A 576,716-nucleotide genomic window follows, 5' to 3' on the forward strand; every position below is an offset into this window, starting at 1 on the left:
CAAATCCCCTACTACTGGACATTTGGTACGTTTCCTATTTTTCTATACTACACAACGTGTAGTTTTGGACTGAATTACATGAATTCTCTGCCTCAGAGGCTCAAGTTGCGCAAGTTATCCGTTTACCCTTTTCTTTGATTTATTTAAAAAATTACAACCAATATACTCTATTGGTCTCAATTACCGGATAATTGGAAACAAACCTGTCGGCTGGGGTTTAGGATTACCTGCGCGAGACCTCCGCGCGACACCAGGGGGCGCAACTTCCCAGTTTCGCCTCAGCTACATCCGGGTTCCACCGCAGGTTCGGGTCGGAAGCCGGCGGAACCTTTCTGTCGCGCGTTCAATTAACCTGCGCGGCGGGGACCACTTAGGCCTCCGCGCACCGCTGTCCTAGAGAACTGCATTTCGCTTGAGGCAGCGAAGGCGGGCGTGGGGTGTTTTTTTTTTTTGCTTCTTCCTTCTTCGTGAGCAGCATGGACATGCTTGCGGAGGAGTTTGGGAACATGACCCCGGAGCATTTGGCTGCGCCGATCCCGACCGTAGAGGTGAGGGCCGGGTATGCGAAGAGCGGAAGGGGCCGGGATGCGAACCCGGGAGGCGGTGCCGCGAGAGCTTTCGCCAAGGAGCGGGGCGGGCCGCGGCTTCTGCGCATGCTCAGGCCCCCGCCACGCATCTCCTTTCTCTCGCCGCCGCGTGCACGTGAAAGGCCGGATCTTTAACGATCTGTCAGCTGCCGTGCGGGCCGAGCAGCCCCGCGGACGGCTCTCGGGTTGGACCCTTTCCAGTGTTCATGTTTGTCAGGGGAAAATTGGTCCTCACTTCCACCTTGGGGGACATATTGCATCTTCGCGGGTCCATAGAGGGCACTGAGGCCGAGGAGTTTAGGCCACTTTCCTGAGGTCCCACAGCTGGCTGTGGTGGTAAAACCAAATCGTCTCAATCCCAGGCTAGTAATCTTTCCTTGTAACCTGGGATTCAAGTTTGCACTGCATGAGTATTTTAAACGTCCTGAATATTTACTCAACATTTTCCCAAGGTGTTTTCCGGATGTCGCTCCATAGCTCTCAACAGATTATCATAAGTTAAGGTTAACTGCCCTACAGTGAGCTGCCTAAGTTCAGCGATTGATAAAATTTTATTTTCTAGAAAGGCACCTATTATAACCTCTCTGGGTCTCAGAATCTTCATTGGCATGGAAGGGGGAACAAGAAATGAGGCTTGAAAAGAGCCAGGGGAGAGATGTCAGGTAGAGGGAACAGGACACTTGAAACCCGCTGGGCAAGACCATCTGATGTTTTTGAGGAACTGAAATCAGGTTGTACTAGAGTGAAGAAGAGAGGTACAAGCAGAAGGATAGGTAAGGGTCCTGATTATGAAAGGTTTTGTTAGTTAGGCAATACTGGATTTTACCTCTTGAAGAGTTAAGAGCCAGCATTTACTGAGCACCTACTATGTGCCAGGCTCTGTGTAAGCGTAACATGCATTACATTATTTAATTCTCTGAAATGTTATTTTCTCCACATTTTACCAATGAAAATTTTTGAGGCCCAGAGAGGTTAAGTAACCCAGTGTCAGAACACAGGTAAAGTGGCTGACTCCAGAGTTCTCATCCTTAACTGCCGACTGGACTGCTTCTCCAGAGCCGAAGGAAGAAGCCTAAAGGATTTCTATTTCTTACTTGAATTCGCACAGCTCTGAAGGGACCAAAACCACATTTCCGGCCTTCTGATTCAGGAAGGACAGTTCGTCTTCCTGGCCCTCTGTACACAATCCACCATCTCATCTTAAGGGTCCTGCCTACTAACTGCACTCAAATCTGAAACTTCATTCCCGCTGTTCTCAAGCCTGCATCACTGTCATCTCTTACTTCCTAGGCTCCTAACCTGTCTCACTCCAACCTGTGCTCTGTGGCCAGAGCCATCAGTTTAAACACACACATGGGACCATGTTACTCCCTTGGTGAAACTTCTTCAAACTACCCATTGCTCTTGGGGCAAAATCTAAAGTGTTTACTATGTGTATAAGGCCTTCCTCAGTCTGGCCACTAATAACTTGTCCAGCTTCTTCGCCTCCCCCCAGATATTTCTATTCCTTTTGATCTCTCATTCCTCTTTGTAGATTTACATGCAACAGAATGCAGTAGTACTAAGTGTTCCGTTCCATCAGTGTTGACAGTTATGTATTTCAAATCACCACCACCCGATACAAGATAATAGAACTTTTCCATCACCCCACAAAGTTCCCTTTTCTTCCATCCCCACCCCCCACCTTTTGATTTCTATCATCATAGATTCGTTTTGCCTGACTCCTTCCTTCTTTTATTAAGACTTAATTTTTTTTAAAGCTTTTTAGGTTCACAGCAAAACTGAGAGGAAATTACAGAGATTTCCCACATGCTCCCTGCCTTCCACCTCTGTTGTTTCTGGAAAAATGTTTTTACTTTTTCTAGTTTGTCTGCCTCCTTCCCTGGCCACTCCTTTCTAGTCTCCTTGGCTATAGCTGCCTTCTGCTCCTCACCTCTAAATGTGGGAGTGCTTTTGATCTCCCTTCATGGATCTCTTCTCCATCTGTACTCAGGAAGTGGTCTTATTCATTACTTGGCTATAATTACCATCCATTTGCTGACTTCTCCCGAGTTTATATCTCCAAGCTACTCTCTTCACAAGTTCAAGACTTATACTTGTTGTCTATTTGACATACTCACCTGAATGTCTAATGGATATCTCAGACTTAGCATGCCCCCAGCCAAACTCCTGGTAGCCCCTCACACCTAAACCTGCTGGTCTGACAGCACCCCACTTTCTCATATTTGTAAATGGTAGCTCTTAGGAGTCGATCTTGACTCCGCTTTCTCTCAGAGTCTCTATCTAATTTATTATCAAGTCCTGTTGGCTTGAACTTCACATTGTGTCTCCTGGTTGACAGTTTCTCACAACCTGTATTGTAACCAGCCTGGAGTATTGCAATAAGCTCCTAAGTGATCTCTCTGCTTCTAACCTTGTCTATTCTCAACCCAGCAGCTCAACCTTAAAATTTAAACTCAATTTTAAATCATCATGTCACTCTTTCACTCAGAACCTTCCAATGCTACTCAAGTCAGTCTAGTAAAAGTCAAAAATTTTATAGTTGCTGCACAGTCTTACGTGATTCTTAAGCTGTTATTCAGACACTGTATATTCTTACTTTAGACTCAGCTCTACTCATTTGTCAGATTTCCCATTAGCAGATTAGATGCCATTCATTAAAAGAGTCTTATTATGGTAGGCTACTTAACACCTCAGGAAAGTGTAAATAGCAGTCCTAAGAACACAAGCAGTGTGGCAGTTTGCACCTATTTAGTGTGGGGGTGAACACCATGTTTGCCATCCTTCTGCTGTCCTGACATGGGCTCTCACCGTGCACTAGAGAGACCAGACTGTCTAAAAATTACTATCCTTTTCTCAAACTGACAAACCCACTTAGGAAGGGTCATGAGAATAAAATAAAGATGAAAAGTGCTTGGAATCTTGAGTCATCAGAGGAGATGAAAGGGTATCCTATTTAAGAAATCTGTGGTATATGTAGAGGGGGTGCCCAAAAAATGTATATACAGTTTAAGAAAGGAAAAAACTGTATTCAAATTGTAATACTCAGTGCTCGCTTTGGCAGCACATGTGCTGAAGTTGGAACGATGCAGAGAGGATTGGCGTGGCCCCTGTGCAAGGATGACATGCAAATTCGTGAAACGTCCCATTAAAAAAAAATTGTAATACTCAATATATACCAATAACAAAAGATGAATACAACTCATGTGTATGCATGTTTTTGACACCCCCGGTGTGTGTGTGTGTGTGTGTGTGTGTGTGTACACATATCTGTCTGCATGTACGCGCATACACACTCATCTATATGATTTCCATAAAAGTGCTTACCATGTGGAAATTGTTTTAGTTTTATTCACTTTTGCTTACTGTGATAAAGTAATTTTTGGTATATTAAAATAACATAAAAATACTGTGATTGGTAGCCGAATCCTGACACTTATTGTTTTGATTCACAGGAAAAATGGAGGCTGCTTCCAGCATTTTTAAAGGTAATGAACATTTAATAATAATTAGTTATTTTTCCAATGAAAAGTGAAGAAATAAGCCTTTTTTTAAAAAGATTATATTTTTATCACCAACACTTTTTGACTATGTACAACTGTGTACTTTGCTAGGTTTTGGAAATACAAGAAATCATAAGGTGTATCCCTGCCTATAAGGTGCTAGTGGGGGGAGTGGTCGTCTAATTTTAGAGATAGAAAGTAGTATACATAGTATACAAAGTGCTGTTGGCAAAAGAGTGGTGCCACAGGTGGCCAGAGAGGGCCTCCCAAGTGAGGTGAGACATAAACTGCATCTTAAGAGGTAAGGATTTAACTCAGCTGAAAGGTAGGGTGCAGAGAGCATCCATGGCTTGATAACGGTGCCCAAAGGGGCAGAGGCATCTTCATGGGATCTGTAGGAAACAGTGGCCTGTTTGGCTGGAACAGATGAGTGGAGACAATCAGAGGAACTGCTGAATATAAGGTTGGTACAGGGCTTCAATTAAGTTTTAAAAAGCTTATGCTAAGAAGCAGGGGTAACACAGTGAGACACAGCTTGGCACCCACTAGGATGTGATAGCCAAGATAAAAGACAACAGGTATTGATGAGGAGGAGAAATTGGAACCCTCATGCTGTGCTGGTGGGAATATAAGATGTTGCAGCTGCTTTGGAAACAGCCTGGCAGTTCCTCAAATGGGTAAACATAGACTTACCATATGGCCCAGCAATTCTACTCGTAGGTATTTACTCAAGAGAAATGAAAATATATGTCCATGTAAAAACTTGTACACAAATGTTCATAGTAGCATTATTTATAATAGCCCCGAAGTGGAAACAACCCAAATGAGCATCAACTGATGGGTGGATAAATAAAATGTGGTATATCCATACCATGGAATATTATTTGGCAACAAAAATAATCAGGTGCTGGTACATACTACAACATGGATAAATCCTGAAAGCATTATGCGAAATAAAGGAATGGAGACTTGAAAAGGGAGTAGAGTTTTGTACTTAGGTCTGCATTGTAGGCAGAGGGCTGGGTACTGGGAGATGACCCTGGGGAAGCTGGCAGGGCCAGATTTCTGACCAGATTTGAAAGCCATTTTAAAAATGTTGGGGTTTTTTTCTAATAGCAATGGGAAGCTATGGAAGAATTTTTAAGTAGAGGAATGACCAAGAATGAAATAAAATGGTACGAAAGTCAAGAGAAGCTTTTTTTTTATTATAAAAATTTTAAAGGAACTATACGTACGCAGAAGAGAAGGGGTGGTATTTATGATTCAAAAAAGAGCCGACAGTTGAGGGTACACAGTACAAAAAGAGATCTAGAACTCAATAGACGCATAAGATGTGGCTATTTCATTCGTTCATTTAAAGTTGGGATTCTCCTTTACTCAGACCACCTTGAAATATATTTGTCTAAGAACAAAAGTTAAAGATTTTAATGCATAACCAAAGACAGGAACACAAAGCTCGTGAGGCTGCCCAGGCTGTTGACTGACAGAATCCAGACTCAGAATGTGAGTTTGGGAAAAGAACAGTGACCAAGAACAAACGTAAACCCCTGTACTTAGTTTTGCACAAGGACCAAATGGGCTGTGCTGGACTCAACAGCATTTTTTGGTGAAGATGAAAATTACCTTTGGAGTTTTAGTTGATGAGCCTGTAATGTGGCCTTGCTTCTTTAATAGAAGTGGTGTAAAATCTGGAATGAGGGTGATAGTAGCCCTCTGTGCACTGGTTGGGCTGTCAGTGAGTTTAGGGTGCCCTTGTTAAGGGGGAACATGGACAAACTGGAGCATGTCCAGGGGCAGGCCATCGGCTGCTGGGAGGTCTGGAAGGCATGCCTGTGAGAACAAGCTGAAGGGCCTGTTCAGCCTGAAAGTGAGAACATGAAAGAGAGATGTGTAACTAAATGGACTGTCCTGGAACAGCATTTTTCTCCAGAAGAGACTGTTAAGTCCAAGGGTGGAAACTGGACGAAGGCAGACCTCAGATCATTTTCAGGTTGAGTTTTTACCCCCGACAACCAGGACTGCTTCACAATGGGATGGTTGCTTCGTAAACCAGGGAGATCCCCAACAAGGAAGCAGAATTAGAGCAAAGGTTCTGTGATTATCCATCTGTTAGGAATGTTCTTAAGAAGCATTGAATTAACTGTGTTTGAAGATTAATGTAAAGAAAATGAACACATACAGTCCTTTTAAATCTTGCGGTTTTGGAGTCTGTGTGTTTATTATTTCACTGTTTTCCGTAGCAGCACTGTCTGTTATCATTACAGACTTTTGAGATGAAAGGGAAGTCACTGCTAGCTGGTATCTGATCTTAGGTTCTCTGAGTGTCACCCTGCTTTCAGTTTCAAATGGAATTATTTTCTTAATAGAGATCCTTATTTTTCCCCCTCATTCTTCTATAAGTGACACAAAAGAACAGAGTTGGATATGTGAAAATCATAAAACTGCTCAGGTAAGAGGAAGACAAAAAAGAAAATCGGCATTGTTTGAGGGTTGAAGAGATGATGCTCTATTGCTGGATTTTTAAAAAAATTCAAAGTATGCAGAGAAAATCCTGACTTATTTATTAGCTTATGGGAAGTCATTCGGTGTATTCAAATACTCATATCTTACATTCTGAAAGTCAGGTTGCTTCTCAAGGAGTAAAATGTGAGGGTGTTCTAATAAGATGGAGGAGAAATGTAATGAGGACACATCAATATAAAGTTTTACTAAACAAAATTCATGGATTTTTTTTTTTTCTCACTTTGGTTTTGAGAAAAATTTGATGACCACCTATGATTAATGTCTGCTATATAATCTGCTATTTTGTTGGTGACTTACTGTTTTGCTTTTTCTGTTTAGGTGAAAGGCCTTGTGAAACAGCATATAGATTCATTTAACTATTTCATTAATGTAGAGGTAAGCATCAAAACTTAGAAATAGACATAGCTAAGAATTAACTGGAGTCTTTCCTAATTAGCTAGAGTCTTTCCTAATGTTGCTCTTTCCACTGCAGATAAAGAAGATCATGAAAGCCAATGAAAAAGTTACAAGCGATGCTGACCCCATGTGGTACTTAAAGTAAGGAATCAGCTACTCTTAATTTGCTCTTTTGATTATGTCTAACATAGTAGTTGTTATGAAAACTCTTTTAAAAATAATTCTTTTTTTATCTGTTTAATAAGTTAATTATCATGTACTCAATTTTTAATTGTTAAGATCAAGTGCTCAGTTTTTAATTGGTAAACTGATTATAACAAGTAGAGTTATCATTGAGTTTCATATCATTGAGATAGTTTCATATCATTGAGACGGTAATGAAACTATTAGGGGCTTACATTTTTAAAAACAATTTTAGACTTAGCAAAAAAATTACAAAAGTAGTACAAAGCGTGCCCATATTATCCTTCAACCAGCTTCTCTAATATTAACATCTTACATAACCATAGCACAGTTAGCAAAACCAGGAAATTCACATTGATACAATATTATCCATAGGTCTTATTCCAAGCTTCCCCACCAATGTCCTTTTTCTGGTCCAGAATTCAATTCAGGACCCCACAGTGTGTTTAGCTATCATGTTTCCCCAATATGTTCCAGTAAGTGACAGTTCTCAAGCTTTCTTGGTCTTTCATGACCTTGACACCTTTGACGGTTTCTCTGGTCAGTTGTTTTGTAGAAGGTCCTTCGATTTGTGTTTGTGTGATGTTTATTCATGATTAGATTGAGTTATGCATTTTGGCAAGAATACCACAGAAGTGGTATTTTGTGCCATTCTCACTGCATCACATCAGGATACAGATATTGATATGTTTTATTATTAGTGATTTTAATTTTGTTACTTGATTAAGGTGGTATGTCCAGATTTCTCTACTGTGAAGTTATTATTTTTCCTTTTGTAATTAGTATCTAATGGGGAGATCTTTGAGACTATGTAAATATCTTTGCTTTCTCATCATATCTTAGCCACTAATTTTAGCATACATTGGTGGGTGGTTCTTACCTATAACAACTAATGCTGTGGTATTCCCTAAGGGTCTCTATTTCCATCATCCCTCCTACATTAATACTGGAATTTACTGTAGGGAAGAGCTTTATCCTCCCCTTATTTATTTATCTATAATTTTAGATGTTTATTCTATGGATAATAATCCAGTACTATCATTTATTGCTCAAATTGTCTCAGCTTTGGCTGTGGGGAGATTCTTCAGGTTGATTGCTGTGGCCTTTCAACATGCCCCTGTTAATTTTCGAGAACGATGAGATGTTTATCTACAATTTTCCCTGTCCCAGCCTGGAATCAACCATTTCTCCAAGGAGCCCTAGTCCCTTTTAGTGGAGAATAGTATTTAGAAACCAAGATATGGATACTAAAGCCTCAGTAGACAGAGCTAAGAAACATATGTATGTATATTAACACATGCACACACACACATCTGTGTTGCTGTATCCTATCCATTTTTATATATATTAAAAACCATGGGTACTGATACCTCCAATTCTCATCCAACTCTATAGGACACATTCTAACCTCTCTTTTCTTATAACTTCTATGCCTGACAGTGAGAAATCTGGCTCTCATTATCTACTCTATATTTACTTATTTTTTTCAATTCTGGGATATATATAAAATAGATTCAGAATTGTTAACTCATACTCCTTTGAGAATAAAATTTACTAATTGGAGTACAATATTTGTATACTACTTTTTTGTCTTTATCTTTACAGTCAAAATACTGTTTTCCAAAGTTATTTAGATTAGTTTTCTTCCCACCTTTCAAAAGTGCAGTTATGTTACTCATTTGTAATGCAGTAAGGTTTAAATTCCATTTTTGATCCTTCCCCCCATCTCCCGCTTCTGGGTGATTTTAATTATGCTATTTTTGGGGTATGTGAAACATTTTTATGGTGTAAGAGTTAGACCTGTAGAAAAAAGTATATTCAGGAAATTATCACTCCCCACCCAATTCTTTCCACCCTCTCCCAGGCACTCCTTGGAGGTAACCAATTTTATTCATTTCTGCTTTCTTCTTCCTATGCTTCTTTTGCACAAATGAGCATATGTGTATTTTCCCCGCATATCCTTTTCTTTCTTACATGAATAACAGCATACTATAGATACGCTTTTGCACTTTACTTTTTTTTTTCATTAAGTATCGTTTTTAGGGAAGTATGTTTCCAATATTTTTGTAAAGAGATTTCCACTGTTTTTAAAAAGCTACTCTGACAGTATTTTCCCTCCTTTGTAAAGCTACATGTACTATCACTTCAAGAAGATCTCCAGTTATAATTTCGTATTTGTTTGTCATTCCTAGCAAGATAAACATCTGTCAAAGAATAATCCTTGTATTTGGGAGGAAGATGTCATTTGTTTACATGTACCTTGAAGAAGTATAATTGGTAATGAAACAATTTGCTTTTCAGATATCTTAATATCTATGTTGGGCTTCCTGATGTTGAAGAAAGCTTCAATGTAACTAGACCAGTGTCCCCTCATGAGGTAATTTTCAACCTTACTTTAATTGGGTTTGTTTGCTTTCACTCAAAGAGTCTGTGCCCTTAATATATACTCTTAAAAGATGATTTAAAAACAGGGGAAAAAAATGTCTTATGAGACAGACAACCAAATAAACAAGCATTTACATAATACTATACTATATTAGGAAACAGTTCTGTGCTATTTAGTTTGTCATTTAATTCTAATTAACTTGCACTGATTTACATAACTGTGCACTGTTTATGTTCTGTTTCTGAGCATTTTAGTGGTCTCACCCCATCCCCTCGCTGGCCACTTGTGCCTAGCATGGTGCTGTTTATTGCAGTGGTTACTTGCTTAGCACATTTTTTGAGGGTTAGCAGGCATTGTGTTATAATGGCCGAGGAGACCGAGGACTAGGGGCTCACAATCTAATAGAAGAGATCAATGAAAATGTAAATTCCAGGCTTTTAACGGAGATGCAGACAGAGGGTTATAGAATAGGCCTATTTATTGGCTTTTAACAGATTCTAGATTTCTCTTCACATTCTTCCTCTTAGTGTCCATAATTGGGATTTGATCAGGAAATAAAATGATTTTTGTACATTTATTGGGTTTATTAATGTAAAGCTAAAATAGCAATTAGGGAACATAGCATAGGAATCTTTAACAAACAAGTAAGGTGTTAGAATGTGTGGTTGTTGCCTAAGTAAGGTTAAACAGGAAGTATGATCAAGTAGCCAGAGTTTTTATAGAGGTCAATTTTGATATTACTTAATCACCAAGTATGGATTGAACATTTATTTTGTGCTTCGACATTGTGAGTTACAAAAGAAATGAGACGCATAGCCTTTCTCAAGGAGTTCATACTCTTGTGGAGAGATTAAAATAACAAAACAAATGAAACAGACACCAGGGGTTGCACACTTTGAATGGCTGGAAGGATCCGCTAGGCAAGGTAAATATGCAAAATTGTACTGAGCAGGAAGTGGCAAGTACTGTGGCTATTGGAAGGGGTGTGCCTCAACTTGGCTTTCTTCACCCCCACTACCCCCATTCCCTTTTGCTAGAACTTTACAGTTTTCTGAGAACTAGGCAGCCAATTAGCAATTTCCGAGTCATTTTCTAAACTACCACTGAGTTCAGAGAAAGGAGCAAAGTAGTTTGAAGTAGTTCAAGAAGCCTGATGCTACAGTTGTCACAATTAGTCTTTCTGATGTTGAAGAAAGTGTATAGGTATTATTGTGATTAGAGAGAGGGGGCGGGAAGATTTCTTGGAGAGATGTTGACTCTTGGAGCTATGGGGAGAGTGGGAGAGCAGGTGGGTGGGCAGGCCTGAGCCCCACAGCAGGAAATGCAGGGAGCAGCTACTGCATACTCCACCCGCACAATCCTACTCCTGTGAAAAGAGAGGCCGAGGAGGACAAAAGGGGCCCATGGAGGTAGTCTGGGGCCTATGCAGTGGATCCCAATTTTCACCACATCTGTCGAATTTCATTTCCATTTGAAGGGATGAGTTTGTTAAAACTCATGAATGCTTGCCTATCATGGGCTCACATTAGTTTTATTAATATAAACGAGATAATAATTATTTAATACTCTGTGCCAGGCACCATTCTTAAAAATGTATATTTATACTCTTAGGAGTTAAAATTAATCTTTTCCCATTTTACATGGGAGAAGATTGAGATGAAGAAAGGTGATATAAAACTTAAGTGGTAGAGCTGGTATTTGAAAGCAGGCAGTAGACCAACCTTACTCTGAACCACCAAGCCTTACTGCCTTTGGTCTGGCCCTAAGGAGGAGGCTTGCTCTGGTTAAATATAAGATAAACAGTGTGTATTGGTCAATCATAGGAATATCGAATATTTTTAAATCCCAAGCACTTATGAAGGCAAGAAAAAGCTTAACTCTGTGTTTGGTTCAGTAGAAGCCAGAGAGAGGATTGAGCACCATGAATTATATGGTTGGTTTTCTGAGAAATTCTCTTGAGACTACACGCCACCTGATGACCATCAGTATAATGGGGAGGTCATAGGAAGATTCTGATGGGCTTTCCTGTGTCTTATCATGGCTCAGGCAAGGGCATCATTTTGTGAGTCCCTGTCATGTAAAACTAAAGCACATACCAACGATTTCTGAAGTCCCTCAAATGATTCAGAAATTGTTAGGATGATGTGATGAATGAGTTGTGCTATAACACACCACTTAGCAAGAAACTTTGTGATACAGTTTTGTTTATTTGGAGAATAAAAGAAAGTGCAGTTTGAATTTTTTAGTGTCTGTGTGTGTATACTTTGTTAACTGTTTTAAATAAGCCAGCCTCATTGATTACCTTCCATGGATCCCGTTTGCAAGAATTAATCTAATTGCTTCAAAGATGTGGGAGCAGACGGGTGATAGCATCAGATCAGTGAGAAGAAAATCAGTACCAGACTTCTCGTTCCCTTTCTGGGCTGGCAGAGGCAGGGGTGCTGTGGCGATGTCTAGACCAGTAGCTGGCATCATTCCCTTCCAGAGGAAGGTGGGCGCCTAACTCCCGGTGTCCTAAGGCAGCACATGGAACAGCTAGCGGAGTGTTCCATAGACAGATCAAGTTCATCATGGGCCTCACTTCTACTGGAGAAGCAGCTCTCTGAGGCTGTCAGGACCGCTGCTTCTCCAGAGCGGAGGAGCAGTGACTGTCTGATTCTATTCCAGTGCCGCCTGCGGGACATGACGTACTCTGCCCCCATTACAGTGGACATCGAATATACCCGAGGCAGCCAGAGGATCATCCGCAATGCTCTACCCATTGGCAGGTGAGACATGACTTCGGTAGTGGAGCCACCCTGCCTGCATTCCAGCCTGTGAGGCGACCTTGGGCAACTGAAGTTCTCTTTGCTCCATTTCCTCATCTGAAAACTGGGGGAAGTGGTACCTAGTTCATGGGCTGATTTTCTGGAGCCGGTGAGTCAGCACACAGAAAGCACTTAGGTGGTGTCTGGCTCACAGTTGTGGTTGTTATTATTTTTTAATTGTGAAATATTTTCTATAAAGTTAAGGAAAATGCTTCCATTCCCTCCTGTAACTCCAGGCTGTTAAGGAAACATTAGGTAAGATAGCATTTCAGTGGACTCTCCTAGTCTGGAGAGTCCTTGGTGGATCCATACATAATTTAAATTTTGTAAGCGGGCATTTTCCCGCCAAATCGCATCATAACGCGGGGCTTTTTTGACATTTTCTCGCCAAAATTAGACTTTCCGTAAAATATTCAGATCTTTCGATCTATTTGATATTTTTCTATGAAACTTTCAGTGTTTTAGTTTAAAAAGAGGTCTCTATTTATTTACTTTGCAAAATTTTTGCCGGTTCCAGCTAGAAGCGATATGACGAGTTTACTCGTTTTCCGCAAAAAATGTTACATTTAAGTTTCCGGGCAGTTTAACTGTTTCCCATAGAGCAGAATTTAAGGGAGAAGTTACTTTCTTATCCAGAACGAGTTTGGAAGTGATAGCTAGCATCAGCTAGCATTTTTGCAGTCGGCTTTTCCTAATTTGGGAAATATATTGACTCTCCTGTAAAAGTGGACAAAACTCACATTAATAATAATAGTAATAATGATGGTTATTAATGATGCTGGACTTTAAACTTATACCAGATAATTCCCATTCAAGTGTTTTTCCTCCTTCAAAAGTGGTAAGAGCTTAAACAATCCATTCGTGCGCACCAACTTCCGATCATTTGTCATGCCCTATGCTGGTTGCCCGGGTAAATGGAAGATACTTAATGATACAGCTGCCGTCAGCTACATTTATTCCCAGCTGCTAGGGAAGGCAGACTACACAGTAACTAGGGCACCATTTGGTAAGTACTATGATGGAGAAGGCCAAATACTGTGGGAATAAATCCTTCCCCTATATTCCTGAAGGAAGGGGCTATTTGTATTGTTCTCTCCTTATTCTTCAGTAAGGAAAATAAGTAGGGTTATTAAAATGTTAATCTTTTTTTTAGCAAAACTTTTTATCCATGTTAAGAGCTTCTCTCTTTCTTATATAAGGCACAATTGTGTCCAATTAAGACTTGGACCACTGCTAAATTCTTACCCGTACTGAACATTGTAAAGGAAAGATAAGAGAAATAGGAGCAAAACATAAATAGTTGGTAAAATTTGGGTTTCAATGCTGTTTAAAGAGGAGGCAGCAAAGGGTGTGCATGTAGTTGAAGGTGTGCAGTTTTAGTTGAATATCTAGTATGTGCCAGCTACTGTGATAGCTGATTTCATTAGTTAGTCCTGAATTCATAACACTACATACATTACCTCATTTAATTGTTTTTTGAACTGGAAAGATTTTGGTTTAATCCAAATAAATAGTACATAAGAACATTTGATACAAAGCAATAGCCTTCTTCCCTCTCCTTCCTCACCCATAGTGCCAACCTTGTAACCATTTTTGCTGTTTTTCTGTTGGTTTTATGTCTATAACTAAATGCTATGCTTATACCTTTATATCTTGATACCTCAACTTTAGATACTATTTATTGACTCTTAATGTAGAAGATGTGGATTAGTTTACCTATATCACCCACTTTCCTTCTCTCTTCTTCCTCTAAATTTGCTTCTTATTTTTAATCCTTCTTTTGGTTACTGTGGTCTTTTTAATACTTTTGTATCTTAGTGTTTCGATCATCTTTTATGTAAAATGAGGATACTTCTATCCCTACCTTCCTGTTATGGTTTCTTTTTTAACCTATGAGTTGCTTAGAAGACTATTTTAAAATTTCCAGATTTGTGGTTTACATCAATTTTTGGGACTTGTGGAGACCTATTTATTTTCATATATGTTTCACATATTTGTTTGGAAGCAAGGAGTATTTTCCAGTTCTTTTGTGTCATAATCTCTGTTTTCCTTTATATCAAGCTGGTTAATGTGTTGTTTAGATGTTACGTTTCTTCACAAATTTTTGAATTCTTTGTTCTTTCAATTACTAGGAGAGAAGTGTTAAAATCTTCCACTACGATGGTGGATTTATCCATTTCTCCTTGTGTTTTTGTGTATTTTTGCTTTTTGAAGTTACGTTAGTAGGCGCATAAAAGTTTAGAATTTTAGGTCTTTCTGGTGAATTGAAACTTTTATCATGATGCATTTATCTTCATCTTTTGTGATATTTTTTGCCGTAAAATTTTATCTGCTTTTATTATAGCCACATCTGCTTTCTTTTGGTTATTTTTCTGGCATATTATTTTTTAAATCCTTTTCTTTTTAATCTTTCTATCTCCTTATGTTTTAGGTATATTTGAAGTAAACTGCATATGGCTAGATGTTTTAAAAATTTACCTGAGGACTAGTTCATTTACGTATGTTATTTTACTAATGTATTTGGATATTGATGTATATTCCTGTCAGCTTATTTTGTACTTTTAATCTGTCCAACTTTTCAGATGTTTCCGTTTTTTCTCTTTTTGCCTTTTGGATTAATGGAAGTCTTTTTTTTCCTTACTCTCCTCAGCTGATTGAAAGTCAAGTATAATATTTCTGATTGTTTATGTTTACTTCAGAAATTTTTAAATGCATATTTAACGAAGTTTGAAAATAATCAATATCTTTATTCTCCTCCTGGAAAGAACAAGGACCTCAGAAAGCTTTAACTTGGATCAAATCAGCCTCCCTGACGTACTGCTTTTATTGTGCCAAATTTTAATTCTATCTTGTTTTCTTTTTTAACCTATAAATCAGAAATAATTATTGTCGTATAGTTAATATTTGTTTATACTTACCCACTTTATTTACCATTTTCTTTGCTTACCATACACTTTTGCATGTCGAGTTTCATTCTACATTTATTTTTCATCACCTTGACATACTATCTTTTAGAAATTCTTTTGGTGGGGAGGATCTATTACTAGTAACTTCTCTCAGTTTTTGTTGGAAAATATCCTTACTTATTGACCTTCTTCTGAATGATGACTTAACAGAATACACAAATCTAGGCTGACAGTTATTTTCTCTCAGAACTTTGAGCGTACCACACCATTGTCATCTGTCACTTGTAGGTTTGAAGTTATCTGTCTGTCCAGTCATCCTTCCCTTTTTGGTAACTTGCCTTTTTTCCCGGCTGTGTTTTCAATCTTCTCTTCCTCTTTGGTATTTCGTATCTTAACTGTGTTTAAGTGGGGCTTTCTTTTTATTCATCCTGCACAGATGTCATTGTGATGGTTATGACTTTCATGCATTTCCCAGCTATTATCTCTGAATAGGACTTCTCACCCAGTCTGTGTATTCGCTCCATCTAGATGTCTGATTAGACATATATGAGAACCTCTCACTCTATTCCTCCATGACTCTTAAACTCTTTCTTATTATCTATCTTTTTCTTTCTGAAATACATTTTCAATAATTTAGTCATCTCTCTTGTCCAGTTCAGTAATTCTGACTTTAGCAGTGTCAAATCTACTGTTATTCAGCCTATTCATAGATTTTTAAAGTATAGCTTACGTTTTTCATTTGTAGAAGTTTTGCTCAGTTCTTTGTTAGAACTTCCTAGTTAGTTTTGATGATCTCTTAATCCTTACACTTTAATTCATTTCCCTATTTCTATGCAACTAATGAGAGTCACTTTTTTTTTTTTTTTACCATGAATGAAGAGTTGCTGCCATTTCTGACTGTCACTAAAGTCTGTCTGCAAAGTTTAAGGAAGCAGACATTGAGTTTTCGTTATGTGTAGTGGAACAGTGTGCCTGAGGAAATAATTCCTTTCACTTGGTTCTTCATGTAACTCACATTGTTCTGCCTTTTCTGATGTGTGGAAGAGGCATGCAGACCCCTTAGTGATGTATACAGTACACAGTTTGTATTCTTTTCACCTTTTTTGCCAGTGATAACCTTTATGTGATATTTTCTTTTATTCTATTTTAAACAGAATGCCCATAATGCTACGTAGTTCAAACTGTGTTCTCACAGGGAAAACGCCAGCAGAATTTGCCAAACTGAATGAATGTCCTTTAGATCCAGGTATGTGTGATTTCTTGGATTTACCCCCTCTTCCTTTGTTTCTGTTTTGTTTCATTTATAACTTTTTTCCTTAAAACAATACCAGCCTTTCTGCTTTATAGTGAACTTTGATAGAACTTCGTTTTCAAAATGTCCAGAAATTTGGCTCCAGCTTCATTCTATTAGTCTATGTTTCTAAAAGATAAACTGTTTCCTCTTTTACTTCAGGTTTTAAACTTTAATACCCCAAGTTCTTATTTATTGCTATGATTTGTCAGCCTTTTCTCTATTTCTTTGCTCAATGGTAATGCTCTTTTGTTGTACTTAAAAATTCAGAATAATCACACAGAGTTACTTGACTAGCAGGTCTGAAAAGATTGAATCATCTCATTTCAGGCAGTTTTAAATGCAGTAAAGGGGCAAAAAATGAAACTTGGTAAATTTTTAAAAATTATGTTTTTGTACCTATTTTGAGGCCGATTCTTTTATCAAGTTTCAAGCTTATCACTTAACAAAGTTTCTTTTAATTCCTTAACTCATATTTCACTTTGATTTAATTTTTAGTTGCTTTTATCTAATTCTTTTAAAGTTGTATTGATGTAGAAGTCCAGAATGTTTTGGAAAAAGATTAACAAAGAACATGACTTTTAGATTGTAGCAAAATGTTGCATAAGTCAAATATATTGCCCTATTTTTGCTTATATAAATGAAGTCTCACTTTGTCCTGTTCTGAATTGTGTGCAAAAATATATATGATAATTCTTGATGAGATTTATTATTTATGGAATGTTATGGAAACCTAGTCTTAGTCTATCATTATCACTGATTTGTTAGAAAACTTAGAGCAAATTTCAGTTTATATTGAAGATTGTCAGTTATTTTTCTGCTTAAGAGATCTGAAGACTAATTTATTTAACATTATTTTCATTCATCTCTTATATATGGCAGGGCATAGACCAATAAGACACATTTCCTGTCCTCAGGAAGTTTATTATCTTGTGCCTCACTTGTATAAAATCATGTGCTGAGACTGTTAATCGATTCATAAAACAATATCAGCAGTCCTCTTTGATGCCCTGTGCCGTGAAGTAATGAAAGAGTGATCTCTAATTCAGGACATTACTAAAACACACTGTTTGAAGAATAGGGGGTAAAGTTTTTTTTGTTTCCTTTGGGCAGGTGGTTACTTCATCGTCAAAGGAGTAGAAAAAGTTATTCTTATCCAAGAGCAGCTGTCTAAGAACAGAATCATTGTGGAGGCTGACAGAAAAGGAGCAGTTGGGGCTTCAGTTACCAGGTATGGAAGGAAAGCAGAGGTGGTACTCTTAAGAAATATTGACAATCTAATTAATATCAAATGGCTGTCTTTTGATATGGAGGCACCCAGTTATTTCTCTCGATAATAGACAGTGAAATATTTAAAGTATCTGTATTCAATTTATTGTGTAAGACTGTCAGCACCGTGTATTGATTTCAAATTTTCTGTGAAAGTGTGAGACATTGTTTGAAAGGCCACTAGGTATTTTGTTGGTGCTGAATTTTGTTAATTTATAGTATTAAAGAAACTTTTACAAAAGAAAAACTATTCAATTTTTCATGTTCCTTTTCAGTCTTTGACCATTTTACATATGTATTCCTAATTATTATTAGGAATTATTTTTATTACTGATTATCCTATTGGTATAATCAGAGACTACTTTACACTTAATATTTAATGAATTACTTCATGGAATTAACATCTTATTGTTAGTTTTTTTTGACCAGGCTTTTTAATAGTATATTCATTTTTCTACAACAGCATCCCTTATATTACTCTTGTAACTTCTTTTCTCTGGTTTATTATCATATATAATTTGAAATTGGAGGTTAATGAGTTTGGGGAATAAAAAAATTTGTCACATTGTTAAGATGTCAGTATATAATAGAGTTTTTCTTCTGACAATGTGTATGAACTGCTTTAACTCAGAGTTTCTGCATTTTTCCTTCTGATGGAGGAGAGGCAGCTGACAATAATGGCCATTTATTGAGCAGTTACGAGGAGCCAGGCAGTGTACTAAGTGCTTCACGTACGTTAGTTGTCAGCTCAGTCCTTCGAGATAAGTGGCGTTAGCTCCATTTTGCAGCAGATTCACAGGCCTTGAGTGCAGGGTCACATCGATCATCAGAAATAGCCAGCATTTGAACCCAGATCTAACAATTCTACAACCGATGTCTTCCCACTGTATGCAGCTCTTGGAGCCAGATCAATCAGGATTTGAATCCCAAGTTTTGTTTACTAGCTATGAGAGTGTTGGGTGAGCAGTTACTTAGCTTCTCTAAGCCTTGGTTTCCTCATATGTAATTTGGAGACAATGCTTCAAAGTAAGTGTTAGTATATAGGAGATTAGAGCTAATATAAGTAGAATTGGGTAACTGTGCATAGTATGTAGCAGGTGGTCGGTATGTGTTACTATTATGATTGATTAAAGCTTTGAAATCCATTAGGAATTTTATAGCTAATAGAGATTTCAGTAGAAGGAGATTGCCTTTGACATCACTGTATACCAAGACTGTAGATATGTTTTACTGCATTATTAGTACAAATTCGTTTCTTCATAGTTTTCTCCTTGTGTAGGCTCATTTTGAGGGTTTTTTTCTTCAAATGTATAAAACTGATCATGAGTATATACCCCACACTGGATCCAGGCAGTTCAGGTGAAATCAAAGTAGGTCAGAATGAATTGGTGATTGTCACTGATTCACTCACAAAACTTCCACCATAATCTCAAAGCTAGAGAAACATTTAGAGTGTCTTAAAATGTTCGTGGAAGTGGCATGGTCAGGAGAAGGGTTGTGCATCTTTCAAAAGCACCTGTTAGGAAGGACCTTAGTGATTGTTACTGATCAGTTCAACCTTATTGATAGATGAACATTGCTATTGCAGGTTACTAGCCTGAAACTAAGTGGGGATGCAGTTTAACCAACTTGTGTTTCCTCGTAGCTCTACCCATGAGAAAAAAAGCAGAACCAATATGGCTGTGAAACAAGGACGATTTTATTTGAGGCATAATACTTTGTCAGAAGATATACCCATTGTAATTATATTTAAGGTAAGGCTGCAGGTATCTACTGAAAATAATAAAGAATTCTTCCTGTGATTTATTTTCATACGTAATTAGAAATTTGAAGGATAAGAAGTTCTAAAATTAAAAAGGTTTATGGCATAGATAAGTTGTCAGTCATGTAATGCATTTTAAATTGAAAGCTAGTAAGACCAGGGTTCAGATATTTTTAAAAGTAGTAATCTATTTTTTGATAGATACATTATTAAAAATTCCAAAGGTGCAAAAGGGTATATATTGATTAGAAAGCCTCCCACCCACCTACCTGTACCTGACCACATAGTTCTCCTACCCAGAGATACCACTCGTGTTAGTTTATTGTGTGTTTTTTCCAGTGATAGTCTGCGTATACAAGCACAGGAATACATAGTAGGTTTTTGTTGTTTTGTTTTTTATTCACATGCATTGCACATCTTTTTGCACTTAGCTGTTTTTCCTTTTTGTAACTTACATCTTGGAGATCATGTCATATTAATTCATACAGAGCTACTGCATTCTTTTTGATGAACTGTTCCATTTATAGGGGTACTATTTTTTAACCATTCCCCCATCAGTGCAATTACATCTCTCTTACTATTACAAAAGTGCTGTAATATTGTTACACATGACAAGGATAGCTATAGGCTAAATTGCTAGTAGTGGAATTTTCTAGGTCAGAGTATGGACCAAGTTCATTATTCTTTTTTATGGACACCTGGATTCTGGTGAGTTTCACGTAAACACGAATCTTCAATCTACAACTGATTTTTTTTTTTTAACCTGTTTGTAAATTGTTGGCTGGGAACCCAAAAGACATTTTCCCAAAAAAATAATGTTAAATGGTATCATCTTCTCAGATAATCGTATATTGATCCATTTAACCTGCTCTGTGACTTACATATTATACCCATTCTATGAACAATTAAATTACAGTATTATTAGTCATGAAACAAAACAGAAAACTAGGTGACAATATATCATACAGTTGCTCCTCAGTGCTGACGGATTCTGTATTTCCCAGTTCTCCTACTTGCTAAAATGTATTGGTAACCTCAGATCTGTATTTGTGGTGCTTTTACAGTTGTTCCTGGACGTGTATGTGCTTGCACAGAGCAGTGAAAACTTCGAGCCTCCAAACAGGCACGTTGTCAGCTGATGTCAAACAAGGCAACACTCTTCCTTCTCGTTTCAGCTCCCACACTAAACAAGTGCGCTTTCTGCGGTCTATCTAGTGCCTTGTTTTTCACATTTTTGTGTCTTTTGTTAGTGATTTTGCTGTTTAAAATGACCCCAAGCATAGTGCTGAAGTGTTAGCTAGTGTTCCTAAGAGCAAGAAGACCTTGCCTGCCTTATGAGAAAATAGGTGTGTTAGATAAGCTTTGTTCAGGCATGAGTTACGGTGTTGCTGGCTGTAACTTCAGTGTAAATGAATCAAATATATATATAATATATATGTGATAAGGTATCTTAAAAATAGAAATATACATAAAACAAGGTTCTGTATTAATCAGTTGAAGAAAATGTAAGCAGAGGTTTACAAGAACCTAATTATATTTCTCCTGGGAGCAGTGCTTCAGTATTCATGAATTCAGTGTTTTCAGCAACTTTGTAGAATGTAGATATGTTAATCAACTATATATGGGTATTAAATGAGTCATGATGACTAGGTTGATTGAAATAGAGAACTCAGATTATCTAAAGAAATACTGAAGAGATACTGAGTACTTCAGATCATTTTAGAGGTTGATAAAACTATTAGTTTCATTTCAGAGTTAAATATATTTCTGTTCAACAGTTGTTTTGATGGTGGAAATATTTGGGTGGGTTGCAGTGAGAGAAAACAGGAAGAGATCCTCTGAGGTGGAATTAACGTACATTGGTTGAAAAGGAAAAACATTTGGATATAAGCCTCAGAGGAGTAAGAAAGAAGGAGTTGAACTTTGCCGTTAAAGTTGTAAACAGGTGACAGAGCGTAGGAATCTGGGAGGAAGACGGACCTCTGTATGTGAGGGTGGTGTTGGGGGTGAGGGAGTGTGGCCCTTGTTCAGAGGTATTGAATGCATGTTGACAAGTCAGGTTCTTTAACTCAGGAAATAGCCAGATTCTAAACAATGTGCAATTACGTGAACGAGGTTGTAGGATTTTTTTTTTTTAAATGTTTGGTATAGCTTAATGTGCTTTGAGTTCTTTAAATGAGATGGTGCCATTTATTTTCTTTTTAAGATGATGATGATGATAGTAGTATCATTATATCGGGGGGCCAGGGAGAACTCTTAAATATACGTTTTATTACCTTTCTTCAGGTTTATATTTTTAAGCACAGGAGTAATTTTGGCTTTTCTTGTAGGGATCCCACAGTACCCAATGCGGTGTCTTGTGTACCTACACAGTGGTGTTTAGTAAAGAAAATTTTATCTATGTAAAATTACATCTCCAGCAGAGGGCAGTATGCTCCCATGCATCAAAAGGACTTTTCTGAAGGATTTTGATGCTTGAAGATGGACAGGACTGCGTTCCTTAGTCCAGAAATTATAAATTAATTATAATGTATGTAATCTTATCTCACACTCATGAAAATGCATCTCTAGACACATGAGTTAAAATCTGAAAACCTTTATTAACCTTTTTTTTTGGCTAGGTGACAAAAGTTTGATAGGACAGTTTCTTCTGTCAAATTTGTTTAATATTTATGTTATAAATGTATACATCTATAGCTGACATAGATCCTTTTTGTAATGTGCTGTTAATTAACAATGTGCATTTTTTTATGTAACCAGTAGTTGAGATTTCCAGCTTCTCCCTTTCTGATTATAAAAACATTCCTTGCATTATAAAAATTTAGAAAGCCACTGAAAAGTAAAACCTCATTTTTGGATATATTTTTCCAGATCTTTTGTTTCCTTTACTTTTGTGATAAACACATCAAATTTTTTTTCACTTGACAGTGAATTGTGAATAGTTTTCCATGTCAGTAAATATGAATCTACATTACTTATAGTAATTATATAGAAATTACATATGTTTGATACGATCGGTTTAACCAATTCCCTGGAGTGGGACATTTAGGTGTCATTTTTTTCCCCCAAGGTTTCACTCTTACACACAAACCTGGGTGTCCTTAAACATCATATTTGTGCATGTTTCTGATGATTTTGTGAGAATTCCTGGGCGTAGAATTACATCTCTTAAAAATTTGGTACATGTTGCCACATTTTCTTCCTGAAATGTATCCATTACATTCTAGTGAGCAGTGTATCAGAATGAAAATAAATATTTTTACATTTTCAGTTTAAATATTCAGTTCAAATTTCAGTCACTTTTCTGGGTCTCCCTCTATAGGGATGTTTTAATAACCTGATGGAAACTTGTTTGATAACCATTATTTAGGCTTCCCATCTGGGAGGTGGCATAGTCTATTAGATAGCTAAGAATCAGACAGATTCTAGGTTGAATTCCAGCTTTTCTACTAGCTCTTGACCTTGGGCACATTTCCCAATCTCTCTTTGGGTCTTGGGTAATTCACTTAAAAGTGAGAGGTTCCCCTAAGAGGGTAGTAGTGAAGAGCAAATGAAATCATGTATGTTTTGAAAACTAAGATGGCCTTGGAAAGAGGATGTTCTTTCTCTTTTCTAGTTCTCCTTACACATTTAGTATCAGAAGCCCAGAAAAATAAACTGGTATACCAGAAAAGTCGTATCATTTCTCTTTTTGTGTTGTGTGGCCTTAACACAGACCTGGACAGTCATTAGGACTTGATGGTTATTGATTGTAGCCAACAATTGGCTAAAAGTGACAGAAACAGCAGGGTTTCCAGAGTCCACACTGCGTCTGAATATGATGGATAAAGCTTTTAAGACCTAGATCAGCCTTATTTATGGACTTGAATCACTGTAAAGGTTCTCCTGCGCATGAATCTCCCCCACTTTACATTTTGTATTCCCAACTATTTAGCAGTTGTGTTATGATGGCATCTGCAGTCTGAAAGTTTTTGCGGTCTGAAAATTTCAAGGGTGCTGGGCATTGTTTCTTGGAATACTATCTTATATTGAAATTTTCGATCTTTAAAGAAAATAAAATTACAAAGTTAAAGGGGCCATCACAGTTCTTGTATTATCTGCTAGGACTGCTTTTGATAATAATAAGTTGACTTCTGTCTACTTTAGAGAAAAATTCGAAATTTCAGAATATTAGATATTTTAAGAAGTTACCTCCTTTCCCTCCTTCACATAATATATTTCAGCATATCACCATTATCCTGCATATCATTCTCTTCTGCTCATTAGTATTCTTCTTCCTGTCTTTAAAAGTCACACTTTTAGTCACACTTAGTAGATATCCAAGAAGACTTCATGCCACTTTTTAAAGAACACAGTCCCTGATTTTTATTCATGTTGCTGATTGCTAGACTGGCGACCTTCTGCTGCAATGTATTGTCTCTGCTATTTTTTCATAAGGTTATTATATGGCATTCATTTTTGACTTAAATTAGGTGAAATGACTGCAGATATCTAGAGTACAAAGAGCTCCATATAAAGCTCGTTTTCAGATGTCTAAATTATGTCTGTAAAGCAAAATGGTTGGGCATTTTGCTGTCGTTTCCATAGCAATATGTCATTTATTTGTAGCTGTGACTTCTGAAGGCTAAATAGTCATAAAGTCAGTTCAGTCTTTGGCGCTCGAGCGCTTTTGAGGATAACCTGAGTTATCACCCTGTATGTCAGTGTATTTCAGATGTAAGAAGAGTTCTTTTAGAGGAAAGCTTTGCCACTGATGATTCTTTCTGCACATACAGCGTCATTTACCATGTGCTTGGCATATCTTTGCTTCGTAGTTTAGAAATATTTGGAAGGCCTGAGCAGTCTACTTAGATCCATGTTATGCCACTCGAGAGTTTTATTCAATTACAAAATTACTGCTTAGATTCAGCATCAGGCCAACTTGAAGGGGCAATCCATATGTTAAATGAGGATGGACTTGTTAAGCACCAAAATAGACAATCAAGTATATAGTTTGTTTTCACTTGGAGATTACTGAACTAAAAATTAATTATTAAAATAACGTAACTGTCCTTTAGTTCAGATGATTTAGATGTTAACGTGCCTAAAGAAAGGGGGCTGATTGCAGAAAGCTACTGCCATTTCGGCTCTTGGATTCTATTTCTGTCTTGGTGAGACCGTGTTCTCTTATTTTGTTTTGCATGCTTTGTTTGGTATCTGTCCCACGTAGATCTCTTTTAGTGTTTGGGTTTTCCTCTGACAAGTGAAGTGCATTGGTCACAAAGTTTTATGTCAGAGATATTAGAGACAGGTGCTTAGATCCCACTGCAAATTAGTTGCCTTAGTATCGTATTGTTTCTCTTATATTTTGATTCCATTGAAACCCACATAACATTATTTTGAGAGAGTGACAGGTAAAAGTTAACTTACATTCTAATTAGCTCTTCACAGAGAAATATCATCTTCTGATAATTGTGACTGGCTACTTACAGATCAAGGAGAAAGTGTAGACGGTTCTACATATATGCCATCACAATCAGAGTAGATGCGACTCAGTGTGCTTGATCGAAGAATAGTCTAGTTTTCTTTCATTCGTATCAAAATTGGGACTGATAATTTTTTAGGATTGTTCTCCTTTAATCCCTGAAAGGCTAAGTGTTCTAATGAATGTATGTAATTTTTAACATAATGTCAGCAACAGACCTTATAACCACTACTATCATGTCACCTCTTCCACCTCAGGTTTTTCATTTCTCTAACAAGAGGGCACAACCAGGTCCCTTCCAGTTCAGCATTCTACAATGTTAGCTTTGAATTTTAGTCTGCATTCTGTAAATTTGACTTGGCTCCTTTAGGATCGGACATAAACTTTAAATGTACGCTATGCCCCTTTTAAGCCAATGGTGGTGGTTTAAAAAAAGTTCACCAATTCTTTGACACTCCCTGTGTCCTCAGGATGCTGTTCTTGAAGATCTGCTTTGGAACTGGGGATTTTGTGTAACCTTTCTCTCTCTCATGTGTGCAGAGGAGAACTGAGAATCAGAGCATCAAAGCCTAACAAGACAGCGAGCCCTGGTTCTGTTTTCTCTGCATGGCTAAAGGAGGAATTTTAATGCAAACATAACTTTCCCCCTAACTTCTAAGAAGCAGATTATTTCTCTGCCAAATAGAGCGATTATGCTCTATTTCTTGATATGGCAGAATTCCAGGCAAATGTGTGAAGGAGTGAGCCTTCGCACCATATGGAATCTACAAAGACCTGCGTTGCCTGCTGGCACCTTGAAACACTTAAGATAAGTAGGTTTCTCAAACCTGTTAAGTGTGTTCTTAGTTTTTAAGAGCTCTCTTTTAAAACCTGCATAAAGTATAGCTTGAGATCTCTAGAACAGTGAAGTAAAACTTCCTTTAGGAAAAATTCTTTTAGCCTGAATGTGAAGAATTTGACAAGTCTCAGAAAAATTAGTCTTTTGACAACATTAATTGGGGATCTGTTTATTGTCAGCAATATACATTTTCTGATTTACTGCTCTTTGGCTGTTAGTTTCTTTTTTTTTTTCAGTTTGTAATTGTGACCAGGGTCCACTGTGCCTCCCTGCCTCCTTTTTTCATAATGAAACTCATAGGGTATATATACATTTTAGAAGATAGTACCCATTGCAAAAAGTGCCTGAGAATGTTTGTTTTCCTCTTCCTAATCAAAATTTCTGTTTCAGGTTCTTCTGCAGCTTGGGCTATGGCTGCCAATGCCAGATGGCACCGTTTCTGAGAAAAGAGCTAGCTTTTGCTTAGAAGTAATACCCACAAACAATGCCAAATTAGCATAAGCAAATGTCAGTGAGTTAACACAAAGCCAACACTCTTTCTATCTTTTCTTTCCTTCCTAGGCCATGGGTGTTGAGAGTGACCAGGAAATTGTGCAGATGATTGGAACAGAGGAGCACGTGATGGCTGCATTTGGGCCTAGCTTGGAAGAGTGCCAGAAAGCTCAGATTTTCACACAGATGCAGGTGTGTCTTTTCATGTTGTCCTTTGCTATGAAAGGGAATTGGGGAGTTAGTGCCGTTCATTGATGAATCATCGGGTGTAATGACTTTTTGGGGTATAGGTTTGGGAGGGGTGTTAGGGTGATGGGAGGAGTGGTAGAGAAGCTTTTCTGACTCATTTTGGTGGCGATTGGAGGAAGGAGTGAGTCTAGACAAATCGTCACCTTATGGTGTCTAACTTAGAAGGGGGATATGTGGCCACGAGGCTTTTGTTCTGATATGACAGCAAGTACTCTCTTTTTCCTTATTTGCCTGAGTGATATATAGTTTTTAAAACTACAAGAACTCTAGTGTAGAAGGGTTTGTGTGTGTGTGTGTGTGTGTGTGTGTTTCATGCATGTCTCTCTAATACTGCTTTTTACTCCCTGTTTCCAGTTGCTTTCAGCATCCAGTTGTATGTGGTCTCCATCCCTTTTCCTGAATTCCCAGTGTTACCAGCAGGAGAACCACTGCAGAGCCTTCACTGGCCTGCTGAGGCAGTCCCAGTTGGAACCTGGGGATGTTAGGGCAAGACTCGAAGATGAAAATAGGGAGCTATACGTGCTTAAGATAAATAACAGCCATACGTAGGACTTTTAGTCCCACATCTGTAAAGGGCTTTGCTGAGTGGACATCAGTGGTGACATTCCTTAGAGCCATCCTGGGAGGAGGTGGGAACTCCCTACTATAGAGGCACAATGGAGCTCTTATTTATACATATGTGCATTAGGCAATACTGTGGGTTACGGACAACAAGTATAAATTCCAGGTTGCTTTTTTCTTGTCACCTAGGAGGCTTGTAAAGATAACATTTTCCCACCCATATCTTAGTGTGTGTTCTGAAAAATCAAACCTGTCGTGATATTGTCATAGACTAAGCTGAACATTTAGGAAGGTTATTGTCCTATGTATGCATACATAATTCCAAAGCACGAATCGATAGGGGTTATTTTCATCACTGCCTTCCTCCTTTTTTGCACTTAATTAATAGTCGGCTCTAGTTGTTGGGCAGGCAGCATCAGGAAAAGTTGTTTGGATTTACAAGGTTCTATTTTTGGTCTTTATTGAAAGTGAACTATTTTTAGTGAGCACGAATCTTTGTTACAACTGAAATTATGTTATCCAAGGGTTCCGAGAATATGAAAAGTGTTAAGAAATACCCAGGAACTGGCTCAATTTTGGGAAGCACAGTCTATCCTTTAAAGCTGTATAATGCCTTGGAAGTTTACCTTAATGGATTCAATGAGATCCATTATTCATTTTATTACAGGCATCATCGTTGGTCAGATAAAGCTCTTTGAGCAGCGGCTAATCGTTCGTTTGTTTCTCTTACATACGTACTGACAAAATTTTAGCTGACTGAATTAGAGAAGTTCATTTAAAAGATGAGGGTAATATACAGTTAGTTAACTAACATAAGAAAGACAAATCTTCTGAATATGAGGAAAACCAATAGGAAGTTTGAAATGGCTTGTACTCTATATGCTGGATTAAAGCCCGGATTGATTATTTGCAACAATAAAAGGTTGCAGAGGCCGACCTAATCCAACATGGTTGATAAATTGCACATATATTATGAATTAGGCAACTTGAATATATTTTTTTATTCTAAATAAAAATGTAGCAAGTATACTGTATCTTATGTAATAGAACTTTTGATGACATGGCATTTTAGTGGATTGCCTAAAACCAGTGTTTTGTTTTTAATGCCTGCCTTTTTAGTCTCTCCCATTTCTTCTGCTTATAAGCCTTTTTCTGTATATTGGTCATGTACCTTTTACACCATCGTTGCCAAGGGCTCTGGTATATAGAGAAGAAATCATTGCTTACCATTTTGGGAGGGTAGGATGTACTAGGGCTGTCATCTTGGCCCAGCATGAACAGACTGGGCTCTTATCTCAGCCCTCACACTATGAAAGCCTGACATTATTAGGTATTTTAATGTTACATCAGAAGGGATACCAGGCTCCCCTGTGTTCCTCTGTTTCTTCCTCAAAGAAGTGAAGAATCCTTAGCCTCATTCCTAGGGGAAGTAGAAGACCAAAATTCAGTGAAAACAGTTCAGTGTAGAAAAAACCGAACCGCCTATCTACTCGTGGTTTCCCCCAATTTCTGAGTTGTTTTAATCGGTTCCTTAGTTACTACTTACTGCTAGGGAACTACAGCATGTGTTTTCAGGGTCTGAGTTTATCTTGTGCTCTAATGGCCTTTTCATAGGGAAGATCCTAGGTTTGACGTCTGAGTCTTATCACAGAGGACTTCCATTCATTTCCAGGCATTATATTTAGACATCAGGAATCAAAGAAAAAGATGACGTTTGGGAGGAGAGACAACATGTAAATAGACTGTGAAAACAGTGTGATCTGAGTACTAATGAAAGTATTCGTTCATTATACACAAGGAATTAAAATAGCAGAGAACAAGAGTGAGGTTAGGAAAAGCTTCAAAGAGGAAGTGATACCTAGGTTTTGAAGCTTGGAAAATAAATATCCCAGGCATGTAATTGGGGACAGGAATTTTAGGATATAGAATCAGGGATCGCAGCCCTTTCTTCTGACTAACTGAAAGCTAGTAAAAATAAAAAAAATGCATTCATTGCTGTTACAAGTAGTAAGAACCACATGATTCTCTTCTTCAAAAACTTTATTATGGAAAAATTTTAACATATACAAAGTATACAGAATAGTATTATGAACCCTCATGCACTGTCACCCAGCTTCAGCTTTATGAACACTTTGCCATTCTTGTTTCATCTAAATCTCTAACTTACACTCCTGACTTATTACTTGATTAGTTTTAGTTCTTCATTTTTTTAGGTAAAATTTATATACAGTAGAATGTACAAATCCTAATTATATAATTTTTTGTAAAATATAAAATATTTCCATTATCCCAGAAAATTCCTCGTGCCCCTTCCTAGTCAGTTTTCACCTCCATTCTCTGATTTTTTTTTCCTCCACTGTTCTGATTTTTTCACCATAGGTTAGTTTTGCCTGTTGTAGTACTTTATAACGTGTTAACCCGAAAATAAAAGCTAGCCAGACCGTCAGCTCTAATACATCTTTTGGAGCAAAAATTAATATAAGACCAGGTCTTATTTTAATATAACATAAGACCGAATCTTATATAATATAAGACTGGGTCTAATGTAATATAATATAATATAAGACCTGGTCTAATGTAATATAATGTAACACCGGGTCTTACATAATATAAGACCGGGTCTTACATAATATAATATAGGACTGGGTCTTATATTAATTTTTGCTGCAAAAGACACATTAGAGCTGATGGTCTGGCTAGGTCTTATTTTTGGGGAAACACGGTTATATATGAAATTATGCAGAATATACATTTTTGTGTATTTTTATACTTTTATACAGAATATACTTCTTTTGGCTGATCATTCTGTCTGAGATTCATCTAAGTTGTTCCTTTTTATGTCATTTATCCATATAGTTTGTTTTCTTTTTATTGCTGAGTAGTATTCCATTGTATGAATATACCAATTTATCTTTTTCTGTTGATGGACATTTGTTGTGTTTCACTCTTTGGCTGTTATGAACAATGCTGTTATAAGCATTCCTGTATAGTCTTTGTCTGGACAGTTTAGTATTTCTCTTGGATAAATACCTAGGAATAGAATTGTTGGATCAAAGAGCAGTTGTGTGTATAACTTTTATGAAGTTGGAACTGCCAAACCGTTTTCCAAAATGATTGTACCATTTTGCAGTCCTACCAGCAGTGTATGGGAGTTATGATTGCTTCACATCCTCACCAACATTTGGTGTTTTAGTCTTTTTTATTTTATTTCATTTTTGTGAGTGTTTGGTGGTATCTCATTGTGGTTTTGTTAGGTTGGTGCAAAAGTAATTGCAGTTTTTGCAATTAGTTTTAACCTTTTAAACTGCAATACTTTTGCACCAACCTAATTTCCCAGATGACTATTGATGTTGATTAAACACTTTTTCATGTGCTTATTTACTTCTTTTGTGAAGTGTCTGTCCAAATCTTTTTTTGCTCATTTTCCTTATTGAGTTGTCCTTTTATTATTGAATTTGAGTCCTTTAAAAAAATATCCTGGATATAAATCCCTTGTCAGATTTATGTATTGCATGTATTTTCTCCCATTCCACTGCTTCTCTATTCATTATCTTAACTGTCTTTTGATGAGCATTCTTTAATATTCATAAAATCTAATTATCAAGAGGTTTTTTTGTCTGTCTTTATGGTTATTGATTTCTGTGCTCTGCTTAAAGAAATCTTTGCCTACCCCAAGGGCAGGAACAGATTCTCCTATGCTTTTTTTCTAGAACCCTTATAGTTTTAGTTTTTATGTTTTAAGTCTAAAATCCATCTTCAACTAATTTTTCTATTTGGTGTGAGGTAAGGGTCAGCTTAATTTTTTGCTTTAGGGATATTTAGTTGTTTCAACACTGTTGAAAAGACTTTCCCTTACCCATTGAATTGCTTTGGCACTTTTATCAAATGTAAATTGACCATAAAAGTGTGGGTTTATTTCTGGACTTGTTATTCTCCACCAGTGATGTATATGTCTATCCTTACCGGAGTATCACACTTTTACTGTAGCTTTATAGGAGAAATCAGGTAGTGTAAATCCTCCAGCTTTTCTTTTTCATGATTGTTTCAGCTATTCCAGGCCTTCTGCATTTCCATGTAAATTTTAGAATCAATTTTTGTTGTTGTTGTTGTTGTTTTTTTAAAGCCTGCGAGAAGTATAGTTAGCAATTATGATACATCGCTTGGTCAATTTGGAGAGAATTTTAACAGTAAGCCATCTTAACACTATTAAATGTTCCAGTGTACAAAAATGGCATAACCATCAGTTTATTTAGGTTTTGTTTTCTCTCAACAATGTTTCGTAGCTTTCAGGATAGAGGTCTTACATGCTGTGTTTCCTTTTTGAGGGGACAAATGTAGTGCCCCAAAATATTAACTGTAGACCGTGGTCCTCTCTGGGAGGAAGATTGATGGCTGCTTTCTATATTTTTTATCTTTACTTTCTAATTTTCCTACAATGATCATGTGTCAATTTTATAGTAGGAACACAAAGTATTAAATAAAAAGGGAATAGTGTATAATTAGACAGTGTATACTACTAGTTTGTTGTTGATTCGTGACAAGTGTTGATTTTTGACACGGCCCAGTGCAGCTTTCTCTATAACCAGGGTCCTTGTCTTTTTTGCTTATAGTGTTATGTATGGGTAGGTGCTTAATAAATTCTCTTTGATGATGCCATTAAACATTACTGTAATATGTTCTGTCTTTTATAGGCATTAAAGTACATAGGGAACAAAGTAAGAAGGCAAAGGATGTGGGGAGGTGGACCAAAGAAAACCAAAATAGAAGAAGCAAGAGAGCTCCTGGCTTCTACTATTCTGACCCATGTACCGGTGAGTAATACCTTTGCAACTATGAGTAATGAAGATTGTGGGGTCGGTGCATTTCTGGTAAAAATTTTTGAATACCAGTTTACATTATTTAAAGTCTAGTTCCTTAAAAAAAGAGAGAATTCGAAAGAGGACTAGACTTCCCCACTGGAAATAATCTTCCATTGTCAAGAGCTTATTTGTACTCGGAGAATATGATTAGGTTGGTGCAAAATTTATTGTGGTTTAAAAGGTTAAAAATAATTGCAAAAACTGCAGTTACTTTTGCATCAACCTCATAGCTGCATCTGGATGATCATCATCATCATGTTTATTCTTTCGTGGTTCTTCTTTCAATCTAAAATTACAGTTTTTTTATATTCATGCATGTATTAATGCTGCTACTAGATTTCATGGTTTCAAAGGACAGAGGTGGTGTCTTAGATTTTTTTTATTGAAGTATAATTGAAATGAGGAATTATATTAATTTGAGGTGTACAACATAATGATTCTATATTTGCATATATTGCAAAATGATCACCACAGTAAGTCAGGTTAACATCCATCACTGCACATAGTTGCAGATTTTTTTTCATGTAATGAGAAATTTTAAGATCTGCTTTCAACAACTTTCCAATATGTAATATAATGTTATTTACGATAATCGCCATGCTGTACATTACATCATGGTGGCATTTATTGTATAATTGGAAATTTGTACCTTTTGACTACCTTGTCTTAGATGTTTTTAAATAATTTAAAACAAGTTTACGGTGCCTTGCCCATATGGACATTTTTTTTATTGTGATAAAATATACATAACAGAAAATTTGCCATTTTTTAAGTGTATAGTTGTGTGGCATTAAATACATCTCTCTGTTGTGTTACTACGATACTTTTTAATGTATTGGATGAGTTCATGTCCTAGAATTTTAGAGTTACCATCATCGAGTCTCCTTCAGTTACAGTGAAGATGCTCGGTCCAGACAAGCTAGATGATTTGCCTTGTCACCCGGCTGGTTCGTGGTCAGAAAGAGCTCAAACCCACCTTCTGACCCTTGAACTAGTGCTTAATATTTATTTTTTATTAACTTATCATTAAAGAGCGATTGACCGTGTTGGCACGTTGGCAAGAATCATCCTTCCCTGCTCCCATTTGATATGCATGTTATGCTTTCTAAGTGAGCTACCATGTGTACTCTTCATGAATGATCTAATTCAGAGGTTCCACACTCTCCCTTCAGGGAGATTATGAATAATGGGAATTCGAGGGATCTGTGGAAGTGGATGGTGACCACCTAAATGCATGCAGATTCGATTTTCATAATTTGAAGCACCTTGTTAGTCAGATAATGCAGGGCTCCGATCCTGTCTTTTGGCTGCCATTTCGTTGTGTGTGTCCTTGATATAATTCAAAGAATTAGAGAAGTCTTAATACTAAAGCTGGGTCTGAACTGAATTTTAAACTTGGATGATTAGAACAACTAAACTCAAAGTGCAAAATTGAGGAATGGAAACAAGGGCTTTGGAGCCAGAGATTCCAGGGTTCACGTCCTGGTTTCCTACTCCCTGGCTGATTTACTTTGGGCAAATGTTAAGTTTGGTAAGCTTCAGTTTTCCCATCTGCACAATGAAACTAATACCACTTCCTCACAGGGTTGTTGTAATGATACGGTGATAGGATAAATGTAAGCTCCATGGTTTCCCAGCTCTCTGGCACGGTTGTAGAGTTTCTATCAGGGGCCTCACTTATCTTGCTATGGTAACTGAAGAGAACTTTTGGTCAACTAAAGAGCCTTAGCTCTTAGAATGCTGGCTATACTGACATTTATTTATTTAAATTGATAAAGCTAAACATTGGCACTGTAACATGATTGCTGTGGGCCTAAACTACCATTTTTAAAGTTTTGTTATATATAATCCAGTGAGGTGTAAAGTCAGAATAGATAAACCAGAAAAAGACCTTCATTTTCCAAAATGGTTTAGGACAGTTTTTACCTAAGTGTGATGTTAGAGATGATTTTAGGTGATACAGGGACATTTTTATTTAAATAATTATGCATTTTTTAGAAGAAATACAGCTAGCATACCAAATCCATTTTTATAATATTTGGGATTTTATGGTGTTGTATAGAATAAAACTTGCTTAAAAATGAGTTTAAAAGTCGAATGAAAATATTAAGTAACTAATTTAAGTGTTAAGATATGACAGTAATCGTGATTGTGGAACTTGAATGACTTAGATTTGGAGAGCAGAGGTTGGGATGTGTGCGTAGGAGAAAGGTGAGCAGGTACTCAGTATTCCCTGGGGGACCTCCAAGGGCTTTGGCTTGGAGCCCTGTCCTGGCCTTTCAGCTCCTCAGAGGCACTGGGTCTTCAAGTGCATTTTTCAGATTAGTACTTTCAGCACCACCTGGGAACTTGTGAGAAATTCTTGAACTCTGTATCAGACCTACTGAATCAGACACTCTAGGGGTGGGGCCTAGCAATCTGTTCTAACAAGTCCTCCAGGGATTTGGAGCCTCACTAACGTTTGGAAACCACTGCTCTCAGGGTCTCCCCAAGATACCTAAGACCTCTCTTTTCTCCAAGGTAATAGTAAAAGGACTCCAGAGTGACAGCAATTCTGTTTCAGTGTACCAAACTCATTTGGTAGGTCTTCTTTCCATCTTCCAGATAATTCATGGTTAATATCCCACAAAGGGATATCTGAACTATTGGCCTTGTACCAAAAAGTGGTGTCAGCCACTAGATTAGAGGGTTCCTATTCCATATCAGTAGGAAAAATGAGCCAAGTATTAACTCATTTTTTTTATTAAAGTTTATTGGGGTGACAATTGTTAGTCAAGTTACATAGATTTCAGGTGTGCAGTTCTGTGATACGTCATCTATGTATCACATTGTGTGTTTACCACCTAGAGTCAGTTCTCTTTCCATCACCATATATTGGATCCCATTTACCCTCATCTACCACCAGTCCCCTCTTACCCTCTGGTAACCACTAAACTATTATCTGTGTCAATGAGGTTTTATTTCTTCAGTTGTTTGTCTTGTTCTTTTGTTGTTTTCAGTTTTATATACCCACATATCAGTGAAATCATATGGTCTTGACTTTTTAAACCTAGGGTTTTCTTTTCAGAATCTAATAGTTAAAAAGGGGGGGGATGGGTGGGTGAAATGAGTTAGGGTTCAAGTGCCTTATAAAGTGCAGTAGGCATCTGCTATAAATACCTGTATTTACTTATAAATGTTTTGGGTGAATCTGCCAGTATTTATGCAAAATGAAAATATGGAATGGAATTTGTTAAAAGTTGAAAATTTTGTTAATGAAAATTTACTTCATTTTTTTCATTAACAGGGAAGGAAAATACAACTACAAGAGTTATGTTTTAGATGTAACTTACCACATTAAGATCAGGGGAAAAAAGCAATTAGATGGATCTAAATGGAGAGCCATACATTTTTGTAACTATTAATATCAGTTGAGAATGTGAATTACTTATAGCTGCCCAGACACTGGGTCTTTGTAGAGTTTTTTGTTTGTTTGTTTGTTTGTTTGTTTGTTTGTCTAAGGATAGACAAGAGACTTTTCTTTTTAAAGAACTAGATTTATTCCAACCTTACTTACTGATGTGATTGTTTTGTGAGTGCAAGTTTACAAAATAGCTTTTAGGGCTACTTTTTTTTAACCACATTCCAAGTTAACACATTTCTTTTAAGGCATTCCAAAGTTGTCAGTAATAGGAAGAGAATAAATTGACCTAGAAAAGAAATGAAACTTTCTTTGAAGGAGAATGAACTTTTTGAGATACATACAGAATTTCTAAGATCTATATTATTTAGTGTAATTCTTTAACAGCAACAACAAAATATATGAAGGAGAATAGTTGCTGATGGTTTTTTTTTAATCAAGAGCCCCTGAATTAATCTGTCATAATGATAAACTCAGTGGGTTCTCAATGAGATCTTACTCAATGATTAAGGAAAGTAAACCAAATTTTATAATATGAATCTTCTACAGAAAAAAATTGTAAAATATTCCTTAGAATTGGCAGAAGCTTAGCCCATACTTTCAGAACTCATCATTTGGATGTAAAGGATTTACCTATTTTTTTCAGATTTTCGTCCCCAGACAAACCAGTGCAATTATTTAACCAGTTCTGATTTAACTTACTGATTGGGCCAGATTCATTCGTATGGATTTCAGCGTTCGTGCAAGAGAAGATTGAAGAGAACATTTGCAATGGGTTCATTCATCAATCCATTTATCCAGTAGATAGTTGAATGCCAGACAGTGTTCTAATACTATTCATGTTATCTTTTTTTGTAAAGCACACATTTCCAAAAGTAAATGGCTTAAGGTACTGTTCATTGCTCTCTCTCACGATTCTGTGGTTTGACTGGGCTCAACAGTGAGAGATGGGGTTTCTTACCTTGGGTCTCATGAAGTCGCAGACAGGTAGCAGAGGAGGCTGGAGTCATTCGAAAGCTTGACTGGGCTGCCCATCCGAAATGGCTTCCTCAGACATATCTCTGGCTCCTCAGTGCTTTTCCAAGTAGCCCCTCCAGCCCCAGCAGTGTCCTGGACTTCTCACATGGTACTTTAGGACTAAGAGAGGAAAGTGGAAACTGCTAATTTACAGGCCAACACAAAGCAGGTGATGGATTCTTAAAGCAGCGACATGAAACATAGGGAGGGAAGGAGTTGATGGTAGTCATCTTTGAAGAAAAGCTACCACAGGTAATGTACAAAGTTGAAAACTTACCATCTTACCTCAGGAAAGTTTATAGACTAGTTGAATTTCTTTGACTAGAGAGAATCACAACAATTCATTATCTTTTTATTTAAATATTGTAACAGTGGTTCTTTTCTTGAGGCACCTTAAATTTTAATGTGCGTTGTCTCAGAAATGTTCTCTGATTTCTAAATTACAGGTTAAAGAATTCAATTTCCGAGCCAAATGTATCTACACTGCAGTGATGGTGCGAAGAGTAATTCTGGCCCAAGGAGACAATAAAGTTGATGACAGAGACTATTATGGTAACAAGCGATTGGAGTTGGCAGGACAGGTGATTTAATTATTTTATGTGTAAAATCTTATTTTCTTTAATACAAATTATTTTGGTATTAATTTTAGATGGGAAGAGATAGTTGAATGGAATATAGTTTGCATATATTTGAAGTACCGTATTTTGCCGTGTGTAATGTGCAATTTTTTTGCCCAAATTTGTGAGGGAAAAATAAGGATATGCATTATACATGGGTAATACTAATTCCATATCGCTATAAATGTTTTTAATTCTTTTATTTGTGCTTCTGAGTTAAAAGTGTAACTTTAGAAATCAATAATGATACCCATATGCAAAATAATACCCTGGAATATGATAATCGGTTTTTTTGAACTTTTGACGAACTTGCAATGACGAAGAGTTCTTGGCCTTCTACCATGGGTAAATATCATAAATTTGTTACTGGTACATAAAATTTCTTGTACCTTGTATCTGTTATTGTGTTTTATAATTATTTGTTACATAAAATTTCTTGTACCATGTTAAAAAATAAATGCTAAAATTCCTTTATAATACAAAAAGCAAGTACCTAGATGTAAACAAATAAAAATTTGAATTAAAAAATTAAAACGAAAAATTTTTCTCCCTGAAACTTTGGGCCAAAAACATGGGTGCGTATTATACATGGGAGCGCATTATACACAGCAAAATGTGGTATAAACATTTCACACGTGGCCTACTATTTCTAAGATTTTCTTTAACTATGAAAACTCTTATTTTAATTTTTTAAATATGTTACTAATATGTTACCTGTATTATATCTTTTGTTGAGATGTTTGCCCTCATTCTATGTAATGTAGAAAATGAAATAATGACTTTCAATAATATCATTTACTCAGTTTACAAATATTAAACTCCTGTCATATGGCAGGCATAGTTCTAGAAAGTGGAGATGCAGGGGGAATAAGACATAGAAAGATCCCTTTTCTCTTAGTTCTAATAGTTTAGTGAGAGAAAAAGAGACAGTAAACAATGCCCTAACTTTTTTGATACTATAGTGGAAGTGAGTTAGTGAAGACGTCTCTGATCTCATTTCAAGTCTAACTGATAAATTATATCTTATTTTGAGACTGTGTACCCCTTTTAACTGGGTAGCAAGCATCTAAAAGTCTTCAAAACTTCATGTTTCAGCATTTAAATCAGAAATTGCCTTTAAATCAAAGTGCTAGAATATAGACCTAGCTGCTGTTGATATTTTCTCTTTATCTTTGGTTTTAAAGAAGTGCCTTGGTATGGTGGTCTCTGTTGCTGTCCTGCTTAGGGTTCACTAAGTTCTTAATCTATAAATTTATGTCCTTCACCAAATTTGAGAAATTTTCAGGCTTTAATTCTTCAACTGTCTTTTTTATACTATTTTCTATTCTCCTTTGGACTCCAATTATACTGTTAGGCCCATTGATATTGAGGTTCTGTTAATTTTCTTTTCAATTTTATTCTGTTCTTCAGATTAGCTAATTCGATTGATCTACTTTCAGGTTTACTTACTTATGTCATCTCTCATATGCTGTTACAGTCATCCAATTAATTTTTTAGTTTTGATATTGTATTTTCAGTTCTAGAAATTACATTTGGGTTTTCGTTTTTGTTTCTTTTTTTGTTTTTAAGATTTTTATTGGGGAAGGGGAACAGGACTTTATTGGGAAACAGTGAGTACTTCCAGGACTCTTTTCCAAGTGAAGTTGTTGTCCTTTCAATCTTAGTTGTGGAGGGTGCCGTTTAGCTTCAAGTTGTTGTCCTTTCAGTCTTAGCCGTGGAGGGCACAGCTCAGCTCCAGGTCCAGTTGCTGTTGCTAGTTGCAGGGGCGCAGCCCACCATCCCTTGCGGGAGTCAAACGGGCAACCTTGTGGTTGAGAGGATGCGCTCCAACCAACTGAGCCATCCGGGACCTCAGCGGCAGCTCAGCTCAAGGTGCTGTGTTCAATCTTAGTTGCAGGGGGCGGAGCCCACCATCCCTTGCGGGACTTGAGGAGTTGAACCAGCAACCTTGTGGTTGAGAGCCCACTGGCCCATATGTGAATCGAACTGGCAGCCTTCGGAGTTAGGAGCACGGAGCTCCAACCGCCTGAGCCACCGGGCTGGCCCTCATTTGGGTATTTTTATATCTCTGTTTTTCTACTGAGACTTCACAATAATATTTTCATCAAAATCCTTGAATTTTAATAGCTACTTTAGAATCTTGATCTGCTAATTTTTACATCTCCATCATTTTAGGATCAATCTCTTCAATAGCTTTTCTCTTGAGTATGGGTCATGTTTTCCTGTTACTTCATGTGTCTAATATCTTGGATTGTATCCTAATGGACATTGTGGATGATGAATTGTAGAGACTCTAGATTCTGTTTTATTCCTCTGAAGAGTGTTCTGGCTTTTGTTTTAAGGTTAAACTTGACTGTAAACCTCTGAATCCTGTCTCCTTGCAACAAACAGCTGAACTATTCTTTTTAGTTCTTTCCATCATGGCTGGGCTGTAAGATGCTACATTTCCATTCTCTTGGTTATTTGTCTTACCAATTGAAACAAGTATTTTTAGTTTTTACAAAAGCTGTTATGATTTTTTAATAAGTAATGTAAAAGTAAATAAAGCATTATAAAATAGCAGATATTAAAAAACAAATCATAATACACAGTAAAAATGCTTTTCAAAAATGACATATTAACATAGTAAAAAGAATTTCAAACAATTACAAGAAATTTGACAATGAAGTGAGTCTTTCTCCCACTTCTGACCTCCCTTCCCATCTAACCCAGTTCCCTAGTTCCCCTCCCCAGTAACAGTTACTTTTTCCTTCCTGTTCTCTATCCTTCCAGAGACCTTTATGTGTGTACGAGTATCTTTATTAACTGGCATTTTAAACTTGTACTATTGGAAACTCTTGGCTTGCAGACATTGAGGCCTATGTGTGAATTTATGCTAAGTTTTGTGGGCCTTCTTTGTCAGGGACAAGTTTGGAGTCAGGCTTTGCAATTTTAGAAGAAATCATATAAAGGAACAATTTGTCTTCATTAGTATGAAAGAGATATTCAAGCAGTATGTCTGTGAATGTTGCATGGCCATCACTGCCAAGTGCTCTTACTTAAGGAGGGATTTAATCAGTTAAATGTGTAGTGTTGCTACAGAAATTGACATATGCCTGCTTTTGTGCTGTGCTTTTTAGTTATGAAAAACTTCATGCATATAAGACTACATGTAATGTATATGTGTGTTTGTGTATTTAAGACTCATAAAACAAATATTCACATGTCCCAACACAAGAGTGAACACAGCACTAGTATGTTTGAATCCACGTGCCGTCTCCGATTCTTAGCTGCCCCTCCCATCTGTCTGTTCTGGAAGCTCTGGCCAGGTGCCTGCCTGTTCACTTAGTGGAAAGCAATCCCAACAGATTTCTGAGCATTTACTGTGAGATTAGGTGAAATATGGGTCCACTTCCCAGGAGCATTCCTCAGCAGACCTGAGCTTCAGATATGGGTTTCGAGGTTCTGAAAGCATGAACTCTTACTCACATCCCAATATTAAAACAGATAAAAGTTGAGCCCCTCTGGTCGAGGTGGGGTATAAGGGCTTGTTGCTCTGCCTACTTGCCCTTCCCCCGAGCCCCTCTGTGGAATTCATAAACACAGTTGACTGCTCTATAGAACGACGTGTAGACTCCAGCAGGGCTCCTGGGGTCCCTGATGATCTTGTCCCCGTGCACCTTTTCAGCCTGATCTCACACCAAGGCGAGCCACTTACATCTTCCCCCAATACACCACCATGCTCCTTCATCCTGCAATGCCTTTGGTTGTGTCACTTGCCAAAGTCTCCACTCCCTCATCTCCCCTCACCCTCTCCTTAGTGAGAAGCTCATACCCATTCATTCTTTGAGTCTCCCTCTCTGAAGTCATCTGTGAACCCCAGGAGTAGTTAGTTGTTCTGTCTTCCAAATGCCAATAGCACTTTGTTCAGGGTTTTATTTATATGCTGAATTACTGCATAAGTCTTACCTGCATGCTTCTTTCCCCCTTTAGACTGTAAGCGCATTGAGGGAAGGGACCACTTACACTCATCTCTCCATCCCAGGATAAAGTACCCTGCACCCCAGATACAATAGTGACAGAGACTTTATGAGGCACCTGTTCTCAGAGTGTGTGTTTAGTAGGGGAGACAAACAACGAACAAGTAAACTAAATAAATATGATAATGTTAGATATTCATAGTGTTTCCACTATGGAAAACCAAAAACAGACTAATATTAGAGAGAGAGTTGGGGTGTTTGTGGGGGAAAGGGTGTTAGGATCGTCAGGAAAGATCTCTTTGAAAGTGATGTATTTTAAGCTGAGCCTTCACACTTTCCAGCTAAGTCTTGAATGAGGAGAAGCCAGTCTCATGCCACCTTGGGAAGTGCATTCCAGCGAGAGCCCCTAGCAAGGGCATACACCCCAGGCAGTTCCGGTGTTGGGGGAACTGGAAGAGGATCAGTGTGGCTGGCACGCATGGCGTGTGGGTGGTGAGAGGTGGCATTGGGGAACTCGTATGTAGGCCATGGAAGGGGTTCGGATTTAGTTTCACATGCAGTGGAAAACCATTGGAGAGTTTTAATCAGAGAAGTGGCACAACCTGATTTTCAGTTTAGAAAGCTCTGATTCGGAGATAAACAGGCCAGGAATGGACCAATTAGGAGGCCATGGCAGTATTTCAGGTGACAGATGATGGTAATTGGGATGATAGCAGTAGATACTACCACAACTAAAATTTTAAAAACTGGAATTTAAAAATTATAGCAATTTTAGATTTGGGGAAAAAATTAATGTCTGCATACTTGGGAAGTTCTGCTTGGTTAATGGCTGATGCTAGCAGGTGGGTTTTTGGCCACCTTCATATTGACCACTGTTCAGGGGATTATGGGTATCCCTACCACCACCAAGCCCAATGTTTAAAGTTTTCTAATTGGAAAAAATCATGCTGTGAAATGAGTCCATTAAAAAAAAAAGTTGGTTGTTTAGACTAATGATGTCAGGAGATGGGAGAGGAGAAACTATCCTGTTGCTTAAAAAGTTAAAATTAAAAAGAGAGTTCCCATGTGCAAGAAAACATCACTTTATAAACAATGTAAAGACATAAAAGGCATTGTGTTTGCAAAATCATGTAAAAACAATAGCTGCTAATTTCCCACCCCAAGGGATGAGGGAGCATAAATGTGCTTCAGCTTTAGATAACGGAGCTGTATCCACGGGCCAAGCCGGTCCACAGAGCTTTCCCTCAGTCTTTCTGCCACCTGAGGTCTGGCCGGCCAGCCGCCAGTAGAGGTGTTAGTAAAACCTACCGATTTCAGGCTTAATCTTTTCACCTACCTTTTATTTTTCAGTAATGTGTTCATTATTTGCTGAGCATTACTCTATTCTTTGTCTGCAAATTTTTTGTTTCTAATGCAGCTTGCTTTGTATGGGTGAGATATGGAACGGCACCAAAATCCGGCACCCTGGAAAGCCAGGGATTTCCACCCTGTGACAAAAGAATGCCGTCTTGACTTCAGAGATTGCCTAATCCCAGCTGTTCTGATAATGTAATTAAGGCTGCCTAATGTCTTTAATTTTGCAACCAGTTTGTGTGAAAAGGAGAATTTGGCACTCGGAAGGCTTAAACACTAAATAGCAATCTCAAGACGCCTAATTAGAATTCTCTGACATTAAGCTAATTGGTGAAACTGTATTTCAGCAGCTTAACTTCTTTATTAATTTTTTTTAGCATTTTCATTGAAAATCAATTGATGAGCTGTCAGCATTTTTTCCGTACATGTAATGTGCTCTTTCGTGCTCCTGTCTTAAGCAGGCTGCAATGCCTCATACTAGCAATGAAAGGTATTGAATATTATCACCAGCATTCCATCCCTTCCAACCACTTCACTCTTGACCTAAATAATGTGGCTTGTTGTGTGACTTGGCCTTGTAGCGTCTCACTGCTCTGTGAACTGGAGAACATGATTTCTCTTAAATTGAAAATTTTGGGGTGGAGAAATTTATTAACGAGGCAGTTGTTCTGTTGAGTATGCTCTTTTTACTTGTTTAGTACCAGGGGCATTTCCTTGTGTTTGAATCAGGGGGCTACAACAAATTCAGCTGGGATTCAAAAACACTTTGTCATAATTTGAGACACAAAAAGTCTAATAAAAGTGTAAGGGACTAATTAAAATAGAGCTGAGCTTTTGTGGTTTAAGTTAAGGGCATTTGCTTCTGTTCAGGATGCTTATTCAAGTTCCTCTTGCCAGTTTCCACAGGAAGTTGCTGTAATGGACAGCAGCCTTCTCACCCCTCTGCACCTGCTTCCATTCCCATAGTCTTTCTTTCCTTGAGTGAAACTGCTCAGTCTGAGTGGAAGAAAGGATTAAGCTCTCAGAGGAGGAAGTTTTCTTTTTAGAGCACTTCTGACATGGTAAATTCAAGTTCAGGATCCTGGCTTTCCTGGCTGCAAAGTTGATTTTATATAGTAGAAAAGTGGAAGGACATGTCTAACTTAAGGGAAAAGTGTAACGTCATATTCCACTTAGGAAAGTCTGCTTCAGTAGTAGCTAGAAGAGAAGACTCATTTGCCTTGAATATAGTCGTATCTTCATTATGAGTCAAAAAAACTACCCGTGGGTAATAAACATTCAAGAATATAGTCAGTATGGAATTTGGAAAAGCTTTAGCTTATAAGATTACACTGAATTTCAGAATTCCTCTTTAAGTAGATAAGTAGTGTATATATAATACCTCCCCCCAATATTACTTTATTGTTTTGTTAGTTTACTTAGATTACAGATATATTGAGCTTTTCCCTTTTTCTTTAAAGGAAATAAAATGCTTACAAAGGGGGGAAAACTAACAATTTTGCAGGGGAATTTAAGTATTTATAATATTATATTTGATCATTGAAGAAATATGCCTGCGATTTACTTGTAATAACCCACCTATTCAGTTTTGCAAGCTTTATATAAATGGTGTTCTGGTTATCTACTGCTGCTTTGCAAGCTATCCCAAAACAGTGGCTTAAAACGACAAGCATTTCGTTATATCTCACAATTTAGTGGGTCAGGAATCAAGCAGGACTCGGCTGTTTCGCATGGTGTGTTGATGGAGGTCCCTTGGTGGTGCTCTGCTGGAGCCAAGTGGGGAGGGCTGGAAGGCTGGGCTCAGCGAGGACCCGGCCCTTCCAGGGTTGTGGCATCAGAATGACCAGGACGCCGCGTGAGAGTTTCCCATGAGCAAGACGGAACCTGCATCGCCTGAATGGCCTCGTCTTAAAAGTCACAGCTGCACTTTCTTTATTGGACCAAGCAGGCAGAACCTTTGCCCAGATTTGGAACAGTGGGGGGACATGGGCCACATGTCTCAATGTGTCTCAAGGAGTCAGCTAGAGATTTGGGCAAAGTTTATCTACATAATTGGGGGGTATTCTGTGGTTCTCTCCTTTTTGTGAATTCCCCTCACTTTCCAGCTACTGTAGTGGCTCCGATCTTTCTCGTCTGGTTCTTCAATCCAGTAAAACCGGGTCTCTCCGAGTTTTCGCTTCTCAATGCAGTTTGAACCCGTTTTGACAATGTGTCCTGCCCTTAGTTGAAAAGCCTTAAAAACAGGAAATGCATTCAGTGCCAGTCACTTTTGATAAGTGTCAGCATTCCTCCTGTTTCTGCCTGCTTTTGGACATTCTCCAGTGCCTTCAAATAGTTTTAATATTTGTCCAGAGTTTATCATTATTATCAGCAGGCAAGTCCATCTGATGGAGCTACTCCACCAATTCTGGAAACAACCATCCTAGTCTGTTTTTATTATTCCAGCCCATTGATTTGTTTTTCATGGTTACACTGTTTTAGATGTCACTATGGTAAAATATTGAATTTTTATTATATAATTTTTAACTTTAAAAATAAAAATCTTGGGGGCTGGCTCAGTGGCTCAGGCGGTTAGAGCTCCATGCTCCTAACTCCGAAGGCTGCTGGTTCGATTCCCACATGGACCAGTGGGCTCTCAACCACAAGGTTGCCAGTTCAATTCCTCGAGTCCCGCAAGGGATGGTGGGCTCCGCCCCCTGCAACTAAGATTGAACCCGGCACCTTGAGCTGAGCTGCCGCTGAGCTCCCAGATGGCTCAGTTGGTTGGAGCGTGGGCTCTCAACCACAAGGTTGCCAGTTCGATTCCTCGATTCCCGCAAGGGATGCTGGGCTCTGGCCCCTGCAACTAAGATTGAATACGGCACCTTTAGCTGAGTTGCCTCCCAGATGGCTCACTTGGTTGGAGCACGTCCTCTCAACCACAAGGTTGCCGGGTTTCGACTCCCGTAAGGGATGGTGGGCTGTGCCTCCTACAACTAGCAACGGCAACTGGACCTGGAGCTGAGCTGCGCCCTCCACAACTAAGATTGAAAGGACAACTTGACTTGGAAAAAAGTACTGGAAGTACACACTGTTCCCCAGTAAAATCCTATTCCCCTTAAAAATAAATAAATAAAAATAAATAAAAATCTTTCATAATATATAAGTTATGAAGGGTACAACTAAACCCTCAAATCCACTACCCAGCTTATGTAATTCTTAACAATTGACCATTATTAATAACATTTCATTAACTTATATACTTTTTCCTTACTCTATTCTTCCTTTCCCCACTATCTTGAATTTGTGCACTTATTTTTTATTACAGCATTTAATTTTCAAATATTACAATGTAAGTTTTGCTTGTTTTTGAGTTTTATAAAAATAGATTCATATTGTACACATTTTTCTGCAGCTATTTTATTCACTCAATGTTGTTTTTAAGATTCATCTGTATTGCATGTCATTGTAGTTCACTTTCATTTTTGTATTATATTCCATTGTGTAAAGATATGATACATATATGATAAATACCACTTTATCCATTCTACCAATCAAGGCCTTTGTATGATTTCCCTTTTTAAAAAAATATTAACATTCTTACATCTTCTGGTGCCCAATTCAAGAGTTTCTACAAATAGGATTGCCTCGTCACGGAGTCAAGTTAAATCTTCAGTTGAACTGGAGAATGTTAAACTAGTTTCCCTAGTATTTGTACATTGCATTGTATGTGAGTTGCTGATGATCTCCATGCTGTGACTTAGTATCAGACTTTTAAATTTTTTTCTATCTAGTGGATGTAAAGTGGCATCTCTTTGTGGTCTTAATTTGCATTTTCTTTATTACTAATGAGGTTCAACCTCTTTTTCATATGCTTATTGACCATTTCTGTTTTTCCTTCTTTGAAATGACATTGGGGTTGTTGACTTTTCCTTATTGGTTTCAAGATTTTTTGTATATTTTGGATCCTAATTTTTTGTCAGTTATGTGTTGCTGATATCTTCTCCCAGTCTGAATTCTTTTTATTTTTTAAACTTTATGGGATCTTTTAATGTGTAATTTTAATTATAGTCAATTTTGTTAACTTTTTTTTACTAAATAGTGCTTTTTTATATTTCAAACTTAAGCCTTTGGTATTTGTTCTTTAGTCATCTGAAATGGGTTTTTGTGTATGGAATGAAGTAAGGAATCCAATTTCATTTGTTTTTCAAATGAATTACAAGTTGTCCCAGCACCATTTATTGTATAGTCTTTTATTTCCTCACTGATCAGAAATGCCACCTCTATCATGTAACAACTTTTAATATAAGTGTGGGTTTGTGTCTGGACTCTTTGTTCTGCCCCACTGGTCAGTTTGTCTGTGCATTCTTCAGTTCACTCACCTTTTCAGGAGTGTCTTGGCTATTTTAGCGTCTTAGCTTTTCCATATAAAGTCTAGGATTAGTCTGTCAATTTTCAGTAAAAAAATCTTCAAACATGTACAAAATTTTAAACATATACAAAACTAGGATCAGTTATTAAAATAATTAATATTAAATATTAAAAATAAAATTAACTAATAAAGTTAGGGCCCACATGTCCATCATACAGCTTTAATTATTATCAATAGAAGTCATTCTTTTCTATCTGTACCCGCCTCAACTTCTCCCACTACCTCCATTCCATCAGTTGGGTTGTTTAAAGAAATCTGAGCTGTCAAATCATTTCAATATCTCAGATATCAAATCACATCCTGGAAATACTTTAAAATGTATCTCTAAACGTATGACTTTAAAAAAATTATCACAATTTTCACATCTAAAATTTTTAAAGGATAATTGCTTAATATCAAGGATACATTATTTCTTCAAATTTCCCTGATTTCCTTGTGAATATTGTTGTTTACAGTATGATTGTTCAAGTAGGATTCAAACATGTCTCTCATGTTGCGTTCAGTTGATATGTCTCTTAAATGCCTTTTGAACTAGAGGGTGTGTGTGTGTGTGTGTGTGTGTATAAAACTGGAGTGCTTATCCTAAAGAATTTTCTACATTATGGATTCCTACATGATGGTATTCCCATGGTATCTTAACATGTATATTCCTCTGTCTTCTAAATTACTTGTAAACCAGTAGTTATATTCAGAGGCTAGATCCTATTCAAGGCATTTCTTTTTTTTTAATGAGGAATATTTTGGTTATATCTACTTTTTGTGCCATTGGAATTCATCCCTGGGTTTAGGTGTTTGGGGCCCTGATTCATCCATTTTTAAGTTTCCCTTCAACTTTTTTCCTAGTGGTTTTATTTAGCTGTTCCTGCTGATCATTCCTTTATCCATTATTTAATTAGGGTATGCAAAATAGTGATATTCTAATAGTTTAATTCTTTCTATATTTTTTGGTTGGAGTCTTTCAATAAAAAAATATTTTCATTAGCATCTCCTTGATTGACCTGAGACATAATTTATACGGAAAAGGCAGTATAAATACTTGGTAGATTTTTTTTTTTAAACTAATTTGTAGAATATTGTGTTAGCTCTCTAATTTCCTCCAGAGGTGAGTAGTGAAGGTTTATTTCCCCTATCATTATAAACTTAGGAGTTTTAACAATCTTACGGAAATTTGAGAATTCCTATCTCCATTTTTTAAAAAGCCTGATAGTTTTTTGTTGAGAATGCACTTGAATGGATCAATTTGGGGAGAATTGATATCTAATTACACTGAGTCATATCCACGAACATAGTATATCTCTCTTATTGAGATTTTCTTCAGTTTCTCTCAATGTTTTAGATACAGATGCTTTTTGTGTATTGGCCTTGTATCTTGCCAAGCTTGCTAACTCACTTATTGATTTCTAGTAGGGATTTTCTTTAAGATTCTTTGGGATTTTCTATGTGGATAAACATGTTATCTGCAAATAATGACACATTTATTTCTTTTTTTCCCCAATATCTATATCTATTATATTTATTTTTCCTCCCCTATTGCAATGAATGGTACCCACAATATAATGTTGAATAGGAGTGATGAGAATGGGCATTCTTCCTTTTCCCCAATTTTGTAAAGGAAAGCTTTCAGTTTTCTGCCCTTCCCTGTGGTATCTGGCCCTTGCTTTCTATCAGTGCAGGATCATTGGCCCAAGCAGGTTTCCTGCTTCTGCCCCAGGGAAAGATGGTTTTGGCTTCTCCTCTTGTATCTGGCCTTGTACCTTTTCCTGGAATTAGTGGCCTTCCTCCAGCAGCAGACTGCTGTTGCTTTTTACCAGGTGCAGGGCCTATGGTGGGTGCAAGGAGAATGCCTCTTCTACCCTCAGGGACAGACAGTTTTGCTTCTACTCTTCTCTCAGTGCAGGTTACCTGGTTACCTTTGCCTGGGACCATCGGCTGAGGGGTTTCCTGACCCTTCTCCAACAACTTAATGGTTTTGCTTCACATGAGAGAAAGTCAGGGAAGTACATAGGATTTTGTAGCTTGTTCCAACAAAGGGGTCCTTCTCTGTTCTTTCTAAGGCTTTACTCCAGTCTTTCATGAGCACTCATGGGAAAAAACTTATGAGTGAGTGTGGGTCCTCTTGTGTCTGGGGCTCTGAAGGATTCTAAGCTTTCATGGTAGCCCATATCTGGCATTTAAGAAGTTCTTACAATTTTAGCTGATTTTTTCTTTTATGGCAGACGTCTGCTTTGTTCTGTGTGCCATCTCCCCTTGGAGAGGCTTATCACTCTTTGCAGTTCAGTTCACTTGCTACCTTACCTCTCTGTAAGAGTCAAGAAATTTATGATTTTGTAGATGATTCATCTCTCTTTTTTTTAATTATGAGAGTGGGGAGGGGGTGTTGTCTTGTGGCTTTATACATCCTGAGTGGAAGTGGAACTTACAAGTCTTTCTTAAGATTGCCATTCTCTTTCCAAATCTTTGCCTTCCTTCTGTTATTCATCTGTTATTCATCTATTTATGATCTAATCCTGTTTCCCAGTAATCTTAGTGTAGGGGCTTTGACTGTTGTTGTTGTTTTATCTAGCATAGGCTGAATGATCTTGTTTCACACTGCATTTTGGCCTGTATTGCATTTACATCATTCTCTGCTTATTTAGGCTTGTTGCACCCAGGCACTGTTCTGAGGTGTGGTATGAGACTGTGGTCCAGTGTTCACTAGTCTGGAGAGTAACAAGTGAGGATGAAGGGTGTGCGTTTTATCAAGCAAATTGTATTTAGTGTTTGGTTTTTCTTTTGAGATTATTTGCTTTGCCATTGTTTGATGTTAAATGTCCTTTTAAAAATAAGATCATGTCAGGGTCATTAGTAGGTATTATAACCTTTTATGGAGAAATATTGCAGGTAGGAAAGTGCATAAAATATACATTTCAGCTTAACAAATGGTTGTGGAATAAACCTGCCATTGTTTCAATACTCTAAAAGTCACTCACCTCCAACATGCCCCCACCTTATCGTAATTCTTTCCCTCCAAAGTGTAATCGCTAGCTGATTTTTGTGGTATATACTTGAGGAACTGTTAGGGCGTGGGGATGGGTAGATAATGGGAAACTGTTTTGTTAGTGTTTGTACCAATTTATATTTTTACCGGTGATATAAGAAGGCCCAAATGGCACGCACCCTTAGTGTTGTCAGACTTTTTAATGATACTGCTTCCCTCCCCAACCCTTTTTGGGATTTTAATAATATTTATTTGTAAAATTAAAAGTTAGATCACTTGTCAGTGAAATCTCAGGTCTGAGAGTGACTCATCTAAATTAAATAACTTTGAATGCAGAGATTATGTCATTATCTTTGCTCTTATTCTCCATAACTGGCTTAGTGGTAAGCACATAGAAAAGTACATATTTACCAAAGTAAATTAAAATTTTTTTTCGTTTTTAAGCAGTTTCTCCATTATTTTTTTTTGCAGTTTAATAAAGACTTAAAATGTATTAAATAAGCTGCTAATGCATTTTGAAAGTTCACCATATACTTTTCTTTCTCTAGCTTTTATCTCTTCTTTTTGAAGATTTGTTCAAAAAATTTAATTCTGAAATGAAGAAGATTGCAGATCAGGTGATTCCTAAGCAAAGAGCAGCCCAGTTTGATGTTGTGAAACACATGCGTCAAGATCAGATTACCAACGGCATGGTGAACGCCATTTCTACTGTGAGTCTTCAGTCATGTGTTTAGTTTTATAACTTATTTGTAAATCTGTTCCGTAAAATGGAAATTTAAAGTACTTTGAAAATTTAGGTGAAGTATATATAGAGAGAGGGTGCCAAAACAATGTGTACACATTTTAAGAAAGGAAAAGAACTATTAAAATTTAATACTTAATATATACTGATAACAAAAGATGAATACAAGTCATGTGTATACATTTTTTTTGGCACTCTTGGTGTGTGTGTGTGTGTAATTTTTATTTTTTCCTTTAAAAGATACTTACACAGATTTTTTACTTTGAAAGATGGTCTACAGTTTAAATGCTATCAGTAGGAATTTTGTTACTATATGACTTTATTGCCAAATTATAGCTCCTGTTATACGAGGCAATAAGGAAATAGATATACTTTACCTAAAGGAAAAATCTTTTCGTTTCACTGTTAATAGCCATTCTTTTCATGGATATTTTCCTCAATTTTTTTCTGTAATAAAATGGGCATATTGCAGGTAGGTTTATTAATGACAACTTTTGTCCAACACAATGCAAAATGTTTCATTTCGTTGTAGGCTTATGTTCCTCAAAGGGCTATCAGCTGTTCTTCACAGAGAGATAAATTCAGACCTCGGCAGCTGCTGTGTATTCAGGGCCTCTGGCTGCTCATAAAGGGTTATCAGATAGGTTTTTGCTCCCTTTCTTAAAGTATAACAACAGTAGGTCTATCTGATAAAGTCTGGTTCACGTGTTGTATGCCAGACATAAAATTAGTTTTATGGATGGGATTTTATCCCAACAAAAGAATAGTATAGTGTAACACGTTGATTGCCTTAACAATGACAGAATGAGCGGCCGACTTGCTGCAATACTTGACTTTATAAATGTGCAGCGAGTCTATGTAAGCAGCCCGTGCAGTGACAGCTACACATAGACCTCTGGGGAATCAGGGCTTTGTGCCTGTTTAGGCGCATTAAACTTCTGTGGCCCAAACTTGTCTGAAAGCAGATCCCTGGATATGTGAAGAGAAGCTTTTGGAGAGCACTTGAACACACTTCTGTTGGAATTACTTTTCCTTGCTTTCTGACCCATGATTTTCAGGTCATGATAGCTGTTTGGAGGAATTCTTTTGCCCCTAAGTGATAGCGCTTTACCTCCCGGAGAAGACTGCTTATTAGAAAAATCAGTAGTACGCCTATTGCAGATGTATCCCAATCTGTAGCATATGTCTTTCCTTTCTCTGTAGGGAAATTGGTCTCTAAAGAGATTTAAAATGGCTTCTAAAATCTGTGAGTGTTGGCCATTAGTAGAATATTTTCAACAAATAAATGTTCTCAGAGGAGCAGTTTTAGATCCCTTGTCTGTTCCTTTTCTCTCCCTCTTGTGATACTCCTACAGAATTCTGGAATAAATTCTCTTGCTGAGCATGTTGGCTTCACTCCCCATCTACTTCTTGTTTGCCAGCAGCGGCTACCTCATTTTAGTTCTGTGCCGAATACTTATTTACCTGTTACTCTCTGGGCATAAGTCAGTCTACAAGGTTTATTCCTACTCAGAGTATAAAAGGAGTTAATGGAAAAAGCAGTATAAGAAGTTAACTTGTGTGAAAAATGGGTTTGCTCTATTTCATTGCTTTGTCATGGATAGAGTTTCTTCCTAGAATTTAGCTCTTTTCCACGTTATCAAAAACTCAAATCTCTGAAATGATACACCTTTACTGTAATAATGATTAAACTTTACTTTGATGGAGCACCCCCAAAGTCATATATTTTAATTTAAACAGATCACCTTGTCTGCTTCTGAAACCCTAGCAGGTTTCACTATACAGGTTTTAAACTGGGGATCCAGAAGTCCTCCCCTGAAATTGAATTTAAAATTTTGTGTTCATGGTCCTACATGCATTTTTCTCAAGACAACAATCATAGCTTTCATCAGAGTCTCAAAAGCAAAATGAAGGACCACTGCTTAGCAGATGTAAATTTTTCACTTTGTTTTCAAGCATTTAATTTTTATTTATTTTCATCTATTTTTAAAGTTTTGAATGTCACTTATGAAAAATTACAAAAAGCATTTAAAAAATTTTTAAATAAGCTTTTATATTCCTTCTACTGTGAAGTGAAGATAGCGTACCTGTTTTTCTTTTTTTTTCCTCCAGCTGTGGCCTTATTAAACACGATTCAGCAATAATGTGAGTTACATCTCTGGAAGTCAGATTTGCTCCATTAACTCCAATATTGAAAGCCACTCTTACACATATTGATAGTTGTTAAAAGGAAGAGTCCAGGATAGGTCAATCCCTGAACCAAGTGAAGTCCTCAGGGATCTGTTTTCTCTTCATCTTTTCACGCTAGCATTCTTGGCATTTTTTCAGTTTCCTCCATGGTCAATTTATAGAGGCTGGGAAGTCCATCATCAAAGCGCCAGCAGATTCAATGTCTAGGGATAGCTGCTTCTTCGTTCATAGATGGCCATCTTTTCTGTGTCCTCACTGGCAAAGGGGGCAAGGAAACTCTTGGGATCTAACTTTTTCACTTTTAAATTAGAAAGATCATATCATTTTTTTGACATTTTCTATTTTGCTTTTCTATGTGTACTGTTTTATACTGTTAATTCATATTACAATTCCTAACCTTAATCTTTAAGTTATCCTTGAGTATATTTAATGTGTGCAATGAATACAACTATACAATAGTACAGTTAATATAATACAGTATATTTAATGCATAGGAGATGAAGTAAATTTAATGTTCAACGTTTATTTTATATGAATATTTTAAGACTGACATGAGGATATATAATATTTCTTAATATGAATATATATGCAATTTTTATTTAGCCTTGATTAAGAAGCCTGCAGTTTATTTGTTATCCCTGATAACTGCTATTAGTCATTTTTCTGTTGCTGTATTTTCCTCTAATTAAGACTAACTTCAGAAGATATTCAAACAATGGCACATTCCAACATGAAATTATATCTTTGTGTTTCAAGTTGATTTTACCTTAAATGTGTGTAGAAATCGCTAATGCTTTCTTAGCTTACTGCTTCCAATGGAAGTCTCTAGTTGAACTGGCTTGTTTGCGATGTGATTAGTTCTTCAGAAAATAACTGCTTTGATGTGATAAGGTTGATACAGCAAAGCATTCTGAGATAATTGCTAGATGTAGGTAATAGTCATTAAATTCCTAGAAAGCCCCAGCGAGGGACCTAGCTAAATTTTCATTTTAATTGTGACATTTTGATTTCTGAATATACCTCATGGCTCTAATTTCATAAACATGCAGTTCCTAGGATGAACTTCTCAAGAGTAACTGTAAAGCGTCAGGCAATATATGAATGACCAGGGGTAGCATATGTCTTTCCTTTCTCTATAGGGAAATTGGTCTCTAAAGAGATTTAAAATGGACCGCCAAGGTGTGACTCAAGTGCTGTCTCGCTTGTCATACATATCTGCACTGGGCATGATGACAAGAATCTCTTCCCAGTTTGAAAAAACAAGGAAAGTGAGTGGTCCTCGCTCCCTCCAGCCATCTCAGTGGGGAATGCTCTGTCCTTCGGACACTCCTGAAGGAGAGGTAAGGTTCTCGAGGAGTCTTATATCAGAGGAAATACCTGTTGATGGTGTTCTGCTTCCGCTGCTGTTCCCCCAGGCCGTATCGGTTTTTGGGTCAGCCACTTATCTGGCAGATAAATATTAATGCTGCTTGTCAGGACGACATCATTCCAGAATCAGTACCTGCAGAATCATTTGATTTAGTCTCTCACTTAAGTAGAAATAGGGTCCAAATTTCTGGCTCTGTTTCGTTAACCCCAGAATCAAACCATACAATGGAGAGGGGATAAGAATGTGAAGGAAAACTGAGAGCTGCCTCACCTTTGCTTACAAGGAGCTCTTTTTCAGCAGTTCCTTATTTTCTGTAGGCGTCCTTAGAGGAAATCATAGCCACAGTTGAAGCCAACAAGGAGCAGATAGGCCAAGACCTAAAGTGGATTCCGACTCACTTCTATAGCAAATACCAGCAATTATCTACATACTAAACCAAGGAGTATAAATGGGTTTACGTCCATGGCGCCCAGTACTTCCTGTGTCATGGCCATTTCTCCATGTTCACCATTGTTGGTTTCACTTGATTTTATTCATTCTAAATTGTAAACTTCCAGAGGAAGGAAGTTTGTCGGGTTCACCATTGTACCTCAGGCTCCTAGCACAGAGCCTTGTTCAGAACAGAGGCCCCATAAATATATGCTGAATGAATAAAGTTAATTATGACAAGTAAAAGATGTAAGTTCTAAAGTGTAGGAATTTATGACTCAGGAGAGGGGAAAAATAGAAGTTCATGCAGTTACGATTTTTAGAAATCATCCTTCTTCTCCTAATTTATCTTAAACCATGTGGAAATTCACACTAAAATTGTGCAGCTTGTCAGATTTGCATAATTGTATATCTTGAGCTTTGAAACACTGAATTTCCCAGAGATTACTTCAGCTGACCTCGGTAAAGTACCTATTTTGTGCATCACTACAGCAGATGGTTCTTAAGAATTGAGGGCATAATATTTACGTGTCACATGTGTCTCAGTGTTTTTCTCTGTTTGCTGTATTACATGCTTGTTTATTTTTGTTTTTGACTTTTTTGGTTGTATAGAAGTTTAAATTTTTTAAATTTCCTTTTCATTTTGTAATAATTTTAGACACACAAAGAAGTTACAAGAATAGTACAAAGAATTTCCATAATCGTCCAGCTAGATTCCCCATGTGAACATGTTACATAACCATGGCAGTTACCAACTGCATGAATTAACACTGATAATAGTACTGTAACCTATAAACGATTCAGATTTTGTCAGTTGTCGCACTGTTGTCTTTTTTCTGATCCAGGATTACACATGGCTCTCAGTTGTCAAGTCTTTCTTAGTGTCTTAATCTAGAGCAGTTCTTCAGTCTTTCTTTGCCTTTTATGACCAGGAAGCTTTATAGACCACTGGCCAGTGATTTTGTAGACTGTCTCATTTCAGGCCAGAATTTTTCTATTTTCACGAGTTCACATTTATCAGTGTTTTCCTTTACTGTTTTTATACAATGTCATCTTCATGACCATGAGTCCTGTAGTCTGGGAATAACAATTTACGCAATCATTTTCTTTTGGGGGATGGCATTTATGATGCCACCATTGTTGGCCATTTCATATAGTACTGTGCTAAGCATTTCTGTGGCTAAATCTACATTTCTATCTTTGCTTTTTATTAGAGGATAAATTCCGCTGGGTTAAAGGGTCTGTCCGTACATTTTTGTACAGAATCGCCAAATTTTGTATGAATCGCCGAAGTGTTCCGCACAAGGTTATACTGCTTTACATTGCCATCAGCAAAGCGGGAACTGTTTTGAGATACAAACTGTACTTTGTATTACCAGTGTTCATTCTTAGAAATGACTGTCTTTTATTTTCTAGGCATGTGGCTTGGTTAAAAACTTGGCCCTTATGACACATATCACAACTGACATGGAAGATGGGCCCATTGTTAAATTAGCCTGTAACCTGGGAGTAGAAGATGTGAATTTATTGTGTGGGGAAGAGCTCTCTTACCCAAACGTGTTTCTCGTCTTCCTCAATGGTGAGTGTATTATGGAGACATGTTGACCCTAAGTAGGCTGTGGGGTGGGGGGTGGAATCCATTATTATTCACGTATTTAAAGGACACATACACTTAATTCTGGGCCCAGGTTGCCTTAATTTAAAGGTAGAAAAATGGTAAGAGAAACAGTTATTCCATTGGCTGGGTCATCCAGGTTCTGAGACGATGTAGCTATCAGCTGAAGGTGAGCATTGCAGAGACTGGCTGCTTTCTGCTCTTTTGTAGCCGCCGGCATATGCACAGTGGAATAAGGCTCAACACGGTGTCTTTAGGTTCAAGTTAAATAGGTGATGCATTCTGCACAAGTAATCAGATCAGCCCTGACAGTGAGCTGGCTTGTATTCAGCCACTTGATAATTGATTGTCAACAGCCTGTGGCAAGAGGGTCCCTTTCCCTTCACTCATGGTCCAGTCTCTTCTTTTACCCCCTTCAGAGTCCTCCAGAGACCCATTAGCAAGTGTGCCATGTCCTTTCTACTTGAGATTTGCTGGTCTGGGTGCCTGTCCCCTCACCAGGGTACTGCATGTGCTCGTCCTGACCACCGAGCTCCCGTGCTCTCCTCCTTCCTCCTGCTCTGGGAGGCATTAACCCTTTACTGCGTGGGTTGGTGAGCAGGAAGCCAGGGCTGTGAACTGCCCCATTCCGTGTGCCCCAGCTGCTAACACCGAGTGAGCTCTTACTTTGCACTTTCGCCCAGTACCTCTCTGAGTGAGTCCTCCCACCAACCCTGGGAGGCAAAGTTCACTGTCCTCATTTTACAGATGGTGATGCCAACAAGAGCAGTTTAATAAGAGCAGTTCCTAGGTGCTAGGCAGAGTTCAAGTGCTTTACATAAGATCAGCTCATTTAACCCTCACATCAGCCCTCTGGGAAATGATAGAGCCCAGTGTTCAAACCTAGGGGGTCTGGACTCCGAGATTGTGCCCCAAGCATGGTGCTTACAGACGAGGAAAATGAGACTAACTTTTTCAGGGTTCCACAACTAGTGTGTGGCAGGGCTGGCGCTAGCCTCAGGGCGCTCGGACTACCCTTCACCGCTCCACTGTGTTGCTTCCCTTGTAGCCTGGCTTTAAAGACAGTGTTTCCAAATGGCTGCTCAGAGCTGCTTATCATTTTTATTGGGTGGGTATTTTAAATCCTCTTAGATTAGTTTTTTTATTCCTGTTTAAAATATTCTTTCTTTTTAGGTAACATCCTGGGTGTCATTCGAGACCATAAGAAGTTAGTGAATACATTTCGACTGATGCGAAGAGCAGGATATATCAATGAATTTGTTTCCATCTCAACAAACCGTACAGATCGATGTGTCTATATTTCTTCTGATGGAGGAAGGCTGTGCAGGTATAACTCCCTAAAACGAGTTTTTAAGACTCTCTTTATGTTTACTTTTGAAAGAAATCGACTTTTTATTTTTGAATCTACTTTCACCTCGTTCATTGTTAAGACTAATTTAATTCAGTTAGCAAACACCTTATGAATATGCCTGATGATTACCGAGGGTTCAGAGATTAATGAGAATTTCTGTCCTAACAACCAACTGTGCTAGTAGTAAATGTTAGCCATTATTTGTTATTCTAACAGATGTATTGTATGTAAGGCTTTCACTACATTCAACCCTACTGGATTCAATTATTATTTTCATTTAACAAATGAGGAGCTGGGGTTTGGTGAAACTAAGTACTTTACCCAAAGCGACATCGTGATGGAGTCCGCTTTTTACTCAGAAGTCCTTAGAATTCCTTTGACTCCAACAATCCTGATTTTACCCACTACATTGCGTTGCTGTGCACTGAGTTTTGAAGGATGAGTAGGATTGTGTTACTTGGATGAAGGAGGAAAGGAGAAAGGCTAAAGAATGGCAACAATAAAAAACACGGAGGCATGAAGAAATAAAATAACGTTAGTCCCAGCAGAAAAGTAGGTGCGTTTTATTCATTCAGCAAATATTAAGGGCTTATTAAAATACTCTCTAGGAGGTAGTGGTACAGAGAGGACTGCGACATGGTATCTGGTCCTTTGGGAATATACAGAGATGTCAGCCGAGGACATTACCTTGTTTCGTGAGCCTTCACTTATTTTACTGTACTCATTCTTTGTGTACCTCAGGCAGTGTTAGGGTACAAGTAGTGAACTAGCAGTAGTTAGAGTAGTGGAAAGAGCTTGGGCTTGGAAGGCTGTCAGAGCTTAGAGAGTGGACTGCCATTGTTTGTGTCTGTCCAGCAGCCATTTCTCCTTCCAGTTACCCTCCTTGTTTTCCTTTGGAGACTCCCTCACCCCGGACTGGCAGTCTTGGGACAGTCAGTCAGGTGCTTTCTCCTGCTCAGCCAAGGATCAGGCATATGACCCAGGCTAGGCCAGTCACACTTTCTCCTCCGGGAACCTGAATCCCAAGTAGAACAAACTCAAGGGAAGAAGTGGTTGGAACTGATTGGTCCTGACACATGCATGCGAGAGACTGCCTGCTACTCCTCCCTTTCTGGGTCCTTGGGGCTCTTCTAGCTCCTTTCCTTTCCGAGGCTGAACATTTCACCTTTTTCTTTGATTATCATTCTTCTAGTAAATTTCTATGATTTCAGTAAATTCCTTTTTTTTTTTCAAGTTATTTAATTATTTTTTTAGTAAATTCCATTTTTTGCTTAAATTTTCTGGAATTACTTTCTCTTCTTTGCAACCAGAACTCTAACCGCTGATATACCTGTGTTTGAATCCTCACATCACACTTACTGACTTGTGTGACTCTGAGTTTGTTACTTAAGTCTCCGAGCCTTGGTTTCTTGGCTATAAAAGTGTGAAGAATAATAATACCTCCCTAGGACTGGCCTGAGAACTAATTGATATAAGATGTGGTAAATGCCTTGTAGGGTTCCTGGCATACATTAGGTGTTCAGTTATGGCTATCACAGTCCATTTAGGGATGGGAAAACTGACATTTTCTAGGTTACTCTTTTGTTAGGATTTTTCTCTTTCCTTACATCCAACATAACATGGCATAGTCTAAAAGAAAATGAATTCTTTTTTAGAAGTAATTTTACAATGGCATAACATAGATCAGGCAGGAGGATTAGTAGAATTTACTGAATACAAGTAAAAGGTAACTGAGGTAGTTAAATGTGATCCCTCCCCACTCCACTCCTGCTTCTGTCTTCACTTCGGAGTCTCTTAACCTGAACTAAACCACAGCCCTTGAAGGAGGCAGCCATGTTGCTCTACTTCCCTACCAAGAGCCAGGATTTTGAGGTAATAGTGATTGCCACAAAAAGTTCACCCAGATCACTTTTCAGCAACTAGTGTTTCCCTTTTGTCATTGTGTAGCTCCTCTTCTTAACTGTTTAAAAGTACTCATTAGTCCTCAAATAGTTATTTGGACCTTAGGGTGGGGCGCACAAGTGTCTGGTGGTTACTTGCTGCTCTCTGTAAGAGCTGCTTATCCAAATAGCAACAGCCCTTGACGTTTCGGTGCCGCATGCCATCCTTTGTGTTGGTGTTTCCTTGTGGTGGCGAAGCCCTCAGAGGCAAATCGCCACTGACAGTTACAGGTTAATCTACCAAAATGTGTAGAGCAGAAGCGCTCTATCTTACACCCATTACATCACTAAACATGACAAAGTAAAAAAGCTTTATTCTCTGCAAACTTACTGCCACTCTTTTTGGTCACATGTTCCTTTAGGGAACCTGCTAGTATAGCCCAGAGATGTTTATCCTAAGTCAAACTCCAAACAGCTGATGTTTGTCAGAACCTCACTACAAAATGCCATTGTTATCCTCAGTGAAAGTTCTTCTCTGCTTGCAGACTTCACGGATAGTAGATCACATATTCCCAGGATGAAATAAGGAAATGCTTTTGGTATGATGCAGTTACATAGTTATTTAAGATATGACACTAAAGGGTTGTTTCCTTTTTAGATTTTATTGAGTATCATTTTTATGTTGTCTTTTCACTCAAAACCAAATATTTCCTAAAATACTTGCATGAAGAACTAGTTGTGTATACATGTGAGTGTGCACACATATAGATATGGGCTGGTGTGTATGTCTGTGTATGTACATGTGACAGAGAAAAGTAGGCCTCTGTGCACTCAATACATTCAGAAAATACTGGTGTCCTCAAGCAACCCAGAAATAAGTTTGATTATATTTACAGCTTCCCTTATTTCATATAGTAAACTTTCTCGCTGACTTAATTTTTCTGTTGAACTGTGAATTTATTTGTTTTCCTTTCCAGACCCTACATAATTGTTAAGAAACAGAAGCCTGCAGTCACGAATAAGCATATGGAAGAGCTGGCTCAGGGGTACAGGTAAGTGGCCAAAAGCAAAACTCCTCAGTCTCCTTAGTACCCATTTACATGACATAATCAGCAGTAACAATATTTGCTCGGAGCTTTCAAGAAAGTATTTTCATTGTTAGTCTTTTAATTCCTCCCTACCAAATATATCAGCCTGTTAAAAACCTATATGTCTCTATGTGAACTTGCTTGGATATTGTAAAATATTTATCAACTTAGATCACGAGGACTGCAGAGTCTGGTGTCAGTGAGTGTGTCACTAAGTATTTCTGGTAAGAGAAGGACTCTCACAGTATGCTGACACACGTTGTGGGTCTCTCGTCGCATGGAGCTTCTAAAGAAACAGAAGAGATTTTTAGAAGTGGAGACCAGATTGACAGGAATCACAGATGTTTTACTATTTTTATTTCAGTGATGTGTGATCACTGTCTGATCCGAGAGTGACAGTTTCAAGTATCCCAATGTACTGATACTCTCTGGGAGAGAAAGGTGCTTTGGGCCTCGCAGAAAGCCAGTAACTTCCATTATTGCGTATAAAATACTGCAGTAAAATGCTTTTTGATAATGTATGTTTCACCAACATTTTCCCAGGAATTTTGAAGATTTCTTACATGAGAGTCTGGTTGAATATTTAGATGTGAATGAAGAAAATGATTGTAACATCGCACTCTATGAGCATACAATTAATAAGTAAGTGGGATCCTTAACAACAATAATTAAAATCTGTTCTGATTATAGAAACTACCTTCTCTTTTCATTTCATCTTCAATTCTTCTGGGTACTTTCTTAGTAGTTACTATTAGAAGTATACTGTTTTATAATAAAGCATAACCCATCATTTATCCCAATGTAAGAGTATCACAAAACTGCTAACAAGTCATTTTTAGACTTAATTTTTCTTCCTATTCATTTTCTACTTCGTGTATATTTTTTAAAAGGGCTTGCTGCTCTGATTTTAATATTTGACTACTGCCAAACTTGAACTAATGAATCACGATATGTAAAAGATGTATTTCTCTCTTCTAGAGAGGATTTTATCAGTGGACATCTGACTTCTTAGTGTCAGTGCAGGAATTCCCTACATATTATAGTGTGTTACAAAGATACCTCTAAACATATGTGCAATATAAACATGAAATGATAATATATTTACAATGTTTCTTCTAGAACACCGGGTATTTTTCAAAGCATGTGTGTTCCATCTGGAATAGTTAGAGGAAAGTTGCACTATTTTACTTATGTCTGATGCCATGTGACTGATGTACGGTTTCTCTGACCTTGGAATTTTGGGAGTTATATTGTTAGTTAGAGAGTTTGATATTGCTACCTGATAATTATGTCTTCAATCTAGAAAGTACTTTTCTGTTTTCTACTACCAGATGAAATATACCACTTTATTTTTGTCTTATTGTAAGTTAATAAATAATGCTTTCAGTCAGAATTTTAATTCCTTAAAGGTACGAATCTCTCAAAATACTATTTTTATACACTTCAAGACTGAATGAGAATGAAGGAGAACTGTTACATATAACCCTCCATTACATGAGTAACCATCCTTGCTATTCAAGCCAAAAACTTCAGCATCAGCCTTGATTCCTCCGTCCTCTATACCCACATCTAATCCCTTAGCATATCACATGGACCGTCACAATATACGTGGAACCTGAGCTCTTTTCACCACCTCCACCTGTCATCCTAGTCCAGTCTACTGCCATCGCTGCTTGGATTCTTGCAAAAGTTGTGTGATTATTTTTGCACCTGTCCTCATACAGTGTATTCTTATAAATCAGAGTGGTCTTGTAATTTCTCTCCTCAACTTCCTCCGTGCCCTCCTTCCCCCCTTCACTGGCTTTCCATCTCTTGCTGAAGTCCTTACAGAGGCCTTCAGGTTCTTACACGATCTGCCCACCCTGCTTTACGCCTGCAACATCATCTCCTACCTCCCCTCCCTCCCCCTGTTTTAACTATCCTGGCCTCTTCTTCGAACACCTTTTGGCCTCAGCACCTTTGCACTGGCTGTTCCCTCTGCCTGGAACATTCTCCCACATACCTGCATGGCTCACTCCTTTATCTCCTCCAGGTCTTCACTCAGGTTTCACCCTCTCATTGAGTTTTCCTGACCACCCTCTTTAAAATCAAAACCCCTCCTCTGTCCATCCCTCTTCACTGCTTTATTTTTCTAGTACCTTACAATAAAATCTATAAAATGTATATTTTATTGATTTATCTATTGTCTGTCTCCCTCTACTAGAAGAAGCTTCATAAAGGCAGGGATTTTTCTCTGTTTTGTGCACTGCTATGAATGAATGTAACTATCAGCAGTATTACCAAATCACCAAGTTGTCCCATATATCACATTCATTTTATTTTAAAAATAGAAAACATTTTATATTATTTGATTCATATGTATGACATTTTTTAAAATGTAGTTATGGATATAAATACATCATTTCAATTGCTTTTTATTACATTGTCTGACTAATTATAAGTAGTTTATTTAACTTTTTCCCCTATTGATGAATATTTAGATTGTTCCTGATTTTTACACTATTACAAGGTACGGGTTACGTAGTCTTAATTTGAACTAAATTTGAGGCCCTTATACTTGGTGAATAAGAAGTCTCCTAATTCTTGTTCAGGATATAAACTTACAGTGGTTATAATTTTGAATAATCAGACTCCTTGCTTAATTATTAGATAGTATATGATCTTATATAAGTTGTTGTCATGAAAAAAGAAGAACCTTAGATGTTTACCTTCTTCATTTTCAGCATACCCCAATCTTTACATACAAAAAAGTAGGTTTTATTTACATGAAGAATGTCAGTTTGGCCAATATTTAAACAAAACAGTACATTTAAAACAAACTCTTTTATTCTAGGCTATAAAGTGTCACTATAAGCTGTTTCTCTTAAAAAGAAACAAAGAAAAAAACCCAGAGTCCTTTTCCTCTCTCTTGACAAAGGCCTCAAGCATCTGAGAGAATTGGGATCCTGCTAGGTCATGAGGTCAAAACTGTATTCTTTAAACCATGAGCTACATGGAAAGCATCCTCCGTAACTGAATTAGAGACATAATTCAGTACATGTGTATTTAAAAAAAATGGGTGGATAACTGTACATTGCAACTAATTTTCCATGATGGGTTGGGTTAGCTTGGAAATCAGTTCTCTTCACAGGTACTGTAAACCATTGAAGTTATTAAAGTTGTGCTTCAGAAACACCTGAGGAGAGAACAAAAGGTCAACAGAGACCATAGATCCTAGATGTGACATCTGTTACTTTCAGCTAAGACCTGAAAACAATCTGGCTGTTCTTTCTCATTAAAATATCCAAGTTGCTTTATCTATCATGTAGCCAAAACTGAGTTTTCTGCAAAAATATATTATGAAAATAACCAAGACTCTGAACCTAGTAGGTGAAGTCTTACTTTGTGTTCAGTATCTATAGCCGAGCTGTCTAATAAAAATATAATGCAAGCTACCTATATGACTTTAAATTGTCTAGTAACCACATTAACAAAGTATAAGGAAATATATGAAATTAATTTTAATAATTTTATTTAACCCAGAATATCTAAAATATTATCATGTCAACATGTAATCAATATAAAAATATGAAGATGTTTTACATTTTCTTCCTACTAAGTCTTCCAAATCTGGTGTGCACTTATAGCATATCTCAGTATGGATGCTAAATTTTCATCGGAAATACTTGATCTGATTTCGTAAAATTTACAGTTGAAAAAGTTGTTACAACCATAACTAAGGTTTAAAATGAACTGAGTTGTTTAAATTTAAATTGGAGTTTTAAAATATAATGTAATTAAAATTAAGTGAAATAAAAATTCAGTTTCTCAATCATACTAGTCTACCTTTTCAAGTGCTCAATAGCTACATCTAGCTAGTGGTTTCGGTGTTGGTCCCCAGAGGTATGTAATAACTATTCTTAAAGGGGATATATTCCTCTCTTTAAAATGGTGACACCACTTTCTCATTGATATAAATTGGAAAAGTGAGAAAAAGATTACTCATCCACGTGGATGCTTTTGATACTGCATTTCTGTGTGCTCAATATAGTAGCTTCTTTATAAGTGTTAGTTATTGTTATTATTAGTATACAATAATGCTTTACTTTTCATTTAGGAATTCCACACTGTCTCCCTTCTCTTGTAGTTCCACAAATAATAGAAGTTTCTATCACTGAAAAAAGTAATTCATGTTTTATTATATTTTATTAGTTTTGGTAACATCAAATTTTATTGTTATTGAGGTTTTGTTATAAACTTATATATGTATGTATATTTATATAAACTTACATAAATTCTAATAATCTAGGTCCCCTGGGATATCCCCTGGGACCTTGATAGTATTTTTATACTCTTTAAGAATATTTATTTTAGTACTTGGTACCTGGATGCCTAATTCTTAATTAACTTGATAGAGATACCACCCACCTGGAGATTGAACCCTTCACTCTTCTTGGCGTTTGTGCTGGCCTGATCCCATACCCTCATCATAACCAGTCCCCAAGAAACACGTATCAGTGTGCCATGGGAAAACAAGCCATGGGTAAGATTTCCTTCTTGAACTTGGTTCTACATACTTGGATAAAAGACTTACACGTATCTTTATTCTTACTTCGTTAGTATTACATGTTTGGCCATGGCAGGTGCTGCTAACACACCCGAGTGTTAGCAAACTCCGAGGGTGGCCTGTAGGTGCCCCTGTCACATCTAAAGGTTAAACAAAAATGGAGAAAACCTCTCCGAACTTGTTTCCTTGACCAGAGTTATGAAGGGGTAAACACAAAAAGAAAAGCCCTATAAAATATAAATTGTTAATCCAGAAAGATGGAAGAAACAGCAGAAAAGCTCAAGGTTAAGGGAGGAGAGGGAAAGGAAATAGAGAAAAAGATGCAAAGTGTGTATTGGAATGGATGACAATCATTGAACCATTATATCCTTGCAATTGCTCCTATAGTTCCTGAAATATCCAATTCGTGTCACACCAGTTTCTGAATTCATTTTTGTTCTTTTTTCTGTTTTCCCTTTCATCCATCCATCCATCCATTAATTTATCTGTATATTTATCCATAACATTTATTGAGCACTAACTATAGTTTCAGGCTGGAACCTGAAAATATAGAGATGAGGAGAGAGCCCTGTTCTCAAGGAGTCCAGTCTATAGGAGAGATCAACAAATAAAATGGTAGTTCAGTGTAGTATGATAAGTCCTGTAATAGGCTGACAGCCAGAAGCCAGGGCTATGACAGCAGAGAGGTCACTTAAGGCTAGAGAACAGGTTGTTTCTGAAGAATAGAACTGAACTGACTCTTGGAAAACACTAATATTTCTCACAAGTGTGGAAATACAAGCCAGCATTGCATGGGAAAGTCTCCGTGCTTTGGAATGGCTGTTTAGTACAGTATGGGTCGGAGAGGCACCATATACTAAGGAGTTTGAGTTTTATTTTGAAGGTGATACAGAGAGAATACCGGGCAAAAAAAAGTTTTGCTTATAAACTTTTTTAAAAATGTTTTTAAAAATAATTTAAATCCTAATAAGTTGTATAAATTTTATTTTCATATATGTCTATGACATCAATATAACTTATCATTCTCTGATTTAAAGTATGGTACAAGGAACTTCATAAGAAAACTGTAAGAGGTTTTTGCATTGCTTTTGGGTAACAACCAGCATGTAGTTAGCTGTTCAGTTACCAAGAATCAGCTACAACTGACCATAGCTTGACAATTAAGGAATTCTATTTCTCATTGCAGATAAAGTGCGTATATTTCTTTTTTGAGTTTTTATATTGCCCTTTGGTTGGCCATGAAGAAATAAGAAGCTCGTTGTCCTGCTACCATTTACCTGAATGATGTAATGCCTGGACAGTTCAGAATAATTCCCAGTGGGAAAATCTAAACAGCGGCTCATCAATTTAGCCTTTCCCATTCATCTTCAGCAGCAGTGTAGGCTGATTTCCCGCTTGTGCTTCTGACTTGCTAACAAGTTGAAATATACAGTACTGAACCCTGTGTGTCATGAAAGGGCTATCACTTCTATTGGGTTTACCAAACCATTTTGTTTCATGATGTGAATCCTGGCTGAAACAATACACCTTTTGTGTAGAACCTTCAGCAGAATTAACGGAAGACTAATCACTTCATCGCTAATGCCACTCTTTAGTGTGTTTGTTTGAAGATTGAAATAGAAAGAAAGGGCTGCATCTATCTTCACTTAGCAAATCTTTTTTTTTTTTAATAAAGAGACTTGAAGGAAATAAATAATATTTTCATTTCAGTAACTCTCCTCCCTATCCCCCAAAAAAGCCTTTATTTTGTGGCCGTCAGTATCTGAAACGTTCAGTTAGTTGCCACACACAGTTAAGCAGGATCAGTGTGTACAGAAAGCCAATTCAGTGTCTGTAGAGTTCTTTTGTAGTTTTCTATGTGAAGGTTTTTTTTCTTGTTTTGTTTTGAGTGTCATTTGCAATTCATTGTCTGTGTTTTCTGAGGTTGGTGTATTCAGCTGCTCTGACCCTGGGTCCTGCACATTTAGCTCCTGGGATACAATCCTCTGACGTTACTGCTGACGCTAGGAAGACAAAAGCCACTGAATATCTTAAGTAATAAAAAAAAAAAGCCTTTGTTACTGTTTGTTATTATAAAACACCTGACTATAAAGAAAAGCAGGGAGATAAAAGCACATTTAAAGTTGTCACATAACATGGGCACATTTCTCTTTGGACACTGAAATAGCTGCAGAAGTCTTGAGTGAGGTCTGTGTGAGAAAAAAAATCACAAAAGGAAAAAGGCCAGCAGAGGGAGAAAAACCCACAGCGGAGACCCAGGTCTGTAAAGCAGACCTAGCACTCTGAGTTGGACTTCTCTGAGTCATTTTTATTCCATGCAGTCTTGACAGCTGATAACTCAAAGTCACATTATTCCATTTTAAATGTGAGCTGAAGACTGTATGCTGTTCATCCATTTGTCCATGTGGCAAGTGGAAGACAGTAGCCCAGAATTAATTCACTGAACATTCTAGCCAACGTGGAAAATTTGCTGTCTACCTTTTACTACCAACTCCTCCCATTCCACAGAGTAAAGAAATGAGTAAAAGTCATTTTATGTCACTACGAAGAGACCAAGACCAGCACAAACCACAGAGACTGAAAGCCTTACCTCATACATGAGAGAGCTGACTTTAATCCAACATGAAACACCACTGGTGGGTGTCTCTTAAATCTTAGGCTCTTTAAGTTATTAATAAAATTCAAGTTTCCACACAGCATCTTACTATGCTGCTCAGCAACACTTCCCTCCTGTGGATATGGCTCTGTTTGTTGTGACATGGTTCGGAGCAAGAAGTCAGGTAGACGTGTGTGGAAAGGGCAAGGTCTCCGGGTCACTCAGTGCTACAAGCAGAGGCTGTGTGTTGGAGCCGCTTTGTACATACTCCCCCTGGCACCAGACGCGGGGTTCACATGAGTCACGCTTTCATATCCTGCCCATTTTATTAGTTGGCAATCCTCTAGTGGAGCACTTTCTCCTGGTTAAAAGGATCTTTCAGGCACTATCAGCTCAGTTAATGAATATGCATCACATACCTCCTCTAGCGCTGGCTTCTGCTCACCACCCCTTCCCCCTTCAACTCCAAATTGCTGGGACTTTTCTTTTTTTTTTTTTTTAAACTCAGTAGCAAATGCAGCTTCTGTTTTTGTTTTTGTTTTCAATAGACTCCATTCCTAAGCAGATAGTTCCTTTTCCTGTATGTCGCACTTTATAGTAGGATGGGATGCACTAGAAATTGGGCTGGAGAATTTTGAGATACTAAAACACATACAAAGATCCTCATAAAATCTTGTTTTATTCTATATCTCCTCCCCCTCTTTCTGTTTGAATTTTTTTAAAATGAATATTTATTCTTTATGCATTTGGGGGTACAAAAGGAAAAGATGTCTTGGCCAAATTCCCCCTGCAATTTTCTTTGTAGAATTATGCTGTTGATTCCAAAAAAAGAAAGAAAGAAAATCATTGTAAATATTTTAGATGTAAACTTATGTGATATTTCTTGTGACCTAGAATGTTAATAATGAATACTTATGGAGGTTAAATTAAACGAAAGTTCAGTATATAGGTTAGAGTTGGAGGTAGAATGGGTGATACTGCAGGGTGATGGAGTGTGTATTTTTATTACTAATATTGTTAATTGTAGTCATAATGAATGTTGCCACTTACTGAATACTCAGATGATTTACATGCCTTTCTTTTAATCATAATAATAATGTTGTCAGATACAATACATAAACCGTTTTTGTTTCTGACAAGGAAACTGAATCCCAGTTTGGTTGAGTAACTTATAAAAGGTTATGTTTTCTATGCAGTGCTGTCTTTAAAACTTACTAAAATTCTTCTCAACTGAAACTTCTTTCCTCACTTTTTCCTATGCACTGTGGATCATGACCAAGGTGCCATCCCTGCTAGATTGCAGATTATAAGCTCCTTGAGGACAGGAACTATGTTATTTATTACTACACCCCTTGGATCTAGCATAGTGCCAGCTTAGTGGGTAGACTATAGCAAGTACTTAATAAATGTTTCAACAACAAATGAATGACTCTGTGAGCACATTAAAATTGTTAAGAAATCAGGTGCAGATCTTTAAAAAGAATCTTTGAAATGGAAAATTAAGGTGGGAGGCTTATACAACCTGATTTTAAAACTTACTATAAAACCACAGTAATAAAGATAGTGTGACATTGACATAATAAGGGTAGACATATAGATCAATGGAACAGAATCAAGAATCCAAATATAGACCCACACATTTATGGGTAATTGATTTTTTTTTTTTTTTTTAGTGTGTTTTTCCAGGGCCCATCAGCTCCAAGTCAAGTAGTTTTTTCAATCTAGTTGTGGAGGGCGCAGCTCACAGTGACCCATGTGGGGATTGAACCAACAATCTTTTTGTTAAGAGCACTGCGCTATAACCAACTGAGCTAACCGGCTGCCCCAACGGCAATTGATTTCTGATTAATGTGTCAGGGCAATTCAGGAGAAAGGAAAATCTTCAACAGAATAAAATGTCTCTCCGTATATCTATATAGAAAGAATGAACATCATCTTCTACCTCATGCCATACAAAAAATTAACACAAAATGGATCCTAGCCCTAAAGTCAGAGCTAAGACCATAAAACTTACAGAAGGAAACAGGCGAAAATCTTCATGACCTTGAGTGACCTAAAATCTGTTAGAACACAAAAAGCACAAACTACAAAAAAGAAATAATTGGACTGTCTCAAAATTAAACTTTTGCTCTTTGAAAGACACTGGTAAAGAATATGAGAGGCCATTAAGCCACATAATGGGGGAAAAAAAGTATTTGCAATATGTATAGCTGATAAAGGATTTGTATCCAATATATAGAAAGAACTCTTCAATAATAAGATAGCTCAGTTAGAAGATGGGAAAAACAAAAGCGAAAACCAGATACTTCACAAGGAGTGACCAATAAGCTCATGAACATATATTCAACATTATTAGTCATCAGGTAAATGTAAATTAAAACTGAGACACTAGTATACACTCAATAGAATGATGAAAGTGAAAAAGACCGGCATACTAAGTGTTGGTGAGGATGTGGAACAGCGAAAACGCTCATATACTGTTGGTGAGAATGTAAAATTGTATAATCAGTTTGGAAAATTCTTAAGCAGTTTCTTAAAGTTAACCATACCCTTACCAAACCACTCAGAAATTCCACTCTTGTGTATTTACTCAACAGAAATGAACACACAGATGTGTGTGCACAAATGTTCATTTCAGCTTTATTCACAGTAGCCCCAAACTGGAAGCACCACAAACCCATCACTACGAATGGATAAACAAAACATATATTCATACATTGGAGTCTACTCAGCAATAAAAAGAAATGGACTGTGATACATGCAACCGCATGGAGGAATCTCGAAATCATTATGCTAAGTGAGAGAAGCAGCACATGAGTGTACTTACTGTGTGATTTCACTTGTATAAAATTCTAGAAACTGCAAATTAATCCATAATGATAAAAAACAGATCAGAGGTTGCCTAGGGACAGGGACAGAAGGAGGTCTCTTTTGGGAATGTTGGAAATATTCTGAATTGTGAGTGTGATGGTGGTTTCACAGATGGACAGCATTTTGAAATCTTGTAATGTAGAAGTCGTAGTTTGTAAATCATGTTTTAACCTACATACCCATGCTCAGTGCTGCTAAAAATGGTTATACATGTTTACTCCTTCAAGTTCTCTCAGAAGTCTTTAAAGAACATTTTCTGGTGAGATTACAAGCACCAAACATTTACTAAACCACTTTGCTGTTTATCCATTCAGTGCTCAGTTGTAATGTCCGAGAATTATGTTCGGGGCCTGGTAGCACAATTTACAGCAGGATCCAGTCTCTTTCACCATTGTTTAGAGGTGCAGCCATTTATGCTCCCCTGCTGCATAATAATGCTTGTCTCAGGTTTCAGAAGACATGTTTGGCAGCCTGGTGGGACATTGCCTGAATCCTTGTCTCAAGCTGGGTAAAGTATACAATTGGAGCTGAAATCTCAACATAAATTTTAAATGATTTCATGTAAAAGGACAAACTTATTGTCAGTGAACTTGACCATGATCCGAGCAGCAGTGATTTTTCTTATAAAACAGTAAGTGATCTATTACCAGGTGTCATGCCCAGTTTATTAGTTGGCAGAAAAATAACATAAATTAAGTTGCAATTTATAGTGTATAGTCAACAAAAACTATGAGGTTCAGTTTAGCTATTGTTTTTCAGCTGAATCTAGATAAATTTTCTAGAGATTTAAGCAACAATATATATACTATCATAAAGGGTATAATATTATTCTTCAGTTTCATTTACCTGATGTTTGTTGAGCCCAGTGCTGTACTAAACACTCATTTTTTTAAAATCCTTCAGATTTAAGTATTTCTTTCAATAGTAATTGTCAAGGAGTACCATATCATTTTTACTGCCTGTATCGGTTATTTTCATCCCTGAATTAAAATTACCATTGATTAAATGACATGTTGAGAAAAAGGTAAAGGAAATAAATACTGAGTTTTGGTGTCTGCTCATTTTAGAGCTTAACTCCCTTAAATAGCACATAGACATTTTGGGGTACGTGGGTGTTGTGCGTGTATCACTCTGGAAGCATGAGAGAGACAGAGACTGACTTAAAGCTACCTTGTTAACCACTCGGGGAAAGAAGAGATACCTGGGAGAAGTTAAAGAGTCCCAGTAGCCCACACTCAAGCTCAGCAGTAGGGCAAATGTGAGTTTCCCAGTTTTAAGGTCTTTGAGTAGGACCAAGACCAATAGAATGAAAGCCTCTTTTTTAAGGCAGGTCCATGAACCCTGATGAACCCCTATAGGGAAAAGGGAGAAGGGGGTAACGTTCTGATTTCATTTCCAGTTAAAAGCAACACCCTTTCAAGGTCCAATCAGGTGGGAAGGCTGATTGCTAAGGAAGGAAGAGCTCATCCCTGATTGTACAGGGCCTTGGATTCCTTCGAGGAAAGGATCGTGCCTTTCCCCATTTTATGTCCACTATTGGACACAGAGTAGGTGCTTATTAACTGCTTAATAAGTGAATAAATCCACTCTTCTCTGCTTTCACTTTCCTCTTCAGTCTGTTCTCTCCCTTTTCTCTTTTTCATTTAGAATTTTTAGATTGTTTCCTTTTTATGAAATGTATCTGTTTCTTCCACTGTATAAGCTCCTTACCTGTCAGCACTGGGGCTGTTCTCCATACCTCCCCCCAGCAACTGGAAATGTGCCTGGAACATAGTAGAATCAAATACAGAATTGTTGCCTTACTTATGAAATTAACCAATAGAGACAAATTCCTCAAATGGGATCAATTGTGTAAATGCAATAAGTTGAAATTATTTAGATTATTATACCTTGAGTGTGATTTTTCTTCTTTGCAGGATTTTTAATATTACTGAGAAAAAATGCTTTTAAAAGTTGTTAGCCGTCACAAGGGTATTGCGTTTGAAATGTTTGACCTGAAGATTTTCTTCATTTTAACTAGTAAAATTAATGTGCTTATCACTGTATTCATTGCTACCTAATTATTTGACATAATGATAGAATATCACATTTTGTTTTCTCCAATATCAATGAAGGTACCATTGGATACAACCAGCGGAACAGAATTGACACTCTCATGTATCTACTAGCATATCCGCAAAAGCCCATGGTTAAAACAAAGACCATTGAGTTGATAGACTTTGAGAAACTGCCAGCTGGACAGAATGCAACAGTTGCTGTGATGAGTTACAGTGGCTATGATATTGAAGATGCTCTTGTTTTAAACAAGGCCTCCTTGGACAGAGGTCAGTGGATTTTTAAAGCTCTAACACCAAACGTTCTTGGTGCAGAATTAGAACTAGGGACGATGAGCGTAAAAGTCACTTGGTGTCAAAATGTTACTGTCAGTTTTGAGTGATTTGAATTTTATAATATACAAACAGGAGGCACTTATGGTTTGGTGTTGACTTTTTAAAAAATGAATATTATGTAGAGGTAATTTGTTAAATGTGTTATTAAAGAATCTTCTTTTTCTTTGTTATTTTGCTGTATTGGTGACTTCATACAATTCTTCAACAGAAAACATGTAAGAATTTATTTTCCAGCAGGAATTACAATAAATGAAATGTGTTTTTTGAATATATATAGTTATATATTCCACAACAAACCTCTAAGAGAGGGCAGTAGCAACATTTGTATGTAAAAGGCTATTCTTTTAACTATATCTCAACCCCATAATGTTACACATTTTTGTTAGCAAAATGATAAAAATTAAAAATACACATACATGAACACTGGCTTATAGTTTTCACTTTATTTTTTTATTTATTTGACAGTTGCTTTTGGCAAGTCACCACTTCATGGTTTGTTAGCCATCACCTGATCTGAAGTCTGACTTCTCTCTTCATAATCTCTTTTTCTTTTCCCTCTCTGGCATGCCCACTCTGCCTTCCCCTTCACTCTTCGTAGTTGCTAGGCAGCCATAACAGTGCTCCTAGACATGTGTCTTTGGCATTAATGTTGGCTGCACTTAATTTATGCCTCTTTTTTTCCTCCAAATGACAACAGCCATGCTTTAAAACTAGATGTTTTCTTTTCTGATTAACTGGTAACGTTTATGTGGAAACCTGAAGACTTTGTGATATCTGTCAGAAACTCCGCAACACAATTTAATGATCTGAGTTTACTGTCCACTAGCTTTTAAGCTACCACCTGTAAATAAAATGTCCATTTACACTTAGAAGAAAACACTTCTTGATTTCATGCAGTTCAGAATCACACTGCACTCTAGCACGTTGCAGTTAACGGCCATTGTACGAAATTTGAAGATCATGTAATGTTCCCAAGGCAGCTGGCTCTTGGAGCCGAGTTTATTACGGCCATGCACAATTTACCAGGAACTGTAATGACTAAGACCGTTCTCAGAGACCCACAGACGTCTTCATCTGTCGTCCAATTGTAGAAACGTGTTATTTCATCACACAGTCACCTTCATATTTAAGAAATTACATTAGAGCACTGAGATTTTATTTAGAAATACACTTTTCCCTGACTGATTTCCTAAATTCACATTCTGAGATTTCTTGAAAGTGTTCTGCTTTTTGCTGAAGCATCTAAGGGAAGGATTTTATAGCCATGCATTTATTTCATCAGTAATAGCTAGAATTTAATCCTGAGACATTTTTCTATTTATGTGAACTCTTGACATGGCTCAGTATATCCTGGGGAGATTAGAGAGAGAAGCCAGTTTAAAATAATTGCTTGGCCAAAGGGGGAAGTACGGGGTTGCGGTGGGGGAAATGTAGCCACAGAATCTTGGGAAATGATATTTAGCATTGAAGAAAGACAGCTCTTTTGGGTAACTCTACACTAATGAATCTTTTTGTGGGATTCAGTGATTGAGTTTTTTGTTCCATCTGAATATTTTCTGTTAATTTTGCTTATTTTTTTTAATATTTAAGTTGTAGCTGCTCTCAGGCCTTTTCCTTCATCCACTAGATAAATGTGATCTAAAAAGAATTTGATTATAAAGTAAACTCTAATCTTCAGGGCAGAGGCAAACACTCTCTCCCGTTAAAACCGTTTGATTGCTTCTTATCATTTTCTCTCCTCTCTGGAGAAAAATGAATTTTGTGTGTGTGCTTGTTCGGGACGTCCTCTGAATGTCACAATTTCCAGAGAAGGTTAGCAGGAGTTATGCGCCAAGAGAACGTGCAGGAGGAATCCTGGCTGACCAGTGGGCTTGGTCTGTCTCAGCTCCGCCACCAACTTGCTGGGTGTCCTTGGCCACTGAATTTCTCTGGACCTTGCTTCTAGCGCCTGTAAGACAGAGAGGCTAAGCCAGGCGATCTCTTGAGGCCCTTTCCAGTTCTCACATTGTGTGGCTCTGGGCTCTAAAAGAGCCACAATGACACGTAGGTTTCTCTCACTTTCCTCCAACCTGATAAAATACGTATATTCCATGCTGACAATGGTCCTAGAGATTCCAGTGTTTATGGACAGTAGGTGGGGAGCAATCCTGAGCCAGTTCTTCAGATTAGCAGGTGGTTGTTTGGTTTGGCCAGTCCCAGGTTTTCCACCTAAAGAGCAGTATTTTTGGAAGGGCGGTAGAGTGGGGTGGGTTGTTGAATAACACAAATCCGTGTTTTCTCACAGTTGTGTATTATTCATGGTTCTGATACCCATTTTGGTTTCATTTTAGGTTTTGGGCGTTGCCTTGTATATAAAAATGCTAAATGTACATTGAAACGATACACCAATCAGACTTTTGATAAAGTGATGGGGCCGATGTTGGATGCTGCCACGAGGAAACCCATCTGGCGCCATGAAATTTTAGATGCAGATGGTATTTGTTCTCCAGGTAAAAGCCTTAAAGAAATCTAATGGATGTTTTTTGAAATTATAAAAGTTATTCAATAATATATCTGAATGTTTGGTAAACAATGCAGAAAAAGATAGCAACCTACTAAACTACTACCCTCACTCGACCAGTATGGTTATTTTTCGTGAATTTCATTCTAGTCTTTTTATACATGTGTTTTTATATAGCAATAATCTATTCCAGTTATACTTTTTTAGTTATAACTTTGATTCATAAAAAAGCCACTTTAGAATAAGGTCATGTCCCTGCTGCTACGCATGTCCCCGGTACGTCGTCAGTTGTGGACGCAGCTGGCAGAGCAACCTTAAGCTCGTCTTCCCCTAAAAAATGTGACCCCGTTGTAATGATACACTTGTAATGAACTTTGTTGCTGCAACCCACAGCTCCTGCCCATGGGAGTCTTTTGGGTTCGTGTGGGAGACACATTGATCAAAGGAGCGCACACAAACATATGTCAAGTTACAACCAGGTTGAGGAATCATATAAGGAGCTATGAGGCCATTTTACAGCAAGAGGATTTGACCTAGTCAGGAGGGTCGGGGTTGCCCCAGAAGGGAGCTGAAATCTAAAGAATAAGGGAGTCAACTGATGCAGGGAGGAGAGGAGTGTGTTCTAAGCAGTAGAAAACGCTTGTGCAGGTTCCTGCAGCTTGATAGTTAAAGGATCAGAAAGAAGGCCAGTATGGCTACAGCAAAGAGAGCACCGGGGTGTGTGGTGATCAGGAGTCTAGCGACAGAGAGAGCCAAGGAAGGAGAGAGAGGAGGAAGAAGAGGGAGGGAGGGGCCGAGGGTGGAGGAGCGAGGGGCCGGACTCTAGGCCTTATTGCCGTGTTACTGTTTTCATTATGATCCTAAAAGCCACGATAGAATCAGAGATGGGTTTGAAATGATCATTCTGACTATAATATGGAGAAAAGAGTAGAAAGAGAGTCAAAATGGAGGGAGACCAGCGGAGAGCTCTCGCAACAGACCAGGTGACATTGGCTGTGGTGAGGTGGAGAGAAGGGTTGGGCTGGGGAGATTCTTCTTCGGGGAAATGAGCTTGACATTGTCACAGATGGTGCGTGGTGGTAAGTACCGCACCCGCTGTGGGGCCCGAGCCGCAGTGCACGGCTTCCTCTCCTTCTTGCTGCCTTTGTTCCTTTCACGCTTAACCCAGGTCATGTGGCTGGGAAATCAGTGCTGTGACAGTACTGTAGTCGTTGCTCTTTGAGCTTACCATGAAGAGAAGCAAAGCAAAGATGAGAACAGCAGGAAAAATCAAAGAAATCTGTTGGCTTCCTCATTGCCCAAGTTAAGTTGGCGGTGACTTGTTGAAATAACTATTAATAAAAATAAGTGATCCAAATCTGTTCTAGCACCCTAAGAGATCTGTAAAATTGCTACCCAATGACATGACATTTCTCTTGTTAATGTGGTCCCCTAAATCACTTTCTTAATTGAATACGTACTGTGACCTGAATCTATGATTTTTTTTCAAAAGGGCTTGCAAAATTACAAACGAGCCCTGCTAAACTCTAGTTCCCACTCTACGGACTCCTTTTATTTTCCTTCCATGTCTAGACTTCATGCACATAGTTTTATGCCCCAATAATCTTTACATCCCACACAGAAGATAACAATTTGTCTAACACCCTTCTCTCTGTCTTAGGTGAGAAAGTAGAAAACAAACAGGTGCTTGTGAATAAATCCATGCCCACAGTAACTCAGATTCCTTTGGAAGGAAGTAACGTACCACAGCAGCCACAGTACAAAGATGTGCCCATCACGTATGTATTAGTGATTGTGCTTTGGAAATGCATAGAAAGATTTAAACAAACAGAAGAAGGAACAAGAGAAATTATAAGCTGGCTCTTGGAGGGTTGGAGAACTTAGAAATCGCAATTTTGGGTACCATAGTTGTCATGAAGACAGCATAGCATGGAAGATAAAACCGGGCTCTGGAATCGTATAGACCTTCTAACTGTGTTTGAGTTTGGGGCAAATAGTCAGGGTTTCCAGGGAGAGGAAACAGTGAGATGAAGGACATGGGCATAAAAACGTTTCACTGGGGAAGGGCTCAGGACCCATCACTGAGTCCTACAAAATGAAAAGCTATTTTCGAAATACAATGGTGGTTATGCTAGTTGGTTTTCTTCCTGTTCTCAAGGAGGATATCTTTTTCCTATTCAAAGGTGGGCCCTCCTTCTCCTGGGTTTCATTTCATCCACTCTTTTAGGGACCTTCCTCTGTCATTTTCTCTTCTGTCCTCCCGTATGTTCAACCTGTTTTCTGTTGATTCTTTCCTCACAGGCTAGAAAATGTGCACAAATATTTATTTTTAAAAAACAGTAAACCCTTTTTCTGGACCTGGTGTTCTTTTCTAGCTACCACTCTCCTCTTCCTTTCACCACAAAGCTTCTCAGAAGAGTGTTCTGTAATCTCTGCTTCCGCTTCTTACCTTCTGTGTGCTCCTCAGCCTCTGAACCTCCTCAGCCTCCTGCCTCTTCATCCCATTGAAAAGGCGCTGGAAGAGGTCACCAGAGACAGCCTAGTCATTCATTTCACTCAAGAAATATTTCTGGGGGAAAAACAAGAAAGATTTCACTTACTCTGCCAGTAACTGTTCTAGGTGCGTGGGTAACACAGTGAACAAAGCAGGCAGAAATCCCTGCCCTCATGGAGTTCATACCCTATGAGGAAAGAGACTGTAAACAATAGCAGAGCTCACAGGTGGTCACATTGGCTGAATTCAATGGGTTCTTCCGTCCTAACCTTCTTGCAAGCTGAGACTGTGTCTCCTTTGTTCGCTGTGTATTCCCAGTACCTGGCACAGTCCTTCACACATTATAGGTAGTAAGTATATAGTTGTCAAATGGGTGGATGACTTTCATATGACCTTTCTAGAACATGTGACACCACTGACATCCCCCTTCCCTTGATTTTGTGATACTGCTCTCACCTGGTCCTCCCACCAGTCTAATTACTTCTTCTCAGCCTCCCTGCCTGCCTCGCTGTGGTGGCCTTACGCTTGCTGGTGTCTCTTCACATTTGTCTGGATGAGCTCACCTGCTCCAGTGCTCCAGTTGCTCTCCTTTTGCTAATGACTTCCTGATAGACATCTGCCCAGTTCTAGCCCCATACCAGCTCTTGGACAGCTTTACAGGGGCCCCAGAGCCAGACCAAAACCATCTTCCTCCCCACCCTAAACAGGCTCCTCCTGGATCCCTCTCTTGGTGAGTGGCACCACCATCCAGCCAGTCACCTGTAACGCAGACCTGTTTGCCTTTACCTGCTGCATACACCAAAGCCCAAAGCCTGCAGGTTCAGCCAAACCTATAGGTTCTCTCTCCTTAGCTATTCGCTTACCCTCTCAGTGACAGCTGTTGCTGTCTGAGTTCTGGCCCTCTTTTCCTGCTGGACTCTTATTAATCGCTAACTACACGTCTGTCTCCAGTCTCGCCTCTTTCAGGCAGTCTCTATGTTACTGCCAGACTGATTTTTTCTAAGTTACTCATCTGGTCATGTGACTCTCTTGAGAGAGTAAATAGAGTAAAACTTGAGTAGGTGGAGTAAAGCTCTCAGTGACAATGTTAACTGCTGAATTAAGGCCGAACAAAATAGTAATTCCTACAGGACTGCCCACGACCTTCGGCGTACCTCTGTAGCCTTCCCCCTTTGCACACTGGGCCCCATATTTCTAGTAAATTGTCTCTCACTCTCCAAACATCCCATCCATTTCAGGCCTCCGGCATTCGCTCCTACTGCTCCCTCTGCCCTTCCACTGGTCAGGTCTCAGCTCCAGGGTCACCTCCTCTGTGAAGCCGTCCTTGATGGCACACACCTCTCCTCCACCACTCTCCTCCCCAGCCGCTAACAGGATTGACCATTCTCTCCCTGGGGTCTTTTCCTGTTCTCTGTAGCACTGACATCTTCACTACACTTCCCCTTCTCTCTACCTTTATAGCATTGTGTGTTCCTCGGGGCAGGAGCCACGTCTACCTAATCTTGGTATGTCCAGCCTACAAGGACCTGACACAGAGAAGACTTAATAAATGTTTGTTGTATGAAAAACAGATAAGAGGCAAAGTGTGTGAAAAAAATTAACAGGAAAGCTCAATAGATAAAAGTAATACTTAAAAAGGTGGTTAGGAACTTGGAGTCAAGTTCAGACATCAGCTCAAATCCCAGGGCCACTTCATATGAGTTGTGTGTCCTGGGCAAGTTTTTACCCTCTATGAGCATCAGTTTTCCTTGTCTGTAATAAAGGAATAACAATATGTGAATAATATGTGCACTGAAGATGAAATTGCATTATGTCTGCCTCATAAGTGCTCAGTAAATGTTAGCCATTTTAAACAAGGACTATAAAGGGGAAATTGTAACATTTGAATTTAACGTGTTGAAAGGAAAGTCCTTTTTTTAGAGCCCCAGATGGGAATATCAACATATTCTGTGGTAAATATTCAATAAAATATGGCCAAGCGTGTTAGGTTCACAAAGGGTAGTTTGAATACTCTGTTTCAGTGACTTCCTTTTAACATTAGCTACAAAGGGGCAACGGATTCATATATTGAAAAGGTGATGATATCTTCAAATGCCGAAGATGCTTTTCTGATAAAAATGCTGCTGAGACAGACAAGGCGTCCGGAGATTGGGGACAAATTCAGCAGTCGTCATGGGCAAAAAGGTAAATTGTTTCATTTCTCAACTTGTTTATGAAACTAAATGTACTAAAGTATTTATTAATCACAGATGTAAGAAATGTTTTATAACTTTTCCCTATTAAAAATTTGACTGTGTTTGAAATATGACATTATTATCAAAATTATTCTTGTCTTGTTTCTCAGATTAACCTATTTATATTTTAATGGCATTTAAAAATATACTGTAGAATGGCTCCTCTCTGCTATTTATTTCATCCTCCTGCAACTGCTCATCCAAAATTATAAATACGTTCCAGATGACGTTCCTGCTGAAGTACAGGTAGTTGTTCAAAAAAAACAAATAGTAATCCCTCTTTTTATGGGAGGTACGTATTTAAACTACTGTATGTTCTCAGTACCATAAGATATCAGCACTAAAGGACACCTCAGAATTCTCTGCCCCTTTGTTTAACCGATGAGGAAGCTGAGGCCCTGCGAGTTAAGCGGCCGGTCAGGGTACTCAGCTAGTTGGTTGCTGAGCTGGTGTTGAACCCAGGTCTCCCAACTCCAGTACAACGTTTTGTCCACTGCACAGCGATCCCTCTCCTAGATGGAATCTCCATCTGATCCCATTGGAAAGCCTCACTCTTTTCGCTCAGGGCTACTGCTGGGCTATCATCCATTTGTGGTTTTGATTTGTTTTGTTTTATCTTCAAAAAACATAGCACTGGGTCACTAGTATTGATTAACTTATTATCAGTAAGGTTTCTTTTAATCAGTATACATATTGTTTAAAAGTGGAGAGGTAGTCCTGGCATTTGAATTGTGGCTCTGTCTGCCACGTGCTAGTTTTAATAGCAACAGCAGCAGCTGACACTTTTGTACCACTAACTGTGTATCTGGGAATGTGCTCAGGACGTCACATATTGTGACTCATTTACTTCTCATACCATCCTGGGAGGCAGGTACTATCATTATCCGCATTTTACAGAAGAGGAAAGAGAGGCACAGAATGGTTAGTAGCTTGCCCAAGGTCTCCCCAGTCGGTGAGAACCGGTTTTTGAACCTGGCAGCCTGGCTCCAGAGTCCATGCTCGTTACCTGACTACTAGGCTGTCCTGACTTACGCATGTAGCATCGTGCTTGGCACATAGTATGTGCTGAAGAAAGGATGGCAAGGATTGTTTTAACCTTGGCTGTTACTCATTCTACTCTTCAACCTTGAATTTCACCTTTGCTTATAAATTACTAGTGTGACATTTTCTTGTTTTTAATTGATTGGTTTGAAGATAACTACACCTTATGTTCTTGCTGATGTTAGCTGTTTATTTGCTAAGCAAGTATATCAAATATTACAATTTTTTTGGTCACATCAATCCATCCTAGTCATTATTCCATCAATGAAAGTTTTTCTGACTAAGATACTATTTCATCAAAAGCATTTTTAGTTCAGTTGACAGATGCAAGATTATTTTAGCCTGTCAATACTTTATGAGAAAGAATTGGTTCCATCTATAAATATGAATTTGATTTCATACAGTTTTCTAAGATGTTCTTGTTTCTTTTTTCACTGCCTAAGAATTGGATTTATTTTAGCTTCTGGTATACTAAAATATATATATATATATATATCAGAAATAATTCTGATTGGCCCAGTCATGTCCTCTTCCCACACTGGACCAAGCAGCTGTGGTCAGGAGACAATGATACTGTCAGCCCCTTTGGAACCTCATTTGTTTATTCAATTTTTCAAACCTAGTTTTACTGAGTATTTATTATGTGTCAGTCATTATTTTAGGTTCACCCACCTTAGAATAAAGACGATCCGGGGTATGGAGAGGACAGGTTGTCATATTAAAAATGGTGGTCTTAATAAAACTCATTGAGAAAGTTACATTTGTGAAGATGGTGAGTGACTTAGGTGAGTGCGTATCTGAGGAAAGAGTGCCCCAGGCGGAGGGTAAGGGTAATACAAAGACCCTGAGGTGGGAGGTTGCCGAGGGCAATGTGGCTGGAACAGAGTGAATGGGGGAGTGGGGAGCAAGCTTGAGAGGAGGACAGGTATGGAGGTGATCATAATCACTGACACCAAAGGCTTCCGCTTTCTTTACTCTCAGTGTTTGGGGAGTCATTGCAGGTTTTTCAGCAGACACATGATATGATCTGACGTAGAATTTTAAAAGATCATTCTGGCTGATGCTACCTCTTAATACCCTTTGAGTGTTTTTAAACATCTTTAGGTTCTAGTGTTTTCTGCTGCTTACCAGTGACAATCAAATTCTCTATATTGAAACCATTTCTCTTTCTCTCTTGGTCTTGACAACTTCTGAGATGCACTCCTAAGTCATTCTGGGGTAACTATAACCTTGTTTACCACCTCTGTTCTACTTGACCTATTACCAGGACAAGAGCAAAGCTGGATTCTCTTCTTACAAAATGTTGGCACAGGAAGCTTTGCAATAATGCACACCATAAGAGAACGTCTCCATTCTGAATCACTTTACAAACTTCAGATATCCCAAATCCTTGTGCTTTATTCCATTAGAATATTATGTGAAGACTTGAAGGCTGGGATATATTTCAGCAATTACCCACCGTGTTCTAACTCCACTAAACTTTCTGAAGGCCGGGACCATGTCCTCATATTTTCATAAAGCCTGATAGAGCCTTTCTCACAGTTGATATGTGATAGTTTATAATGGTTGAATACATGAATGAATTGAAGGTAGGGGAAATGGAAATGGACAGATTCTCTTCTCTTGATGGATTGATTTTGCACAGGTTTTAATCTATACATTGTATGTGAGTGTGTGTATGTATAGTATAGACAAAGCAGTACTTTTGAAAATAAAAAACATAACTTGCAGTAAGTTCTTATAAATATAGACCTCTAAGTAAAATGTCAGTAAGCCTTTGTGCTGTTGCATTTTTCAAAGTATTACTATGATAGAGATAATGTTCGTTGACAGAAGTGGTTTCCAACTTACAGTGATTTGAAACAGCAGATTTTAGAGAGCTGTTCAGTCTTCGAGGAGCTTTGACTTGTGGGTGTCTACACAAAACCGAAAGAAGCCCTCCTGGGTTTCGATGACCTTTCACTTGCAGTGAGGACTTTATCTTGCTAGTTTTCCTTTTCCAGATGGCCTAATCCAAGGGTAAAAACCTTCTGATTAGCCTGGATTCCCTTGATGGTTCCTTCTTTCAGAGCTTCATCAGATTTATTGAAAAGTTGGGGGGGTGGGGAACAAGCAAACAAACAAAAAACGTAGGTAGTGGAAGCTTTTAACAGAGTAATGGAAGGAATAGAACCCCCTTAATGGAACATAATTTTTTATTTTTTTAGGTATAATTTTTTATCAAATAATAAGTGCATATGGTTTTAAAATGTCAAATAGTACAGAAAAGGAGGTTTTCGTACTGATAAACATCAGTCTCTGCCTTCTAATTTTGCTTCCCAGAAGCAATTTCTTCTCATTTTTACCTTCATATTTCTAAATAATATTCTTAAACAGCTATATATTCATTAACCGTTTTAGATAGTGATTTCCTGTTATATAATAGATATATGTTACCTCTGTTCCCTGCTCTCCACCTCCACCCGCTGTGTGCCCTAGGAATGTAGATTTATCATAATTGGGGGTTACTTAATTATTTAGATTGCATTATTATGACTACATAAATATTGTTCACTTCTAAACCAAGCAGTTGTTGAGTGCATTTCCTTTGTTGCATGACTTTATTTTCTTCTAAAGTTAATCTTATTTTTAATATTTTCCTTATTCTTATTACCATTCTTCTACACCGTCAACAGCCTCTCGATACAGTTGTCCGTATTATCAGTAGTCTGTCGGGACCATATTTTTCCCAGAAGATCTCCTTTATAATGACCCCCAGTCTTCGTGCTCCAAACTGTGGTGCTGGTTCTGTGAACCAAAGCTTCCCAGTGTTAAGAATTGGTAATAAATAGATGAACTGAGACATCAATGCCTCAGGAGTGCTGGGCAGAGCCTGAGGCGGCCAAGGCCATGAGCAACCTCATATTGTGTGCCCTAGGAATGTATTCCAAAAAGGTTGTAAAGCACTCTGTTAGTTTGCTATGGCTGCTGTAATAAAATACCATAGTGGTTTAAACAACAGAAATTTATTTTCTCCCAGTTCTGAGGCTGGAAGTCCGAGGTCAGGTGTTCGCAGGTGTGGTTTCTCCTGAGGCTTCTCTCCTTGACTTGCAGGTGGCAGCTTTCTCCTTGTGTCCTCACGTGGTCTTTTCTCTGTGCAGGAGTGCATCCTGCTATCTCTCCCTCTTCTTATAAGGACACTAATCATGAGATTGGGGCCCACCCCAATGACCTCATTTAACCTTAATTACCTCTTCAAAGGCCCTATCTCCAAATATAGGCACATTCTAAGATGTCCAGCGGGTTAGGTCTTCAATGTATGAATTTTGGAAGGACACAGTCCGTAAGACATTCTAAGTCTGCTGAATGTTAATCATTTATGAAATTCCCTCTTGAGCCCCTATTTCTTGGCTCTTCCCATGTCACTTTTTTCCCCTCCTCCCCATAGTGGAATACTCCATTCATTAAGTCACATATGTTTGAACATGTTCTGTCTTCATACTTGATTTATACTTTGGTTGGATATAGAATTCTAGGTTGAAACGTTCTTTTCTCTAAGGATTTTGATGGCACTGCTACATTATCATCTAGATTCCACATTACTTACACGAGCGAATTGTAACATCATTCTTCCTGATCTTTTTGTGTGTGACCTATTTTTGTCTGTCCTTCCCTTCTTCCTGCTCTCCCTCTTTCTCCTTCCCCAGTGCACCCCAAATCCCCACTCAGAAGCTTTTACTATCTTCTATTGGAATTCTGACATTTCATAGACCTGTTTTTCATTCCTTATGCTAGGAAATAGTTCTGAATCCTTGGGAGTTCAAGTTCTTTTACTTCTTGGACATTTTCTAATACTGTTTTGTTGATCATTTCCTCTTCATCATTTTCCTTGTACCCTTTCTGGTTTTCTTATCAGATGTTAGATCTTCCAGATGGATGCTCCAGTTTTCTCATCATTTTCCCCATTGCCCGTTTCTTTATTTTCTTATTTTTCTTTCTAGGAGATTTGATGACTTTAATTTCCAGATTTGTTTTCTTTAACCTTTCATATTTTTAATTTCTAATTAAGTTTTAAAATTTAATTTATACTCTTCCTTTTTATAGCAACAGATATATATATTTAGTTTTCTTTTTGTTTTTAGCTTTAGAGTTTTGGGGGTTTATTTTTTCTTTTGTTCTTAATTTTGTCTTTATTTCTTGAGATGTTTCTTTCCCTCCTATGTGTTTTAGGGTCTGATTTTTTGTTTTTGTTGGAAGCTTTCCTCTAATGCCTGGTACCTCCTTGAACAATAAAAAGAGATTGGAAGCTCTATGTCCCAGGTAGAGAGCTTCTTAACTGGTGGAAGTCGTTGTAGGGTGATCAGGCATTGAACCATTCTTACTGCTGGTGCCATTCAGTTTCTACCTAGGATCTTTGTAACTGCTGCCTGCAGGTTAGAGTTGGGAGTGAAGGCAGGGGTAGTGTTTAAAGCTACCGCTGACCTAAGAGCCAGATAGAGATGGGGCTGCAGCCCACACAGTGCACAGACTTTCATTTAATTCCTCCTTATCAGGCCAGTACGTCAGCCCACCCTCTGCTGTGCTTGCTACCCTTGGATCTCGGTTCATTGTCATTCAGTTTCTCAAGTAAGGATGGGGAAGAAGGGTAATTTCCTTGCTGTATGGGGTGGAGAATAGAAACTTGGGATCTGGTGATTTCTTATACAGACATTTATTTCTACAAGTATTTATTAAGTATCTTCTAAGTGTCTGATTATATTCTAGACCCTGGTGATAAGCAGTCAACAAAACAGACAAAATTCCATCCTTTGTGGGGCTTACCTTCTCGTGTGAAAGAGAGAAAATGAATGAATGAGAAGGGTTGAGATGAAAACAAGATTGAGAGGTGACTAGGAAGCATGTTGTAGGGGAGGAGTGTGGTTACTGGTTGAGATTTTAGGTGACGTGGTTGAGGAACACCACCCTCACTGAAAAGATGACATTTGGGTGAAGACCTGAGAGAAGTATGGGAGCAGACCAAACCCCCTCTGGCTGAAGAGCTTTGGAGGTAAAGGAAGGCCTGAGGCTGGAGCTAGCCTGGTGTGCTGGCGGCCGGTCAGAAGGCCATTGTGGCCAGAGCAGAGCCAGTGAGCGGTGACTAGTCAGATATGAGGCCATCTGTGAGCCTGTTTGAGTGAGAGGGCCAGCCGCTGCAGGAGTCTGAGCAGATGAGAAATACGACCTGGTTTGTTCCGGCTACTGTGGGGCACAAGGGACAGAGCAGCTATAGTGCTAGTACAGTGACTTGGGTGAGAGTTAGTGGAGAGTGGGGAAAGCATAATAATAGGGAAATGGTGAGAAGGGAGCAGTCTAGGCACTGTTTAAACGTAGAGCCCGCTGGAATTGTTGATGGATGGGGTGACTTTGAGTCAGTCTTCCTGTTTTCTGCCCCACACTTCATCCCGCTTTTATCAGTACTGTGTCTTCATTTTCTGAGTCTTCCCAGTAACGGGGTAAAGGCTGAATCAGCTCGCTTCTTCATACATCCTCTGCAGGTACTTAAGTTTACCGTGCTCCTTCTGCTAAGCCACTTACTGTTCTTTCCTATATTCGTGAGTTTTCAAAATTGTGTGATTATCTCTTGGCCAGTCATTTTTTCCTTACAGGTGTATACCTTAATATTTTTCAACTCATGTTAGTGAGTTTTGGAGAATATGTCGAGATGAACGCGTTTCATTGCCATGTTTACTGGAAATCCATGTGTCTACGAGTATTTGAGAATGTTCAACACAGGAATGCTAAGTGTGCTCAGTTTTTTTCACTATAATTTATAGAACTGAAATTAAAATTATTTTTATAAAAGGTGAGAAGGATTTTTAGAGCACCAACCTTTTGTCTACTAACCAGAGCCTTGTCTCTTGGCCTCTTATTTTTATTGGTTATTTTAATCATTGCTAAAATTGAAAGCTAACTTAAAAATGTTTAAAGCTCACATACTCAGAATTAAGAAGTGCTAACAGTCGTCAAAAGGGTGTTAATCACATTGTCAATTCTTAATTATCTGAGAATTGCTTATGTGTTTTCTGGATTGTTATTGTAACTAGGTGTACCGTTTTGATCCTTTCCTTGAATGTTACTCATCTGAAGCCAGGGACATGACAGTAGCGGAGCCTATTTGTTTAAGTCCTTTTCATTGATAAATAAAATTGTAGAGATTCAAAAGTAGCAATAGTTTTGCTAAAATACGTGTATATATTGTTGTTAAATACGAGAATACTTTGTTGGCTGACTTCAGTATATTTTAGGGTCATTGAGGATAGGAAACAGGCCCTCCTAAATATTTAACCCCCCAAAGCTCCAACACAGCACGTTGCATGTAATATGATATCTGCTCGATATGTTCGTGGAATAATTTATTCAATAAAATATCTTAAACGCACAGATATAACAACCCAAAAACCACCCCTCCCCAAATTAGTGTAATTTATTCTTCCTAGTACATGTCAGAAATAGGCTGTCTCATCTTTATGCAGATGGTACTAGGAGTTTCATCACCCAAGACTCACAGCTCCCCAATCCTAATTTGAGTAAAGACCTGAGAAAAGTAAGGGAACAGACCACACAAGCCCACTGAAGCTTTTGCAACCACAGTAACTAAATACACATGCCCACCCATATGCATACCGTGGGCACCAATGAGAATCTGCCTCAACAGCCCTAGAGAAATCTATTTGGTCTAGTTAAATCACTAGTGTGGGTTCAATACTGTGTTGGGTTCTCTGGGAGGTAGAAAGGAAACTCAACGCTTGGCTAATGCCCATGAGGAGCTGGCTGCATACCTGCAGCAGAAATATGAATACAAAGGATTACATCAAGTTCAGTGATAAATTCTACGGTAAAGACCATTCATGAGAGAGAAGTTGAGAGTTTATTGTGGACAGGAGTAAAACGTTAGAGTCTGAAGAGACCTTTTAGAAGTCTAGTCTAAGTCCGTCTTCCCAGTATAAGAATGCCTTTTGGATGACCTTTGGCAGATGGTTTTCCACTTTGCATGTGGCATGTGAAGGGAGGCCCTCTCTGCTGTCTGAGGCAGCCTGTGCTGTAGTGGCCCCATCCAGATGGTCGTTTGGGCTGAGTGCACTTTCTGTAATGGACACCCATCAGTCCTGCCCTGTCCTGTGGGGGACTGACTGGGCACATTCCCTCTTTCTTCATGGCATCCTGTGTTCAGCATTTAAAGAAAGCCTCAGGTTGAGAAAGAGTATAGCAGAAAAGTAAAGGTCATGAGCGCTAAATGAGCTATTTTATCCCTTTATGCCATGGCCTCCTCCTCTTTGCAATGGAGTTTCCTAGGAGTTGTCGCGGGGATGAAACGAAATGACGTACAGTGAGCACAGTGCCTGGTGCACAGCCCGCAGTTAGTCACGGTGAGTTGCTGCCTTCAGGTCTGCCCTGTGTCTTCTGCTGCAGCTGGCCGAGAAGGGAATGCTTCTGAGACTGCGTGGGAGGTGGACTTGGAGGGCTGTGGTGAAGGTGGGTCTCGTGGAAAAAATGGTACACAACAGAGAAGAGCGAATCCAAGGGACCTGCTGACTGGCAGGGATAGAGAGGAAAGGGGCCACGGTGACTGTGGTGGTAAGCCTGGTAAATGAGGGCACCGACCACAAAGCAACTTGGTACCTCATGTGTACCAGGCATTGTTCTAGATCCTGGAAGTACAATGGCAAACAAGACGGACAGGGCCTCACTCTCCTGGAGTGGATGTTCTCTCGGGAAAAGAAGCAGACGAAAAGAAGTAAACAAAAATACAACATGATAATTTAAGGTAGTGGTTAGTGCTGTACGTGAGAATGATGTGAAAGAGTGACTAGTTTAGGGGTGGGGGGCGGGGACTTTCGATTAATGATCAGGAACAGCCTCTTAGAAAAAGTGACGTTTGAGGTGAGACCTGAAGGATGAGAAGGAGCCAGCCCCAAGGTGTGAACGAGCTTGGTGTAAAGAAACAGAAAAAGTCCAGTCATATGCTGGAGGAGGAGCATGGTATGAAATACGGTGAGGAAAACAGAATAGGAGCACATTCTACAGGGTCTTGTAGCCAAGAAAAGAGTTTGGACTTGATTCTTAATATGCTGGGAGCAGGAGGCCTGTTGGATGGTGACTGTAAGCACAGGAGTGACAAGATCTAAGCTACCAATTTAAGAGATCACCCTGGGTTCCATATGGAGGACAGATTGGAGGGGGCACCAGTGAGGGAAGCAGGGAGACTAATGCAGAGTTCCAGGCAAGAGAGGCTGGTGGCTTGGACTAGGGTGATAGTGGGGAAAATGGAGAGAAGTTTCGCATCCTGGATATACTGTGGAGATAGAGCCAACAGGACTTGCCCATAGCTGAGATGTTGCAGGGGAAAAAGACAGGAACTGAGGACGAGGTTTGTGGCCTGGGCAGCTGGTGATCCTGTTTCCAAGATGGGGAGGACTGGGAAGGGCTCGTGTTCTGCTGTCAGGCAGGGGCAGGGCTGAGAGTTTGGGCCTCGGGTTGGAGATGCCCACTAGACTCCAGGTAAAGATGTTGAGTACACAGCTGGGTATAGAGTCCGGCGCTCTAATGCCAGGTTAGGGCTAGAGGTACAATTTGGGGGTCATCTGCATATACATTTATACCGTGTTTCCCCGAAAATAAGACCTAGCCAGACAATCAGCTCTAATGCGTCTTCTGTAGCAAAAATTAATATAAGATCCGGTCTTATTTTACTATAAGACCGGGTATTATATTATTATAATATAATATAATATAATATAAATATAAAATATATAATATAATATAATATAATAATATAATACCAGGTCTTATATTAATTTTTGCTCCAAAAGATGCATTAGAGCTGATTGTCTGGCTCTGTCTTATTTTCAGGAAAACAGGGTAGTATTTTACCTTTTGTGTATTAATAATTTATAGGCATTTTCATCTATCTCCCATCCTTTAACCTTTACAGTTCTAGTTGGTATTATTATTCCTACTATATAGAAATAAACTGAAGCCCAGAGAGGTGAGTATCTTGCCTACCATGGCTTAATTCTGGCAGAGTCTGGATTTGAATCCAGGTTTTTGATTCTTAGTGCATTGCCTGTTGAATCCGGTTCAGGTGGCTTTCTCTTCTGATATCCCATTACTACTCTGCCCCCAGGATTGCCATATTTCCTGAGATTTCGCCTTGGATAGGACATAGCCTTTTCCTGAGACTGAATGCTAATATTTCTTACATCTTTTTCGTGTCTCTTCCTTAAGGTGGTCATCTTCTTAAAATTCCCAGTCTTCCTGGATAAACAACTTTACACAGCACTTCTTGGCGACCAGTCCACAGTAAATAAATACTGTTCCCCCCATACCTTATTCTAGAAATGCCTGCTAAACCCTCGTATTAAGATATACTCCTCACATAGAACCCTGTTTTCAGGTATCCCTTTCCTTCTAAAATCAACTCATTGTAAAACACTGTCCCTACTCCCTTCTTTAATTGGTCCTCTCTGTCAGGTTTTAGCAGTCATAGTTAAAATTCAAAACCCATCAAGCATGTGAGCAGATGTAAAAGGTGTAAAAGATGCAAAAGCCCTCAAGTTTGACCATTCTCGTGATTCAGCTGCCTAGCTGTCACAGTTAGGCCCAGAAAAGGAGTGATGACACTGAGCTGATGTGGAACAGTCACGTGCAGCAGGCACAGTTGGCAGCGTCTCTAAGGAGCCATGCAATAACCTAGCCCTTCGTGTGGGGCCCAAAGATGAACTGCATCAGACCAAAAGTTGGATGTTGGCAAGTAAAGTAGGAATGAAATGGAGAAAATAGTCCATAACATCATTTTTGCTATTTGTGCTCGATATGAGCTGATAAAAATTTCATAGTGTTGTGAATTTTCAGGGTATGTGTGTCACACACACCATGATTCCTGCGGTAATTTGTTTCTGTTTTGGTCTAGATACGCACCAGAGTAAGACCAGTGGTTAGCTGAACCTAGTTTCACTCTTGACATGTAGAGTTGTTTGGAAATAGATTTTTGGTTTTTTTGTTTTTCTTTGTAGCATCACCTGCAAGCTGACACTTGTGTGTTCTCTATGAGAAAATGTAAAGATTATTTTGATTTAGTGTATCTTTATGCCCACCTCTTTCCCCCCTCCATTTAGAGCATTAAGCTTGTTATTGGTGTTCAGAAAGCAGTGTGGCCCTGCACATTGCCTGATTTTTGTCTTTTGTTAAAAGTAGACTTTGACGGAACTGTTGTTAGAGGTTCTGTCTGTACACCCGTAGTGTGTAGATTGAATTTCTGCACCTGATACCTCTGAAAATATCTTCTCTAACAATCAGAGGAGACTTGAAACTTGTTTCATTTCATAGAACATGAGTGTGTATCCTGTGTGAGCCTGAACATTTCAAAGGTGGTAGGATAACCATAGCGAAATGAAACAAATGTGAGGCAGAAACGAAAGAGCAGTAGTTTATGTGAGGAGAGAGCTCAGAAAGGAGACGGAAGAGGAGGAATGAGTGGGTGAATTGGAGCAGGAAAATCAGTACTGAGTGGTTGGGGACCAATATCAGTGCTGTGTGATGAGCCAAGATTGAACGTAACTGATCAGAGGAGGCCCACGGAAGAAAAAGTGTTTGATCAGTAGCTGTGAAAAATGCGACAGAGCCAGTAAGCAGCATTGCCTTCTGTGACCTCCAGAATGGAGATGACTTAAGCAGAGAGAGTCAAGGATGCAGGAAGGAGAAAGTATTTCATAAAGAAGAGGCTGTCCCGATTAGCATACAGACTACTCCAGCTTGAGAAGCAGGCAGGATTCATTCACAGCACACTTTTTAGATAAGGGAGTTCAATGCTGTCTTCTAATGAGAAATTCAAAGACATTAATAAAGCACAGTCCTCCTTTGGGCCTTTGTGAGGTCCATTCCGTACCTTATCAGTATATGTGCAGTGAATCGGCTCCCCCTCAAAGAGTTGGGCCTTTGCTCAAGAATCTCTAGAATAGTCCATCCTTTAATATAATGCAAAATACTGGAACAGGAGAGATGATTTAGTAATAACCTTCAATGCACCAAAGTTCTGAATTTGTTGTGTGTTTGTTTACAAAGAAAGTTTTTTAGTTTTGCTTTAATTTCAGCTTGGGAGAAGTCTTAAAACCCTGGTCTTGATCTCCTTTCCGAGTGTTCTAGACTTCTAGGCACCTGAATGAAGCCATGACTTACATGATAGACGCATAATGATGCTCCATGGAGGAAACTAGAGCAGAACATGGGTCTGGGATGTTCTCCATGTCTCAGCTTCATATTCTGTCTTGGTCAGTTTATAGACAGAGTGAAAGATAGGAAGAGGCATCCACATATAGTGCTGATTGGACTCAAGTTTGCAACTAGGCTATTTATTAAAATCAAAGTAACTTACATAAGCCTCTTTAACTTTGGTATAAGTTCTATATAAAGGTTAACTCATCAAAGGCAAACTTCTTTATCTTGAACCTTGCTTTTTCTGATGGTTAGTGTATTTATTAGAAGGTGAATAAATGTCCTGTTTTGTTTTGTTTTTTAATTCTTTAACAGAAATATCTGTCAGCCTAAGGAATTCCCAAGTCTCATTTCAGTGTTCAGACAAACCAAATTATTATATTTCCAGATTTCCTCTTACTTTTGCTGCAGTTCACAATGAGGGAGGAAAAAGTGGACTCCTTTGATGTGGGGAGGGGGAAAGGCAATATATCACTTCCCTGAAAGAACGTTTCTCAGTCTCTCATGTGAAAAAGGATTAGCACCTCCAACAAAGGTCTTGTAGATCACAGACTCAGGCAGTAATGCCAACCGGTATTCCTAAGGAGAGGAAGGACTCTATTTGAGCACGAGTGTTTGTCCTGGCAAACAGGAGCTTTTTAATAACTGCAAATCTGAGCTAATGGCATACTCTCCTTGGTATCTCCCCCTAAATCCTCAGGCAGCTAGTTTAAATAGAGCGAAGTCAACCTTGGTTTTAAAACAGAAGCATAGTCTTATCAAAATGCAGGTTTTTCACGGAATGGTTCAGTGTGTCTTTGGTCCATGAGGGTTATACATTTATGGATAAAATTGTTTGGAAGATTCATCTTTGACCCTCTCTTGTTCAACAAAACTTCCATTATAAGGTCACTTGCTTCCACTTTGCATTAATCAAAGTTATTCAACAACCTACTGAATTAATTTTTTAAGATTTTGATTGAATGTTTATTAAACGAAAAGAAAACGTACTCTGACTTTCCAACACATTAAAAAGTCCTTATACAGTAGGTATAGATAAAGAGGCTGTGTGGGAAGTAAGGAAGTGTTAATTCGTGTGTGGCAAAAAGCCGAGAGGAAAGTTTGTTCGGTAAACAAGGTTTGGGTGAAAATTTTGCTTGTTCTCGACCTTTATCTCTTTTTTCTAGGTTATGTTTTCTAACATTGAGAGAATGAAAAGACTCTGATTGAAAGTAATAATAATAACACCTTGTACTCATGTAGCACTTGAGACCATCTAAAATCCTCTCTGCGAGACTGAAGCTTCAAAGTCAGGAAGTCTTTGGCTCCCTCCTTTGCTTGATCCTGCTTGAATGAAAGATTCTAAGTGGGAGGGTAGAAGGGAAGGGGCCGCTGGAGCAAACAGTGTGAGCCCCCAGATAAGGTGTACGATGCCACACGACCCTTCGGAGTTTTGATCCAGAAAGAAATTCTGGCAGCTGTTACTTTCATGTTAGAAACCAGGATTATTTTGTCCACAGAGACACCTTTACTGTAAGGAGACTTTATGTAATTTACTATTTTAAGAACAAATTTTGGTCTTCGGAAGCTAGCCCATAACCCTCTGACCTTTCAGTAAATACCCAACTAAAGCTTTGAAATTAGAGTGTTTAGTGTTTTATGGCCCAGAATAAAAATCTCCAATTCTGTTTCCAAATAGTGTAGCCTCAACACATTTTATTAAGCTCTTGACACATTCAGCCGTGTGTATTTTGCAAAGTTCCTATGGTTATTGTTTTACAATAGCTGCTTCCAGAACCATTGTAAGGGTTTCAATTAATCAGCCCTTTGTGTGCTTCAGACTATGCAAATTTATCACATCAAACCATTCAACTGCTCATGGGAAAGCCGTGTAAAAACTGTATTGTCTTCTAGCGCCTCCTCTCATTTAGAGTGATGTTTTAATAAGAAAGCTAATCAAGTTTTCTTATGCATTATTTATCTGTTAACATGTAAGGAAGAGCCGAATTAAAATTATGTCAACCGGGATATGGCAAATGATGTGATAGATCTGGAAGTGATTCAACAACAGAACAAAGCTAATATGATTCAACAGTTTTTGTCGCCTCCCCTCCCCCTTGGGATTATTTAAGGTGGTGGTGAGAAAAATAAAAGGGAGGTTAATTCAATCACTGGAAAGGCGGAAAGGAAGAAAGGAGTAACCACCTGTGTTAGCCTTCAAGTTTTGATTTAGAGATTTACATTTCTGAATATAGAAAGGCTTATGGAGATGAGTTTATTCAAAGCAAAAACTTTCTTACTTAATTCGAACGGGTGGAACTTGAAAGCATTCCTGCTGCTTCTTTGGCCCCATTTACCACCATATTCATCAGCAGTAAACTATTCCACGCTAGAAATCCGAAGCCTAAGTCCTGTGAACTTCGAAAGTTATTAGGAACACTGTCCTGATAATGGGAAGTGAGCTGCACGGCGCAGCCGGAGGGAGCTTCTTTTCAGCTTCTCCAGCCCAAGTTAGTGCAACTGCACTTGCTGCTTCCATTCATTAAGTTGGTCTCCTTTGCTTTGCTTGTTTGCTTCCTGCTGAGAATAATTAGGTTTGTTATGTAATAATAATTCCTTGTATTTAGATGCTGCCTTTCTCTGAGGACCTTAAAGTGCCTCTCAGACATTAGTACCTCTCATCTGTTCTTCTAACACAATGGCCTCGTGAGATATGTGCTAATTATTCCCATTACAAAGACCAAACAACTAAGGCTCACCAGCAAGTGGTGCTTACCACCTCCCCACCCCATGCCCCAGTTGAACAGCATAGAGTCCAATTAAGGTTACCCAATTCCTTGATTTCCAGCTCTACGTAGGTCTGAGAGTCCAAGAGGTGATGGGCCCTTTACAGATGACATTCCCCCCCCAAGTTACAAACCTCATTAGACCAGACACTGGCGAGCGATCGCTCTTTTACTAAACACCAACCCTCTTCTTGCACTAATAGAGAAAAATCACAGCAACATTTCACCCTTCTTTTAGTGCAGAATATTAAACTGTGCAGAATAAATAACTTTGGCTAACAGTTGGGTACCTGCATTTATACAGTAGAGCATTAGATGGTGGCAAGCTGAATTGAATAAATGCTGTTGTTTTCAATATTCAGTCAGATTACTGTGTAGGACTCCTCTCAAGTGGAACTGAGTCCCGGAACCTCTTACTATTTCCCCACCTCCATCACAGCACTTGTCACACAGCATATGCTTGGGGTAATTGAGGGAAATGATTCTCTCTTTCCTCATTCAGAAAATGAAGAGTAAGAATATGTATCTACCTCAGTGGTACATTGAATCCCAAAGTGGTTATACATGGAAGGTAGAATTGCTAAGTAAAAATTTTTTTAAAGTTAAAAAGTGAAGCAGAGTGTGATATTAAAATGAAACCTGGCTGTTAACAAAATAGAAAGCCATTTGCTAGTCAGTTCTCAGCACATTGAAGTCACACCAAAAACAGCTTTTAAGTGAAAAATGTTATAATTTCTCCTGCAGTTGCTACTTGCTTTCCTGTCTAGATATGGTATTAGAATACTTTAGTTTTTCCTTACCTTTATTCTTACGTTCTTACCTTCGATTTTCTTTTCTGTTTAAATTGAGATAGGACCATTACTCTAATACTAATTTTTTTAAAAAGCCAAAACTGACTTTTGAACAAGTCGGTTGCTGTTTATAATTAGAAATACTTTCTAAGAATGATTCATCAGATTAACTGGGCATTTGTTGGGTAAAACTATCCTTAAGATGATTTATTTGTTGTTCTGCTAGGCCATGGAAATAGAAATAACAAATTGGTGTAAGAGCCTCCAGTGTCACAGAGGGCATGACACAGAGGAAACTGTGACAGTGAGTGTCCAGATTTGCCTTCTTGAGTGGCTTGGCGGTCAGACTTGTGGTTTCTGGAGACTCCCTAAATTCTCGCCTTTACAACTTGAGATTATGATTGATGGTGATGGAATAATATTTTACTGACTGGGTATCTTTCTGCGCTAACTTCCTGTGGTCCAGTTTTTCCTTGTTACCTATTTTCATTTGTTAAAAGTCCTGTAGTGTGTAGTCTGTGGTCTACTTCCCAGTGGCCCCTATAAGTGCATTAAATGTTCCTGGTTCTGTTAAAGCGGTGTATTTGCATTTCACTGCCAGGAGGTTGTGCTGTATACAATGGGGTTGAGACATCAGCGTGAGCCAGGGGATGAAATTTTATTTTAAAATCTGAAATGCTGTGTAAGCATTTAAGGTATGAATTGGTAATTGTTTCGCAACAGCTTCCATTAGATATGGTTTATTTGTAGTCCATCCTCTTTTCAAGGATCCACGGGAGTGTTAACACACAGAAGCGTACTGCATATCATTTACATTTTTAAACCAGCATTCAAGGAAAGTGACTGTAACTTTTAAGAGTTCTAAATCTAGAAAGAGATTTTATGCTTCTGTCCCTGGAGAAAACAAGTTACTATTTTTTCATTTGAAAATAAGAAAAGAAACCTTCCTGCTTTGATGAAGGATTTGAATAATTCTGAAACAGAGAAATACCTTTTTTTAAAAAAAAAAAGTCTGCTCTGAGATTGAGAATTCTCTTCTTCCTTTCATGAATTCAGTGAAACACAAACTTTTAAAAAATCATCTGTCTAATTTGAGATTTGAGATCGTCAAATTCTGTCTAAATATTGTGTTTTAACTTCTAAGCTCATTATGGTTTCTTTGTGTTAACTTGTATTAAAATCTGTCAGCTATGACTGGTCTCATAAGCACAGTCAGCGGACCAGAATAAGTTAATTATTTACTTGTGTCACTAGTGCTCTTCATCTAATGAAATGCACAGCTGTGTTAGATCTGCAGTTGGATGTGTAGCTTCCATTGTTGTACAAGTCAGCAGAGGGTAGGAGCCGCAGTGATGGAGAGCCCTCAGTTCTTTCTGCTGTTCTGGCTTTCTGTGTCGATTTCATGGATCTTTTATCATTCACTTTCACACAAAACAAACAACACAGGGCTGTCTGCTATGGGAACCATCTTGGCACATAAAAGGGTTTTCAGAGCCTAAAGTAATTTTAAGTTAGCGAAGATTTAATTTTTGGCTTACAGGTGCCCTTGACTCAAACGCAGCCAGATCAGTTCTTATAATGGAATGAAAAAACCCGCAAGTTACTTACATGTATTTTTTTAATGCAATGTCAGAAAAGGGCTGATAAGAAAATAACTCCCAAAAAAGGAAGCTTGCTACTAAATATTAATCAGATTTCCAGCAGAGTTATTTGAGATTCAGATTTCAGGGGAAGGAGCATTGCTTTCATTTTAGTAAGAAATTAAAGTTACATTTGCTTGACTAAACGTAGGGACTAAAACTGAAAACGCAAAGTGCAGGTCATGTCTCCTTCCTTCCCCCGGTGTGAGTAGGCCGAGCTTCCTCGCGGGTCTCTGTACCGCCTGCCCCTCACTCCCACCTTCCTCCTTGGAGGTGATCAGGCGGCTTCCTCCTGAGCAGGCGCGCCAGCATCTCGCAGTGCTCTGCTGCTGAAAGGGGGCCGAGGCTTTTCTTTGGTTCTGTTTTTAAGGGGTGTAGCTGAACCCTGCATCTCCTCACCAGCCAAAATGACATTCTCCCCCAGGACCGGTCCCTTTAGGAATTGCAGGTTGTAACACTTGGCTCACTACTGAGCAATGTTGTTGCTGGTGCACCTCGATTTACAATTTGATCTCTTTCAGAGTAGATTTCCCAGTAGCCCTAGTGTTTTGTCAGATAATTTCAGTGTGGACAAGATGGACTTTTTGGAGGGACGAAAGAAGGGTCACATTCTCTACTTGATTTAAATTCTGACACATTGTAGCTGAATTTGAAATGAAGTGAACTGAATTTTTCTTCTCTTGGTGTAGGAAAGCATACTTTACAAGAAACAGTGCGATTTCAACCAAAAAGCCAGTTAAAGTTACCGACATGGGCCAGAATTCCACTCCACAAACCTAATTACCATGTTGGCAGGCACTAGAAATCAGAATATTAATAACCAATGTTAAATAGGCAGATGACATTCTTTTTCTTTAGACTTTAGCTCTTGGTGATTGTAGTACCTCCCCTAATTTTTATTTTAAAGATACTTTGAGTAATTATGTAGAAATCAAACTGAGGAATGAAGTTTCTGGGAGATCAGTTTCTTTTCAATACAAGTATATTGTTGATAACTTTACAAGGGAAAAGGAATTTTCTTACTAAATATAAAAGCATTTTTTTCTTAATCCATTGCCATTGTGCACTAGTCTTCCAATTCTAAATTATATAGATTGTGGTTAACATTCTAAATTATACCCCTGTTCCTCCTACCAAGAAAAAGAAATCGGAGGAATTACAAACTATTTAAGCAACAAAATCCCCAAAGGTTATAATACTATTAAGGGAGTGAAAAAGTACAGTTAATGTAAGAGACGACCAGTAGTGTGCATCGACTTGGTAGGTTTTTGTTTTGTTCTGTTTTTATTCTTAGAATCCCAGTTATAATTCTAGTCTTTTCTTCCAAGAATAATTTGGCATTTAATTTTCTTACTCAACTTTACAACTTCAGTCAAAGATCACTTTTCTAATGTGTTGTAAGCTGTAGGAATTAAAGTTCTTTGGGGCAGTTTAGGCTCAGCCTGGGAAGCCGTGGCGAAACTCGGCCAACCAGCCAGCACTCTGCAGCCAATAGGTAGATCCATTAGCATGTCAGCCACACACGGGTACTGCTTGTCACAGGTTTTTAAAACCACAGGTTAAACACACCCCTCATTTGATCAGTTCTGTGTTTGATGATCACAGGCTGCCATGCCTTTCTGCAAGGACAGCTGTTATGAACTGTTTGTCTGGCAAGATTGTTGGAAATTGCTGTTGTTACTGTTGATAGGGACCATGGGGAAGGTTTGAGAGCAGTGGAAATAGAGATAGCAGCAGGGAGATCCCAATTAAGCACTGTATTCTTCCTGTCTGCCAATCTGCTTCACGTGGTACGAAATCTTCTCTCCCCCAGGTGTTTGTGGCCTGATCGTCCCTCAGGAAGACATGCCATTTTGTGATTCTGGCATCTGTCCGGACATCATAATGAACCCACATGGCTTCCCATCACGAATGACGGTCAGTGCATTTTTCCAAGGCGCTGTTCTTAAGGAAGAAAGAAGCAGGCAGTTGGTTTGTAGTTAGTGCAGGTGATGGGAACCTGAAACTGATGTGATTTTTAGCAAGGGCCTTTTGACCCCTAGCCAAATAAATAGGACCTAGCCCCTGAGAATGCTGGGCTACTCTCCTCTACAGAGGGAGTGTGGAGCAGGTCTGCCCTTTCCTTCCAGAGCATTCTTTTGAGTGATAAACTTACCCCTCAGCAAAAAGAACCTCTAGCGTTAAACCTAATGCATTTCCCTTTCTGTGGTTATTTTTTGTAATCCTGGCTCTACCACTTACCAGCTGTGTGACTTAGAGAGTTACTTACCCTCTGTGTACTTCGGATTCCCCGTATTAAAGTCAGGGAAATAGTAGTACCTATCTCATAGCAGTTTGGGGAGACATAAACTTACATCACACACGTCGAGATTTTCCATAGTCCATCACACAGTAAGAGAGCGATAAATATTTGCTGCTGTTAATTTATCACTCTTGTTAATAGCAGTACTCTCATAATCTTTCGGGGAAATAGGCCAGAGCTAAATAAACAAACAGGATTCTTACAGCACAGGAAGGTACTCACATCACTATTCACGTCCCACAGGTGGGAAAGTTAATTGAGCTGTTGGCCGGCAAAGCAGGCGTGTTGGATGGCAGATTCCACTATGGCACTGCATTTGGAGGCAGTAAAGTGAAGGATGTGTGTGAAGACCTTGTGCGCCATGGTTACAACTACTTGGGGAAAGACTATGTTACATCTGGCATCACAGGGTAAGGAAGCATGTATTTAGACATTTTGAAGAAAAAGTATGATTTTATCAGGATAAGTGGTAAGGGCTCTTATAATGTACAGCTTTACTCCTTTAAGAAATCTGATACAAGAAAATCCAGACTTCTGATGGAAGTGTTAGCTAATGCTATGGTGGCAATCATTTTGCAATATACGAGTATAAGTGTATCAAATGAACATGCTGTATACCTTAAACTTCCATAATGTTGTATATCATTTGTATCTCAGTAAAACCGGGGGAGGGAAGTAAATCCAAATCTTAAAAACTGACAAATTAAGGAGTGCAGTTTTACTGGTGAGGCTATCATTTAAAAAGTAGAAAAGATTCAATTTATCAAAATAGGATTTCTACACATCCTTTAAGGAACACATCACAATTGTATATAATGCAAAATCCCTTGACTGTTGAACTTTCTCTGCATTGGTATGATGAATATCAGGTAATTAGTGCTCTGACAAAAGACAGGAGGCCTATAACATTTGACTGTTGATATTTGTAACAAGACATTAAAAAAATAACAGACCAAAATTAACTTCTCAGCAGGGCCTACCCTGACTACTTAATTTAAAACTACAATCCAGTATTGCCTAGTTGCTGCTTTATTTTTCTCTATAGCTTTCATCATTATCAAATATACTATGTAGTAATGCTGTATACTGTTCTCATCTGTCTCCCAACTAGAATGTAACCTCCATGAGAGTAGGGCTTGTCTTGTTTTGTTTACTGTTTTATTTCCAGTGTCTGGCACAGGGCCTGACACACAGCAGGTGCTCCGTAAATATCTGTTGAATAAGGAATCAAAACAAATAATACAAGTACAAATAGTCTCACCAAAATGAAGGCAAAGAATAGATTAGAGGACCCCTGTGAGGAGGTGTGAAGGACGAGAAGAAGACCGAGCATTTGAAGAGTGTTTCGTGCAGAGGAAAAGCACATTTAACACCTTACAAGGGATTGAGCTTGGGATGTTCAGGGACCTGAAAGAGGCCAGCCTGGCTGCAGTGCAGGGAGGAGGCGGTGGGTGCAGCTGGAAGTGAGGCTGGGGAAGGAAAGAGCAGGTCACCCAGGCAGAGCGCTGGGTCTTCCCTTTAGTCTGGGAGAAACACATATCTCTGAAATTATCCCGGACAGAGTTTTGAAACTTGACATACCCATGATTTAAAGGATCAAGTCAGTTGTTAAAATTAAGACACTTATATATTTCATGCCAGAAAAAACTCTGGGACGTAGTGTTTGTACATACTTCTGAGGTTTTTAACCTCCTGGAACTCACAAGTGAAATTCAGTGTGCAAGCATGGGTGAGAACACACAGCCTGACTTCAGGGCTGCAAATAACTATCCACATGTAATTAAAATGGTCAAAATCTGTACTGTGAAAAATATTGAGTGCTTTCTAAAATGATTTATCCAGACTGTGATAATATGGATTTCTTTCAGTGTCGATCATACTTGAGATGTTATAGAAAATCACATTACAGGAAAAGAGTAACGGGTCTGTTTCAAAAATGATTCAGTAAAATAGCTAAGGTCCATTTTTAGAAAACCCGTTGTCATTGCTAAACTGATACCTTAGTCTTTGTTTCTCATCCAGAAATAATGCAGAAGTTGACCAGAAAGTGCAACACCAATGAATCAGTTTGGTGGACCTTCTGAATATAATTTCACCGAAAGATTTGAATGGATTATGCTCTGCTTCCTGTAGACAGCTGTGGGCCATGTCTACATCACTGCCCCCTGCGCCTCCAGCCCATGTTTTCATTTATTTCCCATTTAGCTTGGCGACAAAGTTTGAGAAACAGTAGTTTAGCTTGTTAGTTGAAAGTTGTACAAAGGCTTGCAAACACATTCACCCACCAGCTTTCATCCCTTGTCACATTCTTTATCATAGATAGCTATGAGGAAAAATTGATAAGGCTCTATTCAGTTGATGGTGCAAGGGTGACAGTTCCATAAATTCTACCATGAGCAACCATACTGGGGAGGAACAGACTCATTCATTATCAGAGCCAGAAAGAACCTTGGTCTGACCACCGTGTACAACTAAGAAAACTGAGATAAAGAGGTCACGTAATTACTATGTCACAGAGCTGGGACAGGAAGAGGGCCTTCTGACACCCTATTCGTTGTGCCTTTCACTCCACTCTATGTCTTCCAAGAATCTGGTCGTGCTTAAGCTAGTGAGATGTCTGATCACTTCAAATGATGCTAGAAGCATTACAAGGTATATCGTGCAAGCAGCGGCAGACGCTTTTGTGTACCTCTCTGCCATGTCGCTTCCCTTGCTCTTTCCACTCTTCCATCATGCTGTGGCCCAAACTTACGTGGTTGCAGACGGGCCTGCGTGGCAGGGAGAGCACTGGGTTTGGATCCTGCTGTATCCCTCACCAGCTCTTATTTAACCTCTTGGACCCTCTGTACCTATGTCTTCATCATAAAAACAGAGATGACAATATCTCCCTCCCTGGATTGTTGTAGGAATAAGTCATGAAGTAAATGCACATGGGTAGATGTTTCCTTTCGTTTTTGGAAGGAAGTTCTGGGACAGTTAAAAAAAATTTTAAAGGCATCAAATGCCTGGCTAGTCTTGCTCCAGATTAAGAAAAAACGTTTCTTCTGTCAAGGTGCTGAAATATTCACTTAGTTTTTAAACTCTTACTACAGCTTTTCTTAAGATTCATTTAGTCAGCTATAACAGACATTTAGTGAGTACTTATGTACCAGGCAGCGTCATTAGTGCTAGAGCCACAGTGACAGAAGAGACAAAGTGCTTATTTTTCAGAGTTTGCTTCTTGTGAGGAAGACAGGCAATAATCAGAGAAATAATAAATGTATACTATAATTTCAAGCGGTGATAAGTGCTATGAAGAAAATAAAACCAAAGTAAGAGTTGAGCTGGTGCGTGGGCATGGCAGTGCTGGGGTGAGAGGAGGGCGCCTTTAGATAAGGTGATCAGGGAAAGTTTCTCTGAGGAGGTGACATGTTTGCCAGAGCCATGTGAATACCTGCTGGAAGAATGTTGAGGCAGAGGCAACGGTAAGTGCAAAGGCCCTGAGGCAAGCTTGCTAACATTTGAGAAGCAATAAAGAGGCTGATGTTACTGGAGTAGAAAGAGCGATGGGGAACGGGAATAGGAAATGAGTCAGGTGGGCAGGAAACCAGATTGTGGTAGAAAATACGGCTGTGATGCAAATACATGTGATACAGGTTCTGGTAATGGGAAACCATTGGGAATTTAGAGCAGAAGAACGACCTGCTATGATTTACATTTTAGAAGGAATTGCTCTGACTTGTTAGAAAAACAGATAGTTGAGGGATAAGAGTGGAAGCAGGGAGACCAACTTGATTATCTTTAATAGTCCAGGCGAGAAAGGATGCTGGCCTGAAGAAGGGGCCGTCCTGGATACACTGTTTCACAACCTGTTGAAAATTTTATTTCTTAATTAAACAATGTGTCTTTTAATGTATCCATGGTACTTTTATAGTTCCAGACGTAGCCTTTTCATTCACTGTGGGCTGAAAACTCATTCTCTCCCACTCAGTCAGAGAAACCTGCTCATAAAGGAATAAGGACCTGCCCAGTGATGAGTCCTAGAAAAGGCCCAAACTTAGTTTCTTAACCCAAAACTCTGACCTTTTTTTCAGTGAGCCCTTGGAAGCGTACATCTATTTTGGCCCCGTGTACTATCAGAAGCTGAAACACATGGTGCTAGATAAGATGCATGCCCGGGCCCGGGGACCACGGGCTGTCCTTACCAGGTAAGAGAGAAGCATTTACAGAAAGAATTTATAATGCAGTCAAATCTACCTTGCATTTCCCGCATATAGGAAAAAGCAGACTCAACAAAGTTTCTGTTTCCCTGAGATGTCAAACGTGGGGTGTTGAGCATCCACAAAAATCCTATGTCTGATTAACATGAAAAAATAACAGCCAATTAAAAAGCACTTCATAGATACAAGAGCAGCCCTACCATAGGTCTTAACAGTAGTCTCCTAACAGAATCATTTACTGGGTACATTTACTGGGTGCAAACATGGCCCTATTGCAAACAGTTCTTATGTGAGAAGGTAGGTACACATACCTACCTACACACACATCAATATGCAGAAACACAGCCATACGTTATTTGGTAGCCTAAGCCACACTGGTCATTTTTTAAACTTCTGTGGTTGGAACATAAGATACGTGTACTTGCATGCTTCCTTGAATAAGCCCCAGGACGCGTGCCCCTTCACCAGTTCCCAGCCCAATGTCTGTGCTGATGAATGGGGATAGTGCTGGGAAAGGGAATTACAAAGACTAAGTTTCACGTGTTCTTTGTACTTTATTTTCCAGTTGGAGAAGCATAGTCTAGGGCAGTGGTTCTCAGCCAGGGGCAATTTTGCCTCCCAGGGGACGTTTGACAATGTCTAAACACATTTTGGGATGTCATAACTGGAGGGGAGATGAGGGAGCTACTGGCATCTGGTGGGTGGAGGCTCCGGATGCTGCTAAACATCCTACAGTGAGCAGGAGAGCCCCACCTCAAAGAATCACCCAGCTCAGTGTGGCACTGTTGCCAAGGTTGCGGAAGCCTGGGCCGGGGCCGGGGGGTTACACAGGCCTGGGAGTCACGTAGACATGGATGCAAACTCATCTCCACCTTGTAGCACTACCATGAGCCTTGGACAGATCGCTGAGTTCTCACCTTCAGTTCTTCTCATGTGTGAAGTGGAGCCGACAATACCCCACTTGACAGCAGACTGGTGAAGGTCAGATGTTTGAATAAAGACTGTATACTGCACCAATCCATAGGAGATGCTCAATAAATATCCAGTTCCCTGCCCACTTGCACTGAGCGCTGCATAGATGTTACAGTACGAGGCAGGAGCAGAGCACGAAGCAGCTAGTGTTTGGGTGTTTTTTGTTTTTTTCTTCCAAACCAAAGGAGAGGTGTAGATGACTGAATCCCTTCACCATGTAAAACTGAGCAAATGCACATGCCTGTTGAAATGACAGACATATGTGTGCTTAAACTGCAGAAGCGGGAAGAGAAGTTGGGATTCTCAGGACAGTAATTGATTCAGCAATGAGACCCTACTTGGGTTAGCTTTTTGTCTCCCCAAATGCTGTCCCCTCCGGAACAGCTTACAACATCCAAAAGCTATTTCAGAGTCATATAAATGTCAAAGCAGTTACTTCCTATTTTTTGCTTTGTTGTATAAAAAAAGTTATTACTTTAGTATTACTTTTGTGTATTCCATATGAAGACTGCCTGGAGTGCATTTGTCTGTAGTCAGTTACCTCAGTTGGTTAAAATCCAAGTGTGGGGTTCTGCCCACATGTGATCTGACCACCTTCGCTTGTCCAGGAACCACAGGTGGACGGATCCTTCCCCTCCCCCGGGTGGTTCTGCCAGCAGATAAATGCATATACATGTTGTGCTCAGTTATGAAGGTTCCACTACAGGGTGTTCATTTAGACACACTTCTCAGGTTTTCATAATGTTGGTTTTCTTTCAATAAATATTCTACAACTTCAGTGCATTTCCCATTGTAACTATCTACAATAATAAGTGAAATTGCAGCCTGTGCTGGCATACGTGTTTACCTTCTTAACTCTTTGGGAAACTGGCAGCAACTACAACAAGGATTAAAAGATGCAATGGGATAAAGCAAACGAGCTTTATACCTGCCTCGCCCTCCCTGCCTCCAAGGAGTGTCACTGCACCATCTGCCAGCCAGGGAGCTTGTGCTCTGCGCTCTCTCTCTCTCTCAATAATAGGTGTCACCAGTACCTAGGGGGGTTGCCTAAGTTATTGCAGAATTCCCTAATTTTACCTGTCTCTCTGAATCCTGGATTCTGGACCTTTTAAAGTCTTTTCAAGCCCAGCAGATACGTAAGCCACAACGAGACCATTCAGGGGGCTAGTAGCTTCCCGGTTCAAGTGCCCCCTCAGGGAGGAGCGAGGCATTTTCATACATGAAGGAAAGACCTGAGTGGGGGACACAGAGCTTTCCCAGTCTCTGGGGAACCTCTTCCCGTTGGATTCAGGCACTGTGTCTTTCTAGACGATTCTTGATCTATTCCGAATTTTGTAAAAATCCATTTGCTTCTTTTCATGATTAACTTATTTAATAGTAAACTCCTCCATCAAGTCCTGGCAATCCTACTAGAGGACCTGGGTTTCTCCCACGGTCTGTTCTGCTTAGTTTTTCTGCTTTTAAACAACACAACTGAGACATCTCTGAAAAGACTCAAAAGACATTCTTCTCTGACTTGAGAACTATGCTATCCTAGTAATAATGACAGTGATAGTAATAATAGTAATGCTAGCACAGGCATTTTATATGCTTATATATTAGCTTATATCATAATGTTACATAATTCTTGATTATTTCTATTTAATAAAAATAGCAGCCAACCACTAGTATTACATCGCTTCTCATTTAAAACTCTTTGGGATAGATATCCTTACGTACATTTTACAAGTGAGGCCGAGAGGCTGAGCAACACGTTCAAGGTCACTGTCTGATAAGTATTTGAATCCAGGTGAGCTGTGCTCTGGAGCTTTGTGCTCTTAGCCAGCCTGTGATGGCACCCTTTGTGTAATATAACAACACATTTGTCTAACTTGTTTCAAAGGCAACCCACTGAAGGTCGATCTCGTGATGGTGGTTTGCGTCTTGGAGAAATGGAACGGGACTGTTTAATTGGTTATGGAGCCAGTATGCTTTTACTAGAGCGACTGATGATTTCCAGTGACGCCTTTGAGGTTGATGTCTGCGGGCAGTGCGGACTTCTGGGGTATTCCGGCTGGTAAGTGGACACCGTATGTCTCTCGTACCTCAGCCCTTGCCTCTTAAATCACAGCTCCAGAACTGACCCTGGGTCACACCCACATATTCTCCACCCTTTCCCGTCCGTGCCTTCCTAGAAGTACATGGTACTTCCTTCTGTATGTACATGGTACTCTGTCTAACTAATGTTCTGCTTTTTGTGCTGCTGGAGTTTAAACTCCCAAGGAGTAAGGACTTGAAACTCTTTTTAATATTATCTCGAGTACCTTTTATAACACTATTCACCTGTAAAAATCCTAGCTGAGTCGTTGTTAAATGTTAAAATGACAGCATATTGTAACTAGAAATATTTTAGAGAAGATTGTGTCGAATGCCCTCGTCTTACCTCAGACCCAAAGAGCCACTTATGTTGCCCAGGTCTCAAAGCAAATTGGTGACTGAGCCAGGACCGGCACCTGTACCCTGACCCCTTGTCTGTACTCTCTGCATCCAAGCTGCTTTCCACTGGGACTGTGAATTCCGTGACAGCAGAGATTGTGTCTGTCTCTGTCATTCCCTCAACAAACATTTAGTGCAAACACTGTTCCAGGCCCCAGAAATACAGTGGTGGATGGCTGCTCACAGGGAGCTTGTCTTCTAGTTCATTCTAACTGCATTCCACCTTGTTAACCTCCTGGTTCTCCAGCCTGGGATCTGGAAAAAAGTAATTGTGCAGTGATACTAACCCTGCTTATGGAAGATTGCCAGTAGGTCAATGATGTAATTCGTAAAGTTTGCAATTTCTGTGTAGAGTTCAGGACAGAGTGCAATTTCTGTGTAAAGTCCAGCTTAAAAGATAATGCTACATATGTTTTGTTTGTGTAGTTAGAGCACCTTTCCGCCTTGCAGAATGGTTCCACTCTACCACAGAAGAACTGCTCTGCCTAGGGCTGGTCATGAGCCAGAGCCCTGAGGTACCTGTAGGCAGGAGGGTCTGTAGTTGCCCCGTCTCTCCTCATGTTCCCATCAGAGACCTGGCCTAACAAGGTCTAAGGCCGATGCTGAGGGAGGGAAACAGCTGCGACTCCCTTGTCACCCCTCACCTGCCCTCCCAGAGCCCTTTCCCTAGGAAGGAGGGTTAGGCCCAGACGGGCATTCACTGCTGGAATTTGAGGGATACGTGGGCCACCTTTCTTTTCCCCACTGAGATCCCCCCATGCACACACACAAAGCCTCCTTCCAGAAACACTCCTGACTTCTTGTTTCTTAATCTGCCAGTTTCTTAGTTGAATAAAGCAAATCTAGAGTTAGAGTGAGTGGGCTTAGAACACAAGTGTGTACCTTGCTATTTAAATGTCAAAACCTTTTAGCCAATTATTTTTTGAAAGTGTAATAGGAAGGTGCCTGGAACCTAGTTCTACTATACTTAAATCTTCAAATTTGGCACACGGATTTTGAAGTAATTTACTTTGAAAAGATGGTGCAGAAGACTCATTTTATTGACAACAGGATCATGAAACTTCAAAAAGAGTTTCCTTTTCTTCTCCATCCTCTCTACATTCCCTCCTGTGCCACCTCCCCCAAGGTGGAGGAGGGGGAGTTGAGAGAAAGCGGAAGAAGAAGTAGACCATATTCACTCTTGCACTTTGAAAACCTTCCCTTCTCTTCTGCTGAATACTCAGGGAAACTAACGTAAGCAGTAATTGATGTTAAATTCTTCTCTTCTTTCCTGCTGCGTTTCTGTCCCATTTAGAGACCATCTGACGGCAGTGCCTGATTTTTGATGTTCATATGTTCACTGTGTATTGCATTTGAGAGCCTTTGGAAGAGGACGACATCAGGTTGCTCGGTTTAAGGGTCTTGACTGTAATTCAGCAGACCCGGTACACCGTAGGTCTGGTTTTGAGTGGCCGCCTTATGCCCTTGTTGCCAACAGAAAAAATCCTCCTCCAGCCCGGTCGTCTGCAGGCTCCGTGTGCTGCTTTCAGGCAGAGGGCCTTAATGACGCTGTCGTTTTCCCGTGTTACCTGATGTGTGTGCTGGGTTGAGAGGGAGGGAGCACAGGCGTTCATTGGAGGAAGTCGCCCTTTAATGAACAGCACAATGGAGACTGAGTAATTAGAGCAGTTCGGAACCTTGAAACTGGCCTTTTGTCACTGATGTGCACATTCGTAAGGCATTGCTATGGGGATGTTTACAGCAAGACTGTTCTGCGGAAGACACCAGGGGCATAAGTCACAAAAGAGAGGGCCAGCAGGAAAACTGCTGAGAAGAGAAAAGCCTTATTAAGATAATTAGCTCATAGATGCTATTTTACTGGACAGTCATTTCTCATGTGAAGCCACAGCCTCTTTCTTTTGCTGGCTTTGCCCCTGAAAAATCCATTTACTTTATTGTTGTTTGGTTAAGTTTCTTCCTTTGGAAATTGTTCAGATACAGAGTAAGGTAATTTATAGATTTTTATTTATATCTGTACATATATTCATATATATGCATGGATGTACATATATGCCTTGAAACATTTTAAATGATGGAGAAATATTTAATAATAGAGAGGATTCTTCTGTGCAAATGCTCTGTAATCACAGAACTGATTGCCTGTTGGACATGAGATCAGTCTCCTGCTTTGTGCTGTTATAAACAGTGTGACCATGAACATCTTGTGCACGTATCTTTGCCACTTTTGTGATTACGTAACTAATTTGTGCGTTTACATTGTTTACACATATTGCCTTACCACCCTCCAGAATGACCTTTGTTGTTCACTAAGGAATCTCTGTCCACTTCCCGGTCAGCACTGAATCTTTTAAGCCTCAGTTGCTATTCTTCTTGCACCACTTTTCTCCCTGTTAACTGGGAGGACCTAGTTTTCTACCTGTTAAGTGTCAGGATTTGTACTGGGTACCTCTTGTCCCAGCTGCCCCAGACCCTTGAGGTGTAGGATGAGATCCTATTTTGGTCTGAAACCTGAGAGAATAGTTCCCTTCCCTGAGACCCTTCTTCATTTGTAGCGATTAAGATCTAGGTTCAGTTCACTGGCTCTTCCTGCACGAAGAGGAAAGAAAATTCTAATTGGAGTAGCGGGTGTATTAGTTAGGGACGTGGGCTGTGGAGGGATTAGATGGGAATGAATGCACGTGCACAGGCTCCTTAGTTCTGCACAAGGGCCAGAACACTGCGTACACTAGCAGAAATGACCAACCTTGGAGAGGCCTGGGAAACTATGTAGCATTTGATTGGACACCACCTTTCTATGTGAAAGTCCCCTCTTTCCCCTCACACTCCAGGTGTCTCAGTGACAGAAGTCACATGGTGGTTGTGGAGCACCTTGCCTGGAAGGGACAGTGTGGCAGGTGGTTATCAAACACACGGAGACCGAATCTACTTAAAATGCTTTCAACAGTGAAAAAGTCTAACTCTGAGTAACTTGCAGGTGGTTCAGATTTCTGGGGCTTATCCAAGACAAGTCTATAGGCAGATGTTTTGTGTTTTAAGAAGAGAGGTCTAGAAGCGTGGTAGTAACTGATTAAAATTGCATGCTTTTAAAACCGGGGGTGTGATACTTGTTTTATTTTGTTTTGTTTTGCTGTTTTTGGATGCTTCTTTTTACTTTGGAGTCACATGTGTACATATTTGAAAATGTGACTGAACACTGAGGGATAGAAAATCAAGTGGATAGAACGATAATAGAATTTTGTAGCGAATGCTCAGTTCCACGTGTAGCCCTTCACTTCTGAGCTGCTGTCCCTCTAACATGCTGACTTGGGTTTCAGGTGCCATTACTGCAAGTCGTCCTGTCAGGTGTCTTCCCTCCGCATCCCGTACGCCTGCAAGCTGCTCTTCCAGGAACTGCAGTCTATGAACATTATCCCGAGGTTAAAACTCTCCAAGTACAATGAGTAAGGACGGAAAGGTGATTATTTAAAGAGAACAATCGATACATCGATGTAGTGGAAAACAGGAGGGATCGAGGACCACTTCCGCTCTTGTGAATAATTCCTTTGAATGTTCTCTCGGGGAAATAAATGAGAGAGAGGCTTTTTATACACTACAAGACTGACTAAACAACAGTGATCAGTGAGCCTCGGGCCTTGGGGGAGATGCCAGCAATATGGGCTGTCATGCAGCTCCTCGTTCTTACACTGAATGTGATTCACCAATGGACATGACCTAAAAGATAAAGAAACTTACTTATGTTCTGGTATCTTGAAATCTACTCATTGGAAAAACCTTCCTCCTTAAAAAGAGTGTTTGGGGTTAAATAAAACTCAAGAGTCTTGTGAAAGTTAAAGGATACGAAGAATCTGATTGAGTTGGTTGACTCGGCCTTTGTCAGGGGGCTGATCTGAGCAGCGTGTGAGGCCAGAGCGTGGCTGATAAAAGGGTGTCGTGAGGGGATAAGTTTTCTCAACAACAGAATCTTGCCTGGTATAAAGGCAAACTTTTTCATTTTAAGCTTGGTGAAATATAATAAACATATTCCTACCATCTTAAGCAAGTTTGCCAAGGACCTCACCTTATCTTATGGACGTAACTGCTCCTGTTTTGAACTTCATGATTGTGCCGTGCTGTAATATTGGTTGACTCTCTGAAAATAATTCCATGGATGCTTTGTAATTTTTCTGTCCCTTCCCTTCCTGCCAGGATGTCAGCCTTCTTCACCCATTTCTTCTAACTTGTTCTTATTTGCCTTGCCCTGAAGCCAGATAAATACTTGTGCTAAGGATTGTTTATAAAATAAGAAAAGCTTTGAGTAAACAGTCTAATGTTGCCTTCCTAGCTTGTCTGTCACATTGAACATGTTTCACAGAATATTAATAATTATGCACAAACAAGTGTCAAATTCCAGTGTCAAATAAGGTTGAGAAACTGGGTGTAACCACGTTAAACATAGCAGGGACTTTTGCAAAGCATTGAGCAAGCTGCCCTGTGCCAGAACGCTCCAGAAGAGGGATGTCCCATGAAACAGGCTAATCATTGACTTGAGAACCCAACGTTGACATCAGTTGGTTTTCTTCATGTAAAAGCAGAACGACAGGGACACTGCAGTTGAGCAGGCTTCCCTCAGCCATCACCGTGGGTCTCGTCATTTCAGGAACTCGAGAGGCATTACACAGGCAGAGAGGTTTGAAAGCCCAGGTCTTCAGTTATGCCTGTTGTTCCTTTCATCTGGCTCCATAGTTCTCAAAATCGAGGGTGCCTAAAGATTACTGTACTCGATTGAATGTACAAAACATGTACTGTACTCTGTGGGCCATTTAAGAAGTGTCCTAGGGTGATTTTGACTGTTTATGTGACAACTCCACGTATCACCTCCATCAAAGAGGTAATTGCCCTGCAACGTGTGACATGCCATTTCAGTGACACCCAGAGGGTCAGCTTGGGAAGAACTACCAGTGTGCTGGGTACATGAGGATGGTGCATCATTGATCATTCAGTGCTTACCATGTCTGAGGCTCTGTACTAACGACAGAAAGAGAGCAGGACATGCCCTATGCCTGAACGAGCTCAGAACCCAGCAGGGGAGGCCGAGACATCAGCTGGCCACAGATCACTGTCCTGCCGTCAACACTAAGGATCAAGCTCGGCCATGCTGAGGGAGCTCCCAGGTCAAAGGAGGACTCTGCTCTGCAGATGTGGAAACACTTCACAAGCGTGATTATTCCCTTTATACGGCTGAAGAAACTGAAATGCAGCGTGGCTGAGTGCCTCCCCCAGCACCACACCACTGACCGGGGAATAGCGTGGGCTTTGACGCCAGGCTTTCTGACTCTGAGAGCTTTGTTTGGGTTTCATCCACAATTCTATTTTTCAGTTACCAAATGTGACAGTTTTTTTAATTCACCTGCCACTGATCATTTGGAGGGGAGTTGCCTTTCTAACCTTCTGGAAAATTCTCAGTTCTCTAAGTTAAAGATTTAAGAAAGTCTGGGTTCCGAATTGAGACATCCTGAAAGGAAAAAATTGTGTCAGGTTGGTATTTCAAAGACTAGCAGATACTACATTTGAATAGCATTTGACTCTGAGAAATACTGTAGTAAAAAGAGGCCAGAATTGGTAAATTAGCCCTACTAGCTATAGTTTTATTTTTTTTAAGTTATTTGTAAATTCCTTGTTTAAAAACTACCAATTAGATTTCCATTTCCAGTAATGGTAGAGTAAACTTTTACAGACCACCCCTGAAGCACTTTTTTCCTAAAGGCTTTGCCAGGTCAGAAGTGGCACAGGAATGAGAGGCTACAAAGCCACACCAAAGCCATGAAGAGGCTGCAACCCTGACCTGAGCTTTGGCAGAGTCAGCGAGCTGGGAAGTCAGAACTGTGGGCTCGGAGTTGCCAAGACACCAGGACCAGAAAGGCCAAGACCCCAAACAGAAAGGAAGCTCGTTGAGGGGAGCCCGCCTTCTCCAGCACTTCCCCTTGTAGTCTGTTCCCGCTGCCACCACAGAATACCACAGACTGGGGGCCTTACACAACAGAAATTTATTTTACCACAGTTCTGGAGATTCGAAGTCCAAGATCAAGGTGCTGACAGGTTTGGTTTCTGGTGACGATTCTTTTCCTTCCTGGCTCTGAATGGCCATCTTCTCACTGACCTCACATGGCCTTTCCACAGTGTGTGCTGCGAGAGCGAGCTCTGGTGTCTCATTGTCTCCTTAACACCAGTCCTGTCAGATTAGGACCTTGTCATCTCATTTACCAGTAATTACCTCCTTAAAGGCCCTGTCTCCAAATAGAATCACATTGGGAGTTGGGGCTTCAACGTATGAATTTCAGAGGGACCCAATTCAGTCCATAATACCCCTCAAGGCATTTACCAGTTCCTAACAGCACAGGCTGAACTACTGGCAGTATCTATTAAAGCTGCACTTATCCAGCAATTCCATTCTTAGGTGTATGCATGCCCAGCAGAAATGTGTATGTATATGTTACCGGTAGGCATGAGCAAAAAATGTTTTTAATAGCATTATTTGTAATAGCCCCAAAGTATAAATAACCCTTGTACATTAACAGTAGATTAGATAAAGTGTGATACGTTCACACAGTGGAATACTAGACAGCAATGAAAAAACTACATACTCTGAGATAATCTCACAACTATAATAATTGAGTTAAATAAAAGTCAGACACGAGAATACATACTGTATTGGCCCCATTTAAGTTCTCAAATAGGCATGATCTAAAAAGTTAGGGTCATAGTTCCCTGTGCAGAGTGGGTGGCTAGTGGCAGTGTGGTACAGGAAGGGGGCTTCTAAGGTGTGGCTAATATTTTTCTGACCTGAGTGCTGGTTACGTGCGTGTGTTTAAGAAAATTCATCAAGCTGGGTACACAGGATTTTTTCACTTTTCTGAATGTGTGTTATACTTTAGTAAGGTTTTAAAAAAGAACACATGTTCTAAACCTGTGTTTCAGTCTCTTAATAGCTTTGTCACCCCAAATGTAACATACTGTCTTTGTTCTCTTAGTTTTCCCATCTTGAAAATGAGAGTTATAGCAGTACTGACACCTCGGGCCATTTTAAGATTAAAGGAGATAATACATCTGAAGGGCTCGGCACAGTGCCTGGCACAGAGCAGGCGTTCACAGACGTTTGTTACTGGTTTCACTGAGAATGTCACGCTCCTTACTGGCCTTCTCCTCAACAGCTTCATCAGGAAAGGGTTAGGAAAGGCAACCCCGAGTTTCCTTGAGAAGAGGGAGCTTGGAAACCAGGTCCAAGTGCAGAGATTCTAGGCTTCTGCCAGAGCGCTCTGTGAAAGCCACCCCGTGAACAGTGACCGGGAGGGTGGAAGGTGTTTGGACCCTAGAACACGTCCGCGGAGGATCTACGGACCTGACATCAGAGTGGGGCCTATTGTCGGCACGGGAGTTTCCTGAAGCCCCCAGAACCAGGTCTCAAAGCACTTCCATGTGCTGGGAGTCAAGAAAAGGAGTGAAAGGAAGACAGAAAAGGGCCTTGATTGGGTGCTACGTAATGGCATAGTTTTCAGCTGCTTCAGAGCACTTGGGGCCAACACCTTTCTTTGCAGTAATGAGCCACATGAGAAGGAGCACATTAGGGCTGGTGGCTGGGCCCGTCCACGTCACGGCCGGCTGAGTAATAGAGAAGCCAGTTTCTGTAACGAATTCCTTTGCGAAACGATGGTCAGAAAAGTGACTGTAAAAGTAGCACCTCTTTACCATCCACATTTACTCCATATGTGTCTTGAAAACAGTTTATTTCATTTGCTGACCAAAAGTTGGGTTTTTACTACATCGGCCCCACAGGGTCAAGGTTGTGAGAAATTGAAGTCAAGCTTTAAAGAGGCAGTTTTAAGGGGGGGTGGGGGTGGGGAACAAGTGGTGGCAATCCAGAAGTACGTACCGTGTGTTACTGAAGCCAAGCTGCCTGTTTGGGTTTCAGACACAGGCTCCGGAAGCAATTACGAGATTTGCTTCAGCAAGTCAAATTTATTGTGATCAGGATGTCATGGCAGAAAATTTCAGAATGGCCTGAAACGCACATTTGCACTCACAAGTCTGAAATCTCAGACTGTGGACAAAGGAGTTAAAAGTAGTTTTCAAGTCCAGGTAATAGCTCTCCTTTTATGCATAATAAATTTTAGGTCTGGTTAACTCCCAATCATCCACGTTAGTGGAGGCAAGCAGCAGTGTGAATAAATTAAAACACGGTAGAAAACCAATGCAAAATATTGAGTGTCATCTGTAACTAGAGGGGGAAAAAAGCACAGATGACAGATCCAAAACCTTTTGTACTGGATGCTGGGGTGAAGTTGACATTCACGTTTTTAATATAAGTTGAGTGGAGGTTTGATGAATTTGCTTTAGTTTAAATAGTGACTCCTGTGAGCAGTGTATTTGAAGAAACTGGAATAATGTGCCCTTTATGGTTAAGTAATGATGACAGACCTTTGGAGCAGGGAGGGCAACCTGACAAGTAGGTGCTTCCCGTCCAGTGGCTCAAACAGTGATCCCTGGAGAGCAGGGTCAGCATCACCAGGGAGCTTGGTACCAATCTGGGTGGAACCCGGCAGTCTGTTTTAACAAGCCTTCCAGGTGGTTCCAGCGCAACTAAAAGGTGAGATCCACTGTCTCAGCCACATGAAGAGTTCTGGATCCCATCCTCGCTTAGAGCCCGCCATTGGATTTTCAGGGGTGCCAAAGGACCCACCCTTTGGAAACTAGCTCCCTACTTTTCTCTTTCTTGATGGCTTCCCCTTAAGGAGCAGATTGGATTGGACGTTTGCTCCCACTGACTCTCGCCCCACTTTCCCAGCCTCCCCCACCTCCACCTCTGCCGGTGGAGGGCCTGAGCAGAGGAAATGGGCATGAAAGGCCAGGTTTATACAGGAATCAAGAATGTCTCCAGACATTGCCACATGTCCCCTGCAGGGCAAAATGGGCCCCACTGGAGAATCCCTGAACCAGACAATGCATATGAAGGTGGTTTTATTACAAATTTCAAATTGTAGTTATATGGCCTTGTTCTCAATAAAAAGCCGATGTGCTTCTGGATAATCGAGTGGTTATCCTGGATTATCGAATATAATCATCATACAAACGTTAACAGGAGCCGCAAAGCCCTTATTTTTTGTTCAACGTACCAGCCGTAAATGGCATCAGATAAAACTGATGTCAGTCATGTTGATCGTTAAATAAGTTTCCTTCTTGTTGTGAATGTGCTTTTATATATGTGGTGATAATGCTGTAGATATCAAAAAGTAAGGTTAGTTGGAATCTCCATTCTTATTCACGTTTGCCCACAGCCTGAGTTGTTTTAGCTCTAGCCCATGTTTGGTTTTTGTCAAAGACACATGCTGATTTTCATCCTTTACCCAGTAATCCCTCAGCTTTGTGTCTGCCTGCCTGCCAGGCGGCAGGGACTGTGCAGCTCCCAGTCTACCCCAACGCCAAAACCTGTGCGTTCCCTTTGAATGGTTCTGTGCAGGTAAATGGGGTCGGAGTCCTCGGGAGAGCCCTTTCCTAACAGTCTCAGGTACTGCCTGCACTTTAAGATGATAGCAACAGAGCTGGGTCCCCAGAGCAGAAATCTCAGCAGCTGCAACTGCCTTCTGAGTTACTAAGAAATTTCCTTCATTGTTACTCTGGGTCTTGCATGTCCCAAGTAGGTCTACGGTCTGTCAGGACCCAAAATTATAAACCTTGGTCCAGAAACGAAAACAGGAAGATGTTAGTGATCCGTTACCTGCTCTGCCCGCAGGGAAAGTTATTTTAATTACCTTACTCAGTGTCACATGCTACAAAAATCTCAGAGTTAATATTTGTAGAGATTGAGACAGGCACATTTCTGATAGCACAGATGTTGTAAGGACCTTTTCTTCTAAGTAAAGTCAGGAATGCAAACACACATACATGTGCTTTCATTCTGTGTCTGGATCCCCTGGGCAGCTCCCCAGTCGATCATAGCAGTCCACCTGCTGAACCTGACTTTGGCCTCAGACCCTTGAACATCAAGCTCAGAAGCCATAACCCGTGAGCTGGGAGGCAGGAGCGTGCTATGGTTGAGAGCAAGGCTTCTGCAGTCGGACTATCTGCCTTCAAATACGAGCTCCACCGCCAACTAGCTGTGTGATCTTGGGCCAATTATTTTGCCTCAGTTTCCTCATCTGTAAAAGTGAAGAAATCATAGTACCTACTCATAGGGCTTATGAATCACTTCAAGTGACCCATTTAAGTGCTCGATAAATATCAGCTATCCTTATTAGTTGGAGGTGGCTTCAATATGGAACTTTGTTGCAGTCCCTGCCTACTAGCATTTCTTCTCTTAAGTCCATTTCAGCTGTGTGCCTTGTTACATGTGTGAGGCAGCCTATCATGCTGATAAAGCAAGGCTTCGATCCTTGTTGGTGTAGTAGTTTAAATGTGCCCCTCACTTTTCTTCCACCAAATGCACGCCTTTGGTTGCAGTGGAGACTGGGTCAGAGGGTGCGGTTGACTAAAAGTGAAGCCACTTGTACTCTTAGAAAACAAACAGCTTAAAGTATTTACCTAATATTAAGTTAACAGTGCCGTCTTCGTGTGGGAAAGAAATTCAAGACGTGCATATGGCGTTATTGGCCTTCCCACCCAGGCTCCCCACTCCAAGAAGTTACCAGATTTTATATATATATTTATATTCAGCTGTGTGCATTGAACTCAGCGTTAATGTCCCCCACATAAGAATCTGATGACCTGCATAAGAAAGAATTTGTGTATGAAGGAATCTTTGGCTTATGTGCAAAGGAAAAAGTCTCCCCTGGAAAAATGCAGGCCTTACACATTTCGCAGACCCTTGTGTCCACAGAAACAGTCATCGGCAATTAGGCAACTGCCAAAAGATCAGAGGCAGGAGCCCGCACATGAAACAGAGGCGGCACATGAAGATCACCGCCTTCTATCTCTGAGTTATGGGCGGCCGAGGCTGCCTCCCCCTGGGCCCAATCTGCTCTGAGCTTTTCCTGCTGTGGACGGACGCCCCCGAGACTTTTACGCACCCCAGTTTTCATGCAGCTTACCGATCCCTTTTTCACATGAATGAAAAACGCCTTTGATTTTGAATTCGCACGTCTGTTTTGTGTAACACTTAACTGATGTGCCAGAATCATTCTTTACCTTAAAGGGGGTCTCTCGCCCTGGGTTATTAAAATCAGCCCTTATGGGAAGAGTCACTTTGCTCACTTAAAGGATAACTGCCCTGCCTTTCTTAATGATGCTCACCTCGTTAAACCTGGATTAGGGAAAAGAGGGGCAAGCAGACCAGCAGTTGGAACCTGGCCAGAGCCTGTTGATAAATTGGTCCAGCCACACGAGCGGCTTCAGAGAAATATTCTCTGCTGGTCAGCTGAGCTGAAGCCTCCAAGGCTTTCCGCCCTGCTATGCTTTGGGGACCCTGCTTCAGAGCATTCATTCTAGTTAGAATCGTGATAGAGACCTTGAACCCTTGGGTCCACTTCATTTAACCAGATGACAGAATGGGTTGTTTCATTATCTGTGGAACTCCCCATCTCTGGAGAAGTCCGAGCCATGAATCCAATCACCCAGCATTCGCCATTTCTTCTAGATGGAGGGCATTCTACCGAGTCCTGGCAATGCAGTCATGAGGTAGATGCTCAGAAATGGGAGGGAAGACAGAGGAGCTACAACACGAGGGAGAGCTGCCCTTCACGTATATAACTTTGGCCAATTCAACTACATGCTCAGCATGGAAAAGAAGGAAGGGGGCACTATTTAAACAACTCTGCTCTCACGTCCCCATCAAGTCTAGCTTAGGTGGAAGGTAATCTGCTGTCTCCTCATGCCTCTCACAGTGCGAGGATCTGCTCTAGCGTGTCTCTAGAATTAAAGAGATGGTGGCTGGGTTTTGTTTTTTGTCCATGATGGACCCTACGCTGTTCCGATGCAGGGTGGTTTCAGTTGTCTTCAAGGGTGATTCTGACTTTATGGGGTTCTCCCTTTAAATGCTGACTGTAGAAGCTAATGTCCCAATGAGAGTAGGTTTCTCTGTCATACAGCAGAAGGGGAAGCCAGCCGGTGACATCAGAGTAGGTGGTCCTGAGCAGTCGGGGCACGTTTCCCAGAGGAGGGGACTGCCAGGGCTGACTTGAAGAGTGAATGGGCATTAACCAGTGGAAGGATAGTGGGGGCTGGCACTGGAGGAGAGAAGGACGAGGAGGACGATGACGATGACAACGGGTGGAGAGAGTAAAGAAGTAGAATTGACAGGATTTTGTAGGAGGTGAAAGAGAAAGGAATCACGGAGGAAGTAATGACTTGCACTGTCAAGTGGGTAACGAACCACCAGGATAGTGAGTGACTGGCAGAAAGCCAGTGGTATGGGGGTGGGGGACGGTGATATGTTCCATCTGGAACATTCTGAGCTGGGTGCCTACAGGATACCTGAGTCAGCAGCGCATCTGGAGATAAGAGGCAGGGCTGCCAGAGTGGATTTGGAAGTCACTGGTGACGGTAGCCTGGGAGTGAGTGTGACCTCCTGCCCAGAGAAGTGCACCGAGGGCAGAGGGCCAGAGAAAACTGTCCAGAGACACCGACACGCGGGCCATCAAAAGAGTCCACGTAGGAGCAGCACAAGCACATCAGAAAATAGCAGTGCAGGGGGAGGAGGGAGGATGGAGAGATGCCATGGGGAAGACCAGAAAGAGGAGTTCTGAAAGGCAATGGCTCTCTAAGCTGTGAGAGCAGATTCAAGGGCGTGAGGGGCTTGGGGGCCACAGGGGCGTGAGTGGAAGGCGGCTGTTTAATAGGGTGCCATAGAACTCCTAGTCTCCCTCCTCCTCACTGGGTCATAGGGGCAAACAAACCAAGGGAACACCACTGGCCTCTGCATAGCCTCTGTGGGATAGCTGCAGCACCCTTTCCCAGAATTCTCTCCCCATCAGTCTAGCAGAAATACCCACCGTTAGAATCCCTGCAGGCAGGTCTCCTGGGAGAACACATTCACTAATTAACTAATGAATGCTGATTAGGACCACGATTGCTGAGATAGTGAACCAGTCTTCTCAGGCTCCTCAGGAGATTCCTAAGGACCAGGAGGAAGGAGTGAGGGCAGGAAAAGAGGAGCAAAGTGAGCAGACTCAGCTAGGGGTCTCCTTGATTCTTTTCCTTTACTTGCCAGTTTTCAAAATCACGAGTTAGTTCCTGAGCATCCTTCAGTGGGGACCAATGAGCCTTTGGGGGCTGTCATCATGAATTCATGGATTAAATATATTTGATGTGTCTCAATCCATTGCACTTACTTTCATTCTGATGCCCAAACTGTCCCATCTTTGGCCAGGAGATGCTATTCAGGTTTGCCCTGAGCCCTTTTGATGCAAACCCTTGAAAACGTCCTTGCTTTCAGGCCTGCCATGATGTTTCAGTCTCCTAGTGTACATTTGCTCATTTGCTGTTCCAGCACTGGACTAAACCATTTCTCCCAGGAGCCCAGTGTCCTTTTGGTGAGAAATGGGATTTCAAGAGCACAATCCAGGTATTAGGAATGCTCCTTACTACTGAGTAGTTGTGTCTAGGCCTTTTTGATGGTTAAAGCTAAGGTAGAAGATGGATGGGATGGGATGCGATGGGATGAGGAGGAAGGAAAGAAGGGAGGGAGGGAGGGAGGAATCACAAATTCATACAAATACTTCCAATTTCAATTCAGGGCTACAAGGTTTTCTTAATGGCATCACTCTTACATCTGTCTCCACACCAAAATTCCCAGTTCCCAGCAACACCAACATAATTACTATCCCAGAATACTGCATTTCCCCAAAAATAAGACCTAACCAGACAATTGGCTCTAATGCGTCTTTTGGAGTAAAAATTAATATAAGACCTGGTCTTACTATAAGACCAGGTATATAACATAACATAACAACATAACATAACATAACATATAACATAACATAACATAACATAACATAACATAACATAACATAACATAACATAACATAACATAACAACATAACATAACAACATAACATAACAATATAACATAACAAGACCCGGTCTTATATTCATTTTTGCTCCAAAAGACGCAGTAGAGCTGATGGTCCACCTAGGTCTTAGTTTCGGGCAAACGCGGTAGAAGCACAACAGCCCCGGAAAAGCAGTAGCAGCGTTACCACCAACAACATGATTACTGAAGAGACTTGTGGCTGGCGTTACAGCTCTGTTTGTTCAGTATAGACCACCAGGGATGTACAGTCAGATTACTGGTTGTGCGGTAATTTAGGATTGTTCTCGGAGAGGTTTCCACTGACAGCATACAAAGTTAGGTTCATTTATTTAATTTGATTTTGGTTTTTAGGAATGAGTTTTGTATTTAATTTTGTTTTATATTAAGTCAGCTTCTAATCCCTGTCTTCTCCACCCCAGCTTCTCCTCCAGCTTCCTTCTATAGGTAACCATTTACATTATTTATGTTTATATTTTGTTGCTTTTTTAAATATATCCTCTTCTTTGAGAAGCAGAAACATCTACCTATACTTCTGCACCTTGATATTCTCACCCAACATTATATTCAGGAGACCCCTGCACAGTAGTGTAAGGAGTAAATGGGATCAGATAATATATACTACTTTGTAGCCTGTCCGTTGTCACTTAATACTTCCCCTCTTTCCCCTAATGCTTTGGAAACACAGTCCAATGCAACCAGCTTTGTGGGAGGGTCCCCATGACAATATTGCTGAGGCTTTTGGTTTCATCCATCAGTTAAAGATTACACATACGTACTCCACCAATTTTAGGTCAAATAATATGTAGTTTCAGCACATTTTCTAAACAATAAAAGCAATATTTTAAATTATTTCCACTTGTTTAAACATGTGAAAAGAATAATATTTACCATATTTTACCCAGGATTTCTATGCAGCTGGATGATGAATGACTAGAGAACCCTAGGTGAGGGTTCCCATCTTTTCTTGTTTTGTCTCAGTTATTAATTCTTACTCAATTAACTAGAAAATCCTAACTCGTGAGTATTTGGTGGTTCTAATCAATAGTTCTGAATGTTCATTGTGGAAAGTGTTTCTGTTACTGCATCACATCACCTCAGAACTTAGCAGCTGAAAACAGTGGCTTCTTGTGATTCTGTGGGTCAGGAGGATGCGCAGGGCTTAGCTGGGCACCTCTTCAGCTCCATGCCCAGTCAGCAGGGGTGTCTCAGCTGCATTCAGCTGGTGGCTGGCCTGGGCAGGAAGGCCTCACTCACATGTCTGGCGCCTCCGCTGAAGTGTCTGCAATGACTGATGGCCTCCCTCACTCCCTCTTCCTGTGGCTCCCCAGCAGGGTTCCAGATGGTTTACAAAGGCAGCTCTGCTCCAAGGGTGAGTGTTTCAAAAGGACCAGCCCCAGTGCTTATCAAAGGACAACCTTATCATTTGCTGATGTCCCATTGGTCAAAACAAGTCACAGAACCAAGTCCAGAGTCAACGAGGGAGGGGACCACACAGGTGTGTAAACACCAGGGGGCATGATTGGGAACCACCAATGTAAGTCTACACAGGAGACTTTCTTGTTGCATCAGGACTCCTTTCAACTCTGTATTAGACTCTAGGCTTACAAATATGTCCGGCTCGACAGCCAGAAGAATAAATGTTTCAACTTGGGACGCAATGGTAAATGCACCCCTTGCTGCAGGCTTAGGATTTCATCGTGGAAAATATTTCCTCGTTTCAATTGCAGCATTTGGATGTCACTTTTTAAGGGTGCCCTGATCACTGATTTATTCTGACAAGGAAGGAAAATAAAGGATTGGGGAAGACTTGAACATGGGGAAGACATTTAAGTCCTCTCACCAGTTTGTCCTTCTTAAGAAGTCTTGATACCTCCTCTTACCAGGAGTAATCATGGCATATTGGCCCGGAAGTGATAGCTTCTGACTACACGAAATACTTGCTCTTTCATGGAGTTGCTTCCTTTGAGCAAGGCTCTTGAAATAAATAATTGAAATGGTCGTAATTGGCAGCATCAGCATCCTGACAAATGTTTTATCTTATCCCTCATTTTAACAATTCATAATAATGGTTACCTGCAGGCGGGAAGGAGGATCAGGAATCGTGGGTCAGGGCCCTTTAGCTTTATCTGTTATGTTTGCTTTTCTTTTTTCTCATCAGAGTACTGTCCTGCACTATTTGTATAATTAAAGATCAAATTAACAGAGAAGAGACAACTTGCATGCACTTTCACCTCCACAGCAAGCATCCTTTCAGGTGCAAAACCCAGTCTTATGCTTGCTGATACTTCACATGGGTGTCTGAGGTTGGGTCCTCGTCAGTTTTCACTCTTTCCGTCAATGCTGAGTCCAACTTTCACATGCTGATTATTGCCACTGTCCTCTGATTCCAAGTCTGTGCGTGTTGACCTTTAGGAGCGACTCCTCGTTAGAGGATATTTTTCTTGCGTTTTTGTCACTACCGGTCCCGGCACACCTTGTCCTGTCCATATCCTCTCAAGTAAGAACTAACCATTCATCAAGTAGGAAAAAATCTTGTTTCCTGTGTCAGGTTTTCACTAATAAAGAAACCTGATTTCAATACGCTTTTGCCTCACGTGTGTACTGCAACACACCGTGAGAAGAACCATGGTAGTGGTTTTGTCCAACTGAGCGGGGACAAATCTTCAAGCCGTGGCTGATCTGTATCGTGCACCATTGATAACATGCACCATCCAACACGTAATTTGAGAAAGGAAAGCTGCCACATGCTCACGCCACTGTTTTTTTAGAGAATAACCATAACAGAGTGGTTGGTTTCAGAAGCTTTTCCTCACTTAGTGTGACTCATACACTGAGGGCAGCTGTAAGGGAAGTTAGGAGTGAAACTTTGGGAGAAAGAAATTCAAAACACAGCTCTGCCACGTACGTGTATTAGCTATTGCAGGGACCATTGGATAGCTGACAAGGGTCGACCAGTCAGTGGACCCCATTTTGAGAACTGCCCCCAGCATGGCTTGATACAAGGGTTCTTGGAATCGCTTGTGGTGGTACTGGGAGTGAGGGTGCGTCCCAACTTTCATCGGCTTCTCAGAGATGTTTGTGACCATACAAAGTTTCAACTACTGATGTACAGAAAGCATGCCTTCTTTAATCATTCTGACTTGGCTGCCAGGTAGGGAGGCCCTAAGGGAGCAGACACTAGAGATTATGATTTTGTGTGTAAATAGAAGTTAAAATTAGATACTTTTGGTCCCAAAGGCTGCAAACAATAGAGTGTCCCTGTTTCCTAAGTCAAGGAGCTAGACCCCCTATGCAGGGCATACTGAACCAGTTCTGTCAGCATCAGGAATCGTCCACCTCTAGCCTACAAAAGGAAGGAGGTTGGAGAGGCCGGAGAGGCCGGAGGCATTGGATTGTTGTGGCATTTTCCTTTCCCCTCACCTATGAAAGATAGTGGGGTAAGGGGATTCTTCTCTCAACCCAAAAGAGAGGGACTTCGGGTGTGGTTGGGTTCTGGTGTGAGCCTTCCTCTGGGGTTAGTTCTTGTGTCTTCACATGGTAGAAGGGGGTGAGTAAGGGAGCTCTGTGGGCCCCCTTCTATAAGGGCACTAATCCCAATCATGAGGGCTCCATCCTCATGACCTAGGCATCTCACAAAGGCCCCATCTCGAGCCACTGTGAGCTGCACCCTCCACAACTAGATTGAAACAACTACTTGACTTGGAGCTGATGGATCCTGGAAAAACACACTTAAAATTAGAAATTAAAAAAAGAAAATAACACTAGAGGAATTTCAATCCTCTGACACCTGTACCTATGCAAACATTAAACACAGTCCAACTTCTAGCCAGATTATCATAATCCTCATACTGAAGGTTCAGTTCCTATTACTCCATACATGTCTGGCATTCGACAAAAAATTACAGGGCATTCCAAAGGCAATTAAAAAAAAACAGAGTCTGAAGAGATCAAGCATCTGGACCAGATTCACATATGACACAGATGTTGCAATTATCACACAGGAAATTTAAAATAACTATGATTCATGTGTTAAGAGCTCTAACGGGAAAAGTAACAACATGCAAGAAGAGATGGGAAACGTAGTAAGAAGAGAGATGGAAATTCTAAGAAAGAATCAAGAGGAAATGCTAAAGATAAAAAACACCCTCACTTAAAAGAATTCCTTTGATGGGCTTATAAGTAGACTCATCAAGGCCAAGGAAAGAATCAGTGAGCTTAAAGATATGTCAGTAGAAACTTCTCCGATGGAAATGCAAACACAAAGCAAATAAACAAAAACCAGAACAGAACATCAAGAACTGTGGAACAGTCTCACAATTTCAAAATATGTAATATAGATGTAGTTGCAATATCAGAAGGAAAAAAATAGAGAACAGGGCAAAAGAAATATTTGAAGTGATAATGGCCAAGAACTTTCCAAAATTAATGACAGACACCAAACCACAGAAACTTGGAGAATACCAAGCAGAATAAATACCAAAATCTACACCTAGGCATATCATACTCAGATTGTAGAAAATTGAAGACAAGGAGAAAATCTTGAAAGAATTCAGAGGGGGAAAAGGGATCTTACCTATAGAGGATAAGAATTACAATGGACTTCTCATCAGAAAGCAAGCAAGCAAGCAAGAAGGTAGAATGAAATATTTAAGATGTTGAAAGAAAAAAGCCACCAACCTAGAATTCTACATCCAGCAAAATTATCTTTCAATAGTGAAGAAGAAATAAAGACTTGCTCAGACAAATAAAAACTGAGGGAATTTATTGCTGGCAGACCTACCCCACATGAAATGTTAAAAGATTTTCTTCCAGTATAAAGAAAATATAGGATACAAGCTTGCATTTCTGTGAAGAAAGGAAGAACATGAGAGAGGAATAAATGAAGGTAAAATAAAATATTTTGTTTTTATTTTTCATAATCTAAAAAATAACTGTTTAGAGTACTGATAATAATGACTTATTGGGTGATAATAGCATATAGATGAGTGAAATAAATGACAGCAATGTTATAAGGGGATGAGGGAGAGGAATTGGGAATACTCAGTTATAATGCACCACACATGAAATGATACAGTGTGATTTGAAAGTAGACGTAGTTAAAAATGTATTTTGGAAACTCCAAGTCAACCAGTAAAAAAAGTTTAAAAGTAAGTATAATTGATACCCTAAAAGTGGAAATAAAATGGAACCATATAAAATACTCAATTAAAACCAGAGAAGGCAGAAGAAAAAGAGAGAAAAATAAACACAAAATAAGTTCAAGGATCAGAACACAGTTACAAACACGGTAGATATTAATCCAATTACACCAACAATCAATTTTGATGTGAATTGTCTAAATATGTGAATTAAAAGACAAATTGTCAGAGAAATGCTATAATATAATTAAAATTATATATTTTATTATATATATATATATTTAACTGAAAGTTTGATGATAGAGGGGAGGACTGACAGGGGAGTCAGGAGGGGGTGGAAGCATACTAATGTTTTTATTGCACATAATCAAGAGTCAGTAATTGCTATTTGAAGAAAAAGAGGATTAATTACATAAAATTAAACCACTAAAATAACTTTAAAAACACTAAACCATTAAAATAACTATAAACAAACTAAAAACCTTCCAAATTATCAGGAAATCCATGCACAGAATGAAATACAGAAAACACAAATCACGTAAAAAGATTTTTTTAAAGGAATAAAAAGTACATGTTGTAACATAAAAGACTTAGAAACATCAAATCTTTATGTTGCTTTGGATAAAGTCTAATGGATCAACTAAATTATTTAAAGGAGAATACTCACGCTGGGTTATAGTGCAAAGCTCAGCTATTTGCAGTAATGAACAGAACGAAACATGATAACCAATAAAGTTTAAAATAGATATATGGGGCAGATATTCTGGTCTATATTTTAAAAAGCAAAAATTATCACTTAATAAAATTGAGGGCAAAAAACATTAAATGGGGATAAGAAAAAGGCAATTTATTATAAGGGGCAAACTGTGGGATGAAGACCTTACATTTATATTTATTTATACACTACTTACAATACCGTACAAATTCATAAAGTAAAAATATAAGGAAATAAAAGAAGAGGTAGGCACAGAAGTAGGAAAATTCACCTCTCTTAGCCTATGACAGAGAAAGTTCACAAAATAATAAATAAGCTGAGAGAAGACCTACATAAAGTACTAAGACAAATTTAATGCATTGAACTCCACATAACCAAAGCAGATAGTATCTTCTCAAGAATCATACAATACATAACTTTCTCCATTCGCAATGCAATAAAACTAAACCTCAATGACAAAACTTGAAAACAAAGAAAAACAGAAACATCACAACTGTTAAAGACAGACTCAAATAAAAATTATAGAATATTTAAAAAATAGTGAAAACTTCATATTCAAACTTATGAGATACGAGTAAAATAGTGTAGAGAGAAAAATTCAAAGACGTTAATATTTTAAAATGAAAATTAACCATCTAACTCAAAAAATTAGAAAAAGAATAAAAGAATAAACATAAGGAGAGCAAAAGAAAAACTAATATAAACATAGAATTTAATATATAGAAAGTAGAAAAGGTATAACTAATAAGTAAAAGGGATAGTTTTAGAATAAAAACAAGAACCTAATCAAGAAAAAGGGAGAAAGCACCAATAACACAAAATGCTAAATAGTTATAAGAATAACCTCAGATTTAAAAACTAAAATAATTGTTTTATTTGTTCAGTTTTAACATGAAATAGGATGATTTTCCAGAAAAATATGAATGTCTAATATTAACCTTAGAAAAGAGAGAAAAATGTAAACAAACGATTATATAGAAAAAACAAAGTGTTTTTTAATTTTAATTTTAATTTTTTAAAATTAAAGTTTGTTGGGGTGACAATTGTTAGTAAAGTTACATAGATTTCAGGTGTACAATTCTGTAATACATCATCTATATCACATTGTGTGTTCACCACCTAGAGTCAGTTCTCTTTCCATCACCATATATTGAATCACCTTTACCCTCATCTACCACCCACTTACCCTTTGGTAACCAGTAAACTATTGTCTGTATCCATGAGTTTTTGTTTCTTCATTTGTTTGTCTTGTTCTTTTGTTGTTTTCTGTTTTATATACCATGTATCAGTGAAATCATATGGTTCTCGACTTTTTCTGTCTGACTTATTTTGCTTAGCATTATAATCTCAAAATCCATCCATGTTGTCACAAATGGTACTGTTTCATCTTTTCTTATGGCAGAATAGTGTTCCATTGTGTATATCTACCACAACTTCTTTATCCATTCATCTATCAAAGGACACTTTGGTTGTTTCCATGTCTTGGCCACCATAAATAAAGCTGCAATGAACATTGGAGCACATATGTCTTTATGGATAAATGTTTTCAGATTTCTTGAGTAGATACCCAGGAGAGGGATTGCTGGGTCATATGGTAATTCGATTCATAATTTTTTGAGGAACCTCCACACTGCCTTCCGTAGCAGCTGCACCAATCTGCATTCCCACCAACAGTGTATGAGGGTTCCTTTTTCTCCACAGCCTCTCCAACACTTGTTACTATTTGACTTTTTGATGATAGCCATTCTGACTGGGGTGAGGTGATATCTCATTGTGGTTTTTATTTGCATTTTTCTGATGATTTGTGATGCTGAGCATTTTTTTCATATGTCTGTTGTCCATTCGTATGTTGTCTTTGGAGAAATGTCTCTTCAGGACCTCTACCCATTTCTTTCTTTCTTTTTTTTTTTTACTTTATTTATTTATTTATTTTTTTAAATTTTATTAGTTTCAGGTGCACAAGACAAAGTAAAACTTAGACGTTTATCATTTATATCCCTCACACTGTGTAGACCCCCCTCCCCCTATCCACTAACCCTCTGACATCGCACAGAGCCATTACATTTCCACTGTCTCTATTACCCATTTCTTAATTGGATTGTTTGTTTTTGTTGTTGTTGAGTTGTAGGAGTTCCTTTGCAAAAAATCTCCCATTCGGTTGGTTACCTCTTTATTTTCTCGATGGTTTCTTTTGTTGTGCAGAAGCTTTTTAGTTTGATATAGTCCCATTCGTTCCCTTGCCTTTGGAGTCAAATTCATAAAATGCTCTTTGAACCCAAGGTCCATAAGTTTAGTACCTATGTTTTCTTCTATACAGTTTATTGTTTCAGGTCTTATGTTTAGGTCTTTGATCCATTTTGAATTAATTTTGGTACATGGAGACAGATAGCAATCTAGTTTCATTCTTTTGCACGTGGCTTTCCAATTCTCCCAGCACCATTTATTGAAGAGGCTGTCTTTTCTCCATTGTATGTTTTTGTCAAAAATTATCTGTTTTTAAAGATTTAGTCAACTGTCTTCTACCAAAAATGTCACATATGGTTTCCCAGGGAGGATTGAGCCAAAATTTTAAGGCACTCTAATGCTTTAAAAATATTTTCTGGAAAATTAAAGAATATAATTCTATAAGTTCATACATTGAGGTGTTCCCTTTTCCCCCAAGTAGATAGCAATTATGGATAAAAAAACACAAATAAAATTAAACAAACATTGCAAGGTTTAAAAACAAATTATCTCCACGCACTAGGAAAGAGGACAGTAACACAAAGTGAGACCCTCAGCTAAAGAAACTGGCCAACTGAGTGTAGAACCTGACATGGCAGCTGGTTGTTAATCTTTTGCAGGGTTAACTGGATCTAAACTTGTTTATGTACAGCCAAGGTCATCACCTGAAACTAGAGGCTGCACCAGAGCTCCTCCATCTGTAAGAGGAGGATGTAAAATCATTGCCATCTGCCGCCTAGTGCAAGGTGTGCATGGAGCTGTGGTCCTAGGGAGGCAAAGAACACAGCTCAGTTTATGCCCAGGAATTAAATAAAGCTGTCCACTGACAGGTTGGCAGCACGTTTACCATTGCTTCAATGTCACCATGGGGCAGACACCCTATGTGGCCATTGAAGACCTGGTTCAGGACCGAGAGAACTGGGTGGAACCACTAGGCTGGCTGGTAGGAGAGTGAAGAAAGTGGGGGAGTCGGTGGGGAGTGATGATAAAATAGGCATTTTCCAACATAGAAAGACTAAAAGAGTTTATTATCCATTAAATGTGTTCTTTAGTAAGGAGAAAAAAAGGAAAGCTGTGGGATTCAGGACACAATGGTGAACTCAGAAATTAATAAATGTGTGGATAAATTTAATTAATTGTAGACTATAAAAACCATTAACTTTTTGTGTATAGAAAAGTGAAGTAAATTATAGGAATCAATATTAGGTGGGGGTTATGCTCAATGGGCACTTAAAGCATGTTAAGATTCTTGTGTTTTTTTTGTGACTTTAGGCTTTTTATAAGATTAATTAAGTATACATGCTAAAACTTCAAGGGCAACCATCAGAACAAATACAGTCCCCACAGAGGAAAGTGAATGAATATAGAAAGACTTGTCCATCCAACAGAAATCAGGAAAGAAAATAAGGCAGGAAAAAAATGTTTAAAAAAATACAAAAATAGATAATTAAAAGTAATTCCAAACATGCTATTTATCAGAACAAAGGTAAATAGGTTGTATTAGTTTTCTCGGGCTGCCATAACAAATTACCACAAACTTGGTAGCTTAAAACAACTGAAATTTATTCTCTCAATGTTCTGGAGTCCAGAAGTCCAAAATCAAAGTGTCAGCAGAGCCGTGCTCCCTTTGGAGAGTTAGAGAGAATCCTTCCTTGCATCTTCTAGCTTCTGGTGGCTTCAGGCCTTCCTTTGGCTTGTGGAAAGATGACTTCCATCTCTGCCTCCTTCACATGGCCTTCTCTTCTCTGTATGTCTCTCCCTGTGTGTCTCTGATAAGGAAGCTTGTCATTGGGTTTAGGGCCCATCTGGATAATCCAGGATGATCGCATCTCAAGATCCTTAATTTATTGACATCTGCAAAGACGCTTTGTCCATATGAGGCCACATTCACAGACCCTGAGTGTAAAGAACTGGACATGTCTTTTTATGGGTCACTATTCAACCCACTAAACAGGTTAACTTACCTTTTATAACCAAAAAAGAGACTATCAAATTGGATTTTTAAAATCCAGCTATATACCTATTTCAAATGGTATACCTAAAGGTAAATCACATATAATGATTGAAAAGCAAGGGGAATAAAAACATATACCAAGGAAATGCTAAAAAAAAAAATGTTGATCTAGCAAGATTAAAGCAGACAGTTTATAACTTGCCTTTCACATTATTTTTAGTGTCTTTTGATGAACAGTTTTTAATTTTATAGAGGCACATTTATCAGGATTTTCTTTCAGAGTTAACATTTTTGTATCTTGTTTAAGATATCTACCCTCAAATCAGAATAATATTCACCTATTTTTTTTTTAAATCTAAATTTGTAAAGTTTTGCTTTTGGCATGTAAGTTTGTGATCCAAGTCAATTATTTGTATGGTGTGAGGTAGGGATCAATTCCATTTTTTCAATATGAACAATTTTTTTTTTCAGATCCATTTATAGAATAGTACCTCTTTCACCACTGATCTGCCATGACAGATAAGAGAGTCTGTTTCTGAGATCTCTATTCAATGTTCAAATTGTTTATCTCTGCTCCTATACCATGATACCTTGAATGACGTAGCTTCATAATAAGTTTGAATAGCTGATAGGTCTAGTCTCTCTGCCTTATTTTTTTTTCCCTAGAAGGTATTGACTTCTTTGGGCCTTTTATTCTTCTATATCAATTAAGAGACAATAAAGATCTAAATAAAGAAATCTGTTATGTTATTGAATAGGAAGATAATAACGTAAATGTGCCAGTTCTTCCCAAAATGATCTATAGATTTAATGAAATTCCAATCACAATTCCAACAGGATGTTCATGAAACTTGATAAGCTGATTTTAAAATACATGTTCTCTTTGATCCAGCAATTCTATTTCTGGTAATATATCCTACATATACTCGCACATGTAGGCAAAGTGAATGTACAAAGAAATTCACTGCAGCATTGTTTATACTAGGAAAAAAAGATTAGAAACAATCTAATATCAACAAAGATGGAACTGATTAAATAAACTATGGAACATCCATATGAAGAAATACCGTAAAGACCAAGGGCGCTCCATATACATATACTATGTCATGAGCTCCAACATACATTATTAAGCAGGAAAAAAAGGAGCAGAATAACAATTTAAATTATACTTTTATTAATTTTAATTGTCATTAGTGTCACTAATATTGATTGAAGATGCATTATAAGACAGACACTTTTCTAAGTGACAGAGCAAGGCTAAGGTGCTTTTACCCTGATGGAGTGTTGCGAGGAGGCATTACTAGTTATCTACCATTGCCAGAGAGAAGAGCAGTGCAGTGGAGGCAGCACACACTTCTATTTGGAGAATGCAGCTCTGTGTTCAAGAAGAGGGAGGCAAGCAGAAAGACACCATGTAAATCGTGGGGGCATTCCTAGTCACCATTCCTCTCAATGAGCACATGGTCATGAGAGAGGGAACCACGAGGGAGATCAACATTGAAATAGTGTGGGTTGGTGCAAAAGTAATCGCAGTTTAAAAGGTGAAAGATAATTGCAAAAACCGCGATTACTTTTGCACTAACCTAATCATTAAAAAACATCAACCAAGTGTCCCAAAAGAGGAGAAGAAGATATGATGAAAGTCGATGACATACAAAATTATTTATTTGGAGCCTTTTGATTTTGAGTACCAGAAACCAAACTCACACTGCCTTAAGCAAAAAGGTGAATTTATTGGCTCCCATGTCTGAAAAGTTCAAGAGAAGACTGAACTTCAGACAAGGCTGGATACACTCAAAAGGCATCACTGGGACTGTCTCCCTTCGTTTCTTGGCTCTGCTTCCATCCAGGCAGGGCTCAGTCTAAGGCAGGCTCTCTTCTTAGGTGGCCTTCACAGATCCAGCCTTTCACCCTTCCAGTTTAAGCTCTCGTTTGCAAGAATTCTAACAAAAGTCCAGGCTATGTTTGAGCCGCATGCCCCCCCTCACCCCAAAGAGAATGGGGCCAATTCCATAAAGTTCAACCACATACACTGAAGTCGATGGTAGCAAAGAAAAAATGGCACCTTTTTAATAGAATGAGTATCACTAGATAAATGCTGAGCAGGAAAACCTACACATGTCTACAGTTGGGGCTTAACTTAGTTTAAAAACCCAGGAATGGCTATTTTTAGACTGTGAAATTTAAGATGAGGATTTAGAAAACTCTACCAAATATGAAATATTTACCACTCTTCTGAATAAAGGTTCTTGGAGCTAGTGCAGTTAAGCTGCTTTTATTGTTTCTACCCTATGTGACAGTAGGGAAGTGTCCTCTAAATTGGAAGGTGGTAGAGGAAGAAGCATGATAGCCTTGTCTTTTATTTTTGCCTTTACCTTACTTCTATCCGTGAGGATACGAACAATGTCTTATTATATTCCAGCACTTAGTCCTGGTTTATAGTGAGGAATAGATAAGTATCTGACAATCAATGGATAAACTGATGCATAAAATATAATTTCTAAGAGCATCTTTGTCACCAGATCTGCTAAACTCTGTTCTTGCAATCATCTGTTTTGTCGTCCCACTCTACTTGATATCCTTTTCTCTGGTCTCCCTGCCTCTTCCGCCTCTTGATTTTGTATCCTGGTTCCTGATAACCACTTCAGGCCATTCATGTTCTGATGACTCATTTCAGCTCTGTGTTAGAGATTCCTCATTCTTCCATAGAGGTTGAACCCTCAGTTTTTATTCAGGTACATGGATGCTCAGTTTAGAAACTTTATTTCCCACCCTCCCTTGCAGCTAATATGATCATCTGATTTAGTTTGGGATGACAGGAAATACACAGAGGTATCCTATGACAACTTCCAGAAAGTTTCTGTGGTTGCTAGCCCCCAAAGATGGCTCCCAATAAGTCCGCCCCTCTTAGATGTGTATGCCTCTCTTCATGTCAAGAGGTGGAGTGTGTCCACCATCACTAGCCCTGTGACTGCTTTGACCAATACAATGCAGTAAGAGGGACATTCAGGGACATCCAAGCTCAGGCCTTAAGCAGATCGGAGCTTTTATTTCCTTCCTCTTGGGGCACTCATGTTTGGAATAGGCCTTTTTGAACACAGCTTCCATGCTCTGAGGGAGCCCAAGCAGCTGTGGAGAGAAAGCCTCAGAGGGGAACTGAGGCTTCAGGCAGTGACCCCAGCTGAGCCAGCTAACAGCCAGTGCCAGCCTGCCAGCCATGTGGTTGAGGTCATTTTGGACCTATCAGCTGTCGCGAATGCTGGCCAATACCGTGTAAAGCAGAAGGACGGTGCAATCTACTCACAGAATCGTGATACACAATCCATTGTTCTGTGACACCACTAGGTTTTAGGGTGGTTTATTACGCTACAGTAGGAAAAAACAAACACTTTTAAAATACAGCTATCATGTATGCTGTTTGTCTCTTCTTTCCCCCTTTCTCCTTCCCGTTAGCTGGAATATACACATGGTAAATAGAGCTGAAACAACCATCTTGGACTGTGAGGTAATCTTAGGAATGTAGGTCATGCAAGAGAGAATTATTTGAAGTAATATCTTTACTTCGTGTGTGTACTCACATACAAGAAAGAAACTTCTAGCTTGAATAAGCCTCTGTTATTTTGGGTCACTTGTTCAAGTTGAACCTAATTCTAACTTTACTAACTCGTTCTCAGGCACCACTCAAAGGTAACTTTTGCACATCCCCTCCATTTCTTCCGTTTCCTTGTTCTTCTATTTATTTTTAAATTAACTTTGTTTTATCGAAAAAACATGTAAACATGTTTTAAAATCGCAATAATTTGGGAGTTCCAGTTTCTGACAAGGTGAAGAATCAGCTTAGCCTCGCTAATTCCTTGCTCCAAATCCCACCTCATAAAACCAGAAGGAAGTTGTGTGAAATTAACATAAACTCTTGAAAAATCTCTGGTGCAACAGGAGTTTAGGTCCTGGTGTAAGGGAGAAAAGCGGAAGCCCAGAGTTGAACATGGCTGAGCCCCATGGATGGAGAAAGGGGCACTGGGCTGCAGAGACTTTGAGATACGCCGTTTGTTCTTTAACATTGTTCTGGGTGGACTTTGTCCATCGCAGTGTCACAGTGAAGCAAAAAAACAACAACAAAAAAAAAACCCAGCAGCCAGCCCTGTACTGTCAGGACTACCAACGTAACATCAGAATGGACATCCTAGCCAAGCCGGGTGCTTCAGAACCAGTTAACAATGGGTGCCAGCCGACAGCCAGCCCCCTGGCATTCCTCACTTGCCCAGTCTGCTCTGTGGTGGTTCCTGCTTTGCAGATAACTTGCAAAAGAGCGGATCCAGGATGGACGTCTAAACCGTAACATCCTGAGGTGTGTTCTCTCTCTCTCTGCAACCCCCATGTCAAACTTTTCTGGCAAGACAGAATCAGGGCTTATGCTTTGGGCCTTTTCACCAGTTCAGGCATCTAGTGCTTCTTGGGTAGGTTTTCTCAGCCTTGTCTCTATGGACATTTTGGGCAGATAAATTATTGTTGTAAAAGGGTGTCCTGTACATTATAGGGTTTTATAGGAGCCTCTACCCATTAGAAGCCAGTGGCAACGCTCTAATACTGCTACCCCGCTCCGCCCCCGCCCAGAGTGTGACAACCCAAAATGTCCCCTGAAATTCTGTGTCCTGTTGGTGAAAAATCACCCCTGGTTGAGGACCTCTGTTCTAGGAGAATAGGGACAAGGCCCTCTGCATTGTAGTATCATAGCCCTCAATAGAAACTCGTAGGAAAAAATAATCAGACTTATTGGGAGGGTCACCAGTATAAGAGAAAAACAACAAATGGAAAAATCCAAGCCAGATGAAGCAAATTTTGCAGACCAAACAGAAAGAGAAAGAAAAGTAACTATATTAAAGAGATTAAAAAAATAAAATAGATACCATAAAGCCAAAGGCATAAAGCCTAAGAGGAATTTCTAAATATGAAAAAAATTGAAACACAAAACTTAAAAGAAATCAAAGGAGTAGTTCAGTTCCAAAAAGCACCAGGATGGGCAATACAGTTAAAATTAAAAAAAAAAAAAAAAAAAAGCTTGAGACATGAAAAATGTAAGTAGAAACATCACCATTCAAATAACTGAAGTCACAGAAGATGAGGAAAAATACAGAGAATGGAATATTTAAAGAAATAATAGCAGATTAGAGATGGTTGCACAACCTCAAAGTATAAATACATCTACTTAAAGAAATAAGATAGATGAGGGAAAACCATACCTTAGATACATTCTTGTGTTATTTAAGTGAGTCAAAGATAAAGAGAAAAGTATAAACACTTCTAGATACAAAGCAAATTGCCTACAAAGAAGCAAAACTCAGACCATCATCATATTTCTCAGCAGCAACATCTGCAAGATCATAAAGCCATATTTTCAGTATTGAAGTAAAAGAAGTTGGGACCTAGAATTCCAAGTCCAGCTACACTAGCATTTAAATATGATGTCAAAATAATTAGTTTACCATACAAAAGCCCTCTTTGAAAACCTTCGGAGAAGAGGTGCTCCAACAAGAAGAAAGAAACCTCAGGGGAATGTGAACAGAAATGGAAGGGTAAATAAATAACTTGGTAAATTTCACTGTTGTAAAACTCAGCAACCATGAAAATAAAATAAGCAAACGAAACTTTCCATTGTGTGGCGATCAGTAACTAAAGTTGATCAGATAGATTGAAATTTATTTTGCTTGAAATGGTACATTCAATTTTAGTATCATGGTTACTCATAACTTATTACCACAAAAACTTGGTTTAATTTTACCCTTTAATAGCAAGTAGCAAGAAAGAATGAAAAGAAAGTGTGATGAATAGAATATATTAAATGAAGGCTAACATGATTTTTAAGAATCTAAATAGAAGAGTAATTACAATAAGTAGAAATAGATAAAACTCAGTATAAAACTATAAAGACTCAGAGAGGATTAATGTGTAATAATATCTACAAGAGAAACACTAAAGCAAAAGGATACAAAAATATTTTTAAAATATAGGGATGAAGACTAACCAGAAGAATATGAATTTTTTGAATGTAGCAATTTTATTATCAAAACAAATAGATATATGACAAAGAAGGATGGTCTGTATTGCTAAAATGTGTTTCAATAGGTACAGTGATCATACCCAAATATTCACCTAAGAATTCTCTGAAATACGTATATTTTTAGATGATCACTGAAGGAAACAACTAAGGCAGCAAGAATGGTTGGTAGTATGAGGTGCACAGATATACGCATTTGTTATACTTATGGAACAGTAAACTGAAGACCTGTGCATTTTACCGTATGTAAATTATTCCTTGTCTCGCTTAAGGTCCTCCCAGAAGCAGGGGCAAAAACAAGGTAACTCATGCAAGAGATTTACTGGGGAGAAATGCCCATAAAGAAACAGTAAAGGGAATAGAACACACAAAGATTGGGAGACTATTCACGGCAGTGCATGTGTGATAACTGTGAAAGGAGAGGAGGAAGGCAGGTTGGGTGGGAAGACTCTCAGATTTCAACAAGTTTCTAAGACTATTTCAGTTAAGCCAAGAGGGAGCCCTCAAGCCACAGTCTGCCTCCTGCAAGAGTGAACCAGCCCCATTACCCTGCTGTGCCCAGTCATTGAAGTGTGGCTTCAGCAGGCAAGGAGGCAGCAGTGGCAGCAGCAAGGACTGTCCGCCAGCCACGCTCCCTGCAGCAGGTTCTCTTGGAGGAAGTCTAAGCAGTGCATCTCCAAGATTGCCACATGCCTACATAAAGTTATAAAACAATCCAACAGTGTTCCTCTATACCAGGAGTATCCCATGTAAAATAGAACAAACAAGATATCATGTCCAATAGGAACCCAACCATAGAGTCTCCTGGAGTAAATCAAACGAAGGCAAAGACTTTTACCAAGAAACTCAATTAAAGGGCACACAATTCTTTGAATAAATGGAGAGATTATACTGCTTATATACGGAATGACTAACATGTAACCATGCTGTTTCATCTCGATAATTTTAATTTTCATTCAAGTCCAGTTAAAATTCCTCAAGAATTTTTAATCTGACAAATTTATTTTAAAATATATATATATGAAAAAATTAGTTTCTTGAGTAGCTAATTCTGAAAAAGAAAAGAAGGGAGAACTTGTCTATTATAGATATAAGGCAATGTTACAAAGCCATAGTAATAAAAATTTTCTCAACTAAGACCCACCAATTTAATGCTTCCAGATAAACTAAAATCACATTGGAAATTCTCTTGGAATTGTAGTAAGTGTGTAAATTATTTTCTGCCAGTCATGTGTGCATGTTAAGAGCAGACATTCATTCATTCAGTGCACAGTTCCCGAGTATATGCACGAGCACTGGCGACCAAGAGTGAAGCATTTCACTCTGGTAAATCAGTTCTTCTCATGAATAGGAAGGGGGAGAGAGATTTTTGCAGGACTGGAGACATGGGTCTTTGTACCTTCAAACCAAACCAAGGAACTAAGTTCTGAAGATTCCATCTTGAGAAATAGGTGGAGCGCAAAGTTTTGTGCCATCTTTGGTGAATACTATTTCTCACAAGTGAACTGTTGACGGGAATCAAACAGGAGAGTGTTGGAGGTCATGTGCTCTGGAAAGGCAAGGGCCTCGAGTGAAAGTGTTGGTTTACAAAATGCATGTTTTTCAGTTGAGCGTAAGGGTCCTTCCCACTACACAGCATGAAGTTATGCAAGACTGATTTTCTATTAAATGGTATGGTAGACACTAGTGGCTGCCTACTAATACCTCCCCTACTTCCTTGGTCACTGAACACAGATTTGGTTGATGTACCTGATGTCTGTGTGTTTTAAAGGAAGATGGACCTCTCTGCGGCCCCAGGGAAGAATTTTGGTTCATCTTGGCCTACCATGGCTATTTATTTGCCCTTTGCTGTTAGTGGTTTACAAATGGACAGGCAAATCAATTGTCCAATGGGACAGGAGGAAAAATCTTCCAAGAGGCTTTTGAGAAAGTTTTCCTACTCTTAAGAAAGGACAGAGGAAGGGACATATTCTCTTTTCTCCTTCCAGTCTTTGGGAAGTAGGTAAGGGATGCTATGACACTTTAGTAACTATAGCCATCTTGTGTTCATAAAGAATAAATAACCTGAGATCGTGTCCTAATAGCAGAGGACAAGAGCACGCAGAAAGCAGAGCACAAGTGTGGAAGGAACCTGGGGCCTGGTAACGCCTGACTCCATCAGTCTTTCTAACAACCCAGAGGGATAGTATGTGAATCCTGGTGCGATACAATAGGAAGTACAGAAACCACCTATGTGCTCTTCTAGCCAAAAACTGGAATCTGCATCTGATCAAGTCTCGAGACCCATCTAACAATTTCCAGGAATCATAAGCGACATGCTAAATGACAGCAGGGATGCAGTCAGCCTGTTGCAGAATGCTGGGCATGCAGCAGGACAGACAACCTGGTTTTGTCAACAAATACATGCAAAGGAATAAAATGAGGGGAAGTCTCCAGATTTAAAGAGACTTAAGAGAAACAGCAACCAAATGCATGCATCGTGTGGGTCTGGTTTGGATCTTGATTCAAACAGACAAACTTTTAAAAAATGATCAGACAATTAGGCAAAAATGAACAGTAAAATTTTGATGGTTATGGAATTATTGTTGATATTTTAGGTGTAATAGAGGTAATATGGTGGTAATTTTTTTTAATCTTTCATTTTAGAGATATATACTAAGAGTATTTATGGATGAAAGTATATGTTGTCTGGAATTTGCACTGAAATTGACCTGTACATGTGGAGAGGTGGGGTAATAGTGTGGGATTATAGATGGAACCACTTGGCGATACGTTGATAATGATTGAAGCTATTTTCTGGTTACATGGAGGTTCATTGTACCTATTCTTTTAGGTACATTATTCCCTGTTCATTGTTCCCTCTTCTTTTACATTTATTTGAATTTTTTTATTAAAACTTTTATAAAGTACATGTTCCTGGACCCACTGCAGACCTTCTGACTGAGAATTCCTGAGGTCGGGACTCACCAGTGTGTTGTGGACAAGTTCTCAGCTGATTCTGCAGCACACCAACACGTACGAAACAGTGTTCTATAAGTTAGAAGGCGAGAAACCATACTGCTACCCTTTTAAAATCGCTGCATATGTCTTTTTGCATTTTCTGACTATAAGTGACAGTTGTGGGCAGAAATCAAGAAAGCTCTCAGCTATTTCCAGAGTGAGCTGGGGGGTCCCTTCCTCCACTGGCAGCTCCAGTCACTCCTCGTAGAATACTTACCCAGCGGTTGGCTAGTTCTTCTTGACTCTCCCTCACTAAACCAAGACAACTTAAGGTAAACACAGCCTCATGGGACTATGTATCCCCACACCTCACAGAGGTAGGTAGAAGATGCTCAGGCAATGTTTGGTGAAGTCATTAATTAGCAAATGAATCAATAACAAACACAGGGTAGGGGTTCGTGTCTTTACTAAGATCCATGAACGCAGGAATATTGTTTAACGTTTGTTTCTCTGTTTATTGTTAGTCTTCCCAAAAGAATGTAAACTCCAGGAGGTGGAGGGGAGAGGGGGGCGCTTGTCTACGCTGTTAACCTCTGAACCTCTGCCTAGAGCAGAGCCTGGCACATGACCGGTTGTTCACGTATTGGCTGAATGAATGAATGAATGAATGAATGAATGAATGAACAGAAACCTTACTCAGCAGAGGCTTCTCTACTGAAGGTGGTCCAGGCTTAGACCCACACATATTGCAACTCTAAAATATAAATGTGCACATGTTTTGGAAATTTTTAAAGAGGAGATATTGTCCTTTCAATTTCGTTTTTAGAATCAGTTGAACAGAGCTCTCTATCTGATTTTCACTTAGAATAACTCAGAACCTTTCAGTACTATGCAAAGTGTAAAATTCAGGTCCAGTGACTTCGCTGCACAAGGAAATCCATCATTCTGTGCTCTTGTGGGACTGTGTCACCTGCTACCAGTCAGGCCAGGGGCTGGGCCATTCACAGTGGTCAATAAATGCTGTCCCGAGACAGAAGTGACAGGAGTGAGCAAGGACCAGGTCCCAGTCCTCCTGAGGCTTGCGTTCTGGTGTGGAGAGGCATACAGTGAACGAGGAAACAAACAAACAATTTTAGATGGCGGTAAGTTCCATAAAGAAAAGAAAACAGCAGACAAGTAAATAATTGCAATGAAGTGAGTGTTAGGATTGGGAAGGACAGGGCAGAACATGGCAGTGGAGGCAGTTCTGTCGGCTGATCTGCGAGGGACCCATCCTGCAGCTGCCCCTTCTGTGCTGTTCATTCATCCATGCCAAGGGCTTCAGCAGCAGTCTACGCAGCAGTGCCTCCTGCACACTTTTGCGGGCCTACCTGCCCGTTGTTGCTACTGGACTACTGGGAAGTTGTATGAGCACTTCATGTCACCTTTCCTTGGCTGCTAAACCTTCCCTCCTCCTACCACTCCCCTCCCCCGCATTGGACCATCTATGAGAGTGGCATCAATAGCCCAAGTCAGAAAATAGACATCACCCCTCCTTGCCCCTCACTGGCCATGTCCAGTCAACACCAAGGCTGGTGGGTATGGCTGCCTCAGTTTCTCGACCTCAGTCATGGCTCCCTGCCCCACTGCCATGTCTCTATTTCAAGCCATCAAGATCTCTCTTTCTCCCAATGACCTCCACCGCTCCTGCGATCACACTATGACCACTGGTATCTCCATAACACAATCCCTATATGCTCAAAACCCTTCCAGGATAAAGTTCTTAGCATGACCCTCCTGATCTGATCCCTGCCTTCTTCCCAAAGAAATCACCTATTCCTCTTTCCTCCCCTTTCATGTGCAGCCCCCTCAAGGTCCAACGCCCAAACATACCACACATGCTCTCCTCTTTGCCCTGGCCTGTCTGGGATACCCTCAACCCCCTTGCCTGGCTTAGTCATCCTGGAGGATGCCTGCCTTGATACCAGCCGCCAGGGCTCAGTTTCGTGTCCCTCATGTTGGTTCCCAGAGCACAAACTCTTTCCCCACCACAGACCTGTGCTATATTTGTTTTATATTTCGAGCTCCTGGAAGATAAGAACTGGATGGTTCATCATTTTGTCCAAGGGCAGGAGACCCACTCTGAATGCCAGTTGTCCTCTCTGACGGGACAGCAATAATAGTTATGTTAGTTGTATTGCGTGAATTAAATGAGAATGCGTGAAAACGTCTGTCACAGTGAAGCAGTTAAAATCAACACACAAAGGGTAAATGGTAGCTGTTACTATTATAACCACTATTAGCATTAAATCTAAACAAGCATTGTATGGAAGTTTGAAATAGTGAGAAAAATGCATAAAGTCATAGTGGACACAACTCAATGAATTTTCACAAGTGAACACACCCTGGTCACCAGCCCCTAGATAGCACTATTTTAAAGTTCAAATGGTAGCTTTTCAGAGAGGCTCTCCCTGGTCCCACCCCTTACATAGCGCTCATCACTGGACAGCCTATATAATCCAGTTGTACATTTTGTATATTGTCTACCTCCCCTCACTCCGATGTGAGCTCCAGGAAGGCAGAAAACGTTTTTCAGTCTATTTTGTCTACTGCCCTATCCTCAGCTCCCAGAATAGTGCTGGGCATATAGTAGATGCCCAATAAACATTTGCTAAGGAATAAGTGCTTATTTTCACTTCTTTAAGCTCCAGGGTGCTGAGGCACAGTCGTGGCTGAGAACTGCTGCCCTCCCAGATTAACAATGCAGCGCAGGGACCCGCCGCACCCCACCTAGTGCGTCCTGAGCTGCGCAGGGCATGCACCCGACCCTGCGTGGCCCACTTGCTCCTCACGTCTCCCCGTGAGCCCGGCCCACCCCACCTCCATTTCGCGTGTATAATAATAAAAATGAGAGGAATAGTAACAGCCATAATAATAGTCCCTTCGGCCCTCTGGAGACCCCCCGGATCCCCAGCACCCCTCAAGGATTCTTCCAGGGAACCAATGCACTCAGATTGGAGGCAGCTCTCCAGCGTCTGAGGACCATCTCCCTGCATCTGGTCAAGCTCCGGGGCCGTCTTCTGCCTTGGGATAGGCCTTTGCTGCCGGCACAGGAGACTCAGCATTCGCCCCATTTCGCCTAAGGAGAAATTGAGGCTGCAAGCGGTGGACTTAGCCGCTCAGCTCTTCTGACTCCAAAGCCCCACGGTCTTTGCCGCCACACACATCACGACAAGCGGTGACTGCCACCGTCGCCTTCCATCGCCAAAGGTTTTTTTCATCGACCCCTTTCCCTTCACCAACCATCGCCGCCGGAAAGAAGGTGCCTGGCTCTAAGCATACAGCTGCGAACAAAGTTCCTGCAGAGACAAACGGATAATGAGCCAGGCAGCGGCCAAAATAAGAGAAGACCTCACAGAATGGTCAGGCGCAGCCACTCCGAGGAGTGGACACTTAGGTGAGACCAGCGTGGTGGGAAGGAGCCAGCCACGCGGGGCCATGTTGGGAGGGGCAGATGGTAAAGAGAGTTGCAAGTAGAGGAAACAGCAAATGCTCAGCTCCTTTTACATCCACGGCCTCGTTTAATCTTCCCTGAAACTTTGTGTCTTTGCCCCATTTGACAGACAAGGAAGCCGAGGCCAGGAAGATTAAGGAATTTACGGAGTGGGGATTCGAACCCAGTGCTCTGAAATATGCCAAGTCTGGGCTCTGTCCAGCCCTCCTTCCGTGCCGCCTCCTTCCTCCCGCACCGTGACCTTAACTCGACACGTGCTGGCCCCTCGCCCCCCCACACACATTGTCACACTTAGCCCCGCTTGAGGAGGTCGACGGGGTGTGGCTTTCCGAGGGACTGCGGGAAACCGCGCCCAGCTTGGGGTCCGGGTTAGAGAGCCCCCCTCGCCCGGCGTTAGGGACCCGCCGCCCGGCCCGCCCCTTCCGCGGCCCGGCCGGCGCTGCCTCTGTCCATGGTCAAAGCACCCGGGGTGATCCGCCTTTCTCTTCCGCCCGCCGAGTCCCATTCATATTCTAATCACAGCGCGGCCGGCCCGCGAACGGCCACTTTATCGGGGCCCTCAGAGACGCAGTCTGCCCCCACCCCCGACACTTCCACTTCCAGCCCCCCAGCTCCTCGCCCCCTCTTTCTGTACTTTAAACTCAGCTGAGGAGGGGGACCCTGGGAAAAGCGCGTCCCCACTTGGACGCCGGGGCTTCTCACAAACTTGGAGGCTGGCGGGGACAGGCGGGGGGGGGTAAGGGGGGCGAGAGCGGGAGGACGGAGGGAGGGACTGAGACACAGACAGACTGACAGACAGAGTTACGGGAAGAGGCGGGGAGGGGGGTGTCAGAGTGACCAAGGGGGATAGAGACAGAGAGGGGCCGAGTCCTGGGGAGAGACAAAGAGACGTGGGGGCAGGGGCTGGACAGAAAGACAGGCAGCCAAAACCGAAGAAAGAGAGAGACACAGAGGACGCGAGAAGGACAGATGAGAGACAGAGACAGGGAGACAAGCAGAGAGAGAGAGGGAGACAGGGAAAGGAGAGCGACACGGTGAAGAAGGCAGACCCAGAGGGAGACCCAGTTCTGGAGGAGAACCCACACCCTCCTTGTCAAGCAGCCGTCTCACCGCCCAGGTTGGGGCTGAGGTTTTAGGGCTACAGTTCCCCTTCCCCTGTGCCCGCCTCAGCGGTCTCCTCCACGCGTGTCCGCGGATCCGCGTGGAAGGGATCAAGGCAGACTTCCTCCCGCATTCCCACAGCCCCCACTCAAAATTCAGCCCGGGACCCAACGGGGGGTGGGCACAAGAAGAGAGGCAAAGGAGTGGGGCCCACTCGTGGTCGCGTAGGCGACGCCCCAGGCTCCCCGGAGTCCCCTGTCGCCCCCCACCCACCCCGCCTGCGCCTCGCCTGGCCGGGTCCAGGGAGGGGTGGGGAGGGGAGAGGGGGCCGCATCTAAGCCAATTTTGATTTCGCCTATAATGAGTGCCGGGCGAAGGCTGGAGAAGGCCTCTGGAACTTTAAATAAGAAAAACGTTGCTAATGCTATAATAGAAGGGGGAAGTCGGAGGGCTGGGATTGCGTCGCTCTGAGCCCCCCTTTTCGGAGGCGGCTTTTCTTATTCAAAACAGGCCCACAATGGGCTTCACAGTGCGCCTCGCCACGGCCCCATCTGACGAGCGGCCATTCATCAGGCCGGCTGGCCTATCAATGACATTGCTCCCATCGGGGCTCCTATAAAATGATGCTTTTTCCCATGAAACATCCGCAAACATTTTGACGGGTTTGGCTTTGCCCGGCTGGATTCCTGAGTGTCCCCTCGCTCGCTCGCTCTTTCTCTCTCCCCCTTCTCCGCGCTCTCCCTTCTCCTCCTCTTTCCTCTTTCTCTTTTCTTTCTTCTTTCTCTTTCTTTTCCTTGCCTCTTTCATCCTGTTGCCCTTGCATTCTCTGCGTCCCTCCTTCTCCTCGCCTCCCTCCCTTCCTCCCTGGGCGTCTCTAGCACAGGGGACCCCCAAACATCAGGACTTTTGGGGAGCGCCTGTGCTGTCCATGGGAAGAGCATGCATTGTGGGTTACTGGAGGAACCCGACATGGATTCCACAGGTTAGTCCTACTGGCTGGGGTTGGGGAAGACATTGGGAGGGAAAGAAAAGGGAGAAGGGGAACTTCAGAAACAGTTGCAAAAAGTTCAAAAGGGTCAACATGACAGTGGAACCCCAGGAAATAACGGAGAGTGTGCAGAAGTTTTCAGTCCTGTGCGATGTGTATAAGTGGATGCGTGGAAGTGTGTGTGTGTAAGCGTGTGTGTAAATGTGTGTGTGTGTGTGCACGCGCGCGCGCGCGCTGACGAGCGCGCTTTCGCTTGCCCTGGACACAAAGTTACGTAAAGATTCGCTGGCTCGCGGCGAGCTCGGATGCCACTTACAGAAACTTTGCGAGCCGACTGGCCCTCCCGGGCACGGCTCCTCCCCCAGCTTTGGAGGCCTCGGAATAGCGGTGCGCTCTAGGGCTGGTAGCGAAGGCCGGGAAACCCAGCGGAACTCCCCAGAGACGAGGGAGGGCGAAGACTTCGCACAGTTCCTAGGAGGTGGGGACCACGACTCAGGATGGTGGAGATGGAGACGCGCATCTAGAGGGAGTGGCGGCGGCTAACCCGGTGGTCCCAGGAAATCCACGCCCCATCGGGTGGTGGGAGCCCCAGGCTGTCCGAGGCCGGGTGTAGCCTCCCTGCCGGGAAGGGGCACGCAACGAGGCGCTCCGCTCCGGGCTGTAATTCTGTTGGAGGGAAGGCGGGACGCAGTGCGGCCGGCGAGGCCTGGCGGTGGGGTCTGCAAACTGCTCGGCCCTTTGGGGCTGTTGGCTGTGGTCGTCGGGTTTTGGGGTCTCTGAGATCCGTGAAAACGGAGGAAGGACGCCAAGGAATCTCTTACAACGAAAAAGGACGGCGTCTCGGTTCTTTCTCCTATAGAGCCTTCGCTACCTCCCACTTCTAGCACCTTTGGAGGACAGCTAAACTTCTAGATCTGAGTTATGCTTCCTCTGTCCCTTCAAGGTAGAAGTTCTTTGGAAGTTCACCTCCTCTCCCGGCCGTAGTCTCCGAACCAGTTCACTCCTGTCCGGGCTCGGCTGCAGCTTCGGGGTTTCTTGGGGAGATGAAGTTGGGGAGAGGCAGAAACGGGGTGATGAGCGCAGCCTGGGCCGAGGCGGCAGCTTGACTCCAGGCTTGGGAGGATGCCTAGGAGCATCCGCTTCTGGGCTTTGAAGCGCGAAGCAACAAGTGCCTTCCAGCCTCTGCCATCCCTCCACACACGCACGACCCTGCCCTGAGCAAATAAACACCACACGAAGGTGTCCCCACTTCCACCCCAAAGCAGGCTGAAAATGGATGTGGGGAGGTGGTAGAAGTCATCCGGGCATCGCCCCAGATAGTCTTTCTTCTGTCCCTGTAGACAGATTTCCAGCCCCTCCGGGCTTCTGACGATGTCAGAAACACCCCCCACCATCACCACCACCGCTTTGGCCAGGGGCATCTTCGGTGTTCCAGGATTCTTGTCTATCTCTGATTCCAAGAACCAGTCCCTCTTCCATTGCGCTCCCCCGAGTGGGTGTGGACCCCCTGAGATTGGAGATAAGCTGAGCCCCAAAGTCCTTCTTACTACTCGCAATGACAAACGAAGGCAAGAAGAGGTGTTTCCTGCCGCGGGTAGGAGACAGGCACCCAGAAAGGGAAAGAGCCCCTCCCAACATATTTTTATGTCAAGTGTTTGCGCCACTGCACACCAGCTGTGCACCCCCACTATAGATACTAAGATCTTTGAACAAAATTAACCCCATATCTGAATTGTTTGCGGCCACGTACTGGCAAAGGGCCCACGCAGGGACTTGGGGTCTCTCTGCACCCCACAGCCGCCATGGCCCAGCTAGGGGGTTTAGTCTCCCCTTCCACACGACTGGGGCGTTTGCGTGCGTTCTTGGGGCTGTGAAACGTTCTATTTTCTGTCCTCCACGCAGGTCGTGGTGGTGGGAGCACCTGGTCCTTTTACCTCAACTGCAAACGCCCCAAATAGGTTCTGAAACCGAAGTCTGTTCCCCCATCCACTCTCCTTCTCCTTTCGAGAATCGGAGACATCCCTAGATAGCCATCCTAAACTCAAAACCAAAAGTTTTGGGAAATAGTAGTGAGAAGAAACGACATGAGGCGCACCAGGTGACACCACTCGGGCCTGCAACACCGACGACTAGGAAGAGCGGCTTGGCGCGGTCCGGTCCGGGAGCCTTCCCTCACCTCCCTTCCAGAGCTTAATCCAATTAGCTTTTCTTGTGAGTTTCCCTTGTTATGTAAAGGTCCTTACTCCCGGCTTGCGGAGATTGGCGCTCCATGGAGCAGTTCGATTCTGCTCCTTTTACAGCATATCCCGCGCGACCAGAACCACGAATACTATTATTATTGTTTCATTTCGAAAGGGCTCGAACAACCGATTCGCAGCAAGTGCTGGGCGAACTAGGGAGCGTCCAGGATCAGAGAGGCTGGCGAGCCGGGCCTCCGTCCCCTACTCTTAAAAGGAAAATCCCCGCAAAGTGCCTCGGGCCGAGAGACCAGTTTTGCAGGGGCCGGGGCTCTAGTGATCTGCCTTGGGGCCACTTCAGCGTGACCTGCGGAAACGCGCCCCTTTGTTCCTCGTACGGAGCCGGTAATATATTCCTAGAGTTTTTCCCAAATACTCAACAAGTGTGGGGCCAAGACAATAGCCCCGTCGGGGGAGGCCCAGGAGCCGGCGCGCGCCTGCTGGGTCTTCAGCTCGCTCTCGGCGGAGCGTGACAAAGCAGAGCCCCTCTCCGGGGAGACTGGCCGCACCGCCGAGCTCGGGCAGGCAGCGCAGGCCGCAGGCGCTCGCGTGGGGCCTTCGACTCCGCATCCGGCTGTGCACCCTTTGCAGGTGGGAGGCGGGCGCAAATCCCACCCGGCCCGCGCCGCAGCCCCACGCCGCATAAACGCGAGCACACTGTCCCGCTTGGCCCACCCTACCCACGCAGGCCGCCGGCGGCGCCTAAGTGTTTCTGGCGTGTGGGTCCAACCGGGTTTACGCTACCCAGGCGAGCGTTGCTCAGTTACTGAAGGTAACGGAAAGTTCGAGAACGAGAGGGAAAAGTAGAGAGAATTTTAGGCCACCGAGAACTTCTGCAGAGTGGGCGGGGGCCAGGTGGGTCGCCTACGCAACAGAAGGGTTGTTTCTCTTTAAACGGGATGGCGCTTTAGAGAGGGGCACTGCTGAGCCCGAACTGGAAACTTCTGCCTTTAATTACTGTCCCCATCTTCAGAATACAGAGCTGGGACGGCTCAAGTACCCCTGGAGCCGGATTTGAGCCCCTGGGGCCGCAGCGGCGGGAAGGCACGCTGGTTCACAGGTGCGGGCTCAGGCTCGACCTGGTTCCGTGGGCCCCCAGGTGAGGACATTCAGTGGCCTAGGCTCGGGCCCCACGGGGCAGAGAACACCCGGGTGGGAACGGAGCCCGGGCCTCCTCCACCCTCTCCTAGGCGCGGCCCTAGTCGAGGAGCCGCCTTCTCCGGCCCCGGTACCGGGTCTGTGGGCTCGGGAGAGCAAGGGGCAAGGGGTCTGAGCTTTGACCCCCGCGTTCAAATCAGACTGTTTCTCCCTCCAAGTGTGTGTGTGTGTGGCCGGCGAGAGAGGCTTGCGCGCCCCCACCCGCGCCACCTGCCAAGCGCCGGCGTCTGGATTTGGTAGCAGGTCAAGCGAGAGCCTCGTGGTCCCGGGGTCCCCAGGCCCGGGGATTCCAGCCTTTGTCAGCGCGGTACCCGGGTGTGATGACCCGGTCCTGGGAGCCCCGCACCCGACTCCGTGCGGCGGCCCAGGACGGTGCGCTTTCCCACCCGGCCTGAAGGACCTGGAGATCCGGAAAAGTTTGCAGGGGCCGCCTGCCGGGTAGGCCCTGGGATTTCCATAGCTGCGCCTGCCCCCTTCCCAGCGCGTCACCATGGAGACTGTTGGAAGTTGGTGGCGGAAAACAGACCCCGCGCAAAAGCAAAATATTATGAGTGCAGTTGGGGTGACTTCTGGGGGGCGGGGGACCGGAGGGCATGAGCAGGAGCCAGAGGCCGACAACAAAGGGCCGAATGCGAGTTGGAGAGAGGAGTTTGCACAGGGCCTCCCCGCCGCTCAGTGAGAGCTGGACCGTCCTGCTTCCCAGGGGCTCTGTGGTCTTTAATTTCTCTCCAGCAGCTACACCTTTTCTCAAGCCCCTGCGCATCCTCCCGCCCACCCCTCCTCTCCGGGTTCTCTTGCAGCCTCCCTCACCATCTTGAGGTTAGGCGCCAGCTGGGCAGTGCGCCCACCTGCCCCAGAGTCACAGGCTCACCAACGTGAAAGGTTCTGGCTTTTCTTCCCCACGACCCGTGGGTCGCCCAGGATAAATTCTCACCCCCCGTCCCTTTTCCAACCAGATCTGAAAGGATGAGGAGACTGGATAAGGCGGGAAAGAGAAGAGAAGGAGGGCCTGTTCAGATATCTTGGATGGGGGCTGGTGGAAAGGAGATCTTGTCTGACTTTTTTTCTCTGTGCAGTGGGAAAAACTGAGTTATAATTCCAACTCAGCCACTTGTAGTGTTAGTTCAGGCAAATCTAGCCTTTCCAAGGTTAGTTTTCATTGCCTGTAAAATGAAGGATGAAGACAGCTCACAGTCTGGGATTCTCTGACAAGTTAGACGTATCCCTCTCTACTCTAGAATCCAGGAAGCATCTTTGAGTTTCCTGGAACTATGAACTCTGATCCCCTGCACAATTAGTGAATCTCTCCCCAAACTAATAATAGACTAAAATATTTTAAGAAAAGTCACTTAGGATTTTAAGAATCAAGAACCTTGGATAACCATTTGAAAGGCCTATTATTTACTTTCTCAACGACACCTGAGGGTTATTTCCTTAAGTCTTTGGCCAATTCTTTGCATCCCAAAAGGATTTACTAAAAGACACTAGCTATTATGGGGCAGAACCAATGTTAGTTTAGGAAATACTGAAATGCCTGGAGATGATGAAGCCAGCATCCCAGACTGGCACATAAATAATGGTCAGTGTGGTGAAATGTTGCCATCAAAGGAAAACCAGACTGTCCCCTTTGCTCAAGCTTTCAGAAAGAGGTGAGGCTATTCTCACACTTAGCCATTTCTCCAGGTGATAATTTCAGCAGAGGAGCCCTTCCCTTCTCCCAGAAACTGTTGCCTTATCTGCAAATGAATGGATTGGCTGTAATGATCAGTATGGTCTGTCTAAACTTCTGCCACTCAATTCCATGCCTGTGTTCGGATATGTCTCCTGGCCTATATGTGAAATCTGCCTGGTACTTTGTTTATAAAGTCATTTTATGGTCATTGATCTTCACAGGTGCTTCACGAGAGGCATTATTGTGACCTGCGTCAAACACAGGGTGTCGCTTTCATTTCCAAAAGTGTAAGATAGTGATTCTAAATCCAATTGGTGTGTTTGTTTGCTTTAAAGGCTGAGAAGGTGTGAAATGGTGACATCAAAAGTTGAGATACTGGATGGCAAGTCTCCGCGTGTGTAGGCAGCTGAGAGCCCCTCCTCCCACAGGTCACTGGGGACACTCGTTTGTCCCTCAGGGTTCTAAGGCTCTGTGGGATGTTGTTCTTACCCCTTCCACTCTATATGTCTTTGCAATTTTATTAAGGTTTATGGGAGAGAGAATGAACTCAAAGACAGATTATTTGGACGTGTCAGACAAAAGTTAAAAAACTACTTTGGGACTCGTGTTCTATTGTGTTATGCCATTATAGCACCCTGAGCCTTCCACCGGTAATTTATGGGGACAGCTGGCTTCTCCTCCTGTCTTTGTTTAATTGAGGAGCATCCTGAGATTGCAAGGTGAGCTGTTAAAAACCGTTTCCTATCCCACCTACTTATGTGTGCTTATCAGGATTTTAAAATACTCTGCTACTAAAACAATACACAGAAATTAATTTGGTACTGAAAAAAGACAATTCCTGTCTTACTCCTGATTTTGAATGCTTGAGTTCATAATCCGATTATCCCTCTTGTTCTTATTGATTAGCTTTTAAAAATAATTTTACATATTTGACCATACAAATTCGATTTAAAGCCATAAGTTACAAATTTGACCTATTTTATACATTGGAAATGGTTTGTAAGACATCTTTTGAAAAGAAGGTTCCACTTCTAGAAAAAACAACAACACTGATTTGAAATATATAGTAGAGTAAACTTCTTCCTTCCTCCAAAATTGATGTGCCTAAAACCCAAGCTTCTTTCTCCCCTGGCCCCTCCCCCCCAACTCCCAGCTATTATCACCAATGAAAGCATGGTACTTACTCTCCACCCGCTTCTCACCCCTATGGCTTTATCAGTGCTTCTGGCCCACTTGAGCACAAGAGAACATCTTTTAGGCCCTGTGTACTATTTACTTTTGCTGCTTAACAGATCACTTCAAAACTTAATGACTTAAAACAAGAACCATTTCCTTAGCTCACGATTCTGTGGGTCAGCAACTTGGGCTAGGCTCAGCTGAGTGGTTCTTCTGGTCTCTGCTGGGCTCCTTCAGGCATTTGTGGTCAGCTGCTGCATGAACTCTGCTGATCTGGGACGTGCTCCCGCCCATGGGATCCCCTGTCTAGGACCTTGGCTGAGATGAGCTCTGCTCCACATGGCCCCTCACTGCCCGACAGACTGATTAGTTGGCTAATCAGTCTTGTTCACATGGTGGCAGCAGGTTACCGAGAGAGTGGAAGTGTGTAAAGCCCCTTGAGTTCCTAGCCAGACCTGCTAAATATTGTTCCTGCCACATTATTGGCCAAAATAGATCAAAGGCCATCTGGGGAGATTCAGATATCCTGGCCATTGGAGAAAAAAATACTTTGGGTGAATTTATCAGAGGTTTTATTCGGTCTCATTCACTGAGCACTTATAGGTGGCAGACCCTGGGAATGAAGAAAGCCGAAGTCCCTGCTGTCAAGGACTTTAGAATGTATTTGATGAGTGAAGATATGGACATACTGAGAATGATGAACCCTCCAAGGGACATAAAAATAGTCCTCTTGGAGCCTAGAAGGAAGGATGCTGTATCTTGTTGAGTACCTACCATGTGTCAGCCCAAAACAGGCACTGTGTCACACTTTTGCCATTTAAGTCTTACCACGATTCTGCATTGTCCATTTTTTGGATGAAAGAGAGTCTGGACCTTGCCTGGGGTCACAACTTGTACATGGCAGAGCTATATTGGAGACCAGACTGGGGAAGCCCGTTCTCTTGCCCCACCCAGCCCACTGCATCTGGGCACTGCTGGAGTGCCAGCCTGGCAGGGCTTGGGCATGGCTCTGGCCTTGAGGTGGAAGGGAAACATATAGATGAGAGTGGAGATTCATAGAATGTTGTTGTCTTTGGGCTTCAGAGAAAACCTCTTCGAAGGCATTGTGTGATTCTGCATTTGAAGAGGATTTTAAATGATGGCAGTAATGGGAAGCAGTGCAACCTAGTGGTTAAGTATAGATTTTGGACAAATTTTAGCTTGCTTCATTCATTCATTCATTCATTCATTCATTCATTCAGAGAAACTGTGTGTCTCCTATGTGCCCAGCATTGTGCTGGATGCTGGACTTGACAAAAATGCCATCTCTACTTCTCTGGAGCATAAATTCTAAACAGACAAACAAGTAAACACACAAAAAAAACAGATAGTTTCAGTGAGTGCTGAGCACTGTGAAGAAAATGACCGCTACCTGGAGTACTGAAGCTAGGAAGGTTGCTATCTCTCCTGGGATGTCTTTCTGCCACATGAAACTGTGTACCTTTGGTATGGAAGCTTAATATTGCTGAGCCTCACTTTTCTTATGGAACTGATACAACCATCTAATACGGCTGTTGAGTATGAAATGTGAAAGTGGTAACAGATACTGTCTATTCAGTACTTACTATATGTCTTCACTTTGCTTGTAAGCATTTTTTATTTAAATGTATTATCTATGTAATGCGCACCTCAACCCTATAAAGAAGGAACTGTTATTATTCACAGTTCAAATGGGCTAAAGACTGAAATGAAAGCTAGAGGCTGAAGTGTTCAGTGAGTGTCTGGGCTCTAGCAGTTGGGCTGCTAAAGACACCCCTTGATTGCACGGGAAGTCAAATCAGTCTTAATTGTGTGTGCAGAATGCAGGTGATAAATCTCGCCTTTTATTTGTATTTTAAAAGTTAATGTTTATTAAGTGCCTTTTATGTACCAGGCATGGACTCAGTGCTTTAAATGCTTTATTAGTTATGTTTTAAAAGACATGTTGTGGGTACTATTATTATCTACTCCATGGTATGCAGTGAGAAACTGAGGCAGACAAAGGATATCCATGAAAGTGGCCTAACCTACGAGTGATCTATATTCTTAGTCACAAGGCCATACTGACTTTCTCTTCTTTTCTGTTTTAAGTGAGGGAGAAGGTGGTGGAAGGGATAGCCAATAAAGCATATGTCATTTTAGCAAAAGCAAAGGACTCGCTATTTGCTCCCTATATGAAAGTGTTAGGATAGTCCTTTAAACTGCAAAGACAACATTTTAAATTATTCTTGACAATGACAGGGACATAAAGCATTCTTATCTTTACTACAGATGTGATGTGTACTGTAGTCTTCTTTGGGATTCAGTGGAAGTTTAGTTAACATTTGCTTTGTCTCTGAGAATGTGAAGGCTTCATTCATGCTCACATACAGACACACCTCAGTAAGAATCAACTTATGAGGCAAAACCCATTAAGTAATGGGATAATGTATGTAGCCTTTAGGCCATTTAGCAACCAATGTATTGCAGCTAGAAGTCATTCAGAGCTGTGTTACATGACTTCAGGTGAATATGATACGGTTTAATGAAAAGAACGTGTGCCTTTCCATCAACCAGACCAAGGTTTAAATCCCAGCTCAGTCACTTTCTCGCTGTGTGACCCAGGACAAATGACCTAACTTCTTTAAGTCTCCTTCTTTGTGAAAACTACTCCTGACCTTCTTAGGGTTGTTAAGAAATTATGATGAGACTGTGCACATTACGTTAAGCCTCCTAGAAATTGCTCAGTTAATAGCAGATCTTATTATTACTGATAACAATTATCTGGTCTTCCTATGCCAATCCTAGGTGTCTAGCGGGACAAGCATCCTGAAAAAAAACAACGATATGGTTTTCTGTACTATGCAGACACAGCCCCAGTTCTAATGTGAAGAGAAAGCATTCTTTGCTAAAGGCTTTAGACTGAGGGATTCATTTCATTTTCATTTCTCTACCTTTCCCACGATGGAGGCATTTTATGTGCTCCTGTTGGCCGTGATTTCATCCTTGTGTTTTCCAGTGTGTTAAAGGAAGTGGGAAAATGTGTCTTTGTGGAGGCAACACCTGTTGACCGGCGCTTGAATCCTGGGAGAGAGTTGCGTCGATCACCCAGAGGAAGCATCTGTTGCACACCTCTGGTGGTGGTGGTGGGGGGGCTGCACAGCTCCTGATGCTTCTCCGGTTCCGGAATGTGATGGCCCACATTCCCCCCCCACCCCCACCCCAACACTTGTGGGCATCACTGTTGAAGACAACTATTTTACACTTGATTTTCAGGAAGTGGAAAACTCAGTTTCAAATGAACTAGTCTCTGAAACTCATCTTAGCAGGATGCAGAGAAAGTGTTTAGGTCTTTTGTATTTCTTCCGTATTTTTTTAATGTGAGGAGACAATGTCCATTTGTTCTGTTTTTGTCTTTATAATTACATTTCTTCCCTTCGTGTGGTTTCTGAGTTTTTGAAATGTTAACAGCTTTCTTAGAGAGAGAAGAGAGAATGGGGAGAGAGGAGAGGTCATAAAAAAGCAGAAAAGAATTAAATTCAGTCCTTATGTTTGCTATTGAATATGGTCGAAATTTAGGCAGCTAGGGCTGGATTGACTTGTGCCAGTAGATTTTGTGGTTTCTGTGTGTCAGATCTGATCCTTCGAGCAGAATTGCTTTAAAATATGTATATAGTTTCTATTTTTGTGTGTGTGTGGTTGGTTAATCCGCAGTAAAACTTAAAAGCATATAATCTGCCCCTGAGCGATCAATAATTATTAGTACAGGTGAACCTGAACATGTTGCGTTTATATTGTTGTGGTTGTTTTGTTTGAATTTAAAGGGATAATAAGAAAGCCCTTGAAAAGGCTGCAACCCAGTGAAGGTTTGTTAGCGTTTTGTGTCCTGAATGTTTTCTGACTACCCAATTGTGCTAAAGGTCAGTGTTATTTAGACACAGCCTAAGTGAGATTGCTAAATTCAGCAGGTTTTTATTAATCGGAATGGAGACTTAGCACTGCATAAGTATTGACCCCCTGAATCTGTCATGTTGGAGGGAATGCACTGTCAGTCAGCACAAGGGAACTGCTCTAGAACGAGATTTTGAACTGTCATTTGAATAATCTAGACAGTGATTAGTGATTGTTAATTACACTGCCAGCATCTAATTTTTGAGACAGAAATGCATTTTGTGAAGAAAATGATGTCAGCATGTTTGTTTTGATGTTTTGTGAGTGCCATGAAATCATTTCAAGTTAATATTAGACGTTTGAAGAAGAAAAGATTTCTTTGAATGTTGCCATTGTAGAATTTATAATTTAAAAAAATGAGCATGAGTGATTTTGTCTTGAGTTCCACCTCATCTTTTTCTGAATGATGAGTCTAAATTTGGGCTCTTCATACATGTGACATATTTATAATGTGTGTACTGAGTCTGAATACTCATGGGTAGGTCAAGTTCCTCGTGAAATTATTAGGATTTTATAAAGGTCCAGAATTGAGCCCATGACACAAACTCAAACCTATTTACGATGGAACTGATTAATTACGTTAAACATTTTGCCATGTTTTCTTTGTGGTATCAGTTCTGCTGATAATAAATCTTGAGTGTGGGAAGGCTTAGAGGACCTCTATAAGTTCTTTGCTCCACCAAAAAGAAAATCTACTAACTTTGTATCAGCCTTATATGACTCCTAAAAAGGCTAAAAGTTCTGTTTCTAGGAGTTTTCTTTCTTTTCTTTGATGACTCCTTTTTCAAAAGCAAATCAGTTTCTTCATAAAGCATTATGTGACGTCATAGAAAATAAGTAACATTGGCTGAGGAAGCTCTGAGAGTTTACAAGGAAGGAAGATCCCAGAGGGCTTGAGGACCTCATTGAAAACATTACAACCTTTAAACACTGGAGAGAAGATTTCTACAGCGTTGAGCAGCTGTTGTGAGAGGGCTTTGGCCTCCACGAACTTTTATTTTCAATTCAGTGGGCAGAGTTTTGGAGGTTGCTGTGGTTTGCGTAGGGGACCTTTTCAGAAATGCCAGGCTCGTAGGAAAAAAAAACACAACACAGCTTTTCTTCTCATCAAGGCTCCGTGTTAAAGTTTGAAAACTTTGCTGTGATTAGGAGAATGAGTGATTTCTCTGCTTCACTGGGGTTTCCTCTGGGTGCCCAGGCTGGAGGGCATTCTCTGTCGGCCACCTCTCAGGGCACAGCTGAGGGGACGGCAGGGAGCGGGAGAGCTGCCCGCCCAGGGCTGGCCCTGCAGGCACCCAGCATGGGCCCGGCACAGAGGCTGGAGGGGCCCAGAGCACAGCCGGGAAAGCGTGCCCGGCAAGGGGTCCAGATGGATCCAAGAGACGAGGAACCCACAAAAAGGATCCCCTGTGGATCCTGTGTTTGGTTCAGAGTTTGTGTTGGCATTGAGAGACATTAAAAAAAAGAAAAATGAAAATACTAAATCTATATGATTATAGATGCTACCTGGAGACTATATAGTGATACATAGGTCATTTTGGGGAAGGAAAGAAAGAAGGAAAAGATGGGAGGGAGGATGGGATGGAAGGAGGAAACTTTGAAATCATTTTGGTCATTGATGGCAGGCTGACTTAATGAATCCTTTTCAAAATTATGGTTACTTTTTTAAAAAAATTCAAATAACTCCCATTTAACATTGGGTAGCAGATGAATATACTTTACAATCTTTTCCAGGCATTAAACTAAATGCTAATGCATTTTTTACCTCATTAAATTCTCATGCCGAATCTGTGGTGCTATTATCCCCGTTTTACAGATGACGAAACAGATTCAGAGAGCCAAGTTAACATGTCCAGGCTAGTGTCAAATCAGGATTTGAACACACATTATTCTGATTTTGAAGCCAGGCTGCCTCCTTGCCTCCTAAAACCTGGAACTGCAAGGAACACCTTAGAGACGTCCATTCTAGCTCATATCCTGGTGAGAGATGCCAGGTCACGGTGCAGTTCTTTGAAGCACATTGTCATGGGTGTCAGTGGGTGCCTGGCTGCCACGGGCACCCCGATTTGGCAGCAGGCAGCTGAATGAGGACACCCATGGGTGCTCCTTCCTGCGGGGACACCTTCATGCAACATGTGCCTTTCATCTCAGATCATTGTCAGAGCTTCCAAGTTCACCCTGGCTACACCGCTGGGTAGCTGTTCCCTGCCTACCAGTGACTTGGGCAAATTTGACATCTTACACCCATCATCAAGGGCTTCATATCTATTTACTTACAGATGTGATTCTCCTTTTGATAGGTTCAACATAAAAGCCCTGGGGTTAAAATAACAGCACCTTCTATTTGCATAACGTGTTGCAGTTTGCAATCACTGATACAATCATTAATAAGCAGGGAGTGTGCAATCATGGGTACAGCAGGGAGTGTGCAATCATTGGTACAGCCGTTCACGTCTCTGGCTGTGGCATCCCATAGGCTGGGTGAGAATTAGCTTTGCCACGGGCTAGATGTATGAACTCAGCAACTTATGTAACCTCTCTGAGCCTACGTTTGCTTGTCAGTCAAGTAGGGCCATGCACAATACCTTACAGGGTATTGTGAGGATTAAACGAAGTGACGCATATAAAGGGGCCAGCACAGGGCCTGGGCATGTTGTAAAAGCTCAGTGAACAGAAGGTGCTTTGAGTGTCACTTGCTTCTAACACCCGCTTTCTCCCCGTCACCACCCCTCCCCCATGCACCCTTCACAAGGCCTGCGTAGAAGACACGAACAAAATGTTATACAACACTTCTGTCATGCTCAGTCTTTTCAGTACACGACCTCATAAACCTGTCTCTGCTCGGAGAGATCATTCCCATTTTATACTATGGTGAAACTGCCGCTCAGTGGGGTTGAGTCACGTGCATTAGTTCATATAGCGAGTGAGTACCTACACAGGTTATGGCGCCAACGCTGATCCTGCTTTCTTTCAACCAGGCCGTCTCCAAGCCAACTGAAAACACAGTCGTAAGGAAGAGGCTGGTGGTTTCTCTTCCACACGGAGTTCTGACTGTCCTAACTCTGCCTGTCAGTGCCCTCGCCCACACGGACCCAAAGGGCACATACTTTCCATCCTCATTTTACGTGTTTACTTGACGCTTCTTCCTTGGCTTCTCCAGATTTCCACCTGTGTCCTTACTATCTGTGCACAGTACAAAGCATTCTACTCGAGTGTCGTGCACGAGTCCATGCTCCATAAATATTGACTTCAGATATAAATCATTCCTTCCTTCATATTACGAAGGATGCTACATCTCTTTGTTTGCTTTCTAGGAAGCCTGGCTCAAGGCTCCATGTAAAAAAATACTTGATAAATTAACCGCAGATGAACTGACACTATTTCGTGCCCCTACTAGGTGCCAGGCATGCTGTTGGTGCTTCATTCATCCATTTCTTTCCCTCCATTTTTCTGTCCTTCTCCTCTCCTCATGGATCTGCTCTGCGGTGCCAGGCACCATCGAGGTACAAGGAATCATGGGTGAATAGGACATAATCAACTCTTACGGAGTTTATGGTGTTTGTCCTAACCCTCATAATGATCCATGGGGTGGAATTTTTAAGTGCCGAGTAGGAAGCACATTGAGGGCCATAAGGTTCAGGAATTTGTCAAGGTTGCAGAGCTGACTTAGTCACTGGTAAAGAGAAGATTAAAATTAGTGTCCTCCTGGCTTCCGGGACTATGTTGTTCTCATTGCACCAAGAGATCCAAGAACCAAACAGAAAGAGTGATGACAAGAAGGGACTACAGTGGGATGCCTTGGGGGTGGGCGTGATGTAAAACTTCTAATAGCTAAGACTATAGTGCTTATCATGTGAGCACTCTGTGCCTTCCTTTGTCACTTAATTCTCATAAAACTCCATGAGGATCTATTATTACTACCCCCATTTTGTTAATGAAAATAATTGAGGCTCAAGGAAGTTGTCGCTTGTCCAAGGTTATGCAGTGAGGAAGTCAGCCTTGAACCTGGCAGTGGGGCTCCACAGACCATGTTCTTTAATGCTGCACTGTCATTGGGGGGAAAAACAAAAGGGCCTCTGTCATAAATAGGTACCTGGGAACCATAGGGGTTCCATGTATCTAGAAATTGCTCTGTGCCAGGTACCATGCTAAGTGCTTTCCATGCATCCTTCCCTGGAATCTCACACCACTGAGATGAGGCAGGCAGATTATTCATGAGGGGACACTGAGGTTTCGAGAGTTGCCCTGAAGTCATGCAACTAGTAAGTCCTAAGGCTGGAATTCAGACCGTTCACGTGTAACGAGTTACTAGGCCCCCATGCTTTTCCTTCTGGATATTCTCAAGCAATGGTTCAAAAGAGAAAAACTGATGTGCACCAAGTTGTTTGTTAAAACGTTATAAAAAATAGGCACATGGGCTCAATGGCACACTGAGCATCTATTAAACATGATAAAGATGAGGACTAGTGATACAGAAAAAGTCTGCATGATAGAATGTGAAGAGGAAAAGGAATACAAATCGTATGTCACTGGGTTACAGTTCACATGTGTGCACGTGTGGACACGAGGCAGGGAAGCAACACAGAAACATGACAAATCATTCACACGTACGTTAGCGGGGTGGGATTGTGGGCGAATATGTTTCTCTTTTTAACATTTTAAAATATAACTCCTTTGATGGATTAACATAGGAAAGAAAAGGATGCTTTGGTGATTGATCTCAAAAGTTCAGGCTGGATTGAAGTCTGGGGAAGAGGTAAAAAAAACAACAACCTAGTTAAGACATGATGTCAAAAGTCAGTGTCGGATGCTATGCATGATGGGTAGTCTCGGCTCCAGTAACCGTTTTCAGAGTTTTATATGTTTCAATAATATTGTAATAATAGAAAGAGAAACAAAGAAAAAGTCACTGACGTTAGGGGGTAATAGGTGTGCTCCCCGCAGAAGTCGAGGGAAATGACATTTGTGCAACCTAGTTATGGGATTATGTACAGTAGTCTGGTGTTCGCAGGGATATTTTCAGAGCAGAGATCTGCGTTTACATTGAATTTATCTCCAACAGGAGATGGCACTGAATACCTTAGCTTTCATTTTTTCTGGTCTCTAGGGACTGTTGGGGAGCTCATACTAAAGGCGTTACGTACCCCCCAGGGTTGCCTCACTGATTCTTGTATATTTCACATAATGAGGCCTCAGTTCGTCTCTTTGCCCACTTTAGAGTTTTATATATTGAGTTTTCCTAAAGTGAGAAAGAGCAGTGACATTATTGAGCATCTGTTGTGTTTGGTGTTATGTCAGACACAGCTGAGGACTCACAGTGAGACCTTAAGGCATATATAATGATGGATATTATAGTGTAGTTAACGGTTAGGATAGAGTCAGATTCAAATCCTGTCTCAGCTGCTGACCAGCTGTGTGATCTTGGCCAAGTTACTGCTGTGATGATGCTGTTGGTGAAAATGATGGTGCTTGCATTGGGAGGCCGCATTCTAGGAGATGTCATTAATGTCACCTTGGACTCACCTGCATCATGCAGAGATGGAGATGTCAGCTCATGAAGAGGAGACATGGGGACACTGGCCACATGGATTGGCTAGGGAAATGAATCCACTTAGCCAAAAAGAGAGCAAAGTTCTTATCTTTTCTTATCCAGGACTTTCTGCCTGGGCCTTGCTTTCCCCATCTATAAAATGGGATAATAATACCTACATATGATGTAATTCTAAAACGAGGCATGAAAACAGTTTAGCACGGTGTTTGGTACAAAATGGGGGCTCAGAAAATGGTAGTTAATGTAGCTATACCACAGGGAAACAGAGGCTCAGTAAGGTTGAAATACTTGGTCAAGTTCACAGAACTAGTGAGACAGTGAGGCTTAGAAGTTAGGCCTTCTCATTCTTTCCTCTGTATTGGACTCCCCCTCACCGATGGGAGGGACTTCCTCCCTGTGGTGAACAGTTAGGTTGGTTCAGGTACCAACACTTGCTAGTTTCTAGACCTGTGGGAAAGATTTCCCAGGATATGGATGGAGAGCCAAGACAGCCCTCGGGAACACTTTAGGGGTCTAGAGAGGCAACTGGAAATAAAAGGAGTGGTTTGGGCAGATCACGAAACACTGAGGCTGCCGGGGTGTTTAACAAAGGCGAATAGTAATAGAAATAATATCTCTGTGTGTTTAGTTAGCACACTAGCCTTTATCAGCAACCTTTTCCTACAGCACCGTCATCTGAGTCTCGCCGTAGCCTTATGAAGCAAATATTCTTATTGGACTGATGTGGAAACTGAGGCCCACATAAAATGGGAGTTTGGGGAGGGTTATTTCTGTAAGGAATATATTAGAATTGGGAAAGAGATGAAAACACTGCTCAGGTTTTTAAGGAAAAAAGAAAAGTAAAAGGAGTCAATTGATGAGGGTGCTTTTTAGAAAGTACTGAAAGGACACGTGGGACTGTGGTCTGGGAATTTGTCACTGAGGGTCAATTGATAAGTTGAAAGCGGAAGCAAATCCTTGTGCGGATCTTTGCAGAGGGGAGGTCCAGGCCATCAGGTTTGAAGCGGATAATAAATGAGCTGATGTTTCAGCGCAGGTGGTAAGAGTTAAGCACCCTGGTGCCTCTGTGACATGAGTGTCAATCAGTTACAGGGACAAAGATGACCCAGAGGTCATGTCCCGAGGCCCTGAGTGTGGGATAACTGCACCACGCCATTCACACTCGTCTATGTCCGGGCCACACAGCTGTGTGAATGGGATCATGCTGTTCCCCGCTCCACCACGGCTGTGATTAAATGAGATAACCCACGTCAATACCTGTCATAGGAGCACGAAGCAGATGCTGGTGATGGCCTTGGGAGGCCACATTCTGGGAGACGTCGTTAGTGTCCTCTCGGACTCAACTGCGTCATTCTGTGATGGAGACGCCAGCAGATGAGGAAGAGACACGGGGACATGGGGTCACTAGTCCCATGGATTAGCTAGAGGAGTGAATACAGTCAGCTAGAGACAGGGCAGAGTTCTTACCAAGGGGGCCCATGAAGTCTCTGTTTGCCTGGGACAGTCCTGGTTTGTGCATGTGGTCCTGGCAAAATGATTAAAAATAGTGCCAATTTCCAATCTCAAAAGTGTCCAAGTTTAGGTGATAAGTGATATGGTTTCCTGCTTCCTCTTCTCTCCCCTTTAAGGCTGTTTGGCAGTACCCAATGGAGCCGCCCACAGAACTGTGTTGCTGATGTTGCCCTCTCCTCAAAAACCTTCAGAGGTTCCCAACCACCTATTGCATAAAGTCCAAGCTCCTTAACCCCGTCCTGAGAACAGAGGCGGGGCTGGGATGTGTGCACGCCCCATGGCATCTGACAGCGCGCTAGGCAAACAGCAAAGTCTCAGGAAGCACATGTTAAATTAATACCCAAATGAATGAGTACATTCGCACTCAGGATGCTTGTCAGTTTCTTGAATGCGTCATCCTCCCGCCAGCGTCAGGGCTGCTGACATGCTGTTTCTTCTGCCAGGACCACTCCTCCCTCCCTCTTCACCTGGGTCAGGAGCATGCCTTCCCATTCTCAGTGTAATGCTACTTCCTCTCCAAAGCTTCCCTGACTCTCTCGGATTAGGTCTCTTGGAAATTACATTTCTTTTTGTGTGAGTATGTCATCACTGACTCCCACACTAACCTCGAACCTTCCATGAAGACAGAAACTGTGTCTGTCTCGCTCACTGCTGTCTCCCTGCTGTGTAGCCCAGTGCTGGCACATGGTACTCCATAAATAGTTGGTAAACAAATAGTGGGGTGAATGAACGTAGAGCCCCTCGAAGGCTACCCTTTCTGAGCCAGTGGCGTTCATATCACCTGTGTAAAGTCCTCCAGTAGTTGCTTAATACACGTGGAGTAAATGAGGTTCTTGCTGTGGCCAGCAAATCCCTACAAGCTTGGGGCCCTTCCTAACTTCCTGCCATCATTTCCTACTGCTCTCCCCCTTCTTCCCGCTTCTCCACCACCTGGTTCCTGGCTCTTTCCCACACACTCCACGCCCCCTCCCACCTCAGGCCTTTGTCCTTGTTCTAAGATGCCTCCTCCAAGAGGCCTTCAGGGCCGCATTTCTCTCTATCCCATTCCATGGCTTTGTTTTCCTTCATAACACTCTTTGTTCGCTGCAGTTATCTTGCTTCCTTGTTTTTGTCTGTCTCCACACGGAACATACCCATAACCTCCCTGGAGCATGGACCTAGCCTGCCACGCTCATCACTAGATCCTCAGAACCTGGCAAACAGTTGGTGCTTAATCAATATTTGGTGGGCCAGGGAAGGAATAAAAGCAGGGGCAGGTTGGGGCTGCCCCTGGGGCAGGGCCTGTGGTGTCGCCATGGCAACCACTGACCTGTATTCTCCCCTGGAGAGGCCACAGCTGTGTGCTTTCTGGGGCCCAGACTTTCCACAAGATCCTGTGTGTCACCACCGCAGGGAGTCCAGAGGAGAGAGAAAAAGGGGCTGAGAGAGAATGACCAAGAGGAAAGCATATCCTGGTGCCATGGGAGACAGAAGCAAGCCACGTTGGCGTGAATCCACTGGTAATGAGCAGAGCCCAGGGGAAGGGAGATTGGGGTGTGCTCTGGCACCCCCAGAGGAACCTGGGGTCTGGTCCTCCCTTGGTGGCTGTGAGGGTTGCATGTCAACTCTTTTAGGTAGCATTTCTAAAGCTGTGAGTTCCTAAAATAGGCTCCAGCACACTGCCCTGAAAGGCTGTTGATAGAATGAGTATGAATAACGCCTTCTATTAAAACCCGGTGACACGTTATAAGTCAGGCAGCGTTTTCTTCAGGTATTGCATAAGTCAAGAACTCCCTGTTCTCACCCAGTTCCTCAGAAACAAAGCTCTTTGGTTACTCCCCCACTGCTTAAAAATCACGGCTAGTTCCCAGCTGCCTGCAGGCTTTGGCCTGGTGGGTGAGGCGTTTGCAGACTGCTCCCAGGGGGCTCTCCCACCTGTCTCCTTGGGTTATGGGCCCATGAACTCTTCACCTTTCCCAGAACCCCCTTTTTGCCTTTGTCCATGATAGTGATCCCCTTGCCCCAAACTGCCCTTCTTTCCTCCTTGGTCTCGCAGATGCAGCATCTTTTAAGGATGAGCTAAAATGGCACCTCCTGTGTGAAACACCTCGGCCAAGCTGGAAGCTCTCTTCTCTGTGTCCCTACAGACCTTATTATAATAACGCATGTACCCTGGTTACCTGCTGGCTTCTTGAGGCAGTGGGCCACAGTGAGTGCAAACTGGCTTTGGAGGGAGACAGACCTGACCCAGCTCGGTGACCAGCTAGCTGGGCGACGTTCCCTAACTTCTCTGCGTTTCCGTTTCCTCCTCACAAATCAGAGTTGTTAAAGTCTGTTACTGGGAGGATGCGGCATGTGAAGCAAGCGGGGTGACTGGGGGGACGCTCAATTAATGCCAGACATCACCACTGCTGTCTGTTCCTCTCCCTCGGCTGTGAGCTCCTGGCGGGGCCAGACACCACGCTTTCCTTACCTTTCCATGGTCCACAAAGCCAGGCATTTGAAGCGCTTCACCTGTATCATTTCAGTTCATCTTTGGAGAACCTGGGAGGTAGGGTTTTAGGAAGGTTCAGGAACCATCCCAGCTAGTAAGTGGCAGAGCTTGGATTTGAAATCTAGTTGTTCCCCCTGCAAAGCCCACATTCTTCCTGGCCCGCCTCTGTCTTCTCTTTCATCTTGTCCTGTCTCCCTCTTGGTCACTCCACACCAGGCCTTAAACAGGTCACCCAGGATCCCTGCTCAGCGCCTTTGTGGTCCCTGCTCTGAACCTTTGGGGGCGTCGCTCCCTCAGTGCATTCAGTCTCTGCTCCAATGCTCTTTCTTCTCAGAGGCCTCCCTGGGGGAGGATCCCCGTCCACCATTCTCTGTTCCTTCACTTTACTTCCTCACCACCATCACCACCAGCTCTGTGCCTGACACCGTTCCCAGCTCTTGGGGAATTAGCATTGAACAAGATACATGAGGTTGTTAGAACTTACATTTTTATGAAATAATGCAAATAATACATAAACAAACAAGGTATTTTCAGGTCCTGAGACCCTGATCCACCAGAGAGAACATTGGCTTCCTGTTAAAGAGTATTTGTCCATCTCTTCTGTTGGAACTTGACGTTGCAGGCACTTGATAATTATTTGGAAAATGCATGAATGGATGGATGGGGAGGGATGGGTAATCTAAGGGAGAACCACTGGTCTGTGCCCAATATGGGGCAGCAAGAAGAAGTAAAGGCTTTGGAGACTGGAGATTTGGGTTCAAATTCAGACTTTAATCCTTCAAACTGTACGACCTTACCCAAGCCACTGCCATGTTCTAAACCCCAGTTTTCTTATCTGTAAAGTGGGGTGAATTTCAGTGTCGTGAGGTGGACTGTAAAGCTCAGATCAGCTTCTCCATGTCATGTGCTCTGTAACCTTCAAGGATTACATGACTTTGGATAATCATCTTAGTCGGCTCCTTCTGTCGGACCAATGCGTGTTCGTGAAGAACTGCTCTGAGGCCTGGACCGCCTTGGACATGCCATGTCCCTGATACAGCGACTTCCTGGTTGTTCTTTGCTGCTGCAAAGGGAACCAAGCCTCCTAGAAAACCCGATAACCATTTATGGCTCTGCCTAACCTCACTGGAGACAGTCACTTCAAATTGGGGGCTGTAAATCTCCAATCCAAAGTGGGGAGACATGAAGACCTGCCTCTAAGGAGCGTGGGTGAAACTCTTCATAAAGTGAATGGACCCACAGGCATTATCCTGCTTCCTGCCCTTGATCCCAGAGGAGTCAGGTGAAGGGGTGCTTTGTGGCCCAGGAGCCTACACTCACAGCTGTCGGTAAATCCTTTTGGGCACTTAGCGTAAGCTCATGCCTTACCAAAAGGTCAGGTGATTTTTGTGTTGGGAGCCGGCAATTATCCAGCTGTGAACTGAGCTGTCCTCCTGTGTCTCAAAAGTGCCGATGTTACAGCCTTGATCAGTCTGCCTTGTGTTAGAACTGTTGCTTCAAGCCTTAATTTTCGTTTCTATAAATATTTTAAAACATACCACATAATACTGTTCTGAGGTTTCACTTAAACCACATATGTGAAAATACCTCGTGCAGTACCTGGCACACAGCAGGAACTTAATGTGGTTTTTTGGGAAAAAAGTAATGTATTCGACATCACCTATTTATTCTGCGACATCTATGGGGCCAGGCGTAGTACCAGCCACTGGGTATGAGATGGTGAACAAAGACAACAGGGTCCTTGCACTCATGAGCTCAGGGAGTAGCACCTGCCTTGTTTTCTAGTCGGCAGTGAAAGGGCATAAGCCCATCTCATTCATGGCTATATCACAGCTTCTCTTTCCCACAGCCTCTTGTATCTGGAAGGCACAAAATACATGTTGAATTTTGCTTTCTTTATTTAGAAAATAGCCTTTGATGTGTTATCCTTTTTCATGCCTAGGTGTTAAGAAAGAAAACGATTTGGAAATTTTACAGATGTGCAGACGTATCTATCTGTATGCTGTGCTGCTTTGATGTCACAGGTGTCAATAATGTAACATTTATTGAGACCAGACTATAGGAGAAGCTTTACACCAGGCCCTAGTGGAGCGTCAAAAGAAATAGAACAGAATGGACTCCATTCTTAATATGTTTAAATTCTAAACGGAACAGCCGGTTGTGTATCAAAAAGGATGGCAGAGAAATATGTAAATGAATTTAGCAAAACTTGTAATACGTAAGTAGAGTTTCAGCAAAAGTTCTATTGCCCGGCAGATGTCAGTGTTGTAAGAGTGCCACCGAGTTCTGCAGACTGTGTGGGACATAGGAGAAGGAGAGCTCAGTTGACACTTGGGGACTGACCTGTGGTTATGACCTGGGTTTGAACGCTGGGCCTGCCTCTTACTATCCAGGTGACTGTGAACAGGTCACGTCATCTTTCTGAGCCTTGGTTCTGCCATCGCTAAAGTGTGCATGTTAATAGCACCCACTTCATAGGGTGGTTATGAGGATTAAGTATGATGGTGTATAGAATGCATTTACATAATGCCTGGTCCATTCTGGCTCAATATATGGTGGCCTTTGTTATTAAATCACATAATCTACAACTAAATAAGATAGATGAGCACAGTGTGTTATTACAACTTCAGTATACATGTCGTTCTGGTTGAGTAATTCTTGACCTTTGCAAGACCAAAATCCGTTGTTCATAGTTTTGCAGTGTATAAATTTACTGCAGGTGACCTAAATAGGGGACTTCCAATCATGTGGAGCAACCTAAGTGATGGGACACATGTTACAGATGTCACTGTTGAGGGTTGTGCTAGGGAAGAAGACAAGGGTCAAAGAGTATCTGTGGATCCAACGCCCATGACCTGTTTGCATATTTAAGAGCACCCCATCCATGCACGCTGGAATGCAAAGCCTTTGAACACTCTGAGAACTCTAAGGGTCCAGAACAATAGAGGTGATGGTTCTGCCATTCTTGGCACTGCTCAGACCACCGTCTGGACCTTCCGAGAGTCCATCCTGGGTGCCACATGTTCAAATAGACATTGATTAACTAGAAGATAGCCAGAAGCAGGTGAATTGGACGGCAAAGAAGGGGGAACAATTTCTTCCAAGAAAGAACTGAAACAAAGTAGGGTACTTTGACCAGGAAAATGGAGGCATGATGGCTGTATTCCTATATCTGTCATGTGCAAGAGAGATCAGACTTATTCTCTGTTGCCCTAGAGAGCAGAGCTGGGTAGCAGAGTGGCTACAGGCATAGATCATGGGATCAGAGAGACCTGAGTGGGTGCAGTGGGGAGGGGAAAGGGTTCCTTGGTGAGATTTCTTCTCTGTTTTTCTAATGGCACTTCAGTCCTCTCTCCCTTCTTGTAACCTTGCTTTCATCTCTCTGTAGTGTTGGGCAGTGTGGAGGAGAGGCACAGCCATGAAACTTACTTCACTTGAACTCTTGTGGGTAGGTGTTGCCCTGCCTCAGTGTTTAGACCAGCTAGTCTCCAGGATATTGCCACGAGGTCTTCATAGGATGCCCTACCAACCACTGGGGCTTCTCACTTTTAAGAATAGGACGTTTTAAGGACTCCAGTTTTAACACTGACACAGGCAAATGGGTGAGAGAGTGTTTCTCTTAGTGTCCCTGTTTCTGCTGAAGGGGCTGGGGGTGGAAAGTGTGTGGTCGTGTGTGCCCACATCCATGTGGAGTAAGGAGGTGTGAATGCCTAGCTCGGAAGACCAGGAGCTGTCCCAGAACAGTAGAAGTGGCTTTGGGTGGTATGGTTTGGCGGAAGAAGAGGCTGCAAATTTCAGTAGATGCCATCCAAAGTCAGCCATGACTGTTGCCAGGGAAGGCATGCCAGGATCGAAGGGATTAGAAGATCTGCGTGGAGACATTCTGGAGAGTCCTGCAAAGAATTCTGGAGATTTGTATTCACATGTGCTTGGGGATATGATGTGGTGACAAACACCCACCGTGTGCCATCACAGCTCTGAAAACATTACAAGCCATTTGTTTCTAGAGTGTGCATTCGATATTTGGAAAGGGTAGTAGCATTTCAATGTTTTGAATTTCTCTGCTGTTCAATGTTTCCTCAGAAATACCAGATTTTCATATTCTCTTAGAAAGCTGGCTCCTGTTCCTCCCCTTGGATATTTCCCCCCCAACACACACTGCTTATTTACGATTTTAGAAGCAGCTTTTAAAAGAGCAGTTGGTTGGAACCTAACATACAAAACAAAATCCCAACATTTCTCCCTGCTGTCTGAGTTTGCTCTCCCCACTCTCCACTTAGCTTACTTTTTACAACATATTAGTACAGTGTTAACTAACGACCTTGTCCTTGGCTCTTTGAATTACAAGGGGTAACATTACTTAATCTCTCTAAGCTTCAGTTGCTTTCTAGGAAAAATGGAGATTAAAATCTTCACTTCTGAGAGTTGTCAGAATTCAATGAGGTAACATATGTAAAGGGCCTGGCAGGTTAAAATAGGTGTCCAGTAAATGCCAGTTCCCATATTATACAAACGGTAACAGGAGACTGTACCGTGCAAAAGCACATAGCCATCATGATAGTCAGTTCTACTATAACACCCCCGGGACATTCCTAAAAATCACGACCCTTCTGCAACATTGCACAGTAAAAACTACGGAGTTTACTGGAAAAATAAGCTAGGGGCACAACACTCAAAAACTTTCTCAGGGACACATTAAAAAAAAAAAGTAAGAATGATAGCCCAGTTTTGCCCATGTTCAATGTCTCAGAGATACACAAATAGGATAAATATGACACTTCACGTTGCAAAAGACCTGACGTTTGCTTTTGGAAATGGACGTCGGAAGGGCTGCAACTCAAGAGTTATTGTGAAGTGGTAGAGCATGGGTTATTTGGGCAGGTGTGGCTTGTAACACGTGGTCAACGGAAGTAACTGGTAGACATTTGAGGTGTGAGCATGTGGAAATTTTGCATGTTGCTGTGGGGCTCAGTTCAGCTATATGCAGTTTTCTGCATTCACCTCATACTTCTTACAGATTCTTCAAGCATAAGCAAACACAAAGTTTATGCTCACATTGTTCCCTACCATTTTACTTGCATTGGGACATACTCTTATTTTCAAAACAAGCATTATAGCAAAATGGACTGTACCTAACTGATGGTGAATGAATCAATGAATGAACGAACGAACGAACGAACGAACAAACGAACAAACAGCAGATGGTCTAGGGGATGGAATGAACATTATTCTGCATCATGGAATGTAAATTTGTAGCCTTCGAAAGTGGATTTTCAAAACCATAGTCTTTTGGATTTTAAAAGTACTGCATAGCTGTTGTAGAGTTTTTGCTATCTCCTGCACAGCATTTGGTCCGTGCTTGGAAGAGCCCCTTAATGGGTCACTGGGCAAAGGGCGGTGAGCTGCAAGGTTCCCTGCTCTCCTTCCCGTCAGCCAGAGGCCACTGGGTTTTATCTGCTGTTCTTTTAGGTTTTGTTGGAAGGAAGGGTCCTGCTGCTAATTTACAAGTCTGCAAACCACCACCAGTGATTCAGTTGATCAAATTATGTTTTACAAACTATTTCTCAGGACCATTATCTTCCTTTTGAAGAAAGATAATCCTCAGTTTGTGCTATTGGGCAATGACTACTCCAGAATTAGTAGAATTTGACTAAGAAATACTCAAGGGGGCTTCAAATTACCATTTTGCCTCCAAACTACTCAGCGAATGGTTCACGTGGACCTTCTTATAACTATTTCCAGTCAGGGCAGATCGTAGATGAAAGCTGATGGGCATTTAAATCTAATGTGTTTATGGTGTTCTTGTGTCTTTACAAACACCAACAGCGATTCTGCAATTTTATGAGTTTCTTTCTTTTTTTTTTCAGAGAGCTGGATTGAAAGATGTCTCAACGAAAGTGAAAACAAACGTTATTCCAGCCACACATCTCTGGGGAATGTTTCTAATGATGAAAGTAAGTGCTTGAAACTCCTTCTTCCATGACATCCTAAACATGGCCAGGTTCCCGATGGGAGGACTAGTGCATTTAGAGTGCTAGGCGGGGGCGAGTCACCTGGAACCAGAGACTCCTGAGGCATTTCCGAAATACCTCCCCTAGGCCCTCCCTGTAATATTCTGTAGTAGGGAGTCCAACACAGTCAGGTGGACATGGAAACTGAGGCCACTGCAAAAACTTGCTGTGTACACATTCATATTGTCTGACTCCCCAAAGAACCTGTTACAGTGATGCTTCCATTGGGGGGGAAACGTGGACCCCGAGTGCAAAAGGCCATTCTCTCTGTCACTGTAGATATGGGTTCAAAGTAGTGTGTCATGGATGGTTGTTTTAAAATCACAGAGGTCCTTGCTTTTGGAAAGTAGAAATTTCTCATGGATCTTGGACTAGAAAGATTTGGAGTTAATGGAAGGCTATAAACTGCTGTGTTCACGCCCTCCCCTGGGTTGTGTCAGAAGGGGGTTCCTGGGGGCCTGGTATTAAGAGCAGAAGACTACTTGGGACTCTTATTTGCCTCTTAGGAACTACAAAACGGGGGCAGCTTATTATAAGTGTCATTTCCAGCAGGGACAGAAGTGTCTTTCTCCCTTGCTTGGTAAAGTGCATCTTAGTTCTATTCTCTCAAAGCATGGCCTTGGGACACCTGCGCCATAATCCCCAAGGCTGTTTGACATGCTGAACAGCTTCCGGCATCCTTTCATCTCTTCCTGTCATAGTTGTTCTATCATCACTATTTTGCTTTTTTAAATAAAATTTATATAAACTGGACATAAAGTACATAAAACCTTATGTGAGTGGGTTGATGATTTTTTTTTTTTTTTTTACATTTTGTATCCACCTGGGTAACCACCACCCAGCAAAGGGGTAGAACATGGCTAGCACCCCAGGAGGCTCCCTCCTGCCTCATCCCGGTCAGTAACTACCGTCTGGCTTTAACACTGTAGTTTCTTTTGCTTGTTCCTGAAACCTATAAATGGACTCATAGACTCTGTATTCTTCTGTAAGTAGCTTTTTTTCACCCAACACGATGTATGAGAGATTTATTTATCCGTGCTGTGTATGTAGCAGTAGTTCTCTCTTTTTCATTGATGTACATATAGTATTCCATTGTATGCATCTACCACACTTTACATATCCATTTAAATGTTGATAAATTTTTAAATTGTTTCAAATTTTTTACTATTTCTTAAGCATCTCTGAGCATTCTTTTTTCAGTTTTATTGTAGTAAAATATACATAGCCTAAAACGTATACTATTTTTACCATTTAGAGTATAGAGTTCAATAGCATTAAGGACATTCACGGGTTGTGCAACCATCGCCACCATCCGTCTACAGAACTTTTTTCATCTTCCCAAACTGAAACTCTGCACCTACTGAACAATAACTCCCCATTCCCTTTCCTCCTAGTTCCTGGCAACTACTATTAGGAACTGACTACTCTAAGCAGCTCATATAATTGGAATCACACAGTATTTTTCCCTGTGTGACTGGCTTATTTCACTTATCATAATATCTTCAAGGCTCGTCTATGTTGTAGCATCTGTCAGAATTTCCTTCCTTTTTAAACCTGAATGACATTCCCTTGCATGTATATACCACATTTTGTTTATCCATTCATCCATTTATAGACATTTGGGTTGTTTTCACTTTTTGGTTTTTGAGAATAATGCTGCTGTGACCAAGGGTGTACAAATATCTGTTCAAGTTCCTGCTTTTGATTATTTTGAATATATACCCAGAGGAAGAATTGCTGGATCATATGGTAATTCTATGTTTAGTATTTTGAAGAATTGCCATACTGTTTTGTGTAACAGCTGCACCATTTTACATTTCTACCAGAAATGCACAAGAATTCCAATTTCTCCACATTTTTGCCAATGCTTATTTTTTGCTTCATTGATAACAGCCATCCTAATGGGTATAAAGTGATGTCCCATGGTTTTGATTTATATTTCCCTAGTGATTTGTGATGTTGAGCATCTTTCCATGTTTTTATTGATCACTTGTATATCTTCTTTGGAGAAATACCTGTTCAGGTTTTTGCCCATTTTTTAACCAAATTGTTTATTTTTTGTTGTTTAATTGTAGGAGTTCTTTGTATATTCTGCATATTAAGCCATTATCAGATATATGACTTGCAATTATTTTCTTCCATTCCATTGGTTGCCTTTTAGTTTGTTATTGTGCCTTTGATGCACAGGAGTTTTTTAATTTTGATGGAGTTGAGTTAATCTATAGTTCTTTTGTTACCTATGCTTTTGGTGTCACATCCAAGAAATCATTGCCAAATCCAATATCATGCAGACTTTTCTCTGTTTTATCCCAAGAGTTTTATAGTTTTGTCTCTTATATTTAAGTTTTTATCTATTTTGAGTTAATTTCTGTATGTGGTATAAAGTCAGGGTCCAAATTCATTCTTTTGGATATGGATATTCAATTTTCCCAACACCGTTTGTTGAAAAGACTGTCCTTTCCCTATTGAATGGTTTTGACACCCTTGTCAAAAATCATTTAACCATGTAAGCAAGGGTTTATTTCTAGTCTCTCTATTCTGTTCTATTGGTCTATATATCTGTTTATGCCAGTACCAAACTATTTTGATTACTGTCGCTTTGTATTAAGTTTTGAAATCAGGAAATGTGAAACCTCCAACTTTGTTCTTCTTTTTCAAGATTGTTTTGGCTACTCAGGGTCCCTTGAAATTCCATATGAATTTTAGGATAGATTTTTCTATTTCTGCAAAAAAAATGGTATTGGGATTTTGATAGGGATTGCATTGAATATGTAGATCACTTTGGGTCATATTGACATCTTAAAAATGTTAAGTTTTGCAATCCATGAACATAGGATGTCTTTCCATTTATTGGTGTCTTCTTTAATTTCTTTCAGCAACATTTTGTAGTTTTCACTGAACAAGTCTTTTGCTTCCTTGGTTATTCCTAAGTATTTTATTCTTTTAGATGCTATTGTAAATAGAATTGTTTTATTTCCTTTTTGGATTATTCATTGTTAGTGTAGAGAAATACAGCTACTTTTTGTGTGTTGAGTTGTATCCTGCAACTTTGCTGAATGTGTTTCTTAGTTCCAACAGGTATTTTTTGTGTGGGTAATCTTCTTGTCTAATTGCTCTGACTAGGCCTCCCAGTACTATGTTGAATAGAAGTGGTAAAAGTGAGCATTCTTGTCTTGTTCCTGATCTTAGAGAAAAAGCTTTCAGTCTTTCACCATTGAGTATGGTATTTGCCGTGGGTTATTCATAAAGACTTTTGTTATGTTAACCTTTTCTTCTTTTCCTATTTTGTTGAGTGTTTTTATCATGAAACAGTGTTGAATTTTGTCAAATGCTTTATCTCCCTCAGTTGAGATGATCGTGTGGATATTCTGTTAATATGGTGTATTACATCAATTGATCTTTATATGTTGAACCAGCCTTTCTTTCAGGGAATAAAAAAATCCCTTCTGGTCATGGTGTATAATCCTTTTATCACACTGTTGAATTTCATTTGCTAGTATTTTGTTGAGGGTTTTTGTACCGGCATTCATAAGGGGTATTGATCTATAGTTTTCTTTTCTTGTACTGTCATTGTCTGGCTTTGGCATGAGGGTAGTGCTGGCCTCGTAGCATGAGTTTGGAAGTGTTCCCTCCTCTTCCATTTTTTGGATGAGTTTGAGAAGGATTGGTGCTCTGAATGTTCTTCTGGACGTTCTTTTGTGAACAACCTGTTCAGGTCTTTTGCCTGTCAGTTTGTGTTTTTTTGTAATTTATTAAGTTTATTGGTTAATAACATTATATAGGATTCAAGTGTACAATTCTATAATGCAGCATCTGTGTATTGTATGGTGGGTTCACCACCCAAAGTCTAGTCTCCCTAGTCTGTGCTGATTGTCTTTTCCTTAATGATCTGTAAGAGTTGTTTTTATATTCTGAATAGGCGATGCCTGCCAGATGAAAGTATTGCAAGCATCTTCTCTCAGTTTGTGGCCTACCTTTACGTCGTATTAGTGATATCTTTTGACAAACAGTTCTTAATTCTAATGAAGTCCACTTTATCAATGTTTTTCTTTTATAGTTAGTGCTTTTTGTGTCCTATTAAGAAATATTTACCTACCTTCAGGTCATAAAGATATTTTTCATGTTATTATCTAGAAGTTTTATTATTTTACTCTTTACTTTTATATCAGCAGTCCATCTGGAATTTTTGTATATGATATAAAGGAGGAGTCATTGTTCTGTTTTTATTTTTAATTTTTGACTGATAGAACACCTTTTGTTGAAAGGAATATTTTTCACCCACTGGTCATAAATCAGGAGATAATATACATGTGGACCTCTATCTTGACCTTTATTCTGAACCACTTGTCTGTTTTGGGGTCAATACCACAGTCTTTATTACTTCACTTTTATAGTAAGTTGTGATATCTGGTGGCATAAAACCTCTTCTTCTTCAAGATTGTTCGGTTAATTTAAGTTCTTAACATTTCCCTACAGATTTCAGAATCAGCTTGTCAATTTTCACATGCACACTAAACCTGTGAGGATTTTGATTGGGATCATATTGACTCTACAATAAATCTGGGAAGAATTGACATCTTACCAACATCAAATTTCCAATCTATGTATGTGACATTAGACCTCCATATTAAACGGCCTTTAATTTCTCTCAGCAGTGTTTGTAGGTTTCAGTGTAGAGGTTTTATTAGATTTATTTTCATTAGAGTTATTCCTAGGTAATTGATGTTTTTCAGTGCTATTGTAAGTAGTTTTATTTTAACATTTTTTCCTAATGGTTAGTTGCTAGCATGCGAAATGCAACTGATTCTTTAGATAGTGATTTTGTGTCTAGTCACTTTGTTAAATTTACTTATTATGAGTTTGCTTTTTTAAAACTTTTCTATGAATATAGTCTTGTCACCTGAGAATAATGCTAGTTTTCCATCTTCTTTCATAGTCTTTATAATTTTTTTCTTTTCTGTGCTTTAGTGCACTGGCTGAGACCTCTAGTGCAATATTGAGTTGAAGTGGTGCTATAGACGTCTTTTTCTTGTTCTCTATCTAAGGGTGAAAAGTGTTTAATGTTTCACCACTGAGTATGTATGTATGTATGTAGCTACTCATGATCAAATCCCTGGTTTGCTGAGAGATTTTTTTCTTGAATGGGTATTGAACTTTATCTGATGATTTTTCTGCATCTATTGAGATGGTCATGTTTTTCTCTTTTATTCTGTTAATGTTGTGCATTATATTTATTTAATTTTGAATGTTAAACCAATCTTTCTGGAATAAACTGCACTTGGTGAGAAGTATTATCTTTTTCAAAAAAATCTATTTCTTTGGTAGGTTAGGTTGACTACTATTTTGCCAAGAATTTTGGTATCTATGTTCATGAGACTTTATTGGCTTATGATTTTCCTTTCTTACAATGTCCTTGTCACAATTATATAGGCCTCATAAAAAAGAGGTGGGAAGTTTCTTTTTTTTAATTTCTTCTGAAGAGTTTGTGTAAGATTGGCATTATTTACTTCTCAATTATTGGGAAGAATTCAGCACTGAAGTCCTCTGGGTTTGTATTTTTCTTTGAGAAAAAGTTTTTAATAATGGATTAAATTTTTTAAATGCAATAGGATTATTCATATTTTTCCTTTCTTGTGTTATACTTTTAGCAAGTTGTTATTTTTAAGGAATTGATTTCATCTAAATTTTCAAATTTATCTACATGACATTGTTTAAATTTTCCTTTTATTATTTTTTGTCATGTTTTTAGCATCTGTAGTGATGTTCTCCTTTCATTTCTGATATTGGCAATTTATGTTTTCTGTGTTTTTCTTAATCAGTCTTGCCAGAATTTGTCAATTCTGTTAGTCTTTTCATAGGTCCAAGTTTTGTCTGTGTTGTTTTTCTCAATTTATATCTCTCTTTTCTATTTCATTTATTTTTGCTGTTATTTATATTGTTGTCCCCTTCCTTCCTCTTTCTTTCTTTGAATTTAGTTGTCTTTTTCTAGCTTTTGAGTTATAATAACACTTAGTTCACTGATTTTCAACCTTTTCTAAGATAAGCATTTAAAGTTACGAATTTTCCTCTAAGCACTGCTTAACTATCCCATGATTTTTCTGATGTCATAGTTTCATTATCATTCAGTTAAACTTATTTTCCAATTTCTATTATGATGTTTTATTTTACCTCTGGTCTATTTAGAAATCTATTGCTTAATTTCCAAACCTTTTGTAATTTCTCAGTTATGTTCCTGTTATTGTTTTCTATTGTAATTCCACTGTGGTCAGAGAACATATTCTGTATGATGTCAGTATTTGGCATTGCTGAGACTTGCCAGGCAGGTAAAAATGCCTTCCCAGGGTGATTCGAGAGAGATCAAACTTCCACCTGCTGAAAAAGACTTTTTCTACTGGCCTGAGTGAGAGATGGACATTAGCATCAGGGGTCTTGGTTAAAATGAATGGTATGGGAGAATCATCAGTTTGTTAGCCTGGTATCAAAGACTATGAGATTTCTTATAGATCGTCATGGCCCACTCTCCTATTTTACAGATGAGGAAACTGAGGCTCAGAGAAGGGAAGTTATTTCTTCAAAATCATATTCTTAGGTCGTGCTAGAATCAGAACTACTACCCAGGTCTTCTGATTTCTATTTAGTGCTCTTCCTGTTACATCCTTTTTAGCAGCCTGGAAGAGTGATTTAATTGGTTAACTAGGGCTTCAGTGGTCATGAGGAAATGGGGCATGGGACATTCTGATGGAATGCAGATCAGGAGAAAACCCTGGACCAGCGAGGTCAAACTCTAAATGCCCGATGAGTGGAGAGCCTGAACGTGAGTGGATGGGTTATTTATGTCAGTGGGTCTCATCAGTTCTCATGTGCAACCTGAACAAACTGCATTTTCTCCCTGGCAGATGTCAGTAGGTTTTTATGTTTCTGATGGCATAGTCACCAACACAGAGGACGACTGTGGCTGTAAACCACTATCAGGTCCATGACTGATCCGAGCACCATATCCAGAAAGGAAAGCTCAGAACAGAATTGTACAGATAGAAGTTCCTGCTGGCATTGGGCTCACAAGTTTCCCTGAGCACTTACTACATACAAGACTCTGGGGAAAGCCCAAAGTTACACAAGGAAGGTAAGAGCAGGGAGCCAAAATTAAAATATATTCAGCATCAGGCAGTATGCTAGGCATAATTATAGCCACTGTTTCCTTTAATCCTCCGAAGGGAGATAGTTTGTACCCCCATTTACAAATGAGGAAATTGAGATTCAGAGGTTCTGGGACTTATTCAGTGTCATAGCGATAAGTGGTAGAGTTAAGACCCAAGCTTAGAGCTGTTTGATTTTTACAGCTGGCTCTATTCCTACTCCATAGTCTCCTCTGTGAGCCCCTGCTCTCCAGGAATTTTCAGTCTAGAAGGGAAGCTGAGGCCCATGCTTGAATGTTAATGATACAAGGCCATATGTGATCAATTCCATCTGAATGAGGTAAGCTGTTCCACCTTGCCACACCAAGTGTGGTCCTGGCCTCCAGCACGATCTCACTGGAAGCTTGTTAGAAATGCGGAATCTCGGGCCCACTCCAGACCCACTGAAACATGGTTTGCATTGTAACAAGACCCCTACGTGATTAGAACGCATGTTAAAGTTCGGGAGACGTCACAGGGTTGGATGGTGACTGGGCAAGGCATCTTGGAGGAGGTGGCATTTGCGTTGGGCCTCAAAGGATCCTTGTGGTTCCTTTAAGTGGTGACGGTAAAGGGCTGAGAGGCAGAAAGCCACCGGGCAGGTTTTGAGCTTGGAGAGTTTTCCAGATTGGCTTGAGCAGAGAGAGGTTGAAGAATCATGGGAAACAGGGCTGGAAGGGAAGTTTGGGCTAGCTTGTTGAGGGACTTAAATTACAAACAAGGGGTTTAGAATTTCATAGCCAAAGGGTCACTGAAGGAGCTGGCTGGAGGAGTGACAAATCTAAGTGGCGTTTTCAGAAAGGTAATGTGCAGGTTCTCTGCAAGTGGATACAAGCCAGGAGGACACTTTGGGGGCTTCCACCTGGTCCAGGTGAGGTGACAAGGCTATAAGCCAGGGCGGTGTTAGTGGGATGTAGAGCATTGGAGAGACTGGGGTGATAGGTTGGGTCCAAAGAGCAGGACCCCAGTGCGGTTCCTTGGGATTCCTGTTGTCCTCCTTGGGAAACAGAACAAGTTAAATGTAACCCTGATGTTCCCAAGTCCTCTAGCCTTCAAGTCACTGTTTCTTTAATAGATAAATCAAACGACTCCAGCCTCTATCCTCTAACCTAGGTGGGAGTCCAGAGTCTTCTTTTCATCTCCAATAGTTCTTAGACTGTGTGTGTGTGTGTGTGTGTGTGTGTGTGTGTGTGTGTGTTTCTCCCATGACAGTCCATACTGTGTCCTGTTCCCCCTACTCTCTGATGCTTCTCACAGCTGCCACTCTCCTCCTGTCCTGCCTGCCTCGCTCACAATGGCGCCTTCTGCCTTTACCTTCACCAGCTAAATCATCATGGCTGTTCCTGTCTAGTGGTGACAGAGGCTGCTCATAGCACAGGGAAGGGAAAAGTTGGAATTCAGTGGCATGAGGACATAGAGGTGCGGTCACTGTGGGTTACAAGCTAATGTAACTCATCGTTGTCATATTAAAATCTTATTGCTTTTCAGGGCTATATATGTGGAAGTTCCATATTTCTGTTAATCCACTCAGTTCACTCTGCATGTCCGTTTATTAGCCAATTTGGAGTTTTATAACTTCATAAGAAGGGATTCCAAAGAAGAGGAAATACAGTTAAACTGTTTCATATTCCCATCACACTGTGGCCAAAAGCCCCCACCAGCAGCAGAAAGGGGTGCAGAGGGCTCTTAGAGCAAGGACAGTGGGAATTCCAGGGCGAGTTCCACAGAGAGTCCTCCCATGATGCCTTTAAACACTGGATCGTCCTCGTGGGGTATGTGCTGCAGTTTCAGTCCCGCCCGGAAACCAAGGGGCAAGACTGCTGGCTGGCTGATGACGCCCAGTGCTTAGTTCTGATTTAAGACGACCCCCCCCGCCCCCAGACTCCTCTGCCATCACAGCTGCCCTTACCGCCCCGAGTGTCTATGTCCTCTCCTTTTGTGGAGCACATTGCCAGGCCCCTCTGCAGCTCCACTCAGTCCCTCCACGGGCCATAACTTCCCGAGGGAAGGCAGCATGTCAGTTGTGTCTCACTAGCACTTAGCATGGCAGGGCCTGGTACATAGTAGGTGCTCAGCGTTTATTAGGTAAATGGATATTAGGGAAGCAAAATACTGTGAAGCCAGGCCAGATTATGAGCATTTGTATTTGGCTTTTGGTTTCTGGCGCTCCAGGACCACTTACCCGTTTGAATAGATTCTTCCTTCAGATGCTCCCTCGCCAATCAAGTCTCTAAAATCAATTAGAGTATTTTTGAATAGATGATACATTCATAGGTTCAAAAATCAAAATGCTTTAAAAGTACTCATTGAGAAGTCTTGGTCCCATCTCAGCCTCCCTAGTGGTAAGCACTTCTATTCATTTATTGTGTTTTCTTTCAATATGTCCAGTATTCGTTGTATATCCCTCCAGTATTTTCTTTCTTTATGCAAATGAAAAATTCAAATATATGACTTTTTTACACAAAAAGGCATATGCATTGTGCTGTGACTTGTTCTTTTCACTTAATGACAAGCCCTGGAATGCTCCATATCAGGAAGAACACAGAAGAGAGCCTCTTCATTCTGTTTTTGGTTTTACTCCTTTTTCACAGCTGTGTAGTATTCCATTGTGAGCATGTATCATCATTTAGTGAACCAGGTGAACGCTGGGCTGTCTCTAAATCTTTGCTGTTACAGACAAGGTGTAATGAATAACCTTGTGTGTGGTCCTTTCCTATGTGTCCAGGTGTAGCTGTAGGACGTGGCATTGCTGGATAAAGGACATGTGGGATTTCAGTAGATTCTGCCAGACAACCTTCCATATGGGGAGGCATCATCTCACACTCCTGCAAGATATGAGGGCACCTGTGTTCCACAGCTTCACAGCAGAGATGTGTGGCTGTGGTTTAGATTTTTGCCTATCTGATATGTGAGAAATGGTATTTTAGTGTTTTCCACCCTCACTGATTGAGATGCATCATCTTTGCACATTTCAGGAACATTTGTATTTTTTCCATCTGTGTGTCATGTGCTTTGCGTATTGTTTTTCTTGGTCCTTGGTCTTTTTTCCTCCTGGGTTTAGTGGAGCTCTTTCAGTGGTGGGGAGATGAGGTGACTCTCTGTGCTATGATTGCAATTTTCCCAAGTGGGTCATTATTTTGGGGTCATTATGGCATGTTTTTCTCTTGCATAGAAGCTTTGGGGTTTTTAGGTAGTAAAATTTATCAATATTTTCTTTTATGGCTTTGGGTTTTATATCAAAGTTAGAAAGGCTCTTTCCTTCTCCAAGGCTATGAAGGAATTCACCCAGAAGAGGTAGAAGGACGCAGGTGTGGGACCGCCTCAGGGCAAAGCTGCTGACATCGCAGTTTTGTTTAGGACGTAGCCCTGTTCCCACGGGGAGAAGGGTTTGCTGCCAGGGGCTGATGCCCACTGCCAAAGGCCTGGGCCCAGGCACCCTGATCATCGGCTGGTGCCCTTTGCAGGGGCTGGGAAGGAGGTAGATAAGGGGAAATGAAATGTTTGGCAGCCCCGTGTTCCCAACAGGTGAGGTCTGTCCAGGTGCAGCCAGGATAGTATAATGAAAGGAAATAGAATTAAAACTTTAAAGTGAAACTCAAGACTTGAATGAACTTGAACCTTTTCTGGGATTTGAAAAGAAGTAATTAATTTAGAAACTTTCTCCCTCAGTATTAAACTCTGCCACACTGGCTGCAGGCAGGAAGTATTTTAGAAGAGGATCCCAAATATTGTGAATCCAGTCAGCATAGAGGTAGAGAAGAAATGATTAGGCAGATAACATGTTCCCTAAAATCTCCAGTCCAGTGCTCCAGGTTTGAAGAGAGAGTGAGGCTTATACATGGTTGGGGTCGGGGAGGTTTGGATGTCAACTAGCTTGGGTCCCTCCCCTAATGCCACCCCTGACTGGGTGACCTCAGACAAATCGTTTCACTTCTCTGAGCCTCAGTTTCTTCCTCTGTAAAAGAGGATAATACTAATAATTAGGACTAACATTGATTAGGCACTAAGTATACATCATGCACTGTATTTGATGTTTCATATGGATTCAATCATTCACTGTCTCGGGCAACTGTGACAATTCAATGCAATAACGTAAAGAGCTTAGCACAGCACCAAGCCTTCAATAAACATTCCTGGCAATATTGTTATTTTCTATGCTCACTGAAATCAGATGCGTAGGCTCCGCATGTAATTGTGGTGTTATCTTCGCCATTCGTTCATTCTATCAATACTTCATGAGCCCCTACTATGTGTGTGGACACTGGAGACGAAATGGTGAGCGTGGTCTGTGCCCCACAGAGCTTACAAACAAGCAAGGCAAATGCACTGGTCAGTGAGCAGAGACTACACCCCACGATAAGGACTTTGTTAGGAATCAGCCAGGGCGCTGTGGGAGCACAGGAGAGGAGCCAGTAACCCTGCCCCAGAAACTGGGCTTGCTGAACGCAGCCCCGTGGGTAGGACAGCGATCCAGGCGCACCATCTCTCCAGAGTGAGAGCTATTATAGTCATAGGGAGCACTTAGTAGGTACCTTGTGCGCCAGGAGGGGTTCAGTGCCAGTGCCAGGGACTGTTATTAGCCCCAGTTTACAGATAAGGTAACTAAGGCACTGAAAGGTCATTCAAGGTCACACAGTGAGCAAGTGGCAGAGCCAGGATTCAAGCCTGGAAATTTGGCCCCAGAATTTATATGGGGAGATGGATCCAGAGAGGTGAGCAGAGTGGCTCACCACTGGGAATTGGACGGAGATTCCCTGAGGTGTGTTGGGAGCCATCACTGCAAAGTGGGAGCAGAGCAGAGTGGCACGGAGAAGACCAGGCACCGGGCAGTGTCTTGGCTGGAGGTTTCGCAGCAGACCGCTACTCTCGGGCTTAGGTAGGACAAGCAGCCTGGGTACTGAGGGTGGATGGCCCAGCGTGCCCTGTGAATGGCTGCAGGAATCTTGCTGGCCTGAAATTCTGCTTTAGGAATGAATCTGATTTGCATGGAGGCCTTTCTGCTTGTTAAAATGAAAAGGCATCAGGCAGGACCAATTCCTAACACCTCTATCGACTGTGGCTATTGCCATCCACCTGAACGGTGTTCTGTCCGCATTGCCTCAGTGGTTCCTGCTCTTCCTTCAGATCCCAAGGCTGGGCTTGTATCCCACACGGAGTGCTGCGATAGACCGTGAACCTGCCGTTCACAGCTCTAGCCCAGAACCTACATTTTATTTGCTGATAATTTGAGCTCAAGAGAGCAGAGACCATGTCTGGTTTGCTTTTTCACCCTTTAGGCCCTGGCATAGGGCTGGAACATGGTAGATAATAAATATTAGATGAATGAGTAACCAGCATTTCAGGTGGATTAGGATTGAGAGCTATCAGATATGAAGATCAGGCCTGAGTGTAACACACACACCTTTTGGGGGGAAAGACCAGGCATTCAGATCCTGGCATGACGTCACTAGTGGTGGGAGGCATCGGTTTGATGACTGAGCTGGAGGGTCCCTGTTGGCACTGGGGTTCTTGTCTAAATACTGGCAATAGCCACCATATGTCAAGTGCCGAGGAAGCCCCAGTCTCCACTCACTGGCTACATGGCCTCGTGCAAGTTATTCAGACTTGCCCCACCTCTGTTTCCTTATTTATCAAGTAGGGATAGGAAATGTCTTCAGAGCACTATTGGGAGGAATAAAGTGAGATACCGTATGGAAGGTGACCCCCAGGGCCTGGCATAAGTACTTGGTCCATCAATGCTCTAATTCTTGTTATGGTATTCTTTTAAAAATGCTTCTAGTTTTAACATGTATTTGTATATTTAATCCTCAAACCACCTTTGCGATATAAGTTATGATTCTTTGAGATAAGGACCCTCAGGACCCTTGGGTGGGTCAAGTGACTGCTCAGGCTCCCACACAGTTAGGGGCTGAGCTGGGATTCAAACCCACGTCTTCCTGCCCTCACAGCCAGGCCTCTCTCCATTCACTGGTATCAGAAACGAGCCATAACAAAGTTCAGTTGGGAAAAACAATCTGACACCTAGAGACAGGTATCACCTGAGTGGAGACACTGTGCTGGAATCCCAGAACGAGAAACGTTTCTGGCTTCAGCCAAGTGGACCACTTGCGTTGTTCCCGGGGCCCCAGGTTCCCTCCATCATGAGTTTCCTCATGCTGCTTCCTCCCTTGGAGCACCCTCTCCCTCAGTGTCTTCCTCTCAAAGTCTGATCTGTCCTTGTAAAGAGGAATGAGACAGGTTACAAGCCAGATGTGCTGTGTGGCCCTCACTTGTTTTAAGCGAGGGGTCTGTGTGTGCTCGGGTGTGAAAGAGGACACTGAACAAAGATGAGGTAAATAGGATAAAACAACAATCATTCTCTCTGTTGAAAGGGGCTTGGATTTTCAGAGATTTCTATTTTCTTTATATTTTCCAAACTAAAAAAAAAAAAAAAAAGGACATGTATTACTTTTGTATAAACAAATAATAAAAATAAAAATAAGTTGTTTTTAAAACACTGACCATCTCTTCAAGACCAGCTCAAGTGCCTCCTCCTGTCTGGAGCTGTGTTGTCCCCTGGCGTGTGCTTTGCAAGGTCCCAGTGATGCAGTTGTCTTTGCTCTGATACATCTTCCGAGCAGAGAGGGCCTCCTTGCCTGCTTGCCGCAGCACAGCCCTGGGGAACAGAATCGCCCCAGGCCTCCCCGCCTGCCCACCTGCCACCAGCCCTCCCACCTGAGCAGCCCAGGGCAGCCTTTGCTGTGAGGCTCCTGCAGCTGTGTTTTCTGAGCTCTTAGCCTCTGTCGCGTTCCTTTCGTATCATCCTCCCAACCACTTTTCAAGGTAGAACTGTTATTACCCTCCGTTTAAAGACTGTCTTGAAGCTTAAACAGGACGACTGGGTTGTCAAACAGCATCTTGGCTCCACTCACCACACCCAACAAGGACCCCTGTGGCAGCCACCGTGCCCACTACCTTCTCCATCCTGTCCCCTGACTTCATCCCACCTTCCCTGCCGTCTGGTTCCCATCTCAGGTCAGCTCACTTACTGCTTCTTCCAGAAGGCTTCCCTGACCAGCCCTGCTTTTTCATGCCCCTTGGCTGGGCAGGCTTCTTTCTGCCCATCTGTATCTCTGCATTTCTCTCTTCTTATTGAACTTGGCCTCTCTCATCTCTGTTTTTCTCTTCACCCAGACTCACAGACAAGAGTTTAATTTTTCTATCCCCAGTGTCTAGCTAGCACAAATTAGGTATTCAGTGAATATTTTTTGAATTAATTAATATGATCATTGCAATAGCCCCATAAAATGACCATTTTACAAATGAAGAAAAATGAATCCAAGAGTTGAGTGGTCATAGACACAGACAATAGTTTAGTGGTTGCCAGAGGGTAACGGGGGCGGGGGGGGGGTGGAGGGTGGGAGATGAGGGTAAGGGGGATCGAATATATGGTGATGGAAGGAGAACTGACTCTGGGTGATGAACACACAATGGGATTTATAGATGATGTAATACAGAATTGTACACCTGAAATCTATGTAATTTTACTAACAATTGTCACCCCAATAAATTTAATAAAATAAAATTTAAAAAAAAAAAAAAAGAGTTGAGTGGTTTGCTCAGTCATAGCCAGTAAGTTTTTGACTTGATTCTAGAACATAGGTCTTTGACATCTAGTCCAGGTTGGCTGAAACGCTGAAATTTAAAGAAGCAGGAAAGAAAAAAAATAAAACACAATGCAGCAAGTTCTAGGGAGAACAGAAATGTTCATCATGTCCCAGCCTAAGCTAGGTAAAGGTATATTTTAGGTTATTTATGTGTTTTTCCTTGGTTTTTTAAAAAAATTGCTCATGCTTTTAATACAGACTTTTCTGTCTTTTTGACTATTTGCATAGTATAATTTCTAGGAATTGGCTTCTGTAGCCAAGTGACTGGACGTTTTAGATGGCTCTCAATATTGTTGCCAAATTGCTCACCAAAAACATTGTACCAGTTAACACGAACGTCAGAGAAGTATGAGACTGTCAAGTTTACCATTTACACACCAACATTGGAGATTATCCTTATTTAAAATTTTTGATACTTTCAGAGATGTGCCTCCTTATTTTCTTTTTATTTCTTTCTGAACAACTCAGGTTGAGTATTGTTCTTTATGCCTATTTACCTACATTCTTGTGAGACTCCTGTGTTCATGCTCCTTAACGTGCTATTTTTTTTTTTTCAGTATCTGCCACAGGGTTTTAAGAGCAGACATTTTCATCTGAATTATACTGATATTGATAAATTTTCATCAAGAAAATATTTTCTGAGCTCAACTTTATTAAGCTAATTTATTATAAATGATTTTTCAATACTGTATATTTCATTTTCTTCCATTTTCATGTTTATTTTACTGAAATTATTTTCATGGGTACAAATTGTTTCCATATAAATTTTACACAACAGATTAATTTCATTGTTTTACATTCTTATTAAATTTTGTGATTATGTTTGTAGGTTTTGACATTAGTAATTTTCTTTTGAGGCTGTTATGTGTGCCAGTCTTCTTGGATCAAATTTTGTGGATCAAGAAATTGTATTTATATTGACTATTTTTATCAATAATCCTCATTTGGAATTGGATGAGACTAATTATTTGTATTTCTCAGTTAATCCATGATAAAATTGTGAGCAATTCTTCTTACATATGCAAGGATTGATCTGTTGTTCAGATTGCTATATTGCAGAGGGTGACAAACTAGAACTCCGCAGATAAACCTGGCCTGATGCTTGTTTTCATAGGGCTATAAGCAAAAAACGGTTTTAACAGATATAATCATATTATATTATATTATATTATATTATATTATATTATATTATATTATATCATAATCTATTTCATGATAGGGAATGTAAACTGTGAACCCCAATTAAGAAAAATGTTGCCTTCTACCCCAAAATAATTTAATTCTCATTAATAGATCTGTATTACAAAAATTATTCTCAGTTGCTGTTATTATATTTTGAATTTTGCCAATAACAATTTGTGGAATTTTGTTGTTGTTGTTAAATAAATAATACATAATATTCTGGATTTTGCCTCTTGGCCCCCAAACCCTAAAATATTTACTGTCTGGCCCTTTACAGAAAGTGTTTGCCAACCCCTGCTCTATTGTATTGCTAATCTGATTCTTCTGAACTCTTAAACTCTCCCTACCCCACACTGTCTGTTCCATTGGAGTTACAAGAAGTAAATGGGTCCATTTGCTTTGTAGGATCCATTGTCATATCAAGTGTCTAGCTTCAGTTGGGAAAATAGAAAGTTGGCTGAGTCCAGTCATGTTGTTCAGTGAAGAGAGATAGCTCTTCAAACTGGAATGTATTGTCAAATAAAAATTCAAATTGCTGTGTTTTCTGTAAAAGTCCATTTCCCTTTTTTTTCTTATTAAAGTATGAGTCTAACATGTTGGAAAAGCCAAAATATCATTGCTTTCAAAGCATCAGCATTTGAGGGATACATAGTGTTTTGAAACTTGGGAGAGCCGAAAGGCCTTTGACTTTTTCCTACTGAAGTTAGCTCCCTTTTCTTTCCTTTAACAGATGAGGAAAAAGAAAATAATAGAGCATCCAAGCCCCACTCCACTCCTGCTACTCTGCAATGGTAAGTTCCATTTTTAGCAAGTTCTCTCTTGATAGGATGCTCATGTAACATCTTTCTACTGATAGGATAGCATGCCACTTAGCTCTTTTGACATTGTCATGATAACTTGACACCCAATAGCCCACCTGCAATCTACTTAATTTGCAGGTATGTGTGAAATACTCAACTTGGATCTACCTTCGAGATTCAAATTTTCATGTTTATTTTATTTTGGGGTAGATTTTTTCCCATCATCAAAACACCGGCAAGGACTAGATTCCACATGGATGCCATTAATTGATGTTAATGGAATCCATTACTTTAGTTAATAATGTTGCAGCAAACTATAGAGAAACATAGATTTGTTCACCCCAAACAGTGAGTTCTTAATGAATTAACAATTACATGCAATTATACTACAATTATTTTAACATTAATAAGAATTATCTATTAGAGTGCCTTTCTCGTTAATATTTGGAATTCCTGGACTTGATGTAATATTTAATGATGTTGTTTAAGTGGTTGCACTCACGTTTGGTATTTACAGGTAAATTCTCCCCAAAGAGCTTTGCATGGAAATTATGTTGTAGCTATAAACACCACAGCTGTCAATGCCAGGGATTCACCCCTCAGAGGATCCTGTCAATTAAGGGCTCTAATTCCCCTAGCACTACAGCCCAGCAAACCTGAAGGAATTAAGGAACGAAGGAGAGGGAAAGCGAAGTGGGGAAGGGAAAGGAACTAAAATCTATTTTGTGCCAGCCTCCGTGCTGGGCATTTTGTACATGTGTCTCATTTCATTCTCACCATTCTATGAAGCCGGTATTGGTATGCCCATTGTACAGATAAGGAAAATAAAGCTTAGTTAAACCATTTGCCTGAATATAAACATAGCCACGAAGTGGCAGAGGCAGGAACCTGGCTGAGTCTCTTTAACTGCAAAGCCCATACTTTGGAAGAAAGGAAGAGAAAAAATCAGGAAGGGTGGAGGAAAGAGAACAAATCAGAAAAGGAAGCAGATGGGCTTTAATGAGCAAATCATATTAGATTCTTTAGTCTAATCCAGCCACAGGGGAGAGGAAAATAGCATTGGGAGAAAGCATTCAGGAATGTAACTCAATCTTGTCAACTTATTTTGCTACAAGCATAGCAAAGGTTGCTTTCAAGAGCTCCATTTCCAGTGCTTTGGCTTGTTTCCATCTATTGTCCCTGTATTCTTTTTCTCATTGCATTTGCTGCTTTTTGCTTTGTTTAAAATTCTACTATACTGCCCTGGTCAAATCTCCTGCTTCACCCTTCCCTCCAAACTCAAGGTGCACAAATTTGCATAATGCCAGGACATCAAATGAGGAAGGCATTAACATAAAGGAGTTTGGGAGTGGGAGTTTCTAGAAATGCAAGGAATCAACAGACACTCTTGCTTTAATAATCTGGACATGTTGCCCATTTCAGAATAAAAAGTTTGAAAGGGACTAGAAAAAAATCACCTTGTTCATGTCCCGTTTTTCTGTGATTCTCTGACATCTGCCTGGCAACAGTGAGGCTGTAGACAGTGAAGTCTCTTCAGTCAGACTGCCAGGAATTAACTCCCAGCTCTGCTACTTTCCAGCAGTGTAACCTTGGTCAAGGTCCTTAACCTTCTTGTGCCTCACTTGACTCACCTGTAAAATGGGGGCAGCAGTAGTATCTACCTCATCGGGGGGTCATGAAGAGGAAATGAGTTAAAGTGTATAAAGTGCTTGAACAATGTGTGGTGTAGAGCGGTGCTGGGTGAATCTTAACAGCTGACGATCTCTCAGCATACCCCTTCCTTCGGAGTCCCACAAGGATATCTGGAGTGGAGCTTCTCTCCTTCCTGCCACATGCACATTTGGTTCTCCTCCTACTGTACCTCATTCTATACAAAATACCTGTTTTTCTAAATAAAGGGTCACACAGATCATTCCACAAGAAATTTCATCCTACAATTCACAAAGTTAGGCAGTGGATTCTTTTCTTTATGACATATCGGTCTTCAAGGCCAAATCAGATTTAAAAATATGTAAATGTTAGTCTTATTATTATCCAAAGTTGTTGTTCAAACATCAAATTGTCCTTCAGTTCTGTGCACATTATATTTTTAAGATAGAATTTCAGTCACTGACTCATCAAAAAATGTTTACTGAGCGCCTACTATTTACTAGGCCTATTCTAGGCTCTGAGAATGCAGTGGTGGGTAAGATAGATCAAGAATAGGTGCTGATGAGGCTTCAGCAATCATGCTGGGAGTTCTGAAGTGATGGCCCTTAAGAGATGACCAGAAATGAGGCAGTGGCGGCCTTTATTCCCCTGCCTTGCCCAATCACTGGATGTAGGCTGTCCACAGGGAGGGCATGTTCTGCTGAGGGCAACTCTACAGAAGGGCGCAGCCTCGGGAGCCAAACTCCCAGCAGAGGGGAAGGATGCTTCAGTCTTGAAGAATAACCTAGGCACACACTACAGCATCTGCTACTCTCCAGGATGGGAGCAGGCAGAGCTTGTTCAAGGAACCACAGAAGGCGGCCTGCACGGTCAGAGCATAGGAGCAAGGAGGCGAGCAATACATGAGGTGGGGGAGGGTTGAGGGGGAGAGGGTCTTTAAGCAGCAGGAAAAAAAGGTAGGATGTTTCTCTAAACTTAAATAGGAGCAGAGTCATGCTTAAGACTGTGGTGGAGGACATGTGACCTCCTATGTAAAGTTCCACATGAGTAAGTTTTTTTAGGATACAGTTTCAGTAAAAAAAAAAAAAAAAGAAAAGAAAAAAGAACTCTCTCAAAAGGGGCTGGATGCACCCTCCATTTTATAAGGGAAAGTGACGTAATTTATAATATGTCCCCTTTTTGCTCTGGCCACCAGGCAGCTCAGAGCTAAATCTGACGTGTACTTTTCAGTCTCTTTTGTCTAATTTTCTTTTCCTTCTCCTTTTCCTCCTTCTCCTCCTTCTTTTGTGAGCTTTTTAGAAAAAGGCAAGGTACAAATAATTGAATGACTACACATTTTTATTTTTTATTTACACAAGAAATACATTTCTTTATTAAAACACAAAAACATTACAGATAAGGCTAACTCTTTTCTTCATGTAATTCCTTGCCTCCCTGTCCATAGCAACCCTATTACCAGAGAGAAACATTATGTGTGCATACATCATATGTGTGTGTACAGTTGCGCGTGTATACATACATGTGTGTACAGTCATATGTGTGTACATGTGTACAGCCGTATGTGTGTACAGCCGTATGTGTGTATATACATATGTGTGTACAGTTCATTTGTGTGCATATGTATGTGTGTGTGCAGTTGTATGTGTGTACAGTCGTGTGTGTATAGTATATATGTGTACAGATGTATGTGTGTGCACACTCACCTCTGTGTGCATAGGTCTGTGTGTACATATGTGTGTATGTGCTGTTCCTTCCCTATGAATTTACATGCATATAGTTTATGCTGGTAGAAGTTTCTAAACTGCGATTTTTTTTTAAATTTAGTATCTCTCCTTTTTAAAAAGAATGCAGATATCTGACACTAAAAATATTGTTATACAACCTGGCACACTATATTGCTTCACAACTTGCTTTCCTCCTCGGTAGAGTGTCCTGAAGCTATACCTACATTCGTCCATAAAGCACAACCTCACTTTAACTGCTACACAGTGTTCCTCATAAGACAGCTGTGGAATTTATTTCACCGTTTCTCGCATGTCCAAATCTCATCTTCGCCATTACAAATAGGGCCCCAAAGAACATCTTGATGTGTCCCCCTTGCATGCCTGCTCAGTGTTTCCCCTGTGTGGGCTTCAAGAAGTGAAGTGCTGCCTCTGGGTGGTGAGTACACACCGCGTGATGTATTATAGAATCGTACACTGAAACCTGTATAATTTTATTAACCAATGTCACCCCAATAAATTTAATAAAGATTAAAAAAAGAAGTGGAGTGAGGGGTGCACAGAAAAATGTTTATGGGATTGCAAACTTGCCCACGCCGATGGCTTTACAATTTTATGTCTTCACCGGCAGCATAAAGTGCTCTTTTAAAAGAAATAGGAAGCTGGCTCCACAACGTGGCTTCTCATTCTCTGAGGCATTTACATCCTTCATGTTGTCCCCTCACTCCAGTGGCCATGTGCAGCCCCTCAGGATGTGGAGGAAAGGACATTGGCCTCACCCAGTAGGGCAGAGCTCTCCTGGCACGTTTGGCTTGTTTTGGGAATTGGGTTAGGAGCTATTTGCCTCACCACCTTCCCCTCACCTTGCCATGAGCCTCTTCCCAGTGCCCTACAGACCATCCCTGCTCTAAGAACAAATAACACAGCAGCCAAGCAGCCTAAAATAATCGAGGCCACATGATCTGCAGGCAGCCCCCAGCAGAAAACAGGCAAATATTGTCCAATGCCTCCTGCCAAACACTTTCCAGCATCCTCAGTCACGAGGGTTAGTAAAGCCCAACCCGCTGGGGATGGCAAGCGCGGCTGGAATCCTGGCCGCACAATAACCTCTATTCACGCAGAGGATTTCGGAATGGAAAGCAGCCTGTTCCACCATCCTGGCCTGCTTGCTGCCAGCACATGTCCCCTGCCCGGCCTCGCCCTCTCACACACCTCCCTTGTGGCCTGTGTCACTCCCAGCTGCTTGTGCACTGGCAGGGTGGACCCACTTTTCCTTCCAGCGATGTAGAGAGGAAGTGAGGCCCTTCCCCTAAGGAAGAAGACCAGATCATCACTTTCTTGGGGGGCATTTTTCTTTCTTTAAAAAAGGAAAAATGAGGCCTTGGGTGGTTGATGGGCTTCCAATCTTTCAAATTAATAATGTTTCTCTTTAAAATATTCTTAGAGGCCAGAGGTAGAGGTACCATGTGCCAGGCTGTATAACAATATTTTTAGTGTTGTATGTCTGCATTCTTATTGGTACTTGTCCAAAAAAGTATGTTGAAGTGTTAGACCAGGTAACACAGCTCCTGGACCAGACACATTGGCTATAACCAATGCCTGATGTTTTGCATCCGTTTCTGACTTGAGTCTTTACTCAGTGCTGACATGACATTATTTACTTTCATAGTTCAAGTTCCAGAAAGGGAGGTTGAACATTTTTAGCTTTGAAAGCAACCAGAGGTGCTAAATAATGGCAAAGTGTGACCGCGTCCTGCCAGAAGCCGCAGCTACAGATGGAGAAAGGATAATTAAGCAGAACACCACGAAGGGTATAAACGTCTCAGAGAATGAGATGCCCTGTTGTGGAGCTAGGGTCCTGTTTAAAAAAGAAAAAGAAAAGAACGTTGTGCTGCGGTTAAGGTGCCAACTGGTAAAGTTATTTGACTGGGTAATTTTGCAATCCCTCTAACATTTTAATATGTGCCTCCAGCAATTCTACTTCTTGATACCGACCAGCATGGAGGAATACTCCCACAGGTGTGTGAGGGGGCACAGCTGAAGATGTCCTGTGTGGCCCTATCTGTAGTGTAGACCCAGGAGATAGATGGAAAGGTTGGAGGGGACGGCTTACGGTAGCAAATGGTGCCTCTGCAGCCTCAGTAATAAGTTACTACTTCAGCAAAGTTTTTTTGGTTTTTTTTTTTAAATCCTGTTGTCTTTTCTTTGGTAAAATAGAAGGAAAATTCTCTTGTAGACACGTGTGCCAGGCCTCGAGAAGTGGGGACTTTGAACGGCAAGCCCACGTGTACCTATAAGAAAACATAGGTGTAGGATGAGAACGGGGAGTGATGATGCTAGGTGCTGAGACATTTGCTCTCGGTTGTAAAGTGCTAACGCAAAGCTTCCTCCCTGTGCCCTAGGATGGCACATGCCGAAACCTTGTGCAGAGGGCTTTTAAAAAGGGGCGCTGCAGATAATAACTCATGTTGGCTAGTAGACTAAGTTCATTATCTCTCCGTAATAGGATAGGCTCAATTCAAATATGATCAAGCTGTTGAATAGAAGATCAGAAAATGGAAGAAGTGGGGAATTCCTTTGTGATCATTAAAAATATCCAGGTATAATGGAGTATTGTTCACCATGCCAGACTAATGATGTCCTCTAAAAATGAGGAGGAAAAGGGAAATTTCATCAGATATGAAGAGAAATCATTAACTGCCTTCTGTTCTGGGTCACAGAAGTGGACGTTCCAATTAACTTCAGCGCACCCACGGGCCCTCTGGATTTTGTGAGGAGGTTTGGAGAAAGGTGTCACGATGTTATTCCTGTGGAAACTTATCAAAAGCATCAGAGTTGCCCTTAATGCCAATTACATCTGTTCGTTCATGAAACTTATTAAAATGCTTCATAGTCATAAGCCACCTGGATGCTTTGGGGCGAAGAAGCTCTGGTAGGAGGAACAAAACATGGGTAGAAATGTAGTTATTTAGAAGGCTCTGGCCTTTGGCAGATAACCGCTTAATTAGCTCAGCTGGGTGATCTGTGCTTTGCACCCATCTGACTCAAATAGTTTGTTGCTGCTGTGGGTTCAGTTAATGAGATGAATTTTAACCTTGACCTTGTATTGTAACCATGACCTCTTGGCCAGATGTAATGAGCAAACAAGCCAAGGGTACAACAAATAGAAACTGAGGCACAGGGAGCTTCAGTAAACTAATGAGTGGGCGGGGAGAGCAGGAATTTACCTGGGAGACTGCTCTTTTAACACCACATTTGGAAGCATTATCCCCCCCCCATAACTTGCCTCTCCTGTGTTTTTAAATCTTGGGGGATGGAGCCCCCATTCATCCATTCAGCCCAGTTAGCAACCTGACAACTTGCCCTGGTTGCTCCTACCCTTCTCGCATCCAGAGACATGAGACCCACACCCAGCAGTTATTACCTCTGCCCCCATGGTCAGTCCTTCAATTCATGCTCCATCACTTCTTGCCTGGACTGTTGTAATAGCTCCTGATCGGTCTCATTTGTTCTTTCATTCATTCAGCAAACGCTAATTATTCAGCCTCTGTGTGCCAGGCCTCACCACTCCACCTTCTCCTCCCCCCATGCCAAAGTGACCTTTCCAAAGAGAGAATTTGATCATGCCGCTCCCGTGAGCTGCACTGGCCCACTATCATTTGAAAGGATCGTATGCCTTTTATAAGATGAATTCTGAATGGTTTGAAATGCACGTTTTTCGATGTGACCATGGATTTTTCTGGCCAAACTTAATTTTAGGAACTCATTAGCAAAGGTTAGCAGTAGGAGATACTTTCCCCCTCCCCACAGCTTGACACGCACAAAGTTCCAGCTGCCCAGATTGGTCACGTGTATGCCTCACACGGGAGATGGAGTCAAAGCTTGTTAAGGAAATTGCTTAATGGAACTCTCAGTTGTCTAAGATGAAACCTATAAAACTTGGATTTCTTATTTTGCATTCTTTTATACTCAACCCATTGCTGCCAAACAGAACATATTAAGCTTTAAGTTAATGTTAGTTGCTGTTGTTATCGATGACCTCATTAGGATTCCTACAGCATCCCAGAAACACTCGGGTCTTCCTGCCTCTGAGTCTTTATTTTTTCAATTCTCTGAGTACCACTCCATTGCCTTCTGAAAAGAACACTTTCATAGTAATTCTTCAGCTCCAGAGGTTGCTAAACTCTTATGCCAGGCCATGTTCTTCTGTGAGCATTTCAAGATTCTCCATGTCCCACCTCCATGGTTCTTTCCTTCAAGATACTCCTTTACAAGCCTCCTTCTCCACTCAGACCAGTGTCTCCATCATCCAAAGCACATGCCACATTTGTCTCTCATCCTTGCCTGTCCTCTTACCTGGGCTTCCCTCTGCCGTGGAGAATACCACAGTGGTATAGCGTGAAGCAGACTCTCCCCTTCACTAGCTAGCTGCGTGACCTTGGGCACGTGAGTTCCACTCGGAGCCACAGTTTCCTCCTCTAACACATGGGTCTAATACCTTTCTCCTAGGGTTATTGTAAGGATGGAATGAGAGCATGAATACCCAGTGCCTGGCACCCAGTAAGAGCTCGACAGATGCTGGCTGTTGTTGTTATTACAAAGCTGCAATCCCAATTCATCCCTGAAACCTTTATTATCTGCTCTCGTAACACTAATCTCTGTATTTCCAACTTCGACGGCACCTATGGCCAGCAGTTTGCAGTACTTAAATATTCTTCTTTCTGTGCGTGACTCTCCCCAATTAGGCTGCCGAGTGAACTAGGGCATAGACCGTGTCTTATGTCAACACAAGAGCCTACAGGAGCCAGGCAAGGAACAGAAAGTGGATTGGGTTTAAGAAAAATAGGGAGGAGTGAGGACTCTGGCCAATTTGAGGGCACACGTAACTCTGGCCAATTGTTGTCATACGGGAATATGGGCCCAGTGTTGCCAGGTCTCAGCCTTTTCAAAAGAAGCCAGAAATCCAGATTCTAATGTGAAATGTCCTGAATTCTAAAAGTTGGGCCAACACTGTTCAGGCCAAACAAAGCACGTCTGTGAGACCCCAGTTTGTGAAAGCTGTCTGATTCAGATGGCCCCCACAAGACTGTGCGTTCGCTGGTTATTTAGACCTCTGAACTCACTTGTATAGAGAAACAATACTGTGAGTGGCATTTCAGGGTCCAGGCTAAGCTAGCGAGCTGATTCCCGTACACACCAGACCGGAAGTTGAGGACAGTGCCGTGAAACCTAATCTCTATGTGAAACCAGTTTCCCACCGGGAAACACAGTTAGAGCTCCGAGGTTTGATGCTGGGGACACATGTCCTAGGATGTGAGCCCTTCTAGGACAGGGCTTTTGTTTTATTCACTGCCACTTCTTTACTGTTTAGAACACTGCTGGCACTCAGTAAATATGTGTGAAAGAATACTTGTGTCTTTACCTGTCTGTCTACCGTTACTCTGTTCTCTGTATGCCAGTAAGGACCATCTTGCTCACTGTGGTATCCCCAGCACCTGGCAAGTGGGAAGAGATCAATAAACACTTGTGAGTGAATGTCTGACTGAGACAATGTATTCATCGCACACTCCCTGAGCATCTGCTGTGTGCCAAGGGATATGCTGGATTTAAGGGTGCAGAAGTGACTCAGACACCATCCCAGCTTCAAGGAATTAGGTTGCTAGAAAAGATTGCATAAAGTACTTCCTGAATCACTGCTAAAAATTGTCAAGAGTTACTCAATGCTCCCCTTCCCAAAAGAGGGGGGTGGGTGCTAGGTGACCCGAGACCATTCAGCACCAGGCTTTTTCATTTATCTGAGCCTATCTAGGGTTGTAGCCTCCATTGGGGTTTGAGTATGAAAGATTGAACTGATTTTCTTTCATCCACATGGTGGAATGAGCCAAACAAGTGCTGCCCTTTCAAGTGGGCACCTCAGGAGGCCGTGTCCTCATTCTACTTCAGTTACGACAGCGCTGGGCCACTTCTTTGGCAAGTGCCCTCACAGAAAGTTAGAAGCCACTCGAGGACATGTATTTCATTGCTTTAGAATCATGCCTTATTTTCAACTATAAAAAAAAAAAAAAAAAGTTTGGGAGAAAAGGGTTATTCCAGTTACAATCCCTCAAGCTTGGTTCCAAATGACTGTGGGTTGTTTCCCAAAATCCAATTCATGGTCAAAGGAGAAATATTTTCTGTTGGTGAGTTTATTTAACAGTGTGTGCCCCAGGCTCTGAAGGCCTCAGGGCCCAAAGAGAATCCCCAAATTGTCACGTGCCCCAGCAGTTCTGTTGGAAAAAGTGTTTAACCTTTCAGTGTGTCTGTGACAAAGGAGGCAGGATTCTTTGGGATACCTACATTCTGGTGTTTGGGCTAAAGAGGAAAAAACAAGATAAACTGTATCTCGTTTACTTTTATAGACCCACTACCTAGCACAGATTCTGTACATTATAGGAGCCCAGAAATGTGTTATGGAGAAGAAAAATGGATGCTGTTGAGGTCCCACATCTACTGAGTATCCACCATGTGCCAAACACCATGCTGACACGTGTCACACATTCTATCTGAGCGTCACAGCAACCACGTGGCGGTTGTTGTGAGGTGGTTACAATAATCACCTCCAAAAGGAAACTGAGGCCCGAGGTTAAGTAACTTTCCCAAGGTCACCAAGCCAACAAGTGAGAAGGCTGGGATTTAAACCCAGCTGGGAAGTTCCTACCCTGAACCGCTAAGCTATCCTCATTTAGAAGGTAATAGGTATAGAATCCTATAGTGCTAGTCGAGCAGAGGAGGCAATCCTAAAGACACCAGGACATTCAGCTCCCTGCGGTGGGAGGAAAACCTCCCTCCAATCAGCAGGTCCGTGACTGTCCCGCTGGCAGCCTCTACTGAGGCATTTGCTTTGCAGGCCGTCCCCATGCACTGCCATTGTTAGCCAAGAAGCAATCTCAGTTTTGACATCTATTCGAAATGGTTATGCAAGTGAGTGTGTAGTTCGAAGCTTGGCTCAGTAGGGCACCTGCAAGACCCTGTATCATTTTTGGAGTTTTGGGGGAACTTGATCCACCCAAAATATAGCCAGGCCAATGACAGCACAGAGGAGAAGGCTTGGGAATTTGGGCTGAACAAGTGACCCAAGGTCATACCCACAGGGGCCAGGAGTCTGAACCTGCTAACGTACTAACTCCGTCAGGACCTTGGGCATGTTGCTTTGTCCTCCTGGGCCTCGCTTTCCCATCTGTAGGAAGAGTTATTTCCAAGGTCCTCCCAGCTCTGAAGGAGGACTAGGAAGAACATACCCTTCTTGCTTGGGGTTTGCTCATTGGACATTTATTCCCGCAGGCTGGAGGAGAACTATGAGATTGCAGAAGGGGTTTGCATTCCTCGCAGTGCACTCTACATGCATTACCTGGATTTCTGCGAGAAGAATGACACGCAACCTGTCAATGCTGCCAGCTTTGGAAAGGTGAGTCCGCCTAACCAGGCTTATTCCGTTCTTCCTCCTTTTAAGTAATTTGTGCACAATTCTTAATCATGTCACTTGTTGGTTTTTTGGTGTGTGTTTTTTAAGTTACCAAAGTCCATACTTTGGTAACTTTAACTTTGCTGTGATACTTTGCTATTAACAAGTTCAAACACTTGTTAACAAAGGAATACCAGACCAAATACCAAAACAAAATAATACCCAAGTATTAAAAACGTCGAACAATTCAGACAGGGTATAAAGGCAAAGTGAACGTCTAACTTGAACTTCCTCAGTACTTAATTTGCAGATAGTAACTTCTTTTCTCTGAGAGGCAAATGTTGAACTCACAAGTGTGTTATATGTATGTCAGTGAGCCTGGGACAGGCAAACTCCTTGGCCTTATGATGTGAAAGCCTTGGAGAAACTAGGAAATGGTCTTGTATCATCAGGGAGTCATCGTTGGGAGTGGTGCTGTTTGTATTGTCACTGCAGGCCTGACTGTCCTCTTATGATAAAAATATATTCCACGCTTAGAGCTGTGTCTACAAAAAATCGTTATCCCTGATCGTTCATACTTCACAGGGTGAGGAAAGCTGCTGGAGCACTCTTTAAGACTGATCATTTGTTTATACGATAGATTAAAAAATCCAGATTTTTACACTTCCAAAATACCCAACTTAATTTGAGTCAATGCACCTAAATTCTTTCTCCTTTTATTAGCTTCTTTTTCTTTCTATAATTTGTATTGCATCTGATAACAAAAAATTAGGCAGGCTTGTTCTGTAATCACTCTCCTGAGTGGTACAGTTTTCTGAGTGCAGGCATAGCAAGGAGTGAAATGGCAGAAAGAGGTCAGTGTATAAATTTCAAGTATTCCTTTTTCAGATCCCCAACAGATAAATCATCATCAGGAAAAAAAAAAAAAAGTGGTGTCAGGCCTGAGCCAACCCCGCTGGAGAGTCCAAAACTGAGTGGCTGGTAATTGGCTCCACTTAACAGATGGGAAGATGCTTTGTGGTGACTTGGAGGGGTGGGGAGACATGTTTTTGTGATGCATTAACACCATTTCTCCAAAGTAGAAAGAAGTTTTTTAAAGTCAGTGGAGAAACCACGTTTGCCATTTCATTCATTCATTTCTTCAGCATTGGTGATAGCTGGGCTGAACTGAGTGGCAGAGGAAACCCGGAGGGCACCCAGCGTGGGTCCTGCTGTGTAGGGGCTTCCAGTCCAGGGAGGGAGACTATGAGCCTCTCACCTGGTGAGAGAAGGAAAAGCACAGCAGGAGTGCGTGGGACCCTGGAGTTTTTTCATGTGTCCATGGTCCTGGAGCGTTGTGCCATGTCTGTGGTCCTGGAGCATTCACTTGCGTCTACACACTCTCACAGCAGCCACGATGAAAAGCCCAGATAAGGCTTCTTAAGATGGAGGGGCAGGTGAGGTGAACCAAAAGACCAAGAATCCTGACTCTCCTGGACTCACCATTTAACTTCTCTGAGCCTCAGCCCTCTGAGCTGTGAAGTGGGAATTAACTCCTACCTTCTTTAGGAGAAAAGGTCAGATTCAGAGGGTGATGTCGGTGGGTGATGGAAGGTTTGTTCACTCAATCATCCAATAGCTCGGATATTGAGTAACACCTACCATGTACCATTACAGCCGCTATTGTGTCTTCTCCATGAGATGTTTGTGCGCAGATACAAGTCCCTTACCATTTCTAGAAACTCCAATTTGCTTCTGTAAGGACCGTCTGTTCCCTTTTGCACAAATGCATTTGTAACCCTGTTGCCAGCTGAGGGTTTCTTTGACCTCATGCTCTAGGTAAAATTTACAGAACTCTGCCCCTCCTCCTGGCACCCCAGTTCTGTTCCCGCTTTAAGTCTCAACCTGCCGCCAAGATTTCAGCAAATCCCAAGGCACTTGCACTCTCAGGGCCACCCTGACTTGGGACTTGTCCTTCTGCATGTACCTCCTCTCTCTACACCTGTGCTAGTTAGGACGGTAGCCACTCACCACATGGGGTTGTTTAAGTTAAAGTTAAGCAACATTAAAAATTTCAGTTCTTTAGTCACACTAGCCATATATCAAACGCTCCGTGGGCACATGCGACCAGAGGCTACCATATGGCACACACAATCACCACAGAAAGTTCTACTGGACAGCCCTGTTCTGAGCCAGGGAGGAAACTCAGGGGTCTCTTTGCTTTGCAGAAGACAGCCCACTGAAAGCATTCATGATCCTAGTAGATTGAAGTTTGTTGGAGAGGTTTACATCCCAAACAGTGTCCTGTAGAACAGACGTCTCCATCTCGAGGCACTCTCCCACCTCCCCATCACTCTGAAGGCTCATTGGTCCTCTACCTGCCCGTTCCCCACAGCTAGTCCCAGCCCTTCTGCTCTGCTGCTTCCTCTTTCCTCCTCTCCCACGTCCCTCTGTTCCCCCCATGCTTCTCCCCGCCTTCTTGGGACCACCTCTACCAAATTTCCTCTGTTCCCCGATCCTTGGTTTCTGCTGACATCTATGCCCCACATGGCTATTCACAAAATTTTCCCAAATAATAAGTTTTCTCTATAAGAAGAATTATAGTGCCAGCTGCTTCCAAAATAATCATTAAAACCAGCTCCATCTGATCTTCAGTCCTAAAGCAAGGAAATACTCGAATGGTATTAAAAGCACAAATGCAAAAGCCGTGCAGCTGTCTTGCCAGGGATTTCAAAAGCACTAGGAGTTGCGGCTGTGCTTGTGGGTGTAGGAGAGAAGGTGCCTGCTGAGGGCGAGCTACACACCGAGTGTGTTGAATTGAAATCCCAGACACAGTTGCCCTTCCCAAGGGCTCCCCGCATGCTGCAGCTGCCATCTCCTTGAGACCTTGGGGTGTAATTGTAGATAGTCTTCCTTTGAGCAAATCTGTCCGAACTTAACAATTTATCTATGAACTTTGAACTCAGAGCAGGCGAGTTTTTCTCTGTTGCGACTTAGTTTTTAGAGAACAGTTAGATTGGTGGGAGTCTCCCCACCCAGCTTGCAGAGGAGCTGAGATGAAATAACCATCAGCACTGAAGCTCTCCCCGCAAATTGGCATTGTACCCATTTCCCATTCTCCTGGCTGGGATACTGTTCTTGATAAAGTGGATGACAGCAATTGCTTTGCTGCAAGTAAGATCTAAGATCGAGATTCTCTTTCCAACACTGTGGCCAAGCTCTGTAAGCCTCGGTTCCTGTAATGCTGTGCTGACTTCAGGTCCCGGAATTAATTTAGGGTTTGCAGAGAATGCTGAGGCTTCTGGATGAACTGGCCTTTCCCTGCTGTTAATGTTGTTTTGGGCAATGAAAGGCCACCGAACTTGGCGTCACTTAACTTTTCTGTGCTTCCGTTTCCTTATCTTTAGACAGGAATAACCCCTCACCAAATTACTTTAGGGATAAAATGGGACAGAGCTTATGAGAGCATTTTTTAAAACTGTAAAGAGCTCTACCAATAGCAGAAATCACCATTGTCTAAAATTGGCCCCATTTCATCCTATCTCCTCTCTTTTCTCACCATGCTTTAATTTTCTTTATAGCACTTATCACTGTCTGAAGTACCATATACAGAGGGTGCCAAAAAAATATGTGCACATTTTAAGAAAGGAAAACTGTATTAAAATTGTAATACTCAATGTATACTGATAACAAAAGAAGAATACAAGTTATGTTTGACTTCTGCAGTTACAAGAGGTGCTCAAAGTGGTTACCATCAGCGTCCAGACACTTCTGGTTACAGAGAACTACTGCTTGAGCAACGTTGACCAAAGTGTCCACTTGTATGCCTTTTTTGGCACCCTGTATATATATATGATACTACTATGTATATTATGTATAATTATGTATATTATACGTAGTGTATTATATAACTATATTAGTTGCTTGTGTTTTATCTACCTCCTTCTCTAGAATGGAAGCTCCATGAGGACTTTTTTTATTCACTGTGAATCCCTAGCTCCCAGAATACTGCCTGGCACATAATAGACCCTCAGATATTTGCTAAAGGTTGAATGAATTTTATTTGTAGTATTTGCTAGGGGACAGTATGAATCATTTGACATGTATGAATTTGTTTAACCCGTACGATAACCGTATGAAATTGGCATTGTACCCATTTTCTGTCAGCCCATTTGCTGCGTAGGGGTGGACCCGTTAATGTACCAATGGAAACGGGTTGTATTTCTACTCACTCTGAGGAGCCCACCTTCAAAGTCCTCTGTCCAACCGTCCTGCTTTGTCCTCCGATGACATCGTGGGGAAATCGCACAGCATCTGACCATGCTCAGCCATCACGTCAGTCTTGGATAGATAATTAAAACAGCTACAAAGACATCTAGTTTGGTCCAATTTAAAACTTCACACATCAAAGTCAGAGCCTCTCTTCCCCGTGGCTCAGAATTTGCTCTGTGAAAGAGGGGTGGTGCCAGCTGTCTCTCTCTGCTCTTCTGGCACGTCCAGGGTCAAGGGAGGAAGGTGGTTAAATAAAAGACATCAAGAGTCGTTTTGACCAGCTAGTACCCTTTGAGGCTTCCTCCCAGCTCTCGGTGCCCTCTGCTGTCATCATCACCCCTGTGCTGGGGGAAGGGGTTCAGTCATGGGTTTGGGGGAGCCCCCGTGGATCTCTGTCCACACTGGTTGAAGGAGCAAGCTGACCTCCTACCACCCACCCACACACTGCTCTTACACCCCTCCCCCACTGTAGAGTCCCCCTGTGACTCTGTTCTTGTGTTGGGTGACTTTGACCGGCACATCTAATGTTATACCTTGATTTTTGGAAATGCCCACACGAGCCCACACAAGTGTAATTGGTGAAGGAATAGGCTGAACTTGGTAGCGTGCAAACAGAAAATGGCTTGGTTTTGTTCTAGTCACTCCTTCAACCTTATGATGGCCAAACTCCCTTCCTTTACCCCTGATGGTTTCATGGCAGGTTTAAGAGCTTCTGGGTTATCGATATTAAGAACAGGCCTCTTCTCAATAAGTGAGACTCTCTTTTAGACATTAGAAGTCCAGCCCAGGTCTCCTGCAGTCTCACATCCGTGTGAAAACTCCGCCCTTTCCCCCAGCTCTGGTCTGCCCACATGTGGCCTGGGAGCCTGCAGTGGGGAAAGGGAGAGTGTGGTCTGACCTTCTGCCCTTCCGCAACCTTTCCTTCATGCTGCTGATTCCTCGGGGCTTGTCACATTGAGCAAAAACACTTCTAAAATGGTAACTCTAGTTCTCCAGCAAAAGCAGTAAAATTAATTTTTAAGGAACAACAGAACTGGAAATTGAAACAAATGCAAGGCAATAGGGATCAGAATTGACCTATATATGACATCATACCCAGCTAAATTGCCCAAGCTCATTATTGGCAATTTTCTTCAACAAATGATAGAAGTGTCTCGCTACGTCTAATTATGAGTGCTGTATTCCCAGCTTTCTCATAAAACTAATAAAAGCAGGAACCACTTACATAGGGCTTTCTGTGTACCTGGCCCTGTTCTAAGCACTTTACACAAAAGCAACCTTGTCTGATCCTCTAAACAGCTCTTTGAGGTAGGAAATATTATGATCCCCATTTCATAAACTGAGTCCCAAAGAAATTAGCTAAGTCGCTCACATGGGCAGTAAGCAGCGGATTCAGGAAGTGAACTTAGGAAGTCTGGCTTCAGAGTTCATGCATATAACCATCTCATTTACATAGAGCAAGTTATTTCAGGGGTGGGATGGGTGTGTGTGGAGGCAGGTTTTGTGTAAAAAGTTGTACTTTTGACTTTAGTGTCGTCATGGCAGACACCCAGCCACCTCCTAGATGGTGGAATTTGGGAGTGACTTCTTAGCCTCTGTTTCTCAGGGGTCATGTGTAGTGGTCATTGCAGTTGAGAAATACCCCCTCAAATCTTCTCCCCGGGTGTTCCAGGCACTGTGAAGCCCCCTCCCAGTATTTCTCATACTACTTTCCTCCCTCAGCATTTGGGTTCACTCATTTATTTGATACCCATTTATCGTGTTCCGTTGTAGACCTGGCCCTGTGTCAGGAGACAGGATACAGATGGAAGAAGATAGTACCCTCAAGGGGAGGGGGCTGCAGAAGGGACATCCTTGAAACTGCAAAACAAGACAACAGATATGCCTCCTGAGCAGTGAACACCCAGGATTTGAGGGGGACGCAGAGAGGAGGAAACTGCAGCCTCCTTAGGGGTGGGGGATAAGGGACAGAGAACCAGGTCAGGCCTGGAAAACTCCCAGGACCAGTATTGTCCTCTGCCAACCCACAGCCTTGTGAGACCCATGGAAGCTGAAGTGGGTGTTTTAATTTCACCAAATCCTTCTTTCTCCTGCTTTCCCACTGGTCTTTTCGAAACTCTAAAACAAAAACGCTACCTGCACAAAGGTGGGGCATTATGTGCTTACTAGCAACAAGCTAAATCTTTTTAGAAAAGAAAACCCGGCCTCAGGTTTCTGAGCAAAGAGAACATCTCTGACCTACAAAGGGATTTCTTTCCAAGCATGTGTAACATGCATGCCAGTGGAGGTTTAAAGGTGAAAGGATGTTTCCAAAAACTTTTATTGAGGGTCCACCATGCGCTGGAGGCCAGGAGTTGCCAAGAATGCTTAGTTTGGGGTCCTGAATGTGAGGCTCTGTTGGTCCCTTTCCCTCTCTGAACCTCAGTCCCTCCATGTATCAAATGGAAAAGTTTGTCTACAAACGTATGAAGATCTGTACCATATTAGCCAGAAATGCTTTTCAAGTAGAAATCATGGTGATAGTAACGCAGACCCTATGCCGGGCACTGGGCCAAACCCTCCACACACATTATCTCATTTAATCCTCACACAGCCCTGTGAACTCTATGAAGTTTTTATTCCCATTGAAAGCTGACATAGCTGACTCCAGGGCGACCGGAACCTTCTCTATGAAATAACTCCTGCGTGGAAATCAGCAGGTGTATCAGTTAGGAATTGTTTTGGGGCTGTGGGTAACAGACACCCCTCCCCATCCCCAAACAGCAGCTTAAGTCAATTAGTGGTTTTACTTTTTATCATATTAAATAAGTCTAGAACGAAATAACCCAGTGCTGGTACGGCAGTTCTATAAGAGCGTGAGGGACCCGGGCTCCTTTTCGCTCTGCCATCCATAGCAGACGGCTTCCAATTTCTAGGTCACCTCACGGTCCAAAGTGGCTGCTGGACAGCAAAGGATATATTCCAGGTGGGAAGTGGAAAAAGGGGTGTTTGGAGAGAAAGGTCAAAACTGCAGCTGAGTAAGCCCTCGTTCGGAGCTTTCCCCAGAGCGCTACCCAGCGATTCCTCCTCCATCTCATTGGCTGCCCTTGGCTGTCAGGAAAACATAGTCCGTTGCGTCTTGGAATATAAAATTAGAGTTTAGTTAGAAAGGGAAGGAGGTAGGCAAGTAGGTATTTTATTCACACTAGAGCATTCCAGACATTCATGTATTTTTATTGAGATATAATTGACATATAACACTGTATTAGTTTTAGGTGTATGATACAATGATTTGATATATGTACATACTGCAAAATGCTCACCACAATAAGATTAGTTAACATCCATCACCACACATACTTAACAAATTCTTTCTGCTTGTGATGAGAACTTTTAAGATCTATTCTCTCAACAACTTTCCAATATACAGTATGAACTATAGTCACATGCTGTACATTACATCCCCATGACTTATTTGTTCTGTAACTGGGACTTTGTACCTTTCGAACACCTTCATCCGTTTTGTCCCCAAAAGGATATCCAAAAGGATCCTTTTGGGGGTTACAACTATGAAATGGAACCCAGGATCCTGACAGAGTGCCAGGTGTACTCTCTAGTGAGGAGCCCATGGCAAGCGACACAAGGCTCACGATGTGATCACTTAAGATGGTGTGAGGGTAACGTGGTTTATGGTCGCCATTGGTAGAACTTGTCAGGAAGAGGCAGATTCATGGGTAGGCATGAGACGGCTGTGACACAGTGTAATTTGAGTATGTGGAGTGGCCATTTAGCCTCACAGATGTACCTCCCCTGAAGGCTTGCTGATGTCCCCCATTCCTCAGTTCCTTTAAGTCTGTAAAAATGCAACTAGAACAGGACAGGATAATTCATTCATACTCATCAGTTAGTAACACCTTAATATAAATAAGTTTATCCTATTAAGAGGATTTAGAGATCTGTTGGTGAAACCCTCTCATTTTCCAGGTGAGGAAATTGTCAGAGGGATTGAGTGGTTTTCCCAAGGTCATATGTGTACGTTTAGTGGCAGGGCTGGATCTGAAGGTGGTGTGGGGGGGACCACTGGGTGACTTCTACGAGGCAGGGACACCAGTAAGAGGTAGGAAGTTTAGAGAAAAGGAAGCTGGGGCGACAGATGTACTTGTATAAATTGAATTTATTTATATCCTGCCTTTTTCCCATGAGGACTTGAGGTAATTGGCAGTTTGGGCTGTGGGTGGCTCTTCCTTGAATATTTGGCTCCTTCCTCCCTGCCAGTCATCTTGAGCAATGCAAAAAAAAAAAAATGCTAATTGTGTTTTGAGGATCTGTGCCTCCATCAGCTGCATGTACCTGGAACGGAGATGAGGCTAAAGATTCCTCTCATTTTACATGATGGTCCTTTTCCTCAAGAGCCCTTCTAATCTGCCCACCCACGCCTCCCGCCCAGAGTCACATGCAAACCCATGGGGGGGCAGAGCAGAGGATACAAGTATGTATCCTTAAGATCCTTCAGGGATGGTTTTTTTCCAGTTTTCAAAGGAAAAAATTAAGTATGTGGATTGGATAGAGTTTACTTCTACTTCAAGTTCTTGCCTACATTATTCTTAACCTTTAGTATCTGCTATGGAGGGTTCATGTCAGAATGTCTGATTTCACACTAGAATTCCATATTTTGTAATTTCAAGTGTCTTTAGTGTCGTGCAGTGTAAAAACTCGGAAATCAAATTGTTTGGATTTGAATCCTGTCACCACTACTTACTAGCTGTGTGAGCTCAGGTGATTTCTAAACAGCTCTGAGCCTCAGTTTCCTCATCTGTAAAATGGGAAAGTGATAGCAACCACCTGGAGAATTATTGAGATAATGACTGTTAAAAGGGCTTCCTTAGTACAGTGCCTGGTCACTATAAACATTCAATGCATGTTAGCTATAATTACGATTTCAGTTTACCATAGCCATATTTCATGACTTTAGTACACCATGTTTTTAATATATCATCACTAACGTATCGATGTTTCAACCTGTCTACCTGCTCTTCCTTCTGAACAGTTTTGAGAACGATTGTTCTAAAAATTTCCTACATCACACACACGCTGCCATCACCACCCTCACCCTCTCTAATTACCGTCTTCAGAATTATTCCATTTTTTACTTAACCTGTATCTTATTTAATTCACCTCATTCTAGCTAAATTGGTGTGTAATGACTGTCTTTTTTCATACTCACACATGACACATCATCCAATCAGCCTAAGGGCAATCCTGGGCTCACAAACGGACTTTCGGATTTCTTGGAACCTCTCATCCATGGTACCCCTCAAGGGACAACAGGTTAACTGTTACCTTCCTAGCCTAGGGTGTTTCCACAGAATCCTTCATCAATCCAGCCTCATGATTTGAAATTCCATTTCTGTCTTCATTGCACTAAATATGAATTTCTTGTAAAATTTTGTAATTTCTCTTGGGGAGTTTCCTGCGGAACCTGCAGCATTTTACCCCATCGACCACCAGTGCCTGGCACCCAGTAGGTGCCTACAAAAAAAATATTGAATGGATAGTGTTCCATCAGCATAATAAGATTATTTTGGCAAATACCCATTTCAAGAAGGTAGCACTGAGGTAGGGTGTTTAAAAATCGTTCATACCACCAGCTTAATTATTTTTCATCTCTGTGAAAGGGGCTAGGTCTGTTGTCAACAAAGAAAGCGAGTACCCCTCTCTCAGACTTAGAGTTCTGACAATCAGAGTCACTTTTACCAACTACTTTGCCTAATCATTTCTCGCTCTTGTTCAGAAAATTATGCATGCTTTTCTAAGAGGAGAAGGCACAAGACTTCCACAATACATGGTTAAAAAAGAACAACTTGTCATAGTACTGAACGTCTCATTTCTTGCTGTCTGAAAAGCCCGTCTTTTCTCCCCACACCCAAATGCCCTCTGAAATAAGACCCACAGTTCTCATGTTTGAACTGTTTTAAGCATACCTGACTCTTTACGTACATGTAGTTTTGTCTCCTTCAAAGTGTGGGAGGACCAGCACTTCTTCCATTACTTTGGAAGTTTTTTTGGATCAGTTCTTACTGGTGGCAAATTTTGCCTATTGAAGATGGATTGAATTTTTGGAAACAAGCAAAAGCCTTTTTTTCAGAGCTATTCTGATGACTAAGTTTGGACATCAAGCTGGATCAAGGTCATACGATTTGGGGTCAAAATCAAGCCTGTCTGTAATGAGACTGAGTGGCTTTCCTGTGTGGCTCTGAAGATGACAGAGAGGACATCAGGGGTTTCATGGACAGTTAGTGGACACCTTGCGGGCTGCCACGGGTGTCAGCCAAAGTACAGAACAGGAGAGACAGTGAAATAACACTCCTGCTGCTTCCAGTGGCCAGTCTGTGAGTCCGAGCAGCCTGGAATCGCCTTGGATCCCAGTTTCTCATCAGTGAAATGTGGATTATCATACTCTCTTCTAGTGTTGTTTTTAGGATAAGATTTCATACCAAGTGTAAAACACCTGGTTAGTACATAGTGCCCTGGGATGCTCACTGGGTGTCAGTTCCTCTCCTCACTCTTTCCCTTCCTTAAAAGAGGGCAGTGATTTGAATGTGACATTTCAGGAATGTTTGCCTAAAACTCACTCATGTTTCTTAAAAGACGGCACCCACAAAATGATGTCAGAATAGCCCACATGCTGGGGAGAAGAATGGACGGGAGAGATGAATAACCACCACCTACAAAAAGAATCCCGACAGCTCCAGAGAGGGTAGATCTCCTGAGCTTCCCCGCTTCTCACCCCCGTCCCCATGGAGCCCCCAGCCCTGTCTGCCAGGCTGAAAGAGAGAAGGGTGGGATTCTGGAGTAATTAAAGGGAATTTGGAAGGCTGGATGTAGCGGAATGTTAGATCACTAGCTAGAACAGCATGTGGCGTTCTTTAGGCAGGCTTCATTGAACCCATACAAAAAAAAGAAAGAGGGGCTGCCTGCCGTCTGCTCATTTATCAAACAGCGAAGCTCAACTCTCACAGCTCCACAAAAGTGTTGAACTGTTTGCTGAGTCTTGCTCCAGAAATTAAAAGCTGAACAGCCTTAGCGGGTCTGAACCGACCCTGCATTTTGAGACGCAGACTAAATTGTGCTGGGCTTTCAGATTCCGGGACCAGTTGATTATTTGGTGAAAGGAGAGGAGAATAATTTGTAATGTGCAGTCTATAAGAAAGTTTAAAAAAAAAAAAAAAAAAGGCAAACCCCCTTCCCTTCCCACAGGTTTTTGTTGCAGCTCGAAGGAGGAGGCGCTATCTGCAGTGGCCCTTTCTTTGCTCAGAGTGGGAAAAGTCTTGACCTCCATTTGGACAGAACGTGATGTGGCTCAGCAGAGCCCCGACCCATCCCCCACCCCAACTCTTAACAAAATTCCTTTTCTCTTAGTTCTTTATGTGAAGTTACCTTTCTCTCTTTTGAAGGGGAGGAGGAGAGGATTTAACCATCAAATATGTTCAGAGAAAAAGTATTTTTACAAACAGAGCCAAATATTCTAACCTCACAAATATATTACTTGGGAGACCATAATATGGCACAAAAGACTGCTAACTGCTTGGAATGAGGAGCCTCTGAAAATCCATCGAAGGACTGAAGTACAGAGTGCTAACTCCATCAATGAAGAGAATGGGCTAGAAAAGGACGATGACCAGCAGAAGACATCATAAGTGAGGCAGAGAGAGGTCTAAACAGGTGTGAACCCTCTTGCTCCAGCTCCTTCGTGGCAGCTGGTCGTTCTCCCCACTCCATCCGCTCCAGCCAATGAAAGCCCGGTTGAGGCGGAGCTCCGCCCCTCCACCCTTCTACTTCCGGCTAATAAAGCCCAGGAGACAAGCCTGGGCGTCCACTCCCTCACTAACTGCGTTGACCTTGCTACAAGCTGGTAAACTAAGCAACTGTTATCATCCCCATTTTATAGATGAAGAAACCTCACGCTCAGAAGACAGAGAAAAAGTCTTCATTTTTTTTTTTTTTTGGCTCTTCAATTTAGCACAATTTTAAAAAGAGATAATATCTTTCTACATTTCATGGAAAGCAATTTGACAGTATGTTTTAGAAACCTTGAAATGTTTCTCCCTTTAATCAGGCAGCTCCACACTCAAGAAATTAATATAAGGGGAAAAAACCCCAATCAAAATATGAACAATAAAAATGAAAATCATTATGCAAATGGCATTGCTTATAGCATTATTTATATTAGTACAACATTGGAAACCACTTCAATGGCCAACAAAAGAGGAACGAATTCCACCTGAAATCTATGTAATTTTACTAACAATTGTCAAAAATTAAAAAAAAAAGAAGAACAAATGCATTTATTCTTTCTCTCGTTTATTGAACCAATGAATTAATGTACTGAGCCATAATATATCCTGCCTGGACTACTGCAGTGGCCTCTGACTGGTCTCCCTGCTTCCACCCTTACCCCCTACAGTCAATTCTCCACACAGCAGCCAGAGCGATCCTTTGAAAGGTAAGTCCGATCTCATTCCCCACTTCCCTGCTCAAAGCCCTCTGAAGTCTCCCTGTCTCATTCAGAGTTAAAGCGGAAGTGCTTACTAGGGTCAGCAAGGATCTACGTGAGCTGTGCCCATCAACCCCTCCCAGCCTTCGCCCTCATCTTCTACCACTGTCCTGAGCACTTGCTCTGCTCCAGCCTCATTGGGCTCCTTGCTTTGCCTGAAACATGTCAAAAAGCTCCCACCCCAGGCCCTTTGCATTGGCTGTTCCCTCTACTTGCAACTTTCTTCTTCCAGATATCCACAGGTTTTATTCCCTCGTTTCCTTTAGGTCACTTAAATGCCACATTTGATCACTGAGCCCTTAATAAAATAACACCACCCCACCTCCATATTTTCTATTCCCCTCACCCTGCCTTTTTTTGTTGTTCCTCTCTGTAGCACTTATTTGATATAAGATATATTGACTTTTTTATTTGTAAGTTCCTAAACAAAGGCTATTTCTGTTTAGCTCGGTGCCTGGCAAAATGTCTGCCCTATAGTAGAGCTCAAAAAATATTTGTTGTTGAATGAATCTAAGCTGTGTACCGTTAGGCAACCAATCGTCGTTACTGAGGCTGCAGCTTGTCAAACATGGGGAAGAGGAGTAGAAGGTGAGGCTGGAGCTCCAGCTCGTATAGTCTCGTAGGCCTAGGCAAAGGATCGTAGAGCTGAGAAGACCGTTGACTAGACATGAAGACCAGATAACTATAACTATAGTCACGTAAACCAAACAAATCGCCCAGGGAAGATTTCTGGGAGGAAATAAGGTACAGCTAAGATTTGAAGTATGGGTCGACATAAGGCAGACAAAGGACAAGGGGAGAGGGTTCCAGAAAACGAGAACAGCCTGTGGGAAAGGCCAGGGTAGGAGAGAACACAGTGTTCATGCAACTTGAAAGAAGGTCCATGTGGGCTGGAGCACAGAGATGGGGAGAGGAGGAGGGGGAGAGGTGAGCTGGAAGGAAGGCAGGACTGATCCAGCAGGACCTGGTGGGTTCGGACTTTGTCTAGAGGCTTCATGGGGATGTGGCTGTGGTGGGGCATGGCTGGATGCAGGGGCAACAAGGAGACCATTGTAGCAACCCAGGCACAAGTTCATGGCCCTGGGAGTGGTGGAGATGGGAAGATGTGGGCAGAATCAGGATACATTCAAAAGAGAGGGAGGATGGAGCTTGGTCACCGACTGGCAGGAGCAAGTGCCATCATGGTTTGGAGAAGGAAGAGCTCTTACTTTGTCAGAGCATCAGGAAGGTTGTTCATGGAGGGTGGTGCATGCTGGGTAGTGGGGTCTGAGGGCACAAGTGCTGAGGAGGCAGAGAGAGTGGCGGGTGGAAGGTGCAGAGACATGGAGCCCGGAAGCCAGGAATCATTCAGAGAATTGATCAACACCAAGTAGTCTGATTTGGATAGAGCCCGGGGCTCATGTAATGAAACTTTGAGAGAAAAAGTAGAAGCAAAAAGTAGAGTTGCTCAGTGATATTTGAGCTCCGGGTGAAGGAGGCTGAGCTGAGTCAGCTGGCTGTGGAGAATTGTCAGAGGCCTCTGAGTAGACAGGTAAGGATCTGGATTATTCCCTCAGTAAGTCCACTTGGGGACTTCAGTTATCCAGACAGAATGACTTTTATTTAGTTAATATTTTTATTAAGTGGGAGAAGTGTTTCCACTTTACTAGATGGGGGTAGATTTACCCTAAGAGGAGACACCAGGCTGCCTGCTGATGTGACAGTCCTCTCTGCTGTTTCCCTCTTTCCCTCCGAGCATTAGCATATCTGGGGACAGGGCTCTCAGATCCTGTTCCTAGCAGAAGCCACCAGAACATTTCCAAGAATGTCAAAGTTAGGAGAATTGAAGAGAAATCTTCATTGAAGAGTAGATGGGATCAAGAAAGTATTTCAATCCTCAAACACACCTAACATGTAAATACAGGAATATGACATAAAAGAAAAAAAGCCTGCTGTTAAAAGGAGTGAGAGGCTTTGGGGTACTTTCATTCATCCAGAGGCAATAACATGTGGTAGAGTGTCGAGTCAGACCGGGTATGTTCAAATCCCAGGACTGCATGTTGTCAGCTGTGTGGCTTTTTGCGGGTTACTTAGCTTCTCCAGGTTTACTGTACAGAGGAAGCTGGCTTGTTGTAATGATTAACTGAGATGATACGTGTAATGTGGTTGGCACAGTGCCTGAGCCAGGACTTGACCCCGAAGTGTGTGTGCTAAACCGCTGTATTCCACTGCTTCCCAAATTACTAGGAAAACACGGGGGACATGTAAGTCTTCATAGGAAGGCTCACAGGCTAGTGGGAGAGGCTCAGAGGAAGAGAGGAGAAGGTGCCGTCCTGGGGTGAGTGGAGGGCAGCGTTGGTTTGGCGTTCCAGGGGGAGGGAAGGGAACAGCTTGTGCAGTGGTGGGGCCACCAGGTGCCTGGAGCTCAGGGAGCACATGGGGGAGTGGCAGGATTTGAGGCTGGGGAGTTTGGCTGGGGTGGGTCACAGAGGGCCTCGTGGACCAGCCCTAGGAGGCTGGATTTTTATCCAGTTTATCCAGCAAGAAGGCATCTACTGTTCTCAACAGGAAATGAAATGATCGTATTTGGATTTCAGCGAGTCTGGAAGCAGGGCAGCCAGTTAGGAGTATGTATCTGTTGTCTAGGTAAGAGATCACGGAGGAGGGGGGGCTGGGGCAGGGGCAGGGGAGAGAGAGAAGTGGCTGGGCTCAGGGGACGTCTTGGGCAGAACCAACAGGACATGGGTTGTGCAGCATCAGAAAGAGAGTGGAGTCCCTCTTGTGTCTGCCTTGGGTTACTCAGTACAGGGCCATGCTATCGCAAAGATGGTAAAACTGTCTATATTGATCTAGACATTATTCAGAAGGGATAAGTAAAACCCATCAGCTATGGAGGAAGTCATAAATTAAATTGATCGACAAATTCACAGGCCCCATTTTCTAATTTGTTAACTCAAGATCATAGTGCAAAGAAATACAAACACACCGATGGTACGTTTTATTGCCTCATAGAGGTAGAACAGACAGCTCCAGAAGGCCTGTCCTCATGTTCTAGTGGCTCTGTGGTGCGTCTCTGGTACCAGAGTTTGTGGCCCCTGGTACCTTAGCCACGGGCCAGACAGTGCTGTTTGCTTTGTGGACATTATGTGAGACACCATTTGGATAAACACTTAGAAAGATTTCAGAACTTTGCCCATTCTCTTCAATCAACTAATAATAAAGCTTAGCAGCCAAAAACATAAAAGTAAAAATGAAATGCAGCTTTTAAAAATTATCTAGATATTTTTTGCGGGGACTAGGGGATGATTTGTTTTTTAAAAAGAAAAAGAAAAAGAACCATTATAATATTCTGGTATGTTTTTGGTGCTTCTTTCAAAATTAGCTTCAACTTCCTTTGTCAATTAGGAATATTTCTCATAAGAAAATCCTTTTCTGTTTGCAGAAAAAAGTTGATTTCTTACACAAATGTTATACAGAAACCTTTGGTTCTACCCACAATTTCACTACCCTAACAAACATCCGTTTTTTTCCCCCCATACTCTCTTTCCGTTCCTATAGTTGTACAAACATAAATTATAATCGTAGCATAAGTGTAGTTTGAGATCTGCTGTTTCATTTAACATTATGTCACAAGCATTTTCCGGGTTGTGACATAGTTTTTGTTACCATCATTTTAAATGCCTCCATAATATTTTATTGAGCATATATATAATTTATTTAGCTAGTTTCCTATCACTGGACGTTTATTTTGTTTCCAATTTTTCACTCTCACTAGTAGCCCTCTGCATAGCTTTTTCTTATTTTAGATTATTTCCTTGGAATTAATAGATCAAAAAGTATGAATATTTTTGTTGTAAAAATATTGGGAAAAAGCTTTTGGGGAAGGGTTGTACTAATAAACGATGTTCTCAGCAATGTATGAATATTTCAGTTTTTCCACACCCTTAACAACACTCAATATTGTCATTTTCAGACTGCCTGCTAATATCGGAGCATTAAACATGGTACCTTACTGTTTGCCCATATGCATAGCAGAAATTTCCCAGACTGAAATACAGGAAAATCTCCACTCTTCCTCAGAAACGAGTATATATTTATCTTATGGATGCTGGGACTCTTATAACTTTATTGTATGACCGTCTTTGCTTGGGTAGGTAGGAAACTCGGAACCCAAATTATAACACACTTCTAACCAAGGTGAAGAATCTACTAGCCCCATCTTTATGCTTCCAGTATTTTCCCTCAGTCCCTATTGGCATATCGATATCTGCTCATTAGTGTACCTTTGTGAACAGCTGCTTCTAATCTTGGCTCTGAAACCAGTCACGTGATTAAGGTCTGGTGGCCATACTTGGCCAGGGGTTAGTGTTAGTGGCCAAGAGTGATGAAGCCACTCGACCTTGTTGTGCTCTTAGCCTCATGACAGGACTAAGTGCCTGGAGAGCCCTGTCACTGACCCCCGGGTCAGACCCCTTTCTGAATATATCACGTTTTCTTTGGGTCACAACAATTTGAGAGAAACATAGACAAAGTGAGAAACCTATGTGCTTAGCTTATAGGAGTTACGGTTAAAGAAACTAGGGATATTTGCCTACAAAAGTGACACCATTAAATAATTCACAGACACCTGAAGTTAATAATTTTTAAAAAGACCAAAAAAAAAAAAAATAACAGAATTATCACGTCATTTTGTTCAGTATCATCACTGTGCGATTAACATTTTAAAGCCCGTTTATTTCCCAAAGTGGTATCGTGATGTTCTTTCATTAGCTCCTCTAACCATTCTTGTGAGGAATGCAGCTTTTTCCATCCATTTTCAGATGAGGAAACGCTGCCCATTCTTCACTAGGTAACTTCCTAACACACAGACGTGGTCAGGCTTCACGCTACTCATTCTGGATTCTCAGTTCCTCTCTAATTTGTCTGCTTCTTTCCATCCCACTGATGCCACTTTAGTTGAGGCCACCGTCATCCATCCCTCTGATTAGGAGAGGATTACATAACCCCCCCGAGTCCCTGGATATCAGAGGAGGACTCTTAGGCACACAGAGAGGTTAAAGAGTATGTCCAAGTTCAAACACCTAGCAGGGTCACAGTAGATGTCGAATGAATGAGCAAATCAGTCAGCGAGAGGATCATTGTGGATGGAAGACGGTGTGAATGCATCAACGATTCATCCCCACCTCTGAGAAAGTGCTCAGTGTTCACGCCCCACCAGTGGGACGTCAGCACCAACGTGTTGTCTCATGAAGGACACATGTAGGCTCGGTGCTGTACTAGAAGGGAAGGGAGTCTAGAAGAATTTCGTTAAACTTCAGAGAAAAGTCCCTGGAGGTAAAAGGAAATGAGTTATCAGGACAATCAGTGGTAATAACGGGTAACGTTTATTGAGCCCTTACTAAGTACCAGGCACTGTTGCAAATTATTTACATACATTTATTTTTTAGATTTTCACAAAAATTCTGGAACAGGGACTATTATCACTCCCATTTTATTGATGAGGAAACTGAGTCATTTGAATGTTAAATACCTTATGGGGGGGGCAGCTAACAAAAGGCTGAGCTTGGATCTAGTGCCGCTAGTCTCTACAGCCTCTCATAGGACTGCACTGTCCTGCCTCTCCGCAAACATCAGCGCTGGAAACACCAGGGATGAGGCCCTTGGGTTGTGTTTTCACCTGGGCAGATGGCCCCTCCTCCCAGGTTTCTGGCAAATCGATGTGGTTTTCCTGGGCAACAGCACTTAGCATCCTCCATCGCACCTGAGTAAAGGACACCCTCGGGGGCAGGGGGCAGGCTTCCTTGCTTCATTCAGTAAATGAGAGTGGAGCTCTTCGCATGTGCCAGGCCTTTTGCCAGGTCCCTGTTTTCATCGAGCTTTCATTCTAGTGGGGGTGGGGTGGGGGGAGAAACGACAAAAACTAAGCACTCAGGGTAAGGGAACAAGATCCCTTCAGAGAGTGCTGAGTGAGAAGACGTAAAGCGGGGCCACGTGATGGTGAGTGACTGCTGTGCGACTCTGCATTGGCTCGTCAGAGAAGCCCAGTGGGCAGAGGGACCTCCCCCCAGAAATCCTGCATGTTGTAAGGGGAGCCAGTCTTGTGACGATCTGATCTGGGGGAAATTGCATTCCAGGAAGAGGGAACTGCAATACAAAGGTCCCCAGTGGGGAGCAAGCCTGGTTGTGTTTTAGAAATAGAAAAAAAAGAAAAAGCCAGTGTGGCTGGGAGCTGGTGAGCAAGGGTGAGAATGGGAGGAGATGAAGTCCGGGAGGTAAGCAGGGACCCGTCCCAGAGGCTGGGGGTGGGTGTTAGTCCCAGGTGTGATGGAAGCCATTGGAGGACTCTAAGCAGGGGAGTGACAGGTTCTGGATCAACCGGTCTCTGCCTACGTGTGAGTAGGAGGGGTGAAGCCCGGAGCCACCATTGAGACCCTCAGCATCCAGAGCCCCACAGTCACTCAGATGCTCCCCTCCCACCTCCCTGACACCAGCTGTCTTCTCGGGGTCCCGATGGACTCCTAGTAAGTCATTGCAACCAAAGATGTATGGTTTCCTCCCTTCTTTAGATTGCCGCTTGTGAAACTCAGTCCCTGCGCTCCCGACTTTTCCCGACGAGTAACCGATTTCTTCTATTGACTTCCAGATCATAAGGCAGCAGTTTCCTCAGTTAACCACCAGAAGACTCGGGACCCGAGGACAGTCCAAGTAAGCACTGAAGCCCTTCCACCCGCAGAGGTCTGGACCCCAGGCCTTCCATGCTGAGCTCCGTCCACAGGCCTGGCAGGAAATCTGTGCCTGGCCAGAGCGTGAAGGAGCTTTACACAGCCGGGCCCTCTCTCCCAGGACCCGGAGAGAGAGGCCATCTAAAAAGCCCAGGGCCACCTGGCTCAGCTGCTTTAAGGAATCCGCCTTTGTGCCACCCTGCCTTTGAGTGTTTTTGTAAAATTGTCTTGCGCATCATTTAAAGGAGCACCTTTTAGCTCCGTGGAGAATCTCCAGGTTACTTGGATCATTTCACTGAGCAAACTCTCTGTTTTCATAGTTTCCAGCCGGCAAAGGAGCAACCTGTACTAAACCCTGAGAGGGAGATGGGGCGGGAAGTTGCCAGCCATACCGTGGTGCATGGGGCATACTGCTTCTCTTTCATCATTTCTGTCAACCAGCCAACCAATAGAGGCCACACACTTTCTGTGTGTCAGGTATATGGTGCTAAGTGCTGGGAACATAGGAGCAAACACGTCACCGCCTTCAGGGAGCGTATGTTCTGGTGGGGAAGACAGAGAAAAGACAGACTGTGGCAAAGAAGTTTGTCATGGAGGATACCAGAAGGGGAGTGGCCTTGTTTAGAAAGGGTAGTCCTGGAAGGCCTTGAGGAGTGAGAATGATGTATGGACACCTGTCTTCTAGTGAGTCAGTGGGAGGGGAAATTCTTCCTTTCCTGTTCCAGCTGCACTAACATCTGGGTTTATAAGACCTGCCTCCACAGGTATTTCAGAAATTGTTGGACGTTAGTTAATAGGTTCTGTGAAAAAGGTCCGGTGGCCATGTAAGTTTGGTGAGCCCTGAGTTAAACAGTTTCCTTGATGCAGGACTTCTTAGAACCTTTATTATGCTAATGTACACGGTGACTCCACTAGAGGGTGCCTTATTATGCAGCATTTCTAAACATGTTGACTATGTTGAGTAGCAGGTCAGCACTTACTGGCTTAGAAAATACTGAAACTTTAAAAAAAAAAAAAAGAACCCACCACATAAGACTTGTCAGACTTGTCACTAAGAGTTATTCAAAAGCAGCATGTCCAATACTGCCCCCTCACTCCTACCTTTCCTGGGCAGTGCATTCCCTCCTCCAACGGTGGGTTTAGCTCTGGGACCAAGGTAGGTAAAGAAAGTAGATGATCAAACCGGTAAAAACCCTTTCGGGTCAAGTTCTGAAAAGACCAAGACTCATTTTTGTGTGTGGCTCAGAAGCTCTGGGGGTGATTTCCAAAGACACTTAACAGAACATTTTTGAATGAAGGACATTTGGAATAAATTTCTCGTAATCTTCCAAGGTGACTACACTGAAGATCCAATCTTATTTCTACTGAGAAATTCCAGTATCTGTTTTAAAATGAGGTTTCAGCTTTGGTAAGAATGTGAACATGAAAGCCCGATTTGTCCTTCCTTGTTTGACAGTAGCACAGTGGTTGGCACCCAATAGGCAAGTCACAGTGTTGGCTGAACAGATAAGGGGATGGATGGAAGAATGCTGAATGCATGGAAACGAGTTATTCCCACCCCCCTGCCCACCCTCCACCCCCGCTTACGGTCTCTGGAGAATCACTGACTCCAAAACATTGCGGCCCATTTCTGAGAGTAGAAATAGTAAAGATAGTACAGAAAGGTTTCCCATCCTACATAAACATCCATCTCCATGTGAGAGCCCCCTTTGGTTTTTGTTTTGTCTTTAGCCTAGCGGTTGGCAAATTGGGCAACACTTCTTTAGAAATACCATGTAATCAATTTCATTGTTTCCCGTCCATAAGAATCCTCCAGGGTTGGTCACATCTCCAACCAATCGAAAGGTAATAAGAAGCTCTAGTCTCCAGCCTGCCCCTGGGCCTTCTAGAAACAATTCCTCAGCAAATTTCCCTGGACCAAATACACTGGGGGTGTGGGGTGACTAGTGGAGAGTGTGTTGATGTGCCCTGCAGAGCCAAAACAGAAAAATTAACAAGTGACCAGGGCAATAGCTTCCTGTAGTTGTGGATTATAGCAACATACACCCGAAAAATCAAGAAATGGTCTGATCTGAATTGTTATTACTATCTTGCTCTTAAGAAATTATAAAGGAGAACTTCGTAAAGTTAGGGAGACGTGTCATAACTGCCTTCCCACCTGAAGGGCACTTCTCGAGCAAACGGAACCATCCCCTCCCCCTCCCACAGGACTGGCTTTGAGTTGGAAAGGCAGTTATGACAGTTGGGAAGTAGAAGGTACAGAAGCCAGAGATCAGCTCAACACACAGAGAACTTTCTGATAACTATACCGACCTAAAATGAACTGGACTGCCTTCGGAGGGTCTGAGTTCTTCATCCCAGGATGTATTCAGATAGACGAGAGATGCCCTCTAAGTAGAAATATCACAGAATGGTACCGGGAGGAAGAGGGGGCGGGAGAGGGAAGGTTATGCATGCTTGTCTCTCCCCTCCCCGTGAGGCCTCTCCCACAACTCAAAATGCGTTCTTATTTGTATTGTGTTGTAACGATCACCAACCATATCTCCGTGAGTAGAAAAGAATAATTAATATGTTATACAGCGTTTCTGAATGCGAGGTCCATGAATTATTTATATTAGTATTGCTGTGTGATTGTAAAAATCTACTCTAGACCTACTCAATCAGAATCTTTGCGGGTGGAGCCCAGGAGTCTCTATTTTAATATGTTCTCTATGTGAGTCTTACTATTAGTAAAGGTTGAGAGTCCCTGGCTTAGTGGTTAAAAGCACTTTCTTTGGAGGTTCAAATCCTGCCTCTACTTCTTACTCACTAGGTGATCTTGGGAATGTTACTTAAATTCTCTGGGCCTTAGTTCCCCCGTCTGTAAAATGGGGATAAGAATTAGCTCCAGCCTCACAGGGGCTTTTGTCAGATTAAATAAATTAATGTGTGTAAAGCACTTAGCACCTTGTGAGCTGCTGTGATGGGCACCCCATCTTTCAGTCGTAGATAATGACGGGCCCTCCAACAACTGGGTATCTCAGAGCCAGAAATGATATGCCAGTGCTTGCCCAGCAGGCGAATCCCTCTCAAACTGATGGGCATCCGAACTCCCTGGGGTGCTTGTTTCAATGCTGATTCTTGGGCCCCATTCCCATGTGCGGAATCAGTAGGTCTGGGGCCCAGGAATCGGTCTTTTTATTGGTCTCCACAGATGGTGCTGACAAAGTCAAAGTTTATAACCCCACAGTGCAGTGTTTGCTCTTAGTCTTTGTAGTTAAACAGACCTGTGTTCAAGAACCTGTTTTTCCCCCTAAAGCTGTATAAATTTGAGCAAATAAAGCTTTCTTGCCTCCGTGTTCTCATGTATAAAAAGACTGCAATAACGCCCATTTCATAGTGTTATTTTACAAACTAGTGTCCATGAATACTTTGCAAAGTGCCTAGCACATAGCAGGTGTTCAGTAGAGTGTAGCTAAAATCCAAACAAAATGCAGCCTCCATCCCTCATTAGTCTGAATTGAAAATATTGCTATTATTAAGCCCAATTTGTGCTAATAAAGTTTCTGGTCTTTGAAACCTGAATTTATCTTTTTTAAGGTACAGTTCTTTAAGACTACCTTTTACTGCTTGAGAAAAACAGTTCAAATGAATTTATGTTGGTGGTAAAGTTTGCAGTCATAAACACACCTTTCTTCTTGGGTCCCCACAGAAGGGGAAACTCAGATGCTGTACCCCTGGGATCATATTTAGCTAGATATAAGAGATTAAGTACAAATGGAAAATTTTTCATTCCCCTTTCTGCTTTGTAAAGTATTTGACTTAACATTTTCTGTAGGAGGCAATTTTGGTTATTTTTACCTGCTTGATTGATGGCTGGCATGGAACTTGGGTTTAATTCTAGATTTCCGAGATGTCGAGCCTTACAGGAGCATTAACTCTTGTAGCCCAGGGAGGATGGGCCCAGTCATCCTTGGCCTTGGGAACCCCCTGGCTCAGGAACCCCCACCTAATAATGATGCCTGTGGGTCTCTCTCTCTCTGTCTGTGGCCCAGGTACCATTACTATGGCATTGCGGTGAAAGAAAACTCCCAATATTATGATGTGATGTATTCCAAGAAAGGAGCCGCCTGGGTGAGCGAGACGGGCAAGAAAGAAGTGAGCAAACAGACGGTGGCATATTCACCCCGGTCCAAACTTGGAACGCTGCTGCCGGAGTTTCCAAATGTCAAAGAGCTGAATCTGCCAGCCAGTCTGCCCGAGGAGAAGGTGACCACATCTGACGGGAGTGGGCTATTTCTCTCTTTCTTTTTCACACAATACACACACACACACACACAACACTTACACTTTAATTGCAAAATGGTGAGTTTGAAAATATAAAGCTAGAAATCTGAATGAAGTATGGACTTTAGTTGATAATGTATAATATCAGTATTAGTTCATTAGTCATGACAACTGTGCCATCCTAACATAAGGTGTTAACAGTAGCGGTAAATGGGTGCGAGGTATATGGGAAGTCCCTGTACTGCCTTCAAAACTTGGCTACAAACCTAATACTGCTCTAAAATAAAAAAAGTTTATCTACCTATCTACCTGCTTACCCACCGACGTACCACGCTTCTTACCCTTCTATGATGTTATACTTTCTCATTTCACGAAGGAAGGACCCCTCTCCTCTCGGTTGCTTTTTTATAGGATAAAGTTTATTTTCCCAGGTGCCGCAGAGGATATGGTGACATTATAGTCCCTCAGACAAAGAAGATTTTATAGGTATAGTGACCCAGATAGTTTGGGTCCATAGGGTGTTGGGAGGAAGTTACTGGAAACACACATTTGGGGACTTGCCCCTGGTGATCACGTCTCACACACCTCTCTTGCTGCAGCCCAGGCCTAGTAGGAGCTGAGCTTCTGTCCACAGATGGTGCTGGGAGCTGGGATGCAGCAGTGAATGAGACCTGCGTCCTGCTCTCAGTAAGCTCAGTCAAGCGGGCTGGATGCTTGTATGAGCAAACTAAGTGTATATTGGATACACACGTCTGTGTTCTGAAACAAAAAGGATATCTGTAAAGAATGCTTTTTAAATCTAAGAACCAGATAAACCTTTATTTTATCCCTCAAAAAAAATTTTTTTTTCTCAACAGACTTCCTGTAGCATGGCTTTAAAATTCTTGGATAAAGGGAGCTGGAGTTAAAATTCTTTTGCGAAGTCGATTCTAGAGAATTTCCAAATGTCTTTTTTGTGATTTGGGCAAAAGCACCTCTTCTTATAAATGCACACTGTGTTTTAACTTTCCAGTATCTCAGCTGATGATGAGAATTTAATACAGTAAGCCCCACTGAACGCGGCTGTGTGCCAGGCACGTAGTGCTAAATGCTGGATGCACAAGCATGAATAATATGCCATTTTATTTTCCCAGAGCTCACAGTTTCAGGGGGTGGAGAGTGGGGGCAGAGGCAGAGACCTGTGTGTTCCATGCCAAGGGTGAGTGAGTGCTCTGATGGAGAAACACACCCAGGTGCCCTGAGAGCCCAGAGGAGGGAGCTGAGGGTCAGAGAGCGTCACCCAATAACAGTGAGTGTCGCGGAGGTCCTTGCAGGATGGGTAGGTGTTAGGCGAACTTCATCCCCTCAACCAGGAAGAAATGACTTGAAAATTGAAATTCCAAGGGCAGTGGTAACGTGTATTAATGTGTGCCTTTATTGTTGATCCTTCCCCACCCCCCACAGGTTTCTACCTTTATTATGATGTACAGAACACACTGTCAGAGAATACTGGACACTGTGATAAGAGCCAACTTTGATGAGGTAGGTCAACAAGTGAGCTGTGAATACTCTGAATTAAAATATCGTGATAACACTGGCTCCTATGTCACACACTCCTACTAAGTGCCAGATCCGCACAGTGGTTCTAAGAACCAGGCACCATTATCCCATTTTACAGCTCTACTGCGTGGACAGCGGTTGGCATGGCCTTTTCCTTGATCCAACTAAGTGAGCCACATCCTGCCCGATTGGCTTACTAGGGAGACAGTGTTGCCAGGGTATCATTATACCCAGAATTATAGATTAAGGAAAACTTTCCTATACTTTGGATTTCATCTTTCCCCAAGGCTCGTCCGCTTTGGTGCATTTGGACCTGGTTACCCTCCATTCTCAAGGTCTGGTCTACATGTCCATCAAATCCCGCCAGTAGGGGACTGAAATAGATAATCCAGTAGACTTACTTTAAATAATCATTTTCAACCATTTGCCTCTGCTTATTTCACCACTCATGCTTGCAAACATTAAGAACTTCTTCCTTCTGTCTAATATTAAGTTTCCATTTGTTAAATGCCTTACATTGTTATGTAAGTAATCTGATTTCATCCCAACAATAGGAAGACATCTCTATCTCCACTGTATGAAAGATAATAACTCTCATATGTTTAGTCCTGAGCTCCAAATTCAATTGACTTGACATCTAACTTAACACGAGCAAATCAGAGCGCTCACTTTCTGCCCCAGATCTGTTTTCCAAGTCTTACATTACCACCACCATCCACCCAATTGCTCAAGCCATAAATCTTGATTCTTCTCTTTCTGTCCCCCTTCATGTCAGTCTGTCGGGAGGTCCTGTCGGCTCTACCTCCTGACATAAACACTGTCTGTCCATTTCACATCTAACTCCCAAGTATCAGCTCTCAAGCTTTACACTGTTCTCCCTCCGTCCTTTTTCTTCTCATCCGAGGAGCCAGGATCGCAGGACATTAAGTGATCTAAGATGCCAGAGGAGGAAGGGAGCTCCAAACTGAACAGTGCATCCTCTGCAAAGGGTCCTCCCGAGTCTGAGGACTGATCGGGGCTCCCTGTGCTTCTTGAACAGGCTTGAAACAGACAGATGCCTGCGAAAGACACTGATTTTCCACAGATTTATTTTAACATACACAGCCGCTGATCTTTTCCAGAATTTCTGCTAGAAATTGCTCATCCAAAAAAAAAAAAAAAAAGAGTAGGGCTTCTTGCAACGAAAGCTTAGAAAGGCAGGCAGATGAATTCAGAATCTAAGAAATCTTAGGAATCATCTAGGCAGATCTTCTTACCCTGAGTTGGAAGGACAGGGAGGGAGGTCTAGGACCCAGCCTGAGGCCGATGCCCAGGGACAAGCTGGGAGCAGGGGACAGTGGAAGGTCCGCTGGAAGGCAAGTACCTCATCCAAGAAATGTGGCCATCTCCAGGCCTAGCCAGGCCAACTGTTAGCCAGCAGGTGTCCCTTGACAAGTGAGCAGAGCCAGAATGGGGAGATTCTGGCTGGGTGATACTCAGAAACTCAGGCCAGGGTGAACTCAGATGCTTAAGACACTACAGTGATTCCTTGGGCCTTGAAGTGGTAGTGCCTCCATGATATGATATAGTGACCGTTAGTAAGCATCTACTGGGTGCTAAGTACTATGTATAATAAGTACTTTTTTAGGACTCTTTACCAAAACCTATGCAGGAAATACTACTTGTATTCCCATTTCACACATAAGGAAACTGAGGTGTAGAGATATCACACCCCTAGTTGGTAGTGGGGCCAGGATTGGAACCCTAAAGGGCAATCTTCACTCATCTGGATTTTCTTTGTTTTAGTTTTCAATCTGGAGGGAAACTTTGCAGTATTTTCACTGTCATGGAATTAACAGAACTGTGACTTGAGTTTCCCAATTTACAAATTTGACTTTATTCACCACTTTGATCATGTTTTTGGCGATTACCATTTTCCCCATAGGAAGTCGGGGGGCATGCTTTTCTCCCCGTTCGTCATCTCCCAGGCTTCCCATCCAGTGTGTATACTGGGAAGTCCAGGAAGGCTTTGGACGTCCCAGAAGTCTTCACCGAGGCTGAGCTCAGGCCACCAGGCTGGGGTCAGAGGAAAGCAAGACCCTGTCCCTCAGAGGAGCCTGAAGGGCGTCGCAGGCCACCAGGGAGGGACGGAAAGCTGGACAGCGGGCAGCAGTTCTAGGAGAAACATGGGTCTCAGGAATGGGGTAGAAGCCTGGTTACCATGTGAAGAACAAACCAGCCACAGGACTGACTTGTGGAAAGACAGGCAGACACGGGCTGGTGTCATCCATTCCCTGACTTGCTGTCTGGCTTTGGACAAATGTCTCTGCGACATGGGAGTAATAGTTCTCAGCTGTCGTAGTAGTAGTAGAAGCAATAAGTGAGAGAACCTATGCAAACTTCCTGGCATATACTAGGCACTCAATAAATAAAGCTAATGCCAATAATAGTACCACCTCCAAAGTGTGAGACTGGGGCACTAAATTATCTCCTGCATCTGATCAGGATGAATGTGGGGACACGGACGTGGATGATGCTATAGGTGGGGGTTCAAGAGTGCCCATCTGAGGGAGAAAGAGGGAGACAGTCCAAGAACCAAGTAGAACCCATGATAATTCACAAAAATTCAGTTATTCCCAAACTTCAAGATGAGCCACTCAGTTTTGGCTGAGGTCTAGATATTTTAAAGTCTAGATGTTTTGAAGTCTAGATATTAGTATATATACCAGGTACCCACCTTCCTTTTCTCTTCACGTCCTTTATCTCCCCTCTGCTCCCTACCCTCCTCTCTCCTGACCTCCAGCGCACACACTGAAAGATACAGGTGTAGGGGGGCCATCAGTGGGTCCTCTGCCTTGGACAGTCACTCCACCATTCCTTCATCAACAACACAGCTTGAGTTCCTGCCATCATCACATTAGTAATAATAACTCCATGCTTGAGAGCCTACTGTATTTCTGCTCTGTACTAGTGGTTGGGGTGGCAGTGCCCACATAGCTACTGCCTAGGCATCAACATCTAGCATCCCATAATGGCACCAACCGGCTGGGTCTCTTTGGGAAAACGGAGAAATTTGGGTATCAAGAGGCCTTTGCACTTTATCTAGTTTTCAGCGCACAAGTTTGACTCAGGAGACTTTTGTTTGTGGCACCTGTTCTCCTCCCTTTCCAGACGCATTCCCCTTACCAGCAACTCACACACCACCGTTCCCTTCCTTTCCAAAACACCCAGGGCCCCCGGTGCACCCAGCAAGCCCAAAGAATAGTGAGTTCTGATGCTCTGAGCTTTCAAAATGCAATATCCTCCCTTCCCTGCCTTAAACTTCTCCCAGACCACAATAAGCATGCAGAGCACAGTAGAGCCCAGGCTGCCAGGCCAAGTGGTTGTCCAGCAGTGGGCACGCCACACATATGGGCACGTGGAAGACATGGGACAGGAGGACCTCCCAGGGCCGCCTAAGCCACACTCGGCTGGGGTGGCCTCTGCCATGGCAGGGCAAGTAGATAACAGTGTGGCAGACTGGGTTGGCCCTGGCCGAGTCCCACGGCTTGGTTGCCAGGGCCCTGTGTAACCTCATGGCCCCTCTCCTCTCTGTGGGTCGACACAGGTTCAAAGTTTCCTTCTGCACTTTTGGCAAGGAATGCCGCCCCACATGCTGCCTGTGCTGGGCTCCTCCACGGTGGTGAACATTGTCGGCGTCTGTGACTCCATCCTCTACAAAGCGATCTCCGGGGTGTTGATGCCCACGGTGCTGCAGGCGTTACCTGACAGGTGGGTGCACTGCTCTCCCCGCCTCCCCTCACAGCGGGTCCCCAGCATTTACTGCTCCTGCTTCTCTTGTATTGAGTATAATCGTGCACTCTGTGGGGGCTTCCCTCGTCAAGACCATGACTATGGGACTTCTAAAAATAAAATTTCATATTCTTGACTCTAAATCAAAATGTTGACGTTTTGAACCATTTATAGGGTTCAAAATGCAAAAGGTCTAATATGGTGCAGACTGAAAAGTACCCCCACGCTTGTTCCCCAGGCATCCTGGTCTCCTTCCCAGAGCATCAGATACAACCATTTTCTTGGGGGTCTGTCCAAATCTGCTAGGCACACGTAACCAATGTACGTGCGTGTAATGCCCTTTTTCTCTTTCCTACTGAAACAGCGACACACTGTATATATTGTTCTTTGCTTAAAAAACAATCTTGGAGATGATGCCCCTCTAGGTGCACTCCCCACTGGGCTGCCCTCTGGACCAGCTGGACCACATCACAGGGTGTCCTTCCCACCCACACCCCTTCAGTCTGGGACCAGCCAGTGGGGGTGAGGTGGGGACCAGAGTAAAGCCAGGACATTAACGGTCTGCCTCCCTCTCTGTGAGGTCAGCTCAGGCTGGCCATGTCCCTCCACAGGGCTCTGCTGCCTTCCGGGTGGTCCTTTGGACACAGAGGTAGAGGAGAGCCCGCTGCCCCTGACCCCAGGTTAAAGCAATCTCCCGATGGGTTCCTCTAGGCCTGTCTTCACCTTTATGATGTGTCCCTTGTCAAAAAACTCTCCTCTTTCTAGTGGCATCTGTTTGCTGTCGAGACTGTTACAGAGTATAGCACATCAGTCTATAAAGAAGTTTTTTTTTCTTGTTTTACACCTGCATACTGTTTTCCTGTATTGAATTTAATCAGTTGTCTGGACGTTTCAGTCTTGTCCTACTACAAACAATGCTGTCACAAATGATGCGTTACGTACATGCTTTTACCTGGTAGAGTGCATTCGTTTCTTAGGATGATACTAACAATATGGCACAAACTGGGTGGCTTAAAACAACAGAAATGTGTTCCCTGACAGTTCCGAAGGCCAGGAGTCTGAAATCCAGGTGTTGGCAGGTTTGGTTCCTTCCAGAGACTTTGAGGGAGGATTTGTTCCAGGCCTCTCTCCCAGCTCCTGGTGGTTGCTGCCAATCCTTTGTGTTCCTCAGCTGGTCACTGCCTCCCTCTGGTCTCTGCCTCCATCTTCACAGTGACTCCCACTCTGTGTCCCACTGTCTCTTGTGAGGACATTTATCATCGACTGTAAGGCCCACCCAGTTAATCCAAGCTCTCATCCCAAGATCCTTAATTTAATCACACCTACAAAGGCCCTTTTACCAAATAAGTTTACCTTCACTGGTTCTAGGTGAACATATTTGGAGGGGTGGGGATGGGCGGGGAATCACCATTCACCCTGTTACTTGGAATGTATGTGCAAGATAAATTCCTAGAAGGCCGACTTCCTAGTTCACAGGACATGTGACTCAAACTTTTCTCAGTAAACTTTTAATTTGCATTTCTCTTATTATGGATGGAATTGAATATCTCTTCACATCTTTCAGAGTGACTTCTATTTTCTTTCCCGTGAACTCTCTGTTCTTAGCCTTTGACTGTCTTTCTGTCTGGTGGTTGATATTTATCTCATTGATTTTTTAGGAGCTCATTATTTATTAGGGATAGTAATCATTTATCTATAATAAGGGTTAAAAATAGTTTTTTCTTGTTCTTTTGTCTTTGCCGTACAGAAAATATATTTGTGCAGTTGAGTTTATCCTTGTTTTCATGGCTTCTGGGTTTTGTATCAGAGTTTTAACAGTCTTTCCTCCTCTACCATAATTATCCCATGGTTTTTGTTTGGGGTTTTGTTTTTTGTTTGTTTGTTTGTTTGTTTCATATAAGGAATCTGGAAGCTTCCCATCCCTTTTCCCTTAAGGTCTAAAATCGTTTAAATAGCATTGAAATTATTTGCTCTTGAAGATGACATATACTTAATTCCCCTTTGAAGGCGTCTGGGCCTGGTGTTTTGTGGGGGTAAATTTTTGAAATGTTTCTTCTTTTTTCCTATAGTAAATATAATTTACCAAAAGTTACCTTCTCTGCGGTAACTTTTGGTAAATTATATTTTCCTATAAATTATCCTTTTCTTCCAGATCTTTAAATGTATTTACTTAGGGTGGAGCAAAGTGGGTGTGGGTTTGTAGACTCACTGAACTTCTTGTGTCTGTGATTATTTCTGCTTTCCTACATTTTAGTTTGTGTAGTTGTGTTTTCTGACATTTCTTTGTAATTAGGTTACCTAATTTTATTTTTTCAAGGAACCAGCTCTTGGATATACTTATTGGTGCTATTATTATTTCCTTTTTCTGGTATATTAATATCTGCTTTTATTTTATTAACGCATTCCTTTGCCTTTCTTAAGTTGACTCTGTTATTCATTTCCTGAATACTTATTTACTGAGTGCCTCCTATGTGTCTGGTCCAGTTCTAGAGCTTGAGTTACGTAAGTGACTCCCCCACCAAAAAAAGAATTAACTAAAAAAATAGATGCTTGATTTATTTGCTTTTTTTAACTTTATTATTTTTTTCATTTCTCAATTATAGTTGACATTCAGTATTATATTAGTTTCAGGTGTACAGTGTAGTGATTAGGCATTTTTATAATTTATGAAGTGATCCCCCGATGAGTCTAGTACCCACCTGGCACCGTACATAGTTATTACCCTATTATTGACTATATTCCCTATACTTGCAACCCCACGCCTATTTGGTAGCTACCAATTTGCACTTCTTTATCCCTTCACCTCTTTCACCCAACTCTCCAATCCCCATCCCATCTGGTAACCATCAGTTTGTTCTCTGTATCTATGAGTCTGTTTCTGTTTGTTTTTGTTTGTTTGTTTTGTTCTTTAGAGTCCACATATAAATGAGATCATATGGTATTTATCTCTCTCCATCTGACTTATTTCACTTAGCATGACACCCTCTAGGTCCATTCATGTTGTCACAAATAGTAAGATTTCATTCCTTTTTATGGCCAAGTAATATTTCATTGTATAAATGTACCACATCTTCTTTATCCAGTCATCTATTGATGGGCACTTAGGTTGCTTCCATATCTTGGCTATTGTAAATAATGCTGCAGTGAACATGGGGGTGCATCTATCTTTTCAAATTAGTGTTTTGGATTTCTTTGGATAAATACCAAAAGTAGAATTGCTGGATCAGAAGATAGTTGTGTAGTTGAATTTCTCCTTGTTTTTATGGCTTCCTTCTGGGTTTTGTATTGTAGTTTTTTTTGTTTGTTTTTTAAGATTTTATTGGGGAAGGGGAACAGGACTTTTTATTGGGGAACAGTGTGTACTTCCAGGACTTTTTCCAAGTCAAGATGTTGTCCTTTCAATCTTAGTTGTGGAGGGTGCAGCTCAGCTCCAGGTGCAGTTGCCATCGCTAGTTGCAGAGGGCACAACCCACCATCCCTTGCAGGAGTCGAACCGGCAGCCTTGTGGTTGAGAGCCCACTGGCCCATGTGGGAATCGAACCGGCAGCCTTTGGAGTTAGGAGCATGGAGCTCCAACCGTCTGAGCCACTGGGCTGGCCCCTGTATTGTAGTTTTAAACATCTTCCCCCCTCTAATTATAAAGTCATTTTCCCAATGGGTTTTTTTTTCTTTCATAAAAGGAAATTTGGCCTTTAGCAATTTGTTTAAAAAAATTGAGCTGACTTCTTTTTACCTAGTTGTGGGGATGTCCCTCCTTTCCTCCCTCTGGCACAGATGAGTCAGTTCTCAAGTCGTTGTCTCTTTGAAGACACCTGTCTTTTCATGAATTCCAGGCTAGGTGGTGTGACCTCAGCTCCCTGATGGGTTAAAGAAAAGTTATAATTTTGTAGATTATCTGGCTTTTTGTTGTGATAGTAGGAGTGATGCTCTTTCCAATTTTCCACATCTAGGTAGAACAAAAACTCACCTTAATAGGCTAACAAAGGTTACCTCTAGGTGGAATTATGGACAAATTTTAGTCTCACGCTTTTCTGCATTTTTGAAGTGTTCTACATTAAGACTGAATTTGTTATAATCATATGTATATGCATATACATATGCAAAATTATATATAATATATGTAATATAGGTGTATGTATACACAATATATGTGTGTGTATATTCCTTTAAGCTTTGTGTTATTAAATGCTTTCTTGTGCATTGATCACGTGAACTAGATAATAGCTAAATCGCTACCTTCATTTTACTAAAATGGTATCTCACGAGGGATCAGTAAAATCATACACACCTTTATAAGAGAGCTTCACATACTTCTAATACTGCTTAATAGGTGTTACACACACAAGGCATTTACAGTTTATTATAAAGCAGTTTGTGGAGTGAAATGTGAATCCCAGTCTTTCTGCTCTCTGATTGCCTTGTATTTTATAGATGTGAAAGTTAAAGCTTAAGAGCGGAAATAACTTATCCACCTTCACCTGTAAATAAATGAAATACCCAGGAGTCAAATATTCATTCATTCATTAAACAAATGTTCATTGATTATCTCACTGTGCTAGGTCCTAGAATATATCATTAAAGAAGAGAGACATGCTCCCTGCCCTCATTGAGCTTATATGCTGCCAGAAGAGACAATTGTTTAAAATTACATAGTTAATTAAATACCAAAGTGATCTTTGGTTTGTAAACCCAGTGCCTTTTCCATTAACTCAGGAAGACAAAGTTATTTAAAAGACCAACTATCATTGGACAGTTGACTTTTCAGTGTTATACATTTATTCATCCTAAAACTTGTTTGAGTGCCTTGTGCCAGGCCCTGTGCTGGGCCAGAGGTGGAAATGAGAATCAGCTCTAGAGGTTCTCACAACCCAGGCAGGCCCAGGCCAGGGCACAGCGCCCAGCTCAGACCCACCCAGCCCTTCCTTTCCAATTCTGCAAAGCATATTGAAATAGGCTTTCTGGTGAATATGTGACAATATGATAGAGATAACCATGAATCACACACTGTTATTTATAAGAAAGATAGATCATTCTCAAACTTGGGCTTTTTACCTCTTGTGACTCCCCAAGAGATCTTTGCACCATGGTTATTTTGACGATTGGTGGAGTAGAAGAAAGTGGGTTGGGGGCGGGAGGTGGAGGGGCTGGGCAAGGCGGATAAGATATCGACAAAGCAAAGAGAAGACTGAGGTACTAAAGCAATAGCAATGCCCCTGACACAAATGCAGCAGAAGGCCCTGGTCTGGAGACAGGAGTCACAAGGCAGCTAAAGTGCGTGCACGGTGGGGGTGGGTATATTCATTATCTGCGGCTGCTGTAAAATGACAGTGTGAGCCCAGGCTTTGCGGCTGGACAGATCTGGGCTTGAATCTTGGCTCTTCCACTTACTTGCTGCATCTCCTTGGGCAAATAAAATAATTTCTCTGAGCCTTGATTTCTCACCTCTCTGCGGGGACCAGCAATAGTACCTACTTGCTAGTGATGATTAAGTAAGAAAATACTCGTATGTGTGAAGTGGTTAGTGCTTGTCACCTTGCTGTCATTAAAAGGTAGCTGCTATTCTCGCAGCTGTTGCTGTTGTACCAGCATCACTGTTGGAGGTCATTCAGGGAGTCACAAGTGAGAACTGGAGATGCAGGAGGAGGACTGAAGCTGGACCCACAAATGTGGGAGCCAGCTGCACCAAAGGGAGGAGAAGGCGTGTCCACAGAAGTGCAGGGCAGACCCTGGGAGTGCCAGCCTGGGGCGTGAGATGGAGGAGGGAGCGTCGAGGATGGAGATGAGGATAAGTCAGCAGAGCAAAACGTCCAGCTGCAGGGTGGTCACCATCAAGGGAAAGCAGATCGAGAAGCGGGGTGATGGTCAGTATCATCTAATGACGCAAGGAGGAGGGGCAGGCTGGGAGGCAGCTCGAAGACCGGGCGACCCAGAGGCCAGCTCCTCACCTGCTCGTTCGACACTGAGCAGAACAGCCTGAATGTCCTATGCACAGCTGGTCTGGAGTTCTGGAGACCTCTGCTCCAGAAATGTAAAAGTGAGTGTAGGTGGTGACTGAAGCTGTGGGCATGGAGAAGCTATCCCGGGAAGGAAGGAAGTGCAATAAGAGAGGGCCCAGGACTGGAAGACATAATGGCGAGATAGAAGGGGCTGAGCTTTGTGACTGAGGTTGAGTAGCCAGAAGACAGAGGGGTCACAAATACCGAGGGAAACAAATGTTTCCAAGAGGAGGAAGGGCTAGCAAAGCCAAATGCTCCCAAGGTGTCAGGCGAGATGAGAACTAAAATGAGTGCATGGGGTTTGTGTCATGGATGGAGGTTACTGCCTGGGTGGCAGCTGTTCAGATTGAAAAACAGGAATGAGGTCAGGAGTGAATGGGAGGTGAAGAAAAGGAGATGGAGAGATTAGACAACTCCTTGAAGAAGAATGTGAAGTGGAAGAAAGAGGGTGTTAGCTTGAGGAGTGAGGAAATAACAGGGTTTTGGTATTTAAGGTGAGCCATTCTTGAATGCATTTAAATGATGAGAGGGATGGTTCAGGAGAGAGAGAAAGGTGGAATCTGCAGGAGAAGGGGCATGGAAGGTTCCTGAGAAGGAAGGAGGGGATGAGATAAGGGATTGGCTCCTTGATTCGATCCAGGAAGCTGGGGGGGCGGGGGAGGAGAGAGATGAGTGATGGGCGTTGCAGAAAGCTGATGAAGCTCTTCCTTTGCAGTTGTTTTCCCTGAGAAGTAGGAGGCGATGCCACCTGCTTGCTGGTGGAGAAGGGGGAGCTGGGGAATTGGAGGTGTGAGGATCATGGAGAAGGACGGAATTTGTCATGGAAAAGGGAAGAATGTGTGAGCAGAGAAACATGGTAGGGTTGCCAGCAAGGTAGGAGTTGGCGATCATGGTCTGACAGGAGAGTCAGTGGGAGACGGAGCCGGGGCTGGGTCGGCAGTGTTGGTGGCAGGCCAGGGTGGTGTGGTGTCAGCATGGGGAGAGGTCCCTGTGGCTGGCACGATGAAGGAGAACTTCGTGGAGGACACTGGACCTAGGGCTATGAGCTGATGATTCTGATGGTGACACCCTGAAAATGGCTCAATATCTTCTCAGCTCCAAATTCCCATCTCATATTATAACTTATTGCCCCCCTCAACCTCGCACTCCTCTAACCCCCTCTCACCTGCTGCCCCCAAACAGTCCTTGACTCTCCAATCTGATATGGTTTCAAGGTCCGTGTCAGGGTTGTTTGCCAGTTTAAAAACACACTGTTGCTTTCCAGTTTGTGGCAAGCAGGAGGCAGTTTGGTAAGCCTGGGCCCAGGCTGGGCAGGCAGGGGGGGTAGTATGTTGTCAGGGTTCCTGTCCAACCGTATGGCTCGGACAAGAGTGGACAGCATGAGGGGAAGAGGCCAATTACAAATCGGCACTCTCAGGCCCACTGCCACCTCTTCACCCCTCACCACCATGAAGGATGCTCACAGACAGTGCTCTGGATGCCACCAAGCCTTTCGGTGGGTTTTCCCCACACTGGTGCATGCCGCGTCTTCCTGTTGACCGGCGCTGGCACCAGATTACGTTCTATTGGTGCTTTTCTCAGACCCACCAGCTCTCCACCGGGCTCAGGCTGCCAGCCCTGTCTCTGAAGTTGCTGCTACGAGTGGCATCTATTGGTTGCAGCCAAAACCTGATTAGGGGAAATAAGACCCTGCAGGGCCTGTTGGAAGGACCAGGTAGCACACGAGGTGCTGAAATGTGGCATTTCTCTTTCTAGCTTAACTCAGGTGATCCGGAAGTTTGCCAAGCAGCTGGATGAATGGCTGAAAGTGGCTCTCCACGACCTCCCAGAAAATTTGCGAAACATCAAGTTTGAACGTGAGTACTGAGTCTGAGAGCAGAGGGAAAAGGAGAACAATGTTTTAGTGCCAAACGTCTTACATGGGTTGTTAATAAAATAATAACAATAGCTACCATTTACTGTTTGTTACTATAAAGCACCAAGTATTATGCCGAGTGCTTTTCCATACGTTAACTTATTTAATCCTCACAAAATGTTCACTACAGGTGGCACACCTCTTTTTATAGGAAAGGAAACAGGCTTAGAGAGGTAGTAAGTGGCAGAGGCAGGTCGTGTGCTCCCAGGGCTGTCTGTCTGTCGACCCCAAAATTTCTGCTCATCCCTGCCATACGCTTTGTCTCATTTAATCCTCATGTCACCTCGATTATGTAGGAAACAGTATCCCTGTTCTACAGATGAGGCTCCAAGAGGCAAAGAAATTTCCCCAAAGCTACACAGCTGGTAATTAGGGACCAGGAGTCAAACTCCAGTCTGTCTGAGCCCCAAACTCAGATTTCCCCAAAGCTTCTGCCACAAAATGGTGGTAGCAGGAGACCGAAAACAGCTCTGGGGCTTCCCTATTTAATTCCCTGTCTAATGAGAAAGCCAAATTAATATTTCTCATACAGGGATTGGGACTGTGACTCTTTTCTCCACTGAGCATCACCATTCATTCCTCAGCATTAGTGTTGAGTGAGAAAACTGGGCCTCTTTCTGTCTCCATGTGTCTGTAGTTGTGGGAAGACTCGCGTGCTATTAAACAAAGATGAAATGATTTTTAAGCAAAACAAAGTTGTGAGATATATGTCTCTTAAAGCCCCATTTGAATACAGCTTGCCATTCTTGCCCGAAATCGTGCCTGCGAGGAAAATGAAGGAGATCAAATTACCCTCTCTCCACAGGCGAAGGGAACCCTTTCAGTGGCTCTGAGGCTGCCTGCGGCGCCCATCACCTATTGATAAAGCCCGCTTTATTTCACGGCTCTCAGTTCTTTTCTTTTCACGAGCACTAAATTCCACATCACAAAGTTAAAGAAAAAGTAATTAAGGAGACGGATTAACGATTGATCGGCCTGGAAAATTAGAAGTTCATCTGTCCCCTCCACCCCCCTTTCCTCCACCCCACGCCCTGTTTTTCAAACCAAGCTGGCTCGGAGTACAAATTACAATAATCCCAGGGACGTTTCTGACTGTTTCTTGACCAGTTCAGAAATTAATGAGAAGAATGCCCGCACCCGTTTTAATTCTGCTGGCAAAACAAACCTGTTGAAAGTTGGCAGAGAGGAGATTTCCTGGACTTTCGACCTGTGGGTACCTGGGGACACCTGCTCTTCCCAGGGAGCCTGGGGCGCACCTCAAGAACGTGCAGGGAGTGGAAACACACGCCACTCCGAACGACTCTGTGAAAATGAAGACCTTGGGCAGGCATGTGGCATGTCTGCTTCGAAATCCACAGATACAAGATCAGCCCACTTCCCACCATCAGCCAATCTGTCTGCGCAGGAAACAGGATCCATCACCAAAACACACAAATGGGTCACGGAGCTCATTTGATGAAACTGACAGATTATGAACGCAGAGCCCCGTTCAAGGTGCAGCCCAGGGCTTTCTTCTCCGAGCAACGCAGGCACCACACACCACTGCGGCTGGATGAGGTCTTCCTCTTAGCTAGACTACTTTGTAAAGGGCCTCCTTCAAAGCTTCCACTTGATTCCTGCAGTCATTTGTGGGGAGAAGTGATTGAGCCTGCAATGAGCGAAATGAAAGACAAGTAAATAATTGCTTTTACTCACGGTTGATTGACACCACAGTTTCTCACATCTGCCCAGGGTGGCGTATGAGAGACTTTGAAATATGTACCCCAAATATCACCATTTTAGGAAATCGTTGTCTGAATGGGAGACCAGAGACTCAAATGCAGGGTTTTGCCAGTGGGCGCCTAAAATGGGGTAGAACATTGAGATGAATTTAGGCAAATAAAAAGGCTACTTTTTTAAATCTGCCTGTGGAAAATCCAAAGAAGGACCATAAAGCCTGCAAATATTTCACACTAACTCTTTTCTTCTTGCAGTGTCCAGAAGGTTTTCCCAAATTCTGAGACGGCAAACATCACTAAATCATCTTTGCCAGGTATGTGTCCTGTGTTGCATGTTCTAGTAACTACTGCTAAGTCCTTGCAAAAGAGGGCAAATCCACAAAACTACCCCCCAGAGGTTCTGTGGGGGGGTGGCTGTGTAACAGTACACGCTCACTATTATGTTTAATGTCTACAAATAAGGAATAAAAACATTAGCCAATCACTAAGTAATTTCAACTAGTATGCAGCATAACTGCTGATATCACTTGCCCCTTAACCTTTCAGATATGGTCTAGCTCTACAAGCGTGTGTTTCCCTTGAATAAATCGGGATTTCTCAGCCACATTTTGGGCTGGATAATTCTTTGTTGTTGCGAGTTGTTTTGTGCATTGTAAATGCTTAGTAGCATCCTGGGCCTCTACCCACTAGATGCCAGTAGTACCCCCATCCCCCAAGTACCACCTGAATTGTGACAGTCGGGAATGTCTAGACACTGCCAAGTGTAGCCTGGGGACACAATATCGCCCACCCCCACCGCTGTGAACACTGAGATCAGTGATTCAAACAGATAAAGAGGATGAGTTGTTTGTGTCATCCAAAAGAGTTTAAAGCCACAAAGTATATTAAATATTTACCCAATTTTGTTTTTCCAGATTTCTGTTCTATTTAACACAAAAATGGACATATCCTTAATATACAAAAGCAAAAATAGCAAAAGTTTATCCAGTAAAAAGTAGAAGATCCCCCTATAATTCCCGAGTTGTCACTTGATGGCATAAAGCTTGGCATTTTTAATTTTGCACCTTAAGGAAGGGACTCTAAGTCTGCCCGTTAGCATTCATTAAAATATCAGTGATCCTAAAATAGAAGGGCAAACCAGCGGCCACAGGTCAAATCTGGCCCTCAGATGTGTGGGCTTATTTTTGTTTGATTTGCATATGTTCAATTTTTTTTAATTTTTAATTTTTTTTTTTTTTTTTTTTTACTTACTAACAACTGAAACTGGTAGAGGACAGTTAAACACCCACATTTTCTAATGAGAAAAAATGTGAAGAGCTGGCAGCCCAGAGCGACTTTTCCCCAGGGCGGTAATGACCTGGATGGACCGAGCGTCTCTCCATCAGGCACGGTCCTCATTACCCCCATTTTTCTTACGCCTGGCCCACCTCACTCGTGTGTCCCAGCTCGAAGTGCCGGTCTTGGGTCGTATCAGGAACTAGAAATGGTTTTGATGCCTCGCTCTGGGGCTCTAGACAGTTTAGAAAGGCCTTGGACCCTGTAATGCACGTGCAGGTAAAAGCACCCACACCCATGCCTACAAGCACCTGCTTACATGCTCTCTCTATCTCTCTCTTTCTCTTTCTCTCTCTCTCTCTTTCTCTCACTCTCTCTCTCTCTCTTACAGACACACACACACACCCAATCCACTTCCCACACACACAGTATGTAATATAATCAGCAAATGCTACCTTTCCATCTTCACTAGGCAGCTATCAGACACATTCCTGGATCAGCCAAGGAACTGGGGTTAGTGCTGGAATGAAACACCGTGGAATGTCTTAGTATCCCAGCGAGCTTTCCTAAACACACACAAGGCAACTCAGACTACAGCCCCCAGTCAAAATCTCACCCCTAAACACTTAAACCCAAGATCTAAATACCCAATCCCTTCCAGGAAGACTAAGCAAGCAACTTGGCACTCACATCTCAGCCGTCATTCCACAAAATCTTTTGAGTGCCTACTGTGTGCCAGACGCTAGGCGTGCTTAGTGGTATTTGCCCTCAGAAGAAAAAAAAAAAGTAAACCAAAAAATGATTAAATATGATATATGTTATGAAGGAAACAGAATGGAAATAGAGAATAATGGGGCACGCAGGTCCTCTTTAGATAGCGTGGTTAGAGAATGTCTCTCCGTGGGAGTGACATGTAAGTTGGAGCATACCTAATGGAAAGGTTGCCGGGGCAGGGGCAGGGTGAGAGAAGAATGTTCCAGCCAGCGGGAACATCACGTGCAAAGGTCCTGAGGTGTCAGTGCAGTCACTGCAAAGAGAACAACCTGAGTGACAGTAGCCTCCTTTATGGAGCTCTTACTCCCTGAACTGTGCACTTTTCCAACAATTTCTCAAGAAACCCTCAGCAGCACCCCCTCCATAAGAGGTAGAAGGGACTGTGACAGCTGCATTTTATAGCACAGAAAATTGAGGGTAATCTACTGGCTGCCCCACGTCAATCAGCTGATCAAGGGCAGGATTTGAACTAGGTACATTTGAATCCAGAATCCCAGACCTTTACATTTAGTTGTTTTCATTCTCATTAGCGACGGACGCAACTCACATGTTCAGATATCCTAGGCCTCTGCCCTTCAAAGAATTCTAACAATGACTTAAGTAAGATTTTACTTGTGCCAAGATAGTCTGGGTGTAAAAGGCACTGTCAGTCTTTACCTTTGCCTGGAAATTCACAATCATTAGGAGACACATAATGTCCATGTGCATTTGAGATCTTTTTTTCTTTCTCTTTTTTTTTTTTCATTTTACTAAAGACTTTTTTGAAAATATGTAAGCAAAGGAAATAATTCTGGAAATGTTTTTCTTTGCTTTTATCAGTATTGTTTCAGCTTGGTGGTTCCAAGTATTTTTGTTCCAAGTGTTGTTCCACTTTGCAAACTTAAGTTCTACTAATGAGGGTTTGCTGAGGAAACCACAGCTTAAATACACACACACACACACACACACACACGCACACGCACACACACACACACACACACCCATAAACTACCAAGTCATAAGGTATGGTTTCCCTTTTCCTCCATCTCAATTATTTATATTTGTTTTAATCATTATAGTTCTGTAAAAAGCAAAAACAGAAAGCTAGACTGTGAACTGCTTCAGAATGCATTTAAAGGAAAATATACACAGTAAATTACTGGGGTTAAAGCTCTCATAGGCCCAGGGGCTGCAGGACCATCCCTAGATCTGGGCGTGTCACTTCTCTGGCACTAGAGACACACAGATTATTAAGCGCGGAGAAGGCTGACAGATCTCTGGGCCGCATCCCATTGACCCACGGGGTCAAGACCAAAGGGGCTGGGGACAGCAGGGCTTGGTGTGGCCCGGCCACCTCGAGGTAGTTTTGCATAGAGAAGGGAGATAGATGTGAGAGAGCTGCAAGAGAAAGCAGTGCACGGATCTACTGAGTTGTGGACTCACCTCCTCATTTCCTGAAACTGAGTTTCCCTGAATTTCAAAGTACTTTGCAAAATACCATTGGCACATTCATTGAAAAGGCTTAAATGAAGTGAAGGGTTTGAACCTAACAACCCATGAGCTAATGAGTTGATTGGACTGGATTCCAGGCATCGCGAACAGTGATCCACAGTGCAGACATCACCTTCCAGATGCTGGAAGACTGGAGGAATGTGGACCTCAACAGCATCACCAAGCAAACCCTTTACACCATGGAGGACTCTCGCGATGAGCACCGGAAACTCATCATCCAGTGTAAGATGTCCCACCAGGGGTTGTTGTCTTTTCGACTTGTTGAAAAAAGGAAGGAAGAAAAACTATCTTGGGAAATATTTAAGTGGCATTCCCACCCTGGGCTTCCCCGTAGGATCCGCTCCCTTTTGTTGTTCCTGTTTAATGGGTCAGCCCAGATGTGTTTCACTAATTGATTTAAGAAGACATGTGTCAAGATTTGGGGGGGGAAATGGTTCCTGGTGCCACTGGGCAGCACGGAGCCATGCGAAAAGCCCCACAGGTGACCCTCGATGCCACGCACAGTTCCATAGGTGGCATGAAAAAAGAGAGAATAAAAGCTTGTCGCCTCTTTGTGTATGTCAGCCTGGAGTCTGGAGTCAGCTGGATAAGCTGCCAGTTTTTCAGTGAGGGTCACATGAGTCAACCCACCTATTGGCAGGGGAAACTTTGGATCGTATTAAATGTTTGAGAAGGGGCTGGATAGTGATTTACTTCTGTGAATATATCTTCATGTCTCTGTGCTCAAAGACTGGGAATACTGCTCCAAATATGGTCCCGATGCAGTCGGCTTATTCTGGCAGCAGAGGACATGAGCGGGCCAGACAACATCGTTAGCATATCTATGCTGTTTCCCAAAGGCCCGGCACAGCTTGCTGCCCAGGGTCCTCAGCCCGGGGACGCTGGACCGGGTCCTTGGCGTCTTCCTTACTTTGCTCAGCCTTCCTTTCTCATGCCTCTGGGGAGAAGGAGCAGGAGGGTGGGAAGGATGTCAACTCTCCTCCCATCAGCTCTCCGCAAGGTTGGTGCTTAGGGTATCTGGAGGTGGGAGGATATGGCAGCTGCCACACGCTCACCTTCTGAATGGGGTGAGGCCCAAGATCCTAACAGTGACATTGTTCCGGAAGCTGTAGAGTGACTGTCCCCCCGAGAAGAGGGGCCTTTTCTTCTGAGAGCCTCCAGCCTCTCCGATTTCCAATATATGCCTTCTACACTGTTGTCTTGAGGGAAAGCTATCTCCAGCCTGTCTAAGCATGTGGTGGTTATAAACAATGTTCCCTAAGGTGTTCCTATGAGAGACTTCTTTCCCATTTCAAAACCCTTTTCAAAAGTAAGTGGAGCGGCTGAAACGTTGCACCATGTGGACCTTCCATGGAGCTTCTGTTCTCATCCACCCCAGAGCTCCTGTCAGGAACTTATTTCTTCCTCCGTGCAGCCCCCAGCCTGCTTTCCCCTGTTAAGAATTTTGGAGATCGTCACTAAAATAATATTTCAGCGTATAGACTGCTTAGTTAGTCTGTGCCAGGTCCCCTGTCAAACCCACCGCATGCAGGATCTCATTTAATCTCCACATCGACGACCTGAGGAAGAGTCTTTACAGATGAGAAAACTCGGCCTCAGAGTCGGCGAACCTCCCCCCAAGTCCGGTCTCAGCTTTACCACCATGCTCTAGTGCTGTCACTTTGCACAGTAGCAGAGGAGACAACATTAACAAGATATGGGCACACTTCAGAGGTTCCGGGATCTTCCCAAGTTCTTGCAGTCATGCTTCCTGTTCTGTTTTTTCCTACTCCTTGCTAGCAGGCCAATGAAAAGCATGGCTGGTGAGCACTAACAGCACTAGCTGTACTGGGATGGCTGGGTCCCCAGGGCCTCCTACCCGCCAGGCGTGGAGGAGGTGCCTGTAATGTCTGTGCAGGACCAATCGGACGAGTGGAATCTGAGAACATCTGACTTCCTGGTTCTGCTAACCATTCCAGCAGCATTAGCTCAGCTCTCTTCTCTCCTCAGCATCTTTCGTGGGGGAGGAAAAGGTGACCCTGACTCATAGGGTAAAATACAATTACCATCACTTGCTTTAGGGACCAGGCTCGGAGCCTTTGCTCGAACACCACGAAGGTCATAGCTACCTCTCAATGAAAACCTTTTGGGGATTTCTGTTCAAGCATCTGAGGGCAGAATGGTGCCCTTTCAGGCTGTGATTGTATCTTTCTTCTAGGCACTCTGAGTCTCCTTCCCCTGATTCAGCCAGGTCAGCATCTCTTTCATCTGCGGTTCAGTTCAGCCCAGCTGGTACGCACTCAGTGCCTTTCCTGGATCAGGCACTATGTTAGATGCCGGGCAGAAAGCCGGGAATAAGATAGACACTGCCCTTCCCATATGGAACTCAAAGCTAATGGCTAATTGGAAGGTGACCAGCTAATTTACACATGTGTTGCATCTTACCAAAGAGGGTCTGCTATGTGAGGCAGTGCCAGGAAGAAGGGGATGGAGGAAGGGTGCCAAGCCTGAACGCAGATGGCCTGGCACACGGATGTCATCCCTGCACTTCCTGGACACCTGGGAAGTGAGTCCCTGCACACAGTGAGCTGGACCAGAGGTCAGTTTGAGCAGGATCAGGGTCAACTGTGTGCTGCTCTCTCCTTTCCTTATAACCAGCTGCCCAGTCAGCAGGTTCTTGCTTTAGGGGTTCGCCATCACATCTGTGCTGTAGATCCTGGCTGGGAACATTCTGCTCACCTTAAACGAAAAAGTACAGTTGGGCCTCAAGCATGCTGATTAGAATGAATAGGTGGTACCGTGGTAAGAACGTGGGGCTGGGATGCCCAGCAGACCTTGATTCAAACCCTGTCCCTCGTGCACTGTGACTTAGCTTCCAAATCTGTCAAATGGGGGTAATGCAAAGGGATTAAATAGGGCCGTGTGTGCCACGTGCCTGGTACACAGTGTAGTGCTGGTGCAGTGAAGCGGTTAGGAGGCAAGCACTCGGGTCAGGCTGGGTTTCAAAGTTGCCTCTGCCATTTGCTAGCTGTGAAACCTTTGGAAAGTTGCTCAGTGCTCAGTGCCTCAGTTTCCTCATTTGTAAAATAGGGGTAATGATAGTACCTACCTCCTTGGGTTGTTCATGGATTCATTCAACACACACTTGAGCAACTCCTCTATATCCAGCACTGGTCGTGGTGCTGGCCTCATGACATTCACATTCTAGAGGTTGTCAAAGGTCAAATGAGTGTGTCTATGTGACGTCTTTAGAAGAGTGCCTGGCGCGTGGCAGGCACTGGGTAACTGTTAGCAGTCAGCACTTTCATTGCCGCCACCGTCGTCATTGTCATCAATTGAATCACAATAGCTCAGATACACAGTGTTATGAAGAGCAAACGAGCACCAACAAGAAATTCAGAGACCAGGGTCCCAGGCCCTGCTCTGTCACTAACTCACCCTCTGACTTTGAGTGGGCCACTGAATCTCTTTAAGACAGAGCTTCCTCACCTGTAAAATGAGGCAGATTAACTAAATGGACTTTTAAAGCCCCTTGTCATTTTAAAGTGTTGTGACCTTCTGGTGCTGGAAGCTGACCTCTGGTAGCAGGTTATCAACTGAGTATAAAATAGGGCAAATTGGCTGGTCCAGTGGAATGGGAGAAAAAACACTGCTCAAATGAAAACTACATTGAAATGTATGGATCTTGAATTGTAACTTGATTGATTGATATCCACATACAAAAACAAAAACAAAAATGTAATGAAAAGAGATGTTTCAAATTGGAGGTCACCACAGCGATGTTTGTTTCCCTTCGTGCTTCACTAGTTACGAAGTACGTCCCGATTCAGGTATCCAACTTGCCAGTGAAGACAGGTTGTAAAGTGGTACGATTTATCCGCCTTTTACTAATGTGGAAACTGAGGGCACAGAGATCGTTTCTTTTAGTCCACAAATATTCATTAAGCATCTACTACTTAAGTAGTACTCAGTGCTACTTAAGCTGAGCATGGAGAGGCTGCTAGGGCAGCTTGCCCAATGTAGTTGTGGCTCAGAAACATTTGAATTATCAAAGGTGCCCATGCATGTGGCACAGAGCGACAGTGCCTCTGTCTGTTCACATGAGCCTGCGTGCACTGGGTAACTGCTGCATCACAGGTAATGCACCAGCTAATAAAGATTATCAGGCAGAGAACCGGTGGGGACACACACACACACACACACACACACACACACCCCTGTCTATAACAGTGTCATGAGTGATATAATGAAGGCAGAATACAGAAAATAAAGTGCTATGAAAGTATAGAGAAGTGATCGGTTTGCTGCCAAGAGGACTGGGGAGGGTAGGAAGGATCTCACAGAAGGGTCATTTAAGCTGGGCCACGAAGAACCAAACCATCCAAGCAGAGGCAGAGAGAACTGCCTGAGAAAATAGGACTTGGGGGAACGGCACGTATTATTGGGTGGCCAGGGTTTAAAGTGCTCATAAGCATGAAGATGAACTGGGAAAAGTAATGTGGGGCATAGTTTCTAAACTCTTAAATTTTCTGCAGTCTTAAATGCCCTGCTCATACTTTGGAGTTTTGTTTATTCAGTTGTATTCCTTTGTTCCTTTAAGATGCATCCCTGTTTAAACCCCAGTGCAGTGACGTGTGGGGTTCCCTTTGTTTGACAGTGTATCAGGAGTTTGACCACCTCCTGGAGGAGCAGTCTCCCATCGAGTCGTACGTTGAGTGGCTAGACGCCATGGTGGACCGGTGTGTTGTGAAGGTTGGTGAGCTGAGTGGGAGGCACAGCCCTGGTCCTGCAGCCCGTCGCTGGCCTTCGTGGCACTTAGCGGTACAGGGCCCGCAGTGAGCTGCCTGAATATTCCTGAGCAGCCAGCCACGGAGCCCTAGGGTTCTGAGGACAGGCCTGGGTGCCCCTGGAGTTGGAGGGCGGGGGGGTGTTGCAGGAGGCAGTGCTCTGAGTCTCCCTGCCCTGGTCCAGCCAGGTCAGCATCTCTTTTATCTGCTATGCATATAAGGGCCTTGACAAGACAGTTCATTTTTTTTAAGTGTATTTTTCTGCTAAAAACAAAAACTTGAAAAACCATTGCTCCATAATTTGAAGTGGGAGACCTTACATAAACCTTGCTGTCATTTTTCAAAGACAGAAATCACTGGAAAGGTCAAGTCCTAACCGCTGGTAAAGCTGTTCATTTGTTGCAGGTGGCTGCCAAGAGACAAGGGTCCCTGAAGAAAGTAGCCCAGCAGTTCCTCTTGATGTGGTCCTGTTTCGGCACGCGGGTGATTCGGGACATGACCCTGCACAGTGCCCCCAGCTTTGGTAAGGCCACCCCAAGCCCTCCCACATCCAAACACTGGTTCTCTGACAGCGTGTATCTGGGTCACCTCTCGGAGTCAGCCACGGTCTTACTTGCTGTCTTTGAGGCCACAAGGATATCACCCCGAAATGTGTCTGTTCTTGGGGGACACAGTAGTGTTAGAAATTTAAGGGAGAAAGATGGCACTGCCTGCCACAAGTGAGGTATGTACAAATCTGAAAATGCAAAGTTAGCACACAGATAGTATTTAAGTTCAGACAGGAATACGTATCAGTGGCTGTACTCCCCTTTTGCCTGCCAGATGTCCCCAGAAATTGTTGCTTCCAACGGACTATTTTGCTGAATGTCATAGCACACACGTCCCCAGACGGGGCTCGTGAAGGAGCCACTGAGTTTGACCATTAGCAAATGGCTTGATTGGCATTCCAGCAATGGGCAGACTGTCACGTTTTCTTTAAAAGTGTGCCCCAGTCTGATCCCTAGAAAAGGGCCTTTGCATTTATTTTCCTTTCATTTTACTGACCCCTTGGGTTTTCCTCACTTCCTACCCCAAGTCCGCACCTACTGTTTTCCAGGGTCCTGGGACTTGAAATCTGCCCAGAGGTGCTTCTAACAGTCTCTGCGGGCAGGAACCTAGTCACCCACAGGGGGGGAGGCTGTGCTACACAGGACACCATTTTCTGTTTTCTGTCAGCCCAGGTCATCATTAGCAAAGTGAGGTGGGACTTTCAGGTCTTATCCGGACATTTGAAATCTCAAAACACTTTGGCCTCAATTTTCTAGGCATTTCGGCAAAGGGCTGTCGGTAAATTTTCTGGGTAATTGCTTCAGTTCTCTATTTTACTTTGCAAGTAGAGATGTGGTTTCGTTTCTCATTATCACCAATTAAGCCAATCAGCTCTGGGTTTTGCTCTGGGTTTAATTTGACACTTTTCCATGTAGCTTTTTATGGTCTTGTCACCATTTTCCAGTTGTGCTATACAACCAAGTGATTATGTGGTGAAACAAAGAAGGCACTATTTTTTCTAAACAACTCTGTCCGTGAAAGACTGTGTTTACCCAATTGGAGAAGCGTTTTGTGGTGGATTTCTTTAACCTCAGCATTGGGAAGTTCTCTGAACCTGCCTGCACTGTGGCTACAGATGGAAATTCTCTTTGAGCTGCCTGTGGAAATGCTCTGGTGACGGCTACCTGGGCAGTGCCATCAGGCATGGCATTTTGATGACTTCCAGTTCAGCATACTTAGTGTTAGCACATGTTACCTCTGGCTCTGGGAAAATCATCCGTGCATAACTGCTTTCAGTTAAGCGGATGGTTGAAACATGTTTGAGATTTTTTTCATTGTTTCCAAATCAAAGAATCAACAATATCACCCACATATATACACATCCACAAAGCAAACTTTTTTTTTTCCTTGCTTTATCCTTGATTTTTCAGTTTGCTGATTCTTAAACTGACTAGGTATTTTATTAAGAACCCCTTAGGCAGGGAAAGGAATTCACTTGACAATATTCTTTGAAATTCATTTGTTTTTACTAAGTTAATAGTCAATGTGATAAAGGCAGTTTCGACAGAACACTTGGGGTCTAAGAATGGGTTGAATTTATTCCTAAGAGATATTGTTCCTTAAAGTGTGTTTGTTTCTGTTTGAGCTATGTACAGTTTTAGGATACACTGGAAACTCAGGCAAATGGTAAAAGTGGTCAAAAATCTTTTAGAAAAGGCAAGAAAGAGCTACTAACCCAATTTCCCTTTCACAGTATTTTTTGACCCTAAATGGGTTGAAATAATACCTGTTTCCAAGTCCAGTTAGCAAACTATATGAAATGGTCTTGCTCATCTGACTCATTGTTGAGTTTTGTGGCTTGGGGAGACAGGCAAGTTGAAAGAATTTGCGGCGGACAAAAGCCCAGCTCCCCCTTTCTGCCTGTATGTGTCAAAGACGCAGTTGGTGGTTGTGTTTGGGTCATGTGTTCCCTGTACAAAAACAGCTAATTAGGAAAAAGCCCTCTGTTCGCTGGTCCCCTCCCCCAACGGCAGGGGCCAGCTCTATGTATCTTATAAGTCCCACGCGATCCTGCTCGCTGCGAATGCTGTGGGGTTTGTGTGTCGGCGTAGCAGGCTGACCAGCAAATGATCGTGTGGGATGACAGTGATCCCGTGGGGCACTCAATCACCTCCTCCCAGAACAACCTCTTTCAAAGGTAGTTGACTCTTTTCTTCTCCTTAATTCCTTTGCACTCTTTTCTCCCTAATTCCTTTTCACCGAAAGAGCCTATGCTATGAACTAACGTAGTCAGACTTTCTTTCTTTGCTGCAGGCAGCGGTTTCTAGCAAAATTAAGTCAGCAAAGGTAGGCTAGTGGGCAACGAACTTTTAGTCCTAGGAGAGCGGAGGAAATTGGAGTTTTTATTTAAGAAAGGAAACTTATGTTCAGTTGACTGCTCTGATTTCAGTTCACAGGGTATCTGGATCCCAAGTCAACGCAGGTGCCATTGCCCTATCACTCTGGGTTTTCACCAGTCGCCCCTTATTCCACTGTAAGGACATCTGCAAGGCAGCAATAGTTCCCAGAAATGCTTTGGCAGCCCTGGGTTTGACAGCTAATGGGCCAGGATTGTATATCATTCCCCAAGTTTTCACTTCGTTACGCACTTGTTTTCTGGCCTATCATCCAAGTTCACTCGGGCAGGGCCGGGGAGGCCACATGGGAATGGTTCTGTCAGGGAGCGGCTGCCAGACCAAGTGGCCATGACCGAGCCGTCCAGACTGCTTCTCTGTGCTTCGTTCTCCAGGCCTGGCTCTCTTACCGAGACCTTACAAATTGCGGGACCTTGACGTTAGAAGTGTCACTCAGGACCCCACCAAGCACGAGGAGGCAGGAATTGCTTTCCCTGTAGGCAGGAGAGGAAGCAGAGACCCTGAGAGGAGAGGAGACTTGCCCATGCACACACACTAAACTGAGCTGAGCTCCTCCTGGAATCTTTCCCAGGCTAGAGCTCGTGCTCTGCCACACTGTCACCTCCTCCTCTTTCTCCAGTTGGATGCTAATAATGAAAACAAAGTAACATTTACTGAGGGCATAGTGTACACTAGACATAGTCGGCACTGTCTGATTTAATTCTCACAACCACCTGCAAGGTCCCCTTTTACTGCCCTCAACAGGTGAGGAAGCTGAAGGAGAATGTGAAGCAAAGGCAAGATAATCATCATTATAGCATATATTTAGGAAGCACATACTACCACTTAATTCTCACATTAACTCTGCAAGGCAGATACTAACAGGTACCTTTTTACAGAGGTGGAAAGGGAGCGTGGAGCATTTTCTTGCCCAAGGCTAACATGGCAAGTGGTGGAGCTCTTTTCAAAATCAAATTGTCCTGACCACAAAACCCATGCTTTCTCAGTAATCACAATTAAGACAAATACCCTGGGCTCAGATGCATGGCACAGAAAGGCGAGACAAATTTGTTTAATCCTCGATGATGTTTTTTTTTTTTTAAATCCATATTGATGGATTTTTAAAAATGTAAAGCTATGAGACAAAAGAACAATAATTAGGCTACCATGAGTAATAAGAGATGGCAGAAGACAATGGAACAATATCTTTTAAGTGTTGAAAACAAAGAACTGTTAACTATTAATCAAGAATGAGGGCAAAGTAAAGATACTCAGTTATACAAAGACTAAGAGAATTTTCTACCCATAAAACTTCACTTAAAAAAAAAACTATTAAAGGATGCATTTCAGCAAGAAGAAAAATAAAGCCATAGCTAAAGTCTAGAATAGAAGAAACAACAGTGTTCTAGTTAGTTTTTCTGTCTAACAAATTACCCCAAACCTTAGTGGCTTAAAATAATCATTTTCTTATGCTTATGAGTTCTGTGGGTCAAGAATTTGGACAGGGCACAGCAGGGATGGCTGGTCTCTGCTCTGTGATGTCTGGGACCTCAGATGGGAAGACTCAAAGGCTGATCGTGAATCAACAGCTGGAGGCTGGAATCATCTGGAGGCTTCTGCACTCACGTGTCTGGTGCCTGGGCTGGAATGACTTGATAACTAGGACTGTAGAGCCAGGTGCCTTCAAGTGGCCCTTCCCTGGAGCTTAGTTTGGTGGCCTCTGAGCAGTTAAACTTCTCACATGGTGAGTTCAGGGCTCCACATGTGAGCGTTCTAAGGAGGAAGCCACAGTGCCTTTTATGACCCAATTTCAGATGGTAAACAATATGACTTCCTCCATACTTTATTGGCCAAAGCAGTCACAAGTCTACCAAGATTGAAGGGTGTATTGTGTAGATCCCCAGTGCTCCAGGGAAGGAATGTCAAAGAATTTGAGGACCATGTTTTAAGAAAAGAGAAAATTTTAAACATGTAAATACATTCAATTAACTGCTGATTCTGAGTTAAAAACTAATTTTTGTGTGTTTAAGAAAGGTAAAACCAAATTGTAGGAAACAATAGAAGTTGGGGTGGTGGGAAGAAAATCTTCAAGGAATTGTTAAAATATGCTAAGTTTTTGGAATACTAAATAATTTTAGACTGTTGAAAAATTTATAGTTTGGACTTAATAAACATATAGATAAGATATTAACAAAATGAAGGGATCATCACTAAAAGAATAGAATCATAATTTACTGAGAAATAATGGAAAAATATGAAAAGTTAAGATACGGCAAGAATTGAAAGATAAAAGAAGCATAGCAAAAGGATAGTAAACTAAAAATACAAACTAGGATACTAGTAAAAAGAGCAAATAATAATTAAGTAAATGAGAAAGTCTCTTCCCTCAAAAAACATCAGTCATAAATATTTTTCAGGCAACTTTCACTAAACTTTTAAGAAACAAAATCCTTTGTTTATGAAAATGAACATGAAAACCGATGTTTCAGAGAATAAAAGCAAAAGAAGGAAAGTTATACAACTCATTTTTTGAAGGTAATATAATCCCAAATTCAAAATATTTGAAGAATAATAGAGGAAAAGAAAACTATGACTCAACTACACATAAAGATAGATGAAAATATTCTAAATGAAATGCTAGCTGATCGAATCCAGTGACAAGTTTTTAAAACTCAAGAATTCAAGTATGATTCAAATCAGAAAAATGACTCTTTAGCATACTGTCTCAACAGATAAGAGAAAAATCATATGATCATCTCTCTTTGATACAATTCAGTTTCCAAGTGTGATTTTTAAGACTCCTAGCAAAGTAGGAATAGAAGGGAATTATTTACTATGTTAAAGGATATCCAAAAATCTGCAGAAAACATCATACTATATGGTGAAACTTGAGAAGTTTTCCCATTCAATTCATGAATAAGATAAGAATGCCTTCTAACACTATTTCTAATAAATATTAACTAGAGATACTAGCCAATGCAATAAGAAAAGGAAAGGAAATTAAGAATTAGAAAGGAAAATACAAAATTCTCTTTCCCTATTGATGTTATGATGACAAAGAAAAGAGAATCTACAAACTATAGAACAAATAAAGATTTAGCCACCTCGGTCCACACCTTGGCCTCTTGCCTTTCTCCCCGAACAACATGAGCTTCAGCACCTGCTCCAGCTTCTCAACCAACTACCAGGGCTCCATGCAGTTGCCCAGCCACTGGGACCGGATGGCCAGCAGCTCAGCCAGCACATATGCAGGCACAGGGGGCTCAGGCTCCCGGGTTTCCATGTCGCGCTCCATCAGTGTCTGTGGTGGCTGAGGGTCTGGGTGTCCATCCATGGGGATGGCCAGGAGTTTGGGGGTGTAGGGGTTATCTAGACTGAGAAGGAGACTATGCAATGCCTGAATCACCAGCTGACCTCCTACCTGGAGAGAATGAGGATCCTGGAGGCTGATAATCAGAGACTGGAGAGCAAAATCTGGGAACACCTGGAGAAAAAGGAACCCCAGGTCAGAAACTAGGGGCATTACTTCAAGACCATCAAGAACTTGAGGGCTCAGATCTTTTCAAGTTCTGTGGACAGTGCCCACATTGTTCTGCAGATTGACAATGCCCATCTTGCCGCTGATGACGTCAGAGTCAAGTAGTCAACGGAACTGGCCATGAACCAGCCTGTGGAGAGTAACATCAGGGGTCTCCAAAAGGTCACTGATGACACCAGTAACTTGACTGCAGCTGGTGATGGAGATTGAGGCTTTCAAGGAGGAGCTGCTCTTCATGAAGAAGAGCCATGAGAAGGATGTAAATGGTTTACAAAACCAGATTCCCAATGCTGGATTGACCGTGGACTTGGATACCCCCAGCAAGATCATGGTGGACCTCCGGGCCCAGTATGACGAGCTGGCTCAGAAGAACCTAGAGGAGCTAGACATGCCCAGCAGATTGAGGAGACCATTGAGATACGACCTGCTGAGAAGGCACACACAGCCTGAGACATACAGTCCTGTCCTTGGAGATCGACCTGGACTCTATGAGAAATCTGAAGACCAGCTTGGAGAAGAGCTTGAGGGAGGTAGAGGCACTCCGTGCCATGCAGATGGAACAGCTCAACAGGATCCTGCTGCACCTGGAGTCAGAGCTGGCCCAGACCTGGGCAGAGGGGTCGCACCAGACCCAGGAGTATGAGGCCCTGCTTTATCTCGTAAGAATGAAGGTGCAGGTGCTCTTGCACCTTCCACTTCCAGCACAAAATATGTTCATTAGAGCCCATTTCCAATAGTAAAGAATTGTAAACAATTTATATCAACAGAAGAATACATTATGGTATATTCAAACAATGAGCATTAAACTAGAGCTGTGTGTGTCAATGGGGTAGGTTGTCAAAAGTAAGTTGTGGAATGCTCTGCAAAGTATGATACCATGTATATCAAGTTTGAAAACAGAAAGCAATAACACATTATTTATGGGTAATAAATATATGAAGTGAGAGTATAAAAATGCATGTGAACAACAAATACCAAATTCAAGATAGTGATTACCGTAGGGAATGAACACGGAAGCAGAGAAGTGAGATTAAGGAAAGGAACATGGCGGCTTCATCTTTCTCTTCCAACAAACAAAAAAACAACTGATTCAGATATAGTAAAATATTAAGATAATATAAAGCAGGGTGGTGATTACACTGGTGTTCATTCTTAAATTCTCTCTGCTTTTCTGTGTGTTTGAAATTTTTCATATGAAAAGAAAGAAATGTTCTGATTCTATACCATGCAATTAATTATGTTACTATACAACCACAGAAATCTCCTTATGTCTCTATCCTAAGACCTTTTGGCATGACAGGTTCTGATGCTCACTAGCTCTGTGACTTTAGGCAAGTGATTTTAACCCTCTGAGCCTTCAGTCCCCCATGTATTAATTGAACATAATAATAATAATCCTTCTTCATAGTGTTGTTGGAAAATTAAAAGAGCTTTATTTAGCACCGTGCGTGTGGTAGTTGGTTGGTGTTGGCTCACTTGACTCATGCGAGTACACTGAGCCTCTACTGTGCGCCTGGCACTATCCTAGATATGGGGGGGGGGGGGTAGAGCAGTGAGAAAAGAATGGGTAAAAATCCCTGCATTTATGGAGCACACAGTCTAGTGGAAGGAGGCATAGGATAAAGATCAATACATTCAATATATAATACAAGTACTTAGTACAAATGGTGATAGGTGCTCAGGAGAGAAATAAGGCAGGAGGTATTAGCTATAGTTGTCTTTTTCCAGTCTGGCTCCATCTTTGATGTTTTTCTCTTATTTTCCCTGGTTCCCCCTTCCTCCCAATCTTACACGTCTTTCTCCCTCTACCCCTCCCCCACGCTCCTCCTTCCCCTCTTCTCCCCCTCCCCCTCCTGTTTGCCCTGCTCCCTGAGCCTTGACACCCTGGCACTGAATTGTTTGTTGCTCAGTAATCTTAATGACTGATTTCTGCTTACTGAAGACGCTATAGCTTTTGTGGAGTCAGGGTCTGAGCTTTAAGTTTCCTTTCTACTTAGAGCACTTAGCACAACTGTAGGCAGGTAGCAGTAGCTCTACAAAACTCTGTCGTTGGAAAGATAATTGAAAATGGTCAGACCAATTGGATAATCGATCAGAGCCATTAAGGAAGAGAGTTTGAAACGCCAAACGAACACTTCCCCTGGAATGCAGGTCTCCGAGTCCAGCTCTGATGTTCTCTAAGAATGTGGTCTTAGGCAAATGTCTTCACCTCATCAGATCTTTGTTGCCTTGTCTATAAAACAGAAGGGTTGTATAGGTGATTTCTAAGGTGACTGCCTGTGCTAAAACCACTAGTCTAAACCCATTTTTCCACCTAGGGTTTTCCATTCTAATTCATTGTTTCGTAGTATGTTTCTTTCTATCCTTGTTGACTTAGAGCAACATCTCTGCAAATATTTCTTCATTTTGGAGACTTTCCTTTTAAGCATTTGATGCTGTCTGTTGACTCCTTTGACTCTATGAACAAGAGTCATATCACAGGATCTTAGAAAATGAGTTGCACAAGGGACCTTAGAGATAATGACAGTAGTTACCACTTACTAAGCACCTAACGTGTACTTTTCCTCATTATGGTAGTTCTGTGACATGGGTTTCACTGTCCTCCTTTTAGAGAACCATATTGCAGAACGATAGAAGAGCAAAGTATGGGTTCAAGTCCCAGTTCTGCCGCTAAATAACTGTGTGGCATTGGACAGTTTCTTTACTACACTAAGCATCAATTTCCTCCTTTGCAAAACGGGAGTATGACTCATCTCATACAATTGTGATGATGATTAAATGCAACAATAAATCTACAGTGGTTAAACATAGTGGCTGCCACAGAGCAAGGGCTCAATAAACAGCTTAATTTGTTTTTAACATTTACAAAGAGTAACTCATCTGACGTCCCAGGTACTAAGTGGCAGAGCTGGCTCTCGACTTGGACAGTTTGATCCAGCTCCCATGCAGGTACCCACAGGGCTGTACCTCCTCAGTGGTTCACAGGACCTATTTTGGGGAAGCGGATGGAAAGCTTAGTTTTAGAGACTGCATCTCACAGTGACTCAGCAAAAACTGAACCTTGCTGAAATCCAAACGGGGTTAAAAAACAGACATCACCCTAGGGATGGAGGAAGAATGTGGAGAAAGTGCAGGATAGGGGACTTTGGCCTTGAGCCCTGTGGGCATGAGGATCGGAGGCTGTGGCATGCTCCGTAGAGAGGGGTATGGTAGTAGATGTGCATGGCCTGCTCCGCATCCAATGGCCTCAGAGTTAAGCCAAAGATTGTCCTAGGCCAAAAGAATTCATCTAAGATGAAGGGTGTGTGTGTGTGTGTGTGTGTGTGTGTGTGTGTGTGTGTGTGCAGAAGCCAGGAGCAATGAAGGAGAAAATCGATAAATTCCACCAAGGAGGAGTCACCCAAAAACCTCCAACTGGACCCTGTCACCTATTTCTGAGACTTGAAAGGGCATAGCTCACAACTCAAATGGCCTGTCTGGGGACCAAGTCCTTTATGCCATCTGGTCTTATTTTCCCATCTGTGCTATGAGGCAATTGGACTAGGTAATCTGTAGGGAAATGGGAACAGATTTTGAAGCCAGACCCAACTGAGGTAAATCCCTACTCAATTACTGATGGAGAGACTCATATTACTCATCTGTAAGAGAGGATAACACCATCTAACTCACGGTTGGTTGTAAGGATGAGATCTGTGTATAGTATTTAGCAGAGTTGTTGGCACATAGTAAGCACTCAGTAAATGGTGTGGTGGTGATGATGGTGATGGTGATGGTGACAATGATAATGGTGGTGGTGGTGGTAATGACAGAATCACAAGGAAAATAAGCAAACTGGAGGGTGTGGGGGAGCGGGAGATTTCCCCTCTTTTCCCTCTTTTCTTCTGGCTGATCTAGTAATCACATTGACATGAGACAGATTAACAGGAGAAAATAACCAAATTTAATTATGCACGTACATATGGGGTTCCATAAGAATTTGGGGCCCAAGGACACATCAGTGAGTTGAGGCTTATATGCCATCTAAGTTGAGGAGAAGGGGTGTGTGGTTTGGGACTTCAAAGGGCAGTAAGGCAATTCCCATGGAGACGGAAAAGCAAATGTTTGGTACACAAATGTTGCTGGGCTGTCTTTAACAATGGGACACCAAGAGGACTTTGATCAAACTGGGCCTTGCTAGGTTCCTCCCTGTCTATCACACACTAGTTCCTATTAAACTGTAATTATCTATGATGATATTGCCCCTCTAGGAGCAGGTCCCCCATCTAAATTCTATTAGGCAGTGTGGGAAGGCCAAAGGTTCTTCCTGAGTCTTTGGTTTCTTAAAAATACCCAGCTTAAAATAATCCATATCCCCAAAAAAACATATTTGGGGGTGGTATATTCTACTTCCCCTCAAGGGAAATAGGAAGAGGAAGTCAGCTTGTAGGGATATTTTGGACATTTCATGGGAGCAGGATATCTACACAGAGATGTCCCCTGGGGAGTTGGAAACACGGGGCTGGAGATGAAGGCCTGGTCCCTCTGACTCTGGCATTCATGAAGCCTTGATTACAGCAGACATTGAGTCCCTACCACACGTGGATCATTCCACTGTCCACGGTGGCAGCATGACATGTAAAAATAGATGGTTTTGAAATAATATATTATCTATTAATTTTGTCATCTTGCACAAGCACTTGACTTACAAAATAGGAATAAAAGTACCTACCTTACAGAGTAGTTGTAAATATTAAATTAAGTAATATACAACTTTGAGCAGAGAAACTCGCATTTTGGAAAATCTTTTTAAATGATTGTTTACATCTTTTTTTATGAAATAACCTACTCTAAATTGAAAATGAAGAGTAGTATTTGAAACCACCAAATCTTTTCAATTGAATATCTTTTCTAAGAATCATATGCTAAATGGAGGTCTCAGAACATGTGAGGAAATAATTCAGGTGCTGCAAATTCAGAACTTGTGTTCTGCTCCTAGAATTATGTCAGGTCCCTGATAGATCCCACTGAACTAAAAGGCAGTGTCTCTGCCATGGATATCCTTCAAGTCTAACCAGGGAACTAAGAGATGCTTGTGGAAGAAATAAAACCGAAAGACACTCTTGTATGTCAGTAAGTGCTGAACCAAGTGGGAGGTGCTTGGATGAGGATGAGCCCAGTGCATGTGGGGGAGCTCAGAAGCATTTGGACACATGGCTCAATAGGTGCCATTTTTGATGATGTCATATTGATAGTCTGAGCAAGGAAAAGATTCACTGTCACCAAGTGATAACTACACTCACCTTATGCTAAGCACTAGGTTAGGCTGAGGATACAGCAAAGAAGAGTGACCTCTGACCATGAGGAGATTATAACCGATGGGGAATGAGAGTCTTGAACAGTCGCTGGAGCACAGTGTACTATTGCTGTTGACCAGGGGGACGTAAGTTGACATGACTTACCCTTCCGTTTGGTTCTTCTCTCACCAGGGTCTTTTCACCTAATTCACTTGATGTTTGATGACTACGTTCTCTACTTATTAGAATCCCTGCACTGTCAGGAGCGGGCCAATGAGCTCATGCGAGCCATGAAGGGAGAAGGAAGCACTGGTAAGCCAGCGGGTCACTGGGAATCCTCCTGCTTGGCAGCTGGATTTGTATCCTTACGTCTGTGCTCTGTGTTTCTTCAGCTCTGTACCCTAAAGAATTGAGTTGTGGTAAGCAGGTCAAGTGGTGTGAGACCAATAATGTCCTTTTCTTCTTTAGAGTGGGCATGTGTGTGTACGGGAATTGCCTTGCAGACCATCATGGTGATGCAAAACCATTGAAGGGTTTTAAGCAGAGGAGTGACATGACACAGATTAGAAAGAATATTTCATGTTTCATTTTTTATAAATTTTATTGGGGAATATTGGGGAACAGTGTGTTTCTCCAGGGCCCATCAGCTCCAAGTGGTTGTCCTTCAGTCTAGTTGCGGAGGGCGCAGCTCACTGGCCCATGTAGGAATCGAACCATCAACCATGTCGTTCAGAGCTCACGCTCTAACCAACTGAACCACCTGGCCACCCCAGAATATTTCATTTTTTAAAAGTTCCTTAAAAATAAGTTGACTTGACCTTTGGCTCTACCACCCTTTTGGCTCTAACCACCCTTTCTCTACTCACAGCAGAAGTCCGAGAAGAGATTATCTTGACAGATGCTGCCCCGCCAACCCCTTCACCAGTGCCATCATTTTCTCCAGCAAAATCTGCCACGTCTGTGGAAGTGCCACCTCCGTCCTCCCCTGTCAGCAACCCATCCCCTGAGTACACTGGACTCAGCACTACAGGTAACAAAAAGTCCCTCTTGGCTATGAGTGGGGAGTTGATGTTTAAATAGGAGCATTCTGGAAAAACATTCTTCCCTCCAACCCCACCCCTGCAAAACAACTCCAAACCTGAATATCTTCCTGGATTTATGGATGACTTGCAGTTACTCATTTATTAGCTTATATACTATATATTCCTTATGCTTCTGTTCTTAAGTTGGCAGGTTAAGTATATAATAAAATGTGCACCCCCCAAAAAACTAAGCCACTGAAACGATTAAAATGATATCAAACATAAAGTAATATGCAGCCATTCTTGAAAACGGGAAAGGGAGCTCTCTATGACCCAGAAACTGAGAGGCATCCCTGGAAAGTGGAGCAGACAGGAAGCCACATGCTAAGCCATGACGGCTACGATCAAGACAGAAGCAACAAGTGAGGTATAAACTAACACTGTAGAGTCCCCAAAGAAGGAGGGAGTCCATCTGGCCGGAGGTATCAAGGAAGACCTCACAAAGGAAGGGGTATGAGCTGGAACTTGATTTTAACTAACAGAGATATAGCAGAAGGGCCTTCTGGGCAGAGGACATGTAAGCACGTGCACACAGGCAGGCAAGGGTAGGGCCTTTTCAACAGTGAATGGTAACCTTCAGCTGAAATGGAGGAGGAGGTCCATGAAGGAGTCGTGTAAGGCTGGAAAGGTAAGGTGGCGTCACATCCTAGAGGAGCTTGGATGCCAAACAAGGTTTGGAAATGGAAAACTGATGTTACAAGGAGGAGAATCGCTACTTGCTAATGTCCAGATGTTACTTTTATGATATACAAAGGACCTTCGAATAATTGTTTCACTTGATATTCACAATAACGCTGCAAGGTAGATATTGTTCCATTTTATGGAACTAAAGAGAAAGAAAGGTTATATTCTTTGTCCTGGGTACCATGGTCAGTAGAAGACATAAATGGATCCATTCACTCAATTCAACAAATGTCCTTGCTCACAAGACTGGTAGAAATGTTATATCATATGTGGAATATTCAATAAGTGTTAGCTCATGTATAATAATAAATAGAGAATGTGTGTACCTCCAGGTTATCTCACATGGTTGCTGGGGGGATGAGATGAGGTAAGAAAGGCCCAAGTGCTTGGTTAGCAGTGAAATGCTCTCCAGATAGAAACGGTTCCTGTTATTAACACCACTAACCTGAGAGCCACAGCCCAGAGGGTTACAGGAGTTCAGAGGGAGGAACCGTTACTTTCCGTCCCATCTGAACTCTGGCAGGCAGGACGGAAGCCTTCAGGAGAGGTGAGAAGGAACCAAAGGCAACCTTAAAAGACACGAAGGACTCAGCAAACAGGAGAGGAGCAGACACGGGAACCACAGGCAGAGACAACCTTCAGCTGGGTGGGCCCTGGGTGGGGGCAGGGGAACCGAGCAGTCTTTGAGGCGTGGAGGGCTCCACTTGGTATGACTGATCATTAATTCATTGTCTTTTCCATCCAAACCTGTCTACTATGCTGTCATTTACCCAAGCACCAAATCTGGGAGTCAGCTTCAAATCTTTCCCTCAATCCCTATATTATTAGTTAGGAGAGGCTAAGCTACTGTAACAAATAGATCCAAACAGGGATGGAGTTAACACAATAGAAATCGATTTCATGCTTGCAAACAGTCCTGGCAGGGTGTTTAGGTCGGAGAGCAGGCTCTCTTTCATGCAACCATTTTCAATATGAGGCTCCACCATACCCCGGGGCGGTGGTTCTCAAAGTGTGGTCCCTGGACCAGCAATATCGACATCTCCTGGGAACTTGTCAGAAATGCTCATTATTGGGTCCCATTGCACTGACCCACTGAATCAGAACCTCTGGGGGTGGGGATGGGGCCCAGCGCTTTGCTCAACAAACCCCCAGGTGATGCTCACGCTCAGTAGTCTGAAGACCACTGCCTTAGGGCCTTGTCAAGTCTGTAACCAGGTGGCAGAAATGGAAAGTGGCTTCGGAGGGGGAAAATCCACTTTCTTAAAAGCCCTGGCCTGGAGGCGGCACATGTCACTTCCACTTCTATTCCACCAGCCAGGACTTGGTCACATGGCCTCATGTAAGGCTGGAAAATGTAGCATAGTGTGTCCCCAGGTAGGGAAGGGAGAATAGATTTGGGGGAGACAGCTGGCATTCCCCCCATACCCCCCAAGTCCGGGTGTTCTAATACCCATCTTGACTGGCCCATTCCTCCCACCCCACTACTGCCATCTGGTCAAGGCCTTCCCATCTGTCAGGGACCCCTGCAGTGACTCTCAGGCTGGCTACCTGCCTCCAGGGTCTCGTCTCCTCACTTGCACACTGCCCGCTGGGCTCATTTTCCAGAAGCTTGTGCCTCTTCAAGGTGCTGCGGCAAACAACCCACTGCCTCACACTAAAGCCTTCAAGAACTCTCATTTGCCAAAGCACTTTAACACTGTTCCACCCCAGTACTGTCTGTCCTCCTCCAGCTTCTGGTAAAGTCCCACTCATCTTCTTTGGCGTTTCCCTCACCCTCCATGTTAGAATCTTCCTCCAGACCCTCAGAGCACGGGCTTAGTTATATCCTAGTTTTCAAAATAGACTGGGAACTAAATTATGTTTTTTCAAAGACCAAATAAATAGGGTGAGACTGCCCTGTTTAGGATGTTGTCTTTTATCCATTCATTCACTCAGACATCCATCTATCTATTTATCCAATCAGTACTTCTCCCTGGCTTCTGTGTGCTAAATACTTTAGTAGCTGGTGATACAAACAAGAGAATTGTGATCCCTGCCCCCTGGGAGTTTAGTGTGTAGAGGTTAGGGTTCTGATGAGTTTCAATATAATGTGATGAGAGCTAACTTGCGAGAAGGGTCAGGGTGTTCGGGAAGGACAAAGGGGGGCTTGAACCTGTATTTGGAGGGTCTGGGAAGGCTGAATAGGCAGAGAGAAGGTATTGCAGGCAGAGGAAGCAAATAGTACAGAGACTTGGAGGCAAGAGAGCATACCATTTTCAGGAAACTTGACGTGTATATCCTAGCAGTCTTTTGATTAATTCCTTTCCTAAAGTTTCCCCTCTCTCCCGAACTGGAGCTACTCAGAGAGGAAATGAGCAGATGATGAAGAGCCTGTAAAGTGCCTCTAATGTACTTTGCCAGGGCAGAAACTTGCCAACAAACCCAGTGGCCCTTTGTCAGATGCTTCTAAGGAGACTGGGTTGTTCAGGAGTATTGAAAAGTAGGGTTGTCAGTAACTGGCATTCGATCGAGCTTGGATTTCACCTCAGCTACACAGCTAGACAGAGTCCTTCTCTTCCGTGGAAATTTAGATTTGAGCATCATCTAATTTTTTACATAGATGTACCTCAAATCGTGTTTCGTTTTCTACTTTGAGGAGGAAGAACATGACCCCCTCCTACCTCCCTCCGTAGTGGGTGGTTGTAGTTCCTGCTTGGAAGGCTCAGGACGGGGAGTTGTAAAGAACAATGTTATTCATTGAAAATAAAAAAGGAAAGGGAACTTCAGCACTGTTCACAGCTCTTCAGCTGCTCAGGGGGGTCTTCTAAGACCTGAGTTATGGGGCAGCCATCCCGAGTCTCCTGCCTCCCTCAGGAAGGACCAAGGGCAGTAAGAGCATCTAGGAGCCACTTACCCAAACAATCCTGCCTGCGTACCCCACTGCCCCCCACCCCCAGAGACCACACACCTAAGTCAGTCAGTGATAGCAACCTTACTTCTGAAACAAACAGGGAAAATATGCAAATAAAACAGTTCTGCTTTACGAAGCAGAAACAATTTGAGTGGAACCTTCCTTGCAGTGTAGCAACCTAACAAACAAGGAGATGCTGAGGAAATAAGGGACCTGGAGGAGTGTGAAAGATTTCTAGCATCTCTTCATAATTCTCACCCAGCTACTAGTGAGTGGGCCTGGCTTTCTTCGTAGCAATTTGGAGGCCCCAAGGTATGGCAGGTGTGACAGTCAGACCACAGGAATATCATAAACGTGCTCAGAGATTTCTGCGCAATGTGTTCAAGAGTCATAAAAGTAGCTTCTTAGAAATACAAATGTGAACCAGGTTCTCTTCAGATGACTGTAACCTTTGAAGATTTTGGCACATTCCAGCTTTGTTCTCAGATATCTCCAGGGGGCATTAAAAATGTCATCCTATGTAAAAATATATGTAATATTTTTCTCAAGTACCACTTCTGAAATACTCCAATGCTGAATGAGACTGGATCTTGGCATGTATTATGGGTCATGCTCTTGGAGGAAACATAACTATAATTTCCTAACAACATGTATAGTTTTATAGATATTACATTATAAAGCACAAATTATTTATCCATGATATACACCCAGATAGTAGGAAATCTATTGCGGTAGGCTTCTTAAATTGGGGGATTGGTTTAATTTTTCACTGGACAATATTGTAAATTGGAAAGCAATTATTGTAAATCATATACAATGAATTTGCCATGTTTCTTTTTTTTAAAGTTAGCATATGGTTTTCATGCCCTGTTAATTTTTATTTCCATCTTAAAATTATTGCTTGTTTATATACCATTACTTTCCAAAAGAGGATCTGAAATGTTTAACCAAAAAAAAAAAAAAAAGCAAAACCAATTTTTTTTTTAAAAGGACCCAAACCAGGAAGCAAGAAATGAAGGAGTGGGTAAAATAAAACAAGACAACTCTTGGCTAAAACAGTTTATTAACACCTTCAATGAAGTTGCATGTGATCTAGTTATTTTGTTGGGTTCCTCGCATCCTCTGAATGTCACTGAATGCTCAGATGATGTACTTATTCTCACGTTCGACTTACTGAGAGTCAAGGCGAATCAGGCATCCACGACTCTCCCACAAATCAGTATCTCACTTTTCACAGACAACATTCCCGCTTTTCAGCTTTGAAAAAGAGAACTGTATTATGTCTGCTTGGTGAGCACAAAGAGAAAATTAATTCATTGCACAAAACCCTTTGGCATCCTTTTGATGTTAGTGTAGCTAATGAGTTATGATTCACTAGGAGTACAGCCATTCTACTTATTTCTATATCTAGTTCTGTGTCCGCACCTACATGGACGTGTATTTCTAAATATGTCTCCTTAAGACTATTAACTAATTGTTTTTTAGAGGAGGTTGGGGGAAGAAAGTGAAAGGAGAGGACTATCAGGCACCTAAAATTGAACCCGATGCGTGGCCACTTTTGACTGGGTGTGTTAAAGTCTGTGACAACACTCTGGTGAGAGACTGGTTAAAGGGTTCCATTTTAACAGATTTCCACAAGGAAAAATCTAGCCCATTGATCCATTTTCTTTTTCTAACTTTGTAAGCTTGCCACTTCCTTCATTGCCCAGCAAAGTTCAGAAGCCTTAACTTTCTTTAAGGAAAACTGGCTGTTTTCCTCCTCGGGAGCATGGCGGGTGGTACCAAACTGACGTGCTCACTTAACATGACATTGGGCTGCAATTCTTTAATGTCATATTAAGTAAAATGTTAAGCTCCCACTCTGTCCGGGTCAGGCCACCAAAGGGTTCCAAGACCTTGTTTATGATGTCATTTTAAGTATCCCCTCCTTCAGCAATGACAATAAAAGTTAACTATTAAACTCACGTTTTCACCTTCCCACCATGAGTTCCCGACAACACAAAACCAGCAAATTAAATCACTGAGAGGCTAGGATGCCTAAAGAAATAAAGCAAATTCCTCATAAATGGCCCTAACTGTAGAACATCTGCCTGCCCAGCTGCGTTTTCTCTACATCTGTGGAGGATGCAACAAAGATAACTGGCCCCTAGTCTTTCCAAATAACAAAAGCTCAGTTATCCGAGGGCAGCTAAACTGAGTGGGGTATGGTGGCCACTGCCGCCCTGGCTGAGCCCGCAATGACTCATTTACAAAACTTCCAAGTTGCCACTGCCTGTGAATTGCCCCCTCCTCCATCCCTGATGTTTCCTTTTCTTCGAAGAGTGGAATCAGGAAATAGAAGCTAGGATTGAAAAAAGATGGTTTAATCTGCTCTTGACTTGACACCATCAAGGTCTTGGCTTGGTGTTGGGACCTTTGGATTTGCTCATTCGTTTGTTCATTCCGTGTCCTCCCTGTGTGATCTGTGCCATGTCTCGGGGTACAGAGGTGAGAAACACAGGCACAACCGCTGCCCTCATGAGATTTACGTTCTAGTGGGTAAGAGAAGTCAATACAGAACCAAACCACCAAAATGTACACCCATTTTGAGAAAGGAAAAATCTTTTAAAATTGTAATACAATGAATGACGCTAACATTCATTTGATTAACACCATCTTTTGAGCAAACGTCATACCACTCATTGCTACCGTAATTCAATTCAACTTCAAAAAGTAATACATAGATAACATCTCTTAAAATGTGTGTACATTGTTTTGGCACCCCAGTATATCATTTCAAAGGGTCATAATGAAAATAATAGTATGTTACGGAATAGTATAAAATGGGGGCCCACTTTAGATGGTGGTAGTCAGAGAAGACCTCTTTGAGGAGGTAACATTCTTCTGAGCCTGAAGTATTACAAGGAGTCAGGCACGTGAAAGTTGGGGAGCGGCAAAGAACATGTTAGATAGTGGGGAGCAGTGTGTGCCCAGGCCTGAGGGAGAAAGGCACCTGGCATAGTGTGGGCTGATGAGCATATACAAGCCAGGGAGAGAGTGGCAGGAGAGGAAGTTGCAGAGGTAGGCAGGAGCCAGAGCAGGAATCAACACATCTCTCTGGCAGGTGACTGATTCGCCACCCCTGGTCAGTTCTGTCAATTAGATTTTGGCTATGGAACTATTGATGCAGTTTAACTCAAACAGATGAGGTTTTCAATTGTCAGCAGGTATTTTCCTTCAGCACAACTACTTTGAGGATAGAATAGATGACAGCCAGTGAGGCTGGAGATTGTGTGTGTGTGTGTGTGTGTGTGTGTGTGTGTGTGAAATCTTCTTTCCCTGTCTCAATCTTGAAGGTCACATGAAATATTTGTATGGTATCAAATATTGTCATGCAACATTGTTCAAATAGAACTTTCTGTGATGATGGAAACTTTGTTTTTAATCTGAGGTGTCTAAAATAGTAGACACTAACCACATGTGGCTACTGAACTCTTGAAATGTGGTTAGTGCAACTAAGAAACTGAATTGTTCATGGTATTTCACTTTAAATTTAACTGGCCACCTGTGGCTAATGGCTACTCTATAGGGCAGAGCAGCGCTAGAAGCTGGACATACTTAAAAGGAGCTTATTTCTCAGGAAGGTACTAACAAAAGGCTGAGGTTAGCTCAGAACCTGAGCAACATCTGTGATGGCTCACAGAATCCAAAGGGGAAACTGTTCAAACAGGTTAGCCCAGATCTGAAGGACAGGCATGGCCAGGGAGGCTGAGAAGTAGTCTAACTTTTCACAAGTCGGTACCGTGATCTCACAACTTCTGATTTTTTTGATGGCCCTCACCGCGTAGGATGCACGGCAGGAGACAGCGTGTGGTAGAGCCTTGCTACTCAAAGTGTGGTCCGTGGACAAACAGCACTGTCATCATTTACCAGCGGGTTATAAAGGCACAATCACTGGCTGGACTCCCAACTTATTAAATCAGAATGGGCGTTTTAACAAGAGCTCCAGTGATTCCAGTGCACATTCAAGTGTGAGAAGAGATTGTTAGGAAAAGGCTTGGAGCTGGGCAGGTCTGCGTTCACATCCCAACTCTGCCACTTACCTGAGCAAGTCTTTGGGCCTTGATTGTCTCACCTGAAAATGGAGGTAATACTACTTACCTCAAAAAGTGATTGTGAAGATTCAGTGAGTCAATGTATAAAGAGAAACTAGCACGAGGCCTGGTTTATGTTGGATGGTCAATCAATCTTTCATTCATGTATCCAACAGACCATTAGTGACTGCCTATTATATTCCAAGCACCCAGGAAACAGAATGCTTTGTTGGGGATGGAAAGGAAAGAAAATGTTCCTCTCCCGCAGTTTCAATGCTATAACAGGGACAACTTATCTTCATAGGATTCCCGAATCCTACAGGATCTCTGGGAGTCTCAAAGATCAGGGGCTTCCAACGCTGTCGTCAGACTTTCAAACAGAGGCAGAGGAATGAGGAGGGGAGAATAAGAGAAAGATATGAGAATTAGACAAATAGAGAAGGTTCGTTAATTGTTTTACCAACGAAAAGCATTAGAGCTGTCTTAAAAATTTAGCACAAACTGTTAACCGCACAGATTTTCTTTTATTAGTTTCCTTCAAAAAGAAGAACCAGCAATTCTCACTGGAGGTCCCACTGGGTAGGACGGGGAATGCAAGGGGTGTTATTTTCTGCTACCCAGGCAAAAAGGGTTTCTCACCCAAGCCAGTAGGTGTTAATCTGCTTAAGCCTGCCTGAGTGGGTCTGTTAGATTGCTGGCACATGGCCATTTAGGGGTTTTGTTTCCCAGACCACAGGAGCCCATTTTTCCAAGACTTCCACTAGCTTTTTGTTTGATAACGTCTGTTTCTAGCAGCATTTACTCCTTCAACAACAGATTCAATGGAACAAAAATTTACTGAACACCTACTATTTGGCAGACCCTCTGTTGGGGATACAGAGATGAATAAGGAACAGTTGCTGTCAACAGGAGCTCGCGCAAAAGTAACTTCTTCTGCCGCATTCTCTCAGGTGCTGGCTATTATCACAGCGTCTTCCTACTGCTTGGGGGGAAAAGAGAAAATCCTTTGGCTTCCTTTGCTGCCCCCTTTCAATCCCCACTGACCTCGCTGTGCTCTCCTGAGGTCCCAGGGGCTTCAAGGGTTAATTACTTGCTTGCTGTGGCTGGTTCATTGTTCTCTCAAACTTCCCACCCCCCTCCAATTCCACTTCCAATTGTAAAATTCGTCTAATATAGTTTAATAATGTTTTTCTTTTCACAGAGGTGGTACACATTCATTATAGAAAAATACAGATAAGCAAAATGAAGAATAATTTTAAAACCATCCTCAATCCTACCTCCTAGAGATAACCCGTTTTAATTAAAAGGATACTTTTAAAAATTGTAACAGTAATTTTACATGCAGTTCAAAATACAGAGGAGGGCAATCAGGTAAAATCCAGTCTCCTGGAACCTGGTCAAAAGGGGTCTGAGGGAGGGTTCCTTCCAGTCTTCTTGTAGTTATTGTAAATGGTGTCTAACACAGTGTGCTAAAGTTATTATCATTTGGTTGTGTGTTTTTTGTTTTTTGTGGGGTTTTTTTTTTGGATATGATATAGATGTGCAAACTAGGAGGGCGTACTTTTAGCCATACTGGTGGATAAGGACACCAGTATGGTGGTTTTGCAAAAAAACATGTATGGAAGTTTGCCGTAATCAGATTCATTACTGTTGCTATTCAAACATTTCATCCCTGATGACAGAATCTGACCCAAGAAATTTGTCTTTCTTCCTTAGAATCTGAAATGAGATATACATAAATTTCTACATTAAGCAAGTCTGATATAAAAATACCTGAACTCCTAAGGAAGAGTGCTTGAATATCACTGAAAGCCTGCTCCGTGCCAGGCTCTGATGTGTATTATCTCAGGACTTTTCCTCACAATTGTCCTTGAAGATAGATATTATTATCCCTGTTTTACAGATGATGGAAGAAAGGCTTATTAAGTTTAAGAGGCTTGTCCAAAATCTCACAGCCAGAACTAGGACTCAGAGCAAAGAAACATTGTGGTAGAGTAAGTGGAAAGCATGTGGCGTTGCAGGGTGCAGAGCCCGACTCGGCCCCCCACTCACTGTGAGATCTTGGGGCAGGTACTTAACATCCTGCATTTCCCTGAATTGGACTTTTGTGTCACACCAGGAGCCTGCAATCAGTGTTGGCATAAGGAACAGTCCTGAAAATCGGGACGTGGAGCCTCTTTATGAGGCGTCTGGAAGAAATTCCTGTCTGTTCTTACCTCCAAGGACAGTACGACTCCTAACTTGTCAGGTTTCCCTTTTAGCATTGGCTCCTGGAAAACTCGGTGCCAAGTTCAAGGCCCACCTGTAGGAAGAATTTATACCTTTAGGGGATGCATGTTTCACCTCATTCCTGATGGCACTTTTGGCTCCAATTTTGTTTTGCTTTCTTCTTTCACTCCCACTTTTATTTTATCTTCTCGAATCTTCTCTATTCCTATACACTCCCTTACATTCCATTAGATTTAACTCTCAGTTTCCTCATCTATGAACTGGAGATAATATTTTTCATAAGGGTGTCTGTAACGCACTTAGCACAGTGCCTGGCCTATATTAGATGTTCAATAAACGGTGTCTCCTTTCGTGCTCTTGGAATGGATCTTTGTCACTTCACTTAAAAAAAAAAAAGACATTATTTGCATTCCAGAAGATTCTCCAATTCACAAAGGGGTTCAATACAGAGTTCTTTTAGTACTAAACAAATGTATTTAAAATAGGATTCCATTTTCACATGCGGTGCCGGTGCCGGTGCCGTTCAGAGTATTCCTTCCTGGGAATAAGGCTTCCTCTGCCACGAGCTGATCCACCCACCTGTCCTTCCTCCTGGTCCGTCAACGCAGCTGCTCTCAGGTGCTCTTTGCAAAGTCCTGGGGATGGAATGGACTGGATTTTTTTTTAAAGAAACCTTTATCTTTCCAGAGGAATTTTAAGATAGAAATGGTCTGCTGCGAAAGATACAGAATTGGTGGACCAAGATTTCTCTTTTACTTCTTAAAATTGGTCTCCCTTCACCAATTCTTCAGTTTTTCATGTGACTGCGAGGGGTTGTTGAATCCTAGTCCCTCTAACTTCTAAAATAGGTTTCATCTCCACTATGTCAACATTCTAGAATTTATCAGAAATTAAGCTCATGAGCTTATTGTCAAGTTATGAGTTTATTAAATAAAATGAGTTTATTATTATTATTAGTGATTTCTTAAGTTACCATTTTTTACATTTTAACCACCTCATAAAATTCTTAAGCATCTTCATGGGTTTTGTCAGGTTTTTTTCTTCCTCAGTCCCTAGGACTTTCAAGGTATCCAATTAAAAAGTAAATTAGTAGAGTTAAGAATATGTATGGACTAGGTCACCGTTAAGGTCACTGTCTAATAATCTTCAAAAAGACCTGGGCAAGCAGAGCCCAGTAATCTACTTACGTTTGCTTAAAGCAATTTGCTGGGTCCTTAACACCTGTTGAGTATTGAGACGTTATTCTGCTGTGCCTGTCTGAGCTACGTTGCCTCAAGCTTTCTTTTGTCTTCTTCTTTCCCTGCTTCTTGCTGTCTCTCCTTTCCCTTTTCTTCCTTTTAAATTTTTTATGGAAAGTCCTTTGGCCTCTAGGCTGTGTGCTACACACTGGTGGGGGGGATTCAGTGGTGGGCAAAATAGACAAGGCCCTACCCTCATGGAGTTTACAGTCTGGTGGGGTGGGGGGGATGGGCATTAATCAGATCGCATCCATGAATGAATGTGCGATTTCAAAGTGTGACAGGCGCCATGAAGGACTATAGTACAGTGTGAGAGCTGATCTAGCCTGGGATTAGGAGACAGCGTCTCGGGATTGAGAGATGAAGAATGCATGGGTATTAAGGGAAGAGTGAGGGTTCCAGACAGCAGAAAGAGCATGTGCCAAGGCCCTGTGGTGCTGGGCATCATGCGAAAACGAAAGCTATTACGGCTGGATCAGATAGAACAAAGGCAGGGGTAGGGGATGCTTCTGGTAGGGTCAGCTGAACCAGAGACACATACTTTGTAAAGGTTTTGCCTTTCAGCTTAAGAGCCATGGGAAGCCTCTGAAGTGTCTAAGGAAGAACCAGGAGTACGAGAGCTGTATGAGTGACTGATGCATCTTAACTGTCTCTGCAGGAGCGATGCAGTCATACACGTGGTCTCTCACGTACACGGTGACGACGGCGGCGGGGTCCCCAGCGGAAAACCCCCAGCAACTCCCCTGTATGAGGAGTACTCACGTGCCTTCCTCCTCGGTCACACACAGGATACCGGTTTATCCCCACAGAGAGGAGCACGGGTAAGTGACTTTCCTGCCATGTTGCCTTACTTTTTTCAATGTGATTTGAAAGAGCAGGATTTTCTTAGCAGTTGTTTTCTCAAAGGACAGGAAGAGTGCCACCTTTGTTGAGTTCTCACAGTGCCACACCGTGTGTAACTAGCTCACACAGTCCCCACCACAACCAGGTGAGGTGGGCGTGAGTGACCCCATTTTACAGATGAGGAGATCGAGACTTGGTTGATGAAGTTCAGTCACACGCTGATAAACGTGGGGTGTAGACAGAGCATCTATCTGCCTCCAAAGGCTGTTTTTGTTCCTTTAAAGTCTCAGCTGAAAACTCCCTTTCAGCAGTTTCCCTCGGTGGCTCTTTGTGTACTTCGTAGCCTTATAAAGCCTCATGGTAGGTGCGAGGCTTTTATGACAGTTTAGAGGAGGGCTTCCCGACCTGAGAGCTGGAGGTCCGTGGAAGGTGGTAATTTATTAATAGTGTTCACGGAATCCCTGTTGGTTCCAGTGGTGCTTTGGACCCTGAATAAACAAATCATTCATTTTGTCCATATTATGCAGCGATGTTGCTGTGATAAATAAAATACAAATCCATTTTAAAAGTGTTGCTTGAATCATAGTAGCTTTTGCCTTTATGCATTGTCTTTATCAGAAGGCACTAATCTTAGAATGTCTACTGTGCAGTGGTCTAAAAAGCACTTATGGTGTTTTGTGTTTTTCTGTTTAAAAAAAGGGGGGGACCCTTATTCTCTGCTTTGTGGGTGCAGTGAGTCTCACAAGCCAGTCTCCAACAGGCCAGCTATGAAGGACACCTGAGGAGAAGGAGAGGAAGGAAAAGAGGGAGGGGGGAGGGGAAGCAGGGTAAAGGGAGGCGGGCTGTCGGGTCCCTTCCTCCCAGTGGCCCTGCATAATGCAGCAAGATGGCCTCCCTGAGGATCGGTGCAGACCTGCCTGTTGCCATACTTTGAGTTATTTCCGTAGGTTCAGGTGTCCACGATCAGTCAGTAGGTCAGCCATTATTTTCTCTTAGGGGGTCCTCTTAGAGTGTTTTCCCACACATTTGGAATAGACTTTGAAAATTATTTTGGAGAGCTTTTTGATCCTGCAGGAATGGCAGAACAGACACCCATGTGGTCAGACGTCAGCACCTTTGATGTAAAGTTGTTATTAAGAAGAGCACTGATGATAATATCCCATGTGTCCATAGGATTTTCTATTTTATAGAGTGTCTTCCATATGTGACCCTCAGAATAAGCATGTGCAGCATTTTTGTAGATGGGAGAAACAAGTTTGCAAGTAGCCCAAGGTTCCACAGCTAGAAAGTGGTGGAGCTATGCTTACAACTGGGGTCTCTGATGCCCGGATGGCCATGCCATGGTGTTTTCTCCCAAGAGAGAGCTCACAGAAGGTACTGCATCCTCCCCCAACCTGGGGAAACAGAGGCCTAAACAAAACAAAACATAAATCCCAAAGTAATCCCTATTTAACTTCAGGCTATAATGTGGGCCTTTTAAAGACAACAGGAGTAGAGGTTTCCGTCACTAATTATGTTTTGCTCAGGGCTGTTGTTCCCTGAGCTCGCTGTGTGGTAAGGGAGGTGTGCTGAGGGGAGAAAGGAAAATCAACCTGGGAGTTTAAACTTACCACAACAAAGCCACAAAGTGGAGATGGTAAGAATCAGGGGGAAAAAGGGAAAAAAAAGAAAGAACAGGAGAACAAAAAGGAGAAAAATAGATGAGGCTGATTTTTAAAGATGTCAAACTGATTTGTTCTCCCTGCTATTACTCACAATATTCAATGTGCTTAATGTGGTTTAGATTCACGGGAAGCTATAACTACGGGAGCTATGGCAACCAGCATCCTCCGCCAATGCAGAGCCAGTACCCGGCCCTCCCACACGAGGCAGCCATCTCAGGACCACTCCACTACTCCCCTTACCACAGGAGCTCTGCACAGGTGAGTTGGTGGTCCTGCTTGCTTGCCCAGGCACTGGCATGCTTGGTGCCAGGTCTAGTCAGTGTAACACAACAAGCACCTTCTGTATACTGTGTGTGCATCCCATGTGTCACCAAGGAAAGGATGGTCTTTAACTCAGTGTCACTTCTGCCTTCCAGTGGCTGCCCACAGTGGGTGCCCAACCAGTGTCCATGCTGCGCTTTCTCTCATGCCCATGGGTGTGAAACAATTGTCTTTAGTTCCGGCCTTTCCTCAACCTCTCTAATCCCAGGATCCAATCTGCTGTGATGTCCGTTGCCCTTTTTCTGGCAGCCCCCCTCAGATTGGACTTTCCGTCTTCTTTCCTTTCTGCATCCTGGTCCTGGTGCAAACCAGCTATGACCAGGACCCTCAACAAGTCTTGTCAGGACAATTATCTTCGGCATCTCTCTGTCTCTTCATCTCCCCTGTGTGTTCCTGTTCAGTCTAGCCCACACACAATCTTACCAGAAGATTCCTCCTGACATGGACCTTTTATCAGATCGTTCTCAGGCCACTCATTTCCTTTGCCTCCTCACTGTCTAACAGACCAAGTCGACCCTCTGTGGCCTGTGGCGAAAGGAAATTGTGGTGGCACCTGTAATACCGGTGTTAGACACGCTACTTGTCTTAGACACTTTCCTGTGCACTGGCCGCAAACACAACTGGTCACCAGCTCCTTTCAAGTCTACGTCCTCAGTGTCTGCTGCACCCCCACCGTCTTTGCCTCAGCTCAGGTCTTCATTGAACATAGATGATGACAACAGCCTTCCTACTGGTCTCTGTGTCACTAAACGTGCCCCATCTCTGGTCCATCCACTACACGGCAGCTGAGGGAATCTTTTGGAAAAAACCCAGCTGACCATAACACTCTCTTCTCTTTCACATGTCATCACTTTGAGAGTCAAGTTCAATTCCTTAGCATGTCCCTTAAGGCGCATTACCTCCTGGACTCTGCCTGCCTCTCTGGCCTACCAGTGACATCCCCCGCAATCTTTGCTCCAGCCATGCCAACCCATGTGCAACTCCCCCATGTCTTCGCCGATATTACTTCCTCCGACTTGGATTTTCTTCCCCAACCTCTCCTGCCTGTTGTATAGAACTGGTGTCTCACTGTCTCTGTGGCACTTCCCAACACTACCCCTTTCCTTCCTCCGGGACTTTATTAGGTGCCACTTCTCTGTACTCGCACGGCACCCTGGGCTTTCCTCTGTTGGTAACACTTCTCGCACTGACTCCACAGGAGACCCCCAAAGCTCCTTGAAGGCAAACATTAAGTCTAGCATCCCCGGGTCACAGGACATGCCACCTATCAGAAAGAACAGGTTGCTTTTACTGAACTTGTGTCGTGTGCCAGGCACTTTACACAGCCTCATGGTTACCCTTGCAGAAGAGAAAGTGGGAGGAACTTGCCTGAGGATTGAACCAGGCAGTGTGACCCCGGCCGTTCACCCCCTGTCACCTCTCACATGTCGGCGTTCTCTGAGTGTGTCTTGTACACATGAGTAAACAGGAAGTGGGGTTGGCATGAACAACAGCATGGCCTGCCGTGGATGTTTACTGGGTTCTGCAGGTGAGGGAGCCACGGGAGGCTCGTGAGCCAGGGAGTGGCAAGATGAGAGCTGTGTTTAAGGAAGAGCGCTCTCACAGCACTTACAGAATGGACCAGCAAGTGGGCTGGTAGAGGCCTGGAGCTCTGCTCCGAAGAGCTTGCCAGAGTCTAGAACAGAGTTGGCAGGACGTGAGCGAGGGTGGAGGCCGCAATTACATCAGCTGTCAGCACACAGACTTGTCTCCGAGGGAGGGCAGCGAGGAGAATGTATTCACAATACAGCACTCGGGGCAAACAGGCGTCTGTTGTGGTTTCCATCTTCAATCCCAAGGGGAGCCCTGGTCTAATCCCCAGACAAGCCAAGAAGTTGATTCCACTAAGTCATCACCTGGGGCATTCATTATAGGTCTTCAGTTGCGTCACTGGGCGATGCCAGCCCCTCAGGTACTGCTGCTCTTGGGAGCAGCGTCCGTGCTCCTCTCTGGGATCTGGTCAATGGCTTAGAGCTGCTGCCACGGACAGGGTCACAGTCTAAACAGCTCACTCACTCATTCACTCATTCATTCATTCCTCAAATGATTGTTGAGTGCCTACTATGCTGCAAGCATTGCTATAGCCTTTGGGAATACAGTGGAGAATGGGACAGAAACGTGCCTGCTTTGGGGGAGCTCACACTACAGTAAGAGACCCTAGTCTAAGCAACAGCATCTCCTAAAGGCCCATGCCGTCCCTGGCGTTCAAAGATAGCCTGTACCTTCTGCTCTAGAAGCCACAACAGTCCCCGACTGGAGCCCTCTCATTTAGAGCTGGGCTTAGTCGAAGGGTGAAGGACTAAATGAAAGCCCAGAGAAGAGCCCTTTGAATCCAGACTAGGTGTGGGCAGTGCCAGGGTCCATGGCTGGCCTCTGCACGGCCAGGCCCCATGTCCCCTAGACAAGGTCTTTGACAACTTCTGACCCCACCACACACTTGAACTTTGCATTTCCTGATTTCTGCCTCAGACTCTATTTAGAAAGTCGGGGGAGGAGAAGTTAATTCTATCACATCTCTACCACGTTGTTGAGTGAGGTCAGTGCTTCTCCTGGGGAAGGTACTGTCTAAAGACAGACTCCTTTGTTTTGTTTTTTCATTAACATTTATGCATCTAGCACTGTTTTAGGCACTTCCAGACACACAGGCTCACTTAATTCTCACAGCAACCCTGGAAAGAAGGCATTTTTCTTGTTTTTAACGATGAGGAAACAGCCTCAGAAGGTAATTTGCCCCGGGTCAGGCATCCAGTAAATGACAAAGCAGACTCAAATGCAAATTCTCCAACTCTCAGCCCCAAACCCCCAGCACTGAACACTCGGTGGTGTTTTGGAGGGTGGGAGGTAAAATTCAAGAGGTTCCTGCAACTGCTCTCAGTATGTTTCAAGTTTCCAAAGAGAAGAATCCCACACCCGAGGTACCTTATTTCTTTCCTTTCCTGGTACTTTGGTTTAAGATTGAGCACATAGGGGAAAATCCACTGCAGGGCTAATTAGTTTTAGCTTTCCATAGGAGACGTCAAACTGTTCCAATCCTGAGTCTGAATATCACACTTCATTACATCAGACTCCCTGGGGAAAAGATCAATCTGAATTGAAGAAAAATTGCAATTATGGAATACGGTTAAAGAACGCCATTGGTCATCAGCAGAAGAGTAACTGAACCTAACTGCTGCAAATAAATGCCCGCCAGCTTCGCCCTAGAGAACTGATACAACACACCTGTGAAGGGCAATAGTTGTATGCAGCCAGCATTTACATGCTCAAAATAATTTGAAGTCATTTGTTTTTTGAAATAGAGTATGGGTGCGCCCTTGTTTGTACTGCTTATTTGTACAACACATGCTTTATTCGTGGCTAATAGAGAGGTAAACCTCCAGCCCTACTTGAATTCTCATAATTTCTGAGTTACAGAGTCCACATGAATGAGGTTTCACAGTGTAAGGTTTAGTTATTTCAGAAAAACACCCTTCTTGCAATAATGCTGCACTTGTCCTCATCAGAGTAAGTGAACAAGGAAGGGGTCATATCCGCTGCACCTTCCCAGGACGCCCCTTCTCACGCCCGACCCAAAAGAGAACACAAGCCAGTCCCAGTATATGGCTACAAAATGTTTCTGAACTTCACTCAACACATGTTCATGGAACCTCTACCCTGTCAGCAGCTGTGAATGTAAACTGGGCCCTTGAACTCAAAAGCCATTTGATCAACCAGAAGCTGGGTGACTAGAAGTACACTCAGCGTGGACTAGACAGCTGTTCCTATTTCTCATCTGTATGGCCAAGGTCATCTGTGTAGCCAAGGCCCAGCCTTGCCCACCAATCACACAGATCTCACAGAATCTCCATCTCAACCCAGATCAGCCCCGGGCCAGTAGGTCCTCGATCTCAAAGGCCCAATGACTGCTACCAAGTTTGCTTGGAGTGCGGCACTTTGGGACAACATCCCGGGCCAAAGGCAGTGAATATCAGTCAATCTTAGTGATGTAAGATCTCTGACTGTAGAGCCAGACTTCCTGGGTTCAAATCCCAGCTCTGCCTCTGATTAGCTCCATGCCTCAGTTTCTTCATGTGAAAACTGGGGATAACCACAGTATCTATTTCATAGGGTTGTAAGGATTAAGTGAGTTAATAAAAGTTAGAACAGGACCTGGCTCACAGCACTATTTATGTACATTATTATCCTTTGGTAACACCACCACAGTTATATTTTGTGTAATTATAGAATGAATATCTATCTCCCTCACTATACTAGCTCTGTGAAGGCAAGGGCCAGGTCCTTTTTTACTGACCATTCTATTCCCAGGCCCAAGCAGAGCCTTGGGCCTTAGTGGGTACTCAGTAAATACTTGTCAATGAAATGAATGAATGAATGAATGGATCCTTACTCGGGTACTAAGTTGACCTCAAGCAGGTCATTTCCACTGTCTTGACCTCAATTCTCTCATCTGTAAAATGAGAGCTAAGACCAGATGGTCAGTCACTAAGGCTCTCCCTGTCATTAATGGACCATGAGCTTATGATTCGAAGAAGAATATTAATAACAGCTAACACATTCTGAAAACTTACTACATGGGAGTTGTAAGTGTATTAACTCAGTTAACCCTGGCCCTAAAAGCTCAGCAGATATGGATTGTCTGGCAAAGATTTGAGGGCAGCTACATGCTCGTCCAGAAGAGGCTAAGAGGAAGCCTGTGTGGGGGCGGACCCCTTGGCAGAACTTCGGTGCGGTGAGAGCCGCCTTTCATAGGAAAACAGTTTGTGCTCCTGACTGAGCCACCTTTCACCCCTTGCTCAAGTAGCAGCCCATTTGGTAAGGGTCAGGGATAAAGGGCTCATTCTTCCCTCTCCATGTGCAGGAAAGTCAGCCCTTGGTGTGGGGAGTCATTTCTCAAAATAGAACTTCCTAATATGGTTCCAAGGAGGCCTCGAGTCAGTCACAGCTGAGACGGACTTAGGCCTCAGCAATTGGACAGAACCTGTGACTACTTACGTACACACACGCACAAACACAAACGCATGCCCACAAGTACACCTCACACACCTCTCTCAGAGGGGAGGAACTGGTGACTTATCTCCGTTTTAATATTGGTAGCAATAGTGTGTGATTTGACCCAGAAAAGAGTGACTTCCTGTTATGGGCCCTCAACAAAAAGCGCCTTTATTCTGGGCAGAGCAATCTGGACCCCAGGGTTTGTGCCCAGCATGCTTATGGACCCTGCACGAAACCGGATGTAAAGTGTGAAAGGTGAGAAGAGTGCCAAGGGCCAGTCTCAGCAGCTCCCACAAGACTAAATAGAAGCCTCATTGGTGGCTTTAATCGCTGGGCTGGGGCAGTGGACACTTCAGCCTCTCATCTTTCAATGGTCTCTTCACTGTGGGGAAAACGAGTCACTGACTTCTTTGCAATTAGCTGACCTAACGGGACAGAATTTTCCATGCCAGAGTCTGTAGTAACAGAATTTTATTGTCACTTTGGAGATATTTTGAGCCAGTCTCATTTCCAGGCAATTACTCTTAGAGTCTGTGACACAACCCCTGGGCACAGCTGCATCTAGGGTCCTTGATTAGGCACAAAAGCCACACTCTCTTGGGTTCTGTGGGAAGGAGGCTGCAAGTCCGTCCTGTGACATTTTAGCTCTACAAGCCAAGGCAAGTGAAGAGTCTGTCAGAACCAGCAAGTCGAGGCGTGGTTGTTAAGATCCTGTGGTCTGGAGGGGAGGAGGGAGCTTAAAGGAAGAGCGACGGAGAGATTGGAGTGTCATGGGCTGCCTTTCCCATAAGGAGTGCTCTTCCTCTCCCCCGTGATTCAGTTGTGGGCCAGTCAGATGGATGTGGGGCAAAGCGCTACCCTAGGGCTGGGATTTTACGCCAGCTCTCCCACTAGCTTTGCCTTTGGGCAGGACGCTGCACCTCATGGGTACTAGTTTTCTCATCTGGACAACGGGGGTGGGGGGCGGGGGTGGAGTATATCATCCTAAGGTTCTTTCTAGTGGTGACATCCCATCAAATAATAAAGTATTCACCAAATAATTATTTAACACGGGCTAGATGCCAGGCATCCCTCTAGATGTTGGGAATATGGTGGTAAACGTGAGAAAGCCCTACCAGGAGTTTATGACTATAAGCCAGTAGGAGACAGCTGCCAGGAAGGGCGGTAGGATTCTGACCTAAGAGGCAAAGGGTGGAACATTTAGCTTCTTGAAATAGGATGTCCAGAAAAGTTTCTCTGAGGAGGTGACATTTGAGCTGGGATCTGAAGAATGATTAAAAAAAGACACCAGGAGCTTGGGGGTACGGGTATTAAAGAAGTGTTTTAGGCAGAGGGAACAGGTAGGGCAAAATTCCCTGTGATGGGAACCAGCCTGACAATGCCACAGGACCAGAGAGGAGGCCCTTCCGCCAGGGAGAGCCCCATAAGTTCAGGTGACATGTGTCCAGGGAGCTTACTTGAGAATATCAGGAGGGAGAAGCAAACTTTTGGAAAGAATTAAAGACTGTTTTATAATATTTCTTAGTTTTAACTGTTTGATACCTGGATCTTGTTTTCCTGAGCAGGGCCCAATCTTACTATGGTCTCTGGGATTCAGAGTGGGGCCTGGCTAGAATGCCACCAGCAAGCCTGGGGAGGAGCCAGCATGGCCGCCACACAGCCCCATAGCGGGCACATGAGTATCCTTAGATGTGTCTGATCTGATTGGGGAATTATGCAAGTGTTGGCGTGCTGTCCATAGTCTCCTTGGCAACAGCCCTTGGTGCCTTCTCCCTTGAGTTCCTGGACACCACCTATGCCCTTCTCCCTCTTTCCTACCGGTGCTTTCGACTATGAAGTGGCTGCACTTTGCTCAATAAGGCATGCTGTCCTGTGTAGGACAGACCCTCTCTCCTGGAAGCTGGATCCCTCTATCCTAACTGATGAATAGCTGGTCCTCTTCACATGCTTCAGGCCTAACAGCCTTCCCCTGCTCCCCTCAGACTCCCCCTCAAAGAGGCAGAACGGTTCTCTTTGGCCTCATCAACTGCAAGGAGCAGCCATTGTTGTCATAACCCCTTCTCCCGGCTGTCTAGGCTTCAGCCTGTCTGTCTCCCTCACAGGAGGCAGCCTCCCACCTAATCCCTCCGGGCTCCACTCTCCAACTGTCAGGGAAGACAGATGGGGAGCAGAAGAATTCACACATTCACACACACACACTGTCGCTCTCCCCTACTCGCTGTCCTTGCCATCCTGGTTGACTGGCTCCTGTCCTTGTTGGGGTGGTCCTTAGCACAGCAAGGAAATCTTGGTGTTGACTGGCCTGCAAACTGGGAGCTCTCCAAGGAAGCCCAGAGCTCCTCCCCTTTCTCCTCTCCCATTGGGCTAAAAGAGGCTTATTTGCATAGCTGTCTTGGAAACTGAAAAAAAAAACCACACACACACACAAAAAAACAACAATGAAGAAGCACTTCAGAGGCACGTCTCTTATTCCTGATTCTTTCTAGAACAGTTACCCTCTTCTCATAGCTACAACATCTGTTTTTCTGACCTGCACAAAAGCACCCCTCCCATCCCCTCTCGGTTGGCTTATCTTGACTCCTTCCACATTCACACATACCAAGCCCAGTAATTTGCCATTTCCTGCTTGTGTATCTTCCAGGGCTTCAGTGAATGTGAACCAAAAAGATAGATGTTCTTCAAATGATAGGCACTAATAATAACCTTTGAAGCTGTTGACTTGCTTCCTCTTCAAAAGCCTGCTTTTAGGCTGCAGTTCATAATTGAATTCAACTGTAAAATGCTATTTTTAATAATGTCATTGTGTTTTACTTGGCAGTATTGTTCTCTCGAGTTGATGGAGTGGGACCTATCGCATCTCCATAAGTAATGATAAAACTCACAACCATCCGTCCATACATCCATATCTATTTGGACATGCTGTTTCTCATGTTTTCTCTCTGTCCCCCACCCCTCCAATATTCCCAGTAGGGCCATTCCTTCTTTTGGGTTTGACTCCCCACGATATTCCAGACTAAGAGCACAAAGTCAGTATTAAGTGTTAAGTGGACACCAGTCCAATGCTGGCAAAGGAATTCTTTGCATTTCTTCTGTTGGCTACTTCCTAGACTAAGGTTCAGTCTTTCAGCGGTTCACTGATTCTGTCCCATAGACTTTCATTAATAGCCTCCTAAGAAATTTAATGTAAAACAAACTGTAAACATGACTGATATCGTGTATATGCAACTTCAAGCTAATTTTAACTTTGTGGAATTTCTTTCCCCTTAACAAGTACCCTTTTAATAGCCCCACTTCCCGGATGGAACCTTGTTTGATGAGCAGTACTCCCAGACTGCATCCTACCCCAGTCACCCCCCGATGGCCAGAGGTGCCCACAGCCAACACGTGCTACACAAGCCCGTCCGTGCATTCCACGAGGTATGGAAACTCTAGTGACATGTACACACCCCTGAGCACGCGCAGGAATTCTGAGTATGAGCACATTCAACACTTTCCTGGCTTCGCTTACATCAATGGAGAGGCCTCCACAGGATGGGCTAAGTGACTGCTGTCCTAGGAATCCTTATTTAATATTAATAAGTATTAATAATAGTAATAAACCCATCCACCCCTCCCCAGAAGACTTTATCCATCATAACTCTTGGACTATTCCTAGGCGTCCATTTTCCCAATGAACGTGAGGCTGGGATTCAGTGTGGGATGAATAAATTGTAGTTCGGAAAACCAAGACTCACTAACAGTCAGTGAGCCTGGGTTCCTGTAGCCAAGCCAGACCTGACTGTTTCTCTAGAACGCTCTCTCGGGCAGGCCAATCTGTGCCTTTTCCCTCTGTCCCATGACTTTGCGTTGTATTGGTAAGTACTCCCTGTAAGTTACTTACTTTCCTGCTGACAGAAGCTCTTTAGTCTTGAAGGGTGGATACTGGAGACAGAATCTGTTTTGTGTTCTTGGAGGGGCACATAATTTACCAAGAGCATTGCCATCCGTCTGTCACCTCACTGTACAGTGAACAGCCCTCAGATGTGTTCTACGCGTCCCTTCTTCCTGGTGGTGTCGTTGCTGCTTCCTGGAGCACCAGGTCTACATGGAAGTGTCTAGAAACTCTATAGATTCCCCGTTACGCTCATGTCTGTCACAGTACCCGCATTGTCTAGGAATGTAAGCGCTGTCTAGAGGGAAGGAAAAGACCTGTTCTGTACACCTTAAGTTGGTTGAGGTTTGTAGGGGACTGGTTCTTCTACATACAAATATTTGTCCTAAGTTTGCACAATGGCTGGTGTCAGCAAAAGGCAGGGGAGGGGCTTTTTAAGTTCTGTGAGAATGTGGATTTATAGCATTGAGTATCACACTCTGCTGTATTAACTCTGTGAAACTGGATGGAGCAAACATTAACTTACCAGGCACCAAGTGTGAAAATGACTTTCGGGTTCCTTCTTAAGACTATAATAATTTCCGACACTTTGAGAGAAAAAAAAAAAAAGTCAAAGCTGTGCCTTTGAACCTACACTATACTGTGTATGTGTGGAAATAAAAATGTGTTGTACTTTTGGAAAATTTTTTTCGTAGGCATTTTTCTGTCAGATTTGTAGCAATTTGTGAGGTTTTTGTTAGAGATTAACATAGTTTTTCTTTCTGTATTATAAAAAGCACCAAGCAATTATGGTGGACCTATTACCCTATGGGTAAGAAATAAATGGAAATATGACATCGGATGTTTTAGCAATTGTTCTGTAAATAAAATCTTTGCTCACACCCACTCAGTGTGATAATCATGTCTACAGCTCAAATGCAAATAGTTTTATCTGTACAGTTGTGGAAGATATGAATGGTTTCACACTCAAATAAAAAGTATTGAAATGACCTGTTTTCTTCATGTTGCATTTGATACGACGTGTGTGTGTTTGCCTGTGTCTGCATGTGTGTAACATAAATACCATTCTGAATACTTAGGGTGTAAGTAGGCAAAACAAACTAAGTGACCCTGCCTGGTCGTGCTTATCCTGTTCCCCATCATCTTGTCATAAAACAATCATTAAAATTCAGAGAGGCCCCAGGTGCAGTGCTTAAACAATTTCCTACCTATAACCTGATTGAGGTTTGTAGGGGACCAGTTCTCCCTACAAGGGCTTGTCTCAAGTTTGCATGATGGCTAAGTCAGCAAAGGGCAGGGCCCTTTCAGCTCTTAAAGGGACTATTGTTCTTCAATATGAGCATCATTGAGAGGTCCCCTGGTCCTCAGTTCACTGTGCTTTAATGGCCACTGGGTGTAAAGATATTTCAAGTGCAGGGCTTTAAAGGCTAATAAACTTCTGCAACAGAACAGTGACATGACTGAGCACTTAATGAGCATCAACAGAACCTTCTCCAGCACCACATTTTGATTCTAGGGCTGAGGAGTGAGGATATAAAGGCAAAATGATTAGATGGGTTGCCCAAACTTGAAGAGTCTGGGATCTATGAGAGACTCAGAACCCAAGATTTCCAGAAATGGCAGTGGTGATACATTAACTAAAAGGCATGAGAATCTGACAAGTCAATTTGCATTTTGAAAGATTTATTTTTAAAGCCAAGCTCTTATTTGCTATTACATACTTATACCGGAAAATGGTTTTAAGATTAAAATTACATATTTTGCATAGCATCCCCTTAGAAAATTTAGCTGTGTTGATTCTGCCAAAAGAATGGAGATGCTGGATTTCACCCTGAAGGTAAATTAATTTGATCTTTGGCCCACAATCCATTAGTCGGCTTTATCGGAGGGAAGCAAGGGAGAGGAAGAATGAAATTTCAGATTTAGTCACTGTATAGAACAAACCTGAGGCTAAGCAGCTCTTGCTCTCTTGCAATCCAAAGTTAGTGCTCCATGAATGAAAGGGTGTAATAAGTCTGACTTTTGACTTACTAATCACACACACACAAAACGCAATTGCCAAACTCTCTAGCCAGCTAGCAGCAGCACATAATAAACACCACCCATGTACAAGGAACAGCTACAAGCTCGTTACATGCACAGATCTTTAGGGAAAACGAGTCACAACAAGGGCCTGAATCCCAGAGAATAAAGTGGTCACTCCAAGAACTTTGCAAGGGAGAATGAACCCGGCCTCCTCTTCACAGCACAGCCACGAGCTGGCAGTCGCCAGTGCCGGAGGAAGAAGGCGGCTTTAGCTGAGGGCAAGTGGTCCAGAGCACAAGGTACCATCTCTTGGGGGGCAAGCGTGCTGCCTACGTTCCCAATTGCTCTCAACCTTCAACTTCACAACTGAGAAGGATCCGATTAGGAAAAGACAACAGCTGCTGTGAGCTCATGACTCCAATGAACCCTTGTCTCCTTCTGATGGTCCCTACCCAGTCACCAGAATGGGAACGGGCAAGGTTGGCAGCTGGGAGTGGGGCCAGTCCTTGTCAGAGGAAGAACAGAGGAGTCTTGGCAATAAAGGGACACTCCCCTTTTTAGGACTCTTTCTGAAAAGGACTCTGCCAGCTTGAAACTGGCTAAAGTCATGAACAGCAGCCAGGATGGCTCACCCACGTCGCAGGCCTGTGGCGTCCAGGACATCCATCCTGCTGTGTTCTTTGTCAGGCCTTTAATATATCCCCAGGTCTGGAAAGAAAGGGAATCTGTGGCCCCTCTGAGACGGCAACCGAGTCACAGACCAGTAAAAAATATCCCATTGAATAAGCCCAACCTAAATGGGGAGAGGGACTGAAATCATGTAAAGAAAACTAATAGGAAGCCTTGGCTCCACCACCATGTGACCTTGGAGGGGTCAGCTCCCCACTCTGGACTTCAAGCGGACGTGTGATATGACTGTGACATCCCAATTATCGTCTGTGTGCTGACGGACCAAGGCGGGCAGATCTGGGTGAGGAGGGTGGACAGCTTAAGGAAAACAAAGAATGGACTGGCAGCTGGGCAGTGATTCGGGAAGGCAGCCATGAGAGAGAAGGCGACGGCTCCACCAGCTGGTGCTTACAAACAGCCTGAGGTCTGTGCCCACGAGCTCAGCCCAGTGTACCTGCACCATGACCCAGCAACGTTCCACCCCTTCCTCATGTCCAACCCCACCCTCTCTTACACAAGTCTGCGTAGTAGTCTTCTGCCATTTCCCCCTCCTTCTAGATTGGTCCTTAATGTTTGCTTTAAAGTGGCATCACTCCAAATGTCTGTCTCAAGTGAATCTGGAGGAGGAAAGAGCAAAAATGAACAGGTTATCTGTCCCAACTCTTTTCAGAGTTTGTCTCTTAAAGGCAGAATCACAAACATTTTTTTTTTAATCTTACTATTACTATTTCTAAAACTTTTATTTATTTTAAGTGTGTTTTTTCCAGGGCCCATCAGCTCCAAGTCAAGTAATTGTTTCACTCTAGTTGTGGAGGGCGCAGCTCACAGTGGCCCATGTGGGGATCGAACCGGCAACTTTGTTAAGAGCTCTGTGCTCTAACCAACTGAGCTAACCCACCACCCAATCACAAACTTTAAAAAAAAAATTAAATCCTGATAGTCCAAATACTCCCTTTGTTACAGGGAAAAGCGTGTGGGGAGAGGTCACTGTATGTCTCCGGAGGCATAGAGTTCAGATTTATTCAAGAGCCTGGAGTATATAAATCATCATCGTTGAAAGCTTAAAACAAAAGCAAAAAATGGATCTACTTATTGGCTTTAAAGTGAGATAGAACCGACAGTAATTCCTGGTTCCATCCGAGGTATTGAAGGGGCACTCCTGTTCCAAGTAGGGTTGGACTTCCGTCATTCTCAACCCTGGCTGCCCCTTAGGGTTACCTCCACTCTTTTAAAACACTGATGTATAGGTCCCACCCACAGTAAATAATTGACCTGGAATGTGACGTGGGGTATCAGTTTCTTCAAGCTCCCTGAGTGATTCTAATATGCAGCTAAGGTTGAGAAACACGACCCCTTCCACCTTCAAGTACTAAGATCCAGGGACTGCTATTCCCGAAGCACGCACCCCAAGTTTCTTTTTTACAGGGTTCCAGTCCGTCCAGAGTGGAGAAGAGGGGCACTCCCCAAAAACCTACTGTTTACAGTTTCACCGCAGCTGACAAACCTTTCCCTGACAGCCCTGTTTTGCTGGCGCTTCAGCCCAGCCCACCTCCCTACCACTTTGCCGCCTGCCCTTCTAACCTGGCCCTTCTCTGCTTGAGGGCCTTGGCAGCCTCCCAAGCTAAGCCAGCTCGGACACGGCCCTTGTGGTTTCCTCTTCTTCCAAGGAGGTCAGAACCTTTTGTGCTTCATCAGCCTCCTCCCTTCATCAGTTCTTCCCCCATCCCTCCTCCTGTACCTCAGTCCCCTCCAGCCTTCTCACCCCATAGTTTGCTGCTGCCGGTGTAGGTGGGACGGAAGACGTGGGCCCCAAGAGTTGAGAAGAGAGCTGTTGCTAGGAAAGGAGTGTGGGTGAAGAGAGATGGTGGGTGGTTGAAATAGGGCTCCCCAGTTTTATCCCTCCTTTTGTCTCATGAATGCCTCAAGAGCTAATACCAGTTCTTCAAGAACTGTTATGAAAAAGAATGAGGTCTGACCGTGACAGCAGGAGTGAGAGCAGCGGCCTCAGAAACAGCTGCAGTGCTGATACGTGGTATTTACAAGTCTCCTGATAGAAGGGGAAAGCCACTGAGAGAAGTTTAGAAGAGAGAATTCTCAAGGAGCCGCCGAACTGGGCCTCCACCAGGGATGGTATCCCGAAGGTCCTGGCCTGTGCCACGTCTCAGAAACCGGAAACTGCAAAGGGTCTTCTTAACAACTGAAATGGAGTCAAGGCTGAAAGGGCAACGTTTACATGAAGAGCCTGCGACACACTTTCCCCACCTCACACTGACATTTCTGAGGTATATCCGTGTTAATCTACAGAGGTTCCCATTCCTGGGGGTCTGTTGTGTGCCGGGCACGTCAGAGACATCATCTTCACTTCTCACACCCTCCTTGCCATCAGTGTCAATGGTATAATCATTTCTGTTTACAGGCAAAGAAACGCCTGCTCCGAGCAGTTGAGTGCCTTGCCCAAAATTACATAGTAAGTGGGAGACCTGGGCTTTGAAAACAAAACTGCCCCACTCCAGAGCCTGTGCTGTTTCTACTCCAGCACACTCCTTCGTCCTTCCTACTTTTGTTTCCACCCCACCCCACCCCATTCTTCTCTCCTAAGCGGCTTTGCAGTTTTTAAATCAACCTTGACCACAGTAATAGAACCTACTGGGTTTGAAGAAAGTTTCACAAGTTCTGGGAAATGTTCGTGTGCGCTAAATGAAGGCAGCTCATGAGCCAGGCACCAGCTCCCCCTCCCCCCCCCTCGCACCCTAGGTGCCATTCATTCCATTCACTGTAAGTTAACAGCAGACTAGGTTCCCTCTATCCTTTCCCAGGGTACATACAAACCAATACATTATCAAGGATCAAGATTTGGTCATCTTATAGAGAAACAGGAACAAAAGAAAATCAATAATAATGTAAAAAAAAAATACCAGGTCACAGGAAGATTTTTATTACCAGGTCGGGGGAAAAAAAGCTCTGCAGGGGAGGTGCAGTGAGCCAAGTATTCACTAGAATGAAGTCATTTGAGGGGGTGGGGGTGGGGGACCGGCTACCTCTTGCTGTTCAGGTCACTACCCTTTGACAGCAGTGGCCTCTGACCCAACAGCCCTACAATTCTGTTTTGACTGACCCTGAAACCCATGAAATTCAGATGTGGGCACTGACCAAAAGTTGAGATAAAGCTGACTAATATGGGAAAAGCTCCCGGTATGTGCCCCCAGCTGAAAGGAGCTGGCAGTTCTTTGGCCGCAGATGCAATTTATTCTGTCCTCCTCCTTTCAGGGAAATGCTAATCCCTCATAGGCAACTCAAGGGGAAGACTGAAATGTGTTGATGATGAATGGCAATAATCCTTTGTCCACTGCCACCTCCTCCTAGCGTTGAACCTTAAGAGTTTAATCAAATGTTGGTAAGTAAATTAATGCTTTACTGCATAAGGACTTAAAAAGGAAGTGGTGGGAAAGAGGGTTGTGAGAATGTGTCCCTTCTGACATGGGCATCTCAAAAGCTTAATTGCAAAGACATTGATACGGTGGGTGGGTGTTTAGACTCCTTTTTTACACATACGTCTATGACAGTCACATTCCCAAAACTGACATGTCAAAGCATGTCAGGGTTAAAGACGTGAACGAGGTTTAAAGACCAAAGCAGTGTGTTGGAATTACTTTTCTGTTAAAAATGACACCAGCAACAACAAAACCTAAGCATTTGTACATCAATAGGAATAACATGACCTTTATCCCCAAATCGTCACATCACTGTAAGGGACGTTGCATTTTTCATTCCAGTTCAGCTAACATTTGAGTGGCCACTCCATGCCAGGTCTGCTGTCCTGGCCACTTTGACGGCCGTCTCTTTCACCCCTTACAACATCCTGCAAAGGAGATATTACTATGCTCATTCCAGTTGACAAAAATCAATGCTCAAAGAGAGCTAGTGACTTATCCCCAAACACCCAGAGACAGAGTTAAAATTTAAACTAGAGTCTTTGGCTTTCAAGTATTCCTGTTAGATACAAAAAAATTAGTTGCCAGAAGGGTTTGAAGGAATTTGACAAATGATCAGCTTCCGAGACTCAAACAGTGAGTCACAACTAAAAACCAGGTTTTCCAATTCCCAGTCCAGGTTCTTTCGCCACATTACAGTGTTGCCACCCAAAGCGCTGGGTTTTCCCAAGAGGTGTTTGGATGGGATTCCAAGCCAGAGAGATGCAAATAGGTCTGACCCACATTCCAGCTCTTGGATAAATAAAAACTCCGAAAGGGCACTCCATCTTGTGCGCTTGGTTTGAGAATGCTGCTGTGGATTGTCAATCAATACTGAACAACAATAGGTACACGTTTGCCAAGAACTAACAGCACGGGCTCAATGTTAGCAATTAGAATACTGGAAATATTACTGAGGAACCTCAAAAAGGTGCTGAAAGGCTGGGTGGAGTAGTCATAAATTGTTTAAAAAACTTTGAAGTCATTTACTCCAACTCTTAATTTTATAAATGAGATCCTGAGAAATTAAAATTATACACAAGGATCTGACACCCTTTGGCAATGGACCCTCGCCTGTTTCCCAGTTGTATTTAACTTTATGTCATATGGCCTTGTGAAATAGTGTTTTCAGGAATGTAACATGTTGAAGTTAGATTGGCTGGTCATAGAGTCATCACTGATTATGAAATGTCTCTCAGTTTTAACTTTTCCTTATCCACTGACCAACTGACCTCTAAGAAATCTCCATTGCTGGCTTTCAAGTTCAACCAAGTTGGAATCATTTCTCAATAAGCATCTTGTTAATTTTGGCCTCCTGAACTTTTCTCATGGCCTTTTCCCCTATCTGCTGGCCCTCCAAGTTCTCTCTACTACTCTACAGTTCATCTCCAAGAAGCCTTCTCTGCTTACTCTTCTTCCCATCAATGTTTACCTTGCTTTGATATGCATAAAACTTAATGTTCAATTGGTTTCTTCCTATCAGTAGAAAAGATTTGCTTCTTGCCTGGATGTTTTTTATATCACCAAAGGACAGGATCAGTTGTTTCTACTTTTTTTTTTTTTTCTTATGGTGCCTAAGATAATGCTGTGTTCCAATGATCACCAAATATTTGTTAAAGTAACAAATCATGATAATTAACTTTGTTACAAAACGGAGACTTCATTCTTGGTAGACAATGAAATTAAAATAACTTTCATCTTGCTAGGTCATTCTGATTTCTCAAAGACTAATTAATGAGTCACATGCACATGACTTTGGTAGTCTAACAAAAAACTAGTTCAGTGGTTGATATACTATCAAAATGTTGGTCCTGTGGCTCTCAACCCTGCTGTTCACTCACACCAACTGAGAAGTTTTGAAAACCAATACCCAGGCCTCACCACAGAGGAACTGAATCAGAATCTTTGCAGGTATGCCCAAGAAATGATTTGCGTACATCATATTGATATTTGATTTATACATACTGATTTGTACAACCTCATTCTTAATGGATTTTTCTAAAGAATGAGCATATTCAAATATGGTTTTGTTGTTGTTCTCAGAATCACCAAATTTTACAACTGAGAGAGAGCTAAGATAATATCTGGCTCAATCCCTTTATTTTATAGCTGAGGACACCACGGCTTAAGAGAGATTCAGAGAGTAGCCTCACACAGTGGCATGGTAGTTGTTGAGTGACAGGTCGTATCTTGAATTAGTGGAATTTTCAGCCCTTCCATTCTGGAGCTGTAGAAACTAAACCAAGCTGTTTAGTTTTTAAATTTCCACTTTCTTCTAAAGAAAATGTGTAAAAAATATTGCATGTGGAAGCTTTGGATTTTAAAAGCTCTTAGCACCTGGTACTTCTTAAAGACCTTCAATTTGGCACATTCCAAATAATCCATTGTCATGGCAGAGGAAATGCCACAGCAGGATATATTAAAGTTCAGAAAGAAAAAAAATGATTAGTATCTATTGGCAGGCCTTTTCCTTGACCCTGACCTATAAATCCATAACATTTTATGCTTTCAGCCCCAGGGTACTTCTAGCCCTTAACTATACCACTTATTAGCTGACTTACTGCTTATGAGCAAGCTAATCAACACACTGAACTTCCCTTTTGTCTATAAAAAGGAAGATAGTGCCTGTCCTATTGACCTTGCGTTTTTTAGCTATTATAAATCAGATTAAATCAGATGATCTATGTGGAGATAATTTGAGAATAGTAGAGCACTATCCATATATATGTACAGAATTATTATATTACTATTTTTCAGAGCAATGACTTGTGAATAAGTATTTGTCACTTTGATTACCCAGCCTCTAAATCCTCATTCCTTAGTACCATGCCACCCAAGAGTCAACAGGAACTGGAGTTAGTACTGGACTAGAGACTCTAGTCACTGAAAGTATCACAGAACTAAATATTCAGGGAGGTAAAGCAATGCAGTGACCCAGGATTTAGCTAGTCTAGGCTCTAGTCCCAGAATCTGCTTTTAACTATTGACTTTGGACAAGTCACTTAATTTTTCTAGGACCAGAGTCTCGTCAGTGGTCAAAGGATGACTTGAATTAGAGTCAAAGATCCTTTTGATTTATAAAATCAGAATATTAGTGCTTAATTAAAATTACTAAAGTGCAATTTCCCAAGCCATTAATTAATGTGGTTTCACATTTTTAAAATCTCTTTTTAGAAGTACAGGGCTGGAGCCTATAAACATAAGCTTATTTCTGTTAAACAGACATTTCGAACACATGTATGAGACCCTCTTTGAAAGAAGCATCTCTACTGAGATACTTTTGGAGCCCTTGCTCCAAAAATAAGTGTAGGGTTACTCAACAAGCATATAATATAGTTCTGGACACAGAATAGACACCCAAATACTGTTATGTTAACAGCTCTTAGTCTGAGTCCTAGCTTGTGTTACTTAACCCATCTGAGTCTGTTTTCCTTCTATACGTGGGACAATATCTTCCTCAAGGATTCATTGAGATAGTGTATATTAAAATGTTTTGTAAACTGTTTTAAAAACAATTGTAAGATATTACTATTACCTAATGAATGTAGCTTACTATACCATGACCTTCCTAAAAAGTGTGCTTTTTCATGAGATAGATTAAAATCTTTCTTAGTTTAATTATGGACATAGCACCTATCCCAACGCCTGGCTCAACAAATATGCTCAATAAATGTTTGCTGCATGAAAAGTATAATACACAGAAAGACCAAAAGCTCCGTGAGCTCAAATTGCATATTTGCTTTTATCTCCAAATTCCCAGAGCCTAGCACAAGAGCCTAGCACAAAAGCCTAGCACAAATCTGACACAGAAGAAACTCACTAATTCTTTTTTTTTTTTTTTAAGATTTTATTGGGGAAGGGGAACAGGACTTTATTGGGGAACAGTGTGTACTTCCAGGACTTTTCCAAGTCAAGTTGTCCTTTCAATCTTAGTTGTGGAGGGCACAGCCCACCACCCGGGAGTCCAGGGGGGGGGGTGCAGCCCACAATCCCTTGTGGGAGTCGAACTGTCAACCTTGTGGTTGAGAGCCCGTTCTCCAACCAACTGAGCCATCTGGGAGCTGAGCGGCAGCTCATTGACTTCATTGAGGAGGGCGCAGCTCGCTGGTCCATGTGGGAATCCAATCGGCAGCCCCATTGCCCAGAGCTCACGCTCTGACTAACTGAGCCACCCGTCTACCCGAAACTCAATAATTCTTAGATGAATAAAATGTTGTCCCCTCTAGCTCCTCTTCAGCACAGCTCAACAGGCAGAGGCAGGCAAGGGAGGCATCAAAGATGATTTCTGGTAAAGGTTCTTGGAATGGAAAACTGGAAATTACTTAGAGAATTCATCCACTCACTAACAAATAGCTTGGGAGAACAAAAAGAACATGGGCTCTGAGTTCAAGTTCAGTTTCCAAATTCTGCAATCTTGGCAAAAAAAAAAATGCTCTCTAAGACTCAGTTTCCTCATCTTAAAATGAAAATATGTACCTGCCTCATAGGGTTAAGCACTAGAATGAAAACTATTAGGGCAGGGACTTCATTTTGGGCCAATTGTCTCTACACTAAACAGCATTGAACTCTATTAAACAGTGCCTAGCACAGCATAGGTTCTCAATGTTTATTGGCTGAATTTGTGAGAAATTGACTGAGGTAATACAGAACGCCTGCACGTGGTTAAACACTTAACAAACTCTATCATCCTCACCATCATCACTACTATTACCAGTGTATCACTACTATTACATTACTGGTGGTTGTAGAGCAGTCGCCTTAAGGGAAAGACCCAGATTCAAATCTCAAATTCTCCATTTACTGGCTTTGTGACTTGGAACAAATTGCTTAACCCATTAGGGCTCCTTTGGTTCCACAAACATCTATATGGAAACCACCTACGTAACACTGAGTCTGGAGCTCAGGTGGCATGCGATACATGACAGAGATTATTATTTAAGCAAAAAATCGCGGAGTCCCCTTTTATCTAGATAACATTCCTACAATTTCCCACATTAATGTAGCTGAATACATAACATGACCGCAAACGGGAGGAAGGAAAAGAATTTCAGAGAGATCAAAACCGCTAAACGAGAAAAGAGGGAATTAAACCGGTGCTTGACAGTTCCCACCAAAGGATGCCAGTTTCCGCGACTGTCAACCAGTCCGACGATCCAAGGCTCCAGCAGGGCAGTCAGCTCCGTAAGGAACAAAAAGGAGGCAGAGCCGTCGCTTAGACCCTCCCCCTAACGGTCTCTCGGCCTCTGGCCTCAGGGGCCGCCGGACTCCCGTTTCCGGCCCTCGCAGGACCACAGTTCCCAGCATGCCTTTGAAGGGAAGTCTTTCCCTCTGGATGACTACTAATCCCGGCATGCCACTCGGCACTCCAGTAAGTTGGCTGGAATAGTGGAATGACCCCATTGCACGCAGGGAATTGTAGTCCATTTAGCTGCTGTCTCTTAGCGGGGCGGGGAAGAGCCGGGTCGTTCTCGTCAGCTGAGAAGAATGATTCATCGAGGAGAGTCAGAAGAGAACAGTTGTGTCTGTGAAAGCCCACTTAAAAGCCTGGACTCTTCTCCAAGGGAGGGAGAGGCTGGAGAGCAAGCAGGTCCTTGGGCCTGACCCCGCCTCACGCTGCTCCGCAGGCCTCTATCGAGTCCTGGGCCTTGTCGAGGGCGGCCGCGAGGCGCCGGTTGCTGGGGGACCGGTGACGTCGCGGGGTGAAAGTTGAGGGGCGGTGACGTCGGGCCTGCCCGGGCGGAGGCTGGCGGGTTGGAGGCAGAAGGGAGGGAGGGAAGGAGGGAAGGAAGGAAGCTGGGAAGGAGCGAGCGAGCGAGCGGGGGCGCGAGGCGTTTACCTGGAGGCAGCGGCTTGGGCGCGCAGAGCGGCCGCGGCTCCCCCGCACCTGCGGCCATGGATGAGGAGCGCGCCCTCTACATCGTCCGGGCCGGCGAGGCGGGGGCTATCGAACGGGTCCTGAGGGATTACAGCGATAAGGTAAAGAGCCCTGGCCCCGGGCTTGCGGTATAGCACCCCCGGGCCGCCCTCCGGGCTTGCACAGCGCATCCCTCCCCACCCCCCTTATTCCCGGGATGCGCTTTGCTCTCCCCCCGAAAACGTTTCCGGCTTGGGCATACATGTTTGTGCCCCCAGCCTTTCCTATCCGTGCATCCTGCATCCCCCTGCCCCCACCCTGGCGCCCACTCCTCTGATTCCGGCCCAGCAGCCTGTCCGACGGTCCTCCTCCCAAGCGCGCAAGTCACACCCCCGGAATCCGTAGGTGTGCGTCTGTGCCCTGTGCCCCACTCTTGGATGCGTAAATGCACGCCAGGCTTCCTCACCTGTATATCATAAAAATACTTGCTTCTGTGCATAAACACGGCCCATGACATCCAAAAAGCGTATCAGCCACGATGGCAGTTCTTTATATACCTATAGCACTGTACAGTTTGCAAGGCGTGATGTCACATATATGGTCTAACTTGATTTTCAGAGTGTTTATAGGGTAGATGGTAGCAAGCTCCCCATTTTATAGATGAAAAAACCGAGGCGTAAAGAACTGAAATCATGCCAAGGTCATGGACATACTATGTTGTAAGTGGGAGAATCTTAACTCCCAATAATACCTATTATTTGTTTCGCATTAACAGCTTTCCCATCCGTTATCTCATTTAATCTTGACAGCAGTCCTATGAGGTTTTATCTGCGTTTTGCAATTGAGATTCTTGATTGGTTAAGTAACTTGCCCAAGGTCATACTTGTGAGCTGGAAATCCAGCCTAGGTCTTCAAACCATTCATTGTTGTTTCCACTGTACAACTCTGCAGTAAAAAGGTAATGTTGTTATAAATCCCAGCCACCTCTCTGAATCTCGCCTAGAACCGTTAGCTCTCCATTACTTTTTCAAGGAATTTTACACACTCACTTCAAAAGGTAGCATAGCACACCTTTATTCTTCCATTTAGAAAACTACTTTATAGAAATGACTGACTACTCCTGTGAAAACACACCCGACACCAAGTCTCACCCTGGATATCGCCTCTTTCTTTCCTCTATTTGCTTCCATTCATAATTTCCTCTTTTGTGTTTGCTGTGTGCCCACCACTGCACTTTCATACACTTTGTATTAGTGAGCTGCCAGTATGCCATTTCTTCCCTGGGTGGAGAAGATCCAAAAATAAGACACCTTTATTCCCTTTTAATCTTCCCAGCAACCCTGTGAGGAAAGTGATGGTATTCCCTATTTCACAAGTGGTGAAATTTAGGATAATGTTTTCCCAAGTCCACACAGCCATTGAGAGATGGAGCTGAGATCTGAATCTGGCTGTCTCGTTGCTCTTTCTACAGGACTATGCTGCTTTCTTGGGGAGGATGCATACATTCAGTTCTTCTCATATCTTCTTGACTTTCTGATACGCTTTACTGTTACCAATCTGCCTGATTTAGGAGACATTTAATGCCTAAGTGTACATATTGTGGAGATTACATTCATTTTACTTGATTTATAGCTTTCCAAAAAAAGATTTGAGGCTGCTACAAACTGATTTCAAAAGAGAAATACCACAGAAACCTAGCCATTGTGTTGAATCAATTGGTATTTATTTAGCAGATATCCAACAATAAAGAGGAACTTTCTTCCATAGGGAAGGGAGGAAGAAAAACCTCCAACTGGATCCTGTCACCTCCTACAATATTTCTCCCTCCCTTTATCGCTAAACTAGTTAGAGCTCCAGATTTGCTTCCTCCAATTTATGTCCTCCTCTCCCTGATCTCTCTCTAGGCTGGTTTCCACTTACCACTCCTGACCAAGTGCTGTCAGTTTAAGTTCAAGACATATCACATTGGGAATATTTTTAAATTTGCGATGCCCAATGTGTATTGTTTAAGGTGGTATTCCTGAAGTGTTTGGGAATCCAGGCCTCCCAAACACTAGAACTTTTTGGGCCAAGCCCGAGAATGCTCTGACTTGATCAGAACCAAGTCAGTCACCTCCTTCAGAAAAGAGCTCTCTTGTTTAGTGCTGATTGTGATAGGGCCAGAGGACAGAGAAAATAGCTGAGTTTCGTGTTGGCCATGGGGCTTTGCCCCTCAAGGTGAGAGACATTGGATGAAGATAAATAGGAAGGGAACGTATGATTGCAGTGCTACGGTCATAAGAAAGGGAAGATGGAATTAAATTGTCCTGCTCTATGGGACAGGAGTCTGAAACCCTGAAAAGGTAGCTGGATAGCGTGTGTTTCATTTTTCTTATCTGGAAAAATTGATTTCAGAAATGTTTAGAATAAGAGGTGATTATGGGGCATTGAGGAGTGTAACCAAGAAGAGAAGTGAGTGATGTAGAGAGAGAATGATTGGTTCATTGTTTGGGGGAGGATATTCTTTATGCCACCTTACTTCTCGAATAAAGCCGGTCCTCGGAAGGAAGCAGTCAAGTATAGTGGAAAGCAGGTGTACACGTAATTTGGAGTCAGAAAAACCTTGGTTCAGAGCTGTTATTTATTATTAGTTTCCTGACTGTGGTAAGTTATTTTAAGCCTGAGTCTCAGTTTCCTTATCTGTAAAATAGGAATAATATCACCTAAGTAATTCTGAGGCTTAAATGAACTGAAGCATAATGCCAAACACTGAGCACAATGCACCTGGAGGCTTTCACTCAGTCACAGTTCTAATGATCAAGGTACTCAAGAGGTGCTGTGGCCAGAGCGCAGGCTCTGGAGCCAGACTGTCGGACTCTGATCCTCAGTTTACCATTTGTGTGGCCTCAGGCAAGTTACTTAACTTTGTTGTGCCTCAGTTTCTTCATCTACCAAACAGGGATAATAATAGGACCTATCATCATAGGTTTATTCTCTTGATTAGATGAGTTATATGTGTAAAGCACTTAGAAGAGTGCCTAGCACTGAGGAAGAACCCATAACTGTTAGTTTTGAACAAAAAAGCAGGAATTAAACATGTGCCACTGAGTTGACATGGCCCTCCCAAAAAAGTGGGGAAATATACTCCCTTCTTTCTCTTTTTCCTTGACCCTCGCACTTTCTGATGGGTAGCAAAATACCTTGTACTAGGTTTGTTTAGAGCAAGTTACCTGTCTGGCCCCAGGTAACAACATCTAATTTCTACTGTGTTGCACAGACTCTAATTTCCAAGCCTTCTTGCTTCACTCACTGACTCTTATTATGATGGAAAGAGGGAAGATCTATTTATCCCAGAAAAAAATCAAACTTGTCTGTTTCTCAGGTTGACTCAGCATAGGGAAGTATTAAAAAATAGGAAGAGTGGTTGTTGTATTTCACACTTCTCAGTTCACCGTTAACATTTACTGAGTGCCTGCTATATACTGTGTGTTATCCTAAGCGCTTTCACATGTCATCACGTATAATTCTCTTATATTAAAACTTATGAAGAAGATGGAAGTATTCTCTTTTGGGGGGATAGGAAATTAAAGTTCAGAAAGGCAAAGTGACTGTTACGGGCTCAAAGGCACGTAGCTAGAAGTGGCAGACTTGTCTTCAGATTCCATATCCCGGGCTCTGTTTGCAAGGCCATGTTGTGTGTTCGAGTACAGAAGAGAAGGGTTCTTCACGACCAGTACCCTACTTCTTTGGCTACTGTTAGACCCTAATCACCTCCACATCAGTTATAGAATGAGCTATTAATTATGGGAAGTGTGTATTGTTCTAGTCTAGGCTATCCAAGCTCCTTCTCCTCCTTTACAGCCTGTTCTGATAACAGATTCAGTAGCGAGATCGGTTGCCATCATTGTGATTATCAACAACAAACAGTGATCAAGGCCTCTGAGGTGCACAGTAGTATCACAGTTCCTTGAATCACAGGACATGTAGACTAGATGGAACCGCAAAGATAATTGAGTCCAATCCCCTCAGTTCCTAGGTGAAGAAACTGAGGCCTAGAGTCATCAACTACGATGATACTCAGAGAGATGGCCGGGTGGCCATAGACACCACCTGAGCACGCGTAACCCCCTAGCGAGCTCCGACAGGATTCTGTGTTGGAAGTGTGGCAAGCTTACGGCCAAATGAAAGGTAAAGTTTATTTAAGATACAGGCAGGTAGGTCTCCAAGAGTCGTCCTCGTAAGAGAGGAAAACCACACTCATAGCTGTGAGGTCTTTATTTATGTGCTAGAATAACTTGATTGATAGGGACCTAATATTGGGACAGTTCTAGAAAGACAGCCTCCACATTTGCGTAGGGCATATAAATATCCTGAACCATGTAAGAGGAGTTTTTGCTTTTCACTTTGAGGTTGAGTTCAGAACTCTGAGTTCATTCCACAGATTTTTGCAGAGGAGCGTGTTTAGCGGGCTGTTCCTTTGTCATATACTCTGTTCTTATTTCCAGATTGGGTTTTATAGTCTCAGTTACTGTCATTTAGTTCTAGAAGTCATCTCTATTCATGAACCATCGCGCCACACACACACACACACACACACACACACACACACACACAGTTAGGTAATTCCTTTGTATGGTACCATTTGAGTGTATCTTTGGAAATCTATGCGGTAACTCATAGTTCTCTAATAGTTCAGTATTTGGCCACATCATAGGCCATGCAATAATAACAGTAGTGGCCACTTATTGAACACCTGCTGTGTGCAAGGCGCTATACATAAAGGTAAGGAAACTGACAGGTAGTAAAGTTGAGTAACTTGACCACGGTCAATCTTAGTAAGCAGCGGGTCTGGACTCAAACCCAGTGCTGACTCCTGAGCCTGCGCATTTTAGAGCCTTCATAAGAGAGAAAACCTATAGTGGGGAGTCCTCATAATGAGTCTGGTGTGTCACTGAGCTGTTCCTACCTTACTTAACCTCTAAATTGAACAGTGGTTTAAGTTTATATTTGACTTGTTGCTCTTGTTCATCCAGCAGTAAACATATAAAGAAAGTGAGGTGGGTGACTCTTGGCTAGCAGTTCTAGAAAGGCATTTACAGCCAGAAATGCTAGTTCCCTTCCCCTTTCTTTCAGCCACAGAAAGGGGGGAGAAAAAGGCTTAGAGGTACTGAGTAGGTTAGGGGTGCTCTAAGTTAGATAAAAGAAGCCAGCTTTAAAGAAGTCAATGTCTTTGGATCCAAACAATCTTAGAGGTTTGAGCTTTTGAATAGGTTGGCACGTTCAAAAATCAATTTGTGTTGCCTCAATACTAGTATATTTTCGAATTAAATTAAGCCCTCATGCTCTTTAGACAGGGCTTTTGAAAGCTTTTCTTCCCTTTTTTTTAATGTGGTTTTTTGACAGGCTCAGCCTTGCATTTAAAAAGCAACAGAAATATTAGTCCCTGGTACTATTCCGAATTATCACCTTAAAAGATTAATTCTATGTAGAAACTATTTAAAAGATATTTTTATAACTTAATGAGGGTCTTTCCAAAAGGTTTCTTTTTCTGTTCCCTTACCATAAATGCCAAAACAAAGTTTAGGAGAACCATTATATTGGCAACTACAATACATTTATTCCAGATAATTTATGGAATTCACATATAATGGCAAAAAATAAGCTTTCTTGGTTCCTAAGTGCAATTGTTTATTCTCATTTGTATTAGATCTTTACTAAGCTTCAGTTTACAAGCTTAGCCTGATGTCTGGTGCTTCTTTATCTTTTATCTAGTGTTGGGTTTTTTCTAAACCTCGGGTCTATAAATTCCTAAGTTATAGCCTTCAGATTTACAACTTGTTCTTCCATACTTCTTTCTTTCCTTGTTCATTCATTCATTCATTTATCTTTTATTTTAAAAATTTCCATTCTAATTACAAAAATAATATACCAACAATGAGTTTGTCAAAGAAATTATCAGAAATTCCACCACCCCTGTACAGTTGGCTTTCTATTGGCATTTAACACTCACACCTCTGTTTGAATGCATCCATGTATTTATGGAGGTACTGTCATCAGAGACATAGACATATAATTTGATGTTTTACTGTGTTTCCACTTGATGCTATCTAAATAATTTTCCATGTTGTTACAGAGCTTTTTAGCCATCTTTTCTTTTCATTGCAATATGTATTCTATGAGGTGGATGCACAGCAATGTATTTCATCAGTCTCCTGTTGTTGGGTGTTCAGGGTGTCTCTTATAATAGTAGATAACAGTGCAGTGAATATGCTTACATATATAAATTGTGTTTCCTCTGATGATTTCATGAGGATAAATTCCTAGGAGTAGAAGTTCTGGGTGAAAGGGTATGAATATTTTGATGTTTTCAAATTTGTGTTGCCAAATCATTTTGCCTTTTAAAGTTTGTGTCAGTTTATGCTGCTGCCAGCGATATCGTGCTTGGGGTATTGATGCCCACTTCTCAGAGAGCTTTTGGTCTTTAGTCTTGTTCTCCTTTGATACAGCCTCTACGCTCCTGCCCAAAATATTCTTCCAGAGTGCTCTCCTATTCACACCTGTCACCTGTCTGCCAGTTCAGGTATAAATTTTAAAATCCAAGCCCTTACCACCTGACAACATCCATTCTAATTGTTTTACAAGCCGTAGGTTTCCTCAAACGGCCCTTCTCTCTTACCTCTAAGTCCATTTCTTACATTCAGAACTGCTTCTCTGTCAACATTTCTCCATCTCATTTGACTTCAAAACTTGCGTCTTGCAGAAACACAGGTAGTAGTGATATGTTTAGTACTTAGTGTACTGAACTCTTGTTGGGTTTCCAATAAATGTTTGTTAGTGTGGCCAATGAGAGAAAGAAAAGGTAAGGCAGAGAGGTGTTCAGTGGAGATTTTCTTAAAGGAAAGCTTAGGATTCATAAGAGCACTTGGTTCTGAATAAAACTTGAGAGGCGAATGAGGAATGTTTTTGCTCTGTTTTTTGGGTAACATCACTCCTTGTGGACAATTCAACTTACTCCATCATCTATTTCAGCTACAGAGTGGAAAATACAGTGTTGCCAGTCATTTCAGGAGAGTCACCACACTCTCCTGTCTTCCAGTTACTTTTTCTTCAATATCATTGGCATCACCATCATTGTAATCCTAATATTTATGGAGGGTTTACTGTGTGCCAGGCCCTGAGATGATGCAGTATATGCCTTAGCTGTTTTAACCCTCACAGCAACTCTGTGAACTAGGCACCCCTTCTTTTTACATGAGAAATCCAGTTATGGAGCGTTTACTTGCTCAACTAACTAGTAAGTGATGGAGCTATGATTTAAACCTCATTTTTACAGAATATTTTCCCAAAATACCAATCTATTGACTTGCTTCCCTATCTACAATTCTCTGATGATTTCTTACTGCATATGAAAAGGAAAGTACAAACTCCCAACGACATTGAAAGGCCCTTCCAAATCTCTGTCCAGTCTACTTTTCCATTCTCATCTTCCTTTAATCCCCCACCCCCTAATGTGTGTCCTACGTTTCACTCTGACAGAGCTGCTTATTTCACAGATAGATCACACCATTTCACACATTTGCGTTTCTGTCGCTACCATGCTTTCCATTTGCTTCCTAGCAAACTTCTACTCATCCCTCAAGGTCCCCCTCAAATTCTCTCTACTGCATGCAAAGCATTCCCAGTTTCCCTGGGCAGTTAGGGGCTTGGCACTCTGTGCTCCTTGGTATATATTTCTGCTGTAGTCTTTTCATACTGCTTAAAATTATTTGCTTACCTGCCTGTCTCTCTTACTTTCATACGAATAGTATGACACGATACTGTGGGAAGACAACATTTTTACAGAGACATGTATTTTTAAACATAGCCAAAATTAAAAATCTATGTATTTCAAATGACATTGTTTCCTTTTTTCCCCCCCTCAGCATAGGGCTACTTTCAAATTTGAACCAACAGATGAAGATAAAAGAAAGGTAAGCCTTGGTATTAGTGTGTGTGTGTGTGTGTGTGTGTGTGTGTGTGTGTGTGTATTTATTTCATTCATGGACTTTCTAAACAATGGACTTCTTTTCATCTGATGGTGATTTAGTTTTCGGTTTCCCTTCAGTTAGTTTTTTAGGAACTCTGAGAAGAAAGACAAGTGCCAGGTTTAGTATGGATTACACACAACTCCCTCCTGCTCCCTCCCCACAGAACCATGACACTTGGATACATCAGGGCAATAGGGAAAGCCTGAGCCTTCTCATCTCCAGAAATTGACTTCGCTTGGTGGCAGGACTGCAGGCTGCCCAAAATGCTTTGTTAATATTGTAAAGCTGGGCGTTGGGTGAAGTTTGGGGAAAGCAGCTGTTAATCCTGCTGCCCCTCAGCCACATGCTGTTCTCTGTGCTGACTTATTTATGTTGTCAGCAACTTAGGTCACTGACTTCATGGACTTAGAGGAAAATGGAGGTAAGAGATTCACCAATAGAGGAGTTTTAAGAGAGTGCATCAGAGATATGACCATGGAATGTTGTGTTTGCCTATTGGGTTACCTATGGTTGCTTTACTTAGTTGAGTAGAGCATGATGCTAAAGGAGAAACTCACCAGTTTTACCTGTGTGTTTTGCTGGGCCCGGTATAACCATCTCTGGCCTCATGAATGTCAAGACCAGGTACGAGAGCATGGCGAAATTAGTATAAACCTATCACCGCTGCTGGGAAAATAACTTCAATCTAGTGCCTTCCTGGTCGTGGTTTGATAATACCTTGAAATCAGCCTTCTAGTCACCTCCACTTCCAAAATCTAGTGTCTGCATCTTGCTCATTTTACCTCTTATGATCTCTTCAGTCCATTCTTTCCTTCACCTCTGCCCCGATTCAAGCCTTCATCTGGCTTACTGCACCGGTTTCCTAACTGTTCTTTCTCTTTCCAGTTATTGCCCGTCCAGTCCATTGTCCATCAGTCTAGAACAACAGTCTGATTGTGTCGCTCCCAGCCTTTAAAACCCTTGAGTGACTTTTTTTGCCTATAAAATAAAATTCAAGCTTCTTAACATGATGCTTAGTGACCTGATCTCTTCCTACTTCTGCAGCTTACTTCTCTCCCTTGTATTCGATGCTCTAGCAATAGGAACTATTTCCAGTTATATACACATCCCTTCTGTTTCTTATTTTCTACCTTTGCACATGTTTTCTACCCAGAATGCCCTTTCCTTCTTACATACCTCTTCTCCTTTTCACCTGGTGAATCCTATTCAGCTCCAGAGCACCTCCTTCAGGAAGCCTCCTCTGGCATTCCTGTTAGGGTGAAGGTGCCCTTTGCAGCATTCCCATAAAATTCTGTGTTAGTCTCAGAGTGCCTAGCACATAGTAGGCACTCAAAAAGTATTTATTGAATGAGTGACATGGAGTGTAAACTTTGGAGGTTAAATATTTAAATCTGATTTTCTTTTGGATTTGAACAGTTAAACAAGACTAGAATACCTTTTAGAACATGGCTTCTCAACCAGGAATGTGCTGTTTGGGGAGCTTTTTAAAGATAGGCCTGCTCAGGCCTATCCCTTTATCTACTGAGTCAGAATTTGGGGGGTGGGATCCAGGCATGTGTATTTTTATAAATGGTCTTCAGGAAACAAGGAATCACACATTTGTTCAGGGTGCAAAATAACACAATTCCTGTGGAACAGAAACTGGCAGTATCTACCAAAATTACAGATGCATTTTGCCTTTTGACCAAGCAATGTCACTTTTAGAAATCTATCTTGTGGATAGACAGAACCCAAGTAAACAAAGTTATTCATTGAAGCATTGTACATTATAGCACAAGATTAGAAACAACTAACTGTCCCGCAACTAGGGAGTAGTTGAAGAAACTAGGGTACATCTACGTAATGGAATACTATGGCATGGGAGAGGGAGACGGAGAGAGACATACAGACCATTATGTGCTAATGGGAGAGAGCGTTAGGTGAAACAGAAAGAAACATCGCATTAACAAGAACAGGTTTTTTGAGATACCCACGATAGGTATTCTGGCTAGGTAGGCAGCTGCTATTCACTTCATTTAGTTGGGAGAATCCATACTGCATCTGTAGCTTCATGGTGCCTTAGGAATCTGACACTAGAATCTTTGGTAGTGCTTTTACTGGTCAAATGAAGTACATTAAGACAGAGATTCCCCCACTCCATATTAGTTTCAGTTGAGAGAGAAACTTTTCCCACACAGTTATTAATAAAGCATGTTTATTTTCTGTAGGATAGTAGTGAAACCTAACATTTTCAAAGTATTGTCCTTACTGCCTTTTAGTTCTTCAGAGCCAGTAACTACTGTACTGGTGTTATTTTTCAGCTACAATGTGCAGCAGATTTCTGCTTCCGAAGAGTTCTGATATAAACAAATGTCTTTAGGGACCCAGCTAGGTAATCTTCATTAATGGAAAAACATTGACAAAACCATTTCAGTCTCCAAGGGTTAAACCCACTAGTGACTTTTATTCCTAAGGCCCTAAAAAGTTCTCGATGTAGAAAGACAGGATAGTAGGCACGTCTCCACATTAAACCCAGTCTGAAAATAAGAGGAACTCAGATTACTATCCAATTTGTTTTGCTACCATAGTTCTCTTTTTCCTCTTTCCTAAACATGTCTCTGGAGCCTTCTCCCAGTAGATCCTTGGTAACCACAGCACCCCTTTCTATAAACTAAGGGTGCTGCCTCTGAACACAATACCTTTCTTATATAAAACCTTTGTGATAACTTAGAAATAAATGTAAGGGAACAGAGCCTTTCAAAAAATTAAACCTAATTATACTGAGCTTTTTAGGAAACGGTTATAAATTGATGATCTGTAGACCTAATTAATTCCTAACACGTAGTGTTTTGCATTTTTACAAAGATTTGCTTTGCAGCAGTAATGCACTAATGCTGTGAGTATGGTGACAATGTCGCCATCCCTATTGTATTGATAGGAAAACTGAGGCTCATACTGATGACAATTTGCTAACAGTCACATGACTAGTAAGCAGTGGAGCCTCAGACAGAGAACAGACTTTTCTATTATGTGCAGTCCCGTTACTTCTCAGTGCTCTCACTTGTGACCACTTGAGGTATATTTCAGAAGGTTTGAAGTTATGACTCACTCCCTTGTTTTATCTCTTATTTCATACCTCAACCACCAGTTAGGCAACCAGATTTAAATTGGAAGGTAGCAAAGGAAATTACAAACTAGGAGTGCTTAAATTTTTCCAGATAAAGTCAAGTCAGAAACAACTGCTAATGTTTGTGCATATATGCAAATAGTTCCAGGTGTATGTGGGTCATTGTACATTTGGATGTAAGCACCTGTGCTATTGAAGCACTTGCTTTACATCCTCTCCCTAAATTGGTAGGCTGTGATTATCTACCAGCACATAAACAAATACGTCATGCAAATATGTGGGATGGGAGGAGATATGATGAATAATCTTAAAATTTACATCTTGAAGAAATGAAAGCTCTTCTATTGATTTCTAAAACACAACTGATCTGAAGACCAATAAAGAGGACCAATAAATTGCAATAAATGTTGAAAAATACACGTCATAAAATGAGCAAAAGAATTACAGCTCTTTGACCTATGAGATAAGAATACAACTGTATCAAATGTGGAAAACTTCAGTTTTCCACATTTCTCTGTGTATAGTAATTTTCCTCAAAAGAATGAAGTTAACAATAGCCAAATTTCAAGCATTTATTTTATTACCTTCAAACTCACATAGGTAAGCCTGTATTTTCCTTGAAGACAGAGGTACTGGTAGCTGAGTTGAGAGGCCAAGAACTCTGCTTTCTTCTCTGTATTTTCATCCCCCAGCACTGCACGTGGCACAAAATGGGCACCTGCAATAAACACCTGTTAAATGAATTAATGGAACTTAGAGATTGAGTGGAGGCCAAAATTCCTGTGATTTGTACATAGTGTTTGGTATTGAGTTTAATATTCTCTTAACTATACAACAGACTCTCAAGCACATATCATAATGTTGTTTACTGAAAAAATAGGATACAAAAGTACTCATATGGTATGATCACAACCATGTAAAACTAACAAAAACTATACAAAGAAAAATGACTACAAGGAAATTTACTAAATGGTGACTATCTGAATATTATTACTGTGGATGATATTTTTCTTCCCCTTTTCTATATTTTAAACTTTTATATTATAGTAGATTAAAATGATATAAGCTTATGATAATTATATAACATATATGTTATATGTTTCTTTATAATAGTGTGATTGGGGGCATAAGCCAAAGACCAATACTTTTTTTTAAAAAAGTCGTTTTCTCTAAAACTGAGCCTTTTTGATTGTCTTACATATTCCCTTTAGAGGAGTATAAAAATGTTATTAAGTTCAGAGATGGAATTAACTGTGGAGCCAGTTTATGGAGTGAAATAAATTTATATGAAAAAATTCCATTCTACCATTTGAAATACATATACATATATATGTATACATATATATGTACACATGAAACATAAAAATGTAAGGAAAAATACGTATTTTTTTTCTTACATTTTCCCCCCAGACTTGGCGTATTAGTAGAGATCGCTATAGTCCACAAATATTTTTTCAGTAATTCCTGCGTGCCAGGTCCTAAGTTGGCTATTTGCCTATAGTGTTTGGTTTGGCACTTGCTCAGCTACAGGTGCATACTGAATTGACCATTGTGGACTATAGAAAATGCATGAGTAAATTTTCATTTTAGATTCCCCCAGGGAAAATGTGATAACATAGAAACATCAATCCTATACTGCGGATCCATGCTTAGGAATAACTTAAGGCATGGATGTTTGTTCTGAAAGCCCTTTACACTTATTTTAGTCATTTAATATTGTTAAACCCCAATTTTCACTAAAACAAATGAGCTTTGTATGCCTTGCAAATTTGACTCAAATTTTATTTCATGTCTCTACCTTAGGGAATACTTTGATACATGATGCAACTACAGAGCTATAATTCTCGTTTAGAAACCAGTAACTTTAAAGATAATGATTTTTAATATCTGATCTCTTTAATACACACACGCGTGTGCACACACACACACTCAAACACTACCAAAAGCCTCCTATATCTTTATTTTTTAAAGTGCACATCTAGCTTGGATCTGGCATGAAATCTGACTAGAAGGGCTGAATTATATCATAGGCCAGGATGAATGCCTCACAATAGTTCAAAATAAAACAATTTAAACTTCATTTCAGACTCCATTTTTTATTTTAGATGTTTTGCCAAGGTATCAAAGGACTGAAAATAGTGAGGAAGAACAGAATCGCTCTTCTGACTTAGTAAGCTGTATGTGTGGCAGCCCATTCATGATCTTTGGATCACTTTTTCAGATTTCTGCCCAAGAATGATAAAAACACTTTCTTTGATTTGTACTTTAGAGTTTCAGAGCCAATTTCTCATACAAAAAAAAATGCATCAAGAACTTCCACTTCCATCCATGATAGTTTGAGGAGCTCTATGGATCTGCTTTCTAATGAAACTGGTGAAAGTCATTTTTAAAAACAACCCTTTAAAGTCTCTGGAAATAGTGCTAAGAGCATACAGTCAATGAAGAAACACTTATTCAAGAAAATCTACTAAAACTCAGTACGAAAAGTGAAAGTGTGTTATTTGAAATGAGACTTGCTTCCTCCCTTCCTCAGTCTAAGTTGAGCAAGACGGAAAGTTGCCTCCAAACCGATGCAGCCAAGAACACAGAGCCCCCTCCTTCCATCAGCTCACAGTTGGAGGGCTTGCTTCCCAGTAGGGACAGAGGGTAAACTCACATTTTTTTTATTCTGTCTCAGTTGCTGAGACTAAATTCTGAGTGAGTGCAGCTAATAGGTGGGGTCTTGTTCGTGTCACCCAGTGCACCCCCCCACTCATGGGACAGAGGCTCTACCCGGGGTGTGGTACCTTTGGGTGTGGTACCACTGAGAATAGTGGGACCCCAGTTGCCCTTGCCCCTGCTTCTGAGACACAGATTGCACCCTGGGAGAGGCAAGCTGAGGAGAGATGGGGCTGCTCTTCCCTTACCCCCTCTAACTGCTTTCTCAAGGGGGTGTTATGCCATTATCTCTGCCCCCAGCATCAGAACCAGGGCTCAGAAATTTTGCCGAGAGGAGCAAGCAGACCTTATAACAGAGCTCTGAATCTCTCCCCAAAGGACCAACTTCATTTGCAACAGAGTGTGAAGTTCATCACTGTGGGTGCAGGTTGTGGTGAAAGGCAGTTGGGAGGAGACTGACAGATTCACTGGAGATACAGGTAACCAGAAGGCTGGCTAGTTTGCTAGAGAGACAGGATGAAAGATAGCTGGGAACAGCCCTCCTGTGGTCAGAACAGATCTTAAATGTTGACCTCAGGAACCATCCCCTCAAAGGAGCCCTAATAGAATGTTTCAGTTTATGGAGCTATTTATGGCCCAGGATATTTTTGAAGACAATAGATCAATCAGTGGGCAGTTAGTGGAGCTTAACAGCAGGGTATGGTCAGAGAAAGAGAAAGTCAAAGAGGAGGAACCTGCCAAAGCCACTGTCATCCCAAGGGCAAGCCCCCTTGCAGACAGGGAGGGGGGAATATGCTTCACTAAAATAATTCAGCCAGTCACTGAGCAAATAAACTAGCAAATAACAATAGCAAGTCTTGGAGGTTAGGAGCATTACCCAGTGTTATGACAATACCCAATTTCAGAGAGAGAGAGAGAGAGAGAGAGAGAGAGAGAGAGAGAGAGAGAGAGAGAAAGAAAGGAAAGAATGACTACACTAGGGGGGAAAAGCAGGCAACGGAAACTGCCTGTGAGAATGACCAGATGTTGGATTTAACAGACAAAGACTTCAAAGTAGCCATTATAAATATATTCAGAGAACTAAAGGAAACAATGATTAAAGAAGTAATGCAAGGTTTGATAAAATGTCACATCAAATGGAGAATATCAATACAAAGAAATTATTAAACAGAAAAGAACCAAATGAAAATTTTGGTGTTAAAAAATACAGTGAAGTACAATAACTGGGTAGAAATTCACTAAAGGGGCTCAACACTAAGTTTGAACTGGCGGAAGAAAGAATAGGCAAACTTAAAGATTGATCAATAGAGAGTATATAAGATGAACAGAGAAAAAAGAATAAAGAAAATAATGAAGAAAGCCTCAGAAAATTATGGGGTAACATTAGTGTACCAACATATGCACAATGGGAGTACTAGAAGAGAGGAGAGAGAAAAAGGGGAATAAAAAAATGTTTGAAGAAATAATGGCTAAAAACTTGCCATATTTATTGGAAAACAACCTACTCATCCAGGAAGCTCAATAATATCTGAGTAGGATATACTCAAGGGTATCCAAAAACAGATACATCAGTAAAAATGCCGAAAGCCAAAGATGAGAAAACCTTGAAAGAACAGAAAAATGACTCACCCCTTACAAGGGAAGCTCAATAAGATACACAGCTGACTTCTCATCAGAAGTGTAGACCAGAGGGCATCCAGATGGCTCAGTTCGTTAGAATGCAGTGCTCATAACACCAACGTCACCAGTTCGATTCCCACATGGGCCAGTGAGCTGCACGCTCCACAACTAGAGTGAAAACAACAGCTTGACTTGGAGCTGAGCTGTGCCCTCCACAACTAGATTGAAAACAACAACTTGACTTGGAGTTAATGGGTCCTGGAAAAACACACTGTTCCCTAATATTCCCTGATTTTTTTTAAAAAAAAAAAAAAGAAAGAAAATGTAGGCCAGAGCAGGATAACCTATTAAGGAACTCAAAGAAAAAAACCTCAACCAAGAATCCTATATCCAGCAGAGCTGTCTTTTAACAATGCAAGAGAAATAGAGACATTACCAGATAAACGAAAAATTGAAAGAATTTCTTTCAGACCCACCATATAAGAAATACTAAAAGATTTTCAGACTGAAAGCAAATGACTCCAAACAGCAATTTGAATCCACACAAAGAGCACTGGTAGAGGTAATTATGTAATTGTAAAAGATAATATAAATGCACATTTCTTCTTTTAAGTGATTTTAAAAGTATTTCTATAAAACTATATATAATTTATTGTTCAGCCAGTAATACATAGAAATGTAGTGTATTTGCCAAGAACAGCACAAAGGTAGATGAGACCAAACTTGTATTGGATTGACTCCAGATAGTAACTCAGATCCTCAAGAACAAATCAAGAGAACCAGAAATGATAAATACGAAGGCTAATATAACAAAACTGTAAGTATATACTTGCTCTCCTTTTTCCTTCAGCATCTGTAAAAGACAAATTATATAAAGTAATAATTATAATATATTATAGGATTTTCAACATTTATAGATATGTATAACAATAATGCCACAAAAAAAAGGGAAAGGAATAACATCATATAGAAGTAATACTTAAATATCTCACTGGAATTAAGGTAATATAAATCTGGAGCTGATTGTGGTAAGGTGTATATGCCAAGTAAGCCCTAGAGCAACAACTAAGGAAATGACTCAATTTTGTAGGAAACTACAAAACGTTGAAAGAAATTAAAGAAGAGCTAAATAAATGGAAAAATATCCCATGTTCATGGATTGGAAGACTTACTATTGCTAAGGTGGCTGTACTTAACACATTAATCTACAGATTCAATGCAGTACCTTTTAGAATCCTGGGTAGCTTCTTTGTAGAAATTGACAAGCCAATTCTGAGATTCATATGGGATTTCAAGGCATGAAGACTAGCCAACACAGTCTTGAAAAGAACAAACTTGGAGAACTCAATTCCCAATTTCACAACTTACTACGGAGCAACAATAATCAAGACAGTGTGGTACAGTCATGAGGATAGATAAATATAAGTAACATACATATACATTCAATGGAATGGTATTGAGACTCCAGAAATAAATTCCTATGCTCTGTGGTCTATGCTCAACTAATTTTTGACAAGGGTGACAAGACTATTCTATGGGGAAAGAATAATCTTTTAACAAATGGTATTGTGACAGCTAGACAGCCACATATAAAAGAATGCAATTGAACTTTACCTCACATCACATATAAAAATTAACTCAAAATGGATCAAACGCAAATGTAAAGGTAAAACCTTAAAACCATTAGAAGAAAAGATAGGGATAAGTCTTCATGGCTTGAGATTCGGCATTGGATTCTTAAATATGAAAGTTGACTTTTGTGCTTCAAAGGCTCTATCAAGAAAGTGAAAAGACAACTCACAGAATGAGAGACAGTATTTATAAATCACACTCTATGTCTTATGAAGACTTGTGTCTATAATATATAAAGAACTCAATAATAAAAAGACAACCCATTTTTAAAATGGATAAAGGATCCGAATAGACATTTTTCTGAAGAAGATATACAAATGGCCAATAAACATATGAAAAGATACTCCACATCATTTGTCATCAGGGAAATACAAATTAAAACCACAATGAAATATCAGTTCACACTCACTGGTATGGCTAGAATCAAATAGTCAGAAATTAACAAGTGTTGGCATGGATTTTGAAAAATTAGAATCTTCATACATTATTGGTGGGAATGTAAAATGGTGCAGCCTCTTTAAAAAACAGTCTGCCAGTTCTTGGAAGTTAAATAGAGTTACCAAATGACCTAGCAATTGCACTCCTATGTATGTACCCCAAAGAAACAAAGATTTATGTCCACACAAAAACATGTATTCACAAAAATGTGCATTTACACAGTGTTATTTATAATAGCCAAAAGATGGAAATAAAAATCATCAACTTGTAAATGGGTAGACAAAATGTGTTATATCCATACAATGGAATATTATTCAGCCATAAAAAGAATAACTGACAAGTGCTATAGCGTGACTGAGCCTTGAAAACATGCTAAGTAAAAGAAACCAGACACAAAGGCCACATAATGTATGATTCTATTCATACAAAATGTCTAAAATAGTCCGATCTGCAGTGACAGAAAGTAGATTAGTGGTTGCCTGGGGGCTATGGGGGCGGGGAATGGGGAATTACTGCTAATGGGTATATTGGGCTTCTTTTTGGGGTGATGAGAATGTTCTAAAATTAGATAATGGTAATTGTTGCACAAGTGTGAGTATACTATGTGTTTCCCCGAAAATAAGACCGGGACTTATATTAATTTTTGCTCCAAAAGACGCATTAGGGCTTACGTTCAGGGGATGTCATCCTGGAAAATCATGCTAGGGCTTATTTTCCAGTTAGGTCTTATTTTCGGGGAAACACGGTAAAAACCAATGAATTTTACACTTCAACAGTGAACTTTATGATATGTGAATGATATGTCAATCAAGTTACTAAATACTAGTAGGTAACATACATGCCCAGCATCATTCCAAACACTGAATGAATATTAACACTTTAATCCTCACAACAAGCCTATAAAGTGGGTACTGTTATTTTACTTATTTTGCAGGTGAGAAAACTAAGGCACACTGAGAAATTACAGTTAAGTCCTACTTAATGTCATCTATAATATATGTTCTGTGACTTTAACTGAAACGACGTATAACAAAACCAATTTTATCATAGGCCATTTGATATAAACAAGACTTAAGTTTCTCTGGCGTCTCAGCATCTCCTCAACATTATACTAAAATGATGTTATTCAAGGAGGTGCTGTACTTGCCTAAACTAGTGTAGTGGAACAGGCCCTGAGTCAAGCCTAGGCAGTCTGGCTCCACATCCAATGTGCTACCCCATACTGCCATTCATTAATGATGGAATTGACCTGTTGTATAGCATATGAATCGATTCTATTCATTTTCTTATTTTAGGCAGCCAAAATTTGAGACTTGATGTGGAACATAAACAGAGTTTTGACGTTGAACTAATTATCGGTATTGACAGGAAACAGAAGAGCATGCTTTGCAGTGTAAGTGACTGGCTGGATAACTAGTGGGCTATCTAGTGACAGCTCTCCCTATAAGCAGTATAGGATTTGACCTATAGGAGTTAGACGTGCTGAAGAGTTTTTTTTTTTTTTAGTTTCCTGAGATGATTTTTTGGCCAAAAATGTAAGGTTTCTCTTTCTCAGCAGTCAGCTCTTTTCTTTCTTACAAAGTTAGATCATGTGCTAAGGAAAGTGGAGAACTTGTACATCTTTGACTAATTAACACCTCTTAGGGCCCTGAAAAGAGTTCTTGGCTGACCAGCCATTCCTAGTATTTCCAATTTCCCCATTTATAGATGAAAAATGGAGGTTGACTTGCCCAAGGTCACAATTAATGAGTGGAATTATTGGGATTCAAACCAGATCCTCTGTCTTCTTTTCTTCCTTCAGTGATTGTCTCTGCAGGGGTCCCTTGGGGAACTCACAGTGTAGTAAGGGACCCAGAATGCCTTCCAGCACAGTGGTTCTTTCTCAGGGATCTCGCAGGGAGGGTCGTCACACCTGGCTGAATGCTTCTGGTAATGGGAAGCTCACGGCAGCCACTCTGCTGTTGGATAGTTTAATTGTTAGAAAGCTTTTACTTTATATGAACTCTAAATCTGATCCTCCCACTTCGCCCATATCCCTCTCTGCCTCTGTCCCCCATTTGGCTTGTCTTCCTACTTCCTTTCTGCCATTTCGTCTCTCATTTTTTCCTGACTTATTGCCCAACACTCACATTTATCAAGAAGCTTTCAGTGGCTAAATTCCCTATAATCCTCCAGTTTTTTAATACACACTTTAAATTGCTACACATTTACATTCCGTTATTCATTTAACGTATGTTCAGTCTCCCTAATATTATAAATAGCTTGAGTCATGTGCTTTTATAGCTCCTCAATCTAAAATAGACTTCTTGTCACTTGTTTAGAATTTATTTCTCTTGAATAATGTGCGTGTACTTGAATTTGAAATTGGGAGCATTTTGAATTGTGTGCCCGTATCAGGGCTCTGTACACAAGTGCTCCATAATGGGCACTACAGACTCTAAATGGACATTATAGAATCCGTAAAATTAATATAAAATTGCAATGTTATATTTATAACATCAGCAGTTTGCTTTCTCCAGCGCCTTTGCCATTAAAAGGCAAATGCGGGCGAAAACTTCCTACCCGTGCTGGGCTTGTGTAGAGTGTGCCTGTTAATGTCTCCTGATCTGTTTGTCCATCGGGCCACCTTTATGATGTAATGTACATTTATTAGCCTCTGTTCTATGCCAAGCACTATGCTAGATATTTTTTTAAATATATCATTTAATATTTATAAGCCCTAGATGTTATCCCTATTTTTAGAGTTGAGGAAATGACTCACTGTTTTCAATAAATTGCCCAGGCTCATATAGCCACAAGGAGCAAAGCTAGTGTTTGAACCCAGGTGCTTTCTTTTCTTCAGTTGTAAGATGCCTTACACCTTACAGTATCTATATTAATTACAGTAACCTGTGAAATAGGGATATTTCTTATACACGAGAAAATTCAGTTTCAGATAGATTAAATAAATCAGTCCAGATTCAAGTGGAGAAAATAGTAGAACTAGGGACTAGAAAAAAACCCAACTAATCTGTTTCTGTGCTTTTTTGGCTATACTACTAATGTGTTGCTGTGCCTTTGAAGACCTCTAAAGTCTCACAACTGTCTCATTGAGACAGTTGAATTTCCTTTTTGTCCCTGTTCCTGGTTGTCTTAGTCCGCTCAGGCTGCCATAACAAAATGCCATAGACTGGGTGGCTTAAACAACAAAAATTTATTTTTCACAGTTTGGGAGGCTGGGAAGTCCAAAATCAAGGTGTTGGCAAGGTCCATTCTGCGGTGTCTTCTCTTGGTTTGTACATGGCTGCCATCTCGCTCTGTGCTGACATGTCCTCTTCTTTGTGCAGAGGGGCTGGGGGAGAGCGTGAGTGAGCTAGCTCTTGGGTGTCTCTTCTTATAAGGGCACTAATCCCAATGGACCAACGCCCCACTCTCATGATTGCAGCTAATCGTAGTTACCTCCCCAAAGCCCCATCTTCAAATTCCATCCCATTGGCCCTCTGCAAATGAATTTAGGGGGGATACCCACATTCCGCCCATAATACCAGCTTACAGTCAGAGCCCCAGACTGTCTCTTATACATGCCTGGGCTTCTAGAGCTGAGAACAAAGGATTCAGAGATAGAATAACTAGTTCAGAGTGAATAGTTACATTTTGGAGGGTAGAGGGTAGATGACATTGGAGACAAAGTAAGAAAATTCCAAAAAAATTGTTTATAGGCAAGACTTTGATACACAGAAAAAGGCAAAAGGGCTGTGGAAGGCAATGGGCCCAGGATCTGTATCAGTCAGCAACCAAGATACATTGTGACAGAGTGTCGGTCTTCCAGCCTTGTTAATATACTATAGCTTGTGCTAAGAATTCACTAAAGATTAAATGAGATAATGTTTCCTTATTCAGTAAATTCTAATATGAAACAAATGATACTTCTGTATTTGCAGTGTATTAAAATACTAAAATAAGTTTTGCATAGGTAGTGGAGAAAAGGGCTTTCTGAACAATAAAGACTCCTACTTAAGTACTAAGAGAAGCAGAGTTGTCTGGTACTATATTTGAAGAGAAATAAATTTTTGACATGCTCATTTCTGCCCTCAGTCAAGAAAGGAAGGGCAAATGATTGGTCTTGTAAGCTTTCATTTACACCTAAACTGTCTTTCCAACCTGTTGATGAACTCTTGATGATGCAACAAGTCTTTCTCAGTATTGTTAATTAGCAAAGAAACTTGAGTGAAGCTTACATAATTGTTATTACTTTGAACTCGCTTTTCAGTATTTTTGGCGAGATCAGCATGATACAGAACATAGCCAGAAGGACTGTATTACCGAAAGAGGTGCATGTGCAAGAAGGGAAACCAGAGGTGAAATTTAGGAAGTGAGATCAAACCTCTCTGATAAAGACAGTATCCATTCAATAAAAAGTGAGAATTACTGTTGCCTCCCATCCAAGTAGGAAAAACCCCGAAGTGTGAGATATATTAAGCTAAATACAGCTGGACCCAGCTGCATGAGTATTCATTTAGGAAATCTCATCTTTAGCTTTTTGTAAAGAAATTCCAAATTTGACCTCCAGAATCCTCATTCTCTAACTTTTATTAAAAGCACATTTTAGAATTCTGGCAGTAAGTCAGTCACTGTTTAATGTTTTTGTAAAATACAATTTTTAATAGGTTTGTCTTGTGTGACTGACAACATTGTTCCAACTGTTAATTACAGGACGCTTATTTTAGAATGTAATACCTGTGTGTCTTTGTCTTGTGCATGCGTGCGCACACACACACGTGCTATACACAGAGGGCAAAAGTTTGGAACTATCCGATGTAGGTGGCTGACCTTCAGCTTCAGTTAAGAACTAAAATTAGATCCCTGTGGAATATATATCCAGTGACGTCCATCAGAGGACAGTGTAGGGATAACCTTGAGAGGCCGTGGAGGCATCATCCAAGGGATCTTGCCTTAACTACAAAATTCCTTTGAGATCTCATTTTTTTTGTATATATATTAAAATTTTATGTGACTTTTTGTATTGTGATTTGCAATGCCTTTGTTTATTTTTATGTATAAATTTTCCTCCACCCCAATCTTATAGTAAAACAGTGGTTAAAAGGATGCACCAGGATCGTCCTGTGACTTTAAGTATGCCTGGCACTGTGCCACAGCTCCCAGTTGAGTGTGCGTAGTCTATTTTAAGATCGGGGCTCTATCCCATCACTATAGGAGTCCTGGCTGATGGAGTGAGAGCATAAGTCAAGCGTGTGGCTAACAGTGTAGACAGAATGGGCGAAAAGGAGGGGAGTCCATTACTCTAAAGGGGGAGGATGTAAGGGTAGGTATTCTACTACAATAGAAGAACATAAACATTAAAACATAAATGATAATAAGTAGAACCATGTTTAGTCTGTTTATTTAAGGAGAAAAAAATCAGCCAGTAATTCCTTTCACAGGTGTAGCGTAACAAAAAATTGCTTTTAACGTTGAAATACCCATCGTTGCTGTGTTTCTTATATATCGCCAGATACCAATAGAATGAAAAGAGAATAAGACTGAGTCAAATAAGAATCTGAGTCCCCTTTCCCACTGTGGTTTTCTGTGCTACCTGAAGCAAATCATTTAGCCTCTCTGGGAGTCAGTTTTCATATCTGTAAAATAAAAAAATATCCCCTAGTCCTGAGTATATTAGGTATTATTATTTTTTAATGGATTCTGTGGTCAAATAAAGGAAATGGCAGTTTTAAAAAATTAAACAAGTTTTTTTTCCCATAGTACATCTGAGAATCTTTACTATTTTAATAACCTTACAAGTTTCCCAGACTTATTCTCCCACAAAACCTTTTTTTTTTTTTCAATAGAACCTTTCACACTGCTGGTGCTTGTTCATATTAATAGTCACTATTGCCCCTTCTAACTCTTAACATTCTGATTCTGGAAATTACACTCATTTTGTTTGGCTCTTAAGCTCTTTTTTGGCCTGCAGTTGTCGTAGGGTTACTGCCAAATTGAATTCAGTGCCTGTGCTGTGTGTATAACCTGCGCCCCTTTCCAGCTTGAACTGGAAAGTTATTACATTTTCCTGTTTCTTATAAATAAAACAGACATTAGTCCTTGTCTTTTGCAGTGTTCACTTTCTCTGTTCACTGTTTTATTTTGATTTGGTTATTTAGTCAGTCATTGGCCCATTTTTATTCCAAGTTAATCTGTGAGTCTTTACCTGAATTTCACCAACCAATAGTAAAGACTTTTGAGAACCTCTGCACATTAAATTGTTTTGATAAGCACTGATGTTGAGGATAAAACTAGATGTCATATCTACATGTAGGCTTATTGTTTCAATCACAAAAAAACAAGCTTCCTTTAAGATACTGCCTTTGGCTGAGACCTTTAATTATAGGTCTTGCTCTTGGAATTTATGATTTTAGCTCTTACTGTGTACCATCATCTCATTTAATAAAACAACACTAACACAGAAGGTATTGTCCCCATTTTACACATAATGAAACTGAAACTCAGAAAAGCCAAATAACTTGCCCAGATCTCACAGGTAATAAATAAATAGCAAAGTGAAGTCTCACCTGCAACTCATATATTCCATTATGCCATGTAGCCTCTTACTAAAATGTATGATAATACTATATGTGGCACATGCATTGTAGTTATAGTGTTAAATAACAGTTGTTAATTACTTTATTCTAGGGCAGCACACACACACTATCGCATTTAATTCCCTCAACAACCCTTTGAAGTGGGTACTATCATACCCCAATTTGTAGATAAGGAAATTATAGAAGTTGACCAATTTGTTCAAAGTCATACAAGTAAGTGAGTAGTAACTGGGAATTAAACCCAGAGCTTTAATGACCAAGTGAATGTCTGGACGTAATACTCTCTTGCACACAGTGCTTTCAGGATTCACACTTAGTATTTATGCATGGAAGTCCTTACTTATCATATTTGATAACATCTTTTTACCTGTGGAAGAAAACTAAATATATCAGACAAATCTTGCCTCCCCCCCCCCAAAGCAGATGAGAGAGAGAGAAGTCTCCATAAATACAATTCAAGGTCAGAGGTATTAAGTGCTATACAAATGGTAGAGATTAAGTACTCTGGATTTAGAGGTGGAGGAGGTTACTTCCTGCTGGGAGATGGCATTTGCTTTGAAGATAGAAATGATTTGGGAAGGTTAGGGTTTGAGAAACATTGTAAGTACAGGAAATACATGAGAAAAGGTGCCTAGGTAGTAGACAGTAAGTTTTTCAGCCTGGATCAAGGATGATGTGACAATATGTAGTTCAGTATGAGTTTTGGAAAGGTGAGTTACAGGGGCTCTGATCCCTTCCTAGTTAATGAGTTTCGATGCATTTGATTTGAGGTGTCCACTCGGGAGCAGTTAAAGGGAAATGTCTACCAGGCAGTAACATTTTCCTTTTGCTGCCAACTTTAGGAAATGAGTCCCTTCTCTCATAAATGAATGATAATACTGTCAACCAAGTTGTCTGAGTTAGGAACTTGAGGGGCTCCTTGCCGCCTCTTTCTTCTCTACCCTAGACAGTCAGTGATTCTTTCAGTCAGTTCCTCTTCCTTAAAATCTCTTAGCTTTCCACTTCTCTGCCTTAGTTCAAACCTGAATCATTTCTCACCTTCTTAACTGGTTGTGCTCTGTCCCCTTTCTTATCCATTCGCCATGTTACCATCAGTGCTGTTTCCAAAGCACCAATCTAATGTCATTCCCATGCTTAATACCTTGCAATAAGTTTCCCATTTCCCTCTGGATTAATTCCAAAGTCTTCATTCCCCTCATGCAGATGTGGACTAGTATATCCTCTCTTTAAAAACAAAAGAAAAACAACTTCTGTTGACCTTATTCTCTCTAGTTATCATCCCATTTCTCTGCTTCCCTTATAGCCACATGACTTGAAAGGTATGTACGTCTCTTTCCACTTTGTCGCTCTCCAAATACTCAGAGGAAACGGCTTTTCTCGAGGACACTGGTAATCTAACATTGCCAAATCCTAATACCGCACCACTTGATATTTCTTCAGCATTTGAAACAATTGACTAGTCTTTCTATAAAATGCATTTTTGTCTTGTCTTCCAAACGTCACACTCCTAGATTTCCTCTTGCCTCTCCAGCTGCTACCTCCTAATCTCCTTCCCCCAGCCCCTCAGTGTTGGCATTTTTCAGGGCTCTATCTTAGACTTCCTTTTTTCTATACATGTTTCTCTAGGTTACCTTATCCATCCTTGTAGCTTGAAGTGCCTTTACTCACTATACATCATCAGGCATAACGCTGATGGCCGCTTAGGGCTCCAGCCACGTCCATTCAGCTTCCTACTTGACGTCTCTGTAGGCACTGCAAACTTAATGTGTCCGTACAGAATTTTCCTCACACCTGTTCTTCCTCTGATCGCCCCTTCTCAATAAAAGGCACTATACTGCTTAAGCCAGGGACCTCCCTCTCCCCAACAAATAGCAAGTACTGTCAGTTTTTCCTCAGAAATAGGTAGTCAGTCCACCTCTCTCCCTCTCCACTGCGGCCGCTCTAGTTGAAGCTGCATTTGTTCCTCTCCAATCCATTTCCACACAACAGCCAGTGTGATTTTTCAAAATTTTAAATGTATTTCTCCTTTGCTTAAACTCCTTTAGTGACTTTTCGTAGCGTTTAAAGTCTAATCTCCTTATCAGGGCCTAAAAAACTTCACCTGCTCTGGTCCCAGCTTCTGTCTCACAGAACTGCCATTAGCATCACTCCCACTGGCGTTCAGGACCTCACACACCCCAGGCTCTGCCTGCGATGCTCTTTCTTCTACTCTCTACACATTTAGCAGCCTCTCGCCATCAGATCGTGGCTTCATTCTGTCTAAAGTTGATCCTTTCTGCAGTTATTTTCTATCATAGCATCCTGTTCATTTCCCTTGTAACATTTTAATTGCATATTTTTCATTTGTTTATTGTCTGTCTTCTGCATTAGACTGTGACCCCCATAACACATGACAGAATCATGTCTGTTTTCTTCACTACTCTGCACCTATCACGTAGCACAATGTCTTTAATATAGTAGACACTCACATATTTGTTAAATGACTGAATAGAGATTAAATATGTACGTTTCTGGTCTCATCTTAGATGCCACTTTCGTAGGAAGTGTTTCCCTGAATTGGTCCATTTCCCTCCCATGAGATTGGATTAGGTGCCTTAGATTTGTATTGTCATAGTTTTTTACACTCAAATCAGTGCTTCTATTGGGGGTCAGTTTTGCTCCCCAGGAGGCATTTGGCAATTTCTGGAGATATTTTTGATTTCCATGACTGGGTGGTAGTGGTAGTGAAAGGGTGTTATTGGCATCTAGTGGGTGGAGGCCAGGGATGCTATTAAATATTCTAGAATACACAGAACAGCCTCTTACAACAAAGAATTATCTAATCCAAAATATCAATAGTACCGAGGCTGAGAAACTGGTCTGGATCTATCAGAGCACTTACCAGATTAATCCACAGCTTGCGTTTCTTTGTAATTCGCCCTCACTTAGTTCTGAGTTCCTCAGAATTTCACCATTGCCTTCCCCAGTACCAAGGACATTGCTTTGGATTTATTAAACGGGCACTTGGTGAATTCTTGATGAACAGATGACTAGATGAACAAATAAAAATGCTACCTAGCCATGGCACAACCAGGCCCAGTTGGCCTAACTCTTAGTATTGGATGTAGAGAGTAGTTGCCTAGTCACTCAGGTGAAGTATAACTTCTGGTACTGATGGAATGATGATACAAGAGGTTTTGTAGAGGGCATTGATGGGACACCATATCTCGAAGAAACATTCCATTTAAATGTAAAGCTAAGCTCTTGCAACAAAGGGACCCCAAGACAGAAATGACTTAAGGAAGATAGGTGTTTAGTACCTTTTCAAGTAGCGGTTCTAAGGTGACCATCCAGGCAGGTGGTGGCTCAGCTCCATAAGTGTGCTCAGCGGCCCAGGGTCTTTCCAAGTGTGAAGCCATGCTTCACCACCCGAGCATTGTCCCTGCCTGTACTGGGCTCCGTTTTCAAGTTCTGGGCTGCAGGAGGGGACAAGAAAGTAGAGAAGGCAGGCCCACTGTCTTAAAGGCCCAAACCTGACAGTGGCATACAGTGTGCGCACATGTGTCATTGGCAAGAGCTCAGTCGTGTGACCACAGGGAACAGCTGAGGAATGTGTTGTAGCTGGCTGCCCTGGGCCTCGCCACAGTTGTCACTGGACCAGAGGAGGAGAACGGGTTTGGTGGACAGCTGTCAGTTTTCACCACAATGCCTAACAATTAAACTAAGTCTTCGATAAGCATATGTATGAACCTTTATATTATTTCCCAATTACTCTTGAGATCTGAGTTAGTTTTACTACCTTGGTCATATAATTGAAGAAAACTTACACAGTATAAAACGCATTCTCTAGAATAGTACTTCTCAAACTATTTGTGATGAAGGACCAAGTTTTTTGTTGTTTGTTTATTTTTTCCTAATTTGTAGTAGTAAACCGGTACTTTTGTAAAATACAATTTAAATGAATCATTAAAAAAATAATAATAATCACATCCTTGGGTGTCACAGCAAAGTCAAATACTATAAAGTTTTCTAAATGCATACTTTTAATTTTTCATACCTGTCTCAACTCACGTACCTATCTCAGCATAGTCTAGTAATGGTTTGTACACTGACACCAATCTGCAGACATTTTTGGGTAACACTTGTCTCAAAAGTGTTTTCTGACCTCTTCTGCGTTGCCAGACTGGTAGACTATGATGTGTGTCTTTTAGGCAAACACATTTTCTTTATGTATAAAACTTGACTTTTAATATTTTTAGAAATCACTTTTTAAGACAGTACATATGTAAGTCATGATAGATCATTTGAATGCCCACATATGCTGCACAGCACATTTTGCTCGTTTCATACTAAAGCCTAAGTTGATCGTAGTTTTACAGATTCACAGTGAATAGCCTGCCATTCTGGAAGTGGAAGAAGGTTGTCCTAGAAAGTCCTAATGCATGGTATCAATGAAGAAAGGGGCCTAATTAAGGGATATGCTCAAGAGCACAGTGAATAAACGAGAGACAGCTATGGCACAGTCATTAACTGACAGTGGAAAGCACATTGGGGTCACGTGATCGGGATTGAGTCCTGGCCTTCTACTTCTTAGCTAAGTGTCCTTAGGCAATCATTTAAAGAATCACATATCAAGTGTTCAATAAGCATTTCTTAGGTTGAGCGACATATGCAAGTTTTTTGTAAACTGTAAAGCACATAAGCAAACAATATTATGATAATTACTGAAATTGTGAAGCCATCCATTCTGACTAAGTTCACTGCTGTTTCTGAACTCTGCTGTGTTTCATGCTGGAGACTTACTGAGAGCAGCAGTTATATTTAACACTGCATTCACTTAAAGTTATGTTTATAAGGACTGTAGCAATGTGGAAAATGCTTATAATTAAATTAAAAGTTAAATTTAAAAGTCAGAACAAAACTATATGCACATGATGATTGTAACTATGTCAAAGTCTACCTGTTACTGATTGAAGATTAGAAACCCATCTGTCCACTGCATGTAAAATATACTAGGAAGTATGATCATAAATGTTTTTCTATTTACGTTAGTAGTTTGATTCATTTTACATTTTAAAGAACACATATATGAAAGTAATTTAAACTCTTCAGAAAAAAGAACACGATGTGAAGATGCATAATTTCTGCTACTTGTGTGAAAAGACTTTTTTTTTCAATGGGACAAACCATCCTACAAGTACAGTCACAAAAATAGCCTTTACTACATCTCTTTCCTTCTTAGAAAGAAGTGTCAAGACAACATTAATAGACCTCTACTAATGCTTTAGATTTGGGGAACTTCTTAATGCTAGTTGCTCTGCTAAGGGCTACAAGGATTATGAAGAAATAGTTATATTCAAAGAATGTTTATTATGTCCCAGGGTCTATTTCACAACAGCCCTGTGAGATACAGGTGATGTTACTGCCATTTTACAAATAGGAAAGTGAGTGTCAAAGAAGTTAAATAACACGTCTGAATTGCACAGTCGCAGAATGGGTATTAAATCCAGCTCTTTCTAATTCAAAAGCCACTGCAGTACATTTTCTTCTCTCATTTGAAAAAAAAAAAAAAAAGATTTCCTTCCCGCCTTCAGAGAGCTTTTTGTAGTTGAGGCAAACTCAAGAAGAAAACTAACAGGAAGAATGTGCTGAGCACCAAATGATTGCTACAAATTGTGGTTTGGGTTTTCTTTGGAAAGAAAGAATGTTGTGGGGTGAAATGGTTAGGGGAAGCTTTATATCAAATGTGAATTTTAAGCTTAGCTTTAGAGAATGGTTAAAAAATAGTCAAAGAGGGAAAAAGACGGATGAGGTAGAGGGGAGGCAATTAGAAAGCAAAACAGCTCAATGTGAGGTAATTTGGAAAGGAATATAGCTAAAGAGAAGGGTTTGATAGGGGAACACTACGAAAGAGAAGACTCAAAAGCAGATTAAAAGATCCTAAATGCTGAGCTGAGGACTTTGAAATTTTATCTTACAATAATGTATAACAGATAACCTGCAGTATACACTTGCCACATGCCAGCCACTGTTCTAAGTGCTGTTCATGTATGCTGTCATTTCATTCCTACAGTGAGTGAGGCCCAGAGAAGCTAAGTAACTTGCCAGGGTCACACCATTAGAAGACAGTAGAAGAACCAAGGTTTGAACACAAGCAATTTAAATCCAGAACCCCTGCTTTTAATCACAACACTGTTCTGATTCTAGAGTCGGTGGTAAATTGAATAAATTTCAAGCCCAGGACCTCTGACCTTAAACAATAATATGCTTGATACCTCTAGGAGTTCTTAACATTTAAGAAAAGTAATGTGACCAGACAAGGACATCTCATTCCTCTCCCTGCCCCCCATGTACATCTTCAGCACAGGACAGTCAAGGAGAAGTGGAGGTATTTGTGCGAATTGCTGTCCCCTCCACCTACTTTTCTGGCCTTACCCAGTCAATTACTCTCAGTTTACCGGTACCCGCTAACATCCAAGTTACATCAGGCCGCTGTTAACTATAGTTCAGTGGTTCTCAGAGTGTGGCTGGTGAACCAGCAGCAACAGCAGCAGCTGGGAACTTGTTAAAAGTTCCGGTTGTGGAGCCTCCTCACTCCACACCTGTTGAATCGGAAACTCGGGTGAGGTGCAACAGTCTGGGTTTTAACAGTCCCTTTAGGTGAGTATGATGCATGCTGAAGTTTGAGAATCACTGCTGTAGTGTACGCTAGGGTTTCAGTTCAGGAACAAGCTACTGAAATTTGGAGGGCAATACTGGTATTAGCATTGGGGAACCATTTGGGATCTTACTCTTGAGTCTCTGCTGCTGGGTCTTGCACACTATAGAAATAACCATGACTTACTAAGCTAATGAGCATTTTAAAAGGACCGTTTCTCAGACTCTTTGATTTTTAGTAATTATACTTTGTCAGCATATCGAACCTTTGCTTTATGACGTTAGTTCATTCCTGAAAACCTGGCCTCAAAAAGGTGTTAAATCAGAAAATATTTCCTTTAATTTTAATGGAAAAAAGTATGTTCTTTGATTATCTAAGATAGCAAAATAAGTTTTAGATTAAAAATATATCAGTCAAACAATAAAAACAAGTTTGAAGAAATGAATACTTCGAAAGTAAATACAAATAGTTTGTACCTAAAATGTAACATAATGATGGTTTATTTTACTTGCAAACAGAAGGAGAGAAGACTTGATGGGGGGGGAGGAGTCTGGTGGAGGAGGAATACAAAGCAGTCAGTCTGTGGAAAGTGCTGGAGAGTCAGGTGGTAGACTTTAAGGCAGGTAATCTTCGGGAGTTTGTGGTTCTCTTGCCCTTACACATAGTTACAGCACACCTGGGCCAGCCCCGGGACACAGGTGAAACAGCCTCTGTTCTCAAGGAGGCTGGAGAAGGAACGAGATGCCCCAACAGCTCCTTGTATAAAAAGATGGAACTGAGTGCTGTTGGAGGCACAGACTGAAAGAAAGCAAAGGAGGGAGTGGCGGGAAAGGCTTGTGGACCCCTCAGTTCTCAAACTAAGCCTTAGAAAAAGAGTGGGGTTCTGCCTGGTGGACACCGTGGCTGGGTATGCCATGCTGAAGGCTCAGTGGGCGAAGTGGCTCAGGACATCTGGTTAGGGGACTGGGGGTCAGTTTGGAGCCCTTGGAAGGGGATTCTGACAGCGGCGTCCGTAGGGACACTGGGCTCATTTCAGCAGCACCTGTGGGCAGCAAGGTGCTATGGAAAGATAGGGCATGTTTTGGGGAAACGAAAATCAATGAAAAAATAGCCAGAGCACAGAAAAACACTGTTAGGGCAAAATAAAAGCGAAATACAAGAGCAGCGTTGAAACACAGAAGCAGTGTGCACACAACAGGAGGGGGGAGGGTAACGAATACTGTATCTTCAGTCCTCTTGCTCGGTGTGTGTACACGTGCAAAGCAAAACTTTTCTGATTCATCCAAATGTGGTACACGATTTCTTAATTTTTCTTTATAATATTCTCTGGCTAGAAATGATTATATTGAGTAAAGCAATGAGTGTGTCTATTAAATATCACTTCTTTTGTTATATTTTGAGTGTCTTTGATTTTTGTTAAAGTTGTAATACCGAAAATGGGGGAGGAGTCATTGTCCAAGAAGTGGTATTACTTTTCAAGAGACATAGCAGAAAGCTACCTCACAGTCCTTATGTGAGGCAAGTGTGTAATGAGAAGTGACATGTTTCAGAAGACTACTTTAAAACTGGGTTGATTTGATTGAAAACTGCTTTAAAACGAGTTCTCTTTGGTTGCTCGTTGATCTCCTGCAAGAAGTTGGATGAGGCAGTTTTTAACTATAAATTTTGTAGGCACCTCTAATATTTTCCATGTAGCTGCCTTATGGCCCAGAGTTTCACAGTCCTTTTGTTTTATAGCCTTGCCTATTCCAATTTCTATTCATGCTTCGCTTTTTTTTTTTTTTCTTGAGACTGAAGGGAGAACAAGAAAAAAGCCATGTTGCCCATAGATTTTTTTGTTTGTTTTGGTTTGGGTTTTGGTTTAGAAAGGAAGGGGGTAAAAATGTCTGTGTTTTATAAGCTATGTAGAACTCCAAATTCACATATATAATGTTTTATAATTATTTATTACATCTTAAATATGAATGTAGATGATTTCCCTTTTGAATAAAATTACGTGGGAGCAAAGGTTGTTAGAATCCACCCTCAGGAATGTGACAGGTAAGAAATAATATGTAGAATTTGGTTTTTTTGGTCTTGAATGTGAAAGATCTGAAACTGGAGAAAATTTTTCCGTTTTGTATATTTCCAGTAATGGGCACGTTATACTTACCCCTACTCCAAAACTGTATTGTTTTTAAAAATGATTTAACAATGGTATTAAAACATTAACCAAAAAACCCTTCTTCTTATCAGATACGGCAGGGATAGAGTTGACATTGTTACAAAAATTTGTTAGCTTGTCAGGTTATTTCCTTCCCACCTCCATCTAGAGAACATAGCACCCGTAATTTTGGCTTCATCTCCGTAGCTGTGTGATTGGGATGCAGAAGAAGGTGCACATAGCCTGGGGTTCCTGCCTGAACCATAATGCTTGACCTGCACAGATAGCCTCTTTTTAAAGAGTTAAAGTCTGAGGATAGGCTAATAGAAACTTTGTAAAATTTTGTATTGGTCATAATTGTTGCTGTTTTTATAAAATGTACCCGATACAGAACTGGTTAGCAGTGAATGGTTATAAACCTGCTTGCTTCATGTATAAGGCGTGACCTGCAGTTTATGGAGAAGAAAGCTGGATGTTGACTTTTGAGAGAATGCTCAGTAGTTCTTAAATTTGACAACCATAAAAGAAACTGTTTTTCAAAAAATTCAAGATAGAATACTTTGGGACCATCCTAAAAGAATTGTTCTGATATAGTGGTAGCAAGATTTGGAACCAGGACTACTACATATATTTGTGTAATCTGTGCTCTACACCAAGAGAACAAAGGGGGAAAAAAGACCTTGCCCACACTCTGAACCCAAGCCATGTGTTTGGGTTCAGAGGAAGAGGGTTTTTTTTGTAATCTGTCCACCTAGGAGGAATAATTTTGCAGTTAGTCAGCCTAGAGAGGGGCATCTTTTCGTGATTGGCTCAAAGGCATCATATATGCTAGCTAAGCTCTCTTTGGAATCCAACTTAGAATCATTTTTGGCATTTTTGTGACCCTTCAGATCTTCTTTGGGGTCACGTGATGTTTAAATGTTATTACATTAGTTAGCTAAAGAGAACTAAGGTTTATAAAACAGGAGACTACTGCCACAGAACGATAAATTCAGAAGAAATAGCACAGCTGAAATTGGCAGAAATGCATCATTCTTTAAGTCTTTTTACAAGAGCCTGTACGTGTGAGCAATTGTGAACCCAATCTCGAAACATTGATCGTCACTTCTGGGAAGGGAACAGCTATGATTCAGACTGATTGTCTTCCATCCTGATATTTTGTGTAGTCTGATATTAAAAATCCATTGAGAACAAAGCTGTTTGAAAATTCGAAATTAGTCAGTTTAAAAGAGAATAAGTGATTTTATGGAAAGAATATTGTCTGGCCCACTAATTCACCCTGGCCCAGCAAAAGTCACTTAACCTCTCTAGCCCTCAATTTCTATATCTGTCAAGTGAAAGAAGTATACCAAATATATTCCAGTTCTAACATTTTGTGATTTAAAAATAATAACAATCTTTTCTGGCCAGATCTTGAACTGCTATTAAATACATTGGTAGAGAAACATTCTATTTTAAATCGTTTAAACCAAATAGTGATTTTAACATTCTTGTTCTTGTTTCTCAGAAACTCTGTGAAGGCATATTTAAAGTCCTCGTCAGGGACATCCCAACAACATGTCAAGTGTCCTGCCTGGAAGTTCTCCGCATTCTCTCCAGAGACAAAAAGATTTTAGTTCCTGTAACAACCAAGGAAAATATGCAGATACTGCTGCGACTAGCCAAGCTAAATGAGTCGGATGATTCTTTGGAGAAGGTGTCCGAGTTCCCAGTTATTGTGGAGTCATTAAAATGTCTGTGTAACATAGTGTTCAACAGTCAGATGGCACAGCAGCTCAGCCTGGAACTTAACCTTGCTGCAAAGCTCTGTAACCTCCTAAGAAAGTGCAAGGACCGAAAGTTTATCAGTGACATTAAGTGCTTTGACTTGCGCTTGCTCTTCCTCCTGTCACTTTTGCACACCGACATCAGGTCACAATTGCGCTACGAGCTCCAGGGACTACCGCTGCTAACCCAGATCTTGGAAAGTGCCTTTAGCATCAAGTGGACCGATGAGTATGAATCGGCCGTAGACCATAATGGACCTCCTCTCTCACCTCAGGAGACGGACTGTGCCATCGAGGCCCTCAAAGCTCTCTTCAATGTGACAGTAGACAGTTGGAAGGTGCATAAAGAGGTAAGGTTAAGAAGGGGTTTGTTATCTACCGTGGAATTTAATTGGTCTGGGGCACCCCTACGGCTGCCTGCAAAGGAAGAATGCTAAATTGGGAAATGGAAAAAATTTCCAGTTCCCCCATTAATCAGTTGTGTGACTCAGGCTTAATTTCTTAACCATTCTAAGTCTTATTCTTTCCATTTGTGTAACACTTATTAGAAGAATAGGGTGAAGATGGACTACTGTTTTCTAAGATGTCAAATATGGTTCCTTTTCCAAGTTGTACTATCGTGTCTTTTTTTTTTTTTTTTTTTTGAGTGCCTCTTTCAGGAACAAGGTTTAAATTACAAGATTTGAATGGAAACAAAACAACATGGTTCATAAAGGTATAGGCATTTTCAGTGGCTGCCATCTTAAAAGTTAAAATAAATCAGGCCAGTTGAAATTGGTCAATCAGAGTTGATGTCTGCTCAGAAGAGTGAAAGATGCTCTGTGTATCACCTATCATCCCAGTCTCCTAGTGTTACTTTATAGTGTTAGATAACTATCAGAAGTGTAGGGCTACAGCTAGATAGCCATGCTTGTACACAGTCCTAGAAAACAAGTATAATTACACGAGAGTATGGCGAAGGTTATTTTAAGCCACTTGACTTATTTCTAGACTAAGATTCTGTTCTGTGGCTTGGACCGTCCAGCAACCCAAAGTGAGGCAGATTTGATGGTTTGTATTGGAGTACCCAGAAGAACAATACGCTCAGTAAGAAACTCAGCTCAAGGAAGTCAACGATTTTAAGTAAAACTCACATAATAAACTTTTTTCCTTGCTTCTAGAATCTTAACATCTCACATTCACCCTCTCTCCTTAACTTAAATAACTGGTGAAATTCAGCCTCTGCCTTTCCCCCCCACACCCCCAAGCATTTTGATGCCAGAGCAATTATCTTTTCTGACAATTGACTTTAGGACTTAGGGTAACATTTTGCTGTGTACATTTGAAGCAGTTCTCACCATGAATAAAGACCTGTTTTTGCCAGCAGCCTACTTTGAAAGGATTATCTCACTGCAATACTACAGTGGGAGTACGCAGGCAGCCGAGTTTTAAAGTGCAAATAGGTCTATATTTTGAAACCAAATATTTGAAGATCAGCCCTAACAGCTGTGTTAGATGACTAAGGTATGGTCAGTTTTTCCTGGGACTTGGCAGAAAAAGATGTGGAAAGCCCACATGCTCCATTTATGCTTTGAAACCAAATATTTGGAAGTATTTTAAATGTTATGTCTCTATGCTTATTTGGTACCTTCTATGGTTATTTTTCTTACACTGTTTGTTTTGGTGTTTTTAAGTTTTCCATTTAGTTGCAAGAGCTCTTCTGAGACTGTTGGTTTGCCATTGTTGGAGCCCCTGTTATTTGAATTGTGCTCAAAATAGTAGCTCACACTGTTCAGGTTCCTGAACAAAGAGAGTTTATAATTCAGTGGCTGCACATCAGTATGTGTATGGAATGACATGTAATAAATATCAGGAAATTGAAATTAGCCCTCATTAGTGTGCTTCAGTTTTAAGTAATAGTGGGGCTGGGGAAAGCGGTAGAAAATATTGATGTGGCAAATATCATTCACTGTTATAGAATGTTTATTCTCCAAATGACACATGAGAAAGGATCAGTAGTCCAGATGCAGGCATCTCAGCAGACCTAGTGCCTCTTGTGAGTTGTGGATCAGATGTTACAGCCATTATACAATGTGCCCCATTTACGTGACTCTGGGCTATTATTGAAGTTATCAGAAATTTAAACAGTATTGAAAATAGCGTCTTGCCAACTCATTTAGGCAAGAGTGTGGCAAAGGTTATTTTAAGCCACGTGAGTCCCTATGAGTCTCCAAATTCAAATTTTAGCAAACATTTAGTTAGTCAACAAGTATTTATGGACAATTGCTAGGTGTTATGCTGGGTGTTGTGTAATATATTGGCAAATAATAGGCATAGTCTCTGCTTGCACGAAACTTCGGTTTTGTTGGTGAGACAGGTAACAAATAAGTAAACAGATATATAATTCAAATTGCTTTAAGTGCTAGGAAAGAAACAGTGCAATGATTGAGAATACTTCCTTAACGTAGTCCCAGAAGACCTCTGAAGGTCTCTCCTAAAACCTGAAACCTGAGAATGATTTAGCCATTTGAAGAATGGGGGATGAACATTTCCCAGAAATTGAACAGCATTTTAAGAGACACAGAAATCAGCATAGTGTACTTTTGAGAGAGGTACCCACAACTTAGCATTAAAAAAATCTATAATAAGGGTGCAGAGAAACTTGCCAGTAAGAGTCCATTTACCCAGATTTTAATAACCTCCTCGATTGTTAGATAAAAGACATCTTTCTCCAATTGAGCAAGCACCTAAAGAATTGTTAATACTTAAAATACCAACTGAAATAAAGGGATATGGAAAACTTATGGTACAGAAAGATCCAACTTTCAAGTGCAACTTTAAAAATAACTAATATTATTTTCCTTATTATGAAAATAATGCATACTAATTGTAGAAAATCTATGGTAAAGAAAGCATACAAGCACTAAGAAAATACAAATTACCTATAAACCCACCACTCAAAGATAAGCGCTGTTTGCATTTTATGTATCTCTTTCTAACCATTCTTCATTGTATGATATATAAATATGTATGATTTTTACATATGTATAATTTTCTTTGCAAAACATATGTATAATTTTCTTTACAAAAATGCAGTCATTCTATAATCTTGATCTTTTTTTCACAACAAATGTTCTTGAAGAGTAGTGGTTTTCAAAACATGTTCCTTGAAGCCCTAAAGTTCCTAGGAGTAGCCCCTGGGATGAGTGGGCAGTATTCCAGTTTCCCCACCCTCACTTTAAAAAGAGCACCTTTGATTGTTGTTATTGTTTCTTTTTAATTTAAGCTTGTAACCTAGATTTCATTTGGTGGATAAAAAGAGTTATGCAACCAAAAAAACATTTTTTTGACAACTGCCTTCTTCTCCTATTTGTTAAAGGTGATAATCCCTGTGAAGGAATACTCATAAGTGTATTTGTGTTTTGTGAATATTCCTTCATAGGGATTTATCAAACTTGAATAGATCCCCTACGTGTAGGCATTTAGATTGTTTGCTATTTCAAATAATAATACAGTGAATTTTCTTTTAAAAACCTTTGTAGATAAATTCCTGGAATTGTTGGGTCAAAGGCTTTTTCAAAACTTGATGGTTTTTTGATCTGCACTGCCAAATTTACCTTAAGAAGAATAGTGCCAGTTTATACCTTTTCAAACCCTGGGAATTTCACTTTTTAAAATCTTTACCTATTTCACAGCTCAACTGTTACACAGAAAATACAGATCCATTACAGAAACTACAGATGTTTGGTTTTGGTTTTAACTGTTTTAGTAGGTATTTTTATGACTGTTCATTTACAATTCACCATAAACAGAAAATTAATGACTAGGTTTTTCTTGAGGTTTAGCAAATTAGTACCATTTGTTCATTTTTAGGTTCATGCCTCAGTGTTACATTCCTGTCTGTCTGCTGATGCCATCAGCAGATTAACTTGGAGAGTTCTTTCCGTTCAGTAGGAAATGTAGCTGGCCTTCTTTCCACATGTGGTGTCAGTCTTGCCTTCCTCTCTCCCCTCTCCCCTTTTCTCTCCTTTCCCTAAAGGGAGTATGTTTAAGAAGGTCAAATGATTCCTTTAACAGGACTTGAAGTCAGTTCCAGAAAAGGGAATTGAAAAGGTCTTGTCTTCCTCCTGCTTTAACACTTTGCTAAATCTCTCTGTTGATGGAGGAAAGCATGTTGTTCTAGGGATCCCTTAGCATCATTCCCAGTGCTTCCCAGGTATCGATGCCATGAAGGGAGAAAATACAAGGACCGACAGACGTGGTAGAGCCAAACAAACATGCAAACAGAAAAGTCATACGAGTATTGAGCAGTCAAAGGATGCTATTTGAGGGAAATAAAGCAGTGAATGTCCATAGATGGTGATTGGGAATGTCACGCTGTAACAGAAGAGGTTAGTTCCATGGTTATTTTAGAGGCTTTGAAGGAAATGTGAGAAAAGGACATGATCTCAATTAAATAAAAATAAAGCTTCAAGCTGTGCCATGTTTTGGTTTGTTTCTTCTTGAATCATTTTATTGAGTGCCCACTTGTGCCCAGTTCTGTGTTAGGCACACAACATGCAAGATAAAGCATCATTGCCCTCAAAGAACTGATGGTCTAATAGGGAAATCAGACATATAAATACAAGCGGATATATGACTGTTCGTTACATTATTTACTATTCTCTATATTTTCTGTATGCTTGCCTGAATATAAAAAAGAATCACCTCAGCAATGCACAGTTGCTCCTCATACCACATATTCTAGATCTTTGTGGGTATGTCTGACCTCAGTGGCATAGTCTTTCCACTAAGCAGCATACCTAGCACAAGTAGGTGTTCAATAAATTTTTGCTTGACTGAAAAATAAAATGTGATATAATTTGATATCTGTATAGCAGCATACATAGGAGAAATAGCCCGAAGTTGACAGGAAGGAAGGAAAGTTTGTGATACTTTTTGAATTTTCAAAGCTATTAAGAAATTCTCTAGAAGCCTAAAAAATTTAATAACATTGTTTATAGGAGCAGATTTCTAGCCTTTTTGGAGTTATTGCACTCTATTTTATAATATTTATATTTCCTTTCGTAAGTTAATTTAAGAAAGCATTTATTACTTTATGCCCACGGTAAATGCAAAAGATGTAAAGAGGTAAAGTACGTAATTTTTGCCTGTAAGGAGACAGAGATTTTTGAACATATACAATTTAGTAGGACAAATAATTATGGTAGAGGTGAGCAAAAAGGCTAGGATAAAACAGTGAAATGCTACCTGAGGTATAGTGATATTCCCAGGTAAGAGTGTTTACCTGTGTGTGCGTACATCTATGTCTGTGTGTGCCTTTCACTTTTTATAGAAATGAAATTGAATTTCCATAGGACAAGTTTCCTAAACCTGTTAATTAGAACTACCCTGAGATAACAAAACCAGATTAAGATTCATTGGTGTGAAGTATTCTCCCTTCAGATTTTCTCCCAGGCATTGATAAGATTGGTTGAAGCTTTGAATGAAAAGGTGTGAGGAAATTGATACCAAACAAAAGTGAAATCTCCTACAGTTTGCACAGGAGAAATGAAAGCAGCAGTACAGCAATAGAATCTGTAATTAAGAAGTAAAAGCTGTATAATGAGACCCCAAAGAATTTCCTGAGTTTTTCTCTCTCTTTTAGTGTCATCTCATTTCGATTTCCACTATCGCCACAAGTCTGCTGGCTTTCTCTCTCTCCCTCCTGCTTTGTCCGTAGGGACTGCTTTCCCTTCTCAACCTGTGGAGACAGTATGATTTCAGAAGAGAGAATATTGATGCCCTAAACATATCCAACCTACGATCATGAAGCAAGTAAATGACAGTTGTATAATCTGTGCTTGTGTAATATTTTCTAAAGAGCAATTATAGTCCATCCTTCCAACATCCCTGTTGTGAGAAAGGAGCAGGAACCCTATTTGACAAATGAGGATACTAACTATCAGAGAGTTTAAATTTATGGAAAGTCACACAGCAGAATAACCATGGAAATAGTGTCCTGTCTAACCTTTGTTAAGTAACACTTTTTAAATAAGAATCCTCATTCAACAAATATCTGTTGAGACATAGACTAATGGAATAGAATAAATCATCTAGAAATAAACCTACGCATATACAGTCAACTGATTTGTGATGCAGGTAACATTAAAATACAGTGATCAAAAGGAGGGCTGTTTAATAAATTGCACTGGGTCAATTGGATAGCTGTATGGAAAAAAATGAATTGGAGTCACTACCTTATACCGTACACAAAAAATTAATTTGAGATGGATAAGAGACCTAAAGGTAAAAGGCAAAACAATAAAGTTTTTAGAAGAAAACAGAAGATTACCTTCACAATTTTATCTTAAACAAGTCAAACATTTCTTAAATAGGCAAAGATTTCTAAAACAGGACAAAATAAAGAAACCATAAAGGAAAAATTTACAAATTGGTCTTCGTGAAAATGAGTTCATCCAGAGTAGAAAGTATAAAGGCAGGCCACCAAATGAGAGAAGGCATTTACAACACATATATGCAATAAAGAACTCTATCTAGAATACATTTAAAATTCTACAAATCCATACAAAAAAATCAATCAACCCAATAGAAAAATAGACAAAAGGCTTGAACAGGCACTTTACAAAAGAGCTCTCTGAATGACCAATAGACATATGCAGAAGTGTTCAACTTCACTAGTCATCAGGAAAATGCGTAATAAAACCATGAGACCACAAGAATGACTAAAATTTAAAAGGCTGACAATACCAAGTGTTGACGCAGATGCAGAGCAACTGGTGGGAGTATAAACACTTTGAAACAGTGGCAGTCAGCTACCTTCTGAAGATTGACATATGTGTGTGCCCTGTGGCCCAGCATACCAAATGACATGTAAAAGAGTACGTTCACAGAAGTACGTTCACTGAAGTACAGCCCCCAACTGGAAACAGTCCAAGTGTCCATCAAGAGTAGGATGGATAAGTTAATTGTAATGTATTCATTGTATTCAGTGGTGTTTTCTTAACCTAACTGGTGAAGGAGCAGATGTTTCCGAGCTGTCAGAATGAAACTCTTGTATAACACAATACTACACACAACGTCAAACTGCTTGAAGATTTCTAAATGGTCTCGTGCCCCTTCTGTAATATGAGTTGGTGCAAAAATAATTGCGGGTTTTGCAATTAACTTTTTAAACTGCAATTACTTTTGCACCAACCTTAATAGCATTACAGATCTGTGGCAAACGGTATGGACCAGCATGGTGTGCTGAGTATGTAGATGTGCTCATTTTGTGGAATTTTATCTAGCTGTACACTTAGGATTTGGGCACTTTTTGTTTACTTACCATTTACATTAAAAATGATTAAGCATCTACTATACACATATCCTCTAAACATGTGAAGGTATTAGATTAGTGGAGAAAACAATGTATATGCAAGTGTATAAACAAATGTGGAATTACAAATTATATTTCCTTGAAACATAGCGCTTCCGTATGTATCATCTTCTTGTTGAATCCTTTTATAACCCTAACAACATGTTTGTGGAGATGCATGTGGGAAAATTCTGGCCCAGAAAAGCTATATGATTTGTCTAAGGTCATAATCTACACTTCTGACTCCAAGTGCACTGCTGTTTCTCTTATGCCACCAAGGCCTTTATCTCTTCCCAATCTACACATGATGGTGTTATGTTTAAAATCTTGTCAACCACATTGTGAGTACTGAAAGCGTGCCCTATTGTTTGTTAGATTTTGTAAGAGACATTGTCTTCCTAGAAGGGCTGAATTATATATATGAATATAGGATGTATATGTATGTGTTATATGTGAATATATTTCACTTTGTACGAGGTCTGACAATTAAATTTGCGAACTTGTTCCAACGATGTTGCTAACCTTTTTTGATATCAGAGGGGTTATTCATTATGAATTTGTACCAACTGGACAAACAGTTAAGCAAGTTTACTATTTGGAAGTGCTGAAAAGGCTGCATGAAAAAGTTAGACAAAAATGACCTGAACTTTTTGCCAACAATTCATGGCTCTTGCATCACGACAATGCACTAGCTCACACAGCACTGTCTGTGAGGGAGTTTGTAGCCAGTAAACAAATAACTGTATTGGAACACCCTCCCTACTCACCTGATCTGGCCCCCAATGACTTCTTTCCTTACACAAAGATAAAGGAAATAATTGAAAGGAAGACATTTTGATGACATTTGGGACATCAAGGGTAATATGATGACAGCCCTGATGGCCATTCCAGAAAAAGTTCCACAATTGCTTTGAAGGGTGGACTAGGCACTGGTGTCAGCGCATAGCTTTCCAAGGGGCGTACTTCAAAGGTGACCGTAGTGATTGATATTCAGCAATGAGGTATGTAGCACTTTTTCTAGATGAGTTCACGGACTTAATTGTCAGACCTTGTGTACACTTGAAGTCAATTATATTTGCATACTGAAGTTTTTTTAAAAAAATCTTAATAGCTTTTGAAGTAATTAGAGCCTTCCTGAAGTATAGCATATCCAGGATCTCTATCATAATTATCACTAATTTTATGTCTTCTTAATGACTAAAAATCTGGAATAAGAGAGAGGTGACCTTGATGTAGGCGATTAAGGACATTATAGTGCCCCAACATCTCACTAAAAATAAGGAGGTAAAGCAAGTGATTATTCAGAGCTTAGCATATTTCCTACAGTTTCCCTTTTCCCTTCTGACTCTGTGCTTTTAATACCCCTACCAATGAGTGAACATTGGAAAATAGATTAAACTCAGATCATTTGTTTTTCATCACTTGCTGATAGCTCTGGGGAAACTAGGAACAAGATTTGAGGGAACTAGGAGATTAAGAAGATTCATGAAAATGAAGTCAATAGGTTATAGATTTTAATCTATTGCTTTTGAAAGTTAAAAAGATGAGCCATTTTTGTTAAGGATGTATACCACCTGCTACTCAGATACCTGATAGCATTCCATCTGTATGAACTTTTATAATGACTAGTCAACTGGAACAGTACGCTATGGAACAAAAGAATCTAGACTTTCTGGAAATGGCAAAGATCCCCAGTTGAACTGAATCTGAAGACAAAGTAAAAGTGGGAAATGCGTGGGTACTGATCATTTCGTTTTTTGCCTGATGTGCCCTAAGGGAGCGGTTAGATCAACAACTTCTGGTTTCAGCCATTTCTGGAGGTGGCTGTAGCCGTTCATATGAGACAGTGACCATGCGCGTAGTATTGCCTTGGGAATTCTTCCTAGAATATCCGGACCTCTACCATGTACAGCATAAGATGGACTGTTTGGGAGGGCAGATGGGCCATGAGATGACTCCCAGGGACTCAGTAAGGCACCACGCTCCTTCCTTCAGGCATTCAATCCCCAATTGTCCTCTCCTCTTTCTTGTTTGCCACAGAGTGATTCTCATCAGTTCCGCGTCATGGCAGCTGTGCTTCGCCATTGTTTACTAATCGTAGGTCCAACCGAAGACAAAACGGAAGAGCTGCACAGGTAGGTAACTTCTGTGTTGACGGCTCAGTGAAGGACGTCATCAGTTCTTGTTGTTTTTATGCATCTGATTTTAATTGTTACAAGCACAAGAAAGTGAACATGTTACAGTAAATCGGGTAACTGGTAGGTCAGAAATCATTACTGTGCCCTGATGAGAAATTTTCATTCTGTCCCCCTTTGACTTCGTTATATTGAGCCCCATAAGAGAAAAGAATTTGGCGTTTGTTGCATTCAACAAGAAAATCCAGAACAACTATACTAATAGCACACAGTTTCTGAATACTGCATGTGACATTATGTTAAGTTCTTTATAAAGATTAATTTCTTTATAAAGAAATTATGTGGTAGAAATTATATGGTATCTGCCTTATGAGGTAGATGCTACTATTTTCCCTTTCAATAGATGATGAAACTGTGACTTAGGAAGATGAAGCAATTTGTCCGAGAGCACATAGTCCCAATAGTGAAGAGTGTGGATTTGAATCCTGCTTTTAATTACTACATTTAAAATAGTACTCTTGCTAATTTCTTTGTAAGACTATTTACCAAAAAATATATCCTAAATGATATTAAATTTTAAGATAAAAAATATATAAGAATTGGGTCACAGTCTCAAGTATTAATGTATAAAAAATAGTAAATATAAAAAAAGTTTTATGACGTGCCTGTTAGAGCTATTAATGGGCTGCTGTTAAAATTCTCTGAGAACAACTGAATAAGTATTAATGCAGCTTTTTAGTTCTCTTACTTTGTATTCTAGATCACATTTGTAGTAACAAGACTTCTGACTTTAAGATAAAACTGCTCATCATGCTTTACAAGAGCACAAATAGCATTTTAAACCACTCAAATAAATTCAAATCTGCAAAAAAGTAATTGGCATTAATTCTGCTTTACAAATTTAAAATTTGATTCTTCTTAATAGTGAAAATTGCCTTTTGAGCATTTGCAGTACATATTCTCTTTTCCAAAATATGGCTTAAATAAAACTATAGAAACACAGCCAGAGTATAAAGTGAAACATATCCTTAATTGTTATTTTTCCAGCAATCCATATTATTTTTGTTATGATCGGCAATTTATTATTTGATGTAGTGATGAGTTTGTTGATAGGTTATCTTTTTTTTTTAAGTCATTTCATTGATAGCTTGATGTTTATTTTTATTATTTTTTTCCCCTTCTTCTGCCTCTTCCTCCCCCCCACCCCCCAATCCTATTCAAGCTGTTGTTTCTCAGTCTAATTGTGTAGGACACAGCTCCCTGGCCCATGCTGGTATTATGCCTTGTGCTTCCCCCGCCACCCCACTCCCAGGCAGTCAGTCGTCGGTAGGTCAGCCACTCACAGCAGATCTTGCTGGCCACTCAGCCTCGCCACCGGCCGCTAATGGCCGCACACAGCAGCTCACGCTGGCTGCCAGCCACCCACGCTGGCCACCAGCCGCTTATGGCAGCTCTCTAGCCCGCGGCAGCTCACACCAACCTCCGGCTGCTCATGGCAGCCAAGCTGTTGTTCACAATCTTAGCTGTGGAGGGCGCAGCTCACTGGCCCATGTGGGAATCAAACTGGCAACCTCAGCGTTAGGAGCACCGTGCTCCAACAACCTGAACCACCGGGCCGGCCCGATAGGTTCTCTGTGTACTCTGCCTTGCAAGCCTTCAAAAGATTGTTTTTTCACAATTAAAAAGTTTAACTTTTTTTTTATGCAGCTACAGATCAAAAATTTCTTTTATTTTCTTGAGAATGTGCCTTTAAAAATTAATCAGATTAACTGCAATAACTCATATCCTCTATATTTTATTGCATATTTTGTCTTACTGTAATTTTTTTTGTAATCCAGAGATACTAGAAATCTAGATACTAGAACTAAAAGAAAATAGGTTTACAAACCCAGGATAAAATTGATTTTTTTAAAAATCAGATATCACGAGTTAACGAACATTCATACAAAAATGTGAGGAGAAAGTGTATTGACAGTAATTGTTCCACTAATCACAAAAACACTGCTAAGGATTTCTCTGAAGAATGCATTTAGAATTTTAACGTAGCACCTGGTATACATCAAAATAGAGCAAAGCTGGATACGGGTTTTGAAAATCAGATTTTTAAAAATGTAATCAGATCTCTTCATTTTCCTTTCTGATACTTGCTTTAAATATTTATTCTTAAATAAATTTTAAAGATATTTTTCTTTAAATTTGCTTTTATCTTAAAAGCTGCTCTGATAAAATACCTGTTAGCTATACTGTAAGTAAGAAGGGCTATCCTGGAAGATTGAGGCTGCTGCTTACTTGACAGTTTATCGAGAGTAGCCCTGCAAGTCCCTTTAGTCAGAATTAAAGTGATTAGTATCATTTGGGCAGTAATGACTCTAGGCTAATCCATTTAAACACAGAGAAAGCTGCACCACCCTGAGAGGGCTTTTTAGGAACCTTACTAGAATTGTAACATCTACTAAATTCTGCCCATTGGTAGTGATCCTGAAAACAGTTTGTGTGTGTGTGAAAACAGTTTGTGTGTGTGTGACATAAGTTTAAGGAAAAAATCAGAATGTTTCAAAGTAACATCTCATTCCATGTTTTTACAGTTATTTTCTAAGGGTTTGTGGGGGTTTTTTGGGGGGTTTTTTGTTGGGTTTTTTTGACACTGATTTGTTTTAAGGGAAAATGTAATGAAATAGGTAAACCTGGACAGTATAGTGTATGGTTATGCACTATTATCAAACTCAGAAGGTTACACTGGTGAATAAATGACCAATTAATAAAGCACTTCATCCCTGCCAGCAAGTAGGGAAGCTGCTGCCGCCCCCACGACACTGCTCCTTCTGTCACTGTTATGGTAGTAGGAATGTTGGCCTTCAGATCCAATGTTTAGTTCCAAATCTCTTTTTAAAAATTGTTCTGGACTTTGATATTTTGTGTAGGAACTTATTTTTATGTGTATCCTGTGATTGTGTAGAGAAATCTGTTTTTCTGTTCGTTGAAGTTTTTCTGAAGCCAGATATGTTCTGTGATACATGCATGTCAGGAGCCTATTAAGGTTCTCTAGGAGACGAGTGAGTAAAATACGGGCTTTGCAGCAGCTTTTTCTAGTATGTTGTCTCTGTAAGGCAGTGCTTTTTTTTCCTCCAAGAGAAATCAAGAGGACGTGGACATAGAGATAACATGAGTTAGCTCACAGTGACAGCCGACTTAACCTTTGTGCACCAATCATCATCTTAGTTTTAAAAATCTGTTTGTTACATTTCATTTCTTTTTGTCTATACTTATGGTAACAAGTAAATCGTTGCTGTGATCCCCTTTTTTGCTCCATTAAAGGACATCCGAATTCTGTTCATCTCTGCTGTCTGCCTGAAAGTATCTTCAGTCCTCTTGTCCATAATCAATCAGCTTATGCAGGAGCACTTAGCCAAAAACAGCTGCACGTGGATGTGGTTGTGGTTTTGTTTTATTGGAGAGAAAGGGGAAGATGGCATGGCCTGTACCCTGGAGAGGAGAGGCGGAAAGAGGCGAGGGGAGGGCCAGACCTGACTTCATTTCTTTTAGCCTCTCAGTCTAATTTCTTTCACTCAGCACATTGGCATCTAAAGCTTTTTTCCTTTTTCACCCAAAAGAGCCAGTATGTCTAAAAAGTACTTACCTCCCGGCTTTTTTGTTGTTGTTTCTTTGTTTAGACCAGCTCGTTTTATCTCATATCGAAGGGGACAACTTAGTATCTGATGACACCTCATTACAATGCTAAGCATAAAGTATGTTTTTTTCCAGCTTTATTGAGGTATAATTGACACGTGACATTGTGTAAGTTTGAGGTGTATGATATGTTGATTTCATATCCTTATATATTGCAAAATGATTAGCACCCTAGCGTTAGCTAAGCATAATGACTTATCCATGACAGACTTAATAAATGTTTGAAAATTGGATGATTTCATTTTGGTTCATATTTATTAACTGAACACTTGCTATGTATTAGGCACTATGTTGAGCTCTGCGACAACAAAGATATATGTAGTCCATTCTCTGTTCTCCAGGGCTCCCCACCTCGGGGGTAAAACAGACTCCTAAGTAAGTGTAGTTGTTTGCATGAGTGTCGTGTCAGACATGAACAAGCTTATGTAGACACACAGAAAAAGGAGAGCTTACTTGTCTGGTGAGATTAGGGAGTGAGGGTTTTATTTTTGTTTTGTTTGTTTGTTTTGTGAGCAGTAAAGTTCTCAGGTGTTTAACCTGATTTTCACAGGAGTAACAGTTACCTAGGCGGACAGATATTTTCTGAACTACACTGAGCACCATGCAGGGTGTTTGAAGGACTCCACAGTGCATACCCTAGAGGAACATAGAGTCTAAATGGGGAGACAAGACATAAATATTATGAAAAGTTAAATAACAATTCAAGACAAGAATAGAAGAGATATCACAAGATCATTTTTGAGTAGTGTCCCGGTGCATTCATTATCCAAATAGTAATTGCTAATAGAATTCAGAGGACAAACTCACTGTGGTCTGGCGTGAGGGAACGCCTTCTCTTCCCTACTGTACCTGTTCCCCATCCTCATCCAGACCTCTGGTTCCCTGGTGATCCCTTTTTCTCCTATTGATAAGCCCCCTCATAGGTTTACTTTCTTCACTCTCTTTGTGAAAGCGTTGTTCGTCATTTCGGCTTCTCTCTACTCCCTCATTGCCATGTCCTGCCAGCCTTCAAGCACCCAACCCCAGGTCGGTCAGACCACCTTCCTTCTTCACTGCTAAGCTCAGGCTGCTCGGTCCTGTGGGAAAGTTTTACCTAACTTGACAGACAGCGTGCTTCGTCGTCTTCACTGCACGCAGAGTTCTTTTTCAAAAGGCAAATCTCTGCTTAGAATCCTCTCATGGCTCCCCTCTGTCATTCCAATTAAAAGCAAATTTCTTTTGACACTGTGCATTTATTAATGATTTGCAGTTTCATCTGGGAAATCTGTTTCCCTGGCTTTTGCACCTACTCCTTTGTGCAAAGGCCAGCACAACTCTGGTTTCAGGTCATCGGCAACCCATCTGGCTGTGACATATGCATCATTGCAGTCCTCTTTAGAATCTCCCCCGTCCACTACACACACACACACACACACACAGAGACACACACGCGCGCGCACACACACACCACACACACACACACACACACACACACAGACACACACACCGTTCTGGTCGTGCTGCCTCCTGAGGCCCCTCCTTTAGGGCCTTGTCCTTTGCTTAGACGTAGGGACCAGTTTTCAGTTCCCCATAGACGCCATAGTCTCTCCTCCTTCCAGATGTGGCTGTTCCTTCCTAGAGTGCAATATGTCTACTGTTCAAGAGCTCCTTAATAGGTGCCATTTACTTTGCCAAGCAGAGTGCTTTTCATGCCTTTTTTCATTCAGTCTTCACATCAAGCTGGTGGGAGCCATGTATTTCCCTTTACTTTAGAGATAAGGACACTAGAATCAGCCCCTAGCTCCACAAATTACGTTATGCTGCCGTCTCTTAGGAAGAGGAACATTTTTTATTTATGTTTGTATACTGAGCACCAAGCACAGAGCACAGTAAATCTCTATGGAGGATGAAGTGGGATTTGAGCTAGTCTTAAAGAATGAGAATGTTCTAGGCAGGAGAAAACATGGACAGATACAGAAATAGCGAACAGTGACCAGGTCACTGTAGGTTAAAAAGGTACACTTTGCTGAGAGCAGCATTCAGGGGTCTTTCCATCCATAAATGTTGCCAGTTTTCCTGACCCTTCCCTATCTGCTGCTGCTCCCGTCTTCTCTTGCCCTTTGCACAAAAGTCCCCTAAGTGTCAACTATCTGATTCTTCTATTATTCTCTCTGGAATCCAGTCTCTACTCAGACTTCAGTGCCACAACTCCACCAGAATGGCTATTATTAACGTCAGTAGTGATTTCCATGTTGCTAAATCCAGTGGATATTTCTCAGTTGTCATCTTACTTGATCTGTCCACATCATTTGTCGCAGATGACTCCAGTCTTTTACTTACCTACTTTTTTCCAGGATACCACACCATCCTCTTTTCCCTCCTACCTCACTAGCTGTAATTGCTTCCTCTACTCCTCAGCCTCTGGATGATAGAGTGCCCCAGGCTCAGCCCTCAGAGTTTTTCCATCCACACTCATTCCCTTAAGATCTAATCCAATTTTCTCTCTTTAAATACCATCTACATGCTAATGACTCCGTTTATATCTCTAATGCAGATCTCTCTTCCTGACCTCCGACTCTTACAGCTAACTTCCTACTAACATCTCCACTTGGAAGTCTAATAGACATCCTAAATTGAACGTATCCAAAATTAAACTCTTATTCTTCCCCTAAAAAAGCTCTTTCTCCCTCCTGTGGTGTTTCCCATTTCAGTTTATGGCAACTCCAGCTTTCCACTTGCTAAATCTAGGACTTTGGATTCTTAGCGTGTCAGGAAATCCTTCAAAATGAGTCCAGATCTAACCACTTCACTGTTATCCCTTTCTTCTCTCACCTGAATTATTACAATAACACCCTAACTGGCCCTCCTCACCTTTGATGTCCTACCAACTGTTCTCAACATTAGCCAGAGTGACTCTTGTACCCTAAGTTAAGAGTATATCACTGTGCAAAACCCTGCAGCGGCTCCCATTTCACAGAATAAAATCTAGTTACCAACGCCTGCAAGACCAGTCTGACGCCCTCTTACCTATCTGACCTCGATCCTACCCTTCTGTGTATGGTGGTTCAACCACACCAGCTTCTTTGCATTCAGACATGCTTCGCTCCTGTCCTGGGGCTTTGTTCTTGCTCTTCTTCCTGGAAAGCTCTTTGCCCAGACAGCACACTACTCACTCCCTACTTCCGTTAAGTCTTTGCTTAAATAATACCGTCTCTGGAAGTCAGCCTAACCACCGTGTTCAAAATTACAACCCGTGTGACCTATCTTACTTTCCTGAGTTTTATCCACAGACCACTTACCACCTTCTAGTCAATTAACTCACCGTATTTTGCTGTGTGTAATGTGCTCCTGTGTAAATGTGCACCCATGTTTTGTGGGGTTTTTTTGGTTTCCTTATTTTTATTTATTTGTTTTTTTAAGGAGGAGAGCACAGCTCACAGTGGTCCATGTGGGGATCGAACCGGCAATCTTGGTGTTATTAGCACCATGCTCTAACCAACTGAGCTAAACAGCCACCCCTGCACCCACATTTTTGGCCCAAACTTTCAGGGGGAAAAATCTTTCATTTTAATTTTTTAATTCAAATTTTTATTTGTTTACGTACTTGTTTTTTGTATTACAAAGGAATTTTAGCTTTTATTTTTTAACGTATTATGGTACATACAAGAAATTTTATGTAACAATTACAAAACACAAGAACAAATACAAGGTACAAGAAATTTTATGTACTGGTAACAAATTGACAATGTTTACGCACCATAGGCCAAGAACTCTTCTTCGGCCTTACAAGTTTGTCATAAATTCAACAAAACTGATTATTGTATTTGGTATTATTTTGCATACAGATATTGATATTGATTTCTAGAGTTACACTTTTAACTCATAAGCATAAATAAAAGAATTAAAAAATGTATATGGATACAGAATTAGTATTACCCATGTATAATGTGCATTCTTATTTTTCCCTTACAAATTTGGGCAAAAAAGTGCACATTATACAGGCAAAATATGGTGTTTGTTTTGTTTACTTTTCATTGACTGTTCTCTGTATGCTGGAGAATAAGCTCCATGCGGGCAGGGATTTGTCTCTATTTTCTTCATAATACCTGCCTAAAGCAATGCCTAGCACAAGTAATTAATAAATAATTACTGAATTGATTTAGATTAAAGTAAACTTAGGTATTTACATCTGAAAATCTTTGGGAGGTCTTAAGGTTCATTTAAGTAGATTTTCCAGCCATGAAAAAGGAGCCTGGAATATAAAGATACATTGGACCAGGAAGATTTGCAAACAGCTGTAGGGCTACATGTACAGGCATCATTCTTCTCTGTGTCATTTAGTATTAAATTTTGTTTAGTCCGGTGATTGATACAGGACTGGATTTTAGGTTCCCTTCCTTCTCCCACAACTAACAAGGCTGTAATCAGGACTTGAAGGAGCTCGAAGTAGGCCTTGCTTTTAAATCTGCATATCAGGAGGGGGCTGGGAGCATGAGTGGGAGGATGTCATGTCCCAGTGATTAATGATCTCTAGGAAGCTGAAAAGGGGAGAGTAATATACACAGTATTTCTACCCCCTGGAGCAGGAATGCAAACACCATTGTGTGGATCTGTGCACAGTCGCTGACTTCCTGGTAGCTGGAGAATTTCATACACTCTTCTACCACAAATAAAACTGTCAGAGAAGTGACAGAGCTCAAAAAGCTGGCCTTCCTTACTTAAAAAGAATAGCTCAAACACAGTGAGCCAGAAAATTAATTTTATAGTTGTTTGGGAACTCAGTTGTTCAATAAGAAATGAGAAAATGGGAACTTTTCTTGAAAAGCCTAAAACATCCAAATATTTGTTGACTCACACTCTACATTTGGTTTCTTAAATTTACCAAATTCCTGGAAACTGCTTATTTTAAAGGAATTTAAAGGGAAACATTCCTTTGTAATGAAATGCATCGTCTTAAACTTTTCAATGTGGGTCTCTGTGGTAGAGTCAGAGAATAATTATGTTATTGATGGACTTCAGAGCCTAGTGCCCTATGTGTTTATAAAGAAAAAAAATCCTGATGTTTCAGAACGACTTAAGCAGTTTTAGAAAGTAATGCTAAGGTAGAGTTCTTTTGTTTTGTTTTTTAACTCCAGTGAATCTGTGGTGTTTAATAACGGTTTCCAAACGTGTAAGTCAGAAGCAAAACATTTTTAACTCTAGACGAAGAACTGTAGATGTTTGCAAAACGTTCTAAAGGAAAGTTTGTGGGAAAAGTATTTTATTTCAACCAGTTGTGATTATTTACAAATAACCAAAATTAGGGACTTCGACAGTAGCGGTAATAGTAATAGCAGCAGCTGTAGATTTTTACTGGGGACAACCAAATATCTTGTATTTTACCAGGAATTATTCATAGGATTTGTTAAATTATTTTTGTTCTTGGTTCAGATTTTTTTTTGGTACCTGTGAAGTTATCACTCATTGTTCTGGATCGTCTAGTTTTTAAACTTTGATTTCTTAAACGAAACTTTTTCCATAATATAAAAAGAAAAGAAATAATTCATTTTTGAGGAAGTGGAGCCACACTTCAGGGTAAAGGAGAGAAAAAAATTTGTATTTTATTTCCATTTTGTTGTTTATTTTGTTTTATTTTTGAGGGTGTCACTATAATCTGAAGTAAAAGGAACTACTGTGGTCTAAATTAGGACAGCATCACATAGATTAAGCCCTGAATTTGGTTTCCAAGTGGTTAGACTTTCAAATTGCATTTGCAAGAGTTTATTTTTAGTCAGGATGTGGTTATTTTTAGATCTGCTTCTCTGTCACTAGGAAATGTAATGCCTGTCTTTCCATTGTTGTTTATCAGGAAGTTCTGAGGCAGAGGTTTATAAGATCCAGTTAACAGAACACAACCTCTCCTCCTAGATGAAAGAATATGAAATAATGCAGGAATGGAGATATGTTAATTAAGAACATGTCTAATTTTTAAATTGTTAGTGTCATTTTAATCTCTTACACACTGAGCAACAGTGTACGATTTTTAGAGAATACCAAAAACACAAGGTTTGGGTTCCCCCTACTGGTGTGTATCCTAGGCTGGTGTATTCATTAATACATAGCAGAAAGGACTGAGGGATTGAGATTCAAAAGAGCTCTGTTGACCTCTTTTAAAGAAACCTGGTGATGAGAGAGCAAGAAAAAGCACCATTACTGATTTTCTGCAAATTGCGTACAAAAAAATGGATGATCTCAAAAGTTGTATTTTCTACATAAATCTAAAAAGAACAAAATTTAATCCTACGATATTGGGTGTTTACTGTTGTTGCCTCTGTGATAAGCTGCTTAGATACAGTGCATCTCAGATGCTTTATGTTGTAATCTAGAGAATAATAAAACACCAGTGGATCCACAAAAGGATTTAAAACCCCAAGGAGAAAATGTAAAGCTAGCATTGTGTTGTAATAAAATTAAAGAGCCTCTGTTAAAGCTCACTAATTCCTATTTTAGCATTTCAGAAATGACATGTGATTGTGTGTGTCCATTTAACATCTGTTCTTTCTAATTTGTCATGTGTGTATTTGAAATAGTCCTCTTTATTTTCTGTCTCTTAGTCGGTAAGTGCCAAGTAATATTAAAGGCTCATTCTGAAAAAGAAAAATTTTAATTGACTCCTAAAAGTCACTTCTGAACTTATTATTATGTTTGCGTTTTAAAGGACTATTCAATCAAATTAAATATCGTATTTTTAAATTGCTTTTCAGTAATGCAGTCAACCTTTTAAGCAATGTTCCGGTCTCTTGTTTGGATGTTCTCATTTGTCCATTAACCCATGAAGAAACAGCCCAAGAGGCAACGACTCTAGATGAACTGCCCAGTGATAAAACAGCTGAGAAAGAAACAGTTTTGAAAAACAATACCATGGTATACAATGGTATGAATATGGAAGCCATTCATGTTTTACTCAGTTTTATGGAGAAGAGAATAGACAAGGTAAGGCTGATAAAATGGAGGCCTTGGGAAGATGCTTCTAAAGAATATAGATGTGCCACATACAGATATCACAGGACATGATCTCTAAATCTAAGATTTTTTTTTTATAGTTGACATCTTGTCTAATTATTTGAACTCTGAAAAGCACTTTACTATATGATAGATGATAAATTGCTAAAACCAAGTGAATTTATTTGCTTAAAGCTGAAAATTGTGTTGATGCAACACCAAAATTGTGACTAATGTCTGAAAACAAAGGACAAAAATGAATGACTTTTCCATGTAGGTATTTTGTAAATCCTAGAAGTAAAACTTATTGCCCCTCTCCCCCAAAACACTTGATGACAAATACTTTCCATAATTCCTAAAAGACACCTTCCAAAAAAAAAATCATCAATTTTCCATTTGTTGTGAGCTGCTAATTTTCTCTCATCTGTCACTTGCTTTGTCAGGTAACTACATTAAAAGGCAACAAGGTGGTATGGGTGGGTCATCATTTAAGCCCATTGGTTAAGTCAGTGAGGACCCTACAAAATGTAGAAAAATCCAGGAAGGATAAAAATGAGCGTCAGTAAACATGAAGATAATTGATGAAAAGGAAATATTGTTAGGAAAATAATTTTTTAAAGAGTTTGTAAAGCTTTGGTAACATAAAATGTTTCCCCCTCAAAAAAGAATATTAGTATTCTCAGTTATATGGAGAAAAGTAGTACTGTTAGAAACTAAACTAATGTAGTATGTATGGTTTTCTTTATAGGGAAGCAGCTATAGAGAGGGTCTAACTCCAGTTCTCAGCTTATTAACAGAATGTTCCCGAGCCCATCGAAACATCAGAAAATTTCTCAAAGATCAGGTAACTACTTAATGCATATTACATCTTAAAATTAATCTTCTATGTGTTTTTTTTTCTTTTTTTTAACATAGAATTACTGAGTTGAATTCTTTCATAACGGTTTTCTTTCAGAAAGTCAGAAACTCAGAAAATTTAGTTTTAATATTTGACATCTTTCTGATCTGGAAATAAATGGTCCTTTTATTTTTTGAGTCATTCATTCATTTAGTCAACAAATATTTATTGAAATCTGTATGCTATGTTCTAAGCATTGTTTTAAGCATTGAAATACAAATGAAGTCTTTGCCTTGTGGAGTTTACCTTCAAGTGGGGGGACAAAAAGTAAACATAAATATATGATATAATGGTAAGTAGTCATAAGTGTTTTGAAGATAGATACAGCAGGGGAAGGGAAGACTTAGGGGAATAAGGGAGGGTCTTTCTGAGGAAATAACATTTGAGCACAAACTTGAACAAGTAAGAAAATATCTCTGAGAATATTCTGGAAGAAGAATGTACCAGAGAGAACAAGTTCCAAGTCCCTGAGATGAGAGGATGCTTTGGAATGCTTAAGGAAAAACAAGTTTAGGTAATGATATACAAAGGGGGAAAGTGGTAAATGAGGTAAAAGTGGTAGGCAAGAACTAAATGACTTAAGATTGTATAGGACTTCTGATTCTCTTTTAAGTGAAATGGCAAAGCATTGGACCATTTTGAGTGAGGGAGCGATGTGACCTCATTTATATTTAAAGATGCGCTAGCTACTATCTGTAGGATAGAGTAGAGTGTGAGGAGATGTGAAGAGAGCAGCCCAAAGAGAGCTGATGATGGAGGTTTGGAGTAGGGTGGTAGAGGTCATGGGAAGAAATCATCTTCCCGCCATATCTGCATCTGTACCAGTGTATCTTTTGTCTCGCCCTCTATCACAGTGGATGAATTGCCTCTGCTTCCTTCTGTGGCCAGCCTCTCCAGTGGTATCCTGGATCCCTTTCCTTCTCACCTTCTCAAGAACTTTGCTCCTACATTTATTCCATCCCTTTCTTCTTAAATTGGTCATTTTTTAAATGTATTGGATCATTTCTGTCCACACCCAAATGTATCTTCCATTATAAAAGCAAACAAAACTTCCCCTTAACCCCAGTTCTCAAGCTGCCTCCCCGTTTCTCGGCTTTTGTTTATGCAGTGTTCCTCAGAAGAGTTTTCTATACTCACCCTGTCTTTTCCTTTTACTCATCTTTGATCTCATTCAGCACTCATGGTTTTGCCAATCATCCATATACTGATGACTCCCAAATTTCTATCTCTAGCCCTGACCTGTTCCCTAAGCTCCAGACTTACAAAACAAACTGCCTACTCATCTCCTCCCCTTGGATGTATAGTAAGTATCTTAAGTTTAACATATTCCAAGCAAATCTCTTGGTTTCCCATCCCCCTCACCCTGTTTCTTCCCCCTTTCTTTCCACATTTCATTACATGGTACCACCATTTGCCCTGTTGCTCATTTATTGCCATATAGAATTTCCCCTAATAAACAAACCAGGTTAAATTTTCCCCTCTATGGTCAAGATTTTGTAAGCACTTTACTATGTGTAGAGTTCATTCATAGATATTGCAGGTAAGGAGAGATGAGAAAGAAGGGCCTGACTATTGTTGAGGAATTTACAGCCTATGGGAGGAAGAGAGAGGTATCATGAACACATGAATAATCATTTAAGCAAAATAAACTCGTTAATGAATTAAAGTCATTTCCAAGGTTGACTATTTTAAGACATTCTGCCATGACTTGGTGAAGAATAATAAATGAAAATACTTTAAGTTTTGTACAAATTAGCTTTTTCACATAGGAGATCCAGGTTCAACTACACTGTTTAGATCTTGCTATCTCTAACCAAGACATCCAAAAAAAACCAAACACCTCTTTGTTGAATAGCTTTGTATGGAGGCCTTGGGTCACACATTATGTAAATACGAAAGATGATGAGACCCACTCCTTGTCCTCAGAGAAGCACTTCAATGTAGGTAAGGAGCTGAGACGTGGCACTACAGGACACAATACAGAAATCAGCCTTCCTTCTGAGGACGCTGCACTGTAGACTATAATGGTTGAGAAAGGCAGAACTTCAAGTCACAGATGATTCACTTTGGTAATAATATAAATGAAACCATGGCTAGTTCATTATTACGCTTTATAGTTAATACCTGATTAAATCCTACACATGCATACCCAAAGGAAATTTGTCTTGAGTAGTCTGTATTTGGGCAGGTAGAAAGAACAGATGGTAGAAATTACTGATCCAGGTTGGGTTAGTCTGGAGAGGCTTATAGAAGAGAGGAGGATGTTGTGTTTTAAAAGAGGCACTGGACAAGACTTGTGAAAGAAAAGAAATTTGTTGCAGCGTACTATTTGGGGGGTAATAGAAAGGGTCCATACCCGTGCAGTTTATCTGGGAGTGATACATAACAATAAAAACAATAAAATTTCATTGTAAAGAGACTTGTTTTAAGGAACCCAAAACACAGCTAACAAATTTTTAGGTGATAACCTTTGTTAATGGATTCTGTACCCTGGAACTATAGGTACATACTACATAAAATCACGTGGTACATGTCTCATTCTTCTAGAAATAGAAGGTAAACTCAGTATGGTTGACTGAATCAAATAACAAAAATTTATTGTGCAATTACTTTCTACCCTACCAGAGATATTAAGATATGGATTGTGTGAATACTTTGGGTAAGATTACTTAATTTTCTGAGATTTAGTTTTCATTTTTATTCATTTATATCTCCATTGTCTCTGGTACCTCCTGATACATAGTAGGCACTCAATATAGAGAGTTAGGGAAGGAAGAAAGTAACTTGAACGGATTAAATACAATAATGCACACATAAAGGGTCTAGCACAGTAAGTTATTATTTGACTTTGTGTCTGTTCTCATTTGCTAGCATAATGCCGAACTTATACAGGCACTTTTTTAAAGTTACTTGAATTAATTCATTCTTCCTTCAATCAGGAAATATTGAATACCGGTAACATGCCAGGCACTGAGAACAGTACACAAAATAGAACTCTCTGCTCCCACGCCCCACTGACTCTTGTGGAAGAAGGGAGACAGTAAAGAAATAATACATACTGTGTCAGGTGGTGATAAACGCTATAAGGAAGATTAAAGGGCTGAGGTGGTAAAAAAGTGAATGCTAAGAGTTAGTTATATGGGGTGGTCAGGAAATGTCTTCCTATAAGTGACATTTGAACAGACCTGAAGGAAGTAAGGCACTAAGCCATGCAAGTTGCTAAAGAAAGAGTTTCTGGGCAAAGGGAGCAGCAAGTGTGAAGACCTTGAAGCAGGAACATGCTTCGTGTATTTAAGGAGTTCTGTGGAGGTCTCTGTGGCTGTAGCAGTGCAAGGAAAGCGTATAGTCGAAGTCAGAAAAGGAGCAGGAAGCTGGATTATGTGAAACCTAAGGGAGTTGTAAGAACCTCGTCTTTTACTATGAGTGAGATGAGGAGCCATGGGAACTGGGAGACTTTGAGAAGAGGAATGACATAATCGGACTTTCTACATGGCATGCTGGAATGAATGAATCCTATACGGACCAGGATGGAAGCAGGGACCACTGAGGAGGCTGTGGCAGTAGTCCAGGCGTAGTCCAGGCGAGAAATACTGGTAGCTTGGTTTGGGTAGTACTAGAGAAGGTAGTAAGAGTGGTTGGGTTGTGGATGTAGTTTAAAGGTAGGACCAAACTAATTTGATGATGGACCGGATAATGGGGTGTGAAAGAGAGGAGTCAAGGGTATTTCCAAGGTTTTTGTACCAAACAGTTGGAAGAATGGACTTGCCATTTAATGAGATGGAAAACTAGATAAGGAACAGCTTGCTGAGAGCATCAAGAGTTCTGTTTAGGACATGCTAAAGTTGAGAGGCCTATAAAAGTCTAAAGGTCAGAGAAGAAATCAAGATGGAGGTATAATTTAGGGAGCTATCCGCATATAGAGACCGTATAAAGCCATAAAACTGCATGAGATCACCAATAGAGTGAATGAAAATAGGAGGAAATACTGTCCAAGACTCAACCCAAGAGGAGAGAAGAGAACTGGCAGAAGAGACTGAGATAAAGCAACCAGGGAGATAAGAGGCAAATCAGAAAAAAAGGGGATGGATGGATGGATGGATGGATGGATGGGCAAACAAACAGACAAACCAAGTGTGTTGTGTAATAAGCCTTCTGAGGCTCAGTCCGTAAAGTAGGGATGAGGGATGTTACTACATCCTTTGCATGTTTACTGTGAGGACTGATTCTAGAGAATAGGTGTATATCATCTGTTCCAGCAACTAGCACACAGGAAGTACTCAATAATTAATAGCCATTCTCTGTTATAAAATAAAACAACTAGAAAACGTAAGTACAGATTTTTTTAGTAAATAGAAAATGCTGCAGGAATTAAAAGAACGGAAAAATCAGTATGAGTCAGGATATTAAGGAAGTCTCCATGGAAGAAAGAGAAACATCCAGACTTTAAAATCAATTTTGTTAGAGGAAAGCAGAGGCATTCTAGGTACTGAGATGAGTAAAAGCTCAGAAATGGATTTGAGTATATCATGGTGGTACAGTGAAGAGATGTTTCTCTTCAAATAAAATTTCATTACAGGCGTGAAATTATTTGAGGTTTGTTTTTTGTTGCTGTTGTTGAGTTTATTTTAATTGGAAGCAAACCTATTTACGTTGTAAGTGTTTTTTCCACTCTTACAAAACTGAGCTCAGTAGACTAACCAGTTTCATGGTGTCATCCTCGCTTGCTCTAGTACTCATAACTGATGACAGTTTTTGCATTTGTACCATTAGGTTTTACCACCTTTGAGGGATGTGACAAATCGACCTGAAGTTGGCTCAACTGTGAGAAATAAGCTGGTGCGCCTCATGACACATGTTGACCTTGGAGTCAAGCAAATTGCTGCTGAATTCCTTTTTGTCCTTTGCAAAGAGAGAGGTAGGCTAAACTCTCTTTGCCCTCTAAATCTTTATTTTTCTGAGGGAGTTTGAGAAATCTTTCTAATAGGAGTGGCCATCTCATTCCTCTCTTTCCAGAGCTTATTATTCTCTATTGGTTCTATTGGAGGCCTGAAGAAATTAAAATTAATAACTTAAAAACATTTTCTATATGTTTCTAAAGTCATTGAGACATGCACACAGATACACTACCAAACACTCACATTTAAACTCTGCCTTCTGTATCCTTAACCCAGACTTTTTAATTTCAGTGAGTCAGGACCTGGGGCCATTAGGAAAATCTGCTTGAGTCATTCAGGTCCTGTAATTTTGATACCCAAACAAAGGCCTAAGTTAGTTCCCCTTTTTAATACCTGTTGGAATTAAATCTATAGGAGCTTTGGTTTGTTTCTTCACTAAGTTCTTTAGTCAATAAATTGTTACTGAATGTGAGCTGTGGAATGTACTAGATAGAAATACAAAAATGCTTAAGATACACCCCTTGCCCTTGAGATAGATTAAGATAGAAGTAAAAAGAAATTTAAAAATAACTACACTACAATGTAATGAATACTATTTTATAAGTGTATATAAAGTGATTGTCTTCTGAGATACGTCTAACAATTTAAAATGTTTTCTAAAATTGTATGTGTTACTTGCTCTGCAAAAGGCAAGTTCTCCGAACAATGCACTTTGACAAAGGTATTCGGCTATTCTTACCTATTTATTTCTTCGTCTCCTAGTTTATAAATGTACCGTGTAAGCATATAAAAGTCCCACCTAAGCAGATTTTATAGTCCACTGTTTTATAGTACCCCGGTTTTGTGAGAAAGATAATTTGGAGGTGAAAAACTTCATTCCTCTCAAAATCTTAAGTCAGTTAAATTATTGGGTTTTTTTATCCCAGATTTATTGAGGTATAATTGACAAAGAAAATTGTATACATGTAAAGTGTACAACATTATTTGATATATATGTGCGCTCTGAAATGATCACCACAGTCAAGCTAGCACATCCCCTCCTCACATAGTTACGTGTGTGTAGATAATGCTTATGATTTACTCTTCGTACATGTCAAGTTTATAATACAGTATTATTAACATTTTCACTGCAACATTCATCTACAGTCGAATGATAGTTCCATGCCGCTGACTGTGGCGTTCGATTTTATCCCACGAGCTCAGTGTCCCAGAAAGGAAGTTTAGGAAAACAGATGTGCATTTTCTATATTTTTGTGTTTTTCAAGAATGAATAGCAATAGGAAGTTTCTATACTTTAATCATTTATTTTAATAAAATGTAGCACCTTAACTGTATTTACTTAAAATATAAATACTGTAATTATTTTCTGTGGATTTTTGACACATTTTGGAGAACAAACTTGAAATCAGTTAATGCAGTGAAAAGGTTAACTATTGTCACCATGCTATACATTAGATCCCCAGAACTTACTCATCTTGTAACTGAAGGCTTGTACTCTTTGACCAGCATCTCCCCATTTCCCCTACCCGTGACCCTCTGGTAACCACCATTCCCTTCTACTCCCTGTTTCTATGAGTTTTTTGTTTTTGTTTTAAGATTCCACATGTAAGTGAGACCATACAGTATTTATCTTTCTCTCTCTGGCTTTTTACTTAGCATAATGTTCTCTAGCTTTAGCCATGTTGTCGCAAATATCAGGATTTCCTTCTTTGTTGTGGTGAAATAATACTACATTTCATATATATATATATATATATATATATATATATATATATATATATATATATGTATATATACCACATCTTCTTTATCCCCTCATCCATCGATGGACATGTAATTGTTTCCATATCTTGGCTACTGTAAATACTGGAATGAACGTGGAAATGCAGATATCTCTTGGGGATACTGATATCGTTTCCTTTGGATATATACCTAGAAAGGGGGATTGCTAGATCATATGGTAGTTCTATTTTTAATTTTTTTAATAGCCTCCATACTGTCTTTCATAGTGGCTGCACCAATTTACCTTCCCACCCGTGGTGTACAGGGATTTCCTTTTCATCACATCCTTGCCAACACTTACCATCTCTTGTCTTTTTGCTAAAAGCCATCCTAACAGGTGTGAGATGATCTCTCACTGTGGTTTTGATTTGCATTTGCCTGTTGATCAGTGATATTGAGTACCTGTCCATATACTGTTGGCCATTTCTATGTCTTTGGAAAAATGCCAATTTAGGTCCTTTGCCCACTTGTAATCGAATTACAGTTAACCCTTGAACAACTTGGGGGTTAGGGGTGCTGACTCCCTGCACAGCTGAAAATCTGTGTATAACTTATGATTCCCCAAAAACTTAGCTAGTAACCTGCTGTTGACCCAGAAGCCTTACCAATAACACAGACAGCCAATTAACACGTATTTTGTATGTTTATATATGTATTACATTCTGTATTCGTACAATAAAGAAGCTAGAGAAAAAATGTTAAGAAAATCACAAGAGAAAATGTATTTATAGTACTATCCATACTTATTGAAAAAAATCTACGTATAAATGGATCCTCATGTTCAAACTCATGTTGTTCAAGGGTCAACTGTATTCAATTTTTTGCTATTGAGTTGTATCCATTGAATTCTTAAACTTAATTTCTGACTGATTGATCCAAGCACTTTAGTTCCTGTATATTAGCAACATAATTTCATCAATACCATAACAATGATAGTAAACACAGCTATCATGTGTTCGGGTATCATGTGCCGAACATCCTATGCCGTAATCCCGTTTGATTCTCATAAGGACCCTCTAAGGTAAATATTTGTATTATTTCAGTGTCATAAAGGAGGCAACTTGGCATTTGAGAGCCATTTAGTAACTTACCCAAGGTCAGGTGGTTGCTTAGGGCTAGAGCCCAAATTTGAGTCTTACCATTCCATTCTTTCATATTTCCTCTCATAATAATTATCTTCAACTATTAGACTAGTTATTTAACATCTCTTGTAAACAACTCTTTCATGACTGTGAAAAAAGATTGATATAACATCTTGGAATTAAGTGATGGTATATGCCTTGCATGTAGTACTCTACAAATACTGGCTGAGTTGAATCAATCAGAAATGAGCTGTTTTTTTAAAGTGTATGTCCATAAATCTAAACCACATGTACATGTGTCTATTCATTAAAAACGGTTTATCAAAATATTATCTATTGTTACCTCCAAGTAGTAGGATGACTGTTAACTTTTCTTAGTTCTCTGTATTTTGTAATTTTTCTACAGGGAGTATGCATTTCTTGTGTACTTCTAAAACAGTTATTAAAAAGGGGAAATAAAATTTATTTCCTCTATGATTATACATAACTTACATATCTAAAAATAATCACCTCACTAATGACTTAATGAGTATCATAGCAAATATAGTTTATGCATTTATAAATTGTTGTTCATTATTTTTCATTTGAGCTTTGTTCCCCCGAGGATCCCGTATTTGAGGTTTCATAGTCCTAACTTTGAGCCCAAAGCCAACCCATGTTAGCAAAATTTTGTCTTTTTCATTTGACCTCTAACAATTTATATATTTTCCTTCCAATTTGCTTTATATGCTTTTCCTTTCAATTTGATTTTAAGCTTAGTAAATGTATTCTTCTGGAATAAGAATTTAACCAATACTTTTTGAGCTAGATCCTGGGAATTCAGAGGTATAAATGATGAACAAGGTCTCTGCCTTCATATTTACTTCCTTATCAAGGGTTACAAACTCAAATGCCTGCAAGTACCAGGCTGGTAGTAAAAGTAAGTCAAATGGACTGGACATATGATGATAAATGAAAACTGACACTAAGTTCATTGTTGGGGACACTGTGCATTTAGACGGGGGCGCGAGGGGACTGGGGGAACTAGACAGAGGACATTGCTGCTCTTGAGCTCCCACTGATTATTACCAGCAAGGAACATGCAGCCAGTGTGACCAGATCTTCCAGATTTTTCAAGAGAAGCCAGGACTCTGGATTTTTACATAAAACCTCCCAGTTTTTTAAGTACTGTCAACCAAATCTACTTTTAAATCTTCTGGCAAAAAATAAATAAATAAATAAAAGTTCGTAGTCCACATTCAACTAATTTATAAGTCACCAGATTTTGGAGTTTGGGTTGGGTTTGGAGGCAGACTATCAAAATGAAATAAATTTCCAGTAGTTTATCCGAGTAGCTGAACTTTCCTCTTCAGGATGTTCAAAGCTGTTTGAAAGTGAAGGTACCATGACCAAGGCTCAAAAGTCAGACCACTGAACCGACACAGCAAGCAGCAGTCAGATTGGGTTAGGAACAGAGACTAGATTAGGGAGGAAAATGGAAATGGGGTGAGATACAAAGGGCAAAATTTTATGGACGACTTGGCACAGAGAGAACCATCCAAGTGTCTTAAATACCCGCCTGTGCCAGGCTGAACTGTATCTCCAGTGATGGTGGCCCACCGGTTAACTTGGGCTCATGCTACTAGCTCATTTTGTTGAGCCCTGAAAAACTAAATTGTTATTACCTGCTCTGCAAATTGTGTACTTTCTAAAGGGGACCTAACGATAGGCCTTACATAGTTTAATGAAAGAAAATAATTTGTAACCCCCCCCTGCCTCTGTGGGGTTGTCCCCCCTTTCAACAGTTATTACTTCCCAGTATGTGCTCAGTACTGTGGGAGGGGCTGAATTGCAGAGAGAAATACATCCCCCAGCCCCTAGCCCCACACCTTTATAAACCTGCTGTTGTCGCCTTACTCTCTCAGGGGTAGGTGTCTCTTTAGCTTCAAGCCAGACAGTCTCCCCCATTCCTGTTGATCTTTTCGTGTCCTCTCAGAAGCCTTGTTCCATCAGTTGTTACTCTATGTTCTTTTGTCTTTTAATTCTCCCTCTGTGTTTTCCTCAATCTATATTCATCTTCATGTCACTGTTCCTCATACTTCAGCATCTTGAAAGATTCATCTATTTTTCTTTTCAGTATCTTTACTACCCACTCAGGCTTCAATTGATGCCAGTCAGGCTTTCCACTACCATTCCCTACCCCCAGATGCCACTGAAAATGCTTCTGGTCAGGTCACAAATTAACAAATTACGCAATGGATATGATTTCGTCTTTATCTTACTACGTCTCTCATCACACTGTTGGCACTGTATGGCGTGGCACTATTGGCCACTCGCTTTGTTTCTGGGCCACCACACTCCTACATTTCCTTTGACCTACCGCTGTCTTTTTTGTTGTTGTTGTCAGTGTCATTGCTAACTCCTGTCTTTGTCCACATTTCATTGCCACAGGTCCCTAGAGTACTTTTCTGCCCCCCTCCCCGCCATTCTTACTTAACATCGCTCCCTGAGTAACCTTAACCTCTCCCTTGGCTTCTGCTTCAGCCTGTTTGCTGGAGATTCCCAAACCTCTGTATCTCTTGTTTGTTTGTTTTTTTAATTAAAGTTTATTGGGGTGACAATGTATCTCTTAATGAACTATTAAAAGTCATCATTTTCCTCTTTGCTGATCAGGTTTTCTTCAGTCTATTTTCCACATGGCTAACAGAGGGACTGTTCTAACATAGAAATATAATCTTGTTGTTTCCCCTTATATAACTTTCAGTGACTCCTTGTCACCTATACAGTAAAATCTAAATTTTACCTCCACACCTATCTCCGTTGTGTATTCTGAATCCACTTCCACCTTACACTTTCTGCGTAATCATTCTAAAGTTGTTATTCTTGCCCGATTATATTGCACCGTTCCTTCGCATATCCTCATGTCTTAGCAGATGCTGTTCCTTTGCACGGTATGCCTTTCCCCATCTTTGTTAGCCTGGTGAGCTTTATTGATTCTTGAAGATCAGGTTAAGCGTTATCTCTGTGAAGACATCTTTCATCATCCGAGGCAGAGTTAATCATCCTCTCTGCCTTGTACCATTTTTTACTTATCTCTGTTTGTAATGCTTTTCACAATTTCTGTGTTGTGACTCTTTTATTCATTGAACTTTCATTCTAGACATTGAATTTCTTTAAGTCAGAGATCATGTCTTCTTCATCTTTGGATCCCCAGTGTTTAACAAAGTACCATACAGACAGTAGGTGCCCCATAAGTGTTTAATGAAAGAGCAAACCTTTGTGCTGTGAACTCAGCATGGTAAATACATTTCTCCATACGAAGGAATCATTTCAGTACACTCTGGTAAGCAGCATAGGGAGGAGTGTGCCAGGGACTGTGGCTTCCTGGAAGAGGGAGTGATTGGGTAGGCAGTGTGGAGAAGGTCAGTGACAGTCCACAGAAGACGACGGAGGTGGGAGGCAAGCTTGGTATGTATAGAGAGAAACTGGTTCAAGTTGGCAGGGAGCCAGTGGGCAGGAGTGATTGGGAGATGAGTGGCAGACGCCAGAAAATGAAGAACCCTTTACGCCCTGCTTTAGAACTTTTGCTTCAGCCTTTAGGAGAGATGTTAGAAGTGTTACCCAGGAAGGTGGTAGCACCGTATTTTTGCTTTACAAAGATGCATCAGGCAACTAGTTGTGCGGAGGGATGTGAGACTGGACATAGGGAGACCTAGTTAGAGAAAGCTACTAGTGTGGGATTTCTAAAAGTTTCAGGATTTGACTCGAAAGAAAAGGATTATAAATTCTTCTCTGTGTAACAGAAGGGGGAATGGTCTCTGGGCAGAATATGGCTCTGCTGGTGAAAAGCAAAACCTTTGTTGTTTTCATGGTTAGAGAACGTAACACCCGCGCTGTGTAAGCAGTAACGCCATTACTGCCAGAGCAGTTCTGCAGTTCTGTGCAGTGTGCTGCGGTGCTTGCATTGCGCGTTCATGGTGCTCTCTAGCATTTTCATAAAATAAAGGTGAAACATTTCTTACAACTTTTTGACTAAATGCTGATTTGTTTCATTTCTGCAGCAGTTTCACCTAACTCCTGAATAATTACTATGACAGAGAACACATCTATGGGTGTGTTTGTTTCTTTTTCTTTTGAGGACCACCGAGAACATCTGTTCTTTGCCGTAGCAGTTCTCCTTAACATCCAAGTTCAGTCACCTTAACATCCAATTTTCCTTTTACTGCTTTCTCAATATCAAATAGGATGTTATGTGGTGTATTTGGAAATAGACTAAGAAGTAGCTAGAAATACTCCACCAAATATAGTTGATCCTTGAACAACGTGGGGCGGGGGGCGGTTTAAGAGTGCCGACCACCAGTATAGTCGAAAATCAGTATATAACTTAAGTCGGCCCTTCTTGCATATGTAGATTCCCAACCAAGGATGGAAGATACAGAATGTCAATCAGAACTTTACAAAGAAAATACTTCTCACTGTGAGGATTTTGTAGTTCATTTCTCTCCTCTACCCAATCTCCATTTTTAAGTATTTTATCCTATTAACAAAAGCTCATTTGATTTTAAAACTGTTGGCTACATCCTTATCTACTTTGAAGGCAAGGTGTGTCTTAAATCGTCTTTGTAACCTGTCAGAGTTGGCACGTTTATTCCAGTGAATGAGCACTAACTGTTATTTTCATAGAAGTGCTGGAGATTTTTACTGTTAGCTAGTTTCCAGGAGAATATTCTGCATAAGAAAGCAGGTTATTTCGTGTTCTGTTTACTACTTTCTAACCTATTTTGGATGCCTATAAACTGCATTCTTAAACTATTTTAATCTTTAGTCATTGTAGGTGGCTAGTTACACTTTGTGTCTTTTTTTATTGTTGTTATTTTGCCTTTAAGTATTTTTATTTAAGCCCTTTATTCATAGCATCTCAATTTCGATTTTCACAATTTCGGTGACTATTTCTATTCTGAACCACTAAACATCCTTATTTCTTAAAAAGAAACCTTATCAAAACACTTAAAATGAGAGCATCCATGTGGGTTCAGGTCTGTGATCTCTCGGCCTCAGTGACTCTGTGTCTGACAGTGTCATTACCTCCGTGAGTATTAAGAACACCTGGTACACTGGATATTCACCTTCCCTAATCATCCATCAAGAATTCATTAGGTTATCTAAGCCACTCCATCTTGCAGAGCTACTGAAGGCAAGAGGGAGCATATCAGATTTATTCAGAGGGCTTTCAAATGTTACCACCATGATCCCTCATTAAATTTTAATGATTCTACTGAGTACCCACTGAGAATTATTACCAAAGAAACCACAATTACCAATAGGTTTTAAAGTAGACAGTGGTTGAAAGTGTAAACTTTATTTAATCTACTTGCATTATGAATCCATGTTTCCTTTGGCACAGATTTTACCAGATTGTTATATTCTTTGAAAGTAGGACTTTCCTATATTTTCAGTATCAAGGGAGGTACCCTGTAGTTCAAGTATTTGAAAAAATTTAATGGACAACTGTATCCTGGACTATTCATCCTACCCAGGCCCTTCATGTTTTCATCCTCTTATCATATATGTCCCCTTCCGTACCGTCGCCCTATCCACTGCCTCTTGCAGGTCCCCAGAGTCATTTTAATTGCCCTCCTCTGAATCTTCTCCAGCTTTATTTTGTCTTTTTTGAGGTAAGTGATCTGAATTACCTCAGTGGTATTGATCTGAATGGTATTTCAGATGTAGATTTTACTAAGCCTTTTCACATGGATAAGACAGTGTTGTTTTGTTTCTTACAGTTGTCTTCAGGGGGACATTTTATTAAAAGCCTTAAGAAAATTTTGCCAATTTTTATCTTTTGATTGAATATTCTAGTGTTCACTTTGAAATTGTACCTAAAGAAAAGAAAGTGCTCCTAAATAAAGCTGCTAATGATTGTTATTTTCCTTAAAGGTACTTATAAATCACACACACACAAAATATTCGTACAGTTCAGGGTTTCCCTGCAAAAGTTTTATGTGTCTGCTTCTCTTAGAGACAGCACCTTACATGACAGACAAGCAGAGGGCCTGCACCAAATGTTTTATTTTTGGGGTGCGACTTGACTAAGATAAGTCTAAAATGATCAATAATCATTTTACCTAATATTACCAGAGAAAAACAATGAGTGTTTACTTTGTGCCACTTTTTTAAGCACTTTGCATGTATTAACCTGTAAGGTAGATACTATTATTCCAATTCTGCAGATTAGAAAACGGGGGTACAGAGCTGCAAAATAGTGTACCTAAGGTCAGCCAGCTAGTAGTAAGTGGTTCATTATTGAAATTCAGCAAGTAACTCCTGGGCCCACCTTCTCAGTGGATTCCATGTGCGTACATATTGTTGCTGACTTTTGTTTAAAGGCAGTAACTTAGCCTATCCGATTTGCTAATATCCCTAAGTTTTCTTATTTCTTATACCCCTCCACTCCCGATTCCTATAAAGGGTATAAGAAAGATTTTACATAATGTGCTTGCTATATTGGTAAAATCTCAATCTGGTTTTCATTAACTCTAGTTTCTAATCATCATTTCTCTAAAACTGGAAAAAGAACTAAGATTTGCAAACAGAAACTTATAACACCCTTACCAATGGCCCGGTGGTCCCACAAAGTATATTCAAAACAGTTCCCTTTGAATTTCTGCTGCCTGAGAAAAGGCTTTTGTTCCTCAGAGTTCATAAGAGAATTTGTAGGTAGCTCAGTAGAACCACTACCACACTTTGGAAACCTCTCAGTTTTAAGAGTTCCTGCCATGGCCTAGATCTCAGCCTGCTGTGTTGGGAGTGGTCAGTGGTGACAGTGCACTCAGGACTCCTGTCTAAAAACCTGTTCTGTGTTTGCAGTGGACAGCCTGCTGAAATACACTGGCTATGGGAACGCTGCAGGACTCTTGGCGGCCAGGGGCCTCTTGGCCGGAGGAAGAGGAGATAATTGGTACTCAGAGGACGAGGACACAGACACTGAAGAATACAAAAATGCAAAACCAAAGTATAGTATCCAGTTTCTTCTCACCTAACACTGTCTCTGCCTTGGAGTTGGTTATTTGCCTTTCACTTCCTTTGTCTCTCATTTTCCAAATGTTTCTTTTCTTTTGTGGATTTGGAAGCTTTCCATTGAATACTGTTTTTAGAGGCAATTTCATAGCTCATGCCTTAAAGGGTGACTTCAAGTGATTGAGGAAAGATAATAATGGCAAGTAATGTTCTGCTGCAAGATTATTGCCCGTATGCTCATTATTCTCTCCCAAGTATTAAGAGAGATGGTGCTTTTAGATACCTGCTGTCATGTACTTTAAAAGCATTGTTGCATCTTTTCCATAGGTTGAGATTTTATAAAGTATATCCATAGGTTGAGATTTTATAAAGTATAACCAAGACTAAGTATTTAAATTGGTTATTTGATACTTCAGTCTTTCTCAGAAATCTAAATGTAGGTGCCATACATTCTTATTGTCCCTCTTGCATAAAAGCCCTTACGAGTCAGTAAAGCAACAAGGCACATTACCAGCAAAAGGAAAGAAGTCTGGCTCCACAGTCAATTTTACTCAAACACTGAGGGAATCACCTTTGAACAGATGCATTTAGTCCACTGGATAGGCAAACCAGAGGCTCTGTGAAGTCTGCCCTGAGTTAGTGCTTACAAGTCAAAGACACTGATTCTCTTCTTATCCCCAAACCAACCACTCTGCTTCCTTCTGTTCCCTCCTGTTCTTTTCACCTTCCCCTCAACCCCCACCTCCAACCCCCAAGATAAACTTCTTAGTTTCCACTTAATAGGCGTTATTTGAGCTCAGTTTTATGGTTTCTATTACTGAATGTTAAAAGTGTAAAAGCCTTTTGGCATTATCAGTGATGCTGACATGCTGTTTTCTATTGACAGTCTTCTAGCGTGTGGTGTGGACTATTGTAATAGTTGATCTAGGATAAAAAATCATTATCTGCCAAATTGGTCCCCCCTTTTTTTAGTAGAGATTGTTCCCTATTGACATGAAAGTAATGGGTTCTCAGAAGGTAAAAGAAAAGAGCATTTCCTAATCAGACAGGACTTGTATGGCCTGTATTCTTGGCAAATCAGGTCTGAATTGGTAGTGTTACTTTTGTCATCCGCACTGCTATCAGCCTCAGCAGGACCTTATGGAGTGTGTCCTAAGGAAAAAAGGCTTTTGGGGGAAGAAAGCTAGCAGTGACTCCCAAGTAGTAAGTTCCTAAGACTGCCACCATTTAGATGCAATTAATATATATTGGGCATCTCTATCAAGTATTTGAAGCTAAGATAGAGGCATCATATGTTAATCTTTCCCTAATATAGAATTTGTCAGTCTAAATTAGTCCTGCTCACTCTTGATTTTTCCCTTCCATAAACTCTTTCCATATCCGTTTAATATTTTATGTCTCTCCATTTGAGACATTAAAATATACCACTTAAGAAGTCTCATGTTTTTAAATGAAGGTAGAAATTACATTAGACCTTCACTGTGTCCTGGGATATGTGGACACCATTAACTAAGGTAAGATAGACAACTCAGAGTCCCCATGGCTGGCTGTGGCTTTGCAACTCAGTGTGAATTGTTGATTTGTTTGGTAGATAACTTCTGTAATGGTAATGGCCATATGTCAAGCAAGCACCACAATGCTACTATGACAAGAAAGAGCTCAGAGAAAATACAGGAACACTGGTATGGGAAATAGAAAGGTCCGATATCAGGAGGGCACTGTTTGTAAGTCAAGGACCATGATCTTTGATATTATTACTGCCTTGGCTTTCTGTCATAGTATGATTCTATACTTAGGCCTTATATCCTTCGGAATCTTCTTTAGCCTTTGACCCTGGCCTACACTTTAGGAATGGTGCGTTATATGGTCAGAATAGTCACCATAGTGAAATCTTGTTGTGTTTCTTAACTGATGGCTCATTATAAGTATAAATACATTTCTCACATAGTGTCACATCCTCCTCCTTCAGATAGATTTGCATTTGCATCTGTTTTTTTCTTATACCTTCCCTTTATTTCAGGTGAAACAGTCTAGTGGGATGTTTAATTTGTTAATTTAAAATACTCATGCAAGTGGTCCTTGTGGAAATAGTGATGAATAAAGTACTTTGCAAGCAAGACAGTTCTTCGTGCTCTGGGGAGTGATTCATAGAGCTGGAAGAACTTTTCCCCTAAAAATTGTTATGAAAACTTTTTACCCATCTAGTCAAGCTTATAAAATCAGTATCTGAAAGGATTGCTTGCTCCCCTACCCCCAGATTCTTTCACCAGTCAGTGTCCCAAAATCACGGTCTGCTTTTCTTAGGATGCATTTATTCACAAGAGTTGCTAGTATTGGCAGAAGTAGAGAAATTACCCTTCATCCAGTTGGCCCGAGTCCCGTTGTAAAAAATGTAAGTGGATTCTGATTAATGCACCAAGGTAACCTGTAATCCTCTAGTGGAATCTGAAACCAAGTATTGTATGGAGCTTACGTTCAGGCTATGGGAGACAGTTAATATCACAACAATCCTTTTTGTGTCAAAATAAATGTATGTAATGGGCTGGAAATGGCTTTCTGTAATTAGCATATTTAGACAAAATATACTCATAGATCGAGTTATAAGCCACACAGGTTTTTTGGTGTATGTCTAGCCATGTTTGTTAAAAGTTTTCAGATAAACTTTGGTCTTGTATCAAAGAGTAACCAAATTTGTAGATACTCATTTTTATGCGTTTCTCTTATGCCTCTGAGCATGGAGGCCCCTAAACTGTGTATGTGGTAAAACTGACTGATACGGTTTGTACATTATTCCAAACATCAATAGAAAGATGTGTACCTAATGACATTTGGCTCACTTTAGACCAGTGGCTTTCAGGCTTGGTATAGGGGTGTAGGAATCTCGGGGTCCACTGCTATGCGGAGGGGCAGGAGGAGGGGATGGCCAAAGGGAGTGGGACTCAAGGTGCGTCCTTACACCCTCAGCACCCCACACCGGTCATGGTCACATTCAGGTTAATATCATTGCACTAAGCAACTCCGGGACATTTCCTCCTTGATTCTACTTCTCTCAGCATTAGCTGGGGCAGCAGGTGGATTGATAGTTTTCTTCAGCACAGTACAAAAACTGTTTTTTCTTTAATTTGTCAAGATTTTGTTAACAGCTTTAAGTCAAGTCCCATTATAATTGTTTCCATATAGTGGGGCTATACAAATGAAAAGATCTTTGTTTTTTAACATTTCTTGAAGTAAATGTGCCAGAAACCAGGACTTGAAGATTTTTTTCTTTGCCCAGTTTGAGTTGTGGTGGTATATTTCTATGTCATAGGATTTAACTAGCATTTCTAGGAACTGTAATTTATTTACTGTAAGCAGTGATGAAACACAATCTAAGTTCCGATCCCTAAAAGATCAGAACTGAAAATAAAATCATTGCCTCTTCTGCCATGTATACTGGTTCCGGAAGTTTACCAGCCTCTGTGATATCTGCAACCACGCCAGTTTTGCACTTTCAAAATTGAGTTCTCTATTTTTTTTCTATTATAATTTGGGTAAGTGGCCGGCAAGAAGCCAGATGTGTTAAATTAACTGCAGTGTTGAGCTTTGCTATAGGTTTCATTTCCTACAGATTTACAACCATATTTTCTATGTCCTTTATATCAAGGATATTGGTCTTAATCCAACAGCCCAACATGGGAAACACTTAAACAGCACTATAATTTAAAAAGTGCTGTTTAAGTGCTTGGAGCTCCAAACGTTTTGGAGCTCTAATTGCCTCAACGCAATTCGGTATTCATGTATGTATGTATTCAGCATATATATTTGTGTGGCTGATCCGTGATAGACACTTAATAAATATTTGATAAACAAATGACAGAATGACAGACAGCACATCACCCTAGTTCTTTGCACTGCTGATAGAATGCAAAAACTTAGATTGAGATGTTTCATAATTTACCCTATTTTTTTAATGTGGAATCAGTGTTACATTTATATGGTAATTCTCGACTTGAGACCTTTTCAGCCTCAGTCACCAGTAACCGCTGCCTCTTGAGAATATCTTCTACCTGAATTTATCTCTAGGAAACTGCACAAAATACCTAGTTGCTGCTTGACTCCTTTAGTCACTGAAAATTGCACATGCAGCTCCTTGGTGACAATTAAACTGAACAGAGTCAACTCACTGCACCATCCAAGGCCTTTTGGCTTGCTTACTTCTCAGCAAATCACTCACTGTGCTAATAATAATAGCTGGTGTAATTGAGTGTCTAATATGTTCCAGGTACTGTTCTAAGAACTTTCCTGATATTACCTCATTTAATCTTCCTAACAGCCCTTTGGGATGGGGTTATCCCCATTTTACAGGTGAAGAAATTAAAGCTCAGTGATGTCAAGTCACTTGTCCAGGGCACACAGTTCATAAGCCGTCAGATGGCCTGACTCCAGAGCTTATGTATTTTGTTGGATGTTTTTTGAGAAAGACAAAGCAAGTTTTATTGTGCTCTTTACTTTGCCTTCTTATTTTGGAGGGTAAAATATACATTACATAAAACATACCATTTAAGAACCACATATAGGTGAAATCATATATAGTATTTATCCTTTTGTGACTGGCTAATTTCACTTAGAATAATGTCTTTAAGATTCATCCATCTTGTATCATGTGTCCAAATTTCCTTCCTGTTCAAGGCTGAACAGTATCCCATTGTGTGCATATACCACGTTGTGTTTTTCCATCCTTCTGTCAGTGGACACTTGGGTTGCTTCCACCTTTGGCTGTTGGGAATCACACAGCTGTGAACGTGGGTGTGCACTTACCTGTTCCAGTCCCTGCCTTTACTTCTTCTGCTTCTATTCCCAGGAGTGACATTGCTGGATCATATGGTAGTTCTCTTAAATGTTTTGAGGACTCGCCATACCATTTTACAATCCTGCCAGCAGTGCACAAGGGTTCCAGTTTCCCCACATCCTCACCAATACTTATTTTCCGTGGTTTTTAAAAACATACTCGTCATCCTAACAGGTGTGAAATCAGAGCTTGTGTTTTAACTCGTACGACACTCTTCCCTAAAGCCAAAGGGAGAGATGAGTTTGCCCTTCAGAATCGTTTCCCTGTTCTTAGAGTATCTGTTACCTTTCTTTGATATAACCAAAAGAGAAAATAAGAGAAAGAAAACACATTTGTTTAAAGGATAGCAATCCTATAAACCATACAAGTTCTATTCAGTTCCTTCTAATTCACGTAAATCTGCCAGGTAGTTCTGGCTCTCCCCTCATCATACATGCAGAAACCAGTCAGCAGTGCTACCACTCCCGTCCAAGCTAACATGTTTCCTCTCTCTCCAGTATTTTAATGGCCTCCTAACTAGTCTTGTCGCTTCTGCCTTTGTCCCTTTCCACTCTGTTCTCATCATAGCAGCATGTGTGATCCTTATAAAATGTCAGCTAGATACCAACCCTCAAAACCCTACAGTGAACTGGCCTCTTCACTGTCCCTCATACTCCAGACACAGTCCTGCCTGAGGCCTTGCCATTCCCTCCACCTCAGCTGCCTGTTCTCCGGAGAGCTCTGTGTCTTCCTCCCTCCCCTCCTTTGTCTTCACTCAGACGTCCTCTTCTCAGTGAAGCCCGTTCTGTCCCTTATGAAGAGCTGCAGCACTCCTGCCTTCACCCCTCCACGTCGCACTTGCCAATGTTGTCCTTTTTTATTCATAGCACTTCTGACATACCACACATTAACTCATGAAGTCTGTTTTTCACATTAGAAGGTAAGCTCTGTGAGGGAAGAGGTTTCTTCTTTTTTTTGGTCTCTTTTTGTTCATCGAGATGTCCCCAGAATAGAGCCTGGCGCACAGTAAGCACTCGGTCAAGGTCTGTTGAATAAATTCCTTGAGTCAGGCAGCCTCCTCGCATCATTGAGATGCCAGGTGATCGAGGCTCCTGGCCTCATCAAGCTCCACTTCTAGTTGTGGAGGGAATGGAATTCAAGAAAATCAGGATTTGGTTAATTTCCACTCTGGTCTTTTTAGTGTTGGAGGGTGGGAGGCAAATTATTCTGAAGAGTTTTTCCTAGAAAGGCATTTCCAGCTTCACGCGCATAGGTCTCCTTTCCCGCTCCACCTGCCCCCATGCCTTTTCCTGAAAACCCTGATCCCTTTCCTAGAGGTTGCACAGCGCCAGCCTATCGGCTAGATTTAGCCCACAGGAGGATCTGCTCGACTTGTCCCGTGTTGCATTGGTTATTTGCAGTTTTTGTTTTTATTTGTTTCACGTAGTGCTGCTTACAATTCTTACCAACATTTAGAATTCCGATATTTCAGGTGAAATTTTGGGTTATTAGCTCCTTTGGAAAAGTGGAAGTTCTGATAACTTTCTCACATGGCAACCGAATGGTGGAGTTGAGTGGCTGTGGTGATTTTCACATCCGGCATGCGTGCCTTCGGTTTACCCGCGGATCCCTTTTGTTCATCTTGCCTGCCTAGTCCTATAGGGACTGGACTTTATAGCCCCCTCTTTAACCAATGCTTTGAGTAAAATTTAATCCACACTTTCTAGAGATTGAAGGTAACTGTCATTTAACTCAGGGAACTTTTTTTGTTTTTGGCACATTTATTGTTGTGTAATTTATAAACTGAACAGTTAATAATCTTTGCTTGCCTACACAGCATTTCTTTTTATAATTTTTTTTAAATTTATCGGGGTGACAATGGTTAGGAAAATTATATAGGTTTGAAGTGTACAATTCTGTAATACATCATCTATATATCACATCAGGGAACTTTTTATGGCTCTTTTTTGTTAAGTGACCTACTGCTGTCGATGTTGGCCAAATGTAACAACAATTTGAAGAAAGAGCAAAAGTTTTAAAATATATTTCATCTTTTATGCATAAGTTCATTTGTTCATACCTTTTTAGAATGTCTCAATCGTTTCATCTCCAGGCCCATAGCTGCTGTCAGTTCATATAATGGCCTCATATAATACACAATTCTCATTGAGACACCATAGATGATAGTTTAGATATTCTTATCACCTAAGAAGTCATACATATCCCTGGAAGACATACATGATCACAGGAGTACAGTGCTGGGGAGAGGAGAGAGGGGCAGAAAAAAGGTGGGAAAATCATGATAAATATAAAATTACCCGATTAGTGTACTTAAAGCATCTTAAGACTCAGTGTCTTGGAACAAAATAAAACTAACCCCAGAATTTCATAGTGTTAAGATCCTGAAACCTGGAAAGTTAAGTCTCAGACTATACTATTTGAGGTTATAAAGGTGGCAAGTATTTGTTCAACTGAAAATAACCTATTTTATGAAAACTCACACGTTGTTGTGGTGACCATTATTTGTTTTCTCTTCTTCTCCGGGTAGGGCAAGTACATGCGACTGGTTTGAAGTGGGAGCAAGATAGGAGACAGAGCCCCAACTGCCTCCCACCCCCAGCACACTGGCATTTTCCCATAAGAGACTGGCATAGTTCAGTGCCCCAACTTGGGTTTCCTGTGTTATTGTTTACATTCTTCTGAGTAATGGGGGGAGAAAGGTCTTTTTAAAGGAAAAAATGAAACCTGAATCCCTGGAGTGACGTTGGGGGGTTGGAATGTTTTACTCCATGGGGAAAGCATGGTGAGTTCTTACTCTGTAAGAATGAACTTCTGGCCACTGCTTGAGCAAAGGATTTTGTGACTTGAGTGGCTAACTTCACAGCAAGCCGTTAAATCATTTTAGCAGCAGAGGACTTGAGGTCAGCTTATGGAAAACGGACATCCCTTCCACTAGACCCTTGAAAGAACCAAGAAGAGAATCAAAGGTGCCCTGATCAGGACTTCACGTCCTGACCTTTGTACACTGTGGTATCCACAGTGGCACAGTTTCCCAGGCGTCCTCCTGACATTTTCCCCGAGGCACCTGGTGGCTTGTGCTCATGTGATCATGTTACAAAACAGTCTGTGGATCTGATTGTTTAAATCCCCCGCCATAGAACTTGAGAGAAGCCGTCACTCAAGACAAAATGAGCATGAGTCACACAATTAATACATCTACCTTCCCTTATACTTCCTTCCAAGACCTGATTTCCCTTGTCAGCTTGGGACGTGCTATGTGCCTGCAATAAGAACCTTATTTATTTATAAGACAGTTGTTTTTCTAATTTAGCAGGTGGCACAAGAGACACCAGTGAAAACATGTCCCGTTGTTACATGCCTAAGCAAGTAATCGGTGGGTGGCATCAATATGGCATCTGGGTACCTCTTAAAAACTGTAGTTCTCGGAAACCTTGTCTGGGTCCTCTTTGTTCTTGATTTTTGGGAAATCACTGTGATGACCCCATTCAGCATTTTTGTCAATGGCCACTAACGAGGAGGCAGGGGCCTTTTTCTCTGTTTTTATAAGCACCTGAAAAAAAAAGGAGAGAAAATAGTAGCACACAATGAGTGTCTGAATTAGGCACTCTAGCCCAGTGGTTCTTAACTGATCGTGTATGAGAATCAGCTGGAAAACTTAAAAAACAAAAAGAAACGATGTAGTTGGTCTCAGGTGAGGCCCACACCTTTTCTTTAAAAGTCTCCGTAGTGAGTCTAATGCACAGCCAAGGCTAAGAATCACTGGGTTTCAGATGGTTTCCCCTGAGCGCAAGAGTTCCAGCAAGTACCTTCGGGGCTGCCTTACGAGGAAGCGAGTGAGTACAGACAAATAGAAGGGGCTCTGGCCGTCCCTGTGCCCTCCTCTGCCTGAGAAGCTCCCCTGTTGTCTGTTGTACATATTGGCTTGCTGTGTAAGAAGGGATGGAAGGATGGGTACCACTGCTTTGGAAGGAAAACTGTAACTATGGCTCTAGACATAAGCCTATGCAAGAATGGCAATACAGGTGTTTTAGATATGGTTTCTGAGGATGGTGAGCACTGAGTTCTTTCACAAGAATCTGTGTGTCATGTAGCCTCTCAGGAATGTAGCCAAAGAAAAGGAAATCTTTTAGTAATAGATAACAGTATCTAGTGGCCTTGCCCTTACTCCAGATGAGAAAAGCCCTGGTCAGTAAAGAAAGTTAACTTGCCCAAGTAAAAGTCTAAAGCAGGTTTGCGAGCGAGCCGCCAGAAGACCTAATTGATGACAATGAGCGCAGAATGTTTTACCCCCACTTAGACAAGCACTGTTCTCTAGTTTACCACAGTCCTAACACTCCACGTTGTTTATACTTGACCAATTCAAGGCCTGGCCCTGGAAGCGTCTGTGTTTGTAGACCTTAGAAAGCAGTTTATTAGCAATTTGCTGTTTGCAGGGATATTTCACTTGATCATCAACAACAAACCATCTGTACTTGGCTGGTACAAAAATGTTATAATTGCTTATCTGCTTCTCCAGAAACGTGTTTAATTTATATTTAGCAGCCATTGAAAGAATTATTACCTTTAATTTCACTTGCTAAAAAAAAAAAAAATAGTGTGGCTTTTATCTAAGAGGATATAGTTTGTTTGGTATTAGAACTTTGTACAAAGTTTATGGAACGTATTCATTTTAAGTCTTTTATTAAATCTATTTCCAGAAAGCCAGATGGTATACCTGTCTCTTGGTAGACAAGATTTCATTCCTTTTTTATCTAGGTCAGATCAACTCTAATTAAAATTGTTCTTCTGCTTTACCTTTTATTATTTAAACACTCATTGCCTTCTGTGGTCTCACTAATGGACTAATTTCCTGAGATTATGAATTGGCATGCTTTCATTTTCAGATTCCAGCCTCTCTGTCATCATTTTTCCAATTTTTTTTGACATATTTGTTTTATGCTGTATCACAAAATGGTTTTCTCCCTCTCTGAAATTATTTGTCCCCTTATAATTAATGAATAAGCTGTGCATCCAAGGATATTTATCCTAACGGCACCAAATTTCATATTTTTAAAAAGCAGCCATGCTTTATTTTTTTTTAAGTTGGCAAGTTAGTTTTACTTTTTAAAAAATAATAGTTAATACCCATTTCCCAAAGCAAATTAGTAGGGAAGTAAATTTAAAAAAGAATTCCTATAGCAGTTATATTCCATAAAATTGCTATTATTGCCAGTTTTTTTGGCTATTATACTCTTTCTTATTTATAACTTACAACTTGGACCAGAAAAGTATAGAAAGAGCATAATTTAAAAACATACAGCATAACTTTTTTTTCTTTTTGTAGCATTAATCTTATCACTGGTCATTTAGAGGAACCAATGCCAAACCCTATAGATGAAATGACAGAAGAACAAAAAGAATATGAAGCCATGAAACTTGTCAACATGCTTGATAAACTTTCCAGGTATTGTATTCCCATCCATTTTTTGCTTGGTTTCTAAAAATGTTCTATTTCTTTGTCTCTCTCACTGAGAGTTACCATAGAACAGCAACTCTGGAAATCCATGTTGATTGGAACAGGGTGGCCCAGGCAGCAGTAGCTCAGACCTCTTGGCTACCAGGGTTTTTCTACATGTGCCGCTTCTGGATGTGCAATCCTTAAACATTTACATCTGAGAGTCAGGATCGTAACTACTAGATCTCTGTGATATTTAACCAACTAACCTCCCTGTCTTCAAAAAGATGCTATAAGTTAGGTTCAGTGATTTTGCTGCTGCTTGTATTTTTTGTTTTAGTCTGTTTTGGTTTTTGTTCTCCAAATCATGATGCTTTTTTTTTTCTCTTGATGTGCAAGTTTGCAAGTCTATCTTTTTGGGTTGCTGCTGAAACCAAGAATTCTAAAATGTCATGCACACAACAAGAATAAGTGAAAAGGAATAGCGCAAATGAAGGCTTTTCTGAAAGCAGACACTTGTATTAATTAGGGGTTCTAAAAACAATCTCCCCTTACCTTCTTGCTTCACACCTCCTTCCTCTCCAAAAATTGCCAGTTTTAAAAAGAATTAAATCAAGTATATACTAATCAGCAACTAGTCATTTTGGAGGAGTTATTAGAAAATATTAATTCCTTCCACACTTGCCTGATTTGCTCTATTTTCCAGTCATACATTGAGTCACTGTCTCCTTTAAGCCATCTTGAGTGAGTGCTTCTGTGTGTTGGTGGCAGCTGCCACTTAAAGGTGAATTTCTTCTGTTCATCTCCTTTTTCACAACTATGTAATGGCTGGTGTCCCTCAGTCAAGAGAAGTAGCAACTGGAATGGGAAAGCCAGCCATTTAACAGAAAGGTGTCACAAAGAAACGAGCAAAGGCTAAGAGTACAGCAGGAGGCTCAGAGTAGAAATGTTTAAAAAGCAGAGGCTGACATGGGGAGTGTGCCAAGTATGGGTGGGTATTTTAGACACTCTGCAGAGTCTGAGCGTCTTTCAGATGATGCTGGTAATGTGGTAGAAGTTACTTAGAAGTAAGCAGCTTCATCGTCTACAAAGCTAGTCGGCTAGAACTTTGGGATTTCCAGCTACCATGTTTCCCTGAAAATAAGGCCTAACTGGAAAATAAGCCCTAGCCGGATTTTTCAGGATGACATCCTGTGAACATAGCCCTAACGCGTCTTTTGCAGTAAACCTTAATATAAGACCTGGTCTTATTTTCGGGGAAACACGGTAGTCTTTTTAAATGTTCATCCTTTCCCAAGAAGGTTAGCATATACAGCTCACTATTGACTATGCTCACAATCTTCCAAAGACATTATCTGTTTGCATAGGACATCTCCACACTTCTGCACAGAACAGGTAGGTTCCTTCCCTGAAGGAATTGACAAAGCGAAGATACTGATATGGCAAACCTATAGGAGGCGGAATAACAAATTGGGAATGAATACATAAAAATAGGATTTGTGCTTGGCTGTTTTCAAAAGGACCTGATACAGCTAATCAGATACAGTGTAGAAATACAACAGTTAGGATGTGAACTCACAGAGTCCCTCTGGTTGGAGGAGGAAGTGTTTCCAAGCACCCAAGTGGAGCATATTAGTGTGTTAGAACAGCAAACCAGTTAACTGCATAAATTTCATTTTCATAAATTATCAATAACAAGAGTTCTTAAAAGATAACACAGATGCTATTCAGCTGGCCTATATACTCTGGATGTGTAAACTCCAAGCTAGAAAAGTGGGAGGTGGGGGAAAGAACTGCCTAAGACAATGCACTACAGTCCAGGTACTTGATTTACTGAAAGAGACAAGACCATTTCATAAGGCATCCCTATAACAGGGGCAGAAAACAGTGCTAGGTCATTCTCCTTGTAATGTCAGGGAAATCCACATATTCTAGAAGCTGCCAACAAATAAAGACACAAACATCAAGTCTGAAATACCCAGGCTTCCACTTGATTTAAATTGTGCCTCAAAGAAGATATGTACTTGTCTAGAAACACCCAGCAGATAAGGTGCCCAACTCAATCTGAAGGTGACGCTGGTTTTTGTAATTACAAAGCAGAGCAAATACGTCTTTGTGTTGGCTTTGATGGTTTCTGATTTTGCCATTAAAATTGAAGCTAAAGGCAACTTTGAGAACAGTCCAGAATCACAGACTTTTTGCATGACGTGTGGTGGGTTTTTTACATTGTTTGCCTGTGTGTGCTTTCTAACATTTACTCTCACTAATAACAGTCAGACAAAACTGTATGTTCCAAAGCAGGAACGCAAAGAATGAAGCCATTCTTTATGCACCTTACGTGTTTGTCTTAAGTTTCTTCTCTTTTCACTGTTGTTGGTTTTTGGGTTCTGTTTTGTTTTTGTTTCTGAGGTAAACAAGATGCCAAAGTAGACTCAATGCAGCCAAAGTAGTCTTAATTCAGAGAACATTTATTAAGCAGCTACTCTATGTAAGGTACTGTGCTAGGAGGACGAGGGAGAGCCAGAGGTGCACGGGCTTCTCTACCTTCAGAAAACTCACATTCTCGTGAAGGGAATGGCTGTAATCTATTCTAGAATACAAGGTAGAAGAAAATAATGACAAGATAAGGTCTGTGTTGAACTGTAAGCACCCAGGAAAAGGAGCAGTTCATTCTGTGTGGATGAATGGGGGGCTGTGTCACAGGGAAGGTAGCATTTGTATTGACCCTTGAAGTATAAGGTATTTAATAGACAAACGGAGAAATGACCATTCCAGGTGGAGAGAGACTTACTCTTATTAATAAGGTAAATTTTTGGTATTCACATACAACATCTTCCTTCCAAAGAGCTCAAGTTGTTTTTTCATAATTTGATTAATATGTTAAATCAGGTTTATCACGGGGGGAAGCAAGGCCCACACTAATGTCTGGTGGTAATCCATTTCCTTTAACAGTTTACAAAACACTTCACATACGTTCTCTCTCTAGCTTCATAATAAAGCGAGACTAGGAACTTCACTTTCCAGAACTCAAGCCTTTCGCTCTGTCCACTGTGCTATGTCTGTCTGTTAGCGTCAGTGTTTGCCAGAACCCTCCCCAGCCATCCTCTTCAGCTTTGTGCTGCTGGTTAGTCCCCTCGGCTGTCCCCCTAAGGATGTTCTGTACCCCACCAAGTCTTGACTGCGCTAAGAGTGTACTGTAGCTTTGTCTGGTTAGCTTCCCTTCTCAAAAATGCAATCATTTCCTCATGTTCCTCATGGGCCTGAAGTGAAAGGCATGTGAGTCAAGGATAGGGTTGGAGGTGACGTGGCCAATGAATGGACACTAGAGCCTTCCTCTTTTCCATCCGTAGGAGAGCAGATGTGAAGGACGTGCACCAGGATGGTGGGTAGCCACAGTGGCCCGTGCCAAAGCACTTACCAAAGTGATGACTAAGGTTGGTCATACCAAGGACTGGTCCTGAGCCTGCTGTAGGGTAGACATGATATTCACGACCAAAGCTGGGAAACCACCAATGCAGAAATTAAAAGTACATTTCCGTGTTTGCCTCCGTGCTGGACGTGGCCATTGCCTCAGGAGCTCGCCAGGTTAGCAGCTCCTTCTCAGCTAGCTTTCCGAGGACCCTGGAGAAATTAGTGCCTAGTGCTCAAACGTTTTCTTCCCAGTGAATACCCCACCTGACTTAGTATTCCAAGTGGTTTGTTGATTTATTTTTAAGTAGAAGGATTGTATTTGTCACAGATGTCGATAAGGGGATTGGCAGTGGCCCTGGAGGACTTCAGAGTTTGAGAGTAATCTGAGCCCTCTAAATCCCATCATGTCCAGCCAGCACAGTGCCCTGTGCCCTGTGGTTTCCCTGCTGTGTGATGACATCATGAGCACAGCTGATCCCCAAATCTGACGGTCAGTTTTCTGCTCTATAAAATAGCCTGTATAGTTTAAGACTGTAAAGTATACTTTTGGCAGTTCCATTTCTTGGCCAGATGTCATAAAATTCAGGGCTGGAAAGGAATTTCAGAAAGGTACTTTGGTCCATGACTGGCTAATTTAAATATCAGGGTACAGAATCCCTTTAATATGGGAAGATGACTATAATCGTTATCAAATATAAGCATTAGGCCTGGGGGTTGAGATTATAGAAAGGGGGATGAAATGTGCCTGCCTCTCCACCTCCTCTGTCCTTCTCGGAATTGGAAAAACATAAGCCCCTGCAATTGATGCGGAGATTAGAATGGGATTGTGTGTGGTTCAACAAGTCCAGGGCAGCTAATACAATTGCATTCACCTCAGCCACAGCTCACAACTGTATGTCACGCTACCGCCCCCTCCAGAAAAGGGGAGAGAAGATTGATTGACCTAAGTTTAAACTCACCAAGGGATATAATATTGCAGGTTTGTTTTGACTTTTCTAATCCCCTTTATTTCCTTAATTGGAACCAGGACTGGATTCATCTTAGACCCCACCCTTACCCCATCACTATTTAGGCACATTGCCTTTTTGCTTATATATTTTACTATCAGAATCCTCTAAAATTTACATTTATGTAAATAATAATTGTTTTCCCATTTCTTCCTTTTCTTACCTACTCTTTAACCGGTAATTTTATTTATTTATTGTCAGCCATTGTGCAGTGTTTGGGATATGGCTTTCTTAGTAAATGCAGGGAACAAATCTAGGAATAGTTCCTTTTAATCCAAAGATTCTTTTTAAACTTAACAAAAGGTGGGACAGGTGATTTGTGGCTGAAAAGTAATAAAAACGTAATTGTTTCCTTAAAAATAAGTTACTTTACTCTGCTTACAAAAATAACTGATTATACCCACCTTTCAGATGAGTTAGTCAAGGAAATGCTTCTCAGGTACATTTCAGAAATGTGGTCCGATTTTTTAAAGCACTGTGAGAGCTATTGTAGGTACAAAAGTGTAAGACCTGAATTACTTACATCAGAAAGTCCTTTAGATCTCCACTGCCCAACACTGTAACCACCAGCCACGTATGACTGTTGAGCACTTGAAATGTGGTTAGTCTGAATCCGGATGTCCTGCAAGTGTCAAGTACTCAGACTTTAATCAAAGACTTTGTACTTAAAAAGAATGTAAAATATCTCGATTGCTTAATATGGTTTTTACATTGAAATAATATTTTTTATATATTGGGTCAAACAAGATATGTAAAAAGTAATTTATCTTTTCTTACTTTTTCAATGTGGCTACTATAACATTTAAGATTACATATATGGCTTATATTTGTAGCTTACAATTATATTTCTATTAGCGCTGTTCGCATCATTAAATTGATATACCTTTAAAGTGGCAGTGGAGGATGAATTTGAGAAACTTCCTATTGTACGATATCTTTGGTTAGAGAGCGCCCTTCCTCTGGCTAGCTAACTCTTCCGTAGGATGTCATGCTACCTTGGTAGTGCCTGTTGGTAGCCATGGTCCTTGAACTCTGTAGGAATGACTACTCTGAGCTCTTGGTGTAAGCACTAGCTGAACGGGCTTCTATTAGTGCAACATCAGATAAGAATAATCTCCACTGGCCATTTGCTCTTAGCTGCCCTGCTCCTTTAACTTTTAAGTCTTTCTACTTGGGAAGAGCATGTAAGACCTTCTATTTCTACTGCTTAACTTAGTAACAATGTCAGTTGGCATGCTCTTATTAATATTTGTTTTGCTAATTTGAACAATAGGATAGAAAAGTTCTATAGAGAAATTACCAAGAAATAATAAAGAACACCCTCACTTCAGTATAAAACTGAATTTTATGCTTCTAGCACTGTCCCTACACACTTTCTCTATATTTTAACCATGCTGTTTACTGTGAGGTAGATAGCACAGTTTTAGAAGCTTTGCATGAGATCTTCTAACAGAAGTGAGAACAATAATAAAAGACTAATATTTACATGGTGCTTTAAGGTTTAAAAAGTGCTCCCATATGTATTATCTCCGTTGACTATTAAAACAGCCCTGTGAATTAAATAGGACAAGAGGTATTTTACTGAGGAGTAAATGGGACCAATGATTAAGTGATCTGAGATCAGGCATCTGACTAACGACATAGCCAGGAGTCAGTTCTCAATCTTCAGACTCCAGATCATATATTATGTTGAAAATTACCGACAGCTCACAAAAACTTGTCAGTTTGATTATTTTTAATAAGACATTCTATATTTTAAACAAAGGCATAGCACAAAGACAGATAGTAAGCATATTTACCTGAGAAGAGAATTAAGATTTGGGGAACATGTACTCCTACTCTTTCATTCCATAGCTGAGCTCTTCTCAAACATCAGGTCAGGTGCTAAAATGCTGATATCAAAAAAAAAAAAAAAGAAAGAAAGAAAGAAAAGAAAAAGCTTTATATAAAGGAAACCAGTAAAAATTGCTATGACTTTATGTTAATATAAGGTATTTTAACTGTTTTGAAAAGAAAATGATTATAGGTATTCCAACAAATTCTTATATTTAGTGTGATCACATCAAGAAACCAACTTTCAACTGTTTCTTGAGAATGTTAAAGCAACTCCCAATTGCCTTTACAAGATGGAAGGACATGGTGTGGACAGAAGGTCATATGCACTTGTCTTGGGAATATTTTTATCATTTTTTTATGCTAAAAAAAATGTACCCATTTGTACCCAATCCCAAAGCACAATGGTGAGGGCTGAGGGAAGGACCTCAGAATCATTTTTGAAAGATGCAGCCTGAACCTAGAATTTGCTATAGAAAAGCCACCAGGTACTTCCTGCCTCCTGGGTTAGTGGCATAGTGAAAAATTAGTATAACCGGTCAGTACTAGGAAGCCATTAGATGAAAGATGTAATGAAAGATGAAGAATCAAGGTCCAAAGGACACTTTCACAGTACATAACTGAACATATTAACAAGGGACAAAGATTAAAATATTATTTATGTGAGAAAAAAGGGTTAAAAAGACTTATAAGAATATCATAAATTACTGGGAAATCTGTTGTCCTTCAGTGGATTATGGACTATTCCAATGATGCTGAAATCCTGAAGTAAGATGCACTCTCAGACTTGGAATTAGAGCAAAGATGACAGAGCTTCTTTCTTGGGCCATCCCAGCCTCCATTCTAGCAGGCATTTTTGGAAAAGCTCTGCGTTAATTAAAAGGCTTTATTTATATACCAGGTTTTCATCCTATCTTTCAAATGTGAAAGTAAATTAAATATGAAATGGCTAATTTAAAATGTCAGGGTTCTTTTGCCAAGCCAACCTTACATTAAGAGCAGGAATCCCTATGCCAAAGAAACGGTTCCCAATTATCCCATCCTGGGTTTTGTTATACATTGTGCAGAAGTCAACAAAACAAGTATGTCACAGAACCTGCCTAAATAACAGCCACCCTCATTAAAAACAGAGAATTAATCAGGAGTGACTAAAGGAAGCAATGCCTCATAGGTTCCCCCTCCTTTCTTCCTTTCTAATCATAGAACAAAATATGTTACATAAAAGGATGGGAACTATTATGCAGTACTCAATTAGAGGGAGGTGAATAGGTCTCTAACATGCTGTTTTATCAAAAGAGCAGACCGGTGTTTGCATGACTGTTGTTTCATTACAGACCCTGTCATTAATTCCATGTGTCAATACTGCCCTGTAGTACACAGAGCAGACAAGAAAGAAGAGCCCTTGAAAACAAGGGAATGATTTTTGAGTCGTTATCAAGCTAAGTGGCAAGCGAGAAGCTGAAACTCGTATAGGTAAATTCGAAGGGACTCTTGGGAGATCTGCAAGTGGGAAACAAGAATGCGTTTTACCAACTGCTTAATTATGTCCTGGTTTTCAACAAGTACACTTGAATTGAATGCTTTGTTTGTATTGCACAAAAACATGTGCTGTGGGCAAGAGTATTCTCTTGCTTCCAGGTCAAGTAAGGTGTTTTATACACATACACATCTGGCCTATTCTGGAATGTGCGATTGGGTATGTTAGTATCTGAGCCCCAATATTGCACTGTCATTTTGGGGGGAAAGAGCTACATAGGAACCAGAAGCCCTAAAAAGTGGAACCTTCTCTAAGGTTCTGAGAAGTTGTATAAGCCCAGGGATCCCAGAGGACCATACTTACAGGGAAATGGTGGCTCAAGAAAATGTTAAAATATACCTGGGGGAAAAAAAAACAGACCAGAAAATTTTAAATACGGTATAAATCCCATAATCTCCCACCCCTAAATCTTTAAGAAAGTATTTTTTCGTTTCCATTAGCAGTCCTAAGGGTTAGGCTGGGGCAAAATAGGGTTTCCTTTCTTGGACGTGCTTTATCTGTGTCCTCATGCCTGGCCAAGCCCTTATAGATTATGGTTCCTTATCGTTTAGTAAGATCAAATTTCTAAATGATGTTTCGTTCCAGTTGAACATTCTTGGAGGCTTATCTCTTCCCTGGCCAGATGCCTGATCAGATGAGAAGCCCGCCATGATACTGTCAGAGTGCCTAGAATGGGCTCTTTATCCAGTAGACATCACTGTACTTTTTGATGATAACGAGGGCAGTCTTAACTTGTGTTAAGGCCTGTGTGTAGCATTGAAGGTAAGTATGAAGGAGTTGTTGCTATATGAATATCTTAATCCTGATGCACATTTCAATATACAATATCGTTGTTTAACCCTGATGTATATGTACCTGACACCTAGCCATCCTTTTTAGAGAGGACCTTCATAATGTAGGACCAGTAACTTCATGACATTGCCTGTTTGTTGATGGCCGTGATTGAATTTAGAGCCTTCCTTGTCACCCTTGCCATTGCTTTGAATTACTCTTGTTATCATTCTAATCATCTGCTGATAGTTTTGGAGAAAGGGTTTCTGGTCTTGGTGGATGTCAGTGATAATTAGGTAGAATGCTGTGCTTCACTCTTAGGCTTAGAATATTAAAAACCAAAGCTTAACAGTATTGACTTTTAGTGTCTTAAAACCTAGAAGCTTTTAAAATAGATCAAAATTACATAGTAGCCTAATACTTAGACTCTTAGGACAGAGTCTTGGGGATCATCTTGTCCAACCCCTTCATTTTATAGATGGGGAGACTGAAGCCCCGAGAAGGAAATGACTTGCCCAAGGACACTCAGCAGGTTAGTGGAAGATGTGAGACTAGAGTCTAGACCTGCCGATGCCCATATATGAGAAGCTGAATCTACGCCAATTAGTGGTTGGGAAGGGGCCTGGCTGTGTGGTACGAGAGGGCCTGACTTCTGCTGGACTGTCGGGATGTCTGGTGACATTGACTCATCAGGGAAATAATTACAATTGAAGTAACACAAGAATGATTCCTGACAAATAGTTCTCTACCCTTCTCCATTTATGCCACGATCCATGTATCATAGTCTTTCAATAAACATTTATTGAGCACCTACTGTGTGCCCCATCCTGTACTACATACACAATTCACAGACAGATAAGACATGGACTCTGCCCTCAAGTTGCTTACAGTCTAGCAGAAAACAAGAAATCCCTGGAAAGCATGATGCAGAATTTCCTGTAAAATGCCAGGACCTTCCCTAACTCTGGATCTTGATGATGAAAGTGAATCTTCTACCTAAAAGTCTAGCTTTTCTCTTGGTCGTGGTTTACTCATTAGGAGTCCCATAAAACACCATGCCTTTCCTTTCTGTGAAAGGGCAAGATAGAATCAACTGCACCTAAATTTGGCTCAGACACACTTATGGAGGATCTGCCATCTGCAAGGCACTGCGCTAAACACATGGGGATATGAAAATTGCATAATTAAAGCATGGGACATTTTTAATAAGTCAGAGAGCAATATTGTAATGAGATTCTTAATAAAAAAGTATTCATAAATGTAGGGCCCCTGCAATGGAAGACAAAAATACCTCTACTATAATCCAGATTTGTCAGCCTAGGATTTCAAAGTCTCCATTCAAATTCTCTTTTGTACCCTGTATTTGTTTTGAGCTTTCTTCTGCCTTTACCTCAGCCCACCCAGCCTGCTTGCCAGTCCCTACACACACTTAACTCTTGCTTCTGTGCCTTTGCTTGACTAATTCTTCTGCTGAGATGCCTCTCTGCCCATGAAGCCATGTCCGTCACTGCCATTTCAGTCTGGCCCCGAGTCCATCTCTTGCAAGGAGCCTGTGATCAGCGTCCCCATCTCCCCGTGTCCCTGCCACATGTGCATAGCCCATACGACTGGTGGCATAACGCTTCTGTGGTCTTCATTAAAGCTGCCCATTCTCTGTCCACACCTTGCTGATCTAGATACAACAGCACTTAACGAATGACACAGTCTGTATGACCAGGTCATTTATCAGACCTTTTAGGAATGAGTCTCTAGAGCAAAGATTTCATTTTGCTACTTGTGGGCTGTTCATTGTGTGATAAGAAAGGAAGGTCAGAAATGTTAGGATAGGGGTTTGAAAAGTAACCCTTGGGTCTATAAGAAAAAACAGTCACACATCTGCAAGTGAACCTCTCTCCCTCTGCTCCCAAACAGGCAAGATACCTCCTTCGAACAAGTTCAGTTACGATAAGGGTGTATGGGTGACCTGTCAAGCTAGGGAAAGCAGGGCTCTGCCTGTTAATCACTTCGAGCTTGTTGATCTGCTGTTCTGTAATTCTTTTTCTATTGTTAAATGTGTGTGTGTTTTACCTTCTGAACTGACTAAAAGCTTCTTGAGGACAGGGACCATGTCTTTTATTTCCTTCTGCTTATTCTTCCCCCACATAATTCCCAAAGATGGGGAAACTTTCTGTAAGCACATAAAGGAGAGGAAATGCAACCTGTGGGTTCCACCTGCATTCCAGCCATTGCACTTTCTATGCATAACGACCTTTTGCTGTCATGACAACTCAGTGAGCTGGGTATTCCTATCCCAATTCTACAGATAATGGAGAAGTTCAGAGTTCAAGGTCTTACTGCTGGTGAGTGGTAGATCCAGGATTAGGACCGAGGGCTGTCTGAATCTAAAACCTATGTGTATGTGCCTTTTGTTATACCCCGATAATAACTAATGTTTACAGACCACAGAACTCTTCCATCTACATTATTATTACTATTACTACTACCACTACTAGTACTGTTACTGCTACTACTTACATCATCAGTGGGAAGTAGGGAGAGCTAGTATTATCCTTATCCCCATTTCACAGATGGGGAAACTGAGACTTAGAGACTTGCCCAAGATCACACAGCTGGTAAGTAGAAGAGTCAGGACTTCAGACAGACTTCCTGGCTCCAGATCTTTTTTGTCCCACTACATCACATTTGCACGAATGCATGCGTATGTGGCCAGTTATCACTGACACCTCTCCTCCAGAAATATCAGCAAGTCCTGGTGTCAACGTGGAGCCAAGTGGAAAAGAAAAGAATTCATGCCCTCAGAGGCGCTTCCATGCTAGTGGAGGAGTGCTACAAAGAACCCAAAATATAAATGGGAAGACTACTTCATAGGTGGGAATTAAAATATGGGGCCCTTTAATGTTCTTCATTATGTTCATTGTAAAATGGGATTAGGGAGTAGGAATGAAACCGGTGGACTTGATTTGAACATAAAGCGCCTGGGTTTGAATGGGAAAGCTGGCTGCTTTGTGCAGTTGCTCGCTGGCCCCGCACCATCCAGTTATCAGAGACATGCAGTGCGTTAGTGGTGTCAGGGCGATGGTTTACCCACCCAGCAATTCGTCATTGTCTTGGAAGAATTTCTCTAGTCCCATCTGCTAACCCTGCTCCTACCTGCCCCAACCCTTTTCCCACCCTGCCTTACGGACCCTCACGTCCACCAGCCTCTTCAGACCTTTGAACTTGCTTATCCCTTTATGTTTCATTGCCAGCAGATTGGCCCCTTTTCCTCTTGTATCAGTTATTAGTACATAGTGTCCCCTGTCACAGAGTCCGTCAGCACCATCAGTTAGAACGAGAAACTATAAGAGTGCAGATACCTGTAGGGAATATCCGTGCTAGAAAGGAGTTTTAATGGAAACAGATCATTTCTAGTGCCCCACTGAACGTTTCTACCTGGTCGTCATGCGAGGACCTCAGGCTCTTCACTTTCTTGGGGTGTCAGCATTTCCCCCCCAAGTCTGCTCTGTCCACTATGTTCCTGTTCCAGTGAATGGTCACCAGCCACAGGGACACTCTTACTCCCCTTCACCTGCCAGCCCCCTGCCCTTCCACCAGACCACAGATTGTCATCCAGCTCTGTCTCTCTCGCGCTGTCACAGTGACATCCTAACGACTCGTCTCTGCCACCTGCGTCCCCCATTCCCCGGGCACCTGCCACACTGCCGCCAGAGATTGTTCTCTATAAAACAAGCCTGAATGGGCATTTTGACGGGCAAAGCCCAAGCTCCGTACTTTGGCATTTAGGCCCTTGCAGCCTTATCCCCTGTCCCTGCTTCACGGACCTTGCCCACTCCCCACACATTGGGCCTCTCCCAGCTTTATGAGAACACGGAAACAGAGAAACTGACGCAGTCCACAAAGGTCTGCAATCACATGAGGAGATGGGCCAGACAGGGCCCTTTGCCAGGTCTCCTTTGCCTGCTTCGCCTGGCATAGGCCTCATTGGAGGTGCCGTCCCCACCCACCCAGGCAGTTTGGCGTGTGCTTCTGTCAGGACTGACAAGTTCTGCGTGATTCTCTTACAGCATTGTACCCCATTCTGTTCTAAGTTACTTTTCACACATGTATTTCACCTGCTCAAGGGCAGCAGCTGTGCCCAGTCTCCTTTTCTCCCCAGTATATGACATAGTTCCTGGCATGTAGTTATTGAACAGACACTGCACAGCTGAACTCAGGGTGTGCTCCTCCAGTGCTGTTAGAGCAGTGAATTCGGACGCTGCAGAGCCCTGCACTGGGATTCGGGAGTGGTCCTATGTCCCACGTCCAACTTTGCCACTAAATCTGTGACCTTGGGTAAGTCACTCAGTCTCCTTTATTAAAGGAGGGGGTTGGACTAAATGATCTCTAAGGCCCCTTCACCTTTAAACTCTATGATTCTGACCCTGTTTCTTGGATCAGGAAACATGTTTCCTACTTTCTAATATTGGGGAGCCTCAACGTAGCCAGTCAGCCACCCACACTACTCAGACTTTTCACACTCGCAGAAATGGTCTTCTTGTGCTAACCAGAGCTGCCTAATCAGGCTCCTGTTGGCTTCTCCTTGGCCACTGCTGTTCTGACACCGCCCCGGGATGTTCCATTGCACCCGTAACACCCTCACGCTGCTCTGCGGCTGGTCCTTCCCAGGAGGGAGCCCTGCTTTGTGCCGGCCTAAGGGGACAAGAGCAAGGAGGCAGAAGGAGGGCAGGGTTTCGTATTTCCCTTCACTCCACATCCCACCAACTGCTGCCATATGGGTTCTCAGTTTTAGACATGTTTTCAGGGGGTGATGCCTGTTTCCATGAGAAATAAGTTTTTGGCAGCACATGTGCCAACTCAACGCTGCTCTGAAAGTAACGCTGCAGACCTTCTGGGGCTAGGAGGACTAGAGTTAGCAACTCAACAGGTACATTCGCCATAATCTCCATGTAATAAATGAGAGCCTGTGAAAAGATTAAATAAATCTTTCCTAATGCTTTTTGATTGGCTTAATCAATAATTAATCATCTTTAGATGAGGCCGTAACTCGTGGAGTAGATATAATTGGATTAGCTGAAAAGAGGCAGTTGGGGAGCTTTGAAGAGATTAAAATGGCCGTCAATGCTATAATTAAACTGCCACAAACAAAAGCAACTGGGTGTTAAAAAAAGAAGAACAAAGGAAAGGAGAGAAAGAGAGAGAGAGAAAAAGAGAAGGAAAGAAAAGGGAGGGAGAAAGTTGGGGAAGGCCAACTGATTTAAAATGAATCAATAAGTACTTATGTATCACTAGAGACTGGAGAGGCAAATCAAATAAATCTGACAGATTTATTCCATTGAATGAAATCCACATGTATCAAATCAGCCATTTAACTGTGCCTGGCCCACTGGGACAGATGAATTTTGGTAGCTTCCACTTAAAACAAAATGAATCCACAAAAGGAAAAAAAAGAAAGTTAATTATTAAAAACAGAAGAGACCTGCTCCTGGTCCTGAGCCCATTTAGACCTTGACTTTTCATACTTTTAATTGGCTTAGTAGGTTTGGCCTGTGTGAATGAAGTCTTTTATCTCCCTCTTTTTCTTTCCATGCCCCTTTCATCTTTCCTGTTACAAACACACAGAGAGAGCTTGAGGAAAATACTTTGGTTTTTAAAGACTTTTCTTTTTAAAAGGATGTGGATTGGGGTTGGGGGGAGGGGTGTCTGTGTAATGCTGGTGAATACTTTTTTTTTCTCTCTTTTATCTCTTTTTCCAGAGAGGAGTTGCTTAAACCAATGGGACTAAAACCTGATGGGACAATAACGCCTTTGGAGGAAGCACTCAACCAGTATTCTGTCATCGAAGAGACCAGCTCCGACACAGACTGAAAGCGTCACCTGCTCGACTCTCAGTATTGCTTTTATCAGCACCTTTTCTCTGTAGCTCCAGGGGAATCTTTTCTCTAAAACATTTATGCCCTTGCTTTGGCTAGAAACACATTAACTGGTTTACTCATTGAGAAATCCAGCGTATTTAAGAGGTGATCCTGTGTTTTTGCGATATTGAGGCATTCATACAGAGCTGCAGTTAGACGGAGTTGCAGGGGCTAGAAGCAGAAAACAGATAATTCCATGTCATCAGGCTGCAACTGAAGGACTTCATTCTATAAAGCAGCCTCGGTTGAACCTGGCAGATCTGTTTGCCAAGATTCTTAGCAGAAGATTTAGCCGTGTCCTTCCTCTCACTTGTGTGAGCTGCCCCTTCTGGATCTCTCCAGCGGACGGAGGCACGTGATCAGCAGAATGCGCTGCTAACTAAGGGCTGAGACAAGTGACTTGTTAGATCAGGACTGACTAAGTGGACGCCAAGCAGCTGCTCCATAAACCTAGCCCCACTCTTCACTTCATTTCAATTTTGTATAAATACATAGAAATGCACACACGAACACACACACACAGCCCCAGACTTGCAAACTGATTACACTCTAAAAGTTTGTATGTCACTTCTCTAGAACTTCAGAATACATTTCTCCCTACAGAGAGTTATAAATGATGGTTTAGTTCCGAGGCAGCTACAAATGCCTATTTATTCTCCCACGTACCTGAACACTAGTACCATGGAACTGAACCCCCAGCTGTATCATTGCACGGGGAGCATGCATTCTGAGGTCTCGGGGCCAGGAACACGTCCCCCAACCCAGCAGAGGGGACGGGGACTCCTGAGTACTGGGAGTTCTGTGGGCTCTGCTGGGGGTGGGAGGTTAGCAGCACCCTTTTGTACATATAGGTCATTCATACGTCACACGTTTTAAATTGGGGACTGTGTGTGCTGGTGTGTGTGCATTCTACCTTTCTACCAGGTGATCAGTTTAATGGTAACCTTATTTATTTAAAAAAAAAAAAAGAAACACAAATAGTTACTGTTAAACTGATTAAGGCTGTTTATTTTTACTTTTAAAATTGGTCATATGAAGAAGTAGAAAATGAATCATGCAATAGACAGTGGGCCTAGTTAAATCAGTGGCTAAAGTTGAAAAGGGGTTGGTTTCCTTTTATGTATGTATGTATGTATGTACGTATGTATACATACATATATACACATAGATAATGTGCTTAACCACTGCCTTTTAAAACTTTAAATTAAATAAAATATTGGGGTTGATTCAATTTAGCCATCTGTGTGTGTTTCTTTATAGATACATGGGATAAACAATACTATTTCGCAGTTCATGCTTTCTTAAAGTGCTTTTACATCCATATCTCACTTATAATATCCTTTATAAGGTAGGTAAAGTACATGAAGTATTAGTAAAATGTCATTTATCCAGAAGTCACTTCTCTGGCAAAACAACAAATCAGGAATTGAGTTTTAAAAGGCCTTTGAGCCCCAAAATAAATGTCACAAAGTTTCTGGCAGTTTATTTATGGGAGAGAGCCTCAAGAATCTCACTTTTTGCCTCTTTACTAAAATTTGCATATATTTCTAACATGTTTAGTTATCTGGCTTTCCAGCCCACAGAAAAATAACAAAGGCGGAATCTGCTAGATGGAAGGCAGGCCTACTGAAAGCAGCAAAAGGCCAACTGAAAACTGGATAGGAAGGCAGGGACAGTGAAAAACTGGACGCATCGCAAATCGGGGACAGTGTTTCCCGAAGGACATGCTAGTTGGCCCACAAAGTATCTGTCCAACAGTATGGCCCATGGACTAATTCTTCTAAGAATGACCCTGAGTTGGTTTTTAAACAAAATAATAAATCCAGGCTACTCTGTAAAGCTCGGAAGAATACAATTTTCGGTTGTCATCTGAAATACTTGGGAATCGAAGTTCTGAAGGACTCATGTTTTAACAACAGTAAACAAAAGGAAACTTGGCAATTCATAATTTTAGATTAAGTGAGAAAAGCTTAGAAAAAAAAAGAAAATATTTTTGTTACGTCATTCTACAAATGCATTTTTAAAGTATTTTTATAATTTCTATAATCAAATAGCTTTGGCATGAGAGTCAGCTTCCCTAAATGAAGACATGTTTAATGAAATACCATCTTATCAGCTTTATGCAGTTGGTGTTTGAACAGTCCTGTTTACATAGCTGTGATCTGCTTTCAATGAGTTCTGTTTCATTTTCAGTTTCCCTGCCCTGGGCACTAAGCTTTGTTTTTGAAGAAAGAATTTGCAGGGGGACATGTTGAGAGTGACCTCATCTTGCACATGGAAAGAGAACTAACATCTGTGGCATGCTTGCTGTGTGCTGGGCTTTTCATCCATGTTATCTCCTGTAACCCCATCGCATCTCATATTCGAGAGCATCCCTAGAAAGCCTAAGTAAGTTACCCGATGTCACAGCAAGTAAGAGCCACCTGCAGCCAGCCTGACTCCAAGCCCCTGTCCCTCCCCTTGACCACCCTGCCCACCTGGGCCCACACTGTGCCTCCTTACGACTCTGGAATGCTGGGAGAGTGGTAATTCTCAGGCCACTTTAAGCAATAACTGTGTCAGCAGAACCCAGAACTTTGTAAGTTGGGAGGTGACCTAGGGTTGAAGTGTGAGCCAGGAAACTCGCTTGGTTAGTACTGTATTTCAAACAAGGAAGGACCCGGAGTCTGATCCAGACCAGGGCTGCAGGCTCCCCAGATAGCTGCCTGGCATGAGGAGGGGCGGTGATGAGAATATACTGGCCAATCTCCCGCCTGACCTTTGACACGGTGCAGAGGGGCGTGTCCTAGAAATAAGGCACTTGAGCCGCTGCTCTACAGTAACAATCAACAGACACTTGGGACCCGCTTATACACCCAGTGGCCCGGGGAGGCCGGCACATCAGACGCTGTCATCCCTCCTTTATAAACGAGGACACGGGCCATCAAGGTACAAGCACTAAACATCCCCCAACCACCACATCAGTCTTCCCACCTCCCAGTACTAGTTGTCACCTGTATTGACTTCCTCCCCCAACCCCCAATTATAAAAGTAATATATGTGCATTGTGGAAAATTTGGAAAACGCAGAAAATAAAAGTAATTCACCCCAAATCCCAACGTTCGGAGATAATCACTGTTAATGTCAGTGTATTTCTGTCCTGTTTTTTCTATGCATATCTAATTTATTTTACTACAAGATCGGGATCATGCTGTATTTATAGATTGTATCCTGCTTTCTTCTCTAACATAATTGTGAGCATTTTCCAATGTCAATAAATATTCTTCAAAAACGAATGGCTGTATGATATTCCATTATATGAATTGTGGGAAACACTGCTAATTGTTTGCCAGTGTTCTTCCTTACTAACAGAGGACATTCTCACCTCCAGCTACTCCCCCTAAAAAGGTGCCTGCTGTCTCTGGGCGGCAGCACGAGCCTCATCAGCACCACAGAGAACCAGGAACGAGGACTGGACCAGGAAGAGCACACTCGCTCTGCCATCCAGCACCCGTCTCTGCCATGCAAACACCTCGGTAGCACAACTCATGACACAGGTTAAGTGCCGCGGTGATTCTATAGTTTTTGTCAAGGAGAGGCACTGAAAAACATCAAGGGATCCAGGCGACTGAAAAAAGTCATATGTGTGGAAAAAAAAATAAGACACCACGTCAATCCTGTTTGCTGCTGTGTAGTCCCGTTATTGGCAGTAAGTTTCTTGGAGACAGTCTTCACTGCAATCGCAGAGATGGAGGAGGGTACACAAGGATGGGAGACAGTGATGCTTTCAGGCAAGGTGACACCCAGCAGAGCTATCGGGTATGTGGCGAGCACCATATGGGGAAGGAACAAACGAATGGTGTTCTAGGAACCAATCGTGTGTGCAGGAGGGAGACTGAACTGACAGACGTGAGAAGATTCAAGGAAGGAGAGGCTTGTCAGGAGGACTTAGGGAGGTGACATTCCTGCTGAGCCCCGGTGCTCAATGAAGCCTAAATCATGCACTGTCTATAATGAATCAGCTTCCCTGTGCTTCTGGAATGGTGTTCATTCTGTAGCATCCTCGGGGGGGCGGGAGGGTAGGAGGAGAGGAAATAGTCACGCCAGTCATTTTCTGCGTTCTGTGTTCCAGATGAACCCTGGCTGAGAATGGCTGTCCTAAAGAGAAGGTCACCTTTATTCTCCAAGGCTCTGCAGTCAGATTCATGTTTTCTTTTCATTACAACACAGAAAATGCCGGGTCGTAGGCTCCAGCTCTGTCCAGGTATCTGAGACCTTTCCTTTTCCTGCACTGAACATAATTAGAGCTGTGTATTTATTGAACAGCTACTGTGCCAGACTGTGCTAAGCACTTCATAGGCATTTCCTAATTTCATCTTCATAACCATCTTATGAAGTAGTTATAATAATACCCACTTTCCAGATGAGAAAACTAAGGCATAAAGATGGAAGTACTATGTACAAGGCACACAGCCAGGAAGTAGCACAATTTGAACGCAAACCTGTCTGATGTCCATGTAAGTAAATACTATGCTTTGTGTTGCTTTTGCAGTCAGAGAATAATGCAGTAAAGTGCATTTGGGAGAAAAAAAATTCAGACGAGATTAAAATGGGAAAAACTGAATCAGAAAAATAAGGTTAACACGTTTTTCCTTCATTTCCATCTCTCTACAATACAGAGAATCCCATTCAGGAGCTAGTCTCAAAGAGAGGCTCCTACAAGCTCTCCAATCCACGTTAATTTGGTCAGGAAACGTTTTATTAGTCGTCTGTGTACCAGGCACTGTGCACGCTGTGTGGGGGTACAGCCACGATTAAAAGTCCCTGTCCCCCAAGGTGCCCAGTGTGAGAAGTCCATACCCAAAACCTGTTAGTTACAAATTGCAACTGGATGCCAGGAGGACTCGGGGGACCGAATACCCAAGTTTCCTAAGTGACGTCTGAGCTGAGCCTGAGCTTGCCACGTGCAGAAGAAAGATCGTCCCCACCAGAAGAACTGGCTCCAACCAAAGCTCACGGGCAAAAAGCACTGGGAGTGTTTACAGAACACAAGCCGTGGAGAAGGACAGAAAGAAAGGCGTCCCGTGTCTCCTAACGGGACACACGATGCGGTGGTACCTGCAAGGGGTAGGCAGGCCAGATGGGGACAGTGGTGGTGGGTGTGGAAAAGGGGGTGGATTCAAGAAACACTTAAACACTAGAATGAACACAGTTGGGTGTTGGAGAAAGGAAAGAAAGAGCTCATTTAAACCCAGATGAGAAGGATCCTCCAAAACACTGACTTCCCAACCTGTGAACCAAGCGACTTCGGGTTTGGGAGCAGGAGGGTGGAGCTAAGAGTTATTTCAAGGCATCTGCAAACTTGTACTGTCACCAAGCATGATTTACACAGTGAAGAAACGATGTCTTGATCCCCAAGTACTCCTGCTTTACAAGTATTGTATGTGTGTATGTGTATGTATATGATGAATAAAAGTTGATTCATAAGCATCACTCAAGTCATAGTATCCTCTTACCCATCTGTGTTGACTGTATTTTCTCAGGAGAAATACACTAATGATAAGCAGCCATCTATCGTGTGGAAAGGACACCCACAAAGTCCAGGCTTAAGAAAACAAAGTCTCATAATTGAAAAGACTTAGAACTCTTGATAACAAGTATCAGAGACTCAAGATGAACTAGCATAGTAGAGGAAGGACACGGGGGTAGGAAGAAGGGATGAACAACCAAGCTGTGGAAAGAAGGGAGATGCAGTGGGGTCTCAGTTACAACCCAAAACTAGGTCTCGTTATATTACGCAGGGAGATAAATTTATAAAATCCATTATTCACAATAAATTAGAACTTCCAAAACTATTATTTTGTCTTCAAAGTTAAAAAAAAACAACAATTTTTCTTTCCTTCTGTAACATTTCTAATTCCCTCCTTCTTCACCCCACCCCCCTACCTCAAGATAGAGAAGCTCACGAGTAGTCAGGAACTCAGGAAAGAAAAATACATATTGATAGATTTAAAACACCACAACTTCATTTTACCCAAAACAAACACTCTTGAAAGTAAAAATTTGACTATGGTTTAATGTCTGTGATTTCTGTGTGGTTAAAAAAGAGAGTTACTATCATGGTATTAAATGCACCAATTTTCATACCAAAAGTATGAAGCATACCCAAGTATAGAGGGGTATCAGGGACGGCCTCTGGTTAAGTGCTATCTGAGCAGAGACCTGAAAGCAGGGAAGAAATAAGCCAAGACACTCTCTAGGGGTCTGTCCAGGTCAGGGAACAGCAAGTGCAAAGGTGCTGAAGGAATAAGGGACCTGCGAGGTGCCCCCTATGCCTGGAGGAGGAGCCAGGGAGAGCAGACGACGTCAGAGAGTTGTAAGGGCCAGATCACGTAGGCCGTGGGCTGCATAGCGAGCCCACACAGAATTTGCAAATAGGTGTTCGGAGTCTCACTCTTACATATAAAGAAACATCACGTGTCAATGGCTATTTAAGAAAACATGAGAAATAGTCCAAACCAAACAAAAGCAGGAAGCCAAAGAAAATGTCTACAAAACTATGATTAATTAACATTATAGACTTCAACTCTGTTATCAGAATGGGGCCAATTAACTAATCGATAACTAAACATAAGTAAATTTAGAGCTGAACATACAATTAAATAAAGTAGAATTAACTCATAAGCAGTAAGGTCGGTAGTGGGACAGTTTGTTTTAAAGCATTCTTAGGTTACTCAGAAAAATACATGACATACTGGTAGGTGCCCAGAGTATAAATATTACAACTATTTCGTGAAATATAGCTGGGAGCAAGGCAGCTCTGGGAGGGTCAGAAAACTGAGGCCATTGGGTTTCAGGCTTCTTGCAATTCCTGTGCTTGTTTCCACTTGGTTCTCCCTTATTTATTGTTTTGATCAAGTTTGAAAAAAAAAATTTCTCACCAATCTTTGCTGTATTTAGGGCGACCAAGGGAAGCGAGGTTTTTTCTAAGCTTGCACAAAAATGCTCATGAGTAGGAAAAACCCAGTCTTCTTGTGTCTCCTTTATTCTCACAGCAGCACCACAACACTTCTGACACCAGATTTGGGGGGTGCGGGGGGGGACAAAAAGCAATTCTCTGAGACCAGCTGGGTGTTCTACACTTTAGCTCAATCCTGACACCACCTATCTAGACAGATCCTCAGATCCCACAGGTAAAGGGCTCAGCCCTACAAGACTGTCTTCCCCCCGATTTCAGACACCAGTCCTAAATGCAGGTTGTCCTTTATGCTTCTGACCAACCAGCTATAGATGGGAGGTTCCAGTGACCCCCCTCTCCTTGGTTTCGATTGATTTGCTAGAGCTGCTCACAGAACTGAGAGAAACGTTGTACTTACCAGATCACCCATTGTTATGAAAGGACATGACTCAGGAGCAGCCAGATGGAGGAGATGCACTGGGCCAGGTGTGGGGAGGAAGTGCGGGCGTCCACGCCCTCTCCAGGGGCACCCCTCTCCCAGCACCTCCACGTGTTCACCACCCTGGAAGCCCTCCGAACCCCACCCTTTTGGGATACTTATAGAGACTTTACAGCACAGGCATGATTGATTAAATCATTGGCCATTGGTGATTGATTCAACCTGACCCTCCTCCCTGGAAGTCAAGGGGTGGGACTGAACGTTCCAACCCTTTAATCACCTGGTTGGTTCTCCTGGCAACCAGCCCCCACCCTTAGGTGCTTTCCAAAAGTCACCGCAGTAACATAACAAAATACACCTGTATCGCTTTCATCAAACCCTTAGGAAATTCCAAGGGTTTTAGGAGCTCTGTGCCAGAAATGGGGACAAAGACAAATACTTATTATACATAGCAATATCACAGCTTGCTCTCGTCAGCAGCAGCGTCAACCAAAGGGGTAATAGTAGGAACCAAACTGTGAGAAGCACAGTGAAGGGAAACCTCAGGACAGCATTGTAAGTACTTCCGCTGTAACTCTCTCCCCTGGAAAATCTTCCAGAGTTAAAATTCTAGAGCTCTTCATCTATATTTTATTAAAGAAGCCTGGCCTTCCTTTCCAGGACCCTCCCCAGATCAGTAGTGTACAGTGTTGTTTTCTCCAGTGCCAACACAAGACAGGTACTCTCGGAAAAGAAGACGTGCAAGTATTACATTATCTCCCTGCGCACTTACGGCAAAAGGTAAGGATTCTTATACCGTTTAACTGATGCGAAAATTGAGGTTCAGAAAGATAAAGTCACTTGCCCAAAGTCACAATGCTGGAATTGGCAGAACGGGAATGTTATGCCCATCTGTGTGACCCCAAAATTATGTTTTACATTCTCCACACTGATTTGCGGCTGATTCTTAAACCTGTGCAAAACCATGAATCTGGCAAGTAAGCAAGAAGGAAGGAAGAAAGACCGCAGGGAAGGGAAGCCATCATCAACCAGTCTCCATTTCTTACCCCTATGTTCTCAGGAATCATAAGAGTAAAGGTAAGACGTGCTTACCTGTGACAGAGCTTTGTACTGTGTATGACTCGTCTCATTTCAGGCCTCACAACAACCATAAGGCACCGCCACTGTTACTCTTGCTGATTTGCAGATGGGAACTGGAGGCCTAAACAGTTTAAGTCACTTAGCAGTGGAGCTGGGCTCAAACACAGACGGGCAGATCCTAAGCGACGCCCTCTGCCCATTGAAGGGAGCCTTCTCAGCTCAGCAGCCTGATCCAACATGCCTCCTCTTTATGCATGTCATCTAGGGAGCTTTTCTGAGCATCCCTTGATACCGTTTGATTTCATTTCTAGTTTCAAGTCTGAATGTCTTGGAAAACTGTCCAGCCAGCCACAGAGCCTAGATATCCTATCCTGGGCCCCACGTCCTGATTCAGAATCAGTTTCATCAAACATTTCCATGGACCATCCCGTGCCTGCCACAGTCACACCCTACACATGCACTCATTTGTAGGTCCCATCAATGCTGTGTGGGGACAGTTTTTCCACTTCCACCTTCAGCTCCCAGACAGGGGCACTGAGGCACAGAGAGGTGCGTTAACAGAGCTAGTAAACTTCAAAGCCTGGACATGGGATCCACCCCCACCCAGTCCTTTGCCCAGAGGCAGAGCCAAGTTCTGATCACAAGAGCAGACTGCCCAGCGGTGGGCAATAAGGGGACACCTCTGGACATCTTCCTTGAACGTGGTGTGTTACATTCTCTACTCTCTCATCATAACCCAAGCAATCACCACATCAATATCCCATTTTAAGATTGCTGAGAGGGTCCCAGCTCTCCCCTCGCCTACCCCTCACCTTCCACACACCCCTCCTACCCTCTGCCCTCTCCCCCTGCCCCTGGTCAGGCCCAGACATCCAGGGACACACGGGTAGCCTGCAGGCAGCCCTCTCCACCTCTGGCAGTCCTCAGCAAGCATGGTAAGAGTTTCCTGTTCCACCAGGGTTGAGAAAATCACTCATCCTGAAAGACCAGACCACAAGCCTCCTAGTCTTAAAACTTCTGAGAGAGAAGCAAAAGGAAAAAGACTCCACTGACCCGCAGCTAGGGTTCCGGGGCCACTTATTTCACACGCTGTTCCCTGTGAGGAATTGGAGATGGAGTGTGTGTCCTTATTTTTCTTGGTGTCAATTAGCATAATTTAAAAGGCAAAGGGGGAAAAAACTGCGTATCTGTGTGACTGCTTTCACACTTTGAACTTTTCGTCCTTTGGGGCTGATTATGGCCGAGTGACCCATATTTAAAAAGCATTTACAATAAAATGATGCACTTTCTTTTGTGCCATCGGCTTCCCCGATGAAAAGCAAAAATGTTTTAAAATTGTCCCTTGTTTGTCAGCGGTAATGGCTGTGCTACATTTCAGCTCGTCCCCCTTGTGGGCACAGAAAGGGAAGGGTAATAAAGGGCACAGCTGTAGACACTTTATGGCCTGCTTGGGGGGTGAGCAGGGGGAAGGGGAATGGAGGCAAGAAACAGATTGACTGTGTGTCAACAAATGCAGCTGGGAAAAGAGAAAGCTCTTCAAGACCTCTGCGACTCAAAGTCCAAGATAAACGATGTTCCTATTTGGAAAGGGAAAAAAATGGAGGTGAAATTCAATAAAGGCTGGCTGAAAAGAGAAGGGTTCCAAAGGCTTTTCTCTGCAGCTAGGCAGCTCCCAAGAGAAATGAGCAAAAGTGGCTCTAGGAGAGGGGGGTGTGCAGCCCAGAGACACAACAAAGCCACATCCTGGCCAACGCGTTACACTCCAGGCCTGGCAAAGCTGGGCTCCAGGGAGCCCCGCCAGGTCGGGGGTGGGGACTGTCTGGTTGAGAGAAATGCCCCAGGAAACTCTGACACAGCTCTACCTCAGGGCCCATTTAGGCATTTGGGGAAAAGACAGAAAAGCATAAGATGACCCAGAGGCTGAGTCATATTATGATAGAGAAAACACTGCCCTGGGGGGCAAGTCCCAGGTCTGGCACTGACCAGCTTGGAGAGGGGCACGTCTGTGGCCTCTCCGCAGCCCTTTTTTGCTTATGACAACTTTCCCTCCCATCATCTCATTTGAATCTCGCAAACACCCTGTGAGGCGAGCTGGGATCCTTGGCCCCCAATTTACAGAGCAGGAACCTGAGGTTCAAGGAGGAGAAGCACTTGCCGAAAGTCACGTCCCAACAGTGGAAGAGGCAGGATTCCCCTTGGGAGCATCCACCTTCTGGAGCTCGTCCTGGTGTGTCCTCTCGGCCCGCGGGAGACAGTCTGCCTCAGAGAGAGGAGAGAGAAGCTCTGCTTCACGGGAAGCCTGCGGAGAAGACCTCCAGAAAGGAGTAGCTGAGTTTTCTGGGCACAAACCCTCCCTCACAAGTGATAGGCAAGCTGTATCCATGAGGATGCAGGGAGCAGAAACCTCCAGTCAATCTGGCTTAAATAGAAGGGAACAAACGACCCTCGGGAGGTTAGTGATTGGCAAGGAGCATGAAGAGGGCTTGAGGGGCATCCTACATTGATGAGATGTGCACGTTCCTGTATGTATGTTACATCTCGATGTTTTAAAAATACAGACTCTGGAGTCTGCACACAAACACAGGCTTGGATCTGAATCCTTGATGTATCAGTTACTGGCTTTGGGCAAGTGATTTCTCCTCCTTGAACGTCAGTTTTTCATCTATTATATGGGGATAATTATAATACTCATGCAACAGAGGCTCGTGAGCGTGAAATGAGACAATACATATAAAGAGCTTAGCACAATACCAGGCACATAGTAAGTGAGCAATAAATAGTATCTATTATTGTTGTTATTATTAACAACGATGAGAGTGTCTCCTCAGGCACTGAGGGTATTGGCTCTGAAGGGCCTCAGGGGTAAAGCGAGCATTTTTAGGGCCGATGGTGACAGGAAGTCACCTTGCAATGAGCTGGCGTAGGCCAGGAGGAAAATGGCAGACTCCACAGGATAACTCAGACCAGTGCTTCTCAAACTTCACCAGACATGCAAATGCCCTGGGAACCTGGCAAAAATGCAGATTCTGATTCAGTGGGGCTGGGTGGGCCAAAACTTTGCATTTCTAACAAAGTACCAGTGAAGCCAATGAGGCAGACCATACTTGGAGGAACAAGGCTGTCGGTCTTGGAGAATGCATGAGTCGGAGGAATTGAGAGAAATTTAGGGGGAGGGGGTTAGCTTTCCCACACGTGGCTGGGGACAGATCTAGACATATACAGTAGTACCTCAGTTTGCGAACGTCTCCATTGAGGAACATTTCGGGTGACAAATGCCATAAACCCGGAAGTAAATGCTTCTGTTTCCGAACACACCACGGAAGTCGAACATGTCACGTGGCTTCTGCTGAGTGCAAGATCCTGAGGCCTAGCTGTCGGCTGTTTTCGAACGTTTCAGAACTTCAGAACTCGAACGGTCTTCCGGAAGGGATTATGTTCGAAACCGAGGTACCACTGTAATGTGATGTAGCTCCTATAATAAATGCCGTCTCCCGTAACACACACAATGGTTCTCCCGGATTCAACCCTGACTGCCACACTTGTATGAGGGAGAGTTTTCTTTTTAAATTGAAAATATGAGAAGGCAAATCGTATAAGGAAAGAAAGAGAAGAAGAAAGGCCATTTGAAACTTCAGAAAGTGAAAAGCTATGCACACACATGCAAATGTAATCAAAGACAATAACTTGACTCGGTGATGAAGAATGTCTATTGAGTTAAAATTGTTAGAATCAATGAATAGACAAAGTACAGAAGGCTTAAGTATCATTACTGAACAGAATTTAAATGTATCGATTGTAATGCAAAAATAAAAGTTCGAAAAGTGCAAGTGAAGAGAAAAGAGCTGATGGGAAGGCAGGGGCACTCAAAAAGTCATTTTAGGAAGTGATGAGTCAAAAAATACAGATAAAACTCTATTATAGTTTACGGAAGTGGTTGACTCGGCTGGACCCATGGCACTAACTGCTTAGAGAGTCCTTAAGGCCCTTTAGAAATCCCTGTCCCCACCTCCCAAAATCTGCTTAGCTCGATCTCTCATTATTCCCAGTGTGAGCCCCACTCCCCACACCCCCAACCATTTATTTATTGAGCAAATACATTTTGAGCACTTATTGTGTGCCAGGCCTTGGCAAACAGTAGTAAACAAAAAGATGTGGCCTGTCTCCAGGGACCTTATAGTCTTAGTTGTTGGTAGGAGACAGACAATAAACAAGTAAATGAACAATTATGTCATCACAAATTGGAGACGTGCTAGAGAGAAAATAATTGGGGGAGTGGCTAGAAGGTGGATATAGAAAGTCTGGCATGGTACAGCTTACTTTCCTCAAGAAAACCAAGGACCTAGAAGATCCCTTCCAATCTTGAATTTTTTTTTAAAAATTCTAAGATGTCTCTGACCAATCCCCCAGGGTAACCCCAAATCTGCAATTTCCAGTACTTTTGTTCCAGCTCTGTACTTTAATTTTGGTCTCTGGACCAGGGTCTGCAAACATTTTTGATTGCATATGTCATCAGTAACAACCTGAGTGGCACATACATGCTTTTTTAAAATGTATGTATTCATTTATATACATAAACTACAGTATAAATGGACAGTCTAAACCTGTGCTATCCAATACAGTAGTCTCTAGCCACATGTAGCTATTTAAATTAAATTTTAAAAAATTTAAAAATTCAGTCTCTCAGCTATACTGGCTACATTTCGAGTGCTGACATAAAACATTTTCAACATCACAAAAAATTCTACTGGGTAGTGGTGTCCTAAAAGTTATACCAAAATAGAAACATTTAAAGGGTACGATAAAAATTAAAATAGAAATTCCCACACCTCCTGAAGATAATTTAGCACATTCCTGGAAGACACGCAATTCACCCCCTTCTTTCAAGATGACTGCTTTAGACATCTGATGCATATAGCGGATTCAAAAACAAAAACAAAACTCTTCCTTCTTAACAAGTATGTCTGACGTTGTTTATCCAAGTATTACTCCAGTCCTGATATTTCTCTTCCCCTGTCTTCACCTGCTACATTCAATATCCAGCCACACTTACCTAATCACCATTCCCCGACGTGCCCTTCATACCTGCCCAGACTACTCCCAAACGACGAATCCCCACTTCTCTGTTTGGTGATCTCAGCTTTCAAAATCCACCTCCAGGTCACCTCCTCTGTGAAGCTTTCCAAGAGCTCCTAGAAAAAAAAAAAAGTGATTTTTCTCCTTCCATCATGCTTATTGATTTATTAACTCAATAAAGTGGCTACAATGCGCCGGAGTGTGGAGACTGACACAAAGGTATGTAAAGAGGTTAGAACAGTGCAGGGCACGCTGAAAGCTCTGCCCAAGTGTGAGCTATGGTGGTGATAAAGCTGCTGCTGCTGCTGCTGGATGTTGGAAAGAGAGAGGTGACTAAAACACAAGCCAGGATTCAAGAAGCCTAGAGCTGCTGAGGAGGCCCCAAAGGAATTACAAGACAGTGCAACCTGTACCTTGTAATGAAGCACAGTGCTTTGTGGGATCACCTAGCCAGGATTCTAATTACCTAGACAGTTTACGTTCCGGACAAGGTCAGAAAAGTTCCTCCAAGGAGGGTGTCTTTAGTCCGTTCAGCTGCTATAACAAAACGTGCTACAGACTGGGTGACTTATAAACAACAGAAATTTATTTCTCACCGTTCTGGAGGCTGGAGGTCTGAGATCCAGGCCAGCACGGGTGGGATGCTGACTTCTCATTGCAGCCTCACATGGTGGGAAGGGCAAAGGTGCTCTCCCGGGCTTCTTGTGTAAAGGGGCTAATAATCTCCTTCATGAGGATGCCACCCTCTAGCCCTGATCACCTCCCAAAGGCTCCACCTTTAAGTCCATCACATCGGGATCTTTTTCGTGGCGCCCCGGAGGCCATCGGCTGCTTCCGGATGAAGGTGAACATCTCTTTCCCAGCCACTGGCCGCCAGAAACTCATTGAAGTGGACGATGAACGCAAACTTCATACATTGTATGAGAAGCATGTGGCCATAGAAGTTGCTGCTGACGCTCTGGGTGAAGAATGGAAGGGTTGTGTGGTTCAAATCAGCGGTGGGAACGACAAACAAGGTTTCCCATGAAGCAGGATGTCATGACCCATGGCCGTGTCCACCTGCTCCTGCGTAAGGGGATTCCTGTTACAGAGCAAGGAGGATTGGAGAAAGAAAGTGCAAATCTATTGGGGGTTGCACTGTGGATGAGTGTTCTTAACATGGTCAATGTTAAAAAAGGCGTGAAAGATATTCCTGGTCTCACTGATACTACTGTGCCTCGTCGCCTGGGGCCCAAAAGAGCTGGCAGAATCCGCAAACTTTTCAATCTCTCTAAAGAAGATGATGTGCGCCGGTATGTTGTGAGAAAGCCCTAAACAAAGAAGGTGAGAAACCTAGGACCAAAGCACCCAAGATTCAGCGTCTTGTTACTCCATGTGTCCTGCAACACAAACGTCAGTGTATTGCTCTGAAGAAACAGCGAACTAAGAAAAATACGAAGAGGCTGCAGAATATGCTCAACTTTTGGCCAAGAGAATGAAGGAGGCTAAAGAAAAATGCCAGGAACAGATGGCCAAGAGACATAGGCTGTCCTCTTGGGAGAGCTTCTACCCCTAAATCTGAGTCCTGTCAAAAATGAGATTTTCTAAGAGTAACAAATAAATAAGATCAGACATCACATCTCAAAAAATAAAAAAGATAAATCGAATCACATCAGGCACTAGGATTTCAGGTATGAATCTGGGGGCGACCACAAGCATTCAGACCACAGCCAAAAGAGCACAGAATGTAGTTGTATAAATACAAATACATATTCCAAGAAGCCACCAAGGTTCCCACTTTTCTGCACTACCCTTTGGAAATCCCAAAGAGCCAGTTTACACAAGGCTTGGGTCAAGCCTCGTTTCTGACCCAAGAGTTCATGACCCAGCTTGACCACCCATCTTGTTCAGGACACCCTACTGGTAAGTGCCAGGATTTGGGTCTATATCTGACTAGGAAGCTTCCGGAGGGAAGTGTACCCTGGCCCCCAGGAGACTCACATAGTCCCCTGTATTTTCCTTTCACAACACTTCTCACAATTTGTAATTACATGATTATATATTTGTGAGGATGGTTTACGGTCTGTCTCCCCCACTGAGCTGTCAGCATTTTGCACTCAGGAACGGTTCAGCAAGCTTGCCCGACAGTTTCATGGGGCCCACGCTTCCGGTCTCCAGATCCCGCCCACTTCCCGCGGGCCCCACCTACCCACCACAAGGCCCCGCCCCATTCACGCAGGCCCCGCCCCATTCACGCAAGCCCCGCCCCTCCCCAGTTTACCAAGGGGGAAAGTGGGCTGCCGGCCGCCCCAGCACACAGCGATGCCTGGCCCCCGGGCAGGTTCTCCCGCCGTCCCTGCCCCGGGCCGGGCCCCTCTGCCATGCTCTGCGGACCGCGGAAGGCCCAGGTTCAGCGCCCGTAGTCTGGGAAGAGCTGGAGGTCCTGTACAGCCTGGAATTTCAGTCACCCCTCGAAACCCAATCCCGGCCAGTGAAAGGCGACAGTCCGCAGTTCCCTCGCGAAAAGGCGCATCAGAAAGCAGGGGCCCGAGGGCAGCCGCCTTCCTGTTGACCGCCATCGGGAGTTGAGAAGCCTGGGAAGGGAAGCGCCCACGACGGAGCTTATGAGGTTTCTTAACTACTCAGGTCTCTGCTTTCCACAAATCCGCCAAATTTGGTGGGCCCGGGCCTAGAGAGGAGCTCATGGCCAGGCAGAGGAGTGGGTGGTGCTGTGGGAGGGGCCTGAGCAAAGGGGCGGAGCCCTCGGCGAGACAACGCGATCCTGACGAAGAGGGGGCGGGGACTGATGGTAGGTGGGCGGGGCCTAGTGAGACGCTGGCCTGGGTAGGCATCTCTGCCCAGTGCTCAGCGCGGAGATTCCATGAGGGTCAAAGACAGGGTGAACAGTCTCGGTCTGACAGGTGGTCCTCTGCGACCAGTACATCCTTCCACCCTATGGACACTGAGCTTTCAAAAATGTACATTCTAACCATTGTAGTGGTTTTTCCCCCACCTTCAGAGTAAAATCCGAAGCTTAAATGCAAGATTATAAGCGCCTTTATTCAGTACTATTTCAAGTCAACTTATTATTACCTTGTAGCATTTTCTAAAAATACGTCAGCATTAAGATACTTTTAAAAACAACTCCTAAAATGTGATGAAGTTGCATAGAACTAAATACACACACAAGTGTATGTAAAACTGGTGAAGTCTATACAAATTCAGTGGATTGTATCAATGTCATTTCCTGTGATATTGTACTGTAGTTATGCAAGATGTTTTATTTCTCACAAATACATGTGAATATATAATTGTCTCAAAATGAAGTTTTTTATTTTTTAATAAGAAACTGGGATTGGATATATAACAGAAAATAAGTTCTAATAAGCTATTTTTTAAAGGGTATTTTTATAGATACCATGTGTCCCCTTGAAAGGTGCTTCAGGGCACAAGTCAGATCTGATTAATTTCTGTAATAGTCACAATAAGCTAGACATTAGGCTAGGGCATTGTACATAATACAAACTGATTTCAATGAATTCCCAAGCCACAATGTAGCACCGAACTTAATAAACACACTCGCCAGTGTTAGGGTCTGGAAGACAAGGGCCCTTGCCTTCAGGGAGCTGGCAAGAGGAAACAGGAGTAAACCCACAAATACAATACCGTATGATCAGTGCAGTGAGGAAGGGAAAAATGGGTTCACCAAGAGCATTCAGAGAGGGCTTCCTGAAGGAGGTGGGCTTACCTAGAACTCCATGAAGATTAAGCTTCTTGGACCCTTTAAGGCCATGGGAGAGACCCAAGCAAAGGGTCACATGATAATATGTCTTTGTAAAATTTCAAAAACTAAGATGTTTTAATGGCCATTATAATCACTGTTTTTCATTCTGTCTTTCCTTATCACACTTCCCTTCCATCAGATGACATTGTCCTGGCTGAGGGTATTTTGGGGTCTTGCTAAGAGGAGGCTGAGTTGGGAAAATTCTGTCTTAACCATAATTTGGAAAGGCGCTTTGAGAACTTTCAAATAAAACAAGTGAGAAATTCCAGACTCCTGATGTGGATAATAAGAAGAGTGCCTTCTTTTGTATCTTTAAATATAATTATGAAATCCTCTAGAGAAAATTCATATAATAAAAAAATAGTTTGTGAAACAAAAGAAATAAAGATGAGCAATGAAATTGAAGTAAATTATTCTGACACTAAGAATAACAAAATAAATTTCAGATAATGCCCCACACAGTAATTCATTGCGAAGAGACATATTTCAAATAAAAATAGTAATTAGGCTTTTGGATTAATAATGTAATGAAGAAGAGTGAATCATAGGAACATATTTGTTGTGGGGTTGGAATAAATAGTTCCAAACTAGCCATATAAAAAACAAATTTTGATCAACCGCACTAGAAGAGAGGCTGAATTATCTTTCTGTTTTCTCTACAGAAATATAACAAAATCATTGTTGGTATGAAGAAGGGATTAAAGAGTATGCAGCCAGACAATATAGGAAAATAATTATAATAAAGGATGCCAAGTAACTAATACAAAAATATTGTGTATTTTTCTGAATTTCGTGATGCTTGCAGGACAGGACAACTTTTAAAATTTTGTATTTGTTGTGATTCCTTTTATCCTTCTGACCAAACATTCACATTCATGCTTAACTTTGTATTCATAATTTTGCATTCTTTTCTTAGAGCAACAGGAACTGTCTAAGCATCAGGCCTCGTAAACTTGGATCAGTCTGTATCTCTGGAACTGAAGGGCATGCCTTGGCCCCTGCTGACCTCTTTCACCCATCACCCACCTACCCGCAAGCACACAGACACACCAGAATGTTCCAAGTACAAACACTACACCCGTGTTATTTTGCCCAATCTTTACAAAAACCCGTTAAGCTAGGTATGTGTTTTATTCCTACACAGAGGGCTTAAGGACAGAGCAGGGATTTGTATCCAGATAACCAGGTTCTAGCATCCATAATGCTTGCCCCTCAATGCCGGTCACATTTATAGCATTTATCAAGAGTTTTTGATTAAAAGTGCTAGAGATATATAGGCATTATCATTCAACCCTCATAACAACCTGGGGAGACAGGAACTATTATTTTCCTTAATTTACAGAAGAGGAAACTGAGGCTTGTCCGAGGTCACACATCTCCCCAGCAGAGGGCGTTGGAAAGCCTCAGTGAATTGTTTCTGCTCCCTTGGATGTTCCCTGTCTGTCTTACATGCAAACATTTCCAGGCACCTTTTCCTTTACCTGACCCAGAACCCTCCCTCTCCACCTCCATCTTGCTCATTTATACTGTATTTTAAAGCATCTGCTCTTCTGAGGAAGCATCCTTGTCACTTTCTCCAGGGCTAAGATAGCTGCTGTTTTGCCCTCATAGCAGCTTGTTCTCATCTCGGCCTGAGCAGCCCCAGTCAGGCTGGGCTGAGAGAACAGGCTCATTGCTCCATCTCCGCCACTGGACCATGAAAAAACATGGAACAGTTGTTGAGAAACACACCTCTTGTTTTAAGGCACTGAAATTGTAGAGTATGCTTGTTTCTGCAGCATATCCTGACTGATACACCTCCAAAATTATGAGACACATGGACAGCTAGCAGCCATGCTTCCAGCCCAGTGGAGAAAGCTGATCTAAGAAAATGAGACCAACAGAGCGAGGCAGGAATGGAGAGTGTCTAGTGATCAGTAGAGATTCCTGGTTCTAGGTATCTCTGAGGCCCAACTGAACCCCTGTATCCCTTATGCATTTGTATAAATCTGGGCTGCCTCTCAGAGAATACCCCAAAACACATTCAAATCACCATATGACTGAGTTCCAGAAATGTCCTAAATGCAAGAGAACCCTAACTGGAATAAACCTCAAAGACCCAGTCCTCTGAAAGAAGAGTGATCTGCCCAGAGTTGCTTCAGAAAATTGCTTAAAGAATCCATGTGAGAGGTACCAGCTGTCCTGACGTCCAGAGGTGCACACCATGACGCTGGCTCTGCTGGAGAAGCTCACATTGAGGAATCAGCCAGTGAACATTCCATTTCTTAAATCCTACGTCAGCGTCTCCTATTGTGAGGGTCTCAGGAGAGTGAGTGTCCACAAACCAGAAAGCCGTTTTTGAAAAGACAAGTGGGGGGAAATGCAGTGGAAATGTGGGCTCTGTGTGTTGAGAATGCAGCCCTCCAGCCCTTGCTGAGGCGGAAGGAAGGGGGACAGGAGCTTTGGAAAGCCATAGGCAAATGAGCGGTGCAGGGGGTAGGAGGAGGCTGAGTTCCTGGGACCTGGCCTGAGATTTCTTGGGTGTGAGCCCTGGAACAGTCACCTGGGCTTCTGGACCCTCATTTGAATTTTTACAAAACTGGAGTGAGCTGAGAAAGAGACCTAGGAGTGGATTAGGAAACCCCAGCTCAGAGGTTTCTGGATTGAGTGTTCCTTCCACTCGCAGCTGTAGCAGACACTTTGCGGGGTGGGGTGCCTGCCCAACCTGCCTGCTTCCCTGGGAGCTGCAGCTACCCCACCCACACACAGAGCCTTCTTGGTGACAGCTCTGGTGCCAGCCGAGGTGGCACAGACAGAGATGAAGAGCAGACATGTGATGGGAACAAAGACCATGTGACTCTGGCGTGTCGCAGGCAGTCCCCTGGACTTTCCACGACCTTGTCTCTCCCTTTGTTTGTTTAAGCCAGTAGAGTGGGTTCAGCAATGGTTCTTAACATTTTCTGAGCCTCAGACCACTCTGCAAATCCAAAGAGGACATGGGCACCATTCCCCAGAAAAAAGGCACATGAGCACACGAAGTAACAGACAAACAGCATCAGGGGCATTGCCGACCCCTGAAGTGGATCCGTGGACCCCAGGTTAAAAACGCCTAGCCTAGAGGCTGAGGAAATGTAGATAAAGAAGGCTGAATGGAGGGTCCCAAGACCATGGCTGACGGCCAGTATGGTGTAAGGTTCAGGGAGACCCAGATTCAAATTCTAGTCTCGGGAACAGTTGTATATGAGAATCTGTATATGGGAGAGGTGGGTAACACACGTGCAGAGAGTCAAAAAACACAAAGGTACAGCTTAATGAATCATCGTCAAGGGCATGTCTGTGGAACTCCAAGTCAAAGGACGAGAACATTGCCAGCTCTCAAGAAACCTCCCTCCTACTTCTTTCCGGTTGTAAGCCATCCCCTTTCCTCCCACCCACCCAAGGACAATCATTGTCATTTACCATAATCATTTCCATGCTTCTCTCACAATGTTACCATCCCATGGTGCATCCCGAAACAGAGTGATTTCCTTTTGCTGATTTTTGAACTTGATATAAACGAAAGCCTACCATTTGGAATTCTTTGGGGTCTGGCTTCTTTCCTTGAACATTGTTTGTGAGATTTTTTCCATGTTGTTGAATACATCCATGATGTGTTAACTTCCATTCCTGTGTGGTATTCCATTCCACGACTACCGCAATTTATTTAGTCCCTCCACCGTTGGTGGGCACTTGGGTTTTTTCCAGATCGGGGCAATTACAAATCATGTTCCTACGAACATTCTGGTTTGTGTGTCCTGATGGCTTGGACTCACTTTTGTAGGCCCCACACCCATGAGTGGAAATGCTGAACCATAGGCTATGGATATTTCCAACAGAGCAGATAATGGCAAATGGTTTTCCAAAGCGGAGGTATCGATTTACACCCTCCACAGTGTGTGTACAAATGCTTGTTGTTCCCGTCCTCTCTCCCTCCCTTATCTGTTTTTCAGACGCTTCCAGTTTAGGTCATTGAGGTATTTGGACCATCTCAGGTGAAGCAGGATGCAGAGTCCTGGGTGGTAGTACCAAACCTTTACTCTCCTGACGGCCCCTGTAGTGCCCAGAGGGCAGCGAGCTCTGTAACTCAGCTTCCTGCCCAGCACCAGGCTCTTCCTGGGGCTGACAGTGACAGGGAGCTGTCTGGAGAGCCCAGGCTGACTGACTCATGGAGGGAGTGAGGGCCGGGGAAGGCAGACTTAGACTCAGGAAACGGCCCATGTTTAGGACATCTGTATGCTCTCTCCACATGACCATTAATGGGTTCTGTTTGGGGCACACCTGTGCACCCATTTCTTCCTCAGAGGGGTCAAAAACACCACCACCTGCCTGCCTCTTAGGTGGGGGCACTCCTGGGCATCACAAAATGCGAGGTAAGAAAGCCATCAGAAAAGACTTTTAAAATACAGGTCACATGTGGTTTGTATTACTTCCTGATTTGGCTCATGAGAGTAATATACAAAACCACACCTTCCCTCTTTTTCCTCCTATCTATAAAAATTGTATGATGGATTTTTTTACTTCTTACTTCTACCAAAAGCCTAGCTGGAGCCTGTGGGGTTTGAAGCAGGGGAAGAAAGCCATCCGGGTGTAGATTCCTACTGCAGGGAAGTATTAATACCCAACGAGAAGTACTTCACGTCACCACTCTCAAGTGACGGTTGGAATCCCCTAGTTACAGCCTGCGGGGCACCCCTGCAGTGTCACACATTGAAAATTCCTGGATGATGATAACCGTGCGAGGGCTCTCTAGCAGATGTCACTTCTATCTCAGGAAGAGAAGGGGAGGGCAGCTAAGGACATTTGACACTGAGTGCCAGGCACGGCGCTTCTTGGACATATTTCAGACGGGCTTTATTATCCTTATTTTCCAGTGGGGAAAACTGTCTCAGAGCAGCAAAGCTTTCCCAAGATAACTGAGCTAGCGAGCAGGCTGCAGACCGTCCTGCTCCGAAAGCGTGGGCTTTCCACGCCAGCTCTGTTTCAGAACCACACTTTCTCATCGATGCTGCCAGACCGGGAGACTCTATACACGGCAAATGTCACAAAGTCCACCGTCAGAGAATTGGAGAATCACCCCACAAAACCTCTGAGCATCTAGTGAATGTGGTGTGGGAGAAGGGCTAACGCAGTTTCTAGTTCCGGTCCTTTCTGAAGCTTAGCTGCGTTTCCTGCCCTTGGAGGACATGATGTGTCCCCATATCCCTCCCAAGCATGGGCTTTTTTTTTTTTTTATTATTGAGCAGCAAGAATAGGTTTTTGTTTCTGGTAATCACATGAACCCTGGTTAAGATAGAAACAAATTGATCTCTCGCTTTGTTGTTGTTTTTTCTCTCTCACTTTTCCAAACCCTTCTCAGAAGCCCCAGCGATATTTCTGAAGTCTCAGACACCAAAAATGTCTCCATGTCTGGTCAAGTTGAGGAGCACGGACAAGTGTGCCTGCCTTTGTCTTCCTTTAGTAACAAGTTCTGTAGTGGACACACCTACTCTTTCGCCCAGGTGCTTCCTGGGTTTACAGGAAGCAGAGCCTCATGGGAGAGGCTGGGGTTTGGGTATTAGAGCAGAGTTTGAATCTACCCTAACACCAAACAGACTTGAGCAAGCAGCTTCACCTTCCTGACCCTCAGTGTTTCCTTAGCTGTAAAACGGGAATAATAATATCTCCATCTGTATTAGTTTCCTAGGACTGCCATGACAAATACCACACACGGGGTGACTTCAGCCACAGAAACGTATTTTCTCATTCTTCTGAAGCTGGAAGATCAACGTGTCAGCAGAGTTGATTTATTCTGAGGTCTTTCTCCTTGGTTTGGAGACTATAGTCTTCTCCTTGTGTCTTCACATGGTTGTCCCTGCGACTGTGTCATCTGCGCCCATCTTTTTCTAAGGACACCAGTCATACTGGATTAGGACCCACTCCTGATGACCTCGTTTTAACTTACTTACCTCTTGAAAGTTCCTATCTCCAAATACAGTCACATCCTGAGGCACTGGGGGTTAGTACTTGAACATAAAAATTGGGGGAGAAGGAGAATTAGCCCATAACACCATCACAGGTGGTTTTTTAACGATCTTAGAAAACAACCAAACCAATGCATAGAAGGTATAAATAAGGGGTGAAGGCCTCAGGCTCAGCCCAGCCCTATTCACCCACCATGGGAGCCAGGCACCCCCTTGGTGGAGCAGCTCAGCCTGGCGTGGAGAAGGTCAAGGTCTCAGGCAGCTGCAATGCTGCAGAGTACTGCGTGCAGAACCCCTGCAAGGGTGCCCTCTGGTCCGAGTTCCAGCCCGAAGCAAACCCTTCCGGGAGCCCAGATATTGGGCCTTTCTCTAAGGACGGAGGGAAGTTTGCTAAGGAATACTTTCAAGCACAGTGATGAATGAGAGCCTCCACGACTCCAGAAAACACTTTTTCTAGCCCAATGACTTTTACATATTTCAGATCTTTCCTGCAGCCTGATACTATAGCCAAAATGCTACAGGAATTGACAAGTCCATTCCAATAAGGAACCTGGGTGAAGGAGCAAACTTTTAAATAATAATGATCTGGTTCTTTCAATGAAATGCTTTAAGATAAACAAAAACCTTATCACCAAATATATAAAAATACAATTCTTTCATAAGTGAAGTGCTAGTGTTTCTATACCTGGAATATCGTATAGGTTTTATTTACTGGATGTTTACATTTTAGGAAGAAAGTATTGATTTTTTTTTCCGATAAATTGAATATTGATAATTTGTTGTTGTTAAGACTTTTATGCTATAACAAAATTTGTTCTTTTCTCATGAATTGACAATATTCAAATAAAGACAAATAAAGACAATTGGGGGAAAAATAGGTTTCACTAATCACATATCTTGGCTTTTCTAAATGACAAGATTATTTTCTCTTTAACACTACATGGGAGTTGTTTCTTAACAAACTTGTTTGGAAGAATTAATGTTGTGTTAGCTTGCCCCATCTGGTATATGAAGGAGATTTGATCTTTATCTTCTTAAGTTCCTCTACTTTATAGTTGTGGTTGTACTTTTAAAAAAATACCACATTATTTCATGCCTTTAAACAATGTTTAACATGTGACCTACAGACACATTGCAAATGGTTAAAAACAAAATAAGGTGAAAATATTATAGCCTAAAAGAATTCTTACTGTCACAAATGTTTTACTTGGATGATAGGCCTTTGATTTAATTTGGGACATTTTTCAAAGGCTACTTTTTGTTTGTATTATCCATCTTTGAAGAGCTTGGAAATAAATTTTCTGCTTCATTCATCAAAAAAAGTTGTGAGTATTACTTTCATTGGAACCTCAGATTTTTCAAGGACAACTTCATTTCAGTATTCTCTCCTGTTGTTCACGTAAACCTTGGGACTGTCCCGGGCCTCCCGATATTTTGGTAACCAATCTCCAGAACCGAGACCTCGTGTCCCAGAGTCTTGTAGGAAATCTGTGGTGCTTGCACTTGAGACCTGTGCTCCAGGAGGGGGTAGAAGGTGGCAGAGGCAGCTCACTCGTCTCTAACAGAAGATGTTCACGTCATCCTTTCCATGCTGGAGAATCCTGCTCTACAGTGACAACTTCTCAGGGCAGGCGGCATTGTCCTTGCTGCTCCCACTGAGCCGCCATTCAGGGCCCATGCTTCGCCCTGCCAAGCTCCTGGAGAGCTCTGGATCCTACCCGAGTGGTCATCAGCCACCAGTGCCAGCCATGTGAAAAGAGGCCACTTTACATTTGATACAAAGCGTCAGCTGGTCTCATTCACAGTGCCCGGAACATGCTAAGCTCCGGACGTAGGGCTGGAAAGTGGCACTTGAACACAAACTGCCTTTCCTGCCTCCCCACCACCAGGCTTTCTCAGGCCAAGGGGAACATACAGTGGCTTGTCTTTTCCACCCCTTGTCTCCCCAGATGTCAAGAGATGTTGTTCTGGGGAACAACTCAAGAAAAGCCCTATTCTCCTCACTCCTCCTCACCTGCCAAGGAGCCCAGGCCCGCAGGTGCCTGGCCAGGCTGAGGAGATGCCAGGAAATGTCAGAACATTCACTCTGGTTGAGAAGTGGCCTCCTCTGTGCCAAGTCCCAACCTTCTCTACTCCATCGGGGGGCCTGGTTCTCGTGAGCAGCATCTGTCTGCCCAGGCCTCAAACCTCAGCTCCTGGCTGCACTTCACACAAACGCAGGTGACCCCGTGACCAGGGCCTTCCTCGGGGCCTGGTTCCTCCTCTGACAAAGCCCTGCTCATTTGAATCACTGAGTCGGGAGTCCCAGAAATAAGAGGAGCCGGAAGACTGATGACATTGCCCAAAGTGCTCTTTTTACAGATGGAAAGATTCGCGTGCGAGTGGGAGAGGGACCTTGGAGAATATCATCAGGTCCAGGGGTTCTCAACCCCGGCTGCAGTTCGAATCACCTGGAGGAACTTGACAAAACGAGATCCTGATTTAGATGGGCTGAGATGGGGGGGTACGGGGGGTGGCAGGCAAGACCCTTCAGTGGAGTCCATGTTGAGAATCCCTAATCTGGTTCAACCCACTTATTCTACAGACAAGAAAAACTGATGTCCTGACAGAAGGGGCTCTTGAGATGGTTAATCTTGTCCAATCAATCTGTTTTACAGATGGGGAAACTGAGGCCCAGAGAGGTTAAGTAGAATCGCCCACACTGTTCCATAGCTAGAAAGCGATATTTTTTACTATTTTGAGCAGCTGGACTTTTGTCTCAAAATGGTTCTACTTCCATCATGTGTAGTTCTATTATCATAAAGCTCTGCTTGGAACCCATCGTGTCTCCCTACTGCTCAAGAAGTAAAGTCTGTATTCCATAATACGGTTCCTAGGCCCCGTCCCAACCTGGCCTCACCTACATTTCTAAAAGAATCACCTCATACCCAGGCAGGAGGGGTCTCTGCCCTGGACCCCTCACCTTACAGGGCTCCACTCTGACCTTTTCCTTTCCGGCTATGTCACTCCTCATGGGACAAAGAGTCCACAAGGTCAAGGAGACATGCTCATCTGAGTACTCTGCACCTCAGAATATCCCAAGTTCACCTGTAGGGCCTGCACAGGCCTCTAATGTACATCTTTCTAAAAACAAATAGTGCTGCTAGGCCTGAGGGAAGGCCTCACAGCAGCGGCTGATTGGGGGGTGGGAGTATGGCTGGAGCTTGGACATGCAGCTTGCGGGCCCACGCGTGTGCAGGTAAGCCTGCACCTGGAGCTGAGTGGAGTCCAGAGCGGGAAGAATAAAGGAACAGGCTTTAGGCTGGGAGCTGTTTCCTCTCTTCTGGGGAATCCAAAAATTCTAAGTTCCAATGAGGCCTTCTAAGTTGTGAAGGTAAGTATTTGTCAAATAGAACATAGTTAACTGTTTGATTGATACATTTTAAATCTTTAGACATGGTATGTAGGCCTCCATTTGAATCCTTGCTTTGGCCTTCCCTGCACACAACGGGGAGGAGGGGTGACCCCTGAGGGACTCAGGAGGGACGGGTGGTAGTCAGACTTGCTGTTGGCAGGTAAGGGGCTCAGCCCTCCCGTACGTAGGACATCTGCACTGGCCATTCCTGGAGGGACTGCAGGCTGTACTTACGGTATAAAGAACATATACGAGTATAGGGTTGATGTGAAATGGAACCTAATGTGGTGTCCGCTAGGCCCTGGTTGGTGAGTACTTCCTTTCTTCCTGAAAAGCAGATCTTAGAAAATCCTGCTTTTAAATTCCTAGGTTGTGGTCTTCTTTTCCACAACAGAATCTCCATGGAATATAGGAATCCTAGGAATAGGACGGCTAGGTCACAGGATATCTCAGATATTTAATTTGCCTGAGTAATTCCAGATTGTTTTTTTAGAAGGGCTGCAGCTGTCTGCCATCACACCAGCTGTTCGTGAGGGTTCCAGGGTCCCTGTGTCTCTGCCAACACTTGACATTACTCAGCTTTCTAATTTTTGCCAGATCACTGGAAAAAAAGTTATATCTCATTGTTGCTCTAATTCGCAAATTTTAAACATTACTGTCTTAGTCTGTTCAGGCTGCTATAACAGGAAACCATAGACTCGGTGGCTTAGAAGTGGCAGAAATTTCTCACAGTTCTGGAGGCGGGGAGTCCGAGATCAGGGTGCCACAATGGCGGGGTTCTGGTGAGGGCTCTTTTCTGGGTTGTAGATGGCTGTTTTCTCATTGTGTCCTCACATGATGGAGACAGCAAGAAAGAAACTTGGGGTCCCTTTTCATAAGGGCACTTATATCCATTCAAGAGGGCTCTACCTTCATGACCTAATTACCTCCCAAAGTCCCCACCTCCTGATGTCACCATGGGGTTAGGATTTCAACACATGAATGCTGGGGGACATGTTCAGTCCATAACAATTACTAACGATTTTGAGCAGCTGATGACGTGCCAAATCCTCCCACTGACCTATCAGCCAGCCCATTGTTCTCTAGGGTTCTCTGCAAGGATAGCTTGAGAGATGGGGAACCAATCTGCTGATCTGTAGATGTGCTGTGTCACTGAATAGTTCAGATACCCATGACAATACAGCATTTGCCATTCCTGTTTATTCTCATCTCTCGGGGACTTCCTCTCCTATCATCTTGTCACCCTCCCCCCCCCAACCCCCACCCCGCACCCACCCCCACACACACATCCATCCAGATCCCTGTTCTCTAGCTGCATTGGCCCTGAACGTGCAAAGCCATTCCTACCTCAGGAACTTTGGTTCTCCCTGTTCCCTCTGTCTGGACCCCTGACATTCTCAAAGCTAGTTCCCTACCTCCACTGAGTTTCTGTTCAAATGTCATCTCCTTGGTGACATCTTCTCCTTTCTTGGTATCTAAAGTAGCTCTCTGACTACTTTCTCCCCTTCATTTTTCTTCTTAGCACCTCCCACCACCTGGCATTCCCATTTCCGGTTATTGCATGTATTTGCTGGTCTGTGATTTGGTGTCTGTTTTCTAGGCGCTTCAACAGTAAGGACGGTGTTACTGCTCTATCCTGAATACCTGGAAGGGCGCCTGACACACAGTAGGCCCTCAGTAATCACTTGTTGAATAAATCCTTATTAGTTTCTTCTACCTCGATATAGTGACACAATACTTAATTGCAAACATTTGGATATTTATCAGCTTTCTTAGGGTAGTTTTTAGATCATTAATGGGTTAATGTGGGGAGCATTACAGAATGGCAAAACCTACAAACAGGTGACTAAATCATGGACTGAGTGGATTTCCTGGAGAGATTCAATTAGCTCTCCCTAGGGTCTCTGGTACATTCCCAAAACGGATCGAATCAATATATTTCCAGACGTGGCTTTGAAGAAACTGGAAGTTTCTTCTAAATGTGAGATTATTTCTTGCAGTTCATATAGCACAGATTACTTTGGTTGTCTTGTATTGCTTCTACTGTTTTTAGTCCTAAATGTTATTTTCTAATTTACCAAAAATATCTTTCCATAGAAATTGATCAGTTTTTAGGCTTAAAATTTGAGTCCAACACAATGACAGATAAGCAGAAAAAGCATCTGGTCACAGTTACACAAACTCTTTCTTAAAAAATTTAATGCCACTTTCTTTCTCTGAAGCTTGCCAAAAAAAAAAGAAAAAGGTAGTTAGGAAACACTGGGGCTAGAATTCAGCCACAGCCATGGCTTTCTTTAAAAAAAAAAAAAAAGTCAGTTGGAGTGCCAGTTGTATAGGGCTGTTCATTGTTTAAAAAAAAAAAAAAAGTTTTAACCCCAGGGTGGAAAAACTAACATTGTCACTAGGATATGAAGAAACCATGGTGAAGAACTAGCGACAGCGAGGCCCCGCAGAATGGCTGGCGGCATCTGCTCCGAGGGCCTTTATCAGCAGCCTTGTATGTTCTATTCAAGACTCTCAGAACGATTGTTGGCATGATGTAGACAAATTGACGCAAATTAGTTTAGCACGGGCTATGCAAAGTTTAAGCTTGTTGAGCAACACACGTGGACCACATAGCAACAGCTCCCGACACTATGCAAAAGGTGTTGGATGCAAAGTACTAACTACCCAGACTCTCCTCCCGATGGGAAGCAGAATTCACACATCACTAGTGGAGGCTGGGGATGCGGGGAGGGGGCAGAATGCCGGCAACAGAGGCTGGAGCCCTGGCACGGCCCCTGAAGGCCAGCGATAGTTGAGGAAAATATCTCCCGATACTTTCCTGAAAGGGCCGCTTGCGCTAAAGCCGACTGCCTGTTATTTCATGGCCACAAATCCTCAAAGGATTGGCCCCCAAAGATTAAGGAGATTCCGCCACTTTGCTCTTTACTTTTGGTTCAGATATCTTAAGACAATTCCTTGGGGGCTGGTGACACACAGACCACCTAGAGGGGCCTTCTAATTGTATTTACAGTAATTTAATTACAGCAGGGAGAGCTTCAGAAGGCAGGATTTACCAAGATTGACACTATAGGGGCCGCTGGCAGAGTTTTAATCTGTTAAATCAACAGAGAAGTGGTAAAAATAAAGCCACTCCAGAGTTTGGAAACCACTTCATGGACTTTTTTTCCTCCCCAGGGGAGGTTGGGAGGGTGAAGGAGACATTTCCCTGAGGTCTACAGCTTTCCCACTTCTGTTCATGTTACTTTATACACCATGCACACATTACACGCATCTGGTCACACACACACTCACACACAGATGAGTCTGGGTATTATAAATACACCACAGCTGTGTGTGTGTGTGTGTGTGTGTGTTTCATTAAATATATCTCTGGATAGTTATTGAAGAACTTGGTAGCCCTGGAGCTTCTGGGGAGGACACCAGGGACGAGGGTGAATAAGGGGCAGATTTATTCTTACCATCATTCCCATTCTTTTGTTCTGCTGCTTTAAAAAAACAAAGCAAAACAAAACAAAAACACACTTTTACACCCAACATTTAAAACAGTTTTCTAGTGAATCCATAAGGAAAATTTCTTGCAAATATTGAAATCACAGAAGTCAGCAGCCTGTATCCAAGTCAGTCCATTGGAATTGTTTCGCTAACTAAGCTACCTAGCCTTGGCCAAAGTCTACCTCTTTGGGGGTGTCGTGCGGGAGACCCTGCTCGCTGCGCCATTTGTCGTGCGCGGAGGCCTTCTCGCCGCGCCATCTTTCAGGCAGGGCAGCCTGCGGGGTCTCTGCTCCCGCTCCCCACATAAGAACACAGGATATGGTGAGGCCAACAAGGAACGCCCACGGAGCCATAGGTAGGGGAGCCATACCACCACGGTCTCGCTGGAGGCTGGGCCCACCGGACGCCGACCTGCCGCTCGCTTTTCCGCCAACCGACCGACCGACGGCCCTCCTTTCCCAGGACGAAAAGCTAGCATGTATCCTCCCAGATGGAAGGGATTTGCCATTGTTGGTTCCTAAGACTACCGTTTCTTTTCGTCCGTAGGTGTCAGTAGGCTAATACGGCACAGGGACCCTCGTGGAAGACACTTGTCGCGTAGATTGTGAGGCGAGACCCTGTAGGGGTGGAGTGTGGGGACAGAGCCCCAGAAAGTAGTTTACAGGCTCTCGGCCTCACGTGGAAGGGTGCTGGCTCGGGTGGTGAATGGCCGTGGGCTGTGGCTGATTGGCCGTCGGCTGTGGCCGGTTAGCCAATTGGCTGCTGGTATAACTGCTGCGGCTACGGAGGAGAGCCGAGCAGAGCCGAGGAAAGCGGAAGAGGAGGGCCGAGAGAGAGGAACAGAGGAGAGAGTGGAGAAGAGTCGTCGGTCGGTTGGTTGGCGGAAAAGCGGACGGCAGGTCGGCGTCCGGTGGGCCCAGCCTCCAGCGAGACCGTGGTGGTATGGCTCCCCTACCTATGGCTCCGTGGGTGTTCCTTGTTGGCCTCACCGTATCCTGTGTTCTTATGTGGGGAGCGGGAGCAGAGACCCCGCAGGCCACCCTGCCTGAAAGATGGCGCGGCAAGAAGGCCTCCGCGCACGACAAATGGCGCAGTGAGCAGGGTCTCCCGCATGACAAATGGCGCAGCGAGCAGGGTCCCCCGCACGACAAATGGCGCAGCGAGCAGGGTCTCCCGCATGACAAATGGCGCAGCGAGCAGGGTCCCCCGCACGACAAATGGCGCAGCGAGCAGGGTCTCCCGCATGACAAATGGCGCAGCGAGCAGGGTCCCCCGCACGACAGGGGGCCTCAGCTTTCCTATCTGTAAAATGGGAAGGAGTGGACCAGCTATTTCTGAAGGCCCCTTCCCCTCTAAATGTGAGCCTGACCAAGCCTAAAAGCAGCGTGTGCTGCTACTGCCATCTAGCAGTCCAGCTGGGGCGGTGTGGATCCAGCTTTTCCTAGACATTCAGAATAGAAAGTGGTCTGCGGGCTATTGTTCAAAACACAAAGACTTCATTGGACATGTATACATTCTGCAGCCCCTAAATGCTTCCTGGATCAGGAGAGAGTATAAATATATACACAAGTCCGTAGATGCTTATAAAATAATTCTGAGACTGTGATATTTGTCTAATCGTAAAAATCCTCATTGCAATTCAGGGGCCACAAGGGCCTTTGGGGATATGCTCAGGCTTCTCAGTGTAATAGATGTTTGTCAGGTACCTACGATGTGTGCAGGGCACTGTACACACGAGTGGGGGGTGGAAAGAGGCAGGAATTTGGTGTCGTGCAGTTCAGACCCTGTAGCCCTATAAGGACAGACACCAAGACTTTTGGGGGTGTATTCTCCATTATCCTATGCGTCTCCAGCAGCTGGAGAGTATAGACCGGCACATCCTGGGAACTTAATAAATGCTTGTTTTCAACGAATGAACTGAGCAATGAACAAATGACCTGGATTTAAATTCACGTTCCCTGCTTATGAGTGCATTTTCTTCTCGGAGCCTCCGTTTCCTAGTCTGTAAAATAGAAATAATAGCACTGCCCCTGACTGTGAGGCCCCAGTGATATGACAACGGGCAACACCTCTGTCAACTGGAAAAGACTGAAAAAGGAGGTGAGGTAGAGGAATCTCCATATTTTGAGGTCCATCAACCATTTACTTTGCATGACTAAGAAATACATTCTTTACTCCCCAAATTGATATTTCCATTTGAGAACTAGAAAATGTTTTCTGCCACGTATTCTAAGTTTACTTGATTAGCTGAAGGGATATTGTGGAAATAACCCCAATTCAGTGTGAGGTACCCACACAGATTGTTCTCTTCACCTCTTCCCCCAGCCCCACCCTTTCCTGGCAAATAGGTTGAGCTCTTTGTTTTCCCTTCATCTCCAGGTTTCATATATGTAAACGGAAGGAGACGAATTAGATAAACTCTGAAGTGTCTTCCTTAAAAAACAGATTCAGGTTGTGGAGCAAAGCCACCATGGCCGGCCCAGTGCTGTGAAGAAACCATGGTATGCTGCCACCTGTTGGTGATTCATTATATTATTTTAAATTTTAAGCAAAGCTGAAGTTGAGCATTTAAATATTAACTGCAACCTAATGAATTTACACACATATTTACAGTAGAAACTCATTACAGTGTCAAGGGAAAGAGGTGTATTCCTCCCCTCCCCGAAGTAATAACAATAGTCTACGCAGTGATTCAGTCCTGGGTGCCAGGGGTATTCTCCCTCTTAAATCCTCACAAGTTCCCTTATGTCGTGCTTCTTGGATTATCCTGCTTTACACGTGAGGAAACATAGTTAATGAGGTGATAGCTTCCCCGGGTCACACAGGTGGTACGCAGCGGAGGCAAAGCTCAAGCCCAGGACCCAAGCATTAATATTAACATATGCCCCCGGCAGGTGTAGTCTATCTACATGGTTGATTTCCTTGCTTCTGATTAGAAAAATACTTAACATCTGTAGAAATTTTATAAATTACAAATAGCTTGAAAGCCTATGACTAAAATGAAATCAATGTTAACATTTTGAGCATATCTCCAGTTTTTAAATGCTTATACTGTTCATGTACTTTTATATATAATTTTGTGTGTGTCAGAACAAAAGATTTCCTCTTCTTTTCCAATTCATTCATTCATCCAATTAAATTTAGCAAATGCTTATTTGGCGCCCGGTAAAGACACAGTGGATGAGATTAAAAACCAAAAACAAAAAAACGCCATGATCACCACCTTTGCGATGCTAATAGTCTAGACGAAAAAATGGACAAATAATCACAATGAGATAAAGATTTCAAAAGAAAACAGTTCTGGGAGAACAGGTGACAAGGGGCTGGTCTACACTGGGGGACAGCAGAATGCTTCTTTTTTTTTTTTTTTTTTTACTGGGGGAAGGGTACAGGACTTTATTGGGGAACAGTGTTGTCGTGCGGGAGACCCTGCTCGCTGCGCCATTTGTCGTGCGCGGAGGCCTTCTTGCCGCGCCATCTTTCAGGCGGGGCGGCCTGCGGGGTCTCTGCTCCCGCTCCCCATACAAGAACACAGGATATGGTGAGGCCGAAAAGGAACACCCACGGAGCCATAGGTAGGGGAGCCATACCACCACGGTCTCACTGGAGGCTGGGCCCACCGGACGCCGACCTGCCGTCCGCCTTTCCGCCAACCGACCGACCGATGACTCTCCTCCACTCTCTCGACTCTGTTCCTCTCTCTCGGCTCTGCTCGGCTCTTAGTAGTTGCAGCAGTTATACCAGCGGCCAATTGGCTAACCGGCCACAGCCGACGGCCATTCACCACCCAAGCCAGCACCCCTCCACATGAGGCCGAGAGCCTGCAAACTACTCCCTGGGGCTCTGTCCCCACAAGTGTGTACTTCCAGGACTTTTATTTCCAAGTCAAGTTGTTCTTCCTTCAGTCTTAGTTGTGGAGGGCACAGCTCAGCTCCAGGTCCAGTTGCTGTTTCTAGTTGCAGGGGGCGTAGCCCACCATCCTTTGTGGGAGTCCAACCAGCAATCTTGTGGTTGAGAGGACGTGCTCCAACCAACTGAGCCATCCGGGAGCTCAGCGGCAGCTCAGCTCAAGGTGCCATGTTCAATCTTAGTTGCAGGGGGTGCTGCCCACCATCCCTTGCAGGACTCAAGGAATTGAACTGGCCACCTTGTGGTTGAGAGCCCACTAGCCCATGTGGGAATCAAACCGGCAGCCTTCGGAGTTAGGAGCATGGAGCTCTAACCGCCAGAGCTACTGGGCCGACCCAGAAGGCTTTTTGAGGAGGTGATGCTTAGAAAGATATGGTCAATTCATGAGTCTCTTCTCCCCGCCCCTTATAACCAACTTTCCAAGCAATTCTTGGCAACACAGAGGGAAAGCCTGCCCTCTTCATTCTCTTCCCACTGCTCAGGTGGGCACAGGGACTAATTGGTAAGCCCTTCCCTAAGCAGATGAAGCAGTGGGAATAAGATGATAAGCTTCTCTTATTGCAGGCACCCCAATATTTATTCTTTTGGGAACTCCTCCCTTCCGCCACCCCCCACCTTGGCTTTAGGTAGAGAAAAGCTTCTCCCCACAAACACTGCATTTCCACTTCCACCACTAATGGGTGGGTGTCTAGCCCCAATCATTGGTGCCTCCCCTGGGGGAGACCAGACTCTACAGTTTTCAGCTGAGGTCCTAGTGTCAGTTTCTGGGGGGCAGGAAAAGGCCCACTCACCCATTGTACCACCAGATCTCAATCCTAACTGCACATTAAAATCATCTGACCTCAGCCTCAGAGATTCTACTTTAAGTGGTCTGGGGGTGCCTGGGTCTGGGGGGTGGGGTGGGTTACAAACTACCAATGTGCAAAACAAGCTGACAACCATGTCATTTTTTGGTATGTCTGTTGCATTTAAAACTGTTACCTGCTTCCTTCTTTCGCAATCTTAAAACTCTTTCCTTTGGTTCTGATGTGGTATGGTTCTGATTCCTGACAATCTCTCACCAGTCCATCTGTTTGTATGTTGATGGATCTCCTTTCTCCTCTTGGCGCCCCCCAAATGTAGGTGTACCCTGTGGTTCTTTCTTCACCTTATCTGTTTTTATACTTGTTTCCTTGGTTTCCAGAGCTTCAGCTAGCTTTTCCTAGTTCCAGACTCTTTCCTCAAACCCAGACTCGTATTTTCCTCCTAGATATATACCTGGACATCCAATAAGACCTTTAGACTCATTACTTCTGACTATAAAAGGTCTTTGTCATGTATTAGTTTCCCGACACTGACATAACAAATTATTACGCCACAAATTAGTTGCGTAAGACAGCAGAAATCTATTATCTTACAACTCTGGAGGTCAGAAGTATAAAACGGTTCTCAGTGAGTTAAAATCAAGGTGTCAGCTGGGCTGCATTCCTTGTGCAGGCTCTAGGGCAGAATTTTTCTTACCTTTTCCAGTTCCGCCGGGTGACTGTATTCCTTGGCTCTGGGTTCCCTTGCTTCTAAAAGCCAGCAATGGTCTGCGGAGTCTCTTCTGCCTCCCTCTTCCCCATTCAAGGGTCTTCGTGATTACATTGGGCCCACCCACTGATTTTAAGATCGGCTGACTGGCATCTTAATTCCATCTACGGACAAGTCCCCCTTGTCATGTAATGGGACATATTCCATTTCTGGGGATCAGGGCGTGGACTTCTATGGAGGCCATAATTATGCCTACCATAGTTATTCCTTCTCCCCTTGCCAACTTCATTGCTTTCACTCTAGTGGAGTCCTTCATTATTTCTCACCTGTGTTGTTGATACTGGCCTCCTAACTGGGCTCTCTTCTTTCAGTTTCTCCTCACTTAATCTATCCTACAGTGGGCTGTAAAATCAGTCTTCCCAAAGACAGTTCAGATAATGCTATTATCCTGCTCGAAATCTTTCAGCATATCCCTAGATAATTGCTTCAGTAACATTTTGTAAAATAATTAATATTTAGTGATACGTTCCCTTTGTTTTCTTCCCCAATTCCAAATTCTTTCCTTCCTTCCCAGGGATAGCCACACCCAGAATTTTGGGTGACCTTTTGAGTGCATGAATGTATCTATTTACTACAGATAAATGCTGCTGTAGAAATATAGGGAACGGTTGGATGTGTTTAAATTTTTTTCAATAAATCATATCCCACTGTTTGTATCTTTCTGCAAGTTGCTTTTTTCAGTCCACATTGCTTTTGAGATCTCCACTTGTTCATACAGATAAATCTAGTTTATTCTTTTAACTACTATATAGATTCAATATGGTGGACATGTTCCATTTTAATTTTCAATTTTTTTAAATGGATCACTCATGTACATGGTTCAGAACGAAGTTGTATAAAATGATACACACTGAGATCCTGCTCCACCTTTACTCCTTTGATCCCGTTTCCACCCCGTCACTTACAAATGACTTTCTTGTGTATCATCCCAGCATTGCATTATGCAAACACAAGCGTATATTCTTGTTTCTCCTTTATTTTGCAAAAGCTAGCACATCATATTCAGCCTTCTGAATTTTGCTTTTCACTTACCAGCACGATGAAGCTGTGAGTTTTCAGTTCTGTGGGAGGCGTGAGGCACAGGAACCCAAGCCCCTTCAATAAAGGAGTCTCAGGGGCAGCAAGACCTCAACTGGGAATGGCAGTGTACATACCTCGGGAGCCTTGGCGGTGGTCCATGTGGCCAATCTTGCCCTGGTGAGGGATGAGCTGCCTGTTTTTTGTTTGTTTGTTTGTTCTAAGGAGGGCGCAGCTCACAGTGGCCCATGAGGGGATCGAACCGGCAACCTTGGTGCTACCAGCACCACGCTCTAACCAATAAGCTAACCGGCCATCCCCTATGAGCTGCCTGCTTTTAAATGGAGCAATGGCAATGGTGGCCCCCATGGGCCAGGCACCTGCCACATTTCCCTATACTGTTGAGTGTGAGAAACATTGTCCAAGAGCAAGGAAAGGGACACGGAACAACAGCAAGCAAAGGTCACATGTAGAAATCAATAATGAGCACACTTACTAATAAATGGAAGCAGTTCGGACTTGAAGTTGACCTTCAAAGCTGACCTCATGAAACAAAAATAACATCCAGAAGATTGTCTCATGTCAAAGACAAAAACCCCCTCAAGAAAGATGTTTACATAAATCAACCAATTAGCTAATAAAAAAAGAATCTGAATCATGTGTTCATGTGTGAGAACTTGAAAAGAATCTCTATGAACTTATTCTTTTTTTTTTTTTTTTAAAAAGATTTTATTGGGGAAGGGGAACAGGACTTTATTGGAGAACAGCGTGTACTTCCAGGACTTTTATTTTCCAAGTCAAGTTCTTTTGTTGTCCTTCCAATCTTAGTTGTGGAGAGTGCTGTTCAGCTTCCAGTTGTTGTCCTTTCAGTCTTAGTTGTGGAGGGTGCAGCTCAGTTCCAGGTCCAGTTGCCGTTGCTAGTTGCAGGGGGCGCAGCCCACCATCCCTTGCGGGAGTCAAACCGGCAACCTTGTGGTTGAGAGCCCACTGGGCCATGTGGGAATCGAACCGGCAGCCTTCGGAGTTAGGAGCATGGAGCTCTAACCGCCTGAGCCACCGGGCTGGCCCTGAACTTAGATATTCTTGCTCACTCTTGAATGAGCAAGAAAGATTTAATTCTGAGTCAATGACTGGTGACATCCAGTTTTGCCTAGAAAAAAAAATGCAGAAAATCTTACTAAATTTATGCTTCTGTGAATATCATCTAGCAGTACATGCTGTTAACAACAAGGCAAAAAGAAACCCAACTATATGGATGATATAAAAACTCCAGTGAGCAGATGGTGCTATCACCTCACATCAGCTTGTTAGAGCTTTATGATTTCTGTCTCATTGCTCTTCTTGTTTTTTGCCTTAACTGTAATTCAGTGATTTCCTAATTTTTTTCTTCTTTCCTTATGCAATTCACCTGATAGCAGCAGATTTGATGTACTGTGCTAGATTAGTCAAGAACTCTAAAGAAAGCTAAATGCTATATAACTGACTAACTGTGTAAGTCTAAAGTCAACATTATATCTAATAAAACAAAACAACAAAAAAAAACCCAACAATATACCTTGGAGAGCTTTCCAAATGAGTTCATGGAGTTTGCTCATTTTTTGTTTGTTTGTCTAAATAAGTATGGAGTATTCCATTGTGTGTATGTACCATAGTTTATTAAATCATTTCCCTATTGAAATATGCTGTAATGAATAACATACATTCATCATTTCTCATTTCATCCATTTGCAAGTGGATGTTCAGGATAAATTCCCAAAAGTGTGATTGCTGAGTCAAAGGGTAAATGTGTATAATTATATCGATATTGCCAAAGTGTCCCCTGGAAGAGTTTATCATTTGGCATCCCATCAAGGCAAAACACTATATATTTCCACCAGCTTCTCCAAGAGGTGTTACTGAACAACTGGATCTTTGCCAATCTGATAGAGGAGAAAGTATCTCAGTAGAGTTTACATTTGCATTTCTCTCAATATGAATGAGGAGTGAAAGTCAACATCTTTTCAAACGCCTGAAGAAGCATTTGTCTTCCTTTCTTTCCCTGTCTCTCTTTCTTTTGGAACTCTGTTCTTATACTTTGCCCATTTTTCTTTTATGCTGTTGTTTCATTTCATCTTAATTTCTAGCAGCTTCTTACATAGTAAGGTGGTTAGGAAAGTGTTTAACCCTTTCTGTCTGTAATATGGGCTGCAAATATTTTCCCCCATTTACAGTTTGTCCTTGATTATGTATGGTTTCTTTTACTTGAAGAGGTTTTAGGTTTGTTTTTTTTTTAAGATTTTATTGGGGAAGGGGAACAGGACTTTATTGGGGAACAGTGTGTACTTCCAGGACTTTTTCCAAGTCAAGTTGTTGTCCTTTCAATCTTAGTTGTGGAGGGCGCAGCTCAGCTCCAGGTCCAGTTGCTGGGGGCGCAGCCCACCATCCCTTGCGGGACTCAAGGAGTTGAACCGGCAACCTTGTGGTTGAGAGCCCACTGGCTCATGTGGGACTCGAACCGGCAGCCTTTGGAGTTAGGAGCACGGAGCTCCAACTGCCTGAGCCACTGGGCTGGCCCTAGATTTTTATATATCCAAATTTATCAATCTTTTTAATTTTGAGTCATAACCCAAGGCTATTAAAAAACATACCCATGTTTTCCTTTAGTACCTTTGTGAAGAAAGAATCCTTTTCCCCCAAAATGAGCACTATTTTAAAAAGTTGTCACAACACTATTTGTTTAAAAAAGCATTTTTACTCCACCAAATGAGGATGCCGCCTTTATCAATACAGAAAATTCCCATATATATTTGGATCTTCTGGATTTTCCATTTTATTCCATTGACCTGTTGTTGATTAGTGTTCACTGTTTTAATTATTGCAACTTCATAGCATGTTTCCGATTTGATAGGACTAGTTTCCTCTCATTGTTTTCTTTTTCAGAGTTTTCTTGGCAACTTCTGCTTGTTTATTTTTTTATATTAGCTTCAGATTCAACTTGCCGAGATTTTACAAAAAGGTTGATATTTTTATTGGAATCAGGTTATATATAAGAACATATATATGAGATTATGAACATAATCTTTTTGATGGTCTGTCTTTGCCAGTGAGAATCACTTCAAGTTGGCTTCAAGTTCTTAAGTTTAAAAAATTGGTTATAAAAAATTTCAAACAGACACAAAAGTGGAGAGGATAGAAAAACCAATCCCCCCATGTACTCAGCTTTAACCATTATCAACCACGGCAAGTCTTGCATCATCTACAGCCACATCCACGCCCCCCCCAACCCACAGATTACTTTTAGGCTAATCCCAGAGATGATATATATTATCTAATTCCTGAATATTACACAAGGTATTAAATACTAAGGACTCTTTTACAGCTTTATTGAGATAAAATTATATAACGTGTGAGTTTAGGGTATATGACGTGACGATTTGATACATGTACATGTTATGCAAAGATTAAAGACTTTTTTTTAAAACACAGCCACAATATCACTATCACAATGAAAAAGTAATACCAATTCCTTAGTATTATTAAATATCCAGTCAGTGTTCAAATTTCCCTTAGTGTTTTACAATTTTTTTAAACAGTGGTTTGTTTAGAATGGGACCCAAACAAGGTCCTTAACTTCATTTAATTGATATGACTCTTAAGTCTCTTTTAATCAATAGGTTCTGCCCTCGGTTTCTTTTTTCCCTTGCAATTTATTTGTTGATGGAATGGGTAACTTTTTCCTACAGAACTTCTCAGGGTCTGGATTTGTTGATTTCATCCATGTGCTGTTGTTTAACATGTTTCTCTGTGCTTGTTCTTAGAAATCTCTGGTAAGACCTGGAGGTTTGATCAGATTCCAGTTTATGGGGCAAAAACCCTCCTTCCTTGTTGGAGGTGTATACTTCCACCAGGACGCTTGCTTGTCTTTTTTTTGCAATTTTAGTAATCATTGATAATCATTGTTGGTAGATCCATTATTTTATTAATGGCTTACAGAGTGGCGATATTCTAATTTTATCAAACCTTCTTTTATTAGTCAGGATACATCTATAAGGATAAGCTTTCTTTCATCAACTATTTGGTTGCCCTGAGCTACAGTTTGTATAACAAAGGTGGGTCAAAAACTTGATTCTTTCCCTTTATTTACTAATTTTCAGAAAGATTAATTGGCTCTCTAGCAACCTCCAAAAATGACCATGAGTTTTTAGATTTGGATAACAATCATAAACTCATGGGTTTAATGATATTTGATGTGTTTCACTCCACTGCAGTTTTCATCTTTATTGACACTCAAATGGTCCCATCTTTGGTCAGTGGAAGCCTCTTCAATCTGGCTCCTGAGTCCTTTTCACAGGACTCTAGCAGTCTTTGGTAAATGTTTAATCTTATTCCTCTCTTAATAGTCACATATTAAAGTGAACACTTTCTCTACCTTGCTTTTACTTAATGGTATATTCTAGAACTTTCTCCATGGTAGTACGCAGAAACCCTCCTTATTCCTTTGCACAGGTGCCTATGATTCTATTGTGTGCATGTACTAACATTTACTCAACCAGTCTCGTATTGGTGAATGTTTGGGTTGTTTCCAGTCTTTTCCTACTACAAATATGCTACAATGTACAGTCTTGTGCATATATCTTTTCATATTTTTGCCAGTGAATCCTGGGATAAATTCCTAGAAGTTGGATGTCTGGGTCAAAGAGCATTTCCTTATGTAATTTTGCTAGATATTGCTAAATTCTTCACCATGAGGTTTGTGCCATTTTTGCATTGCTATCAGCAAGGTATGGAACTGCCAGTGAAACAATTTAGTAACATAGTCTATTTGTCAAACTCTTGGGTTTTTGCCAATCTGATAGCTGAAAACTGAGGTTTGATTATGAGCCAGGGTCAGATATTTTCCAATGCCTTTGTATTTCTTTTTCTGTGAACTACCTACTCAATATCTTTTGTTCATTTTTCTATGATTCTTGGTTTTTATATTTTCTATTTTTAGAAATTCTTTGTATATTAAGGATATTAACCCTTGTGATATAAGTTGTAAAAATTTTCCAGTTTGTCATTTGTGTTTTCAATTATTTTTTTTGCCATGTAAGTTATTATGGGCTGAGTCATTACCAACCCCGCCCAGTTCCTATGTCAAAGTCCTAACCTCCAGGACCTCAGAATGTGACTGTGTTTGGAGATAGGGCCCTTAAAGAGATAATTAAGGTAAAATGAGTTCAGATGGATGGGCCGTAGTTCAGTATGATTGATGTCCTTATAACAAGAGGAAATTAGAACAGATGCAAGGGAAGACCACGTGAAGACCAAGAGAAGAAGGCCATTTACAAACCAGGAGAGGGGCCTCAGAAGAAACCAGCCCTGCTGACATCCAGATCTCAGACTGTTAGCCTGCAGAATTGTGAGAAAGGAAGTTTCTGTTGTTTAAGCCACCAAGTAGAATTTGGTAGTCCTAGCAAACGAATACACCAGTTTTAAAAAATCGTGCAAGATTTATCAATCTCTTCCCTATTGCTTCTTGGTTTTGAGGCGTAGTTAGGAAATATCTCCTACTCCCAACAGAGAAACTCACCCTTGGTTTTTTTTCTAGTACTTGTATCATTTCACACTCCCCCCATAAACATTTAATTTTAGAACCGTTTTAGTTTTACAGAAAAGTTGCAAAGATAGCAAAGAATGTTCTTGTATACCTCACCCAGTTCACCATATTGTTAACATCTTATCCTTAGGTGCTTCCAGGTTCTGACAGTTTCTCGGACTTTCCTTGTTTTTGATGACCTTGACAATTTACAGGCGTACTGGTATTGTGTAGACTATGCCTCCACTGGGGTTTGTCTGGTGTTTTTCTCATGTACAGACTGGGATTATGGGCTATTAGAAGATCATCGGAGTGTCATTTTCATCACATCATATCCAGGGTACATGATACCAACATGATTTATCATTGATTATACCATGTTTGTCCACCATAAACTAACATTTTGCCTCCCCTCTTTATGTCCTACTCTTTGGAAGCCCAGCACACACTCAAGTGTGAGAGGAGTTAAGCTCTTGCTAGGAAAATGTCTGATGAATTTTTGATGGCAAACGCTCCATCTCAACATCCTGCTGCCCAAGCCTCTGCTCTGAGCAGTGAAAACCTGGCCAACCTCCTCCAGGCGGGTCAGATTCCAAAAATGTAAATGTAAACCACTGAAATGTGATACTTACTTGGTTTTCATGGAAACATAAAGCAATTCTTTTAATTAGTTATATTGAATTGCTCTTTGATAGAATTTGTTTATGAAACCACATGCTTAAAATCTAAGATGATATGAATTACTGTTAGAATCTGCAATTTCATGGCAAAGTATTTCAAGTTATTTTTCTGTAACTACTATTTCCCTAAACAAACCCACTTTTGAAAAAATCATATTGCTATAATTTCAACAAATTATTGTTCTATATATAGGAAAATAAATGTGGTCCTCTTGAGGTTATATTTTGGAGTATACATTTAAAAGCTGTCAGTAACTGCTAGGTATTGAGTTCATCAGCCAGTGTTAATATTTATTCTTCAGCTTTAATAAACTTTTTCTTTGGAGTAAGTAAATTCTTTTTGAGCTCTACCGGATTTGTTTTGTTTTTAGCCAAAGGGGTCACATGGCTCTAAAAGTTACTATTTATGGAAACTACATTAAAAACAAAAATCCAGGCCAATACATATATAAATCATTGGGATAAGTTGCCAACTCTGCCTTTAGATGCAATATGTAATGTTGACACATCAAGTTTACTCACTATCAACAAATCAGTATCTACTCTTAGGTAACAGACAGTGACAGTCTTTCATCCAGGAAAAAAAGTGAGAGGAAAATATCTCATTACTTTGTCCACTTAAATAGTTTCAGTGATAATACACTTTTGAAAAAAAAATCCATTTCTTTCACCCGAACTTGACTCCTAATGTGTTTATAAAGTTTTTTGTATTTTTCTTGAAATTGTGATTTTAATTAAGTTTTTAAAAACAAATTTAATGTGTATGTCTATGCATTTTAAGTTAAACTGCCTAAAATGTGATTTGAGACATATTCATTTGTTAGTATTATGAACAGTAAGCAAACTGAAATGCCAGGTTTTGTCACCAGCTCCTAGATAATGTTGCTTTAAGACATAATTGTAACAGAGATAGACTATGGATGTGATACTTGATTTTTTAAAGATAAACTTGTTTGCTTTTGTGTATTATACTTTAAAACTTTTTTAAAAAACATATTTTAATAGCTTAAAAAAATGTTAGGTAAGTTCCCGCTTCTTCTTTCTCTTCCTCTTCTCCGCATTCTTTCCCCTTTCCTTCCCTCTGTGACAATTATGTCCAAGGCCATTAAGAGGAACTGGCAAGGTGGGCTTCCCCATCAGGTGGGGAGACGGTTGGGGGAGGGTGTCCACATGGTGTAGGAGTTGCAAGGGATCTCACAGCCCAAGTGGAGGGAAGAGGATGTCCGTGTAGGAGGCTGGCCGCTCCTGTGGTACTGAACCCCAAGTGGGAGAGGAGGGCATCAAAATGAAAAATGGGGCCATGCTGGTGACGAGTGATTGATTATATAGAATGCGATTAATCAAATAAGTAAATACATGACAGATAATGGGAACCAGGTGTCTCACTGTCAGAAAAAGGACAAATAAATATAGAAAGAGAGAAAGCAAAAACGAACCCTGGGACGTTAGTTCTGAATTAGAGGTATAGTGGGAACGTCATGGTTGTCAATACATAGACATACAGAAATAGATATAGAGGTAAATGTGCATTTGTACAACCGAATAGCAGTGAGCCTTCCCAGAGACAGATCTTGGTTTCTAGATACCGTTTTCCACTAAAAGGTACCAGGACTCTCCTGGATGAAATTCAAGGCCGGGGCAGGGAAAATGCAAGATAAAGTTGGAACAACTTGTGCCAGAAAGTTAAAAACCGCTCAGGAGATATGGGGAGATGTCAAAAGGACAGGGAAGCCAACTTAAAAGGGGCTCCCACCAGCCAAATCTAGGCCAGTTTGAGCATCAAGATAAATAAGGGTAATAAGGGAGTATAACCTATTAAATAAAGTAGAAATCCATGAGTGTGTATTGATTTAAGTAAACAAGTTAATTGAATGTCTGATGAGGAATGGGAACATTTACAAATATTTACAAATACCTCTACACAAAATACTTATTAGTTGCAAAGGGAAAGAGTAACATAGAGTAGATACTTACCTTAAACAAGTGACCAAAATGAACATCGTAAGTAATGAAATAGATTGAAATCATGCACCAAATAACTGAAATGAGAAGAACAGTATCACTTCTGCCGTGCCCCTGCTGTCCCAAGCTTAGTGGTGGGAAGCAAAACCATCTTACATGCTCACAGATTCTGTATGTCGGGATTTGCAGGAGGTGCAGACAACTCACCTCTGAGTTGTCTGTGATGTCTAGGGCCTCATCTGGGAAAAAGTCTATAACTTCTTGAGTGACTCAAACAGTTGGGTGCTGGGATTGCCTGGAGTTTTCTTTATTCAGTTTGGCATCTGGGCTTGGATGACTCGAAAGCTGGGCTCAGGTGGGGCTGTCAAGCAGAGCATCTCCATGTGGTTGGCTTCTCACAGTCTGGTATCTGGATTCTCAGAGGGAGTGTCCTGAGAGAGAGACAGGGAGTGAGTGTTTCAAGAGACCTACAGAGAAGCTGCAAGCTTTCTTTTAACCTAGTCTTGGAAATCACCAAGCATCGCTTCCGTTTCATTCTATCAGTTACAAGAAAGTCCCTAAAGCCCACCCAGATTCAAAGGGAGGGAAACTAGACTTCACTTCTTGATGGGACTGATTACTATCTTCTGCAAGATCCGTTGCCGAAGACCATAAGAGATGGGAGAAAGACTGGCTCAATATGAAAATTTTGAATAGCCAAAGCAATCTCGAGAAAAAAACAACAAAGCATCACATTTCTTGATTTCAACCTTTACTACAAAGCTATATTAATCAACACAGTATGGTACTGTCATAAAAGCAGATACATAAATCAATAGAACAGAACAGAGACCCCAGAAATAAACCCATGCATTTATGGTCAAGAATATACAATGAGGAAAGGACAGTTTCTTCAATATATGGTGTTGAAAAAACTGTACAGCCACATGCAAAAGAATGAAACTGGACCACTATCTTACACCACACAAAAATTAACTCAAAATGGATTAAAGAATTTAATCCATTGGATTAAAGAACTTGAATGAAAGACTTGAATCCATAAAACTGCCAGACAAAAACACAGTCAATAAGCTCCTAGACATTGGTCTTGGCAATGATTTTTTTGGATTTGACACCAAAAATAAAGACAACGAAAATAAAAATAAAGAAGCGAAACTACATCAAACTAAAAAGCTTCTGTACAGCAAAGATAACCATCAACAAAATGAAAAGGCAGCCTACAAAGTGGGAGTAAATATTTGCAAATCATATATATGATGGGGGTTAATATCCAACATATACAAAGAACACATACAACTCAACAGAAAACAAACAATCCAATAAAAAATTGGGCAGAGAATCTGAATAGAGATTTTTCCAAAGATACAAATGTCCAACAGGTATACGAAAGGTGCTCAACATCATGAATCGTCAGGGAAATGTAGATCAAAACCACAGTGAGATGTCACCTCACACCTGTTAGAATGTCTGTCATCAAAAAGACAAGAGATAACAAGTGTTGGTGAGGATGGGGAGAAAAGGGAATCCTTGTGTACTGTTGGTGGGAAGGTAAATTGCTGCAGCCACTATGAAAAACAGTATGGAGGCTTCTCAAAAAATTTCAAATAGATTACCACGTGATCCAGCCATTCCACTATGGATATTTATCTGAAAAAAATGAAATCACTATCTTGAAAAGATATCTGCACCCCCATGTTCACCGCAGCATTATTTACAATAGCAAAGACATGGAAACAACCTAAGTGTTCATCAACAGATGAATGAATAAAAAAAATGTATACATTTATACAATGTGGTATGTATATGGTAATAAACACACACACACACACACACACACACACACACACACACACACACTGGAATATTAGTCAGCCATAAAAAAGGAAATTCTGCCATTTGCAACAACATGGATAGACCTTGAAGGCATTATGCTAAGTGGAATAAGTCAGATAAGAAAAGGCAAACACTCTATGAGCTCACTTATAAGTGGAATCTAAAACAAACAAACAAACAAACAACCCAAAACTAAAACTCTGAGCTCATAGAGAACAGATTGGTGATTGCCAGAGGCAGCGGGTGGGAGGGTAGAAGAAGGTGGTCAAAGGTTCAGACTTCCAGGTATAAGATAAATCAGTCCTGGGGATGGAATGTACACCCTGGTGACTGTAGTTAACAACACTGTGTTGTATATTAGAAAGTTGCTGAGAGAGTGGATCTTAAAAGTTCTCATCATAAGAAAAAAATGTAACTGTGTGGTGAGATATTAAATAAATTTATTGTGGTTATCATTTCACAATATATACTTATATTGAATCATTAGGTTTGTACACCTAAAACTAATACAATTTTATGTTCATCTCAATTTGAAAGATTTGCCTTTTCTGGAAATTTCAGATAAATGAAACCGTACAGTATGTAGTCTTTTGCATCTGGCTTCTTTCACAGGTGGGAGACATTACTGAGGAATGATAAAGCATGTGACTAATATGTGTACTTAGATGCACTGACAGAGGCAACAGGAGGTATTGATAAAGAATTACAAAGAAGAGCATATCACTCAGAGTGAGCCTGATAAAGTCTAACAATTAGGACATTGGAGAAAGAATTATGAAAAAGACTATGTCAGAGTAAGCTCAACGTAACTAACGCAAATTGAAACACTGCTTCTGTTTATTAAAAGCAGGATGATGTGTAACAACTGTAGCTTTAATTCCAGAGAGAATTAAAAATCCACTCGTTTTGCAGCCACTTGTAATTTGCGTGTATGTTGTATTTGTTTGCTCAATAATAAAACTATCTAATTCTATATTTATGAATTGGCATGTTCCTTTGAGTCTCAATTTTTCATTTCTCTACATACATAGTATAATGTTTTTGAGGTTAATGTATGTTGTATCAAGTATCAGTAGTTTGTTCCTTTTTACCACTGAACAGCACTCCACTGAATGGATATACAGTCTATTCTTGTTATGCCAGGTAGTTTTGTTCTATAAAGTCACTTCAAGCACTGAAGTAGTAAATACTGAATTATGGCCCCTAGGGGAAATACAGTCAGGTTCCTGAAAAATACCATTTTCATCAACTAATCAATACATAACCTTATTTTGTGTGTGTTTCTGTTTAAAGACACCTTACTGAATAGATATTGTTGATTTATTAACATTGAATTCATGACAAACAGCATGATAAATAGGGCCTGAATGAAGCTTACGTAACACAGGTTATTTTCTCCATGAGGCTCATCACAACCTTCTCACGCTTAGTAAGAAGCACTGGACAGCACTTCAGCCCTAGCTTTGGCTGCTATTTTGAACAAAATCACCAAGAAAAAGCACAAAATGTGAAAAACAAGACACTAAGTACACTGAAAAAAGATACTTGTGTACAGTAAGGGAGCTGAAACAAGAAGGCAGTGTTGCCCTGTTTGACCTCAGCTGGGAACACGTGCGTTGGGTGACTCAAAATTTTCTGCTTTTCAGCACACGCGCGTGTTGGAGAATGACCAGGAAATCATCTTGATTTTGGGGTTACAAATAAGTTTTAGCACGTAGACAAATTTGCAAATGTGGAATCTATGAATAATGAGAATTAAATGTACTATATTTTCTCTCTTAACCCGTTGACAGACATTTTGGTTGTTTCTACATTTAGGCTATTATGAATAATACTATTATGAACACTTGCGTACAAGTCTTTGTGTAGATACGTACTTTTATTTCTCTTGGGCACATACCTAAGAGTAGGGTTTCCAGGCAGTAATGCCTGCCCGTCCTCGTGAATTTTTTTCACTTTCCCGTTCCCGAATCCCAAGGAAAGTTGGTCAGGAAATTGGGAAAATCGGCTCCTTGAACCCAGGTGGTTGGTAGTATTGGCAGTCACTTTGTGGAAACGATTCATCTTGGAGAACAGAAAACAGTTTATATCTCGGGATTCGGGAAAGGGAAAGTGAAAAAAATTCCTGAGAACAGGTGGGAATTCCTGCCCGGAAACCCTACCTAAGAGTGGAATTTCTAGGTCATCTGGTAAGTTTATGTTTACCTTTTTAAGAAACCGCCAAATTGTTTTTCCTAAGTGGCTGTACCACTTTACACTCCCACCAGCAATGCCTGAGGGTTCCAGTTTCTCCACATCCTCGCCAGTACTTGCGATAGCCTATCTTTTGATTATAGTCATTTCAGTGGATGTAAAATGGCATCTCATTTGGTTTTGATTTACATTTCCCTAATGACTAAAGATTGTGAGCATCTTTTCAGGTGTTTATTAGTCATTCATAGATCTTTTATGGTGCAATGTTTACTAAAATAATTTGTTCACTTTTAAATTGGGTTGTCTTATTAGGTCCTTTCTATATTCTGAAACAAATCTTTTATCAGATATATGATTTGCAAATATTTTGTCTGTGGTTTGTCTTTTTATTTTCTTAGTGGTGTTTTATGAAATATAACCGTTTTCAATTTTAATTAAGTCTAGTTTATCAATTTTGTCTTTTCTGGAATGTGATTTTGGTGTTGTACCTAAGAATACTTTGTCTAACCCAAGGTCATGAGGATTTTCTCTTACGATTTCTTCTAGAAGTTATATTCTTTATCTTTTAAAGTCCAATGATTTCAGTAGGATATTGTGTTGGCCATTATTGAGCAAATTTCCCCCTAGATTATCATGTACCAGTCAAATGCAGACTTTTGTTTTTCAGGAAAAATATGCTTAAAATTTCTGCTTATAAATATTTGTATGTTCCACTGTTTTGCTTTTCTTCTTAGCGAACTTCAAATAAGTATTTTGCTTACCTTCCATTATCTGACATTTCATCTATAATTCTTTTTATATATTTTTGTTTCATCTTTGCTTTTCTCATTTCTAATCTCTATGCCCCTAACTGTGCTTTCAGTCATGTTTAGTTTTCTTTGTGCTTCTTATAATTTAGTCTTTATTTTTTAAAATTGTTTTGTTTTTCCCCCGTTTCTTCTTTGATATCTATCACTGAATGCTTCACCCACTTCTATCATCTAGCGATCACCTCATATTATCTGGCCATTTCTTTCCTGAGCTCTTTTATATCTGCTCTGCGTTTTTCCTAGATTGAATTGAAGCATTGGGTTTCTGAAAGTTCATGTTGCAATGTTGGGTAATCATTTTCTTCTGCTTTGGGTCAACATTTTGCTGTTGAGTTTCTTTGTCCGCAGAGGAATTTTATTGTCCCTTTTCATCAGTTTCTTAAGGTATCATTGTAAGGATGTTTTTTAAAAATTGTATTTTATTTAAAAAACCTATTCGCTATATATTCTTAAGGAGGGTAAAGGAGAGCAACTTCTATGTTTTGCAGTACCAAATAGATTTGTCAAAAAAGACCTCCTAATAAAGTGACATTTGAGCAGACCTAAAGGAAGTGAGCTGGCAAGCCAGAAATCCCAAGTATTCTAGGAGAGGGCATAGCAAGTATGAAGGCCCTGCAGGAGAATACTTGGCATGTTTGAAGAAAAGCAGTGGGCCAGAACAGAAGATGAAGTCAAGGTACAGGGAAGGCGGAAGGAGTACAGTTCCCACAGGCCCTTGTATGAAGTGACAAGATTTTGGCTTTTACTCTAAGTAAGATGGGACGCCATTGGAACATTTTACGCAGAGGAGTTGACTGATTTAAGTTTTAAAAGGATCACTCAGAATACTTTGTTGAGAACTGACTATAAGGGTGCAAGGGTGAGAGTAAGGAGACAGGTTAAGAGGCTATTGCAGTAATTCAGGTGAGAAGTGATGGAGGCCTGGACCACATTGATAGCAGTGCAAGTGATGAGAAATGATTGGATTCAGAACATATTTTGAAGTAGAAGTAACTATTTCCCCAGAGATTGGATGTGGCATATGAGCAAAAGTACAAGCTCATGATAACTCCAAGTTTTCTGAACTGAGCAACAAGAAGGATGCAGTTGTCACCAACTAACTTGGAAAAGACTTCTGGAGGATGAGATTTGAGGGGCAAGATCAGGACTTAGATTTTAGACATCAAGTTTGAAATGTCTGTTACACATTTTAGTGGAAACTTCCAGTAGACAACTGATTATACATACAAGTCTGGAATTCAAGGAAGAGGTCTGGACTAAAGATATAAATTTAGGAATAATCAGCACATACATTATATTTAAATCCATGAGTAACTGAAGTTACTCAATCCAGGGAGTCACTTTCAATTAAGATTTCTGGCCGGCCCGGTGGCTCAGGTGGTTAGAGCTCCATGCTCCTAACTCCGAAGGCTGCTAGTTTGATTCCCACATGGGCCAGTGGGCTCTCAACCACAAGGTTGCCTGTTCGACTCCAACAAGGGATGGTGGGCTGTGCCCCCTGCAACTAGAAAACGGCAACTGGACCTGGAGCTGAGCTGCGCCCTCCACAACTAAAACTGAAAGGACAACAACTTGAAGCTGAACGGCACCCTCCACAACTAAGATTGAAAGGACAACAACTTGACTTGGAAAAAAGGCCTGGAAGTACACACTGTTCCCCAATAAAGTCCTGTTCCCCTTCCCCAATAAAATCTTTAAAAAAAAAAAAAAAAAAGATTTCTGAAGCTTGAGCCTGTTTCGAAGTCAGGATGAGAAGGCACTAGAAAATGAGATTCAGATAGAACCTGAAACACCAGTGAAGGTTTAATGGACCTGGAGAAGCCACCTCTTCTACATTGCCATGAGGTCATGTATAACAACAGCAGCTTGGAAGGGAAAATGTGGGTAAGACCACCCTGAAAGACGAAGCATTTTATCCCCAAAGAGAAGAGACTAAGCTGACTCTAAAAAGACTTTGTAATGGAAGAGACTGAGTTACCCTTCCTAACTGCAAATTCATGATTCTTCCCCTGCCATCAAAGGGAATGGAAGCATCAAGGCAAGTTATAGGAAATAGAGTGCTATATGTTTTACATTTTTGTGTATAATGTACAAAATTTAGATTCTGTTACACTGATCAACAATTTGATGAAAGACATCCACGTTCTTCAGCCCCTGTGAAGCTGCCAGCCCCAGCAGGTCCAATTTACTCCCAGGCCTCAAGAGCTTGAAGGGAGATGTTGTGCCTTTAACTGCAGATCACAATGCAAACCGCTACCATGTACCGAGCACTTACTCTGTGAGTGAGCAGTTGAGTACATTGTGTTACTTGGTCATCACCACAGCCGTAGGAGATGAGGACTATTAGGAGTCCGCATCTTAGAGAGCAGGGAAAAGAAGCCCAGACAAGCAATCTGACCAAAGTAATAGAATCATGATTAAAACTCAAGTCTGGTGACAGCATCTGGACTTTGACTCACCACATCATATTGCCTAGTCACATCACCTTGAAACTCAGGCCTAATCTATTCAAGGCTCCGGGAAGCTTGCGGGGGAAGGGGGAGGGGCCTAGTTAAGGCAAGCTGCCAGAGACTGAGTCAAGGGGGTCGTAGGTCACAGCTTTCACAAGCATAAAGGCACTCATAAATAGATCTTGCTCAAATTTTGTCACTCCTCTAATCTGTCCTCCTAAGAAGCAATGGGCAGTGGGACTAGTAGTCTATTTTGGGACTATTAACTAGCACAGAGGCTCTGAAAAGCTAATTAATCTCTTGGCAAATAAATTAGACCCCATGTAAGAATGTGCCCTAAAAGCAAGGAAGGAAAGTAGGTCAAGCAGTCACTGATAAATTTTAGTGCAGCAATTTTACATCTAGGAAAAGACTGGTATTAGTTCCTCCACACTTTGGTGAAGGATTTGTGGCTATTTCCCTCACATTCAATGTGAGTACAAAGGGCAGATTTCAAAAGGTGCCCTAAAGCAGGTTTTCCCCTCCTAGAATATTTCCCTCTGCATACTGTTTGATAGCAGTGTTTCACTTAGGAGAAATCCATGCACCCTGGTTACAGAGGCCTTAAGATGTTAGACAGCCTCATGCGTTTTCTTCACCTATAAAAGAGAAACCACACCCCTCAGAATGCACCAGCAGTCAAAACCATCGGTGGGCAATTGCTCCCAAGCACAGGTCCAGCTGAGAGGCTCTCTTTCTGTAGTTCACACAAATCCCAGACAAACTATGCTGTGATTTGGGGTCATGTGGAAAACATTAACTCAGTAAGTCTCTCATCTCATGGTAAACATACTCGCCTACTGTAGATTACAATAAAGACCCTATGGTTCAATTTTGGGCTGCTCTACTTTATTTTTTTAAAGCTCCACCTTGCCTATCTTCACCAATCCCCATGTAACTCTTTACCATTGAAAACGCTTATGCTAGTTGAGCTCTGCTACTATTTGGGGTGCTCTGCCCCAAGGTGAAGTAGTTTAGGTTTATTACTAGTCCCCTTCTTGGATCTCACGTCTATACTGGATGTGGGTGGAAAATAATCATCATTCCACTCTGCTTACTTATAAGTATTCAGCTCAAGTCCTTATTAAAGCAGGCACTTAATACTTATTAAATAAAGATCACTTCTTCCCTGCTCTGTCCCAGAAGTTCTCTGCAGCTCACATCCATACCTATCTTTCCTGCACTCATTCAGTCCTCTTTTACTGACCACTCATTTGGGCATTTTTTGCATTATCACTTACTGATTTATAAATGCTTAATGTGCATATGTCTTGCCTTTATCAAAAGTGTAAACTCCTTAAGGATAAGATTTATGTTATCCATCTTCTAGTGCTAGACATATGGCTGCGCATAACAAATGCCCAGTGTTTCTGTTAGACTCTCCTGACTATAAGAAACAAAGGTTACAGTTCCTTCATGCAATGAGGGAGATGACTGAGAGAAACCAGGCAAAGCCAAACAGTCCATAGGAAGAGCAGGGCATGTAGCAGAATCAGGCTATAGGGTATTTAGTTCTACTTCTCTAGAGGGTAGAAACCAGATTCAAACTGGGGTACTTAGGTTATTTCCCCTAGGCATATAGACGTGGGTATCAGTGATTCTAGTAGAAAAGCCTGTTTGAAGCTGATTTGGTTAGGAATAAGGAAAGACAATGAAAGTGGGAATGAGAGAATTCTCAAGAGAAGCTAGGGGTGAGAGTGAGAAAAGCAGAGGGAGCTTCCATGATCAGTGTCTACCACTTCATGGTTACAGCAACTCAAGAGGTCTGGCTGCGTTAGTGTCCTTGCCTTCCATTAGATAGCTACACAATCATCTTTTCAATTCCACCCTCTTTTTGACTAGCTCAAGTGGGTTTCTCTTTCTTACAAAATGACCCTTTTCAATAAACCAATTTACTATCGTAAAATGGTCCTCACTAAGATTGCAATATAGCAGTATTCTAGTAAAGCACCCATATTATTTTAACTCAACCACGAATTTTATTAAAATTGATTAATTGTCTACCTTTTATCTTTTATCGTTGAACTATTGGGACAAGAGAATATCACCTTTATTGTACACAATGTAGCCTGCACTGTCTCTTCTAACCAGGGAGGGGTTAGGGACGGGAATGCAAAGATGCAGGCTACACTGGGCTTGACAAAATTCTAAGTCATGGGGAGAGATAAGTCAGACAAACCTTCAATGGCTGAAAGAAGAAAAGGAGAGCAAATTTAGCAATTCACAGAAGGAATAGGAAACAATCTTCAATTACAGACTCTCCATCCCAGGTCCAGGTCCAGGAGACTTGGAGAGAATTTTGCAACTGACGAATGCCCAACACGAACTTGAACTCAGGGCTAAACAATGGGGTAAGTCAGATGGAGTTTCTTCTTTCCAACTCACTGTGCTCGACCAGGAGGAGGAAGATAGGAAGAGATACTACGGAAGTCTGATGATACAGAGCTCCTGACTAGGAATACACAAATTAAAGATGACTTTGTGAAAGATCCAAAAGTGCAACTGGTTAGGCCCCCAAAACATACATGAAACGCCTGACCCAAAAGTTTTATTTCTTTATGAAAAAGCTACCTTGGCAGAGTACCAAAGTCAAGAAACTCCAGGAGAATAAAGACAACAGTAGCTACCGATGCTGGAAGAGTTGGTAGGTAAACCAAGCTGGCTCATTGAGACCCTTTCAGCAAAGAACAGCTCTATGGCAGTCTGATGAAGTTTTATACCCACCCAGGAAACTGTGAGACTGAATTCTGTAAGTGAAAATGGAAGGTTTCCAGGTACGATGCAGTCTTCTCTAAGGGTCTCTTAGAGGGAGCCTGGAACACTTCAACAGAATGAAGACTCTGGCCAATACTGCTATCGGAGAAATGGGAAATTAGGAAGTCCATCAGAAGCAGGCCTTCTGAGTACTGGAGGGTGAGGCCCAGGATGAATGTTTGTTTCCAATAGCCAGAGAGAATTTCGTCCCCTGTAGCAGAGATTATTGGTGACTTCTAATAGCTGAACTTCTAATAGCATGAACTGTGAAATTAATCTCAAATTAATCCACCTGTATCTCTGCTAGATCTCTAAATAACAAAGTAGAGGTGACAAAATGTTTTCGCACATTTTAAATCATTCTAGTTTATTCGCTCACATCTTCATTCCCTTCCCTTAGTTTAAAGGAGAGCAGCCATATATGCTCCTACAGGTCAGCACTTCATGGTAATTTCAGTAACACAACTTGAGTTTGAAGATGCTCAATTTGATTTTATGTTTTTGCCGAATTGCTCACCACACTTGACCACTGTTGGCTACTTTCTGCTTTCAAATGCTCCTTACCTCTACAGTACAGCATCAGGAACCATATTTGTACAATAAACAAGTTCCTGAAAAACTGTAAATCAGTTCTTGAAATCCAATTGTATCTTCCCATAGTTTTGACAGTTTGAGATGCTTTACCTTCATCTGCGATTGATCATCAATTGGCAGTGACTTTCAACTTCAGTTTTGTCACTCCACTCCAAACCAAGTGGCACCGCTTCGTAAATAAAAATTTCAGTGTACTATGAACTCTGTTACTCTACAAGGACAAGTTCTTTCATAACATGAATTATCCACTAATAATTTATCTTTTTTTATATTTAGAATTTACTATCAGGTGAGCTACTTCATTTGTCTTCATGTTGGCCCTATTTCATCCCAACATTTTTTGCATTTCAACATCTTTTTTGTCAGACTTATGGATATAATTTACATACAGTAAAATTGCTTTTTAGTGCATAGTTCTGAATTTTGGAAGATGCATACATTGTGTAACACACATCACACTTAAGATATAAAACACACCCATCAAACCCCCCGCCCCAAATTCCCTCAAGCCCCTTTGTAGTTAATCCCTCCCAACACCCAGGCAGCACTGATTTGTTTCCTTTCTCTACAATTTTGGCTTTTCCAGAATGTCACATAAATGAAAGCATCAGTACATAGATTCCTGAGTTTGCATCTTCTACTTACAATAATACATTTGAGATTCATTCATGTTGTTGTATCACTAGTTCATTCCTTTTATTTGTGATTTGATTCCATTGTATATGTGTACCACCATTTGCTTATCCATTTAACAATTGAAGGGCATTTAGACTGTTTCCAGTTTTTGGCTATTATAAAATTTGTGTCCAGGTTTTTGTGTGAAAAATGTTTTCATTTCTCTTGGCTAAATACCTAGAAATTGGATCGCTGGGTCATATGGTAAGTATATGTTTAATTTTATAAGAAACTGCCAAATTGTTTTCCCAAGTGTTTCTGCCATTCCATATTTGCATCAAGGTCTGGGAGTTCTAGTTGCTCCACATCCTCAACTGCATTTGGAATTATTTTTATTTTAACCAAGTAGTGATATTTCATTGTGGTTCTGATTTGCATTTCCCTAATGACTAGTGATGTTGAGCATCATTTCTTGTGCCATCCAAATATCTTCTATGGTGATCATTCAATTATGCTGATGTCTTAAAAAATTGGTCTATTTGTCTTCTTATTGAGTTGTAGTTCTTCATATATTCTGGAGTCACATATCAGATACATGTTTTACAAATATTTTCTCCTAGTGTGTTGATTATCCTTTTGTTTATTTTTTAACAGTGTCATCCAAAGAGCAGAAGTTTTTATAAATTAAAACATTTTTTTCTTTAATGGATTGTGCTTTAGGTATTGTATCTAAGAAATTTTTTGCTTCACCCAAGACCACAAAGATATTTCTCCTATGTTTTCTTCTAAACGCTTTATAATTTTACATTTAGATTTATGATCCATCTTGAGTTAGTTTGCATGTGGTACAAGGTATGAGTTAACAGGTTGAAGTTATTTTTTTTCCTTGCAAAATTATGTCAAATTATTCAGCATCATTTGTTTCTTTTCACTATCTTTTGATAAGGTTGTATTTAGCAGACATTCAATACAGAATCTACAAAAAGGAAGGAAACCCGCTAGCTTCAGTGTGACAGTCCTAAGATTGGAGATGGGTGGGCAGTTCTGTTTCTTTACCTGGCAAGAAATGCCATAGTGGTATGCTTTTCACGTCACAGACATGCATAGTACAGGACAGTCCAAAATGACAATGCTCTCTAGCCAGGAACACACCTGTGGTTGAACAAGTTGAGTTTATTACATGTTGCAGCAAGGGGGAACACACACTATGGGGAACCGTGAGGGATCGCAGTAAGAGGGTGTTAGAGAAGATTTATATTAAGATTTGGGTTTGTGTTAGGGGACTTTGCTCTAAATTAGATGCTGTCAGGAAGCAGGGGTAACTATAGGACTGGGTAGCTCAATAAATCTTATGTAGCAAAATGGAAGCCTAGAATGAGGCTAAAGCTATAATTGGTAAAGAAATAACAGCCACTCATATTCGTTTGATATTTTCAGTTTGTGTATTCCATTTGGAGGCTTGGATAAGGTTTCTGTTTTTGCCTGTGTTTGGACATAATTATGGAGTAGTCTTAGGTTTGTCCTGATCCATCATAGTTATGGAGTGACCTTTTCTGATGCTGATGTTCTCCGAAACTGTTTTTGTTCAACGGGAGACAACAAGGCCTAGCTGTGCCCGCCCACTCCTAACAACACCAAGACCTAGCTGACAGCACCAGGCTAGCTACTTGGTATCAGGGACATCTGTTCTCCTTCTCAGAATATAGTGGTTAAGAACTTAGGCCCCAGAGTCAGAAAAAAAATGGTTTGATTCCTGGCTCTGCTCTTCACTGTGGGCCCTTGGGTAAATTATCTAACTTCTCCATGAGTCAGTTTCCTTATATGAATATGGGGATAACAGTACTTGCCTCATTGGATTGTTGGGAGAAATGAGATGACACATACTAAAAACTTGTATCAAATAAATCTTAGTTATTATTATTATTATTACGTCACAGAAAAGATTAAGAAGGCTATTAGGGCAGAGAAAGGAAAACCAAGAATACTCCGGGTAATTGTGCCAGGAAAGTCCAAGAGTAGTAAGAAAGTGAGAATAGAAAAACAAAACAATTGACATTGGGTGGTAATCTATAGAAAGCTGTTAACTGTCCAGCTCATTTAAAAATGCCAGCACAGTTCACAAAAACATGGTGAAATAGGAAAATGTGTGGACACTACACCAAATGATTTGTCATTTAAATGAGTTCACGTAGAAACATGGAGAAGAGTGGCTGACAATTCAACAATGAAAACTGTTACTGCGCATATGCTAAGAGGTAGATTTATGTGATGGACAAAGATTGGATTGGCTTCCCTTTCAATTTCAATGTACACTATAAATAATGTATTTCTTGTTTTCATGTTTCTGGTTTCCAGCTTGCTTCTTTCTGCTCCTTACTTTTTTGAACTACCCCACCTTGTTAAGTATGCAATGTCACATCTAATTGCTCTAGTTTTTCAATAATGCAAAAGGCTCTGTGTAATCAACTAGAGGAAAACTCAGCCATTTAAGAGACTGGATAATTGATATAGGCTGTATTAAGAATTTGTTCCATTAAAAGAAAGTTATTGTCTGCAGGACTATTGGGACTATCATTATTCTAAGACATTATACAATCTTTCAAAAATAACGTCCAGAAATAAAGTTTCATTTTAATAATCTAAGAATGGGATTTCAGACCAGGAATCAAGAGCTGAGTGGATTTAATCCATAAAATGAATAGGCCCTCATTTCCTTAAAGCTCCTTCTGCTGCACCCAGGTACCCCAAATACAGCATCCCTCTGTAGAAGCCACTCCATCAACATCATAGCATTTATTTTCATTTTAGATCTAAGAGTGGATGGGCAATGAGTGGTGCTATTCATTTTTATAGGTAAGAAAACAGAGGCAACATGAAATGACTAGTGTCAGACTTACAAGAAATACATGACTACCGATACTTGCAGTTTCAGAAGGTTCTGGTGAACTCACAACCTCCAAACCAAAGCTCCCCTATATCTCAATTGGTTTATGAGATGGTTTCAACCACTGCTGTGGATTATGGCTTTAATAACCGTAAAAATGCAAAATCTCCAAGGAGTGGCTACAGTTTAATCAGCCATTCATACTTTAATAGTGTTTAAATTCTTTTGCAGAGAGAAAGAAGTGCAAGGGAAAGAAGAAACAATGAGACTGTGCGCTTCGTAATTTTTGCCTACTGTTCACCCTGGAAAGATCACATATTAAGGACAGAGGTTTAGGTGATAACAAGAAAATAGAGTAGGTATCCACCTCTTCACATGCTGGGTAAAAAGAATTCATAGACCCTCCTCCTCATCCAAATCAGATTGTAAAGCGACATTATTATTTAATGTCCTCTTTAGTTCTGGAAAACTAAAATATCTTGATAGTCTCTGCACAATGATCTAAGCAGATTTTATTTGCTGCTTTGATAAATCAATGATTAGACTGAAACCACAAACTACATTTAGTCCACGCCATTTAAGAATAAAAGTCAGCATCCTCCAGAATGCTTTCCTTGGTGAGCTTGTACTTTTCCGAGCCTTGTCAATATTTATTCAGTTGCACGACCTGATTATTTTGCACTTGAAAAAACATTTTGTTAGGTTATTTACTGGTTGCTTCAAGTGTTTTGTCTTGCTAACCAGACTGTGAAAGAAGACCTCCCGCTTGTGCAGGAGTTTATAAAGCCTCACAGTTTATGAAGCTCTTTCACATCCAGTATCTCTTGATTCTCTCAATAAACCCATGATTTACTGTCATCTTCATTTTACAGGTGTGGAAAGAGAGGCAAACAAGTTAATAGATACCATTTATCTGGTTCAGCAGCCTTTGCACAACCTATCTCGTTTAGTCTTCGCCACAACCTGTGAGGTGGGTTATTATAATACAACCCTGACTTTGACGCGCAGAAATGCTTCACGTCACACGGAGCTTAGGTCCAGGCAGTATCCTCTTACCTGCCACTACACTCTCCTCAACACCTTGTAGGACAGTAAGCAGGGCCTCTGCCAAGACGAGACCTTCAGCACTGTGCGAGTCAGTAGTAGGTGGCCGGTGGCGGAGCGGCCTAAAGCCAGGTTTTGCTAATTTCCAATTCACTTCTCTTTTCACTGCTAAACACCCATTCTCTGGAGCAAATTTCGAGTGCCTTGGCGAGCCCTCGGCATTGCAGTAAGCGCGGGGTGACAAAGACAAATCAGAGGCGGGTACTTACTCTCAAAAGGCTCAATTCAAGGGCAGGGATGCTCTTACAACAAACAGAATCATAAATGAGCAATCTGTCTCGTCATCCCTGTCAACTGCCCAGGAAAAGCGTGCAGAGTCCCAAAGTGAAGGGCTGAGAGAAGGCCCAGCTCGTCACTCCCCCGGAGAGGAAGCAGGTAAGGAAAGAAGGTTGAGACCCCAGGAAGAAGAAAGAGCAGGGGAAACTGGCGACCGACACACCTTCCCTAGGGCGAAGGTTCTCAATTCCGAGCGACCGTTAGGGTAGCGGAACGACGGCTTCAGGTGGCCGCCGGGGTTTGTGCAACGACCGCAGCCTCCGTGTTCCCGGGGCTCGGTGCCCCTCGCCGGACCTGATTGGACGGCGGAGAAAAGGAGGCGGGGAGACCCCTGAGAAAGCGCGCGCGCAGAGCGGCGAGGGGTTCCCGCGGAGGCACCCAGGGGGCGGAGGGGCGGGAGCAGGCCTCGGGGGCGTCGCGCGTGCGCACGGCGGCGGGCGGCAGGCAGGGGGCTCCTGGGAGAGCAGGGCAGTTCGAGAAACGGGTGGGCGCGGGAGAGGCCCAGGTGCGCGTGCGCGTCTGAGCCCCAGCAGCGGGAGGAGGCGGGAGCTGGGGAGGCGACAGAGGGGGCGGGTCGCGTCCGGCGCCACGTCCGCAGCCAGAGGCCGCCGCCTCCGTCAACGGAGTCTTCTGGCTCCACAGCTTGAGGAGGCGCCTCCGGAGTCCGCAACCGCCCGGGGCTGTGCCAGCCACTCAGGCTGCCTCAGCCCTTCTCGGTGCTACCCGCTCCCTCCGCCCGGCGTCGGCCCCAGGCGGCGGCCCCCGACCCCGGCGGTAAGTCGGGCTGCGAGGGTGGGGGATGCCGTCCCGGCTTCCTGCCGTCTTCTCTGTCGCCTTCTTCCGTTAGCTGTCGTGCATCTCACCGCCTCGGTCCCCGGGGCCTGGATACCCGAGTGGGGCCTATTGGGGGCACTGAGCGGGAAAGGGGGAGGGGCTGCACGATGCTGGGGGTGGATGGAGGTTCGCTGGCGGGGTGATTTCTCTTTACCTGTCCCTGGCTCCTCCACGGTGATTTGAAATTGGGACTCCCCTTGGAAGCCTCCGCCTGACTTCTTAGCTCCTTGGGTGTCAAGCTGGGGAAGTGAGGGAGTCAGCAGCCTGGGAGAGGAGAGGGATGCAGCAGAGCGCCTGTGTGGCTCGCAGCCCCACGAACTCCTGACCTGTTGATAAACCACTCTCTTCGGTTCAGGCACACAAGCCTTGGTCCCCAGTGGACATTCCCAGTGCCCTTCCCAGGTAGGAAAGCGCTACCCCCACGCCTAACCTAAACCTGAAAGTGTGGGGATGGAGCGAGGCGTTGGCGGCGCCACAGGGTAACTGGGGACCGCTGGAGCACCCATTGGTGCCATCACTGACTCCCGAGTCTAAATTAAAACCGCGCCTGCCAGGCACACGCAGCTTCAAGACTGGACCTCAAGCTCACACTTCCAGTCGAATCCCCTCTCCTAAATAAATCGCCTCTTCAGTGTAAAAAGACAGAGATTTTGGAACCCTATAGGATTGGGGGTGTGCTGGGTGTATAACGTGGAGCGGAGGGAGGAGGTGCTGAGCTCAGCCCTAGCCACGGCTCCTCCGGGGTCATTTTCTGCCTCTCCTGCCACGTCACTCCCTCTGCTCAAGAAAAAAAACAAAAAAAAACTGGCTAGTGCCTCAAGGGATCAGCGGGGGGGAGAAGGGGCCTCAGGGAAAGGTTTACAAACACCTAGAGAGACAGAAAAACTCTTATTTATTATGCCCTGTGAACACGGTGCTAATTCCAAATGAAATATTTACTGTGATTATTTGTTATATGCTATTGTTTAACCTTTAAAACTTCCACTGGTGTGGATGCTCTAAAGGCTCCCCAGGAGTATTGTAGTGATGCACGTCAACAGGTATATGCGTGTGTGTCCATACCTATTTTTTAAAGCGGAAAATAACCTTTAATAAACCCATATGCATCCTGTTTTGATTTTTTTCCACTTTCATTTCTTTAGTCTGTTATAACAGATGCACCAGAAATCATGTTCAGTAAAAATTTGTCCACATGTAGGAAACATTGTTAGAAAAGTTTAAAGTAGTTCTTGTATATATTTTTTTCCCAACTCCAGGAAAATCTTTACCTTTCTTTGTTTCAGTCATTGAGCATTTGTGTTCTTGCAACTTCCTGAAGATCTCTCACTGGATTATATATATAAACACCTTCAGAATAGGGCCTTCACATGCTTGTTCAGGCTGAAACCTTGGTGCGTAATACAGTGTCTGACACATAGTAGGGACACAAATGTCTGTTGAGCTAATGTGGTAATAATTTAGTGAAGATGACTGGTGTACTGGTTATCTGGTTTGATAGTATACTGTAATTCTGCTTAATGTTTCATTTAAGGGCAACACTTAAAAATTGCCATTTTGATATTGTTAGTTGTTACTTGTCACTATGTGGTCACTTACAAGTTTTACTGCAGAATTTTTTTTTCTTTCCTGCCAGATTCAGTGCATTTCTTGTAGTCTGTTTGCTGTTGATTTAATGGGCAAGGGCCATTTTTAAAAGCAGCCTGTTCAGGATAGTTGGTTAACTAGAGAAGGCTAAAAACAATAAGCTCGTGTGTGTGTGTGTGTGTGTGTGTGTGTGTGTGTGTGTGTACTGTGTTTCCTCGAAAAAAAGACCTAGCTGGACAATCAGCTCTAATACGTCTTCAGAATTATTTTTCCTTTCCTGCCAGATTCAGTGCATTTCTTATAGTCTGTTTGCTGTTGATTTAATGGGCAAGGGCCATTTTTAAAAGCAGTCTGTTCAGGATAGTTGGTTAACTAGAGAAGGCTAAAAACAATAAGCTCGTGTGTGTGTGTGTGTGTATACTGTGTTTCCTCGAAAATAAGACCTAGCTGGACAATCAGCTCTAATGCGTCTTCTGAAGCAAAAATTAATCTTATAGTAAAATAAGACCAGGCATAATATAACATAACAACATAACATAACAAGACCCGGTATTACATTAATTTTTGCTCCAAAAGACGCATTAGAGCTGATAGTCTGGCTAGGTCTTATTTTCAGGGAAACACTGTGTAAACACTGTGTGTGTGTGTGTGTGTGTGTGTGTGTGTGTGTGTGTGTAGTTTGTTGGTATATGTGTGTTAAAGCTTTGTATAAATATATTTTTGAAATTCTTTGTAGTTATTTGGCATAGAACTCACCCTCACATGGGAATGAGGATGTGACAAAGTTCCTATATATGGAATATGTAGAAGAATTTAGCTAATTCATTTAGTCTTTTTCTTATATGGAAATTAGCACTTACTGGTTAATAACAGGTTTTTGAAGCAGCTTTGAATGTAAAATGTTGTGCACTGTATTTTATACAACTTATTAGTGCTGTTTAACTTCCTTTGGTACACAGGGGTGTTTAGCCATAGGCAAATTTACATCCCATTTTCAGACTTTGTTTTCATTATTAATGAAAACTTTATATATATGTAAAGTGATACCAGATATCCACAAATAACATTGATTCATCTGTTTTCCTTTAAAAAAAAAAAAAGCTTCCTAAGAAGCATTTGTTTACTTTTTTCTGTTATCAGAAGAAATTACTTTCTAGGGAACAGTGTTATTAGTAATCCTTGCTCACTATATTTGCCAGCTACTGTATCTGATACTATGGTACTGGACAAGAATGATTTCGCCCCGGCCTATAATGCTTACAGTTACTGCTGGTGAACTGCGGTCTCCAGCAAAGTCGTCTTTTACGTTTCACAGTTTCTTTTAAAAAGCACACACGTACAGTTTTAGTTGGTATAGTTTGTTCATGTCAGGACCAAATGGTAACACTGCTTATGTCCATAGAATAAGTTAAATTATTTGTTCTGATTTAAAGGCTGTTTTCTGTCTTTACCATCCTTAGGAAAGGACGCTTTTTAATATAAACTTGTCCATTCTGAGTTCCTAGAGAGCAGACGTTTCTTTGGTGTTTCAATGAGAGTAAGTTGGTAAGTGCAGGGAAAGTGTCTCCACACTGGACGGTGCACTCTGGTGCAGAGCAGTCCGGTGTCTTTAATCACTGCAATCTTGTGCCTGCCAGGATGCCTGCACGTAATAGCGACCCAAGTGGGTGGTGAAGTGATGACTCAGTTTAAGGCAGATAGTTTGCATAGAATTTAGTAATTTTGTTTAAGGATAACACATTTAAAAAGTCATTTTTGACACTTTTACTGTTGGTTAGTTGTCTCCACGTGTATACTTGTAAATTTTACTAGCAGATTATCTTAGTGACACAGTGATAATGCCCATAAAGAGGTAGTATCACTAAAAGTTTGACACATATACATGTGGAGAGGTTGGGAATGGTTTATGTGAAGAAAAAGTACAGATGGCATTACAGATAACTAAGGATTTTAGCAAAAATACCTTTATAAGGCAACTTATCAAATTGGGAGTTCAGAAAAAAATACATCTATATTCCAGATACCATGGCTTTTACATAATTTTTATTACCTAAGAGTTCTAGAGGAATTTTAATACTGCATACTTGCTGTTAATACCAGTGATGTACAAGAAACTCAAACATAAAAAAATACCCAAGTCTTACATACCAGATAATGTCTGTGGCCCCTTAGGACTTGCAGAGCCCTGTAATAGCAAGTTCCTCTGTCTAGGTAGCCAGGCTTCTGGCCTGCAGAGCTCCAGATTTTGTTTTATTGTTTATTGATAATCCTGTTGGTAACTGTTGCTAATGATATTAAATTTAACTATTAATGTTTCTGTATTAGTGTATTTCACACTCTTCTACCAAAAATACTCCTAACTTAAGAGCACAGTAAACTCACGGGGGAGGTAGGAATGTGGTTGGGCTGGGCAAAGGGCTGGTAAATTTGAGAGGGTACACTGAGGAAGCTCCAGGCAAGAAGGAAATTTCTTGCAAGACTAGTAAGCTTAAACAATTCTCAAGCCCTTTAAACTTTTTAATTAGTGTATATTTAAAAACTAAATAGTATTTTAAATTACTGTGTAGTAAAATACATGCATCATGTGTCTCCTGTGTCCTTGAAGCCCCTGACATAGCACTGCCTGTTCTTAAAGAAGTACATTTGAAAGGCACAACTCCAGCTTCAAGTATTTTTATAACCAAAAGTCTGCACCATATGCCCGTATTGCTATCCATCTTTTCTTGTGATGCTTATAGTTAACGTGTACACACGCGATATTTTTATCCCACTTACTCCACAAATGTTGTATCCCACAAGTATGTGTCAGTTTACAGCAAAAATATGTACAAACAAAAAAGTACGCATATAAGATATTCCAATTGCAGATGAGGGAAAATTGCAGTACGAATGGAGGTCTTGAGAAGGTGTGGAGTTTGGGGGTGACGGGACTAGGACACAACTGTGCAGGCCATAGGAATGTACCTAGTTGAGCAGTAGTCATTTTAGCTATAAGCTTCCTAGAAGCCAAAGGGAAAAGGGAGACATCACATCTTTGCAGCTTTTAAACAGGAAGGTACATAGATCTCAAAGAGAAGGGAACATGCTAAATATTTGGGGGGGGGGGAACAAAAGGTTTTCTGAATACCTCTAAATAAATTTCTTGTAGACCTCCACGTCAAAGCTGTCAGGTGATGCAGTGGGTAATTCCTTAACATGTAGGAATAGCCTGCATAAGGCTGTCTGTTAGGGTGTCCTTCCCAGGGACCTAAACGGGAACAAAACTCAATGATGTCATTTTCCTCAAGTCAGCATTTTGTGATTCAGGTACATTGTTCTTTGGATGTGTTGAGGATGAAAACCTAGAATAACTAGGTAGATGAACTGTATAATCTTTAAAAATATCCTTTATGTAGATCACTGTTTCCCAAGAATTAAAAATATGCATTTTTCTTTAATTACAAAAGCAATACCTGTTTATCACAGGAAATTAAAATATAGATGTTAAATATGTATTTCTATGTATAGAAATTATATACTTGCATATATACTGGTTAATGTAACTTTTCCCTACCCCCTAGTGGCAATCTTTATCATTACTTTGGTATACTTCCTTACAGTATTTTTGTGTGCATTTTTTTAAAAGTTGGATATGCCTTTTATATTCTCTAAATATAACATTAGCATTTCCCCATAGAATTTGATCTTTATAAATTATTTTAATGTCTGCATTGTGTGTATCTTTAGGAAACTTAAAATTCATCTCTTGACTTCCATGAGGCTGTACTCATTTGACTATTCATTTTCAGGTATATTGTGTGTTTTTGTTGGCTTCTCTTTCACACACCTCTTAAATATGAGCAGTCCAATTATCAATCTACTCTCTCATCACTCTTTTCCTTGATCATATCACATCCCCCCTCCCCCATATCTTTAGCTACCACTTCGAACTACTCTCAGGACCTCAACTCTAACTCAGACTTCATGCTGAGTTTTGGGCCCCTTAAATCCAGTGGCCTGCTAAACATCTCCTGTAGGTACCCTAAAGGCATCTCCAGTACAGCTGTTCAAAAACAAGTGGGTTCATTGTACCTGCAGTCAACAATAATGTATTGTACACTTAATTGGGTAGTTAAGTGTTCTTACCACAATAAAAGTCCTTCATCTTCTTTCAGAAGTAAATGGTTTCTCCTCTCCTATCACATGTGTTCATCGTCTCTGTCTACTTAGTTGCTCATACCAGAAATTTTACATCCTGTATTCTCCTTTTATCTCACATTAATACTGAAGTTATGTCCTACCTCATACAGAAAGAAACAAACAAAAAACCTCAAGTATTTGAACATCCGTCATACAAGAGTCATTGATTATGGCTCTGGGACTGAGCAGTGAACAAAACCAAACCTTGTTCTCATGGAGCTTACATTCTAATTGAGCAAGACATAAACAGATACATATATCAAGTGACAGAAAGAACAAAAGAGAAGAGAGCAGGGTTAGGTGAAAATGATAGAAGAGTAGGAGGGTGCTTATCTATTCTCAGGTGATCAGGGAAGACCTCTGATAAGGGGACTTTTGCACGAGGACCTGAAGGAAGTAAGGAAGCAAAGCCATGTACGTATTTTGGGTACGAGCCTTTCAGGAGAAGGTGAGCAAGGAAGCTCCCGTGTTGCCAGGCTGGAATGAACAAGAGGCAAGTGGTAGGAAATGATATCAGAGTGTTAGATGTCAGGCCTCAAAGACGAAGGGATGGATTCTGGAATTTATTCTGAGAAAAACAGGAAGCATTGGGAGGGATGTAAACAAAGTATGACATGGTTCAACGGTCTAGCTTTCCAATGGTGGAAGCTCAGAGGCCCGTGAAGGGATTTTGTAGTCCCAGTAAGAGATTATTATGTAGGCCTGGTTGATAGTGCTAGCAGTAGGGGTGATGAGTAGTCATATTCTGGATTCATTTTGGCAACAATAACCAATGATTAGATGGGGATGTAAAAAAGGAGAAAATCAAGGACGACTCCTAGGGTTTTGGCCCAAACATTTATTTAAACAGGAAAAACTGGCACGAGTTCAGACTTATTCCATCTCACTGGACTAATGAAGTAGACACTTACTGTATTTAATCTCTCTGTCCTTCCATCTGTCCTTGTTTCAGTTACCTCCTTAAAGCACAGGTCTGACAGTGCTACTGCTCATGGCTTCTCACCGCCTGCTCACAGAAGGATAATGTCAGCTCATTTTAGATTAATCTGCATGTCTTTTATGCTATTGTAGTATAAAGCAGCTATAATCTTTTACATGGACGTCTTTTTCTTTTTTAAATTATAACATGTGGGAAAATATTACTTTTTAAGGAGTTCTGTATTAGGAAGAAAAGACTCTTAGTGGGGATTTGTGGGATATATACAGAAAGGCAGTTTTGAAATGTATACAATTGCTACCACATCTGTTTTTTAAACTCCAGCTAAAATATGTAAGATGTATATGTGTATATAATTTCCCCACATTTCTTACAGGGCATGGTCACATGTGTTGATGAGTGGTCAGCCAGGCACGCTCCTGGACTTGTATGAGTATGGCATGCAGATACTGGGACTGCAGTGACGAGCAGACTACACACACAAAGTGTCTCCCTCCTAGGAATTAACAGTCTAGTGGGGAAGAAAGTAGCTCCAGAATAGTTCGTTATTCCTTAGGAAGTGAGACACATATTCTGCCAGGAATTCCGGCGTGTTTTGTTTTGAATCTGTTAAGTAGTATTCTCATCTTAGAATTAGGGCTACAATATCTTTAATTTCTCTTTTATATTTCCTAAACAGCAAGGATCTGATGAAGTTATTTGTCCTCAGCCACACAGCTTATGGCCAAGTTGGGATTCAAACTTAGACTGTCTGATCCCAGAACCTTAAACACTGTGCTGTATAATTCCTCATGATCTTACCACAATGATAAATTAAAGAAATATAAATATGAATGGAAATAAATTTAACATTCTGGTTTAAGGGAGCTTTAAAATTAAGGCAAGTCAGTCAAGAACTCCTCCCAGTAATGCAGCAGCTGATTTTTTTTTTTTTTTTTTGTCGGAGATTACATGTCTTTACTTACTTTTTAAATCTTAAGTGTGTATGGGATGACGTGCTAACTTCACAGGCCAGACCAGCATAAGATGAGGTGCTCTTGGTAAGTGGCCTGAGTGAGGGCACTTGACATGTGCTCCTGGAATCTGTGGGGTGCAGTGAAGTCCCATCTTACACAGGATTTAGGTTTTAAAGGCATTGCAAGTTGAATTGCATGCAGGTAAAATTACCTTTGAAAAATCCCATTTCTCACAACCACTACCTCTACCACCCTCATTTACGACCAATGTTTTCTGCCTCAATTCCTGAAATATATTAGGAAATATGGATGAATTTTTATCTGATCATCTGGTGACCTGATCATCTGGTGTTTTAAAAGCAATAGGAAAGGGAAACTTCCCTTGACCTTCCTTTGATCACTTAAAATTAACCACTTTGTTCTAAAACATGCTGCAATATGTATGAACCTTGAAAACATTATGCTAAGTCTCTGGACGTAATTACTTTTTTGTTATGGTGAGAACATTTTATCTTTTAGCAGTGAATTTCAAGTGTATAATACATTATTGTTATCTATAGTCACCATGCTGTACATGCTGTACATTAGATCCCCAGAACTTACTCATAACTGGAATGTTTGACCAACATCTCCCCATTTACCCCATCCCCCACCCCTCAGCTCCTGGCAACCACCCATCTACTGGGTTTCAGCCTTTTTAGATCCCACATATAAGAGAAGACGTACAGTATTTGCCTTTCTTTGACTTATTTCATTTAGCACAATGCCCTTAAGGTTCATCCATGTTGTCATAAATGGCAGGATTTCACAATATCCTTTTAATCTTTGTTGTATATGCACAGATACAATAATTTAGGCTCCATGGTTTTATGACTAGGAAATACTTAGTTCACTGCTAGGACCACATCCCGCGTTTTCTGGCCAAGCAAGAAAACTTTTAGACCAGTCTTGACTTGTTTTCATTTTTACTTAGTCAAGTGAATATAAAAGCAAATATTTTAAAATAGTAAAGGAAGTTGTGAAAAGAAAGTTTAACTACATTTTCTTCATCCCAACATAGTTTTTATTTCTTAGGTTCCCTTACTAGTACTTAGAGGTAATCATAGTCTATAAATATTTTTTCATAGATTTTGAATTCTTTTGCTGCCTATTTATAAGAGCTCTAAAAACACCTGTAAAATGTAATCAAAATCCATCTCTTAGTGATTTGGATTGGTGTCATCTTTATAGGAGAAGGATGTCATATTTTTTAGAAATTTTTCACATAGAACACATTTTTTAGTCATACCTAGCATAGGTTTTTTTTTTAAGTCTGTTGTGAAATAAATTATAGTTATTCAGTATTCTATAGGAGGAAGCACTTAAAATTTCTGACTCCTAACCCCTACCTTCCAACTTTCTTGCAATTAGTCATCTTCAGTTTACATTGAAACAGCAGTAACAACGTAGGAAAGCTTGTATTATGCCTATCATTCTTTGATTGGTATTTGAGATAAGATTTATAATCCACTAGTGTAATTAAAAGTACTCCTTAAGCACCATGAAGGAAGAAACAAGATGAAGTAGTCTTGTGAAGGGTATTTTTAAATGTTTATCTGAATAAAGTCTTAATTGAGCATGTGGTAAGAGGTAGTCTCACATTTCGAGATTAAAATGAAATGTGTGTGTGTGTTTTTTAGGAGATCATGAATCAGGCAGATAAAAATCAAGAAATCCCATCTTACCTTAGTGATGAACCACCAGAAGGTAAGTGTACATCTGTAACACTAAGAATGGAAAAAAATGTCCTAGTGAATTAACGTTATGATTGTTTTTATTAAATTTAACAACCTGTTGACTTCATCAGTAAATATGTTCCAAAAATAACTGAAACCTTTTTAGCCTTTAAAAAGAAAACACAGATATTGGTGAATGGGAATATAATGTAACTGTTTTATTACATATGATCTATTTTTCTGTTACTCTTATTATTTTAAAACCATTTCACACGAAAGAATGTCCTTTCATTTGTAGAGTGGACGTGGTGTGCAGAGGAAGGATGTTAATTTTGATGTTGTACATACAAAAACTCAGGAGGCACTTGAGATTTGTTAACTCCTGTTATTTCATTACATTATAATTGGTAGCTCTCCTTTATATTATACATGGTATTAGGGTTTGCTTAGTTCAAATTCTCTTTGTTTGAAAACTGATATTATGAATCATTTTATGCTTACCTTTACTTCAGAAATCCTTGGAAACACTAACCACAGCTAAATGTTCTGACTATATACAGAAAATGCCTATAAGCATTTTTTATTTACGGTTTTGGTATAGATTGTTATAACAATTCAAGTAATGATCTCCTTGGACAACAGCATGTTTGCACAGGACAATCATTAAGTAAGAAAGAATCAACTTGAAGAACAAGGGATGAAGTGGCCGACAAACCATAATGGAGTAGCAGAGACTAGGATGTCTCTGGGAAGAGGCCAGGGCTGAACTTCTAGCCCTGGGTATTGTATTTTCTTCCCAGTTCTATTACCACTGTCCAAGAGTTCCTATATAGATTTCTTATGTTGGTAGGCAAAAATAAAACTGCTAGGAAAATAAACAAAATGAAAAGTTTATACTTAAGCCTAAAAAAGGATGGAGGTAACTAAGCTGGTTAGTTTTAGTTTAGTTTGGTGGAGAAATAGCCTAGAAAATTATTAGCTCATCTGTTTTCCTTTATTTTTTAGGACTAGAATCCTAGAGTTTTGAAAAGTTAGGGCTCAGTGAGAAAATTAATAATGACTTTGTGAAAAAGTCATCAGGAACGGGATAGATAAAGGCTGGCCAGGAGCATGGTTGTCAAGGAAGAGAATGAGCCTCAGGAATGGCTGTGTGGCAACCTGCTCAACAGTAGTAGTCTGCAGAGGAGATAGTTTATATGGTGGTAATTAAGAACACACTGTAATTAAAGACTAACAGCATTAAGATTTATCTGATTTGACTAAGAAAATTGTCTTCATTAAATGCAGATGCACCAAATTTGGCATAGCAGGATAATCCTACATGAGGTATTCAGCATGAAGCAGTTACATGTTCTATCCTGAAATCAGGACTTTCCACCTTAGTGTTAGTGACCTTGATTACAAAAGAATTACCAATTATAAAATCCTTTCCATCATAATATGATTAATGCAGGGCCCCTCCCCCCTTATCTACAGGGAATAGATTCAAAGACCCCCAGTGGATGCCTGAAACCTTGGCTAGTACTGCACCCTCTATATACTCTGTTTTTTCCTATACATGTATACCTATGACAAAGTTTAATTTATCAGTTAGGCACAGTAAAAGATTAACAAGAATAACTGCTAATTGAATAGAATTATAATCATATACTGTAATAGAAATTACGTGACTGTGGTCTCAAAATATCTTCCTGTCCTCTATGTGCAGTGTGGGAGCGCTGGACATTGGATGATTCACCTCTGAGGTGGGAGGGAGGGGGACGCCACAAGATTTCATCGTGCTACTCAAAATGGCATGCAATTTAAAGCTTAGGAATTGTTTATTTCTGGAATTTTCCATATAGTATTTTCAGACCATAGTTGACTGTGGGTAACTGAAACTGCTTAAATGAAACTGCAGATAAGGGGGACTACCATACATTCAGATGCTTATTATGTCTTGTCTTTTATTTCAGCTACTTAATAATATACATTAACTGTGCTTATTACTCAAATAATTTCAATAAAAAATTGTTTTTTATAAATTTAGCATTGCCAAATATGGAAATTTGTATTTATGTGGTTAAACTTATCTGAACAACCTCCTGATGGTTAGGAAGTCTTAGGTTATTGAATGATTTGTACTGTTCTTATAAAGACATATATTTAACAGCCTTATGGTATTTTTCTCATTAGGTTCAATAAAAGATCACCCACAGCAGCAACCAGGCATGTTGTCCCGTGTGACGGGAGGCATCTTCAGTGTTACAAAGGGAGCTGTCGGTGCCACCATTGGTGGTGTGGCTTGGATTGGTGGAAAGAGTCTGGAGGTGACTAAAACAGCTGTTACAACTGTGCCTTCCATGGGAATCGGGCTGGTGAAAGGAGGCGTGTCTGCTGTGGCTGGAGGTGTCACAGCTGTTGGGTCTGCTGTTGTAAACAAAGTGCCCTTAACAGGAAAGAAGAAAGACAAATCTGACTGAAACGTGGAGATACGCCTGCTCTCCACAGCATTATGATGCCAGTGGCATTGATTGCTAAACTATGGACTACAACTAAGTCAACTGTTTGGGATGTTTATCTTCTAAACTGCTGTGTTGAAAGTATTGATGACTGGCTTTCGTCTAAAAAGAAGAAGAGACCAATACTAGCACAGTGTATGAAGGTTTCTCATACTTAAATTCCAGCTTTTATCTGGTGAAATGTTACACTTATTCAGTTGTAACTGAAGATATGATGTATTTGAATATTTACTATAAGTCTTTTAGTTTAACTAAAAATGTGAAAGTTGAATTTAGTGATGATCTTTATAGTTCCATATGTATGTGCCAGGTAACTCATCTGCCCCTTAAGAAGGGAACCTTGAACTACATAAACTAACTTTGATGTGCCTAATAGTTTCAGATGTCTTAGTTTCTTTTTTTAATAACCATAGTTGATTAGGCCAGAGGCATTCTTTTCTTATTTAAGCTGGTAAAAGTAGCAGGACTTAGAGAAGTTTAAGAGAAAAGACAAGTGGTTTATGATACTGAGTGTTAACCATCTTGTGTTAGACATGCATTATATTAATCATTGATGCCTTACAAAAGAAAACATTTAATACCCTAAATATGTGCAGTTCTTAGAATTATACATGCATTGTCTTAAAAGTTGTTTGTGAAGTTAGTTTTCCCTCTTAAGAATCTCAGGAGTTATGGGGTAAACGCATTTCTTGCTCTCAGCAGATAAGAGTGTTTGTTAGCCGTCAGCAGTTATATCCAAACTGTATGCTTCAACCTGGGCTCACGCTCCCATCATCAGTACACTTCACGCTGCCCAAGCAATGTTTCTTTGCTGGTCAGAAGCTATGTTGGAAGAGTTTCAGATTAAGGCAGAACAAATAAAGTTCTTAAGAATTACCTAGAACATCCAAGATACAAAAAGAATTCTTCACAACAGCTTTATCTCTAGGATGGTTAAATTATTAAATTATTAGTACCCCCTTTTAAAAACATAGGAAAAGCAAACACAAATATGTGGGGGCTGACTTTTAAATTGAATAAAATGGACTCCATAAGTTAGTTTCGAATGTAAAACATATATGTCAGTGCTTTTAATGGTTTACAGGCTTTTAAAATACGTTATCTTACCATTCTTTAAAGCAGCTGTAGACTTTGTCCCATCTTCCAAGTCAACATTAGGCAGGGAATTGAAGTGTTTGATTATGGATGATAAGTGTGCCATGTCTTAACGTATCTCATTATGTCTCATTCATTCTCAAAGAATATGACTTAGCTGGAATTCATCTCTGTGGATTTTGTTTCATGTTCAGTTTCATAAAAAATTTTAAAAGTGGCATATATATATATTTGGCATTCCTCTTAACTTAAAGGTTATTATCCAAACCTGAAAAAAATCTTAGTTTTCTTTATAGTTAAGTCTGGAAATCTGCCTCCATTCTGCAGTTTTTTTGTTTTGTTTTGTTTTCCTTACAAGGTGAGGGAGGAAAGGTGTGAAGCTTTGGAGAAAATAAGTCAAACAGTATCCCTGAGAACTTAAAACCAATCACTCTGGCACTCAAGGCTTACATGTTTGTAAACGACTGAGTTTTTCATTAATGTGGATTAACCAATGGATAAGAACATAACTTTTAAAAGCTTTCATAAATACCAAATCAACAGAGGTTCTTGAACCTTTCTACAGTATACAAAACTGAAGTCGTTAAGGAGTTCAAATCATCAGAAATTATGTGGCCATTTATTTCATGCTGTCTGATTTAAGGTATACTTGTTGGTATATCTGGTCAAATGTCATAATTAACAAAGGTTTTTTTTTTAAAACTCCAAAATTAATAGATAAACACAAATAATGATCTAAATAATGGTATTAGAGAACTCATTTCCTGTTATTTGAAAGAAATTGCTTCATTGTTAGTTTATATTTCTAATTTATCTTCTATAGTCATAGGCTCAGCTGTACTTTGTACCCGGATTTCTAAATATAGTTTAGTTTACTTTATGCTTGCATATTTATTTTCAACTTTGTTGTCTTTAATGTTGCTTGAGGAAAATGGTTGTAATTGATTTCTGCTACAGAACAGCCTACTGGTAACTGGTATATTTTATCTTACCAAGTTTGTTTTAAATTATAAAGTATACTTTGTTCAGGAGAGGCTTTTGCAGTGATAGCAGAGAACTATACAAATGAACAGTTCCAGAGGTTCTTGAACTAAACTTGCCATGTGATGTGTATAGCAGTACACTTGAGTCTTTTCCAGTTTATTTTTGTAGATTAGCAATTTGACCTGTTAAACAGTACTAGTTCACTTCAAGAAACTGAGGTTGTTGTATACTCCTGGAGGCATCTGTTATTAAGCTTATCTTTTGAGTGGGTATTGGCACAATTTATGTGACCCACCTGAATGACTGATTTAATAATGTTGACATTGTGAATCCTGCACTTAGTGAAATATCGGATGAAATAACTGATGACTGAATTTTTTTTGTATTAAAATGGGAAAATAATACATGAATCTGTTAATGAAAGCACTAAAATCTGCAAAGATGAAATGTTTCATGAAGATCTATGGAAATAAAGGAAATTTTAAAACAGGGTAGTCTTAAAATTTTTAGTTACACAGCAGTTCAGAAAGTACTGTAGCCAGTTTTTAAATTTTTTGATGTTAATGCACAAACAAAACATTTCTGAATATGTATTTTAATGCCAACATAGTAATGAAATACAAATACACTTTAAACAGCTTTAGTAAAGGTTAGAAATGTAGATTTCTAGGTTTTACCCTACCTTGCTGAATCTCTGCAGTGTGGGGCCCAGGACTAAAGGTAGAAAACCTCTGCAGGTGAATTCTATGCACTCCAAAAAATTGGGGTGAAGTTATAAAGTATGGAGACTGGTGGAGAAGTTATGAAGTCGGGAGCACTTCCCTCTGTCCTAAGTAGCTGTGAAAACAATTTGCTCCTCTGAGTGGACAGAAATGACTCAGGGATGAGAGCCAGTGGGAGGAAGGCAGAAAATTGATATTTACTGGGCATCTACTTACCCATCATGTGCTGTTTATACATTATCTGATGTAATCAATATGAGGAAAGTTATCTCTTTACAAATACTGAACAGGTTTTAACTTTCAATGTTAGTGGGATTTCCCATATATCTTCTGAATTAGTGTTAAGTCACAACTTCTCCAGTTATGTCCAGAAACAGAAGTGGGGCTACTCAGTAGCTAGTCCTTCATTCTGCTGTTGACATTCAGTGCTGCCTAATGCTTGACTTACCAGGCTGCCTAATTTGAGCTCACTGGAGTCTTCAGGTGATACTTGGGCAGCTAATTACATTTTGCCACAGTAATGAATTTGGTGTAATTATACACAAATTATTTAAAGGAAATAATTTTGTTATTAGAGCTTTATTCCCACAGGAAATAAAATGTGACTCGTATTTTATGTAAGAATATCTCTCCCCCTGCTATGTTGATTTTGAATATTTTAAATTTTATTCATAGAAAAATGTGAATAAGAACGCAAAAATGGAAAAAGGCAGACAGGAGATACCAAGATGGTGCAGCAGGTAAACACTGGGCTTACCTTCTCTCACAGCCACATCAAAATTAACAACTAATCTACAAAACAACCATTATTAAGAATCACCTAAAATCTTGCTGAACTGAAGCCCTTCAACTAATGACGTGCAGAAGAAGCCACCTCCACACTGGTAGGAAGGGCAGAGACAGAACAGGCTGGTCCCACACCTGCATGTGATCATCAAAGATCGGGCGGGATATTTTGACTGGAGGGGGGTCTCCCCCATCCCCCAGAGGAGCGAGAGGTCCCAGCCCCAGCCCAGCCCAGGGTTCCAGTGCCAGGAGAGAAGTCCCCATAATTTCTGGGTGTGAAAAGCAGCGGAGATTGTGACTGAGTGAGACTGAGTGTGGTTGCACTCCCAGGCACTTCTCTTAAAGGGTTTAACCCACCAACAGAATCACACGCTCTCAGCTCCAGCGCTGGGGCAGCAGCTGAAGAGGCTGCAGGGATATATGGTGGGGAACTGAATTGTCTGGCTTGGGACGGGGGCTGGAGAGGCGGCTTCCTCCTGGATGGAGGAGTAGGCAGAGACCATTGTTTCTTTGCTGAGCCCTCCCCCTTCCCTGCATGTGGACTCGGCGGCCGTGGGTCTCCACTGATCTCATCCCCAAGCCCTGGTGATTTGAGACCCCGTCCCACCCAACTTACAGACACACCCAAACCGCTTCCAGTGGCTGCTTTGTACAAACTGCCTGCCTTAGCTCATGCTGCAGACTCTCCTAGGGTCTCTCAAAGGTTTGCAGAACCCAGACAAGCAGCATCTGGCTTGAGTGTGTCCTGTACCTCTGGCTGAACAGCCCTAAGCCCGGCACTAGCAGCAGCCAGCCTTGATTCGCAGCTTGGCCTCTCAAGGCGCTCCCAAGCACAGCATGGCACAGACTGTGGCTGAACTGGACCTACAGTGGATCCCCTCCAAGGTGATCCTGGGGCTGGCACCCCCAGTGGCCAGCTTTGAAACAAGCTGGAGCATCACCCAGCCACCTCCAACTCCAAGTACGACACACCTAAGGGGCGGATTGGGCAGGCACCAGAGTTCTGCTGATGCAGAGCCTGCTCCGTAGGGTCAGCCCCTGCATAGTAACTTTTCCACTGCAGTCAAGGCCAGTCCTCACAACCAGTGAGCCCAAGGGTCAGTCCCTCCCATTGATGTGCAATTATCAACCAAGGCTCAACTACAACGGAGGGCACACACAACCCACACAAGGGACACACCTGGAGTGCGTGGCTCAGGTGACCAGAAAGACTACACCACTGAATCCCACAGCACACCTACTACATAAGCCCACTCTACTAAGACTGGAAGACATAGCAGATCTACTTAATGCACAGAAACAAACAGGGAGACAGCCAAAATGGGGAGACACATGTCCCAAATAAAAGAACAGAACAAAGCACCAGAAACAGAACTAAATGAAATAGAGATAAGTAATCTATCAGACGCGGAGTTCCAAACACTGGTTATAAGGATGCTAAATGATCTCAGGGAGAACTTCAACAGAGAGACGGGAAGCATAAAAATGGAGATGGAAAACATGAAAAAGAACCTGTCAGAAATAAAGGATACAATAACGTAAATGAAGAACGTATTACAGGGAATCAACAGATTACATGAAGCAGAGGATCTAACCAGTAATGTAGAAGATAAGGTGGCAGAAAACACCCAACCAGAACAGCAAAAAGAAAAAAGAATCCAAAAAATTGAGGAGAGTTTAAGGGGCTTCGGGGACAATATCAAGCATACTAACATTCACATTATAGAGGTACCAGAAGGAGAAGAGAGAGAGCAAGAAATTGAAAACCTACTTGAAGAAATGACAGAAAACTTCCCTAACTTATTGAAGGAAATAGACATACAAGCCCAGGGTGCACAGAGAGTCCCAAACAAGATGAATCCAAAGAGGCCAACACCAAGACACATCATAATTAAAATGCCAAAGGTTAAAGACAAAGAGAATCTTAAAAGCAGCAAGAGAAAAGCAGTTAGTAATACCTACAAGGGAGTTACCATAAGACTGTCAGCTGATTTCTCAACAGAAACTTTGCAAGCAAGAAGGGACTGGCAGGAAATATTCAAAGTGATGAAAAGCAACAACCTACAACCAAGATTACTCAGCAAAGCTATCACTTAGAATTGAAGGACAGATAAAGAGCTTCCCAGACAAGAAAAAGCTGAAGGAGTTCATCAACACCAAATCAGTATTACAAGGAATCTTAGAGGGACTTCTTTAAGGTGGGAAGGGGGTTAAGGATGGGTGAAAGGGGAAGGGGTTAAGAAGTACAAATTGGTTGTTATACAGTAGTCTATATCATGGGGATATAGAGTTACTGTATCATGGGGATACAGAGTATAGCATAAGGAATATAGTCAGTAATATTGTAATAACTAGGTATGGTGCCAAGTAGGTACTAGATCTATCAGGGTGATAGATGAAAATGGGGTTGGAGGCAGGGTGAAAAAGGTGAAGGTATTAAAAAATACCAATTGGTAGTTAACACAGTATGGGGACTAGAATCAACAATGTTGTAAAGATCATGGTGCCAGATGGGCACTGGACTTATCAGGGGGATCACGTCATAGACTGTGTAGATGCCTGACCAATGCGCTGTACAACTGAAGAGCTGAAGTAGAATAACACTGAATGTCAACTATAACTAAATATATAGATGTATATAGTCATGGTACATGGAGTACAACATAGGGAAGATAGTCAATGGTATTGTAACCGCTATATAAGATGTCAGGGGTAGTAGCCTGGGGGGTGGGTTTACTTTATGAGAGGTTTAAATATCTAACCATTATGTTGCTTTGTACACCTGAAACTAGTAAAAAATAATGGAAAAAAAAAGAGAAAAAGGCAGAGGTTCAAAGGCTAACAAAAGAAAATATGGAATAGGATTTGATCTAAGGGAAAATAAAGTCAGTATAGGGCATGTTTTACCATGAATATGGATTTGTTTTTTAACTTAATCTTTTCAAGTTAGAGTAAGCTACAAATGTATTTCTAAAACCATAACTGACTCTGGTTCTCTGTGTCTGGGCCTGCACACCTCAATTTTCTGTACTGACTAGGCTCTTTAAACTAATGGCCACAAATCACACATGGCCTACTCAACTCTGCCGAACTTCCTTATATACCCTCTTGTATGTTTACTTTCCTACTACTTGCAACAATTATTTCATACCTCCTCTTTCCAGCCCTCGTGCTATACTCCTCTCCTTCCATTCTCCTGTCCTCTGTAAAGAGGAAACCAGACAGCAACTCTCCTGCCTCACGCCACTCACTCCATCAACCTACCTACATCTGTGCCCATGGACCAGGACTACCGTGTTTCCATGAAAATAAGATCTAGCCGGACCATCAGCTCTAATGCGTCTTTTGGAGAAAAATTAATATAAGACCCGGTCTTATATAAGATCCGGTCTTATAGTAAAATAAGACTGGGTCTTATGGTCCGGTTAGGTCTTACTTTCAGGGAAACAGGGTAGGATCTCTGCTCTTATCCGAAGTCAGCCCACCTTCACTTTATTAATCCTGTTGTTTTCCATCTCTCGTCGTCTCTCTCCTGGGTCATACAAATCAGCATATAAACATGTTCTAGTATTTGCTTTCTTTAAGGAAAAATTAATCTTACAACCTGTTTTTCTGCTTCCCTTCGCAGCAAAATTTCTTGAAAAACTTTATAGCTTCTGCCTCTTCTTCATCTCCTATTCTCTCAACCCATTCTGGTTGCCTTCTTACCTTTCTCATTCCACCAGGATCACTCTTGATAAGGCCAACTAATGATTTCCTTTTTGCTATACTCATTGGTCACTTGTATCTTAGTTGACCTTTACCTGGCATTCAATATTATTGACCATGCCCTGTTTTCTTGGCGACCTATTCCTTTGGTTAACCCTTTCCAGGTTTGGCTAGCCACTGCTACAAATCTATACTTCGTTTCTGCACATGCTCATCTAGAGGCATAGTTTTAAATACCACAGATATGCAGATGATCCCTGGATATCTATCTCTAGTCTCGACTTCTCACAACTCCAGACTTCGCCATTTGCCTGTCTCTGCTCAGATACCTAGTAGGTATCTCAAAATCGACATCTAAAAGGTGACCATACAATGTATAATGTATTCCAAACCAAGACATTTGCGAGTGAGAGAGCACCACTGGTTATTTCAGAACAAGCATAAACTAAAATTTATCCAAGGGATTCCCATCACACTTAGAATGAGATTCTGCTCTTAGATGGACCTGTACTGCTCATCTTTTATCTTGCACCACTCTCCCTGACATTCAGCCCTGCCCCAACCATACTCATTGCCATTCTTTTTTCTTGAACCAACAACCTTGTGTGACTTTGGGTAAGTAATTTACCGTCTCTGTGCCTGAGTCTCATCATCATCTGTAGAATAGTAAGTAAACAATGGTGCTGAACTCTTGGGGTTGCAAAACACCATGTGCCTGGCCATAGGAGGTGCTGCAGAGATTTCTTTCACTGTCCTAAGAAACTGAACAGATGTGCACAGAGAGGGTTACCTGCCTTTGCTGAATGAAGACATTGCCTGCATTTTTCATAATTTTTTCCTTACTCAAGAAAAAGCCGTATGCACACACCACACAGATTTTTGAGTAGCAGAGTCAATTGTTTGGCTGTGTATTTGTTACAAAGTTCTAACTCTACAGCTGAGAGAGAGCCAGTCGTTATCTGGGTAAGGTTTATCTTGGAACAAGATTCAGAAATAGAAATCTGAAATGCTACTAAAATCAAGACCAACCATCACACTAACTTTTATAGGCAGACCTGGATTTTTAGAAAGTTTTTTTAAAAAGCCCCATTTACTTCAAGTGTATATAAATTAAATTATATCAAATTTAAGGAATTTTACAGAGAAGTTTGCATAAAAATCCCTAAATTTGTTGGTACTCACTCTTTTAGTAGGTCAGGTAGGGGTGACTTTTCTTGTGCCGACTCATAAGCAATCATTTTTCTAGTCACAAGGTTTGAAAAGAATTCAGATCATAGTAAATCTGGGCTGTCACTTGGCAGCTGAGTGGCCTCTCTACGTTTGTTTCCTCATCTGTAAAATGGGGAAAGTAATGAATGCACATAAAAGCGTCTCATGAGAGAGAAAATGGTCAATTTTAAACAAACTGATCACACAAGTAAGCTCTAGTTATTCTTTTTGGATGAGTAATACTTGGTTCTCAAAGATATTCATTTATGCCAACCAGGAGATAAAAACAGCTTTCTCTAAAAATGTATTAGAAGTTTGCGGCTGTTTCACTTAACACTAAGCTACAGAATTTAGACCACAGTAGAGTGACGCTTCAGAGCTGGTGGTGAGTAAGAAGGCAGGGTCTGCATCCCAGATGAACTGTGCTGTATGAATAAAAACGTATCCTTACTTTGAATTACGGGAATACACTTGTCAGTTTCTTTCTCATACCAACGTGCCATTTAATAGTATAAGAGTTTAAAAAAATAGCTGAAGGTCAAAATTACCAACTTTATTTAAAATAAATGCAATTTACACCTTAAAATATAGCCAATGAGTTGGAGATCTTTTACTTAGAGTCAATTTACACATAACTCAGAAGCTAAGTAGGTTCCTAAAATTCCTAGTGCCTACAAAATGCCGGAATCATTTAAGTCTCTGCTCCTCAGTTTCTCTCTCACCGCCAGAAGGAGCATCGGTCAGCAACTTACTCTTCAACATTTAATGGTGCCACAGGGTTAAATAATGGCCTTCCTTTTTTGGCCTGAATTTTACCAAAGTTAGCTTCAAACTCTTTTTTTGTTCCACTTAGATTTGCTAGATGTCCATCCTTTATTCTGTAGCCTAAGGAATTCAGTTTTCTTATTCTGTACTGTACTATCTGCGGTGTTAATTCAAGAACCATTGGTGTCTCTCTTATCTGAGTTATAGAGATGCCTTCTTTTAATAATCCCTGAATTCTCTCTTCCAAAACGGGACCAGAATAATACAAAAGGGCAGGACATTTTAAAATTAATTGTTTCAGGTCAAGATCTGTACATTTAAAAGCCTTTTTAGAGAAGGAAATACTCTTCTGTATACTACTTGGGCAAAGTTGAAAAAGAAACCCTTTAAGTTTGGACAGAAGTTGGAGAATTTCAAAATTTGTGAAACCTTGCTCCTGGAGAAATTCTAGTGTTTCCTTTATAGCTGCAGGAGAATTTAACAAAATAAATGGGTTTTGGCTTAATAATTTTAGCAGCCAAACTTTCATGTTGGCCTCGGAGCCACCTAAATTTAGATAACTCTCTTGGAGAATCCTTATCATTTCCTTATTCTTCTCAATAGGATTATGAAAAATACTAGATGCAGTTGTCAAAAATCTGCTAATGACCACATTTTTGAGTCCCAATTCTTGAAAGAACTGAATGTTCAGCTTCTGGATTTCCTGGTGTTTAACAGTAAAGAAAGATTCGGGAAACTGTTCTATTAACTTGACTAACTCTTCTTTGCTTTTACAGACTGATTGCCAGAGTTCCCTCTGGGTGTCAACAGCGGTTGGACTGCAGACAATTGCTTCTGGGCAGCGTTCCAAAATATTGGCTACAGCAGTCTCATCAGCACCTACTTGTCGTAAAATATTTGCAATTTCTTCAACATAGGTTTCATCCTCCAAAAGTACCCATCCTTTTAATCTGCGAATTTTCCTGATGTCAACTGAAAATTTATAGAGCTTTTCCACTGTTCTTTGGTTTTCTTTGTTTGACTGATTATCAGTTGTATAGGGGAAGCATGATAAAAAAGGCTTGTATCTGGGAGCTAACAGCATCTCCCTGAAAGAACACAGTTTGCAAGGCTGGGATCTCATCAGCAACTTCCACAACATGCCTGCAATCCACTGGCTAATTCCCACCGTCCTGGGACTCAGAATGCACTCATGGCGCCTGTAAGAAAGAAGACACAGGTTTAAACACAGGGCTGCTCACTTTTAGAATACAAATGCAAATCTGAGATATAAACAGTAAGCATGGAAATAACATGGATTTAAATTCAACGGGAAAGTTATTTGTGTAATAGTAAAGATATCGTCTTAAATAATCTATAAAGTAATTCTACCTCTTCCCAACTTAGAAAACATGGTCTATTTGAGCTTTGCAACAACTTTGTGAAGCAGTTATTTCTATTTTTCATTTCTGCAAGACCACAAAATATTCAAAGATTCATAGACCTCAGATGTTATTTTGACACCAATTCCTCCTCCTACAACTCTCAATATGTTTCTCTTTAGGAGACATATATTACTTACATACACACACAGTTGTTTTTTCAATGTGTATTTTCAAAGTGATGTTTAGCTGAAGCAAATACTTAAGAAACGGGGGTCATCTCTAGTTCTATAAACATTTTTGCTGAATAACTATTACCCAAAAATAAGTCAGTTTATTTAAAATGAATCAATAAATGTATGCTTGTTTTATGAGAATTATGCAAAAACCCTTTTTGTAAATCCAGAATTAAATCTTAGCCAGGTAAAATGAGAAATGCCATGTGACTGCCCCAGTAGAGCCCTGGGAAATCATGTTAGCTGTGGAATGGGGGACCACACTTTTAGAACAGTCTAACCAGTTGTCCCCACTGGACAGCTTGACTTTAGGTACCTAGAGATGGCTACACTGTGCTTGATGCATTGTAACCTTTGGCATCATGGTAACGAAAACATGCCTAATTTGTTGTTTTAACTTTTCATACCCAAAAATTAAGTGTCTCAGCCCTGACACAAAAGCGTGTAGTACTGAGCTAATTCTATTTAGCTAACATTTTAGCAGCATTCCCTTATTATCTGTAGGTCTGAAGGAAAGCCGAAAAAAGCCATTTCCCATCCCAGCCCTAATAATGCCCTTGCCATACATGCCAAGGGCTCTTCACTCTCAAGCTTGTCCTAACTAATCCAGAGGAATGATTATTCTCTAAGGAAAAATAACAAGTAACAATGTTCTCATTTTGGTTCGCTAGTTGTAATAACAGCTCACTGTGAGTGCCTATGATGTCCAAAATAATTATAGGCATAGCCTTTTACTTCTAGTGGTTCAACCAGAGCTTTCTTCAGATAATTTCTAACGCCAGTTTCCTCAATTCCCTAATAGCCAAGATGTAAATATCAAAGTATTTTTAAAAATTTCTGAGATCACCATGGATTTTAACTGGAAGAAGGAGGTACAAGAGGAAGGGCAGATCTAGGCTGGAGCTCCACACCCCACTGTTCAAGGGACCCCACAAGCTCGGGCCTCACATCTGTACCACATGCTGGAAGGAGTGTGGGCTCTGCAGGAAAACTGCCCACGCCCAGTCCTGGCTCTAATTTATGGGGTCACCTTGGGAAAATGACTTAGCCTCAGATGAAACAAGTAAACAAGTAGTGATTAAAATACTGCATCACAGTAAATGTTAATAAGTATTAGTTCCATTACTAGGAAACATCTGGAGCTAAAATTCTTGTAGTAATATGACTTTAAATTATATTTTAGACAGAAGTACATTATTTACAAAGAGTAACTGAAAATTGTACTTTAAATGCTTTGGCTGTCCAAAATAACTACTTATAAAAGCAATACATTCTTCAGTTTTTTCCTGTTTCTCATCCTCTTTATTATACTTTTTGAATACATAAAACTGCCTTATACATGAGAGTTAGATTCTAAACTCAGCCCAGGAAGTGAAAATTGCAAAAACTCAGAATTTTCCTTGAACATCTCTTAAGCAGGCACCACACTGGATACCAACGTACCATCTGCCAATAAGTCCAGTGTAGCCAGGGGTTCCTCCAGGGTTGGCACGGATCCCAGTGTCTGGCGAAGCACCAGATGAAGTAGCTGCCTTACTGTGAGGGTTACGTTATAAAAAATGACAGATCATTCAATATTAGAACCACACTGACCACGGCAAGACGCTCCTGCACAGTGAGATGAAGGGAAAAGCAGGCTGTCTCCTGTTTCCTGCTTACTCCAGGTGAATGAACTACCATGTGGGCAGGTGAGTTGTCTGAACAGTTAAAGTTGTCTGTCTTACTCTCACTCTCTGATAACAGTTGACTGCAAAGGTGAAAAGTACAAATGTTGTGACTCTGAATCAACACCCATTATATATGAGGTGTGATCAAAAAATACGGTGAATGTTAAAAAAAAATATTACAGCAAAAGACACATTGCCATTAACCCCCCTCAAGTACTCCTCCTTGCTTCAAACACATTTATCCCATAGTTCTTTCCACTTTCTGAAGCAGTTCTGGAAGTCCTCTTTCGTGTCTTTAGTTGTGCTGTTGTAGCTGCCTCAGTGTCCTGAATCACTTCAAAACGTGTACTTTCCTGGTCATTTTGACTTTGGGGAAGAGCCAGGAGTCACCCAGGGCCAAATTCGGTGGATAAGGTGGATAAGGACACACCGTAATGTTTTTATTTGACTGACATTGCCGTACCAGAAGTGATGTGTGACACAGAGCGTTGTCATGATGGAGGATGAAACCGTTTGTCCATTTCATGTTAATGTGTTGTTCATGATCCATGATTTACGGCACACTTTAAAACACATCTTCTCAAATGTAGCTCACACCCGACTGACTACAGGGAACACGTTGAAACTTGTCACACACTGTTACTAAGGTTTGACGCACCGCCTCCAGTACTGAAGATCCTGCCTTTCTGTTGGATGGCACTCGGCAGCAGCATTCACCGTATTTTTTTTTATCGCATCTCGCATACAATTTATTCCTTTATTTTATCCACTGTAAGTATCTAACCTTGGTATCAAAAACACTCTAGATATTTACAATGAGTGCATGATATAAAGGATGGATGGGCTATAATTTTGTAATTCATTTCCTAGTATCGAGCATTTGGGCTATTTGGAATTTTTTGCTATATGCTGAATATCTGTCCACATTTCGTATTTTTTTTCCTTTAGAATGAATTCCTAGGAGAATTACTGAAGAAGAGATGTGTGAACATTTGAAAATTTAAGTTGTTAACTTACTATCCGGAAAAACTATTTCAACTGACATTCTCACAAACAGTATGAGTTTGTGAGATTCTCGCAATAGTTTTAATTTTGTGAAAAATGAACACAACAGTAATTTACCTTCATTTTCTTTTATTATTCGTGAGGCTGAGCTTTTCTTAATTATTTTGACCATCTTTATTTACTTTAGTGAATTAACTATTCCTGCCTTTTGCCTTTTTTCCCCTTCCTCCTCCCCCCTCTCCCAAACTCTGGTTTCCCAACTCCGGTTCAAGCCGTTTTCTCAGTCTAGTTGTGCAGGACGCAGCTCCATGGCCCATGTTATTATTATGAGCCTTATGCTCCACCCCACTCGCCATCTGTTGGTCGGCTGCTCACAGCCGGCAGCAGCCGCTGGCCACTCATGGTAGCCCAGCTCCAGGTCAAGCCGTTGTTCACAATCTTAGCTGTAGAGGGTGCAGCTCACTGGCCCATGTGGGAATCGAACCTGTGACCTTGGCATTAGGAGCATAGCACTCCAACCACCTGAGCCACCGGGCCGCCGGGCGCCCACCGCCCCTACCTTTTGCCTTTTTAAACAACAATCTTTCTGCTTTTTAGATAATGACTTGTATATAAACTCTTTATATGTTAAATAACCATCTTCTCGTTTTTATAACTACTTTCTCCAGTTTTAGCATACGAAAGTGGTTTGTTTTTTGTTTTTTTAGTAGTTTAAGGTATGCATAACATAAAATTTACCACTTCAAGCATTTTTAAGTGAAATATTCAATGGCATCAAGTAAATTCACAATGTTGTACAACCACTACCACTATTTCCAGACTTTTTCATCATCCCAAACACAAACTTTGTATCCATTAAATAATTTCCCACTCTTTGTCTCCTCTCAGCTCGGCCCCAGTAACCACTGTTGTACTTTCTGCCTCTATGAATTTGTTTGTTCTTGATACTTCATGTAAGTAGAATCATACAATATTTGTCCTGTTATGTCTGGCTTATTTAACTTAGCATAATGTCTTCAAGGTTCATACATAGTATTGCCAAGTGTCAGAACAAAATAGTTAATTTTTTTTTTAAAGATTTTATTGGGGAAGGGGAACAGGACTTTATTGGGGAGCAGTGTGTACTTCCAGGACGTTTTCAAATCAAGTTCTTGCCCTTTCCGAATCTTAGTTGTGGAGGGCAAAGCTCAGCTCCAGCTTCAGTTGCCGTAGTCGAACCAGCAACCCTGTGGTTGAGAGGACGAGCCCCAACCAACTGAGCCATCCGTGAACTCAATGGCATCTCAGCTCAAGATCCCATGTTCAATCTTAGTTGCAGGGGGCACAGCCCACCATCCCTTGCGGGAGTCGAACTGGCAACCTTGTGGTTGAGAGCCCGCACTCCAACCAACTGAGCCATCTGGCCACCTGGGAGCTGAGTGGCAGCTCATTGACTTCCTTCTAGTTGCGGAGGGAGCAGCTCGCTGGCCCATGTAGGAATCGAACCAGCAGCCCCGTTGCCCAGAGCTCGCGCTCTAACCAACTGAGCCGCCCATCCATCCCCAAGTGGTTAATTTTAAGCAGTCAAAGAGTGAGGGAAGTTTCCCTTTCCTTTGTGATTCCTACTGCTTTTAAAGCACCAGATGATTAGATACAAATTCATCCATATTTCCTTCTAAATTTTTGTTTGAATTTTAAAAGTTAGCTCCTTTAATTCATTTCTAACTTCTGATTGTGAACTGAGAATCTAAATAAAGTTTATCAAGTTTAGCTGTCTCCAAGCACCATTTTTGAACAACCCTTTCTTTCCCCATCATTTGTGATGGCTCCTTTATTATACATTAAATGTAGCTTCTGTTTCTAATTTGCTTCCACCCTTATTCCTCTATTGTTCCGCAATTCCCTGAATGAGCCAGGAGGCTATTTTCTAGCCTTGCTGCATTCTGGCCTTGGCTGCCTCTGCCAGACTATCCTGAAACAATCTCTGGTCAACTCACTCTTGCATAACCCCCACCAACTATGTCAAATCTTCTCAACTCAGACCTCCAGCTTCCCCGCAACCCCATCCCCAACTTCACTCTTAACCCATACCTTTACCTCTCACCTGTACATAAAAAGGAGAGTAACTCATCACACCAAACATAAGCCTTCTGCTAGCTCCCCTGCCCTGCACTTGCAACTTTCGTTATCCAGGGTAATCCCCGCTCCGGTGCTGATCCCGACACCTTGGGCCTGAGGTCCGTAGAGCCCTTCTTTCGTACGTATTCACTACGGCAGCTATATCCTCCTCTCTGAGCCTCCCACCCTCACCTCAATGGCTCTTCCTCCCACTGTTGCTCCAGCTAAAACCCCATTTTCTCTTCCCCTCAGTTAATTGTTGTGCATTTCCTCTCCTCCTACTGATATAGCTTCTAATACAGACAACTTCCATGTGATGCGAGCCAGTGAGTAGCTTTAGTTCCTCTCTCTTGACCTCCGCACTGTGCCCGTGAAATCTCTCTCATTTGCCTTCCATTGACTTCCCGTCCTCCCGGTGCTCCTCCTTCCTTCCTACATCTCTGACCTCCCTTTATCTGTCTCCTTCGCAGGCTCACCTTCAAGGCTCGGCTCTGGACTTTCTCCTTACCTCCCTTTCTCCCCAGAAATGCAGTCCTGTCCAGGGCTGCAGTTAATCCACTTGGGCATCTCTCCAGCTTCTTCTCAAAATGTGATCGTGTCACCTCCCTGCAATAAGCTTTTCAATGGCACTTTAAGAAAAGATGTAAAACAAAATAAAAATGCTCTACCGTGCAAGGCCTCTCTGTCTGGGCTCTGTCACCACCCAAATCCCCCGGTCCTCCTCTCCCTACACCAGCCACACCTGCTTCCTTTCAGTCCCTGGCGCTCTACCTGTCCCCACCAGAGGGTCTTTGAAGACTGAGGGCTGTTCCCCATGCCCAATGCACCTAACTCCTAGGTTAAGTGTCATTTTCCCAGGGACACTTCCCTTCTCTTCATGAATGAATGAAGCCTCTTGTCCCCACTACAGGCTCTCGTGGAACCATGGACCGCTCCTGTGTACCACCTGTCACTGCTGTGGCTATTCATGTGTTCTTTCTGTCTCACCCTCCATGAGGGAAGAGCTGGGTCACCACTGTGTTCCAATGAATTGCTTCCCTATCCTTCACCTGGCTGACATCGGTGACCCTAGGAGGCATTCCTAGGCAGGTGACCTGTGTGTGCTCCTCCATAGCACCCTGCTCTTGACCCCATCGTAGCACTATATTCCTATACATTTGTTAGTTATTCAACCAGTAGTTTTTTGGCTTTTTTTTTTTTTTTTTTAAGCTCACACAATGTGTCAGGCGTTATGCTAACACTAGCTTTTCTGCTAAATGTTTCTTCATATCTTTGGACTGCAGACCTATCAGAGGACCTGATGAGAGCCACATATTCTCTTTCGAAACAAAATCAATAACCACATTTTGCAGAAGATTTTAGCAGGATTCATGGATACCTTGCAGGCCAACTATGAACAAACAACCTGCAACTATATAGAAAGCACGTATTCACTACGGCAGCTGTATCCTCCTCTCTGAGCCTCCCACCCTCACCTCAATGGCTCTTCCTCCCACTGTTGGAGGGCAGGGTCTGGGTGCTCTTCTGCTTCATCCCCTGGATCCAGTAAAGAACTTGGTCCACAGAGGAACAAAATCAGTGTCTGTCAACTGAAACTGCATGAACCAAGTTCATGAGGCAACTTAATGTACGGGCTAAAACTGTGGGCTGCCTGGGCTTAATTCCTGGTCATTAGCTGTGCTGTGACTTGAGGAAGTCATTTCACCTCTCTCTGCCTCAGTTTGAGCACCAGAAAATGGGGACAGGCCATCCCAGTAGCTCAGGTGGTTGGAGCTCCATGCTTCTAACTCCAAAGGCTGCCAGTTCGATTCCCACGTGGGCCAGTGAGCTCTCAACCACAAGGCTGCCCTTTCCATTCATGGACTCCCACAAGGGATGGTGGGCTCCGCCCCCTGCAACTAAGATTGAACAGGGCACCTTGAGCTGAGCTGCATCCCGAATGGCTCAGTTGGTTGGAGCGGGTCCTCTCAACCACAGGGTTGCCGGCTCGACTCCCGCAGGCCTGCGCCCCCTGCAGCTAACAACGGCAACTGGACCTGGAGCTGAGCTGCGCCCTCCACAACTAAGATGGAAAGGACAACAACTTGACTTGGAAAAAAGTCCTGGAAGTGCACACTGTTCCCCAATAAAGTCCTGTTCCCCTTCCCCAATAAAATCTTTAAAAATAAAAATGGGGACAATATATCCTGGATGACTAAAGATTAAACAAGTTAATACCATAAATCAGAGTATTCAGAAAACTCAGTAAATCATCACAGCAACGCATTTTACAGATGAGAACACAGATGCAGGTAAAGTAACCTGCCCAAGGTTGCTCAGCTAATAATGAGCGGACCTTACTTTCAAACCCGACCGCTTGGCTCCAGAGAAGCTCTTAGCCCTGTGTCCTACAGACAGTAATACTCTTGGTAAATGTTTGTTAATTCACAGTGTGGGCTATTCTCTGACACTTCATGCTTCTTAGATATTTTTGAGAAGTGAAATCCACTTCTGTAATACGCATAACATTAACACCAGTAGTTTCAATTAAGTTCTACTTTTATACCATGTACGACCTACTGACAGTTTCAAATTAACCCCAATGTTTATAAGCAAGGAAAAGCGGAGGGCCAAGGAAGAGGAGCTCGGGGAGTCATCGAAATCCATCCAACCCTCCTGTGGGGCCTGAGCTTTTCCAGAGAAATTTCCAACCTGTGGTGCCCTGGCGTCCGCCCAGGCCAGGCAGGCGGAGCTGCGCGGTGGGCTGCGAGTGTGGTTTCGCCCTAGACCCCCGCCTCTTGGCTGCCGCCGAGTCGGTTACCACCACCCCCAGGGGCGGAGAAAGGGCGCGACTCACCTGTTGGCGTCCGCTCCTTGCAAAGTGCAGTGAGTCCCGGGTGCCTGGCTCCGTCCTTCCTCCCCCACCCGGCCGACGACTCCCGTGGCCAGTCGTCTTCCGAGGGCTGGGAACAAGGCCCAGGGTCCCGAGCGGCTGGCGAATTTCCCTCAGCAGGGCCCACCAGGTCACCCGCCCCTTTGCCCGCAGCCAATCAAAGCACGTAGACCCACGAGCACGCAGACGCACGCCCCCGCAGCCCCAACGCAGCCAATCAGGGCACAGGACACAGGCTACAGGCCCCGCCCGACGCCTGAGGACGCCGCAAGGCGGGGTGGGGCGGCAGAGGCGGGCCAGTGTGGGAATCCGCTTTGCGTGGAACGTCGGCTGGTGCCGGGGCAATTGTTGCCGCTGGCGTTTTCACACCCTTTCTTTCCCAGCATTTTGGAAAAGTTGGAGTTTCAGTCTCTTGGGGAATGTCACTAGCCCGTAAGAAGAAAAGGTAGAAATACAGGTAACTCAGAAACCGCTATATCTAATCTAGAGCCATTCAGAATTCCCCCAATAATTCAATAGGTAAAAAACTTATTTACGAAAGAGATGTAGTTTTTAAAAGCCCCAGACCCCTTGGGGCATACCTAGCCTTCTTGCTACTCTACTCACCCAGCAATCAGAGAATGTCTGATTCCCTCCTGCCACCTTCACCTAAATACTTGCCTTTTTTGATAACTGCTAAGTGGTTTACATGCCAATTATTGTGGTGCCAACTTCATAAATTAATTTCTCCTTAAAGCCAGGCTTAATGTCTGTCCCATTTATTCTCACATCCATCCAATCAACAAATATCTGTGGCATGCCTATTAAGTGTCATGCACGTGAAACTGCAATGAGAAGACAGCGCTGGACAAGACAATGGGGAATAAAGTACATTTCCTGTTCTGGTGGAGTTTACATTCTAGTGGAGGACGGAGTCATTACCAACCAATAACATGATTAATCGCAACTAGAGTTAAATGTTTCTAAAGACAGGCTGCCCTGACCCTGCCTACTTGTCCTACGCTGGTGTATGGAGTTGGAGTCGGGAGAGCAGTGATGTTTCCGAGGCTGGAAGTCCCTCCGTTAGTATTTCCGTAGCACTGTGCCCTGCTAACAGCCTTCACACACACACTACTGTGATTCCTCTCACCTTGAAAACTCCCTGTGGATGCTGACGAATTTATTTTCCAATGAACAATGCTTAGCACCGGGTAGGGACTCGGGAAATGCTAATTACAACTTGACTTCAGCCTTAGTACCCAATTTGGGCTCAAGTAGGCTTTGTTGAGAGGGACACTTGCACTTTTATTCCAGAGAGTAGCAGCAAGGATCCTGGCTCCTTGTCTCAAGATCAACTTTTATCTCCAGGATATTCTGGAACTGAGTAATAAAGGTATGAGTAGGAGAGTGCCTGCCTGTTCAGTAACCTTTTTCTCTCTAGTTATCCTTATATGAAAACCTAATTATTCATGGTTTTATCGAAAGCTTTTTTCTGAACTACAAGGACTCAGGGTCCAGACTAACAAAATGTTTCACATGCATTTAGGAAGGATACAGAGAGGAAAAGTTAAGAAATGTAAACTAGGGCCTTAGAACTGCATGCTGCAACCACTGGTCAGGAGGGAGGGAGCAGAGACATGCACTAGGGTGCTGGCAGCCTCTACAAGGGCTCCGGTAACTGTGTGAGGAATGATAATACATATAACTCTTTGAATTGTAATCAAAACTTGAAACTGACCAACTTAGCTCTGCCAACTGTATTATGTTACCCAAAGCCTTTTTCATCCTACATATTTAAATAGTGCATTTCTAGGATCATAAAACCAGAAAAGAAACAAAAACACTTGAAGATATGGGGGTAAGAACACAGTATCATGCGTATTATCTATAAGAAAATGACAAAATGTTTGAAATTGTGGGAAGATCCTGAAGTTTATAGTATGTAAAAGATGCATTAAAAATAAGACTGTCATCAGTCTTTTATGTCCCAAAGTTACTAATTTAAGTGAATGTGAAAAACATAAGGACTTTGCATAGGTTCATTCAAAAGCTTGGTTCCCTCGATGCAATTTTTTCAAGTAGTAGGAGTTCAATAAGTATTTGCTGAATGAATAAAAGGTCTTGAATCCCTCCCAGCAGGGTTTTTAGAATACTAACCCAGCTAGTTAGAGGAAGAACACTGTATTCAAACAAAGTTCATTTGCTCTGTTGGAGCACATTGATTGATACCTCTCTTTCCCTTTCAGTGATTATTGTCACAATTTAGGCCAAACTGAAAAAGCTTTCCCCCCAAAAAAAACCCCTAAAAAATAAAACAAAATCCCCTTACACATCAGTGTAAAATAGCAGTGCCTATGTTGAAATAGTGTTCTTTTACTAAAATATTTATGTATTTTCATTAAAACAATTTTTTATTCCCTTGAATGGTGATGGTAAATACCAGATCTAGGAATTATCAATTCTGTACAGTGCAATCAGGTCCAACCAGTAAGATGTGGCATATAGATGCCATGAAGAACTAAAATATTACTCCTTAGTAACAGTGGTGAAAGAAGATAAGGCACATCTTTTGTTTTCTTTTCTCAGTAATGGAACTTATTGATCAGTATTAATTCATTATCCTGGATACGTTAAAAAATGCTTATCATCTAAAAATATATTGTAGCTTCTGGATTTTTCACTCAAATTTATCTTTAGTTACCTTTAAATCTGGTGATCACACTGAAGATGATCACTACTAAAGATGGGAAAACAAAAAGCTACTTGTTATCATGCTAAGTGGCAAGAATTAGCCTACTAGAGACAGGAAAAGGATAATAATAGTAATAACAATAATGGTACCTAACCAAAGCTGCAGCATAGTTATACAGACTATGCACTGCACAATCCAGTGAGCTACATGCATGGCAGCCCTGAAACGAACATCTCCCTATTGTATCCTACCACATGCCAGCACTGTCATGAGCATTTCGTATCAGCACTAAGCAGATACTACTCTCTTCCCCATTTTATAGATGAGAAAAAAGAAGGCACAAAAGGTTAATAACTTGCCCAAGATCTCAAAGCTAATGAGTGGCAGAGCCTGGCATTTGACTCCAAAGCCCACATTCCTAACCACCTTGTGCTGACTAACAGTTACAATCCCCATTACTTGAAAAAAATCTCTTTGGTTTTACATCTTTCTTGCAGATAACCCTATTTTTAAAAGTATAAAGTATTTGGAAGAGAGTATTTTTATTTGGAATAATCTTGAAAAATACTATTTTACTAAATGGATGGTAGCTGTTTTTTAATTCAGAATGGTGACATGTGGTTTACAGACTCTCTAATTTGTAATCACATCTCACAAACCAATGTTCTTCTCCTTACCTAAAACAAACAAAAAATTAAAAGAAAAGAAAAACCACCACAAACTACACAAGATTCCACATAGGCATATACTTTAATAACAAACTCACTTTAGCTGTAAATGAACAAAGAAAGGGAGACAAAGAGAGCTTAACACATGACACTCCCACAAGTTTGGTCAAAACGGGCATACATGAAGCTTTAAAACGTATTGTCTGTGTTAACAGAGGCTATAACTACTAATTTTGATTATGCACATTTTCTAAAACATTATTATCAAAGAGTGAAGTTAGACCAAACAATGATGTCAAGATTATTTTAACAAAGTCTTTTAAGAAAGTCTAAAAACCTCCTATTTTCCCCACATTGAGTCTCAAAACTTTGATTTTTATATCAGAATATCAGTTTGCCACTTGAACTTTTACCATACATGAAAAATTATCAAAAATATATTGATGGGTCTATACTAATTGTGACCATATTTACATTAAGCAAATTCTTTTACCAAGTTCTTTATATACAAATTACAATGTGTCCTATGTGAAATTCATTAAAAAGTTAAAAACCACAGAAATGTCATTAGAAGCAACTGCTTTCCATCAATGAAGAACATTTTAAAATAATTTAACTGAAAAGAGTAATGAACTCCCCACCATTTCAGCTGCAACAGTATTCCTCCTGAATGTTTTCTGTGATTTAAGGGAGAAAACAAAATGAGTAAAACTTGATTGCAAGGAATTACATGATAAAAATTTGATGAGTATTTACTGATCTTTAAGAAATTTAGTCTAATTGGGTTGGCAATAAAAAAACAGCGATAATTTTAAAAGTATAAATAGTTTAAGATAACTGAAGAAACAAAAGTCTTTAAAAATGGCAAACGTACTCTATAAATACTTTTCATATAAATTTAACTCACAAAACAGTATCCCATAGCCAACTGAACTGAATACAGGCATGGTTTTTTGATACAAAAAGGGCCAACATTTTTAAAAAATTAAACTCTTTCTAAACTGGAAAGAATTTAGATTTTAGAATTATCACAGTAGACAAAAGAAACGTATAAAGATTTACGAGGCAAAGATTTGGGGAAAAGTTCCTGAAGGGATTATATTAATATCACTAAAATTAAAAAGTCACTTTGTTTTAGACTCACGGTAACACAGGAAGGAAATGAAAAAGATGTCTTTTCCTGAGCACAAACTCATAAGCTTCTCAAATGTAAAGATCATTAAGATGACCATGAAACTGAGGGCAGCACTTTGTCCAGTACAGATGCATTTCTCTTTTCTAAGAACTAACAATCAGTGAAAAATGTATGCTTCTCTGGTTTGAAAATAGAGATCAGCTCCATTTTGGAAATTATCTTAATTTGTGTCGATTACACACTCCACTAAAACAAAAAATAAAACTCTAAAATATTTACCTAATTAGTGCTCTGTCGCTGGACTTTAGGACCAATACTCTGTGTGTCCTCTTCCTGACTAGGACGTTTCCCACTGTTGAGACCAGGGCCCATGGAGCTTCTTCCTACACATTTAAAAAATGTACGTTTAAGATAGGAAAGGTGAAAAAGACAGTATGCTCAAATGCTTTATTCTTACCTTGCTTTAATAGGTGAGTTTGCTGACTGTCTCCATGAGCATAATGTAAAATACCACTCCCTTGAGAGCAACCTGTTAGTATTTAAAGCACAGTAAAATGACTTAAAATAAATTCCAAGATGTATGTATTAAGACTACAAATCCAATTCTTAGCATTTGTATTTAAGGCCATGTATGCTTTTTAGAACTAAACCTCAATCCTTCAGATGATCCAAAAATCAAATGCCCAAATCAGGAAAATTAAAATTAGGGTCATAGAAATAGTCACTGTTCAAAGGCAAAATCACTGGTAATCATTTTCTAAAAAAAACATTTATTGACTGGATGACAACAATTAGACACCTGACTTTGAAGGCAAAACACAGGGCAACAGTGAGACATATATCCTTCCTTCACCTCTTGTCCCTCTTTTCCACACACCTCCCTCAGTACCTGTCCAAAACATGTCCTTGGAGACAAGGGATTAAGGGCCTGCCAGATTTGAGTTAATTCAAATCACATAAGGAGCCACCAAGTGGCAGTTACCTAATCTGAGCAATTATATTAACCCTTCTAAAAAGAAACAATGTTATAGGAGAATGGGTTGGCTCAGAAAAGTAGGTTCTAGAGAAACATTTTTGTCAGTGTGTCCAGATTACGGAAAAATATGAGCATTTTACTCCCTAGAGAAGTCACCTCATGGCCTTACCAAGACAATTTACTTAATTTTATTGTAATTTCATGCTCACTAAGTTTTTCTGAAAACAATTCAGCTTTTCAGGTATTCAAAATTTAAAAAGTAGATGTCCTGATCAGGGCTGAGGCCTTCTACCACTGGAAAGGGATAGCTCCACCATAAATTAATAATCTAGTGTTCCCTGTCGATATTTTAATTCACATGATTTAAAAATTTCTAGTCTGTCATTCATAGAATGGTGACCCCTTTATTGAAACATTCAGTTTTGAACTTGTAAGGCTGAAGGTCAGACTCTGGACTATGGCAAGTTCACCTCTGAATGGTGCTACTCCTGGTCTTATCATCAGCAGGACTTCCCCTAATAGTAATACTTGTTGCCATGCATTATTGTACAACACTGTTTAAAACTTCACACAACAGTATGAAAGTACTTAATTCCACTGAATTGTACATTTAAAGTGGTTAAATTGCTTAGTTTTATGTTATGTGTATTTTACAATTTATTCATACCTTACACATTTGTTGAGGGCCCATTTATACTAGAAACTATACCAGGTACTATGGATACAAATATCACTAAGATGTAATGTCTGTGTTCAAGGGACTCCTAGTCAAGTAGGAAGAGACAGATACACAAAATCACTAAGTACAAAGAAGTGTTTTAGGTGTTAGGATGGAAGTTGGTACAGGATATCGTGGGAACACTGAGGAAGGAAAGGTCAGTTTCACTGGAAGATTCACAGAGGTAGCCCTTAGGCCAAGTCATAAATTAGTCACCTTAGTTTCATTTTCTCAACTTCATCAATTTTATTCCTCTTACAGTTCTAAGATAAATGAGAATAATCTCATAAACAAAATATTGAGCAAAAGCAGCCAGACACAAAAAAGAATACAAACTATATGATTCTAAATATGGGCAAAACTAGTATTAAAAACCAGGAGAGTGGTCACCTTTCAGGAGGAGAGGGTAAATTAGTATGTTCAATAAATATATTAGGAATTTCCTTAAATTGAGATTTTATTTCCTTATAGAGCTAAATGATAAACAGGCACTTAGTATCTTCCTGAGTCTCTAAATTCATGAATACCTCTATCACTTATAACTTCCCATAAAAAATGTAATAAATTATATTTTCATGAGGATAACAGTACAAGAAACAATGAGAACAGAGCTTTGCTAATCAATTGGCTATGACTAGCTTAGTCACTTACAAATATAACAAATCCCCATATTCACATGCCTTCAGTGATATTACAGCAGTTCAATTTCAAAGGCCAAGATTATACAAGATGGGGATCTTAGAGTGAAAACTTTAAAAAAAAAAAAAAAGAAGTATTTCTTGTTTTAAAAAAAGTTTTCTAAGGCCAAAAATTTATATGATCACTTTCTCTTTATGTTACACTATAAATAACACCTAAAGGATTTTCCACTTATAAAATTCAAAGTTAAAGATACAATAGGGGAAAATTGCATACAAAAGATATTCAAAGGAAATACACCAAAATTTTAATACTGACTGTCTCTATTAGATGGAATTATAGGTGATTTTTGTTTTCTATGCCTGAATTTTCTAAGTTCTCTACAGTACCTTGGGGGAAATGAGGGTGTTAGCACTTTTGAAGTATAATTGATATACCATAAAATCCACTTGTTTTAAGTGTACAATTCAATGAGTTTTAGTAAATTTACAAAGCTGTGTAACCATCACCACAATCCAGATTTAGAATATTTTCATCCCCCGCAAAAGATCCCTCATGCCCATTTGCATTTGCATTCCTACCACTGAGCCTAAAGTAACCACTAGTCTACTTGGTCTCTTTTAAAGACATGCCTTTTCTGGATAGTTCATATAAGTGGAATCACGAAGTATGTGGTCTTTTGTGTCTGGCTCCTTAAAATTAATGTAATACTTTTGAGGTTTATCCATGTAACATGTATCAGCATTTTGTTCCTGTGTATGAATTAATATTCCATTGCATTGATAGACCACATTTTGACTATTATGAAGAAGGCTATCATAAACCTTCACATATAAGTCTTTGTGTAGACATATATTTTCATTTCTTTTGGATAGATACTTAAGGAATGGAATTTCTGGACTGTATGTTAAATTTATATTTAGCTTTTAAGAAACTGCCAAAACTGTTTCTTAAAGTGGCTGTAGCATTTTACACCACACCTCTCAGCAGTGCATGAGAGTTCCAGTCTCTTCACATCCTCCTCAACACTTGTTACTGTCTTTTTTATTCTAACCACTTGAGTGGGCCCAGAGTGACCAACTCACCCCAGCTTGCCCAGGATTCTTCAAGTGTTAGCACTGAAAGTCCTGTGTCCTAGACACCCCTCAATCCTAGGCAATTAGTAATAATTGGTCACCCTCAGTACGTGTGAGGTACTAGCTCTTAGTAGTTTTAATTTGAACTTCCCCAATGACTAACAATGCAAAACAGGTATTTTATAATAGAAAAAAATTAAACTAAAAATTAAACAAAAACTAAAATACATTACTACAGCGAACAGATTATGGTCTGTTTTATTATAAAAACAAAAATACTTCAAGACATTTATGTATAGCTTATTTCTTTCATGAGCACAAAAAATTCTATAAGGAGAGGGAGAAAATGCAATTTGTGTTGCAGAGATTAAGAATTTTCTACAGTCATTTGACAACCTAAGAAAAGTCACCAAGAATCTTGCCCTTTGATACGCCTTCTGAGACACTGTGAAATAAGATCCTACAAACAGGATAAGTACAGGGCATAAAGGGAGATGCTTCAGAAGTATGTAAGTCCTTTCCAATGGAGTAGAAATCTGACAGCAGAAATGCTTAACAGCATGGTCCAAATCCTGAGGATCTTTCCATAGTCATTCCCATTTCCAGGTCTATAATGCTCTCTCCTTCATCTTCCAAGAAAACTTCCTTAGTTCCTTCATCTCTCAATGATCTCTCCCTTTTTTCCTACTGTGTGTGGAGACAGCATCTTATAATTTACCACTTTTTTCATTTGTTTTTGTTTCCTCTCCACACTCCTATTTAGACTGTAAGCTCACTGTTGCTTTTATGTAGTCTATGTCTTTTGAAAGCCTCACTGCACCTAGCTACAAAGTGTTACAAGCAAATATCTACATGATTACTTTTAAGATTTATTAATCCTATTATATCATAAAAATATCATATGTTGTTTATAGATTTCTGAAGCAACATTATTCCAATTTAACTTGCTACCATGATTAGTTTTTGCAGATAACTCCAAATAATGAATACGGATTTCAGTGGACTAAGAAGCAATATGTACCATCATTACCCATTTGCCAGCTCCTGGAGCCTATTGCTGCTCACCCCTCTGCTACCTGCCTGTTATCTTAGTGCTTCACAGAACTTCTGTCCCTCAAACTCATGTGTGGGCAGATAAGGCAGGTTATGAACTGAACAAGAGATCTGACAGAACTTTTGAAATGATACCTTGTTGAAGTTTACTTCAAATTGTTAGGAGACTCTGGGAAAGAACATCATTTCTGAAGTATACTACCATCACTGGCAATCATTTGACTGACAAGTGAAACTCATTCCAATAATAAATTATTTTATCTTATAAACATAACATATGGCATTACATTTGCAAGGGGGGCCCAGTGATACAGGAAGAGTAAGAACTTTAGGACTAATCAGACTTGGATCTGAATCTTACCTCAACTACTTACTAACTGTGGGTGGGATCTTGGTTCAATTACCAAACCTTTCTAGGCTTATTTCTCCAGTCATAAAATGAGAATCCCACCATCACCTCCCCAGGTTAGTGTGAGAATGTGGCAAAAATCCCTTTGTACCAGAAACAAAGTAGGTAGTTAAAACGTGAGTGCCTTTGTTCCTTTCTCCCTAATTACTAGAGGATAATTTACATGCTCTCTCTCAAAAGGAAGCAGGATATTTCTGAATTCAGAAAGATTTAATTTTTAAAAGGTTTTACTTTTAATAACAATTTTGAACACCTGATGTTAAAAAAAATAAGCATTCCTCAAATACTGCCTTAATCAAATTAATTAGCTTCCTGTTATTTTTGGTTAGAACCTTTAAAAACTGATATGATTCAAATTTCCAATGCATACTGACTTCTTGATATTATTAATATCACCCATATTAAAATAATAGGTGGCAACTAAATATGTGTCATACAGAAAACCATTACAGACCAGACTGTGTAAGGAAAAACTCATGTGCAAAGGACTAGAGGTCTTATGCGTGTGCATGATAAATATTCTGGCCATGTTCACAGGGCCACTGACCTTCACTAGTTACCTTATAGCTGCTATATACCTTAAGAGAGTAAAAAATAACGAGCATTCTGAAAACATGATATTTCAGTTTCATTTTATCCTTAAAATTGCTCTCCTTATTCAGTTTGCAGAAGATCTTTACCTTGACCCAAATTCTACATGTAATGATGCTTTGCATCTCTAAAATGTCATGAATGGAGTGAGGGTGTGTGTGTATGTATGTGCATGTATGTGTGTATGTGTGTACACATGGATGCATGTGTACAAAGAACCTATTACATAACTTTTAAAGATAGATTTTTAAAATCATTATAGTGAAGGTCCAATAAAAATATATTTGATTATTAATCTCTTTACGTTACTAAGTACAGAAATTTCCTTTTCACTTACTTCCACTGCTGCTACAACCTGGGATATTTTCTCCAGGAGAATATCCCAGGAGGCCTCCATTCCCATTAGGATTAGAAGGCACTGATGCAAGAAGACCTAAAGGGAAAACATTTCCTATTAAATTATGATCAGATCAAATCAAGGTCAGGTACATAAACAACTGCCAAAGAAACAAATCAAAGGCAGTTACTGACATACCTAGTCCTCTATATCGTGAAAGCTGCTGGTAGATCTGTTTCATCCTCTCAATATTCAGACGGCTTGCCTCAGCATGGTTCACCATTGGTTTAGGATAATTAACTCCTATTAAACATTTGGCTACCTTTTGGATACCTTCTGGTGCATTCCAGGGATCATAAATATATTTTGCAGGGAAGCCTCTTAGGACAGGCAAATAACGCCTTTTGGAAGAAGGAAGAAAAATTATTAATAAAATGAACTATAAGCAAATTATAACAAACTGCTTATTAGCTATGTATGACCAAAATCAAATCAATACCATTTAAATGATTGTTTACCTTTCTCCTCATCTCTGCTGCCCATCAGGTGTGGGGAATACTTTAAGCGTTGCTTAAACATGAAAAGCTCTTCCTGGATTAGTTATTCCAAACTGAATAATAATCACCCTTGATTTACCTGATATAGTCTCCATTGGGATCTGTTCTCCTACCAAAGCCAACAGGGCAATAGCAGTGAAAAAACTGTTGGAAAAAGGAACTACAAGACAGCCACATCCAACTTCCAGCATTTATGCTCCAATCTGCATCAAGCAATAATTCTTCAAATACCTTCAGAAGTAACAGTAATCAATTAGTTTGCACACACATAATTCTCAAAGCAAGCATTTTCCAGGTCTCTGTAGTTCAAAAGTCAAGGCAAAGAAAATCTAGCATAGAACTGTAAAATTAAACCAAAAAAATAATTCCAAAGTTAGCTTCCTTGTCTATGCTCTGTTCCATAATGAGTTATTTCAGGAAAAGAAATATATCAGTAATATAAGTAGATTTCTGGATAGAATTTACCTTTCTAATCTTTGCAGTGCTATGTGGGAGGAGGATAAAAAAAATTACTCAAGTCACCAATTTAAAAGAGACATGAGGAGATTTAAAAAATGGAAGAAGTAAATACTTTCAGGAACACAAAATGCTACCAAATAAATCACCAACAGAAACTCAGAAGCTTGGTACACTGGCCTACATAAAGGGAGCATCCAAATATAAATGACGTTTTGAAATGCACTGGCATTCAGATAGGAGAGGTGTTGAAGGGCTGGGTGGAAAAGGTGAAAGGATTAAGAAGTACAACCTGGCAGTTACAAACAGTCATGGGGATGTAAAGTGCAGTTTTGGCTATATGGAATACAGCCAATAATACTGTAATAACTATGTACGGTGCCAGGTGGATACTAGACTTATTGGGGGGGAATTACTTCATAAAATATGTGTCTAACCACTATGCTGTACACATGAAACTAATATAATATTGAATGTCAACCGTAATTGAAAAAAGAAAACACCAAACTAGGTCCAAACAAAAAAAGAACTGGAAAATCCTCAGGTGTCTGGATATTAACCAATAAACTTTTAAATGCACTGGTATTGTAGAGTTTAAATTTGAAAATTCTTGATCCAAAAGGGAAACTGAATCAAAATAAATTATTTTTTATAAATTCATTAAGAATGTGCTATACATCTACCTCATGTACAACTTTGTACTAGGAAATATAAGAGATGCAAAAAAACCATAGGATCAGAAATGGTCCTTGGATAGGATAAATTTATGATACAGGTAGGAATGTAAAACATATATGTAAATCCTGTTACATATAACCATAAGATGATGTCACAAAATGTAGTATGCTTCACTTTACATATCACAAGTATTACTACAAAGCTGTGATGTTGAAATGAGGTAAAATAATATATATTTTAAAATTTATACTACGAATTCACTATTTCTAAGAATTCTTGGGTGAATCCTTTTTGGGACAGAAATGATCACCTATAAATATATTAATACAATAAGTCCAAAGTGTTAAATCTTATAGTTCCTTGATGCCTAGGCTGGTTTAGCCGTAGAAATAACTTTAGGTTAACTGAACCAGTTTTCACCATTTCTCCTGTCTGATTACACCATTTTGCTCTCCAAATGTGACTGTATTGTGGGAATTAAATGCTTCCCCCATTGAAAAACTAGACTATAAATGAATCTACATAGTGGATAACTTGTAGGAATTATTTTAATAAGGTATAAAGTCCTTTAAAATAAGACCATGCTATATAAGGTAAAAGAACACATACCTTCATTCCTTCTTCCCAACTAATCCACAAGTCACCTCGTGTCAGGAAGCAAGCAACTGCATGTCTGGCCAAATGGTGAATCCAACCCTCCTGACGAAGCTGTGTCATGATAGCATCAATCCACGGAAAACCTGTCCGGCCTTCTGCCCATTTTGCTAAAGCCTCAGGATTTTTATCCCAAGGAATTTGAACACAGATGGGATTTCCTTCCATTTTATCAAAGCGTGGATTATTTGTTGCTGCCGTATAGAAAAATTCACGCCATAATAGTTGCCCATAAAGGGAAAGGGGAGGGGAACTGTTCTTTTTTACCTAAGATTAAAAAGCAAAGATGTATTATAAGCAATTTTTAAAAAAGTACTTTGAAAAATAACATCCAGTTTTAGTTAATACCTTTTTGTAGAGATCTGTTAGTTTGAAGTAAAACAGTCGACATGACAAGCAACCAAATCGGAGGTAAGGACTGAGTCCAGTAGGGCTAGCAAGCAGGGAATTCGCATTCATTCGAGGTCTTTCAAAGTTTGCCACCCAAGCCTGAAAACACAGAGAGAATTACACCCGTTGTCTTTTCCATTTTAAAAGAGTATTTAAAATTTAGATTCAAAATAAAAGCTACATAGATCTTGCGTAATAAAATCTTATTATTCAGCCACAAATGATATGTTTTAATAAAAAAGAAAGGATACAAGTGAGCTTTTTATTTTTTTCAGCGATCCTCATATAGCACATACTCACGTGAAATAAATTATCTTCAAATTCCTAACAAAAGGCTGAGAGCACCTTCAGCCTGTCTCTGACACCGAAGTAAAGGTAAAAAAGAAGAACTCTATCCTAGCTTTAAAGTTATGGTCATCAGATACCAGTTTACACAGAAAGAAAAGTAGTATTGGTAGTAGCTAAAAAGGAAATAATCAGAAGAGGAGAGAAAAGGTATTTAAATGAAGAGAGAGTTGTTATAGTAATTTTCAAACAATTAGGTTTATGCTATTTTAAGTATTTCTCTCGACCCTTTTTCAACAGTCTATTTTTTGTTTTTTTTAAATAGAGTAAATTATTTTTAAAATGCTAGCTGGAAATACGAGCATGATCTATATTATCATACTTTTCTTTCCAGATGCCTTTCCAAACGTGTAAGTGCTTCAGTTTCTCCACCTGGCCATACTGCAGAGGGTAAGCCATCTGTATCAAAACCTAAAAAAAATTTATAAAATTGTCATTCTTCTGGAACAAAAATAATTTTTATTTAACCACAATAATTGTGAAAAAATATTACTTTGCATAAAAGTTATGACAGTCGCATAAAAATGAATTGAGCGCCCGGGAGAGATCCTCACACATAGAGGATATAACATGTTCTCTATTCTGTAGAATGCACATCTTAAGGTGACAGCAAATAGATCACATATTTTAGAAAACATAAATATACAGATCTATCACTTCTTAGTTTGAGTTTCTTTTCTTTTTTCTCCTTTCTTCTTTCCCTCTTAATGCAAAATATGTTACATGTTAAATTAGAAGTGGGTTTTCTAAGTGATTTATTAATTCTTAAGCTTCACAATTATTATCATTTATACCCACCTAGTTCTTCCAGTGAAGGGACTCCATATTTCTCATCATGGTCATCAGACAGAGGAGTTACACACTTTTCTATCACTTCTGAAGTAATTGTCTCTACTGGTATCTCCAGTGGTTCCATTTTGCTGATGAGAGTCTGGAATCTTTTATAAGTAAGAGGGGGCTGTCCACCATTGAGTTCTATGATCCTATTACAAAAGTTAATAAAATGCAGTTAGTATAAGAAAATTATAATATATTTTGATTGATAAGCTCTGAAAAGGCTTAAAATCAGAAAATAAAATTAATTACTTAAGACTTGTAGGAGAATGACCAGGAAACTTGTTAAAAATGGTTAATGAATCTAAAAATCATTTCCTTCATATTCTAAACATCTGTTAGGTGTCAAAAATATACAGTATGCAAACACTAAAACCTTTAAGACAAAGGGCATCTATGAGTGAAAAAAACAAGTGGCTAACTTAGCCTGAAGGCAGTAACAAAAAAAAAAAATGAAAATGTAAAAACTTATTATAACTCAGCTCAAAGAATCCCTTAATCATCAATAAAAACTTAACCAGGCCAATATTATATCAAGGAGCAAACAAGTCTCGTTAATTAGAATTCTATATTACTGTAATGATAATCACTTACTATTTTCTATTGTGTTCATGACTTTGTTAAAAATGTCAGCATATATATATCATATATATTAGGTTGGTGCAAAACGAATTGCGGTTTAAAAGGTTAAAAATAATTGCAAAGACTGCAATTACTTTTGCACCAGCCTAATGTATTTTATGTATCCTATGTACATATTTTATATTGACTTTTGATCACTGATTGCTTCAATCAAGCCATACTAAAAGGAAAGATTAGCCTTTGCCAATGATAGTTTGGATTAGTTGCTATTTGGGAATAACTATTCTTTTTTACTAAGGCCATTTGCTTAGCATTTAGCCTTCATAAAGAATTACTGATAAAATCCAACTCCATTATTTTATGGTAGGAAACTGAAGCCTACCAAGACAGTTAATACATTAGTCAAGGTCACATAGCTAATAAATAGCAAATCAAGGTTTTCTTAATCCAAATACAGTACATTTTTCATTATGCCATATATAACTGTATGTACAGAAAGTACAGAAAGTAATCATCATAAAAACCATCCTCTCTGCTTTTAGTAATTTTGCTTTGGTATAATACTTTAAGGTTATACATAGGGTCATCATGAAATTCGTCAATTGCAACAATACTGCAATGACACTATGGAAGACACTGCTAATTACTTAACAGAAGCAAAATAAGAACCTTAGAAAAAATGTTTTCTGTATGTCACATGATTTTATGATGGATTATATATAGTAAATATACACATTCAATCCAATAAACAATCCAATTTTATGTGTAACACTGAATCTTCTACTTAGAAGGAACTGCTCTTATCCTGTTATACCTTCTTGCTATCAGCTCCCTAAAGTTAAGAAAACTGGTAAACTAGAAGACAAGTTTATTATCAAAGGATGTATGACTTCTGGCTTAATATCAATTAAGACCCGTGCCGGAATCAAACCAAAATTTTTTGATACACTGGAAAAGTGGAAAAAAATTAACTAGTTTTTCATGTTACTTAGAATTCACTTTATTAACTTGATAAAATGTGTAAATAACTAAAAAAGGAAAATAATTTAAAAGGTACATAACTTATGAGAATTCAGCACTTGTGAGGACAACAGTACGTCAAAGATTCATAAGTTAATGAATCTTAATGAACCCTCAAAACTCATAGCATACGAGCTCGTATATTTCCTAAATTTAAACTTGACCACAGACTTTGTTGGACAAAACATCACTAAGGACTGATATTTCAAGAAATACACTTTGAGAAATATAGTATTATACCATTGTTCAGAGGACTACAGCTATGCAAAAAAAATATTTCACATAAATTGCATCTGGACTTAAAATCTAGATATATAAGATATATACACACAAAGTAAAATAACTTAAGACAATCATACAAAATATATCAAGGCAGTTTATACCTATGTAGCATATAAACTATGAAATTAATATTACTAAGAGCCCAGAAAGGCAAGATCACAGTAGGCTGAATTAGAACAGTCAAGGAGTATTTTGACACCCTTAATAGCTTAAAAACTAAAAATCTGAGTATTTTTATCTTATGCACTATGTCTGTAATTTTCATATCAGTTGCTAGGTAAGCAAAAATCATAGCAGTTAAAATGCGAAGGGTTTGATATATATTTACTTAAGTCTCCCACAACTCTATTATGCATATGTTATTTCCATTTTATAAACCTAAGTCCCACAGATTAAAACTTATTTGTCTATGTACTTACTACTACTGACCTATACACTTAAAAATGGTTAAGATAACAAACATGCTATGTGTATTTTACTATAATTAAAAAAACAAAAAAATACTTACTTGTCTAGGTCATATAATGTATGTGAAATTCGTACAATTACTTCTACTCCAGCTTCAGTAGCAAGTTTCTTAATAGCTGCATCTCGTTCCTTTCCAAAGGGCTCAGAATCGTACTCAATTGAAAGTTTAGTAATGTTCCACTCCTAAAATAAGATAAAGGGGCAAAAATGTACACAAATTTTAAGAATAATTTTTCCATTATAACAATACAGGCTGGAAAAAAATGAAAAGCTCAATCTCTATATATCAAATAATTATTCATAAATCAAACACTGAATATGCAGGAAGAAAATGTACAATTTATAAATTCAATTTATAAATAAGAAATGTATGCTTACTAGATATCAAGCATTATGCTAGGCAAGACACAATTTAGCAATATGCTTGAAACCAGCTTCCTACACTAAGTGTGTTTGTATAGCACTTTACTTTTTCAAATAATTTACACTTACGTTACCTCATTTGCTCCTCAAAATACATCTCAGAGTTTGGCACTTGGTATTTCCATTTTGCAGATATGGTTATTTTTAAAATCTAAGGACTTGTTCAAGTTCACAGAGAGCCAGAATACCTGAATTTATACCTGCTGATTCTCAGAATTGGTCTTTAATAAATCTTTGAAGATATTATGGTATAAGCTGCTTTGCTGGGGTACTGTTTTATTTCTGAGTACCAAAAAATGTTAACTGTGGAAAAGATGGAGATAGTAATAATAATAACAGTTATTTGAATGTCCGGTGCTATATTAATAAGTTCTGCACATCTTACAGTGATTTTCAATGAGGAGACTGTGACTTCAGGGAATTAAGTGGTTTCCCAGGGAAGTAATAAAGTTTTTTTAAATTCTAAAATCTGTTCTGATATATCTTTCAAAGAAAAAAAATCACCTGTAATTCCACCACTATTTAACTGACTATATGATAACATACTGTAATTCTCCAAACCTGTACAGATTAGACAAGGGCTGTCCGCAACAATGCTTGGTTTTTCGTTTTTTTTTTTTTTTTAATTGCTATTATAAACCTTGCATTGCATATCTTTATCTTTATGCATATATCTTAAACATTTTGGGGCATTTGTCCTATTGTTTCTAGAAATAATTTCTCGAAAAACAACTAATGAATAACATATGCACATATCTCAAATGAAAGAACAGAACACAGCTCTAGAAAAAGAACTGAAAATGGAGACAGGTAATTTATCAGATGCATAGTTCAAAACACTGGTTATGAGGATGTTCAGTGATCTCTGGGACAACTTCAACAAAGAGATAGGAAACATAAAAATGGAGATCAAAAACATGAAAAAGAACCAGTCAGAAATATAGAATACAATAACGAAAATGAATATATTACAGGGAATCAATAGTAGGTTAGATAAAGCAGAGGATCGAATCAGCGATTTAGGAAATAAGGTAGCAAAAAATACCCAATCACAACAGCAAAAAGAAAAAAGAATCCAAAAAACTGAGGATACTTTAAGGGGCCTCTGGGACAACATTAAGCGTGACAACATTTGCACCATCGGGGTACCAGAAGAAGAGAGAAAGCTAGGAATTGAAAATCTTTTTGAAGAAGTAATGATGGAAAACTTCCCTAACCTGATGAAGGAAATAGAAATACAAGCCCAGGAAGCACAGAGTCCCAAACAAGATGAACCCAAAGAGGCCAACACCAAGACACATCATAATTAAAATGCCAAAGGTTAAAGACAAACAGAGAATCCTAAAAGTAACAAGAGAAAAGCAGTTCGTTATTAGGTTGGTGCAAAAGTAATTGTGGTTTTTGCAATTATTTTTAATCTTTTAAACAGCAATTATTTTTGCACCAACCTAACACCTACAAGGGGGCTTCCATAGATTGTCAGCTGATTTCTCAACAGGAACTTCGCAGGCCAGAAAGGACTGGCACAAAATATTCAAAGTGATGAAAAATAAGGACCTACAACCAAGATTACTCTATCCAGCAAAGCTATCATTTAAAATTGAAGGACAGATAAAGAGCTTCCCAGACAAGAAAAAGCTAAAGGAGTTCATCAACACCAAACCAATATTACAAGGAAATGTTAGAGGGACTTCTTTAAAATGAAAGAAAAAAGATAAAAAATATGAATAATATAATGACAGTAACTAGAAACCTATCAACAATTACTTTAAATGTAAATAAACTAAATGCTCCAATCAAAAGATAGGGAGGCTGAACGAATAAGGAAACAAGGCCCTTACATATGCTGCCACCAAGAGACTCACTTCAGATCGAAAGATACACACAGGCTGAAAGTAAAGGGATGGAAAAAGATATTTCATGAAAATGGAAACGAAAAAAAAGCTGGGGTAGCAATACTTATACCAGACATAACAGACTTTACAGCAAAGGCTATATGAGGTCTGACAATTTAAGTTCACGAACTTGTTGCAACGATGTTGCTAAACTTTTTTGACATCACAGGGATTATTCATTATGAATTTGTACCAACTGGACAGTTAACCAAGTTTACTATTTGGAAGCGCTGGAAAGGCTGCGTGAAAAAGTTAGATGAAAACGACCTGAACTTTTCGCCAATTCATGGTTCTTGCATCACGACAATGCACCAGCTCACATGGCACTGTCTATCAGGGAGTTTTCAGCCAGTAAATAAATAACTGTATTGGAACACCCTCTCTACTCACCTGATCTGGCCCCCAATGACTTCTTTCTTTACCCGAAGATAAAGGAAATATTGAAAAGACAACATTTTGATGACATTCAGGACATCAAGGGTAGTATGACGACAGCTCTGATGGCCATTCCAGAACAAAAGTTCCAAAATTGCTTTGAAGGGTAAACTAGGCACGGGAGTCGGTGCATAATTTCCCAAGGGGAGTACTTCGAAGGTGACCAGAGTGATATTCAGCAATGAGGTATGTAGCACTTTTTCTAGGATGAGTTCATGAACTTAACTATCAGACCTCGTATACCACATACATTTAAAAGGTATATCTAAAATCCTACTACTTCTCAACACCTCTACTACTCCTCTAGTCCTAGTCACCATCATCTTGTTTCTGAATAACTGTCACGGCCTCCTAACTGATCTGTTTCTGCCTTTACAACACCTTCCACTCTCCCAAGTCTATTCTCTACAAACAGTCTAAGTGAGTCTTTTAAAACTTGACATCAGGTCACTCCTCTACTGAAAAATCTCCCGTGGTATCCCATTTCACTGAGAGTAATAGCCAAAGTCCTTTTCATGGTCTACACAGGCCTCTGATCTGGCTTCCTGCAACTTCTCTGACCCCATCTCTTCTTTCACTCACTGTGTCCTAGCTATGCTGGTCCTCCCTGTTGTTCCTAAACAAGTCATGACACACTGCCACATCATGGCCTTTGTAACTGCTGTTCCTTCTACTTTCAATCCTCTGTCCCTATGTTCTGTTATCTTAGCAGCTTCAAAGAAATTATTAATTCTCACAAGTCTGTCAGTTAACTAGATAGTTCTTCTGTTGGTCTCATCTGGGGTCACTCACGAGCCTGCAGTCAGCTGGCAGCTTGGCTGGGGCTGGAGAACCTAAGATGATCTCTCTTACACATCTCAGACCTGGGAGCTGGCTGTTGGTTGTACTTCCCTCTCTACCTGTGGTCTCCTATAATTTGGTATTTTAACCCAAGTTTCTTTGCATGGTACAAGAAGCATTCCAAGAGGGCAAAGATAGAAGTTGCAAGGTCATTTAAGGCCTAATATTTGGAACAGAAGGTTTCCTTTGGCACTTAGTCAAAATAAGTTATAAGGCCAACCGTGATTTAAGAGCACAGGAAAATAAACTCCACCTTTTGATGGAATAAGCTACAAAATACTGTGGATTCCATGTATCACAACTCACATATCTGCATGGCTCAGTCCCTTCATATGTGTGTTCAGATATCACCTTATCAGTGAGGCCTCCCATGAGGACATGTAAAGTAACTACCCTACACTCATCTTTGCACTTACTATCCCACGCTTTATTTTAGCACATATTACACTACCTGACACAACATATTTATACTTATTTATCATCTGTTTCCTTCCCACTATAGTATAAGCTCTATGAAGGCAGAAACATTTTCTGTTTCGCTCACTACTATACCCCTGGCACCTTGAACACTGCTTTGTATACAGTAGGCACTCAATCAATATCTGTTGAATAAATTAGCTTATTAAAATGAGCGTGTACCATAAAATAATAAAGAATCCAAAATAACTAAAAAAGGATAATATAAATTTTATGCATTGAAATGTTAGTGGCTTTATATGTTCTTCTTTGATTTATTCTGCAATTTTGAACTAAACATCTTATGTTTCGGTGTGTCCATCAATAAAGATTTTATCCACGTCTGTTTCTTGGATATAATGAAAATATTTTAAACCAATACTTTACACTCTTCATAAAAAGTTTCTGCAGGGGCCAGCCTGGTGGCTCAGGCGGTTAGAGCTCCATGCTCCTAACTCCGAAGGCTGCCAGTTCGATTTCCACATGGGCCAGTAGGCTCTCAACCACAAGGTTGCCAGTTCAATTCCTCGAGTCCCGCAAGGGATGGTGGGCTCCGCCCCCTGCAACTAAGGTTGAACACGGCACCTTCAGCTGAGCTGCCTCCCAGATGGCTCAGTTGGTTGGAGCGCGGGCTCTCAACCACAAGGTTGCCAGTTCAATTCCTCGACTCCCGCAAGGGATGGTGGGCAGCGTCCCCTGCAACTAAAAATTGAACACGGCACCTTGAGCTGAGCTGCCACTGAGCTCCCAGATGGCTCAGTTGGTTGGAGCGCATTCTCTCAACCACAAGGTTGCCGGTTCGACTCCCGCAAGGGATGGTGGGCTGTGCCCCCTGCAACTAGCAACGGCAACTGGACCTGGAGCTGAGCTGTGCCCTCCACCACTAAGACTGAAAGAACAACAACTTGAAGCTGAACAGCAGCCTCCACAACTGAGATTGAAAGGACAACAACTTGACTTGGGAAAAAAAGGCCTGGAAGTACACAGTGTTCCCCAATAAAGTCCTGTTCCCCCCCCCCCCCCCCCCCCCCCCCGGCCAAAAAAAAAAAAAAAAGTTTCTGCAGAGCCTAGAATGTGCATGGTCTTCGTAGCTTACCAGCCTGGTACCAAATGTGGAAATGCAAGATTTAACTGCATAATAATAATAATAATTTACATAATTTACCTATGATTAATAGTGTCATCCAAGTTTTGCCTAGGCTAGTGTCTGCTAAGTTTATCATTTCTTCAGTAGAACATGAAAAAAGGAAATTTTTTTTTAAAAGCCATTTTGTCAGCCTATATTGTTAGAAATTTAAGAAAAATTCTAAGTTCAAAACATAAAAAAACACACAGTTTATCAGACATATATGTGTGTAAATATGTGTGTACAGAAACGCTCTGACACCATGTCTCAGTCTATTCATTGTAAATGGAATAAAGTGAATGAATGCTATAGGGAGGAGAAGATACATATTAGAGGGGACATCAACACTGGAACCACTGTCACCATCCCAATAAACTAAAGGCACTGTTATCAGGTCTAAGCTAGTAGCTGTACCTCCAATGTGGGAAATAGGATACTTATCTATTAAAAATTCTCACTATTTTCTGTACTAGAATAATAGAACCTGAGACAATCATGTAAATGAGTCAGCTAGTTCCAAACAAAAGAATCTTTTCCCTCAGAGAAACTGGGGGTGTAAAGGTTAGGGGTGGAAAGGAGACCTTCTTTTATTGTATATTCTTTTAGGCTTTTCTTTTTTTAAACACATGCTAAACAAAAATTTTTTTAAATCAATGCAATAAAAAAGAAATTAACTCCTCCTATGGCTCTAAACCCAGTAAATAAATATGAAAGGAAATTTTCATAAATGGCATTTTATATAGACTTCTATATGTAGCCCAATGAAAAATCAGAATAAAATAATAAACCCTCTATGTGTATGTGCTTGTGTTTATGTATCTGTATTTTATGGCCCATGTTGAAACCACTGTCTCTATGACAAAATGACAAGACAGGACATCATCTAATTGCAGAAGACAGTTTGATCTAATAATATGCTATTTGAGGCAGAAAAAAGCACAAAACAAAGAACACAAAAGACTTGTGGACTTAAAACAAGTTTTTAAAAAACAAGTAAATAAAAGGGTTTTTATTTTATTTTAAGGCAACTAAAATCCTCTTACGATTCATTTTACTTATACTGCATGAATTTAGAGGGTTGAAGCGATTATCCTCACATACATTTTTACTCATGAGTTGCAAATAAACTATTAATATTACCATTGTCTCTGATATGCTTTCTACTCAGAACTCTTCCATGTTCCTCAGTTAAATTCTGACTCTAAGCAGCTACAATAGTGAACAAACTTTAATGTAATAAATTTTCACTAGCCCAAACTGTTGCATTAGCCAAACTCTAAACATCGAAGGTTTCTTTCATACCGATGGAAAAAGGCTAGGCAGTGTTGATTTGATTCCCAGCATGGGGGACATTCTCATTCAGGGAAAGGAATTGTTCTCTTCTGCATTAGAAATAGAAACATTGCTATTATAAAAATTTGATGAATCAAACAGCTGCAAGAAAAAAAAGCTGATACACATTAAGAATTCTAATGATAGTAAATAGGAAAGGATGAATTAAAAAAAGACAGCCAGGAAATTCAGATTCTGGTCTGAGTACTTCATGAGCTAGTTGTATGATCTTAGTAACTCACTGAATCTCTCTAGGACTAATTTTTTCATTTGGAAAAAAAAGGGGGAAATAAGACTAGGAGATTTTTAAGATTCTACAGATTTAAAAAAAACACACAAAACACCGGGGAGGACAGGTGGCTCAGTTAGTTAGAGCGCGAGCTCTGGGCAATGGGGCTGCCAGTTCAATTCCCACATGGGCCAGCGAACAACTAGAATGAAGTCAATGAGCTGCCGCTGAGCTTGCCGATGGCTCAGCTGGTTGGAGCGTGGGCTCTCAACCACACGGTTGCCGGTTCAACTCCCGCAAGGGATGGTGGGCTGCGCCCCCTGCAACTAGATTGAAAACAGTGCCTGGACTTGGAGCTGAGCTGCGCCCTCCACTACTAGATTGAAGGACAATGACTTGGAGCTGATGGGCCCTGGAAAAACACTCTGTTCCCCAACATTCCCCAATAAAAAATTTAAAAACAAAAACAGAATTACAGAGCTACTGACTTTTAAAGGACTTAAAAAAAAAAGTATTTCTAATGAATACACAAGAAACTAGGAGTAGTTGTTACTTCTGGGAAGGGAACTAGTAATTTAAGGTAGAAGAAAGAATGTATAGGTGCCTGACCACTGCGCTATACACTTGAAGCTGAAGCTAAATAATATTGAATGTCAACTACAATCAAATATACATACATATATACATGTATGTATGTATATGTGTGTGTGTATATATATATATATATATATATATATATATGGTCACAGACATGGAGTACAGCATAGGGAATAGAGTCAATGGAATTGTAACAGCTATATATGATGTTAGAGGGACAGTAAAATTGGGGGCGGGGGGTTATTGCTTTCTGAGGGGTATAGATGTCTAACTATTACATTGTTTTGTACAACTAATAATAAAAAAGATTTAATTTTTCATTATAAACCACTTCTTTCAATGTCTGATTTTAATGTGTAACTTTTTTTTAATTAAAGAAAACCCACATTTTTATTTAAAAATACTTATATTTCCCACACTTTAAATTACCCAAAACACCTTATTTACCAAATATGTGTCTTTGACAAAAGATTGCTATTTTATTCATAATTACCTTGAAAAGCCTGGGAAACACATCTGCTGGTTGTCCACGAATCACAAACAGCCGAGAGTTTAATTTCCGCAAATTAGCATCAAGGTCTTCAAGACATTGAAGCAAAAACCTAGAGAGAATAATAATTACTAAAATTCTTATTTAGTATTAAAATATATATTTAGAAGATATAAAATATTACAAAATTATGTTATTCTAAGAGTTAAAATGCCAACCCCAACATCTTATTACACCTCTTATCATCTTATTACTGTTAATTGATATATAAATTACTGCTTCCAAAAATCATACTTATAATTCTTTTAAATTACACAAGTTTCTTAGTATTTTAATGAAGTTCCTAAATTAAATCGCTTTCATTAAATAATAGTGACTGTTAGCAAAAGTTTAATTTGTAAACATAAAAATTATATAAAGAAATAAAGGGGGTGGGGAGGGAAAAAAAGAAATAAAGTAATTAAATGAATTGATCTCATTGTTTAAACTTGATGAAATGAATTCAAGTTCATAAAGAAAAGCCAACATGAAAAATCTAGAACATTTTCAGGGCGGCCGGTTAGGTCAGTTGGTTAGAGCGCGGTGCTCTTAACAAGGTTGCCGGCTTAGTCCCCACATGGGCCACTGTGAGCTGCGCCCTCCACAACTAGACTGAAACAACTACTTGACTTGGAGCTGATGGGTCCTGCAAAAACACACTTATAATAAATAAAAGTTTAAAAAAGAAAAGAAAAATCTAGAACATTTTCTACTGGGAAAAAAATGGAAACATCCTATTTAATCACTCTAAGAAAGCGAATAACTTAAGAATTTGAGCACAAGGGCGGCTGGATGGCTCAGGTGGTTAAAGCACAAGCTCTCAACAAGGTTGCTGGTTCAATTCCTGCATGGGATGGTGGACTGTGCCCCCTGCGACTGGAAACAGTGACTGGACTTGGAGCTGAGCTGCGCCCTCCACAACTAGATTGAAAAAATCTCGTAACACCAGCAGGGGCCAGGGAGCTGTGTCCTACACACAACTAGACTGAGAAACAACGGCTTGAACCGGAGGGGTCTGAGGAGGAGGAAGAAAGGGAGAAAAGAAAGAAAAAGCAGGATGGAGAACACACAGCGATGCTCTCCTTTGTTACAAGACTTTTTGCACAATGACTTTTAAAACTATATAGTATATCATTTTAATAAAACAAAATTTACATTGACCGTACAGTTATATGTGCATAAAAAAATAACTAGAAGGATACTTACACCAAGCTATTAATAATAGCTACCCTTGGGGAGTGAGAGTTTGGGGTGGGGGTGAAGAACAGAAAAACATACACTTTTTTATTTTACTTCATAAAAGGGTTTAAAATTGATAATCAGCATACACTCCTTCAAAATGGAACAAAACTGAGAAATAGTGTATCTACTGTAAACCTGGTTTAATATATAGTGAACATGTTTTGAAAGCAATGGAAATAGTTCTATGGCATAATTTATCATGATTTCTTCGTATTCCATTGCACAGATATCCCATAATTTAATAGGTCTAGCAAAAAATTACTAACCTTTAATCAATCCTGAAAAGTTCTAATTTCTTCATTTGTAAAATTGGGATAGTAATAGGACTCATATCATACATAGCACTGTTTTGAGAGTTAACTAAATTAATATATGTGAAGTTCTTAAAACAGTGTGCCACCCATAGTAACCATGATTATATTGTGTTATCTATTATTTTTTGTCCCTTCCTTCCTACCACTTCTATTCTTGCTACAATAATTCTAGTGTTTATTATCTTTTTGCTGGCATTATTTATTACAATGCCTTAAAATAGATCTGCCTACCAACAATCTCTCTCCACTCTAATCCATTTTATACGTACACAACACCAAATCTTCCTGAGGCACACTTTCCCGTACAAAGGTCTTAAAAGACTCACTCCCTATTGAATAAAGAACAAATTCTTTTCCTTGGCCACTAACTTAGAGTTCCTGGCTCATTTCCTACCACTCCCCTTTCCCTCCTACTACTTCTCTTTTCCCCAGAACATTCAATCTCCTGGAATTTACTCCATGTTCCTTCCTCAGCCTGGAATACCTTTTCCCCAATTTCCTAGCTCTTCAAGTTCATGCCCTAGCAATCTTCAGTCTTCCAGCTGAAAGTAACTTCTCCATTCTCTAAATTGTCAAAGAATATATGTACCTCATCCTAGAGAAACTTTCAGACTGTATCTTATATTATAGCCATCATAACCTTCTCCTGATGGATTTCAAATAAAGTATCGCTCTCATTTCTAACTACACAGTTTCTTAACTTAGATTTTGGTTTCTACATTTGACAAACAAATATGTACCTGATACAATTTGTTGAAAAGATTAGAAATAGGATAAAATGACCTATAGAGTTGTCTTGTACAACTGTTGAAAGGATTATAAACAGCATAAATCACCTAGTAGAATCACTAGTACTCGATAGTCATTAAGCAGAAGTTGTAATTATTCTCCCTTGGGAATAATTTATGTATTTTTAAAAAGTAACGTGTATTTCTACATGCAAATATCTGGGTATGACAACAGAAGACTATGAATTAGTTGGATGTCTACACCTATGTACAGAATCATTTTGAACTCCTAACTTCCCCTGAATGTGAATTCCCCTGAAGGTTCTATGAAAATCTTTCCCAGTGACAAGGCATAAATATTAATATATATGGCAAGATACAGTGATATTAAGACTCAATCAACTTATCTCTAAGCATATAATTCTTCCTTGTTAATACCATAAAATAAAACCTCCAATATCCCAGGTTCAAAGTATCAACTTATGGACAGGTAAGGTTTCTTTTTAGTGCTGAACAAATAATGTTACTTGAAAGGGTGATATATAAAGTCTAACCTTTCATCCTTTACCCTCAGCTGGGAAGTGAGTGAGTTCTGTCTGAGTTCAGATTCAACAAGTTCCAGAGAACACACCAATTTCAATTTCTATATATTACAAGTGCAGGTCCTCAGAATAGGCATCCAATACTGAATGAAGAGGTTTACTATAATACTGTACATTGAAAGTACATAGAGTACACTTTTAACAGTAATTTATTTTCAGACCTCCAATGTGGCGTATTTACTGTTCTCTTGAAACTATAATCATTTGACGACTCAATTAATAATGCATGAACTACATGCAACAGATTGGTTTTTAAGTAGGCCTAAGGGTAGTAAAACCCAGTACATCATCCCTTTGCATAACTGTATTGCCTACATAGAAGCACGGTTCTCATGTTATTTAATTACAATACTAATTGTACTACTCATAATAAATTACAGAGGTGTTAGGTGAGAAAACACATTGCTTCACTTTAAACATTTTAAGGTTTTTTTTAACCTCTAGAGATCACTACCTATTGCTATTAGAAAAAAATACAGTCAGTGAGTTTCCTTATACCATTTCCAAAGGATGATTTCAACATGAATCAACAGCAATTGTTTCTCAAAGTAGGTCACTGCTATAGCAACCAGTGGGCGGTTTGATACACTCCCAGTCACAATGACCTACTTTCCAGCCTGTGCTAGAACAGCTTTATATAACTAGAATTTCTAGTTCTGTCTATAAAGTAGTCTAAAAAAGGCAATGGTAGGATATAACATAATCCCACTGCTGCTGAAAACAAGGCATTATGAATTAATATGTATCATACCAGAATAAAGCCATCTGGTTCTGCACTTCAGTTTATAAAATATATCATATCATACGCTCAACAATGAAAACTACATTTAGAATATCTAAACCAAAACAATTCATTGTTGACTCTAGAGAACTGATTTAAAGAATATAAATGAAGATCATTAAAACCACATGCAAAATATCCTCCCCTATACTCTTCATGAAACAACAAGAGAGTAAAATTTTTAAAAATTAAAGTTCTGGATATATTAACTACAATAAAACAAAATGGAGAGTCTCAGTCATTAACTAAAGTCTATGGTGTTTATTAGAAATTTAAAATTATAAATAGCAGTTTGTCTCTATAAATTGCATAAAATTTACATATGCTTTTTTCTGGTTTGTAACATTTTAGTGCTTTTATTTAAATTAATCATTATTCAAATTGCCAGAATATTTATGGTACACATTTTCCCTAAAGAGAATAGTTTAATGTTCAGTAAAGATTAAATGTATATTTTAAAAGCAAATTTTGTATTTTGCCAAGCTCTAATGGTAATATATCAGTGGACCTATATATATATTTACCATGACACAATGTCCCTTTTTACAACAAATATTTTGCAATGTCCTCTTTTAAATTCTGAAATGCAATTCATAAATAACATAACATATCTACATACAGAACTTTAAAGCACTATATAATACTCTAATATAACATATAGGAGAAACTAAAGGAAGTCATTTATTTTTAAAAAGTAACATTTATTTCTATATGTAAATATCTGGGCATGGCACAAGAGGACAATAAATACAGGGTGATATTTAAATTCAACAGCTACAAAAACAGACCGATAGAGTTGTATTATTGGTGACTCAAACATTCTGAGTGGGATTGACTTTGGTGACATTATTTTCTGTAATGTAGAGCAAGATTTAGTAAAGTTCTGGAAAAAACAAAGTACAATGTTTCAGTGATTTACACAGGTGATAAATATATTTCAGGAAAACTCAGTATATATTAAAATTGTGTAAGTAAAGTCCCAGTATTTCCCTATAAAAATGGATTTAAGCTCTAGAGTAGAAAAATATGAATAAGTTTTTCACTTACATGAAACATATGGTAGAATATTTGAAAGATATGTAGGACTCAGGACAACTATTTATTTTGAGAAACTATACTAAGCATTGCAAGAAGTCTTCCATTCTTGGCTTCTCACTAATACCACGAGCACCCTCCAATCACTGTGGTGAACAAAAATGCCCCCATAAATTCCTAAAACGTCTTCTAAGGATGCTGTTCATTATTATTGTTCATTAGTCACATAATTTCATTTATTTGAGGAATACAAGATAAATGAGATTCCAATACTCAAGAAGCTTAAAATCTAGAAAAAAACTTGAAAATGTACATGATGTACATGAATATACCTATTATAGCAGAATGTTACATATATTATCAGGGATATATAAGGGTACCATGAATATGCTTTGAAAAATCAGGAGGGAGAAATCACTTCTGGATTTTTTTCTTTTTTGAGATGGGGAGAAATTTAGGCAACAATTTCAAGGATGTGGTGATAGCAGAGAGAGGCCTTTGCAGTGTTAACATGATTTTAATAGCTGGCCATAGAGAGGGAGAGTTATTGGCCACTTGGCTGTAACTCCCTTGAAGACTGGAACTAGGCCTTGTCTACCACTCGCCAGTGCCTAGACAATGCCTGACATACGGGAGAAGTTCAAAAAATATTTACCTAACAACAAATCCAATAAATAAACTAATGAAGGTAGATTAACAGGATTTTAAAGACTTCATTCAATAGTCAATGGAGTGTAAGCAAAAGAACATCCTCTGAATGTCTACTGTACTAGGTATTTTACATATATTCCCAACAACTTTACAAGGTTATCTCACTTTTAAAATGATGAATCTGAAATTCATCAAGGACATTTTCTAAAGTAACTCAACTAAGCAATGAAGTGAAAATTTTAATTTGGATATGTCTGACTCCAAACCCATGTTCTTTGCACTATACAATGCTACTTTTCTACAGGAGATACAATAATCTAAAATGTTTTAAAAAGTAGTCTGACAGCTTTAAGGACATAAAGATGTCTAGAATACAGTTTTTGCCTTCCAGATGGAGGACAAGCATGTGTGTCAATTAAGACAGAATATATTAGGTTACACTGAGGTAACAAACAACCCCCAACCTCAGCATCTTAAAATAATTAAAGTTAATTTCTCACTCATGTTATTTATCTATTACAGATCAGTCAAGGCATTTCTGGTCACATTTAATTGGTTAAAGCAGGTCACATGGCCAAATCAGACTTGAAGAATCAGAAGGCATAAACTTCCTGCAGGAAGTAACACTGAATAAAAGTGAACAGTAGCAACACCTACTATAATATCTCAACCAACACTCACATATACCATATGGTGAATTTCTTTTTTTAAGATTTTTATTAAAATATAGCTAATATAAGTAGTATATTAGTTTCAGGTGTACATCATAATTATTCAACAGTACCCACCTAGCACTATAGGGTTATTACCACAATATTGATTATATTCCCTATGCTAAAGAAGTGATCACCATGGTAAGTCCAGCAACCATCTGACACTGTACCATGTTATCACAATATTATTGATCTTTCCCCCCTTTTAAAATTTTACAATTAGAGTTGACGTTCAGTATTATTTTATATTAGTTTCAAGTATACAGCATAGAGGTCAGACATTTATATAATTAGGAAGTGATCCCTTGACTTGTACCACCTGGCAATGTACATAGTTATTACCATATTATTGATTATATTCCCTATATTTTACATCCCTATGACTATTTTGTAACTACCAATTTGTATTTCTTAATCCCTTCACCTTTTTCACTCTGCTTCCAACTTCCCCCAATCTATCACCCCAATAGATCTAGTACCCATCTGACACTATACCTAGTTATTACAATATTATTGACTATATTCCTTATACTATACCCAACATCCCCATGACTACTCTGTAACCAATTTGTACTTCTTAATCCCTCCCCCTTTTCACCCACCCCCAAATCCTCTCCATCTGGCAACCATCAAAATGTTCCCTGTATCTATGAGTCTGTTTCTGTTTTATTTGTTTATTTTGTTCTTTAGAGTCCACTTATAAATGAAATCATATGACAATGTCACTGTCTGACTACACTCAACACAACACCCTCTAGGTCCATCCCTGTTTTCGTAGATGGCAAAATTTCCTTCTTTTTTGTGGTGGAGTAATATTCCATTTTATATATGTACCACCTCTTCTTTATCCATTCATTCATTCAGGAACACCCAGCTTGCCTTTTTATCTTGGCTTATGTAAATAATGCTGCAATGAACATATGGATGAGCACGGCCCCTTGAAGTAACATTTTGGGTTTGTTTAGATCGATACCTAAAAGTGGGATTACTAGCTCCTTCCTTGTCTCTTGTTATAGTCTTTGTTTCAAAGTCTATTTTGTCTGGTATAAGTATTGCCACACCAGATTTTTTGTTTTGTTTCCATTTTCACGAATATCTTTTTCCATCCCTTTACTTTCAGACTGTGTGTGCCTTTTGATCTGAAATGAGTCTCTTGTTGGCAGCATATGTAAAGGTCTTATTTTCCTATTCATTCAGCCTCCCTATTTGTTGATTGGCGCATTTAATCCATTTACATTGAAAGTAACTAAAAAAAAAAAAGTAACTGTTGATAGAAATATGAATAATAAAATGGCATTAACTAACTTTTTTTTTTCATCTTAAGTCCCTCTAAGATTCCTTCTAACACTGGTTTAGTGGTGATGAACTCCTTTAGCTTTTTCTTGTCTAGGAAGCTCTTTATCTGTCCTTCAATTCTAAATGATAGCTTTGCTGGGTAGAGGAACCTTGGTTGTACTTTGCTTTTCATCACTTTGAATATTTCCTGCCAATTCCTTCTTGCCTGCAAAGTTTCTGTTGAGAAATCAGCCAACAATCTATGAGAGCTCTGTTGTAGGTAACTAGCTCCTTTTTCTCTTGCTGCTTTTAAGAGTCTCTCTCTGTCTTTAACGTTTGGCATTTTAATTATGATGTGTCTTGGTGTTGGCCTCTTTGGGTTCATCCTGTTTGGGACTCTCTCTGCTTCCTGGGCTTGCATGTCTACTTCCTTCAACAGGTTAGGGGAAGTTTCTGTCATTATTTCTTCAAATAGGTTTTCAATTCTTTGCTCTCTCTCTTCTCCTTCTGGTACCCCTATGATGTGAATGTTGGTATGCTTGATGTTGTCCCAGAGGCCCTTAAACTCTCATTTCTTTGGATTCTTTTTTCTTTTTGCTGTTCTGATTGGGTGTTTTCTGCTACCTTACCTTGTATATTGCTGGTTCGATCCTCTGCTTCGTTTAATCTACTGTTATTGTATTCTTTATTTCTGACTGGTTCTTTTTCATGTTTTCTATCTCCATTTTTATGTTTCCTCTTTGTTGAAGTTCTCCCAGAGATCACTGAGCATCCTTATAATCAGTGTTTGGTACTCTGTGTCTGGTAGATTGTCTCCATTTTGTTTAGTTCTTTTTCTGGAGCTTTGTTCTGTTCTTTTATTTGGGACATATGTCTTTTTCTCCCCATTTTGGCTGCCTTTCTGTGCTTGTTGCGATGTACTAGGTAGGGCTGCTATGTTTTCTGGTCTTAGTACAGTGGCCTTATGTAGTAGATGTGCTGTAGGTATCAGTGGCCCAGTCTTTCTGGTCACTTGAGCCACACACTCCAGGTGTGTCCCTTGTGTGTGTTGTGTGTGTTCTTGTATTTGAGCCTTGGTTGCTAACTGCACATCAATGGGAGGGATTTACCCTCGGGTTCACTGGTTGTGAGGACTGGCCATGACTACAGTGGAAGAGTAGTGGTGCAGGGGCTGACCCTACAGAGCAGAATCTGCCTCAGCAGGGCTCCAGTGCCTGCCCAATCCACCCCTTGGGTGTGTTGTTTCTTGGAGGTGGCTGGGTGATACTCCAGCTCATTTCAAAGCTGGCCACTGGGGGTGCCAGCCCCAAGACCACCTTGGAGGGGACCCTCTGCAGGTCAAGTTCAGCTGCAGCACATGCCCCACCTGGGGCCACCCAAAAGGAGCCATGAAGAAATCCACAGATGGCTGCTGCCCATACAGTGCTTGGTAGTGCCTCGAAGGGCCAAACTGTGAACCAAAGCCAGTTGCTGCTTAGTGCTGCACTGAGAGCTGTTCAGCCAGAGGTACAGGACACGCTCAAGCCAGATGCTGCCTGTCTGGGTTCTGCGAACCTTTGAGAGACCCTAGGAAAGTCTGCAGCATGAGCTAAGGGAGGAGGTTTATACAAAGCAGCCACTGGAAGCGGCTTGGGTGTGCCCAAAAGTTGGGCAGGGCGTGGTCTCAGCTCACTGGGTGTGGTGAAGGAACAGTGTTAGCCAGCTTGATGGAGACTCAGGTATGGCAGCCACCTATGCCCGCATGCAGGGAAGGGAGAGGGATTAAAAAACAAAAGAACAAAAAGAAATACAATGGGTCCACCAGCTCCTCCCTCCAGGAGAAAGCTGTCTCTCCAGCCCCCAGCCCAAGCCAGACAACTCAGTTCCCCACGATATGTCCCTGCCACCTTTCCAGCTGCTGCCCCGCACTGGAGCTCAGAGCCAGTGATTCCATCGGTAAGTCCTTGCGTGATCCCTTTAAGAGGAAGGGCTGGGACTCCAGCCACCCTCCAACTCACTCAGTCACAATCTGCTGGTTTTCACAACCAGAAATTATGGGGACTTCTCTCCTGGCACTGGATCCCTGGGCTGTGGTGGGGCTGGGACTATGAAGCTAGGCACAAAGATGGCAAGAAGAGGGAGGTTGGGAAGAAGGAAGTAGGAAAGCACATGGCACAAAAAAGGAAGAGAGAGACAAAGTCAGGAAGACAGGTTGGCAGAAAGGATGACCTTTATAAAACAGACTTTTGGAAGGAAGACATGTATGAAACATCCAGTCTTTGGAAGGACTAACTAACCAATCTTAGAAAGGACAGAGAGAGGTGTCTGGATGTCAATAAGGAATGAAGGATGGAGAAAGAATGAAAGGAAGGGTGGAATGGTAAGGAAAGAAAGGGGAAGACAGACACTTGGATAAGGAGGGCCAACAAGAGGTTGATGTGAGGGCTCTAAAGAAAAAGAGCCAAATGGAAAAAGGAAAAAAAATCCAATTAAGATGGCCACCAATATCATGTAGTTTCCAATGACTGAGAGAGAGAAACAGTTCTTAAATTCCAAATAAGAGGGTCTGAACCTGTCATGGACTGCAAACAAATTCCAATTGCATGTGTTTGCACATCTGAAAATAAGAAATGTTCCTTGACCATATAGATGTATGGAAAAAAACAACAGAAGTGTGCTTAATGAACTAATTATGTGAACTACATCATCTTACTTAGGTAAAAAGTCACATTTAGGCTTATATTGACTTCTACTACCTTGATGGTCTACTGGTGGTATGGTTCATACTACTTTTATGATTTTTTTCATAGTAAATAACTAGTGACTAATAAAATGTAGAAAAACATATCTGAAGCATTTTCATTCATTCATTCTTTAAAACAACATTTGGGTATTTCCTTGAGATACAAAAATAAATACAGAATTCTCATCCTTAAGGCCTCTCAAATTTAATAAAAATAAGGTATAAAAACTATTATGTTACTTATTAAACTATATTATTGAAGTTCATGGCACTAAGGAAACACAGATGAATCAAATCTGTCAGAGAGGGCCATAAGATTTCACAAAGATGAAGGTTCATATGGGTCTTTTCCTATCATAGCATTTCACTTTGATAGCAATGAAAGATGATATTTAACAGAAATATCAGATAATCTTCTGGAACTGAATTACACTAATACAAGTATATGGAACTTATGCCACCCTCATTTCAAAAATAGAAGTACTTTTAATCTAGATCTCTTACTAATCTTTGTCTATTTTTAGACAGCACTACACTGTGACCTCAAAAGGGCATACAAAATCAACTAAGACATCTATTTGGGGACTTTAGTGGGCTTACATGGAATTAAATAAAATCTGTTAAACATTTATTAATGGCAAATGTCTTAGAGAGCTATATATAACGGTTTTCTGTAGTCAGATAGTCGAAAAGATATTTCTTTTCTAAAAAATATTTATTAAAAAATGCCGAAAATTATACTGATTTTTTTCTGATATATGACCTAAATTACACACAATTATCTCAAGTTTGCCAGTTTTTTCTAATAATCACCAAATAAGAACGCCAGAGAGAGAGAGAGAGAGAGAGAGAGAGAGAATAAATCAAGGTCATAGAGGGTGAACTACGGTATTATAATGTAATTAGATTAGTTCACGGAACCATGTTTTGTTTCTGATTCATTACACATATTTGTGAGTTGTGTCCATGCCATTGTGGATAACTGAAGTTAGTTCCTTTTTTATGGTATTCTGCAATTTATTTATCCATTTTACTGTTAATGGACATTTGAGTTGTTTCTCATTTGGGGTTACAAACTACAAATAATGTTGCTATGAATATAATGTGCACTCATCTACACACATTCACGAATTTCTGTTGAGTACGTATATATTGATGAAGGAAAGGCTGGGTTTTGGTAATGTAAATACTCAACACAGTTTCCCAAAGTGTTAACTGTTCATACTCCTAATAGCAGTACATGAAAGGTCCAGCTGTTCCACATCTTCATCAGTACTTGTACTGCCAGATCTTTTCATTTTAGTCAATTAGTCCAGCAAGTATGTAGTAATATTTCACTGTAATTTTAACTTATATTTTCTAAATGTTTAAGGTGGCTGGGCAACTTTTATCATGTGTTTAAGCTATTTGGATATCCTCTTTTGTGAAATGACTATTCAAATTCTTGCCTGTTTTATCTATATTTTTCTTACTTTTTTTATCTACTGAATTATCTATATTTTTCTTACTTTTAGTTCTTCAGACATTTTTGCTACAACTCTTTGTCAGTTAGATGTGCTTCAAATATCTCCTCCCACTGGTTTCTCATTGGCTTACCTTTTTACTATCTTACTGCCATTTTTGATAAACAGAAATTCTTAATTTTAATAAAATTAATTTTTTCTTCATAGTTGATGCCTGTGTGTGTGTGTGCGCACGCGCGCACATGCACACATGTGCAATAGCACACATCCTGTTTAAAAAATCTTTGCCTCCTCTAAACTCATAGAGATTCTTTCCTAGATTTTATTCTTTAAAAGCGTTATTGATTTACCTTTCACATTTGGATCTACAATTGATTTTTGTGTTATTGCGCAAGGTAGTACCCAGATTTGTTTTCCTTCCATATGGATACCAAGTTACTCCTATTTCACGGGGAAGAATTTTTGATAATCAGAGGATCCAGGTTAGAGTTCCAACTCTTTAAAATAATATGCAAATCATTGATCTTTCTAAGTATGAGTTTCCCGATCCAACTCAAATACATACTTAGAATCACTGGATTAGATGCCCTCGAAGTGTTCACAATATAGCAGGAGAAATAGTTATATAAGCACCATAATACATTTTAAAAGGTATTGTATAATACTTAGTACAGCTTTCGTAGGGAAGACTGAAAAATCTGAACTGACTGGACAAGACTGAAAATGGTAGAAAGACCAAAACTTGCAAAGTAGAAAGAATTATAAAATACCTGTCACACAGTATGTATAAACGATAATTAGTAAATGCTAAGTAAAAAGATTTACAAAGTATCTCTGATTACATTGTAGGCATAAATAATAATTGGTACATAATGAGTTGGCAAAAAAGCAATATAGTACAGGATTTGAAAAAGATAAAGTCCTTCCTACCCTATTATGAATGAATCCAGTGAGAAATAAAACAAAGATAGGGGTTGGGGGATAAAAGAATGTTTCTCTCTTTCTCTAAGGAGGTTTTTCAGAAGCCCAAATTTCAAAAGTGAGAAGAATGGCACACAATCTTAAGTAAAATTGCAAAAACAAAAACCTTTAAGAAAAGTGTCTGGAATATTTAAGTTGAAATTTTTCTTTTTTAAACGCTCAAGATGGCAACATTACCCTTTAAAAAATCATGCTCATGGCCAAAAAATGAACAGAATTCAACTCTATCCTCAGGATAATAATATTGATATATGACAGAAAAAATTTATAATGTCCTATTCCCTGGTAAACACATACACACCAACAACAACACACAATACACCCCAACAACAAACTTTAAACAGGAGTATTAAAACTAAAGCGAGAATAGAAGTCCAAGACATAAATCTTGGCAAGAATAACAGAACACCAAAGACATGATCAATGAGTTCAGACTGAAAAGAGTCTGAGGACTGGAGATGAGAAAGTAAGTCCGATTTTTTGAAGGTATATTTGTGTAGAGGAGATTTCAAAAGTATAAGCTAGTAGGTTTGATTACTCACCCCTGAAAAATAGAAAGGGTTACTAAACAAAGTTTAGAAATGCTTAGAAAACACAGCTTGTTCTAAAAACAAAAACAGAATCACTGACAAATTCATGTCAAGATAATCACTTCGTGACAGGATGATTAGAATGACAGATATATGACAAAGTTAATGATGCTTTTGTGGAATATAAAATGTAATATGTTAGAAGAAAATGTCCCTAGACTAGGGAACTGAATCTGTCAAATGTGAATGAACCATATTTCGCTAGTGAAGATTAAAACTTCCAATCAGGTTTAAAATATTCAGCTACATACTGTTCATAAGAAACATACAAAATATAAAAGCAAAGATACATCAGACAAATCAAAGAGAAAGTAGGAATAGCAACATTAACATAATTCAAAGGAAAAATGTTCAATAAAAGAAAGAAGGAATAGTCTACAACAGGGTTCTGCAAACAATGGCCCATGGGACAAATCTGACACATGGCCTGTTTTTGTATAGCCCACAAGCTAAGAATGGCTTTTAAATTTTAAAAGGGTTGTGCAAAAGAAGAACATAACGGATTTAAAGTGTGGCTCACAAAGCCTAAAACATTTAGTATCTAGTGCTTTAAATTGCTAACCCTAGGTACCATAATTCACTTATATATAGGCAGACTTCATATATTAAAAAAACCATATTTTTATCACATATACTGACTTTTTTTTCCCTTAGCAGGCTGTCTTCAGCCTTTATGCTGATATCAGCATGTACAACTTTTATGATTATCTAATTGAATTGACCACTCTTTACATTTTGGTTCCTGGATTGTATGTTAGAAACACATACCTTACATTTCAATGGTATTTTAAAAAATTCCTCCCAAGTTTTCTTTTATAATTTTTATAGTTTTGTTTTCTTACATTTTAAATTATTGAGATACCTCAAATTTGCTGTAGTGTTCCTGAGGCCTTTTAGGGGAAAAGGAGAATTTATACAGCAGGATACTAGACTGCAGACTAATGGCGGAAGGGAGGTGTTAAAAAAATTTATGGAAGAGAAGCAGGAAGATGAACAGGAGTCTGTAACTAGGCTGACACCTTGAAACTGACCGAATGATAATTAATATCATAGGTTTGCTTCCTTTTCTCACTTGGAGAGCTTTGTTGAGTCTTGAAAGAACGTTCTCAACTGAGGAAGTCTCATGAGTCATGAAGCAGTAACTTTTAAACTATTCCACATCTCCCTTATCTATTATTTGAGAACAAGAGTTTAGGCAGAGAATAAGATCCAAACATCAATCTCTTTGTTTCTGAAATTAAGTTATCACTGAGTGTTATCGCTGTGTTGCCATTATAAATAGGATTTCTCTTATTATGGTAGTTTCTGATTTTTTATATATTAATATATAGCAGGGGGACAGCAAATGATGGACCATGGGCAAATCCAGCCTACTGTCTCCTTTGTAAGTAAAGTTTTATTGGAACACAGACATGTTCATTTGTTTACATATTGTCCATGGCTGATTTCATGCTACAACAGGAGAACTGGGTAGCTGTGACCGAGATTGTATGGCCCATAAAATCTAAAATATTTATCATCTGGCCCTTTATATGAAAAGTTTGCCAATCTCTGATACACAGGAAAGCTATTTGCAATTTTGTGGAGTAACATAATTACAGAATATTAACCATTTTAAAGTGTACAGTTCAGTGTCACTTACTATACAATTCATAATGTTGCGTAACCATTACCTCTCTCTAGTTCCAAAACATTTCATCACCCCAATTGGAAACCCTCTACCCATTAAGCAATCACTCTCCATTTCTCCATCCTTCTACCCCTAGCTACCACTAATTTGCTTTCTATCTCTATGGGTTTACCTATTCTGGATATTGCATATAAATAGAATCATGTAATATGTGATCTTTTGCGTCTGGCTCTTTCACTTAGGATACAGTTTGGGATACTCATCCATGTTGTAGTATCTCATTCCTTTTTATGGCTGAGTAATATTTCTTTATATGGCTATATTACACTTTGTTATCCATTCATCAGTTGACAAACATTTGAATTGTTACCACCTTCTGGTAATTGTGAATAGAGAGCTGCTATGGACATTCGTGTACAAATTTTTATTTCAATGCCTGTGTTCAATCCTTTTGGAATTCTCAAAGCAGAATTGCTGGGTTATATGGTAATTGTTTAACTTTTTATGGAACTACCAAACTGTTTTCCACAGTGGCTGCACCATTTTCCACTCCTATCAGCAATGTGTGAGGGTTCAGATTTCTCCACAGCCTCACCAACACTTAATTTCCTTTAAAAAAAATTTTGTTATAGCCATCCTAGTGGGTGTGAAGTGGTATTACACTGTGGGTTTGCTTTGCATTTCCCTAATGACTATTGATTTTGAGTGTCTTTTTATGTGCTTGTTGGTCATTGCATGTATTTTTAATATATATTTATTTTAAAACTCATGTATTGCTAATGGGAATATAGGCTGGATCCACTCCTGTGTGGATAGAAATCTGGCATTTCTTTATCAAACCAGGAATAGGGCTATTTTATGACCCAGCAATTCTAGTCATTTGTTTTTTATGTTCCAAAGAAATCATTACAAGGATATCACTACAACTAATTTACGTGTCAGGAAACAACCAGTATCTCACTCCATCATTCCTCCCTCTCCAGTCCACCCCCTCCACACATCCACCACCTGTTTTTGTTTTACAACCATATAAAAAGGAATGAAAGTTAAATTGTAGAAAACTGATAATAGAATAAATATTTCCTGCTCATACCAGTGCAAATTATTCCTGCTCATGCTATGCAAGTAAGTTTTTAGAGTGGACAACTCACTATAAATATTTGTAAGTCACCCTTTCTTCTCCCCCAGGGTTGTCTCTTCTCTGAGTTCCCATGATTATCTTTGCATATTCATATTCTACATTCTAATTTTTAGTTCTTTAGTGGTGTGAAAGTTTCCTTATGGGCAGGAACCACGACCTTCACCTTTGTATTCCCAAAGTCTTGTAAAGTGCCTGGCAGGTAACTGACTTAATATTTCCTGAATGAATAAAATGATGGAGGAGTGACTTACTTAGTAGGAAAGGGATTCGCATCTAGGTTTCAGGACAGCCAAATGTTCCCAACTTCAATCTATCATTCAGAGAACTCCACATTCAGGCCTCACCTTATCTATATACTTGTATTTTATTTTCTGTCATCTTATCTTGACTATAAGTCTGGTGATTTTATTGTCCTGACTGTAAATCTGGTGATCTGCCCCAAATTAACTTTTCCTCAGCTTGTCCAGAACCTGTGCATCCCAGTTTATATCTTACCTCTCCCATAAAAACCCTCTTCATCAATCCCTCAATCACTGCTCTTCTCCCCACAACACACACACACTTTCAGTAACACCCTATACAATCTGATTTCTGTCCTTACAACTACATTAAAGCTGCTCTCTCAAAGTTTACCAAAGGCTTTTGTAACAGTTAAAGTATAATTTTCAAAATGATAAAACCATGACTCATACAAATATGAAATGAATATATGGCAAAGATTGTATTTAACTCATTAATGAATGAAGAAACCAGTAAGATGTTAAAACTGGCTCAAATGAGAATCTGACTTACAGATATTTATAGTGCCCACTCTAAAATTCACTTGCAGGACATGAGCAGGAATAACTTGCACTGGTATGGGCAGGAAACATCTGTTCTGTTATCAATTTTCTACAACTTAACTTTTATTCCTTTTTACATAGTTGTAAAACAAAAACAGTAGATGAGGGTAAAAGGGATCAAATATATGGTAATGGAAGGAGAACTGACTCTGGGTGGTGAACACACAATGTGATATTAGATTATTTATTACAAAACTGTACACCTGAAACCTATGTAACTTCACTAACAACTGTCACCCCAATAAACTTTAATTAAAAACACACACAAAAAACAAAGGTGTATATCCCTAAATCAGAATAATATAATTCCTGGAGAGTCCTCTAGGTCCTGGAGCGTCCAACGCCCAGCATTCAAGATACACAGTCATTTCTTCTGCCCGTTTCCAAGTCTCTTGACAGTTTTTTCTCAAAATTCATCCTAACCTGCCTTCTTAGCAAAACTGAGAAGAATTCTTGCCACCATTGGTTTCCATGATACAGCACTCTCCTGTCTCTTCTTCTGCCTCTCTGACTGATTCAAATAGGCAGGGAATCTATATATAGTGCATATGTATCTGGGATCAGGAGAGAGAGAGGGAATGAAGATACTGATGGGTGAATTCTGGGCATATAGATGGTAACTGACTTTACAAAGACAGAGGAGATTGCCTAGGAATGATGTAAAATGAGTGTGGGGGCTGGTACCTCAAAAAATTAAATTAAAAACCACCTTATAACCCAGCAATTCCACTCCTGGGTATTTATTCGAAGAAATCCAAAACACTAATTCGAAAAGATACATACACCCCTATGTTCACTGCAGCATTATTTACAATAGTCAAGACATAGAAGCAACTTAAGTGTCCATCAATAAACGACTGGATAAAGAAGATGTAGTACATTTGTACAATAGAATACTACGCAGCCATAAAAAACAACTAAATCTTACCATGTGCAACATGGATGGACCTAGAGGGTATTATGCTAAATGAAAAAGTCAGACAGAGAAAGACAAATACCATAGGATTTCACTTATATGTGGAATCTAAAGAACAAAATAAACGAACAAACAAATCAGAAACAGACTCATTGAGACAAAGAAATGAGGATTGTGAGATAGGAGGGAGGCTGGGGGGCTGAATGTAAAAGGTAAAGGGATTAAGAAGTACAAATTAGTTACAAAACAGTCATGAGGATGTTAAGTACAGCATAGGGAATATAGTTAATAATATTGTAAAAGTTGTGTATGATGCCAGGTGGGTACTAAATTGGGGATCATTCATTAATTACATCAATGTCCAACCACTATGCTGTATACCTGAAACTGATATAAAATAATATTGAATGTCAACTATAATTGAAAAAAAATTTTTTTTAAAGAAAGAAAAGGAAGGTATGGTCAAATGTGTCAAACATAATAAAAAGTAAAGGAATGAAAAGTTTTAAAGTATCCTTTGGATGAAAACAGTTTTTGGTGGAGTAGGTGGAGGGTGGAATCGATACTAGTTTGAAGTGAGTTCAAGGCTGAGTAGAAGATAATGAAATGAAGTCAGCCAGTATAAGGCACTTTGTAAGTTTTAGAGGAACTAAGAAACAGTTGCAAGGGAGGAACATAGTCAAAGGTAGGTTTTCTCCCTCCGTTGTTTTTGTTTCTTTGTTTGTTTTTATAGAGCTTGGACTTATAGAGCTTAGGTTTAAATGTTGATTGGAGGCAACCTAAAAAGAGGTTAAAGAAAATGTGAAAGAAAATAATCAAAAATCAGTTTTGGGCAGCCAGTTGGCTAACTTGGTTAGTGTGTAGTGCTCATCACACCAAGGTCACTGGTTCGATTCCCACATGGGCCAGTGAGCTGCACCCTCCACAACAAGATTGAAAACAACGACTTGTCCTGGAACTGAGCTGCGCCCTCCACAACTAGATTGAAAATGACTTGACTTGGAGCTGATAGGCCCTGGAAAAACACACTGTTCCCCAATAAAATTTTTTTTTTAAAAAATCAGTTTCACAATATATACATATCATCACATCAAAACATTATGTTGTACACCTTAAATACTGTATATACAATTTTTGTTTGTCAATTATACCTCAACAAAAGAACAAATATAAGCAAAGTTTTAAAAATGGGGTATAAAGAGTTTGGTTTTGAAGAGAGGAAGCAGTATCTCTTCCTCAGAAATCATGCAGTAGAAGGAAAGACTGGGGTAAGTATGTAGGTACAATTATTGACTTGGTTACCGAAAATCAAGAGACTCTACATGTAATAGTATCAAATGTGTAATAAACATGTAGAACTTAAATATTAAAAATAATCTGTCAATTGAAAATTATTTTTCAGAATTATAAGTTTAAGATATACATTAATATCTAAGTTAAATGAAGTAACTACCCCTCTCCTAAACCCTAGACTTACAAAAAAAATTTGAAAGATATTTATCAAATGCCTTCTTTGTACAAGACAGGGTGCCAGACACCAAGGATACAAAGAGGGCTCTTTGCCCAGATATCTATATAGCTTGTTTCCTCCCTTCCTTTAGGTCTCTGTTCTCACATTCTGCTTTATTTCTCTCCATGACACCTACCACCTCCTGACGTATCATATTTGTTTTACTGTCTATTTCTTCTCCTAGACTAGAAGCTCTCAAGGGCAGGAACTTTTTCTATTGTATTCATCGTTGTATCCCCAGTACCAAAAATAGTGCCTGCCATGAACAGGAACACAAAATAAGTTTTTGATTTAATGAAATGGTTGGTACCTTCTCTTCAGGAAGAAGAGGTATAATCTGTTAAATGAGGAGAAAGGAATATATGAGGACTATATCAATATTTACAAATGAAAAAATAGTAAGGTCAATGTGAGAAGCAGTATCAAAAATGATGGTGTAAGAGTTCACAACACGAGATTTAATCATCCCAGACAAGGTGATAAAGAAAGGTATTATGAAAAAGGTGGCATTTGGACTGGACCAAGGAGTGAGATTTTTTTTATGTGTACAATTCAATAGTTCTCAGTATATTCACAGAGTTGTGCAACCATCACCTGCTAGAACATTTTCATCACCTCAAATAGAAACCACTTAGCTACCACCTTCCAACTCCCCCAACTTCTCCAACTCTAAGCCATTAATCTCATTTCTGTCTCTACATATTTGCCCATTTTAGACATTTCATATAAATAGAATCAAATAATATGTGGGGTTTATTACTGGCTTCTTCACTTAGCATAATGTTTTCAAGGTTCATCCATGCTGTAGCCTGTATCAATTCTTCATTCCTCTTTATAATTGAATAATATACCATTGCATGGATAAACCACATTTTGTTTAGCCATTCATCAGTTGATGGGCATTTGGGTTGTTTCCACCTTTTGGCTATTAAGACTAATAATAAATATGAACATTTGTACATGTTTTGTGTGGAATAATTTTAATAAAAGTGAAGGAATTGAAATATTTTAAATCATTCAATCCCAAAGATGACAAATTCAAGATAAAATTTTCACTGGCCTGAGATCAAACTCTGTCCCTGCCTTTTTCTGTCTTCAGTAGAGGAAAACAGTCTGTCTCTATTCATTATTTACACCTTTTCCCATCTTTTAGAAAGGGCAATATTTAGTAGTTAAAAAAATCTTTTTAAAAGGGAAAACATGGAACTATTCTTATTGTGCATACCAGTTTTATTTCGCTCATTATTTGACAATGTAAGTTGCTGGGTGTACAAAGTTAAATAATATATAACCCCCTATCCTAAGAAGCTTACAGTCTAGACTGTATAAACTTACAAACTGCTCTAGAAGAAACTTTACTGCAGACATTTAATTAGATAATTTTTACCTTCAGCTCCCAATTTAATAGCAAATGAAAAAGAAGCACTTACTGCTACCACTCACATTTTAGGAGTTTTATAGTTGTTGATTAATTTAATCCTCTTAGCAACTTATGAAAAGGGGATTTACTATACTATTATAAGATATTATTAATACATTAAAATATATATTACATTTACCATCTTTTTCCAGAATCAATGTTAATGACACTGATTCTGCTAATGAAAGTGTTTTATAGACAGTTGCTGTATCATTCCCATCAACATACAAACATACTGTAATTTCTCCAATCTTAAAAATTCCTCTCTTGACTTCACATCCCACTCCAGGAACCACATGATTTCTCTGATCCACTTATAGCAAAACCCCTAAAAGAACTTTTTATCAGTTGTCTCCCAACCTTTCCCTGTCAGCTTCTCTTGAGCTATCCAAAAAGGCTTTTGCCTCTGACACTACTGAAACCACTCTATCAAGATTATGAATAACCTCAAAATGCTAAATACAATTTTTAATTTTTAGTCTTCATCTCACTTGACCTATTCGCAGCACCAATGTACATAAAACACTCTTTGAAATACTTTCCTTACTTGGTCTATAAGACTCTACACTCTTCTGGGTTTTCTTCTTACCTTACTAGATGTTCTTTTCAATCTCCTATGCTGGTTCTTCCACAGCTCCACAATTTCTACACATTAGAGCACCCAAGGCTCAGTCCTTGGACTTCCTCTTTGCTATCTACACTCACTTTCTTAATGTTCTCATATAGTTTCATGGCTCCACTACAACGTAGCTTCAACAGGTAGGGGTTTTTGTTTTGTTTTGTTTTGTTAGCTATTTTGTTTATGCTGAATCCCCTGTACCTAAAACAGTGCCTGTCATGCACTGGGTGTATGACAAATATATGGATGAATAAATAGCTTTAAATATGATCTACAAATTGATGACTCACCGATTTATACCTCCTGCCTGGATCTCTGCCCTGAACTCCAACAACCGATTTGCTATCTCCACTAGGATGTGTAATAAACATCTCAAACTTAACCAAGTTCAAACGAGAACTCCACTACCCTCCCCCAATGATTTCTCTGACTGATATCACATTCTTAGCAAAGTGCGGCTCCATCCTTCTAGTTCCTTAAGCCAAAAATTCTGAAATCACTCCTAATTCCTCTCTTTCTCTCACACCACATATCCAATCTGCCAACAAATACTGTGGATTCTGTCTTCAAAATACATTCAGCATTTTTTGACAACTTCTCACTAAGTTCACCACCAACCATCACTATCTCCAAGCCATTACTACTTCCCACCTGGGTGAATGCAACAGCCCCCTAACTGGTCTTCCTGCTTCTTAGCCTCCTGCACCCCTCCAATTCAGTCTGTTCTCACAACCAGAGAAATTTTTTCAAACTTAAGTCAGAGCATGTCACATCTCTGCTCATAATCCTGCAATTATTCCCACTTTGCTCTGAGTACAAGCCCAAATCTTAGTAATTGCCTCTAAAGCTCTACTCAATCTAGCGCTATTACATCTCTGACCTCATCTACTTCTTTTCCTCCACTTCTGCTCCTCGTACTGGCTTCTCCTATTGTTTCTTCCAAAGGTTAAGCACATTTCAGCCTCAGGGCGCTTTCCCTTATATTCCTGCTGCCTGGAATGCTTTTTCCCTAGATAGTCACAATCCATATTTGCTTCATCACCTTGTTCAAGTGCCACTTATCTCTGAGTTTTTCCCAATCACCATACTTAAAATGACAACTCTAATCCCACCCCCTTGTATTCTTCCCCTTTCTATTTCGTATTTCTTCATCCCCCTTCTGTTTCGTATTTCTCCATAGCATTTATCACCACCAAATACTGCATATCTTACTTTCTAGGACACATGCTTGCAAATGACACGAATTTTAGTCGGTTTTATTCACTGCTAGTATATCCCCTGGAGTTTAAAGCAATGCCTGGTATGCAGCAGAATGCTTTCATTTCCACCAGGGGGCCTAACAATCAACTAGCCTGGTATTTCAGGAAAAAAACATCAAGCTTCTCTACTATCTCTTCCACTACTCTGATCCCTAGAAGGATTATACTTTGCCTAGAAAGAAAAACGGTGCTTTGTCCAGTCAACCACCAGGAGGAGTTGAGAGGCAGAGTCGAGCAAAGAGAAACCAGATGTTTCCCTTGCTTTTCCTACGGCAACCTCAAGGTGGAAGAAAACGGGGTTGGGAGGCGACGGAACTGAATGAATGATGTTCTCCACACTACCATTTACCGAGACACACACAAAAACATTAAAAAACACAATCCTTTCCGATGCCACAAGGAGGCCAAAGAAATCAACCCACGGGCCACTGAAAACGAGGAGGGTGTTGCTTTAACTCCACCGCTAAGAACTCCCCATAAATCCGGGGAAAGAGTTCCCATTAACGCAGACACGACACTCACACGCGGAGGCCAAGGCGTCCCCGGTGGCCAGCACTCCCTCGCCAGCGAACTATTAAACCCATTCTATGTCATACTCAAAGCGTCTACAATGTTGAAAACGGCACAAGCAAGGCGGTCCCAGGCTTAAGTTCTCCGATTGGGCCGATCGCGCGTCAAGTCCCGATTCATGAAACACCGAAATCAATTTCCCCCGGGATTTTGACTCACCGCCACCTGTTGATGCCCACATTGGAGGAGCCGGCGAACCAGGGGTCGAGGATGTAGACGCAGCGGATGGTGTCGGCACCCTGAATGCACTCCTTCAGGGCCGGGTTGTCGTGAAGCCGGAGCCCCTTTCGGAACCAGTGCACGGCGTTCACCCCCATCCCGGCGGCGCGGCGGGCGGCGGGTCACCGCCGAGTTCCTCCACAGAGAAATTCAAGGAACGAGGGTCCGGCTCATACCCGACACCTCGGCTTCCAGGAGAATCGCCGCACCCAAGGAGTAAGAACAGGGCGGCCGACGGGGGGAGAGGAAAAAATGAGTCCGAGGAAGGGACCAGAGTGAGAGGGCGCTGGAGGCGCAGCTGGAAGATGAATGGAGGTTGCCCAGTCAGCGGAGTCCGGGTGTGACGCCCTTCAGGAGCCGGCGCCCGTCGCAACGGCCTGGACGAGTCGCATAACTTCCAGGGCCTCGGACCCCCACAGGGTGAGCAAGTTCCAAGAGCTCAAGCCTCCTCCACAACCCAAACCGGCACCCGCAGCCCGGGGCGGTTCGTCACGGAAACCTCACCTCACCGAGGCGGCTCCTGAGAAGAAAGCGGCCCGCCCGAGGCAAGCCACAGAGAGGGATGAGCGAAGACTCAGCCCCCGTGGGCCACGCTGCCTCTCGGCCCAGAGACGCGAGTGAGGACGGAGCGCGAAGCTCGGAGGCGGTGGTCCAGGCCGCTGGACGGTTGCCCGCCGGTGACGGGTCCCGAGGCGGCCCGGGTGACTCCGCCGACACCACCGCGTCAGAGGCCCCGGCCCCGCCCCCGGATCCTCATTGGAGGGCGCGCTCGCCACGTGACCACCGGCACCTCACGTTTCTGAAATGTGTTTACTACAGCGGCTGTGACTGAGGAATGTGCTCGCGCTTCAGTTGCTTCTAGGGGGCGGCAGCCGTTGGGTTTCAAAACCGTCGATCCTCGCCCAGCCACTGGGCTCTCGGTCTCTGCCCCTTTTCTCGGCGGACTGATCGCGGTTGCCTGGATGCGCCCGCGGGGATCACAGGCCCCACGTGAAGGAAGGCTTAGCTCCACCTCCGGGGGCCGCGAGCGTCCCCCATTGGCTGAGGCTCGCTGAAACCCGGATGAGCACGGGGATGCGGGGAGCTCGCGGACGCGCGCTTCTCTCTGGAAGGGGCGCGTGCGCTCTTGCTGCGTTCCAGGGGGCAGTAGGGCGGGGCAGGCGGGCGGGAGCGCGCTCAGGGATTCCGCTGTGGGTCCCTGGAAGGCCTGAAGACGCCGTGGTACACATCCAGAGTCAGCGATGGGTCCCCGCGGGGAATGAGGCACGGTAGATGGGAGGAGGAGAGTTGGAGGACCCACGTCGACTTTGATCCCAAATCATCTGCTTCAATCAAGCTTTGTGCAGAGAACCCTACTTTGGCGGGTGAGGAGCTGGCGCCCCTACCAGTCTTCTGGACCTCTCCACGCTGTACCCTTGGACTTGGTCTGGGGAAGAGCAGTAATTGGCAGGGCGAGTGCCAAGCACTCCTAGACTTCTTGTATTTTTTAAATACTAGAGCTATAACATCAGTATGTCAGCCCTAGTCTCTTACGTTTAGTGTGGTTTACAGGGCTCTTTGCCCGCCTTTCCAACGACAGTGAACTGCAAGCCATGCCATTCCTTATTCGTATGATGCCCTTGTATTCATTCAACAACCAGGCACTCTTCAAAGTGCTGTAGATACAGGAGAGAAGAAAATAGGCTAAAATCCCACCCCTCTGTGGAGTGTACAATCTGTATCTCAACCTTTACATGTGCTATCTTTTCCTCTATAAAATGCTTTTCTTTGGAATCTGCTGCTCCCTACAACCACCTTTACCCTACCTAGTATATTTCTGCACATTCCTTTAGACTCATGAAATGCTACCTAATTTCTGAAAATAATCCTGTTCCCAGAGCGGATTAGGACCTCACCAAATCCCTCAGCCCTGTCTCTGATACATTACTTACCCCATTATTGTAAAGATTGAATGAAAAGTGCCTATTTGAACACCAAGTACAAAGTAGGTGCTCAATAATTGTGCTTATCATTATAATGTGTCTCTGTTTCCCTCTAAAGTGTGACTTCTCAAAGACAGGCTCCATCCATTTCTCTTTTTTTTTTGCATTATCATTACCCAGTACAGAACCTGACATATATGCATTCAAATGTTCATTGAATGAATTAATGAATGAATGCTGCTTGCCAGCTCTGTGTTTGGCAAGGTTAAAAGGAGAAAATATATGGCAATTGCTACTGGTTGAATTGTGTCCCTCTAAAATTTACATAACCCCTGCGAATGTGACCTTATTTGGAAATAAGGTCAAGTTAAGATTAGGTCATTAGGATGGGCCCTAGTCTAATATGACTGATGTCCTATAAAAAGGGGAAATTTAGACACAGACCCACACATAAGGAGAATGCTTTGTGAAGATTGGAGTTATGCTGCCACACACAAGGAACTATGTACTCGAAGCTAAGAGAGCAGCCTGGAACAAATCCTTCCCTAGTGCCATTAGCAGGAGCACGGCCCTGCCAACACTTTGATTTCAGACTTCTGGTCTCCAGAACTGTGAGACAATAAATGCCTGCTGCTCTAAGCCACTCATTTTGTGTTTTGTTACAGCAGCACTAGCAAACTAGTAACAGTAATAGAGATTCGATCATCTAGTGAGCCAATATATCTGGATAGGATTCCCTACCCTTGCCTCTGTTGCATAGCATCCTTTCTTTGGTTTCTTAAGAACATTTAAATTTTTATATATGAAACGCTTTGTTCACTATAAAGTATTAAACAAATAGTTATTTTTATCAATGGGGATGATTCTTGGGTAATTACCACTCTGAGGGATCCATCACCTACGCAGAGGATGTGGTGTATAGAGCTGTGCCCTCACCTGGATTGCCTCATACTCCAGGGCCTGTTGTACTTTTAAAAATACAATTTCATATTTCATTTCAGACAGTTTGAAAGTAAGCAGATTGTGTCTAAAGACATAAAAATTGTTTTCAAGCATCCAAATGAAACAGTGGGCGGTAGAGAAAGAATATTGATTTGTGTAGAGTTGACTTATGTTTGCCGATTGTTCATTTAATAAAGATGGATTTTTTTAACAGACAGCTGCAGGTGGGTGTGTGTGTAATTTTCATTTACACATAAAAGTACTAATTTATTGTAAAAGTGTCAGTATTGTCAACTCCATTCCACAAAGACGAGGGTATTTATGGCATGAAAACAGTTACTTTAATATATCTGTTATTGGGGGGAGTAACCACTTAATAACAGTTATGGCTTATTGAGCACCTACTGTGTGCCAGGCACTTTATATTGGTTATTATTACCCTCACAATAATATTTTGAGGCAGCTCATTTTTATTTAATAATAATTTATACCCATGTCGCTGAAGACACTAAAGCTCAGAAATACAAACAAGTAATAAAACGATAAAAAACCAAGACTATTTCTTTTTTTATTTTTATTTTTAATTAATTAATTTTTAATTGAGAATATTGGGGAACAGTGTGTTTTTCCAGGACTCATCAGCTCCAAGTCAAGTCATTGTTTTCAATCTAGTTGTGGAGGGCGCAGCTCAATGGCTCATGGGGAATCGAACTGGGGATGTTGGTGTTAGGAGCACTGCGCTCTAACCGACTGGGCCAACCGGCTGCCCCCCCAAGACTATTTCTGAATCCAAGCTCTTTCTTTATGATATACTACCCTCATTGACACCACCACTCCCCCTCTTTTTCAGAGTGAGTATTTGTATTTAAAAGGGGAAAGAGAGATGGGGAGCATTTCAGGAATCTTGTGGAATTCTGCTGGGCTCCAACATCATGGCGGTAGAAAGAGTTTGGGACTGGGTTCTATTTCAGCTCACCATTAATTAGTTGACTTCAACACGTCACGTAGACTTTCTTGATCTGATTAATTCATCTATAAAATGAAGAGATTGAAGTAGATGACTTTTAAGTTTTCTATGCTATTTTAAAATTCTAGGATTCTGTCAACGCTACCCTGCCATGGGCTCAAAAATATGTAAGAGGAGTTCTGTTAAACATTTTTTAACTGCCACCAATGTTAGAAAAATCGATATCTCTTTGATTTCATAAGCACCCTTGATAAAAGTATGTCAGCCTCTAAACTGAAAGCCTGTGTTCTCTCTTGACCCCATCTTACAGAGGTGATTTTTTTTGGCATGCGTTATCAGCACACAAATAATGAAGGAGTAGACAGTGTGATCAGCTCATTCAGTCTTGATGTGATGTGAATGTTAGTGATGTAGAATATTTTCTTTGTGCCGGGATCGTGTCTTGTGAAACCAAAGAATGGAAGCACGGACGAAGGGAGAGGTGAGGAGTTGTGAAAAAGGATAGTTTATTAAAAGTAAAGAGTAAAGAGTTGCAGCTCTCGGAATGAGAGGGGGTCCTGACCAGGGTGCCCAGTGACTGAAGCAAAAGCTCTTACTTTTATACCTTCCCATGCCAGTTTGGAGAAGGGAGCTGGCGCCTTCTAATGGAATTCGTCTATCAGGTTTGTCCTGTTTGCCCACCCTAAAGGGATTAATGAACCCATTCCTATGTATCAGATCTGTTCCTTTTGTCCAGCCAAAAGGAATTTATAAGATAATTTATTAACCTCAAGGCGCATTCTTATATCTTTGTCCTGGAGTGAAGGATATGGCGGCCTTTTGTTTACTCCACCAGGGACCTTCCTGTCTACCTAACAGCATGCTAGCTAATCTGTCTCATTAGGCTGGTAGCCCTTGGCTGAGGGACGCCCAACACTACAGTTGTTGGGGGATTGAATTTAAATGTGTTAAAGGATCACTTTTTTTTAAAGGTAAAAATTATGACTCATATGACTATAAAATGAACATGTCAAAGATTTTACTTAACTTGTTAATTAATGAGGGATCCAGTAAGATGTTACAATGGAGTAAAAGAAGATTTCAAAGAGCAGTTACATATATAGCACATCAGGAATGTTAAAAATGAATTTACTTAATATATGTAAAACTGGATTCTTCTACAAAGGGGTGAGGGGAGGGAAATCAATTGCACTTTCACAGGACAAAATATGTTTCCATGTCCATGGACATGGTTCACTTGCATTGCTAGCAATCAGCTACAATTTACAGAGTTGTAAAGTAGTTCAAAGATAAAGACAGGCAGAGAGTAATTTGTAAGGTGCAACTGACAAGAGATCCAGTAATTTTTTTGCCTGTTTCAAAGTCATTCATAATTTTTGTTACCTCCTCACAGCGGTCTTCCAGGCAGCCCATTCTAAAAAGGGCCCCCTTCTTTGTCTCTATCATAGTTCCCTATTTACTTTCATCAGAGCACTAATCATGATCTTGTAGACAGAAAAGCTGTCTACATGATCATATAGACATGTTAAACCTGACACGCTCAGGGGAGGCCTACATAGTGGGCCGTACCTACTCAGAGACTGAAAATAACCACACAGCCTGGCTGGACATAAAAATTCCTAACTAAAGTGAGCCTTGGCCGGAAGTTACATCTTTAGCCTGAAGCTTCCTTGATAACGTCAAACTTTACCTTAAGTCTTTTTACCTGTCTATTGTCTTTTTGCATCAAAGATAACAAACTCCTGGAATGTCAGTAATCCCTTTTGCTGACCCCCCCCCCCCCCACAACCCACTGCCCAAGAGCAGGAAACTACAGAATCCTTCATTGTTATTCTTGTCCCTTGATTACCACCTCTAAGTCCTGTAAAATGCTAACTCTTGACTATCCTGTACCCACCTATGTAGAAGAAGTATCTGTCTCTCCAATTAACATTTTACCCAATCCCAGAGATTCTCTTCCCACCTTTGGTTTCTCCCACCTCCTTAATCTACCACCAATGGATTTCATGTAACCCTCCTCCTTTGAATATAATGTATGAAATAAATTGCAAAATTGCCATTTTCCGAAGCACTTTCTCAATCTATTGAGATTTTGCTTCCCTGCAATTGTTGCCAGTTTGACTCAAATAAACTCTTATAAGCTTTCTCTCAGGCTGGATGTTGACTTCGGTTGTTTACTTTTATTATCAGTCACTCTGTGCCTGCCACCACCCCAAATGCAAGCTCCAGGAGGGCAGAGATTTGGGTCTAGCAGGTTCTTCATTGTGTCATTAGCACTTTGACACAGTGCCTGGTACTCCACAGACTCTCAATGTTCTTCTGGACACCATGCTAACACCCGATTGATCACATGGACACTGTACTTTATCCACTTGTCAGTTATTAATTTATTATCTCTCAGCTCCAAATTTACCTTTCATGCCTCCTCAGTGTGCATAGATTTAGACCCTGTAAGGATTTCTCCTTTTCCACTGGCTCCGTGTTAAACACTGTCAGTAGAGGGCGCTGGAGGGACACTGCAGGAGGAAAGGGCCTCTCTCTCTTCCTGGTTCTGTTCCGTTTTTCTTTTCTTGCTGGTACTCCACGGCTGCCAGAGGTGCTTGGGATGGGGACACACTGTGACACTCACTTCTGTCAAGTTTGAGTAGCACCCCTGCTGGTGAGACTTGCTGGCATTCCAGCAGGCAACTATCCTGCGTCAGCCCACCTGCCTTCTGGCCAGGTGTTTCCTTTCCTGTGGCTACTCCCAACCATGCTTTTCTTCCCAGCAGCCTTGGCTTCAAGAGTATAGATCAACTCTGGCACAGGGCAGCCCACTCACTAACTTCATCAGCTGGTAGCCATCTCAGATCCCAATGAGATTTGAACCCACCCTTGGAGATGACCCCTGGCACTCTCCCTCGCAAATTTGTCCTTCCTCGGGTACTCTCCCTCTGTCCTGGGGTATTCTTCATAGTTCCCTTCCCTCTTTATAATTAATCCCTGTAATAATTAATAAATCTTTTTATGAAATATTCCTTGGATTTACTGTGTGTTTTCTGTCTCCTCATGGTCACTGACTGATACAATCCATTAACTGACCAAGTCCACAAACATGTACTTGTGAACAATTTCTTGCTTGTTCTTGTCCTTTTTCTTGACCAAGTGCATTTAGAAAGCGTATATAATTCCACATGTGGCAATATGATATTGTGAAATATTAGCCAATGTTTTCCCCCACAGATCTTTTTTTGTCCTGTGACTATCCCCATTCAGGTCACTGGATGTGAGTCCTTTGTTGCCTCAGAGGGGCAGAACTAGAGGACAAAGGTAATCCAATGTTTTTTGTTCTAAATTTAAGAGTCTTGATCCACATGTAAGTTAGGAAAGATTTGCTGCTCCCTAGCCCTTCCCCCAACACTATATAAAAATTCTCTAAGCTGGGTTGGAATATGAGTGCAAGGAAAACAAGATAGATATGCATCAATCTTTTCTAAAATAAGAAGATACTGTTAAGCCATATTTAGACCAGGAGCAGAAACCTTACCTTAAAAACCATCTTGTCTTGATCCTGTCTTGCTGTATCTCCTAGAGGCCTGTGATCAGCGGGCCTGGGCGGACCTGGATGGTGACCTGGGACCAGGGTGTGGAGCCAGAGGGCTTGGTCATGCCCTGAAACCCTTTGTCAAAGAAAACCCCCTGAAGCATTGAAGAGGGACCAGCCTTGTTGACCCCCTCCTATAAAACTCCATACCCCTCTTTGCTCGGGGAGGTTATGATCTTTTCCTTCTGCTCTAGCCTGACTTCCCGCAGCTCAAACACGCTAAATCAATTCTAATAGACCAACCTTGGTCTCCCACGGCTCATTCCTCCGACTCATTCGTCCGGCTGTGCCTAACACATAGTATCTCACCTGTTCTTATTTGGGATTAGCTCCAGATTCCTAGATAAACTTAGGGTGTTCTGAGAGTGGAAGAGATTTGTGCCAGCTTTCCATCTGAAATCTGGAGTCTCACCCTCATGGAAGGCCCTGTACCACTGTACTGTGGCCTAGCACAAAAGCCTATCAGGGATGCCATCAGACAGAGAGGGCCTGGGAAGCCCTGCCAAGCCACCTGCTGGCGAGAGCAACTGGATGTTTTTCTAGATGTCCCTTCCTTAGAGGGCTGCAAAAGTTAGCTGAAATAGAAAACCAGAAAGAGAAACGAGCGAAGGAGGGAGGGGAGAGACAAAGAAACAGAGAGAAAACACTCTGGGGTCTCTTTTTACAAGGACACTAATCTTATTGGATTAGGGCCCCATCTTCATGACCTCATTTAACCCTAATTACTTTTGTAAAGGCCCTGTTTCCAAATACAGTCACATTGGGGGTTAGAGGTTTGAATTTTGGGCCCCATGTGGTGAGCTGAATGTTTATTTCTCCCCCCCTGCCCACCCACCAAATTCACATGTTGAAATCCTAATCCCCAAAGGTGATGGTATTAGTAGGTGGGACCTGTGAAAGGTACTTTAGTTATGACGGTGGAGCCTCAGGAATGGGATTAGTACTTTATAAAGGAGGCTCCAGAGAGCTCCCTGGCGCCTTCTACCTCATAAAGACACAGCAAGAAGCCAGCAGTCTACAATCCAGAGGAGGGCCCCCACCTGAATCTGACATGCTGGCACCCTTATCTTGGACTTCCAGCCTCTAGTACTATGAGGAATCAATTTTTGTTGCTTGTAAGCCACACAGTCTGTGGCATTTTGTTATAGCAGCCCTAATGGACTAAGACATCCCACAATATTTATTAAGTGAACGAGTGGATAAATACCCAAAATACTATTAATATAATACCCATATCAATTGAGTTCTTAATATGTGTCAGACACAGAATTACTATATTAGGCACTTTGCTACGCACCTTAGATACATGATCGCATTTCATTTTCACAACAGTCTCATGGGATATTACTATTTCTATTTTACAGATGAGAAAACTGGGACTCAGAATAGTTAAGTTCTCATAATTTGCCCTCAAATGTGGAAAAGGCAGGAAACAAACCCAGGCTCTCCCAACTCCAAAGGCTATGGGTTACCCAGCATACTCTGCTTCCTTCACTGCACTGGCATGTGGGTGCTTTTATGTAGGTGCAAAATAAGGACTGTCAGAACATGGGGGAGGCTGAGGGAGTCTTGTTAAGATGGACCTGGGTAGGTTTTTTGTGGAAAGCAGCACTTGCAATGGCACAATAAAAAATTTTTTTCTTTAATTCAAAGGAACGAAGGGAAGGATTCCAAAGGAGTAGATGGCTGTGCAACATAAGGCACATTTATTTTAAATGTTTATGGAATGAAGTAAGTATGCACAAGAAAAAAGTTGCCAAGTATGAATTAAAAACCTAGTAAATAGTGACAGAAACCTAAGGGGCATTTGTTATAATTGCAGCATCAGCACAACTTGTTAGTATAAAAGAAGACAGTAACGGAAACAAAAGGCAGAAGGATGGCACTGAATTGTGCTGCGTGTTATTCAGAGTTTTCGATGGGCTTCTGAAGGGCTCACCCCCAATGGTACTTGAGCATTCAGTGAGGAATAAACCAGCCACACCTGGGGTTGTTGTATTGAGATGGTAGTGCCTGAAGAAGGGTCAGGGTAGAGAAATGGATTTAGGAGTTGCTTCATAAGTTCACCAAGGCCAAAAAGGACTGCTAGGAGCTCTCTAAAGAAAATAACAATGCAAGTATTATGAACTCAAGGCAGAAGAAAGAACAATTCTTCTGTACTTAAAGCTCAATTTTTAAAAAAATACATTTTATTGGGGAATATTGGGGGACAGTGTGTTTCTCCAGGGCCCATCAGCTCCAAGTCGTTGTCCTTCAATCTAGTTGTGGAGGACGCAGCTCAGCTCCAAGTCCAGTCGTCGTTTTCAATCTTTAGTTGCCGGGGGCACAGCCCACAATCCCATGGAAGAAATTGAACCAGCAACCTTATTAAGAGTTTGCACTCTAACCAACTGAGCTATCCAGCCACCCTTAAAGCTCAATTTTTAAGTAGCAATATTTAGCAGACAAGACTGAAACAAGTTGGAGGAGTGTGGGGACAGAGCCAGGAGTGCAGTTTCCAGGCTCTCGCCCTCACGTGGAAAGGTGCTGGCTCATTTAGTAAATGGCCATCAACTATCAGCTGTGGCTAGTTGGCTGTCAGCTGTAACCAGTGAGCTATTGGCCACTAATATAACTGCCGTGGCTACACTAGCAGTAAACGGGGGCTAGCAAGAAGATGGTAGTGTAGTGGCGTGGCGGAGTGTGGATTACAGATTACAAAGAAGTGGATAGCAGGTTGCGGATAGTGTGGCTCCTGCTTGCTGTGTCTCCAACCCAGCCGCCAGCGAGACTGTAGTGGTGTGACTCCCCTATCTATGGCTCCGTGGGTGTTCCTTTTTGGCCTCACCATGTCCTGTGTTCTTATGTGGGGAGTGGGACCAGAGACCCTGCATGACGCCCTGCATGACAAGGAGTCAAGGTACACAGTATACATGCATGCTGGTGTGACAACAGGCACTACCCAACCAGCTAACTTCCTTGGTTCCAACCTCTCAGAATCCTGGGAAAGCAAAGAAGTTGTCAGGGGCTGGTAATGCCACCTGGTGGCTAATGCAAGAAGTACAAGCAGTTCCACAACAATCCATACATGCATTCCGAAAAATCTTCGTTCTGCAAAGAGGCACAGCCAAGACAATAAGGATTACGGAAAAATATTTCGTTGAGACACACCACTTAAAATGTATGCAACTTAATACCGTGTTTCCCCAAAAATAAGACCTAGCTGGACAATCATCTCTAATGTGTCTTTTGGAGCAAAAATTAATACAAGACCCAGTCTTATAGTAAAATAAGTCATAATATAATATAATATAATGTAATGTAATGTAATGTAATATAATATAATATAATATAATATAATATAATATAATATAATATAATATAATATAATACCTGGTCTTATTTTACTATAAGACTGGGTCTTATAATATAATACTGGGTCTTATATTAATTTTTGCTCCACAAGACGCATTACAGCAGATTATCCGGCTAATTCTTATTTTGGGGGAAACACGGTAAATATGCCAATAGCAAAAATGAACCTGATAAAATAACAGTACAATTCAAAAGATAAGTTTAATCACTAATAAAGAAATAAGTAATTAAATATAGGGCTTTACTTTGAAAAAGTGAAGCTTGATGTAAACAGGTATAAGAAAAAATTGAGGCTATTGATTTATGGAGACAGTATTCAATAAACAAAGATCTGGTAGAATTTCACCTCTAAGACAGGACATGATTAGATCAAGACAAGAAAACAATGGGATGAATCACGGGTATTTATACAGTACTGTATTCCTCTGTGGCTTGCTGTGTTCAGCTGCTGTTACTTAGTGGAACAAAGTGGAACAAATTCAATGGAACAAAACATTGACCTATTGGGTAAAATTGTGTATGAGTCAACACAATTTTTGCCTTTTACTGACATCACTTTTCTATTGACCAATCACATATGGATAATTTGCATATCAGAAATACATGTTGTCTGTCTTGGATGAGCTTGTAAGCCATTTTCCCTTCCCAAACATTCAAGGGGATCTTGACCTACCGAGCATTCTGCATCTAATCCCCATCAATCCCCCCCACCCACAGCCCTGCTCACATTTTCTCTTCAAAAGTTAATTCCACCTCAGGCAAGCTCTTTATCACTCTTATTTAGCTGATATGAATCTCAGTCCACAAAACCAGGTGTAGAGAAAAATGATTTTCTACAAATCAACTTAATTTCTCATGTCATGCTCCAAGTTGGCAGGAAATCTGCTGCAGTCATTCTTGGAGCTCTCGTCTCACTTCCTGGGGGTCGTGGCAAGGTTACGAGGCCTTGTGCAGGCCCACATTTTGGGGGCCCTCAGTCATCTGTTTGTAGTGGCCTCTACAGAGATGGCTATTGTCTCTGTCTCTCTTACGTGGTCTTTTCAGAGCTGGGTACTGTCTGCTGATTTTTGTGCCTCCCTTACAGAATGATGGTTTGTCTTTCGTTGCTGGGATCTCCCCCAACCCCAGACAGGCAGCTACCTTCCTAGGTCACCACTCCATGGCTCTGGGGCCTTGTCAGCTCCTTGGGGCACTGCCACCAAGAGGTGTATGGAGCCCCTGCTTCTCCCCCCCCCCCACCCCGTAGGGAACATCTTCTCAGCCCCTAGTGATCTGAACCCCTCTTCCTGCTTCTCTGAGATACCTTATTCTACCCTCACATCTAATCTCCCTCTTATCAGTTAAGAATATTTTAGCTGTAAGCAGCAGAAAATATAGCTCAACCTGAATTAAAAGAAAGTATATTGGCTTAAGTGACTGAAAATCTAGACACAGAACTGGTTTCAGGTTGGGATTGATTTGGTCCATCAGAAAAATGGGTTGAAATATGTCCCTATGTTCCAGGCCCTGGTCTAAGCAGTAGGTATACTGGGCTGAGCAAGGCGTCCTCTGCTCCCAGTCAAGCTGCCATGTGGCACAGAGATAGCTGTACCTCCCACGTCTGCTCAGACCGTGTACTTGGGAATAGATGAATGATTATTGCTGTTTTAGCCCATTAAATTTTGGAGTGGTTTGCTACACAGCAATGGTAACTGAAACCCCACTGTGAGCGCAAAAGAAATTCTAGTATTTATTGGTAAATGTAAGATTGGTGCCAATGAAACACTTTTATCAAGGATAAGGAAAGGGATACATTTTGAAATTAGAAAATAATAATAACAACAATAATAATGTCTATACCAGTCAACTGCGTATTCCCTTTCCGATCTGTATGAGCTCCTAGCTGCTCTGCCCTGAATTCAGTGAATCACCTTCCTCAGGCTCCTTGGCCTCTGGCTTCTAGATAGGTTTGGCCAGTGGAAGGTATTGGCATCAGACTGCAAAATAGACGGAAGGGAGAAGCTCAGATTTATCTCTATCCCCCATACCTCCCAGCTACCACTATTTCTTGTGTCATCATTTCTGGCAGAATCTGTGATTCCTCCATCATTCTAGTACCAGCTGGACAGTCCCTCTCTCAGTGATGCCAGTTTCTGCCTGATAACCCTCACTGTGGTTCTGGATCCCCTTCACAGCCTGTCTTCTGGGCTCCGACAAGATTTTTTCTTCATTTCCTCCTCCAGGCCCAGGGACGGGAGCCACTTACCGTTCGTGTTTGATGACCTCTGGGTTGTCCCACCAGACTTCCTGGCTTCTTAGCTCCTCCACCACCAGGCCTCTTTGTTATTTTCCCTTTGTTTGAAAGACTTAAAATGGTTCCTATTTCCTTGTTGAGCCCCGATTGATTCAGTTGCTAACATTTCTTGGTATATTTCAGCAACTACCTTATTTGGAAGCAACTATCAGCTCAGTATTCCATAGGAGGCAACGAAGGCACAGAGAGATGAAACTGCCCGAGATCACACATTCATCCTCAGTGATATGAATGTCTACAATCAGTGAAGTACAATCAGAAATTATTTCTTAATTAAAGGTTAAATGTCATGGAAGTCATGGTTAGGGGACTCCAGGGGCATCTTCTGGGATTGCTGGAAATGTTCTGTTATTTGATCTGGGGCTGGTTACAATGAGTGCTCACTTTGTGAAAACTCAGGTTGCTGTCTGCTGATTATGGAAATTTTCTGTATGTTATACTTCAATAAAAAGTATACTCTCTCTCTAGATACATGTCAATGTTGAATTTTTCAGAGTCTTCACTAAATTCCTCATTCAACCCGTTTTTCTCAAATGCTGAATTTCAAGATACACTATTTCTTCTTGAATTTTCAAGATTAGAGTTGCAATTTCATTTCAAATCTACATTATAAATAGTTTTTGGTGGCATAATTACGTGCCAGACATGTGCCGGGTTTGGGGAATATAACTAAACACAAACACAGTCCTTGCATCTGGGAGCCCAGTGGGGAAGACCACACTGAGAAGCGATCAGGACGTGGGTGTGTACCCTACCCAAGAGGAAGGTCCTTGGGATATGGGGCTTATGAAGGAGTTAACCCAAGTGGAATTGAAACAGACCTGAAGGTTCAAGGGGGATGGGGACGCAAGGGCAAAGGCCCTGCACTGGGAGAAGGCAGAAGTGAGAGGTTGCTGAGGAGTGGACAGAACAAGGCTGGGAATAGCAGGGCAAAAAGGCTACAGTCGGATAAAGCAGGCCAGCAAAGGCCACATATCAGAAAGGAATTTTCTTGTTGTAAAATGTTATCGGTAGTTATCAACGGCTCTCAGGCTGCCTGCCTGCAAACTTGTACTAGGGAACAAAACCTACACTTAGGGGTTCCCCGAGGCATATCAGAATGTCAGAAAGAATGTCTTTCCATGTAGCAGTGAGATGAGACCTTACTGATTTCCCTACTACCACCACCACCTCATTGGTACAGGTTATAGCAAATCCTGTATACAGAGGTTGGAAATGGGAAGGTGGGGAGTTATGGAGTAGAAGTTCCCTGCCTTGGGCCACTGTTACCGTTATGCCTCTCCTCCTAAGCACGCACTTCTTGATGTCCAGCCAGCTCTTTTCCTCTCCCATTACACGCAGATGGCCACAAGCTTCCCTTCCCAGCCAGAATCTCTTCCTTCTCCATTCCTTCTTACAACAGAATGCAGTGTCATAGCATTCCTGGGACTCACTCCTTCCTTGAAGCAAACACAGGCCATCGGTTAAGACTTAAAGATTGTACAGATAGCAGACAAAGGCAAAAAAAATGGAACATAATGCCCGATTCAATCAAGCAGTTAAAAGCTAGTTGAATCCACTTAAAATTGTGAAGGAAACATGGGGGATGGGGTGGGTTGTGGACTCAAATAGGAGCCAAGAATTAGATAAATGGTGTAACTTAAATCCAGAAGGTGAGTTCAGCAAAACCAACCATTTCCATTGGAAAAAGTTTGGACTTAAATTTCCCAGTTGAAATAAATGACTAATTTTTAAAAAGTCGAATGCATCTATTTTTGGTGTTGGAAAAATAACCCTGGAATTCAGATCCTGCCTTGGGCCAAAAATTTCTGGCAAGAAATCAATGCAACTTGCTTGGGATGGGAATATCAACTCATACGGAGATGATATAACTGTACCCTTAGTTGTAGTATATGCATGTATTTTAGCCTTGGGAAGATTTACAGTTAAATATAGAAAAATAAAAAGACCAAATCCACAGTATTAACACTTTTGTATTAAATTTAGGAACAACAATCTGTGTATTCAGAGTATTTATAATGTTTAAAAAAATTGGGTGTATGAGAATATCTGAGAGATTAGCCTTCTGATTTCAACTTGAAATGCATAATGGAGTAAGCGACTTTAGATTTATAACTTATTGCTGAAAAGGTGTAAGAAGATTTTATGGTTTGCAAGCAGTATAATATTGGAATGTTTAAGAGATTCATTATATTTATAAATTTAATTGAGTCTGTAAGTACTTGAGAATGTTTTGCTTGTCAGGGTTGGTGACTAATGTGCTTAAAAAAAGAACATTGAATATGTTAAATTTATAAATGCAGTTTAAAACATTTATGAGAAATTTAATTAAACTAAGCTTGTAAACATAACTGGTTGAAGGGAGTTTCGTTTGTTCAATTTGAGAATGTTAATCAAAGCCCCCTTATTAAAAGGTACTAGACTTATTAATAGAATAATATGATTTGTATAGTAACTTAAAGGCTTAAAGAAACTATGCTTTAAATTTCATCATTTAAAAAAATTGAATATAAATTTCAAAATATTTTCTGTACATATCACCAACCTTCCACCTCTCTTTCTTCAGGGACACCAAGCTAAAAGAACAGTCTTTTCATTTTTCCCCTAAGAGATTTTACTATTAGCAAAATTGGTGAAAAGGAAAAAAGAAGCTTAAAGTTCCTGGCTGCAATGAAATCCCAAGACTTCAGGAGAAGAAAATTGGGAGAGTGGAGAGGGAAAGAGAGCTTCTGAGACCATGAGGTCAATTTGGCTGGATCAGCTTTTCCTACAGGACCATTTATGTATAAGAAACACACATTTGTTGTAGCTTTCTATGCTGAGGGCTCCCTTAAATACTGTAACAGTATTGTTTCCCACAATTTTCAGTTCAAATGTAATTTATTTCAGCTACAATATGAATCAAATAGGCTTGGAGAACTAGCCTGGAAACTTAACTGTTGACAAAATTGTTTTGATTGAAATGGAATTCAGTAACATTTCAGAACTTTTAAAATATGAAACAATTGGAAGTTTGAAGTCAAATACTGACTTTCACAAATGAAAGAAAAATGGAAGAATATCCAGGAGGAATATTGTGAATTACCTACAAATGATACTTTCTCTGAAAGTTAAAGATGCATACTTTTGTATATGGCCCACTTTAGAATGTATGAGAGCCAGGGTTATGTTGCTGCTCTCATTATAGCTTTTAAAGGACTAGAACTAATTTTAAAGGTTAGTAATTAGTGTAGCAAGGTAATATTGTAAAGTATTAATGACAGCATTCTCTTTTCTCAGCCCCTCCAAAATATCCTTGGAAATTCTTCATTTTTTCCAGGTAGGTCACCCCTCAAACCGACTGTAACACTTGAACTGTCCCAAAGAGAAGGAGGCTCAGCAGGGCTGATGGAACACAGCTTTCAAATTCCTGGGTTTTAGGAAAGAACAAATCAAACAACCAGCCAGAAACCAAACAAACCAAAAACCCAAACAGTGTTTTAGGAGTAAGGTTAAAAGATTTGGATAATTTCTGCTAAGCTACTTGTGTCACCTGCCCCTCCCCCAATTATGCAGATCCCCTGGGAAAGGGGCTACATGGAGAGAAAGGAGAAAGTTGAATAAGAAATTAGAGCATTAACTTCTGCTCTGAGATTAGCTAAGAACATGTGGGGGGAGGTACGATCGAACCCTTAGACACATACATTTGGGCAATTCAAGAAGAGGGAACTAGCACCTCCTTTCCTGCCTGGAATCCTGGGAGGCAGAAGCCTTTTAGAATCGCACTGTCTAATACAGTAACTGCTAGCATGTGCAGCAATTAAGCCCTGGAAAAGTGCCTGATCCAAATTGAGATGTGTGTAAAACCACCAGTTTTTAATATATTAGTATCAAAAAGAATGTAAAATATCTCACTAATAACTTTTATGTTAATTGCATGTTGAAATGATAACACTTTGGATATACTGGATCAAACAGAATATGTTATTACAATTAATTTCACCTTTAGTCAGGTGATCAAGTTCAACACTCAATGGTCATAAATCATATTGACAGTATGTATCCTTGATATGATGTGATCAAAATGGCACTTTACCTCTGTGATCTTCCTCACACATACCTATAATCCCAATCTAGTCATGAGGAAAAACATCAGACAAATTCTAGTAGAGGAGTATCTTACAATATATCTGATGAGCAATCCTCAAAACTCTCAAAGTCAAAAACAAAAAAAGTCTGAGAAACTGTCATCGCCAAGAGGAGCCCAAGAAGACTTCATAACTACGTGTAATGTGGTATCCTGGATTGGAATCTGGAACAGAAAAAGGACATTAAGTAAAAGCTAAGGAAATCTGAATAAATTTTGGACTTTAGTTGATAATAATGTGTCAATGTTGATTTATTATTTGTAACAAATAGACCCTACTAATGTAAGACAATAATAGGGGAAACTGGATATCTCTGGAGGCATGTGGGAACTCTTTGTACTATCCACTTATTTTTTCTGTAAATCTAAAAACTGTTCTGAAAATTATGTCTGTAGACTAAAAAAAAGAAGAAAAAAAAGTCAGGAGACTGGTAAAACACACAGAAGACAGGATTGGGTTGGAATTGGGCCAGGACACTTTAACAGCCTTCTGAGATAACCGGCAAAGCCTTATTTCCTGCCTTGGGTCATACTTGCACAGGTGTTCACCTTATAATAACTCATTAAGCCATACATTTGTTCTGTGAGGTTTTCAGTATTTATGATCTGATTTTTCTTACAATATAAAAGTTAAAAACAAATAAACCAAATTTTAACGTCATCTGTTCTCTTTTACTTTTCTTTTTTCTTAAATGTGGCTACTAGAAAATTTTAAATTACATTTGTGACTTGCATTCTATTCTTATTGCAGAGTTCTGCCTTAGAGGCTTCCAGGGTCAGAATATTATTACATTTTGACTTTGCACCAACTTTTCATGCAAGGTGCTTGTCAGGCTCTATAAGGATAGTGAGCAGGGACTTCACTGAAAATACAGATTGTGTGATTTTTTTGTGTGTGTACCTGCTTGCCAATAAATGTTTGTCCCTGTTGCTTTCATCGTACAATACCATCCAGTAGTGAGGTTGTACAGAGAGACATATTAGTCTCTCTAATCATGGGACACCCCTGATCCTCACCGAAAGAGCCTGGCAATTACAGGACAGACAAATTAACTTAGGACAGTTTGCCAGGGAGAACAAGTGTAATTTCCAGAGTCTCCATGAAAGGCTTAGGAATGAGCTAAGAGAGAGAGTGAGTTTACAGAACACGTCTCAGTTCCAGGGACGGGGTCGATGCAGAAAGCAGTGTACATGATGCCACCTGGGCCATGGTTGCCCCAGTACAAGCAGCCTGGAAGAATGCCCATGCCCAAAGTTCACCCATGATTTATCCTTTTAGCCAGTGTCAGTGTAGGGCCAAGGACAGCTGCTAATCAGACATTTCCCTGTCTTGCTTCCAAGCTGCCTAGAATTTTGATCAGTCCTGGGGAAGAGGGAATAAAGAAAAAAGAGAGAAAAATCAGAATCAGCTGCATTTAAACCTAAGGTGCCTGAGAAAATCATGAGCTGACTGAGAAAAACTGAAAACATCCAGACTAAGATTTCTGCCCTCAGGCAGATTGGGAGCTCAGCTGAAAAACAAAATTGGCTATTGGGAAATATGCTTAATATCTGTTTGTTTGTTTGTTTGTTTGTTTATTTATTGGGGAAGGGGAACAGGACTTTATTGGGGAACAGTGTGTACTTCCAGGACTTTTTTCCAAGTCAAGTTGTTGTCCTTTCAATCTTAGTTGCAGGGGCGCAGACCACCCTCCCTTGTGGTTGAGAGGATACCAACTGAGCCATCCAGGAGTTCAGCGGCAGCTCAGCTCAAGGTGCTGTTTCAGGGGGCGCTGCCCACCATCCTTTGTGGGACTTGAGGAGTTGAACTGGCAACTTTGTGGTTGAGAGCCCACTGGCCCATGTGAGAATTGAACCTGCAGCCTTCGGAGTTAGGAGCATGGAGCTCCGACAGCAAAGGGAGCTCCAACCGCCTGAACCACCAGGCTGGCCCCTTGTTTGTTTTTAAAACATCTGAGTGTTGTAGCTTCAGAAACTTATACCTAATGTGTAGGCCAGTAAGCCACAGCTTTCTAGCTTATTGAAAAGATACAAAATACTTGTTCCTGTTGGTAGTGGTGCACCAAATACATGTTTTGGCCAAATACTCAAGAGCTGAGTGTTATAATCAGGTCAGGAATATTACCACCACAGAATGAATTTCTGGCTGACAAAAATGTGGTAGGTTATTGGGAAAATGGCCTTAATTATGCCCCTCCCTGTATTCATGCTTGCTTAATAGTTAGGATTCAATTTTTTGAGGCAATTTCATACAAATAAAAGTTCTGTGCAGTATTTGAAGAAGATGCTCTTTTCTGAAGCAGACAAAATTATTGCCATCGCTTTTACTTTTTTTTTAAGGAGGGAGCAGCTCATAGTGGCCCATGCGGGGATTGAACCAGCAACCCACGCTCTAACCAACTGAGCTAACCGGCCGCCCCCACTTTTTTATTCCTAGTATTCGTACATATACTTGTTGCCTCACACCATCACTTGAGAAAAAATTTGTTCTTAACTCTTGGGTCCAGAAATGTGGCAATGGACCAATTTAACTGGCTTCCCAGGTAACACCAATGGACCAATTTAACTGGCTTCCAGCATTTCCGTCTGCAGCTCGATTTGTGGCATGCACACCAATTTTAGTGCCTTCCTGGCACAAAACGGTAAGAGCATCTTTGCGATAAGAAAGACCTGCTCTCTTAAGGAACACTGCTTTTGGTATTTCTTCAGCAGGTTGTGGCGTATGAGACACTTTCTCTGCAGGCAACCTTTGGTGGTTAGTAAGTCCTGCTCTGTTGGTATTTTAATCTGCCAGGTACCACATTACAGGCTTTCTTTTGTTCAAGCAGCCTTTTAAGACTGTAATCGCTGCTATTTCATCTTGTTTGAACATCTTGTATAAGTACATGACAAGGCAGTTCCAAAATCCCTCGCTTGCCTTCTGGTCTGTCTTTGCTGGAAGAAAAATGATGACAGCGGCCTGTTATCTTTCTGTTTACAGTCAGTAATTCTGCTTCATTAGGCTGCGTGCTAATTACTTTCAGAAAACACAACTGAAAATTCATGGCCTCAGTGGAATTAAATAACTAAAAGCCAAATACAGTCTTAGAGGTTATTGTATTGAATGGTTATGACTCCTAGAACACCAAACAGTTCTACAAACCTTAGAATAATGATATAATCTAATCTCTACTATTCTGCCTTGTGCTATTTAAATTTATATAAAGCTTTGTTGATTTAAAAACGATATGTCCTTCCTAAAGCTTTGTAGTGAATGCTGTCTCTATTTCTATATTAGAAATTTCTTAACTATTTTTTTCATAACATGAAGAGCTTTCCCAATCCTCATTAATTATTCTAACATTTTACTCTTGTAAACTAAAAATATACAGTTAGAATTCAAAGTCCAAAGTGCACAAATGTTTTTTTTTGCTGTGTTCCATCTAAAATGCTTACCTATATTTGAAAGTATGTATACAGATATTAATAATGACTCTGAATGACATGTCTTACTTTATTATCCATGTGGATTAGATTTAATGGTAACTATGCAGTCACTTGCATATTGATCATGCAAGTTCAGGGAGGCCAGAAATGACATAGAAGTTGGCATTCTGCTAATTAGAATGCCAGAAGGCTTTATGCCCTTCCAAAGAGTATAGCCAATGCCAAAAACAGATTTTGGCCAAATATTATGGGTGAAGCCAAGCTTTGATACAGCTCAGATTTCTAGGAAACAGTGCTTGAAATGAAGTATAGGAAGTTAGGCAGGAAGCAAAGAGTAAGCTGCCATAAGAGATGGCAGCTACAATAGAATGAAACAACAATTGCTGAAATTAACAGGGAATACGGAGTTGGGTCAGAAATCAGGTTTGGTGACCAGGGCTGTAGGACTTCGCTGTCAATGAAGGGGAAGCTTAGATTAGACCTATTCTTTATGAAAAGCCTGCTGAATACCACACCAATGCTAAGTATCTTCTATGTGCAGCCCAGATGTCTGCTAACTTCATGGGCCCACTACTTAGTAGCTATACCACAGCCTGCCCCCATCTCACCAGCGACCCCAGTTATTTCCAGAAGACACCCAAAGGTGTGACTTACATCTTCCTCTGTCAGTTGATATCATGTGTTTGTGGACACTGTCTATGCAGCTGCTTGGAAAAGACCCACCACTCAGCATGGATCTGGGAAGAACAGTCCAGGCAGAAGGAACAGCATGTGCAAAGGCACTGAGCATGGAAGATAGAGAGCACGAGAGAAAGAGGAAGGAGATGCTAATGCCAGTTCAGGAAGCATCTGTATATCAAAGTAAGGGCTGTGGACGCTTCCTAAAGTTTAAGGGAATTAAAAGAGGTTTTAAAGCAGGGGACAAAGCTGATTTATATTTTAAGAGAAGAGACATCTCTGGTAGCAGGGAGGATGAATGACTGGACCAGGCAGGAATAATAATGAGATAGGTGGAGGTGAAAGTAGAGAAAGGGGAGCAAATTTGAGAAGTAATAGGAATGTGGGACTCCCATCTCCCACCAAGTGCAGCCCTTCTCAATCATGGGAATAAAGAAGTAGTGATTAGACACGGATCCTACTGTGCCAAGTTAATGAATGAGGGCTTTGTAAGGCAACCCAGGATCTTTATCGTAATAGGATCAAAGTAAACTGAGATTTGGGGGTGAGAGGCAGTGGTGGGGGGTGGGGTAAATGTCATATACAGACAAGACGCAAGCCCCTGGAGGTGATTTCATGTTGCCTTCCTGATGGGTCTGATTAACTTTGGATACTCTGGGACAAAAATCAATTTGTTTATTTACCTATCCATTCTACCCTTGTTCCAGAAGCTTCTCCCAGATACCCCATGGCTTGTTTTCTCATTCCCTTCAGGTCCGTGTTGAAGATGGGGAGGAAAAAGTACTGGTGAAAACTAAAAGGTTGGGAAAATAAAAACCAACTTTTGCTTAGTGTTTTTGGGAAACAAGGAAAAGGGGATCAACTCTATTCTAAAATGTTACTTTTATTCTTTTTTTCTATTGTACATTCTTTCTTCATTATATTCTATGTGGGTTTTTTTAAGACTTGAATTTTTTGTTGTTTTAATTGGCTGCCAAATATATAAAAACTAGTGACTATAACATACATGTAAGGCTTAAAGAATAACAATACCATGAACACCTATATATCCAATGTCTAGATTTAAAATGGACTATTACCGGCATCCTTGGAGCCAAGTTCATTCTGAGTGTCTCCTTGATCTCTTTCCTCTGCCTTCTTCCCAGAGGGAACCATGATACTGAATTTTATCATTTCCTTATTTTTCTTTATGATTTCATCACATATGAATCTCTAATCAGTACCTTGTTTAATTTTTTGTATTTCTGAACTTTATTTTTTTTTTAAAGGAGGGCACAGCTCTCAGTGGCCTATGTGGGGATCAAACTGGCAACCTTGGTGTTATCAGCACCAAGCTCTAACCAACTGAGCTAACCGGCTACCCCTGGACTTTTTATAAGTTGAATCATACTGAATTCAGTCTTCTATGACTTGTTTTTTCGTTGCTCACCTTATACTTTTGAAATGCAGCCAAGTTCACTCATTTTCATTGTTGTCTAATACTCCATTGAAAGAACAAGTCACAATATACCCATTCTCTGATCAATGGACTTGTATAAATTTCATTTTTTTATTATTTCAAACATGGCTTCTATAAATATTTGTCTTCTGATATTTATGCACAAGAGTTTCTCTAGGAAGTATGCCTGGAAGTCGAATTACTGGATCATAGGGTATGTGCACCCTCAGAATTCTTAATGTCAAATCGTTTTCCAAACAGGTAGTATCTACTTCTACTCCCAGTGGAAGAGTGTACAAGTATCTCTTGCTTCTCATCTCCAATCAAATTTGATATTGTGAGGATTAAAAATTTTTGCCAATCAGGTAGGTGTAAAATATGTCATTTTAGTTTTGATTTGCAGTTCGCTGAATAATAATGAAGGTGAGAATTATTTCATATTTATTTGACATGTGGTTATGTTTTTTTTCCTCTCTGAAGTCCTATTCAAGACTTTTGCCCATTAAAAATTATGTTGTCCTTGTTGATATTTTGGAATTCTTCACATGTTCTGGATAATAGTCCATTGTCAGTTGTATATGTTTTTAATACCTTTTCCCAGGATATAGTGTATCTTTTCATTTTTCTCATGTTACTTTGCTGAACAGAAATTCTGCATGTTAATGTGGTTGAATTTAATCAATCTTTTTCTTTTATGGTTTATGCCTGTTTGTGTCTTGATTCAGAAATCCTTTCCTCTTCCAAGCTCTTAAACATATTCTCCTGTAGGTTTGTTAGAAGTTTTACAATTTTGCTCTCAATATGTAAGCCTTTAATCCATCTGGTATTTATTTTTGTGTACGTATGAGGTAGGGGTCTAATTACATGTTATTCAATATGGATAACCTATTGTACAGGCCCTTCATTTCTCACTAGTCTGTAATTCCAGCTGTGTTTGATAATCTCTAAAGATGGCCATAATCAGTTCCTTCCCTCTTTATATGAATGCTACTCCATCCATCAAAAGGTAGGGTCTATTCCTTTCCCTCCCCCCCACCTGCCTCCCCTTGAATCTGGACTGGTCTAGATGCTAGTTTTAGCAAATAGAGAGAGTTCTCCTGGAAGAGAACTGAACTCCAGCCAGCAGTCAGCACCAAGGCCCCAGCCATGGGAGACCAGCCTGTTTGGATTTCCAGCTGGGCCCAGTGGCTAGCTGAATGCACTTGCATGGCTGACTCAATGTTAGACCAACACAAGAACTGGCCAATCAATCCACAGAATTGTAAGAAATCATAAAACAGCAGCTGTTTTAAGACATGAAGTTTCGGGGTTGTTTGTGACATAGCAATAGAGAATTGCTCTATAACAAATCCATTTTTCCATACATGTTAGAGTCTGTTTCAGGGTTGTTTATTCTGTTTCGTTGGTCAGTTTGCCTCAATTGCTATCTGATAGGGCAAGTATTTCTACCTCATTCTCCTTTTTTACATTTTCATATAATGCATGGAAATAGCTTACTAGATCTCTCACACACACACACACGTGCACATATACATTTACACGCACATACACACACATTCCCATTGTACATCATTCTTCATTTATTTGGTTTCATTAAAAGATAAATGGAGGCATACAATTCTCAAGTGTTATTTGAGCAAATATCCATTTGAATTGAGCAGTACCAAACTGGAAGTCATTAGGACTGCTCCACGGCAGGAGCTAAGAAAAGTATTTTGTATAAAAGAGGCAGAAGCAAAGCAAGGAAATCAGTTGATTGGCTATAGCTTAAGGGATTGCATTATTTGGGAGAGCTTAGTGGCTGTTTGTGACTGATTATCCTTGGGTTTCAATTTCTTAACACTGAGGCATCAGTTTCCTAACCTAAGGTTTTGGTTTGCTTACCTAGGCTTCTAGGGCTTAAAGCCTCCTCCATCGGATGGCCTCCTTTTAAATTAATTCAACAGTCTTTTGAAATGTTCTTTCATATTAGATTTGTAATTTTCTCCATAGAGATCTTACATGTCTTTTATTAGATTTATTTCTCAGTAACTTTTTGTTGTTGTTGTTATTGTAAATCCTCTTGTTACTGATAGAGAAAAACGCAATTTACTATTGTATACTGATTTTGTAACCAGCGACTTGACTAACTCTCTCATTAATTTTTAAACTTTATTTTCAGATTCTTTGGAGTATTGTATATAGACAATCTTGTCTTCAGCCTCAAGTTGTCCTTTTTTTAGTCTTAGTTGTGGAGGGCGCAGCTCAGCTCCAGGTTCAGTTGCCGTTTTCTAGTTGCAGGGGGCACATCCCACCATCCCTTGCGGACATCGAACTGGCAACCTTGTGGTTGAGAGGATGCGCTCCAGCCAACTGAGCCATCCGGGAGCTCAGCGGCAGCTCAGCTCAAGGTTCTGTGTTCAATTTTAGTTGCAGGGGGCACTGCCCACCATCCCTTGCGGGACTCAAGGAGTTGAACCGGCAACCTTGTGGTTGAGAGCCCACTGGCTCATGTGGGAATCGAACCGGCAGCCTTCGGAGTTAGGAGCATGGAGCTCTAACCACCTGAGCCATCGGGCCAGCCTGATGAACTATGATTTTTTGATTTAACCATTGCTAGAATCAGTTTGCTAAATTTTGTTTAGGAGTTTTGCATTTGTGATCATTATTGAAATTGTTCTGTAATTTTTAATTCTTATATTTGTCTTGTCTGTTTTTGATGTATGTCATACTTGTGTTGACATCATACGGGAAAATATTTCTTTATATATATATATCCTAGAAGAATTTGTTTAAAATTGGATTTACTTGTTCCTTAATTATTTAATAAAATGTCCCCATGAGATTACCTGGGCATAGTATTCTTTGTGGAAAGATTTTTAACTAACTAGTCAACTTCTTTAAATCTTATATGATTGTTAAAGTTATTTTATTTAATCTGGAGTCAGTTTTAGTAAGTTATACTTCTCTAGCTTTTTATCATTTTGGAGTTGTTCATAATACCCTCCTATTTCTTTAACAATTAATTATGTCCCTTTTATGATCCTAATACTATTTATTTGTGCTTTCTCTTTTCTTTTCCTTATTTGAACTTTCCAGAGATTTGTCAGTTTTATAAATCCTTAAAAAAAATGTTTAGTTTTGTTGAGCCTCTCTGTTTTTGTTTGTTCTTCATGAATTTCTGCTCTTATATGCATTCCTTCTTTCTTTCTACTTTCTTTGGGTTTATTTTTTCTTTTTCTAGCTTCTGAAGTTGGATGCTTACTTAATTACTTTTTTAGCCTTTATTCTTTTATAGTCTATGCATTTAGGGTATTTTAACTGTCCCTCTAAATCCCCTCTTTGCTACATCTCACTAATTTTGACAAATAATATTATTGTTCAGTTCTAAGTATTTTCTAATTTTTACTATGATTTCTTTGTTCCATGAGTATTTAGAAGTATGTTTTCAATTTCCAAAAGTGTGATTTTTAAAATTTGACTTCTAACTTAATTGCATTGTAGTCAGAGATTGTGCATGAAAATTATTTGAAATTTGTTGAGATTATTTCATGATTAGTATACAAATTACTTTTTATAAATTATTCATGGGGTTTGTAAGGAATGCATATTTTCTTGTTCTTGGGTTCAGTGTACTATAAATAGAGCTTACATCAAGCTTGTTCATATCGTCTTTATCTTCACTGACTTCTTTGTCTCCTTGACCAGAAACTTCTTTACATGTTAAATTTCTTGTCTTGCTCTAGGAAGTGCCTATTATATGTTTATACTGCACCTCCTTTCAAGCCTCTGCTTAAATGCCATTGGGTGACTCTGAAACTTGATGTTCTAGTCTACTCTTGCTAGGTTGTGTGAAATAACAAACAACCCCTACATCTCAGTGGCTGACAACCACAAAAGTTTACTTCTTATCCATCTTACATGTTGTTCACTGGTCAGCTCTGCTCCACGTCTTCTTCATTCTGGTACCTAAGTTGGAGGAGGAACCCATCCATGTCTGGACGGGCTATTTGTGTCAGAGGGACAAGAGCAATGCATTACTGGAAAGCTCTTCAAATTTCTGCTTGGATAAGGCATACAATACTTCCACGCGCATTGAGTTAGGCAAAACAAACCACTTGGCCAAGCCTGATGTTGGGGGGTGGGGAAGTATAATCACATCACAGGGAGGGAGGACAGAATGATTGGGAACAATAATACAGTCTGCAACACCTGTCTTTGTTCTGTTTGAATAGTCTCTACGCAGAATTTCGAAGCAAGATCTTTTCAGTAACTAATATAGGGCTGCCCCTGCCTGGCCCCAATTATACGGTACATCTAGTTCAAAACAGCTGGTTGGAATGATTTGTTGATGCTTTGGTTATATATGTCCTTGTACCTTTTGCATGTAGTTTTGCCTCACCTCAACCATTAGACTGAAGATGATTAAGAATCTGCTGAAAACAATGAGAAAGGCACATAAACACATATATCCAGTTTCACTTACTATTTAAGGGATTTTTAAAAACTCCTTGAATTTCATGCATGAGCGATAGGTCCTGGCTATTTTTGCAATTGCCTATTAACACATCTGCCTACACTGTGAGGTCAGGTTGCATCTATTTTGTTCACTATTGTGTCCTGGTGACTAGCACACCATTTAGCACATACGTAATAAACAGTGGATGAAAATGTGTGAAATGAATAAACCAACTAAACTGGAATTAAATTACAATGCTAGGATCCCACATCAAATGAACAGGTCTAGTGAGTAAAGATAAACTATTGTCATTAGAAGCCCATGATAAAATGGAGATAATATTTATACTAAATCAACAAAGTCTTTGGGGACTTTCTATTTCTTTTGCATAAAGCGCAATGAACAACGAAACACCTAGACAGATTGAAGCTAGTTTTAAAGTTGGTGTGAGTAAACTGACTTTTTTGCCCTTTTTCCTTCAAGGGTCCACAGTCAGAGCTTGTCAGGCTGGTAATGATTGTTCCTATTTTATGTCACATCCCTCCGAGAATAGTGTCATGTGAGAACCTCATAAAGGTTGAGGGCCTGGCTGAATGAATGGGCCGGAAAGAGTGTGTCACGTCAGGAGTCTTTTGCTTGGGAACCAGCCTTTTCTATATACCTGGATCAACCAGCAGATGTCCTGCCTGATCTCTGTGGTGATTCTGCTATCTGCTTTTGGTTAACTGTGTTCATCACACAATGTTTTCCACATGTGGTGTGCATTGTACCACACAAGGCATATTTTCTTTATCATCCTCCATGATCAAGGCAGCTATAATGTGCTTATTTATTCCTTCAAGAAAGATTTATCATGTGCCTACTCTGTGCCCTGTACTGAGACCACAGTGGTGAGCAAAACAAAGTCCCTGCCTTCTCAAAGGATTCTATGGGGGAGGACAGTTATTCAATGAGTAATTTCCAGTAATCATGATTTGGGTTACGATGGTCGGAGTGCATGGTACTAGGAGGGCAAGTGAAAGAAAATGAACCAAATGTAGCCTCAGGAAGCAAGGTTTCTACTGGGTTTTGAAAGACGACTGAGTTGAATAGACCAGGAATCACTGAGAGAGCCTGTAATTCACCTTAAGTGAATCTTTGTTTTTTTAATGAGAGACAAGAGAGTGTCTTGTTAAACTCAGAGACTCTGGGCTATGTTTCCTGGGGTCTAATACTCACTGACATTTACTGGCTATGTTCCAGTTTTCTCATCTGTATAATTAGAAAAGTAACAATACTTTCTTCACAGGATTATTGTCAGGATTAAATGAAGTAATTCACCTAAGTGTCTGGCATAAAGTAAGCACTCAATGCATGCTGACCCTTAGTTACTGGAATATTCAGCAATATCCATTGCACATCAATTATGTTTCAGATTCAAAAATCTCTGTGAATTAGAGCAGTGCTAACCCAATGGACTACAATCTGCTAAGTATTTTTCTGAATCTTTTGGCTTTGATTGTTGTGTATGTATCCTGTGTAGATGGCACAGAAGAATCTGGCCAACATGTCATTTCACATGACAACATGATATTGTTATGAGCCACATAATATAGTTGTGAGTTGTATAAGGTGCAGTAGTTCCCCCCTTATCTGTGTTTTCCCTTTCCATGGTTTCAGCTACCTTCAGCCAACCATGGTTTGAAAATATTAAATGAAAAATTTCAGGAATAACAATTCATAAGTTTTAAGTTATGCACTGTTCTGACTAGCATGATGAAATCTCGTGCCATCCAGCTCCTTCCACCTGAGACAGGAATCATCCCTTTGTCCAGCGTTTTCATGTTGCATATGCTCTGCATTAGTCACTTAGTAGCCATCTTGGTTATCAGACCAATTGTCACGGTATCGCAGTGTTGTGTTCAAGTGACACTTATTTTACTGTCATAATTGTTCTATTTTATTATTAGTTACTGTTGTTAATCTCTTTACGGTGCCTAATTTATAAATTAAAGTCTATCATAGGTATGTATGTGTAGGAAAAAACATAGTATATATAGCATTTGGTACTACAGTATCTGCTGTTTCCATCATGCACTGGGAGTTTTGGAACGTGTCCCCCAAGGATAAGGGGCGACTACTGTAATGCTTTTGTCCCTAATGTCATAAGAGATCCCATAGATAACACAGACACATTGATAGGAATAGAGTCCTTGAATCTTAAGATAACAAATCACAGGCTCGTTTCAAAGTTATTGACACACAGGTCTTTGCAGTGTCTTAGACTCAATCAGTTTTAATTGCATCCTTTTCTCTCATTTGACAGCATAATCCCTTCAGTGTCACAGCTGTGGAGCATGTTAAGTCACATAACTTCCCTTTACTGTTTAATGAGGATCACTGTGATTAGATTTGGGGGAGTGCTTTACAGTTTCTTTCCAATAAAAGGAATACTGAAAAAGACGGATAGGGCATAATTAAATAGTCTCAGGTTGCTGTAGAAATTAGTAGCAGAAAAACCGCAAAATATACACACAGACCTGACAGAAAAATACTCGGAAAAGAAGAACACACCTTTTAAATTGCAAATGACTTTTGTCTTCTGAAATTATACCCTATTCCAGAATATCAAATGCCCTCTTGCGTTTTGAATACTGTAAGTTTTAGTTTTCTAACTTGTGCATGATCCACTCCTTCTCAATCTTTTTGATTGTCAAAGCATGCCAGAATTTTCTCATAGCTATTTAAAAAATAAAGCCATGGATACTATACCTATTTTATTTACATTTACATACAGATATATAGAGAAAATACTGTAAAACGTTACTCATGGTTCTTTTTGGTTTCTGGGATTAAGGGAAGCCTTTGTTTATGTGGTTACTGTTTTTCTATTTATAATTTTAGTTTTGTAATAAAAATGTGTGGTATTGGTTGGCTAAGTGGACCTAGAAAATAGTTCTCAGTCCTAAGCAATTCCATTTGAATATAATTCACTATTTTAAAACAAAAGAAAGCCAATCAAACAAATTAGCTGGTAAAAGAAATACTAGCTTTATTGGAAAATTCCCCAGTCCCAATATGCTTTGCTTGTCAAGGGTTATTATACAATACCTACAACTTACCTTTAAATGCTTCTTCCAGATCCTACCCTTGGGTTGATTCATTACTGAGACCACGTTCAATTTTCTGGAAAAGAGAATTCCAGTGCTCAGCAAGCGAGCTGCCTTCAGATTGGCTACATTGACTACCTATTCCCAATTTAGCCAAAGAATCAATAAAAAATGGTGGAATAAGACAAGTTATAAATTTGATTTCTATTTCCAAAATCACTTCCATTCCGAGCTGACCTCACCTCGGCGGTCTGATTTGATTACAAGGTCATTTCCCCACATGTTGTACTCAGCAGTTTGAAAGGTACAATGTGTTGGTTAGAATCTGATCCTTGGGGTGTATTTGCTCATTTTACAAGCAGCTCCTCAATTTGACATCATTCAATCCAGTGGGAGCCCCATGCGTGAAACCTCAGCGTTGTCCCAGCCCTGTTCTCGCCGTGCCCTGACAAAGCCTGTCTGGAGCGCCGCTCAGCCGAGCCATTGCTGCTGAGGCTCTGCTTCCTCCCAACCTCATTTCAACTCAAACCTTTAATAACAATCTACAAGGAAGTCTTTGTGCTCCAAAATGTTCTCATATTTATAAGAGCTCTAATGTGGGGGAAAATATTCAACCTAAAGATTTGATTGAAAAAGGTTTTCTTAGCCTCAGAATAGTCATTTTTATAATAATATTATTTCCATTACTCAGAACTTTAAAGCCACTTTAAAAGCACCATTTCTCATTGATTTTCATTTCAGAGCTGAAAAGGACGAGGTACAGTAGGGATTTTATTTAATAAATGAAGAGACTGGGGCCCAGAGAGAACCAACTGGACTAGCCCCCCAAGTCACATGGGTCGTTCCTAACAGAACTGGGATAAAAACCATAGGTCTTCTGATTTCTAATCCAATGCACTGCCTCGTTCTGCCCTTTTAATCCCCTTATCAATGTTGGCTGAGGGACTTCCATGTTATTAATAATGATCCATATTATTAATGACTCCAAATTATTAATAATGATCACTACCATTTATCGATCTGTGTATCACACTCAGTCTTGACAACAGCCTGATGAGGTAGGTCCCTCTTATTATTCCATTTTATAGCTGAGAAAATTGAGTCCCAGAGAGGATAAGTAAGTTACCTAGCATTTTAAATGACAGTAAGTGAAAGTCAGTGCTGGGGTTTACATCAAGTTCTTTCCGACCTCAGAACCCAAGCTTTTAACTATGTAGTACTGTGGCTGGACATTACAGAAACTTCTTTTCTTTGCAAAAGGTACAAAGTCTTTTTCTCTCTAAGTCTAGAGGGGTAATTGCTGAAGACCACATTTAACAAGCCGGGGATGGCTGGGCAGAGAGGCCTCTTGTCTGGGAAAGACAAGAGTGTGGGGCCCATCTGGGCGGCCCCCCGGATCCAGGCAGGCGTAGCACGTCATAAATAACCTCTTACACAGACCTCACTGCCAGCTCAAAATGGGTTTTGAGTGTACTTGGTTTGTTTTTAAAGAGAGTGTGAGCTAAAAGCTGTCATTTAAAATTGCCCAGAACCCACGTCACAAGAACAGGTGGGCCCAGATTGAAAACAATATAAATGAGAGGCTAAACTTACTAAAGCAAACATTTTGGAGTGATTATTTTTCTTTAGAACAGGATTACCCTTGAGACTCTTTAAAGTAGTGATCCCCTGCCCCCAACTGCAATTAAAATGTAAGTTTCTCTATTCAGATGTGGTTAACACTCATGACTTTTCAGGAAAATGCTTGTTTTATTAAGCAAGGGACCCCCTTGTACAGGAGAAGAGCAAATTAGAGGTTTGGTTCTTTCTTATAAATACTGAAGAAGGCCTGCAAAGCTCTGTTTCCTTTTCCTTTATAAATGTTAAAGCTGTTACAGAAGCCTCTTTGTGGGACAATTTTTGTTGTTAAATATTACCTGACATTCCTTCCTGAAATGTATTAAAGCCCAACAGATAACCAACCCGTTTTGAGCACATTTCATCTGCTGCTGAAGTCTTTTATCAGTAGGTGGTGCTCTAAGAATGAGGTTGCTGTAGTGGGGAGAATGAATTCAGGCAAAAAAGCAAACTTCCACCCTTTCTTGGGCATCTCCCTGAAGAAAACAGCTTTGCCCAGCCCCCCTAGAGGGCCTGTCTTCCCGAGGTCTGCACCTGCTGTTTGCACATAAGGATGCCCACATTTGTCCTTAGAATCACAGATGATGAAGGCTAGAAAGGAACTCTTATGTAATAGCTTAGCTTTCAGCCTTTTAGACCTGGAATCACAGGCTCTGTGAAGCTTGGAAGAACCTTAGAAATCATCTTCAACCCTCTCATTTATTTTATTATTTTTTTAATGCGGAAGTTGAGATCTGAAATGAAGGACTAGTCACCCAAGGTGACCTAGCTAGTTCTTAGCTCAGCCAGGACAAGAGCCCTTGTGGGCTTGCTCCACATCCAGCGCTTCCCAGCTTATGGGTGAACATCTGGGAGCATAGTGGGGAGTGAAAAGACGCCAGCTGTGTGCTGGGAGACAGTGGCCTGCTGGGGTGGGGTGGGGAGACGGGGTTCCAACAGAGCTCATCGACCATGCGTAGGGACACTAAGCACCTAGGATTTTCTTCCTCTTCACACTCATGACAGCCATTCTAACAGGACTTATTACAAATGTCAGGTGCTGAGTCTTTCTGTCCAAGCTACTAATAGCTTTCTCAGGTATCTTATCTCTGTCAACCCAGCCACCATTTCGACACCCCCCAGATTCGAAACCCTGGAGTCCCTATTGGCTAGCCCTTTAGCATGGATTCAACACGTGCTTGAAAATATTCTAGGCTCCAGGATATAGAAGTGAACAAAGCAGACAAAATCCCTGCTCTTACAAAGGAAACAGAGAATAAATAAGTCAATTATATAGCATGTTAGTGATAAACGCTAAGGGAGAATTGAAAAAGCATGAGAGAAAGATGTCAAGTGTTAGGGAGAGAATGGAAACTGGGTCAGGGAAAGGCTCACTGAGAAAGTCACTTTTAAGTTGAGAGGGAAGGAAGGGAAGGAGCTAGTTGCAAAGCTTTGGAGAGGAAGAGCACTGTAGCAAAGGCAACAGCAAGTGTAAAGGTCCTGAGCCAGGAGCAGGCTTGGAGTTGTAGGAACGTCAAGGAGACCAATAGATGATTTCTAAATTCTTACCAAGTGCAGATTTTTTTTTTTTTATCAATATGTCTTCTCACTCCCTCACTCACTTCTGTTGTCTCCTTAAGCTCAATCCCTAAACCTAGATTCTTACAATTCTCATCTAACTGGTCTCTTCACCCTGAATCTCTTTCCCAGGCGGCCAGATCGTTAATGAATTGCTGTGTTTGAGACAGGCCAGCTAAATGCAATGTTGCATCCTGGAGTAGAGCCTGGAAAAGATACAAGGCATTAACGATAAAAAACTGGTGAAAGCCAAATCATGTCTGGAGTTTAGTTAACAGTAACGAAGCAACGGTGGTTTCTTAGCTGCGATAAATGTAAGAGGTCAACAATAGAAATCACCAGGTGAGGGTATAATGGGAACTCTATGAACTATTTTTGCAACGTCTCTATAGATTTAAAGTTATTCCAAAATTAGTTTATTTTAAAAGATTCTATTTTTGATATATCACTCATTGGCTCTGGAATTTTGAATGACTCCCTAGAGTTTTTGGGGTGAAGTCAAAACCCCTTATACTAGCATGTAAGAGACCTATAGATAGTCACACTTTTGTTCAACAAGTAGGTTTTGGATCACCTAATGTGCCCCAGACACTGCTGGACACTGCGTGGTGAAAAGATAGACACGTCTTGCTCAGGCAGCTTATTGACTGATGAAGGGCTTTGGTAAGTAAACAAGCAATGAATTAGAAGGGGCTGGGTACTAACAGGGAGAGAGACAGCACAAAGGGCCAAGAGAATCCATGAGAGGAGTTAGAGAAGGCATCATGGCAGAAACGATGTCTAAGCATAAATGGGACACATGAGTCAGCGTAAACCAGGAGTTTACGCTGGGAGTTGGGAGGGGTGGAAAAGAAAGGATAAGGAGAAAGTTCTCGCATGTAGTAAAGGTCCACTGTTCCCAAAGACTCACCTTGAGCCAAACTAGAGGACTTAGTGACTTTGGAATCCACATTGTTCACTCCACTCTTGTGGCCTCGCTGGTTATTTCCCCTATTCCACCTCTCAGAATCCCATCTTACTCTTTCCAGGCTTAGCCTTCCAAACAGAGACAATCTTTTAAGACCCAATAAAAGTGCCATTTCTTTCTCGAAGCCTTGGGCAATAGCCCCATCTTCAAGTGATCATTCCCTACTTTGAGTCCTATCACATTATAGACGACGCCTTTCATTTGCTGTTGACTCACCTTCTACTTTGTTACTGATCTTTGACTTGGCTGTGTGTTGGCACAACGCTGTTCTCAGCCACAGAAAGCAGGAGCTGTGTCTTTCCCACCCCCACACAGAGCTCTGCAGATTGCTACCAGAACCTGCATTGAGAAAGGCAGTTTCCTCGTTTGCAAAATGAAAGTAGGAAAATCTGCCTCATAGGAGAGTTGTAAGGATTACACGAGATACTGTAACTAAAGTTAGGGTCTGTCTCCATTGTAACCGGTTAATAAAAGAGAATCGTGATTTTCTTGTTACTGGAAAGACCTTTGGACTTCTAGTTCAGCTTTTGGTTCTGCTCTGTATGTATTAGCTTTGTGACTTTGGACAAGCCGTGTAACAGGGCTCTTGGGGGTCTCTCTTTTCTCGTCTGTAACATAGGATTATAATAACTCACCTCACAGACCAATTCTAAGGCCCAAATTGATAATTGTGCGTGCAATCAGTTCCGTGACGGGTCTCAAACCATGTGGATGCAATAATCACAGAGCAGTTGTATTTTTTTCAGTCATTGCTCACACTGTGTTATATTGCATTCATCTTTTTGCCCCAGCAGGGCTCCCTTGGTGGTGCCTTGGACAGGTTTCATAACTTTCAGTTTGCCTTTTCCAAATGACATATGATGTGGGGCATCTTTTCATGTGCTTATTTGCCATCTGTGTATCTTCTTTGGTGAGATGTCTGTTAAGGTCTTTGACCCATTTTTAAATTGGGTTGTATGTGTTCTTACTGTTGAGTTTTAAGCATTCTTTGTATATTTCGGATAAAGGTCCTTTGAAAGACTCATCTTTTGCAAACATTTTCTCCCAGTCCTTGGCTTGTCTTCTCAATTCCTTGACACTTTTTTTCTCAGAACAGAGTTTTTCATTTTAATGAAGCCCCGCTTATCAATGATTCCTTTCATGAACCATACCTTTGGTGTCGTATCTAAAAAGGCATCGCCATTTGCCTGTGATGTCCAGTTGTTCCAGCACCGTTTGTTGAAAAGACTATTTTCGTTCCATCGTGCTGCCTTTGCTCCTTTGTCAAAGATCAATGGACTATAATGATGTGGGGGGCTAGTATATTCATCACCACGTTACAGGCAAGAAAACTGGAGAACTGGAAAGAGGTTAAGTAACAGCTAATAAGTAGCAGAGCCAACATATAATAATATGAGTTAATAAAAGCTAATAAGCCTTGCACAAATATCCCTGCCCTTAACTGTCCCCTACTACCTGTCTAGATAAATAGACCCAGTCTGGGTCCTGGTGTCATGTTGGAGCAGATTGCACTTTCTCTTGACTGCCTATATTTGTATTTTTATGTATGAAAAATAAATCTCTATTAGCTTGTATTATTGTGTGTGAAAAATAAATCTCTATTGTTTAAGACATTATTATTCAGGTCTCCTGCCATGTGTAGGAGATGACAGTTCTGTGATTTTAGGGTATTAGTCACCCAAGCTATAGGGTGATTAATACCCTAAAATCACTGTTATATGTTTTTGTGGCATATCATTCCCCCGCCCCCATTAGGGAACTAGCGCAATGAAACTGCAGCAATACTGTGTATTATTGTACCGTAGTACAGTGCTCGGTATATATTAGATGCTCAATAAATATGTTGGTAAAATTTAATAATTCAATAAATGATTGATCGCTAAGACTGCAATACATTTAATCTCCTGTTCATACTTTACTTGGCATCACACCAATTTGCATTCTCTGTGTATAGGCTAACAAAGAGAGGGGGCAGAGGTTCTGTACTTCATGGTCATGTCCGTCTAACCTGACATTAAAAAAATATACTATGAATAAATCATCAAGTCCATGAACTGTTGAGAGGTAAGTATGCTTTTGGGTTTTTTGTTTCCCTTGCAATTGTTCTGGCCCCTTTCTGCCCTGTGTTTAGCGATCAGCTTCTTATGTCCTTTTCATTTCAGACTACGTCTAACATCCATTTATCCTTTTGATTTATGCATCTCATATATGCTCTTTTCTTCTTCCTTGTCTCTCCTTATTTCCCTGGACATACTGCACGGTTCCTCGCCACTTTTGATAGAGTGATTTCTCTAAGGTACAGAGAACTGTTTGCTACTCTGTAATGTACCCTGCTTGTGCCATCCTCACCACTCATTTCAATTTCCTGGTGTGATTTATCCAGCAAATAGACCATTGCCCAAAATTGGCTTGGAGAAAAGCTTAATACATTTGGCTTACCCCTTCAGGGATGGCTCCTGGTTATCATCCAGGGGAGCTCAGGTCTCCGTTTTGCTGATCCTTCTTCACTTGGGCCAGCTCGGCCACGTGAGCCATTTTGTTTAATATCAAATTGAGCTATGAATTCCCAGAGTAATGTGCAATGTGTGGAAGGCGTCACGTGCCTCTGTCGGCTTCTGCCCCATAATGCAGCTGGTTTGTTCTCTGTGACACAGGGGAGAGAGCATTGGAACGCAGGTGAGCTGGCGCCTAGGCTCATCTCACGGACACGTGGGTCATGAGCAAGTCATTGATTCTCTTCGGGCCTCAGGTTCTTAAACCTCCGAGAGTTGAACTCGATGAACCCTAACATATCATCCAGCCTTGTCATTTATGATTTTATAAATAAGAAATGGCAAAGTAGCTTGAAAAAAATCATTATTACAAGGCAACATCAATCAAATGTTAGGAAAAAGGCTCAGACTCTTCCCATGACCATTTATCATAAAATGAATCATATTCAATCTCACAGGCCAAGTTGGGAAAAACAGACTACAAGAGTGAAACAGTAGGTAAAATCAGAATCCAGGATTCAAGGTTAGATTAATGGCAGGAAACAAGAACAAAGGGATCGAGTGCAACCAATGACTTGGGTGAGGAGGCCCAGGGGAAAGGGCTTCGAAGCAGTGAAATGAGTTGTGTCTTCCGAGTTCTGCTCTCTGTGTTCTCTTGTTTCCTGGCCCCTGCTCTCTGCTCTCCTTCCTCTCTCCCAACAAGGATGTTTTTTATATTTCCTATAGAAAAAAATACATGTGTATATTTCGGTAGGAAATTTATAAAATAAGAAAGCATGTATTGTTTCCTTGTTCTTCTCCCATGATCATACTCAGCTGTGTTTGGTGTTCCTGGGCTATAGCCATCTAATCAGCGGGTGGCTCTAATTGCGGTGGTCCCAGGACAACAGGTGAGGGAGCTGCTGACACTCGCTACCTCAAGGTTCCTTCCAGTCAGTGATGCCAGAGGATGGAGCAGATGGAACATCAGAGACATGCAACCACGTGATTTATTACCTGCATGGACTCCATCTGAAGTCAGTACGAGTTGTAAGAACACCACTTGGAACCCAGAAAGTCTAACGTGCCCAGGCTCAATTTAGGCCATTCATGTACAACACACGTGTTCTGTCTGCTGCACAAATCTCTCCCAGAACGCCTCCCTAACCTTCTCCCAAGGTGGAGCCAGTTAGATCACGCACGGTGCTTGAACTTCTCTTGCATGCAATTGCCTCCCCATGAAGCAGGCATCCCCTACCTGCAGTTAAGCTGTGGTGATGGTTAATTTCATGGTGCCCAGATAGTTGGTCCAACATTATTCTGGATGCTTCTGTGAAGGTGTTTTTGAGATGAAATGAACATTTAAATCAGTGGACTTTGAGTAAAGCAGATTACTCTCCCTAAGGTAGGTAGGCCTCACCCAATCAGTTGAAGGCCTGACTAGAACAAAGACTGGCCTCCCCCCAGCAAGAGGGGATTCTGCCAGAATGCAGTTTTCAGTCAGTCTTCAGCCCACCTTCAGCTCTTTCCTGAGTCTCCAGCCTGTTGATCTGCCCCATCAGATTTTGGATTTGCCAAGCTTCCGTAATCATGTGAATCAATTCCTTAACGTCAGTCTCTCTCCCCACACCCGCCTTGATGGTTTTGTTTCTCTCGAGGATCCTGGCTAATACAGATTCCCGTGGCTCGTCTTGCACATAGAAAGCCCCTTGGCACACAGAAACAGAAGATGCCTGGCCTTGAGGTGCATGCGCAGATCGTAGACGATTACCCCGGACAGAATTTCAGGTCTTGGAACCAGGACCTTAAGCTTAGATGACCTGACTGGCTGAGAAGCAGAATTTCTGCCTTATATGGTAATATTAGTTGTTTCTAGCTGCTGCCATGGCTGAGGGTGTAGAAAGCCCGGAGCCTGTGATTCTGTGTTCCTCTGATCTGGCAGACACTTCACTCTGTGTGGCCTAAGTTTAGGGGCATCTCTCTGAGATAAGAAAATGGGGGCCAAGTCCATTCATTTGCACTCTTGTCCTATTCACACTCTTTGTGCTACTTCGGGAGTAATCCTAAGGAGAAGGAAGTTTGAACTGTCTCAGGTGTCATTCTTCCCTAGTCTAGAACCCAGACCAAATGTTACGGCGTGTCTCAGCACATGCGGTAGTGCCACGTCCCGCCATTGTTAGTCTCAAATGGACCTGTTGCTCTATTTGGTCAAACTCCAGCTGCTCTTGGCTACCTTGTCCTCTCGGTCATAAGGATGCAAACATTTTGCAATCTCCAGTTTCCATCTCTTTATCTCACCTGTTTTTCTACCAGGTCTTTTTGTCTATACCCAATGCCTTAAATTCGTTCCCTTCTCTAATACGATTGATTTTTCCTCTGATCAATGAATGCTCTTCATTCAACAGTGTAAAGAAAAACAGAAAAATCACCTGTAATTCTACTATCCAGGGGTCTCTATTAATAAATGAGCCTGGGCAACACGGCGGATGGCAGTACCCATTTATATAGACTGGAAGATTGGGAGAGGGGCAAATTTCAGAGATGGATATCAGGGTGTAGGGGAAATTAAGAGTTCTATTTCGGACAAGTTTGAGATGCCTATTAGATATCCAAGGGCAGAAGGAAAGTAAGCAGTTTGATAGAGTCTGAAGTTTAGGGGAGAAACTGAAATTGAAGCGAGATCTTAAAAGTCATTAGTGCATAGATGAAATTTAAAACCATGGGCAAGATGAGGTCACCAAGGGAGAAGAAAACAGAATAGAGACTTGAGGACTGACTTCCGGGGCACTACAATGTCTAGAAGTGGGGAGAATACAGCGGAACCAGCAAAAGAAGACAAAGAAAGAGTGACCAGCGAGGTAGGAGAACAAGAAAGAGTTGAGTTTCAGAAGCCAAGTGAAGGAAGGATTTCAAGGAGGTGTAAGCCGTCGACTATGTCAAACGCTTCTGAGGTCTCAGGTCTAGAAAGATGAGGATTGAAAATTGGCCAATGGACTTAGCAACGTGAACGAGCAACGTGACACTGACAAGAGCTATTTTATGGAGCAGAGCCTGAGACAGGGACTTCCAGAGAGAATGGGAGGAGAGACTGGGGACAGTGAGTTCAGATAAGTCTGTCTAGGAGTTTTTCAGAAAAGGGAGGAGAAAGATGGGAGGTGAGATGGAGGAGGATGCGGTGGGTCCAGGGAGGACATCTTGTTAAATGGGAGGTATTACACAGCATGTTTGAATGTGGGCTGTGATGAATAATACTGCATTCCATTTATAGGTGTACCATCGTTTCTTTAACCAGTCCTGCATCAGAACACATTTTGTGTTTCAAACTTTTGTGATTAAAACGAATGCTGCAATAAATATCTGCACTACTTCAGGTGCAAGTGAAACCCAACTTGAAAAGTAACTGGCCTTCCCTGGACGTATACATGACCATTGGTCAAGGGGATGGGAACTCTCACTGGCTCAGTTTAGGTCAGGTGCCCAGTTCTGCTTTCTCCAATCAATCAGTGGTGGCTAGGAAGCTGCGACAGGTAAGAAGATAGCATTTCAACCACAGGAGAAGGTGAATTTCCACAAAGGTGCATGTGGTGAGTAGTTACTCTGGATAGATTTCAAAAACGGTGTTTATCACAATATCCTTGCATACCAATCATTGTTTGCCTTTCTAAATATTTCCTTAGGTTAAATTCCTGAGTAAAATTAGTGGGTCAAAGAATATGAATATTGCAAGGCTCCTGCCAAGCTGTTGGCCAATCTTCACTTCTACCTGCTGAGTCTTACAAAATCACGGCATGCCCTTTCCCATCTTAGCACTGACTGCTATAAAAATATTTCAAGCAGTATTTGGAAAGTGGAAAATAGTTTCCCATTGTTGTTTTGATTTTATTTAAAAAATATATTATAAGCGAGCTCAAATCCAAGCAAAAATGAGCATTAACTAACATGGGCTTCAAAAGTCCACTCGTTGGGCTGTTCAACATGGTGGAACTCAAAGGTGTTGACCCTTGGCAGCTCTGTCCCCTCACAGCAGCACAGCCAGGGGATGTTTCCAAACACAGAGACCTGCCTTCCTTTCAGTACCCTCCAACTTGAATTGTTCCCAGACTATCCGCTGCGGAGACTCAAGCTATCCTCCTCAAGGTCTCAGCAAAGAGGAGAAGCCAAGGGGACTCTTGGGGCACTTGTCCCAATGCACCAGAAAGTAAATTCCAGCCTCAGCTCAGGATCTGCTCTGTGTCCTCTGCTCACCTCTGTGACTTTCCCTGTCAGATGGAAGAGAACATGCCTGAGGCCACAGAAAGCAGCGGCTGATGGTGGCAATGCAGGCGGTAGTCCTAGTTCAGTCAGTCCCTTCTCCTTTCTCCAAGGCCCTTGTTTGGATGTCAGTATGATTCATGGGACCTCTTCCAGTCCAAGCACCTCTAGCCCCATCCCCTGAGTACCTAACGCGTTGTTCCCAGACTATCTGCTGCGGTGACTGAATTCCTCAGGAGTAAAAAACGAACCTTTATTCCTAAAGGGGAAGAGAAGGAGGGGAAATAAAGCTTTATCTTTAAAATTTCCTCTTTAAGTCTGGGGTTTGTGCTCAGACGTTACAAGCTCAGGATAATGCGAAAGAAATCCATCCTGTATCTCCCCACTAAATTGCCAGGTGTGGGGTCCTATTACCATAGGACCCCCATAGAACGTATTTTGAGTCCTCTATTGTATTTGGGTAAATCATGTGACGTATGTGCTTCCTAATTTGTAAAATAAGGAGAATAATGGTTATCACTGTCTCTTGGGTATCATGAAAGCTTGTTTGAGTGGGTTTCTACAGTGCTCGCTTCTAACAGCGAGTAGAGCATTGGATAACTGTATTGTACTGCATGCTGCTGCTTATGTTCTGGCTTTCTAGTGGGTTAAACATTGAGGGGCCACCCCCAATGTATTACAGAATTGTACACCTTAAATCTATGTAACTTTGTTAACAATTGTCATCTCAATAAACTTTAATTCAAAAAATACATGAGGGGCCTTGAAAAAATTTAGAAAAAAACAATGTCTCTCAGCATTTATTAGTGCTACGGTGAGACAAACTTGGGTTCAAATTTCAGGTCTCTCACTTTCTAGCTACATCAACCACAGGCAAAGTCCTTAACCTCTCTTTGCCTCAGTTTCCTCATTTACAAAATGGGGATATGAGTTTGACCTCACAAGGTCGTTAAAGGTAAAACATGTAAAATGCTTGGCACATGATAAGTGCTTGATATAGGTTGGCTATTATTATTTTTAAAAATTATTGTTAGTTAGCACTAAGGCTCTGGCATGAGAATAGACCTTGGGTCAAATGTCAGACCTCCTGTTTATTTAACCTCTCTGTGCCTCACTTTCCTCATCTGTAAAATGGGTGTAACTATAATAACACCTATTAGGAATGTTGTAAGGATTAATGAAATAATTAAGTAAAGTGCATGGTATAGAATGAGTGCTCTACAGATGTTAGTTATTTTACTACTGGTCCCTCACTGAGCCCATCCTAAAGCAAAGTTATGTCGCGGGTTCAAGTATGTCATCTGGGTTCTAGTGTCTGCCTACCTGGCTCTGCCATGAGTTCCTTTCCCTTTGACACCCCAGGTATTTATCCACGTCACGTTCCTTCCACACCCTTGATCAAAACTCAGGAGAAGCTCAGAGAATAAATTTTATTGTATTTGCAACATAAGCCTTCCCTTGAGTGTTAAAACAAAGCTTTGGCTGCTATCCAGGGAATGTTAGGCGTCAGCAACCAGGTAAGTCTATTTTGCAAGCAGCTGGCTTTTTCAGTGCTCTTAATATTGCAGTACTTTTGTGGCAGCTTTTGGAGAAGGCCAGACCTGAACAGAATAGTAATTCAAAATCAGGTGTATAAGATGACATATCAGTTAGGAATTGTGTTCAGCTGCTAATAGCAGAGTCCCAACTGAAACAAGTAGGGGTTTATTCTCTCACAAACAAGAAGCCTCTAGGCAAACATATTAGAGAAGGGATTGTATCTCTGACAGCATTAGGGACCGGAGTGTATTTTCTGCTGTGCCACCCTCAGCATGTTACTTCCATTCCCAAAGTAGTCCCATGGGCCCAATATGTCTACTGGAGGTCTAGCCTTCACATCTTTCCAGAAAGTAAGAAGAAGAAGGCCAAGGGTCAAAAGACAGGAGAAGAGAGGCTCCCTCCTGCCAAGTTATTCTTCTTTAAGGAGTGTTCCTGAAAACCCCACCCAAGATTTGCATTTACATCTCCCCAGCTGCTAGGGAGGATGGGAGAAGTAGACTTTTAGCTGAATATGTTGCTATCCCTAATAAAATCAGACTTTTATTAATGATAAAGAAGATGAGAAAGGATGATGTGTAGATAAACACTATCTCTACCATAGATAATATTTCTTTTAAACCAGCTACTTTCTTTATTTTGTTTTGTTTTTCAGGGCTGAGCCGGTGGACATATGCAAACTCACTTGGCACGTGATGGTTGTGGCTTGGACAGGATGGAGATGGTGAGAGGTGCTCAGATTCTGTATGTAATCTGAATACAGAGCTGACAAATTGCTGAAGCAGTGAAGGTGGGGTGTAAGAAGAAGGGAGGGATGACTCCCAATCTGTGGCATATCAGCCAGATGGAATAACATGGCAGCACTAAGACCATAATTATGAAGACCGTCGAAAATATAGGCAAATATTTATGATAAAATGTTAAGCGAAAACAATAGAATTCGAAACAGTGTGTGTCTGATGATTATAAGCCTATAAATTGCCAACACATATGCCAAAATCATAATAATTTTATGATAAATAAATTTGAAAAACGTATCAGCCTTAAATCCAAGAGTAACACCAGCAAAAGGTTAGCATGCCCTTTTCAGGATTTGGCCATTATGTAACTTCACAAAGTAGCTCTCTTGCTCTCAGTGCGTAAGAAATGGAATCACAGAATTTAGACACGCACAGGGCTTCTCCTCTTATAGATGACAGAACTGAAGCCCCTAAATGTTAAAGGGTCCCATAAGGTCACGCTACTAATTACAGGCAGAGCCCGACCTAAAGTACAGCCTACTAACTCCTGATCCATCCGTCCATGTAAATCCCTCCATCTAATCTTTTTCCTTCCATCTAGTTTTATTTTCTGCTTTTTAAAATGATCCCGAAATGTGGTTCTTATAGTTGACTGAAACCTTATTTCTTGGTGATTTATTCAAAATCACTATACTCACACAGACTTGATTGCATGCAAAGTATACCCTATTTTCAAAGTTGAGAAGATTTGAAATGTCTTTTCCTCTGCAAAGCCTTGCACAACATGTGAATCCTAATATTAGACCTTCAAATGCGGAAACTTGGTAAATCCCATATGTGCATAACAAATGCTTACTCCACATTTTTTCAGGGTCTCTGATTTATTCAGCAGGGCAAGTTATTAATAACTCTGTAGTGTTGGGTGAGATAGAGTTACCTGTCATAATAAATTTGAGTCTGGAAGTAAGTCAAGTCAAAAACTGGGAAAACCCCACAAAACCCACCGAGATCTTACATTTATTAGATTCCCACCAACGTCACATTCCTATTACTAAGGTTTTTGGGTAAATAGTACAGAGGAATTGCAGAGAAAATCCCCAATAATAAGATTGGTTATATATCTTTTACAGGAATCAGATACTGCAGAGAGAGAACTATGATTCTTGAAAAGAATGCAGAACCAAATACTCATATTACTAGATTTAAGATATTGAGGTGGTACTAGGTTGTAGAAAGAATTTTGCGCTGGAACTCAGCACACCAAAGTCCTAGCCTCTGTTCTATCACCATTAGGATGAACTTGGACAGTTTCCTCATCCAACCTTGAGTGCCTAGTGCTGACATTCAATTTACAAATATTTATTGAGCTCTGACTATGTCATTGGCTGCAGAGACATCGTCAGTGGCCAACTCGATATCCATCTCCCTTTCTTCTGTGCTCACAGAACCCTGATTTTGGGGTGGGGGAAAGGCAATGGGCTCAGCTAAAAACTCTCTTTCCCAGCCTCCCTTGCAAATAGAGGTGATCATGTGACACAGTTTTGGCCAATGAAATAGAAGCAGAAGATGACTGGAGATTTAATGGAGGCCAGAGGTTCCTGGGATGCAGAGAAGACTTGGCTCCTTCTCATAAGGAGTTCAGAATCTGAGTATGTGTATCACCGACAAGTTCTATGACAGAGGAAGCGTACCCTGCTCAGCCTGCAACAGAGAAGAGAAAACTGGGAAAGCTTGTTGGCAGAGATGATACTTAAACTGGGTCATGAAATATCTCTGGGCTTCTGGGCTTCTGTTTCCTCATTTATAAAACAAGAGGATTGAACTAGATCCACAATTTATGCCTTGAGTTAAAACAAACAAACAAACAAACAAACAAAACCATAGTGATTTTTTTTTTTTAAATCCTACTTATAAAATACAGAGGAAATTTAAAACAACAAAAAGCCATATTCTATTTGGAATAATAAACAGGGCATTTGGAAAAAAAATACACACACATATATTTTTGCAATTTGATATATATATATATATATATAGTGCATATGAGAAATTCAACAACTTCAATGTGAAACTACAGCCCACAGCAAAGAATAAGCTTTATTGTAAACCCATGGCCCTAAAATGTACAGAAGTTATTTCTATTAATTTGTTTTTGGACCCCTGTTTTAAAACCATTATTCCTTGGGCAAAACTCAAATTGCAAAATTCCAAACTATAAAAAGAAGAACTTTTCTGTTACTAGAGGTGAGAGGGAGTGTGAGGAAGTGAACCCGACCATCTGAGAGAAACGGAGGAGGGGAATTAACTTGACAGCACCATGACCAGAGAGAATGAACTTAAAAGGCAAATGCAACTTGACTCCCTGTTACTGGAGATAAGAACTAACTTTGTCTAAAGCTTTATTGTGAACAAAATGTTTCCATATCCCTTATCTTATTTGATCCTCACAACAACCTGACAGAGAGGCGGTATTAATATCCTTGTTTGACAGGGAAGAGAGCTGAAGGGATCTGCCCAAAGTCAGGCGGCAGAAGTAAGCGGTAGAACTTGGACTCATATTACTCCAAATACTATGTTTTTATATGATTCCAGAATTACATCCACCTGAAATTTAAAAGACAATAATTTGGATGTCCCTTAACAACAAAAGACATCAGTGCAAGTGTTTCCTACACAAAATGGCCAAACAGCAAAATCTCGTTGAGGCAGCTAGGGGACAATTTTCTATTCTAGTCTTTTATCCCGGCTACTATAATTTGAAGCCATGGGTAGGAAATTTGAAAGTGGGATTTCAGGAAGCAACTCCAGAACAAAGAGGCTTATGTAAGTCAGGACAGGCTAACTGCTGTAACAAAGAGCCAAGCACTCTTAACATGATAAAAAAATTACTTGTCATTTTCAAAATGTGGCAATTCCTGGTCAGGAGACTCTCCTGAGTGGTTTTCATGTAAGTGGTGACTTAGGGATTAGGGTTTCTCCATCTCATGACACCACAATCTTCACAAATGGCCTCTATTGTTGCTATGGGAAGGAACATGAGTATGAGCTCGCGGTCACATACTGTGTCTGGGCTCTCCAGACACACATCACCTTTGCTTTCACTCTATTGGCTGGGACTAGTCACCTGACCACAAGAAAGTGGGGCTGGGTGATTTAGTCCCTGCCTGGGGGGCTGCTTCCCCATTCCAAGACCATACATGATGGAAGGGAACCATGGATCTTTGGCATCAGTTGTCTGCTGTAGGCTTCCAAGTAATCAGGTATGTGGATCTTCTCACCCTACTAAAACCCAGCGAGGCCTGAAAACATTGTTCCTTTGCAGCAATCTAGAAAGAAGGCATTTTGTCTCAGGAATATTTGCAAAATTGGAGGAGCGTTGTACCATCAGCATTGGCTCAGATATAAGTAATAGGGAAGGGAAACGGACCTAGTGGGAGCCAGGGAAATGTTGGGAAGACTCTGTGCTTTAAAGATGTTTTGCTGGTTACTGTTTGGTACCCACTTGATTCGGTAGTTTTAGAAGCACAGTCACTGAGCCAGCTATCTTCTGTGGATCCCCTAGATTCACTCTCATCCTTTTCTGCTGCCCTCTCTGGCCTAGGAGCTTCCCTGTCTGTCCTACATTAAAGGCTGCTTTTGCTCTCTGGATCCCAGCTGGGTTTGGCCAATGGGGGTGCTTGCAGGAGACTGAATGGAGGAAGGAGAGAAGGGCAGAGATAAATGCCCTTGGCTTCATTCCTGTAAGGTAGTCTTGGGTTTGCTATGTTCCCCTACAGAAGGTTATTGCTTCTCTCAAGGCTCCCTGCTCCACAGATGCTCTCTTTTCAGGTTCTGGTAATCGCACTCTCCCCAGGTTCTTTCAATCCCAGAGTGGTAATACCTCTTCTGCTGATAGCCCAGGATTTCTCCACCATCTCTTGTGGTCTTTCTAGGTCCCACTCACATTTTTGTTCTTAGCTCCTTTGTAAACAAATTATTCTAATTTGATTTTGCCATTTGTTTCCATTTCTTTTTTGTTTTTTCATTTATTGGCATTGCGTTTTCAGTCCCAAGGACCAGACCTATTCTCTGTATAAACTGAAAATCTTTGATTATTATTATTGTTCTTAGCATTTTTAAATAAGACTTAGAGATTTGAAGCTTTAGCCTCCAGGACATAATTCTTACAGGGCTTTGCTAGTTTTGGGCATTCAGTCTTGATTATGTGCCCCCGATTTCTCCTCTGGAACATGCCCTTTGAAAATCTGAGCTCATCAGCACACTCTCCACACAATCACATGCCCCTCATCATTGCTTCCTGGATCTTCTAAAAGAAGAAATTGCTAACAAGGCAAGTGGAAGATTCATCAAATGTTTTGCTTTTTGCAGAATGAGAGTTCTATCAGATTTCAAAAAAGCTGAATTAGGAAGAATCCAGTATGAGAGGTAAAAACTTGTTTTGAGATTTCCTGTGTTACCAGAGAAATCCAGATACACTGGATACCTGAATTTAACCGTTCTCTCTACATTTCTTTTCCTTTCTGATTATTTTTGAAAAATCTGTTTTTGTTTTATTCTTTTTAGTTTTACCTGTTTCTATCCCAGCTCCAAGCTGAGTCATTTCCCTCCCCAACTCTCTCACATGTCCAAGGAAGGTTTTGTTCGATTTCTGTTTCTGCTTCTAGCCTACACTTCTTTGATCCTGCCTGTCTGAGAAGCAACTTTCTTCTGGCGTGACTATTACAAAACCCACTCTTCCTTCTCATTTTCCTCTTCTTTTTATTTTCCTAACATAGATTCAGTGTCGAATAGTGGAAAACAACCGGATTTTTGAGTCAGAACTGAGCTTGAGTCCTGTTTCTGTTG

At 41.1% G+C, this 576,716-nt stretch overlaps 6 protein-coding genes, 2 long non-coding RNA genes, 1 other non-coding gene and 1 pseudogene across 28 annotated transcripts; 6 read left to right on the top strand and 4 right to left on the bottom strand.

The window, feature by feature from the left end:
- Positions 1–290: 290 nt before the first annotated feature.
- On the top strand, positions 291–111,818 carry POLR3B (RNA polymerase III subunit B). Its single transcript, XM_019728448.2, has 28 exons — positions 291–548; positions 4,043–4,075; positions 6,932–6,988; positions 7,086–7,150; positions 9,494–9,569; positions 12,246–12,346; positions 16,446–16,537; positions 17,696–17,813; positions 19,497–19,605; positions 26,477–26,599; positions 31,909–32,028; positions 36,940–37,074; positions 50,359–50,520; positions 53,882–54,082; positions 55,957–56,119; positions 57,329–57,482; positions 60,364–60,438; positions 61,018–61,116; positions 64,869–64,996; positions 72,602–72,811; positions 75,208–75,366; positions 77,038–77,155; positions 79,913–80,055; positions 99,385–99,488; positions 100,117–100,283; positions 103,947–104,060; positions 106,927–107,100; positions 110,834–111,818. Exons 1-28 carry the CDS (start codon positions 477–479, stop codon positions 110,961–110,963), a joined length of 3,402 nt encoding a protein of 1,133 aa, XP_019584007.2. The 5' UTR covers positions 291–476; the 3' UTR covers positions 110,964–111,818.
- On the top strand, positions 3,636–3,742 carry LOC141570244 (U6 spliceosomal RNA). Its single transcript, XR_012494254.1, has one exon. It is a non-coding gene; the product is annotated as a U6 spliceosomal RNA (small nuclear RNA).
- Positions 111,819–145,714: 33,896 nt separating the features above from the next.
- RFX4 (regulatory factor X4) lies at positions 145,715–283,115 on the top strand. 6 transcript variants are annotated; one of them, XM_074326253.1, is made up of 19 exons: positions 145,715–146,116; positions 169,238–169,297; positions 171,717–171,803; positions 188,594–188,654; positions 199,355–199,478; positions 218,882–218,943; positions 222,995–223,208; positions 224,670–224,747; positions 228,352–228,515; positions 236,288–236,388; positions 238,421–238,479; positions 241,783–241,927; positions 246,342–246,436; positions 246,877–246,994; positions 258,396–258,515; positions 259,072–259,233; positions 271,058–271,220; positions 273,026–273,164; positions 281,527–283,115. In XM_074326253.1, exons 5-19 carry the CDS (start codon positions 199,413–199,415, stop codon positions 281,797–281,799), a joined length of 1,959 nt encoding a protein of 652 aa, XP_074182354.1. In that variant the 5' UTR covers positions 145,715–146,116; positions 169,238–169,297; positions 171,717–171,803; positions 188,594–188,654; positions 199,355–199,412; the 3' UTR covers positions 281,800–283,115. The 6 variants fall into 6 exon arrangements, with proteins under 6 accessions (XP_074182354.1, XP_019584002.1, XP_019584004.1 ...); XM_019728443.2 differs by lacking the exon at positions 169,238–169,297; XM_019728445.2 differs by lacking the exon at positions 169,238–169,297 and having other exon boundaries at positions 281,541–283,115.
- Positions 252,539–253,667, top strand: LOC109445804 (keratin, type I cytoskeletal 18; annotated as a pseudogene).
- A 10,624-nt stretch (positions 283,116–293,739) lies between the features above and the next one.
- Positions 293,740–392,504, top strand: RIC8B (RIC8 guanine nucleotide exchange factor B). 8 transcript variants are annotated; one of them, XR_012494084.1, is made up of 13 exons: positions 293,763–294,266; positions 302,046–302,093; positions 328,467–329,075; positions 338,102–338,196; positions 348,606–348,834; positions 349,592–349,687; positions 354,512–354,656; positions 364,347–364,491; positions 374,648–374,767; positions 378,109–378,192; positions 382,344–383,308; positions 383,796–383,849; positions 389,071–392,504. XR_012494084.1 is itself a non-coding variant. In XM_074326257.1 (11 exons), exons 1-10 carry the CDS (start codon positions 294,183–294,185, stop codon positions 378,146–378,148), a joined length of 1,611 nt encoding a protein of 536 aa, XP_074182358.1. In that variant the 5' UTR covers positions 293,763–294,182; the 3' UTR covers positions 378,149–378,192; positions 389,071–389,194. The 8 variants fall into 8 exon arrangements, 5 of the variants coding, with proteins under 5 accessions (XP_019584000.1, XP_074182358.1, XP_074182357.1 ...); XR_012494083.1 differs by lacking the exon at positions 383,796–383,849 and having other exon boundaries at positions 382,344–382,482; positions 383,132–383,308; XR_012494085.1 differs by lacking the exons at positions 378,109–378,192; positions 383,796–383,849 and having other exon boundaries at positions 293,764–294,266; positions 382,344–382,482; positions 383,132–383,308.
- LOC109445784 (uncharacterized) lies at positions 371,427–406,025 on the bottom strand. Of its 5 annotated transcripts, none has more exons than XR_012494087.1 (7): positions 405,019–405,973; positions 402,736–402,874; positions 382,850–382,885; positions 380,976–381,068; positions 379,700–379,798; positions 372,728–372,874; positions 371,427–371,561 (listed from the first exon to the last, which is right to left on the bottom strand). It is a non-coding gene; the product is annotated as an uncharacterized LOC109445784 (long non-coding RNA). The 5 variants fall into 5 exon arrangements; XR_012494086.1 differs by having other exon boundaries at positions 402,768–402,874; positions 405,019–405,971; XR_012494088.1 differs by lacking the exon at positions 382,850–382,885.
- A 20,605-nt stretch (positions 406,026–426,630) lies between these two features.
- Positions 426,631–450,030, bottom strand: LOC141570159 (uncharacterized). 2 transcript variants are annotated; one of them, XR_012494092.1, is made up of 3 exons: positions 449,803–450,030; positions 434,296–434,519; positions 426,631–427,039 (listed from the first exon to the last, which is right to left on the bottom strand). It is a non-coding gene; the product is annotated as an uncharacterized LOC141570159 (long non-coding RNA). The 2 variants fall into 2 exon arrangements; XR_012494091.1 differs by having other exon boundaries at positions 449,316–450,030.
- Positions 450,031–450,061: 31 nt separating this feature from the next.
- TMEM263 (transmembrane protein 263) lies at positions 450,062–464,913 on the top strand. Its single transcript, XM_019728437.2, has 3 exons — positions 450,062–450,413; positions 459,809–459,875; positions 462,020–464,913. The coding sequence occupies exons 2-3, from the start codon at positions 459,815–459,817 to the stop codon at positions 462,304–462,306; spliced, it is 348 nt and encodes a 115-aa protein (XP_019583996.1). The 5' UTR covers positions 450,062–450,413; positions 459,809–459,814; the 3' UTR covers positions 462,307–464,913.
- A 6,474-nt stretch (positions 464,914–471,387) lies between these two features.
- MTERF2 (mitochondrial transcription termination factor 2) lies at positions 471,388–481,009 on the bottom strand. 2 transcript variants are annotated; one of them, XM_019728434.2, is made up of 3 exons: positions 480,817–481,009; positions 474,655–474,747; positions 471,388–472,813 (listed from the first exon to the last, which is right to left on the bottom strand). In XM_019728434.2, the coding sequence occupies exon 3, from the start codon at positions 472,753–472,755 to the stop codon at positions 471,598–471,600; it is 1,158 nt and encodes a 385-aa protein (XP_019583993.1). In that variant the 5' UTR covers positions 472,756–472,813; positions 474,655–474,747; positions 480,817–481,009; the 3' UTR covers positions 471,388–471,597. The 2 variants fall into 2 exon arrangements, with proteins under 2 accessions (XP_019583993.1, XP_019583992.1); XM_019728433.2 differs by lacking the exon at positions 474,655–474,747.
- Positions 481,010–484,254: 3,245 nt separating this feature from the next.
- On the bottom strand, positions 484,255–529,468 carry CRY1 (cryptochrome circadian regulator 1). 2 transcript variants are annotated; one of them, XM_019728431.2, is made up of 13 exons: positions 528,417–529,468; positions 505,218–505,326; positions 497,432–497,574; positions 495,004–495,188; positions 494,528–494,616; positions 493,819–493,959; positions 493,426–493,737; positions 491,762–491,913; positions 491,324–491,526; positions 491,126–491,221; positions 485,784–485,855; positions 485,606–485,709; positions 484,255–484,868 (listed from the first exon to the last, which is right to left on the bottom strand). In XM_019728431.2, the coding sequence occupies exons 1-12, from the start codon at positions 528,572–528,574 to the stop codon at positions 485,606–485,608; spliced, it is 1,764 nt and encodes a 587-aa protein (XP_019583990.1). In that variant the 5' UTR covers positions 528,575–529,468; the 3' UTR covers positions 484,255–484,868. The 2 variants fall into 2 exon arrangements, with proteins under 2 accessions (XP_019583990.1, XP_074182361.1); XM_074326260.1 differs by having other exon boundaries at positions 484,592–484,868; positions 485,606–485,705; positions 528,417–529,464.
- Between the last annotated feature and the right edge of the window lie 47,248 nt (positions 529,469–576,716).

The sequence above is a fragment of the Rhinolophus sinicus genome, linkage group LG02 (assembly GCF_036562045.2).
Source record: "Rhinolophus sinicus isolate RSC01 linkage group LG02, ASM3656204v1, whole genome shotgun sequence".
Classification (NCBI taxonomy): domain Eukaryota; kingdom Metazoa; phylum Chordata; class Mammalia; order Chiroptera; family Rhinolophidae; genus Rhinolophus; species Rhinolophus sinicus.

Bases quoted from the DNA above. Each gene is read 5' to 3' on its own strand.
- POLR3B (XM_019728448.2), top strand. From the start codon at position 477: ATGGACATGCTTGCGGAGGAGTTTGGGAACATGACCCCGGAGCATTTG. The intron at 57,483-60,363 runs GTATAACTCCCT...TTTCCTTTCCAG, and splicing joins GATGGAGGAAGGCTGTGCAG to ACCCTACATAATTGTTAAGA. The intron at 104,061-106,926 runs GTAAGAGAGAAG...CTTGTTTCAAAG, and splicing joins CCACGGGCTGTCCTTACCAG to GCAACCCACTGAAGGTCGAT.
- RFX4 (XM_019728443.2), top strand. From the start codon at position 146,074: ATGCATTGTGGGTTACTGGAGGAACCCGACATGGATTCCACAG. The intron at 146,117-171,716 runs GTTAGTCCTACT...TTTTTTTTTCAG, and splicing joins ACCCGACATGGATTCCACAG to AGAGCTGGATTGAAAGATGT. The intron at 238,480-241,782 runs GTATGTGTCCTG...ACTGGATTCCAG, and splicing joins CACTAAATCATCTTTGCCAG to GCATCGCGAACAGTGATCCA.
- RIC8B (XM_019728438.2), top strand. From the start codon at position 294,183: ATGGATGAGGAGCGCGCCCTCTACATCGTCCGGGCCGGCGAGGCGGGG. The intron at 338,197-348,605 runs GTAGGTAACTTC...ATTGCTTTTCAG, and splicing joins AAAACGGAAGAGCTGCACAG to TAATGCAGTCAACCTTTTAA. The intron at 348,835-349,591 runs GTAAGGCTGATA...TTTTCTTTATAG, and splicing joins TGGAGAAGAGAATAGACAAG to GGAAGCAGCTATAGAGAGGG.
- TMEM263 (XM_019728437.2), top strand. From the start codon at position 459,815: ATGAATCAGGCAGATAAAAATCAAGAAATCCCATCTTACCTTAGTGAT. The intron at 459,876-462,019 runs GTAAGTGTACAT...TTTTCTCATTAG, and splicing joins TAGTGATGAACCACCAGAAG to GTTCAATAAAAGATCACCCA.
- MTERF2 (XM_019728433.2), bottom strand. From the start codon at position 472,755: ATGTTGTGGAAGTTGCTGATGAGATCCCAGCCTTGCAAACTGTGTTCT.
- CRY1 (XM_074326260.1), bottom strand. From the start codon at position 528,574: ATGGGGGTGAACGCCGTGCACTGGTTCCGAAAGGGGCTCCGGCTTCAC. The intron at 497,575-505,217 runs GTAATTATGAAT...ATCTTATTTTAG, and splicing joins TGTTTCCCAGGCTTTTCAAG to GAGTGGAACATTACTAAACT. The intron at 485,706-485,783 runs GTAAGAATAAAG...ATGTGTAGGAAG, and splicing joins AACTCACCTATTAAAGCAAG to AAGCTCCATGGGCCCTGGTC.